The following is a 421,109-nucleotide window of genomic DNA, read 5'->3' as shown; positions in this document are numbered from 1 at the left end:
TCACATTTGTGGACTAAAACTAGACTGGTGAAACAACAGAGAGCAGTCATGTTGGGCTGTGAAAGGATTGTGTGAACGCTTCAGTAAAGGCAAACTTGCAAAAGCAGATGCAGTTGCTAAATAGCTCCAAAAATTGTGAAACAGTCCTCTTTTTAATGCTTAAAATTACCTTGTTAAAGAATGTGATGTGTAAGCTCCTCTTCCGTGTATGAACTGTATGTTATTTGATGTGTTTGATAAGTGAAGTGATGCCGTTAGTGGAAACTTTGTGTGTTTGCTCAAACTTCTTGCTTAACTTAACTTATCAGTAAACGCTGACCGCAATCGCATGACAGGTGTCTGTGATGGGTGTACGCAGAAGAGGATGCTGACGAGGAGGCACATACAAAACAATTTCTGCAACTGATTGAGGCAATGTGTCAGAAAACGACTCAGTCTCACTTCAAAAATCTTCTATACTTGCAGGAGATGGATATGCAAAGGCAGAAAATGTGTGCAGATTCAAGTGGACAGTGACAAGCAGGAAGTTGCCTGGCGCTTTATGAAAAGTGTTTCGCAACCGGAGGTTATTGATCAATGCTGCTGCTGCTGCTGCTGCTGCTTGGTTGTAACATCTTGCGGTGTGAAGAGAAGAGACATTAAAATATGGAACCGACATGATGGTGATCCAGTAATACTGACAAAGTTTTAGGTCTAAGTGCTCCTCCAGAGAATATAAAACAGAAAACTATACATAGACTATGTGTTATGTTGATATATTTATAATAATTAATATTATTATTTATTTCGTCGTGATCGGCTCCTCCTCACAGTGGGCGGTCGTTACTAAGCACATGTATATATAAGCTCAGTTTGATCACTTTGATTATTTCTCCTACGGTTTCATTTTCAGCTACCTGCAAAACTTTGACTGAGGTAGGATACATTACCTTTGTTATTCTCATAATTTGGTATTTTTACGCGATATTAATCAAACATGCATGTTAAAAATAGATATGGTGTCAAATATCCCTGGGTTTGAACAATGAAAATAAAAAGACTTAATTTAAATTAATAAAATAAGCTAAAACGCTTTAGATCACTTGCTGATTTTCTGTGAATGATGAGTGATAATGAATAGTGATTTTAAAAACACAATTAGGCTACAGTCAAACTGATCACTTTTCCTCATCGCACTGTTTCCCTCTCATGCGTGGCTGTAATTTGATGGAAAGTGTTTCGCCTAAACATTTTGTTCAAATCATTTTAAAGATACGTCATTAATCTATGTACCTAATGAGTTCATTTTTTCTAAGCTAAGCAATCACATCTCCATTAAAATATACTTCAGTACACCGACTAATATATTGACACCACCAAAACATTGAGCTGCAATTCTGATTATCTTCAGTGTTCAATCTTCAATCTTCACTGTTAAGCTCAGTTCAGTACAATATTAGGCCTATACAAACACTGTCTATGATTTCACAGCACAGCAGCCACATATTTGCTGAATTACCACAACAGTGGCTTCCTCTGTGTTTTATAAAGATTTTACTAAGAAGTAATTGAGAATGAGCTGTAAACAGTGCATATATGTGCATGTGTATGTGTGTGTGTGACACACACATATATAGCCAGTGAAGAATATATATTTCTTTATCTTGAGAAAGTCTTGGGTTGCTTTTGCTGTATGAAGGGGCATCCTGTCAGTTTTCATCATTTGGCACAATCTGAGCAGACAGTATCGCCCTAAGCTAAGCAGTCAGGTCATTAATAAACACCAGTGACCTGGTTCCATTGACAGCCATACATGCGCCCATGCCATAACACGGCCTCCACCATGTCTGACAAGCTATTTTGCATCCATCCATTTTACTTGTCTTCCGTGGTCTTCCAGGCCTTTTGGTGTGTGTGTGAGTGTATGAATGTACATGCAGTGAATATATACATACATATAGGTAAAATCGAAAGAAGGAGAAAAAAATTCACATTGGTTTTCATATTGTCTTTGCAGTTCTCAGGCAACGATGAACAATACCTTTTCCCATAACATCACTAAGACACATGTGGGTGGAGCAGATGACCCTGTGTATGATGAATATGCTGAGCTGGAAAGGTCTTTCCGCATCATGTCTATCGTTGTTTACACCCTGGACTTTGTTCTTGGTGTGCTTGGGAATGGAGTGGTTATCTGGGTGACCGGGTTCAAGATGAAGAAAACAGTTAACACCATTTGGTTCCTCAACCTTGCTGTGGCCGACTTCCTCTTCACTGCATTCATGCCCCTGAATGTGACATACCTGGCTTTGACTTTTCACTGGCCTTTCGGCGAGTTCATGTGCAAACTGAACAGCACATTAAACTCTCTGAACCTGTTTGCCAGCGTCTACTTTCTGGTGGTGATCAGTGTGGACAGATATGTGTCCGTGGTGTGGCCCGTCTGGGCCCAGAATCACAGAAATGTACGCAAGGCATCCTGGGTAAGCCTGGGTGTTTGGGTACTGGCTCTGATCCTCAGCATTCCATACTTCGTCTTCAGGGACACTGAAGAAATTAGTGAAGACCAAACCCTTTGTTTCAACAACTTTGCTTTGTCTGATGATTATGAAACACCTTCAGTGAATCAGCTGCGACAGTTTCGTCAGCAGGCCATTACCATCACCCGCTTCCTGCTGGGATTTGTTGTCCCCTTCACTGTCATTGTCTCCTGTTATGCTGTAATAATCCGTCGTCTCAGGAGAAACCGCACCCTGGCCAGCCAGTCCAGTCGTCCCTTTAAGATCATTGCTGCTGTTATCATCACATTTTTCCTGTGCTGGGCTCCATATCACATCATGGCTCTAATTGAGTTGGCAGCTCACACAGGCACTAATCAAAGTCGAGTTTTTCATTATGCCATCGTCATTGGGATCCCTATAACTACCAGCCTGGCTTTTCTCAACAGTTGCCTGAACCCACTGCTGTATGTCTTCATGGGCCAAGATTTTAAAGATAAAGTCCGCAAATCCATCCTGAACGTACTGGAGACTGTCTTCCACGACGACCTTTCTGGCACTCACTCTGATACAAAGTCAACGGACATCAGTCAGGGCAAAGACAAGCAAGTTCTTGAAAATAAAGTTTAAGAGCGTCCACAGTATGAGTTGAAAATGTACATTTGAAATAATTCTGGCACAAATGTAAATATATGTATCAAATTCATTTTTTTCTTTTTGTTTTCTTTGCCTTCATGCAAGAACCCCCAAGCTAAGCTGTAAAAATGATTCTATTTTGAATCACTGAAACTTTTAATTTGCATGAATTTTACTCTGTGTTTGACCAACTGATTCTGCTATCAAAGAATACCAACTTATATGCCTACATTATTTAAAATAATAAATTGATGGTAATATTTTGTGTCAAGTCAAATCAAGTGAAGTCAGTTTTATTTCTGTATCCCAAAATCACAAACCACAATACAACCTCTATCCTTAGACCTTCAAATTTGAGTAAGAAAAAATTCCTTCTTGCTGTCTGACTCTAGATATTACCTGCACAGACCAGACCACTGAAATCACAGAACATGTGTCACATGTCACATGTTGACAATTGGCACCTGTGCTATTTTACAATATGTTGTGATGCCTAGAATCTAATTGATTATACAGATCAAGTGGCTACATGAGACCCAAATAGTACAGGTTGCTCTTTGACTGATGCAACATACCACCTATTTTGACAAAAGAAACTGCTCATCAGGCTGTTACATCAGTTTATGGTTGAATTTGTGCAACATAAGATTTGGTTGACAAATGTGACTTTGTGATTTCTTCACATACACTCCAGATTTTGATTTTGCCTCTCTGTATGTGGCAGCAAAGAATATAAAGAAACTGAACAAAGTTCCAGTTGTTTCTTAGTTGTAATCATTCAACTGTATTAAATGTATTAATTATAAAGACCAGGACATCATCTAACACATTAATAAGTGTAGTTTGACAAAAAGCACTCACCTTTCTTGCCATAGAATAGACAACTGTGCTGGGTTGGAAACTGTGGGGGAGGGGTTAGTGATAACAGGAAGTAAATACATGTTGTGCATTGATCTGAGAATGCAATGCATGATTTTTCTCCCTGTTTTTCTGTTTATTTCAGAGCTGACATTAAAATTTGTTTTCATATCAACTGATCGGCCATTTTCTCATTATCATAATTATTAATTATACAGCCTATAAAGAAAGTGAAAATTGTCCTTTCCAAGGTGATATCTTCATATTCACATTTTCAAAACTAGAACCAGTCAAGATCAATCACTAATCAATCTTTCTCTGGATTAATTTTCTGTCGATGGCCTAATCCAACTGAAACACTTCAGATACACATTTATTCTGTGTACTATAGGTGACGTAACATGAACACGAACTCTGGAACTCAGGTTTTTATTCTAATGTAAACAATGTAAATGACAATTTAATTCCTTGTTGTTGTTATTGTTGTTGATGTTGTTGGTGGTGGTCAGTCTTCATGGCCAACTCTACTGAGAGTAAATAATTGCTGATAATGATGATGACTGTTATGGTGATTATTAGTTCCAATGTTAAAATGTTATTGACTGTTTTTCCACTTTATCTGGTATATCTGTAGATATGTGTATCTACATATCAGATAGGCCACACAACTTACTGAATTTAATCCCTGATAACAATTTGTTACTAACAAGTCACAAGATGAACACATACTATTCTACTGTAAACTGTTTTCTTTATTACAGACTTTGGCCAGTAGAGAAAGCTGTTTTCCATGTCAGGAGCTTCTCAGCTGAGGGTGTTCAATGTCATTTAAATGTGTGTTGTGATGACCCTGAAGAAGATCTCAAGTTGAAACACATTGGCCTCATGATTAAGTTGTTTTTTATGCTTAAGTGTTGCCTGAGTTTTTGACCTCGTCAGATGTTTCTCTTCACCCTGAACCCTGGAAGTAGATGAAGTTGTGCCAGAAATCCCAACTCTGCTTTTCACATCAAAGACATCACACTTCAGAGGGGAAATAAACCAAACCACTGGAGCACACACTGATCTGCAGCCTTTAATGATTCAAACAGTACTACAAGTCTGTTTGCGCTATTAATGGCTACAAATCATTCAGCACATTCCAGACCTTTTAAGTGTATTTCTGTCAACTCAGGAAGTGGGTAAAACATCAGTCATTTGTTATGTGTAAATGTTATAAGGAAGCTTATTTTTGTGCCAAAGTCAGTTATTATCAGTAGCTTTAACATTATGTCTTTATTGTAATAAAATTATTTGGATAATATTTATGATGTATCTGTGGATTTTATTTGTGAAACAGCTTGGACATTAATATCAATTTATGACAACTTTGTTTCACATTTTCATCACACACTACATGAAGAAAACGTACATGGAAATATGTGGGTCTGTCTGTGTCTCCACACAACATCATTTTAATGAGGTAAGTAAACTATCATTATCAGTTTTAATTTGCTGACATGATCTTCAGTTGAGATTCGTGGACTAAAACTAGACAGGTGAAACAACAGAGAGCAGTCATGTTGGGCTGTGAAAGGATTGTGTGAACGCTTCAGTAAAGGCAAACTTGCAAAAGTAGATGCAGTTGCTAAATAGCTCCAAAAATAGTGAAACAGTCCTCTTTTTAATGCTTAAAATTACTTTGTTAAAGAATGTGATGTGTAAGCTCCTCTTCCGTAAGGTCAAAAACAAAATAAAACGTGCATGAACTGTATGTTATGTTGGGATCTCTGGTCATGTGCTCTGGAGAACAATAGAGAGGCCTACATGTGACCCATAAAGCCTGACTTAGAGTGACTAACCGTTAGAAATCTATTTTATGGCGTACGCCTAGTCATAAATTCCTGAGTTCGAACCCCGAACGAGCACAGACATTGGCTGTGTGCCAGCCATCCCTAAGGAATCTACGGTGACGTCACTCAGGTAATAAAAGGTCACTGCAACCATCACACGCCGCTTTTTCCCGTGCGTGCTGTGACAGTGAGAGCTCCTCCAGGCTCTCCAAATGTCCAAACCGCCAAAAGGGAGCAAAAATAAGACGTTTGATTAACATCATTTTAGATCCCGGGTCACAGTTCTGCAAACTCGCAGGCCGAGAAACAGACTGCTGTATTTTTTCCGTAACTTTTCCTTTTTTTTCTTCATCCGACGTGGATCGCTGGGCAATCAGCTGATCGCACGTTAACGAGCCGCGCCGACTTTGTTAAGGACGAAAGCAAAGTTTGTTGACTTTTTCACCGGTGATTTTCTCCGCTTCCGCCGAAAGATCAACACTCCGCATCATCTGACATAACGGACCGCCAGCATTCCGCCGAGGACGACGCTGCGAACGTTTAAGCAGATCATTATTTCAAACTCCGAAAGATCGGAGCAACGCAAAGTAAGAGGCTTATGTCTGGGCAGAGATAGCGTAAAATAGAATTTGTTTACACACGCTTTGTAACTTTTAAGTGCTGCATTTATTGATTTTGGTTTCCGGTCGGTCATTTCCGCCGTTTCAGCGAGACCGCGCGTCACCAGTTAAAGGACCAATAGCTGAGCAGATAAGCTCCGGTTTACTGACTCCGCTATTGTGTGGTGACACGCGAGTTTCTAAAGAATTAGAGTGGATTATTTTATTGGGTTGTGTTTCTTGTATTTTCATTTCTATCTTTCCTCACACTCTTCTTTCTGAACGGTGAGGCGAAAGTCCGAGCACGCGATCACGAACCGTAACCAAGGGGTACATGGCGCTCAAAGGCTTCCGCCCATTGTTCTCTTCTGTGACCACATAAGCAACATCACGTTGGTTATCTCCATCTTGGCTCTGAATAATACGGCCGGCGTATTCTTCAGTAGTCGTTTTGGGTTTTGCTGAGTCATCACCTTCGTGTTGACTAGCTCTTTGTTTGATGAGTCATCCTTTATGTGGTTGTTCATCCTGGTGTGCTGACCCCCCCTCATGTAGTCCTCCACCATTTTGGTTGTAGTTTCCCCACTCGCCATTCTGGTTGTAGTTCCTCCACTCATGTGGCCATCCGCCATCTTAATTGTAGTCAGCCACTAGCTTGTTGTTGTTAGCTGCTATCCTGCTGCTGTCTTGCTAACCGCCATTTTGTTTGTTTTTAGCCACTAGCTTGTTAGCCGCTACCTGGCTAGCTTGTTAGCCTCCATACTGTTGTTATCATCTCTCTCTCACACACACCCACACACACACACACACTCCTGTATATAGATATACCCTTGCTGCTGTACCTGTGTTATCTTTAGTTAATAGTTAATGTGTGTTGATAAAACTTAGATTATAATAGTGTTTATTACAAAGTGATACTTATCTATGGATGGTTGTTGCTGTTTAATAAATCCTGTTATAGTTTAACATGTCGTTGTCTGTGGTTATTGTGTATGTACTTGTAATAACAGCTGAATTCATGACAGCCAGTGCTCGGAATCATCCTTCACAATTTTAAGAGACTGTTATTTCCCATTTATTAATTTGGCTATTGGTCCCTGGTGACAGGGTGGTGCCCCGATATTTATGTGTATTAAGCATACACTGATTTTACTTTAGTGATTATTTCCCATAATCATTGACTCTTTGCCAAAAACCAAATTGCTCCTACTAAGTCGCACAACAGTTATTTGATGTGTTTGATAAGTGAAGTGATGCCGTTAGTGGAAACTTTGTGTGTTTGCTCAGACTTCCTGCTTAGCTTATCAGTAAACGTTGACCGCAATCGCATGGCAGGTGTCTGTGATGGGTGTACGCAGAAGAGGATGCTGACGAGGAGGCACATACAAAACAATTTCTGACTGAGATAATATGTCAGAAAACGACTCAGTGTCACTTCAAAAATCTTCTATACTTGCAGGAGATGGATATGCAAAGGCAGAAAATGTGTGCAGATTCAAGTGGACAGTGACAAGCAGGAAGTTGCCTGGCGTTTTATGAAAAGTGTTTCGCAACCGGAGGTTATTGATCAATGCTGCTGCTGCTGCTGCTGCTTGGTTGTAACATCTTGCGGTGTGAAGAGAAGAGACATTAAAATATGGAACCGACATGATGGTGATCCAGTAATACTGACAAAGTTTTAGGTCTAAGTGCTCCTCCAGAGAATATAAAACAGAAAACTATACATAGACTATGTGTTATGTTGATATATTTATAATAATTAATATTATTATTTATTTAGTCGTGATCGGCTCCTCCTCACAGTGGGCGGTCGTTACTAAGCACATGTATATATAAGCTCAGTTTGATCACTTTGATTATTTCTCCTACGGTTTCATTTTCAGCTACCTGCAAAACTTTGACTGAGGTAGGATACATTACCTTTGTTATTCTCATAATTTGGTATTTTTACGCGATATTAATCAAACATGCATGTTAAAAATAGATATGGTGTCAAATATCCCTGGGTTTGAACAATGAAAATAAAAAGACTAAAATTAGCTAAAGCTAAAACGCTTTAGATCACTTGCTGATTTTCTGTGAATGATGAGTGATAATGAATAGTGATTTTAAAAACACAATTAGGCTACAGTCAAACTGATCACTTTTCCTCATCGCACTGTTTCCCTCTCATGTGTGGCTGTAATTTGATGGAAAGTGTTTCGCCTAAACATTTTGTTCAAATCATTTTAAAGATACGTCATTAATCTATGTACCTGCGTATGTAGCTGCGATTCTGATTATCTTCAGTGCTCTGCCTGTTAAGCTCAGTTCAGTACAATATTAGGCCTATACAAGCACTGTCTATGGTTTCACAGCACAGCAGCCACATATTTGCTGAATTACCACAACAGTGGCTTCCTCTGTCTTTTATCAAGATTTTACTAAGAAGTAATTGAGAATGAGCTGTAAACAGTGCATATATGTGCATGTGTATGTGTGTGTGTGTGTGTGACACACACATATATAGCCAGTGAAGAATATCCCGTTTCTTTATCTTGAGAAAGTCTTGGGTTGCTTTTGCTGTATGAAGGGGCATCCTGTCAGTTTTCATCATTTGGCACAATCTGAGCAGACAGTATCGCCCTAAGCTAAGCAGTCAGGTCATTAATAAACACCAGTGACCTGGTTCCATTGACAGCCATACATGCGCCCATGCCATAACACGGCCTCCACCATGTCTGACAAGCTATTTTGCATCCATCCATTTTACTTGTCTTCCGTGGTCTTCCAGGCCTTTTGGTGTGTGTGTGAGTGTATGGATGTACATGCAGTGAATATATACATACATATAGGTAAAATCGAAAGAAGGAGAAAACAATTCACATTGGTTGTCATATTGTCTTTGCAGTTCTCAGGCAACGATGAAAAATATCTTTTTCCATAACATCATTAAGACACATGTGGGTGGAGCAGATGACCCTGTGTATGATGAATATGCTGAGCTGGAAAGGTCTTTCCGCATCATGTCTATCGTTGTTTACACCCTGGACTTTGTTCTTGGTGTGCTTGGGAATGGAGTGGTTATCTGGGTGACCGGGTTCAAGATGAAGAAAACAGTTAACACCATTTGGTTCCTCAACCTTGCTGTGGCCGACTTCCTCTTCACTGCATTCATGCCCCTGAATGTGACATACCTGGCTTTGACTTTTCACTGGCCTTTCGGCGAGTTCATGTGCAAACTGAACAGCACATTAAACTCTCTGAACCTGTTTGCCAGCGTCTACTTTCTGGTGGTGATCAGTGTGGACAGATGTGTGTCCGTGGTGTGGCCCGTCTGGGCCCAGAATCACAGAAATGTACGCAAGGCATCCTGGGTAAGCCTGGGTGTTTGGGTACTGGCTCTGATCCTCAGCATTCCATACTTCGTCTTCAGGGACACTGAAGAAATTAGTGAAGACCAAACCCTTTGTTTCAACAACTTTGCGTTGTCTGATGATTATGAAACACCTTCAGTGAATCAGCTGCGACAGTTTCGTCAGCAGGCCATTACCATCACCCGCTTCCTGCTGGGATTTGTTGTCCCCTTCACTGTCATTGTCTCCTGTTATGCTGTAATAATCCATCGTCTCAGGAGAAACCGCACCCTGGCCAGCCAGTCCAGTCGTCCCTTTAAGATCATTGCTGCTGTTATCATCACATTTTTCCTGTGCTGGGCTCCATATCACATCATGGCTCTAATTGAGTTGGCAGCTCACACAGGCACTAATCAAAGTCGAGTTTTTCATTATGCCATCGTCATTGGGATCGCTATAACTACCAGCCTGGCCTTTATCAACAGTTGCCTGAACCCACTGCTGTATGTCTTCATGGGCCAAGATTTTAAAGATAAAGTCCGCAAATCCATCCTGAACGTACTGGAGACTGTCTTCCACGACGACCTTGCTCTCACTCTGATACAAAGTCAACGGACATCAGTCAGGGCAAAGACAAGCAAGTTCTTGATAATAAAGTTTAAGAGCGTCCACAGTATGAGTTGAAAATGTACATATGAAATAATTCTGGCACAAATGTAAATGTATGTATCAAAATCATTTTTTTCTTTTTGTTTTCTTTGCCTTCATGCAAGAACCCCCAAGCTAAGCTGTAAAAATGATTCTATTTTGAATCACTGAAACCTTTAATTTGCATGAATTTTACTCTGTGTTTGACCAACTGATTCTGCTATCAAAGAATACCAACTTATATGCCTACATTATTTAAAATAATAAATTGATGGTAATATTTTGTGTCAAGTCAAATCAAGTGAAGTCAGTTTTATTTCTGTATCCCAAAATCACAAACCACAATACAACCTCTATCCTTAGACCTTCAAATTTGAGTAAGAAAAAATTCCTTCTTGCTGTCTGACTCTAGATATTACCTGCACAGACCAGACCACTGAAATCACAGAACATGTGCCACATGTCACATGTTCTGTGCTATTTTACAATGTGCTGTGATGCCTAGAATGTAATTGATTACATTAATTGGGCAGTCGTAGATCAGCGGTTAGGGTGTCGGACCCGTAACCGGTGGATCCCTGGTTCGATTCCCCGTCCCGGTGTCCATGGCTGAGGTACCCTTGAGCAAGGTACCTAACCCCCACTGCTCCCCGGGCGCTGCACGCGGTCGCCCACTGCCCCGGGTTTGCTGTGTGTGTGTGCACGTCACTTGGGTGGGTTAAATGCAGAGAACAAATTTCGTTGGAGTGAGTTCCCTCCAATGACAAAATATATCACTTTAATCTTTTAAATTAATTATACAGAGCAAGTGGCTACATGAGATCCAAATAGTACCGGTTGCTCTTTGACTGATGCAACATACCACCTATTTTGACAAAAGAAACTGCTCATCAGGCTGTTACATCAGTTTATGGTTGAATTTGTGCAACATAAGATTTGGTTGATAAATGTGACTTTGTGATTTCTTCACATACACTCCAGATTTTGATTTTGCCTCTCTGTATGTGGCAGCAAAGAATATAAAGAAACTGAACAAAGTTCCAGTTGTTTCTTAGTTGTAATCATTCAACTGTATTAAATGAATTAATTATAAAGACCAGGACATCATCTAACACATTAATAAGTGTAGTTTGACAAAAAGCACTCACCTTTCTTGCCATAGAATAGACAACTGTGCTGGGTTGGAAACTGTGGGGGAGGGGTTAGTGATAACAGGAAGTAAATACATGTTGTGCATTGATCTGAGAATTCAATGCATGATTTTTCTCCCTGTTTTTCTGTTTATTTCAGAGCTGACATTAAAATTTGTTTTCATATCAACTGATCGGCCATTTTCTCATTATCATAATTATTAATTATACAGCCTATAAAGAAAGTGAAAATTGTCCTTTCCAAGGTGATATCTTCATATTCACATTTTCAAAACTAGAACCAGTCAAGATCAATCACTAATCAATCTTTCTCTGGATTAATTTTCTGTCGATGGCCTAATCCAACTGAAACACTTCAGATACACATTTATTCTGTGTACTATAGGTGACGTAACATGAACACGAACTCTGGAACTCAGGTTTTTATTCTAATGTAAACAATGTAAATGACAATTTAATTCCTTGTTGTTGTTATTGTTGTTGATGTTGTTGGTGGTGGTCAGTCTTCATGGCCAACTCTACTGAGAGTAAATAATTGCTGATAATGATGATGACTGTTATGGTGATTATTAGTTCCAATGTTAAAATGTTATTGACTGTTTTTCCACTTTATCTGGTATATCTGTAGATATGTGTATCTACATATCAGATAGGCCACACAACTTACTGAATTTAATCCCTGATAACAATTTGTTACTAACAAGTCACAAGATGAACACATACTATTCTACTGTAAATTGTTTTCTTTATTACAGACTTTGGCCAGTAGAGAAAGCTGTTTTCCATGTCAGGAGCTTCTCAGCTGAGGGTGTTCAATGTCATTTAAATGTGTGTTGTGATGACCCTGAAGAAGATCTCAAGTTGAAACACATTGGCCTCATGATTAAGTTGTTTTTTATGCTTAAGTGTTGCCTGAGTTTTTGACCTTGTCAGATGTTTCTCTTCACCCTGAACCCTGGAAGTAGATGAAGTTGTGCCAGAAATCCCAACTCTGCTTTTCACATCAAAGACATCACACTTCAGAGGGGAAGTAAAACAAACCACTGGAGCACACACTGATCTGCAGCCTTTAATGATTCAAACAGTACTACAAGTCTGTTTGCGCTATTAATGGCTACAAATCATTCAGCACATTCCAGACCTTTTAAGTGTATTTCTGTCAACTCAGGAAGTGGGTAAAACATCAGTCATTTGTTATGTGTAAATGTTATAAGGAGGCGTTTTTTGTGCAAAAGTCAGTTATTATCAGTAGCTTTAACATTATGTCTTTATTGTAATAAAATTATTTGGATAATATTTATGATGTATCTGTGGATTTTATTTGTGAAACAGCTTGGACATTAATATCAATTTATGACAACTTTGTTTCACATTTTCATCACACACTACATGAAGAAAACGTACATGGAAATATGTGGGTCTGTCTGTGTCTCCACACAATCATTTTAATGAGGTAAGTAAACTATCATTATCAGTTTTAATTTGCTGACATGATCTTCAGTTGAGATTTGTGGACTAAAACTAGACTGGTGAAACAACAGAGAGCAGTCATGTTGGGCTGTGAAAGGATTGTGTGAACGCTTCAGTAAAGGCAAACTTGCAAAAGCAGATGCAGTTGCTAAATAGCTCCAAAAATAGTTAAACAGTCCTCTTTTTAATGCTTAAAATTACTTTGTTAAAGAATGTGATGTGTAAGCTCCTCTTCCGTAAGGTCAAAAACAAAATAAAACGTGTATGAACTGTATGTTATTTGATGTGTTTGATAAGTGAAGTGATGCCGTTAGTGGAAACTTTGTGTGTTTGCTCAGACTTCTTGCTTAACTTATCAGTAAACGCTGACCGCAATCGCATGACAGGTGTCTGTGATGGGTGTACGCAGAAGAGGATGCTGACGAGGAGGCACATACAAAACGATTGAGACAATATGTCAGAAAACGACTCAGTCTCACTTCAAAAATCTTCTATACTTGCAGGAGATGGATATGCAAAGGCAGAAAATGTGCCTGGTGTTTTATGAAAAGTGTTTCGCAACCGGAGGTTATTGACCAATGCTGCTGCTGCTTGGTTGTAACATGTTGCAGTGTGAATAAATATATTTTCATAAAAAATGTGGGCATGTCATTACTCAGTTGTAACTTTCCATTCTCCATATTTTGAGTGGGCTTCTTGTTCCAATGTCAGTTATTATTAGTAGCTTTTACTTCCTCTTCTTCTGTTAAAGTCAGTTGGGTAACTTTTGTCATAAATTTGTTAATTTTGTTTGTGAAAATAGTTTGGACAAAAAAAAAAGTAGTAAAAAAAATAGTTCTGTAAAATTCATCTGCAAAATTTTACAATTCAATTTTCTGTATGAAACATATTTTTTAATTCTCTGTCATTCTTCAATTGAGAAAGTAGATGTTTTGTTGTGTATTTATATCATTTGTTTGACTGATAACAAAGTACTAACAGAGGAGAAAATCCTGTTCTAAATTAAAGATTGCACACTTCTAAATTTCTAATGTTCTAAATTCTAAATCTGATTAATAGTGCAATACAGGATGTTGATATGAACAGCCTATTTTTATCTAGCGGTGCAAGTCTTAGGCTTGTGCAATTCTCTGCAACCATGTGGCTAATTCTATTATATTAGGGAATCTAAAAACCAGTGAGCTATCTGCTGGGTTGTTAGAGGAACACCTCTGGCTTAAGGATTGTATCAGACAAAAATTTCCCTAAAATATGCTGGGCTATTAATGTTACAGGTGAGCAAACAGAGGGGACATTCATTTCATCCTTGTCTGAAGGAGGGAAAAGCAGAGATATCCCACGCCCTGTTAGTTGAAAAGATGGCGAAATGGCCTGAAGTCTTGCTGGACAACTCACCTCAGACTACATGGGCAAACAGGTGACATACTGCTATGCATTTATCTGACAAATTTGCATACATAGCATAGTGTGAATCAGAGATTTGTTCATGTATGTAAAAACGTTTAATCTTGTGTCTTACTCAGAAGATTTGACACTGTCTCCACAGACAGAAAAACATGCACAGAACCAGAGAACAGCTAAAGTTTAAGTGGCTAGGCCGAAGAAAATTTTGTATTTTGACTGGAAAAGCAATATAGGGATGTGGAAATAAGAGTCTATCAGTGTTATTGCACTGGATGCAATTAAGATGTTCATTACCAGAATACAGAAGGGTGAATTGTTCAAAAATTGCACAGATCCAGTATTGGCCACATGCTTCCTGACTTCTTGGGAGCGAGAATATCACTGAGGATGATGGATAGAGTTACAAAGGAGCATTCATCTATCATGGTTTAGTATGCAGCAATTGTGGACAAGAAAGCTTGGACAGCACCTTCCCCTTAGTGCCCACCATCTGGCTTCAAGAGCAATAAAAAAAATATGGGCTGGTGACACTTAATGATGATGATCATTAGGATCATGATGATATATATACATATACAGATATATGTATACATTGTCACCCTCACTGCTTCTCACTGCATTGGATGTGCTTTGTATTAACATAGGCTTTCTTTGTAATATCCTTGGACCAGCAGAGGGAACTGTTTCACATATTTAAGTATACAGTCTGGCCGTGTGAAACTCCTCGATAGTTTGTGTTTACGGGCAAATAGTTTTCGTAGGACTGTCATTAGTTTTTACATCATTGCATATAAATCTAATAATTTATGATGAATTTCTATATTTTATTGATGAAAACGTTTAGATGTAAATATAAACTAATGGGAAATTTTCCCCTACGCATCATTTTATAAGCTCGCAAGATTATGTCAAACAATATGACTGAAAAAGTGACAGTGTATTATTTAAACTAAACAACTTACATTCGAATTCTTTAAAATTAGCTTGAAATGTAATTGGGGGAACGGTTCGTCCATGTCTGTCGAAAATGTCTACCGTTCAAGACAGCTGTTTAATTAGAATTCAGTGTTAGATTAGACTGTGCTACTAGTTACACCTGATTGGTAAACTGGTTAGTAAAAGTGCATATAACATTGTCCCAGGAGATTTTTTACTACGTAGGAACAACGTCAAAAACCTATGTCACGGCGTCATGATGTCATTATCGTGACGTGTAAGCCCCGCCTACAGGAAAGCCAACCCCAGTCTAGGAGTCTGTAGCGTTTAGGTAATAGACAACGCTATAGAGCGGTTCTAACGGCACGCTGCATATTAAATATGCTGTTTTCTGAGATATACCAGATTATGTGGTAAGTTGTGTTAAAAATGACTGGTCGATCTAACTGACTGACCCGTAAATGTCTGTTTATATATTAGTGCTTTTCTCCCTATGCTAACTAACTCTAGCTGGCAGCAGCTAACGTTAACGTTGACCAAACTAACCCATAGCTTTACAATAAGTTAAAACGGTTAGTGGGTTGCTCTTAGTTTATCTCTGTGTTTATATCGCTTTCAAAAAGCCTTCAACAGTGCGAAGGTTCTTGGAAACAGAATTAATGTCAATTTAACATTAGCTTTCAAGGTAGGCTAATGTTGACGAGCTGCCTAGCTACGACAGATAGGTATTAGAGAAGGGTTCAGTGGCCCTCTGGCAGTATACATCTGTTTGTTTGTTTTTGTTTTTTTTGAAAATAATGTTCATGGATAATCCTGACAAAGCTTTGTGAGCTGAATGTATCTACATAACAACTGGGGGATTTGTATCTGCAGGCTGCAGCTTTGTGAATATCTTGATTTTTGATATGCTCTTCTTAAAACAGTCATCAAATGCTAGTTATTTTGATTTGTGAAAGTGTTTGTTTGATAAAGTGTTTCAGTGTCTGATAGCTTAAAAGATCTGAATTAAGAAAATATAATGTGCATCAAAGCTGTTTCTTTGTTGGGAAACCATAAATATTTTGTGTAATTTCCTATTGTGTTTTGTAATATGTTTGCTGTAACAGATCCAGTCAGAAGTGGATCTGTTATAGCAGGATTGAGTATACTTTGGACAGCTTTTCCTCATAACTAATTAGAGACATCAGAGGTAAATTTCAAACATAAACTGCTGCAAACTGTTGTTAAAATAGACATGAAATGCTATTTATTTTTTGGTCTAGCTATGTATGACTGGTAAATTTAAGTAACTTGCCAGAATGTTTTCAGCAGGCTTTAAACTTGCATCTTCACAAATGTTAGGATTTGTTTCTTTTCCTATCCATTATTTTAATGTATTCTTAATAATTTTGATTCATACTCTTGGTTGGACAAAACAAGCATGAATGTGTCACTTTGGGCTCTGGGTAATTGTAATGGCATTTATCACCTTTTTCAGAATTTTTGCAATCCAAACAATTAATTGATTAATGGAGAAGATAATCATCATTATTTGCAGTCCTGTGCATAATGATTCAAAATTAGCTGCACCTCAATCAACTACAACAGTAAAATCCTGCTTAATGCACAGATAATAGTATTACAGTGGCAGGATATTTTCTGCATTGAGTACTTTTAATACTTCATGTACATTTTCCTGATTCTACTTACATACCTGTAGTTAAGTACTATGTAATGCATGACTTCTATTTGTAATTTGTTGGGTATTAGTATTATTAGTTAGAAAATGATCCGAGTACTTGCTCAACCACTGCCACTTTCTGTCTGTTAGGATTAGTTACATTAGCACATCCTAATTGCACCTTTGTCTTACTGGCCCAGTGCACTCAACTCTGGAAGGTAGCCGTGGCCTAGAGGTTGGAGAAGCGGCTTGTGACCGGAGGGTTGCCAGTTCGATTCCCCCGAAAAATGGGCATGGTGATTAATCACCCCCCATTAGCAGGCCAATGTGCCCTTGAGCAAGGCACTTACTCCCCCCAGGGGCCTGAAATGCTTAATGCTCCTGTGTGTTTCACTGCATGTGTGTTCGCTCCTGTGTGTTTCACTGCATGTGTGTGTTCAGTCAGTGATGGGTTAAATCCATCCATCCATCCATTTTCCATGCCATTTTTATCTGTCAGGGTCGTAGGGGTGACTATGGAGCCTATCCCAGCTAGCTATGGGAAATGCAGAGAGGAATTTTGGTTTATGTAAAAAATATACTGACAGTAAAGGTTTGAAATTTAGGTTTATGGGTAAACTGCATATAATGCAGTGTCACGGGTTTGTGGCAAGAGGTGAGTCTCTCCCCGTGATGATATATTTTCTCAGAATGGTGAAGGCATTACCTGCTCTACTCTGCCTCTGATTGACTTATCCATTTTTACCCTCACCCTAACCAGTCTCACTCCTCATGCCGAAACCTAACTATCCCAACCAACAAAAGAAACAGCTGCTTTTAAATTCCCAACATGCAGACAGGATTGGTCCGTATCAAATGTTAATTAATGTTCTGTGTTCATCTACACATCTAAAAGGTCACACACAGTCTGGGTAATTACGTTTAATTAGGTAGTGTTCACATGTTGAAAATAACAGCTGCATTGGTCCAAAACTAGTAATGACACTTGCCCTGCCCTGTTGGACCGCTTTGCCCTGGGCATAAGATGGAGCCAAAAGAGCACGTGAAGAACAGTTCATGAACAATTCTAGCACTTCAGCCAGAAATGTATATCTCTGCATCACAAGAACGATGGGGAAAAACTTAAAATTTTACCTCAAACAGCTTGCGCTTTGATTGTGAATTTGGTTCAGAGGCAGTCACTAAGATGCTGGATCCAGTTTTTAGGGTATATGCACGGTTCTGGGTGTATTCTTTAAAGATAGAATAATTCATAGAATTGTGAGATCTGTGGCCTGTACTGGAGCCTGCCACCAGGAGACGATTAAGTTGACTTTACTTTTTAGGAGCTCTGTCATTCATCTTTACAGTCGATGGAGCTAAAAGAGGGTCAGGATTGGACTTAGATGTGCATGGTGGCCACAAACCCTTCAGTGAATGATAGTGAACTGATGGGTAACTGCTGGATGTGTAAACAAGTAGCCAGTCAGTGCCTTGAGTTAAATAATGTTACACAGCATTACATTATGTAAAGTGAGTACCAAACACACTCTTGCACATGATTTTTCTCTTGACAACACCTTTTTTGGACTATTATGACATGTTACATTTAAGGATCTAATATGATACCTCTAACAGAAAGAGGTGTCATCTACCAATGGCAGGCAGGTTCCAACCTTGCACGTGAGACTGCAGCTGACCACATGTAGGGGCATGAAGGAGGGTTTTGGCATGATTTTCCTTAGGACAGCAGTTTAAAAAGTTGAGGTGTGCATGTTTGGATATACTACAGTACAAGCTTGATATCATATATCTCCATATCACATATCAGATTGGTGTCTCCTTTTGGATGCTGTGATTCAGCATGAGGAGGGCTAGAATTTGGCCAACAGAATTCTCAAAGGTCTGTCAATAAATGGAATAGTGCGGAGGAAACTCTGATGTATACAAACTTTAAAATATCTGGAACTTGTAAAGGACAAAATTTCTCAGCTCCTTGGTTAATAACTGAATAGGTGGTTGAGAGGACAGTCACTAGTGTGTGGGGTTAAAAGAGATAACGCCGTACATACTTACAGTCAAAGGCAGTGCTTTTTTATTTTACTTTTAAATTGTTATGTAATCATTTATTTCTCAGTTTTGTTAAACAAACCTTGGCCTTGGTGGTTTGATAATTCTTTGTTTTATCCCCCTAGGTTCTGATGCAATGTGGAACGCCTAAGCAGATGGGTGAACATTCAGCATGTAAGGATATGATTTTATCACCAGTCTATTGAAAGAGTGGACATAACTAATAGCCCCATGGAAATCAACATTATGGATGTCCGAATAGAGTTTTAAACCATACTTGCAGATTGAAAAGTGATGCCATCAGCACATGGACAAAATAATTTCATAATGGAAAAGCAAAGATCAGTGAATACCGTTGCTTCACCACAGTTAGGTGGAGAATCAAGCACCTTCATCTGCACTGAGTGTGGTGATGGTTTCAGCCAGTACTCAAATGTGATAACCCACATGGCCGTTCATGGACCTTTGGAGTCATTCTCCTTTGATGGCTCATCAAATGGATTTGAAGTCCCTCGTGAATATGTGCTTCAAGAAAATGGTACGTTAACAGTTTTGAATGGCTTGGTGCAGTCACATTCATCTGTAAAACCAGCATCTCCCGGAGTCCTGCCATCACATTTTCCATCTTCTGTCAAACCAGTTTCTCCAAATCTAAGACCACAGTCGTCCCCCTATAGAGACATGTTCAGGCCAAGGCCATCAGACTTGAACTTGGACAAGTCTCGTCAGGGCCATTACCGTTGTGAAATATGTAGCAGATCATTTAACAGCCTGCAGAGTTTGCATCGTCACCAACAGTACCGCAATACAGAGCGAGGTTACAAATGTACTTTGTGCTGTAAGATCTTTGAAGGTAGATATGACCTTACGAAACACCTCCAAGATCATGCCAATGAAACCTTTCACTGCTGCAGTCATTGTGGCAAGCGGTTCCTTAAAGTGGATGCACTGAATGCCCATCAAAAAGAAAACCATCTGTACCCTAAGGCTACATCATTGGGCAAATCTGAGAATAAGCAGGAAAAAAAGTTTGAAAAGACATATCCCTGTCGGAAGTGCAAGTTGAATTTCTTCTGGATGTCAGATTTTCAGACACATTCATGGTACCACTGTAAAGGAATAGAGCCCAGTTCTCCTTTTGCTCCTGAAATAGAAATTGAATCGAACTCGAAGCACATAGGAGACATACCAGTTGAAAACTTCTACAGCAATGGCACATCTATTGATGTTAAGAATGGGAATAGTAAAATCTTTAGGGATGCTAGTAGTGATATTGATACTGAACGCTCTTTCACACCTTACAGATGTGGTTTATGTGGGGATCGTTTCCAAAAGTTAACAGCTCTAAAGGAGCATCATCTCTCACATCAAACTCAGGAGGAAATAGATCAGCTGAATCAAGAATCACAAAAAACTCTGAAGCGAAGAATACCGCCTAAAGGCAGACGTAGAAGAAGTAATCCCAATGGCAAGCTGCATCCTTGCAAACACTGTCACCGTGTCTTTAATCATTCTAGTAGTTTATCTCGACACATGAGATACCATAAGGGTACTATGCACACTTGTGTGTTTTGTGGTAGACATTTTCCACAACGCTGTGATTTGAGAAGGCATGTAGCCATGTACCACAAAGCTGAATTAGAGAAGAAACCAAGTTTGAAACTCTTGTACACAAATCCACAAAATGGCCCTGGCCCCAATTCTCTCAATGGTGAAAAAATTACCTTCTCTCCTGATGAGAAAACAAAGAGCTCATCTGACAATGAAGAAACAGCATCACCAGTGGAGCATCTACAGGGGAAACAGCCTGGAAAAGCAGGCCGAGTTAACTACAAGTGTCAGGAATGTGGAAAAAGATTTGGGCTGTTGTGTGTGTACCAACGGCACTTGCGCTATCACAAAAAGGAACCTAGTAAGTGCCCCAGGTGCCCAGCTCAATTCAGGAATACTTCATCCCTTGAGCTTCATCTCCAAAACCACCCAAGCACAGGAGGAACAGGTGATGTTGGACAAACTTGTCATACTACTGGTTCCAGTGGGGATACTTCCCTAGAAAAGGGTAATGCAGAGGACATAGAGGATGACTATATGGACCATACTCAAAATGATCAAGGAAATTCTTCAGAGGTTCTTTATGAATGCACTGAGTGCACTGAGACATTCTCATGCTTGGAGACGTTTCTTCAGCACCAGACTTCTCATGGCTCAGAAAACAATGGGTAACTATCATATCCAGCCCATTAGTTAATGCTGTTGCCAGCAATCAAGCTCTCCGGAGTTGACAGTTTTTGACACTTTTGAATGCTAATATTTGAACAACTGTATAGATTATGAATTGATGGTAAATTTGTTTGTAATGGTTATTTTGAATAACTACTTTTATACATTTTCTGTCTTTGGCATGAGAAGGAATAGTCTGCACGTTGTTGAATTTCAGAAATTAATTGGAACCAGGAAGTAAGGTGTGGCTAGGAGCCATACAGAATTACTTTTGAATTAAATTAAAAAATAAAGAAAAACGGAAACAACTTAAGCCAACATCTGACTTGAAACCTAGCAACCTCCACAGGCTACGGTTGTAATAATATTGATATCCCAGCAATTGTTGAATAGCTTCCATTGTATTTTTTGTGGCAACCCATGGTATTGTCAGTCATGTTGCTGCATTTTTCATTTTTTACTCACAAATATGTGATTTTGATATTATCTTTGATATGTGGTATTTGTACTGTATATCTTTTTTTTTAAAGTATAGCATTGTCACTGAATAGCTTTTTAACTGTGTCATTAAAAATGTACAGATAAATTGCTTTGTGCTTTGATTCCCTCAGTGTTGGAATTTTGGCAGTTGTTTAGGTGTATTATTCCACATTTTATATGGAATTGTTGTACAGGAAGTTAATGGCAAGTGCATCGTGAGGAATTTTTGTGTTGAATGGATCCAGTGGGGAGTCACAAATTGTGGATGAAGCAAATGTGTTGGCTATGCAATTTCAAGGATGCTTGGAAAGTTGTGACAGTTCATGATTTTGTGACACTTTGGTGCAATTTGTGAGAAACTATACCAATGATTGATTTGGTATTGGTTACTACCACCCCTATTGAAAATGCCTGTCTTTGGCAACTCCTAATGGTAATATTAAAAAAGACATAGTAGTGGACCACAATGCACACTGCTGTTCAGCTGAAAGTGTAAAATCTTGTAGAGGCCACAGTGTCATTACAACCTTGGCACCTTAGCTTATCACACTAGAGTCCCAGTTGTGAATAGTGGGATAAAGGCTTAGACACATGAATTAATCAGCACTATTATTTTGTTTTTAGCATTTTATCTTATTTTAGATGTAGTAAAGGCGCTTGCAATCAGAATTCCTTTATTATGAACTGGCACAGTCGTCTTTGCTGTCAGTTTGTCCTTTCAGCCAAGCAGTAGTGTTGTAGTACTGCAGTAACATTTGCACTGTTTTTCCATGACATTTCACAAGTTTTATATTTTTAAACCATGATTTAATAGAGACAATAAAGTACATCTGCACAATGTGGATGCCAAATAGGAAAAAACTAGGCAATGGCCAAGTACCCTTTAGCAGAATGAAGGGCACCACCATAGATCACAGTATCTGTTTTTGTAGTACTTGCCTGAGGCCTGTTTCAGAAACAGTTATGAGAATTCCAACCGATAACTATGATATATATGTTTCAGATCATCAAACAGATTTAAATATTAGACAAAGATAACACAAGTGAACACAAAATGCAGTTTCTAAATGAAGGTGTTTATTATTAAAGGGAGACCAAAAAAAATCCAAACCTACATGGCCCTGTGTGAAAAAGTGATTGCCCCCTAAACCTAACAACTGGTTGGGCCACCCTTAGCAGCAACAACTGCAATCAAATGTAACTGGCAATGAGTCTTTTGCAGCACTGTGGAGGAATTGTGGCCCACTCATTTTTGCAGAACTTTTGTAATTCAGCCACATTGGAGGGTTTTCGAGCATAAACCGCCTTTTTAAAGTCATGCCACAGCATCTCAATCAGATTCAGGTCGGGACTTTGACTAAGCCACTCCAAAGTCATTTAGTTTTTTTTAAGCCATTCAGAGGTGGACTTGTTAGTGTGTTTTGGATCATTGTCCTACTGCAGTACCCAAGTGCGCTTCAGCTCAAGATCACAAACAGATGGCTGGCCATTCTCCTTCAGGATGTTTTGGTAGACAGCAGAATTCATGGTTCCATTTACCACAGCAAGTCTTCCAGGTCCTGTAGCATCAAAACAGCCCCAGACCATCACACTACCACCACCATATTTTACTGTTAGTATGATATTCCTTTTCTGAAATGCTGCGTTACTTTTACGCCAGATGTAATGCGACATGTTCAGCAAGTTCAAATTTTGTCTCATCAGTCAACAGAGTATTTTCCCAAAAGTCTTGGTGATCATCAAGATAAATTTCTGGCAAAACTGAGACAAGCCTTTATGTTAATTTTGCGCAGCGGTGGTTTTCGTCTTTGAACTCTGCCATGCAGGCCATTTTTGTCTCTTTCTTATGGTGGAGCCATGAACACTGACCTTAACTGAGGCAAATGAGGCCTGCAGTTCTTTGGATGTTGTTCTAGGGTCTTTTGTGACCTCTTGGATGTGTCGTCGCTTCGCTCTTGGGGTAATTTTGGTTGGCCGGCCACTCCTGGGAAGGTTCACCACTGTTCCATGTTTTTGCATTAAATAAAGGCTTATTACTTCCTCAAAAGTTGTTTTCTAGGAAGGCTTTGGCACTTGATTGTTCCAAAACATGGCATCCCCAGGAATTTCACTGGCTACAAGACCATGTATTTAAATGATACCAATAGTCCAGTGTTTTTTCTGTTTGGTGACTATAAGGCACTTAGTGTCTGAGCTGCATTAAATATATTGGGATGGTATCCAGGTTTATAGTATGGTAGTAGTATAGTATATAGACGATGTATTAAAACACTGAAGGCCTTTAAGTCTCAAATGGAAAGCCTTCTGCTTAATTCAGACTTTTTTCAATGAAATTAGAAGCATGTGGCTGAAGTGTGTATGGCTAAGGATACTATTTGCTAATTGAGCACCCAAAAAAAGTGTGGTTAAGGTTCCTTCCCAAGTGTAAACTCAACATGATGGCTTGTGTTTGGCATTATGGAGCCAGAAGTGACCACATTTGGACAACACAGTGAGGTTTGCGTAGAATACATATTGCTACGCCTCTGTCTTCATCTGAGAACTTGCGGACATGCCATTGTAGCAACTTGTCAAGGTATAATCACATCATTATCACAAGGTAGTCACATTCTAAATACCCTGCTTTATCATCTGTTTTAGACTAAATGGGACCCTTATTTACTAAATAAACATTATGGTGTACTGAGAGAGATTGGCAATTGAGACCATAAAACCATTAGGAAACCGTTTAGTGATGCACTAAATCAAGTGAGAAGTAGGGTATTTTTTACAAGCTTAATCCAGTCAAGCTCTTTTTTCTAACCAGTGGAATCGCCCCAGCCTCCAGCTGTCTCCAGTGTCTCTCTGTTTGCTTTTTGATGTGTTTACCAGCCATTCCTTTCCACGGGATGTTTTTTCCAGAGGGCAAGCTAGTATGACTTTGTTCAGCTTTCATGCTTTCTTACTGCCAAATGTCTAAGCATTTGGGACCAGGTTATTTGCTTGGTGGTTATTCTACTTAACATAAGTACCCCTAACACTTTCAAAACACAGTGAAAGGCTTACTGCAGTAGACCCCAGATCTGGTACACAGAAAATATGCATATACGGTACTCCTTGCAGAGCTAGTCACCAGTGCTTGTCTGAATGGCCATAGGTTTATTAGTATTAGTAATAGAATTCAACTGGTTGTATGGTGACTGACTAATCTCTCTTAACAAGCCAAGAAAAGCCTTGTTCATAGGTTCATAAGCATGACTCACAAAATGATTGCCTATACCCCTAGTCATGGTCTTACATGCACTGTTGTTGATTCCAGGTTGTTTTTTGTTGGGCTCTGATGTTATATACTCTGTCAATAAACATGTTGTCTTACCAGTGAGTTCTTGGACATGATCAACAATGACAGCTGGCTGACTGTGAGTGCATAAGCTGTGAAGGTCCCCCTGGTGTCACCAAAACAGCTTTGGCCTATAGGTGTGGTGTAGGATTGGGTTTCATTAGGTCCCTTGTAGCTTGAAGATGCCCCCCAATAATTTCCTATATATCACTGATTTCATTCATTTTGGGCAATCTTGCCCTCTACACGGTCTACAAGGTCCCTGCCTGACCAGCCATATGACCACTGTAGTCTGAAATGTGAACATGTTATTAGTCTTGTCTATGGGTATGTATGGTTAGTTGCCTTTTACATACATGGTGTGTTCATGTTACCAGAAAATGTTGCATTCTTGTCTGCAGTCCTTGCACACAAAAAAAACATACTTCTTTTGAAGCAACAGTAACCTTGGTCAACTGCTAATGACAGTAGGTGTAGATCATGTTCCTCCTTTGATGGATTTGCAGCTACTGTATGCTAAAAACTCTCCATGACCCCTCTATATCCATCTCAAATAGTTAAATCTGAACAGTCTGCATGATTAATTCATGAAGGTTTTAGTGCTGCACTTACTACATGATACCTCTCCAGCTTTCCTTGAATTTGAATTTCCATCAGGATCAATAAAGTATCTATCTATCTATCTTCCACAACTGAATATGTGTTGGAATATGTGTTATGAGTTGCTATTGTAATGGCCAAGAGGTTCTCTTCAGCAGTTGTACATTTCTGTGTGTGCATGTTGCAGCCTAACTGATCAGCCAGAACGTTATCACCACTGACAGAAGTGACTAAAGTGAATAACCTTGATTAGTGCCATTGTGCCATTGTAACATTATCTTGTTACAATGGCACTTGGTAAGAGGTAGGATGCATTAGGCAGCAAGTGAACATTTTGTCCTTGAGGGTGATGTGTTGGAAGCAGAAAAAATTGGCAAGCATAAGGTCTTGAGCGACTTTGACAAGGGCCAAATCACGATGCAACTGGATCAGGACATCTCCAAAACTGCAGCTCCAATCCAACAGAAGAGCTACTGTAGCTCAAATTGCTGAAAAGGTTTAATGCTGGTTATGACAGAAAGGTGTCAGAAGCAGACAGCACTTCACAGTTTGTTGCATATGGGGCTGCTTAGCTGCAGACCAGTCAGGGTGCCCATGCCATTCATGTCTGCTGCCAAAAGGGCCTACAATGGGCATGCACATGAGCATTAGAACTGGACCATGGAGCAATGGGGAGAAGATGACCTGGTCTGATGAATTACATTTTCTTTTCCATCGTGTGGATGGCCAGGTGTGTGCGCATTGTTTACCTAGGAAAGACATGACACCAGGATGCGTTATGGGAAGAAGACAAGCCCGCAGAAGTGGTGTAATGCTTTGAGCAATGTTCTACTGGGAAACCATTCATGTTGAAGTTACTTTGTCACACATCACCTTCAAAAACATTGTTGCTAACCAAGTACAACCCTTCATGGGAATGTACTCCCTGATAGCAGTGGTCTCTTTCAGTAGGATAATGCCCCCTGCCATAGTGCAATAGTTCAAGAATGGTTTGAGGAACACAACAAAGAGTTATTAGAGGAGAGGTATTGACTTGGCCTTGAAATAGCCCAGATCACAATCCAGTTGAGCATCTGTGGGTTAGTTGGAAAAACAAGTCTGATCCATGGAGTCGCTACCTTGCAATTCACAGGACTTAAAGGATCTGCTATTGACAATCACCATATACACTCATAGGCCTAGTGGAGTCCATGTCTCAGCGGGTCAGGGCTGATTTGGCGGAAAAAGGGAGACCTATTCAGTATTGTTTTGGTCATGAAGCAACCTGATCTTCAAGAATGTTGTCTTTTACATAACTCTTGTAAACCAAGGGACCTACTCAAGTAGACAAGAAAGTAACAAATGTAGGGTTTTAAACATGCTATTCTGCTGCAGTGGGCTCAACCCAAAGGTACAACATATTGCTGGTTATAGCTAGATTTTGGTACCCACCATATGGAATTAAAGAAGGTAATACTGCAAAAGCAAAAGGCAATTAACAGATAAGAAAACAGACATGAACAATTGAGGAATCAACCAAGTGCCAGTGATGGGATTTCTGCTGCCAAGCTGTCTCGTGTGGCTTGGCTTTGCAATTGGCAGATAACACCCCTTATAGGCTCAATGTCCACTGTCAAGACTGTACTTACAGCCACATGGCAGAATGAGACCAACATTGTAATATGAGAGGAGCTGAGTGTCTGCTCCTATTCAAGAAAATTTTATACCATGTTTCAAGATGGTGCCCCATTCATTCCTAGGAAATTCAATCACTGGGTACATACACCAAAAATGGGCATTTCTAGGGCATTGGAGAAATGGCATCTGTCATTTCAGGACTTTGGTGATGATCCTCTTCTAATGATTATATACAAAACAAATCTTTAGAAAAGGAAATATGCATTATGCGAGGCTGCAATTCTGAATAGGGCCACTACATCAAAATTCAAGAGCTGTCCCCAGGAGTGTAAGATAGCATGATTGTCTGATCAGCAGTCTGCTTATCAGACTGTTGAGGAACATCAGGAAAGTCCATGCAGTCCATGAAAGTGCATGCTATTATTGCCATTTGAAAAATTATAGCATCCCGAATGACCTTGCAGAGATCCCCTTTTCCATGACTTTTTCTATTCCATGATTTTTCCTATTCCTATTCCATTGAGGTTTATAATATTCATGACCATACATAGTCTGAAACATCTGCATATATATGAAAAATAAGAATAAAAATCCATGTCTAAATTTTATGACCAGCTATGTGGTTTGATACGGAGTAGACATTAGTTAAAAAATGACAAGTAGCAATAACACACAGGATGGTCCAGATGGTTACAGAATAACATGTTTCATACTCTAACAACTACATAGTTCAGTCCTAACTAACATAAATGACTGGGAGTCAATAGTGTGGCAAAAATAAATAAACGTGTCCAGTTACGCTGGTATTAACTTCAGTGGCCAGCATAATGAGAGAGAGAAACTGGGTCTTAGAATACAAGATTTTATAATGAAGATTTTAAACCAACTATGTTTCCTATTTACCATGAACCCAAGAGAGTGTTAACAGAAGGTAGCCTTCCCTATTTAAATTTACCCAAAACAATTGACACAAAACTTCTTATTAGTATCCTTTTCAATCTTAAGCACAAATGCTTTCTTTTCCTTTGCTGTTTGGTAGAAACTTTTGGATTTGGAGATAATAATAATAAGAAGAAGAAGAATCACACACTTAATTTGTCTTCTGCATTCAACCCATCCTTAATTGAACACACATGCAACACCCAGCAAATTACATGCAGTGAAACACACAGGAGCAGTGGGCTGCGACTGTTAAGTGCCCAGGGAGCAAATCGGGGGTTAAGTGCCTTGCTCAAGGGCATATCGGCCGGCTACTGGAGTGGGGGAACATTAATCACTCCACCACACTCAATTTTTTCCTGCCCGTCTGGTGTGGGAATCAAACCAGCGACCTTCCGGTCACAAGCCGCTTCGCCAGCCTCTAGGCCACAGCTGCCCCCTATATAATGGTAAATTATATGGCAACTAATAATTGTAGTAGATTGTAGTTTTTCCTCTGCCAGTTTGTCAAGGGTACAAATATCAGCCTAGCCCTTGCATCCTGTTTTTTTGTTTTTTTTTTCTCCTTCAAATAATCTAGTTCATCTGTGACGGCCTTCTTCAAGTCAATAGCTTGCTGTTCTTTCTTTCTCTTCTTTTCATTTTGGTAGCCATGATATATCTGCCTGCCCCCTGTAGCCAAAAGCAGCATCTTTTTTCCGATCTGCACCTTTGTTATGCCAGCGACAGACCTGCCATGGTCAAGAGTCAGCCGCTGAGCCGCCAGAGACTTGTCTTTCTGATTCTCCACAGGCAATTCAGAAAAATCCTCTCTCCGCATTGATCTGTCAACGACCACCTCTGAAAAATGACAGTTTTGACCCCATAGTCTCATACACCAAGGTGGTCACTCAAATAGTTTGGGTCACATTTCTTGAATTTAACCTGAAGAGCAGCCAAATGACAAAACTCCCTCAACTTTCTGGGGATATCATCACTTATTGCCTCATCTGACTTTAGCTTCAGCAAGTGTGTGCAACGTTCCTTTCATTTGAGTACTACAAGTTGTGATACACTGGTTTTCTGAGGTACATTTTCAGGATCTTCTCAAGAAGTGTGATCAGCAGTATTTTTCAGCCTATCTTCATCTCTAGTCTATAGTTCTAGCCTATGTTTTTAGAAGATGTGGCTCAGAGTGGCTTCTCCTGCAAATCCAATATCAGTCTGAGACCTGTCCTTGTGCAGACCATGTCCTGATAAGGGAAATGACCTTCAGTGTGAATGTGGCCTCTTGCAGGTGCTTTTCCTACAAAAATCCCCCATCAGACTTATAGACAATTAAAATGAAGACATTTCATGTTTTCCTAATGTGCAAATTTACACAGGAACTTTCCACCTTTGAAGAAATTCCACCAAAAAGACCATGGTCTAAATTTCTGGGGACGTTATTTTACCCACCCATGCATTTTTTCTTCATTGTGCTTTGATTACTACAAGCTACATTACTGCATTGTAGCACACAGGAATACAATCTGCTAATGTTTTATTCTGCTCTGTTCATATTTTTTTTTTGCTGCTTGCTTTCTCTCACGCTGTATCACTCAACTGCATACTTACGCTTAATATATAACAGTATAGTACTGTTTATTACAACAAGGAGATACACTTTGTTTGGAAAAAAGACTGCAGGCAGCAAGACTTAAGAATGCTGAAACAAAAACCAAGAGCTGGGAAATCCTACCTCAGACCACAGACAACCATTGGCAGTTAAAAAGATGGATGATGAGTCTCTGCTTCCTCCCACTGTACAAAAGTGAAGCCAAAATATCCTGGATACGAATGCTGCCATCTTGGGCTAGTGACATCATTCGGAGTCAGAATCTGTGCAGCAGTGATTGTGCAGTGGAGACACAGTCTTGAGTTCCTGCCCATACACCTGCCTGACCCATCCACAAGGAGCGCTCGGTTGTCTGTCCTGTTTCTTTCACTTTTTATACCAGCAAATAACCAATTAAAACTAAACTTATCAGACAATTGAACTCTTGAACATACATCAGCATGATAAGACTGACCTACGATGACAAAAAACATCTTTTGGAAAAACTTATTTAATATGTACTTTTGAGTTTTGAGTTTGGCCTGTGTCCTACCTGCTAACATGGAGTAATGAGTGAGGGAGTTATGACCTGTACTGGAGCCAGCCACCAGAGGGCTACCAAGATATTTTGGCTTCACTTTTAGGGAGCACTCTTGTCGTCCATCTTTATATACAGTATAGTCATTGGTCCCAACTGACATATTAGTGTTATAACACCACACTTGGTATGGGATCAGTGTGCTAGGTACCTCAACAGTGGGGTAACAAAAACTGGATGGAATGATGCTGTTGGTACCATCCACAGCTTTTGGCTATGGAAACGCCAAAATAACCACTCTTAAGGCGTAAAGAACTGAGCTGAACTGGACTGCTTGGTGGACACACTGCTTTTCACTTCCTTGAAAAGTATTCCTCTGGGTAGGAGGTTCAGGTAACTTTAAGTGATACAAACGACAATGCTGTATGACACTATTATCCACACTAAATAATCATTTATTTAGTTTCATTAATTTAAAATTATTCACATCATGCCATATGTCAGATACTACAGTGTAATTGTGATGTATTCCTAATTGAGGGGAAAAATTTGGAAACTTTTAAGTAAGGTGGGATCATGTTTCCTCAGCATTTATTGTTTTATCTACTTAGACAACAAAAACTTTTACCAATTGCTTTTTCAGAAATGATGTACAAAAAATAAATCTAAAGATGTGATGAAAAATAAAAAAAAAGTTAAATTGCCCCTGACTGTTTATGAAACCTGTTATGACAACTTTATGATGCTTCATTACCATATTTAACATTTTGCTCTGGATCGAGAGTTGGAAAACAAGGAACAAATGGCCCCTTTTATATATTCGTGTCTGTTTCCGAAAGACAGATTTCTAAATGAAATATTAGAAATTGCACATCTATATGTTTATCCTTACCTTTAATCAATTTTTGCATGTCCCCAGAGAGGAAGGACAGTATGGGTTGGTGTGCTTGAAATGTGATGAAAAAGGGGTTGATCTCTCTTACAGTGCTGTGAAATATCCCACTTTCATGATGAAGACAGATTTAGCACAGTGGATCTTCACCTCTTCTAATTTATTCACTTTTGGATAGGGAAGGTCACCTCTACCTACCTACTACATTGTAGTCTTCGACATGTGGCCAGAGCAGCAATACCTCTTTCTGACACATATTCTCAATCCACCAATGGGAATGGTACATCCAATTCTCATGACATGCAAGGCAATTGTGGAACAGCCAGTACAGGCCAGAGAGTCTGTCTTAAACCTCCAATCCAGTGGGTTTACATCCATCTCTGAGTGCATGAGTGCATCATGCAGTATGAGAAAGCTGCACAAACTGAATTCCCAACATCTCAGGGAAGTCGGAAGCACTTACCTCTGCAGTATTGTGAATGCATTCCAATTCATGTTTGGCAAGTCCATTGAGATTTGGACAAGATTCCTGATTCCAATCTTTAAAAGCAAGTCCTTAATTTTCTCAGCAATATCATGAGCTGATGAGTGGTCTGTTAAATTTGAGCCAGTGTATAGTCATGACCTTGGGCCTGTCCCGTCGCCTGACATACATGTCTAACCATTTAGCCTATTGGTTCAGGCTTTCACCAAATAATGTAACATACATTCTTTCGATACTTTACACAAAGTGAGTTTCTTAAAGTAAGGAACCAGTCCAAAAGTACACATATGGGCACTGGGTTCACTGCATGCAAATCTGGCAGCTATCTACTTGTCAGGGAACATCGCAGAAAAATCTGCTTTGTGTCTTCACATGACTTGTAAGAATCATGAGAATTAGCTGGTTTTATCACCCACAGTGCCTCTGCTGGTAGGGCTTAGTTTCTGGACATTTGCTAACCAGAGTGAAAAAGCTGGTGAGGAGGTTGAGAGTTGATTTACATGAGACAGCAGCAACCTGGTGCTTCGCTTCTTTAGCACAGCTAGCAAGAGTTGCCTCTCCCATGTTCGAAATGTTCAAAGCTTTAGAACTTGGTCCACAATTTGCACATTCTGTGTCTTGGTCTTTCTCATGCCATGCCATAGGCTGTGCATGTCCAAGCAAAGTCAGATGTTATTAAGTTGTCATTTTCCTGGCATTGTGCGAATTTACTTCCCGTACAGTACAAGTTGCAACTCAAATAGATTTATCTTGATCTTAACTAAACCACATATTATACACGTGTTTTGAAGCAAATTTTATGGGTTTATATTTCCAAAACTTCTGGAGACCTGGAAATTAAAATTTTCAAATTCCATGGTATTTACAGGTTTTTCATAACCATACAAGACTTGCTGATATCAGGGTTAAGGGAGTGTGTCAGATGATCCAGACAAGACCTACTTTTTCTGTGGTGGCAATAATCAACTCTAACACTATAAGCATTATGTAGCCAGTTCTTTTATATCATTGGACCTTGAAAGCTCCTCTGCATGGCAAGTTTAAAATCTGAGAGGTTAATACTGATTAGAGAGTTGCTCTATATTTATTTGCGCAATTTTATTGTGCTCACCAATAAATTCTGTGACTTGGGATCTCAGTTATTCAGTGAGCTGCACATTTTGAGGAAAAAGTAAATGTGGTGACTGCACCAGGTACTTAAGTAATTGTCTGGTCACAGAATGTCAGGTGTATTCAGATGTTCCTGTTCACCTACTGTGATAAAATACTGTTTTTTTTATTTTATTTTTTGTTGCCTAAATCAGTGTGCTCTTCCCATTTGAACTGGTTCTAATGTGCCCCTTCAACTAAAGGAACTTTGTAGCAGACCAGCACAAAGACGTGGTGGCGCCATTTTGTAAGTCTTGCCCACAAAATGGCTGTGTGAAACATATTAACCCTTTAAAGACCAACCACGTCCAGTCCAGCAGACAAGTAACCAGGTCTGATGGAGCATCACAGTATCTTACACAAACAACATCAGCACAGTGGTCCTGAAACTGCACAGAGGAGCACTGCACCCGCACTGAAGACTTCAACGACCAGCTCAGCACAAGTAGTACTGTGTGTCTGCCTCAACACTAGAGTCGTGTAGGAGCAGCTGCAGCAGCAAGGAGGCAACCGCGGTGCAGTCGCCCGGAAGGAGTCGTGCTACCGCCCCGCCAGGCTCTGGTAGTGACAACCACAGAACATGAAGGGGCGGGCTCTCTTGGATCCCCCTCACCTTGTTATTGGTTGTAAGCAGATAGTTGCATAACGTATGCACAATTACGGCCACATTGTCTGAAAATGCGCAAATAACGACAATGGAGGCGGAACTGGATCTAGCGCAGATAGCCGGAGTATAACAAGCTATATAGCCCACTTCGCACTGAAAAAATACGACGGTTTTAGACTGAACGACCCTCATCGAGTTATAGTCCAGAAAGAATAAAGGTCGCCAGAGTGTGTTTCTCAGGAAAGACGGAAGCCATTGGTAAGGAGAAGAGACGCTTTATCCGTGTACTCTCATAGAAAGCCAAGATGTAAATTTCCTTTCAACCGAGTCCTCGAAGCGTTTATGGCAACAATGTAGCCGAGAAACTACAAAGGAAATGTGGCGAAGCACGCAACAGCAGCACGGAGCGTTGATCTGGTAAGGGTTCTGCTAAAGACCAGCTGCAGAGCAGCCATAACGGTTAGCTGTTCATTATCAGTGCTATCTTGCATTGTGCTAGTCACTAGCTAGTTAGCTTCACCCAGAACATTGAACATCAGTATAAAATTATGTAGCACGTGAGGTAGAGTCACGAACCGCAGCGCTGCCGTGGACGGTTTTGTTGAGTTGATTACATCGTATGTTTTGTGTTTTATCTGTTGTCCCCCGTCAAGGCTGATTGAAAGTACAGCATCTTACAATAACACAGTCGAGATAAGAGAAACACACACTCCAGGTGGTCTTACATCGTTGTTTCCCATTTAAAACCACCATACGAAATGATCTAAAATGCTCATCACTGTCCAAATTATCACTGAGAAGAAAACGCAAGTTTACCATAGAAAGTTTTGGAAATGTTATATACGCCTGCTGGTAATCATTCATTAAGTACTTGACTCGAGACAGCTCTGTTGATGTGTTGCCTGATTGCTTTAAATGATTTATAGTAAGTTCTGAATCTAGTCAACTAAGTTGTCTTGTGTGATGCCTCTCTGTTATAAGTTCATCAGTCCAGTCTTCAGAAGCTCTGTTTTTGAGGATGCTGTTTCATGGGAAAACCATCTCTATGCCTGAACTAGTATGATCTGCATAACAGGTAGCCCAGCACATAGAGGTGGACACATTGGAATAGGCTGTACATCTGTTAGAAATAAAATGAGTTAGTTCACTTGACAGTTGGCTAATAACATCCATATTTTGTGAGTACAGAAAGTGGGATGTGGTTTGTGTATTTACTCATTTTGGAAGCAAATTTACAGCCTTGTCCCTTGGAACGAGAAGCACTGTCAAATCTTGTACACTTACTGTCCACTTTATTAAATACGCCTGTACAATCTAATGCATTCCAGTATAACAGCCCTTCTACAGAACTTATGGAGAAAGCTTGACAAACACCTCACAATACAATGAAGTTCATTTCAGCTCCACTGCAAACTACAATCTCAGTAATAAACACCTGATTAATGTAATATTTTTGTGACCATGTCCATCAAAAACCATTATTTTTGCAAAGGTATGTGGCTATGCTGTTGTTTTGGATGACTTACATTTACAGGTGTACAAAGTGGCTATTGAGTGGAGTTGTTAAATGCTAATTAAAATGCTGTTAATTTAGATATTTATTTCTTTGGCATAGGGCGGTGATATCGGTCTGTTTATCAGCTATTCCTTAGCCATAACAACTAAGTGGAAACAAATGTGAATTTTGCCCTTGTTCATTTTGTATTTTTGCTCTGACACTCACCATGTGGTAAACTATAGTCCTTTTCACACTTGCAGTCTGTTGGGTGCACCGATCAGAATTTTTGAAGCCCATCACTGATGTGCTCAAATCAGTGCCTTTCAAAATGTCGTCACTTTATTTTCATCTGTAGTGGTTATTAGTGGCATAATAAAAATGTTGATGAAATGAATAACTATATTTACTTGGTTTTTATAAAGAAAGTTATCTGTAAACTGTAAAAAACAGAAATAAGTAAATAGAATTTAGAGACACAGGATTTTTCACAAATTCTGTGTCTAAGTTGTGTTCGCCTTTGTTACTACTCAACTTATTTATCACAGCTTGTATCTGGTTACTTCCATCTCTAACAGAAGTTTCGTCAAAAGTAAGCTAATGTAAAGTGTCTGTAATTCCAAACACTCCAAAGTCAAAGTATTTTTACCACCAAATGTTTTCAGATTAAGTACGTCAGTACATTTATTAGTGTTTACTGTCAGCTTGTTGTGTCTTCGCATCACTACATCATACCGCAGGACTCTGCTAACCAGCTGCAAACAGCCAACTAGCCCCCCTAGTGATAATAGCAGCAGCATGGAAAAGTGCTCTGATGTGGTCAGATTGTCACTTGTTTAAGTGATGGTCCCAAACAAGTTTTCTGTAGGCTAAGGATTCTGGCGAGAACAATGGGATGCACTTTGAGCCTTTCAGTATGCTATGACATTACAGCAGCACACAGCACACGGCTGTTTCTGTGTGGTTATCTCATTGGCTCTTCTGATTGGCCTTGATAGAGACTTCCAATCCAATTATTTGTGCCAAATATTGCTTGATAACAATAGATGGCTGACTGTTTGGAGTGCCCTTATCTGAAATGTTCAGAAACATTTCCTGCATGGCACCATGTGGGAATGGGAGCAGAGATCAATATTTAGGGAAATCTGTGCCGCCAATTTCCCACCTCACAACATGGCAACATTTCTGGGAAAATGCTGTCATGGCTGTGTTATAAATGAAAGCAGTTACATTCTTAGGACGTGGGGCAGTGCCTGTTGTGTGGACCGAACCCCACAATGAAACAAATGAAATAAAAAATGTTGGGGGCAAAACAAGAAGACAAATATGTTCCATTGTTTGATCTGTGTCACATGCCACCATGTGACTCCCTCCTTGTTTTTCTCTCTGCTCATGACAACTTGGCAAGGCGTAGGGTAGTCAAAAGTATTGATGTATCAGTACCCTTTCAGTACCAGTTTTAAAACAGTACAATATCTGCATCTGGCAGTGTGTGCAAGTTGTTTAAAAAAAGAAAAAGTATATACACTATAGTATATTTGGTGTGCATGAATCTAAGAAAATGTCTTTGCCTGATATTTTGTGAGTTTTTGGAAGAGCTTGTGGTTCGAGCAGACTCGTTGCAGGCGCACATCTCCTAGCTTAATCAACAGAGGCACAAGCATTTTGGTAGTGGCCAGTTGGATAGTTTTAACACGTTGCCCAACCTTAGTATACATAATAAAGCAAAGTTGGGACATCTCAAGTTTAAGGAGGAGTAGTTTGATAAGATTTGCAAATTACCTTTACCTGAAAATGCAGTCTTCTTGAAAAATTATTTCAGTGCATTTATTGGAGTGGAATGGGCCAGAGGTGTATTATTTCTAAATAATATTTCAGCTTGGTTTAGCTTAGTGTTTTATTTTGTTATTTATTTATTTTTTGGCTCAGTGATCCACACCTCTAATCTAATCCAGAATGGATGCTTTCCAGTTTCACCTGTGACTCAGCACTTTTCAGGCTGGGGAGGATGTATGGGACCTAGCATGAGAGTATGTTCCAGAGGAAATGAATAATATGTAAGAGAAATTGCTTATCTTGACTACACATATAATTTTTAAGTTTGTCCAAATCATAAACATAAGTCTAGACTTAAGTACCTACTTGTAACTGTTGTAGTGTACTTTGATTGCTTGGATTGAAGTGTCCTTTACAGGTAAATTCTCTTTTTGTTGTAGGATTTCCTCTTGGATTGTTTTGCCATGTTGGGCTGGCATGTCTTTACCACCAGAGGGCAAAAAAAGAAAGGACTAAACAATAGCAAAAAACATTTTGCAATAAATGAACTGATTAACTTTCTCAAGGCATGTTGCTGTTGTTGCTGTGCACCACGTTTTGTTGTTCAGCATCTGTTCATGTTTCGGTTCACATCCAGAGATTAAGGCTTCTCTTTCAGGCTCTGTTTTATATGACGAGTGAGCTAGAAGTATTTCATTGATTTTACTGGGATAGTAGTATTTATGTATAGTATATGACCATACTACCATTATCATATATTATAATGTGTTTTTGTGTTAATTGTGTTACATATTGTATTCATGACAGTGACCCTGTTATTCAAGAAGAAATTACCTCTCACTCTCATGCAGTTTTTGTGTCTTAGCTGTGGGGATCATGATGCATTTAGCAGCTACCTTTGTAAGCAGAGATTTAATGGGTAGATTATCTTGGTATCTGTTTGGCATCTCATACCTTGCCTATGTGAGTACAGTGTCAGTCAGGACTTCAGTGAGTCTGGAAGCTTCTCTTCTGAAATCCGAGCATATCTTTAGGCTGTGTTGAGAAGTTGATTGATTGTACCACGACATCATCTAAAAAATAACACTTTGTTCTTTTCAAGCTGTGGTTGTGTTGCTAGGCACAGAAATAATTAACAGGTTTACTTTTGTAAAGATGGATGTGATTGTGAGAGGGGTGTTCAGGACAGATGTTTGAAAAGGAAGAGAAGGTGGTGTGGAATGTGGAAGATCTTTTTTTGGGATAATAACAATACCCTAATACCCTTGCAGAGGAACACCTTGAAGAAAAGCAGTCATTATTACTGCTGCATTTCTTTTGGGTATTTGTTTAACAAGTAAAAATACCTGATTCAAGAAAGGCCTCCAGTGAGTTTTAGATGACCCTTAGACTAATTTCTGCTACAGAACAATTTTTGGGGGTAGCCACTCTTTGGCCATTTCATTTATATCTTAAGAGACTTGTCAACATACGTACATCTGTACGTATGGCCCATTCTTGTGAATACTCTATCTCAGGAACACGTCCACTTTGACCCAATCAAACCATTAGATTTTGATGGTCAAAGCTCAAGGTCACCATGATCTATGTCCCATCCATCCCATTCTTGTTAATGAAAAATCTCAGGAATACATTGAGGGGTTTTCCTCCAAATTTGGCATAAATGTCCACTTGGGCTCAAAGATGAATTGAATGATTTGATGGTCACAGATCACTGTGATGACACAGATCATGTTTTAGTTCTAATCAAGAATGCATTAATTGTGGGGAAAAAAGTCACACAAATGTCTAATAGGATAAAATGATGAAGCAGTGACTTGTGACTTATATTCAAAAAGTCAAAGGTCAGCTTCACTGTGACATCATAATGCTTTGCAAAAAGACTTTTGTGGTCATTATTCAATAAAAAGGCCTTGGGAACAGAAGGGTAGATTTTGCCCAAATTTCACATTTGGTCAGATACTGAATTGGTGGTCCTAATTGTGGGTGTCCACCTTGAAACTGTACTGATTGTATAGATCATCTGGGTTGTATGGTTGAAGATGAGTGTGAAGCCCCCATGTTTTTGAATTTGTAGCTTCTTTGCCGCAGCATCCATATTGCAACACTGTAGTCCAAATCAGGCTTGCTGGTTTTGATAATGACAACGAAGCTCTTTATTAGTCACTACAAATCTAGACAGAAACTGTAGCCTGACTAGCATGCTGAAGCATATGACTACAAGGCGATAATTCTACTTAAAGCACAAGATGCTTATAGTTTAAGTTAAAATGACACAGGGTAATGCATTTCACCAAAAAGCTCTGTTGCCAAATTGGCAAGCACTGGCTTGTTTGATGAAGGAGTCTGCCAATACCTTAAGCTTTGACAGGTGGCTTGGTGTGTAGGAACATGTCTGCTACATCAGACCTTACATAGACCACCACTGCTTTTCTGTTTTTGCTTGTAACTGCAGTCATGCAAGTCAAATATCTCTTATTCTTTGACATTCTGCAGGAAACCACAATAAAGAGTGCAACTCCTGCAAGGCACATAGATTGGCCCACTCATACAATGATTGCCTTGTGGCCACAATGAGCTGCACATAGCTTATTCCAAATCAGCCTAGTTGATTGAGATAGAAGCAAACTATTAATTGTTCTAATTAAGATTTGAATAAAAGAGATTCTTACATTCCATGTTCATTCTTGGTAATGTTGTGGATATAGTGTACACCAAGTTAATATGTAAGATGTTTGGCACGGAAATAACAACCTTGACCATTTCACAGGCACATACTTTTCTGTCTTGTCTAGAGCAATAACTAATGATTCAATCTTTTCTGTATTCACCCTGATTCAAAAGTTTCTTAGTCCAAGTCCTAGATAGTTTTCTTGGGGGCTGATAGAATGTTGACTGTTAGCAGGAAGCAGAAAGGGACTTGACACATATCCAATGACCTAATGGAAGATTTGTGCAAAGGTGGGAGCTTTCAGAGAGAAGGGTGATATGCCATGATGGTCTGCCACCCTCCTGATCTTTTCTTTACAGATCCTGCTGAAGTTGGGGGTTTGTGGGTGGGCCACTGGGTGGCATAGACTGAAACTGCTTTTGTGAAGTCTGGGTCAGAGTGAGGATGATTAATTGATTTATTACAGATATCCTGCAGTACTGCCACAACTAGGACTGTGTACCCTTAGAGTGGTACCACTAGAGCCACATATGATATATCATGCTGAACTGCCAACTTTGTCAAACACACTACATATGACTTCATCGCACCACAGAATGCACTGGTTGTAGCTGTTAAGGCAGTGGACTGATCACACCTTGCATGAATTTGAAGAACACTTGCAGTAACTTAGTTGTAGTAAATTACTGCAAGTGTTCTTCAAATGCAAAGCTATACCAGCAAGTCTTTTTTCAAAAAAAAAAAATAGAACTGGGTGCAAAAATTATTAAACGCAGGTACCACTTGACAGGAGAAGTTTCATACTGCTGGGTACTGGATTATTGTTATTTGTTAAAGATATCAAGTACTGATACCCAACACTAGTCCCCCAGAAACCATCTTTAAGGAAAAATATGTTTGACCTGTTTTGAATGGGTCCCATTATCCCTTCTGGAAACACAATGGTAGGGGGATTTATGACCTGTACTGTAGCCAACCTCCAGGATGTATTCAAAATATTTTTTCTTTATATACTGTCAGTGGTTCATGTGCACCATCATCATCGTAAACATTCAGTCTATATTGTATGCTAACATTGATTATCACTGTGCCTGAGTCAAATCACCACTCTTTTGCTACAGGGAGAGTTTTTCCCCCCTTCTTCTTGACTGCATTTTCTTACATGAGACCATGAGACTAGTTAGAGTATACACTATAGTGTATATACTATAATTTCCCTCCTAAATCAAGGAATTCTGATTCTGTATTACACCATAGACACTGAAGTATTGGGCCACCTGACCATTAGTCCAGCATGGACTTAAATGACATTGCATTCTAAATATATTGACAGCTTTGCGGAGATAATAGCATCTACTCTTCTGGGAAGGTTTTCCACAAGACTTTGGAGTGTTTCTGTGGGAATTTTTAAGCGTTCACATGGTAGAGCAGCTGTGAGGGCAGGCCCACACTGATGTTGGATGAAAAAGCCTGGCTCACAATCTCTGTTCCAGTTTTTCCCAAAGGTGTTTGATGGGGTTGAGGTCAGGGCTCTGTGAGGGCCAATCAAGTTCTTCCACACCAAACTCATTCAAGCATGTCTTTACTGACCTTACTTACAAAGATTTCCCTTCACTGGAAATGAGAAGCCTAGCCCAACCCCTGAAAAACAGCCACATAAAGAGGTGTGTCTGAATACTTATGTCTGTATGTGTGTAAGCATCCAGAATGTTGTGCATTGATCCTAGGGTCTACTGCTAGTTGGGAAGGCCTTTGCTGAGGACACCATGAACATGGACATGCAAGAGAAATGGCCAAGCACGCATTTAGATCAAAATCAATCCTGCAGAGAACTGTCTTGCCAGAGTCTTCTGAACCAAGGGCATTGCCAGAGACTTAAGAGGAGGCAGTGTCAAAGACTCAGGCACCCGTTCCTAAGAATCTCAAAGTTGAAACCCAGCAATTTCCCGCAGATAAGCTTGGCAGTTTCCAGCCGATGATGCAAACAGCACCCACCCCCCCCCTTTTTTTTTTGTCTGACAGGTCTGAATCAGTCTGAGATCTGGGTGAGTTATTTGCAATTAATTGCAATTGAAGCTGCAAACAGAAGCTGTAGTCCTTAAGACCTGTTTGGTGATAAAGGAGCTTCACCTTCACCTTGATGGCTTCTTTCACTGCTGGTGTCCATCAGATGGTTCTTGAGTTACAAATGCAGCAGGCACTGATTTTCTTGATGACTTTCTGGCTGGAACATCCAAAAAAATAATGAACAGAATGTAGGCTTTGAAATTGACCCAACTGGATTAAATGTTCCCAGACTCCCTGGGTTAGAGTTGAAGACCTTGCAAGCAGGGTCCTCTGTCTGATGTTCTTAATGGATCCACAACACACTTGGGTTTGCCACATCTCCGATAATCTTCCTTGCCATAGACCACAGTTGAGTTATTATTAAAATAAATAAAAATTATAACAACTTTTTGCTAAATCAATTCATAACATGGACTAATAGGACAAGAATGTGTGGCTTTCATACTTTTAATGTACTAATTAGTGCAATTAGTACTAATAAAGGGTGATGTGAATATGTAAGTGAACACTGTTTCCCCGAGAAAAATTGTTTGTTTGACTCCGGCCATTACTTGTGAAGTGGGGCTGACAGCCCAGCGTGGCCTTATTTAACAAATGTGGCTGGCGAGCTCTACAAACATTATGAGCTGGCCTACTCTAAATGTAGTTTTAAAAAACTGCAAATTAGGCCTGGGACAATATGCTTGTCTATTCAGAACAGATTCTTGATTGAAAGAATAGAGAAGGGGGCCCATTTTCAGTCTTTTTCTTTAGTGTATTATGTGCCAATATTGTATGGTCTAGAGACAGTGGCTTTGAGGAAAAGACATGAGGACGAGCTGAACATGTTGAAGTTTTCTTTGGGCGCGACTGGGGATGGATAGGATCAGAAATGAGTACATTAGAGCAGTGCTTCTCAAATATTTTCTGTTACGTCCCCCCAGCAAGAAGAAAACAATTCGCGCCCCCCCACCCCACCACCCACTCTCTGCCGCGATTATAAATAATAGTAATAATAATATGTAATAATATGATGCTAACAGTGCTCGCTGGTTTACTGAAGTTGCATTCACAAAGCGGGATGATTGTTGGCAATATTCGGCACGTTTTCGCTGAAAAAACTCCAGGGGCTTAACAGCATGTTTGGGATGTAATGTCTTCAAGTGACGCCTTAATTTATTTGGCTTCATGCTGTCCGCTGCCAGCATTTTTAGACACAGTAAACACACCGGTCTTTCCTCGTCTCCCACTGTAGTCACAGTGAGCCCAAGTGCTACATATGCTTTGTCATATTTCCTCATCTTAGCTTTCGGGTGAGTTACTTTTGTCTCAATATCTTCGTCTTTCTCCGCCTTTCTTTTCATCCCTGTTAAAAAGTTCTTCATGTTGTCTCTTAAGGGTTCGTTTACTGCACTTCATATTGCCTACTCGGTGCAAAAAAACCGCTACACCATAGAGGTAATACTCCCTGCGCACACTCTGACAATGAGAGCGCCACTACCAACCACTGTAGTGGATGTGCAATTACACTTTATTCTAGTATGGCAAAAAAAAAGCATGTTCCCCAGGGGGGCGCGCCCCACTATTTGAGAAGGACCGCATTAGAGGGACAGTGTGAGATGTTTCAGAGATAAAGTTAGAGAGGCCAGGTTGAGATGGTTTGGACATGTTCAGAGGAGGGACAGTGATTGGTCCAAGGATGCTGATGTTAGAGCTGCCGGGCAGGAGGTCTAGGAGAAGACCAAAGAGGAGGTTTATGGATGTAGTGAAAGTAGTTGGTGTGAGGGAAGAGGATACAGAGGATAGGGCGAGATGGAAGCAGATGATTCGCTGTGGTGACCCCTGAAAAGAACAGCCAAAAGGAAAAGAAGATTGTGTGAAGGACCATTCACTAGTGTCCTCAGTCCAGTGAAATACAATATGAAACAAAACTGACAGCTAGCATTTTTATTTTAGAAAGTTGCATTACTTTAATAAATGAATTAATTTGAAAGCATCTTACAGTCTCCTGCCTGTTGGAGAATGACAAAATAGCAGGAGGCAGAATGCTCTGCTGTGTTGTGAGCAGTCTCTGTGCTGCACTATTAACCTCTGAAAAGGCCATGATTGTGCAAGACACTGAGAGGGTGCAGAAGTGGAACGTGGTTTAAGTTATTTAATGCTGCAGTGTGTGTTGGTCAGCAGGTCTCATTTGTTACTAATTGAGTTTTCTGCTCGGCTAACGTTAATCGTAAAAAGTTCTCAATATGCTTTTCCCTAATCCCCAATTTGATCTGATCCCTAACACTAGCGCTGCTTGAATCTTGAAGGAGATGCACTTGGATGAAAATAGAGAGACAGATCTGAGAGTTTCAAAATAAAAGTTTAAGCTCATTGGGTGTACTTGGTCAGCAGTAATGTTTAGATAGGTGGTACGTGTCAGAGTAACATCCATATGAATGGCAGGACCCAAGGTTTGTCAACAGAACATTGTCCAAAGCATCACAATGCCTCTACTGGCTAGACTTCTTCCCATAGTGTATCCTGGTGACATGTCTTCCCCAGGTGAGTGATGCATCCAGCCATCCACACGGTGGAAAAGAAAATGTGATTCATAACACCAGGCCACCTTCTTCCGTTGTTCCATGGTCCATTTCTGATGCTCATGTGCCCATTATAGGACTTTTGAAAGTGGACAGTCCCATTGACAACAAACTGTGATGCATTGTGTATTCTGAATGTTGTATTCATTTATGTTGTAACCATCTCCAAAAGATACACTCATGCATCCTTTCTCATGGCTTTTCCAGCAAACCTAGTCTTTCCTCACCTGTCTTCTCATGATGCATTTTAGCACTGAGGCATCCTTCAAGATAATGCATTGAGATCAGTTTCACTGTCACAGGCAGGAGGGAGGAGATGAAGAGGCATGAAATAGAGAGAGGTCATGGTGTTTTGGACAGACCAGAACAAGTACAGATGTCCTTTAGTAAAGTTCCACTTCGGTTCAGATCATATCCATTCCTCATCCTCATTATATCCATTACCCCCATTCAGCTTTCTCTGTTGTTGCACGTTGAAGTCTTCCAGATACGTGGCTAACTATGGAGTCCCCAAGATGGAACAGGATCCTACCTAGAGACTCAAAGACCACATACTGTAAGTGCCTCTTAGGCGCACGGGCGCTGTCAACTCTCAGAGACGATGCAGTGATAAAAATCCAGCCCTATCATTCTTCTGGGAATAGTCTGGGAATAACCACACTTAAGTCCTGGCACCCCCTGGTACTCTGGGGGGCTGCTTTTCTCTGTTGTTTTTCCCATATTTACTTCGGGTGCTCACATATCCCCTGCTATTAAAAACATTAAATTCTCCAATCCAGTTCTCCACTCAGTGCCCTTGGCAACTGTCCTACAACTGGAATAGGTCACCTGGTACTGCATCTGGCTACCTGTTGGTCATACCTAGAATGAGCTTAATGTAGAGAATGCATTTCCCTAGTGATCATCCTTGAAAAGCTCAGTCTTTCAAGTAAGAATGAGAAGTTCACCACTTTCTGTGTTACCAAGTACAACATGTACTTGGTAACACTTGATAAAACTGTTTTCGGTAAACAGTCAGTCTCACGTTTTTCACAATTTGTATTTGTTTTACATGGCATCCCAACTTTCTTGGATTCAGGGTTGTAATGTAAATAAAAAAGTCAAAAGAAACATAGACAACAGTTTTAAAAGAGTTGAAATCATCCATGTGCTTGTTTTTTCCAACCAGCAGTCCAAGTTGGTTGGGCTTGTTAGTTGAGTGACTGAATACAGAAAATGTTTGATATGTGTCAGCACCCGTGCTATACGTTGATATGAGAAAACCTATGTGTAATTGGTATTCCCCCACATTTTGCACCAGCTATGGGCCCTTCTCTTACTTTTCACTTATCGAAAATCAGTTCCTGTACATGGGTCTCAATGCATGGAATCGTCTTTCCACCACCTGACTGACAGTGCACCAAACCCCTGTGCCGCTGTTGGTCACATGTTAGCTCACATGTTGCGCCCAAACATGTAACTGGGAAATACACAGAGCAAACACATAAACTACAGGCAGTTCTCTCTGAATATTTTTGGGGTCAGATTTTAGTGGTTTGTAAATGTTTACAATAATAATATCAATTCATTTTTTCCATTCATATGTAACCTACATCATCCCTGATAGTCCCAGTCTTTGTATGTCCAAGAAAAGGTCAGATCTTATTTGATTTATTTTTTTATTTTGTTATTCTTGGCAGTTTGTGTAATTTCTTAATGCGTTGTTGTTGTTCTTTTCTAATTTTATGCTTCTGTGTTTTCAGGATTGTGTTGGCCTAACTTCTGGTCCTTGCAGAGAATGGCTCATGGGTGGGATTCATACTTCCATAACCTGCCACCTCTGGCGTCAGATCCAAGCACTGTGAGGACATCAGAGTCGGACGGAAATCTTTCTCCACATATAGAGAACTTCACTGGACATCATGACTTCCCTGGCACAGTGGCTTCACATGAAGCCCCAGCAACAAACTCAAACTTCAACACTAACTTTTACTCAAATCCCAGTATTGGAAATTCCAGTTCAGACTGTGTATATCAAAAATACTTCAAGGATGCTCCATGGCAAGCTGATGGAGAGCAAATGGAAAAAGAGTACTTACCAAGATGTGGAAATGGTGTTATAGATTTCGCCACAGATGGATTATCAGCATCAGAATCATTTCCTTCGTCTTTTCCTGCAGATTTCCAAGGACTGAAGCAAGACTGTGGAATACTAGCTACATCATTTCTTGAGGACTACTCAGATGTCAGTAGCTGTTCAGACGCAGATATTGGTGAAACAAGGCCTTCTTGTAAATTCATGGGAAGTAATTCACTTCCAAAAACTAAAACTGACATCTCTGTAAAACAGAGCTCATCAGAATGGCTTTTCACTCATCCTGGAAATATGACATTTCCGCTCGAGAGTCCACGCCCTGTTATGTCAGAGACTAGTGTAATTTTGCCAAGTCCATCAAATGTGAAGGCAGAAGAAAACATAATTGAATGTGCACAAGACAAGATGGAAAGTCCGGAAGACACTGCCAAATATGATACAGGACACAGTCAGTCTTCTAAAACTCCAACCCTGGTGACAACTACTGGCAGTGAGACTGTGAAGGATAGAAATGAATGTGATGGTTCTGAAGATCAGAAACAAAAGGACTATAAGGAGAGAGATCTCACTCAAGGAGAGTATTCAAATATCTTGATAAGTGTCCATGAAAACTTGACTGTTGATGGATTAGAGAAGTACCCAGATGGCAGTTTGGAGGGGTCAGTCACTGCAAATGCTCCAAACATATTGGCTGCATTTAATAATGAGCAAGATCACTTTGATGGAGAAGTTTTAAGAAAGGAAATGAACCAACCATTCAGCCAAGTAAATGTGGGGCTTGATAATTCCGGCTCCACAGATGGTCAAGATAGAAATATGAAAGAGGATGAGCAGGACCAAAGTGAAGTGCTAAGAGGGAAGAGAAAAGAATCAGGCTCATTTGAAAATGAGAACTTTGGAAAGCAGAAATCCCCAAATGCCAACTCCACTGTATGTCAAGATGAAAATATGGAAACTGACTATCAGGAGAAAGAAATTCAGTCAAATATTTGTCAGTCTTCAGATCCACAGGGTATCAAGGTGTTCGATTGTAATGATGCTATTCATGAGCTCATTGAATGTACAAATACCTTGAAAAGAGAAAGTCACGTTCAAACCTGTTTGCAGATATCTGAGCATCAGTCTTGCGAAAGTGTAGCTCAGGTCAATATTTGTAGCAGCCCTGCTGTGATGAGGGATGGTGTTTTCAGTGATGCCACTGACAAAAATGAGCAAAGTGTTGCAGGTCATTTCAAAACATGCTTGGAGCCAAATTGCTCAAACACAGAGCAAAATCCATGTCTCGAAAAAGAATGGACAAGTGCAGCAGAAAAGACAAATGCCACTTCTTTGCAAGATCCAGGGTGCAATGGTCCTGGTATCTCTAGTGACTGTGGTTCTATTGACCCTAGCACCAAGAACAAGCTAGGTATTGCTAGCTATGTAGAATCCTACTCAGAGCCGCATAGCCCCAGCACAGACATAAATCCCAGTCTAGAAAAGAAAGTTACAAGTCCATTAGAGAAGACTATAAACCCTCCTATGGATGCAGATTGTACTGGCCCTGTTGTGACTAATGACACTAAAGAGCAAAGTGTTTGTAATAGTTTACAATTTTGCTTACAGTCAGACACCTCGTGCACAGACATAAATCCCTGTCTGGAAAAAAACTGGACAAGTCCAGAAAAGAATACTAATACAGCCTCTTCTCCAGATCGGCAGACGTCCCTACATCAAACTCCAGTGGCCCTAAAACCAGAAAGTCTTGGTGGAGATGTTGCTGAAAATGCTACAGAGTCATTTGAAGAGATGGAAACATGTACAGAGGAACCACCAGTGCTTGACATCCTGTATGGTGAGCCTCTGTCAAGAGAAGACTCTTCATGTGACTATGATGAAACAAAACATGACACTAGGCATTCTGAAGACACTTCTTTGGTCCAACCTGATGGTAACGGCATGAATCAATCAGAAGAACTAGGGCCTCAGCTGAAATCCTCTATGCAAATGAGTAAATATCTGCAACCTGTTGTAGTATTGAAAACCTTAGAGTCAGGAAATGGAATGAGTAACTCCTATCATTGTGGAGCTTGCCAACACACAACCAACAGCGTAGATCATCTAATTGAACACCACTATTGTTGCCATTCAGTGTACAATTTCCACTTTTGCAAAACTTGTAATCTCTGCCTGATGAGGAATGATGATGCTGAAAAACATTGGTGTGATGTGACCAAAGAAAGCCCTCAGCTTCCTTCTGATTTGAGCCAACAGAAAAAAAAAGGTTTTGAGCGCCATGGGTGCAATCGATGTGGGCTCATGTTTTCAAAATCATATCAGTTTATCAAGCATATGCGAACACACACTGGCAAAACGCCTTTTAAGTGCAATGAATGTGGAATATATTTTGCACATGCTGGTAGCCTGCAAAGACACCAGGTTACACCTGGTAGATGCAAGCAGACAAAAATTCCAGTTACAAATCTTGATGCTCTCAGCGAAACTAAAATGCCACCACCAAAGGAATTGGTATCGAAAAAAACATATGCAAAACTACCAGAATGTTGTGTAAAGCTTGTTGACATCTGCAAAACGAATATGTGCAATGTCTGTGGTAAAAGCTTCTCAACTGCAGAGAAGGCCAAAAAGCACTTCTACAACATACACAAGGGAAAGAATTTAGACCTTTCGCCAAGTCAGTCTACTACAAAACTTTGTGATGAGAAAAGTCAAAAAGAAAGGACTGAGACCAGAGGAAAATGTAAATGTCCTCTTTGTCCACGGCTTTTCAAGTACTCATACAACAGGGCTCGACATTTGCGTGACTGTGTCAGAGAAGCAATATTTGGTGGCAAGGAAAAAGTTGCTGGAAAATATCGATGCCCCTTGTGTCACACTACCTTCACTTTACCATCCAACCGAATTAGACATATTAACACATCTTGCCTCAGAGAATGTGTTAATCGGCTTGCAAAAGAGAGGGCTGAAGAGAAGAAAACAAAGGAGACTGAACAAAAACAATCAGATGAAAATGAACAGAAAACATTGTCAAAGGAAAATGAACAGAAAAATCAAGCACCCCCAGCACTAATGGCCCCAAAGACTTGTAAAACAGTACCACGTTACAAATGCAACCTTTGTCCTGCAGTTTTTTGTCATCCTTCTGGAAAATACAGACATATGAAGAAACATGAGTTGTTTAGACTCACTGGCAAAATGTTCAGGTACAGGAATTCGGTTTTCTCTATCATGTCGAAACCAACAACTTTAAGTACTACAAAGACTGAAGAGAGTAAAGATGACTTCAAACCAGATGAAGTAAAAAGTTGTCAATTTTGTGGACAGTGTTTCAGCACATCACAGTCACTGAAGAAACATGAGCACAATCACAAAGGTGAAAGGCCATATCGCTGTCTGGAATGTGGAAAAGGATTCAAGAAACGTGCCTACCTGTTTGGTCATAAAATTGTTCACCAGAGGAGGATACAGTGCACTGTCTGCAGAAAGATTCTTCCAACTGTTAGAGAACTGATCCAGCACAGAAGCTCGCATCTAAAAAAGGGAAAGCTTCAATGCCCTGACTGTCATCTACAGTTCCAGTATCCTGCATATCTCCTCAGACATCTAGACAGCCACAAAAATAGAGAAAACAAGGCAGCTCGGCTTGAAGAGAGACAACTGAAACCACAACAGTCCTTGGAATCTGTGAATGAGGAGAGTGGATCAAAGCAGCTACAGTGTTCCTTATGCAAAGAGATGTTTAATGATGCTCAAGTACTAAGAAAGCATTGTCTTACACATATATCTGGGTCTTCATCAAACCAGTGTCCCTTTTGCAAACACAATTTCACGAGTCGTCGATATTTGCTGCGCCACATGATCAAACATACTGGAGACAAACCCTTTTCCTGCACCAACTGTGGAAAACAGTTTTACCGTGACATTTACCTTAAACTTCATAGTAAACATTGTTTCCTTGCTCAAACCAAACTTGTAACATTGGAGTCTGACGTTAAGACAAAGAAGTCACATCAGTGTTCCTATTGTCCACGCAAGTTTTCAAAGAAAATCCGCCTGAAAAATCATCACCGTGGCCACAAGATAAACTCTCTGTTGCTGTGCTCAAAATGTGGGCAGTACTTTGGATATACAAAGTTAAGCCATCATCAAAAGAACTGCATAGAGACAGAGCACAACACTGGCTTATCATCTTTGAATAGCGATAACAGCAAAAGCACTTCTCAGACAGACCAGAATGTTGATACATTGGCTTTTCAGACCAGTGCAACAAATAAACTTCATTTCAAATGCCCTCACTGTACGCAGAGGTTCAGGTACAGATCGTTACTCTTGAGACATCTTGTTTCACATACAGGTTTGCAACCATATGCATGTGTGCACTGTGGCCACAGATATCGAAGTCAAACAATGTGTTTGCAGCATGAGGCTTTCTGTGATGGCATTTACAAAGAGGAGCAGTCAAAAGTCAAAATAGGTGCAGCACAACAATTGTCACACATGCCTACTCTCAGGGAGGCAGCACAGAAGCCCCACGCAGAAAGTGAAGCTGAGTACAAGTGCAAATTCTGCACCAAGACTTTCATGAAACCACGAAACCTCAGACGTCACATTTTGACGCATAATGAAGTGAAGCCTTATCGCTGCAAAGCCTGTGACAGCTGCTTTTCAAGGTATGATCATCTGAAAGTACATCAGGCTCGTTGCAAAGGGAAAAGATCACGTTTGGAAGTCTGTATTCCCAAAGTCAGTTTAGATGATGTTGGCACAGGTTGGCGAAATAAGTTTGGTATTGAGCCTGCTGAAAAGCAGGAGTCATTTGACTGTAAAATCTGTTCAAGGAGCTTCTCAACTCAGTCTAAGCTTTCTCGACATAACACTATGTTTCATGTTACAAAATTATTCAAGTGTACAGGCTGTGGCTCATCATTCTCTCATGAAAAATCTCTGAAGAAGCATAGGAAGATGAGAAGGTGCAGAAAGGTCTTGAGAAAAGCAAATGCTTCCCTACCACTGGAAACTAATCCATCAACAGAAAATGTGACAGCACCTCTTGATGGTGTGAGAAGTCGAATTCTTCAGAGAATCCAGCCTCATTTCAACAAAAAGTACAAATACATCTGTAATTACTGCCCCCGTGCTTTTGGAAACAGCTATCAATTAAGCGTGCACACCCGCCTGCACACAGGAGAGAGGCCATTTGCTTGTGATTATTGTGGTCTGAGATTTATTAGGAAGGATTATTTGCAACGCCACTTCCAAAAGTGTCCTAAAAAAACACAGCAAAATAAAATCCCCTGTGACAAATGTGGAGGATTTTTCCCACAAGCCAAGCTTGAAAATCACAAAAAAAGTTGTACTTCAACATCCAGCTCATCGTCAACAGTGTGCAAAAGTCAGCAGTCAGCCTCTCAGAGCCCACAAAAGGGCTTTTCTTGTGCATACTGTAGTTCCCGTTTTGTGCTATTTTCACAACTGCAGGAGCATTTTTTAAATGCACACAAGATGGAAACAATGACTCCACCAGTGTCTACTGCTCCCTTACAACACCATCTGTCAAATATACCAAAAATCAAAGAGGAGCCTTTGGATGAGAGTTGTGATGAACGACTTGGTGATGGTGGTAATTTAATCTGTAAACTAGATACAGCTCTTGCTAGTGAGGTCCCCAAACCATTTTCCTGCCCAGACTGTAACATGTCCTTCATAACTAAAGCTGGACTAACTTCTCATCTGCGTGTACATTCAAGGGAGTCTGCTTTTAGGAAATGTAAATTTGAACATATTTCAGAGAGAAATACAACTCAACAGCTGGAAGTACCTTTGAAAGCAGAGCTTGATTTCGCACTAAATGACTCTGTTTTAGTGTTCAAAGAAGGCTCCAAAACAACTGGAACTGGGGTTTTGCAGACAAACTTCTCCTGCAAAGAGGACTTAATGGATGAATCCTCACAAAATTCGGAAGATAGTGAGGTGAAAGACGGCTCTAGCAAGGAGACAAAAGCTGTGCAGTATCAATGTTCAGAATGTGATAAGAGCTTCACAGATGGCTTAATGCTCATTAGTCACCTTGAAGACCATGGGAGAGAGGAACAAAAGAAAAAGCACAACACGTGTAATAAATGCGGACGGGTGTGCTCTAGCCAAGGACATCTCGAAAAACACTTGAAGATGCATGGAATTCATAAGAAATACTCTTGCAATGACTGCTCCAAGATGTTTTATACCTCATCTGATCTTGAAGTCCACAGAACATGTCATGACCTGAGTAGACCTTATGCTTGCAAACTGTGTAATCAAAGGTTTTTGACAAGACCATCTTTATGTAATCATTACAGTGAAGACCATCCAGATGATGTATTCACTTGTCGTTTCTGTCACAAGACTTACGCAGTCAAAAAGTCACTGGCTAGACACTATAGAAAATGGCATCAAAAAGAGCAGAATGATCATGGGAGAACTGTACAGGAAAAGCGGAGCACTGAAAAACAATCCAGCAGTCAAGTCAGTACAACTGGTGAAAGTGATGAGGATGAAAATAATGGCAGTGAGGACAGCGACTCAGACTCTGCACCGTACTTCCCATGCCATGTGTGTGGCAAGACGTTCTCAACATCAGAAAGTCTTGAGGATCATCAGAGGTGTCACTTGGGTGAAAAACCACATGAATGTGCAGAATGTGGTAGATGTTTTTTCCAGGCATCCCAGTTGCAGCAACATCAACGAATGCACCAGTCTGAATTTCAGTGCCAGGCATGTGGCAGAGGTTTTGTCTCTCTCTTTGCACTTCGTAAACATAAGCATACTCATGGCAAGAGCCGCCCATACCGTTGTTCCAAGTGTCACTTCAGCTTTACAGGACCCTCACAGTTAGCAGAACATATGTCCACCCACCGTGAAGAAAACTTCCCATGTGACATATGCAATCGTGTGTTTCTCTCCAAGAGCAGCAGAGCTGAGCATCGGAAAAACCACTCTAAGTCAGTTGACCATCATCCTAATTCAATTTCAAGGGAGGAACATAAAGCATCTGCTTCCCAAGAACTTAAATACCGCTGTGGTGTTTGCAGTGAGCGTTTCAGAGACCCAGAGAAGCTCTCAGAGCATGGTTGCATGGCAGCCAAAGAACGACCGTACTCATGTTTGGACTGCAATAAACATTTCCTGCATGCATCTCACCTGAAAAAGCATAGGACTACCCATCAACTATCACGGTCTACCAGTGAATATGCATGTGATCAATGCAACAAGAGTTTTCCTTCCTCCCAGCAGTTCCTCAGCCATCTTAACAGCCATGTTGATACTGCAGCAGGAATTCAACGTAAGACTGAAACTAAAGATTGCGGTCCTTCACATGGTTTCATATGTCCAGTTTGCCTTCAGCGTTTTGGTAGTGCCACTGAATTGATTAGTCATTTTCCCACACATTCTGATGGTACATTTAAATGCAAAATTTGTAAAATAACATTTTCCTCTCAAGATAGGCTTGATGAACATGAGCACGGTCATCAGACATCATCTACTCAGTTTTCATGTTCAGTGTGTGGCCAGAGCTTTTTGGGGAGCGATTCTTTCCTCCAGCACCACTGTTCCCCTCGACAGCATGCAATAATGGAGAATGAAAACTCAAATCCGTCAGCTAAGACATCTCCAACTTATCATCAAGCACCAGGAGAGGAGGAAGAGATTGATGTTACAGGAGAGGAGTTATATAATTGCCCTGTTTGCTCAAAGCAGTTCTCCTCAAAAAGTGGTCTGTTGGCACATCAAAATCAACAGCACCCAAATGAGAAGCCATTCAGATGTGAGCTTTGTGGAAAAACATTTGCCCTGAGGCGGTACCTTAAAGAACACGAGCGAAGACATCGTCAAAAATCAGCTGCTCAGAATACAGCTCAGTCAGCACAACAGAAGCTCAAATGTACGAAGTGCAACAGTGAATTCAGTACAGCTCAAGATCTGTCTTTGCATATGAGATTTCATGCTGAAAAGGAAGTTGGAGAGTACCGCTGTGATATGTGCTACAAGTCATTCAGCCAGCGGTCTCTCCTGAAGCAGCACCAAGAAAGTCATGTTGGCCAAGTTGTATATGAATGCAATGAATGTGACAAAGCCTTCGCTTTTCCTCACCTGTTGGAAGAACATCAGCAGACTCATGCTGGGTCCTCACAGTAATGGTTGTGACATAACATCTTCCCTCTGAGTAACTGAAGTAACTTGAAATCCCTTTCATGCCTTACATCTGACTGTACCTCCACTTGTAATCCTAATTTGGATCCAGTTTGTATTTTTGGCCCTTGTTGCATACTTGCAAAGGTCAAAGGCTCATGTTATTATGACAGGGCATCTTTTGTTCTGAGTTTCTATTTACATTGTATATATTTCTAGTTCTAATATTGGAATTGTATACTGTAAATTAGCTACATAGTTTGACAGTGTATGTAAATCATCATTACAAAATTTGGATAAAACTGAGTGTTGATATTGCCTGTAAGGCTGCTTATGAAAGGATAAGATGTTCATGAAATGTCTTGTATATAGGCTGGATTTTTTTGATCAGTGGTCATTCATGTCATTTCTTTAGTTTTTGAGATTTTATGTTTAAGTAGTTTTTAGTCTGTTATGTTTACAATATCTACAATTCGAACTGTTCAGTTTAATCTGGTATTTTCTATGACTATTTGTGTACTATAGATAATTTTGTAATTTTCAGTTGAACAGTTTATCATGGATTGCATTTTTGATATTGATAAAAAATATTGTACAGACATTTGAAAGATCCTCTAACTGAATATTGTTTTCACAATCCAAGGATGTTACTTTTCTTATGGAATTTGAGTTGATACATGCGGTTAATGAGTAAAGTCAACCAGAAATGACTGTGTGTCTTGTGTACTTTGTGGGAACTTCAGACAACATTGAGTTCCTGTGAAAAACCTCATTTAACCATAGTACTAGATTTACACCAAGTTGGAGCTAACACAATTGAAACCTGGTTCTGTGAGTCAAGATAACTGAAGGTTCACCCCAGACCTGAAGAAGTGGAAGTAAGAGAAGCAATAACCTAGTATGAGGAATGAAAATACTGGGGGGGGGGGGGGGGGGGTATGGTGAAAGTTCAGAGCAGCAGATCAGTGGGTATGTTGATAAAACGTGCATGTTATTTCACACACATATTTTCTGCCATTCGCACAACATAAGTACTCAAACACAAAGTCAGCAATTGAGAATTGTACAAGAACTTGGAGTGGAGGCCTTGTGCATCATTGATTACTACAAAAGCAACTTTAGAATTGCATTCACTGGATTTTGTGAAGCTGGATCATCTTTAATGAAAGAAATATTTTCTGGTTTTCTCTCTGTGTACTTTGCTGGGGCCACATCTTTTTGTTGATTTGAGTAAGTATGGGGTTGCTCGACACTGTGAGTTTCCACTGTTCCTGTGCACAGTTAGGTAGGACTGAACCATTTGATGTTTGCACTAGGGCTATCTGGCAAAAAAGAATGGGCAGAACCATTTGAAATTTATTTCAGAAGTTCCAAGAGGTGAAAGAGCTGAAATATTATACTAGGGGCCCTTGGAATCATCCACTCTGCAGTTGTAACCTCTTATCATTAGATGCATCAGCTGGAAAAAAATATCCAGGTTTTGTATCTTAAGCCCTCATAGACGCACCCTAAAAGTTCATGCGAGTCACACGACAAAATTAAATTGTGGCCGCAACGTAAATTCACCGCGTAGCCATGGCGCACAGACATCCCAGCGCGCTTCCTAGAAGTCTTGATTGCGCATGCGCAACATCAATCTACTGTGTTTCCGTTCCGCGCCTGCAGTTCTCTCGGCTCTCCCTGGCTCTTCCTTCTGGCAGACCATCTCATTTGTTCACCATAGAGCTTGAGGAGAGGCGCGTTGTTTCCCTTGAGAGACCATGGCTTCTGCACGGGCAGATATCTGCCTTGCCATTTCTTCGCCTGACGCCATTGTGGCTCCTTTTTGAGGGATAGTATTAACGCATTGGTAGTTGGTGAGTACGTTGAAATAAAATCGCTTGTTATTGTGCAGAAGCTGCCCCATAGATCATGATTGCTAGCCTGCTAACGATCTTCCTTCCTACGGGCCTTCTTCAGAAACGTAGCCACATCCCTTGGTTAGCTTTCACTAGCGACCCTTCTGAAATATCTGAACAAGCTGGCAAACTAAGTGTTGTGTGTGGTAAGGTCAGACCATACACGTATCATATATCTTCAGGGTCAGATGCCAAGGTAGCAAACGCTGCAGATCAGCGGTGCCCATGTGAAAAGATTGGAGCTTGTTAAAACGTTACTGTGCGTGTAACAGTATAGTATAACTAAAATAACATTTGGCCAACATTAGCAAGCTAACGGATCTTGATCCTACATATTGTGTGTTTTTTTGTTCTTAGCAACGGTTAGTGTGCGGTGCTGTGTTTATGTCCACCTCATGTTTGTGGAATCACTTGCTTGTTGTCATTTGCTTAGTCGGATAACGTTTGCCGCAAATGTGGCTTTCGTCCCTTTTCATGGGAACTTCATATGTGCAGAATCACGAATTTAAGTTCATGCTGTGGTCTTGATTTTAACCAAATAAAACAACAACTTTAGAATTTTGAATAGGTGTCCTGAATGGTGAGGAAAGGGCTTCAAACGTGCCTCAAAATGACTGGCACCTTCAGGAAAGGTAGAGCAGACCACAGAAATTATTTCAGTCCCAATGTTTTGTGGAACACGTGGAAGAAGGAACACTTAGTGGTAAATGTAAGAGTGTCACTGTTACTCAAATATGAATTACAAATGTATGATGATTACTTAAAGTTTTCCATAATTTAACAGTCACATGTGGCTGTAAAACTTTTGAAACATTCACAATTTATCGACTGTCGTACGTGATAAATACACAACACATCATCTCTGTTCCTCCTCAAATTAGTGCTAATTGCAAAGTATCTTAAGGTGAAGCAAGCACAGGAGCAGTCTGCACAACACCCAAAACAAAATTATTAATTAAACTCCCGCAGTGTTTATCCTTTCTGTTTGAGTGCACAATAATTACTCCAATTTCCAGTTATATTATTTGCACTTTTTACATAAACAGGATTTGGGGGATTTTAGATCTTGGTTTTGTTTACTTAAACTTGCACCCTATGTACTCTAATAATGTGCTGAAAGTTTCAAATTAGCTCAAAAAGCATTCGTAACCTCATCTATACTCATGTCAGGGAAATTAAAGGTGCAGAAAACCATGTTTATCTTGCTGTTAAGATCAATTTGTAACAAACATGGGATTAGTAAATGATAACATACCTACAGTAACAGACTTGGTAACAAATAAGGCTACATTTCCTGTAGATGTTTCACAATAAAAGTCTTTCAGTACCTTGTTAGTACGTGGTTTTTCTAGGGAGGTGCTTTAGGGAATTATTTTTTTGCTATGACAAAAGCTAGTGCAACAGGAACAACAAGGAGTTTTAAAAACACAATAAAAACAGAAATGTAGGAGTGAAACAAATCTCTTAATACTGCAGCAGTTACAAATGTCCTCATATCAGAAAACATTCTTCAGACATGGGGCAGGGGAATGAAGCCATGACTACTGTGTTATTTTGTGGGTGGTCCTGTGGTGATGCAACTGTGTCAGTGTGGACTGATATGTTTGATCAAATGGAAGTTTATCTCATGAAATATCAAATGAAATTGGCCTACAGGATGAAATGCATTTTTAGATGTATTTCATTACTATTGCTTAGCAAACGACAAACTGAACCAAGCACTAATTGTGTCATGCTTTGTTCATAATCGTACTGTACTGTTATTATCGCTGGTTGGCTACTCACCACAAAATGTAATGTGTTAAATTCAAATGTGTGCAGCAAACTCACTGTTAATGGAGGACAGAGGACATCTTATTTTTTTCCTCAGATAATCTTATTGTGAACTACAGATCCATGTTGAAATCAGCTGAAAGGGCTAGCTGATAACAGCCAGTGAGCAGTCACTGATTTTTTTTTTTATTTATTTATTTTTTTTTACTTTTTTTTCTTTCATCCCTAAAAGCTGCCATACTCTGTCTGTGATTGGTTGCCTTTGTTGATTGGGTTGGATAGGTATGGCATGAGGATGTTGGTTAGGGTAAATATATCAGAGGAAGCCTTGGTCTGACTAGTTTTCTAATGCATGTATTTGTTTTTGTTTTGTTTTTTTTGTGAAACACTGTTTAAAGCAGTATCCACATTTAGCCTAGAAATATGGATGAGATAAAAGTTTTTGGGCAGATACGGGCATGCTATTAGAATTAAACAAAATATTAAGAATGGAAAAATGTATTGTTGCAAACATTGTGCAGATTTTGATTTGTTGCTGATATCATTTTGTGTGTGTGACTTACAGGAAACTTCCTTGCATGAACACAATACCAGGATTGCTGTGTCCATGTGGCTGCAATGATGCTTGGGTTTCAGGGAAGTTCTTCATCCTCCAAAGTGTATCGTTGTGTGGCATGTTCAGCTACTTTCACAGGATTGGCCTCCTTGCTGGTACATCAGGCAACCCATGCTAGTGCACTTTCCAAGGTCTCAGCCCCTCCACAGCCGAACATCAGCTCACATGAAACACTGTTTTCAAGCATGGACTCACCCACTGAACACCCTAGTGCACCAACACTCTTGCCTGAGAGCCCTTCGCCTTCTTTTTATATTTGTGATTGTGGAGAGGAATTTCAGGACTTCAGTCTTATGTTGGAGCATAAGCGTTCACATGTGTCTCAACTACTGCAACCTCTGGATAATAATAATGTTCTCTTTGGAACACATGAAGCTTTCCCCAACCAGCATGTGTCATACAGTCCAACTGTTACCCAGCAAGGTTTGGTTCTTAGTTGCTCCTCTAGCTCAGTGTCCCCAGCTGTTGAATTACCCACAATAACAGACCATAAAACAGGTATAAGTCTGAAGGATGGCATCGCCATAGTAACCGGTCCTCAAGACAAGTGTACACTCCCTCAAGATGATGGTGAGAAACAACTTGAGAACATGTCAGCCCCAGCAGAGAAAATATCAGAGACTGTAGAAGACATAGATTGCCAAGACAAAAAAAAATCTGTTCTCAGCAGTCAAAATGGTGAGAACTTGCCCAGAAAAAACAATTTAATGAAGTTGCTGGCATCAGCATATGGGAAACACTATACAGCTCCTTCGTCTCCAGATCAGAACGATGACTCAGTTACCCCCAAACAAGAAGTTGTCTCTGTTGACATAACACCAGGAACAAAAACTGACGTATCCCCAATAAACGATCTCTCTATTGCACAGCTGAGGCGACTGCTTGCAACACCTGGTATAAAGACAAAAGCTCCATCAATCAGCAGAGTTCTGAAATCCAGCAAGAAGAAGGTTGTCTCTCTGACTAAGACATTCTCACCTGTTGTGGTTCTTGAAACTCGTCAGAAACTGAAGGATCCCGGCAGTAATGGTACATATGGGAGATATCAATGTGGCCGCTGTCGCAGGGTCTTTCAAAACTTGGATAGACTGACAGAGCATCACTTTTTGCACAAAAAGGAGAGGATTAAATGTTGCCGTCGCTGCAAGCAGCTGATTATCGGGCGGCTGCCTTTGCCTGACAATCACGTATGCCCTCAGTTATCAAACAAGTCCATGCAGCTGTCAAGGTCTTTAAAAAACAAGTTACCCTTTACCCAAAAACTAGTGCCATTCCATAGTCTAAGCAATACAAGAAAAGTTTTCTTTTGTCCATTGTGCAAGCACAGTTACGCCCGGAGGTGGAACCTCAAAAACCACAAGTGCCAGGGCCCCAGGTCAGCCATCTCTCAGCAGGCCTTTCCCTCCATTCAGAAAATGCCATTTTTGAGATCAGTTAGTAAAGCCAAAACAGATGCAGAGGTTAATGCTGGATCTCAAATCTCCAAGAGTGTTGCAGTGGGCCCTGAAGTTGCTGGCCATATTAAGGTAGAAGTGACCTCTCCAGATTCAGAGCAGTCTGCTGCTTCACAGTTGCCCTGGACACATCAACCAAAAAGCTTCTCACCATTCTACCCCAAATCTGCTATGATGGAGCAGCACAATGATGCCTCTCTGTGTGGGATTTCAGTCCAGAAAGAAGAAAACACTAGCTGGGATGCAGCAGGAGCTGATGATGAAGACAGTAAAGAAGGGCAGTGGACAATGCCCTTGGATGATGAAATGGAGGTACTTAGCTCTTTAGAGAAAGCTGGTAATGGACTAGAGGTGAGGAAATGTGTGTCAGTTGAACATGCAGAGACAGTGCCCACTAGCCTACGCTACTTTGTCAGAGATGGTGTGAAACGTTACCCTTGCAACAGGTGTCAGAAAACCTACAGCCGGCCATGTACTTTGAGGCGCCATCTACGACTATGTGCGTTTAGGGTCCGTGCACCTGTAACTGTAGCACAGGGTGGTAGTGAGGGTGCCACTCTATTAAATGCCAACAACATTAAACCAATGTTTCCTTGTTTTGTTTGTGGGAAAATTTTTAACCGCAAAGATAACATGATGGCTCACAGAAACAAATGTCAGTTGCGACAAACAATGACAGATGTGGATAGAGGGACTGTCCAGCAGAGTTTGTCAGGCAATGCAACAGACTGTCAAAACCAGGAGGATGATGGAGGCAACTGGGGAATTATGTCGCTGCCCTCCGTGCTTCCAAGGAGGGTGACATGCGAGTGTGGAGTCGGATTTACATCTCCAAGGCTACTCCTGGAGCATCTGCAGAAACATGCACAGGAATCATACACGTGTCCGACTTGTGGAGAGACTGTTAATTCCTGGGCAGACTATGAAGTTCATCTACAGATTCATATGCATCCTCATCACCAACTGCTGAAGGGACTACAACCACAGCGATCACAACCTCTGTTGCTAAGATTTCAGCAACAGCGACCTGAGCAGCAGCCATCTCAGTCAGTACATCAGCCTCCACACAAGCAGACTGAACAGATCAGAACAGATCAGCTTCCAAGTTCAACCAAAAAGCAGCAAAGGATTGTATGCACACGATGTGGCAACACTTTTGCCACTCGCTGTTCACTGCGAAGGCACATATCCTGGAATCGATGCAAAGGTGGACGGGCTACAAATCCACCCACAAACCCACCCAAAACATATCACTGTTCCCATTGCAACTCTGACTTTCCGAACACGATCAGTCTTTTATTTCATCAGAGGAGTGGGACTTGCAAGCCTGCCATCAAGCCTGTGCGCTGTCCTGTTTGTCTTCGCTGGTTTGGCACCGTGGACAGTTTGCAGAAACACCTGCTTACTCACAAACAGTCTGAATCATATCGCTGTGATGTTTGTCAGGGTACATACCCAAACCTTAAATCACTCAAAAACCACCGCCGGAGGATTCATCGCATCATGGCTGGAGACACTAAGCCAAAAACACAAGAACAGCTGACTTCTTAATGACACTTTAATTTTTCTGAAAAATGTCTGACTTGAGTGTGGTGCATTCAAACAAAACAAGAGCAAATGTCCATATTTGCCAGTTGTAATTGACTTTTTTATTTTGATGTTGTACAGCCATATAAGGTGATTTTTTTTATTATTATTATTTTTTAAAGCCCTCCAAGAGTGTATTAGAGTAGCTGGCCACTGTTAAAAAGGGATTTGATATGCTGTACATGTTAGTTTTATCAAGGTAATCCTTTTCTTACATTAGCCTGTAAATGTTTCTCAGTAATTGGTTATCAGACTTTTATCACAGAGGTTGTTGTGCTGTAGCTTGTTGTTCCTGGTGTTAATAAACATACCAGTATGTGAACATACTTTATATTATTTTGTGTGATTGTGGGATGCAATATGTTAAAGGATTTATGTAAGGCTACAAGTGCAGGATTAACACAAAGAATGTGTTACTGTAAATCTTGCTTTAAAATGACAAACATACTAACAGTGTAATGACAGTTGATCAGGGGTTATGTCTCCCTAAATCGAGTGGATAACTACATTTAAAACCTGACACTTTTTGCAGCTGTCCTGCTTTCATGTCCTAGTTTTTACTCATCACATATATCTAAATAAGCAATAACCTTACTTGTAAGACAAGTATTTTGTTTTGAGTGACAAGAAAATAATATATATAATATGGAAAAACTTGTTAGACATGAGTCCGAACTGAAAGGGCCAGGGAGTCAAGCATGTACATTTAATTGTGTTAAATACTGCAGTGGTGAAGCGTGCAAGTCGCCATAGTTTGTCTGTGAATGTTGTTTAATGTGCAGCTAATGTAATATGGGCTTAAAGGTGGATTCTACTGGATCATAGTTCAATGTCGATCAATATAATGTTAAGTCATTTTCAGTCAGTCATCCGTTGTAAGGTGAATGCCAGTTGTCACTAAATGTCTATCTTCACAAAGCCCTGACAGTACTATTATAAATCAGATTTAAAGGGAGCTTAGAGCAAAAAAAAAAGGGTAGCTTTAAAAAAAACAAAAAAAAACGTAGAGGTTTTATAGTGTGATAGAGTAAAATTCAGCAATAACATCAGTGGTTAACCTGGACCTCCAGTCGATAGGTGTCAGTGTAACGACGCAAAACATGGGCGTTTGGAAGTCGAAGCGCAGGATCCACAGAAGAAGAGAGTGGAGGTTCTTTCCTCCGGTTTTTTTTTTTTATGTGTGGCTAATGTGCTAAATGCTACCTACTCGTTCAAAAGACCGGCAAGTTTGTCCCATTCTAAATGTTTCAGAAAAGGGCAATCGACAGGCTGCTTGCGGTTAGTTGCAGGCGTCTAGCTAAACACTGACACGTCGGTAACGTCAGTTTTATTTTCAGTGTAAGGTAAGCCAATATTATTGTTCATGAGCTAGTTGAGTATAGCGTTAGCACTTCAGGTTTGTAGCAATCGATGCGCGCGTTCAACAAAATAACAACGTTATAAATTGCAAACCATGACTTCCCAACGATTTTTTTTCCAAATATTTAATTGCATAGAGAAATACAATGTGTGCGTGGGGGGAATGAAGTGTGCAACGTTATTTCACAAACTGTGAGATGTGTTGTGAGATATATTTTGGGTTAAGAGTTCATTAGCTCGTCTCAGAAGGACTCTTAGAAGTTTAGATGTGCTTTCAGAGACGAGAGAGTAACGTTAAACGTTCAAGAAGGCTATAAGTGAAAAACATTAGTCTCTTTACCTTAGCTTTCCATACCTGTGGTTCGTTCATTGTATATAGCCGCTAGCATAACTAGCTAGCCGAGTCAGATCGTATCAGTCAGAAATAAACGTTGATTTGTAACGGAATAAAATACTTGGCCTTTGTATTTGTATTTTCTTTGTGATTGTATTAATGCTAATATCTATCTCCCGCAGGGTAGGTGCTGTACAGAGCTCCACATCATCAGTGAGCACATCCACAGCCTGATCATGGAGAGAGCGAGGCAAACATTGGAAAATATTATGGAAGATGGTCTAGGCAGAGATTTAATGGATGCCGGTCGTTTTTGCTTCAGCTGCGAGCAGATATTCGCAAATCGGAAATGTTTGGAGGAACACGTGTGTTCTGCTACAAGTTTCATCTGCTCCTGTGGAACAGAGTTTACTGAATACAAAGATATGTTGGAGCACAGTACAACACATGAACCAGGACACCAAGTGCTTGATCATGAAACAATAAGGAAGCGCAGATTGGAGAAGCGCAAAGAAGAGGAGGAGCAGCTGAAAAGACTTCAGACAGGCGAAGTTGTTTGGAATGCACCTAAACGGGACAATATGGCATCCATTTCTTTGCCGGTGAAGCCTATGCTCCAAGTCCCCATTATGCCAAAAGTTTCCCAGCAGTCTGAAGAGATTTCACAAGTGCCTGGGTTGTACCCTTCTTTGTCACAAGCATCTTTAAGATGTCTCCCAAATCCTATCTCATCTACAACAGACATGAAGGATATTTTTGCAAATGTGGGTGCACCAACAGTGGATCTTTGGACACTTTACCAGCCAGTTGTGTTGTTGCAAACGGTGCGCAAATTTAACAAGAAAAAGCCTTACACTTGTGGTAAATGTGGGCAGTGTTTTATGACAAAGACCTCTCTCATATCCCACCACAGCTCTCATGTCATTGACAAAGTTTCTGGCTGTATAGGGTGCGGGCTGCTGCTCTCTAGCAAGAAGTTAGTGCCTCGCTTCCATGTTTGTAACTCACCCAACAGTACGACTAAATTCAGAATCATCACTGCGAGACCTCTGAGGCTAAATCAAGCAAATCATACAAACAGGAGTCCAAATCCAAGTGGTGGGGGGGCTCAGTCCACCATCTATCCCAAGATGAAAAGCCAGAATCTCAGTGCAGCCAGTAAAGGCAGTCAGGCACCTCATGTTACTTCCACCCTGCAGTTAAAAAATCAGAATATCAGAACATGCAGTCAAAGCAATGGGCGGCTTCATGTTAATCCACCACTGCAGCTGAACAGTCAGAATACCTGTGCATCTAGGCCTCAAGTCCCTATCCCCCTTCCACCGAAGAGCCAGAGTTGGTCTAATGAAAGCAGCAGCAGGCTTCCTGTTAGTCACTCTGGACAGCTCAAGGCACCTTTGAACTCTACGTCAGGTGTATCGAACAAACCAATAAAGGCACCCTCTGTATCAAACGGGTTCACATGTAGAGTCTGTCATATTCCTTTTGAAACTGCTCAGCTACTTCAGAGGCATAAGTGTATTAAAGCACAGGAATTTATGGCACAGCACATGCACAGTGGTAAACAGCATTACAAACTAAAGAGAGTGACACCAATGGTAAGCCCGAATCCTGTTCAGATGAATGGTGAAAGACAGCTTGGGGTTCCAGCTTCTGGAAACATAAAGAAAAACCATGTCATGGTGGTCGGTCTGGACAAAGGGCAAGGGGTGGGTCCTGCGAGTCGGAAAACAGCAGTGGATATGGAAGATGATTGTTACATCGTTGAAAGCGGACCAGACAAACCTGCTGAGATGATTTATCAAGTAACCTCATCTGTCCCTATTAAGACTTGACAAAACTAGAAAGCACATCCAGTTTGCATGGCACATTTTATGTTAATTATGGACCAAGAGCTTAAAGTTAGCAGATGGCAGTCTCCTGGTTGAACAACATCTACTTGCTTAGGTTCAGTGTACAGGAACATGGTACCTCCTGCCTTTCTCTGTGTTCAAAGACTAAGAAGTGTAAGATGGATAATGACAGTAAACACACATCTTAATTATGATGATTTCTTTTGCCAGTGAACAGTCCAATATTGACACATAGGATATGTAAATCAAAAAAAGTAAATAAAGTTTATTATTAAAATGTATGTACATGGTTTATCCATGTTTGGTGGAATAACCAGGTACTGTATTATATGGGTTTTTTATGTTTTTAGTCTGAGCAGAATGTTGTGAGGCTGTGGGAAATTACCACCTTGTTTGTTCTTTCCAGTTCTGTCAGACTTTAAGATTCCAGTATATGTTATATTAAACTATATTTTCAAATTGACTGTGTGTGTGTGTTCTTGGAATAATGTAGCATATAACTGTTTCAGCTAGGTTATTCATATGATAAACAGGCTCAACATAGGATGCTTTTAACCTGAGATTATTTAAAGTATAAATCAATGGCAGGGGATGATGTGTATGGCTTTAAGTGCGGTTTTTGTTGCCAACTGCAGTAAGTGCAAATTAGAATATGACAGAAGTGTGTAAGTGATAATAGATTCCTATATTGAAGATAAATGAAATTTAAAAAATAAAATTGACATAGAGATAACAAAAGTAGGTTTGTCAAAATACTGTTTGATTTGATGGAAGAAATATGACAACATTACTTTTTACATTTACGCCCCTGTACCTCTGATGTGGTCACGGTTTATATTGTGCCCCTAATTTCCAGCAGAGGGGGCTATTTAGTGCAAAACATTGCCTTGTTGTGCGTCGTCTTATGATGAGGTAAATATCCGAAAGAGTGGATGCGTTCAAGTACCATTTGTGTGTTTGTGCAGTTTAATTAGGACTTTATAATGTATTAATGCTTCATGTACTTGTTTGTATTTAGTCTTCGTGTATCATTTTATCTCAGCCTACGGAGTACAGTTCCAATGACATGTTGCGAGCGGAACATTGTTTAGAGACTCGCCTTTTTCTAAAGCGTACGTTCAGTTACATCAAATATATAATAGTCAATGTTCTAGACCGCAAGATGTGCGAAAAGACCACGACGTCTTGAAATACTCCAGTTTATACATTCCGCTTATTCAACCTGTTTTTGATGACACAAGAATAGTGTATAATGTGCAAATAATCTGCACTATCATATTTGTGTGAGCATCGAAAACCAAGCACCTTAAGCTTAAAAAAATATTGGCGCATAAATAAATTTGTTGCAACGACTCTCTTTGAAACCAGCCACGGCAGAAGTGCTCCGAGTACCACTACTGAAGTAACTTCTGCAGAAAAAGTCACGATTCCCAAACTTCCCCTAGTACCTGAAGTGTCCACTCTGAGAGCTCGGCGTGATTGACACTTTTTCGTGTTGCTTTGTGCGTGGATATCGAGTGGCTCACTGCCGAAAACGGCTCAGAACAGAAGAGAAAGCCGGGTCTACATGATCGGCTCAGCTCCCACACCAATGCACGCTTGTAAAAAGTGCTAGTCAGCCACGTAACGAAGGCATGTGGTTGTTTTTAAGTTAGCCAGTGCTAGCTAGTTGAGCAGCGGTCAGTGCATGGCTACGCAGAGACCAGTGTTGAATCTCTCCCACGCAGGCAAGCACTTTGTGTTTACTACCACCCATCATATTTAGTAACCCGTCTTTATATATAATATCCTTAGGCCTTGATAACAAAACGAAAGGTGTACTTAGAAGTTAGGTTCGTCTGGCCTGTTAGGGTAAATAACCGGAGCTAGCAATCTGGCCTACTAAAAGATAACGCCTACATTGTTAGTCATGTTGCTGGTAGCTTTCAATAATAACAGCTAGTAGCAGCTAGCTGTGTTCTGAAATTACCGGGTCGTTCATGGGTATTTGAAATGACACATTAAGTGACCCATTAGGACGCGGTCGTGTCTTGGTGGGTCTATGTGTGAGCACTGGTAATCACAATCAAAAAGCCTTGTTTTTTTTGCTGTGTGTATCAAGACAGACTCCCATAAGAAGAAATGTTCAGGAGCTAAAGGCGAGCAGGCATTCACAGCCACAAGTCCGTTTCGACAAAGGAGTGTAGATGTTACATTCATCAGTCGCACACGTTTTGTGCTTTTTAAACTGCAGAACTTTGAGTCTCGTTAACTTGTTGTAGTTTGTTCTCCAGGTTCTGAAGTGGTACACAAACTTTCCATTTCATGCTATGTGTGAGCGGTGGTGAACAGAGAAACAGTATGCACAAGCTTCACTTGAAGAAAAGGAGCAGTTTTGTTTAATTACAAGATTTTTCATTATGTTGAATATCCCTTTCCTTGAGTGTGTTGCTCTTTTATTCATATATCTCCTTAGCTCTGTTTTCACTCATATTGTCGTGTTCTTATTTTTGTTACCTTAACATGTTAGCAGAATATTATGATGTAGCTAATGGTGATCAAGCTTATTTTATATAATTTTAAAACAGGAGGCAGATTTTTCTGCAAAGATGCATCATCACTTATGAGATGCTCATGTGTTTTTTAAGTGTTAAACTGTGACTAATGTAAAAAGTGCAGTATATTTCTCTGAAATAAAGTGAAATATTAGGTAAGTCAAAGAAGAATTACCCAAAAAAGTATCTCCTTGTGTTTCAGTATGTGAGTAAATATTCTGCGTTACTTTCCACCACTTTTCCAGTTCAACGATTTCTTGTGAAATCGGTCTCAAACCCTGATACGTGGCATGTCTTTCTGATCAGGTTTTGATTAGGAAATCCCTTATGACATTTTCTGGCTCTTTTGTGAGAAACATTGAAGTCTGGCAAAGCAGTGCATGTTAATCGAGCATTACTTTGCTCTAGGATTACATGTTACTGTTATGAGTTACAACCTCCTTGTCACTGTTTAATCCACAGACTCTTGACATGGGGAGTAAAATGTCCTTCAGCAGAGGAAGCAGTGACCAAAATACAGTCTCTGAGTTAACCTCTGTGGCATCGCATCCTCGCAGTTCCGTTCATGCCCCTTCAGACTGCAAGCAGGTAGCCAGTGAGAAAAAAAAAAAATAGATGTATCACCCCAAAAGTTATGCTGCTTATTGCAGTATACGGCACAATTTCTGCAGAAACTTGCTAATGGAATGCATGGATGCATTTTATGTATTAAAAACCTCTAAACCTGAGTCCTTATGTGTGGACTTCCATTGCAGTGCTTTTGTTTCCTGAAATTTTCATGTAATCATTTTTGAACAAGTAGTGTATATTACATCTTCACTATTTAATTGTGCAGTTAATTGTTGTGTTTATGTTGGTTCTCCAAAGGAAGGGAGGGCAGTTTGAAATAAACTTAAACTTTAATACTACAGTTTGTTTATATATTATATTGAGATATTTATGCTCTTATGTACACCTGACTGTAGAATCCAACTGAATACAGTCTATATATAGACATTAATGCCATAGAATTAATTCTAAATGCAGTCACATTTTTGTTGATTCCTTTTTTTGTATGCCTTTATTTTTTTATGCTACCTTGTGTAACAATACCACTACTACAATTATGACAAATGCGTTTTTTTTCCCTCCACAGATACCTGAAGACAAGAGATGCAGTGAGGAAGGCTTGGACTCCAGGTGGGGAGAAGAAATGAAGGCAGCAGAACTGACTCAACCTGCAATTGAATTCCACTCATCGGGGCACTCGGAGTCTGATGGCCCTGTTAACTCCGAAACAGTAGGCGAAATAAATTGTCAGCACAGTGAACACATAACGCCCCAGGTAGGGATGGAAGCAAAGTCTCAAGTGAAAGCTGCAAGTGTGTCATCTGCAAGCCGTGGACGGCGTGTGGAGGTCCGCAGAAGACGTGGGCGCCCTCGTAAAAGAAGGCCGTTGCTGACTGAAGGCAAAAAAGATCCAGAGTCTGCTGGTCAGGATGTAGTGCAGTACAAGGAGATCAACACAACAGTACCGTTGCCAACATGCTTAGAGAACCACAACAATGGTAATGTGCCCGACACAGTAGACGGCCCGCTTTTCAATAATTTACCTCATGAGGACATACCTGGTCCTCACACTGTCTCTGATGGTAAAGTAGAAGACAGTGGACCTGTGCTGTCAAAAAGAAAAAGAGGAAGACCAAGAAAAACAGAAATTGCAGCAGTTGCTAAGGCCGCTGCTGCCAATGTTCCTAATACTAATAATGTAAGCGGTCCTGTGCGGAGACTGAGGAGTAGGGGAGAACAGCACCCTGCAACTTCGGAAGGAAAGACAGAATCCGATAGCAAGGAAGTCTCCAAGAAGATTGAAATTACTCCTACAGAATGTAATAATACATTGAACTTTCAAGGTGTGAGAAGAAGAAGAAGAAGGGCTAAACTGACTGATCAGCAAGTTCCAGCTAAAGTGTCCAGACTGGATGTTTCCCAGGAAGCCTCGTCAGTGTTGAGCAATGACACGTGCTGTGGGGAGAGAACAGAGACAGATAAGCAGGTGGACCTCAACACTGACAAACAAGAGGCTGATAAAGATAGGAAGGACGATCAACACTACCCACAGTCTGGAGAGGAACATGAGCAGCAGACAGAACAAAAGGAAGATCCATTACCACAAACAGAACTGCCTTCCCCGCCATCACCTGAGCCTAAAGTTGTTCCCTCAGAGGATTTGAACCATGTGAATTTGGTGAACCCTTTTCAGAGTGATGACCCTGAAATAAAACAGTCAGCTGAAACGAATGGCATTGAGGAGGCCCAATTAGAAAACAGTCTTGAATCTCCAAAGAACGCAAACTTGCAGGCTACAGAATCCTCTGGCACAGATGTTGTAGCAGCATCCCCCGAACAGCCACCTCAGCCCGTTGAGGTCCTCCCTGCTGTGAAGGCTGAGAATATAGAGGTAGCACTGGATCATGTAACTCCTGTGTCAGAGTCAAATAGTCCCACATCTTTACAATACAATGACAACAGCGCAGTTAGATCTGAGGTTCAGTACAGTCAGCAAAACACTTTCAGGCGCAAGAGAGGTGGCAAGAGAAGGAGGAGGATAAGTAATGTTTTATTACAGAGAGCACAACTGATAGAAGGCCATGGAGGCAGTAGTGACACTCAAAAAACAGACAGTGGTGATGTAAATAAGGAGGGCAACGCAAATGACAACGTAAATGTCATTTATATTAAAAAAGGGGGGAAAACACTGTTGAAATGTGGTTACTGCGGTCAGACATTTAAATTTCTCTCTCAGTTTGTCATCCATCAGCGCGTTCATACAGGAGAAAGACCTTTCAAATGTCCTGAATGTGGCAAAGGTTTTAGCAAAAATTCTAACTTAAATCTTCATCTCAAGACGCACAGAAAGAACAACATGTATCAAAAATGTCCACTTTGCAAGATCAAATTCTCCTGCTCTGAGTATGCCTCTCATATGAAGACGCATGCACATGTGCTGACCCAGGACTCTGAGAGCAACAAATCTGAAAAGCACAGCCGAGGGAACGACCATGAAGACGGTCCTGCACCTCACAGGCCAGTTTCCCCAGAAAAGAAAGAGAGAAAAGTGTGCCAGTACTGTGGCAAAACATTCCGATTTCCATCTGCCCTCATAAGACACGTGCGCGTCCACACTGGAGAGAAGCCTTATAAATGTGATATATGTGGTAAAGCTTTCGGTCAGGCCTATTTCCTCCGTGTTCATGAGCTGACACACTGGTCTGTGAAGCGTTACAACTGCACGCGTTGTGAGAAATCATTCACTCATTATAGCAATGCAAAAAATCACATTTGTAAACCCTCGGGAAGCAGTGACGAGTTACAGCCCAGCAGACGAGCAAAGCCTCCGCTAACGTATACGTGCCACATCTGCAAGAATGTTTTTGACAGTCTGCAAGAGTTCAACAGCCACATGAGGGCCCACACTGGTGCGAAGCTCTATCGCTGCGTGTATTGTGACAAGCTGTTTGGTGTGCTGTCAGAATTTAGCTCCCATCACAGTCAGTGCAGAGGCGGGAGACCCGCCTCCAGTTCTGCGATTAAAGAGGAAGAGACAATGTCACTAATACAGTACACAGTGCCCGCACTTAGGTATTCATCAAGTCACAATTCAGCGTCTCCTCTCACACCTGCAAATTGTGAAACGCAGAAAAAAAAGGCCAGCCGCAAGAAACGCATTGCTAATTTAAAGAAGCCGTTCCAGTCAACGGTGATACCATCTCACCCTCTCTCACACCTCGTGTCAAAGTTAAACGAACTAGATAACCGTTCTGACCCCAGGAAATATTTATGTCCCAGCTGTGGGCGACTGTTTAGACACATGGGCAGACTCCGGGCCCACATGCTCACCCACGCACCGGGTCAAAGTTACACCTGTGCCTGTTGTGGTAAGACTTTAGAAAACTGGAAAAAACTGTGGCATCATCAGAGAGTCCACCGACAGAGACGTGGGCGCTTCACGTGTCCTCGGTGTGGACGAGGTTTTCGGTTTGTGGAGCTATACAAGAAACACATGAGTGAGCACCCAGAGTTCCAGTGGATTCAGGTGAGGCCTAAGAAAGTGTTTCTGCCTTATCAGTGTGAACAGTGCAGATGCAGCTTTAAGACTCTTGATTTGTTGTTCAATCACCAGCTTTGTCATTCCTCAACTCAAGACTCGCAAAAGGATTCTGATTTTGATTTGTCCATAGACGATCATACTTCACAGTCTAACAAGAAAATGTTGAGCCCTCCTGCAGACAACTGCGTAGTGACGCTGCATCCAGAACCTGAGGAAAAAGCCTTTCCTCTGAGCCCCTTAATCAAATTATCAAATCCAGTTCCTCAAGAGCCGTCTCCACCACCCAAGAGTTCATTTGTCCAAAATCACGATTTGGGTTTGGATAAGACTTCCCTTTGTCCAGGCAACACACTTTCAGTCCAAGATATAGAAACGAGTTATGAAACAACAGGTGAACATTCACAAGGAAAACCCATTACTCCTTTGAGAACTGTGAAAAAACACGTTGCCCGAACTTCTAGCATTTCAAATGAATCTTCAGACGACGTTAGGTGCGCTGTGTGTGGTAATGCATATTCTGTCATTTCAGACCTTTATCAGCATTATTTGCAACATGCAAGAGGTGAAGTGTAACAGCCTGAAAGGAGATCCAGTCCCCCTTTTTACAGGTTGCATAAGGGTCCTGTAGTCCTAGATTAGACCATGTAGAAACATTGCCTTGTTTTAACACCTGGAAAAGTTAGGGAGACTGAAATGCATCAAAAAAGGATTTGGAAGATTTGTTTACACTCAGGTGTTCAACTGGTCACGTCTGTCAGTTTTCAGATTGAAAACACTGAATGTACGAGTTAAAAAACAGAAAACTCTGTTAGTTGTTGAGTACTGGAAACTGAAATTATACTTTATGTAAATGAATAATGCAAAATAAGAGTTTGATTTGAAAGTATTTCTGCGAGTGAAATAACCACTGAAACATTTTGAGCCCTCGTTCATCATTGTTGCGCTGCAGCATCTTTGCATCTTTACTCCCCTGCATATCAAGCGCTGGACAATATCAATAACAATAACTGATCAGAAGGGTGGAGGAATTCATTTATAAACTCCTTGTTGCTGCATTCATTTGGCCGAACCTACAGAGAACTTTTGTTTGTGGAGATTTTTTTCGTTCAGATTTTGTAATGCATCTTGTCTTTTCAGTGAATAGTATAAAAAGTTAACATGAATACTAGCTGTGTAGTTTTACAAACACTCACCTTATCATGATACATACATTCACTGTGTGGCCACTGTGAATGTAATATGAAACGTGTGCATTTCAAATCGCACGTCCTTTCTTGACTTACATCTGTGAAACTGTAACTCAAAATGTTTCAGAAATGTTCTACCAACTTCAGATTTGTTCTGTCCTGGTCTCCAGTGAGGTGAATATGAGCTTTTCTGATACACGTGTTTGAGTTTACCCTTTTTGTTTACTTGTAATAAGATGGCTGAAATCGCTGACAAGCGCACATTTTGCACCTGTTTTACCAAGTGCAACACAAGTGCTGTCCAAAATCCATTACTGTAATTGGTTTTGGCAATGATGATTTTGGTGGAATCATGAAAAATTTGCATTTTACACATGAACGCCCTGCTCTGTTGTACATGAATTTCTGTTATGGTTTGTCTTAAAACTAATAAAAGTCACTTTTCTATAAATTTCTGATGTTGCTTGCCGTATTTGGAGGCCAAATTGTGTGCATACATGTCAATAGATGAACACTCTTCCTCGATAATTAAATCTAAAAATATTTACTATGGTGATATGATGCTGAAGGTCAAGGTACAAAAATTCTTGTACTGCTGATTAACAAAAAAAATAACCGCATAACCACAGTTTACTACCTGTAGTCTAAAGAGCTGTGTTTGGGGTTTGTTTGCTTGAAAAGCAGTTGCTGCAACATATTTTAACAGTCAACATATAAACTGTTATTGACATAAGAAACACGAGTTATCTGATTTTTCAATTTATTAAAGGGCGATACAGCTTTCTGTCCAAAATCAAGTTACTTTGAGGGGGCTTTAGTTGGAGGACATGGTGTTGCGAATCCAGGAGTTGTAGTTGCAGACCTTGGTGTAGACTCCAGGGTTGTTCCTCTGGGCGCAGCCATAACCCCAGGACACCACACCCTGCAGCTGACCGTTGCACACCACAGGGCCGCCAGAGTCTCCCTGATAGGACACAGACAGAAAGAACAACATGAGCAGAGTTGCTCTGAAGCTCAGGATGTCCACTTTAAGAAACTGTGATGATGACTGGAGCTGATACCTGGCAGGAGTCCTTGCCTCCCTCGAGGAATCCAGCACAGAACATGTTGGAGGTGATCTGACCAGGGTAGGAGGACTTGCAGCTGGTGTCGCTCAGGATGGGGGCATCCAGGCACATCAGACGATCAGGGTAGTTGCCTAGAGAAGAAAATGACAACACATTTAAGTTTTCATACCTTATCTCCTGCTAAAATATGTTGAAGTTATATTTACAGTCTTTTACTGACTTCCAGAGCTGCTGGTGTTGCCCCATCCAGAGATCAGGCAGCGGGTTCCAGCACCGGCACAGCTGGAGGGCAGGGACACGGTGCGGACATAGCTGTTCAGGGTGGCGGGCTTGCTCAGCTTGATCAGCATGATGTCGTTGTCCAGGTTGCGGCTGTTGTAGCGAGGGTGACGGATGACCTTGGCAGAGTTGATGAACTGCTCAGTGCCCTCATTGACAGCAATGTTGTGCTCACCAAGACGCACCTGGATGCGGCTGCAGGGAGAAATATGAGGGTTAAATAACGTGTAATTAATGTGACACTGAACTTGGTGAGGCGACGCCAGTTTGACCCCAGTGGCTCTGCTTTGATGAGGCATATCTCTTTCATGAAGGCTGTCAGTTCAGATCAGTTCTGGAATGAGTTGAAGCTAAAATCCCATTTTATGAACTTACGACTTGTAGCAGTGAGCAGCAGACACCACCCAGGTGCTGGAGATCAGGGAGCCTCCACAGAAGTGGTAGCCAACATTCAGAGAGACCTGGTAGGGCACAGAGTTCTTTCTGCACTCGTAGCCTCCGACAATCTTGTCATCCTCATCATCGATGGGGGCGGCGTCTGGTTGGAGTAGAGAATTTGCCACAATTTTTGTTTTGCAGGACAGTCATTTAAATATGTCAGTAAAAAATAAGATTCATACTCACATGCCACTGCGAGCAGAGCCAGGAAAATGAAAGCCTTCATGATGGTTTCTGCCTGAGCCTCAGTGTCAGCTCAGTTTGTGCAGGCCTATTTAAACCCACTCCATCCATCTGTTATCTGATTGACCAACGACATGTATTTACATTTTTACCTTTTTCTTGTTGAGTAACGTGTGAAAGCACATCTGGAGGCTCAGTGCCAACATACTGATAATGTAATTTCCAACCATGAGTGCATATGTACATACAGTAAACCCTTAAACACTGGAGGCTTTATTTCACATATTTATCTTGAAATATATTTCATTACTGCTATTAGCTTCTCTTTTATTGTTATTCAAGGTATGTTACCTTACCAAGGTATGTTCCAGTTATATTTACAGTCTTTTACTGACTTCCAGAGCTGCTGGTGTTGCCCCGTCCAGAGATCAGGCAGCGGGTCCCAGCACCAGCACAGCTGGAGGGCAGGGACACCGGCTGCACCTGGATGCAGTTGCAAAGAGAGACATGGAGGTTAAATAACATAAGTAATGCGACACTTACATTGTAATGAAATCATTAGTATCTTTGACTTTGGTGCATTTTGAAAAAAAAAAATAATGCCAGTTTGAGCCCGGTGAAGACTGTCAGTTCGGATCAGTTCTGGTGTCAGTTGAGCCTAAAATCAAATGTCTAAACTTACAACTGGTAGCAGTGAGCAGCAGACACCACCCAGGTGCCGGAGATCAGGGAGCCTCCACAGAAGTGGTAGCCAACATTCAGAGAGACCTGGTAGGGCACAGAGACTCGTAGCCATCAACAATTATGTCGTCCTGATCCTCAATGGGAGTGACGTCTGACAGGAGTAGAGAATTTGCCATAATTTTTGTTTTTCAGGACAGTGATTCTAAAGAAATGTTGAAATAAATATCATTTCACTCATACCTTGTCATAAAATGGGCAGAATTACTCTAAAAAGCAAGATTTATATTCACATGCCACTGTGAACAGAGTCAGAAAAATAAAAAACCCTCAGTTACTTCCTGTCTGAGTATTGATGACAGGTCAGCATATGCAGGCATTTTTAAATCCACGCTGTTCCTCTGTTATCTGATTGCTCAAGGACACACGTTTTCCATTTTCACCCATCTATTTCTGTCCAACGCGTGTGAAAACACACCTGGAAGAGAACAATTAACTTATCAGTAATGTGAGATTAAGTCCCAACTCCAGTCACGTACACTGAGTTTATGAAAGCCAAGTTTAAAGGAGGTCGTTATGCATTTTACACTATTCTTAATTCCTGTTTATCTTTGAATGAATTGCATTACATGCCGACTACGTGACTTGAGTCATGTGCAAAAGATACTGTCATCTGTAGGAAAGCACAAGAACTTTCATATCAACATGTATATAAGCTGTCACCATTTTATTTATGACTTCTATGTTTTCACCCATATTTCCATTTAAGGATTTTCCTGTTTATTGCCCTTGCTAAACCCCTGATTACCCCTGACATTATCCAAATAAACATAACAGAAACAAGTGTGCTTATGCATGCTTATATTTATGAAGTAATAATACTTGGAAGGTCATTCCCTCAAGATTCTTGTAATGCCCAGTACTTATGTACAATCTATAAATGTACATTTAGCAAGGACTGAAGGTCTCTCCCTCTGCATTTTAGCTGTTAAACTACATAAACACTTATTTCTTGAGCATTTCATCTCAAATGCCAGTGAAAAGTATTTAATTCGTGGCAGATTTATTTGTTTATAATGGGTAAATTTATGATTTTTCAAATTTATGCAGAGTTATTGAGTTTTTAGACATATGTCCTCTTTTTATTTGTGACCAACAATTACAATTTCTCTGTGTTTCCTTCTTCTTTCCTTCCCTCCTTTTCCTTCCTTCTGATCCTCCTACTTGGTAAATGTATGTTATTTCCAACAGCACAAAAAAATGAAGAATGACTTAGAGTAACATCGATGCCAATCATTTATTTTTATTTGATGTCACATAGTTATTTGTCACGGTCGGAAATTTATCAGATAAATGTTCCTTTCAGTAACGTGACTTTAGTTGGAGGACATGGTGTTGCGAATCCAGGAGTTGTAGTTGCAGACCTTGGTGTAGACTCCAGGCTTGTTCTTCTGGGCGCAGCCATAACCCCAGGACACCACACCCTGCAGCTGACTGTTGCACACCACAGGGCCGCCAGAGTCTCCCTGATAGGACACAGACAGAAAGAACAACATGAGCAGAGTTGCTCTGAAGCTCGGCATGTCCACTTTAAGAAACTGTGATGATGACTGGAGCTGATACCTGGCAGGAGTCCTTGCCTCCCTCGAGGAATCCAGCACAGAACATGTTGGAGGTGATCTGACCAGGGTAGGAGGACTTGCAGCTGGTGTCGCTCAGGATGGGGGCATCCAGGCACATCAGACGATCAGGGTAGTTGGCTAGAGAAGAAAATGACAACACATATAAGTTTTCATACCTTGATCTCCCACTAAAATATGTTGAAGTTATATTTACAGTCTTTTACTGACTTCCAGAGCCGCTGGTGTTGCCCCATCCAGAGATCAGGCAGCGGGTTCCAGCACCGGCACAGCTGGAGGGCAGGGACACGGTGCCAACATAGCTGTTCAGACTGGCGGTCCTGCTCAGCTTGATCAGCATGATGTCGTTGTCCAGGCTGTAACTGTTATATTGAGGGTGACGGATGACCTTGGCAGAGTCGATGAACTGCTCAGTGCCCTCATTGACAGCAATGTTGTGCTCACCAAGACGCACCTGGATGCGGCTGCAGGGAGAAATATGAGGGTTAAATAACGTGTAAGTAATGTGACACTGAACTTGGTGAGGCGAGGCAGTCAGTGACTCTGATTTAAGCTGCAAGTTTGGATCAGTTCTGATATTAGTTGAAACTAAAATCAAATATCTGAACTTACGACTGGTAGCAGTGAGCAGCAGACACCACCCAGGTGCTGGAGATCAGGGAGCCTCCACAGAAGTGGTAGCCAACATTCAGAGAGACCTGGTAGGGCACAGAGTTCTTTCTGCACTCGTAGCCTCCGACAATCTTGTCATCCTCGATGGGAGCAGCAACTGTGTGCAGCAAACAGTGAGTTATATCTCCATTCTTAAAACAATAATTACAGAAGTGCAGGAAATTCAGTATTCATCACCACAAACAAATCACTCAAGTACTTACAGGCTGCAGCAAAGAGGGCCAGAAGAATGAAGTACTTCATGATCGTTTTCTGCACCTACTGAGTGTACACGCAACAGGGGCAGATGCAATGGGTTTTTATACAGGCAGACTTATATAACTTTCTTTCGCCGTGATTAAAGATTATCCCACCTGGGAAAAAGCAACATGGTCAATGAGAAAAACACATGAATTTCCATGAGTTATTTTTAAGCTGATATCTAAAGATACAAATACACCCATTAACCCCCATGCCTGCACGTTACTACCTAAAAACATGAAGACAGACAAATGTGGAGGGGACAGAAATGAATCAAACTCATTTGTCATGTTTAAATTTTAATAAAATTTAAAACATCACCTGACTGACTGTTAACAGGCACAAACTCAAATGATCCACTATCTCAATCAGGTATGAATTCCAAATAATTTCCTAGAATGTTTTCTGGAAACATTGAGCAAAATGGTACAAATTATAGGCAGTATAGAGACAATATACTATCACTGTATTTTGAAGAAGATAAAGAAGAAGAGGCCTGTACAACATGCATGGTTGTATAGAGTACAGCAGCAGTGAAATGTAATTGCAACACTCCTCACTATGCAAGTGAAAGTAAAGTATCAGCAGTATAAGAAAAATAATCAGCCTTGCAGGGTGCCGGTGTTTTGGGTAATGTGCTGGAGTAATGTTTTCCAATCTGTCAGTCAGGAAGCTCAGGACCCAGGAGCATAATGAATGACTTAGCCCTTGATCCTTGAACTTGGAGATGGGTCTGCATGGAACAATGTTACTGAAAGCAAAACTGTAGTCTGTGAACAACAGTCTTGCATAGTTCCTTTAACCAGTGTCCAGGTGAGAGAGAGTGGTGTGGCGGATGTGGGTTATGGTATCATCAGTGCTTCTGTTCTTCTTCAGTTTGCCTGCCACTTCTGCGACAGGCAAATTGCATGGGGTCTAACGAGTTTGGCAGATGAAAATGAAGTCTTTTACCAATTTCTCACTTCATCACCACTGATGTCAGAGCCGTAGGGCAGTAGTCATTTAAACAGTCAAGGTTTGTCTTCTTTGGCATGGGAATAATAGTAATGCTTCCTAATTTTAAGTTTATAGTTGATGCCCAGAGGAATTTCATTTAAAGCCAATCAAATATTAATTCATCTTGGAAACTATTATTTACATGTTGAACACATTTCATATGTTTTACATTATCAGCTGATCGGCCTTGCACTGTCTGGATTTTATAGATAAGAAAAGATAATCCTTTATTAGTCCCATAACTGGGAAATTACAGTGTTACAGCAGCAAACAGGATAAAGAGGGTGCAAAGCACGCAAGGATAAGGGAAGTATGTGCATTCAGAAAGAATAAATACACAGGAAACAAGTACCTGCAGCTGTACACAGCACAGAAAAGAAAAAGACTATTCACACTAGAGTGTTTGAAGTATGTAGGTACTGATCCAAGTAGTAATGTTACATGAGTAAGGATTACTGCACATGAGTTGTTACATGAGTAAGGATAATTATTACTATTAGGGAACTAATTAATTTGAGAATTTACTGTTTACGCATCAGCTCCTCTTTGGGAAATCTGAGTACACTACAGGTCTTGTAAAATAAACAGAGATACATTTGCTCAACACCTTCAAACTTTGATTGGTCCTGAACATACCCCTTCAGTGACGTCAATAGAAAGCGACGCTCCTCGGTTTGTGTATCGGCTGCTGAGCTAACAGCTGCACCAATTGTGTTTTGGTTTTGTTTTGTTGCCCATGTGCAGTTATCATGAGGTAAGACTTAAAACGCCGTCAGCTTTCTTATCATGTCTGCTTAACTGTCACCGGCCGCTGCTTTACCTGAGACTGTGGTAGCCTGTTAGCTCACAGCTAGCTCCATTGCAAGATAAGCACCTAATGTATGCGGAATGCGCAACCATTGCGGATGTGGTGCAGAAAAAAATGCGCATCGATGCGACAGAATACAGAAATCAACATCACCGAGAATAAACAGCACAGCTATTTTAAGACATTTCATGATTGTAAGCAGTGTTGTGTTTTGTTGTTGTATTTCAGCTCTGAAGGAGATTCTCTGCGTGGATGATGCATCTCACTGTATAACAGCTGGAAATGTAGATGCACCTCTTAGTTTGCTCCAGGTGTTTGTACACAGTGTGTATACGTTTTCAGTGACATATGAGTGTAAATGAAAATAACAGAAATGGGTTTAAGTGGCTGCAGGTGGCTATAAACGTCTGTGGACCTCATGCTTAAATCAGACAGTATGATTAAGCTGCAGCAATGACTTGATTCCTTTGAATAATAGTGTTAAAAACTGTATTTAAGTATACATTAACTCTAAAGTTCCTATGAAATCACCCCATAGTGTGTGTGGCAGCTGTGCCCCAAGCAGGTTCGTAATTATCTGATGCAGTATACTGAAGAATTGTCATGCCTTAAGCAGCAGCGTCAGTTATAATTTGAACTTGTGTTAATGGGGCAGCTGCTGCCAGAATCAGAATTGGCCCGCCAGTCAGTTCTGCTGTAAATCAGGTCTGACCCATGACTGAGTACTACGAGGAGGGGGGGCTGCTGTACGAGCAATCACCTCCCATGCACATCAAAGTGGAGTCTCCGGAGGGACCCTTTGGAGGGGGAGCCTCAGAAAACGGCTTCCCCAGGGAGGATGAGGACTCAGAGGGCAGCTGTGACCAGAACAGTGGATTACCTGGGGGTCTCCCCTTCAATGTAGTAGTGGTGCATCCGAACATCATGGCACCCGGCATGTCCTCAGACGACCTCTTGTCCATTGAACAAAGTAAGCCTGAGCGTTATTAAGCACATTTCTTGTTTATTTGTACATTTCTGCAGCGCATGTTGCTCCTATTGAAAATAGTAGGGACGTGTGCGCTTATAGAATTACAGCTCCACTTCCAAAACAGTTAAGACAGTGTCTAAAGCATAAAACTGAGTGTGATCATTTGTTAATCATTTGTGACATATAATCAATTGAAAACACTAAATCAAATGTTGCTGTATGCCTTGTTGCATAGTTGAATATGTTTTGGCTCAGCACAGTGAAAACAAGCCTGACACTGTTAAAGCACATTTCTCTTCCTCACACAGTATATTTAGCTTCACTTGATATTTTTCCTTTCCCTTTTGGGCCGTCCTCTCACCTCCCTCTCTCTACAGACAGAGCTATGTCAGCTGCACTGGCTGCTGGTGGTGCAGGAAAAAGAAAGAGTCGTTTCAGTGGAGCAGAGCTGGAGGTGTTGGTGTCAGAAGTCACCCGGTGCGAAGGAGAGCTCTTTGGTCCCGCGGGAAGGCTACGGCGACGGGAGAGAGAGCGCATCTGGGCAGGAATCCTAGAGAGAGTCAATGCTGTGTCCAGAGTCCCACGTACTCTTCGAGAGGTGAAGAAGCGCTGGGACGACTTGAAGAGACGCAACGGTGGCAGGCTGGCAGATGCACGTCACCGCAGCTGTTACCTGCCATCCAGCAGAGGGGCCTCGATGCTTGGGCGTCCCTCCCAGACAAGCCCCAGACTTCAACAAGCCAGACAAAAGCAAAGCACCAGACCAAAACCCAGTTTCCCATGCTTCCCTGACTCTGATCCAGGTAAAAATGAGTTCTCTGATTACTTGGCTGCATTTCTTTGTAGATTTAGTGGGTGCAACTGATCTTCAGTGTCCACTTCTTTGCAGGTGTAGGGGTGGAAGGATCAGAGAGAGATGGTTTGGAGAAAGATGAGGACAATCCTGAACGTGAGAGAGATATAGGAGAACCCGAGTGTGAACCAGAGAATAGCATGGAGGACAAACTGGGATTAGGACTGGGTCTAGGCATAGGACCACCTCCTCCATCAGAACGATGGCTGCCTCCTTCTCCACTCTACAGTGCTCCTTTCCTCAATGGCAGCCCTCAACCGAGCAGTCCTCAGCCATCACTTGGAGCACAACAGGGTCCTCTTGAAGCCCCTCTGCGCAGCTCCTGGCTTGAAGATGAACTTCGAGGGTTAGGGGAAGCAGCAATTCAACTGGGAAATCGGGTGGAAAAGAGTCTGCGGGAGTTTAGTGAAGGATTCAGGCAGGACATGAGAACACTTGTTGCGTCACAAGAGACATTAGCAGTCAGTTTACAACAAAACAATGTCCTCTTGCAAAGGCTATTAGGAGTGCTGGAAGCCCAGCAACAACCACAGCCACAACAACATCGTGTACAACAAGCACACCAATCACAAACATCTCAACAGCACTTACAACCACAACCAGCTCAGCAGCAGTTACAACAGCACATAGAACCACAACAGCAGCAGCAGCAACAACAACAGCGAATTGAAGCACCTGTGCAAACACAACTCCAACATCAGCAGCAGCCACATGTAGTACAACAACAGTCACAACAGCATCAAACACAAATACAGCAGCAGCCACTGGTCACCCAACATTCTAATAATCAGTCAGCTGTGGCGGTGGTACCTGCACCATCGTCCCCTGATGTACATGGCACTTTTGCCTCTGATCCACCTACAGACACAAATGGCAATGTGCAGAGGCCACGGCGGGGAAGAGCTGTTGATCACAGACGCAGAAGACGGCGCTGAGGAGAAAGTACTTAGAAACTCAAAGTGTACATCATGCATATTTGAGTTTCAAAATGTGACAAGAAATTATGCTCTTTTTCTATTGACAGTATTTCTGTAAAAAAAAAAAAAAAAGACAAAAACTTATTTGGAGTTTGAAGTACAACTCCAAATCAGAAATCCACCTTGCACTTATGTTTGTCTATGTGGAGGACTTAAGTGGATGAGCAAATTAGACACATAGGGTGGCCTTAACATTAACTTGCTTCCCTGGACATGCATACAGATTGTTGTGCTAAAAGACTTTGGAAAAACAGTTGCTTTGTGGAGTCACAACTCCACTTATGAGACTTTAATTACCCAGACAACAACATGCTGTAGGTGCTGATGTTTAATATGCATGTCACTGTACATGCTTTGTCAACGAGCTGTGAAGCTCATGATGCTCTTAGTAGTTAAGTACTGTCTCAATTCTCCTGATACACTAACTACATTGTCCTAAAGTATGTGTAATCTGCAGCTGTTACCATATAATGTAGTTATACAGCTATAGTAATATCCTGCTAATGTATGCTCGTGCTTTTCTAACAGTTTTATGGTACATACTCCTCCAACATTGGTTGGACAATGAAGCTAGACTGTGTTCTGTTCAGTGTGTTTTGAGACAAAAATGCTACAATTTAAAGAATTGACATTTTGCATCACAGTAGGCTTCAGACCTTAACTCATATGTTTCTGGTGGAATTTAAAAGCATACATAAGTATGTAGGAGCTATTTATTATAATCTTGCATGCAGTATGATGGATGTGTTTATGGGTAGTTGCAAAGAAACAGCATATGGCCATCATCTATGTAGTTGCACAACTTATATTTTGTAGTTAGCCACTGTTCTGATGAAATGTAACTAAACTTTAATAAAAGTCAGACATGGACTGCAAATAAATGCAGCTGATCACTTGCGGATTTGTAACATAGCATGTAGAAATGTTAATGTAATATTAGGGTTATCTTTTTAAATAATTCAGTTGGGGAAAAAAGCTTTTGGTGCAGCAGAAATCACTGCCGTAGTATCGAGGGATTCTTTAACTTAAGGCTTGTAATTATATTGTCATTAATGATGAACTTCAGTTTGTTTAGTAATAAGAGTTTTATTTTGAAAGCGTCGACCGGAAATCTAATTCCTCGTTCAGGCTGGCTAGCATGATCCTTGTGTATTCTGGACAAGGGGGTGCATGGGGGAAACATGGCCGCCGTAGACCCATCGGAGTCTCCAAAACGACAGAAATCCCCTGCGGGGGAGGTGCAAACATCTGGGAAGAAGACCGAGGCGGTGCAGTCGGGATGCACCTCAAATCGGAAAGATGAAACAACACCTATTAAAACCACGGAGAGCCCCAATATTGAGCAGAGAGTCAATGTTGGCATCGACGGCGGTCGTATTGCCAGCCATTCCGAGGTTAGTGTCGAGTCCGGTGCTGGAACCGACAAAACGACATGCAATTTACCGGACGACCTAACATCGACTGAAAAAATGACCGAGGCTCCTGGCAGCGACCAGCGGGCTTACGACTGGTCCGAAACTGAAGACGACGAAGAAGAGCCGAAAACACTCAAGCAGGAAAATAACAAGCGTGGTATGCTAACGTTGTTAATGTATTTTACTGTTAGCTTTAGCCTCCGGGCTAGTCAGAACTATAGCCCTCACTACGTTACCGGTTCAGTACACAACTGTCAATTCCGCTAACGTTAATTACCATAACAAAATCTAGGTAGCATCCTGCGCTGTAGGGTTGTGGTCTGTACTGAGGAGGGATTGCAGCGTTAGTTGAGTGTAGTTTAGATGAAGAACAGACGGGTTGGTTGTTTGTTATTGTGTGTTTACATCTATTTGTTCTGATGTTTTTCTCTTCCAGACTACAATATTGTTACCGAGAGGGCTCAAGAGGAGCAGCGGGATGCGCGAGTTGGTGATAATGTTACAGCTGCTGCAGAGAAAAACTCACATTCTGAGGAGAAGATCCCAGTGAAGGAACTGGCAAAGGAGCTAGTTGGAGAAATTGATGGGATAGAGGATGTGATTGAAGACGATGAGGAGGCAGAGCGAGAGCAGGACGCTGACATGACAGCTAAGCCAAAAAAGTGCCGTTTGGTGTGCAAGGAGTGTGGGAAGATGTTCAACCGGCGTGAGACATTCAACCTTCACCGCCACTTTCACGCACACGAGGATGAACTCACGCCGCTAACCTGTAAAGAATGCGGCCTTACCTTTCAGCACCGCAGCAGCCTCATTAAACACAGAAATGAACATAAAGAGAAGGAGGAGCAGCTAGTTACTCCAAAGAAGGAGATGCAAACAGTGGAGGAGGGTAGTTTTCAGTGTGCAGAATGTGAGAGGATTTTCTCAACAGTGGATAAGCTGAGGGACCACAACTGCTGCAATATAGTAGAAAAGCCTTACCACTGCCCGCTGTGCCGCCAAGAGTTCCAGTTTAAGGTGTCTGTCACAAAGCACATGATGACCCACTCCCAGGAGAACATTTTTACATGCCAAGAGTGCAGTCAAACCTTCCCAAACAACATGGCCCTGCGCTACCACCAGCGATGTCACACCGCCCTAAAACCCTATAAATGCCCCGAGTGCGGTATGGTTTTCAAACACTACTCTGTCATGGAAGACCATCGTCGCAAGCACACAGACAGCACGCGCTCTCACCTGTGCAACATCTGCGGTAAGACTTTCAAGTATAGCAGCCTCCTCCATCAGCACCAGTATCTGCACACAGGCCAGAAGCCCTTCCGCTGCCCTGAATGTGGCAAAAAATTTGCTTTTGCTCAGAATATGAAGGCACACTGCCGCCAGCATAGACTGCGTGAAACCAACTCCTCCACTGAGCAGCCCAGCAAGCAGGCCGCCGTGTCTGCGCAGGAGACAGTCAAGGGGCCGGAGAAAGAGAACACACACCAGAGTGAGGAACCTAAACGCACCTTCAACTGCCCCCTTTGTCCCCAGACCTACTGGGCACCAGCAAACCTAAGAGCCCACATGCTTATCCATGAGGCAGAGTATGAGATGCTGGAAAGGACACCCAGACCTCCCACTGAGATTAACAAGTACTGGGATAAGGGACATACCTGTCCCCACTGCCCGTGTGTTTATCGTGATGAATCCAGTTTAAATTCACATCTGTTAAATTTCCACAAGTCTGTAGCACAGTATTTAGAAAAGGTGGCGGCACCACCTAAAAAACAATTTACTCCATTAAATAGTGACAATGTGCAGGGGAAATGGAGAAGTGATAGCATTAGCATTAAGTCCTACAAATGTTCTGAGTGTGGAAAAACCTTCCGCCATCGCTCAGTGTTGGAACTGCATATGCGCATACATTCCAAGGACAAGCCTTACCAGTGCAAAGTGTGTGGCAAGGGTTTTAGATTCAGTAGCTACCTACAGCAACATCTCATCATCCATACAGGCAAGAAGCCATACAAATGTCCCGACTGTGGGAAGGACTTTGCCTTCCTGCAGAATATGAGAACACATCAAAAGCTGCATCAGGAAAAACCGTTCCGCTGCACAAGCTGCCGCAAAGGCTACAGCGATGAGACCCAACTGCAGCACCATATGTTATCACACAATGGTGACAAACCTCATAAGTGTGACCTGTGTGACAAGAGCTTTGGATTAGCCTATCTGCTACGTGATCACATGAACACACATACAGGAGAGAGACCTCATCGCTGTGATGAGTGTCACAAAACCTTTTCCTGGTTTAGCAGCCTTCTAGTGCACCAGAAGATTCACGCTCGCAAGCGCCAGGGTTTCAACCAGTATAATTCTTTCCCGATGGGTGCTAGGATGAGAGGCAGGGGTAGCCGGGGGAGGAGAGGGGGGAGACTTGTGTGGGGCTTGTCTAGACCATTAGGAGGCTCAGGGATGGTTAACGCTCAGCCGTCTTCGTATCCAGTTTCTGTTCCGAGAGATGCTGACTTGCACAGAAGGGCCGTCCAGCCACAGTCTTCCATGCTCTCATCTCGCATGGATTTACAAGGCAGACAGCAAAAGGAGCCATGGCTGTCCGAACTACACCCTCAACCAGTGCAGTGGAAGGTGGACGGCGGAGAAGTAATGCCTGTCCCGTCATCACAGCAGCAACATGTAGGTCCTCAGCAGACACAGTTTGACAGCCCACCACAGCCAGGCCTACAGCAGCACCATCTGAGAAGTCCGAGCTGGGCGGATAACACTTTGATAGCTCAATCAGGCCCTGCATCTGCTCAGAATTCAGAGTCATTGCACATGAAAGAGAATGCAGCTTCTGTTGTCAGTTCCCTCCCGGCAGCTGTGCCAAAAAAATCCAGCCCTTCAGCAGCAAGTGAGATGGAGCAGCTCCGGCAACTCAAGCCTGTTTCTTGGAGTAGCACACCCACATCCACAGTGCTAGCTTCCACAAGTTCTTTGCAACATGATTTTACTGCTCCATCCTACGTAGATGGGGCAGCTCTGTGGAGTGTCAGACCTGCTCTACCAGCAAATTCACGGGGCTCTCCAAATAAACTTGGTCAAGAGCTTCAGCTCCCAAGATGGGCGGGTGCCTCAGTGTCAACAAAAAAAGAGCCTTCCACACCTCCTAAAAAAGAGGACACTAGAGTGTGGGACATGACTAATCCTCAAGTGATACCGTCGACTGTTAGCCAGCCAGAGAAGCCATGGAACGGCTGTGAGCTGCAAAAGCAGTGGGCTTCGGGCTTAGCGGGTGCATCCACCTCAGCTCAAATAGACCAAAGCAGTGCTATGCCAATTTCAACTCCTGTTTCTCATGGGGTCGGTAGCACCTTGTGGGACATACAAACACCACCGGGAATTCCAAAGACTATAAACTCTCCTGAGAAATTAGTAAATAATCAAGATTTTCAGCTGCAGCAAAAGCAGGTGTCATCTGGGTGGGCCAACGTACAGAGTCAGACAACAACTCAGAAGGTCCCCATCTCCATTCAATACGAGCCTCATCGTTTTGGTCAGGGGATGGGAACGCCAGTATGGGGCTTCCAAAGTAATCCCGTGGGTCCTCAAACACTGCTCACTGGACAACTCAAACCAGGGAATGGACAGGAGCTGCAGCAACAGCCAATGGTAACGGGCACTCAAATAATCATTAATCAGCCTTCTCCTTTTTTCTCACCTCCACTTGCTCCGCTCCCTCCTCTTGCTTTGCCAGGCCCTCACCCTCTTCACTCTGTCCCAGTTGGTGCACTCTCAAGACCTCCACACCCAAATATTTTTTTCACACCACAGGCAGTCATGAGTGAGAGGCCACATATGCCACAGACCATGCCCCTACCTCAGCTTGCCCCACGGACAGAACCTCACAAACTTGGACCCCGTTTGCCTTTTCCTCCAGAACGACTTCTCCAGTGCATGATATGTGGGTGCTCTCTTCCTCGGGAGCTGGATCTACAAATGCATTATTTGCAACATGCACAAGGAGAGATTTGACAATTCTACACTAGCAACAAGACTTAGTTATGTTTTGTTTTTTTTAATAATTTTTCTTTCACAGTGGAACCTCATTTATTTCACCCTGAGTTGTGCAGTTTGACCAGTTTAGTAGATGGGCATTAGACACAAAAAGATAAAAGTAGAACTTGATTTAGTCTGCACTTTTCATTTAAGTCTTCTGTCTCCACACGAGACTGCACAGAATGATGTTTGTAAAGTGTGTGTGTGTGTGTGTGTGTGTGTACATGTGCCATTAAAATACTTTCACTTTCTTTTTAACTTTACATAAGTTATCCAAATACTTAACTTGTCTAAACAACTTCCGAGGGGTGCAAATTAATGAGGTTCTATGGCCTACATTTCATTTATTGCCAATGACCTTTAGATTTAGATAATATTAGTACTTTTATAGTTCCGTTCACGTGTCCTGAACCATTTGAACTGTGTTTCTTCATGTACAGTATACTGTGTGCCTTTTATGAGTACAGTCTGCATGTCTGCTGTCTTGGTATTCTAGGCCTAGTTTGTGCTTGAGGTAGACTCAACAGTATGACCTCACTCCCAAAACACAGAGCAACTCTTCCTAAGAATCTGTAAAGAGATGTAAGTTTTTGCTTTTGTGGAAGTGAGGGATGGCTTGTTGGGCTCACAGATTACATGTGTCAGATCATACAATGGAAAGCTGACTACATACAGTATAACTCTGTTTGGAAGTATTTGTATTCACAGTGCCATGGGCTGGGTCCAGTTATGCTGATGTGGTTAAAGCAAAAGTATCGGTAAACAAAATGTGACCGTTACATTTTAAGGTCATCTCACAGCAAGAGTTTTCTGTAAATTTAACTCTTGAGTGATTATTGGGAACAGGGGGAAAGTAGTGTTATTACACAATTATTGATGACACTGTTGTCAAATAGTGACGTTTGTAATAAACTAAACTTGGATTTATATGATGTTTTGTCATTAATAGTTTATACAATGACAAGACAAATATGAAACAGATTAGATACAGTGGGTGTTTTGCTCCAATCAGTCCAATCAAATTCAGCATATTTTGACAAATCATCAAGACTGATAAACTTGATTATTAAATTTTAAACTGATTCTGGGCAGTGTGTAACCCCTACTGTAAACTAATGTGTATCTTGTACCAGAATGACTATTTCAGATTGGAATGTACCCATATTTATAAACTTATGTCCACTTTGAGTACAATTCAATGTATTTTTGTGAACACTGAATGATTTCATTCCAAAACAGCAGATTTAGCTAAGAACAGAGATCTGTCTCACTGTTATGACGACGGGCATTTGAGTAGCTTTGTTGGCCCCAGTGCTGTAAGTAACTGAAAATCTTCATTACTGCTGTATAAAAAAACACAAGATCCATCTGTTAAAACAAACAAACAAACAAACAAAAGAACAAAGTTCCTGTGCATCCTAACATTTAGTGTCTTAAGATTAAAAAACATGTGCCCTTCTACCTCTATCCACTGTTTTAGCATGGAAAGAAATAGAAAGTTCCCATGATGTCTACGTATTGGATTAAATAAAACTTGCCTTTGATTATAATGTGTTGCACTCTACTTGTTAGGTGAACCTAATTTAGGGTTTTGAGCTATGGAAACTATAGAAATGATGTATACATCAGGATTTAGAAAGGCTAATTGTGTTTAAAAATGGTGCATTTTATGAAATTCTACCTCCCTAGAAGAAGGACACAAGTGCTCTGCAAATTGTTACTTTGATTACAAAATTTGCTCATAAAAATTCCTTTGACAGCATTACTAAATAATGCTTAGAACGCACAATAATATACTAGAATCTAGTCACAATGTGAAAAATGTCATTTTAACAGTGTTGGTGTGGTCAGTGGAGACAAACAACTGACTTATAATGAAAAAAGAGTATATAAATAAATATATGGGGACAAATAAAACGCGTTAACTTTGCATGGAGTCCGATAGAAGCTGCTCGCCCTGTATAGCCATATGTGTAACATCCACTGAGAATTATACAAAAATCACATTCATTCTTTAGCGAACAACCTCCTTAACTGAAGGAAAAGACGAAGAAGAACCCACTTCCGCTATGAGATGCACTGCCGCGCACGCCGCACACATTGCAGGTGTGTGTGTGTGTGCGAGACGGCTAGCTGTGGCGTTAAGCATCACTCGCATTGCTAAATACAATACAAAATGCTGATTTGTTATGGGTTGAAAGACTAGAGTATCACATCCGGCTTTAAACTCTGTTTCACCCCGACTCTGCGCTGATCAACTTTCGCTTAGTGAAAACAACGGTGGCGCTGTTAAGCTAACGAGTGCTAGCTAGAGTAAGCTAACACCACCAAACGCCAAGATGGACGAAGCTGCTGCCGCGGAGATCAAAGAGGGGGGAGCTGAAAAGAGACCACACAATGGAAATAAAGCATCTGAAAACAACATTGGTTCATCGGTTGAGGACATCGCTGATGGTAAGTATCCAGTAGCCATCATTTAAAGCTTAATGTAAATTTCAATACACTGTCAATATGTTGAGGCGTAACGTGAGCGACCCCCTACCCCAACTTCAGTGCAGGGACGTGAAATAATCGTGGCAATGTCACAGCAATTTTGCGACAAATGAATAACGTTAGCACTGAGTATGAAGTAGCATTGACTTACACTGTTGTATATCCACGACAGGTCTTTTTGGTTGTTTCATGTTCATGGATGATCAGTGTTGTTTATTGAACAAACGCAGCAACAGTCCGAGACAAAGCTAACACTCGCATGTTTGCTCTTAAGAATGATGTAAGAAGGAGTATACTCAGTGTAGTGATGTGAAAAATGTTATGTCTTCAGTCTTGAACAGTATTTATTTATTAATTAATTGGTCGGGCCAGGCTGAGAAACTATAGAAATGAAAACCTTACCTGCAATCCACATTGTTTAGTGAGCCACAAAACATGTAGCAAAACGAATATTGTCCTCTTTCATTTGTAGGCACTTGCAATCTGATAAGTTCAAGCACAGTTATTGTGTAGTACTGAGCTAAATATAATGCACATTACACAGAAGCACTGCATTGTGGGGTTTTATTATATATTTAGTAACATTGGTACAGGATACAGCATAGAGCATATGCTTTGCATGTATGAAGCTGCAGATTTCAGAACACTGTAGACTTGAATTAATTGGTAGTTTAGCTTCATTGGCTACTGAGAATAACAGCATTCCTGATACAGACACCAGTTTGCAGAAGCAAACTCAAAGATTCTTGATAGTGTTAGCAATTTAACATGAGAATCCTACGCATTTTGAATGGCAGTGGATTGGATAGTCCAGTCACAGTGTCTGAGGTTTACAAGAATATGGTGAATAATTGGTAACTTAAGCATATTTTACTTATTTTTAAGGACTTGACAGGGTTATATAACTGCTAGCAGGACATTTCCTAAATATCCTCATGATGTTTTGGTGAGATGAATTAGGGGTACTAAAGAGTTTCAAATCCATTTTATTCAGGTGCAGTGTTGATACGGTGCCCTCAAATAGGGTTCCATTAACCTCAATTTTATAGATTCTGTGGGAAAAGTTTGCATGGACAACCCACCGATTATATACATATCAGATTTTAAAATTTCATAAATAAAATAATCTAATTACCAGTGATGAATCCAAGGGAGTGAGTTAGTTTGTTTTTCCTTGTCATAACAGTGCTAAAAAAGAAGCATCCACTGTTTTTGAAAAGAGAAGAGTGAGCTATGTGGTATCTATTTTTCTTTTTGTCAGCTGTCAGACAACAATGCTATCACTACTTTAACAGCTTACGCTCTCTAACTTTGTGTCTCAAAAACATGAGTGTCAGGTGCCACGTGAGGGCAGCATCAGAATACTTTGACTTCCTTTTGTACTTGCTGGTGTGATACCAGACTAAGACCCTCTTCATACCTGACTTTGACATGCTTGAGGGATCCAGTCACAAGTGGACAGCTCCAAATACAGGTGTGAATGCAACCAATTACTCAGACCATATTTGAAAGTGGTCTGTGATGCATATGGTCAGATTTTAAGATGGATGTTGTTTGGATTGTCATGCTCGTCAAGATGAAGACGAGGTGTTTGCGGATGCATTGTTTCAGCTGACAGTAGTTGAGTCAGGAGAGACTTATTAACTTCTTAAGCATTTGTGCCATCTTGTAAACTTGGCATTAAATACAATATCTTGAGTTGTTTCTCCTGTTGGCTATTGCATGTCTCAAGTGTGTCTTCCAATGAAGACTAGCTCCAAGGTGTTTGAGGAAAGCGCTTCAACTGATTTCATCGTTCACCGTAAATTTGTTAAAGACGACAACATTTTATTAACAGTAAACAGGTCAAATACAGTAAACACCAATCAGTGCAGGTTACTTTTTTGTCACACATGGAGAATGTCCACAGACTCCCCTAAAAAAATCCTCAGTTTTGGTGAGTTGTTAAGAGAGATTTTTATAAACTTTGTAAAATATTGTGTAAGACAAACTCTTAATTTTGGGGGGCTTCCCGTGTTAAACATTAGGTTATCTGTGAAAAAAAAAGTGTCAGTTTGGTTCAGCGTGTTGACTACTACTGTTGGTCTGCTGGTTAAAAATGGAAAGATGTCCATGTTTATTTGTTATAGAGTGGGGTGAGATCTGTTCACAAGTGCTCAGTCGAGACACGTCATAGTGCCAGGTATGAAATATTTATTCAGAGCTGTCCACTTGTGATCAGATCACCCAAGACTGTCTGCCCAAGATGTTAATGCCAGGTATGATAAGGGCCTGAATGTTCTGTCTTTCTAGATGTGCAAACCATCATCTGCCAATAATAACAGTTTTAATGGGCATACAGCTGTTTAAACCATGTGTTTTAACCTATCAAAAGTGTTTACCAGTCGACAATGACCAACAAAAGTTATTTATTTTTTTAAAAATAATTGAATGGTTTAATTTAAAGGGAGTCAGTTTGAACATAAATTAAAATTTATCGCTGTAAGAACATGGTTGTTAATTTTTTTATTTAATTCTGTATCCTGTTACATTAGGCATGGTGTCTGCCATTGGATTTGGTTGTGAAAGTAGCATCAGGCTCTGCAGGCAAGAAAATAAGTGTTTTTCTTTCACAACCCAATGGTGCAAATCTATGGGTACCATTTGCCTTTTAAATTGGAACATATTCTGCAGCAGTCCCATCAACTAAGCGTGTGGTTGAACTTCAGAGGTCGCTTGACTTAAACACTGTATTAGCCCTTCTGTAATCATATGACATGAATTTGTTTTTTACGGGCATTGTGGTATTTCCAGAACCAAATTTTTGTGATAATATTGTAAACTCTATTCACATCTAAAATAAAGACATGATTTGTACCTGTGTTTTTGTGGTTTGTGTTTATTTGTCTGTCTATCTTTCTCTGGAAACAGGAGTGGCTTTGACCTCCTATTTTCCCCTTTCTATTTTTAGGGGTTGGGGTTTTCTGCTGTCAGCATTGTGGAGAAGCCTTCAGAGATGAGGCAGCCTACTTGGACCATCGCCATCAGCACTTGCAAGAAGGCGTGTGTTTAGATGACCAGTTGGGTGGTTTAAATGATCCAAAAAAGGACAGTGAAACAGCCACTTTCTGTACTTTATGTTCACTGTCATTTGTTGAACCAAGTGAGTTCCACTCACACATGGAGAAGATACATGGTCCAACTTCCCCAAAGGAGACTGGTATTCAAATAAGACCTGGGATAACAAAGCAGCAAACCTATGAATGTCCAGACTGTGGGAAATGTTACGGTGTGGTCGGACACTTTCTTAACCATCAGCGCTCACACAGACAGGCATCAAAATCTGTTTTTCACGACCTTGAACATTTGAAAAAGAAGTCATTTCAGTGTGAGTCTTGTGGGCGGAATTATTCTCGGGCTTCAGCCCTTGATGCACATCGTCGTTGTCATGAGGAAAAATTGGTAAAGTCGCGAAACAGGGGTTCAGGAGATGCGTGTCACATGGAGGAGTCGCCTGCTGAAGCCAAGCCCAGTGAGAACCAGACACATGTAACTCCTGAAAAACTTTTCAAGTGTTCATGTGGTAAAGCTTTTACTGCTCTATTGCGCCTTAAAACACATCAACGTTTTAGCCGCAACAGACAATGCTCTCCAGAAGAAATGAAAGAAAAACCAAAGAAAAGCTGCAATGAGTTTTATTGTAGTGAGTGCAAAAAGGCTTTCAGTGGCCACATTGCCCTCTTCAACCATCAGCGCTGGCATGCAAATCACTCAGATGATTCAGCAAAAAGGTTCCTATGTGAGGAATGTGGAAAGGTATTTATGACTCTAACATTCTACTACAGACATCAACGCATGGTTCACAGTGATGAGACCCCAGCAAAGTCATTTCTTCATCAAGTGTGTCAATTACAGAAGAAGGCATTTGAATGTAAAGATTGTGGGCTCAAGTTTTCCAGGGCCTCAGCACTCCACTCCCATCAGCTCCATCATACAGATGTTTTCAGAGAAACGGAGAAGGAAGCCCAGACACGGACTTCTCTGCTACCTCAACAGAAAACCTTTGAAAGTGAAACAAAAGAGACTGAGCAGGAACAGGTGGAATCTGAGGATCTGCTTCCGACCAGTATCACTGAAGAAGACTCGCATGTAAATGAGAATGATGAAGATGTGGAGAGTTATGAACCTGGGGACTTTAATGTGCAGGTGATCAGTGCAAGTGAATCTGAGGACGAGCCCATCCAAGACCTGAATCCTGATCTTGAGCTGCTGTGTGAGTCCGATCAGGAAACAAGAGATGAAGATGACACCATAGTTTCCCCCAGTACTAATGTTTCAAAGCCACAGATGGATTTGAAAATTGTACAGATTGACTTTGAGCTAGCTGATGTGCATTGTGCACCGATAGTGAGGGAAACCGAGACTAAAACGACTGAGGGAAGATTTGATTGCCCAGAATGTTACCGTTGGTTTTCTAGTGCTTCATCACTACGTGTTCACAGAATGTGGCATGGCATTCATAAGAGAAGACAACAGACTGAAGGTCAGTCAGTCGCAGTTTACACATGCGACACATGTGGCCATGAAGCCAGTAGCTATACAGAACACTTCAAGCACATACAACAACACAAGAATGAAACCACGAGCAATGATGTTTTGTACCAGGCGGAGGAATTTGAGAAGAAAGATTTCACATGCAGTGAGTGTGGTAAATGCTTCCCGTGTTTGTCTGCTTTAGTCTCTCATCAACTGCATCATCCCAAAAGAAAACTGTTCCAATGCCCAGATTGCATGATGTCCTTTTGGAACACAACTACCTTATTTAACCATACGAAAAACTGCTCCACACAAAAGAACGAGAATATTTCAGTCACAAAGAGAGAGTACAATCCAAAGAAAACCCTTCTAGGTCCAAAGATTTATCATTGTGAACAGTGTGGGAAGGGATTTTGGTCTCTAGGAGCTTACTCTCACCACAAGCAAAGTCAGACTCAGTGTGCAGATTTGAGATTAAGAAAAGGTCTTGCAGGTTCTTTGCACTCTGTTAATGGACGCCCACGCTCCACTGTCAGGGTTGCATGTCCAGTGTGTGGTAGAAAGTTCCGACACAGGGGCATTATGGCGTTGCACATGCGAAAACATGAAAACGGAAATCATAAATGTGAAATCTGCAACAGGTCATTCCGTCTTTTTTCCAGCCTTCTCAGACACCAGGTAGTGCACAATGACCAGTTACTCCCGCCGCCTATTAAGTCTTTTCAGCATCAGGTTGAGCAGTTAAAAAAGAACACTTACAGCTGCCCTGACTGCGGAAAACTGTTTTCACGAGCCAAGGCACTTCAGTTTCACATGAAAAGCCATGGGTACGAGACTGGGTACTCGCCATCAACACCAAGATCTGCTGTCACGCTGGAGGATCTCCAGTGCGCAACATGCCTTGCACACTTCAACAGCAAGGTCTCTTTGAAGGCTCATCAAAAGCTTTGCGTTAAGAGAGATCATCAAGCAGCTGATTGTAAATCAAAAACCTCAAAAAATGATGATTCTCTAAAATTGCACAAGAATTGTAAGGATGTCACCACACTGGAAAAGCAAGCAACAGTTAATGCTGAAGTAAATGAAATGGACAGTGAGAAGCTACAGGTGGAAAACCTAAGTACAACTAATTTGAAATACCAATGCAAAAAGTGTGACAGAAGCTTTTCAGTGGTTGGAGCTTTGAATTTTCATAAAAGAATTCACACTGAGGGATACAAATCTGTAGCAAATGCAAAATTATCCATGTCTGTAATGCTTAAGAAACCTAAACAGGAAGAGTCGAGTAAAGGACCGTTTAACTGCTCAGACTGTGGGAGGCGATTCATGTCCAACTCAGCCCTGGGCTCCCACAAAAGATGGCACAAAGAAAAAAAATTCTCACGATCCTTGCTAAAAGATGATGATTTGAAATCTGTTAGCCAGAAGACAGAGGGTGGACCTTTTCAGTGCCACAAATGTGGCAAACAGTTTTTTAACCTTTGTGTTTTTCAGCGCCACCAAATGTTTAATCCTCAGTGTCAAAGCAAATCTGAGCCAGAGCCCGTTGCGAGCAGTAACACACACAGTTCATCAGAGTTTTCACAACAAGAATGTACCAAAACTTTTGTGCAAGGTTCCCATCTATCTGCCCACTGTAAAAATGAACACAGTAACACTTTGGAAGCTGCAGATGATCAACGAGACACAGTCATGTTGGTTGACCAGGTCCCAGAACAGGCTGATGTTAACTTCAACAGGAGTGAGTCCATATCAACGACACTGAAGCCCAAAGCTTACCATTGTCCCCTCTGCTCTATGACCTTTGCCAAAGCAAGAGGTCTGCGTGCCCACAAATGGCAGGCCCACTCAAACAGGACAAAAGGCAAAAATAAGATTTCTGTGTGCTCTAAAAATGAGTCCATTCCCTCAAGCAATGAAATACAACAAACAGAAGACTCACAATCTGTGAATAATTCTATAGTAACAGTGAAAAATATGCCTTTTGGCAGAGGAAGGAAGAAAATCAGATCAGACCCCCCGCCTGTGAAATCTGTCCCATGTCTTGACTGTGTGGAGCAGTGCAGTTCTGCAGACCATAAGAAAGTATTACTGGAGGTAAAGCATGAGTCCAAACAGGAAAGTCAGACTCCTGAAACTACTGCTGAGGTTTGCCCGCCTCTTAGCTGTCTGCCCGAGCATGCAGCTAAATGCCTCTTCAAGTGTGACAAGTGTGGGAAAGCTTTCCAAACAGAGGACCAATTAGGGGCCCACAAGGTCAAAGCAAGGACCCGGCCTTATTGTTGCGCCCTGTGCTGCCAGGGCTTTTGGACTGAGAATCAACTGCAGCAGCACCTCGCCTGGCATGATGAAGTTCGCTGTCGTCTCCCAAATGAGGTTCGCTACAGGCTCAGCACTGCTATGACCTCAAAGCCTCTAAAACCCAACATGCCCTCTGGCGACAGCAGAGGGAATTCCTTTCCATCCTCTTCACTGAATCATCCTGCACTTAATGCAGACAGCCAGTCACAGAGTAGTCATAAGTGCCAACACTGTGGCAAAGCCTTCCTTTCACCAACTGCGTTACAAAAACATGAAACTCTGCACTGTAACAGTGACTCGTATCATTGCTCCATTTGCCCTCGGACCTTCAGTGAAATACAGGACCTAATCGCTCATCACCAGGACTGTATCAGTGATTTCAAGAATACAGAGTGATGCCCCTGCTGCTGTCTCATCAGGAGATACTAATAGCCTTACTTGTCTTGAATGTGGAACTACTTTTTGTTAAGAAACTGATTTGCACCAGCATTATATTGAACATGCCCAAGGAGTGTATCCGACCTAAAAAGGACTAACATGAAGACACTGTAGATTGTAGATTTTTGATTTTTGTTTTGGAGGTTGCCAAACTACTTAAATGTGTTAATCTATACAATTCCTTGTTAGACCTTTTATTTAGAGTAGAAACATGCTTTCCCTGTTTGTCTCTACATTATTTGGGATCTTTTATGTTAAAAAAAAAAAAAGAACGAAAGAAAAAAAAAAGCACCTCTGGTTATATTCCTATTCTCAGGCTTTCCTTTACACTGGATTAAAATATGTACAAATGTTAAAGAATAACCCCTTTAGATGTCACGAATGTGTAGTTTTGAGCCGCCATACGATTTGTCCTTCTTTTGAAAAAGAAAAAAGATTCAGAAACAGTTATGCATGTGTATGTTTGTCCTTGTACATTTCAAAATTCCCTGAAAAAAAAACCCCAAAACATGCTGCTGACACACTATTGCAAAGTTTAAGAGGACATTGAAATAATTCTGCACAATAATTCACTAGTGTTGTTTTAAGTACCCGACGTTTGACTGAACAAAATCCACCTGGCAAATAAGTTATGATATATGAAATTAATTAATGTGCACTGTTGATGTAAAAAAAAAAAAAAGTCCCAATGTTCAACTTAAGAAGTTAACAGTTACCATAATAAGACAAATTTTACAATCAAGTAAGTGTATGTTGGATACAGTACATTTCGCATTAATTAATGTATAAGAGCCCATGTTCTTTTCCTTGTCAGTGTTATTTTTTTATGTTATGGGAACATTATTCACTACTAAAGCTAAAATAGTGTTTATGTTTATGTAAGATGGTTGTTAGTTTACTACTTTTTGTTCCCTCTTTAGATGACCAATATAAATAAATTGATCAACTTTTGTGTGAATTATTGGGTTGTGTGGTCAATTCAGCCTCAGTTTAATCTGTGTATGTTTTTTCTGTTTCCTGATTGGGGCACATCTTCTGTCTAAGTAGCCCTGACTGTGTAATTAGTTATTATGAGGGCATGTTAAATACTGCAGCATTACATTTAAAAATTAAGTTAAATTAATTAAAGCGTTAGGAAACCAACAGTAGGGCACATATCATTTTTTAAACCAAATAATGTCTGTCACTACAGAACATCAGTCACATTGAGATGATTTGCTCTGCTTCATACACAGCACACAGTTGATCTAAAACCTGGTCTGTGTCACCAGGACAATTAGAGAGTGTTTATAGTGAAGTTAACTAATGCATTAATTAATCATTTAATTTACAGTAATAATTCTGTTTACTTTTTCTGTCTTTGAATGATTAATTTAAAAACTGAATTCCACAATTGATGGTTAAAAGACTAGTATTCCATTCACCAATGTGCTTTCTGCTAAGAAATCTCACAATTTGCTTTAATATTTAAAATTGTCTTTTTATGATTGCTTTAAATGAAAGATAGTTTTTCCTTATTTAGAAATGTGTAAGAAATATGCCATCTATCAAAAAGTCCAACCCACAGAGAAGTTGCACTTCAGACGCCACAGATGATGATGATCAGCTTGATCAGCGAGGCTAAAAGTAAATATTTTGTGCAGTTTTCTAAGATTGAAGTAATTTTATGAAGAGTTGCAAGGCTCTACGCTTGTAATTACCCCCCATCTGTGAATGAGGAGAAGAGCCACAACTCATTCTTGTAAGTTTTACCTGCTACAATGAAACGTTGGTGTCATTACCTGTAATGAGCGGAAGGCTTTTTCTGCCCCTTACCAAACTCATTAGTAAGATGTACTCTAGTTTACTTTTTATACTCATAACAACTAGGTTAAGAAAATATTTCACATGAACTGACATTATTATTTCTTATGAATTGTCTAAGTTGGTCCTTTTTCTTCTTTTCTAGTCAAGCAGTTCAGCCTTGAATGTAAGGATTGTGGACTGAAGTTTACACACCAGGAAGTCTTCGAGACTCACCTGCACCAGCATGCCATGGAAGAGGAGGAGGAGGAGGAGGAAGAAGATGCAGCTCAGACTGGAGACAACAGAAATCCTTCAGAACGGGACCCTGAGGGAGGAAATGATAGGGAAAATGGAAATGTAGGCACTGGTGATGGTGCAGATGGATGTGACGTGGGCAATTCATCACAAACAAAACCCTCTGTCTCAGTACAAGGTGTTGGAGTTGCCTCAGGAAATAAATTTAGGAAGGTTTATACTTGCTTGGACTGTGGGAAAGTTTATTTCTACCTGGTCTCATTCAGAAAACACCAGCAGCTGCATGAAAACCAGCTATCTACAACAAAAAGTGAGGCAAAAAGTCAGAGTGTGGAAAATTTACATAAATATCAGTGTCCGGAGTGTGGGATGTCTTTTATCAGGCGGGTACGGCTCCTTGGTCATCTGAGAGTTCACAGGCCACGAACACCTCCCAGATGTGATCAGTGTGACAAAGACTTCACTTCAGAAAAGTCTTTGATGGCTCACGCTGACCTCCATCAACAGCGACCGTTTTGGTGTTTAAGTTGTGCCAAAGGCTTTATAGATGAAAGGACACTAGACAAACACCTGCAGGGTCACAGTCAGAGGCAACACAAGTGCAATATTTGCCACAAGAGCTTCTACTTGCCTTCACATCTTAAGATTCACTACAACAGCCACACTGGAGCAAAACCTTACCAATGCACTTTATGTGGAAAGAGCTTTGCTTTTCCTAGAAATCTAGTTTCACACAGAAAAAAGCATCTCAGAGTTCATGTTTTGTCCAGTGGAATTTCTCTGGGGATGAAAAATTCTGCAATTATTGCAAAGAATCGAGTTTTTAAAAAGAAGAAACTCCGTCTCCCTGATGTCAAAGAGGAGCCAGAAATGGATACAAACATGGAGGAGCTGCCAGGAAAGGAAGAATGTGTGCAGAAAAGTGAACTTCAAAAGTCATGTGAGGATGCTGAGTTTGAAGATCACGCAGACTCTGATGAGTCGGATTGTGGGGAGCCTGTGCATTACTTCAGGCCTTCAAAACCATCTGGTTCGGCTGGATCGAAATTGGGAACTGTAGAGCCACAAGCAGGACAGGAGCTGGACAAGAGTGAGTCACAGGAAACACACATGCACAGACAGCATAAGTACTGGGAATGGGAGTGTTGTGACTGTGATATGGGATTCGATGAAGTGGCGGAGCTGCATTTGCATTATATCAAACATGCTACTGGGGAGCTGCCCATACCACAGGATGACAATGACGATTGAAGACTCAGATGTATTTTCTTATGTTCGTGCCTTTCGTGACCTCTTTGACTCTGTATGCAGATGATACGAATTGGCACAGTCCTTTTATTTTTACAGTTTTACTGTTAAAGATGAAATGTCACTGATAAGAAACAAGAGGTTTACAGTGATGACTTTGTATCTGGTTTGCTTAGAAAATACACTCAGTGCGTTATGCTACAGTAAGTACAAATATTTCTGTGGAGGTAATATAGAAGTTTCTGCCACAGAAGCCTCAACAGCTCATACCAGAAGCTGTCAGATCGCACTACAACTTTTGTAATATGTATGTTTGATTTATATAAACTGAGAAGAAAACTGGGTGTTGCAAAATGCTGTTAACAAAAAGGGAAAAATTGAAAAAATTTGAAATTGAGGGGATCTTCCTACCTCTGCTTGTGAAACCAAATAAAGTTAAATGCATTCAGAATGTTTGTGTTTGTCTTAATGTGCAGGGGTAGGAGAAAGTACTGTATGTCAGACTGTTGTACAGAATGCAGTGTACAGAGATGATACTCATCGGTAAAGTGTGGAAACATTTGGAAGACATCTGAGTTTTGATTTGAATAATTTTGAGCTAGTAATCTTAAGACTGCTCTCAGGCTTATTAATTATCCTGATGGCTTACTGAAAACTACTTTGTATAAGAGGCATGTTTTTTAAATAAATTGTGAATTTGTTTGATTATTTGGAAAGCAGTGTAGAAACAAAGTTTGTGAAGATATACCTTTAAAACTACCACCTGTGTTGACACTAAAATAAAAAGCTGAAATCCTTTATTACATATAAATCTTTTTTCTGTGTGATTTTTGCGCTGTTGTTTAAAAAGGGTTATTTTCCTGACTTGCATGCCATGAGGGGTTTTACTAGGAGTTGATGCATGTTTAAGTTATGATAAAATAGATAGAAATTTTAAAGTTCTTATTTATTCATGAATGACATCAACAGGGAGAGGGCAGGATTTCCATGTATTTTATAGCCCGTATGAAAATAATTACTATGAGCTTATATGTGATTCATTAATCCACCACAGAAACTTGAATGACATTTGTACTGTAGGTAATGGACAAGATATTACTAGAGACCTCAGTGCAATGTCATAAATTATAAATTCTATCATTATGAGATTACACAGTTTGCCACACTGAACTGTTTCTTATATAATTCTAATGCAGTTTCACAGTGGTGACTGAGACATAAATACTCTGAATATCAGTGTAAGATATCATGGCACATATCTATTATACTGTAAGTCATTAAATATGTAAATATCAGTAGAAATTCTGAGATATGAACATCTGTGGCAGCAGTACAGCACAGTATGCTCATTAACTTTATCATCATTAGTTTATAGAGGTTTCCAGGGACTGAAGCTGAATAATGACATCTCACAGTGGGGTACAACCCTGTGAAGAAGACCCTACAACGCACGCTTCAATAGCACCACCAAGTGGCTGTTACTTTTACTTTTGCCAGGAGATACAATCTTATTCGATCTTGTTCAGTTGTGTCTCAGGGATGATTTTCCAGTATTTTATTTTTCCATAAGGATGTTATTTCTTTCAATCAGTGAGATTTTGATTACTGTTTTTGCATGATGGCCAGGACATGTTGTACAGTACCTGTATATACCTGCACACACATTTTAGATATTTTTTAGATTCTGCATATTCTTATTTCTATCCAAGTCTTAAGCATGCACATCTGCTTCTTGACACCCAGTTGCTAATAACTGTTAAATACGACCAGTTTCAGTCAAGGGTTTAAGTATAAAGGTTGTCCTGTGTTGTACAGATTCTAATTTCCTTAGAGGAAAATTCGTCATTTTGCTATAGTAATAAAATTGACATTAACAAAAACGTGATGTCTGCTGGATCCATCAATAAATGTATTCTGAAATTGATTAGAATATGTTAAGTGGCCTAACTGGAATCAAACCTGCTGCGTTGTGTGGTTGTGCTGTAGTTTGAGCAGAGTGGCCAGTGGATGAGTGGGCGACTGACCGTGGAAAACCACAATTCCCATGACTCCCCTGCGCCTATTGTCAGACGTGACGTCAGGATGTCTGCAGCTTCTCCGTGTTGGCTTTGTGCTCGTGCGACGCGACGCGGAGATGTTTGGGCGAACGTCTGGGCCGTAGGTAACCTCAAATCTACATCCTCCTGCATTCACACAGCTATTAGTGTGTTTCTGTCCAAGAGAGGTGGCGCAGAAAGTGAGTGAATGCTTAGCATCTTCGACGCAATAACATGCCGGAAATATTAGCATTTTGCAATCCATGTTTATTTTGTTTGTTTTTGTTTTTTTTTAAACCGCAAATCAGTGAATTTAAGCTAAATGCGCTGTCTTTTTCCATGTGTCTGGGGTTGTGGAAAGGATTGTTTGAGAAAATTGTAAGCATATTAAGCACACAATGTTCATATAGATTCAAGCGTTGAATTTGGGTCATACTCCAGCCTCCAACGGCTGCCCTCCATGTCCGTCGGTCTCCTTTTGTAATACAAATGTTTTAAATCCATTCATTCTCCGGTCTCCCAGCTGTCGCCATGTACACAACAAAGCTGCTGTTCACTGCTTCTAAAAAAAAAAAAATCTAAAAAATCAACTAAAATCAAAGACTCAGGTTTTATAATGTGTTGCAATAAATTTAAGTGATGCAAAGATATTGCATGGTTGGTGTTTGGAGACAGTGGGCATGTATCTGTTGCTTTACCTGTGTAATTAACATTCATTCTGCGTTTGTGTGTGTGACCTAACCTCATAGAAACATGAACAAGTGTATTTGAGAAGGCAAGAGGCAAGGAGCCATGCAGAGTCCGAACCAGTCAAACAGTGGGCCAAACCCTGTGACCACAGCAACCGCAGAGAAACCACTGGACACCCAGACTGAAGCTCAGCCAGCACAAAGTGAACCAGATGCACAAGAAAAGGAGAATAAATCAGCTGCTTCGACTGAGCCTGTAACACCAATCACACACCAGGAAAATGGGACACAGGCAGAAGCACCTGCAACTGTGGCAGTCACACAAGCAGTGGAGAATCAGCCTGCTGCTCAGCCACTGGCTGTGCCTCCAGATAACATTGAAGGGATGGAGCTGGACTCTGCTTCAAAGCCAAGTGTCCCCACTGAGCCTGTGCCAGATATAAATACAGATCAAGGGTGTGATGGGCAAAAGGCAAAGAAACAGGATAAAGGTGTGCATGATGGTAGGAAATATGTTCCCTCCAAGAAGGCAATGGTGGATCCTCTGAAGGTGGACATGTCCAAACTACTGGTTATGCCTCTCACATGTGAGTATTTTACCTTTTATAATGTGTCATCTGTATCATACCTCCCTGAATGAGGCTAGGAGTGAGAGATCTGTTTGGAGTTTGATCAGTAGTTCAAGTTTAGGACTACCCTTCCCCCCATGAAATTTAAAAATAAGAGCACTTTAAGTCACATTTCCTGGATGGGAGATTCAGAGGTCTTCTTACATTCCAGTTTACAGTGTGATAGCATGTGGTGTGGTCATGGTGATCCACAAAGTAAACAGATGTTGTACCAGAGGAATTCTACTGTGGTTTTTCTACAGAAGCGTGGTGACTATTGTGATTTATCGCTGTTGCTGTTGTTTTAGTTTAAATACAACATATTCACAAGAATATCTCTGCACAAACACTATAGTGGAATTCATTATTATGGTTTTAAATTTCATTTGACCATACTGATATGTCAACTTTGGTTAAATCTGTACAGTTTCTGGTGTTGAATAGCAGCCTAACAAAAAACTGCAGGTTAGACCTAGACTAATACTTTGGTTAGGCAATTATATTTATGTTAGTAGCTGATGTATTATGATTACATTTTTTAAACTCTCTTATATCTATATTGCTTTTCCAATTTTGACTTCTCATATGTGACAATAAATTTAACTGTTAACCCCCTTCTGTCTTGTTTCCCTGTAGCATCTCAGCTGTCCCTGCAATGCATGGAGTGCCACATAATCTTCAGTGATCATAAGAGCAAAGAGCGTCATCTGAAGCTGAGCCACCCAGCAGAATATGAACATTGCATACTGAGAAATGCCCTTTTCGCCTGTTATGTTTGTGACCGCCACTTCACAAACTCCACAGACCTAATGGCCCATCAGAAAGCCCACACAGAGAAGAAACCCTTCAAGTGTCCAATCTGTGGCCAGGCCTTCAACAGATCATCAGAGCTCACGCATCATAAAAAAATTCATATTGGCTTGGATGGTTACACCTGCATTGATTGTGGTAAACCTTGCAAAACTATGACATTGCTCAAGTATCACCGCCGCACGCACACTGGAGAGAGGCCGTATGTTTGTAAGGAGTGTGGAAAGAGGTTCACCATGTCCAAAACTCTGCAGAAACATATGGTGTCACACTTGCCAGAGGGAGCTGAAGGAGACGGTGGAGATACCACAACTAAAGCACAACCGAAGAAGGATGATGGTAAGAAAAATATACAAGTTTCGGATGTCTTATAATTTAAAACGATAACACATTTTTAGCTATGCTAGCAGCATAGGCTTAGGGATGATAAGTCTTTGTCTATTAGTCAGTCCACCACATTCGTCCAAGGTAGAATATCTTAAAAACTATTAGATGAATTTCCATGAGAGTGTACATATGTGGTTCTGAACAAAATGTCTGGATGGATCACCATGAACTACAGACATTCATCTCCCTAAGATGAAGTATAACCACATTGCTGATCCTTTAACTTGTCATACCGTATCATCATCAGGTCAAAGTTTAAATTTGTCCATTACTATGGTTTCTAGCCAAAAACGCAACCAACAATATTCCCATCAGCAACAGCTGTTGCATGTAGTGCTAATTAGCATGTATTAACAGACTACACTAAGACATGAAGATTGTAAATACCATACCTGCAGAATGGAACAAGACTGAGGATGGAACACTACTTGAAAGGCTTAAGGTGATAAGTTACTTATAGGGATGGTGACAACTCTCTCAAATATATTTGATGCATTAGAACATAAAAATATCCAATTATTGTTCTCACTGTCCAACATTTTTACTTTTTAAGATTACTATTATCATTATTTTATTGGTATTGGCCAAAAAATTATCAGTTATCATTATCTGCCCTGAAATTCTATATCAGTTCATTGAAAAATCATAGAGGTCTAGAAAACAAGCTGTTGCAGGATATATACCACAAATGCATCATAACTGTCTTTATGGTTTTTAGGTGCTTCTACAAAGTATCCTTGTGCTGTGTGCAAGGCCACTTTCAAGACTACAAAGACACGACTACATCACATGAAAACAAAGCACAAACTGTTGCCTGCTGCAGGCAATAATTCCCTCCCACCTGGACAACAAGTGAAACAAAGTGCACCCATTATTACTCCAATATCTGTTTGTCAACCCGCACTACTACAAGTGGAGCCCAATGGACCTCTGCAAAGAGTTGATGCTAATATTGACACTGAGCAGATTCGCAAACTTATCGAATCTTTAGGAAATGTACAGAAAGTGAACCAAGTTGTCATACTGGGGCAGGTGCCACCTCATGCTCCACCACTGGAAGTACAACAGACACCACAGCTGGCAGAACCATTGAATTTGAATCTCAATCCTCCACAGATAGATTTTATGGGACCGAAGCAGACGGAATCTAAAACAACTGAATTGGACCCTTCAAATAATCCATGTGATTCAATGGAACAAACAATTATACTGGAACCTATAACACCAGATGGTCACTTGGAAAACCCTTCCTTCTCAGAAATGGGTTCCCACATAGCAGCAGGTGAAAATATAGAACTAACACTTGTTCAGACTGAACAAATAGAAAGGCCTGAGGGAGAGATGATGCATCAGATCCTTCAACAGCCCGATATTAGTGTAATTCAGTCTGATACCACTGATCAAACGGTTTGTCAGAATGAAGATGTTCTGAAACAAAACCTGGAACAAACAGTCATATTAGAACTTACCCCTGCCTTGATACCAACTGTGGAACTGGAACAATCCCAAACAATGCCACAAAATGAAATCCCATCCTCCTCTCTACTACCAACCACTGAACTGGAGAAGACTCCTGATCAGACTCCAGATCAGACTGTAATAGCCGAGCAGGAAACTGTAATCTCAGCCCCACCACTTTTGCATACAGTTGAGTTGGAGCTCACACCTTTACAAAGAGAACAACAGGACTTTACTTCTTGCCCTTTTGTTCCACCAGACACACTTACACAAACCCCATGTGAATCTGAAACGAATCACAAAGATTCACAGATACAAACACTAAGCCCAGATCAGGTTCACCCTGTCACTGATGGAGCTGCTGAACAAGATGTACTTGATCAAGAACCATTGCTGCTAGATAGTAAAGGCAGTCAGAAGCAGATGGAGAACCTGTCTGCAGCAGAGGACCTCTCCGCTAAAGAAGAGGTGCCCTCACAATTAGAAACAAAGCAGGTCCCGCCGATCTCAGAGTTACCCGTAAATGTAATGTCGGCTCAAGAACTGGTGAAAGTGCGGAAAAGAAAGCCAGCCAGGGCATTTATTTTTCAAGGATATATGCAAGAACTGGTCAGATCCATGGACAAGGATGATTTAAAAATTGATCCCCAACCTGCAAAACGTCAGCGAACAAACAAGTCTCATCTTGTTGTTAAATTTGGTCCACAAAGCAAAGAGATGAAAAACAAAAAACAAAAGAAGCCATCACAGCAACGTCAGCAAACACAGGAATCTGTGATGCGAAGCAAAAGACCAACAACAATCTCAGACAAAAAAGTACCATCACAGAAGAAGGGGAGAAAGGGAAAAAAGGACAAGAAAGTGGGACATTTGGTATCTATAGATGGACTAAATTCACCTTCATCAACCCCGGACCCACAGGTGCAACAAATCAAAGAGAATACAAGGAAAAACAAAATGAAGAAGCTGAAAAAAGTGGCCACAGAGGGTGGTACACATAAAAGTGAGCACAAAATTGTAGCCTCACCTGTATTAAAAAAGAAAAATCAAGCAAAAATAATGCAAAAAGATCAGCCCAAGAATGTAAAAGATGGGAAGCGAAAGAAAAACCTGCCAAGAGAGGAAGAAGACAAAAGCACAGTTTCAGTAGACATACTTGGCCCACACGTAACACAAGATGCTCTACTTCTTCTGAAAGGTCATAAACAACCCCAGTTGAAAGTTTACAAGTTAGACACTTCAAAGGCATCGAGCCAGACACAGGAGGCTTCACATCAGGAGTCCCAGACATTGTCCCAACAGAGCAAAGTCAACCAACTCAAACATCCAGCAACTGAGTCTACAAATAATCTCAGAGCAGAAGTTAAGAAAAAGGGAGGAAGACCCAAAAAGAACCAGAAAGCTCTTTCATTGTTGTCCGCGCTACAGGTTTCTGCTGAGACGTTGCCCACCAAGCCAAAGACCACCAGAAAACGTAAAACCCCCTCAAAAGTGGAGACTGAAGGAGTGATATCTTCATCTCATTCCAAGCGTGCCTTAGAGTGTAAACACTGTGGGGAGCGATTTAGTGAGGTTTCGTCCCTTCAGAAACACAAGGTGACGGTGCATATTATAGAGAGTCCTGGTCTCACTTACACTAATGGGAACATCTTTGAAGGCGTCTCCAGGATGGATCTTTACCAGCTTCCAAAACATGATAATGTTGTTGGGGTGATGAATGCTGCTACGGACTGGGATACTGAGCCTGAGATAGGAGAGATGGCATTAGAGGACAGAGAGCGAAGTGTCTCTTTTCCAGCTTTGATTCCATCCCCATCTTTACCTATTCCTTCTTCAGATGTTGAAATTAGCGTCTGTGAAGGTAAGGGTGGAAGCAAAACTGGAGCGGAAGATCAATCTCATATCTCTCCAGAAGTACCCTCACCATCTGATCAAATGAAACACAGTGCGACCCCTCAGACAAAGAGCTGTGAGAAAGGAGAACTATTGAAATCAAATAGGAACAAGCGAGAGGAAAGTACGCAGAAGAATCCTGGCTCAGAAGTTGAAGTCCATGGTGTCATGGATGAAGATATTAAGGAGGGTTTACTTCTCGAGGTAGATTTAGTCACTGTTGGGGAGCAGAATGAAAGAGGTGATCCAAATTTTCATGAAGTCACTGTTTCTCAAAATGAACCAAATAAATGCTGCAATTCTGAGGGTGGAAATACTGGACAAATTGGTAATGAAACAGAAAAAAATCTCACTTTGCAAACCGTGTCATGCTCCACTCATCAAGTGGAGATCAAAGAAGAAGAGGAAGAAATCTTAGTCCAGAAGAAAAAAGGGGGCAAAGGAGCTGTTGCAAGGAATGCTACAAGGGGACAGAAAAGAGGAACAGGACATCTCAAAGTGGACATGATATCAAAGAGTGTTTCAGTTGAAGATACTGTCAGAGTAACAGAATCAGAGAAACAACAGCAAGAATGTCAAGTAGTTTATGAAGAACATACTGTCCCCTCGGATTCAGAAATTAATGATGAAAGTGAGACTGCCGCACAGCATTCAAATCTAGAGACCATTCCTGAATTTGAGGCTGACAGAGCTACTGCTCCTTCCGCATCTTTGCCTTCTTTGCCCTCTACATCAGAGGAATCTCCTGAAGACCAAGTTGTGTTTGAGCTGAAGTCAGTTACCACTAGTGTTGAGGAGGTAATGAGTGACAGAGGACTGCAGGGCGGAGAGGAACTTGACAGGGACCAGTCTCCTGGCATTATACTTGAGAAGTTCCTCACCTCAAGACAAAGAGCAACTGCTGACAAGGAGCTCTGTCTGATGACAGCAAGGAACAATCAAAGACAGGTGTGATACTAATTGTACTAACAAACATGATACATAAACAACAAATGATGAATTAAACATTGCACACTTATAACATTTGGTTTCATTCCAGGGTTTGGACAGCACTTCCGAGAATGAAGTACAATTCCTTGGAAACCAGGATATCAAAGTTGAAGAGAATGTCTCAGAACCACCACTGGTAGCAGCCACCTCTCAAAATAGACAGAGTGCAGTTGTACATCCACAGCACAATCGTGATATAAGGACTGTTTTGGTGAAGGAGGAGTGCACCCTCGTGTTGAATGAGGTCCAGACCACGCAGGGCAGAAGACACATCCGATGGAATGTGGAGCCAGCCAGCACTGAAAACACCTCCAGTCCATGTAAGTGCTAAGCCACACTGTAGGCACATTTTAAAGTACTAATTCAACATTTTGGGAAACATGAATATTAGCTTTTTTTTTTAGAGTTAGGTAAGAAGATCGATACCACTCACATGTCTTATGCATTATGTTATTACGTTTAGTTCATCTAAGTTTAGTCTAAGTTTTATATTTTAAATTTTTACTTAAATTACTTGGGTCCTTGTACAAAAAGAACAAACAAACAAAAAAAAACATTCATCTCATATAAAGAGAAAAGATGTATCACCACATTTTGCTCTAAGCTATTTCCCAGCTGCAGTCCCTGGGCAGGTAGACAAAAACATGAAAGGGAAACAGAGGTAAACAGCTAGCTTGGCTCATACCAAAATGTAAAAATAACACCTAAAGCTTACTCATAAATAATTAATTTTACTACTGCCTATCCATTCACAAACAGAATTGTAAAAAAAATGACAATTTTAAGCTTAAGTAGACGTAGCAACAACAATTAAGAGCAGTTACAGACTTAATGTCTATAGTCTTAGTGTCAGGTGAGCACCAAAAATGCAAACAAACACCTTTGGGGATGGATAAACTGTTGTTACACAAACTGCTGCCTCATATTTATCCAGTACAAGGCTAATCACCTGCTATCTCTTAAATAAGCCTTAGTATTAAATCCACTTTGTACACTGCATGAACAGTCTGTAAATGTTTGAATGGATGTTTGTGATTTTTTGCTTTCAGTCATGGAGAGTGGGGAGACAACAAGGGATTGTCACATCAGCCCTGGATTCAACACTAGCCAGTGTATCTTCTACCCAGTGAAAGAGGAGGAGAGGGAGGTCCTACTGGGAGCCGCTCAGACCAACAGTGAGAATTTAACCACGGGGACATCCAGTGATGCCATGCAGAGTGAGCTTGAGCAACATCAAGCAACAGATAGTAATTTAGGTGAGTCGTTCCCTTTTACAGTGGCATTCCTCATTTGTGAAAGGTTATCTGAACAACTCTATTAATATTTTATCTTTTAATATTGAATCTGTCTATAGCAGATGAAGGGAGCCACTCTGCACCAGACTACCGCAAAATGAAAGTGAGGGGATTATTATCAGAAACTGGGGTCAGTGACTTTGCAGATGGACAAGGTTTGTTTTCTAATTTAAAATGACCGGTTATTGCAGCTACTTAAAGCCAGTTATCAAAAATTGTCATCTTACATAAAAACTAACTTGTATATAATAATTGATGTTTCAGCTGAGACAGATGCTGAGTGGCAGCAATCACCAGACCTCCAGGACTTCCTCCTCCAGAGTTCAGATGAGGAGGAAGTCGGGGGTTTTGAATTGTCTGATCCTCAGCTTGACTCTGAAGCAGAAGTAATGGCCTATTTCTACAAGAGCCAAACAAACAACACTCAGCAATCAGATGAAATGTCTCAAAAGTACAGTACATCTTATCTGCTTTTGTCTTCATATTTTGACAGAAAATTTCTCAAAAATATTGGCTGTTTTTTTTTATTAAAATGTATTAATGCTGTCCTAGTTTTGTTATAATGTAAAATGATCTTATATGGTACAGTTTATGGGAAATTAATTTGTTAAATATTTTGCCATGTGGTTCTCATTGGTGTGTTTTGTTTGTTTGTTTGTTTGTTTTTTGTCTTTTTGTCCCTTAGTTTGCCAACTTCAGCGGGCCAGCTCCAAACACCTAGAGAGAGAACAAAAGAGCCCATTGATTACTTCACCAAGTATTTTGGTTGGGATACTTGGGTGGAAATTGCCAGTTGCACAAATAAATTGTCCAACATGCCCAGTCCTGTCACAGCCAGAGAGGTTGCACAGTTTGTTGGGATCCACATTGCAATGGGAACTTTGAAGGTTTGTACTCTATTGTGACCCTTGTTTTGAATTTGTATTTTGCTCTTTAATTTCACATAAGGCCTCTAACTGTTTATTTGGTCTCTTGCTATAATTCAGTTTCCTAGTCCAAAGCTCTACTGGGAGGAATTAACCAAGGTGCCCTTGGTTGCAGAAGCGATGCCACTTTCCCGTTTCCTCAAGCTGTCTCGCATGTTGAAGCTTGCTTCTCCAGTGAAGGATTCAGTCAACAGTAACATTTTGGAAGGAAGCCCTAATAGTGACTTTCAAAATATCGAGCAAGGTCAAAATCCCTCAAGCAGTCAAAGGGAATTTTCTCAGCATAGTGACGGGCAGAGGCAAGGGAACATGGCAAATGACCTGAACACTTCTAAAACACAGACTGATCCCCTGTGGAAGGCTCAACCATTATTGTGCCGTTTTAAAGCAGGGTGCCAGTCACTGAGACGAGATGGTGATTATGGAGTCGACCAATACCCACTTCCTTTGACTGGAAAGATACACAATAAGAAGATGTCTCTCCAATGTACTACATTAATTGGATTTGGTGGTTTTCTTTTAAACTTGGATCTTAAATTAGGTGTGTCTGGCAAAGAAGATGTTGTAGAGAACATGGTCCCCAAAGGTAGTATGGTGTTTCTTTGCAAACAGGAACTGTCCACCCCCGCTATGCTAGAGCGTCTATTAGCCTCTGGAGTTCATGGTGCAGGCAGGGTGGGAGGAGCCCGAGGACAGATTGGAGATGAGTTTGTAAGTTCAGATGGGAAGCTGATGTTACGCAGATCACACTGTGGCTTCATACTTTCTACTGCTGGAAACAGCCAGAGGAACATGGCTTCACTCATTGACAACTTTGAGAAGGCCCAGATGTCAGCTCATCTCAACAGAGATTTGCTAAATCTGTACTCTATCCCTCTCACTGCCTTGGCCCCAACCTGCTGGCCTCAAGCAGTGCTCTGGTACCTAACAGATTTGGCTTTGGTCAACTCTTGGCTCCTATACAGACAGGAACACAGGGCTGCAACTGCACCTTTGACTCTAATGGCCTTTAGATTGGAGGTGTCCAAGACTTTAATCCTCTCCAGTGGCTCTGATACACATGATTCAGTGCCCCCTCAGCCCCCCACAGAGAAGGCTCATCAAACAAACAAAACACCCAATCCCAGCATGGTGGAGGAAAGTCCTCTGCCAGATGCAGCCACACGGTACGATGGTCTAGGCCACTGGCCTGAGCAGCTTGGAGAGGGAGAGGGAGGCAGGTGTCGCTTTAGGGACTGTCAGAGAACATCTCGAGTGCTGTGCCTTAAGTGCTGTGTCTTTCTTTGTATCTCTCGCAACCACAATTGCTTTTTGAATTTCCATAGTCAAGGGAATTTGGAAAAACAGTAGGGTCCACAACAGACCTTACGCTTTATTTTGAACATTTTGCATTCCACCTTAATATGTAACTGTGCTTTTGGTGTATGTAAACCCAGCTCACCAAAATATGGAAGTATCTCCTTTATCATTCTAACTTTTCCATGATACCGTTCACTGTCATTCTTTTGTAAGGTAATTGTGCTGCATTTTAAAAAACAAATGCTTAGTGATGTGGCTTACTGTATCATTGAACAGGTGTAAAAATTAATTGCCTTCAGAAAGAAATGTAAAAAAATTACTCATAGCCATACATTTTGTGCTGCAAAGAAATGAAAAATATTATTCTGACATTACAGTCATTGTGATTGTTTTTTACTATTTATTTTAACCTTACTTCGTTTACATTTTATGATGAGCTTGTTTTTGACTATGAATTTAAACATTATTTATTTGAATTTCAGAAAACAATAAAAGACAGATGAAAGAAATACATGCCTTTTTTTGAAGACTGCTGGTAAAAGTTTGCATAATACATCTTTCTGACAGCAGACATCTTGATATACAGTATTATATGTATTACATATAAATAGTGAAATCACGAAAATAATGTTAAAATAAAAATAACTGAACTGAATATATACATACTCCTGTACAGGGGTATATTAACAACAAATACCACAGATAATATAGAGAATTGTTTTGTACGAACAAATAGTGTGAAGGGTGCACATATGTGAGAAGTGTTTGTGTGGTTACACTTGTAATATAAGGGCGATTTAATATAAATGGGTGCATGGACCTTTGGGGGGAGGGGGGTAAACAAAACAGTTACAGTAAACTGAATGAAAATAAAGTTCTTTTCGCCAAGTTGTTTTGGGTCACGTGACGGAGGTTAACCATAGATTTAGACAGAGTAGAAAATGAGATTAGTTCAAATTCATGTACATAAAGGTATAGCTGAAATGTGTTTTAGCCGCTTTTATTACATAATACAACATACTAACAGGCGTGGGAACATTTTGAAATTGAATATTTCATTGTAGTGCTACTGTACAGAAGAAATCTTTTCATTCAAGGTTTGTGTTTTTTTCCTGCGCTCACAACGATGCAACGTGTTTTCCTGTATCAACAAGGGAGCAACTCGGCTGATCTATAATGTTATTTGAATGTCTCGTCCAAACATTACATTGAATAGACGACTCGCCTGGCAGCCATCTTAGTTGTACCATCGGCTCTACAGTCACACACGAGGAAGTGTCCGATCTATCGGTTTTGTTTCTGTATGGTCAACTCTCAGTCAAACTACCTTCAAAGAGCGGTTAGAGGTAACGTAAACCTCTACTCAATTTCATATGTTATTTAAATCGTTTGCTATATGTATAGGTATTGACGTACATAGTATTGATACATAGTAAATGCATGCAAGCGCCAAAACACTAAGTTAAAACTTGCTATGTGAAAAGGCACGAAAAGTCTTCAATCCTCTGTGAATGGCAGCCAGTGTTGTTAGCGCTAATCAGAAAGCTAGCTTAACGGTAGCGCGCTCCGTAGCATAGTACTTTAAAATTAGCGCTAGCTACGTGCAGAGACAATAAACTAAAGCAGGGACGTTTTCTGGAAATAATTCTAGATTACAGCTGAGACCCATTAAGGAATTATTATCAGTTAACTGTTTACCAGATATTCGTATGCTAGCATGGAGCTAGTTAGCTTAGCTAGCGGCCTTACAGGCAGTAACGTAACATTAGTCAAGATGAGCCGAAACTTGAGTGATTCCTTTGGGGAAACTGAACTGGCTGATAGTTAAACAACCTCGGGCTAAATGCGTTTCACAGTTACCCCAGCTTAACGTGTAGTGAAAACTAATCGTATTTTTTCATCTGTTGAATATGATTGGTTCTTAACGCATTTAATGATATCTAGAGGTCCATAGAAGTGTTATGTTACCGCTGTTAACCAAAATGCTGTTTTTTCCACCTAATATGTAGCCTTCCTTTCATGGTATCTTTGCTTTTGCCTTGTCTTTTTAAATATTCTAGGAAGGTTGTTGTGAGCGCCTGTTGAGACCACCGATAATACCAGGATGGACTCGGAGATTTTAAACATAGAGGAGATAGTGATGGGACGGGGATTGCCAGATCCACCTCCGGAAGTTCCCCCTGAAAAGCCAGCTGAGCCATACAAACCCATCACTTTGAATGGACCTCCTGCACCCCCTGTTCAACCCTGTAAGTGGTACAGTGATTGCAACTTTGACTCAGTTGGCTGAAAGAAGCTAAAGTTTGACTTTGTCTTCACATGATATTTGTAATGTGCCCCCCTGTCCTTCCAGACCAGCATGAAAATCTGCAGTGTTTCCAGTGCTTCATTACGTTCTGCAGTGCCAAAGCCAAGGAAAGGCATATGAAGAAGAGCCACCGGGAAGAATATAAGCAACAGCTTCAGCAGGTAAGCTTCATAACATCAGTTTATTCATTTCAGTAGAAATGGTGACAGTCTGTACCAATCACAAACTTTATTTTGAACAAATTTGCCTTACATATGCATGACAATGTTTCATATGCACAGTCTGTTTTTTTTCTGTGATTTTTCATTTGTTGTTCCTTTTCTTTCTAATTTTCCGTGAAAATACTCAAATATTTAATGAGATGTCTTGTATTTCACCCATTGGTTTCTGCTAATTGCCCACACTAGCTTAAAGGTGCAGTATGTCATAACTGAGATCTTTTATTCTTTAGATTGCCATAAAGTTAATGACATTGCAATCCAAGAAACAAAAATAATTGCTAGCGACAAAGAGCTAAATTGCTTTCACCTGTTATGGCCTGGCTTGTGCTTGAGTAAGTTATTTTTTGAAAGTGAGATTGATCATATATGTGTGTATGTATACTTACATACATTTTTACTTTGCAAGTTGTCAATAAAACAAGACAGTCACATTCATGGCTATTAAAAACAATCTGATAAAACTGAAACATTTTCCAGGTATTTGTTTTTCTTGAGTTGTTTTAACTTTGCCTTGTCTTCTCAATGTCTTCCCAGGGAAACACACTGTTCACATGCTATGTGTGTGATCGCACATTTCTGTCATCTGAGGAGCTAACACAGCACCAGCCAACACACAGCAAGGATGACAAGCCCTTTAAATGCGTTCACTGCAAAGAGAGCTTCAAAACGTTCTCTGAAGTGAGTTTGTTAAAGTATATATTTTATTACGAAACTACTTGAACATAATTGTCACTGGCAGTGTTAAAAGTACACCACTAATGTCAAAATAAAATTAATAAGCATGTTCTAGTCTATGCTCAATGTTTCAGTTAAGCTTTTTTTCCCCTCACTTTCACAGCTGACAGCCCATAGAAGACAGTTGTGTCCAGAAAAACAGTTGGTATGTAAAGATTGCAATGAAACCTTCCGGAGTGCTGGACTGCTGCGTACTCATCGCCTGACCCAACATCCCCGCCCAGACGTAGAGCCCGTAGAACAGCCAGAGGACCCTGCGAAAACCCATCGCTGCAAGAAGTGTGGTCAGGGCTTTGAAACAGAATCAGAGCTGGTAGCACACCAGGAGAAGTACCCTGAAGGTCAGCAGTGCAATGGAAGTGCTACATCCGTCAAGAAACGTGGAAGGCCCGCCAAAACTGAAGAGTTGGCAGCTGCCGAGAAAAAGGGAAAGCGGAAAAAAAAGGATGATGCAGAAGTGCCTGAAGAGGCAGTGAAGACCACCATCACATCAGAATCTGTGACAGCACCTCCAGCAGAGGAAAAAGGAAAAATAGGTGGAGCAAAGCGTGGCCGTCCTTCTAAAGCGGCATCAAAATCAGAAACAGAAGATAAGAAGAGTCCTGAGGATGACAGTCAAGCTCCAGGAAAGGAGAAGAAACCTAAAACAGATCCAGCCACATCCCGTCAGCACCCTTGTCCTGAGTGTAACCTCACATTCCCCAGCCTGATTCAGCTCCGTGCTCACAAGAAGGAGAAACACACTCCACGGAAAGCCCATCCCTGCGAGGAATGTGAAGAGAGTTTTGCTCGTCCGGAGCAGCTGGACGCCCACATGTCCCGGGCTCATGCAGTTGGCCGCTTTGCCTGTGCAGTCTGTGGGAAGAGTTTTGGCCGTGAGCGCACCTTGAAAGCTCATGAGAAAAGCCACCCAGAGGAAAAGCCTGAAAAGCCAAGCGCAAAGAGATAATTTAGACATGGGGACTTTGCCGAAAGTGTATGGCTTTTGAAAATTTTAGTCAGGAATTGCCCTTTGTTTTTCTTTTAACATTGGAGATCATGGTTTCAGATGAGTTTGGAATGGTTTTGAAAATGACATTTTAGCAATTTTTGGATATTAAGTTTAGTTTTGATTATTATTAAAATTTTTGACCGGAACATCTCCTAAAGGACTAACCAAATGTTGTTAAATCCATCTATTACATCCTGTGTCACAAAATATAGTTTATTTGTAAAAACTGTTTTGATTAACTTTTTAAATGATTTGTTTCAGTTTTTTTTAAGCTTGAAATGCGTGTGGTGTGAATTTATTACTTGGTGTCTTGAGTTGTTCAACTCACTTTGTGGTTTAAAAACAAATGTTTTTGTAATGTTTTTTTTTTTCCTTCTTTTTTTTCCAAAGCAGATTGGGTAAATACATACTTTGATGCATATTAGATGCCTAGTAGAGATACTATGTATGGATGTTTAGACAGTTTGTCAAACGAAATGTGTAATGTACAGCTTCTGGTTCATATTTTTGCATTTTTTACACCTAATATTTTAATTATGTTCCTTTCTAAATTAAGTCTCATTGAAGAAAATTTTAAAATGACGTGATGAAGTTCTGCGAAAAATGTATTTTGGCTAAGTGCTCCAGATTCAATGTGGAGTGTTTTGCAGGTAGGCAGAAATGATCCACAATCCTGATTTGTCCTTTCACTTATTAGAATAATATTTCACGTCTTAGATATTTCTCAAATGGAACTCATGGCTCTTTAATGCATTAGAGTCCCATAAAGAACTATGTATATAATGCGTTAGTCACTGATTGGATTGTTTTTCCCCCCACTGCAATGTGTCTGGACACTGCAAAAATGTAATAAAACATGCTATCCCAAAGGAGGATGCTGAAGAAACAACTTTAGCCTTTTTGTCTTTGTTCTTAAATATAATGCAGAAACATCAAAAAGTTGTCTTGTATTTTGTGTGACAAGCCCATGACTCTGTCTAGCCACAGCAAAACAAACAAACAAACAAAACAAAACAAACAAAAAAAAAAAAACAACTGAATGAGATTTGGTCTGCAAGGCTAGCAGTACTATACTTATGTTTGACTTATATTCAGAGGTTAGCTGTGCAGTGAGACGCTTGATTTGGCTGATGTGCACCTTTAACACAGCAGCTGAACTACAGATCTGTTTGTCCGAGCACACTTAATCTCTGTGTGTCTTTCTTTATATCCTTTATGCTGTTTTGCATGTTTTGTAATGTTAAATATGAATGCAATTTTTATAAAGTTCACACAAATAGGTTCTTTGATGTGCACTCAAATGATTTGCCTAGCCTTTCAGACATCCTTACAAAAATACACAACCCAAATTCAAACTTGCTAATTCTGTACTTTTATGTAACTAAAGTAAAAAATCTGAATAATTCTTCCACACACCATGATGAAATCTATAAAAAAAATTTGATGTTTACAAGGACATGTTATAACTAAGATATTTCCGTTTAGTGTTTGATACATTTCAATTCTTATCTTATTTCTATTTTTGCTCTCTGTTGGTTCTTGTACTTATTCCGCCCTGAGATGCTGCAATATCTTAAATTAAATTGAAGTGGAGTGGAAGCAAAGCAGCGGAAGTTCCAGCGTAACATATGGGTACATCAAAATGCACTTAGATAGTGTATAGTGTAGTGCTTGTGTGAATAATCGTGCTCACTCACCGGTAAACTATTCACTTTTTAAAATATTTCTTCCACAAGGACACCTGTGCCTCTGATTAGCTGCCAGGTCATGTAGTACCACTCCAAGACTCTGGGAGTGCTCGAGAGCCCACAGGTATTTCCTTGACTTTGTTTGGTGATTTCCCTCTCCTTGTGTTGCTGTATTTGTTTCCCTCATTTCCAAGTCACCTTTCTTATCTGCTTACCTGAGGGTTTAGCCGTCTAAACGGCCAATTGCTATCGCTCTATTTTCACGTTGTGTCAGCGAGTCTTTATTTCTGGTCGTAGAAATGACTGTTCTCCTTTGCTTCGGGACAGAAAACAAACAACGAGGGTAAAGCTTATGGTCTTGCTCTGCTCTTAAGCCACGCTTTCCCAGCCTCATTTTCTCCTACCGGGACACCGACATTAAGGTGTGTTAAAAATGAATCTATGGGAAAACTGTTAGCCGAGTAGAAAACAAAAGAAAGAAGACAACTAAGACAAACCACACATGTAGTCACTCGACAGGTAAGGCGAAATTCACTTGTAACAGTATTAATGAACACAATATACTTAGTGTTTTAAACTTTATCTCGCAAAGGAATATGTTGATGTAAATCCTCATTGAGCACCTGTCTATTTCTGTGTTTGATGGCAGGCTGACCCCTTCGCCGGTAGTCATGTCCATCGAATACACCATTGATATCCAGCTAACAGAGTTGGGATTTCCGGATATCCTGCAGGAGCGGGAGACCTCTGTAACAGAAACACCCTGTCGCTCCACATCGATTGATGGCTCATTCTCATCCAGTCACACTCCTACTTCACTTTCAGCCACAAACAAACAAAGGCTGCTGGTCCGAGTCCAGCAGCCAGTTGATGGTAAAGAAGAAAGTGCAGCAAAACAGACCTCAGATATTGACAGGGTACAGTGCAAACCCTTAACCCCTAAACAAAATAAACAAGTCAGTAAAGGCACAGCACTTTTTGAACTGTCAGAGCCCACAGTACACGATCTGACTGCTGAACCAGAATCTACAGACCCTCCACAGCTGATAACTGAGCAGGATGACAGTGGGGAGAAAGATGGCGATGAAGGAGACGCACGAGAGGATTCAGCAGAGGTGCAGCAGGATGAGGATGACACCGATGACAGTGAGGTTTCAGACGGTTATGAGGAGGAAGAGGTCGAAGAGGAAGTGGATGAAGAAGGACTAAACAATGGTATGACTCATTCACTTTGCCTCTCATAAGCATGCAGTGGTGTATTGTTATACAGACTGTGATGGTTTTCTTGTTGTCAACAAGTTTCTTAAAAAGATCAAGACCAATTGAACTGATCCTGCTAAGTATTGTCTGTGCAGCCAAAGCTTGATTTAACTTTTATTTCTTTGCCATAGACCTTTGTCCCAAAAATGCTAACAACACAAAAAGAAACTGACTGTAGGATACTTTGATTTGATTCCACTTGCACCATTCTGCTGCAGCAAATACTCATTAAGCTGCAAATGTGTATTAATCTACTGCTGGAAATAGACTCCAACAAAAGCATTAGTTACTCCTGTTTAAGTAATAATTGCAAAATAGGACAATATCTAGTTGTTTTCAGACACTTTAAAATGAAAGTATTTATATGTGACCTGTTTTCAAAGATGTATTGTACAGAAGGAAGAAATGGGCTAGAATCTGAGTGCTACAGATAGGATAGGAAATAGAAAAACTATTGACAGTTTGATTAATACATAACTGGTTTTGCCAACTCTAATTACTTATAAATTATTTAGAAGATAATATTAATTTCTTTAACTGCTGTCTGCTGCGTATATCTTCAGTCCTGATCTAATTAGTTGGTACACTTTGAATTTCCTTCTCTTTTCCACAGAGTCGAGTCAGTCAGGTGACTACCACTGCGGCGTCTGCGATCTCCAGCTTCCCTCCAAATTCAAGCTCCAGGACCACATGAATTTGCACACTGGAGCGCGCCCGTACTGCTGTGCCGAATGTGGAAAGCGCTTCTGCCAGATTTACAACTACCAAGTCCACTTGCGCACGCATGCCCAGACCAAATTGCATCGTCTCACATGCCGTGTCTGTCTGTCAGATTTTGCATCACAGGAAGATCTGAACAAACACTTGTCAAGAAATCACTTTGAGGATGAGTTTTATGAGTGCGACTTGTGCAAACGTGTGTTCACTTGCCTGAAGGCGTGTGAAACTCATGTGCAGTTACACAAATATATGATGAATGTTAAATGTGAAACATGTGGCCGTAATTTCTCCTCTCAAAAATCCCTTGCACGTCACCGGAGGAAGACGTGTCATCTGGTTCTTAAATGCACAGATTGCACAAAGACCTTTACTAAGAAGAATGCTCTCCTGAAACACAGCTTCTCCCATCTTGGTTTGTTGCCTTACACCTGTATACGATGCCGCTGCCACTTCCGATTGGCAAAGCTGTACCGCCAACACAAATGTGAGCCTGAACGCATACATTGCGTGGCGTGTCTGAGGGAGTTTCTCAGTCAGGAGGACTTTCAGCAGCACAAAAAGGACACAGGCTGCTGGGGCAATCAGGAGCCTAAAACAGATGAGATCAGATGCTTGGAGTGTGGACAGAGATTTGACACTTCGGAAGAGCTGAAGAAACACGCCGGGGCTCACCAGAGGGTACTGAAATGCGCTGAATGCGGAAAAGGATTCAGATCAGCCTTGCTGTTAATGTCCCACATGGGTGGTCATGCTGGCAATTCACCTTGTCTTTGTCAGAGCTGTGGATTGGGCTTTCCTCACCAGCAGAACTATGACAGTCACCTTAAGACCTGTGGACAAAAACCCCAGCCTGTGGTGAGTGTAGAAAAGCTGAAAATTAGTGTTTCACTTCCCTCTCTAGTTGTTGCTTCAAATCAGTTTCACCTCTGACCCCACCCTGTTTTGCACCTGTAACCACAACCAACAGTGGTGTGTCTCAGAGAACACCTGTACATCTCTGCAACAGGGTTAAACTACTGGAGGTCAGCAAAAACAAAATTTTCCAATTGTTTAAAGTTACTCCTTAATGTATATGTCTGTTGGTGTTCTCATTTATCCAGCTCATAGCTATCTCAAGGAGATTGCATTGAATGGGAATTTAACTGGACTTGGTTACGTGTCTTAGAACATGTGTCGCCTCTCATCCAAGAGGCTTCATCGGTTCATGCTCATCTGTACTAGACAAGGCTTATCTGACCAGCTGGTGGGTATTTAACCTCTGTGGAGTTGTTATCCGGACCATTGATACTTGGTTCGTTGGTGGTCCAGGGTGTCGCGAATGACCATAGTTGTAGTTAGTAGCGGTGTTGGAGTCACCTTTGTTAGTTCCCCGAGTTGTAAAGTCTCCTGGGTGTGAATGAAAGATAGCATTGTAAGTGGGAGATAGGTAGTCTTACAGACCTCCTCCTCTGTCTTCCAGGTCCAAAATGTGTGCATAGATGGTACAGATGATTACAAAGAGAAGTAAAGGCAGAAATCTATGTGAAAGTGGAAGAACTATACAAATAACAACTCTATAGAGGTTAAATACACTAGTTTCCCCACCAGCTGGTCAGACTAGTCTAGTCTAGTCTAGTCTCCGTGAGCATGTACTTGAATGAGAGGCGAAGTGTGTTCAAAGACATATAACCAAGTCTAATTGTGTTCAATTCAATCTCCTTAATGAATACATAGTTAAATTGAATTCCTAGCCTCCAGGCAGCTGTTCATTCCAATTCAGGATGATAAAAATCAACTTTGAATAATTCAATCTGATAAGAAAATTGCAGAGTTATGAAAATTGTTTGAGCTTGATAATCATTAATTGTGCATTTCTCATCAGTATTAAAATTATTGTAATCTAGTATTCAAAGTGAGCGCAGAAACATAATTTGTTTCTAGTGTGCAATAATTTAGTTCAAGAAATTACGAAATTATCACTGTCATTGTTTGTTTCTGGCTGAATATATCGAAATTTGATTAGCCAGCTGACTTTGTTTAGACATGTTTAAAGACATACAAAAACACTCTAAGGTTTTGAAGGATAGGTTGTAGACAGTTAAACAATTATTTTACTAAAATTTTATAAAATTACGCCTGCTTCTCCTGTCTCAGTGAAAAATCCTGAATTTGCTGGACACAAGATGTCTCGTACTTCACTCATATGTTCATTCTCAATGTAAGGTGCATATAAGACAACAGTTGGTTCTCAGAAAATCCTGCTTGCAGGTACTCGTCTCAAACTGAGACTTAAAGCCGGCACAGAGAAACCGTTCCCTTCTGTAGATAAATGTGGAAACAGCCGCTAGGTGTCAAACTCCGAGTTGAGGGGGACATTGGACTGTGGAGCTGGAGACTGGTAAAAATAAAAAAAATGAGATCACATCACACTTCCTGTTGGAAAATGAACTGTCATGATCCTAGAGGCTAAACTGTGGTTGAAACTTGCCTCTTAATACTTAAAATGATAGGTCTCTCCCTCCTGATTTCTCTGATGTGTCACACTTGCCTTCTGTATATTTCATTGTGTAACTGGGTCATTTTTGTTGTGTTTCTTATTGTAGAGTGCTTCCAAAAAACGGCAGGCATCACGGAGCTCTTCGTTTGAGACAAAAAAGCTCAAAGCAAATCCAGACTCAACCAATCCAGCAAATGCAGTCGCAATGCCTGCTGCAGCAGTGAATGATTCTTGCAGCCCAGAGCTTGTAACAAAGGATTCGTCTGCTGGCTCTGGTTCACAGGATGGGCTATGGAAACTAACCCTGGACAAACAGCCGCCTCCAGGTGTTAAACTTGTCTTGTTTGTTCCTGTCTGTCCAACTCAAACCAATGGCCTCACCCTCCCATCTGCAATCTCTCCAACACTATCAAATATGCAGGTCCAGCTTCAGCCTGTTGGACTGAATGCTGCTCCTTTGAATGCACCCCTGGATTTGGTAACTGGGATTAAACAGGATCCAGAATGTGAAGCACCTCTGGATTTGTCTAAGAAGTGTAAGTCCCCTAAGTCTTCTCTGAGTGACGTTCCTGCTCTTAAAAGTGAGCTGGAGGAATTTGAAATCTCAGGTGAGGCTGATGACACAGACGATCAAGAATTAAAAAACAGTGACAGTAAAACATTTTTTAAACCAATTCCAGGAAAACCAGGTACATATACTGAAGCTGAGACATTTAAAATGGATCCCATTGATCAGTCCCCTGTTAATGTTAATGCAACTTCCTCTGGAATAATAATAGACATTAAGAATGAGCCTCAGTCTCCTGTTCTTGATGCACGGTCATCCAGATCTTGTCAGCCGATAAAGAAAGAAATCAAGATGGAGAGTGAGGTTTCATGCCATGCTGATATGAAGGAAAAAACGTAGCATTATCAGTGAGGGGACAAAAGAAAAGAGAACATTTCTTACTGGAGGATGCGTCTGAGTCTCAAAGGACATCTCTGCAGCCACACTCATATACTATTCAATATTGAATTCAGTATATTGAAAATTCTGCAATATTTCTACACTGATATAACAAAGCAATTTTTCTACTTTTTCCACTATTGTATATTGCCATTAAGATTAACAGTGTCTTTTGAGCAATCGACTGTATGATTTTTGGTTTCAGAGTAAGATTTGTGTTTCTTCTGTAATGCAAACAGAACATTCCAAGCTTGGGCTTATTGTGGCCTTTGATTTATTTGCATTTTGGGTAGAGCTTGTGGTTTGGGCCACTGATGAAAAGCGGTACTGCAGTAGTCTTGAAGCCTATGCAATATTGTGCAGGACTTCGTGCATCATGAAATATAGTCATGATTTCTACCTTTTTTATACACTGAGTTTTGTGTGGGGAAATTGAATCTTTAGGTTTATTTATGTGTTTTAAGTTGAATGAAACCACTGGATATCATTGTATTCAGCTAAAAACTTGAAAATATGTGCGCTTTGTGTATAGACACCAGTGTTTGTTTCATAAATGCACATGCAGTGGTACTGATCAATAATATGACATTCTGTGTCAGTATCTTTTTTTTTTTTTTTTTTTCAACATACATTTGTTGCTTATTATCATCAGATAATATCTTGTTGGGATCGGGTTTCATTACATCAGTTTCCCTTGTGGGTGCATGAGAAAGATCTGACATTTCTGCCTTGTAAGGTCCTTCTCTACAGACCCTTTCCTACAGAGAAGGACCTTACACCTTTACTGACCTTATTGTGTTAAACTACTCCATTCAGAAACCACTACAGTGCGTCAGTTGTATGTAGTGATATTGCTCTTAGAAATAAAATAATGAGCTGCAAGGTTCACTCTTGGCTTTGATCCTTTCTTGCTTAAGCTTGATATAGATAGATCCGATGACCTGTGCTTTGGCTGAGATATTCTGTCACATTTATTTTTTATTGTACAACACAGGGTTGCACAATAAAATGCGAGTCTTAGTCTCCTAAAAAGATAAACTGGAGGATGAGTTGAGGAGTCTCAGCCTGGGGAAGGTAGTGGCTCTGTTGTCTGGTGGTATGGCAGTGGATACTTTGGTATTGCTTGTCAGATGGCAGCAGGGTGGATAGGTTGTGGTTATGGTCCTTTAGTATCCTTTGGGGAATGTGTAGGCATCTCATCTCATTGATATGACTGAGAGTAGATTGATAACAATTTTGGGTGGTTTCAGTCACCTGCTGCAGTAAAGATCATTGTCATTACATAAAAATCCCAGTAAAAAGCTCAATAGAACAGGCCTTTGGCAAGATTTGCTTTTTTGATTTGTTATTGATTTATTAACTATAGTGACTTCTCTCTGCATTAGACTACCATAATCAGTAGTGGCAGACTGATGGACAAAGGGGACTGAGTATACAAGGCCCTTGTGAGAGGAAGCCCCACAGAGATGAATAGTTCTGGATTTGGGGAGGGGCTCACGCACAATGCCTATGCACAGGCTCCAGAATTTTGTGCAAAACTCCTGACCATTATGTGTTGTTGGGATAGTTTTCAAAATTCTAATAATAAACATGTTTAGCAGCCTAAATGTAATTATTTTTGCCAAATTCGTATTCATAGATGCAGACTCTCTAGATCTAAACCATTTTTTTGGTTTCTTGAAGGAATTCAAAAGTTTACTTCTATAACCGCTATAAATTAACATTATCTGCCTGTAAAACAATAAGAAAATTTTTAGATTTGTTTTCCTTCTTTTTTTTCTTTATATTTACATTATATTTTTAGTATTTTCTTTAAAAATTATATTTGTTAAAATAACGGCAAAAAAAGATTCCTGTCACATGACCAAAGAACCCGGAAATACAATGGCTGCGTTTCAGCGCGAGGTTACCGTTTTCTGAAGGCGGAGAAGGCATGACCCTAAAATAAAAAAAATAAATAAATAAAAAAAAAGGCATGACCCGCCCTACGCTGCTTCTGATTGGTTAGCACTTATTTTCTTCGTCTTTTTGGGTTGGTTAGATTCCGTGCGACTGCGCTGTTTAGGTTCAGGTGGGACCAATGAGATTGGTTAATGTCAGGCGAAGAGAAATTGGTAAGCCAATCAAATGCGAGGAGGGTGGGTCATGCCTTCACCATCATCGGGAAAAATATGGCTAACGGGAGTAGGCTACAGTCATTGGCCACAGTAAAAATGTATTATTGTAATAAAGAACATGTGTATTTTTTGTTGCTTTTGTCGTTTTGAACCCGGGTCTGACATATTGAAATCGCTGATGTAAAGCTAAGCCGTCGATCTGGCGACAACACCAGCGTTTGTTTAAATTCATGGACAAAGACAAGTGTAGCGACATTGTAAGTTGACAACCATGTTATGCAAATCAGTCGACTTTAAAAAGATCCATTGTTTTAAGCTTAAGTCGTTGAGCAGCTAAGTGTTTTGAGTTTCGTTTATTCTTACGCGAAATGCGTTCAGACTCTGCAATTATGCCTTGTAACTCTCTGCAGCATGGTCAGTGCTCCTGGATGGAGATGCATCAGTTCATTGGTGACCTCATCACATCTGCAAACACCTCGAAGGATCAGCCAGATCTGCTAAACGCAGCATGGGGCGTAGCTGGTGATGGCGAGGCTCTGGGGTTCAAAGTTTCTTCACTTGAACCTCTACGACAACCTCGACCTGCTCAGGGCAAGTCAGAGGCGGAGCCTGGCCGACAGATCCAGCCTGGGGCATCACAGAGGAAGGGAGAGGCCAGAGACAGGCGAGACGGTTAGAGCTCAACACACAAGGGTTGTTTCAGTCTTTTTCTTGAAAAACATTCTTAGCATTCATTTCATTCTTTCAATTCATGTTTCTTTTATACCTAGATGTGCATTATGCCTGCACCTGCCCTGGCTGCCCTTACTCCACTTCTCCGCCTACCTTTGAGATTTTAAAAGCCAGACAATCTTTGTCCTCACCACCACGCCCAGATGCAGTATGCCACAACTTACTGGACACCGAACCAAGCAGCAGCAGAACCACCACATCTGAGCTCGAGACCAGGACGTCCGGTCGACCGCAGAGGGAGGAGGCAGACGGGGGGACTCAGAGCTCAGAACAGAACTCAGAGACTCCTTCCAGGGTGTCCTCGAGCTCCTTGTCCCACCTTTCCATGTTTCCCTGCTTGTGTTGCCGTCGCAGCCTCCAATCCTGCACCCAGATACCAAGTCACCAGGAAGGCACGGACTCCTCGTTTTCACACACCCATGCCCATCATCATTTTCATCACCACCACTGTCCTTTAACCTGCTGTTTGCCCTGTCCCCAGCTTGTCCGCTCTCATGCTCCACAGCTTTCTGGCCCTCTTCCCTGTTTGTCTTGCCAGCACTCCTTCGCCACCTGTACTAAGGAGTGCCACCACCGCAGACAAACGCATACTCAGCAACAAGAAGAAAGAGGCAGGGTGACTATGACCATGTCTCTACATCCATGTATGCATTGCTCGGCGTCTTTTTCCAGACCGTCCCAGTTGCTGCAGCACCAGCGCTCCGAACACGCCCACAAACCGTCCGGCTTCCTCTGCACGGAGTGCGGCAGGGCCTTCAACTCGCACAGCAACCTCCGCATCCACCTCAATGTGCACACTGGTGCCAGGCCCTACTCCTGCTCTGACTGCGGGAAGAGTTTTAGCCAATCTGGGGCCCTGAAGATCCACAGACGCATTCACACGGGTGAAAGACCGTATTCCTGTGGATTTTGCGGCAGAGGGTTTCCCCATCTGGCAGGGGTCAGGGCACATCAGAGGACCCACACAGGAGAGAAGCCCTACCGCTGTAACCAGTGTGGGAAATGTTTCACCCAGTCAGGAGCTCTTAAGATCCATACCCGCATCCACACAGGAGAGAGGCCCTTTATCTGCAGCCTCTGTGGGAAAGGCTTCTCCAACCGCTCTGGGATCCGCTTTCACTACCGCACAGTTCATGGACTGGCCCCCGAAGTACCACATCCAGAAGCCGGAGCTGGGGGTGCATCTCGGGGACCAGCAGGCCGTGGTTATCCAACTGGGCGTCCCCGGACTTTTCCCCCACCTGGCGCTGGGCTAAATTCACCCAGCAGCCCAGATAACAGCTCAAATACAGCTCTAAACTCCAGAGATTCCCCTGCCTCGACTGCTGCTCCTCCTGGCTCATCTCTTCTTGGCAGTAATGAGAGCAAATCTCAGTCAGAGCGCACAAACCCAGGCAGTAACAGAGAGGGGCTTCTGTATGCATGTGAAGATTGTGGGCTGCGTTTTAAGGATGCGCCATCCAGGAACAGACACCAGACTCAGATGCATTACTCGTCTGGCGGGAGAGAAGAAGAGGAGGGCCAGAGGAAAGAGTTTAGCGCAAATAAGAGGGTCAGTGATAACAGTGGAGAGTGAATGATTGATATTGGTGTATTACAACAGCTGAATTATCTGTGGGGAATATATTCTGTAGTCAAATACTATTAATCTTTTCAATTTGAAAGATTTTTGATGACAACATTTCTTTATGGGCTATTACTGTATAGACTTAAATCAAATTTTTGAATTACAAATTTGCAGCACCTTAAAAAAATTATAGGAGATGTTGTGTATGTCTTGTCTGTTTTTATAACATAAGTTTGTTTGATTTGACAGAAGTTCAGGCTGGTTGACATTTTTCTATAAGTTAGGTGTCCACTTGCCTGTTTGTACTGATTGATCAGTGCTACAAGGTTCAAAACTAACTTAAAATAACCTTAAACACCTTGCTGCTGCAATCAAACACCAAAATAACTCCTAAAATGTTTTTGTCTTGTCTTGCCACTTGTCTTATTGTGCCTTACTCAGCTGAGGAGCAGGTTAGCGAATTTATTGCCAAATGTGACACCACAAAAGTATTTCTAGAACATAACTTTTTTGAGGGTCTTTTAGTAACATTTTCAGATGGAGGACTACTGACCCTGAATACAAAAGTAACATTTTCTTTATTTTCTTCTTTTATATATATTTCCTCAAAGGTGATCAATGTGAACAACAGTAATGCCATATCTGTTTACTTAAAGTAAATCCTTTAGTGACTTAAATCTTTATAATCCCCATAAAAAACTAAGACAATCCAGTGGACTTTAAGTGGCACAGAAAATGAATAAGTAGGTATGGAATACAGAGTTAATTTTATTTAATTCTTTAAGTGTTTCTCACACTTGGAAAGTTGCTGTCGTGGCAAAAAAAACCTAACAAATCACAGGAAGGCCACATACTGGAATTGTTTTCTATGTTGAGGTTTTGTGATATTCTTCATAACCCCTCAAATGAAACAGAAATCTCTTTTCCATAGTGATGAGCAGCAACATAATAGCTCTGGTGTTTGGTTGAGGTATGGGTGTCTTGCTCAAGGACACTGCAGTAGGTTTCATTGCAGGGTCCTCCATGCTAATCATGATATCACCCTGCCTGTTGTGCCTTTCTGTGTTACACTGATATAATCAAAGCATATATTTTAAACCAATGTTTTGTTTGTTACTTTACTATGTATGTTATAAATGAATGATAATTATTTGAGGAAAGAGAACCAGCAAATTATTACATTATTGTTACATGTTTAAAACTCAAGAGAGCCACCTAGTGGTAATACATAATCATAGCAACAATCTTAACCACTTTGTTACTGTGTACCATTTATAGTGCTTCTTAAATGTTGTTTTGATGTTGAAATTATACATTGTGAATAGAACATTTTGTCAGGACAAGTAACATTCAGTCCACGTTTTTTGCATTAAACTGTTAAACGGACATACATTACTGTATGTGTTTTCTGAAAGTGCAGCTTGTGATCAAACATTTTATCAATAAACAGTATCTCTGAGACACGACTGAACCTGCATTTTTGCATGTGCATCACAGAATATTTCCACAGGACAAGTACAGACTTCCTGGAGGGAAATATTTGCATTAGTATGGCTCTCACATCATTGTGTACTCTGAGTGGTGTAGCCTCATATATGCATAGAGGTCCAAAGTGACTTCTGAACTTTGGGTACATCACACACTGGACATTCAGTTCTGTGAGCATTAGTACACAACACCATCCAGCTTAGTGTCCATGAGATCACCTGGTCCTCTGGTCCCTACACACATTTTATCTCTGGAGAGTCTTTTTTTTTTCCTTCTATGTCTGAGACTGCACTGTTCACAAAGGCTTCTCATATGTGTGCTTCTGTAGTAAAGAGTCACATGATTTTGGCTCAGCATAGACCACACTGACTGGCCGTGGGCCACTCGCATGTAGAACAGGAGTGCAGTAGCCATTGGATAGCATCCTGTGTGAGGGGCAGTCATACTGCGCATGGCTGGATGTGGTACTGTTACCAGCGGTAGGTGCTTGTGCAGGAGGTCCATGTGACTCAGGCGGTTGATCACCGAATGGGGTGGCATACTCAGGCTCTGGGGGAAGAGGCTCGGCGTACTCTGGCAGGTTGCCAGGAGTGTCATAATGGTTGAAAGTGAAAGGGGTAGTGTAGCCCTCATTTGAGGATGGTCGAAATGTTGAGCCAACCTTCTGTCCAATAACTGCAATAGCAGGCTCGGCATAGTCTGGGGAGAAGAAAAAAAAAGAAAAAGAAAAAAGAGTCAACCATTATGAGAGTGTATTTCTAATTATGTGAGAGGCAACAAATACTGGTACGGCTATGAACTACAATCACCACCAAACATGAGATCAGTTTCGTTTTCTCAATGTGTGGTACTCTGTTTTCCCTGTGTAGTGTGAGCTCTGAGCGGTTGCCAGGCAACCAGTGGAGACTGCAGGAAGTTACTGGTCCGAGCCAAGAAATAATGCAGTACATGATCCCTTGTAAAGTGGAAAATAGTTGTTTTTACACTTCAAGGTTCTCTATGGATTATATAAACAAGGAATAACGGAAAGAGCTGGAGTGCCTTGGAGATGCTGCCAGGTGGATTTTGTTACTGTTGGCCAGAGCCAGGCTAGCTGTTTCCCCCTGTTACTAGTCTTTGTGATGAGCTAAGCCTCTGACTGCAGCCATATATAGAACAAACAGATATGAGAGGTATCAACATAGATAAAGTTAGCTGTGTACAGGACACTATGGGCTTCAATTGACTCTTTTAACTCATTTAGCAATTAATACTCTGTGACTGTTTCAACCGATATCTTTGTCCTTGTTATCAGTTGTTAATGTGTAGCCATTGCTGCATATTTAGTGTTTTATCATACATCATCTGTATATCTCTAAAGGCATTCCTGCAAAAGAGCCATTATTTCTTGTAAGTCTTTCAATGTATTGGTTCCATATAGTAGAACAGTCAAATTAACCAGGAAGAAAGTAATCTTTTTAAACAATTTAATTACCTTAAAACACCTTTAAAATACTGTTTTGGTGTACTGACAAAAGCTTTGGAATAGCTAAGTAAGCCTTGAGCTTAGAATTCTTGTAATCTGTGATAAAAAAAAAACAATGTCATTAAATGGCTTTGAAAACATCAGCAGCATCCTTTCACTAAAAGGAAACTGTATTTTAGGATGAATTGCTTATTTGCATCTTAAGCTGAAATTTCTGGGAAATTCGTCTTTTCTACTCAATAGCAGTCTCATACCAGGCCAATACTGAGCCCCCGCATTAGCTGCTTGGCCACCAACAATGTCTCCTCTAATCACAGGGATGGGAACGGAAAGTGTAAACATTACTCTTTGCCCCCAGAGAGGAGGCTGTGGTGTAGGATGCCTAGACCTTCCTCAAGAGTCCATAGAACCAGACCTATTTTAATTAGACAGGCTTTAGTGAGGGCTTTGATTGTCTTAGCTTTGACCCTCTGTCCTGTTTATCACTGGACCTCTCAGTGAAGGGCCCCTGCCTGGGGGAAGGGATGGAGGAGGCTGAGAGGAGGACTGGTGGTGGTGTGGGGGTGGGCTGAGCGCCCTTTATCGAGCTCCAATTAAAGGGTCTCTTTCAGAGAGGCTCTGTGGACCAAAGAAAGGAATGTTTATACTGTGACTGGGTGATGGGCTGAGCCAGGGCAAAGAATGGACAGCCCGTGGAGAGAGCTGTTTGCCTGTCAGGCCTGGCATGAGCTCCCCAGACTGACCACTGAAGCCAGAGACTGTTAGAGCAGGAACTTGATCACAAGTAAACTCTAAATGGCCAATGAAAAAGCCAGCAGAAAAGCAGCATCTGATAATCACAGCTGTAAAACTGAGGTGCAGGAATGTTCTTTAAAAAGTCATAGGATACTTCTGTAAATTCTCACCATTAAGAGGGGGGCTTGGGAGAGCATCATGGACATTTCGCTCCAGAGGGTAGGAAATAAGCTCTGATTGTGGGCATGAGAGACTCTTTGCCTGGAAACTCTGACAACCTACTTGACACCCAAACACACATAGTCAGAGACTTTTAAACAAAAAGATTGAAAAATACTGTTAAATTGTCAAAGAGCATTTGACTTACTTGTGGGTAGGGAGTACTTCATTTGTGAATCTTTTTTCCTGTATAGAAAAAGAGATAAATGATAAGAATTAAAAGTACAGCTCATACCGTTTGTTAAATGTGGTATGACTTCTGTAACATCATCACTAGACCTGAAATGATTAGCTCATTAATAATCAGAGGGTGACAAATGCTCCACTGCATGAATGAACAAAAGTCCCCACAGAAACACTCCAAAATCTTGTGGAAAGCCTTCCCTGAAGAGTGGTTTATACCCCTTATGGTGTAACAGTCACGTGTCCGAATACTTTAGTCCATATACTGTATTATTATAATGATGAATATGATCTTATCATGCTAGCTCACTGTCACATGCAGACATACAATGCTTTTCAAAATGTACACATTCATTGGAAAAAAATAAGAGAACTAATGAATCAACCTGTGTGCGCATAATTAAATCATCATCAGTATGTCACATCGGCAGTTCATTTTGGGTTGGTACCAATATTTACATCCTTTACAGGCTGATGTAGATGACATGCCAATATTATCATTCATCACATTTATGAATGTCTTATTTCAGTTAGTGTTTGTAAGGTATATTCGTAAAATAATTACACTCTGAAATATTCAGCAGTATTTAAAAACAGTACCTCCGCCTCCACCAGACTCCAGCCAACAAACAACTGCCGCACATTAACAGTGCCAGGACCACTCCCACTGCTACTATCACTGGCTGACTGGAACCTACAGGACATCAGGGATCTGAGTAAGTAAACACTCAAACAAGTGTGAGGAACATACGCAACATACACAACCTTGAATGTGACAGAAGGGCATATGTTTTTACTGATCTAACTTGCATTCTTCCTAAAACAGGTTTCCTAAAATTCTCATTGTACACATGTCAAATTGGAGTGTGATACAAGTACATACTCAGTTTTGTTTCCACTAAGACTGGTCCCAATGTGGGAGTAGGAGTCGGGCTCGGCGATGCTGTACCCATGTTGACTTTAACGGATGGAGATTCTGTAGGAACGTCATAATGTCAGAGTATACACATAAATTCACACCGTCAACAGATTTATTCCTGATTAGAGGTGAGAATACCCACCGGCAGCTGGGCGTGACCTTGGCGTGACCTTGGTAACAGGACAGCCGAGAACTTGGACCCGGGCTGAGGCTCTGCCATGCCAGCTCAATGGCTGTAGTCGGACATACCGAGCCACAACGGGAGGAAAAAAGCTGTTGAGAACCCTGAAGTGGCCATCAGTGTAGGCCTGAAATACCTGGGAACCATAACAACAAAGTTACTCATTCACAGAGAACACCAGGAAGCTCACAGTGTAAACTCAGCAGGCTAATCAGCTCTGTTGGCCTCAGCAAGAACCATGATGTAAACATGAGTGAGTACACTACAATGCATACCTTTTTTTCTTTACTCAGAGCACCTTTGTAAAGCTTCCAATTTTTTCTGTCCTTGCTGAAAAGGAGAAGGTAGGATTCTATGTAGTACTCGTCTGATCCTGTCGTCATTATGCCTGATAAAAAAGTATTATAGTTCAACATTTAAGACAAGCTACATTAAATTTTCACACCTAAAATTCTAATTTGAACATTTTTACCTGTAATAGTTTTTCTGTCACTCAGCTCCAGCTCCACCCATGGGTTTGGGTCATTATGGCCTGCTGTCCAGTGTAGGACCTCATGGGTGGAACCCATGTTTCTGGGGGACCAGAACACTGTGTGCTCTTGAGTGCTTTTATCCCAGAAGGATGAGGCATTTGAACCAGAAACACTCAGGATGTTGCTGCATTCTGTTCAGGGACCAGAAGAACAATAAAACTGGTTCAATATGTAACCCAGAGAGTTTTTACATACAGCAAATAATGTATACTTTAGTGCTGACCATTTTTTACAGACACATGTTCGCTATGCTGAACTGCATGAAACAATAAGCTGAGTTTATAGTAGCACAAAGAATGGGAGCTTATGAATGTCAGGAAAATTTTAGAATACAACAGCATGTCTTAAGAAAAGGAAAACAGGAATGTCAAATGTCTTCTGGTAAAAGGGGTAAAACATGCAAAAACAACATGTGAAAAATGTCATGTCTTTCTCTTACCTTTGCTGAAGAGCAGCTTCTTTTCAGATAATGATCCCCTGTCAACAGAGGGCAGGTAAAAAGTCCATCAGTGCATAATCTACATTACATCTTCTACAAAAACACAAAACAAAAATCTGAAATAAACTAATTTCTACCTAAACAGGAGCCACTGTGACTCTCAGTTTGAGTACAATAACAGCAGACATACATTTTTGAAAGGATTCCATTGGCAAAGCTGGATTCATAGAGTGTAAGACTTCTCTCACGATTCACAGAGACATGGCCTCCTAGACTATCAGACACAACTCCAGCATGGACTGCAGACTTGCATAGGACTGAGGTCTGATGAAAAGGTTGACATATAAGTCACTTACACACATGAATTCAGTAACTTGTGAATGTATACCTTGAGCTCATAAATCGAAATAAAACATGGTGTACTTACATCTCTGTAACCCTGATCAGAGTTCCCCCAAACATCCCCTGTGACATTCTTACATCCAGCAGGGCAGTACACACTGAGAAACAGCAGAATAACATGTGAGAAACACTCACTCTATTGAAACAGATTCTATTATGGGAAATGCAGAGGTCAACCACCTACCTCAAATACTGAGAGCTAAAATGAGATCCTCGTTGTAAACAAGAAATGAGATCTGAAACAGCAAAACAGACGTATAATAAACACCCCCGAGAATTAATTCCACCTTTTTAGGTAGTAGTAATTATTACTGGTGGACTTGAAGAGTATGGTGTGGGACCCAGTATCTCAGGCTTACATAATAGCTCCCGTCATTCTCTCAAACCATACACAAACAGATTCTGTTTGAGACATGCTGTAAGTGCGCTATATTAGGGGATGAGCGGTCATCACTGTTGATGTGACTAAACCCTTTGTTACTGTGACTATGTCACAGTCCACAAGTACAGCAACCGGTCCTCGTGTGATCACAGTTAACAGACAGTGGTTTGTATGACTGGACACGGGCTTAGTTCCAGACACTGCCAGATTTCATAAACAACTTGGTCAAAAACAGGAAACCGTGATACATACTGCAGAGTATGGATGACTTCAGCCAAAGCCAAGGAAACTATCACTAAGTATAGACTAGCATTCAGACTAAACAAGTCTGCCTGGTTATTAAAATGATAAACAGGAAGAACTTTGACATTTGTGTCATTTTGTAACTGTATCTATACAATCCAGAAACATTCAATTTGGACCTCTGTCCCTAAATTAATGAGCGGGTTACAATTTGCTGTTGCACTGATAGAAAACATTAAAACATGCAGACTTATTAACCACTAAATCAGTAGCCTCGAGGTTGCAACAAACATGGTATGGTAGTGAGTTCGCAGGGGCTAACGGGCTGATCATAAGGTGGGGGAGTGAAAAAGAAATCCAGAGCGACAGACTGAAGGCTGAGGCCTCCCTCCTCCATTCAGCCTGAGAGAAGACTCCTGCTTTCTGAGCAAACACACCAGAGCAAAGACTGCGATGGAGTTTGAATGCCAAGAAGTAGTGACTCATACACCCACAACCACAAATATACATGAACACACGAGTGCACATAGATATACATATATACATACATCGGTGTTACATGAGTGTAAACTTGTAAAGGAGCAAATTTTAGAAATTCAAGTCAAAGTACAAATCAGACTCTTGTAAAGCTGAGCTACGTGCTCAGTGGCAATTAACAACACTTCGGTAGTAACAACAGCAGCGGGACCACACGCACAAACACAATGACACTAACATTCATATACTCATTATAACCATGTAAGTGCTTCACAAATAGTAATCAACCATTTACAGATATCTTACCTGGGTACTGGTCTGTGGCATAGGACAGTAGAAACCCTCGTCCAGAGTGGTGTGGGCCTGACTTGAAGCTTACTGTCGCTTCATTGCTTTTAAGTGTCACATTTTTCTGTGATGCATCAAGCTTCCCACACACTGGACCTGTGACCACACAGACCCACCAACATTTGTAAAAGCATACAAACACATGTTGTTTTCTCCGATATATCATGTATACAGACATCTGCAAAAACAGTAGATTAGTTTCTTGACTAGTGGAGTATTGTCAAATTTTGTCAGAATGTCAACAGATGTAGATTATTTAAAGTGAGACTAAACCTACTAATACTTTCCTGTCATCTCTTTATCCCATACCTGTAACTGTATAACAAAGAGCAGAGCCATACAGTGTGTCACATGGAAAATCTACATGTAAGAACACCTCCCCACCAGACACACACACACACACACAAACTGAGGTATGTTCAGTGGAATCCAATAATAACCACAAATTGCAGCGTAATAGAATATTTCTATCTCCTAATTTTCTCAAGCCTCATACTGGTGTACTGTCAAACTCTTACACCCTAAAGACATGACTTGATACACCTGGTTGGAAGATGTGTATGTGTTTATTGCAAAACTGGGTTTGACTCTTGAGTGAATGTGTCAGTGGAATGGCATCCTATGTGTATTCCATAATCACGGCTGGGAGAACATCAACATTGACATGAAACATGAAAATTCTAACAGCAGGTGTTTCAGAAAAGAATCAAAAGAGGAGATATGAAAGCACATCTGAATCACCCGGAATGCATTTAAAAAACAAACATACTGAATATCATCCATGGTGAACTAGCTTACCCAGAAAGGTTTCTCCATTCTTGTCTGTGATCACAAGAGAGCCATTGCTGCAGCCCGGACTGCTCTCAATGTCAAAATCCCCAAACAGCAGTCGCAGCATGCGACCCTCTGCCACTCGAAGCCTCCATGTACACCATTTGTTACTGGGGTAGGTGCCTGGATAGTTCTGCGAGGCCAGCGAGCCAGACTCTGTGCCGAGCACTGTATGTCCACAGCCATTACCTGAAACAAGACGAGCACAATATGAAAACTGTGATGTGAAAAAGCCAACAGTTCATGAGGTAAAGCCAACATTCAAACATGTTTCTCATTTCATTGCTTCACACTTTTCACAAATGTGTTGTCTTTATGAGAACTGAACCATTTTCAGTATCAAATGTTCAAAGTTAATGGTGTTTTTGGATTAAATCTTTAATGTAAGAGGAAACTCTTGTCAAGTACAATCAAGTTTTAATAACAAAATTCGGTTCCTAAAGTGTATCAGTACTATATTTTTTTAAACAGACTAACCATGCTGATTATTTCCTTAATTAATCACTTGGTCATTGGTTAAACGATAGAAAATAGAGCAAAGTGGCAGTCACAAGTTTTAATGTGGTCCAAGTTTGCATTGTTCACATTTCTTGTTCTGTCTGACCAACAATTCAAAACCCAAAGATGTTAAGTGGAATATTATTGAAGACTTAAGAACCATCAGTTAATTATATTTGACAAGCTGGAACTGGTGAATTATTGGAATCTCTCATTTTTATGAGAATTATTCACAAAATAAATTCAAAATAAATTAACCAGTTAATGTTTGCCTATTTATCGTCAGCTGATCGAGAAATTAATTGATCATCTAATCATTCTACTCACACTTGTACAGCATTATGTTAATCATGTTCACAGAAACTGACCAACAAGGAATATTTATTTCTCACACAGCTGATGGATATGAAAATATAACTACGAGTAATAAGTTTCACTTTTAAAAACATCATTGCCAGGAGAAGAGTTATTAGCTAAGCACCCTAAAGCCAAAATCACATACCTGCAGACAGTTTTGTCATTAGTTTTCTGAATTAAATCCACAGAATATTAAGGGGTTTCTTACTGTCCCATCTTAGAACAGATGAGTAATAAGTCTCTTCTGAACATGCACATCAAACGAGGGCGGGTTTATACTCTTCTGATCATAACGGTGAGCATCAGAGATACTGAGATAAAGAGATACTGCTGTTAAGAGAAAAGGCAAGCCAAATGATTAAATTAAAGGTATTTATTTAAGCACTAGTTCCTGTATGAAACTATTTTCTTGAATATTGATTCATTACTTCCTCTGTAATGCGTCAAGCGGAACGGAAAACTCAAATATTTAGACTGTCTAATAGCCCTGTGGGTCACAGAAAATAAATGAGTCAATTCCCATCATGGTTACACAGTGGAGATAAGTGCTCTGGGGGTGGAAGGCTCAAAACCCACAACCAACATGTCCGGTGGTGACACGTTCCAAGAATGGTCAAAACTTTAAAGAGGCACCAGGGTCCATGTATGCTTACACATCATCACAGTCCTTGTCTTCCATATAAGGCTTGTGAAGATTTGTTTGAGGGGAAACCTTCCACTCATCCTCAGTCACACATATTCTGCATCACACCAGCTGTTCCCTGACTTACAGACAGCTTTCCAGCTCCTAATACCACAGAACTTTGTATGTTATTGTCCCTCCTCAAGCCCCCAAAGGATTCCCTGGAAATGCCACAGCGACATACTGTAACTGTGGGCAACAGAGCGTGGATTTGTAACCTTCCGGTAGGAGGCCGCAGGGGCTGCAATGCTAAGGAAGTTCTGGATGGCCAGTAATCTTCCCCTGCTCACTGAACCCCTTCACCTACAGTCTGTCTCCATGCCAGTCTGTTTCTGCTTTCATACAGAATGAGATGTTCAGCCTGTTCTGAGCAGTTCAGAAAATTCAGAGGGTGAATTACGGCAAACGGGAGTCGAACTGGGTGGTAGGAAGGCAGTCAATCAAAAGCAGCCCAGCGACATTGTTTTCCAGTTGCGGCTTTCCTGGCAGGCCCTTACAGGTCCACACTAGCAGACAGGATGTTCACCTGTGCTACCTGTCACTACATTGCCTTATCCCGTCTTGTGTGTCAATCACAGCGTTACAACACCAAGGGTGAAATGTTTCCCCCATACCCTGGCCCCACCAAAGCTCTCTGCATATGTGCCAAGTACAATGTGATTCAGAACAGGTAATTGACCCTGGACTTAATCATCTTCCGATGTGAGGAAACCAAAGCCTCAGAGACAGACAGAAACAGCACAGATTTGTGGTACAGCTGAGTGTTACAGTCACAGTCTGCGGGGCAGTTAATTGGTTTTCTGTTTGTCTTTGTATGTATATGGTCACTGTGATTCATACTGCAAATGAACTTTTGACTGATGTTTCGAAACAAATAGACAAATAAATAAATAAATAAAACCTGTGGGAAAGCTAAGCTGATGGCTGGGATCAGCAGGTAAACACGAACATGTTTAGAATATGTAAAGAATGTTACCACGACATCACATGCTCGACCTTTGCACCTATTTCAACATGAAAAAATACAGTATTTTGCCACTAATTTCAACATATACAGTACAGTCAGACTAATATACAGACATTTATATAAAAGTAAAGGTGACAGCAGAGCACGGTAAATCTGGCAGGACTTGGCAGAGTACAGGCCTAGTGTTAAAATCAGATAACAGTCGCGGATGTAAAATTTAGAAAACGATACGAGGAGACGTTTATATGATACTGACTACCTTAGGTTGGACGAAGCGATGTTTTACAGCCTGTTGATCATTTCTGCTTGTCGCACTGCTGCCAGTGCTTTAACACTATGTCACACAAAGGAAAAGGTTAAAATAAACTGGTAATTAAATTGTTTATCTTCTCGAGACTAGGAGTAACGTTAGCAGCATTTCGCTAGCAAGACACCAGAAATAAACTCTCGCGTCACATATTTTAGCTTATCAAAAACGTCAATAAAAGCTTGTTCTTACCTTCCTGGCCGTGAACACTCACGGAACACACGCTAAAAGTAAACCAGAAAGCGGTAATAAGAGACTTCACTGCATCCCTAATGTTTTCGCACTTTACAAGCATGGTTTCAACAGCTCTGCTTGAAAAAGTAAGGTGCAAGCCACGCTCGCTCGAGCTTCTAGCTTCAGTAAAAACTTAGAGCACAAACTACTGAATATTTACTATCGGCCACGAGCCGTGAACTCGGCCTCTCATTGGTTTATCTTGACTGTCAATCAAACAATTCCCGGCATTCCATTCCCAAATAGGGGTGGGCTGGTTTGTCAGTGTGTACTGATCTGAGACCAGCCGTCGGCAGCTGTACATCTCACAATGCCATGCTCTGCTAAAACTAATACTCCATAAGTTCAAAAGATAAAAAAGATGAAATGATGCTCCGAAAGCGACAAAAGTGGCTAAACCCCGATTTTTTATTTTTTATTTCGAAGTGTCTTGTCTTTGTGAGTTGTCGACACACCTACATTTCTTTACTCGAACCAAATGCAAACCCCGCCATCTTCTGGTGAAATTCAGGTAACAACAAAAATAGAACAGGCAACTGTTTACTTCATGACCAACCAAGAAAATTAGGCCACACAACTGCCAACGAAAACAATTGGTGTTGACCCTAAAACCAACCCTCCAACTTACAAACACATTTTCACGACTTCGCTTGCTATGGAAAACATGTTTCTGGAGCTTGACATCGTTCGACATAGGCAGTGCCATGGCTCAGAAGTGCTCAAACAAAGCCGCGCACTCGCACATGAGAGCAGTTTGACCGATTTACACATCGCGTGCCAACTAACCGCTTCTCGTGACAGCGGGACAGATGCTTCTCAGGCAAATGCTGCCTTCACTGCAGGAAGTGTAACGAAGCACCACGGCGCATGCTCTTCTGCCTCTCCGACAAGCGGAGGATGAAAGATCCCCTGCTGTAATACGGTAGGTAAAACTAGGACAATAATTTTAAGTTAGCAGGTAGTGTTGTTTCAGAGTTTCAGTGTGGACCCGGTAGTCTTTTTTGCTCCCTCTGTGGGAGAGCAGCGCGTGCCGTCGCACCGTTGTTGGCCGGGGTGTGCGTGCTGCCGCACCAAGAGACGTCAGTTTGAGTGGGTGAAGGAGGGTGAGAAAGGCACGCAACTGTCCGTGTAGGAGTTGGTGATCCACCAAAGGCTACCTGATATAGTATGCACTATGTTGATCAGTTTATTGTAGGCTGCTCTTCACCGCATGGGAAGGTTGCCTGTTTTGTTCCTCTGCCATGGAATAATCCTCGCAGACAGTTTGTCAATGAATTTCTGTTTGTCTCTGAGCTTTTGATATTGTCTCCTGGTATAACTAACGCCTCAGCTGCTGCTCGTATAGGAGAGGATTTTATGAATAGAATCAGAGCTACTGGGATAAATGCAACGACGATGCAAAGTTATTAATTATTTTTCTGTTGTTTTTGTATTTCTTTCCCAGTTCCTGAGTACCATAGTCATGTCTTATTGACATCCAGTGGACAGTTTATTCACACTTGATATATCTAAAATGCGTTTATATTATTTCATATATTGTCAGTAATTAAGGATATTTGCTTATCTTTACCTGATGGGTGTAATTATAACATTTTTAATAATGTATAGGATATGTTGTATATGTACATATATTTAACATACATAAATAACTGTCTGAATTTGAAGATTTGCTTGATATAACTTGGTAACAGCACTCCTGCGCATTTATTCAACAGGTCTTTCATTGTTATCATATTTGTGGCAGAAGTGGTGGCCTGAACTCAAGGTTGCATAACACATTACTAGATATGATTTGATTTGAGAGTTCCTCTTTGAGTAGATAAAAGAAAACCAAAACAAAACCGAAAACAACAACAACAAACCATTTATAATAGAACATTTTACTTGCTGAGTTCTCTTAGGTTGTCATAGTGTTCCACCACTTTTACAATTTAGGCCTTATAACCAAGGATTTAATTAAAACTCTAAGCTTTTGTCCCATCATCCATGTTAATTCTCAACTGCAATATAAGAAGCAAGGCCTGTCTATATGAGGATTATGTCATTTTAAACCCGGCATGGATTCATTTTTATGACAGCTGCATGCAAGAAAAAGTCTGTTGAGGGAGATTTTTATTGACTTGTGCATGCATTAAATAACATCACTGCATGCGTGTGTGTGATCTGGATGTTAATATGCGTGCTTGGCCCTCCCTGCGTGCAGCTCTGTACAGAGGGGTGATGGCGGGTGCTGAGGTCATTGTGTCTTCAGGGGATCTCATGACGGTGAAGGAAGAGGAAGGGGAGTCCAGTGGCGACAACCATAAGACTCAAGTCATCCTGCACTTGCAGCCAATCCTGCATGGGTAACATGGCTAATGTCATCAAAGGGTCTATAGACGTTTTGTATTTGCTGCGTGACAAAATAAAGCTAATGTAAATGTATAGACAGATTTTCATAAAGTATATAAATATAGACAAAACAATAAAACATACATACAAACGTACATGATCAAACATTTTTCCTTATGCTTCTTGCTTGTATTAGACAAATCTTAAGACATCATTCGACATTTATGATGTTCATAATCTGTTTAATGCAGGCTTAATTCACAGAATACAACAGTAAGATATGTCAAGAAAAGGAAAAGGTTACCCCTGCAGTAGCTCTTTCTCTATGTTTTGCTGTTAATTTAATTTAATTGATTTCAGAACTGTTCAGCTCTCAGCTAGCAAGATATAATTAATCTGTTAAATATGTGAATCTGTCGCCCTCTGCAGGGTAAATGATGACATTGCTGACACTGGCACTACAGTCTTGGCCATAGAGACACATCATGGTACGTGACACAGAGACGTTAAACTTCACTGCTGACTTTAAGCACATATATAAAATCAATAAGTCATTGCATCCAAAGCATGTATTATTTACATAATGAATCTGTCACAGCAAACTTTTCAGCTTCACCTTTCACAAATATGAAGGATATTGAGAAGCCGCCTGAGGTGTGATGACGGTGCTGAGTATAGTAAAGTTTCACACAAGTTCTGTGAGTGGATCTGATTTTGACTTGTAATCAATAGAAGACAGTAAAGCAGAGGGAGAGGAAATTGAGTATGGCTACCCCATCACCTGTGGAGACAGCAGAGCGGTTCTACTATTTAAGAAGTTTGTGTGCCCTGGAATCAACGTCAGGTGTGTTAAAGTAAGTTTATTTTTATTCATTTATCAGCACTATAGCCTCAATTGGTTAAACCAGACACAATTCTTCATCTTGTCTGTCAAATCTGTCTTATCATTCTTTCTTATAATAGTTTTCATGAACATTATGTTGTCTTCTTCTTGTCTGCAGTTCAATGACCAGCTCATCAGTCCCAAGCAGTTTGTACACCTGGCAGGGAAAGCCACTCTGAAGGACTGGAAAAGGGCCATCAGACTGGGAGGGGTAATGCTCAGGTAGACATGAATAACACCGTTTGTCTGTCCTCATAGCTGCTGGGGAGACACATGCATGCAGCTGTAACCCTGAATGACCTTTAAGGGAGTTCTTCACAACACCTTGTTGCGTTATGGTTAAAGTGTCAGACTTTAAACACCTCAGTCTCCCACAGCATATCTCATTCATATAATTTGCACTTGCGTCGAGTCTGTCTGTGTTGGGGTTTGCCAGTGCATTCCAGAGGTAAGCAGCCTTATTATCAGAGCAGGTTCAAATAACACGCAAGCAAGCTGCTGAGTGATACCTCTCACTTCTTTATCGTGTTTGCACTTGCTGTTAGAGTGAGTCAGTATTCCAACTCGGTCGGCAATATCTGCCCTTTTCATCTTCATTCATCTAGAGGTCGTATCAATGGGCTTTGTGTCAAGCAAATCTCTGGGTTCTCCACAGTGTTCAATACTTTAACGGCCCTCTGCAGTTGTGTGACAAAAATATTTTCTTGGTTATTCTGTGGTATACTTTTTAACCTGCTCCTCTCACTTTCACAGGAAAATGATGGACTCTGGCCAGATAGATTTCTACCAGCATGACACTGTATGCAGCAACACCTGCCGCAGCACTAAGTTTGATGTGCTGATCAACAGCACGCGACTTCCTCCAGGGACCTTAGTGCAGCCGAGCCTGTCGTGTCTGGCTCTCGACCCTGTTGGAGGACAGGTGCCTCCGCTGACAGGTAGATTTCAGTTGGCATTTACAGGTTGATGTTTTTTTCCCATGCACATATGCTTCAGGTGCTGTTTTGCATTATGACACTGAGATGATGCAGACAGAAAGTTTTGAAACCACCTAGAAATATATTATAAATAATATTATAAATAATCAAATATGAATAGTAACTTTCACCGCATGCTGCTTGAGCTCAAGGACAATAAACAATGAGGAACATTATCCAGTTATGTTCTTTTAAATAGGGCTGCACAACACGTTGTTTCAGCATCAACATCACAATGTGTCCATGTGTCCATCCCAATGCAATACGCACAATGTCAAGTAAAGCAGATCAAATCATTAACGTGTCAAGCTACAACTACTACTTTTGTTGTGCATGATACAAAAGGAAAATTCGCTAACTTTCGTAAACTTTATTAGGAAATGTGTTGTTTTTTCCCAAGTGCCTCTCCACCTGTTCTCTCACCATTTGTCCACACCGATGTCAGAGTCACATATGCCAAACCAGAAGAGGAGGTGTGGCACGGGGTTCAACCAACTGTGACAGAAGTTGTACGGGGGATTTGTTTTGTTAGGAGAAGGCAGACTTTTAAAGTAGTCCGAGTCACTGGAATTTTGATTCATTGTGCGTATGTATGTGATAACACACTGTATATTTCTTGTGAAATCCCATGTATTTATTAGCATCACTTTCCTTAGTGTGCAACCACTGCACAGAAAAAAAAATCTGAAACGGTTGCATTTACTTTCCTTGTCTTGCTTCCCATACTTACATTCAGTGTTAAAAAGAGACCTTTAAGCCGTTTCTTTTCAGTACTTTTTCAGTACCTTTTTGTGGTCATTTCAGGAGAGGTTTTACATGACGCGGCAGAGGTAGAGAAGACTTTGGAGGAGAAGTTCAGCACAACAGCAGAGCGCAGCCCTGGTCCAACCCGGCCTGTTAATCCCACAACAGCCAATGGACATGCTGTAAAGAGAAAGAGGGCTGACACACCTGGTAAATATAAGAAAGGATTTACAGGTGCTTGATGAACTGCCAGTATGAAGAAGAGTGGCTATGTAGAAATAGACTGAGAGATGAGCTGGGTAATAGGGTAATTCAGAAAGGCTTCATTCATTTACTCTGTGCTTGCATAATATCCCACACAGCAGGACCTGTGGTGCTCCACTGTGACTTTTAGAGGGGATGCCAAACGGGTACACGTCCTATTTAAAAGCTTTGTAACCCAGTAATCCACCTAGTGTCGATCAAGTGAAATAACCTCCACTGTAAACTCTGTAAGTAACGTTTGCTTCTGCTATTAACCACTTTGTCAGCTGACCAAGGATAATGTCCTGGAGGTAAATTTGCAGTCACCTTGCACCTTGTTTGCAAGTCACAGATTCAGCCCGCTGAACTTCAGTCCTGCAGAAGCCATGTATTTGTAAGCCATGTCTTTCAAAGGAGGCAGTCCTTAATGTGAAGCACTGTAACCTGATGGATAAAAAGGTTAAGTGATGAGGAAAAGAAAAGTGTTCAAGTTTGAACCATCATTGCATGAATAATAAATAAAAAACAACAGCGAAACAATGACAACTGTGTCATATATAATATTAACATCAGTACCTGTAGGCCCGAGAGTCCACTACTGCTTAACGCCTTTGATAGACTGAGCCAATGAACCTCTGAGTCTGCAGCTGTGGGATGTTCTGCCGTTCCTGCAGCGGGAAAAGTTGCTGACCACTATCAGGCGTGTCTTTTTATATTACCATTGAAGCATCTGACATTTCTAAGTGTGGCTTTTTCTTGCAGGGACCCAAGCTTTGATTTAGGGGCTTTTAAAGGTGACCTGATTAGGCATTGTTCCAGCTGGAACACTGTCGGTAACATAGCCGCAGGTGATCTTTTGTGTGAATGGCAAATTGCAGTGCCTCACTGCACAAGTGTTATAGCTTGTCCCATGCCTTAAAACAAATTGACAACTCTCAGTAAATAGCTATGCCATAGCTATGCTCCTCTATCTCCAGAGATGCATTTCTTTCCATTAGTAAACCTTCCCGACATGGAGAGACAGATGTAGCTTGCTTCAGATAGCTGTATATGGAATTTGGAATATTTTCCGCAGGCATATTGCATTTATCCTGACAGACGTTTAAGGAAACATAAAAATTGGACACATTTCTTGCGAGATAAGATATCAAGCACTTTTGCCATTTTATCACTCTAATAGACACAACTTCTATTTTGCTCAGTTTTGTAAAGATCCCAACTAATTTTTCAGCCTCCCTCCAATCTGCCTTGTCCTCCTCTCTTACCTCTTAAAGCACTTCTTCTCTAACCCATTTTCCTACTCTTTCCTCTCTGCCTCTATCACCCATTTAACACTCTGTCTCCAAGTGCCGCACTTCTCCCATTTTCTGTATCTCGTTAGATCTTTTTCTGTTGTTCCTTTAACCCTGACACTTCTTCCTATGTTTCCCTCTTCAATTCATTACTCTTCTTCAGTTCTTTAACTCTCCTTACATCTCACTTCCACACATTTTCCCTGCCTCTTTCTTCTCGTTTTTCTTTCCTTTGCGTGCAATCTCTTTTTATCCAACTCAACAGCTCACACAGAAATGGTTTCTTTCTCATACATGCTCAAATCGCCTCTCCATAGTCTTGTCTATGCCACTTTCTCTAATTTCTCTGTGCCACTTAATTGTTCTTAAATGAAATAACAAAAACACACCCATACACAGTTCCCCACATGTCACAGGAATGGCTCACCTACTTGACTGTCTCTAGATGGAGTATTAAGCCTGTGGAAGGGTGTGGCAGACTCTGGAATGATGGGGGAGGTCCTGTCCAGTCTCCAGACTGAAATATTAGCCAATCTTAAAGGAGTAGAGGTTCGCAGTGAGAAGGCCAACCTGCAGGAGGCAGGTGAGTTCGATCAGCAGGACCACTGAAATGCTTTAGTCAAATGTCAGTCAGGTTAAAAAAAATGTAAGTCAATTTTTAAATAATGATTTTCAGCAAAGGCTACACCAAATATGTCAGTCATGAAACTGAAAACTTAATGAGCACTGATTTTTTTTTTCAATGATTTGATTTGATGGAGCTGAATTGTAACATTTTTGTTTTGTCAGATGCTGTTATACTTAATTCCCTGTGTAAGATGTTTGGACTTTTGGACTCAGTGAAGAAAGCCTTGGACCTGAAGCGCAGCCAAGACGAAGAAAACAAGATCCATAACAACGATTATGGTAAGAGAGCTGTTGAGGGGAGCATACAGTACATACAGTGATATCCCAGTGGATTGTATGAAATAATATCCTGTTTTTCTTAGTGTTGGATGAAATCTTGGAGGACCAGAGGATGCAGGGCAGTGATAAAAGCACTTCATACAAAATTAAATCCTTAAAACACCCACGACCTCAACGTCACAACCTGTCAAACAGCCAGACTCACAACTTGCTGTCTCCTGTCAAAACAAGCCCGGTGATCCATCCTCTCTCTGTAACCAGTTTATGCACTGCCTCGCACGCTCAGCTTACCATCAGTCCTCGGTTCTTCAGACATATTTCGACCTCAGCTGGCCGGCATCAGCGTGCCGGAGCTTGCAGGACGGACAGGGACAGTGGTAGTGTTGCGCTGGAGAGCGAGTGCGAGCTCAGGGAGATGGGGGACCCAGACAGGATTCACAGGCTTAGACAAGAGGCCATGGGAAAAGAGCACTCCCCAGGGATCCACAAAGAGACTGGGCAGAAGACTTTTAAGTTTCAAGAAGACCCTCACGGTAGCGGTGAGGAAACAGAGGAGACTGTGGGCTTGCATGACATTGAAAAGATGTTCATAGGAAGGAAGGCATCAAAGAAGCATAAAAGCAAGTGAGGGAGAGAGACAATCTCAAAGGGATGTGCCTGAGACATGAAGACGAAATTCTTTCTTGTGTTCTCATATATTGTGGTTGCTTCAGTTGTGTTTACTTCAGAGGTGTTACGGGCACAGATCTGTTCTTGCATTAAGCGACACATTCAAGAGGACACAATAATATTTTAATATTTTATCAACTCGGAACGCAGTGGAGCTGAAATAATCACTTGATTCATCCATGAATCAAATTAACTTGCTACCATTTTGATAACTGATTAATTGTTTTAGTCATTTTTTTAATGAAAAATGAAAAAAAATTCACTTGCCCCAGCTTCTCAAGTGTGAACAACCAGAAAATCGAGGATCAACAGCAGTTTGATAATAAAAATAATGTTCAGATGCAGCCCTAAATCACAGATTTTTCTCATGTCTGCTGTATACAGTATTATAAACAGGTTTGTGTGACAGCACATCTAAATTTTTAAAATGCCTTTCAGATGTCTGTAAATATAATATTTACCTTGTCTAAAAGTAGTTGGCAACTTTTTCAGGTATTTGTGACAAATATTTCCACATAATTTTATAATTAATTTCAAATATTATTTGTAATTGAAATATAATATATAATGTTTTGTGAGTTACACCTGTTGTCAAGTTTTATATAATTTTGATTTTGTGAAATACATCTCACTCAGGCTTGTATTTTGGCTCTTGTTATAATGCCCGCCTAAGATCTATGCACCAGGCACTCAGTGTCTGATCAACAGGCAGTAAAAACTATATATAAATTAGTATTATGACTGTTGATGTGCTATCTCTTTAAACCAGGTCCTGTTTACTAACATGTTCTTCAGCTGCATAATCTTGTTTATTTACTTTTCATCATAGAAAAAATATAAAAGTACAATGAAAAGGACATTGATGGTCCAAAATGTCCATGTAGGCAGTGAACACATTTTAAATAAAAACCTATGTGTTTGATATTTCAACAGACGCACGTGTTTAAAAATTAACTTTGCCATTGTTGATGAGAATTAATAAATGCTGTTAGTTCACTGACTTTGTGACAGTAAAGAAAGGAAGAAATGGCTCCCTGCAGGAAGCCAGTGTATTTGTTTGAATTTTATTTTTATTTTTCTACTCAGTCACCTTTTGGTGTTAATCGCTCATCCTTCTTGTAGTCAGGTTCAGCTAACCCCTGAAGTGAACAGTGTCACATCACTGTTTGATGTGTGAGAAGTGCACCATGCTTCAACCCAGATAGCAGCAGGGCAGCGGTTTGATTCACTGTTCGTTTACTTCTGAAGCACCATTTTACATCCCGAGACAGAGTGACAGACAGGGAAAGCTTGATAGCCTGAATTTGACAACTTACCTCATAAATATAATGATATGTTATTATAAATTCATGCACAATATTGCCTGTGCAAATGTAGTTGTTTTTGCGGGGTCATGATTGGCAGCTGATAAAATGACTTTCATGGTTGGTGCAGCTGTCAGCATCCCTGCTGACGCCTGCCCTGCTTGTTGGATTTGAGTATTTTGCTGCCAGATTTGCTGCAAATTAAACCATCATGCAGTTGAACAGATTCAGGCCAAAATGCTCCCTAGTTTAAGTAAATTGCTACTCTGCCTTAAATACTAGGATGCAAAATGGCTGCCATGCATCAAGTAGGTGTAATTACAGGCGTTAGCTTGACATATGCTGTGCTCCTTTGGTTAAATTAAGTAATTTGCTGAGCAATCCATAGTTCATTTGTCATTTGGGCCTAACGACATTAGAGGCTGAGGTGTGTACTGGACACCTTAGATGTGTCTCTTGGACCCTGTTAATTTAATCCACAGCTTTAATGTTCACACGTGACAACAAAATGAATGATGAATAGGCTGCGTAATGGCATCTTGATCCAATTGGGACTCCTGGAGCCACAGCTAAACATGTCGGCCCAGCCACGTTTTAAGACCAGCTCGGTTCATGCTGGGCAGCGGCTGCATCATCAGCACTTGTGCAAGATGTTTCATTTCAAAGATGGATTTCATAGCCTAGGTAATGTTGTAATGATATGTGAGAGGACGCCTTGCAAAAGGTGACTCATAGTCAAATACACAAGTCTAATACTTTTAAACATGCTGAACAGGACTGTGGCAAGTGTTTATACATGTAAAAATCACAGAGGCTTGCTCTAGTGAGAATGTTTACCTGTAAGTTTACATGTTACATTAAATTCATTAGTGATGAAACTGAAAATGACCATATCATTGTTTTCAATTCAGTTCAATAAATCTTTACTGTCCATAGACAGCAATTCTGGAGCAGCATAAAAAACATGAGAGAAATATTCTGTACATACAGCAACAATTATAACATCACATCCATCCATCCATCCATGCAGCATCGTGGGGAGCTGGAGCCTATCTCACCTGACAATGGGCAAGAGACAGGGTACACCCTGGGCCACAAGTCCACCAGTCACCAGTCAGTTGCAGGTGACTGGTGACTGGTAGAGCTTTTGACAAACAGAGAGAGACAACCACACACACTCACAGCTAGGGGCAACGTAGAGTAGCCAGTTAAATTAATGTGCATGTTTTCGGGGGCTGTAGGAGCAAGCTGGAGTATTCAGCAGGCACAGGGAGAACATGCAAACTCCACACAAAAGGGCCCAGACCCAGACTCAAACCCAGAATCCTCTTACTGTGAGGCAACTAACCACCGCACCACTGTCAAGTTAAGTCAAGTCAAGTTGTTTTATTATAGTCATTTCAGCTGTTTACAATAGTACTGTGAACAATGAAATGAGACAATGTTCCTCTGGGGACCGGGTGCTACACTACAATACATGAGAAACACTGTGCCACTGTGCTGCCCACACTGTATACTAGTAACAAAAAACATACTGTACAAAAAGATAAAGGTACTATAAACAGCAGGTTCAATGAATAAAAAAGTGCAAATAATAGACTATACGAAGAGTAATAATATAAAGGTGGACTGTAGCTCGTGATTAACTGCCTTAAAGGAGCCCTGAGCTCTGAAGCTCCTCAGCCTAGGGACCCTATACCTCCGCCCAGAGAGCAGAAGGTGGACCTCCTGGTGTAAGCGGTGGGATGGGTCAGCCAAGATGGAGGTGGTGTCAGTTACACAGAGTGAAGAGACTGAGCTGGGATCTTAGAGCAGGTGTTCATCACGCTCTGTCAACTTTAATGTAAAGCTGTTTAATACAGAAATAAGAAACTACAAGTGTTATCTTAAAAACACAAATCTATAGGCATAGCTGTTTTAAATAACGAGCATTTTCTCAATCTGTTGTTGTCAGACCGATAATCGCTGTTGTGTCTGTGGAATATACACAGACACTTGGTCCATAATCACTACGCGTCTAACTCCCAAGTCATACATAATCCTGAAAGGCATTGTGCGGATGAGGATTTTGTTCCATAGCCGAGTTGGGGAGCCCACATAATGTGTCTGTGTGAACAGATTTCTTGTCACTATGTGTGATAACAAGTGCACATACATACTTCTATACTCTCTAAAAGCCTCGTCTGGACCGTAACCATCAAACCTTACCCTATGAGACCTCATTGTCTAAAACACCTTTTGGTCTCCACAAAGTTGCAAGTACAGACGGTAAACACACAGTGTGGGGTTTTGGTTGGCAGATGTTTGAATACCACGGTGTCGTTGCTGGTGTCGCCCACTTGGAGGCGCCCAGCGCACACTGTGTATCTGCGGAGAAGTGGAGGCTGGGAAGGAAAGTGGGCTTGAGGAAGAAATCTCTTCTCTGAACTGTTTACCCTGACGTCAGTTTGCAGAACTAGCTCTGCCCCGTCTCCCTCAGTACCTCTGAAAACTCCACTCAGTGTGAATTGGGGGAGTGGATGGGCTCGGCTCTACTACTTGCGCGCCCGGACTTCACGGAGTGAAATGTTTTCTCCTGCACATTGAAAGTGGACTAAAACAGCTACACGATGAACACCTGCGCCTTTCTGTTGATTTTGACTGTTCAGATCTACGCCGATGGCATTGAGGGGCCAACAGGTAAGGCAGACATTCATCTCGATTTCCTAAACGCAGCTGCGAAGTTGTGACATGTGGATAAAACTCCAGTGGGAGCAAAAGCAGAGCGAGTCTGGCGAAGGTGTCAACTTTATGCCACCTTCACCTAACACGTTGCTGCGCTTAAACTGCGTTTTACAGCTTCCCATAATTTACGAATGGGACAGTGGTATCCCCCTCCCAGAAAATAAAAATAGACCTTTTAATAACTAAGATAGCAAAAACTGGTGTATAAAGTTTTCTTCGTGCCAGACTCCTGGTAAACATGTTGGTTATTTGAGGGGACTGTGTCTGGAGTGTTATGAAGCAAGCTTCCTTTTCCCTAAACAGCACAATCCCCAACGCTACGCTGCTTTTTTGTCACAGCTCAAGCATATTTAAAGACGCCAGGTAGCCCTAAAGGTGAGCCCAAGATAGATATCAGTTCATTTACAGATATCATTTAGAGCGACAATTTTCCAACGGAAACGGAACGGGCGACACTCCTACGACCTTTTTATTTAATCAATATTTGAGAGCATTAATCTGCCAAGTCCCAACTGCCTGAACCAGTCTGCAATGACATCCAGAGACCAAAACCTGGAGCTGCTCCTTACTAGAATGTGGTTGCACAGTTTTAAGAGTGACTCCTTAAAAGTTTACATCTTAACGTGGTTTGAGGCATTGTAATGCTCAAGGTTTTTGAAACTAAATTCTCACAATACGTGTTGGGAGAGGCGTTTAGGTTTATTGTCAGAGCTGCTGGATTTTCTCCCGGTGTGATGAGCTGTCGATGGTGGACACATTTATGCACACCAAATCAGCTATAATTTTCAGATTCTAAGATAAGCAGAAATGAAGTGTTTGGTAGAAAAGAATTTTACTTCTTAAAAGTCCTCTTTTGTGTGTTTTGCCTTTTGTGTGCCAACAAACTGGATTGTAACGTGGTGACAATGGGTTTTTTTTCCCAGATGAAAGGACCATAATTATGCAATTTATCTTAAATTGTTCCCTGGAAGTACTTTTCCTTATTTCATTTTCGCAGCAGTGTTCCAGTGGGATAAATAAATCTTTACAAATTTGAAAATCAGCCACATATCAGAGAGATGGAAAGAGAGAGAGACACAGCGTGGTAAAAATAAATGTCTTTTACAGCAATCTGACACAGACCTTTTCATTTTCATCACAGTAATGTTTTCAAAATCTGCTTTTATTCCCTGTATTCTATTAGCCATTCATGCAATGTAATTACATTGCTCTACTTTGGCTATTTTTTGTCTGAAGGCTAAAAAGGCTTGGGCCCGTACGAATCTCTTTGTCTCACACACACACACACACATAGACACACACACACACACACACACACACACACACACACACACACACACACGATAGATCATAAAACCAGGGTAATAAGGCAGTAATATTAATAACATTTACACTGCAAGGCTCTTTCAACACTGTATAACAATGCAGCACAGTGTTTGTCACATCCATGTCGTAAAAAGGATTTGACTTGTTATTTTTAATACAAACATGGCTATTATTTGCATTTCTCATGTACGAGTGCTTCTGTTTCTTGAGAAATGAGAAAAATTGAGTCATGTAAAAACACTTCTGTGCAAAACAGCTTGTAAAATAAGCAAAAGAAAACAACAACAACAACAACGACAAAACCCCACAACAAAACCACGCAAGCAGATTGCGTATCGTCGAGAGCTGAATGGAGCAAATCATTAAGAGGGGTGGGCTGACACATATGAAGGATTAAATCACACACAGGTAATTAAAAGAGCTGAATGGAACAGTGACGCTTCACTACAGCTGTGAGAATGTCTGACAACAAATATCTACATGGTGTTGGCTTTTTAGCTTGTCAGTGTTGCAAGCCTCTCCATCTGCGTGCTTTCACTCACCTTTTGCCTTTAACTGCTAGTGGTTAACGCAGCTAGTTTTAGTGGCTTCTCCTCTATGTGACTTAACCCCTTGGTCTTAGTCCCTGCCTACATCCCATAAGAGAAGAAACTGAGCACCATAGGTGCAGCGTTGATTAACACTTTGCCCATATTGCTGTGAAGACCACACCTTAATCTAGAATGTTTAGTAACAGTTATGTTTCTGCACTCCTTTGGGGTTTTCTTGCGTTTCTCAGCCAATCTAATCCATATTTTCCATAACTCTCTCTTGCTTATGCTGCGTTCGGTCCAAGCTGTCAGTTCAGGGCATGTGAAATTATGACTATGAAGGCTATGAAATATGGTGGCTCTCTGCTGCAGTGGACTGACTGTAGTGAGGTTGGTGTGAGGAATAAAAATATCACATTCACATCACATTTTCTTGGACACAAAGAGTTTAAAAACATAAAAGATCAGTTCCCGTGTGTACGTCTATATATTTTGTTTTGGTTTTTTTTCACGGTTTAAAGCCCAGAATGACACTTTCATTCCTCTGTTGTCTCTTATGGGAATTGAATGGTTGTTCACTTACCATCTGTCTCCTCTATTAGCAGCAAATGTTGTCAACTGAGTGGTGTAATTATCCTGTGTCTCATGAGTCATTTCCCATTTTGATCTAAGTTAAGGCAGAATATCCTTTTTCTTTATTCCAATGAATAAGATAACACTTGGATTGAGATGAAAAGGCCTGTCAAGTCTAGAATGTCTAGATAAAGCATGGCATGGAATGAATATACTTTGGGTTTACACTGCATAAACATCAGCAGCAGGGCTAGCAGGGCTAGCAGGGCTGGGAAACACACCATAGGAAAACCAGCACATAAAGGCATGAAGGGATTAGAGCTGGAACGATATTTCCATTATAAAAAAATTCTTAGTAATTTTTTAAGCAAAGATGCCAAACATTTGCAATTTCCACAGTCTTAACTCTGAATATTTAATCATTTTTTGTCATGCTTTATATTTTCGTCTACTGGTCAAATGAAACAAGACTTTTGAAGAGCAGTCTTCACTATTTTCTGATATTCTACAGACAAAACCTGCTCTGAAATGCAGTTGTTAACAGACATGCCAGCAGACAGACAGCACAGACTTTAAACAGGAGAGAAGGTCCTGCTTTAAAAAGGAATAATTTATCATAGTAGATGGCCAAAGTTCTTAACATGAAATGTATTTCTTTAAAACAATTATCTTAACACTATTTAAATGTGACTGCTATACAACTTTAAATGTTCCTAAAGAGTCATTATTGTTACATTATTCATAGTTGTTACATATTGCTAACTTGAAAGTTGATTGGATGTGTTCATTCTAATAGGCATCTCGCTGAGTCTTGAGACGCACTGCGAATTCTTAAAGGAAACCGTGTAACCATCATATAAAACCATAGTGTGGAAAATGTTGCCTTGCACCACAGAGTTGCAGCAAATCCACAAAGTGGAAGTGTTCCCTGCATGAGCCAGGCCACCATCTGTGGACAGAGGGTGAGGCGCGGTAGGGACTGGGCCTAAATCAAATTCCTGAAAAGACTGGTTGATTTCCATCTTCGTGGGATCATGGGCAGTAAATCAGAGAGCAGATGGAAAACTTTTCAACAAGGAGGGAAGGGGATTGGTGGGGAAGATAAAGGGAATTTTCAGAGAGAGAGAAGCTGAGAATGAAAGAGGGATTTACTCAGATTGTTCGTCGGGGTGTTTTGTTTTCAGCTGCGGGCATAGCGGGGCTTTTGTTGGGCTCATGTGTGCCGGCCATTCTGCCATCAGCACTTGTGTGAGTGATTAAACAGGGCAAATCCGAGAGGAGTCCGCTCTTCCAGTTTCCGTCTCTGATCTGTTGTAATGTGGAGCCCCCGATTGCCTTACTTATCTCACAGTAGTGGAAGATGAAACATAACCATCTATTGTACGTGTTCAAAGAATTCCACTTAATGCCAAGTACCGTGATTGGTACTGGTCATCTCTGGAAGCACTTGTCCAATCAGGGTCTTCTCTGTCTTGAGTCTCATTGTTCACCTCCTTGTGATGTAGCTCACCTTAGCTTGTGCTGTGCTGTGCAGCTCATGCTCATCTTGTGACTGCTGTGCTTAATTAATCCTGCCAAGCATTTTGTTGGTCTAAGTATGATTGTCACATGTTATTGTTCTGTTTCTAAACCAGACTCAGCTTTTTTTTTTTTTTAAATATTTTTCTTTGTTCAAAGCTTTGAGATTTTTGCCGTACTCGGGTGGAGGACTGTTTGCTCTTCAGAAGGGTCAAGTGCAGGTTGGGAGTCATGTTTCTGAGGCAGAGAAAAAGCAGGTCGTTGCCTTTGAGAAGAGGGCAACGCCCAGAAGCAGGATTGTTTCTGTTGTGTGCTTCCTCTGCCATTTAGCCAGGCCCACCTGCCTGTGCCTGCACCCCCTCATATCCAGTCTCGTCGGCCAATTCTGCAGACCAGCAAAGTGCCCTAAAAAGACCTACTCAGAGGGAATTGTTATTATGATTAATTTGAAACTCTGAGTCATATCATGAATATTTTAGCATATTGATGAAAATACAGTATATGAATATATGTGTGGGTGTTGCCTTCACATTGTTGTGTGTTTGCATGTGCTCCCCAGCATCCTTGTTCACTAGCATCTTTGCCTGTAAGACCTCAAAATCAGGCACCAAAGTCTTGCCATGCAGGAAGATCCCACAGTGCTGACTGACTCAGCCCCGATACTGATGCTAGCAGGGGCTGGAGCTGCTGCCACCATGAGCTCTTCAGGGTTACCGCTAGACCTTCCAGCACCCCGAAGAGATGCCAAAACTAAGAGATTCACAGTCAGTGGCCTGCCTTTCCCTTTCTGGTTCGCAGCGACAGCGAGAGTGCAGACTTTTCTGCTCCCACAGCCAGGTGTTATTAATGTGGTATTGATCTTTCAAACTCCGGCAAGTCCATTTTACTTAAATTTGATCAAAGTGGCATCCCACTTGTGACCTGCAAGTTTGAAGTCAGAGTGAGAATTAGCCAGCCAGCAAGGACTTGCATGATGTAAGTGCATACAAGGAGCTGGGTCTGCAGCAGAGGAATGTTAGCAGCATTGTGTGGACCAAAGGACAGGAAAAAAGTAGAAATCCTCTCAAACATCAAAGGGGAGTGCCTCATTTCCATAATAAGGCCATATATATTACAAATAAGCTCTAGAATATCCTGTCGATGTACTGGTCTAAAATGACAGGACTATTATGCTCATTATCACTTAAAAGCATATGTTTTACTTGAATAATGGACACCGAAATTTATCATTCACAACAGATGGGCCAGTGTTTATAGCCTGGATATGAAAGAGAGTGAGACTGCGTAGCCCGAGCACACACACACACACACACACAAACACACAGATGTGTATTTATCCAACGAAGATGTAAGCAGGGCTGTGAGTTGCAGCCGTTTCGGTCCCTGTGTTTTCTTCCCCCGAGGTAGTGAGCTCCAGACTGCAAAAAGTGGGTCTGCAAGACTGATGCTGCGAGTGCTGCTCCTTATCCCCACCCAGAGAAAAGAAAGCCTCCTGAGCAGTTTATATTTAGCCCACTGGCCGTGTTTCAGTTCTCTACCTTTCTCCCGTGTCAACAAAGTTACAGCCAGATTCTTCAGGCTCTGTTGCAGTGTGTAACAAATGCTGAGGTCACTGGAGTCAGGGTTCAGGATTAGGCCAGGATTGCAGCGTCGAGATCCGACATGTTGTGGAAGTGCCTGTATTCCTTGTTATATGAGACCCCCTGTGAAATCTGAACTGCTGACACTTCTCTAAAAGTCAAAACACTCTCTGCAGGACATTTTTCTCCCTGATGGTGTAATGGATGTAGGCTTTAGTTGTCTTTGTGCCCTGATGCCTGCTCTCTAAGGGGAAGTGGTATTTCTGGTTTGACCAGTCTTTTTAGGCAAAGAAATATCCTTTCAGAGACCCAACCATGAACCTGAAAGCTTATCACCAGGATGTATCTCACACCTATTAGACTGACACACTTTCACATAAACTTTATTAGGACAGAGGAAATTGAAGAGCATTAAAGTCTAACAGAGCGGGGATAATGTCTAGTGTGCTGATTTAAAAGAGCATTGTATTTGAGGTGTTTGCAGCATGAAATCTAACTAAAACTGACCTCTTCGAATTTAATGCCATATCTTCTCAGTTATATATCATCTATACTGCATTACTCCTCCCTGTTTGCAGTTGAATTGAAGGCATTTTGTCGCTCTTTCTGTGCACCACAGTCGCATGGCACGGCGATGACACTCAGCTGTGACAGCTGCTGTTGCTGGTGGGTTATGGGTAGGTCATGGCAGCTGTGGTTGTGCAGGTGCCAGCTGGCAGGGAATCATTGAAGGGACTGATTCCAAACCTGTTGAGCACATATAACATGTATGAAGCTCTTGATTCTTTTTCTTGACTTCATCTGGAATTCCATGGGAAAAAAAATCTTTAGTTGAAGTGAAAACGTCAGACTCACCCAAACTGGAATTGTAGTGACGTGAATGTTGCATGCAGTTTCACCACAGTGTCATGCAAGGAAAAATCTAGTGTAGTATGCCAGTATTAATAAGTTTTTATATTTTTTTGATTATTGAGGAATGCATGTAATCTCTATTGTGCTCAGTAGTGCAGGGTCATTGAATCAGTGTGTTATTTAAATATAAATGCAAGCAGTGTATATGCCGAGTATGGGAGCGAGCTATGATATGCTAGCAGCACACTTGCTTCCGTCTGCCAGTTGGGTTGAAAAGCTTTTGTCAAGTGATGTGAGTAAACAGGGTTCGAGAACTCGTCCAGACTTGGACGCTTTGTTCTGATTCAGGTGTTGAAGTGAGAGACAGAACAAAAGCAGAGCCTATTGATTTCTCAAACACAGCCTGTCACAGTCAGCTTATTGTCTTCTTCCTCTTGAAACTCTCCTTTCGATCCAACATGACCTCCCATTGCAATCCTCCTCATTTTGACGTGCCACTGTTTCAGCAGTTGCTCAGGGGATTGTGCATACCTTTTTTCATGGAAAAAAACCCATCCCTTTCTCCCCTGGGTGTTGCACTTTGTATCATTGAGAGACATTTCAGGGGCAAGCAGTTCAGTGTTTGCCCCTCTTTACCATTTCCCTCATGTCACAGTATTCAGTGTGCTTGACTTTAGTCACTCTTTAACAGCTGATTCATTGGAAACTGTCTGTTATTCCGTTTTTTGACAAGGTGGTATAATTGTAGGAGGGAAAAGAGAATTTCTGCTGGTTGCGGAGTGTATGTGGAGAATGCAGAGTTAGTTCTGCATGGACACTAATGAAAAGAGATGGCTCCCGACCAAGAAAATTCGTGTCCTTTATCTTCAGATCACTGTGCTGTTATTGTGTTGCTCAGAGACGGGTACAACACACGGTTCCTTGTGATGCCTGCATATGTGCTTTGATGTTTTGTCCTGTTTATGCACACACAGAGAGGTGATCGTCTGCCATTCAAACAGGGTATATTAATCTAGTTATTAAATATACTGTGTGTTTGGGGCATCAGAAAATAGTTTAAGTTGGCTGCTTGACTTGGCCTGCCTACCAAGGGGCCTACCTGGGGATGAGGGAGGTGATTGCCCCAAGAGATGAGGAGCTTGTGGGTGCATTGAAGTAGGCACCATCATGACCTTGTTTAAGGAGCCTTTCAAGTTTCCTTCTGCAGTCAGGCAAAGACCACTTCAACACTAGTGTGGATATGTTTGAAAATGCATTTGTTCTTGACCTGCCATCTATGGTAAGCTGTCACTGAAAATTGACCTTTTTGAAAATGTTTCTCATGAATGATTTCCACAACGTTGGTCTCACATTGTCATGTGAACAGGGAAAAGAGGAGCCTTTGAAAAACGCTGACACCTCCATTGTGATGTGATCTACTGTAAAGCTGCTGGCTCAAGGGGCCTGCACATGCCCAGTAAAGGAGATTTTAGCCCTTTTGTCTTGTTGTTGGCATGTGATATGAATGGCAAACTTTTTGGGAAGGGCTGGAAACAGTAACATAGACAGAAAGCTTTCATGCCATTTTCAAATAGTGTGGACCTTCTGCAGCCAAAGGCAGTGTACCATTTTTGTGTCTCACATTAACACAAAACCAGAAATATGCAAGAATGTCAAGGGTGCCCACGGGGTGTCGTTAACAAAGAGCTTAATTCAAAACCACAAACAGAAGATTATAATAATTGCTTGGCACTTCTGTATGTACGTGTGTGCGTGTGTGTGTATGTGTGTGTGTGTTTATGTGTGGGTGGTTGAGTGTGTGTTTGTATGCATACTGGCAAGTGCCCAGGTGTGTGGTTTGTATTTGTGGAAGGGGCAGGTTGGTGATTGTTCCCACCTGACTATACGTAAATATTTGCTGAACTTTGTTAGCCATTTTGAACTTCCATAAATCTCTGCCATGTGGAGCTTTTGTTTGCTTTATTCCTTCATGGCACGAAAATGCTAATGAAAAAATTAGCATACTGTGCTTAGGACATTTTCTTTTGATGATAAATACATTGCACTGCAAAGATCAAGAAGGCGGTCTTTGCAGTAGAAACAGGCTTTGGAGTCATTCTGTGTTTCAAGAGTACACAGTGTGTCAGGGACCTCGGAGCAGGACGGCCCTGGCCTTTGTCTGTCTGGACAGCCAGGGTAATTAAGAATCAGCTTAGGCTGGGATTATGGCTGGGAGTAGGCTGATCACAGGGGACAGGAGAAAAGGCATTAGGAGAGTGGTGGTTAATATGGGTATTATTCTGCTTAGCAGTGGTATCATGTGACAATAATACAACTGACAATGGAACCCTGTTGATGCTGAGATCCCTCGCTCAGCGCTAATAGGCTTTACTCCAGATAGCTTTGTTTACCCACAGTGTGCGCTCCACCTTCCTACTTTATCTTTCTTCCTCACGCATTCAAACTTTTTATAATTTGTCTCACCCTAATTAGAAAATGGTAATATTTTGCTGTACACCTCCCTGAGGCATTTTAGCAGTGTTCAGACGTATTTGCCTTACACCAGCACCTTTGAAACCAAACATGCATGATTTTTCATCTCTCTTGTGATTGCACACACAGACAGACACACACTTGCATGCACACACACATACACTCTTGCTGTTTTTGAGATATTTTTATGGAATGTAATTAATGTTCTCATTAACTGAGTGTGCGAGCTGTAAGGCAGAACTAAAAGCCTGATACCCTCGAGTCCTTCCCCTCCTCTACTTCAGGAAACATGGTCGCTGAAACTGATCGCCTGTGTTTGACATGTGAAACAGAGAATGATAAGATAGATACTTTCTTGTTTGACCTGCCCTTTGTTGTGGTCTGTATGCAGAGGTAACCTGATGCTTGTAGCCTCTGCATCACAAGTGAAGCCATTTGTTGCCCTTTAGAAAAGATATGGAACCAGGCCAGTGTGAATAATAACAATGTAGGGAGAGGGTTTATCCAAACAAGGAAAGGTTATATCTAATGGCCCACCTAATTCGTTGCATTACTCTTATTTACAATGAACCTGTGCATTTATTCCGGGTATCAGCTCTTGTGTATGCCGGTGCATAGTTGGCAGAGCAATGCTTTGTTTTGACCTTGTCGGGAGGGAGCAGGGAATTGTTTTCCACAGTCTTTAAAAGCTAATCCCATCAGAGGGACTGCACAGCATGGAGGGCTAACTCAGTCACGTCTGAGGTAGTGCTGCCAGAACAAGAGGCAGACAGGAATGTGTTTGTCTGGCTAACTTGGCTTTATTCACTCCTGACTGGAAAAGCGAAGGAAAAAAACACCTCCCAGAAAACCTGACTTCATTATTCATTTCTCTGAGCCAGGGTAAGGAGCGAGTGTCTGATTCTGTGAGCAGAAGACAAACTTTGATTGAGATTCAGTAGTGGTTTGGGGAGATGCAATGGTGGCTCAGACTGTCATTATGGCAGATGAATTAACTAGGTTTTACCTCTCAGAGGAAGGTTCCTCGCTTCACTGGTTGTCTGTTGGCTTGGTTAGGCACATGTGCTCCTGGGGGAATGGGCTCATTCAGTGCTCAGGCCATGGAACTGAGGATTTATCCCAGTCCAGTGAGTCCCTGTGGCGCCAAAACTCCTGCTGAAGGATTTAATATCGGTCTGTCTGATTATTTTTTCTACAGAGACTGCGAAGAAAGATTTTTCTTTCCAATAAATGTTTGTGTCTGCATCTGTGGTAGATATGTTCTGGGTGAAATTAATAATGCGAAGTGTGGGTAAAAGGTGAAGCTCAAAGGAGTTTTATGCTGTTAAAGTGGTGATCATATTGTGTGCTTTTACTCAACTACTGTATAAAAAGGTTTATAAGATGTAACTAATGGCTTAATAATGGTTAATTAAACATTCACTAAAGCTTTACACCAGTTACAAACTGTAAAGGTCCAAAACAGCTGTGGAGACATTACTAAAGAGTTTTTAATTTTAATTGATGTATTTTGCTCCCATAGCTTCAGAAGGTCAGAGGTCAAACAGTCCAGCACAGCAGGGTTCCTGATTAATTTAAGAGCCGAGAGTGTATATGCCACATATCAGGATAAATGCCAGCCTGACAGAGTAGAAGCCCTGCTCTAGATATTTCATAAGTTTGAAAAGTTTTCCTTGGCTAAGCATAAAGGTAAAGCAGCCAGTACTAAAAACTGTCCAAAGGTAGATAGTTAAGCTAATTTTAGTGAGTGTAGCTCAGTTGCTTCACAGTAATCAGTTGCCATCTGTTTGTTTTTCTTGAGGGCTTTTATTGTGAAGCAGCTGCAGAAAGCGTTGAGTCTGAATTACTGGAAGACTAACATGGAAAGCATCTGCTTTCTCACAGCTGTTGTCGGCTGCTCTGGTTCTTCAGCCAAGTTAAGTTATTGCGATGCATTGTGACCCCCCCCCCAAAGAAAAGAAAAAAAAAAATCAGCCCAAGCTCTTTCATAAAATGTCTTATACATCATACTGTATTTTGTAAAACAGTCAGTCTGTTCCCCAGTCAGTCCCCCATGTTGAGCTGGGTCTTTGATTGTTGTCATAAAGTAAACATGAAGTAAAACCAGATATAACACTGAGCTTTCTAAAAGATATGTGTTTCACACCCATCCCTGCGTCAAGGTGCTTTTCTGCTCTTAATTTCTCTGTCTTCACTGCTCCATCATTCCCTCTGTGTGTTTCACCCGACTGCCTGCTTCCTCCCCTTCTTTGTCCTTGTCCTATCAGCCTTAGGGCTTCTCAGGGATCTACAGTATGTTCAGTGTTTCTGGGAAGGGTTCAGTATTCCAGGCAGGGGGAGCATGAGCTCAAAGCAGATCTGACTACAAGTGTGTGTGTGTGAGTGTGTGTGTCTGAGACTGCCTGCATCCCCAGGCACTCATTAAGCTGGTGTGTGAAGGTGTGTGTTTTTGGAGGCTGCGGGGGGAAACTTGCGTGCATGCGGAGGTTAAAAAGCCCCTGACAGAGACATAATTTCCCAGCCTGGGGCGATGGGAGAAGGTAACTTCATTAGCCGGTTCCTGCTGTACAGATTAACTTGATTATACTAACCAAGTCTCAGTGGTGACAGTGGTGCAGAGTACAAATGTCACACCTGGAACTAAAACCTGTGCATATCCTTTTTCTTTTTTTCATTTGTGTGTGTGTGTGTGTGTGTGTGTGTGTGGTTGCACGTGTGGGTGGGTGTGCGCAGTGAGGGGAGGGAGAGAAGGAGGGTCAAATGATACACCTGGGACATTTGGCTCCTCTGTAATTTGCAAAGTGACTCATCTTCAGGTAATGAGCAGGTATTGGTCTAAAAACCCCTTTCCATAATTTGGTTGATGAAAGTCACACTCCTGCTTTAATGCATGCCTGTACATGTGCACACTCACACACACACACACACACTTCAGAGCATTTCCATTAGATTTCAGGCACATGTTACCCATTGTCTTACCCCATCCTTCTTTTTTCTTTTCCTGTCTCAGTAGCACAAAGCGTAACTATCAATTTTTTCCACTTAGACTCTATCTGCCATATCTGTCAACCTATCTTTTACATGTAATATGCACAAAGATTTGCAGTCATGTAAAGTCACACGATTGCCCTTTCATCACTCCCAGGGCTCACAATATTAACCTCTTTTAACCTGAATTGATCCACAGCACTACTAGACTTTACTCTCCACATCAGGTGATGGGGTTGGCGTGGGTGTACAGATATGTTGCTGCTCTGCGAGCCCCTGAGGTGTGCCTTGAGCAATACAATTATCATTGAAACAATCACTTGCCATATCTTCATGGCCATTTTTGCAGTCCTGCTCTGTTCCTTCTTAAGACTTTATTGACCAGAAAATAGACTTAGTTTCCTCAGGCCTGTTAGATTAGAACTGTCTAAGCCTCCTGCATAAGGCTGTGTGCTTCAGCTTAAACACTTTAAATCTCTTGAGGGAGTTGTCGTGAAGGCCACTTTCATGAATAGTCTTGTCTCTTATCCTGTAATGCATTGTTATAGCTTTGTGTCTGCGCTCACCTGTTGAAACAGAACTTTTTTCTTTTTTTTTTTTGTCTCTGGGAATCTGCGTATAGTCCTCAAAATCTGTATTCTTCAAACACACAAACACACACACTGCTATAATATTACATTCATAGGCAAGGCTTTAGTGCCAGCCCAGACTCAAAAATATTCCTAAACCCTCTGTCAGACTCCTAGTGAGGCTGTTTTTTTTCTGACCTACAAATGCACACACACACACACATGCTTGGGCTTGTCAGCTCCCCAGCTCTTATGTATCTTGGTCAAGGTGAAGAAGTGTGAAGGGTGTAGGTAAAGCCACAGAAATGCAGACACATGGAGATGAGTGGAGGGAAGGCAGGTTAAAAAACGCAGCCTCTTGCATGTCCTGTTGAGAGCAGCCCTGTTGTTGTCACTCTCAGACTGACAGGCTGGATTCAGAGGGATTCTGCCGAGCTGCCGCTTTGATAAAATGTTTGCAGGAAATGAGGAAAACTGAGCTGACTGCAACCTCTGGCTTTAAAACACAGCGCTCATGAAAATGAAGTTGTCCTGGTGATGATTGCTGGAAGAGTGCTTTGGGGCTCATTTTTCTTTCCTCAGTCACTGCTCAGCCAAGATAGCAGAAACAGATTCTGACACTGCAGGATTAATGAGCACATGAACACGTACATGTTTACAAGCGCAGATTATAATTTCAGGAAAATTACAGCTTTCATATTCCTCCAGTCATCTCCATTATCATGGCACTGTGTGTGGTATGGGTTTACAGTAGAGCCACTAGGCACCAACAAACCCAGACAAAAGCAGTCACTCAGGTAGATTATTAGTGGTTATATCAACATGAAAGCTCATAACACACCACGGTATGTTATTATCTCAGAAGCCACTGTATGCACGTTGTATCGGCCTGTAGCATTACGCAGGGTGGAGAGCTTCCTGTCACAAGTCTGGTTTTCCATGCCACCTTTTAAGAGCTGCCTGTGCAGAGACGCACTGCCCTCTCTCCATGGCCTTTGATAAATTCATCTCCATCATGAAAAATGACTAAGAAGGGTCACATGATTAGCATCGACTTTTACCATTTCTTTCAACCAGGGCCATATTGGCAGGGCAGGCACACAGAGAGGGTTTCTACAGCGGACTGGACAAATGACCTTTTTGCCTGGTCATGCTGCATCTCTGGCAGAAATGGGATATCAGGGTTGGGCAATATAACGATTGTAAGACAACTGAGAGTTTCTACTGTCTCTACTGAGGCAGCTTTTATTATTTCTAGTGATGTTGCACTATTTCAGATACCTCAGCCAATCAAACAGGAGTGCTTTATCGCAATATTGGATTTACAGGATTGTTGAATCAATGTGGTGAAGTATCTTTGTCAGGCATTTTATTAATGTAGGTAGATTACTTGCTTTTGCTACTTGCAAAAAATCAACAGTTTCCGTTATAGATTAATCATTGTAAGTGAAACAAACTGAATACCTTCAGACAAAACAAGCATTTTGATGATATGAATGCCTCTGATATGCTGTGATCGTGACATTTTTCATGACATTTTAAAGAAAAATTATTTCGTTAATTCAGTGCATCAAACAAGAAAGATCAAATAGCACACAATCAACATACCATACATGGTGAGTACAGTAACTTATAATTATGTTGATTATGAAAATAAAAACAATCATCACTTAAAGCCCTGCACTTATTTCACTGGATTATAGAAAACAATAATTCCTGGTTATTTTGTCATCTGGCTTCTCAATTCAGAAAACATACCAGGATACTGTACAGCCTTGTTGTGATATAAAATTATATTTACAATGGCAGGAAATCTTGCCCATATGGCCCAGTGATATGGGATATACTGCACACCATAACCATATGGGTGCATCATAAAACACACCAGTACACACATTGGCATAAACATATACATACACATTCTCTTTTTCTGCCTTTTCTCTGTCTTTTACATTCATATTGTGGTTAGGAAGAAAGCCGTTACCTCAGCGATGGTATAGCACACATCATTTGTGCTCAAGCAGAGTCATGTGCTCAGTTTGTGCTTGAAGGAGCAGGATTAGTGTGAAGACAGAGTGGAATACTCCTTTAGTCTCTGCCAGAGGTTTTCCAGTTGCACTGTGCTCGGTCTGGTTTGCTCAGCAAAAGTTGTTCTTACCTGGAGGAGCAATGAGCACGGGAGGTTAGAAAAGGTGGTAATGGTATTATGACGGGTCAAGCTTTGGCTCAGTTTGTCATGCTTTCTTTTCATACGGAGCTGCATTCACAGCTAGATCGACCTGATCTATTCATTTGACACCGTTGAACCCAGCTCCTCCCGACGCCTTTAGGCTACATATTCACAGGGGGCCTCTATTTACATGGCCGCCTTCTTTTTTCACATTATTTTCAGATGTGCTATGGCATGTTCTTGGCAGCAGTGAGAATTTTGCATGTCTTTAGAGCCCACGGCACAGAGTGCGAGGAGTTGAAAATGTTTCATTTTTCTCTTTGCCACACTTCAGACGAGTTTTAAGGGGTCTTTCAGCAATAACCACAACCAGTGCTTTTGATATGCCTGTGTTTAGTGCTGCTGGAGCCGAAAAAGAGGTGCTCAGTGGGCGCGACTGTATCTTCCAGATCCCCCTCTCGTCTCGCTCCGTCTCTCCCACAGTTTTTCTTTCCCTCCTTCTCTCCTCCTCTCCTGCCGTCTTTCCTCTTCCATCTCCCCTCTCTGCTTCCCTCTGTCACATCCTCTCTTTCGGATATTTCCAGAGTCTGCTCTGTGGGATCTCATGCTGTCCTGTGTGAACCCTCAAATCAACACCAGCAGCAAGACCCGGCAGAGCCCGTGTCATCCCCCAGCAAGGACACGCAACAGTGTGAGACTGGCGGGCTGTGTAGCCAGATGTGTTCTGCTTCACTGCACTTTGTGTGTCTCTGAGCGTGCGTGTTTGCAATTTGCGGGATGGAGGGATGGATGTGGAGAAGAGGAATGAGAGAGAGAGAGAGGGAAGACAACAGAGGCCAGGGGAACCAGCCTTGCTTTTGTCGGGTTTATATAATTAATGCTTTGTTAAACAGAACTGTGTCTACACACAGTATCAGCTCTGATCACAAATGCAAATATTGTCACGAGGATGAGTGTGGAAAACTCTCAAAAGCTTTGCAGTGGGCTAAACAAAGCTTCCATATACGTTCATTACTCTGGTGGTTGTAGGTAATTAAATTCAGGTAATGAAAAGCCTAAAACAACTCATTACTTTTTCTCAGAGCCATTCAGATGCTTGTGAATCCCTGCTTCATTTTCTTACACACACTGTAAGGATGTGCTGTGACTACAAATAGTCTAAGGAATAGTTTTATTGTTTTATCAGTTTTTTTTTTCTGATGATTTCTTTATTTCCCTGCTTTGTGATAACCCTGTTTGTTCAAGGGCTTCATAGACAAATTTGATATGGGGGGGGGGGGGGTTATGGTTGTTTGTCATTTAGAGGCAGAAGGGCTCCAGAGAAAAATGCTGTGATTAGCCTCCTGCCCCTGGGACCATATAGCTTTCCTGTAGCTGCTCCGTCAGCACCAAACAGGACATTTATCACAAACTCCACCTAAATCCTGCAGCCACACACAGAATGGAAACAACGACAAACACAGATGCTAAACAGAAAATGCATATGTGCATGTGTGGATAAAAAAAATACTAATGAGACACGTGGGCAGCAATCCCACTGTGCAGTTTTTCATCAACACTAACAACAGAAATTTACACAAATTTCCCAGGTTTCACAGGTTTTGATTTACAATATGGGCATTGTATATTCAGTGTGTAAATTCATATTTTTTAGAAATTGTTCAGTGAAATAGCTCGTAATATAATGGTGCCTCTGTCCTCATTGATTATTGGCCCTTGTTGTGGCAGTGCAACGAAGTGAAAACACAACACTGACATGTAAAATTGATATTTAAGTATTGTTTATCTTGACATCCAGCAGACACGAAGCTTCATTTGTGATCATGTGTCCAATTCCAGGGCGAAATATGTGACTCTCTAGCAGCTAAATGCTTTGCTATGTTTAGTAGCTGGTTGCAAACTTAGTTTTTCTGTCATTTGGTGCTTTATAGTGTAGCCTATTGTCTGTTTTACTCTGAAAACAGCTGCATGCTGTGGCTGAAAACCACAGTGACAAAATCTTTTCTAAGGAGTCGCTGGAGAACGAAAACAAAGCTAAAAAGTGAATCTCATCAGATGGACAAAAAAAAACTGACTCCCATGTGAGGTATTAAGTTCACCATATCAACTTCTACACAACATGTAAATGTTGTGTTTACAGCTTGTTGCTCCTGCTAGATCAGTTAGTGTTGGTTTTATACAAAGATATTGATTACTTCTCCTTTAATTTAAACTGCAGCTTACCCTTATAGTCCATAAGCCTAATGGGCACTCTGCTAGTACTTGTATCACTCTTTTACTTGCAAATAAAAATTGAATTAAACAAACACAAGGCAAAGAGTGTTTACCAAGCAGTTCTGTAAATTAATCTCATTATCCAGTCTATGCAGACACAGCAGTTATTTATTTATTTCTGCGAAGAAACCTCAGTACAGATTTAAGGCAGCGATGTTGAACTAAAGTAGAGGGAAACATTTTTTGGAGGAAAAAATTAATGACAAGGATGAATGACAAGCCGTACTTTTCCTGCTTAATTAGACCAACTCAACATTATGTACAAATACACACATACACACACACACACACACACACACACACACACACACACACACACACACACACACACATACATACATATATATATATGCAGGTTAAGTAAAGGCAGGCCAACTGCAGTCTGACTCACTGGACTCTGTGGTATGTGACTGCAATTCAGCCTCAGAGCTCTATAAGTCATATCCATAATGCACGCCATCCAACTGCATCGCGGTAGTTAATATTACTGAGTCATTCTGATGAATAACTGCAGATGAAATGGCTTTAATGTGGTCCTGACTTATTGTTGGTGCTTTGTGATAACCCCATCGGAAGCACTACTCAGGGTAATGCACTTTGCAGTTCTATTTGGAGCCAACACATTAATAATCTCTCTGGAAACAGTTTTGTCATTTTGTCTTCATTATCTGTAACTTATTTAAGTATATGTTTAGAAACTGTAACAGCAGTCATTACATCAGTGTAATATAAATTCAGGAAGGATTTCGGTGTCCAGGATGATGATTGTTTTAATGTAATCTTTCAAGCCAAAATTACAAAAATTTTTTTGGTTCCAGTGTCTCAAATGTGAGGATTTGCTACATTTTCTTGCGTTATAGTAAATTGAATTGGTTGGTTAGGGTTTTGGAGAGAACTTGGGCACCAGGAAATTGCAGTAATTCTTCTTCAGTGTACGTACCAACATTCTGTATTCAGCAAGCACGTCGTAAAAAGAGTCGCTCAGATAGTTATGACAATTGATTTCCCATTGTGTGAAACATTGGACTAATTCTATTTTTCGATTATTATTAGGAACCTCTCGCATATGAATCTCTGAAGCAGGTCCATACGGTATGTAGGCTGAAGTGTTCTAATGATTCCTCCCGTGCTCAAGCTGTCATGCTGTTGTGTGTCAATTAGCCTATGTCCTGCTCGTCATTAGCTGGAGGGTGTAAACAGGATTGTGTGATCGATACTTTAACCCCGCCGCAGCAGTCTCTCACATCCCATCTCTCACACCCTTCCTCCATGTGAGATACAGAGTGTATTTCTATGACTGGCTGCGTGTGTGAAGTCGATAAAATACATTTGTTAGAAACAGGCCTGGCCCCCACAAGAGGGACCACTCTGGGTTCATCATTGGCTTATTAGACATACGTTTGTCTCGCATTGACCTGTTAGACCTGCAGCATGATCCACAATGCTTCTTCTCCACCCTGTCTCATTTTTTTTTCTTTCTTTCTTTCTTTCTTTTTTTTTTATTTTTATCTCCGCCCGGCCCGCTGACAGCTCGCTGTTCCTACATAAAAGTGGCACGACGACTGACAGCAAATTTGTCTCGCTGAGGATTGGCTGTAATTGTGCCTGGAGATATGATGACCCAGTTTAAGGCAACGAAGTGATAACTGACTCAATGAAAACTGTGAATCAGCTTTATGGGAAGCAAAGAAATATGCAAATGGTGATACATAAAAGATTCCAACAGTCTGAGGGAATCTGGACCTCTTTTGACATGGTAATGGCTTCATTTAGTATGCAAATGGTTGTACAAAACTGTTGCCCATTAATTATTTTTGTATATTTTGGTTCACATTAGCAGGAGGCAGAGGAGTCACTCCTACATATGAATAATCTGGTTGTCTGTCCTTGACTCTAGTTGGTACCTGTACAGTATCTATGTATATTTTTCTTGTGTTTGAATGCCTCTTTTTAAAAGATCCATGCCTGCCTAGAATGGATTCATTTTCTCTTTCACACTTGGAAGACTTCTGAAAAGCATTGTCAAAATGTATTAAGAAAGCAACAATCTAGAGTTTTTGTAAGTGTTTGGAAGTCATTTTTTTGGCTGTGTTTCTAGAACTGATGGGCCCATTAATGGCCAAATTGGCAGCCTGTCATTTTCATAAATGTTGAGACATTGCTCTCAAGATGGTGTGCATAAATGCCTCACTCAAAGAAGAAGATTAATGCAGGAACAAACATCAGAAATAAATGTTGTAAATGTGGTTGTTGTTTTTTTTTTCTATTCAAAAGTATGACTAAATCACTGTTAAGTTCTGCAGTAATTTCTCCAGGGCTGTGTAATTTTGATAGCTTTCCTAAAATTACGGACAAGAAAAGAACAGACAGGCTCTTCAGTACTAATTGCCTCTGGAGAAAGCTCCCTCTTAAATGCGTGGTTAGCTGAGTTGTTATTACTGTACCGCTGCATGCCTGTGATAGGCTCAGGTCTCAGGTGAATGCCTGCAGTTGCTCTTTGTTACAGACAGGGATTACTTGCTAACTATCTGTGGCTGGCAGGGAACTAGTCAGGGTTAGTGACGCTTGCAAGGCCCTGTTCCACCCCGTAGTCTTCCTCATTGCCCGACTGGGCCTGGAAATAATGCTAATCATCTCTGATAATGAGTAGGAAGGAGAAGGAGGCAAAATACAAACCAATCACGAGTGGAAAGTGTCAAATGGGTGTACATAAATTTACATTTGTGAAGAATTCTGTCTCCCTCTCAAACAAACTGCCAAGTGCTTGTGTTTATAGTGAGCTGAAACTGCCATAGGCAAGATGGTAGCTGTTATTTATGTTCAAAGACTTTGGCTGTGATTGAAAAGGCTCCCTGCTCTTTGATTTACCACTGTGTATCAATCAATCAATCATGAGTGTGTTTGAGTGAGCTTGCCTCAGACTGCTGTGCTTCATCGTTTTACAACACTCACATCGTTCGAGCTCATGGAAGAAGACATGTCACATGTGTCAAAGGTGCAGAAGAAGTGCTGATATATGAAGATGAAGATGTCTCAGTCAACACCAGTATTTGATTGAATGCTAATGAAACACGACTGTTACTCGTTATGGGGAAAAACGAGACATCCAAGGTTACTATTGTTTGACATTTTTCAGCTTGTAAAATGAATCCTGCAGTTCAATCCTGTGGTATTATTTTCTCTCATGAAAATTTTACGACTCACTGCTTTAAGCATCTTGTTATTTTCTTCTTTTTTTTCATGTTCTCTGCTATTTGTAGAGAGAGAGGAGGCACTTGCACCAGGAAGAGCAAAGGTGCAACTGAAAGCAAAGTTAAATAGGTCAAGGTAAAAATAAGTGTTTTGCACTTTAAATAGTAATATATTTAAATTTAGACAGCTCTGCATTCTGGCTTACAACCTTAGGTGCTCAAGATTCTCTAAATTAATTGGATAAAGTATCTTGTTCCAACAAATCAACAAATGTGTTTTTGGCCTATTAAACACTTAAATTTACATTTAGTATCTCTTGTTTAAAAATCTGAATTAGTCATTTGTTGGAGTGTTGTAAAAGCAACTGCCCTGGTTCATGAATATGTAAAAGAAAAATAATGTTCTGTTGGATCTTTTTGCTTCATGTCACATTGTTTTGTGCACTTTTTATCAAAGCATCAAGCTTTTCTCTGTTATTTTGCTCCCTCTCTCTTGGACAACATTGCAGTTCAGCTGCTCTGCTGATAGACAAGCCTGTGCTTGCCCGTGACCGACAAACATCCCCTCTCTGGTACCTTCAGGGTTCTGATTAAATTGTGCAATACCCAAAGACACATTTTCCTTATATGAATACAGCAGTGGGCAAAGGGTGTTCTTTTTGATCTTGATGATGAAACAGTGACTGATTTTTTTGAAAAGAAGTACAATGTTAATGCTAATTTGAAGTGAAGTGTCAGACAAGTTGTTTATTGGGTAAAGTTTTTGCTGAAGGACTGATTTTGTCAATTAAGTCTCAGCAGGAACATCAAACAGGAAAACAAGAGTGTAGCCATCCAGAATGGAATGATTCAAAGCAGTGACCAAGCTGGTTACCCTTGTGTTCACCTTGTCATGTGATAGCTCTGTGAAGAACGGAGGAGAGTCAGTAATCTCTGACGAAAGAGTGATACTTTTTATGCAGATTAGATGCAGAGTATTTTTAACCATGCAAACTCTGGTGGATAACAAATTGTTTGTTTTCGGGCTTTGACAGTTTGTTTGAATATGTAAATATTACAGAGGGAGGGGAGTGAGGCAAGGCAGGCAGAGATACCATTGCTCATTTGCTGTCAGGTCTTGAGATTAGACTATAGCTGTTGGTAGCAGTGCAGTAGTTTAGTTTATAGAGTTTAGTCTTAAAACATTTTTAACACATTTTAATATTAAATGTTTGCCAGATTTATCCTGACATATTTGGTATTTTTGGAACGTTTTGGATCTCAAATAAAATGTAAAGCCAACCTCCGATTTTTTGAGATCCACATATGCGTTGGTGAGGTGTTTGTAGTAATGTTGATGTTATATCGTGACTTATGGTAAAGCTCTCAGTTTACCGGTTGATCTTTGATTCATAATTCACCTATCTGGTCAGAAGCTTTGGCAATGACTAAAAGAATGATGCTGGATTCATAGTTCTGTGTTTAGGACCTTCAGTTTACCTGTGCTGCTGATGCACGTGTAGCTGCAAGAACTCTTAACTAGTCGACTCGAGCAGCCTTGAGCTGCCTGTGTGTTCTCCTACACGTTTCTGTTGCTAGTGGAGATTTTTGAAGAAAGTCATGTCACCTCTCCCTTTTCAGCAATATACAACTGTGAACCCTCTGCTCACTGCAATCTTGATGGATGACAGGTTCTATCAGTGGGTGAAATTGCTATCAATCAATCAACGAAGTCCTTGTCGTAGATATTTATAGCGTTAGTGCTGGTAACCTTTTTTGTCAAGATAAATCCAGCTTCAGATTATGGATATATGTGACTGAACTGAGTTTCCTCCTCGAGGACAGGGCAAGGAACCTGGACATTTGGAAGAAGCTGAGAGTAGAAATGCTGCGTCTTCTCATTGAGAAGTAACTGAGGTGGTTGGCAGGGTTTAGGCATCTGATCAGGATGATGATCGGGACACTTAAAAGTGAAGATCCTGGGTTGGACCCAGAGCAGGATGTAGGGGTTATGTATCCCATTTGGTTCTGGGAGCACCTTGTGATTCCCCGGGAAGAGCTGCAGGACATGGGCATGGACACACATCCGCACTCCCAGTACAATACTCCCCAACTGGATAAGTGGCTGAAAATGGATGGATTCCTGACCTCCAATTAATTTGACGCTGAGGTTATGCACATCCAAACCCTTGTATCGTCCCCTCACACCCACTTCTCCCCCGTTGCATTCGTGGTCTAAAGTCAGCCTAATTTTGGAGGTGACCTGCTGCTCCTGAGATTAAGTTATGTATCATTCTCCTAATCCTTGCTGACAAGTGTGTGCGAGTGGTGAAGCCAACTTCTGCAGCATGTCATCCACTAACAGATGGCATAAATCATTCTCTTAAACGCTGCATTAAGTATTAATCATTCTCAGTGCTGTCACTGTCACACTGCTCGGTGGGCCGCAGGCGTGCAAAGTGTGATTAATGGAGGTGGAGATTTAAGGAGCCACTTTTGAGCCCCCACCCCTTTTACCTAGCATCCCCTATTGGCTGTGGCAGGACTGATGGGCCATCTGCACTTCCACAACAGTGACTTCAGAGAGGTGGCCAAATGGATCATAGGGAATAATTCGCTTTTTGGAGGATCAAACCCAGCTGTCTCATCCGGACAGGAAAAAGAAGTAAAAGTGAAGAACAGTTTTTCAACATTGGCATGATCTGATGTTTCTATTTGACTTTGTAGAGTCTACTTGCTTTTATTGGTAATCTGTTTTCTTTTTCACTTAAGGCAAGGTGTAAGAAAATCCAGAGGGACAGAACTTTAGAGCAGGGGAGAGACTCTCATTCTCTGCATTACCACACTCTGAAGTGGAGGCAGAAAGTTTCATAGATCTGTCTTTCTGAAACAAGTTTCCTTCAATTTTCTTGACAAAATGCAGCATGAAACATAATAAAACACATTTGCAACACAGTAAAAACACAGTAGAATATTTGACACTCTTGCAGGTGGTGACTGCATAACATTTAGTCGCTTTTTGACTGTTCAGATGTCTTTTCATTGTTTGCTTTCTCAGTATTATTGCTTTCATTTGGACATTTATTTTGCAAACCTGTGAGCTAAACTAATTTGACAGGCTTTTACAAATGCTCTTACGCAGCTCGATTCTTGTCCCTTCATTTAAACCTTTCAAGACTGTGATCCTATTGCTGATCTAATCCGAAACAATTGTTCCGCCTCGCCCCCCCCCCCCCCCCCTAAAAAACAACAGCATCTGTCGTTTCTTGCATTCAAACTTATGTGTGGAAATTTGACTCTTGATTCATCAGGGGAAGGAGTCTGATGTCATTGTAAAGTCTAGAATTCCTCCTAGGACGAGGTCAGTTTAAATGGACTCTTCCTGCTTCTTTTTACTTCCTGACAGATTTTCACAACCATATGGTTTTAATTTTAATAATGACGGTGATCTCAACAGCGTAATTGTTTTTTTTCTTTCAAACCATGATATTTCCTGGCCCTTACCAAATCTCTTTTGTTCTTTATCTTAACAAAATGGTTTGATTTAGTGATTTCAGATGAGAAAATACTTTTAGTTTTGTAATGGGAGGTACTCATAAATTATGTCAACTTGCATGTCAAAAAATATTTATGTGTGTCTCTCATGTTTGTCTTTTATGGGCAATTTTTAAATTTTTTTTCCATTTTATTGTGCTGATTTAATTGACTCCTTCCAAAATGCGAGTGAGAGCCGCTGCTCAGCGACAGACTCGTTCAGTAGTGCAAAGAGGCCAGCGATGGCTGAGAGAGGAAGCATTGCAACGCTGAACGTTTGCAGTCAGAATATTTTCACATCTCTCACAGTGATTTAAAGGTTTATTTTGACCAAACCAGGGTTGGTGATGGGTGGAACAATGGGAAGACTAATCAAGATGGTTTTTGTGAGTTATAATTAGTTATATTTTGAATGATGACTAGCTATTATATACTTTTATGAAGACAGTTAATCTAAGTTCAATAAGAGACTTGAATTCAGAAGTTGTATGCTAGTATTATGCTCCTAATGAGGAAATTAGGTTTAAGAATATGTCCTCCAACTCTTCTGGAGGACACTGGCAGACAATGTCTTTTTCTTTTAGAGAAAGACTGTAACTTCTGCAGAACAACAGTCACAACTATAGACAGAAGTGACATTTACAGGATAATGACACATTGAGCAGCAGGCGAAGCACATACAGTGGGTCACTTTGATCTTTGCAGTCATCTGGTGTTCTCGTCACAGCGGACATGTAACTCCTACACAATAAAATTGAAAAGATGGGGAAAACATCTCAAAAAACACTTATGTACTTAAAACTAATTTGGTGACTGAAAGCGTGACTCCAGATTTCAACTCTCATTTTCAATAAGTTTAAAGCACATGGATTTCCAGTGCTGGATTGCTGGATGTATAGCTTCTGTTTACATTCATAATGTTGTTTGTCATTGAAAACATTATGTCACTTAATTATAGTGATTTTCAGTACAGGCTTAAATCCCCTCATGTGGAGGCATATTTCTCGACATCATTTTTCATCATGTTTCCAGTCCCTAACACGGCCTTCCAGTTATGTGCTGGCTTCAGGATTAACACTTTCCTCTCTTGCTTTCCGCACTTTTTTGCCCTCCTTGCCCCTTGGAGCCTTGGCTCCTGCTCTCCTTGCCAGTGCCCTTAATCTGACGTTTATGTAAAGTGAAAGACCACTGGCACTCCTCCGACATCCCTATTCATCCCCCTCTGCGTCTGGTCTCCAATCTACTTTCTGCATTCCATTTGCTTAGCTTCAGGCTCTGAGCTTCACCCCCTCACCACCCCCACTCTCTCCTCATCCCTCCCTCAGCTCCTCTGCTGCTGCTGGGATGCTGGACTCTGAGTTGCAGCTGATGTGGCTTGGCGAGCCGTGCGAAAGTGAGATACAATGCATAATTATGTTGTCAGAGGACATCATGATGGAAACGTCTCAGTCCCAAGACGTGAACTTTTTGGATTCTATCGCTTTGCATCCTTCTGTGTGCAGCGTTAATAAAATGGAGTCTCGTGCTGTCCATGATGGCAGCTGGAGAGATGGAATTGGTGCTTGTTTTCACCAATCTGAGCAGCTGTCAACTCAAAAAAGCTTGTTAGAGAGATTCTGACGAGAAGTACTAATGCTTTTATGACTACCACAGTGAAGGTATTTTTAGTGATATGCTTTTAGTCCTTTTAAATCTTTTGCTGTTGAACCAGGGTTCACCTGCAGTTTCATCCTAAAGGCTTGTGCATATGTTGAGGCAAATTAATCAGATGTTAAGACATGCTCTACAAGACAGAGTTCCTACAGCAATTAACCTTTAGAGATAACCCTTGGGAAGTTATGGACTTCGCCTGTTTCTGACATTGTTGGTTCTGACAAGTAGACCATGAAGATATTTACCAGTTTCTGGTCAGACTTTGTTTGCTTGCTGCTTTTTCAGCAGCTATAAACAATCGTGATTTGATTCTGGAATGATGTGTATTTCCCCCAGGGATCAATAAAGTACTTCTGATCCTGATTCTGATTCTGATGTGCCATTAGTGACAACTAATTATGTCTGCACACACATAATTTGGAGCAACAGAGATGCATATGCACACACAAGAAATAAATACCGGTAATTAGCACAAACACTAAGAAGGATTCCTACCTGGAAAGACACACGTTCTATTGACACCTGCATTCAGAGTGCAGTCTAAATTTTATAGGACTTACCAGATGCAACAATAACAGTCCAATTTTAACAAAATTAGATTTTATAATTAGGGAACTAATGGATATTTCTGAACATCCTCCTGAGGATAGGTTACACAGACACATGCTGAGAAAATGTGAAGTGTACCAGCAGGATTGCTCCACTTATATGGAAGACAATTGGATGGTGGAAGGGAGAAAGACAGAACAAAGCCTCAGCCCCAGTCTCCAAGCCAGATGTTCCCTGGTATTTATACCTTTAATCTTCTCAGTAAGAGGTCTAAAACTACTTGATCCCTGATTAACACTCTTAACTCATTTTACTTTGACTGTGTAATGAAGCTGTAAATGTCCCAATGTGAAGACTGTTAAGAAAATGTTCCTTAGGTAATGTCATGTAGTTTGTTTGAAAAATAATGTAAAATCATCTCTAAAACTATAGATTTTGATTGTGAAAAGTTCCACATAAATTGCAAGACTGCACTTAAATGCAAATGAAAACCTTACACACCCTATGGAGGATCACAGAGTGGTAATGTGTCCTTGCTCGCAATAGTTCATTTCCCCTTTCAAGACCTTCCGAGAGAGACAAGTTTGCACCTTCATCGAATATATTATTAACAAAGGTGCAGCACTTATAAAAGGATAAGAGAACTGCAAGTACACACCTCATGAAAAGATTGGATTATTTTTTGACCTTTTGCTAAATCACACTGGTCTTTCAGCTAAAACCTTTCACAACATGCCACCTTGAAAATGTATTTGAGGTGCATTTATGGCCCATGGAAAATTATCCCTCTTTTAAGCTGAGGTATGGCTGAGAGTTCTGATTCACTTTCACTCACAAAAACACAGTAGGCGCCTGAAACATGCATTTTAACATAGGCATATTTTCTTCTTTCAGATTAACAAAAGTGAAGAATTGTGTTCTTTATTGCATGTTTTATTGGGAAAAAAAATAGATGTGAAACAAGTCTTATTTGACATGATTGGCTTTGGAAGATAAAGAGCAGTCATACTTCTGTGATTTGAATCATTCAGTATGCTACATATTTGATTGTGGGCACTTCATTTGGCGTTTGATGTCTATGGTTGTCGGCGTTCAAAAGAGAATACTGAGTACTTGTAGAACTAGGTCATTAGAACAGCTCTTTAAGCTGTAAAATGAAAAATAGAGGCATACAGATGAATTGGTAAGTAAAGACATGTCTCATGTGCATAGCTAAAGCTGGTCCTTTGTCATGACACATTAAGTCCAAACTGCAAACTTCAGTTGAAAATGATGTGCGTCTTCTCTCAGCATAGAAGTCAGATTGCTCTACAGCTGTAGCCCCCTTTTCATCCTCAGTGAGTTTGAGCTTGTAGCCATCTGTGGCTTCATAACCTCTTGTTCCCTCTGCATGAGTCCCACAACTGTAGCTGAACATGTGAGGAGGATGTGGAAGTAGCCTGTAGGGTCTTCTATCAGCAACGCTGAGCAGCTGGGGCAGAACTGCAACTGAGGCACAGCAGGGTGCAGATATATCTGAAGGCTCTTATGTTGCTGTTATGTTGGCTTTGTTAATGTCCAGGGTTAACACACCTGATCACAGTTTGACACTGGCATGGAATATCTAAGAATGCTTGTTGCTGCATCGCTAAATCTCATCATGAAACTCTGATGCAGGTTTATGTTTTACTGTAAAGAGAGGCTTTTAGGCAATTTTAGGAAAGTTTTTATAAGCATATAATTAAACATTAGCTCACAGTGGGTCATGATGTATTGTGATTGTATCTCAGCTAAGGGGTGTTGTTGGCGATATGAAAAGTTATACAAACAAAACAAATTTTTATTAACATGTTTACAAAGACATTAGCATTGCTCTTACAAAAAAAAAATCTACTCCTGGATGCCTGCACATGGCGAAAGTACAAGCTTAGAGACCTAACTTGACCTGCTGCTGCCCCATTACCTTCCTGTGGCCTGCCACACCAGTGCAGCCTTATCACCACAGTCACCCTACCCTCATAACCTGTGTTATGAGTCAGTCAGTCAAGTTTATTTGTCACATGTAATCCGGCAGGATGGCTTTAGTTCAATACGGCCACTGATATAAAACACAGTGCTGCGTGTGGTGCTGAATCGGACGACAGCCAAGACCCTAACAGCTGAGAGGCATCTGAAAGTCTAATTTCTCTCCCTCTCCTCTCTCTTATACAAAACAAACCATAACCGTAATCAAAAATTGATTTTATCATTTGGCTATTTACATTAGTTTGTATATTTCCATCTATTGTGCAGCTGCTGTGAAACTGTCCAGTGTCAGTAGAATAGAGGACTTTTCAAACTGCTTTTCCAGTTTTTTGACCTTTTCACAGGTTATCTCTGCATGTGTTCTAGCTTCAGCAGCAAGTGATTTTTCTCCTGGAGACATGCACTCATCCATAGTTAGGCCACCATGGAGGTCAACATTAACCTTAAATATTTCCATTTTGTAGCACTTGTAACAGACGAAATTATCAAATGTACTTGTAGCCTAGTTGTAGCCTACTTGTAACTACTTGTAACTGTCTTACTTTGTAGGCCACATATGACAGAAGCTACTTTGATGTATTTGATTTGAGCTTCCGTTATGTGCCAAAAAACAAAGTATACATCAATCAATAACAAAGTGCAAGTGATGTCTTTTCTTCACATTTACGCACAGTGTTAGACCACAGTGATATGGAGAAGAATGTTTCCAAAGAATTTGGATGTGCAGTCAGAGTCCACGTTAGTGTGCACGGCTGTTATTCCTCTGGCCAGCAGCCATATATAACAAATGAACCCCTTGCTTACATCTTCTGCCGGCGGCCACGTACATCTGCCAGCAGAATGTCCTTATTCTGCAGATTTCTTAGAATTTTTCTTGGGTCTGCTAAGTTGTCTTCAGCTGCAAAATTACAGGATTTCTCAAAAAAGTGTAGTGTAAAAGGAGCAGTGCTTAGCAGGGCTCAGAGGGACCATTCTCTCTATTCTTGGAGTGTTCTCAAATTGAATTTGATGTGCCGAAAGGTCTGACAAATATGCTGAGCTCAACCTGTAGAGTTTTCTTTGCGACTGTTTAAAGTTTGGACGGAACAGTATTTCAAAGCCTAGTATATGTATTTCGATATTACTTAGAAAAATAAATAAAAGAGGTGGGCAAGTCATCAAATCATTTAATCTCCTTCCTCTTGTGTCACTTCTTCAAAGCAAGACAGCTGCCGTCGTCAGTCGGTGGCAGACGATGGCTCCCATTTTCATAGTCCAATAAACCAGAGTATAAAAACACAGATGCCTGCTGCAGACAGGACTGCTGTTTGCCAGTGCAGCGAAAGCACGGCCATTGATTTTGTGCAGAATTTATTGTGTGGCAGAGCATTGTGTTTTTACCGTCTTCCGCACACACACGGAACTCATCCCAGCTCACACAGGGCATTTTGGAGCTGCAGAGGGATTCCTGAAATTGCTTTTTCTTTGACGAAACCTCATTCTGAACTGTGGGAGGTGTGAGAGAGTTAGAGAGAGAGACAGAGAGAGGACAGTGATCAACACGGAGAAAGAGCAGAGTGATTGAAAAGTCCGTCGCCGAGCTGTTTGTATGACTTAGAAGAAAATTTGCCCGACTGAGTCAGACCGCTCTGAAGCGACCAAAGTGCTTCCAGGACCGAGCCTGAGCCCGCTCTTCAACTCTCACAATGGGCCAATAGTTTAATTAGCTTTCTAACAGAGAATCTTGGCAGCCATTTCTCTCTCTGTTTCCCCTAGGACTTCTCACCTCATACACTGTCCCCTAGTGGTTGGCAGAGGTCCAGCAGACAGTGCCACTCCCTATGATGTTTCTCTCTTTCAAAATCTAGTTCTCAGACCAGCATGAACACTCTGTTTTCATATTTTTATTTATGCACACCAATAAAATATGTATTTAAATATTTGGTGGCCATACTTTAGAATAATATTCTAATATAATATATATATGTGCCCACTTCATAATAGTTTACATGCATTGTCACTTTTAACAGTATCTTGCTTGCATTAACAAGTAAGTTTAGATTTTATGTATGACAAGGCTCATAGATATTTTCCTTGACCATGCAGTTTCCCTCGATGTGAATTGGATATCCATGGATTTTTGATAAGGTCTGACATGTATGACTCCGAACGGCAGGGATGAAATTGAAATGTAGATTTGTTCAAAATGTTATTTTCCACCAAGAGAGCTTTGAGTCTGTCTTCAAAGTGCTGTGACTGAGGCATGGCTAATCACTTTAAACAAGGCTTTTCATTCCCGCCGTCTTCACTTGGTCTAACATGGCTGAACATGGTTTTGTCCTCAGCTCTTCTCCCCTCATTGCAGACGCACCCAGCCAGCTCTATGCACCCCAGTCATCTCCTTTCTCTCTTCAAACTGTATCGATGCCAGACGCGCTGTCAGAATCTCGCTGATAAGTCCCCAAGAGACCAGTGAAGACTCTCGTGCACGCTTCTTTATTATGCTTGAAAATATGCAGTGTTGCCCAAAATATCAGCCCCTGCTTCAGTGTAATGCTGGGCTTTTCTCAGTGTGTGTCTGCAACTCATCATGCCTGGAAATCCCCTCCCCCCCCAAAAAAAATAAATAAAAAAACAGATTAATGTAAATTATCAGTGGGCTGCTAGGTTGCCTGTGCTGGACTTAGCTTTCATTTTTACACATTCCACGTCTGCTCTAAAGACCAGCTGAACTAACAAAGTCTAGTCTTTCCATCTGGATCTTTCAGGATGGAAATGGATGGATGCTACAGTGCAGGACGAGCAGTTCAGGGCAGACTAGGTGGCCACAGACCAGACCAATAACAGTAGAAAGCCTCACACGCAAGCAGTGACATTTAACAGAGCCCTGTTAGACTTGAAGCCACTTTAATCACTTCCTTGCTTCACCACTCAAGAATGGAGGAAGGACTGAGAATTAACACAGGGGCAGGGGGATTTATGCACCATGACAGTTGGGACAGTTCAGATTTAGGTTTATTTGGCGTCTCTGTAGCCATCTCTCCTCGGATTGAGTGTGAAAGCACATCCTCATGTGTGATTGCTGCATGTCTATTCCCATTTGTCTACATGTCCATCTTAAAGTGGCTGCCTGTCTGCAGCAGCAGCAGCGGCATATATCGCACACATATAAATGGATACTTACAAACGGAGGCGCGCATGCAGACAGCCAACCATGTGTACATGTGCACACACACCGGACCGGACACTTGGCTCCAGCCGCAGTGAGATTAATGCAAAACACCACGCGACTGGGCAGGTGGCAGCTGCACCAGGAAGTAGGTCCACAGCAGGCCAAAGGACCATGTGCTCATAGGAGCTGCCCGGATACTAGACGATCAGGTGGACGTTGACGGCTGGCTGGGTGGCAGCCCAGAAAGGGCAGGTGGAGGCTGGAAGGAGAGGAGGGAACTGGTGAAAGGTGCATATGCAAGTCTCTTCAGTTGAGTTTGACTTTTTGCCCTCCGAAGCATTTGTTCAACTTTTCTTTCGTTAGTTTTTGGAGTGTTGTGTTTGTTGACATGCTGTCGACAGTCAGATTAGCATTGTTGTTCAGAAGTCGCCCCACAGGACAATTACTGAGTGCACAGAGCCATCTGGAGTACCAGGTTGTCTGTTTTTACAGGAACTGAAGGAGATCCCTCAGTGCAAATTCCTTTTCTTCTTTTTCAGGAGTTCAGACTTTCTGAATCCACTCCCTTGTTTGCTTATTCACCACGTCTTATCAAAAACAGCCTCAGTAATAGACTCTATAGAGAGCAGTAAACTGACATTTTGTACACTTTTGAATTGCGGTCATTTTCGTGGCTCTAAAAGTCAACACATTGCATTGTGGGATTGTTATTTTAAAATAGTGTACGTGACACAGACACTTTTTTTTTTTAGTTTTGCTGTGAGATTTTTATGAGGACACAATAGAGTGTATCCTCAGATTTCACTGCAGACTTCATTGCTCTGTAAATGCAGTCACAAGAATTGGCTGGCCACAGGCAAGGTCTTAACAACTCAGGTTCAAACCCTGTTTTTGTTCATTTCCTGCTGTTATAACCCAGTGATTTGTCTCGTCTCCAGAGACCTTGACAGAGCGCTGCTGGTTTCAATGTGATCTCACTCTGCTAACTGATCATGCAGCTCAGTGATCACAACCCTGTCCCGTCACAAATACTGGACACACGTAGCTTCTTTTTATTCAGCTGGTTACTTTGCTCCCCCTCTGTGCATCAGCAGCACAGGCGGTACTACCTTTCTTTACTGATAATCCCTTTAAAGTGTCAAGCCTAAATGTGAGGATGCCCCCTGTCTGCTTAGCTCTGGGGTCACCAGACTGATTTGAATACGTTTTAGCCTATGACAAGCCCAAACTGTTGTGCTGTTTAATTAATTAGCATGTTTTTGACTCAACAATAAACGCTGATTTTTATTCTTGTGACGCTGGCAGTCATTCAGATTTCTTGTTGTTATTAGTGTGACAGATTTACAGGGGTGGTTGCTCTGTCAGTCAGAATTAGACTAGCTTAGCTGTGGTGTAGAACAGGTCCTGTTAAACCTTTCACCGGTTATGCACCTGAATGCCAAGTCTGATGTGATTTGACTCCTTAAAGGCCCTGAAAACCTATTCGCTCAATCAGCTTCTTACATGAACACAAATGTTCCTGCCAACAGTTTTATTTATGTCGCGGGAGATTTTTGGATTTTTGTTTTTGCTTTTCTCACTGATTTGATATATGTGGGGCTCGTTTAGAAAAAGATGATGTCATCTGGTCTTTTTCAAATGTGATCAAACTATAAGCTCCCTGTCCACGTGAAGCAGGTGAGCTTTTCAATGCTTGATAAATAAGTGTATGCCCTCCTCCCCAACATAAGCTCTGACTGACGCTTACATTGTCATGAATATTTAATGTTATTGAGAAATGCTTAATGCTTTTCGGCGGACATGGTGCTTCACTTCAGCTTCGCTGTTAGCTGGTAAATGAACAGTTCAGATCCTGCCACGCTAGTTTTTTCGAAAGCTTCCAAATTTTCAGTGTTCACGTCATTTTTCGAGTGCTTCACATGTAATTAACCTCTGGTGTGTGTGTTCGACACAGCTTGTAGAATTTTGGCATCAAGCAACACTAGTATATCCCAAGAGTGAGGGTCTGTGGTGTTCTTGTTGGTGTTTTGGCGCTAACGAAAGAACAGCTTGTGATTACGCCTGTTCCTACTCAGTGCTCACATCAACATTTTGAAAAACCGGTGAACAAAGGTTGTGTTTCTCAGTTGAGTAAAGACGGTAAACTGGTTTCACATCAGGGACCAATTACGCAAAAAAAATAAAACGTTGAATATTTTCTGCACTTCGGCTTGTCCTCACTGATGCCAAATGTAGAGAGAAGACTAAGAAAGAGCACACATGTCTTATGTCACATGCACACAGGTTGTGAGAGGGGAAGAGAAAAGTCCACTGAAATGCTCCAACTCCCCTTCTGTCCTGTGATCGTGTATGTGGGTTTGGTGGAATTGAAAGACTGCAGGTTGTGCAGATCATTGGCTGCCTTTGTGTTAGTGGAATTGACAGGCAGCAGAGCGGTGAAGCTGCTGCTACAGGGTATGTGGTCTAGCAGAGCTGATAGACACCAGTTTTTTGTTTTTTTTTTGTGTGTGTGTGTTTTTCCTTTCCTGCCGAGTCAGGGCGCTACAGGCAACTTGGTTAGGATGCACAGTCAAATAGATATGGCTGAACCCTTCAGGATTTGTGTGCAGTTGGCTGTAGTCACTCACAGCGGCAAAAAAGAATTTGTAGTTTATGTTTGTGTGGGTGATTGTTTAAAAGAGATAATTGTGAACAGTCAAAACAGATGCTGTAATCAGGACCTTTTAGTGAACCCAAAGGTCGCCCCTTCGCTCATACGATGGTGATCACCGAACACATTTGCGCTGCATGCGGTTGGCGATCACACACGAAGAGAGGTGGTTTACTCCAGCGAATGAATCATATATTTACTTTAGCTGTTCAGCTGTTACAGCAACACCCAGGAAGCGTTAACAAGTGGACCTTTTCAAATCAACATAGTCTCTCTCTCTCTCTTCACATTTTCCATTGCAACCCTTTGACCAAGGTGTGCTAGTAAGTCATATGTTTTCAATGAAACATAATCACCTCTTAAGCACATTTGAAACACATCGTAGTGTAGAGAATGTGATGATAATATGATTCATAATGAGCAAATAGATTATGAATCATTATGAGTAGGTCATAATGTATTAAATTAAAGACATCAATTATTTCATAAGTGAGCCGTGTCGTAGTGTTGTATTTATTTCCTGTTTTCATGAGTGCTGAAACTGATCCTGTTCAGTATATGACACTGACGGCATGGACTCAGATACTGTTTTAAAATATGTTGCAGCTGCATCAACAGTTGGGGTAAAAATAATGTTGCTGTCATACAAATGTAACTGGGAAATGAGCTGTTTGCAAAATGATGTTTCAGTGTAAAATAAAAAGCTTTAGAGAGGAGATGAAAGGGGGAAAATCCATTTGGATGTGTGTTAATTCAGTCGTCTTTTTCACCTTTCTAAATGTATAAATACTGTTCAGGAGCATACTCTATCCTCTTCCCCATGCACATATACTATTTGGAGTAGGGCTACACCTAACAAAATTTAAATGAAGGACCAGTATTATTTTGATTAATCAGTTGAATCTTGGATTAGAAAAGCCAACACAATTTCCCATCACATTTTCGCTGAGCCCAAGGTGACATCTTCAAATTGCTTATTTTGTCCGACCAGTCCAGTACAGGACCGCAACAAAAAATATTTCAGTTATTATGGGTTAGTTTGGTAGAGGTTTTTTCTTTCTTTCTTTTTTTTTGAATAAAACGTCCTTGATATTCAGTTCACTATCGTATATGACAAAGACAAGTGGAACATTGTCACATTTGAGATGCTAAAATGAGAGGATATTTGGTTTTACTGCTCAGTTTTTTCTGTTTAATCCATTACTGAAAGAGCTGCTGAATGATTTTTTGAAGATCAAGACTAATCATTTCAGCTCAAGCTAAGTCTAAAACTCAAAGAAAGTCAATATAAAATGATTTAAACCAGAAAGAAGCAGCGAATCCTCATATTTTAGAGGCTGGAATCAGCGAATGTTTGGCATTTGCATCTAATCAAATAACTTTTTAAAACCTTTCGTCACTTAATTTTCTGCTGATCAATTAATCAGTGAATCAACTGATCAGTAATGCACTGGGCTGAATCAAAACGACGTAGTGTTTGGCCAAATGCTAAATTTCAAATCTCATTACACGTTCACAATATTTTATGTGAGAGCCTCTTTGCTGCGGTTGTCTCACTAAAGTTAGTGTTCCTGACAGGAGACATGCTGGATGTCTTCTAGTCCTCGACTATGTCAGGAGCCTCCTCCACTATGTCTTGCCGACGTGCTGTTTTTGTTCTACATTTGCAAATGAGTTCCTTTATATGTCTGTCAAATGTACAAGAGCCTATAATGAAACAGATGTTGAAAATGGAGCCAGTAGACAGGAGGCATTTCCTCCTGCTGAAAACTTAAATTTGCTTTGTTGTCACGATCCGCTCACATCCTATAGAGGTGAAGAGAAAATGTGGTGGAGATGAATGTTATGCAGACACAGTCCTACCTGAGGAAAGACGTCAACTCAAAATAGACCAAAATTGTGAAAAAAAGAAAGCATGATAATTAAAACAAACTCCTTATGAGCAGTGTGAACTGAAAGTTATCCTACTCCCATACCCTAAACCCACAGGAGCTGGGAAGTGGAATAATTCATGTTTTCTTTTTTTCTTGGAGAAGGAGAAACAGGAGAAAACAAGCTCAGATTGCTTTTGTCTTAGCATCCTTGTTTTCCCTTTGTGATGCCCTCAGAATAGCACAGTAAGCGCTGATATTGAAAGAATAATAATTTTGACTCTTACTCTACTGATGTCTGATAGACTTTTATTAGCAACCCACCATTGAGGATGAAATACTATACCATCCTTTTAAAGTGAAGGAAAAATTAATTTCAAAATGAATTGCAGTTGACTGATAACTAGGAAGTCAGTGTGAATATAGCTGCAGGAAGCATATGTGTCATTGTTCACCCTTAGAAAATGAAAAGGGAAATGTTATATGTATCTTTACTTCATTTGCATTACAGCATTATTAAAGTTATCGGGGAAGAGGAGGAGGAGGGTCAAAAAAGAAGGAGGGTTATGTATTTTTTTCTTTCTGCTGAGCGGCCCTTTAACTTTTTCTCATCCTGGAGTTAATTAAAAAATATATATTTACATTATTCTGTGTGCACCACAGGTTTCAAAGGTGAGTTTGCAGTATGAGAGCAGCAGTCTTGTCTCTGCATTGGAGGTTTTTATTTTGCTCATGAAAATCAGCTGCAACAGGATCAGTGTGGGTTATTTATTTATTTTTTTTTGAGGACAGAACAGATGCAGATGTTTGTTGTTAGTGACTGGATGTTAGGTCTTACTTTATGTCCCATTACCCAACAGTTGCTCCTACCTTCACTTTAGGAGCGACATGTAGTTAGTAATTAAACATGTCAGGACATGTTAAATGTGTCGTATATTGCGACAACAACATCGCTTATAATAATGACTGTAATTAAAGGTAAACAGGAGGCATTATTTTCTTATGTTTATAGATTGTTTTGTTTGGGTGCTATGCGAAAACTATTATTCTGTTATTCTTAAGGCTACTTTAACGGCTACGAGCACAGCATATCCAAATTTCTGTTGGCTTTCAAGACACATTTTGGGTGCCAGGTTTGACCCAGGATAAAAAAGACAGTGTTTCTGGTTCTAACAGTGTTAGAGGAATATGACACTACATCAGTGGAGCACACATTTAAAGATTTTAATGACCATTTCACCTTTCCAAATACTTTGTGTACTTTTAGTTTTCAGCGGCATGGTGAGCACTGGTTTTCACTTCAGTACTGTCATATTATTTTAAGATATTGAGCCAGGGTGTTACACTTTACTCCTCTGTAAAGGGGAAGAAAATACTAATAATGCTGGGAGGGTGACCCCTCCTTTTTTGTTCAGTTCTTTACTTCGTTCTCCTCCTCCAGGTGCTCTGTTACAGCATATTTCAGTTCAGTTTATCCTGGAGCTGAGCAACTCTACTCTACCTGCTCGCCATCTCCAACCCTTTCTCTTCTCAATCTGTTTCCTGGCCCTCTCTCTGTGACTGGCCTCATCCAGCCACCAGGGTTGAGTTATTAATGCCCGGGGAGGCAGAGAGATGATTTCATTGCGTATTCAGGTGTGGGGATGGATGGCTTTCAGAGGCAGCCAGGGGAGTGCTGGGGAGGAGAGCCTCTGTAGAGGATAAATATACCTGTCTCCTGCTGATGCATCGGGCCACACTCATTGCAATGCAAATCAGCTACACTCCTAACTGCCTCCAGTATTACTCACCCATTCCCAGCTGGATCCCCACCAGTAACACACTCAGTCACTCCAGACTCAGATAAGGCTTTCTGTGTGGAGTAGAGGAGCTCCCTTCCCAGCATGCTTTGGTCCCCGTTTGTTGATGATGATGTGACAAGCGTCCGTGCCTCATCATCACACTGCATTACCCAGGTGACTTTGTGGGTCCCTGTGTTCATTACCCAGGGCACAGGCTAGAGGTGATATTAAAGCAGAGGTTGTGAATGGTCTCTAGGAGCACACGCATCAGCTTTTACTGTTTTTTGTAATAAATGAGAGACTGAGCTTTAAGTGTTTTGGTCTGTGTCTCGAAATTGGCTGGAGGATTTTATTTCCAGGGCTTCATGACTACACAGCTGTGTGTCTTCATCACTAGCATTTTGTATGATTTGTTTTCATTTTCTGCTAAGACCAAGATAAAGTAAGATAATTGCAGTCATTTCCCAACTTGGTTCTTGATTTTCACTTTATGTATTTATTCTTTTTACAAAGTTTTCTTGTATCAAAAAAACAAAACAAAAAAAAAGCAGACATTTTCAGAAATACCCTGCTGAGAATTCAATGAGAAGAACGATGCTGCTGTCATATTTGTATTGACAGATAATGGAGAAGGACGCACTGGAAGCGACTGAATCAAAATAGCCAGAAAGATCCTTTAAAGGCTGACAGCTTTATGTGCAGAAATATCAGTTTAGTCATTGATTGCCGTATTTGGACTAAATATCAACACTGATCATGCTGCTTTATTTGAAGGCACCATGAAGGACTCTTCAGTTAATGTGTGGACTTTTGAAAGGACTGGAGGCACATTGTGTGTTGTTTAGTGCATTTACATTTATTTTACTCTTCATGTTGGTGGATCGAGGAGGGTGATAGGATGACAACAAGATTTTGCTATACCCTTTTTACCACAGGCTTTTGGGAGAGTGTTGCTTTAATAGCTCTGCATATATCAGGTTGTTGTGGTCAGCTTAGCAAATCAATGAGCTGAACTAATTTGCAGAAATATTGGATCTTATATAGTTTTTGCATTATTGTGATTTAGCATTTGTCTTTGTCAGGTGTTTAACTTGCCGGGTTAATCCACAACAGGATATTCCCATCTTTTGTTGTATCCATAAACATTTTCTCCCTTGATTTTTATCAGAAACTTACATGAACATTGTGATTGATTGTGATAAAATTTCATCTACCTTGATAGAGGATTTTATACGAGTTGTATGTAAATCATATTTCTTCATGGGTCTTGTAAAATGCCATTGTCACATGGATATTTATTGTTTTTATGGCCTCAGTGAACTCAAGTGGCCCAGAGTTTCTAGTCATGTACACACTGTACCATCTCGCGGTTTTATCTCTTGAGCTAATTTACACCAGTATTAGCATACAGTATACAAATTTTTGCGACATCCATGAGTGACATATGGCAGTTTGGTACTTAGTAAACAAGTATTACTGATTTACAGTAAGTACAAGTACTTCCCCGTGGTATTAGACTCTGGCTGTTTTGTTCTGCTCACTCATTGTACTGAATCTTTTAGAAGCCAGCGAAAACATTAACTGCAGCGTTTCAGATCAAACAATTGTTTCTGTATGTAAGGAGAGATCATTCTTTTTCTTTGAAATATTAGAAAAGAAAAGGTGCACATTATGAAATTGGACTTGGTGGTCTTGACTGTGGTTCTGTAATTTAAAACATCACCATAGCTGTTGTTGATATTGTGTGGTAGGGGCACTTCTTTGGTTTCTCCCCCTCTCCCTATCTGGCTGTGCTCGATTTATTCAAGTGGATAGTTATCAGAGTAGTGGCACCTTAAATAAGCTTAGGCCGACATCCTTATGCTTAAAACATATGCAAATAAAGAGGATAAGCAGAGACTCTGCCTGTATTCACTCTGCGTGGCTGACTGACACTCTAATTAGGTAGCCATGCCGTGGATTACACAAGTAAACACAGCAAGAGATACCAAATCTAACACGGAGGCCTACATGTGACACTAGCAACTGATATGAGCAGAGAGAGACTTGCAGCCTTGCACATATTAAACTAAAGAACATTTATAAGTATTCCCATGACTGTGGCAGCAAATTGGAGCATGTGGTAAACAAATTGCCACCTTCTTTTATGTCCTAATGAAGTCAAAGAGGAGCTCCTGCACCTCCGTCCCCTGACACAAAGTGTCTCATCACTTCCACAGTGTAAAGCAGCAGTTATTTTGGTTTGCTGTAAAGTCTGAGAGGTAATATATTAAGTTATTTCTGGAGTGATATGGGTTGGTGCTCTTCACAGTCAACACAGAGATTGCTGTTTAAACAAAGTGACAGGAATCTCTTTTTGTAGGTCACCTCCAATCTTCATCTTCAGTCCTTTCTCATTATGTTCTCTCTATTTTGTTTTCTCCTTACAGTGCAGCGCTGTACTGCATGCAGGGTACCACAGCAGGTTTGATTTGGCACTGCTGAGCTGTTTAAACATGTTTTCTGCTGGTAATGCTTCCTGGAAACGAGTGTTCTGTGTTCCCCGCTTTGTTTGTAAAGATTTGATTAATCTGTTCTTCACATGCAGCATGTTCTCTCTGTTGACCTACCCTTTATATTCAGAATGCTTACAGGCCTGGTTAATTGATCAGGCACTTTGATTGTGATCTCACACAATCAAATCTCACAAACATTTTAATGATGTGGATCCTATGATTTGCATTATTTTGTTCCCCAGAAATTGGCACATGTATGAAACACTTTAGTTATAATAAAATCAAGATTGTTATCAGATTATTGTAATCTGGAAAGCTTTACATTTAAAATGACGGTTGAGTTATTATAACTAACGATAGCATGAGCTACACATCAAACTGCAAAACATGCTTTAGTCTCAACCACAAAATCTTGGCAGTGTCTGACATTGCGCTGGTCATTGCACTAAATTATGCTGTAATTATTCGGGTGAAAAATGGCCGCTGACACCCCACACACCCATTGGTTCTCCGGAAGGAGGTGAGGAGGGAATGTGTTTGTCATGATAGATGAGCTGGATCTCACCCCGTGCGTTGTGAGGAGATGACATTCCCGGGCAGCGCTGGCCTCACATCCCGGCTTCCTTCATCTGGATGATGAGACTTTTGTAGGGAGGAGTCTGCAGGCTTCATTTACTGAAGCAGCAGGGAATAATATAGTGCCAGCTTTTGGATGTGTCAGGTCCCATATCTCTGGCTGTTCTATTAGAAATAGACCCCAGTGCGGGACAATTAACCCCTGGCCTCAGCAGCAGATCTGTGCAGTAACAGCCAAGCGCGGGACAATAAATCAAACCTAGAGGGAGAAACTCACACTACCTCTCCTGCCGGTTGGCTGCTACTATCACCCAATGGACGGCGCTTACATGATGGGAGATACGCTCCGGTGTTATCGTATAATCACTGGAGATGCAGGAGTGGTGTAACAGGTTGGCTGTGGGCAAGGAAGCCCTGAGTTTGTTTGTGTTGCATTGAATACACCATCGAGCGAAACACCTCAACACCTTCTACCAACTGTAACATTTTAGGTCAAAGAGCAACAACTTGGCTCATCTTAGTTATTTCATGCTGCTTTCTGTAAGGTGCAAATAATTTTCCATATAGCCAGCAAGGTAATCTTTTACTTTGATGACATTTATTGAATAAATGTACCAGTAATGAAGTTCGACATTTTTGTGAAAACTAGATCGCGTTTCCTATAGCTCCTTCACAGTAAGAGCATCTGACTAGTTCAGAAGCGGAAAACGAATATGCATATGAATATGCAGAAAAGTGATAGATAAACAGTGAAAGATAAAGAGGGAAATCCAAACTTTAAACCACAGACTTTGAGTTACGAGCTGCAAACATAATGAGGACTTTCTTTCTGATCGTTAACGCCGCCACACTGATTCATCAAGTTTATCACAAGACACAGCTTAATTTGGGTAATTAAACTATTGGTCCTTTCTGGTACCGAGGAGGAACACAATAGGGCGGATCAGTTATCCTCTGCTGCAGAAATGCATATTTTCATGATTTCACACAGCATGGTGCAATTAAAAACAAATGATATGAAGCTCGAAGAAAATCTGCCAAAAAAGAGAGCTGGGTTGAACCTTGATACTGTTTGAGTCTCAGCCAAATTGTTTTTGTGGCATCAAGTAGAGAACTGTCAAATACCAAAAGCTGGCATCAAATGCTTGGTCTTTTACCAATTCTTTAATCAGATATTTACTAATCTAAATCAGGAAAGTGGGACATTTTAATCTCTATTTTAATTTATTTTCGTAAAGGACAACTTTAAACATAGATACACTGACATCTGTGGTATGTTTTGTGAAATTTTAGAGAAACACATTTATATTTGTTTGCACCAAAACCCAGATCTAGTTTTGCCATCAGATCATCACCAGCTCCATTGTAGTCTTTCTTTGGCCTTCCATTTTATTTGTCCGGTGACATACCAAACCAGGCCAACCAGTCCACCAATTGCAGCAACCTGGTAATGATTGGAAGCATCAGTAATAATGGATACTTCACCACAGTGAGGCCCGACTGCATTTTTTTGTCTGCAGCATGTCATATTGAGGCCATTTGTTTAATGGCAGATTAGAGAGAAGAATGCAGCTATAAAGCTGCAGACCACAGGGGTCACCTTCAGGACCTGCACATGGTTATTCCTATCATTAGCATGTCGCATCTCGTGCTGTCCTGCACCAATTATCACTGACGCCGGCTCTGGTCTTATGACTGGGCTGTTCAAACTGCCCACTGTTAGACTGTAATTCTCACACCAATGGACTAATGTAAAATATGGCAACAGATGCAGGGAGCAATGACTGAAACACATTATTCAGGACCCAAGGGCCATTAGAGCCATAGCTATTAAATATAATTTGAAAAAATTAGCTTTTTGGCGCTTGGAAAAGCAGGTTGTGAGGTATTATGATAATCACTACAATCCCCAGGGTGCCCGCATTCCCCGAATGCTATTACTATTTGTATGCCTTTGTGAATGAGTTTTGGTATATGTAGTCTCGTTTGTGAATGTTTTATGGAGGGTATAATTCTCCTCAGGTGCAGGAATCAGTTGTTGCTTTTGCCAGGGTTCATGTTCGCATCTGAAATAATTATAGCTCATTGCTTGATTTTTTTTGTTGGTCTAAGAGAATTTGTGGACATGTGAACACATTTCATTTAGTACAGTTTGACACAAAACCCCTTGTGTCTGACACAGGATAGTCTCACATTCAGGCTGATTTTGACCGTTCAAATCAAGCTCATGGGTACAGGTCTGTTAATAAACCGCCGACAAGCCATAGCCATTTCATAGTTCCTATGTCCTGATAATGTTCAGTTGGCCCTTTGTTTTTATAGTGGAGTTTCAGAGTTTGGTGCTGACAATCTGTGGTAAATGCTACACAGTATTTTTCTATGGTCTCTTGAAAAGCAGTTCAGTTGTGGTGACATGTTCATGTCAGTAGTAAACACAGGTCATTGCTTTGGTCTGAAAGTGTGGTCAATGTGGCTGGCTGCTAAGCCAGTATTGGTATTCAGTGCAGAATGGTATGATTTCTCTTACAGTTTACGTAAGAGGAGATTCAGAGTAAATGAAGAAATAAAACCAAGAGGAACTTGTGATATCCAAAAAGCACTGCAGCTCCAGGGCTTCATTATATTTTAGAAGAACTGTGATGATTTATTTTTAACATTTTTCAACAACAACATTCACTGGCGCTAGATATCACTCTAGAGCACCAGCATCGCAGACCAAAACAAATGTGCACACCGTTGTTTCAGTAAAGTTGGAATGAAATAAAAAACATACACATGCTCATAAAGCTCATAACATGCACACTTTCTTTCATTAACATGCAGGTGTGGCCATTCCAACTATAGAACAGTGATATGTCAGTCTCTATTTAGGACACCATTACGCCAATATATCTTTACATAGCAAATAGTTGTTTGCTCTAGTATCAATGTCAAGAATGTCAAATACACTGTATACACACCTCTTTATTATTGAATTCTGGTGTAGTATGGGGCTGCTCTTCAGGGGTTGGACTCAGCCCCTTACTTCCAGTGAAGGCAAATTTACCAAGACATTTTGGATAATGCTTTGACTCCAACTTTGTGGCATCGGTTTATTGCTCTACTGCGTGAATTGCCAAAAATTCTCACAGAAACATTCCAACTGCTTCCCTGATAAAAGCCTTCCCAGAGGAGTGGAAGCTGTTACAGCTGCAAATTGTCTATGTATTTAGAATGCAATGTCACTAAAGTGTTGGCGTACTGGTCAAGGTGTCCCAATACTTTTTGTCTGTTCAAGCAGAAATACGGAAAAAGTGAAATGAAAATATTTGCTTTTGTACATGGCCTTCTATGAGAGTCACTGAATATCTTTGGGTCTGATGGCCAGACAAAATGTGCAGTTTGAATAAAAGTTTTGAATAACTAACAGATTAATCAGTAATGAAAATAGTTGTTATTTTCTGCCCTACTTGAGTGCCTTGGGTCTTTTTCTTTTTGAATGTGTCTCAGTCACATGTGAAGTAAATCCACCTTCTATAAGATTGAACTGTAAGACCTTAAATATTGTTTCTTTCAATAAACACTGTTTTTTATTTTTTCACTGTTTTTCAGCGGCAGGCTGCACATTCGAAGAGGATTCAGACCCCAATCTGTGTGACTTCACCCAGGGGGAAGAAGATGACTTTGACTGGCTGCTCTTTCGGACGTACAGCTCACCTTATGCCAGCTCCGACCTCCTGCGAGGTGAGTGGCTCTGCTGTTTTGCAGAAATCTTACACTGAAAGACATCAAGTAAGAGTTCATGAGGCGTAAGACCAGAAGCTGTTTTTTGAGACTTCCCAGCAGCTGGTATGTGCTTCTGTTTCTTTTTAAATTGTATTTAAGTCTGAAAAATAAATGGACTTTTGTTTGTACAAGTAAGGTCGACATATCAGAAAAGTACGACTATGTGCAAATCAGTCTTTATGGATGTCCAGCATCCTTTATGCATCAGCTTTAATGAAGCACTCACCACAGTTTTGTCTGCTTCCCGCTAACCCCAAGGATAATTTTATGTTAACCAGCCTCATAGGACTAATGGAAACCAGCATTTTCCTGCCATCATCCTCTCTACTGGTGGTTGCCAGAGGGAGATGGCATGCATAGTTTATAAGGCGCTCCTCCATCTCTGCATTAACAAATACCTACAGGGATCTGAAAAAGAGAAGAGTGCTGTTTCAGCTTCTCAGCAGAAATATCAGTGGCAGCAGTGGGCCCTGTGCTAAAGTGCTTCTACTGTGGAAACTTGCAATGATTAAAGAACCAGCCTCCCTTGAGTATAACCAATCAATCTATCATATGGTAATGAGAATCCATGACAAAAACACATGCGTTTCATTGTTCATTGTACGTGAGAGGGAGAGAAAGATCTCGTGAGTTCAGCGACAGCAGCAGTTTTAAGAGCTTGGAAGAAAGGTTTGACATCATTTGACAGCAAAAAAAAACAGCAAAAGAGACTGTTAATGTGGCAGATATAAATATAGATGAGCCAAGAGTAAAGGTAAGGTACATATGTAAAGGTGACGGGATGCAATGTAGATCATTATAAAGAAATAATTGTAGGCCCCGGGGATTACTCCATCCTTTTTGTAAATATCGAATTGAGTAACATTTGAAAATGGTCAAAAACTTCCCGCAGGCATAAATGATGTTATTTTTAAAGGCTGTCTAGCAGTGATTTTTATTTATAGGATTAAAATTCCCTCCTGTCCGCAGGCATCTATCCAGATAGAATTCCAAACTTGATAAATCCCAAATTTTATCCTAAACTTATAAACTGCACCTCGTTCACCTCTACATCATCAGCATTCGAGTGGGAATCTGCCTGTAGCCACCAGGCAATTCACGGCAGGCGATAAGATAATTAATACTTTTCCCTTTGGGTTTAATTAAAACTTACTGCCATGGCATTTAAAGTGTTCTGGGGCCTTCAGTGGAACAGACTAGCACAGGTGGAATGAGGCAGGTACTGTAATCTGCACATGACGAGACGGCTTGAGAGGCTCTGAGCATCAACTCTCGATTGATCAGAGAACCAGGAAACAAATTCAGTTTCATTTATTATCCGCTCATCCTTCAGCCCAGCACTAGAAGCAGTGTATCACCCATGTTCTTCATGTCGTTTTGTTCTTTGTGTCGTTTTTTAGTGACAGCGATGATACTACATTAGTTACACAATGACATTTTTATCATGTCATTTTAGGTGGATGACCTTACTGCAGCTACTGGCACAGGAAAGGTTTTTTTTTCTCTCTTTTTCGTCTTCTCTCTGATTTAATCCCCCCGTGTTGACTTCTAGCCATGTATCACATTGGGCAGCCAAGGTGGGGGGATAACAAGAGTTTATGAGATAAGGCTATTTACATTGGGCCAGTATTAACTTTGTGGGGCTGAGAAACTGGTGTCGAGGGAAGATTAGTAAACACAGCTGAGATAGCAGCAGCTTGTGGCTCCCAGGAGAAATTAGACACTACAGTTCCCATGAAAGAGAAAATGGTCTCGAGAAAAAGGATGGTGGAAGGCATTGAGATCTTAATAAGAATGGCCCATTTTTATCACGGTCTCCTTTATTTTGAATTAGATTGGAGATGCCGGGTTGCTATTGATAATCCAAACTTCTCTTGCTGTTTTAATGAATGAGTCAGGCTTGCATGATGATGACCTTGTAAAGAAGTATGTGTCTGCATGTCAAGTGTACCTAATTTCCTGAAAGGGAGATTCATCAGCTTAAAAAACTGACTACTGCAGTATCCATTGTAGTGTATGGGTTAGAGCAGACTTAAGGAAAATGAACACCTTGAACGTGTCTAAAAAAACAGCTTATGGCCATGTATCTTGCTTTCTTTGTCCTGACATGTGGTTAATTCTTGTTAACCACAAGTCAGACATGTGGGACATGATGTTACATTGAACTGAACTGAAAGAAGAACTTTTTCAGGTCAAAGACATCAGCAGTAAAAAGTCTGCTTCTTTCCAGCACACAAGAAGCAAATGGGTGACTTTAAAGACTCAGTGGGTGGAGGAGGCAGCAGTAACAGTGACAGCAGCTTCAGTAATGCAGCCACAGCTACTACTACTACTGTACTGCACATGCACCTGTTGCTGGTAGTACAGTGCTTTCCACTAGTGCACACAATGTCCAGTTGGGAAAAAATAGGCTGTGACTGGTCAACAATTCAGGAAGACAGCCTCTGATTGGTCTACCGCCAAAGCATCATGGGATTACATGAGATTGCCATAAGACAGCTACCAACCAAGAACACAATCAAATAGACAAATAGCGTCTGATTGGTCAATAGACCAAGGTAGACAGAAGTCATGTAGACTCTAGGGGACTCGCCTTCATTTGGTGAAAAGACATAACATCAGTTCAGGCATCCAAGATCCACAAAATGATGGTGACATTACTGTTTCAAGTAATGTCACCATCCACAAAGTGATGACATTACTTGAAACAGTTTGAAAGTTTGGAATTGGGCATTTGGCTGCGACACCCAGGACCCCCCCCCCCCTCCCCAGTCTAATAATCTATCTGGTGCTATGTTTTACTTCACTTGCTTTACTTTTTTGCTCTAGTACTACCCAAAGAAAACGCATGTAAAACTGGTGCACTTTCCCAGTCCAGTGATCTGTATATTTAAGAGCAACTGAAAGGCTCAACATTTCAAGGTGTTTGTTCCACTGAGTACACATTGTCCCTTGGAGGTGCAGAAATTACTGCCTTAGTTTCATATAGAAATTCTCTGACAGTATTTCATTAGAAATATACTAGTGCTTTTTTTCTCCACAAGTTGCATGCTGAGCCATTAGATCCCCCCCATCTCTCTTCTTTGCAGTCTCAAATGTTAAGAATAGATTCTGCTGCAGGCTAGAATCCATCTGAGTATTTGTACATCACATTGCAACAAGCTACAAAGCCAACTGATTGGTTGTTTTATTAGCTACTAGTGCAGTTGATCCTAAAAAAATATACCCGCAGGCGTTCTAAAAAGTGTCTAATGTTGGGAGGGAACCTCAGGTCTAAGGAAGGTAAAGACTTACATCACACATGGCCTTGAGCGTTGTCCAGGGGTCAGAGCCAGTCAGTTGGCACATACTGTAGCATCAGTCTCAGTGTAATGATCTCAATGACAGACTGTCCTCCATGTGTATGTTCAGCATCCTCTACCAGTCAGCTATGGAGGCCAGTTTCATATCTGTTGGCCTTCACTATCTGTCACCTCTCACCCTGCCTGGTCCCAGGCACGCATTGCAGATGAGCTACACGAGTGCATGCGTGTCATTGGCAGCGACCTGAAATTCATCCACATCTCTGAAAGGAGGAGGCAGAGCGAGGAGAGAGATACATCTGCTGTAGGAGACGCGTTGTTATCTAAGCTGACCAGCCATCCTCACTGGTTTAATACCCTGTTACACTGTCCTCCTCTACCTTTCCATGCTGGCAGTCTTCTTATATATATATATATATATATATATATGTAGTATATATCAACCATTTTAAAAGGTCTCCATTTAATGTGGAGTCAAAATTCAGTTATTTTTGCTCTTACTACTGTGCACTTTTAGACAGATAATGTACTTCAGCCTGTAAATTTGCTGGGGAAATGGTTGGCATAGATGTCCTGCAGACACTTGCTATTTAATAAAGTCTCTTTTTTTGTTGTATTAAACAACACAGATGCTTGACATGCTGACATGGTAGCAGTACATCAGATTTTAACAGCTGGAACCTCTGCAAATGATTTAAGGAAAATGGCAGATTAGATTGTTTTCCTTCCTATTTTTTGTGACATATCGTTTCAGAGCTTTGGGGTATCACATCACAGGTTTGAAGCTTAAAAGGACTCGCCGCCAGCTGTCTGTATACTCCACAGCAGTTTGCTAGCTAGCTCCTGGGTTAGATCATTTCTGCGAAAAACAAAAGACTTTTCGAACACAATCTTTGACCAAAATATGAATCAGAATGAAGAAACGTTTTCAAACCATACAATAGAAAGTTGTTTCACATGCTTAAGACAACATTACTGAGTTATAAATGAATTTGCACAGCTCTTTAAGATTTAAAATTTTTACTTCTTGAAAATTGCTGTTTTGACATTAAAACGGTAAATCGCTCAGCCCTACATCATACGTATGCCGTAGCATATCACAGGACAATAGTGGTGGACATACTTTTCAGAAAGCCCTTGCTGTCCTCACCTGTGCTCATGGTTGGATAAATCCTAATAAAAAGTCATCTAATAAGTATTATATCAGTTTTTACAGGAAAGCTTGGGTTCAAAGCTAAAACTGTGCGATGATGAATGAAATTGGAGATGAGATTAAGTGGTCTGTTGTACATTTTCAGAGATTTTGTTGCATCCTTTTCATGAAGAAGGCAGGAGCCTTTTAATGTATTCTTGCTTAAGAGCTATTTTTATCCTTTAACTTGGGTTACAGAGCTCAGTTGTTACCTTGAAGTGAGTTGTGTCCAGTTGTGAGATGAGCCAAACGTTCCACCAGCTGATTTCACTAATTAACACACCTTCAGTCGGAGAGGGAGGAACTCATTAGTGAAATCAGCAGCTGTAGTATTTGGTGGGAATGGAAATCTGCAGGGTCTTCCATGGCTCAGGACTGGACACCAGTGGCTCACACGGATAATTGCTCATGCCTCATTACTTCAAGGCAGAGAAGATTATATTTATTGATCACTGACGTACCATATAAATGTCTGAAAGCTCAGTCTTAAAGCATCTCATATATTCATATCACTACACAGCAGCTTTTAAAAAATATAACAAATTTATTATTCAGGGTAGTGAGCAACAGTTCCAGCAACAAGCCCTTTATGGCTACTCAACAAGGTAAAGAAGAATCATTAATGTGAATGATGGACACATCTGGGGATGTCTTCCAGAGCAGACATTGTGCCCGTTGCTGAAGCCTGCAGTCGAACGTGCATATGCTCTGTGACCAGTTCTTTTGTTCTCTGTGTTTTGCTCACCCACACACAGACACACAGGAGTTAGGCAGGTAGATATTTTAATGCAGCCCCCTTTTGGCTGTAGTTACCCCTCTAATTAGTGTCACTTTAGAGGGACAACTGGAGGGCTTTTATATGTAAGGCTGCCAGTTTAACAACATAATTGAGACTCGGGAAGCACATTCAGGATCGTAGCCAAATAGACTTACCCTGTGAATCACCTTATCTCAGGTGAGATGAAGTGGCTGGTCACTTGAATATAATGGTTCAGTTCATGAAAAAGGCCATGTGGGTGACAACTGCAATTAAGCTGGAGTATCTTTGCTGCATAAATTGGTAATTTTGTTTTTTGTTCACACATAATTGATTCTATGTGCCTTATCCAAGTAGCTAGAGATTTATTGTTTATCTTGCTTTTAATCAGCAGTTTGTAGGAATATGTAGTAGACCAACATGAACTGGAGGCTGTTCTCATTTTTTTCTGTTGGGGCGAACTTTGCAACTCCAATATAAGGGATTTTTTACTTTTTGAAATTAATTTCTGTCTGTATATTAGGATAAATCACAGTACTTATTTATTTAAATCTTTGTGAAACCCTTTTAGTGAGCTGGTGAAGAGAGGAATCAGCTCTAGATGAACTGCAGGACAGGAGACCAGGTATTATGGAGTGAGGTCAGATTTTCCTTTAGGGTCGATGTGGGCTTTTCTAGGTTTGTGTGGTCTGTTAACAGACTGAGTCAGTAGTTTGTCGATTACTATATTTTTCCAGTTGAGTAATATGGTTTTGTTGGCCACAGTTAATGCCATTAAGATGACATTTTTGGCCATGATGTGGAATTGTGTGGAGAGATTGCCTATGCTGAGGTTGCTGAGGTTGAGGATATCGGACAGCTTTTCCTTGACCTCCAACCAAAACCATCGAACTAGTGAGCCAGAATGCATGGAGGTGGTCGTCCATCGGAGTGGGATAGTGTGTGAGGGCGGTGGTGTGTGTGAAGCCCCTGTGATACATTTTGTGAGTGGTGTACTTTGTGTAGGGCCTTGTTTCAAAGTAGCTGAACGACATGGAGAATGTAATCTTGCATGTAGTTTGTAATTTGATGCCTGACTGATAAATATTGAAATCTGGTGTCCATTTGTCTATAACAATATTGTACAGTAATGTATGACAATATATAGTATAGTAGGTGAGAAAAGTTTCTCTATGAAAGTAATTTTTTGAAATGATCATAGTTTTATTAGTAAAGGAGGAGTGAAGTTGTGGAAGTTATGGATATGAATTTTCTTTTTTATAGTCTCTTCTTTCAACTGTATATACTGGTACTGACAGTGGTGGAGTATAAGTTGTATGTTTGCTTGAGAAGGCCAAAGACCATGATAGAGATGCCACTGAAAAGGTGCCCCAGGCTGGTGACTCCTCTCTGTTTCCATGCCGGAAAGTTGATGGGTTCCTTATTGATTTTAAACGTAGGATTATGCCAGATGGGAGTGGGAGTATAAAGAGTTTGTCATTTGGTTTCCACCAGGCAGTGAGAGTTGTATTTCCGATGTTTGATTTGAAGGAGCTGTGGGTCTGTGGGTCTGAGTTGTCTGTCCAGTGCTGGATATACTGAAGCTGGTGGGACAGGAAGTTTGCTGCATCAAGCTTACCATGTTGTCTAATGTGTAGGATTACGTGGTAGAGATGGAATACTCCTTATCACCTTATCATTAGTGCAAGATCACCTGAAAATAAGAATCATTGTGTTTTTGTTACCTTACAATGAGCCTTTTATGTCTACATTTACTCAGACTCCAGAGAGGGCTGTTTGCCTTTTTGTTTTTTGTGTATTTCAAGCGACCACTTTAGGGGAGGTTGTGACAAGTGGAGGTTCAGCTGGTTCTGCACCCACACCACCATGAAACCACACACCACACTGGACCTTTAAGTTCGTGTTTGGTTTTGAGTAATTCTTTGCTCATTATGTCTGTGGGCGTTAAAGAGGTTCAGGGTGTCCAGAGTCTTTACCTCCTGCTGCAGAAAATGTTCTCTTGCAGTTTTCCCCTGTTTTGTCTGTGGAATTTACTGTTATTTGACCTTGTAGAACTGCTTTTGCTGTTTCCCAGACTGTGGTTATGGTTGTGTCAGGGGTGCTGTTGGTTTCTGTAAAGGTTGGCCATTCTTGTTCAAAATACTTGATAAAATCTGGGTCCTTTCAGGAATGAGGCATTACAGTGGCATCAAGGTGCTGTTGTGGGTGAATTCCTGTCAGTAATTTGAGGAGCGTGGTCTGAAATAATAATAGTGTGGATTTTTAGTGCTCTAGAGTGAGGTGTTTTTCAGAAAATATGAGTGACAGAATGTTTTGTGTTATAGGGAGAAATGCTACTATTACTATTTAAAATTTTGTAGACTTTTTGAGTTTTGTGAGAAAATGTCTCAGGATCACCAAAGACTGTAAATGTTATCCGGAGGTATTGTACTGATGCTTTTGATAGATGTTGAGATATTTCAGTGTGGACCAAAGTGGTGGACCAAAGGATGGACTGGCCAACATCCATTGTGCCGTATAAAGTTATCTAGCTAAAACGTCTTGTGGTCAACTCAAGAATAAAATCATGTTTTTTTTGTTATTAGTGACATACTGTAAAACACAAAGCTTTTAGATGCATATAAATACAGTGTGTTCCTAAACTGTCATGATTACGGATTATTAAAGATAAATATTTCTTAGCGATTCTATTATTTATCTGCAAAGTTGGTGTAAGCTCAGAGCACAGAGTTTTGGTCAGAGGGATGTTTATAAAACTGCAGAGAATCTTCGCTTAATCATTTAATCCAACTAAAGCTCTCTGGTTTTCTTTTTCTTTTTCAGTAAGCAAAAGATTAACAGAGTTAAGGCATCTTTGTGAATCAAATGTGAAGACTTGAATTAAGTTTAGAGACATTTCTGCTCCTGCTCGCTGGCTTTGAATGTGTTTTCTTTTTTCATCTGATACTCTCCTTTTTTCTGCTAATCACACATTCCCTCTTTGGTGATCATGAGATTGGAATATGCTTTGTGTGTGTGCCTGGTGTGGATAGTTTTTGCATGTGTACTTGGATGCTTCCCAGCCTCAGTGCACTGCACCACTCCTCTGTGCCTACACTTTGCTCCGACTCTCTCTGAATTTTCACAGATCACAGGCTTGTGGGCCTTGGCAAGTTGTGTGAAACCAGAACAGATAGATATCTAAATACTTTTTAAAATTCTGTTTGTATACAGGCCTGCATTTTTCTTGCTCAGTACACATAAATTAGAAATGGTGGAGCAAATGTGCAGACAAGTAAAATTTCTGAATGTTTATCCACAACGATTCATTTTCGACCTTTCTGTGCACATCGGTTTTGGCGGAGGGTAAAGCTTTTCTTTTGCGAGTACTTGTACCCAAGCAGACGAGATGTCAGAACAAGTTAAATGCAGATTTGTTACTTACAGTTACAGATTTGTAACTAATTTAAAAATTGTTCACATATTCGACAGCTCTCATGGCTCATTTGTGCTGAGAGCAGAACAGTTAAGGATGGTAACCCAGTCTCCACTTACTTTCATCCTGTGAAAGTGACCCTCCGATCACGAGCCGCTTCTCCAACCTTTAGCTCTCCAACCACTTCTAATAAGAATGTTCATTGACTGATCACGACTTTTTCCTCCTAAACAGTCCTTGAAACTGAAGTGTCATTTCCTTTATGTGTTTGACACATTTGTTTTTGAGTGAACAACATAACACACACTAGACTTTGAAGGTAAGTTTGTCACCTGTGGGTTGGATGTGACTCGTGTCATTAAGTGTTAGTCAGAGCTAGTCAGAGCAGAGTTAGTCAGAGGTTGTTGTAGTTTGCTGTGTTCTGTTGTCAGGCTGTTTTTCAAGTATGTGTGACTTATTTTCTGTACAGCACTTTTGAATTGATTTAGTTTAAGACTGTGCTCCATAAAAAAATGTGAATATTTATTATTATATTTATTCTTACAATTTATTCTTAGATTTTATTATATCAACTCTGCAATTAAAGAAAAATCATTTTGACTTTTTAAAATATTTTTTTAGATCTTCAAACTCCAAACATGCAGTTTTAGTTGCAAAATTAAGAAGCATATTCACAGACCTGAGTCAAATGACATCTGTTTTCTTGATAACATTAAAAAAGACATAATTCAAGATTTGCGAGTACTTGAACATAATTCAAGATTTTGCCCTGTATCAGCATTGTTTGTAGCACTTTAATTTTGCCAGTTAAAAATCATCTGCTTCAGCACTGGTTTTAGTGCTTATATTCAACTTTGCTGACAGTGATGACACGGTACAACTAACAAAGTGGAAACACCCATATGCCGCAGAGAGAAAAAAGAAAAATGGCCTTTAAGGGCATTTAGTGGAGAGCAGATCACATCAGCTGCGAGAACAGTAAGCATGTAAAAGCTTTTATTAGCAGGTATCACCTGTGCTGCAGTTTGTTTTTTGTTTTTTTTAAAGTAAGTTCAAAATAGTTTATTAAAATTCTAGACAGAAACAGCTTCTCATAACAGTCACCCCATTTCACTATGGGATCAGAACATTACACTTACCGACTTGCTGAGTTGCTATTTGAATGCCATTATTCTTCAGCATATGCTTTATTTTCATTGGTAGATTGACTGCTTTTCTAAGGGGAAATAAAATGTTGTAGTTTTATCCTGTGGGAGTGTGAAGTAACCAACATCTGCTTATGAATGCAGTGCCCGGTGTCCCCTGAGGACCCTAATTCATATTTCAGAGGTCCCGCTGGGAAAACTGGTTGTGCTTTAGAGGATTCACAAAATGGGAATGCATCTATATAACCAGGAACTCACACTTAAAATTTCACAGCCATAAAGCAGCTGATAACAGTTCTGTAAAAAACAAACACAGAAAACATTTATATTATATTTTGTATTGAAGCAATTAGCATTCATATCCTTTAAAATGTCTGCTCCATATTTACATCAGCGGTCACTGTGGCTGATTAGGTGATGGATGCATCATTAAGGTATGAAACTGCGGTATATGCTCTAAGTGTCTGTGCCATAATGGAGGTGAAAATATCTAGATAATGGCAAAGATAAACATCACTGCAAATGGCATGAGCAGAATTTGTAGGCAGTCATTGATCCTCTGCTGTGAGACTTAATGATTTCAGTGTATTTTCTCTACAGACATAGTGGGTGGCAATGCAGTTGCCAGGAGGGGTTGCGAGTGGAGGTTATTTCATCTCCATTTGCTGGAATAACATTGATTTGAGATGAAGGATCCTTGTGAGTTGGCATCTGGTTGGAGACCCATGAAGTGCTAAGAGGGTCCTTCAGGGAATAAAGACAGGGGACAAACATTTTATTCTTCTTCATGTTCTTTCTATATCTCTCCTTCAGTCTTGCCATTCTCATTCACACATGCTTCCTCTCAGTTACAATTTAATTCAGCAGTGTTACCATAATAACTCTTGTCGTGCACAACACCCTGTCAGTAATTGATATGTAGGCTGTGCTTCTGGGTGGAGCCATTTGCATTAAATCGTGTTAACTGATATGATAATGAATGTGAAAGGCCTGATGCAAGCAGAATGACTAACTGGAGATGGATGGCGATTTGAATTATACACAAAAAGTAATATATTATATCAGGTCTCATGAGTCCACGGCTCTGTCTGTGTTTGCTGCCTGTCTTTTCCTGGGATTGGCCTGGCTGCGTGGATATAAATTGTCTCTGTCACATCTGGCATCCCCTTCTTTATCTTTCTACAGTCCTCATTCTCCTCACCATTCTTGGTATGTGGTGAGAATAATGCTAGTAATATGTGGAATCACATGGCAGAAGGGAGACTAAATAAAGCGTACACTGAGATGTGTTAGTGGGGTGATATATTAGGCATTATTTCAACAGAGGTATCAAAAAATGATGCAAGCGACAAAATGTCTGTCAGGTCTGTCTCTTATGTGTCAGTCTATTTAGTATGCTGCATGCTGTCTGTGCTTTTAACCAGACAGCCGACAATTAGCTTCTCAAGCTTCGCTAAACTTTATTATTCTCCATTAGCTCTTATGAAAGGCAAAAAGTTATTACTTTATGAAGGGCTTGGATGAAGAAGTGACTAAAACAAAGACAAATTAGCTGCAGTGAAATCATTGACTTTTTAAAATGTAGATATGTTTTTTTTGTTGAAAACATCATCATTGTTAAATCATTATAAGTGTTCCAATTGTTCATTCAGCAGCCTGAAATGAGAGATATTCATTTTGAAGAGAGCCTTGTGTGCTTTTATGGTTTCTGTAAGATTACTGCGTTCAATTCCTATTTCACAGTCCCAGTCATTACTGGTTTTACTGCCTCCATCAAATCTTTTCAGTACCTCCTACTTTCAGAAATATTGACAGCAATTATAGTTTGAATGGCATAAAACAAGGATCGTCTTTTGCAATCATGATCAAAATGTGGCTGCAGATGCCTGCCCTAGCCACAGCTTGAAGCCTCACAACTGGGAAAAAAAAGTCTCAGGATTTGTAGCATAAGAAAAAAAACATCAGAGACACAGGAGAGGTAGCTCGATTGTGGCATTACGGTCCCTACGCTTTCTCTGTGTTGTTTGTAATCGCAGTGAAGAGCATGTCCCTCCGAGGAACACTCCCAGGTTGTTACAGCTAATGACTGCTGGGGGTTCTCCACAAGGAGCTGTCTCGCAGCATTTGCTCACATATTAATATCAGACATGGGAATGAGGACAATGGCCCACGCTGTAAATTGGTCCCACACAAATACAACACATGCATGACTAAACTTGACACAGGCCCTCAGATATACACAAGCATGCTGATTGTTTTGCATATACAGTAAGTCATTAACGTAAGGAAACGTGAAGCCACTGTCCATGGTGAATCGGTCTCTTTGCCTTTGTGTCAGCTTTTGCGAATTTTGAGGCTATGAAGTGAAATCTGGAAGCTCTGCATCAGTTTTATTGTGACAGTACAATTATGAAGTTCCAGCTCCCACTGCTATGTGGGCTGCTTCCTTGTCACCTTGCTAAGGGCCATGCTCTCTGAAGGGAGCAATACAAAAAGCCATAATCATAACTTCTGTGGAAACTCATATTCTTTTATACGCTTTGCTTGTAATGTTTTTCATTGCAGAGAAAACAGGGAATTTCAGAATCCAACTTGTGGGAAACATAACGTTTCAAAGTCTTTTTCATGAACATGATTCCTGCAGGGAGGCGACGCCGCTTTTCTCATCTTCTGATATGTTCGCTTTGAGGTGGCAGGGACAGTCTGTGATACTCAGCTGGATGCCCCTCACACGGCTCCAAAACACTTCCACAAACAGCTGCGGGATTTGCACTTCGCTTAACCTAATTCATTTGAGGGCTCTTTGGGAGCAGAGGAGTCGTCCCAGCCCAAGATCATATGCAACTGTTTTTACACACACACACACACACACACGCACATTTTTTCCATTTCATGGAGTCTCAGTCTGTCCTCAAACTGCACGTTTGCACCTGTATCTCTGCTATTCCACAGCTTATCTCCTATTTATTTGCTCTCTCTCTGCTCCCTTTTTTATTTTCAAAATATTCCATCCCTACCAGACTCTTTTGAGTTTTATTTCACACCCAGCTGTAGCATGATATTGAGAATGAGATGACATGGCAGTTCTGTTTCTGAGCTCTGGTTGGTGAATTATAAATGCCTACTCAGACAGACAGACATGCTGCTGCAGACCTCGAGTGCAAGACTACGATTTCGGCTGCAATTCTCCAGAGGAGGCAAGCTGTCTGTGCCAGGGCAGGAGCAGCCGAACACCAGCTATTGTTATCCCGACCTGCGCTCATCGCTGTAGGCATGTATGCCTCTGGTTGTAAGGGTGTCATTTTTTATTTGCTCAAATGACTATGAGTATGTCAGTCTCAAGACGATGTGTACCTGCACAGCTGAACATCAGGTGCTCTGCAGTGAAACAGTTCCTCACTTTCGTGTGAAGAAAAGTCTTTAAAAAGATGCACAAAGCCAAACTTGCTGCAGAACATAGCCAATTAGAGGCTAATTTAATGGTGCACAACAATTTCCGCAATGCACTGACCTATCTTTTTTAATTCAGTTAGGCGACAGGCAAAATAAAGCAGATATTCCATCCACATTTCTCTGAGCTTGATTACAGAAAGCACAGACTGTTAAAAATTCCAGTGGCTCGGTCAGAGTTGTGCTATTTCCTGCTACGATTAGAGGACCAGATAACCAAGATTTATTAGCCAGCATCCCGACAATTAATTAGATAGCGGGCCTAGACTAATCCTGTTTCCACGGGCTTTAGCGGGTCGAACCTCCTTGCACTACTAAGAGGAGCAAAGGAACACTTCAAAGACGAGGCGAATAAGGAAAGGCTTAAATCAGCTCCTGTTGGTACAGTACTCATATAATTATCGTGGCTGGTGCCTGTGTTTGTGAGTACATGTGTGCAAGTGTGCGTATATACATTGTGTGTTTGAATAATACCCTGCAGGAGATATTATGAGTGTATATTTGTGTATAAAGCTGGACGTGTGTGTTTGTTTACAGTTGCAGGGTGCAGCTGTAAATCCTTCATGTGACGTCTTAAGCGTGAAGGTTTAGCCCACTCTCCAGTTCAAAGGCTCGTCTCTAACACTGCTGGCTTCCAGGCTCGCCCCCCTTTTTTTTTTCCATCCCCTGCAGCTCTGTTCAGCTCCATCTCATGGAGGCCTTTTGCCTTGGGAGGCTTGGCAGGTCACAGCACAGCACTGAAATGTACACTCTGATCTTTTTGTTCTGGACGCGCTTGGCATTTGGTCTCATAAGATCTCCAGCTCTTTTAATGCAACACAAGCAGATGGCTGAGAAGATTTATTTTTACTAATTAATAAAATATCTACTTTGGGAGTAGTAGCGGTGTTATTTAGGTATTTATTTATAGAACAAAGTTGAGCAAAGTCTGTAGCAGAATTCAGCTGAGGGATCACTATATGTGGAAAGATTGCACCGAAAATCTGGTTGAATCATCAAAGCAGTTTAATTGAGGGATTTTTGGTGGGGCTGTGTTATTGTATAGTCTTAGCTCATTGAGAACTGAGTGGAAATGAAGTGTTACCTGAGCATATAGTGCAAAACCCTTGGGGAAATTCGAATCTGCTGTCGTTATGATCCACAAAAGTTGATGGACAAATCACAGACGTGTGCCCAAATCTCTGCCTCACTCCACACAAAATAATCACATAAAGCTTTTAGGAAAATTGTGTCTACACAGCATGAGTTGACACATCCTCAGCACTGTTCCTGTCAGGTACATTAATTGCAAAAAAAGGTGTTGATTCACATTGAACAACATGGTTGTTCTCCCACCGCTATCTCTCTAAGTATAAATAGTCCCTTGGTTAGTGCTAGACTTTACCTCTCTGTGAGACAGGAGAGAATTAATTATACACTTTAAATAAACACTCAACGCTGCTGTTCTCACATGACATTTTATATTTTAATTATGTCTTTACCATACACAACTATAAAGTTTTAAGATTCGATTTTTTTTTTTTACTCATTAGACTTTGTTTAAACAAGTTTAACAAGTTTAAGTGTCTGCGTGATATTTCCAAAATAATGCACCTATTGGCATTATTTTTGCCTATGTGTCTATTTTGGCACACTTGACCATTACACCAACAAAGACTTTAATGTCATCGCATTCTAAATACATGGACAGATTGGCCGATATAATAGCTTCCACTCTTCTGGGAAGGTTTTCCACAAGATTTTGGAGTGTTTCTCTGGGAACTTTTGCCCATTCATATAGTAGAGCATTTGTGAGGTCAATAAGCACATGCATGCTCAGCAAAGAGCTTAAAACAAACGCTTTAAACACAAAGTAGATCTCTGCCTGTGCACCTGTACAAACCTGTCAAACAAAAGTCTTCATGGTTTAACAAAGTTATTTCTGAGCACAGTCTTGGCTGCATATACTGTAGAGTCAGCCGATGGATCCTTGGGTCTCTGTCCATTTGGCTCTATTGTTGTTGATTGCAGACAGACTGGCTGATGAGTGCAGCCTGGATGTAGAGGCAGAAATAGGGCCCTGAGCTCGCAGGAGCTCCCTTAGGCTGGGTCTTGGCAGGGTTTTTCAGAGCTGCTCTCTTGCAAACCCTCTGAAAGCAAGCACAGCAGTCTCAACAGTAGCCTAATGGCCATGCTGCTGCTCTTCAGAGTTTGGCAGTTGACAGTTTCTGATCCTTTTTAAGCAAGAGATAAAGCCCTGGCAGGCAACAAGAAGTAGAGTGTGAGTTGTCCATAGAGATTTAAAAACTAGGAGAGTTTTGGGGAAAATGTTTTGTGTGATGTGATTTATTGATTATTCTAAAGTGAGCTTTGTAAAAACTACAGCATCTTTCCAAAAATGCTGGAGATGACTACACTGAAATTCTTTAAATTCATCACTTAGCAAAGTTTGCTTGCATGAAATTCTCTCATGGCTTGCTGAAAACAGAATACCAAATCCTCAGAATACCAACAGTGCAAGTGGAATGATTTAGTCACGTTCAGAAGTTGTCTGGTTTCCCTACGGACAATTTACAAGTATACGCTGTATCATTAAAATGCATGTTAAATTAATATCTGTTTGTTTTTAATGTATATCCAGTCCAAGCAGCCAATATAATGTTGGAGGACAGACATCCCAATCCTGCACCCTGCCTAGCCCATCATCTGTGACTAACTCTAATTAATTCCCTAAGGAAACATAGATAGAACAGAAAGAATAGAGAATAAGACTCCAAAACAGAATTTCATCTCCGAAGAGGAATATTAAAAAAACTGGAAGGACAGCAGAAGGCCACAGATTACATGTAGTGAAAGGAGGCAAAAACAGTCATGAGGAATATCGAATCCAAATTATTTTCCCTGTATCTGTTTTAATCGCCGTTCTTTGTATTTAGTGAGCATAGTTGCGTACCTAAGACAGCGTGTTGAAAACAAAGGCTCAGTGAGTACTTGGCTGTGCTGCTTTGTTGCCTTAGTGCATATTTGTCTTTTGTCTTTTTTTTTTTTTTTTTTTTTACTGGGGGTTTTTCTTCCTATCTCACAGTCTCATTGTCAGGACAAGGATGTCACAGCATAGACAGGCAACACAGAGAGGGCCAGAAAAAAAATCTGCTCTGCTCTCAGCCAGCAGAGGTAGTAATCGATGGGACGTTTAACAAAAGCTGAGGAAGAAAGGCACACTTTCTGCCAAGCTGTGGAAGACAGAAACCACTTTCATGGTGGGGGAAAAAAGACTCAACTAACTCTGCCGGTTTGTCGTATACCGATGATTTTTTCAGCAGTACAGAAAAATGATTTGTGATATGAGAGCAAATGTAGCGTCTATTGTTTTAAAAATGGTGGTGCAATTAGTGCATACTATATATAGCGACGCAGGGCACGTGTTTGTTTTCGTACAATAGCCGTTTCTCATCAAGTGACATCCACAGTCACTGAGCAGTGCTTATGGCACTTTGCTGCTTTCGTTAATTTGCATGACATATCTCGTGAGTGCTACAGTGTGAACGCTGAACTCCTCACTGTTTGCATATGCAAGGACTCATTTTCCAGGTGGCTGTCAGTGGTTGGTGCTAACTGGCAGCAACATGGAATTTCACAGTAGGGGCTCAAACATCAGCATTTTCTATGAGGAGTTTAGATGTTTTCTCCCACTGTTTTTGTGGGACAACAAAAGACATGACAGACATGAAACAATGAGTCAAATGCACAAGACAGATTTCCCATGTGGGTCAATAACCATCCGTTTAGATATGTCATAGCGGGAAAAGCACAGGTGTAATTAATTGCTATTAATGGCTGCCTTCCATTTATGTGAGATAGTTACAAAAGCACTGCTATTGTACCTGCTGCCTTGCTGACATGGCATATTGGGACTTTTCAGCTGAGCAAATAAAGAGCGTGGGCTGTGTACCCTGATATGCTAATAATTAAGGCACAGACCAAGTAACTGTCCATGGTTTTATTCTGGGTGGAGGCTTTTGTTGCATGCCAGAAAAAAAGGTTTGCTTCATCTAAATTACATTAAAGTATATTTCTCAGAAATTGTGTTTCAGCTTTATACATAACAAAGTGGCCACATGTTGTGTACAATACTTGCATTCTCCCCCGTACAAAAGAGTTGTTCGAGTTGACTGTTCGGTGATCTCACAGTGATGAAGAAAGATACCATTAAACGTTTTTTAAGGATTACTTCAGTGGAAAGTAATTGCGGTGAAAACGGTTGACAGTGATGTAAATCATTTAGAGTAACCTTCATTTTTGGAAAAAGATGTCAGCTAAAATGAGCTGTTGATGCAGGGACTTTCTGTGATTGATGCTTGAGAAGAATCCTTGAGGTATAGACCTTTTTAGACTTGACTAGACTTGTCATAGTAAGAAAAGCACAGGTGTTACTAATGACATTAAAAATGACTTTGTTCTGCTCAAGTGTCCCAGTAAGCCGTGACAGTGTGACAGTAATCCAACATGCACAATACTAGAGACCAGTTTCAGAAAGACTGACTTGGCTATGGCTTAGATGTAATTAATAGTGAGACTCCACATAAATGTCTAAATTTAATTTGGTTACACAAAGCGGTTTAGTTCTTGACTGTCTTGAGTAGGACTACCTTTCTGTGAATTCTGGGTAAACAGGAAAACATGGCTCATAACTTGTGGTTTGTTAACAAATCCACCGTTAACAGAGCATACAGTGAGGTGTACATGAGGCGTTTTCGTTTGTTTAAGGAAACTGTCCTGAGTCTGTCAGAAGAGTCAGTCTGATTCCTGTCTCGTTAGCAAGCCACGCCATTTCAGCCCTGCTGCAAGATTTTTTTTGCTGAACTGGTTTGGGTTCCCAGAAGAATATCCTGTTGCTGTTGAATTCCTCTTGCAACCTACTTAAGAGATTTAACATTGATTTTAACACATGATTTTGTCTACTTCTTGCCTCTTACAAGGTGCTGCTGCACCTGACTGTATTGTGGCTGCTCTTCCATCACTCTGCTTGAAATCCAGGTATATGTTTCTCAGATTAAAATAAAAAGAAAGAACCACATTATTAAACTTTCTGTATTAATTTTATGCATCTCTGGGATTTCCTAAGATAATACCTGCATCACTCTTGGTAGAGTCCAAGGTCAGGGCTACAGTAGCTGTCACAATGATGAGTGGTTCTCACTGAGATAGAACGTCTGCCCACAAAAAGGGGAGGGTTGACAGTTAATCACAAGCACATTACACCTCTGGGATGGGCGGAAGTGCAGCCTCCTGCCTTTGGCTCCAGCCTGCCTGTCATTATGACGACTCTGCGGCCTATCAGTGTCGGCCTCAGATTTATCTGTTTGGCACTAGACTGTGGCCTCGTCTCAGGCTGAGCTTGGCACCTGTCCATCCATCAGCCTCTAAAGTCCTCTGACGCACTGAACACAATCTCTCTTTCTATATGTCGTCATGCCACCACATGGCAATACTATTGTTCACAGTGTTCAGTCTGTGAGTACAGCTAAATAAAGGCTACACAGCGTTTGCAGACACAGTGATGTGCGTCTGCAATACAAATCTGCAGAGCCAGAGACACGCTTTGTCGTTGCCGGAGCACTATAACCGTGTTTACATCCACCAGGGAGAAAGCTAGCACAGTTTATTGGGACTTAAGTGTTTTGGGAGAGGTAGTGTGGGTGGACAACTTTGCTGATGGCACCGGTGAAGGTTCTTTTAAACAACCTGAGTAATTACTAAAAAGCATGCTCAAGGCCATTTAAGCCGAATCTGTTGACACCACTGTGACATGAAGTTCAGGATTAGGTGTATATATATGTATGTGAACAAAACAGTGTTTGCGTGTTTGTGTAGAGAGAAACTGAGCAGATTGTATATAGGGTTGTTTTGCTTGAATGGCTTATTATGCTGATTTATCGCTGTTGACTCTTATATCCTGGGATACAGTGTGCCTAGAGCAATACAATTAAATCACTACAATGTTGACTATGAGTGGAGCTTTAGAAACTATAAATATCTTTCAAGTACATGTAGTGTGACAATTGTATTATTATTTATTTATTTATTTTTTTTTCATAAATAAGTCTGAGGAAGTGCTTTGGCATGTCGGCATTTGCCAACTGTCATTCATTTCCTCTCGTGACTAGCTCATTAGCGTCCTGTCAAGACAGATGACCAAACCATGGCGTGCGTTATTACGTGGCTGCACCCTCCATCCCCAGAAGCCTCTCAGCTTACCGCAGGGGCATGTCGCCATGCTGACATGTTAATGGGATCAGTCATTGATAACAAGGAGCTAATGAAAATCTAATCAGAATACTGGCCTGTCGCTGGATTGTGTTCTCCTTCTCTGTATGTCGCAGACACAAAGCTGCTCTGCCTCCGAGAAAAACTCCTGTCTCAGGTCTCATTATCTGGTATGATTTGCAGTGTTATCCTGGAAAAAATGTTATATTTATTCATGCTTTTCTTTATTTATTCACTCATTCATCTCTGACTATTAAGGTTTTTTTTTTACTACCTTAGGGGATAGAAACTGGACAGATAAAGATGGGAAAGCACTTTGAACAGGTTGTTTGCCCATTGCACCAATGTCAAATGCAGCTTTTCAGTTGGAAGGGGAAATGAGTTAATGGAGCCCCATTAATTTGTTCTATTTTATCTCCTTCCTCCTCGGGTGTTGAGAGGCAGGACAAAGAGTAGGTCAAGGCTAAGGCCAAGTTAATGTTTTAAGCATCTCAGCGGAGAAGGTCAGGTTAATCAATTAAAGCTCTATTCATTCAACAGATGAGGAAATACAGTTAATTCTGTTTTGCATACAGTTGCACTGTCATGATGGGGGACAATGAGTTCTCTCATCTCTGAACAGCTAACTGGGATGAAGCCCTTGAGGTCTGGATGCTGCAGTGAAATGAATGGGCAGGCTTTAGAGAGGAATGTGTGAATGCCCTGTAGGCGTTAAATATAGGACAGCGACAGAGAGCCATATGTGTATTGTCTGGAGCTGTCATGTTGGATCGTCACACCTGAGTTACATTTGAACATATGCTCAGCATTTGACATAACATGCATTTAATTAGACATTATGTAAATGTTCATTAATGTGTGTCTCCACAAACATTTCAGCACTCATGTTTTTTTTTGCATTAATTTGTGTCCACACAGACAGTTAGAGGGACGATAAGTTTAAGAGTTTAATTCAGTGAATCTGTAAGAAAATTTGATTTCTATGCAAAATCAAGTAGTTGCAGGAATCACAAGTACAAACTGCACATACATACAATTTTAGGCTCAAAGGGTGCTATCAGTATCTTTTATGTCTCCGCAGTCTTACTAATAGATATACTAGTTCACATGCCTAATGGAGAAAATACCCCCTCTATTGATCATGATGGATGGTGATATAAAAACACCTATGAACCCACACTGAAGAGAAGTACTTATCAATATTGCACTGGCTCCTATGGGAGCTCTTGGCTAATTGGGCTATAGGGAGAAAGCTTGTCTTTCAGGGTTGTGCGATTTGTTTTCAGAGAGTGATGACTGGCTGATAAAAATCTGCTGAGGACTAAAGGGCAAGGTTTATGGATTTCTGCAACACCCTGGAGCCACAGCTGAGCAGGACAACAACAAGGTCCTGGCCTCTTTCTTCACATGTTCAGACTGTGTATTTTCTCAGCTTTCCTGGCCTACAGTATGTTTCTAGATGGAAGCAGGGAAGCATACATGGCAACATGGCATATCAGAGCCATCCGTCAGCTGCACAGTCCCACACGTGAACCATGGTGCTTCTATTATAAAAGCATAGCAGAGATGCAAGTAAGAAAGGTATTTGCAGGTGTTTGCTGTTCTTCATTTCACCACTGGAGCAATACACACTGGCATCAAATTATCCATGTCAGTCTTCATGGTCTTTCCACATCACAGTTATAAAGCACTTCCCTTTTGACTAAAATAATGTAGTTAATTTGTGATGCCAGTCTCAGCCATGTAAGTGCGGTTTGTTGCTGCCCTGTGACATGTGAATTCTGCAGCATGCACCAGTGTGGGCTTGAACTATGACCAGACTGCTAATGGTGATGCATGGCTCATTGGTGAGTAACTTTTCTTTCTTTTGTTTTTTTTGGTTTTTTTTTTGGAAGACTGAATGGATACGAAATTAATTACCGCCCCTTGGTTATTGTCTGTCAGTGATGAAAGTTATAGTTGGAGCACATGGTAACTTAAAACAGTTAACAATCTTTACAGCCCCAGTGTGACCTTATCCTCATTGTCATGTGTGCAAACACACACAACAACAGGCTGCTGCGTTTAAGATCAGCAAGCTGATGGAAATCAGATGTGAGCTTTTGCATCACATCAAATCAAACAATCAAAAATCTTTATTTGAGACATAGTATATTTTAATTGTGTTGTAATCTGTGTTGGCCCTGCGATTGACTGGCCACCAGTCCAGGGTGTACCCCGCCTCTCGCCCGTAGTCAGCTGGGATAGGCTCCAGCCCCCCCGCGACCCTGACGGATAAGCGGTATAGAAAATGGATGGATATATTTTAATTATTAATATTTGATATTTTACTATATTTTGGTTGTGAAATCAAGTGCAAATACTACAAGGGTGCTAGGTGGAGTATCTCTACTGCAGAACCTTTCCCAGCAAATCACTTCTTGGACCCAAACAACAAAGTTGCAGTTTCAGTTCATCAGTGTCTAACTGCTTAGTTTTGCGGGAGTCTTATAAATTTTAACAGTCCAGAATGCATTAAAAGACAAATTTGCAATTATTACATTCATTTGCATTTCTGGTGGTTAATGCTGAACTAATCTCTTTTAATGAGTTACTAATTTCAGTAATATGGTCAAGATCTGAACAAGTATGTGAGGGGTTTTCTTTTGCGGTCAGCTGCAGATATGATATGCACATATTTAAATTTTGTGCATTTCATCTTTTTGTATGCTCTGGTACACACTTACACATTTGTTTGACTGTAATTCATTTGGGCAAAAAACAGAGAAAACACACAAGAAACAAATATATAGATACCGTAATAATATTGCAATTGTTTATTCTTTTGGTCACAATAATTGTGTAGTTAAAATCTGATGTTGCGTAAGCCATAGCTGAGAGTATGCAGGACTGCAGTGGGTGATTTGACTGATTAGCACACATTAAAGCACTGAAGAAGAAGTAGTGACCGATGTTTGAAAGGTCTGTTACTTTCAAGTACTAAGTTTCCGCTTAGGAAATCAAAATTTTCATTTACTAAGGCTTCAAGTACTTTTGGTCCTAAAATATAATGACATAATGACATAATGATAAATAAGTGAATGCACACTGGTTGGGAAGTTGAGTTTTTAAAAGTACATTAAAATAAAGATGCTCACATTCAGTGCCTGCACCCTGAGGCCATCAGGGCACTCCAAAAAGTTAATTTTTGGTTAGCACTACTTTTTGCGAGCGAGCACATAATGCAATGCTGATTACAATTGAGACTTTGATGATTTACTGCTCACTTTATACTTTACCTGTATATAGGTGTAAAATGAATAAATGAACGATAGAGGCTTTTTTTTCCCGACACAATCCCAAAAATTGTGTTTGACGTTGATGATAAATGGCAATTATGAGCTACTCCTGTATGTGTCCACTTATTATTATTTCTTCTTCCTCTGTTCGGTCGCAGAGCGACTGGCAACTGGAGCCTTTTTCATAACGCTTCACAAGATTGATGCCTCCAACAGATTGAGACATGCAACAAGTGTACATCTTTATTCCTTCCTCTCTTTTCTCATGTGTCCTGTCACCCACATCTCTCCTGGGCAAATCTGGCGATTGATCCTGAACTGCCTGAAGGACAATTCAAAAGGTCAGCTCAAAAAGACTCTTGAGAAAATGCACCTTTTCCCTCTCTCCCCATCTCTCCTTGAAAAGAAGACAACAACGCTTGCTGACGTGGCCTTATCTTTCTCAAATGCTGGGAGGCACAGACTACTTCAACAATAGCGGCACTTGTATTTCATTTATTTTCTGCTCGAACATCAGTCCTCAGCTGGCCCACTGCTCTCTCACTCTCCGTTTCTACCCCATGTGCGTCCAGCTGTCCCCAGAGGCGTGGGTAATGGTCTGCTAGCCCTCGACTTGAGGCGATAAAGACCTGCAGAGAAACCAGTCGCAGCTCTTGCTAAGAATGAGCCGATAAGACAGAGTTGAGAGCAGAAATTGTGGATGAGTTATTAAGAGTGTGGATAAAGGAAAAACACTGGAAACAATTTTAAGAGAGCCCTGTAGCGACATAGCTTAATTTAATACTTCCTTTTCTGTCATCTCTAAATAATGGCTCAGAAGAACATTGAAAATATAAGGACTTGGGATACTGATAAGTTAAAAGTCCAGATCAGGTGCACAGGTGAAGAATAATGAGTTGATGAAGTGAATACTGTTCCATAAGTAACATTTAGAAATAAATAACAGAGGAGATGTCATTTGAAATTGATCTTTGGTCACTGAAAAATACCACAGCTGAGTGGACGGATAGTTGAGGAGTGAGAACAGAAAATGTCAATACCTACTGTACACTGCTTGGAATATGTTAAAATTGTGGGGGAGAGATGCTTCTTGATAGATGACGGTGGTGATAATAAAAAAAATGATGTGAACGTGAGAGAAGGAGTATGACAGAGGTGCAGCTTTGATTGATAGAAAGAGTGTGGGTGAAAATGAGATTAGGTTCCGCTCTTCAGGTGGTGTGTCAGCCTTGGGAATGGAGAACCTGTCAGTCCTTCATACCCTGATGCAAAGCTGGTGGCCGTTGATCCAGCTGCAATGGAGAAGGATCCCATGCAGCCAGCACTGATGCTTTCACTGGTCTAACATTATGGCGTGTGTGTGAGGTGAAATGTGATCTGTTGCATTACATGTAAAATTTTAGCTCAGAAAACTTAGATATACCGTTTGTGTTTGATTATGTGTTTGGTTACATAATGTCCAGGGATTGAATTCAATGAATATTTGCTGTTATTGTAGTATCACAGAATTGACTTGACCTGGCCTGCTAAACAGCAGGGTCTGCTGGGACTTCTCCACATGCTGAAGCAGTGTGCCAGGAGCTGTTATGAGAGAGATACACTGCATTTTAAGAGTTTGGAGGGTGGTGTCTTTTTAAGCTTTCCAAAACCAAAAGCACATCAGCCAAAGTGTCTCATGGAGCTAACGTTAGTTTGTTAAATTATCCAACTTAGCTACAGTAGATGGTCAACATCTGTGTGGAAAATGAAGGGCCAATTGTGAATTGCTAATCATTTTTAAGTAGTAAATCTAAAGTAAAGTAAGTAAAGTGAGATATTTTGTCATTGGAGGGAACTCACTCCAACGAAATTTGTTCTCTGCATTTAACCCACCCAAGTGACGTGCACACACACACACAGCAAACCCGGGGCAGTGGGCGACCGCGTGCAGCGCCCGGGGAGCAGTGGGGGTTAGGTACCTTGCTCAAGGGTACCTCAGCCGTGGACACCGGTGCGGGGAATCGAACCAGCGATCCACCGGTTACGGGTCCGACACCCTAACCGCTGATCCACGACTGCCCACAAAAGGACTTACTGTCAGAAGTGGGATCTACCACTCTTATTGTATACTACATACTGTATGTGCATTGAATGGAAAGCCTGACAGATGACAGATGATCCTCTGAAAATTCAAATTTCCAACACATGAACAGGGGAGCTGAAATGACAAATTGAAGAGATGTGGAAGCTGTTGTGATGCTTTTTCATACCTCTGTGCTGGTGACCGCAGTGGCTTGAGGCATTATGTTTTTTGGGTTCTGCATCCCTCCATAGTCCTTCTAAACTGGCCCATTCTGGTTAATATGATATCCCAGGAATCCTGCAGGGAATGTCTTTACATCTGGAACAAATGTTCACTTGTACTCAAGGATGAACTGATTAGATTTTGGTGGTCAAAAGTCCCCGTGACATCACAACACACATCTTTTTTTGTACCACATCTCAAGTAATTAGTTCGCATACTAATGATGACAAAGTGTCAGTCGAATATCTAATAGGATAAAATAATGATTGTATAGCTCTTCTGTGCTGCGGGGTTTGAGACGTGTGTGACACATCCATGGTTTAGAAGTTATAGCTTCTTTGTGTCAGAATCAGCTTTACTGGCCAAACGTGAACACATACAAGGGATTTGATGTTTTTTGCTTCTCTTACTCACGAACTCACCAACTCACACACTAACAGACAGCAATCATCCATCATATGATATTATTGAACTTCAGGAGATTGTCATTGCAGCATCGTGACAAAACTCTATCAGTCCTCTGTACTCATCTGCACTCCTCTGCAGAAATAGTCTCTAAAGTAAGACAGCATGTTTCTGATTGAAATTACTCACTGGAATCATACATCATCAGTGTTGTGATACCTTCCATTTGTACAAGAACTACACTTAATGCCTTTTATTAAATTTCTTCGACATCTTCACTGCACACACTTGAATATTATGTGAGTCTAGGCAGACAGTATGTAAAATGCAACTTGTCTGGTGCTTATAGGCATACAACCCCAAGGCTGTCATTCTGGTGTTTGTTCTTGAGTGTAAGGTCAGCTTCATCCTCCTAGTAGGAACGCTGTCATTGCTTGTCATTGTGATAAGTCAATTAAGTCTGTGTGAGATCTTGTTATTGGTCTGTCCCTGTATGAGATCTTCCATTAGAGAAAGAACCTGCCCATCCTCTCAACAGGTTTCCTTTTATCAAAGACCCAAGGCTTGCCTCAAATTATCCTTATGGTCAGAGTGGCAAAAAAACCCCAAACAAGAGATAATAAAAGAATATCTTTATTTGTCATTTACTTTGTATAATGATGGGTAATAAGCACTGAATGTGTGTATGTGTGTGCATCTGGTGTGGGACAAGGCTCTTATGATTATAATTGCAGTGTCTCTTACTGAGAGCTCTGATTGCTTTGTGAACAATTTCACCACACGATGCAGCAATTTTACATTTGTGAGCCAGTTTTCTCAAAGTGAGACCAAACATCAGGGAAATGACAACACTCATGTGCCTTTCAGGCCAGTGGCCATAGTTACACTTCTTCTTCTGTTTAGTGTCTTATTTATTTCTTTCTTACTTATTTATTTCTGCTGAAGGTTATTGTGGACAGCAACAAATAAAGAGACAGTGGGGTGTCAGTGGACCCTGTTAGACTAACTCTGAAATCCCACATGGCCTTCAGAGAACACAGGGCAGAGTAAAGGCACTGGATGAACAGACAGGCTGATGTGCTGAGAGCTGGACAGGGCTTAGACTAACAGCAATACAGCAAGCTGCATCAAGGACACTTCTTAAACCCTATCACAGCCATTGATCCCACTATATTCAGACCTGTGGTCCTTCTTGTTTTGTGTGTATACTTGGACTCTGGCCTTTGCTTGCCAGAGGAACAGACTTCTGATGAATGAGGTCATATAGATTAAAGCTTGGTACATTTGACCAAGGAGGAAATTAAACAGAAAAAATATCCTTTAGCTTTTTTCTAGTCTTTTCCCCTGTTTTATTTTGACCATCTCCCAAGTTAACAATTCTGAGGTCTTACGTTCACTTTCCAGACTCCCTGTACGTGACCTTACCTAATATATCAATGCTGGACAACCCAAACCCCACCCTCTGTTTATCTTCCTCCTTTCCCTTCGTTGTCTGTTGTGGTTTGCTGCAGATAGTGTCACCTACAGCCTGTGACCAGGTTGTAGTCCACGTCGCTGCGTATGAATTATGATGTGCTGGATCAGTCCTAATCTTGTTACGGATGTTCTTTTGCCCTTGGGAGGGGCATTCATGGTTGAATTTAACTTTATCAGATTTCACAGTGCTTTGGCGTAAAATTCATGAAAGGTGCTGTTTGTGTGTGTAGGGCATGCATGGTAGCACTAAATACTTTAGTTTGATCTGATTATTTTAATAATATTTTCCATAATTCACCTTTTAATAAAGTTGTAAACATGTAGGATATCAAAAGATAAATTAGACTGCATTAAACAACAAAAATATCACGAGATAACAAAACAAAATGTAGGTTCGCAAGTGGATGTGACTTTGCATTAAGAAGGTGACCTGATAAAACCATCAGAATCACTGAATTAAAGTGAGTGAAAAGTGAATTAATTAATTGCAATTCATTTAAAACATAAACAAAAACATAATGCAGTCATTTGCAGTCATTTCTTCAGCTCACGTAGAAATTTACACAATCACATTTGACAAACTGGGAAACTTTACCACATCCTTGTTTGTAAATGACTGAGACTTTTGAGGATGTCCCTTTTATACCCAACCATGATACTATCACCTGTTACCAGTTAAACTTTTTCCCCTGTGGGATGTTCCTAACAGGTGTTTGTTGAGCAGCATACAACTTTCCCAGGCTTTTGTTGTTCTTGTCCCAGCTTGTTTGAAACATGTTGGATCACATTCAGAATGAGCATATATTTACAAAAACCAGTTTGCAGCCAGTGAGGTAGGTTATTAAATAAATTGTCTTTGTATATGTAAAAAAAGGATTACAAATGATCACATTTTAATATTTTACACAGTGTCAAAACATTTTTTTGGAATGGGGTTGTACACAGTTGTGTAGAATTTTAATACAAAACCTGAGCATTAATCCATATTTTTCCAGTAGCACTTAATCTTCATATAATACTAATAAGAAATAGGAATATTTAGCACTGCAGTTACTGCATCGATCAATGTGTATCAACAAGTGAATTCATTTGTCTTCCGTGCCATACAGTATGATGTTATTCCATATATCAATGCAGATTTCCAGCACTCTTTTCAGTGAGAGAGTCAGTGAGCACGTGGCAAGCACAAGTGTCAAATGACATCAGGTAAAGGTTCAGGTAGAGCTTACAGAACTCTCCTGCAAGACAAACTTATGAAGGTTTAAGTGCTAATTACAAAATGAAGGCTACACTCAAGACTGTAGTCCTAAAATCGTGGTGTCAATGATAATAAAGGTTGACAGCTTCCAGTTTAGGAGTACTTTTCTGATAAATCCAAGGAGTGACAGAAGAGCATCATTACTCTGTGTGGGAAAGGCAGTCTTAGTCACTCTGACCTCTTCTTTATTTTCTGATAATGGCTTGGCAGAAGGTAACAAGTTCTTCATCTCCCCGGACTCTTCTTAGTGTCTTATTCATTGCACCCTCCTCAAGGTTCATGTTGGCCTTAAGGTTAATATAGTCCATCACTAAAGTACACACTTCTCATATAATAGCTTATAACAGTTCTGATCATTATCGTGTGAGAAATTGGTCCTCCTGTTTCCAGTCTCTCAAATGTGTTTTGAATTGTTTTCAGTTGTTTTATGACATGACAAATTATTATAATCACGTTATTGAAATGAAAAGCAATATTATATATAATGTATAAATATAATATATTTATCTTTCTCATGTAAAATGTTCTTTTTCTGCAGTATGCATGTGTTGTAACCAAGGGCATATTCTGTAATCAGTAAGCGGCTTAATAAAAAACAAACATGCTCTAAGAATAAATTTGATGAATTATATGTAAGCTGTCTTTCCACTTTTCTTTTGTTTATTGTCTAATGCTTTTTCACTCCTTAAACTGAAACATTTCCTTAAGAGCCACTGTTGCCTCCAGGGAAAGACAAATTACCTGGACTAAAATTATGCGTACTGTGCCGTTGATTATCTCACAGTATATCAGGATTACTTCACACAATATGTTGAAGACTTTAATTTCGTTTTGCAGAATGTTTAATTCATGGCCATTTTTATTTTCATACATCACATGCACTCAAAAGCAGTAGCCTAGCTTATTAAAAATATGACTTCACAATTTGAATCTCAAAAGAGGTTAGAGGGCAACGGAATGACTGGTTCGTGTGTCACCACGTGCCATTTTAGTAACCTGCAAAGTCAACAGAAAGGTGTTAATGTCTGTATATATAAAATGAGGGGCACACATCCAGGATATAACGAGCAGCGAGGACAGTACAGCTGCAGCACTTCAGCCCTTTGCTATTATTTTATGAGTCCCTTGGGGGCCTGGAGGGTGCAGGAGAGGGGAGGGATTCTGAAAGATCTAATTAAGCAAAGCGAAATGAGAGTGTCGAGATTCCCAGCCCAAGAACAGACACAAATCAGGGACTGATGACATTGGGCTGCAGGGCAATGGGCCTTGGCAGTAAGGGCCGCACTCGAGCCCCCAGATATTGACTGTCCCTACTTCTCTTTGGTCCTCAGTTTAACTTTCTTTATAGCTTCGGTTTAAGGGTTGTGAATCTCAGCCTCATTACGTTAAGCATCAGCCTGTGAATTTAGGGGTTTTGTCTTATTTGCACTTAAAGAGCTAATTAGTGTTGCCGGTGATGATGCAGATAACTCCATCAGGTGTCACACAGTGGACAGTGGACAGAAAAACAAGCCTGATATTGGTCACGATAACTTATATACTCATAACCTTTGAATTGTGAATCATTTGGAAGGTGTAAAAAACAGCAAAGAATATAGTGTGCATTCTTTTATCAGGGATGGGTGGGGTCAGTGTGGGATGTAAGGAATTCTTTCTCTGTCTGGCAATTCAGCATTCACATGCTATTACAGCTGAGTGGAGAACAAATGTCTTCAGGACACCTGGCGCCAAGGCTGTGACTGTCTGGTCTCTCGGGCTCATTTCTGACCGAGAACAGAAAGACCTTGGAGTACAAAGACAACAGGCTTGATTGTGTGAGTACGCAGGAAGGTCCCCCGACATTGTTGTGCTAATCACGTTAGCGGGCATAGATCCAAGGCAGAACAGATGCTAGGCAAAGGGCAATGGGGTTATGTTATCCTGATTAGAGGAGGCTTTTGAGAGTTTGGTGAATCTTGTTTCCTACCTCGGCGTCACCTTGCAGACGGAGAAGTGCCATCGGTTCTGTTCTCGCTCAGTCTGTTGGCTTTTTTTTCCTCCCATGTCTCGCTTGTTCTCGGTGTATCTCTCCACTATTCAGAAGAACTAGTCCCTTAGCCAGCACTGGCTGTACCTTTTTTATAACAGGGCACATTTCTTTTCATGTTACCAACCACCTACACACATAGAAGTGAGTTGTGGGAGAACTCTTTCATTTCTCATCTTATGGATGCTAAAAGTAGTGAAAAGAAGATTTGTCCCTTTTGATGTGTTTGATTCTGCAACACAAAACACTCACTGGCTCGTATATACAAACATCCACCAGTTATCTTTGAATCAAGTACCAGCTGAAACTGTGCTATGGACATATATACAGAATAAACACTGATAGAAGTAATCTGTTTATCAGATTTTATGTCATTGTGGCTCCTCAAAATGTCGCATAATTGTAGATGTACATTTTTACATTATGCACATTATTATTATTATTTTTTAACTGTATTGCTTACGCAGTTCTAGCTTATTGTAATTAAATAACACATTCTGTCATTCAAGTTTAACTTAAGGAAAGATTTAGAAATTTCTCCCAACTGCATCTTACTACACAGTACACGGTGCATACATGCAGTACATTATGCCACAGTTTTCCTTAAACTGGAATAAAACACAGCGAACAACTTGGAAAATTCCATGAATATCTAAACACTATAAAAAACAATATGAATAAAAGAATATTAACCAAAAAGTTAGGTGCTATAAACTGCCTCTGGAGACAAGCCTCGCAGACAGTGCAAGTGTCTGTTTGGCTGCTTTCAATTTCCAATTATTTAAAATGTTTCAACACTGCAGGCATTTTTGCTGCTTGTTAACTTTTAAAAATACATGCTTCACTGCCAAAACTTGTGTATGCATTTTTGACCATATATGGCAATTGGTGTAAAGAGAACACAAGAATTATAGATAAACTAAAGATGTTTTGGGGTTTAAAATAGCAGATTTGGCTTTTTTCTTCAATATTTGACTTTCAGAATATGAGTTGTTCTCTGAAGCTTACTTTAGCATACAGAGAATGGCAACGTCTCAAACTATTTTGAACTTTTTTTCTGCCCCTTCCAGGGTCTTATATGTTGGTGAACTCCTCCCAGCATGCCGTGGGTCATCGTGCTCAACTGCTGCTGCAGACACTGAGTGAAAATGACACTCACTGCGTCCAGTTCAGCTACTTCTTGTACAGTCGTGATGGCCACAGTCCAGGGGCCCTGCGGGCATATGTGCGAGTCAATGGAGGTCCGCTTGGCAGTCCGGTGTGGAACACGTCAGGGTCTCACGCCAAACAGTGGCACCAGGTTGAGCTGGCTGTCAGCACCTTCTGGCCTAATGAATACCAGGTACAAACTTTGTTATTCTTTTTTCTGAGAAATTCCCTGCACTCACATGTGATGATTTGAGTAATGTGTCTTTTTAACTCAGTGTCTTTCATCTGGCTTGTAGCGTTCTGACTTCCATTATGTGTTAATGAAACCAGATGCTCCTCTAACACTGAGGATTGAACAGTCAAGAGAGGTTTTATTTCCATGATAAAGACCTGCAAACCAATTGACCGGCATCTTGTGCAGCTAAAGAATGTTGCACTGTAAGGCTCTGGTGATCACCACCCATTTTAGCCTGGAGGTGAATCTGGTGTTAATTACTTGCATTTGCAATTTAATTAGCATTGATTCCCTTGTGAATGTAGCTAATGTTAGTGCCCGAGGGCCAAAACTAAGTCTCTTGTGGGAGTGTTTGGTAGCGATTCCACCCACTGAGGCCTGTGTACCGTGTATTCAGCCGACTCCAGCAATTTACATGGCGTATTATTTATTTACTGACAGGAGACAGACATTGACTGGCATCTACTGTGAGTTGCCTGATGTGTTTTGGTCTGTAGATGGCACAGTCAGGTGAGCATGAGGGTTATCCATCTATTAATCCAATTCCATTTTTCTGCAAACTCTGCGGAGCTGTCAAAAAGCAATTAAACTGAGCAGTGTGCATTTTATCAAGAAGTGTCAATCCCCCTGACTTAATTAAATTCTGTTCGGCCCTGCAAGATCTGACCTTCACTATGTAAATAATAGTCCTCCGTGCAGGGGGCTAGATGTAGTGTGACACTGTTCGACTAACATCACATGATGTGAAACAAAGATGTTCAAGTTGTACGATGCTAGTACCAGCAAACCTTAGCATAGCTTAGCATAAGGGCCGGAAACAAGTGAAAATAGTTTTACCTTATGCCTGGCTGGCTATAAGGTAAAAAATGATCTGCTCCAATAATCTGAAGCTAATTCAAATTCAGTTCAATTCAGTTTATTCATATAGCGCCAGTTCACAACAAAAGTTATCTCATGACACTTTCCAATTAGAGCAGGTCGAGACCTAACTCTTTAATTAAGCTAATTAACACACGCCATGTCTAGCTTGTTCAGTCTATACAAAAACTAAAACAAGTTGTAGTTTTCCATAAAGTTCCATGCTAGATCATCACCTCTCAGCTCCTATCTCAAATCCAGTGTACAGGCACGAGATCTCTTCCTCTAAGTCTCAACAACAAATCGCAAAAGCTCATTTACCAAAATGTACGCATTTCCTTTAAATGCAGACAAGATAGTCGTCCTATGTTGTTAATCTTTTTTCGCGGGGACATGATTTTAAATGACATGAATAAAACAGTGGAGGAACGCAAACCAAGACAGTATAATCTGGCGTAGGTGGAATGGCAGAGCCAGTCGTAAATAGAAGTGGGATTATCGAGGAGTTGGGCCTCCGATGAGAGTCAGGTGAGCAGGTAGATGGCTGGTAGATTGGAGGAAAAGTCATCCAGGTCATCTTACGCAGAAAAGCTTAAGTTGAGGCAACTGGGCTTCAGTTTAAAAGACATTTCATCTCTCATCCAAAAGGCTTTTTCAGTTCTGATTAACTGGTTGGGAGTCCCAGGTATTAAACCTGGATGATAGACCTGCCCAGCCAACATGTGACTGCAGGGGGCTTGAATGCGTCGTTGTCACACACAGCCATTGTATGACTCGTCATAGTCTCATGTGTCCAGGTGTGAATGACTCGCCATAGTGTGGCTCGTCAAATGGGTCATCAAGGGTAACGTGGTTCCTGAGGGCGTAGGGGGGTGTAAGTCTCCTGGGTAGGGATGTCAAGACTCCACTGTAGGTGGTGGCGCAGTCCAATGCCTCTGTTGAGGGAAGGTTGTTCCTGGTGGACGTAGATGGTTTCCTTCACCACTCTCTCAAACCATCTGTCTTCCCTGTCCGAGATGTAAACGTTGTTGTCCTGAAATGAATGTCCTTTCTCCTTAAGATGTAGATGGACTGCAGAATCCTGGCCAGTGGGGTTGGCCCTTCTGTGTTGGGCCATGCACTTGTGGACCATTCCAGTCCTCACTACACTGGACCGTGTATATGACATTGCTTAGTTTTGCTTTAGTTTTGTCCTTAGGATGAACCAGTTTCTGTCTGAGGGTGTTGATGGGTTTGAACATGTTTTATTCTGCCTTCTCTTTGTCTGTCAAGTATTGTTTGACGGTGTACTGCATGCAGTACTGCTTTACTCGTCCTTCCTCTTCCCCAATGGAGTTGTATTTTTTCTTTCTGTCTAAGATTCCTGTAAATACCCCAGTAAACAGTGATGGTTCAGAGGTGAGTCAGAATTGTGCTGTAGCTTCCAATGAGTGGGTCCCATTAGGAGAAGGACATTTATAATGGGCTTATGAGGAGGAGTGGATGACTCTGAAAACAGGACAAACAGGGGAACGAGATGGCGCTTACACTCAAATTAGTATTGACAGTACAGCCTTTTAATAGATAAGCTTAAACAGCTAATGGCCTAGTTTTTGTCTCGTGTTCAAATTTATTGGATTAAATGTGTACACTAAGTTCTGGCACCATGAGAGAAAATGTGTCTAGCTACAGCATGTAAGGAACTGAAATGACACTTTCCCTCTTTGCCTCCTCTCTCATTTCACATTTCACTTTGTGCTGCTCCTCTGTACAAAGCAAGCAAAACAAACTGCCCCCTCAGTGGCACATATACCACGTCTTACATTGCTAATCCCTCCGCAAGTCAAAAACTTCATCGTTGTTGAATGAAACAGGGTTTTGCCCTGCAACACATCAGTGCTCTCTTTAACACAGGCAAAACAGAGAAGAGTAAATGGGGAGGTGTAAGGCTGAATGTTTTCTTTAATAGCCTCTTAATGCTAACTATCTTTTGTTGTAAACCAGCAACAGTGCAATGAAAACAAAAAAGGAAAGCAATGAAAGCCTGTTAAAGCCTTGTGTTCTTCAGCGCAGTTCTCTTGAAATACACCTGAGACTTCAGCTCTAAAGCACGTTAGCTGCAGCTTGTGCACCCTTAAAAACTAAAGGGTTTGGGTCATATCAGCTCCATAGCAAGTCTAAAACAATCACTTTGGAGTTTAAGTGAAAGGCAGGCAGATTTACCCTGTCATTACACTAGCAAAGCACTCTTTTGAAGCAGAGGTGCGGAATAGGCTCTTCTTATCATTGTCTCTGAGTAAAATAAATCCCAAGAGGATACAAATCATTTTGGAGACGGTTTTTCAAATCCACAGGTTTTTCCACCTTATTAGATTTCAGGTCATATTAGAGCTCCCAGTTCCTTGCCTACAGCACAGGGATACAAAATGTCAACACGCGGCACAGGTACAGATAGGAGATTACTCTCAAGGTTGTTCATCTCACATTTTAGGGTGTAATATAATATCTTGTTTACAGCACACACACACACACACACTTTCACTGTTTATGTCTGGAAAATGTCAACATGGAATCTACTTATTAACAGTCGAACCAATTCTCTGACAGTCACCAAAACTAAAAGAATCAATATGCTGAAAACCAAATGAGGCCATTCGTAGTATTTTGTATTAGTTTCTCCATTACTTACAGCTTGAGCACTGTTCAAGATTTTATCATCCGTGCAGGATTTGGGGCTTAGAGTTAACATTTCCTCATCGCCCCTTAATATCAGGGTTAGTTGTGTGACACATTCTTCCTATCACAGTTGTGATATTGGGATTGGGAGTTCAATGGATTTCGGGATGGAAGCCTGAGAGATCACCTTGAAATGTCTCGATTGAAGATGCTGTGTGTGTTTGGTGTACATTGCCATATTTCTCTCTGCCTCTTATTGGTAGAAGTGTTTGCAGTACCTGGAGAACCTTGTTATCAAATATTAAAGATGTTATCCAGCCCTCCAAGACTGCCAAGTAGAGCTGGAGACATGTCCCTCTCTGCTCTTTACTGCCTCTCACTTTCTTCTTTCTACTTCATCTTCTTCCAAATATCAGACTTCTTTTCTTTTGTCTTCCGCCTGAGTTTTTGCACATGTTAATACTGTGCATATAATTTATCCCCCCTTTTGCTACATCCTACTTATTGCAGCATATCATGTCATATGCACATGGGAGGTATCAGTCAGGTTTTTAGCTTTTAGCAGAACCTTGCAAGTTGTTTCCGCCTTGCTGCTAGTCTTCGGGCTAAGCTAGGCTATGCAAACCACCTCTGAACTTCTCCTCCTGCTCCTGACCTTCTCCTCTCAGTCTTGGGATGAATGCAAATAAGTATAGTCTCCAAAATGTTGAATTTCTTGAAGATAAAATTTAACTTTAAAAGAAATATAGTAGATGCCAAACAGGGTGTCTGGATGTCATTTTCAGATGGATCAGTGTTGTTTTGGAGGATCCTTTTAATTACACAAGTTAATGCTGTTACTAATCATGTTAAAAAAACAACAACAAGTTTGATTGCTTGTGACTCTTTTTAAATGTTTCTGTAAAACATTTTCTGTTATTTATTCACAACAGTTTGTATTTTGTAAAAGTTTACATGGCTCAAATCATCCACCAATGAAACATAGTATCCAGCCTATCGTATTTAAACTGATTGTGTTGACCAATACATCCATTCATTGACAACCCTGACATTTTAATTCTGTTGAAGGAAATACCATCTTGTTTGGATGATCTGAATGAATTATTATTTGTTCCAGTTGATTCCAGGGAGAGTGGGGGACACTGTGCTGTCAGTTCATCAGCTTGTCTCAACAGAAAGGGTCTCTATATGCTTTTGGGCGAGTCCAGACACATTAGGCCCACCCACAACACTGCACCTGGCAGATGCAAAGATTTGATTGTCAAGTTGTGTTCACATCTGATCTGTTCAGCTTGATCTCTTCAGTGTGAATAGCAGACTTAATAAGTTTTGCCATGAGGCCATGTTGTTTACTTATTAGACTCAGTTCTGTAAAAGAGAGAGAAAGAGAGAGAGAGGGAAAGGCACATCAAAGACTTGAAAATAAGAATTTTCATGTCTCAGCTTTGTCTGATAATATCTCCTGTTTTCCCCACTGTAGCCTGCTGAGAGGCCTATGGCTATGGAAAATGGTTTTGTGAAATACTATAGTGAGCAAATTGAGATTCCTAGGACCGGTATTCTCAGACATAGTCAGTTATCCTTTGGCATTTTCTATCTGAACAGATTTACTCAGCATGTGACCTTTTGTGTGTGAATGTTTAAGGAATTATATATCTATGACTTTGTCTAATGGCGAGTGAAAGCACCTTGTGTCTGATTGTATCTCCTGACTGGAGTGGAAAAGGTAAAAGCTAGTTTATAGGGTCAAATAGATTGTCTCTTGATTTGTATACATTACAATTGCTTCTAAAAGCCAACATTACAAGGTAATGTAATATGTTCTCCTAATGTGCATTTTATATGCATCATTCATCATTCTTTTCTTTCTTCTCCTGGTTCCTGCCTTTTTATCTTCTGGAAGTAAAGTAGTCATTCATTACAATAAAGTTCAGGCATATGGAAAGTTTCATTGCGAAAGTGGCTCTCAATAAAAATCTGGGTAGGTTGTTTATTGAAACAAATGCTCCGAATGTCTCCTTCTTAATAACCTCCTTTCCTAATGGCTAAGAAGACTGAGGATTAACTGGCAATCAATCTCCTATTGAGTGCTTTAGTTCAGCAGAGAGTAATAACACCTTCAGTTCGACTTTTGAGACTTTTTTCCTCTTTCTTAGAAACTGTTAAGCCTAATCAGTGTTTGATGTTTGATGTTAGCCTATAACGACATGACAGTGTGTGCTTACACAGCTAATTCACGCCAAAATATTGAAGGATTTTGTGATTTAATCATGGCTGTAAATAGTGTATGTTTATGCAGTTGCATAGTAGGAGGGCAGAGGAGTAAAAGTAGAACAGCAAAAGAGAAAAATAAAGACAATGACAAACTGAATGATAGAAAATGAAATGAATGAAGAGCATCCTGCTGAGGCTTTAAAGAAGATAGATCACCTGAAATAAAATGGAAAAGTTGAAAAGGTGAAAACAGGAAATGTTAATATCCTTTTTTTTTTTTTTTTTTTTTTAAGCCGTGGTATCTTCCAGCTCAGGTTCCAGCGGTGTCTGGGAACAAACAGGAAAATTGACTCTGGCAGAAGGAGATTAGCCTCAGCGTTCCTCCCTGAGCCGGAGGAGAGCAGCCAGGTATAGACAGAGCAGGGTCATTCTCCAATATGGAGACCCAGCAGCCAGGACCTCTCCTCCCGCTTTCTCTTTCACCTGTCCTCTCCGCTCCAGCTCTCATTCTCTCAGTTTCTAGCCTCCATTCTTTTCTCTCCGCACATCTGGCTTTATGAGTCTCATTCTGTCAGGTGTTTTTTTTTTTTTTTAGATGACACCAATCTCCTCACATCCCATCATGATGTGTTGGTGTCGGTACCTTTAGGGGTCGTGCATGGCCAGGGCTGCTGTCACACCAATTGTTGCCATAATCACACGTCTTCCTTCCCCAGTCCTGGTAGTCGAACCGTCTCTGTCCTCCTTACAGTGGAAGGCTAGAATTTGGGCCGGAGGTCCTGTAGATGTTGTGACTCTTAAATTGACTGTGAAAACACAAGTGGATTGTGGCGGTGAAGATAATCTGGGTATCCTCCTAAGTTCAGTATTTTTTGAAATGTCTATAGCAGTGTGTTTAAAAAACAGTCTAATATCAATCATTGGCACTTTGCAGTTGTTAATCTTCCCTACTTACTTTGTGATGCGATAATTTTTGAATCATATTGTTGTTAATTGTGGATTATTTTTTAATGTGGGCAAAGTTCATGTAAAACCAAATTAAGCTTAAATTTATTTGAGAAATTTGGGTTATTTTGTTTTAAAGAAAATGAGTTTTTGATGAAAAATGCCTCAAAGTTAAGATAAATGAAGTATCATTAAGTAATCAGCACAGAAAATCAGAGATTGGTATCCTGCATCAACGTTTCAGTCAATAGCCTTGTGTTATGCTGTTGCAGTACTGTGCGGGAAATAGTTGATTAGACGGTATTAAAAGTTATCTCATGGTTATATGATGCATTTCAGAAGTTTGGCTTCTTTTGTGAAAAATACTGGTGATTTGCTTCTTGTGGAATTGAAAAAATGATCCTGACCAAAGAGGAAAAATAAATCCTAACTCAAAAGTCCACAGTCCAACTTTCCACCACAACATCATCACAGGAAATGTAATAAAACCGACAATGAGATATCGTTGATTTTTTATTTCTTCTGTCTCTAATGTTAGAAATAAACTTGAACTAAACTTGGTTTTTATGTCATTTTTTAGTTATATGATTGATTTTGTAGAAAGTCCTTTCGATATTCCTAAAAGCAAGATATCAAAAAAAACAACAACAACAACCCTCAACTTTGTCCTCATGGGGAGTTTGAGGACATAGTAAAAATCTTCAGCTGACTGTGAGATGTGATTCAACCTGTCTTAACTGAGCTGCCTGGGTTAACCGAGCTGCCTGAATGAGTTCCAATCTTGCGTAACATATTTCAGCGATGCCTGCATGTAAACATAGACATCAGACACACACTTTTAGGATATACGATAGCTTGAGTGTTTGTGAGCGCGTCACGGCCTCAGTAAAAATCAAGACCCAGTGATAGGAACCATGTTGTAATCATTTGGTCAGAGGATTATGAGAAACAATAACTCAAAGCTGGCCTTCGATCAAATGTTTTGATGGAAGACTGTCCTTGGAGCTGCGAAAAACAAACATCACCCCTGTGTCTCATAACTCTCTCACTCTTACTGAGGATGGTGATTTGATATTGATTAGGTTTCATGAGAGCCCACCGCTCATCCAGCTTATTGTTCCATAGGATGGTATGGAACGTTGTCCTCCCTTGAGTCTTGTGGCCCTGTGCAAGCTGTATTTTCTGCTGTTATGGCTTCACAGCAGCCTGCGCCCTGAATGTAGAATGGGCCTCATGATTCAAGCTCTGCATTGTGTGCTTCCTGATAAAGCTATTATTTCTCTTGGCCCTGCGGACTGAGGAAAAGTTCATCCATCTCTCCATTTTTATGCTTCTGTCTTTCTCTTATTTCTCTTATTGTCTAGCTTTTTGTTTTGGGTCAGCAGATGTGCAATGATGTGGTGATGGGGTTGCGTGTAATTAATGCCCCTGTCACCAAAAAGGAGGCATGAGCAGTAGAATTCTCAATGTTCTGTGGAAAATTGCTCCTTTATTTCAGCTGTGAGAACATTAGGTTAGTCACAAGTGCAGGTTTTAGCTGCTTGGTTATAAATTACATCTGTTCTACATGTATTCACGTTCACTTCACTTTTTCAGGTGCTGATTGAGGCAACAGTTTCGAGGGAGCGACGAGGCTACATTGCCATAGATGACATCATGGTGCTCAACTACCCTTGCTGTAAGTACCACTTCTGACAATGAATTGCAATTACAGTGTGCTGGAGGAAAAGAAAAAAGGTTTAGTGGTTATGTGAAGGCAATGTGTTTCAAGGCAGTATGAAAGCAGTATGATGTAGAAGAGTAATGGCTGATCGACCTTTTATATTGGTACTGCAGGTTGTCCTGAGGCTTCCTGAGACAGCAGCAGTGCATTTAAAATGCTGTGACACCCAAATGCCAACACTCCCTTTCACATGAAAACACACCTATCGTTCTGCCTCCGGCCTTGTTTGACAGCCAGATGTAATTGTTTATCAGTAACATCTTGAATTCTCTTTCCAAGTACTTCCACACTTTCATGTTCTCTAGCCTGGCTGAAATGTGATGTGCTGTGTAGATTTTTTTGTCATAAGTCACTCTGTACAGAGGGGTTTTTCCCATCAAGCACTACATTTCAGAGCTTTATGAAAATGCCTCCTGTTTGTAACTGATGGCCCCCTGTAGCGCAGGGCTTTTTTGTGTCAGTGGTGAAATAGTGAAGGTAGTGGTTCAGTGTGTTGTCAGCCCCTCAGGACCTCATGTAAAACATGTTCAGTAAGCCCCCAGAGCTTAATACCAGGACGAGGTCTCTCAGTGTCACTTGCACACTCCCTGTACAGACGACTGTTGAACAAAAGGAATCATACTACATTTAACACTTATGGTCCACACTGTTTAAGTGACTCATATAACTGACACCGGGTTGAAGGACATTTTACTCTCTTGGGAATTAAATGTTGTGTCCCTCTTAATATTTATAAATCATCCATTGTTATCACAATAGTGTTTGGAGATGCACTTCAGAGGATAAAAACTGACTTGATTGGTTTTGTATCCCCGCTGTATGCATACCACCAAGTCAGTCACCCTGTTTCTCCGTGAAACAGCAGATGGCATCTTCTGAATGCTCCCACTGTGGCCATTAAATAATTAAGACTCTCATCAAGACCTGAACATGCCTTATGATGTGACACATGGCCAGACTGCATTACTTGGCAGTGAACGGTGCGAGGAAAGGAGTGAAAAACCGAGGGGAAGTGTTGCATAGTAAGAAACTGAAATAAATGCTCAACAAGTTCCTTTTTGTGAATTCTGTATAAAGCACGGTTGACATTTCTGTTTTATTCTCCTGAGCTTTAGTCTTTGACTCTGAAACCAGAATTGCACTCCAATGAAATATTTATCACACTAAAGAGTCCTGAGGATAAGATCTGACACATTTAGCTGTGTAACACCACAGTTCTTTCCAACTGTAGCTTTTTTTTTTATTGCATTCACACTAATTTCAGTGTTTGTTTATGTTTAGCTGTCAGGCATGAATTATGAATTAACCTTAGGCGAGAGAGTCATTCAAAGGAAGCACCCGTGCAGTTCAGATGTGTGCACTGTCTCCTTACTACATACTGTGAACAAGCAAGATCGACAAATTGTCATCTCCCCCACTCCGCTAAATCGCAACATAATGCTGTGCAAAGCCAAGCAAGAGATGTGTGAGACCCAAACATTTGCTTCTCCCTGATGTTTCAGCACCACAGTTGCTCTGCTGTCTCTTCCTGTCAATCATCTGGAGTGACATGTCAACTTGTCCTACCCCATTTCTCAGAGATGGCAGGCAGTGCTGCCGATGTTTACCCAGTGATTTGTCTCTGCAGGGGTCTTGGTTTTCACTGCTCTATTGTTGATCACGGAGTTGGGTGAGAGGGCTACTCCCACGCACTGACTCATTGGCGGCTTCGCACTGCATGCTGGGACATTATTAGTCAAAATGTGGAGTACTGATGCTCACTCGGTGGCTTTTCTTCTGCAGATTCACTCCCACATTCTGCTCATCATCCTAGATTGCCTCTAATCTGTTTGTTGTCAATTTTATATGGTAATGGACACTGAGTGACCCTCTCAGCACATACATTTAAACACCAATACACACTTTCCATAACAGCATAAATTAGCACATTTTATTCCCAGCACTTAATTTTTGACTTAGAGTGCGTGTCCAGTTGAAATATATCAAATATGCAAGTTATATTCTCTGTGCTCCATACAAATACACAAACACTGAACGAAGATAGTCGTTCTCTTAAGTAGAAAAGCCAGAAATTCCTGTTTGTGTGTTTGAAAAATAGTTTTCCTTGAGTGACTGTAAGGTAATGGAGTCTTTTGATCTCACTGTGTTTCTCCCTCTATCTGTCTCTTCAGATAAGGCACCACATTTCTCCAGGCTCGGAGATGAGGAGGTCAATGCTGGGCAAAATGCTACTTTCCAGTGTGTTGCTGCTGGCAGGGCATCAGAGGCTGAGAAGTTCCTGCTGGAGGTCAGTGGTTGAATGGTGGAGATGAAAGCTAAGGGAACCTGTGTGAGTGACTTAAAGTGTGTGTGAGTTTGTTGTGTTTTGCCTCCAAAACCTTCAACAGTGCAAAAGAAAATCTGGTTTTGATAAATTTATTATTTGACTGACTGAATCTTGTATATTGTAGAGGTACTTCAAGATGGGCCCCCGGGCACAGCTACGTAAAAGGTCCCTCACCAGAAAGAAAGAGATATAAAACGATACTGCTTTGTGATAGAATTGTGTCTTTGTACCAAACCCTTTGTAGTTGTCTTGGGTATGTTTATGGTCCTTTTACATATCTTTGCAGTTGTTTAGCATTCTGTGTAGCTGTGTTACGTCTCTTTGTACTTGTTTCATTAATTCGGGTAAATTATGAAATTGGAACTCTCCTAGCTACATATTTAACTAGACCACATTATCCTTAACCAATACAACTAGGGGTTCCCTTTTTTAATTGTTATGTGTCCCAGACATTTTTGTACTTACCGAGACTGAGTTCTTTATGCTGTTAAGGTCACAAAGGCTTTGGCACCTCCGCACTTCACTGCCTTTGAAAAGTCACAGTGCATGTAGGATTTTCTTCACCGGCTCCTGATTTTTTTATTCAGATAAAGTGCTGTGCTTTGAATATCTGGCTTTTCATCTAGAATGGCTTGCTCTGTCAAGGTCAGGTGGACCATACAGGCCTTACCTTTGGTGGTGGGAATACCTCTGTGGTCTTAAAATCACCCACCCTTAATAAAGTACCAAACCTCATCATGCTGTAGGGCCCTGTTTTTCTTTACACTGCAATTACCACACAGCCAAAGATTCACTGCCTTTGTCGACATCCTACCCCCCACTGTAGCCAGTGTTAATCATGGTTGACCTCAAGCAAACCCCACTGTATTATTTGACACTGGAAAATGTGTGATTTATGTAATTGAAGCGTCCTCATTTCCACCTCTCTGAACGCTTTATCAAACCACCCATTTGGTCACAGGATGAAGACAAATGCTTTGGGTAATTAGCTGGCATAAACCATACAGGCGCCTGCTGTAATGAGATCTCCAGGCCACAGGAATTCTCTGTCCCTTCATCTTCTCTACCTTTTACTGTCCTCTTCACCATGTCTGTCCTGTCTGCTTCACACACGTCTGTCTGAGCTGTCGCCTGTCTATCAACTCATAAAACCATTGTTTTCTGTTGGTTTCTCCTTTTGTGTTTGTGTCTGCTGTACCAGCTGTGGCACGGTCTTGACTGTGCAAGCCTGCCAGATTAACAGATCGTTTTGTTGTTTTCTCGCCAATTAGCCACAGCCAGATTGTTTACCTAACACAAAGTGATCTCAGGCTTATTTGATATATCCCATATTTCTCCCACCTCCTCTCTGTAAGCTGCGTGCAAGGTAGTGAACAGGAGATGTAAAAGATATAAGGATGTTGCAGGAGTGTATGGCTTGATTTTTTTTTCGTTCCTTGTGGTCACAAGATTTGTTGTCTGCTTAACCCCAATCAGTGGGTATGTGTTTATGAGTTTGTTTACAAAGGCTCGGCCCAAGGATTGTGTGGTCTGTGGGTTTTGAAGGCCTTAATCAGAAGTACAACACAAACTGACATGGCCTGGTATAACCCAAAGGTCTCCTTGTTAAACTCAGCACGCTCTCATGCTTTGGAGCTGTTAAAACTGGCAGATCAAAAAGTATCAAGATTCATATCAACTTTTTCACACAAAGAGAATGGCCTGAAAACATGAGAAAAAAATGTCGGATTCAGTATGTTTTGTTGAGACTATGTGGACTTGACAGATGCTAGTGGTTTTAATGGTGTGGAACAATGTGAGAAATGCCTCTCACGGTGCAACAGCAAGATGCATCATACAACATTCATTTGAATCACACCCTTTATCTGTTTTTTTTCTTCTTCTTTTTTTCTGTTCGTCTTTCTCTCTGCTTCTCACTTTCTGAACTGATTCACTTTTGTTTATATTCCATTTCTGTTTTGCGATCATCTGCTTAAGGTAGAAAAGAACAGTTGTCTCACAACGATTTCTACTGCTTTCTTTTTTGTTAGACCAAAACACAAAGTCTCCATGATATCTCCTGATATTCATCTGTTTGCCTTTTGACTAAACTGATTAAACCTCAATACATTAAAGCCCATCTGCCTCCCAATGCTAACTGCAGAGCAGTTAAATGTTTTGGTTCAATAACATCGCAGGACAGCTGAGGTTGTATATGGGCTCCATTAAGGGACGACATTCATGTCATTTACTAACCCCATAATCACTATTATTGTAACAAGATTTCATTTGTTTTTATTAAAGCATTATCTGTCATATTGCATGATTAAATCAGAGAGATGGTCCTGCATTTTTAATTAAATTGCGCACAATTGGACAATCCTCCTTTTTAATCACATCCGTAGCTCTAATAAGGACTGACCCAGATAGCGATAGTTTAAGTGTGTTTTGTTACATTATTAACTTAGGGTCCCAGGAGTTCACTGGGCAATAACTGTACACAAGGTCTACAGTAGGTAATAAGTGTTTATGAGTGGTGATGGTATGTGCACCAGGATGTTTTTAATTCATCAATATATACGTTTTACAAAATATACTGTATATATTTTGTATGTAGTGATTCTGTAGGTCGCATATGCAGAATATCTATGTATATATATATATATATATATATATATATATATATATATATATATATATATATATACGAATATCAAGACAGACAAAATTACATATATGCCACATACACACATGTCTTAGAGCAAAAAACTGACTAAATACAAATATTCACAGTAACATAACACACAGTTACTTATACAAATATTCTGGGTACTGGTCTTAGGGAGACATGATCTACTTTTGTACATCTAAATCCATATCCTACAAGCATGCATTATAGCAACAGACAGAGCAATCTTTATTATAGGCATAAATCCTTTTTTGTTCAAATTTCAACAGATAGTTTTAAATGCATGTCTTTGTTTAATAACTAATATTTGATACAAAGCTATTTTAATGAATGAATGTAGTCATTTTTGAAAGGAGTGAAAGATAAGGGATTTCATCTGGCAGGGAGGGTCTAATGAGGACACTGTAAGAAGTTGCATTATAGGAAATGTACGATCCAGGGTTTGGGAGCTTGGCTCATACTCAAGATGCACTATAAAGACAAAAGTATTGGGACACACCTCTTTATTATTGACTTGGTGGGATGGGGCTGATGTAGTGTGGTGACCAGCTGTGGAGCTTTGTGGGGGTTTGGGATGGGCCTCTGTCTTCCAGTGAAGGGAAATCTTAATGCTCCTGTATGCCAGGATATTTCGAACAACTCTATGCCTCCAATCCCTTGGCAACAGCCTGAGGAATGCCCCCCTCTACACCAGCACAACTGTGCCCCAGCGCACAAAGCAAGGTCCACAGAGATATGGCCCGATGAGTCTGCTGTGGAAGAACCCGACTGGCCCACGCAGAGGCCTGACCTCCCCACTGATGTAATGGTCAGATGTTCCAATGCTTTTGTCTGTATGGTGTATTTTGATTCTGCTGCTTGGACTTCAACTTTTATTTTTAGAACTGTGTGTCTGTCTGTGTGTGCTGCTATTGTGCACAATACACTGTATGAGATGACATGTATCTGTGTGTGTGTGTGTGTATCTGTATGTGGGGGATAACCCTTTCTGTTTTCTCTGACCCTTTCCTTTCCTGCTTTCCAGAGACACAATGGGGACATTTTAACAACAGCGTCTGTCAAGCACTTGAGTCACCGGCGCTTTGTGGTATCCTTCCAGCTAGACAACGTCCAGCGAACAGATCAAGACCTTTACCGCTGTGTCACTCAGTCCCCCAGGGGCTCCGGGGTCTCAAACTTTGCTGAACTCGTTGTCAAAGGTAAACACTCTCTTTTCTTTGTCTCTTATTGTTCTCTTTTTGTCCTTCTCCCTCCTCTGTTTCTTTCATCTCTAACTGTCAGTTATCCCACAGTTTTTATGGTAACATGATTTTCTGCTCCTCTCGGTCACAGTGTATTGCTGAGTGTGATTCAAATTAGAACTGATAATGAAACTGATAGTAACAAGCAGCCATTAGTGTGAACACATTTCAAATTACCCACAGGACGTCATTTGTGCACAATGTTGGAAAACATAGACACCTGTTTCAAATTGATTTTCATAAAACTCCTTTATCACAAATTGTATGGTGCTTGACACACATGAAGGCTCTTAGGATGGCAAATACAATCTCCCTGCCATGTGGTTTTCTGAGCTGGAGTTGTCAAATAGGCTGCCATACTCAGCTCTTCAGCTCTCTGTCAAAAAGCTGTTCACTTGACTTGGACTCCTGCAGCCCCTGTCATATCATGTACCACAGATGGTGACCTCACTCCCATTACTCACTCCAGCCCCACAGCCTGACACCACTTTGACAGCATAGTAATGGCATGGCTGTGGGATGGTTTGATGGCATAACAAACTCTGGCCCTCAGCGAAAGGAAGATGAGACGGGGGAAAAAGGATGTGAAAGATTCCCCAATCTTTTTGTCCTCTACTGCTGTTATTACGTTTTTTAAAACTGGCTGATGCAAGAGGGTTAGAGAGAATGCAAAATGCCTTTTACCAATACTACCAGTGTGGTTTTATCCATGGCAACATAGGTCTGTCCATCACTTTGATCCAGACTCAAATAACTCCACAACTTGATTGATTTATTTTATGTTGCATTATATTGTATTGTGTTTGAATTTTGTGCAAACATTCATTTCTAGGTTCTTCTAATAATTTGGGTTCTCTGACTTGATTCCCACTGAAAAGTTGACATCTGTGGTTATTTTTCAAATGTCTTAACTGCTTTTGGACTGATTGCTATGACTACCTTGATGTTCTTTTCAGCATAAATTACATTTCTATAACCTCTATAGTGCCATCCTCAGGTAAAAATAAAAATGTTAGCATGCTAACACATTAAACTAACTTGATGAACATTGTACCTGCTTAGAATCAGCATCACCGCCACTGTGAGCATGCTAGCCTGTAGATGTTAACATATTGTGACATAAATCCCTTTGACTGATATGGAAGCGTGGATTTGGTTTAGTATTGTGATTCAGGCCGAATGCGACAGTAGAGAATGGAGCCCTTTTGCCAAAATAAACCCTGACATCAGCAGCTGCCAGTAAATGAGGAGTCAGTCAATGTGCTCACAGAAGGCCATGAAATCCCATTTAGTGTGCTCACACTCTCTGCAAACATTGTAAGAATTATTGTATCCATGTGGTTGTTGCTTTCCTCACTTTTTTTTAATAGTCAGGACAAAGATGTTATTTTTGGCACATCTCATTTTGCAGCAAAATGTGATGGCTGGCTGTAAGTCATGTTAAAGTTAACTGGCTGTAACTGTATAATGTATAGGAAGAGCCTAATTATCCCCATAATGAGTTGGATGCACACATTTCATAACTGTGTGTTGTATGCTGTCCCACAGAGGACGACATGTCCAAATAATGAATGAAGCATCTGGTCATAGTCATCTTTCTCCTTAAGGCCCTGCATGTTTCTGGCTTTTAGTTCAGCTCTTGTATTTGCAACTATTTTTGCAGTTGTATTGTTCTTCCTCCTTCCTACTCATGCATTAAGATAAACAAATCTTTGCACATAGGGACGGGTCCTTTAACAAACGTTTATTATAGGCTGTTAACTAATTAAACTATCGATACTCATCTGCCAAATGTTTTGTTCAGTTGACACCCAACTTACCACATTGCATCTTGAAACTGTCCTCCATAAACAATCCAGCTACATTTTTGAACAATCAAACATTAAGCCCAAAGTGCATCAAAATGTTGTAATGCAATAAAACAATCCTGTAGACAGTTAAATCTCCAATATTACGATTTTTTTTATCATGGTAGATTGATGTGTGGTAGAATTAAATTAAATCAAAAATGCTTTTTGACAGTGTGTTGGAACATGGAAGCATCTAAAAGATGAAGGGCAGGGTGTCTCCAGTACCACGATTACTGTTACTGCTCAGACATTGTGCTGTGTGGATCAGAGCCACTTAACTTCAAGGTCTCTGACAGTATTCGTACAGACAGTTCTCCTGATTGACCCTCCTGTATTTCTCATTTGTCATCCTTTTCTTCCTTTTTTCATCTTCCTCCTCTTCCTCCTTATTCTTCTTTCTCAAAATGCTTGGTCCAGCTCACTGCTGCACAGCAGCTTTAATTATATTTTCATCCTGAGCACATTTGAAGATGTGTTTTCAGGGATTTACAGCCTGTTAAAGCATAAATTTCAGTACCGAAAAAATCGTTAATTAAACAGAAAGTAGCACTGAGAGCAATGTTTAGTTTGAGAATAGCTCTGTACACCGAGGGAAACAATGAAAATGAAAACTAATAATATACTGGGGGAAAAAAACAATATACTGAGAAAAAAATAAGTGCAAAATAAACAAAATAAATGAAGAGGAAAACTAGAACTGTGAACTGTGAATGAAATGAGTGAATTGTTTTAAATTTGGTCCCACAGGCTGCTTGCCTGTGGCCCAAATTTGGCCTTTTCATTATAGATGCAGTCCTTGACAGCCCAAAGATGAGCTGCTGCAGGCTAAGTCAAGGCAAAGTGAAGCAGTTCAGTGTAGAGGTGAGGTGCTTGTAATGTTGAAAGCCCGCAGAGAGGAGGACCATAAAAGACAGAGGCGCCTCTGTGTGAATGAAGGATTAGTCACAGCCACAGATCTAACTCTGATCCTTCCTCATGCTTTGTCCTTATTTCTTTTACATTCCCTTCCCTCCCTCACACTGTTTCCCGTGTAATTGTTCAGTCGCTTGGATCTGCCAGTAGGTGACATTTGACCGGTGGGCTCTGGAATTAATCGTTGCTTTGGCGATCTTAGCCAACAGTGATGCAGAGTCTCCTCTTTCATTGAGGTGACCAGCTGTGAGGACTCCGTGAGAGAAAAAGATGTTGCTCACCTAATCCTTCAGTTTCAAAGATCATATACCTCCAATGTACTGCATGCACAGCTGTTTTTTTCACTCACTCCTTTGCACAAATGTGTCCAAGGCTCTGAATGGCTTGTTAATAGCTATGACTAATCTGCTATTTGAACGCAGTTTGACCTGCTCACATCCTGCAGTCTCTGGGGACTCATTTAAGGCTCAGTGAGCTTTACCATAATGAGAAATCTACTTGGATACCACTGACTAATAAAAATGAATACCACAGCTTTAAACCCATAGACTGTACAGCAGTGCTGTGGACCTCCAGCAAACTCTTTGTTTGAACAGGAAAACGAAAAACATGGCTTTTCATTTCCTCTCACAGTACCTCCATCCCCCATTGCGCCACCCCAGCTGCTGCGTGCCGGCTCCACTTACCTGATCATCCAGCTCAACACCAACTCTATCCTGGGAGACGGCCCTATTATCAGGAAGGAGATTGAGTACCGCGCCAGCCAATCTCCGTGGTCAGAGGTGCATGGAGTCAACATGGTCACTTATAAGCTGTGGCACCTGGATCCAGACACAGAATACCACATCAGTGTGCTGCTGACTCGGCCTGGAGAGGGTGGAACTGGCCCACCTGGACCACCTCTTGTGAGCAGGACCAAGTGTGCAGGTGAGCTTTGATGTTCAAAAATACTGTACAGCTGAACAGGCAGTATTTTATTGTCAATTAAACATGTGTGTTTTTAGATGTGGTTGCCTAATGTAAAGGTTCCCACCCTTTTCTTGGCTCATGAACCCTTAAAGCCAAGCATCGTTGTGACAGCTTACAGTCTTAGTGTACACGAATGGCTAAAGTTTGACTAGAAATATAGAAAAATAAAATAAACAAAACAGAACAAACAGGAAAATCTCTCTTTAATTTTTACCCATCTAATTATGTAATTTTCTTGAGACCCACATGTTGGAGACCGCTGACCTAAAGTGTCAGAGTATTGTGCTTTAGGTCAGTGATTCCCATAGGTGTGCCGTGGCAGTTGTGAGTTGTGCCGCGGTGGGCCATCCGGCTTCACCCGATCGGCGCTCTGGGCGAGCGGCCAACTGATCCAAACATTTTTGCCCGGCAGCATGCCGCGCGATCTTTCTAATGTAAAATATGTGCTGCGGCTCAAAAAAGGTTGGGAAACACTGCTTTAGGTCATAGAGCTCTATTTTTTTTTTAATCGTAGGCAGTGTCAGATAACAAAGCTCAGAGTTAAGACTCTGAGGAATACAGTCTTAACTATTATCATATATTATCACTGACCAGTAGCTGTGACTGTATTGAAATGACATCTCACACTGTTGCCCATATGTGATTTATTTTAAACTGCATTATGAAGTATTATGTACCTTTTCACTTACATCATTTCTATGGCAGAATTTTTAGCTGAATCTGTATGTTGCCATGTTTGGAGCAATGGCAGTTTGAAACAGTTTGTTTATCCTATACCCATTTGCGTTTGTCTCTCTTTTCTTTTGTGTGGAGACAGCCCTCTGAAACATTATGCTATGTGCAGTGCTTAGGGGAAGTATTGTGTTTAGGTGATACATTGCCCCACCAGCCTGGATTAGGTATTACAGTTTTACGTTATTACACAACACCTGGCTCTAGTATGAACCACAAGCATGAGGCAGGGTCTTCACTGTAACATGTACCAGGATGCTGCTCTGTGTTTTTCTAAATTGCATAGGCAGTCAATCTAGATGAAAATAATAGCTATAGATGTGCCTTCTTTGCACTTAAAGATCCACAGCTTGAGCCCCGATGCCCAACAGCCACACATCAGAAGTTCAGAGAATCTTACATTATGGGGCTACATCTGTCAGGATAATCTCCCAAAATTCAATCAGAGAGGAGCTGATAGACAAGTTCTTACACACTCGCTGCATATACTTATCTCATGAGAAAAGGCACATTTGCTATCACTGGTGTTCTCAGAACTCTGGAGCTGAGGAGACTGAAAGGGAGACTTTCTTGCTGCCAGCATGGCAATTTTGGTTAGACGGTTATTTAAAAGATAACAGCTGCGTGACTACAATTGGTAGCCTAAAGCGGGATTATCTACTGAAAATTTTTATTCAAGTAACAAATAAATGGACAAGAATTTGAAGGTGATGGTGATGGAGGCCTAGCAATCACAGTACACAGAGTAAATGGTTTTAAAATAATGTCTGAAGACATACAGTACTGTTGACAGCAAGCTATCCGACTGACTGCACATATTCGTGATAAGCTTGTAGGGCTGCAGGTAATTATTGTTTTTATTAACCTGCAGATTATTATTCTTGCTTCATCAGTTAATAGTTTTGTCTAGAGATTCCAAGACCCTAATTCAATTTCTTCTGATCGCTTTATGTGATTTTATAACTGTTTTATGTGAAACCATCTGGACCAAGCAGAAAATATTTACTTTTATAAAACACCAATACAAAAAATCCTAACATATAAAAATCTGGCAACAGCAGATGTTTGGCATTTTTGTCATTAGAAAAAAGACAAATGATCAGTTGATTACACTCTGTTGCTCAACTCATGTAATAATGAAGTGTTAAAGTGTTTCAGCTCTGTTAGCTTGCTGTCTACTTCCTCGTTGTTGGTTTTTCTACTCGTTCACGTACCACAGTCACAGCCACCATTCCACTAAAGAGCAGATTTAAACATGAATTCTTTTTCATTCTCGCCTATCATTCACATAAAGCTTTCGATTCTGTCTTTTTCTTATTTTTCAGCTGAGCATTTTGTCCTGCCTGCTCTCATCTGTGCACCTGCTGTCATTTGTCACTGTACTGACAGAGAACACCCAGGGAAATGAGCAGGACACCAGCAGGACACATCCATGCTTACAGTTAAATATATGTACACATATATAGCACAAAGAATACTGAGTTGATGCACATGCACCAGCAGAGATGCAGACATTCATTACCGTTGCCTGCATCTGCAATGTGTACAACACTCACAGGCATACACTGTGGAGAGCTTTGAGCTGCCCAAAGGCAGTCTGTGGATTTGTGTCTTCCATGGTCATCACTCTTTTTTATGCCCAGCGGTCTGTTCCTGCCACACACCATCCCTCACCTATTTCCCTACCTGCTTCAGTAGAGCCTCCTCTCCAATGACATATGAAAGCTACTCTCCTCTCCCAACAGCCAAAGACACCCCTCATTCATCAGACACCGTGAGTGAGCTGACTGCCCTCCCTCTCCAATCCGCCCCACACACACCTCGCCCCAACTCAAGAGATGCCAAAAATTCACAATAAAAAAATGTTTAAAAGTCGATAGCAAGAGAGGGAAGAGTGGAGGGAAGGCTGCAGTGTGGGAGTACGTGTGTGGGAGAGAGGATAGTTTTTCTAAATGAAGCAATGGAACAGTAAAAAAGAGAAGAGTGAATGTGTGAGAGGTGAAGCAAGAGAGGATTCACAGTGTACGAAAATTGCTTTCACAGTTGCTGGTATCGGTGTTTGTGAAAGTCACTAAACTCTGCCTTTAATGATGTATTTACATTTCAACCACTGTGACATTAGCTTGTTCAACCATGTGTGGGATAAGTAATACTGCTGTGTTTGCTGAGCTGTTAAACAGGACATTTCAGTGCAGTGCTAGTTCAATACAGAGGAAGTATAGGTGAAATTAATTTTGCCAGTCTGTTTTGTAGCTGCAAATATGTGAGTGACTGATGATTGAATTTTTGTTGTGCTGCTGCATCTGACTGAGTCTTGCGTGGATTGAGTAGTGTACATAATTCTTACCTGGGTGGTGTTGATGAGGTACATGCTACATGCAGTAAGCTGTAACAACGAAAACCTCCACCTCCTCCACCTGGTGTATTTCACCTTCTTGACCCTGCGGGAGACTCTAATCTCCACCTCGTTCCCAGAGCTCCCCTGACCCAACCTCCAAACCATCTGGTCTACACTTCCCCTCCTGACCTCACATTCCACTGCTCCAATCGTCCCCCTTTACTGTTGGCCTGATTAGCTTTAGGCACGAGGAACTGGATGGCGGGGTTGTTGTGGTGATTTCAGGGTGGTGGAACTATCCAGTAAACAGAAGGGATATTTGGACCTCACTGCATTTAGGAGGAAAGTGAATTTCCTCTCTTGCCGCTGTGACTAACCTTACTCCTCCGTGGTCATGCTGAATCTTTGCCTCCTTCCCAAACAGGCTGGCGAGCTGGTTTCACCGTACATGTACACATCCTTGCGGAGCCGTGCTGTCCTCGTGCGGGTGCTGTAAAACTAATGGCCGTGAATGTGAACATGGTCTCCGCCTGGCTCTGATGGCCATCCAGGTGTGCTTGATGAGCCATTGCTGTGATTATCAGCACGGTGCATTAGCACAGCTTGAAACCCCTCAAGTAAATCAGAGAGGAGAGGCGAGCATTTGTACTGCAGGTGGTCCCCAAACTACGTTAATGGGCTTCCACCTGCTGCTGGGTCACTGAACCTTCTGGAAAGCCCCTGCCCATGGTGCTCTTGGTCTGTCAGAATGAGCCAACCCTGGAGCGTGACTAAAATTAGGCATATTAGGCACACAAGTGCTCTTCCTTTCTTGGCATGTCATTCATCATGCCTTCCATTTTGGTCCAGAATTCCCTAAATGTCCACATTTGGGGTGTTTGGATTCATGTGTGTTTGTGTTTTTGCTTGCACGTGGGTATAGAGGTATATGGGTATATGTCTGCATAAATTTGGTTTTCCTATCTGAAAAAGTCAGTTCAGATCCCCTCTACGGGTGCATGCAGTCTAAGGCAGCTCTACTCTGTCCAGCTGCTGTCCCATGTCACAGTTTTTAGGGAGATAATAAACCAGAACCTGTCACACCCACTCTAACTTCCAATCATCAAGAATCAACGTGGTTCTCTGGGCTTTTGGCCATGTTGGAGTGGCTGCAGTTTTCATGCCACAGGGTGCCAAAGAATGGGTGCCCGTCGCATTCAGACGAATCAGACGAGGCAAGGGGAATGCGCTGGCACAAATTTCCACTTTGAGAAAGCCCACAATGAGCACACTGTGGCCTCTTTGGCGGCACTTTCATCAACTCAGCAGTTAAATGCCTCCCTTTATTTAGCTCTCAGACTGTGCAGACTATCAATTGCACCATTAAGACAATCCTCACTCACACCGAACAATGGGACATTAACATTTCTTGCTGGGTCTTGCTGCAGTCGACTACTTTGCGATTATCGTGGCCACCCATTTATCTGCCGTCACATTAGTCTGGATGAGGTTCAGATCAATGCTCTGGTCATATTTCCATCTAGTATGAGATGCCAGACAGCAAATTAAAAGAGAAAGCTGGTGACTGCAGAAGCCTTCAGTATAGATTAGAACTGTCACAAAATTTCGCATTGAAAGAATTGCTCTCCCACGGTGAAGAAGAACCTGAACATAGTGCTATTATATCTGTTGATCTGGTAGCATGCTGATCTGTGTGCGTTTGAACACATGTATATGTAATAAATGAAAAGAGAAGAAAGAGGGGAGTGGAAAAGAGATATAAAGAGAGTGATAAGGACAACAATTATTTTATACATGAAATCTGTGCTTGTCCGTGTTGATATGTCCTTGTACAACTACAGATCACCTTTTAAATCCATTTTATTAGATGATTCTTGTTTTACTGCATTAGCGCCTGCTCGGGGATGCATTAGTTGCCTTATTTAAGTTCTCTGCGCCGATCTGTGCCTCAGTTAGAATCCCACCGAGTGTATAAGTCAGTAAAGGAATGAAGAACTTGGCCAGTAACCTCAAACTCCGCTGATCTCTCCCTGTACCCCATATCTCTGCTGTCATTCCCTGACTCCCTGGCCCATTACTCAACATGCCCTATTAAAAGAATATAGCAATACAATACATTATGTGGTGTATTGCTTGATAAAAAGGCATTGATTGTGTTAATAATGGCCACAGATAAATGCCTCCATTGATACTAAGGATGTCCTTGGCTTAACTCAGCCTCTCTTTAGTTTCAGAGTTCCTCCTGAACACTGGCTGGTCTGTGCCTCTGTGTACAGAGGCTCTCTGTATCTTTCAGCTTGCATTACACTTGAGGAGGATATCAAAGACAGAGCTGTTGTTCTTTTAGTATGAGTCAGAGAAAGTCAGGGTTAACCTGGCAATGACCAGAATTAACTTGGTGCATTCTAAAAATATGCGATAGGCCATCGCGATGACCCAGCAGTAAAAGTGACCAGTGGAAACGAATGCCCTTGTATAGCACTGGTGTTTTTGTGTGGATTAAACCTCAGGGTATAGAAGTATAACTACTGGATAGTCAATGTGCTCTGAGACTTGGAGGCGGGGACTGGTGGGACTGTGACAGCAACCCGCAGCCTGTCCGATTAATTAGTGCAATTGGCATGAGTTTCTGCTCTGCCATGGGGGATGTGGGTGTGATGTGCTGGCAGCAAAATGTTGACCTCCATGTTGTGCGTGTAGTATGGCGGCATGAAGGAGGGGAGCAAGTGAGAAACTGCCAGGGTAGTCCTGGGACATCAGTGACTGTCATGTGCTGGATGCTCTGGCTGAAATCAAACATTTCATAATAACACAAAGTTGTTTTTTTTTTTCATTTTCAGTATTGTGCCTGCAGGATTTTTCTAATATCTTTGGTTGTTTTTGTCAAGGCATCTCTGCTTTATTTATTACTCAATTTTCTTTCTTTCCTTTTCTTTGACTTCAATCTTCCTCCCCCTCAGAGCCCATGCGTGCATTGCGGGGCCTCACAGCCACAGATATCCAGCCCAGGCAGTTGTCACTGCAGTGGGAGAATTTGGCGTTCAACCTGACACGTTGCCACACCTACTCCGTGTCCCTGTGCTACCGCTACACCACGGCGGGAGGCGGCGGAGGCCACAACACGACCGTGCGCGAGTGCCTGGCAGTGGAACACAATGCGTCACGCTTCACGCTGCGTGATCTGCCACCCTACCACAGCGTCCATGTTCGTCTGTCACTGGCCAACCCAGAGGGGAAGAAAGAGGGCAGGGAGGTCACCTTCCAGACCGAGGAGGACAGTAAGTCTCAGGGGGAGGGTACAGAAAAGATAGAGCAGAAAAAATAAACAGTGTCGTTACTGAATGGCATTCATTTTCATTTTAATTACCACCTAACACTGACATAAACTTAGCTGCCAGTTTATTAGGTACACCCAACTTAACTAAAGTTGTCCAATACAACAGCTCTGAAATAAATCCTCTCTTCATTAAAGATATTCAGTTTTTAGTTGAAAACTTATTGATGGACAAAATAAAAGAAACAGCTGTCAGTATGAAGTCATACAAGTTAACAGCATGAAAAACTACAGCCTCCAAAATGACCATAAAGTTCAATCAGCACCCTCTTTGAAAGAGATCAAACAAAACCTTTATGACCTCCATGAAGGTGGAATTTATTTATTTTATTAAACAACATTAACATTTGCAGGGTGTGCCTAATAAACTGGTAACTGAATGTTTTGCATACCATCTTTCTTGCTCACAGTTTGCTTTTTGCTGTTGCTTTTTATCCGTGTTGTAAAAATGACCCTTAAGTATTACATTAGTCTGTACTGTACACTGAATTACCTAAATAATTAAGTATTTTTACAATGTGTGATACCTGCTACATTCTGGCACTGCAGTATTTTATTGTTTAGAATGTAAAATGAACCAACTGCTCTCCAGCTTCAATTCCATTTTACTTACTACTATTTTTATTCAGAGAGACCTAGGGTTATCATGATCATGTGATGATCACATGATGATTACTTTAGATAGTTGTTAGCGATCTAAAATGTAACAGAATACCTCAAATAGTTTAAATGTTCACTGTGAATGTCAAAGTAAAAGGAGAATAACCAGACCTGAGACTGCACACAACCAGAACTTTACAGTTCTGGTCTTTACACATTTGCTCATGCTCTGTTTTTCATGTTTCTAGGTGTTTTCTGAAATAAAATGAGCAAACCACACGTGATTTGAATGTACAAATCATCCATCAATCAATTTTGGTTTGTATGAGGTGAATTTGCTTAATGTTTCAAAACATTCACACAGTAACACTTCGGCTCTTTCGTCTTCCTCCTGCACATTAATACAGAGAGGGTGACCATCTGACCGAGGCCGAATCAGCATTACAAAAGATCCTTTTCATTTCCAGATGAAAATAACATAAAAGAGAAAACATCATATCTGAGACTCTGGCAAACCTGGGATAGGATTTTGTGCTTATTTCTTATCTCCCATTATCCTTCTGTGCTCGTCTGCATAGCGGCTGAGGGAGAAATAAATTGCGCCATGAAAAACTCGAAACAAACAAGATTTTTCAGAAATAGATATAAGCAAGGAACAATATAAAGAGATGAGAGGGTGAAAAAAAAACAAGACAAACTTTTTTTTTCTCAACTGATAGGGAAATATATGTGTATATATACATATAGTACACGTCAATTATGAATGCCTTTTCCAAAAGCCTTAATAAGCAACTCTGTCCTCCAGACTAACTCAATTGAAAAATAACAGTCGACTCAGCTGTTTGGCTCTCGCTGTAGCCTGAGGCCTGAATCTCACACAACAGTCTTTCTCTGTGCAGTGCTCACACAGACCACAGGGACTCCACCAAATGGCCCAAAAAAACTGTTAACAGATATTGAATGCATTCACAGTCCTCCCACTGCCATTCAGACACAAGTTTACCAGCAAGGGTCAGACATATTCATGAAAATATTTCAACTTTGACCATTAATATAAAATTCTGCTATTCTGCCTCTATTTTCTTTCTCTTGTCTGTGTTGTGTTTGCATAATTGATACACTTCATAAATTAAATTGCCCTCATCTGATGTTGTGTGCCTGCTGATCTCTGGCTGTCTCTCTCTGAGTGTCTCTTGTGGTGTATTGTTCTGAGGCACTGTGACATTCATTTCTGTGATATTGACAGGAGGGGCTCACTGGGGGATTAGCCGTTCAGTTTCCCCGACAAATGTTTGTTCTGACAATTTCTTATAGTTCCTGGAGGCATAGCACCTGAGTCGCTGACCTTTACCCCGTTGGATGACATGATCTTCCTGAAGTGGGAGGAGCCCGTCGAGCCCAATGGCCTTATTACCCAGTATGAGGTGAGTCCAGAGAGAAAATTGTTAGTGTTACTGGCTTAATTGGTAATGTGATTATATGTTTGGAGGAGCAAGACTTATGTTCAAAACACTGTGTTTCACTTTTAAAGTTAAAAAAGAAAAGGCTGTCATGATGATGAAGTGCTAACTGCTAATGCTGTCTTTGATAAGGAGTTTTGCTGCGGTTGCTTTAGTGTAAACTTTCCAATATTGAGCAGGAAGGAGCCACTAACCTTAGCCGAAACTTTTATGAAGTAGCATGCAGGTCTGGTTTTCGCATAGTTTGGAAGTACTTCACAGTGGATGTGCTATCATGACCTTTTTTTCCCATTTTAACCTTCTGAAGTAGTCTCTGAGTGTTTGGGGTGTTTTTAGTTAGTTTTTTTTTTTTTTTCTCATCACATTTAGTCTTGATCCCGCCTGGTTTGTTCAAAGAACGTTTCTGTTTTTATGTCGATAAATTGCGACCAGTCCAGGGTGTACCCTGCCTCTCGCCCACTGTCAGATGGAATAGGCTCCAGTCCCCCTACAACCTTGCATGGATAACTGGTATATGGATGTTGATAAATGGTGTAATTTTAAGATTCTTTTTTAATCAAATGTGCCTTTCATACCTGCTGGCAGGTTTTATGGTATATGCCCAAAATGTAGTTAGCTAAAGCTACCCTTTTCCTTTGAGTGCTCGTGCTTATGAGAGATGTGGAGTTAAGTTAGTACTGTTGGCAATAAACATAGAATCACTCTGCTAAATCCATTTATTTGACTTCCTGTTGTGGTGAGGAAGACATGTTAGAGGAGAGAAAACTCCAGAACAGCTACTAAATGGATCTTGTGGTGTTGAGATATATATATATATATATGTGTGTGTGTGTGTTTAGAATTTTGTTACCTTATGAACATGTTTTAACAGTAGCCCTAATTTAAATACTCAAACAGCACATAATTTAGCCGACACATCCAGTAACACTTAAAATATTTATGGAACGACAAAGATAATATCAAGCAACACCTCAAAATTGTGGCATTTTCCTGGAATTGAAAATGTGCCTTGTATTTTCATGCGAGTACAAAAATAGATTCCTCTCTATTTGGTGAGCCATTTTCTTCAAGTGCCGCTGCGATTGGCACAGTACAGATATGTGCTTCATCACCTAACCACTATGCTCCAACTTATCTTCTTCTTCACCCAACCCTTTAGCTCATGATGCACTGTGCCTGTTTTGATGAAAATAGCGGCAGTGCCTGGGTATGCCCTCACTGACCTTGTGCTCATGGCTTAGCATATAGTACTGATCTTGTTCTAATAAAAAGTTACACCGTGTCATTAATAGATAATTCACATGCATCTGTTGTGCTGTAGGCCTCACTTTAAGAAGGATAATGATTTTGGATTTATTGTATACTCTGTGTGTGTGGTAAGCCATCAGTAGGCCTGTCTACCTATCCTCAAGCCTTCTCTCCCTGACCTCTCTTGCAATGTTGCCTCAAGGATATCATTAAATAGGATTTGTGGTTTGACATATAAAGTGGAGGTTGCACAGGATTTTTTGCTCTGAAGTGTGTTGATCTCTCTTGGCTGACGGAGAAAGCTGTGCACAGAGCTGTAGAAATCCGCTTCATTTCTTTCAGATTAAACCATTAACCACTCTGCCTGAGCCCATTGACCGCCATGCTGTCCTGAAGCCCTCCTTGCTGTTGTGTGCACAATAGAGCATCTTTTATGTCTGCCTTTGTAGAGGAAACACAGAGGTCTGTCTGTATTTAGTCACTGGATGGCTCATAATTCTATCTTCACACGAAGGAGACATGAACAGGAATTAAGCTGTTGTGATAGTCAGCACAGGCTTTGGGTCGGCTTGAGTGTTTGTGTGTAGGATGCATGTGTGTGTATAACACGTGTGAGCTTGTACAGTGCATCATGAGTGTGGGCTCTTGCCTTCAAAGAAGTGGACCTCATTCAGCTCTAATGTAGCATATTCTAATAATCTCATCTTTGTCTAGTTGCAGTAAAGTCATCTCATTTGGCTCTACATTTAACTCGAACGATTTTAGTGGAAATTCTCACGAGAAGTCAAGGCAAATAACCTCTTGAGGAAAAACTTTATAATAGATTTTATTCTTAAAGCACACTTAGGCACAGTATTTTTTTTAGTGTTAATTGAACTCATAAACACTTTTGCTATCGAGACCAAACTTTTGAATTCACTCCTTACTGTGTCCTTTATAATGGATTATTTAGTGAAAAAACCATTTACCACTAGAAATATTTTTGAAAAACTCCAGGTTGCTTGAGGGACTCAGTAGTGCCAATGCCAGTAAAGTCCTTTTCATCTAAAGGTATAAATCTGCATGAGCAATTAGCAAGCCGATTTAGAGAAGGAAACTTGTTTCTGTATCTGTGAGGAATTCCAAAGTTGTTATCAGCTACAATAACGCAACTTGAAATTCTTGCAAAGGTGACTGCAAAGGTGATGTTTTCTTTTTTCTTTTTTTGTAACAGATCAGTTACCAGAGTATTGAGTCTTCTGATCCAGGCATCAATGTCCCAGGACCAAGAAGAACTGTATCCAAGCTGAAGAATGAGACCTACCACATGTTTTCCAACCTCCACCCTGGGACAACTTACCTAATCTCTGTTCGAGCCCGGACAGCTAAGGGTTTTGGCCAGACCGCCCTCACTGAAATCACCACTAACATCTCAGGTATTACTGCCATTGACTGACTCTTTGTGCTTGTGAGGTGGTGTGAAAGGTTTTGTGAAAAATTATGAAATGGAAATGGAGACAGGCAGCTTCTCCATGTCGAGGCTGCTCTCTGTGCTGTCACGGATGCAGCTTGCAGGTACAACAGCAGACTTAGGAACTTAGGAACACCAGACTATAATTAGGAACTGGGTTTACTCTCTTTTGACCTCGGCATCTTTCTTTTCTCGCAGAAGCAAAGCTACTGCTCCCAGAGTGTAAAAGCTATTTTCCATTGCCTCTCCAAACCAGTGACACACTGTCATCTCACAGTACTCCAGACATAAATTAACTCGTAGGAAGCACAGAAACACCACAGACATCACACACTACTGCGTGTTGTGTATAAGCAAAGATGCTGTGCATTCTTGGGACCAGAATGTCACCTTCGAGAGTCTCAGAGCTTATTACTGGTGATAGAAATCCAGCCTCTGTGTTTCTGTTTCCTTTTAATGATGCATTTGCTCTTGTTAAGGGATGGGATTACACCTCTTAGGAATGCACAACACAGCCACTCCCACCCTGTCTCGCTCACCCATTTATTTACTCCTTCTGCACCTGTCTCTTTACAGAGAGGCTGAGGTTTGTTTAATTATAGATTTAGTGCACAATCGTGGCTTATTGGCTGTATGTCAGGGAGAAGACTGGCACAAAGCCAGTCCACAGATGGAGTCCAAAAGTCTTTGCGGATCATCCTCAACTTCTTCCATTGGCCCACGGTGCAGAACATTCACTTACACTGAGCATCTCTCAAATCTGCACTGACAGCCAGCAAACACTGAACACCTTCAACAACTACTACTGTCAGCATCTTCAAGCAATACCCACCGCAGAGTACCCAGCTACACACAGTTCCTCATTTGCACACACACACTTGCACATACATTCAGATGTGCACACCGCCATGGCTGATGCACAATCATCCTTCAAATAGATTCTATTTGGCAGCAGGCGTCAAACCCTCTTTTAGTTCTACAAACCACAACAGCCTTTTAATGTCCACAAATGCACATTCAGTTTTTCCTTAATGATGTCAGCTTTTTTCTGCTCTGCTGGTGGCAAACCACCCTTTAAATATGATAATCATGAGTCTTCATGAGTAGTTTCTCTCCTTCCCCTCACTAATTGACAAATAATGTTTAAGAGAAATGTGCCGGCACATCTCCAGAGAGGAGCTTGACTTTAGCCAAATCCTTTGAAAAAGCCATTCAATTTGACCTCACTCACATGACTTTTAATTGGATCCAGGACAGAGAGATGAGACATTTAAACAGTGCACTGAATATGAGGGATATGAGATATTGCATAAATTATCACTGGTAGTTATTTATGTGGAGAAAGTGATGGTTCTTAAAAGTCTGTTAGATTCACAAGACACTGGGAGTAATATGTTTACGAGGATGGAGAAAAAAGCAGAGACCTGAATTAAACTGAATTAACATGGCCTAAATAAACACTCATAAGGCGGTGTGTGTGTGTGTGTGTGTGTGTGTGTGTGTGTGTGTGTGTGTGTGTGCATGCATATGCCATAATCATGTTTTGTATGTGTGTTTCTGTGTGTCCTCAGCTCCCACCTTTGACTATGGAGACATGCCGTCCCCCCTCAGTGAGACAGAGAGTACAATTACTGTACTGCTGCGTCCTGCTCAAGGCAGAGGTGCACCTGTCAGGTGAGAAAACTGTCTCAAATCTACATATTGGTCTGTTTTTTTTTTAATACCAAACATGGCTTATTAAAGGAGCGCATCCATCTTGTGTCCAGTACATACCAGGTGGTGGTTGAAGAGGAGACAGGGAAGAAAGTGAAGAGGGAGCTGGGGCTTCAGGAGTGTTTCCCGCTGCCCATGTCTCACGGTGAGGCACAGGCCCGTGGCACACCACACTACTACACTGCCGAGCTGCCACCCAGCAGCCTCCCAGAGGCCAGTCCCTTCACTGTGGGTGACAATCACACATACAACGGCTACTGGAACAGCCCTTTGGACCCACGCAAAAGCTACCTTGTCTACTTCCAGGCTATGAGCAACTTCAGAGGGGTGAGTGTACGCTGGTACAAATTCTTCGGTTAGCTGTAGACATTAGTGTTCAGAACAATTCTAAGCCGGTCTTGAGTCGTGTTAATGAGTATCTGTATTTGTTGATGCTGTGGTTGATGCTATAGGGCATTTGGCATTGTCTGGGCTCACAACCCTTGAAAGAGCATTTGTGCTGTGAAAGTGGTTGCTGGATGAAAACATATTGAGCTGGCAGTGTAACTGTTTGGAAATGATGTATGTTTCCATCCAGCCGCTTTGATTCTTTGCAAACAAAGCATGTCTGAAAAAGGGAATTACTTGCATACATTACTTACAGCTAGCAAAGCTGTGATTAGCTGGAATTACTCAGAGTCAATAATATACATTTCATTTGTCTTTTGGTTTCAATGCTTTTCCACTTCTGTCCTATTCCTTTCTTTATTGTCATGTTACCTCATGTCCCTCATTCAGTGGTCCATTTATTATTGTCCTTATCTAATTCTCTCCTTCTTCCCTCCTCTATGCACCTAATCAGTTGAGTATCTCAGAGTGAGTAATGCAAAAGCAGGACTAAAGCTTAAACATTGGGCATTTGTGGTTACATAACAAACACTTTTGTGAATCTTGGTTGTAGACCTTGTTTGTTGAGAAACAGTACGCTATTTCACACTGTTGTGTTGCCATCCATTTTACCGAGTACAGGAAGCCCTCCAATCTCCAGTCATCCTCAGAGGACGCCACATTACCTTTCCAAATTCCATTACAGGAAGAGCTGCTACCTGGGTGAGGTAATTACTTAAGGATAATTGGGCACAGGTGCAGATGATCAGAGGCAGAAAACTGCTGCTTTAATGTTCACAGACTGTGGCAATGAAGCTGGGAAATGTTGCCGTAGGTGACGCAGCCTTCTATGATCAACCACTGAAAAAAATACTCACAAGCTGGTCTGTTTGACTTTCTGAGTCCTGTCACTGGTTACTTTGTGATCTGGTCACTTTTTTGGTCGGCCGTTGTGCGTGTGTTATTAGTAAGTGACATGTACAGAGCTGGATGCCTCATCCCCACCAGTAGCATCATTTTCCAACCCAGTGGAGAAACACACGGAGGGACTGCAGTGTGAGCACTTCACACAACTAGGCTACTAAGCATGGGATTAGATCGGGGAGGCCTGGCTTTCCCGGCGGATGGGATTAGGTTTTGTTTTGCCTGGCAGGGGGCCAGCACCCATGACCCACAATGAGTGGAGCCAAATCACACAGCCAAGCACTGTCCCCAGTCTTTTAAACACTGTTGAAATCTGGGCATCCGTCCTGTGTTGGTGCTGCAGGACTGAAACAATTCCTGTTAAAGGAACGACGTATGCTAGGAGGGCAGAAACTTCATCTTCATGGCTCAGCAACGAGCTTTAGGATAAAGAAATAACATGATTGCTGACTTGGTTTTATTTTAGTGTCAAAGTTTCAGAAACCAGACCTTTGTCAATGTAAAGTCCTTGTTGTAAGCGTTATTTTTCCTTCTTTTAAGCACAAGTGTTTTGGTTTGGTTTTTTTACTCTGGGTGTAAAAACTTGTAGTTTAGCTCAAGTCAGTGCAGTTGAGAGGCAGGTAATTTCTGGGCCATGACAACATGAACTGACAATAAGAGCCGTAGCAGAAAAGTGCTTATTACATAAAGTGAGATGAAATAAAACAGCACAACATAGGGGCAATTTCAGCACTAACAGAACAAATAGCATTAAGACACTGATACCTTCTTTTGTCTGTTGATGATTTTTGACACTTTCACACTTTTAGCAGTGGTCATATCCAAGTGTTAATGAGCAAGTCTATTAAAACCTCAAAACTGATATTAGGGTTTGGCTTGTGCAGCCTGCGTAGACTGGAAAAGGTTCAGAAATTTCTAAATGCATTTTTGTGCTATTTTGTATTTTAATTTGTATTTTCTTTTCCTGGGCATCCGGCTTGTGCAATTCTGCCTTTCATTAGCAATGCTAAAATGCAAAAGGCCTGAAAAATGGTCAAAAAATGTGGGGGAGAAAATTGTAGCAATTTGATTTTGTATGGAAGTATGTACATGTACTATGGGATATATATATATATATGTAGTAGTTTTTGGATTGTGTACTGAAGAGGGAAACATAATTACCTCATGGCCATTGGGAGAGAAGAAATAAACACCTGCTCTTGAACCAAAAAAGTAGCTGGCATTGAAAGCACTCACAGTCACTTAGGTTTCCTGCTTATGGAAGCTGTGATCAGGCTGTCATGTTATTTAAAGTATTTGCACCCTGAACACCTTATCAAAATTTGAACTAAATACTCAGCCTACTTATTCTTTCAGTCATTTAATTGTACAGTCCATTAAATCAGGATCTGTGTGCTCTGTTTAAATTTGTGTTTGCCTTGAATGTGTTTGTGGAGAGATGACATCCTCTATGACAGCAATGGGAATAATTTGAACAGTATGGGAACCATACCGTGCTAATTATCTGCAGCATCAAGCCTGGAGATAGAGTCTGTAGCCTTTCAGGACACAGTATAATCATTTATAATATCTATTCTTAACCTCACACACACTGTAAAATACTGTGTGTGTGTGTATGTGTGTGTGTGTCTCATGGAGCCCCGTGTTGTGTTTTGGCATTTGTGTTTTGTATTTACTGCTGCCAGGAATCACCAGCCCCTCTGGCTTGACTGGTGCAGCGTGGCCAGACCTGTGATGTGTGTCCTGCAATATAAAGCTGGCCAATTAACTCTTCTGCTGAGGCGGCATACAATGATTCAGATGTGCATGTCATGGAGTCTGCTTCTGTCCATCGCAACAGCCTGTTTTTTTGTATTATATACAGAAATTAGATGTGAACATACTCTTAATCTATTAATCTCTTTGTCTGACTTTGCCAGAGTTGTAATAATTGAATGTACAGTAACATTTTAAATGAGTCTGCTTTTTTAAATTAAAAATATTTCCTATAATTGAGTCAGTCCCTCAAAAACTCAAAGTCATCAGTCAGCTTTTCTAGAGAGGCATATAGTAGGAATAAACCAAGGATGACACTTTTGAACAATTTGATTGATTTCTGACCATACATAATCAGTAGCCCTTGTGATAAATTCCATTGTATCCTTATGATAAATTCTTGTTCTTGTGTATAATATTAATAAGTTATACATAATAAGTTATGTAAATAGCAAAACTACCTTTCAACTTTCTATTATGGTTTTCCTCTTTCTCAAAATGTATGACACCAACATGTGACAACTCCAAATAGTATTTGTTTCCATGGAATTTAACTTTAAAAAAACAAACAAATTCAAGAAGGATTCAGTAATTTGATGTTTAGCCACTGTGGTGATCTGTCACACTGAAATATCAACCACTACTGAATGAATCTCTGTGACACAGTCATTCCTGGTCCTCAGAGGATGAAAACTGACAGTGTTAATCCTTTCACATTTGTGGCCTTGCCATGTTATGGTGCACACATGGATGTTCCTCCCATCAGGTGGTCCCTTAACTTTTCCGCAAGCACTATAACATTAGGCCCAAATATTCGTTTCGTAAAAACCTTCAGAATTTGACTAAATTTGACACTCCGGTCAACTTCAGCTCACTTTTCAATGCTAATTATCAAGTGTTAACATGCTAACACCTGCACCTGCAAAGCATTGACATGTTAGCGTTGTCATATTGAGTGAGTTAGCGTGATGATATTCAGCTCAATGCACTACTTTATTTGTTTTCTCCAAGAGAAGTTAATCTTGTCCTGTGATGAATACCAACATGGCGTACAACGCAGTACACAAAATTGTGAGCCACTGAGGAACGACTCAAGAGCTACTCAGCAATGACCTGATGACTAAAGCTGGAGTGCAGGACTTTTACAAATAAATGTAAACACTTTTTACACTTAAGCTCTTGCTAGATGAATTCACAGAATACGGCCTCCAGCTATATCACCAAAAGATAAATATCTCCGTATGTCACAGTATATCTGACTTTTGTCATTGTCACGCTGGAACAACAGCAGTGATGAATTTTACAGCGCAATACTGTCAGTTTCGAGTTACCGCCCATACACCCACTCAGCTCTCTCGTCTGTCATTCCTGATATTTCTCCCCCTTTATATAGCATCAACCATATGATTAGAACTGAAAAAAAAGAAAAAAATGAACACTTGAACCCATATCAGCAGTGATAAGAACTACTTAAAATGACAGAAACTATCTTTGGGAAAAGAATTATTTGAAGTGTACTTGGGAGTTCTTAGTTCCCTCGTCTCTAATACACAACTTGCACTACAGTCAGTCACCAGGGGCAATCAAAATGTTTTAGCCACATTTCTGGGGAGCTGTCATGTTATCTCTTTCACAATCTTTCTGTGGCATTGTTTCTTATTTAAACCTAAATTCTATATACAGTATTTATAGAGGGAGAGAGAGAGAAAATGTTCAGTATGTTCATATTCAAAGTGAACGAGAGACCTTGGTAAATGGAAGCAGGACTGAAGGGGTTAAATACCATTCACGAATGGTAAACACAGGTTCTGTCATTCTCTGAATCTGAGTGGTTGGTTTGTGAAAATGAAATGATGTCGGTTTGACAGACAACGTGTTTGTCTACAATTTGAGTCTGTGCTCAAATCATTGATTTAAAATCTTGTTAAAGTGCCTGTCGGCTTGAAATGGATTTTCCATTTTTAAAAAAGCAATTTAACTCCAGTTTGAGGAAAGCGCTTTTTGTTCATTTCCGAACAGGCAAATTTGCATAATTGTCCCATAATGCCTGAATTAGCATCTGTAAATCTTAATTTGATAATGCATCTCCACCAAGAGGTGGCAGGATGGAATTGGATTACAGTCTTGGATCTCATTAGTGCTGTTTGACAAAGGTCCTTTTCATAATACCAAGATGTCATCAGCTGAAATTTGAATAAAATTAATTCCTTTTCATAGTGGTGCACTGGTCTGAAACCCTCCTCTTAATTATGCTCGCTCGTTTTCAACTCTCATCCTTTCTCCCTCTGCAAGAATCTCCTTCTCAAACACTTCACCACAGCTTCCAGATTTAAGATATTTTATCAATAGGACCTCTTAACTCAGAGGTAATTTGTTGTTTTAGTCTGACTCATTCACCTGTAGTTGATTCGTGTCACTATCATGAAGTAAATTATGCTTTTTTTTCAGTGAAGTGTTTGGTCATTTGAATATTAAATCAGTGGGTAGAAGCAGTGGGCTGGTCGCCAGCACTGTGGTTCCAGATGTGGTCCAGAGTTACCTCACATGGCTCCTGTGTATTGTGGGGAATAAACATCATGTTTTGATGTTCATTGAAAATGTGTTTTCATCTGCTGTGGTCATATTTTCAGTGTGTTGTATATGTGATTCTCAGCTCAGGATTTTACATCATCCTCTTTTCTTTTATCACACCTCTTTTATTCAAAATGCAAAGTGACGCTGATGTCTGTGTTCTCTTTCTCTTTCAGGAATCCAGAATAAACTGTATCCGCATCGCACGCAAAGGTAATTCAACAGGAATATTTCTCCTCCCACAAGCACTGTGACCATGAAAAATTGCAAACCTGTCTTCTTATTCGTTGTTCAGCAATAAGAAATTAAAACTACAATTAGAACAGGAGTTTAGTCTATATTGCAAGGTTATTCATCTCTCTCTCCCACTCGCTCTCTCAAGCACTGGACAAATGTTCCCTGACAGTCCTGGTTGTTTTGTAGTGGGTCTGTGAGAAAAGGGCAACACGTGGGGAGGGATTAGAGGTCAGGCTTTCATCCTGTTTGTTTGGGGGCAGACACTGGGACACACTGTATCAAAAGCAGTCCCTTTGTTCTCATCAGCAGCCCTCTAGATGGCTACATCTGAAGGCTTTGACCTCAGTGCAGTCCAGAAGGGTCCTCCAGATCAAAACTTCCAGATGGAGCTACCTTGGTTTATCAGTATGAGAGAGCCTGCCTCCTCCCCTCTCGTCTTCTGTAGCTCATCTTTTAGATTCAAAGGGACGTGAAAAGGGCAGGGAAATTGACTCTAAGTCCTGATGGCAGGAGAGCCCCTCTGCTGTGGTACACTGTCAGATCATAGTGAATAAAAGCCATGTATTTATAGTTATCATAGCACTGAAACGGTAAGCAGAGCCTTGCAAGTAAATTGTCTTGGCGGGGCGTCTTTTTTTGGTGAAGGCCTCTTTTCTGTGAGTGAAAAACTAAAGTGATGAGACTCTCCTCAAGCATAAAGCCGAAAGGCAAAGCAGAGTGTCTCACTCCATCTGCCCCACACAGACACTTGATTAATTATGCTTTCTCACAGCAATGGGCTTTTTCTCACTGTGCTTGCCTCTTTTCTTTGACACTAAGCAGAGAAATAAATAAATAAATGAACAGTCCAAATACTTTAATTTTAATGAGGAAATAAGCAAGATACTATCAAAAATAAGCAACAATAATATCAAAATAGAGAGAACTGAAGGGAAAATGAGAAAGAAGAGAGACAAATACACCGTGGAAAGTAATGATGTCAGAAAATACCAGCATTACATCTTCCACATGCATGATGATGTAACTGGGGAAAAAAAAATCCTGAAAAGCGAATGGATGGGAAAAAATTCTCGGGTTGATTTCCAATTTCAAGGTGCGACAGGTCAGAGGTTTTTTGTTGCTGTTTGTGATCGCCGTGATCCCTCTACCATTAACATAGCCTCTGCATCATCGGGTCCTAAGCCGCTATTATCAAGCAGCCCATCAAAAGCAAAGTGGAGGCAAATGATTCTGGCTTGGATAACAAAGCTGGAGATTACATTTCAACTTCCAGGTGACAGTTTAATTAAGGGTCCCCTGGCAGGCTCAACACAACAATAGACTTCCATTTCTCTTCTAAGTGCCAATTTCCACTATTGGGCAGCTGGCAGGTGCATGGATTCATGTGAAAATCTATTTCATGCTCGTGTTTGGCTTAATAGAAATTTTGAGACTAAATGTGGCAAAACCGCTGTATCTGTCCAAAATGTCAGAAAAGTGTAATTGATTTCTCACCTCCTTATTTGCATTTTTAGCCAATAGTACCTAACCCCGTATTTCATGTATACGTGTAATTTTAAATGAGGTCACAGTGTAAAATAAACAGCAATCGCTGAAGTTGTTTGAGGCTTTTTTTTTGTTTTGAAAGGAGCACCTTGAGACGGACTTAAATCTGTATTATTTTTGATTACAGTAGCTCACAGCTACAAGGCATCTCTGAAGATGTGAAAAATAAATAAAAACAATAAACAGTTTTTGGTTTTCTGAGGAAACCCCCTCATAGTAAAGTAGTATACGTGTAAGATGTAGCGTCTGTACCCTGAGCAACACAACTAAACACGTGACATTTTTGGAACATATCACATAAATGGGAGTTGAGCTGAGCAGTTATTAAAGGAACAGTTCCTATTAAGACTTATTTTCTCCATGCACATGTGCCAAACGCCATCATCATTAATTAAAATATCCTGCCATGTAATGGAATTATATTGTCCCATCTTTATTTTGAATGCGGGTTCAAAAGCACACATAAAGTGCTCATGGCTGCATATCGTTGGGCTAAAACATGGCTCTGTGTTTATTTTCCTTGCCCCAGATCTGATTCCTCCCCAGCAGGCTGCAAGATAGAGCTCTATCCCCAGGCTTGCTCTGACTTTCTGCCACTCTCCAGATAGGTTGTGCTGTTCCAGTGGGCTTGGAAGGGCTAGTTTCAGGGCTGTCAAGGCCTGGAGGACAGGCTGACACACACAAGAAAAACTAGATCGGTGGACCCATAGAACAAGACAAAGAAAGGTCCACTGCTCTGCACCATTTACATAAGTATGAAGCTTTATGCCAGAGAAATGAACAACCTGCTATTATGATAACGACCTTTCCAGTAGCTCACAGACACTGGGGCACCTTGAGATTATATTGTATGCCTGTGTGGATGACTTGTGACTGGGAAAAATATTAGATTTAATTCAGTGTTGAATAGAAATGCACTTCAAAAGTTTAGTGCATCCACTGCATACAAATGTGCCACTGCAATATCACAAGGTGACAGTTATTGCACTGATTAACAGTGTATTAAAGAACCATGTGCTGCAAGCCTTTTTGTACATGGTTGATGGGTCTTGGAAAGTGAGTTTCCATCTTAGTTATGAAAATTGTTACTTCTTCTAAACCAGTTTATAGCGATCTCCTTGAGTTCTCTATTCCTTTTCTGTAAGCAGCCAGTATAAATCTTGAACATTTGTTTGTGCAATGGTTTGCAGGGGAACATCAGCAAGTATGGGCATGTCAAGGCATTAGTTGACAAACAAATATGTATTCCTTCTCTTCATAACTTAAAAAAAAATCTATATCTACACACAGGTATTTACATATACACAGCTACATATATACATATATACACACACGCATGTACATACAATAATAAACTCATAACATGTTAATCGCAGTACAGCCCTGCCATTAAGACGAAGACAGTAAGAGAAAGCAGGCATCTCTTTTGAGCCCTGACCTCCTCCTTCCCCTTGAGTCTTTCTCCAATTTCTGCAATACATGCAGGTTATTTGCTATACATTTTGTTTGCGAAGTAGACAAAAAAGAATGATAAGAATAAGAATATTCTTTCATGTTTCTAGCTATATACAGTGCATCCTTCCTAGCCTTGGGCATAACCTGATCCAACATGTTCACCTGAGCAACAGAGAGCCCCGTAGATAAGATCTCTATTAAAATGTAATTCCACTACTAAATAGAAAGAGTGTGCGAGGGTTGCCGCCAAACTGCCAACATTTTTATGGCAACGGTACATGCTGCTAGCCACAGCAGCCTTTGAGTTTGGTAAAAGCAGCTGATCTCTGAGCCAAAAATCTCAGATAGATGATTTGATATTTGTGCCCAGAAACTACTGACTGATGGACTCACACAGCGTGCAGTTTGGAGAAGCAGTTATATTCATCATAAACTGTCACGAAAAACATTTTGACAACTAAACTTTGTGTGGGCCAGGAGCCAGAATTTTCTTTGTCACAGCACAAGTTGTCATTATGTATCTGGGGACTGCAGGTCTGTTGTTGTGTTGGACAACGTGGACAATCACTGTCTGCTGTGCTTAAGCCATTGCTTCTTTATTTGTGTCTCTCCTGCTCCATTTTTGCCAGACATTTGAAAATACCTCTTGAAAACACTAACACTGCTATTGAAATGTAGCATTGACATTAAGAACACCATTATGATTCAGTGGCTTGCCTCACAGTATTCAGGATAAGCACTGTGAACAACTGTATTGTCAAGTGAAAAGTCTACTTTTGTGCAAGAAAGTTTTGTGTTTGCTTGAATTGTAGGTTTTTCAAAGCTTTGAATTTTCAATTTATTTTCAGTTTTCCACACTTTCCACTTTCCTGGGGCATAATTTCATCCTCATTCCTTTATGCCCTGCCTGTGTAATGCGTGCCTCTGTTTCCGCTCTTAGCGGCCTGCAAAGATCACCGCAAGGCCCTGGAGGTGTCCCAGCACTCTGAGGAGATGGGACTCATTCTTGGGGTGTGTGCCGGAGGTCTGGTCGTCCTCATCCTTCTGCTGGGCGCCGTCATCATCATCATTAAGAAAGGGTAAACATCTGCTGATAAGTGTTTAGTACAAAACATGCCTCATTATGCACAATCACACCACATCTCCCGTATTGTTTTTCCCGTCATGATTTGTTTCGGAACAGTTCAGTAATCAGTTTTTACACTTGCTGAACTTTCATAAAGGCCATGCTTGTTTAGGGAAGATGCTGGACCAACAGCCAGAGCTGCACTGTTTTCATTCCCTCATGGTGCACCAGAGGGACCAAATAACTCTCATCTGCAGAGACTATCTGAGTGTGAAGTATTTAATTAGAGGCGGATACAATTCAATTAGCCACTTAATTACACAGCCCAAGCAGAGGCCAGACTCTTAAATGAGATGGTAATTGGGAGGGAAAAGGTGTACTTTTAGAGATTATCAGCCAATGATCCCACAGGTCTACAGTAGATCATCTACACCTCTGTTTCTGCATTTATTTAGCAGCAGCTGCAGGCCAGCCTCATTTAAAGTGTTTTAGTATAAGTAAGAGATAACCTGCCTTACTTAAATCAGATTTATTGAAATCTGAAGAGCCTGTCATGCCAAATGGGAAGTTACTCATAGCTCCAGCAATCATTATTAAATAGCTGACACAGCGTCCACGCTAATATTGAATAATGTTGATTTGGAAAGTCACCACTACCCTGCACATTAGCCCGGGCTCCTCTGCTAAGCCACCATGAAGTCCACTCTTAGAAAATTGATTGCTAAATTTGCTGTGACAGGAAACCTTGTGGTCTAGTCCTTGAAGTGTAACACTGAGACATATTCGATGGGAGGATACACACATTTTTCTGCCTTGCTTTGGTTTGACCTGTCAGCACCTGCTTGGTACGTTCGCATATGTCATGTGGCCGCCTGCACAGCCGAGCTCATATGATGGGATGGTTCTCATTTTCACTGTAATCAATGCATTCTGCTCTCAGCTGACATTCCTTTCATCTTACATCTCCTCTTTCTCTTGATTTTTTTTCCTCCTTCTCCTGCACTCTTGACAGAAGGGACTACTACTCTTACTATCCGTAAGTGACTCCACCTCTCTGCTTTTCCATCGTTTTGCGATCCATCATATACATGCTTGTGCTCTGGCTGTCAGTCATAAGTTGTAGGGGGAAAACAATAATGCAGTTGGTCTGTGTATACATCTCTGTTCTCAGTATTTATACACTTTTTTATTTCAGTTTCTTCACATTACCTTACTAAACATATTTTCTTTTCCTATCTCTTTCTGTCCCTGTCTATTGCAATCCCTCTCCTCTACTGCAATCCCCCCTCCTTCTTCTTCTCTATCCATTAATAGGAAACCGGTGAACATGAATAAGACGCCCATTACCTACCGACAGGAGAAGAGCCATATGGGCTCCATGGAGCGCAGTTTCACAGACCAGAGCACCCTACAGGAGGATGAAAGAATGGCCCTTTCCTTCATGGATGCACACACCTGTGGCACACGCAGTGAGACAAATGCACTAAGGCTCACACATATGTAACAGCGTGCACAAACCTACCAGCTTAAAACAACTACACAATGCAATTTCAAACGTGAACATGTCTCACTTTATAATCCTGCTGAAAGCCATTCGTTCACTCCATAAATGTCTAAACCATTCGAAAAGATAGTTATTACCCTGTGTGAGAAATATTCCTCTTCTTGGTGTGACTTACCCTCAGCTATTCACTGCCTGCAGCTGATGCACAGAGAATCTGACAAGACTGCAAAGAAAGAAAAAATTGCACAAGTGAAGTTACATATTTGAATGAAAGGATTGTGATTCGTGTCAGGACATTTTATTCCTGTCTCCCAGAGAGGGGAGGACGGATGAATTTACTCTCATGTTGGTACTAGAACTTTGTGTGCTTCTCACATCATCTGAGACAAACCTGCTGTCACATCTACATCATATCTGTTCTGAAGACACGTTTGCCTAGCAAACCTTATCAGAGTGACATGCCTGCAACATACACTGTGCTAAATGTACAGTATGCACATGTTTCAAAACTTATAACCTTTCTTGTAGATGAATTTTCAGTTTGAGTTTCCCTGAACTTGCGCATGTCTCTGTGTGGCACAGGTGACGCTCGTAGTTCAGTGAACGAGGCCAGCAGCCTGCTGGGAGGTTCCCCGAGACACCAGTGTGGACGTAAAGGCTCCCCCTACCACACAGGGCAGCTTCACCCTGCTGTTCGGGTGGCTGACCTTCTGCAGCACATCAACCAGATGAAGACTGCCGAGGGCTACGGCTTTAAACAGGAATATGAGGTGAAAGGCCACTATTGCACTCCTCTTTTACACTCCGACAACATAAGACAACATGAACAGCTATTACTCTTACACTTTGACAACAACAAAGTATTATTGCTGGTGCCCCAGTGTCAAGTAGTGTGGACAATAAAGGAGAGCTGCATTATTCTAAAGAACAGCGTAATGTTAAATGCTAGTGTTCACACTGTGAATGTGTTTATTAAATGACCAACCTTCACTGTAAACTTAACAGTTCTCACTTAACTGTTCTCACTATAACATGCAGTGAGTGTGAGGACCACAGGCAAGAATGCTAACTGCAGTGATACACACAATCTAATGACACAGTTGGAGGCTTGTTCACAGACTAAATCTGAAACTGGTCCAGTTACATTTGTGTTTATCTAACTTAGTAGAAGCTTTATTTGTTTCTACACCAAAGCAGTGTGAGATGTTACAGCATCTCAGTTCCAATGCAAAGGTAAAGGTTTCCTGCATGGGGCCTGGTGTTCTGTATTGTATCGGTGAAAACACAAGTGCCATGCAGAAATTGAGTTAGGATCACTTAAGCATAAAGCAGCTCCCCCTGATTTTCTCAATTGTGCACAAGGTCCCCATCTTTCAGTTATGTATATGACTACTAGGTGCTTTAGTGTTATTTCTAATGTGGCTAACTCACAAATAAATCACTTATTAAACCAAAACCCGCATTCCATCCATCCATCCATCCATCACTGTTTCCTAGCAGTGTAATGGTGTTAAAGTCACAGCAGACAGCTTCTTCTTTGATAGGTTTTGTGGGTGGATCCATGACAGCTTTAAGGTTTCATCTCTTAAACATGTCCTCGTTGGATTCTGAGGTTGCCTTTCAGTCCACTTTGCCAGCATACCTGTAAAGCTGTGACCTGGGGTTTTCTGTACCAGTTGCAAAGAGCTTTCCTCTCATTGTGGAAGAGCAGTGGCACATCACCATGTACCCCCAGGTTTGTTGAGCTCCTTGCCCTACTGAAGCCAGTGACCATGTGGAAAACATGGAAAATTTTAACCTCTTTCATCCACGATCTCATTCTTTCATCTTCAGCTCAGAGCTCACTGCCACTGGGGAGGTTTGAGCAAAGACAAAAGACAAAGGTGTGCTTTGTGGGTTAGCTTTCTCTTCACTGTAAGGTGCTTTACAGTGGCTACACTGATGTACTTCCATGCCTGGTTAACCTGGGCTCAGGCACAGCAGAGAAAACTGTCTAGTTAAATAGACTGCTGATGTAGTACCTAAAGAAGTAAAAGCATTGTTCTACATGAAGCAACAGTACTTATTACAGGGAGGAAAGCAGGTAGGTCAGTATTAAGGCTCCCCTCTGCAGGAGTGGTTGACCTTAATTGGCAACATTGTTAGGAGGCGGAAGGACTGTTTCGAGGAACTTTTAAGCCTTAGAGACAAACCCTCTGTGCTGTAGACAGTGCTTGGAGATTCTGTGAGTGTTTGAGCTTGTTTACTGGGTAGAGGAAAGTACACTTGTGAGAGCTGTCCGTGGAGGAACATACTGTTATCACGCCCCACAAGAAACAGTGCAGATTCCATCTTCCTCACCACAGAGGAGTAAATCACCTTCAAATCTGTCATAGATTACTGACATGTCACTGAAAATTGCTAATCCTCTCGGTGGATTTTGAAAAGACATCTTCCAGAATATCTTCTGCGCACTGTGTGTGATTGATCAAGTTTATTATCCCCAAAGAAAACAGATCGGCAGTGTGGGATATAAAAAAAGCATGCACAATAAAAACAAGTGACAGACATAGTTCAGACATGACAGACGCCCAATGCTGGTGTCAGCCCACGGAGTGTGAAGCACTGCAAGCTTATACACTCAAACTCAGTTTTGAAATGAGCTTCTTCAAGGCAGGCTTTAAATTCTGGCAAGAATATGTCATCTTCTCTCACCAGTTTGTCATAGTACTGGACACATGTCAAGGCACAACCACGGGGATGGGCGTTTGCAGTTTTGAGGTCACCATGGTTTGTCCTGTCCAGATTAGCCTGTGAGGAAGTGTCCAAAAAAGTGAGTAGTTTAGGTATCTTTATTGACTGTTAGTAGTAAGGAGGCTCATGTGCAATTAATACATGTTATAGATAACGGTTGGCTTATAGAGGCCATGTCAGCTGGAATGGGTTTTACAAGAGTGGTGTGGGAGGCCATCTGTCTTTCTCTGACATTATCTGTGCATCCTCCACACCACCCACTGAAATTAATTAGCAGGGTTTAAAAGGCATCTGGATCACACTTTTACTGCGTGCATGAATAAATCATCCTCATTTGGGCCCAAAGAAGACCTCTGTCATGATGGCAGGCCTTATGAGGTTAAATGTCTTGGGGGGGGGGATGCTCTGGCCATTGAGTCCCCTGTCCACTGCTAACAGACGGTAGGGTAACAAAGAGAGGAAAGAGAAGTCTGGAACAGAAGAAAGATGACAGGGTACTGAGAGAGAAATGTGAGCTCTTTGCCTGAGCTCCATGCCCTGTAACCTCCAAATAACTTCCTGCAAGTAGCAATGTTAGTATTTACCTCCCACTGCAATAAACGGTGTAATGTAAATGCTCTGTCATTGGCAAAGTAGCCATCAGACTGTGATGCATGTGATTCTCTTAACCTTGGGGACCAGTAGGTGTTGTTTAGCGGAACATCCCAGATATGTTCAGGATTGGGGATCCTCACACAGCATAGGTCTGATGTTCCTCCATAACAATCCTGCTGATCTTCTATGATCTAGAATGTCCAAATCATATATCCTTTCATTTAATGGATTATTGATCAAAGTGGCTCTGCTCTTCTTATCAAGGGACTTACTACAAGTTCAGACATACTATGGTGAGTCCTGTTATTGTCCAGGAAGCCGTTCAGAATTAGCTTGCACCACCACTGTTGTTTGTTGTAATTCACTAGAGTTTGCTTGACAGATCACTGCTTGGTTAGTTTCTTTTTACAGCAATGCACCACAGAATTTTAGTCCTGAATTGAACTGTATGTACAGACATGTTTGATTTCCTGAACATTGCTTATCCCCCACCTGTTGTTTTAGTGGCTGATATCTCTAGCTATATGTTTCAGGACACATAAAAAAGGGCCCCGGATCTCGGAATACCTCCCCCCTGTGGAATGAATGTGGCTGAGAGTTGAAATCACACCCTGGAGAGACGCTCATCCTGGTCACCCATGGCCTATGGCATTAATAAAAAAGAGAAACCATCTTTTGTCTCTGGTTCATGGTTTTTCTCCCTGGAACTCTGCTTGTAGACTCATTAAACTGTCCCTCACAGGCAAAACATGTTCCACTCAAAAAATCAATACACACCTCTTTGGGTTTTTTTTTTTTTTTTTCTCTGTGCTAGACTATGTGTTTTGATGGAGTGTCTCTCTCCATTATGAAGGAAAATGATGAGGAGTATCATATTACACCCCCCTGGCAGGTATAGGTTTTTATTTCCCAGAAGAGTTCCTACATTCTGTAAAAACACTGATCAAAAATTTACAGTGAGTTGTAAAAGTGCTTGTATGTGTGGCAGCTGCTGTCACTTCAGTCATATTACCACTGCAGAAACTGCAGAAACTTACAAGTAAACAACAGCAGAGCTTCACCAGGGAGCTCAAAACCTTCATTGCTGCCTTTTGTAGTATGAAACAGGCTGATTGTTTATTATGTGTTTTTTTTCCTAGAATATTCTATTAAATGTTCTCTATCTATCACATCTCAGATATCCCTGATTGGATTATGACTGAATGTGGTAGGATTATGAATCTCATCAGTGTTTTCAGCATTTTCAAAAAAAAAAAATGACAGGTCAAAGTGAGGACATAGCAATTATTGAGTGATCCTGAAAGGGAAACTGTGGGGGACCGTATGTCCACCATTGTTTTGTTATTGACGAGAAACAAATGATGCACATAATAAAATCTAGTGGGATGTTAATAGCAAATCAAGAATGCGTTTCAAAAGTGTAATAGCAACAACAGAACTGTATTTGAGTGTGCCTTTATTTCTTTCATCTCATTTTACTCGTTTTATATGATCTTCTTAACCAATTCACCCCACTGATCCCTGGCAATGAAGGATTTTAATCAGTCTTCCACAGGTCTGTGTTGTCTCCCTTCCCTCCCCTTCAGTGTGTGCACCTCTCTCACAGTATTTGTTTTCGTGTCTTTCCTCTCCTTGCTTTTAGAGGGCTGAACGGAGAAGTAGTGGGTGAAGGGAAACAAAGAGAGTGCAGACATGTAGTGTCAAAAATATAAGGGATGCAGAAAGAACAAGAAGAGAAGAGGCGGACAGAGAAAGTGGTGAGGAGAGGTAGACGGAGCTAAAGAGAACAAAGGATAGAGAGAGTCAGACTCCGTGAAAGGAGTGAATGGAAAAAGGAGGAAAAATTGAGATGAGGGTGTAATCCCAGGCAGGATTTGGCTGGTTCTTGGCTCTCCATTGGGAGAACTGTGTTGTAATCCCCTACTCAGCATGCAGACTTGGGCAGAGTTTCACCAAATTCCCCTAGTGACTGAAAACCACAGGGGGGACACTGGTATGGTTGTGTGTGTGCGTTTGTTCAGGGATCTGAAGGGGCTGTTTGCGGGCTTAATTTGGCCCTACAGTGGCTTATGACGACGTGTGAGAGTAAACGCTCTCAAGTGCATCCATGCAGACAGGTGGATCATAGAGAATGAGGAGATGTGCTGCTGAGTATGATTTGTTATAATATGGCTGAGCAGCCATCCACCAAGCAGGTGGTAGACAACTCCTCTGCTCTTGCTCTAATTGCCAAACATCTCTCCATATAGTACTATAGTATATAATGTATACCTCACATCAGAGGTTAGCATTTGTTTTTTGTATTTTTTTTTCTGTTCTCAAACAGCATATCTGCAGGTTACAATGATAATATGACAGTTCTACCTCTGGAATTTTTTGTCATTTTTGGAACAGTAGGTCCTTGAATAGACCAAAGCGTGCTCCTCATTTCTGGTCAGCAGTCCATGTTTCATTAGGACACCTGGATCAGATAAGGTGTATGATGCTGATGGCACAAGTTTATCTACATATCATGTATAAACCAACAAACAGTCACCAAACAGTGGACCTTAATTTCCTTAGCTGTGCCTAAGAGATGTGCTAACCATAAATTATCATTTTTCTTGTCACATATGAAACAAAAGAAAGAATGTTTTGAAGTTTTGATTGGTGTTCATATCAGATATTTGAATATCTAATATAAAGAGTCCCGGTCTCTGAAATCTCTACCAGCTGCCTCTTTATCTCTGCAGAGTTTCTTTGATGGCTGGGACTGCACAAAGAAGAAGGACAAGACCAAAGGGAGGCATGACACCTTGTTGGGATGTAAGTCATCAAACTCATTTTATCCTGCATTAAAAAATAACAGAAAAACCTGTTGTGTTTCAATATTCCGTTGCTCTTTTATCCTTGACTGCCTCAGATGACCGCCACAGAGTCAAGCTCCACCCTCTCCTGGGAGACCCAAACTCAGACTACATTAACGCTAACTACATTGATGTAAGTCCTAATCCTGTTTTTCTGGGGTTTTTTTTTTTTTTTTTGGTTCGACATAGGGTAAAAATAATAACTCTGTCTCTCACACCCTGCAAAGCCACAGTCCATGTCTCTCATTCTTTTAAGCTCACCAGCCTGCTGGCCCACTTTCACCTGGAGGCTTTCATCCAATCAAACACTCTTCCTATTGGTGTTTTTCCAGATGCCATGTTGTCAATTGCTGCGCTGAATCCCTGACCCAGACTGACTCTGCTATCACTTTTATTAAAACAGAATGGAATAAATGCATTTAATGCCTTGCAGAGGAGATGAACCTTTTTGTAAGATGCCACAAATCCCCCTAAATTAAATAGACATGACTGATGTTATTCAATCTCTGGATGGGCTGGGAGGAGATGATCCTTTCTACTGTTCACATTAACTGTCTGCTGCACAGGCAGCACTGCAGTAACATTCTCACTGATCATATGAAATACATGTGTATGTTGCTAATGTGTCCCACACAGTCTCATTCATACATGTTCCCATTCATAAAAACTACAGGACGCTGTGTTTATTCGGAAGGCAGGAGTGCTGGTTTAGATAGCAGCAATGAAGCTATTAACAAAAATAAATCAACCCTGATGTTGAAAAAAGTACAATTTTGGTATCTCGTATAATGTAGTTAGAGCCTAGTATTGTGGTTCCCCTGTGACGTTGCTATCACAGTAGTTGCTGTTCATTTGAGTTATGTCAAAGGAAGTCTGGCAATCTGATATGATTTCTTTATCTCGCAAGATTTATATTGCACACCTCTCATTGGGATACGGTGAGGTAAATATGGCACTCAGGAAGAAGTTAAAGCAAGCTGATGTACTCCCACTCCTGTCTCAGGCTGATAAGAGGTTTAAAGGTCCTGTCTCTGTCTCAATCTTTGTAATGAATATTTTTGAACAAAAAAAAACAACACATTTTTTTTTCAGTAAGAGAATATTACTAAATGAATAAGTTGACTTGATTTTGGGTGGATTTCTCCTTGAGGCTGATTTGTATCATGAAAAATGCAGGACATTGCAATGGCTTTTGTCTTCTCTTTCAGTTCTCTGCAGAGAATGGACGGTGTTGGGATGCTTTTAGAGAGTTCATTAGAATGAAAGGGCATTAAAACCTGGCCTGCTGTTAGGACTGTAGTTATTGCGCTTGTCTCCATTAGTGTTCAGGGCACAGAGGTGCAGGCAGCGGAGGGAAAACACCTCTCAGCAGCCACTACAGTGTTGGAATCAGCGATGCTACTCCCTGACAGGGGCGACCTGGCAAGCTGAATAGTGACTACTTAGCCACAACGAAGCATATTTTAGACAGCCTGTGATTATTTTACCAGAGGTTAAATGGAAAAGTTTTTCCTCCATTTGAAACACTATTGTGCCGTCAAAATATGGGTGAGACAGTGTAAGTCTGCAGAACTTTGCATATGTTTGACAGCTGTTGCAAATGTGGAGCAGTCCAGTGTGTCATGGCTGTTGCTAATTTACATTTTGTCAATTTCTAAAGGGTAAATGGATCTTACTAACAGGTCTATCTTAGCCACACAATCAAACACGCGCACACACACACACACACACACACACACACACACGGTCATACTGTTGATCACTGTCGTCTAAATGAGTATAATGCAAAATAATAGTAATTATAGTAATATCACTTGCTTTTGCTTTGCATGTTTTTCTCACTGGTTAGCACATAGGTGGTGCTCAGTAGGAAAATGGTGATGTAAGGTATTTGACTGCACCAGTCAGACTTTAGTGAAGGGTGGTTTCACACCTGACCTATTTGGTCCAGTCGAATGGACCCTGGTGCGTTTGCCCAGTTAGTGTGATTTGTCTGAAGTGGTGTGAAAAGCTGTCGATCAAACTTTGGTGCAGACTAAACAGCACTGAAGCAGATGAGCCTTGTGTGAAAACACAAATGCAGGATTATTGACAGTGATTTTAACATTATTTAAAATTACTGTCAAATTACCTGCTGATCATAAACATTTAGCAAAGTGATCTTATAGTCAGTCCATGTAAGCCATGTTTATATAGTTATGCAAAATCATCACAAGGATTTTACGCACGTTAGTATGGATATTTACTCTGACTAACTGGTCAAAAGCTGTTAAAACTGTTGTGCTTGCATCCTACTCAGTGCACTTTGCCAGTTCACGTTCATTAAAGTATGACAGCGATCCTGTGGTAATAGTGCTGCTTTCCATTTACCACAGAAGTTAGAAGTCAGAGCTGAGAATGACCTTACAGCTGAGTTGATCATGTTCCTGTACAGCAAGTCTGGAGATGGATACAAGATCAATACCTCCAGTCAGGTTAACTAGTGTTAGCAAGTCCAGTTGAAAACAACACATTAGGCAGTATTTTCCACCTGCAAACGCCATAGCAGTGTGTCCACACATAAAAGTTGGACAGTGTGCGCGACTGATTTAATGAAACACAAATAAGACAGAAGTGCTAATTAACAGTCTATTCTACAGCTTTCACTACTGTTCGTGCACAGAGCAGACATCTTGGGTTTTAAGGTTGGGTGAGCTTCTCCTGACTCTCCAAGTCAGAAATCTGACTTCAGGGACGTTCTAAGTGAATTATTTTTTGATGATATTTTTTTGGCCATTTATGCCTTTAATTGATAGTGACAGGAAATGGGGGTGAGCGAGAGGGGAAGACATGCAGCAAAGGACCACAGGCCGGATTCGAAAGTTGGTAGCTGCTATGAAGAGATTTCAGCTTTCTGTACATGGGATGAGTGCACTGACCCACTCTGCTACATGTCACCTTCTAATTATAATTTTCTGGGAACTTGCAAATCCCAGTTCTCAGTTCAAATGGAATGTTGTATAAGCCCTTGTTACTGAACAAGTTATGTCCTTTTCATCATCAAAACTGTCCCGTCAACAAGTTTCCCTTCACAATTATTCCTCTTGCTTCTTCGGCACCTTCAACTGACTGGCGACCAGTCCAGGATGTACCCTGCCTCTCACCTGTGGTCAGCTGGGATGGGCTCCAGCCCTCCTGCAACTGTGCACAGATAAGAATAAAAAATGTAGAAGATGGATGGCAGTAGGTCATAATTTTTATTGTCCTTGGTCTGGACCAAATGAACTGAACTATGGGTGTGAAAGCACACAAAATTGGAATCTATGTATCTTTATAAATAAATTATACTAGGGATTAATATTTAATGTTTTACAGAGTAACGACACACATCTTAGTCTGTTTATACGACTAAATTGGAAAATCAGCAAATCCAGAGTTGTCAAGTTAGGAAGAAGTGAACTTAGCAGACCTCTGAAACACACGATGATGAGGAGGAGCTAAGCTTGAGACTAAAGGCTACATTAGTTGTACTGCCATACCTGAATCTCCCAGGTGAACTGTGGGCGGCTGAGTTGTCTTGTGGGTAATGTAGGTGCCAGGTTTTGACAAGGGATAAAAATAAATGGAATAAACAAGATTTTGATTTTGTTTTCATCACAAGGCCATATTATAGGAGTCTAAAAGTGACGATTCACATCTACTCACATCTGTGTGTGAGACACAGCAGGATTTCTCTTTTTTTTCCCTCAACAGTAACTAATAGATTATAGTAAATGAAAAGAACAATGGCCTTAGGTCATAAATAGAGTCCTCTAACGCATGGCAGACACACAGTCCAGTCTTCTTGTACTTACAGAAACACACACACACACACACCTCTCCCCACCTTTCTGTAACCATAACTCCTGCTTACCAAAAGCTTCTCTCATTAACTAGCCTATATGTCTTCTTTTTCTACTTCCCACCCCACTTCCTCGACCTTGGACCCTGTAGATTCGGATTAACAGGGAAGTAAGTACTTCACTGCTCGTTCTTCTGCCTGCCATCACTCTATTTTTGCTCTTTTGCCCTCTTCTCTCCTCCTTTCCCTCTTCTTTTTCCACTCTCCTCTATCCACAAAGGCTCAAAGGTCAGAGTGTTTCAGGTTTGTGCACATTTGACAAAAAAAAAGGAAAACATGCCCTTTTAGCTAATGATTTTAAATGAACACAAGGAGATGTGTCCTCTCTGGACAGAGGACCCTGCTGTCTTTGTTAGTTCTCATAAGTGGCCAAGACTCAGGAAGTTTAGTTGCTATGGCGACCATCTTAAATGGAGGAATGGTAACAGTCATGTTGATAGTGTTTCGCGAGGGCCAGAGGAATTGTGGATAGCAGGCCGCACAGCACTGGTCATCCATCTACATTTTAAACATGTCCCCATTTGTCTGACTAGATGCAATTTAGCTTAGCAGTGTGGATAGACTCGACATATTTGGAAGATGCCCTTTATAAAAAGATACAGTTATCGACATCACACTGATTTGACGAGAGGAGGTGGGGTTGGGCGTTTGTTCAGATTATTACTGATCTGCCTTCCCCACTCCACAGAGTTGTGTAAGGTAATTGGGGAATCAATTATCCTTCCATCTGCTCCTCTCAAAATGACAATAAACTGTGAACCACAACATGCACGTGGTTTTGAAGGGGATACTTTCATAAGGCTGTGTCTTAGAAACAGGTGTCTCTCTTACCTAAGTAACATTTATTTTCAGGATTTCTCCCTTTGAACAGTTTAGTTGTCCATGAAACAATCATGCTTAAAAGTCCTTCAGGTGGTCTTTGTCATGTTTTTTGCCCTCAAGGCTTTGAGATGGCATCTCATCATTCATATTCACCTCATCCTCACCATTTTAAAATATCTGTTGTCTATATCAAAGGCTGTCACTTACTTTGATATAAAGGATCTTAGAATGCATCATTGTACATGTCAAATGTTGCCTTGAAAGCTGTTTATGTTGGTGATGATAACATGCGCTTTTGTAAAACCTGTGTAAGATATTCTTCCACTCATTTAAGTGTAAGAATTCGAGGATTTTTTTTCTTGAAGAGAAAAGGTTTGGATTTGGTTTATGAATTCATCATCACAAGATATAGAACATATTGAGTCTTTGATGAAAACCGATTTGTTTTCATGGGACATCACCCTGTCAGACTGCCACAGGGATTCAGCATTGTTCAATCAGCTAGTTGTAGGAATCACTGTAGGAATCATTTCTTCTAGAGATTTATTAGCTGTTTATCAAGATGCAGCGTTTACTGTGTGTTGCCTCAACATGCGCCAAACTCTCTGTGGAGTCTGTTGAGGGCAAAGAGGTGGTGTGGAGTCAGCAAAAGGTCAGACAGCGCTGGAAAATGATACAGATGATGCAATTCACAGTTGCAGAGACTGGGTTAGTAGGAGAGCAGAATGCAGAGATGAAGGGGAGGAAAAGGGTGAGACAGAGAGAGACACCCTCCCATACAGCTGTGCCTGAGGCGCAGATGGCTTACTCAGCATGTCATCCCTCTTCTCTCTTTCAGGGCTACCATCGATCCAACCACTTCATCGCCACTCAGGGTGAGTATCCCAGCAAGGCTGTATTGTTTGTGCGTGCATGTGTGTCTGTTTGTCTATGGTGGATGGTGAATACCTTTTGTTGCGGTGTAATAAATTGAAGATGATCCAGCCAATGACCCTACTCATGCCCAGTCCCTTGCCAGAACCACCTCCCTGGAAAATCCAAATGTGATTGTGCGACTAGGAACCAGTGAAAACTGTTCTCGTAATGTAACCGAATTAATCATTAGGTGAAAAATTAAGCGTGCTACTTATAGCTTATCTGTCTCGATGACGTGCAGCAGCGTGCTCATAGCTGGAGAGAGACTCTTCAGTTCACCCTCTGTCGCTGAAATCCAGTGTTGCTCTCTGATAGACAGTCGGACTATGCATGTGTTCAAAATATCCCTCTGCTGCTTCGAAACCCAGAGGAGTGTCAGTTTCCAGGAAGCTCCCATCACAGAGTCACTCAAGGTTTGCTTGTCTGCTTATCTTGCACCAGCACCTCCTCTTTCCCCCCGTTGGAGAGAAAGAGAGATGAAACTTGCAAGAAAGAAAAAAAGACGTCAGCAGTGTTTTTGTCTCTCAGTGCATTTCTTTCCTATGTAAGCCGCGTTTTCAAGTTGTATCTCGCCTTCTAAATGTCTCCCCTTCAAGATGACAATGAGTGACTGATGGTCCTCTGGGCTTTCATCATCAGCTACTGCTATTGTTTTGTCACCCATCACCCTTTCCCTTCTGCTTGGAATTCCCAATAAGTTTACTGACTGCACAATTATGAGAGATCAGTACCCTGCTGTCTGAGGAAGGACATTTAGGTCACAGTAATACGACATTTCACAACAGCAAGAACTTCCCTTATTGAGAGTACAGGCTTTGATGCTGCTGTTTTGTGTTTTTTTTTTTGGTGGGTGTTTGTGTCTTTCTCTGTTATCCCCCCCCCCCCCCCCCACCCCTTCCCCAATAGGACCCAAGCAGGAGACTCTGTATGATTTTTGGAGGATGGTGTGGCAGGAAAATTGTTTCAGCATCGTCATGATCACTAAGCTGGTGGAGGTTGGCAGGGTAAGTGATGTGCATTCCCCCGCTTCTCCCCCTTCTGCCGCCACCCGGTGCTCAGACCTCCACATTCACTGTAATTTTATGTATGTCACAAAACATTGCCGTGCATACAAATAGCAGCCTAAAAGCTGTTTATTTTGGTGAACATGCCATGCATTTATGTGAAACCACAAATCACAAGTTTTGCAGTGGAGACTTGAATTGTTAAAGGGATAATTAAACATTTTAGGACATAAGCCAAGTTGCTATTTATGCTTGATGTTTTACCTCAACAGCTTCAATTCACTTTTAAATATGCTTATTTTAGACATCCCAACTTTTTTGAAATCAGTGTTGTTTGAAGCTATCGCAAGCAGTCAGTTAATTTATTACAGAGAGTGGAAAACGCTAGCTCTGTACAAAGGTACAATAATAAAATCCACCAACCAGCAACTTTTGTGAACACATTAAACACATGAGATAGAACATTGTACGTGCGGCTGGGTGCATTTTATTACCTTTGGACAGAGCGAGGGTAACTGTCTCCCTCTGTTTCCAGTCTTTAAGTTAAGCTTACTAGCTGCTAGTAAGCTTCGCACATAAAGTGTACATAAATTGGAAACTGTTCCTTTAAATTTTGGTCGCAACTGAACCGTAGAAAAGCATGATACTCCAGTTCAAGCAGGTCCACACACAAGTCTCTGTGCAATATTCATTGAACACATGAATGTTAAAGTTTTGTTTACATGGATTATCGCCTATTTGAAAACATTGTGAAATAGCATTGGTGTTTTACAGAAATTTACATCATGACTGATGATTATAGAGTCAATAAAATGTACCTGTGATGCATGAAAATGTCTTCTGAGAAATGTATCTGCGGCGTCTGTCTCCCTATGTACGCTGCATGACTGCATAGGCTTAATGGCTGCCGTGTAGTAGTTATTTTCCACACCATTCAAATACCTGTGGTGCATGAGTTCTGCTCTAAGCAACCCATATTTTTCATTCTGGGAAAGAGCAATGTATTACCCCAGTGGATGGTTAAAATGACACCATTTTTCTAGCAGAGGCCCTATATCCAATTTGGTTCTGCATTCTAACAATTCTGAGAACAGTCAACAAATGAGGACTGGTCTGTGTGGCTGAATCCAAATAACACCTCCATTGATAAAAATAATGACCTCTGTTGTGCCTGTTGTTTGTGAAGAAGATTGCTGCCCTGCTGTTCATTGCGCTTCCCATCATTATGCGATCATTGTGCTTTTCTTTGCCCTCCGAGATAAAATATCTGCGTACAAACACCTTGTTTTTGTTCCTCCACAGCAATTGAAGTGTAACCTCTGTATGTTTTTAACTTATTACCTTCCACACATATAGGATCACTTAATTACAAATTATAATGACACGGGTAATATTCTTTTTTTTTCTGTCAAATAAATTGTTAAATTTAATCCTGTGTTATAATTTTAATGCACTACCTTATTATGCATATTATGCATTCAATTGGCCAAAGGAAGGGTGTAAGGTGACACTCCATCCAATCAACCCAAACTTACACCTGTAATCTGTTACACAACACACTGACAAGCAAAGAGAGGAGGAGAATTAAAGAAATTCAGCACTCAGCATGTATAGATGTGCAATTTAAGCCTGAGAGGTTTGAATGAGGGACCAAAACTGAAGCAGCACTCAATTGTATCGGTGTCACTCAAAGAACAGACTTTCTTTTTAGTAAAGTAAGACGTTTTGTTAAAATGTGCAAGGGCTATCCTTAATATCATGGGATTTGAGTGTAATGCGTTTTGAAAATTTTGATCGAAAGGGTAGAAGATTTTCTGCTTTGTACTGGAGATTCGGCCTTCACAACTCTCTATCAAACAGATTAATTCATGTTACACCTCCTGCAGTTCTGCGAGTGCATTTTCCAGCAATGTCAGCAGGAGGTTTAACTCTGTGGTTTCACTACGTCTGAACAGGTGAAATGCTGTAAATACTGGCCTGATGACAGCGAGATGTACGGTGACATCAAAATCACTCTGCTTAAGACAGAAACACTGGCTGAATACACAGTTCGCACCTTTGCCTTGGAGAGGGTAAGTTTATCAGAGATTTACGTCTTGCCTATACCCTCTTTTAATACTTGTTGTCATATTTTTGAAATTAGAAGTAGAACATTAATGGAGGGGATTAGATACTTGACAGGATTTACCACTGATGAGTATGAGGGCCACATGTTAAATTGAGAGGAATTAACACCAGCAGCTATGTGAATTCCCCTGCTGCCTTTCCAACATAGCTGTTCCACTGTTATGCCCCTGGTGGCCTCCATCCTGTCAATCACCCAGGGGATCTCTCATTGGAAGGGCTCAGAGCAGTGCTGTGGTGACAGTGGCACAAACACAGCATTATCATCACACTGTCACATTCGCTCTCCATGGGCACACACTGCTGCTTATTCAAATCGGCACAAATTTAGGAGCTGGTGACAGCTTGTTTTTCGTAGCTCTATTCCTTTCTTTTTTTGGATTTGTGTCTTCAACAAATCTTTGCTTTGCGTCGTTTTACTTTGTCATCTCTGTACAGAGAGGGAAATTGCTGTGTGACTGCAGCAGCCTCCCAGTAGAGAGGAGATACCTCCCAGCCCTCCCTGAGCTCCGAGAGCCTCAGTAATTCCTTTCCGCACGTCTGTCACACTGCAGCTGCTGCTGGCATGTGATGCCCAGAGGCCTAACTGTCCTAGAAGACCTAACACCCCACGTAAATAATGTCCTGGTTGTCCTCACGCTGAACCGAAAAATCTGTCACATCTATCACGTAGGGGAATGTCTCTGAACGGAGGGGGGGGCATCTTGGATGAAAAAAGGCCTGTAGGCTATGATGGTTAGGATGCAAGCCATATAAATGTAACGTTTTACATGTAATGCTAATGTGTACTGTGCTTCTGTTGACAGAGAGGATACTCAACCAAGCACGAGGTGCGTCAGTTCCACTTCACATCGTGGCCTGAGCACGGAGTGCCCTATCATGCCACTGGACTGTTGGCCTTTATAAGAAGAGTGAAAGCCTCTACACCTCCTGACGCTGGCCCTGTGGTGGTCCACTGCAGGTATCATGATACCTAACAGCTGCTGTATATATATATATATATATATATATATATATATATATATATATATATATATATATATATATATATGCCCTATATCTCTGTTCTTTAACATGCCCATACTTTACTTCTGTGATTTATATTATATCCTGAGTTAAACATTTTCAAATCTGAAGACAGTGATGAGAATAGCTAAAGCTAATAAAGACTGCACTTTGGAACCCTTTGTGTGTATTTACTTATAAGCTACTTTCTATTCTGATCTTGAAAAGATCCTTTTATATTTTACTGATGCTATCACAGAACCTTCTGAAACTTCTCTTGAACTGGTAGCCTGGTAAATATTCTATTAAGTTAGAACTCAAAATTTTATCACAGGAGTGTCAGTTAAAGATGGTACAGCCAAAGAATATTGCAGTAAAAATTTTACAAACAAAATGTTCAATAAGTTCTTGCCATACTGTAACACATAGCTCATAAGATAATAATGTAAAAATACCTAGCACAGTGGCAGTAAGCACAGTATAGCCCAGCTTGCTCCTTCGCCTGCTTGTGCTTCCATGAGTGGATTGAAGGAACCTAATCACCTGAGTTGTACCTGTTCTTCAAGATGCTCCCATTCTCTTCTAAATCATGTAGTGCCAATACCTTGTGCTTCTGGGGAGAAATACTGTACCCTGAAAGATTTTTACCAGCTCAGAAGCAATGATTTAATGCTTAAAGACATGTGCATAATTCCTCAAGCAAGATGTCCTTTATGTGGTAGTGTGGGGGCGGGCCGCACCGGCTGCTACATCGTGCTGGATGTCATGTTGGACATGGCTGAGTGTGAAGGCGTGGTGGATATCTACAACTGTGTCAAAACCCTCTGCTCGCGACGCATCAACATGATCCAGACAGAGGTCAGATCAACTGCACAGCCAGGAAAGCACTTTGTCTTCAAACCATGTCAAATATTTCAAATTTATTTCAAAACTGTCTACGCTGGAAAGTGTCAGGAGAGTCAGGTTTTTAAACATTTGTTTTTCCCTCCTGTTGTTTGGAAATTCAAAGAGTGGGGGGAGTGTATTATCATACTCCCCCTCTGGGACTTATGTAAAGGTCATTGCAATAGTTTTAGAGAAAAGGCTCTCACACTGTCTCTCAGTGTGCTGCATAGGCACGTGCTGTTCTTTAGATGTGATGATAATTTGCATATTCACCCCTTATTATGTAAATCTGACATTGACTTGGCTGTTTATTACATTTGTAGTTATTTGCAGGGGTGCTCTAATTAAATGCACACCGCATGTGTTTGTTTACTTATTTATTTATTCTCCTACAGGTTTGATAGCCTACTAACATCATAGCACATGTTTAATTCAGAGCAAGACCGTTTATAAAAAAATCACTGCCATTCTTAATATTGTTTGATTATTTGTTTGCATCCGCATATGTTCTTAATCTGCTTTTCTCTGAACCTGCCAACTTTCCAGTGTCTGTGTAGCTGTTTGCAACCATGTAACACCCTCTCATTTGCTATCCGAAACGGACCAGAGTACATTCAGTATGTTGTACATGCCCACACGTGCACATATGCAGCACCTGATTATGTTACCTGTTGTCCTTTCAGGAGCAGTATATCTTTATCCATGATGCCATTCTGGAGGCTTGTCTGTGTGGAGAGACAGCCATCTTGATGAACGAGTTTGCAGCCACTTATAAGGAGATGCTGCGAGTGGATTCCCAGAGTAATTCCTCTCAGCTACGGGAGGAGTTTCAGGTCAGTTTTTTGGCGGACGGTAGTTTTATTTAGTTAAACTATGTGGTTATTAAAACCTGGAACATACAAACACGTGTTCTGAATTGCACAGCCAACACGCTCTAATTTGCATTAATGATGGAATTTATTAAATATCACCAACCAATATTCTTTTATTTATCTTAATAGAACCTACCAGCATTTCTGCTACTTCTACAGTTACTTTTACCAACTGTATTATACCAATGCTACCACTTCTACAAACATGTATATAACTACTGTTGCTATCAGAACTACTTCTACTTTTACTGCTACTGCTGCCACTAGTGTTAAGAATACTGAAGTAATGTAAAGGGATGATGATATTTTAAAGCTGATGGTTTGAGGAGAAAGATGATACAAGATGCAGTAATGTATACAATTTGACAAGCATTGTATTTGTATTGCATGTATTCTGTTGTGTACTGTACATTTGCTCAGTGTTTGGACAGTTACACAAACAACACAGGATGCCCACATCTCCTCTGTTGTAGAACTGATGTACTTCATAGCACAGACATCGACAAAAAGTGCAGAAAGGAACAGACCAATGGAGGTGTTTCTATGTGTGAATATGTCATGTATTCATCAGAGTGTGTGTGTGCGTGCAGGATTACATTGGTTTCCTTTTGCTTTTCATTCTGTGAGTCTGCCATTTAAATCCGTTGCCTGCTTTGTAGGAATGCAGTCTCAGAGCATTTTATTAGATGGTTATTAGGAGAGAGGAGAGCCAGCTGTGTTCCCACATTGCCTTACCTGCCTTCTCACCTCCCTCTGCTGCGGCAGCTGCATTGATTCCAGGTTTAGCATTTCAAAGTAATACTCCGAAAGGCTCATTCTCCGTCTTCAGATTTTATACTGTATCCTTATTCCTTACATAGGACTTAGCCATATCGTTAAGAATCAAGGGATTGTACTGTTGGTGATGTGACATGCTGATTACAAACTGCTAGTTCTTCATAAAGGAAAACATTACATGCCTTGCTTTGATCTTGTAAATTTATCTATCTGACATTGTTGTTGAAAGCTTCTCCACCGCCCAGTGAGCTTTCTGTTTTCCTTTTACTCTGTCATCCTGCAGACAGCAAACAGCCGACCGGTAGTACTGAGATCAGGGAGTCACAGATCTATTATTGATGCTCTGTATTAATGATCCAAACATTTTCTCATGTTGTCTAATATAATCACAGCTAAATGAACAGAGAGTTCATCAAAGAAAATTAGTATGCAATATTTTCTTTAGAGTTTTTATTTAAATTTCATTACATTTTATTTTATTATGCAGTTTGCCTAATTTATCATTTTAGTTTGTCAACGTGACGTTTGGAGTATTAAAGATATTTTCATTTAACATTATTAGATCCTTGGCATCCTCTACATTCCGTTCCTCCCACCTTCGATCTGAATCACTTTTTTCTTCCTCCTCCTCCCTCCTTCCCTCTTTGACTCATCTCCTGTGTCTCAACATCTTTTAAACGCTCTTTATTTTGAGTTTATCTTCCTGACTCTCAGCTCACCTATTTAACTCTTCCATTTGCAGACACTAAACTCAGTGACTCCCCATTTGGACGTGGAAGAGTGTAGCATTGCTTTGTTGCCCAGAAACCGAGAGAAGAACCGCAGCATGGATGTTCTGCCACCTGATCGCGCCCTGGCCTTCTTGGTTACAACAGAAGGAGAGAGCAACAATTATGTCAACGCTGCTCTTGCTGACAGTTTTCACCGGCAAGCTGCTTTTATCGTGACCCCTCACCCTCTGCCTGGCACCACGGCGGACTTTTGGCGGCTGGTGTTTGATTATGGGTGCACAGCAGTGGTCATGCTCAACCAACTCAACCAGTCAAACTCTGCCTGGGTAAGGTCAAAGTGTTATATACAGTTTCATTGCAATTGATTTGTTGACAGCATGCGGAAAAAGAGACGTAGCAAAATCCACTCAATCAAGAGCTGTTTGCTGTACTATTTTTAACTTTGAGTCTCGAGGATATCTGAACTTTACTTGAGACTTTTCCTTCCTTCACTGTTTCTGTATCTTACTGTGCTTGGGATTAGTTCTTTCATGCCATTTTGCTGGGCTTTGATCCCTGACCACATTGATCTCAAGGCATGACTAGATAACACCCGCCCCAGTTTTCCCTTCCCCTCCTCAAGTTACATCTCTGGAGAATAGGCTTGCATTACCCTGCAGCCACATCTCAGGATTCTATTTTGTTGGCGCCCCACTTTTTCTCATGAGCATATGTCTTTCTCTGTGCTGAAGTCTTCCCTGTTCTTTCTTACAATAATACCTATAATAATGAGTGGAAATGCAACACATGGTTCTAGTTCAAAAATCAGTTAAAAGTATAGAGGAAAACTAAGAATAAAAAAATTGAAAAAAAAGTCATGAATTAATTTTTAAGAGGAGATTTAAAGCTAAAGCCCTTTGCTTTGTGAACCGTAATACTTTGGCTGATAAATACGGACTCAAGGGCTCTACCAGACAATGAGGTGCTATAGTGATGAAGGCTTTGAGAGGTAGCAATAGGTCTCGAAGTATAGGCACAGAAATACAGTCAGATCTCACAGTTTTTGTCTGCAGTCAAGCAACTAACTGTTGAGTAAATTAAACTGTCCTAAAGTTTTTATGATAAAGAGAGATGAACGAATCATTACATAATCAAGCATAAATGAAATGAAGCATATGAAACAGTGCAATGCCCCATTAAAATTAAGTAATTCTTCACATATTTCTCAGGTGGACAATACGTATTCATGAGGCTACAATAGTAATATGGGGCTCCAGACTAAGCTTCTGATCAAGTGTAACACAGATTTTAGGAGAAGGAACAACACTTCTCTGTATAAAAGCCAAAAGCTGGCACAGTTTGATTCTGTGTACAGCCAATGATTAGGATATCCGTTTGTTGCAGTTAAGCTGAGGAGATTGGCAGGCAACCAGTCCATAATGGCAGATAAACAGTTGTGCTGAAATGACAATGCTGTTGAATAATTCAGCAATGCTGGGACAGGTATGGCTTATCATCATCAGCATGGAAAGACATAATGCAGCCTAAGGACAATATGTCAAAATTGAAAATAAGATTTGTCCCAAATGGATCCTTTTAGTACACCACACACTGACAGCAAGGAGGAAAGACTGTTGACACAAGAAAATTTGCAGTAACCAAAGTAGTAACCAAAGACATTCCTGGAGATGCCTTAAAGGAACTGTTCACCCAAAAATGAAAATTCAGTCATTAGCTACTCATTACCATACCAACACAAAGTCAAATTTAATTTCTTAACTCACAAAACATTTCTGGATATTCACAGCAAACTGGTTTGCAGCATCCTCCTTGGGGATTCTGGAGACTTGGACTAACTGTATAGAACTTTTTTATGTTTTTTATCTCTTTAACATTTTTAAACAAGTCTCCTGCTGATTCAGTAGTTTAGGAGAATGCAGCGCTGTGAAGCTCCAGAAATGTATGGAGTGAGTAGATAATAACTGAATATTTAGTTTTTGGGTGAACTGCTCCTTTAATCTCTGAATATTTTAATACGTTGTGTCAAATGCTGCACTGAGATTAGAATTTAGAGCACAGAGCTTTAGGTAACATCAGTGTCATAAACATATAATTAACAGCTCTTGCAAGGGCAATTTGAAATACTTATTCATAATCTCATATCACCTTGTATTTACACCTAGAGTTAATACTGGGCAATCACTCAGCTAAAGACATTGACATTAATGGCTTATGCAGAATCTAGTTTTTGTTTGAGGCATAAATGCAAGATTTACAAGCTTTGCAGAGCCAAATTTTAAATATTAACCACATGAAATATGTATTGCATAGAATCACAGCCTTGGAAAGCAGGTGCTTCTCTAAATTATAAGTTTCTATTGAGTCTAAGAAGTAGCAGTGGTAATAATAATATGACGTTTGGCCCACCTTTTTTAAGTCAGTGTATTTAAAAAAAACTGAACAAAACTGATCGGAAATGGCCCAAGACTCATTATATATTATGTTAACGATTTAGCTGATAAGATACAAATCTCAGCCTGAAAAGAAAACACTGTTTTGACCTGTAAAACCAACCAGGCGAGGGCTGTGATGTGCTCAGAAATGTAGAAATTTAGAGTTTCTGTGTTGGCTTTTCTGCATGCTCTTTTGTTACACCCCGTGTAGCCTGGTAATAAAAGAAAATAAGAAATTGTTGCTACCCGTGTTCAATTCCACTTTTTCATCCACTCCCTTTTAAATGTTTTTCATCCCATTTCTTTCAGCAAAATGCAGCTCCTTTTGGGTCGTGCTTGAAAATTGAGTTATTGCCACTTTAAGTTGTTCATCTTGTGCTGAACTCTGTTATAGAGTTCATTTGTGGCACTGGAGTACCCTGTCTCCCTCTTGTTGCAATCTCCCAGTGCACATTAAGTTTCTCCTTCCCCACTCTGCTTCTCTGCCCTCATTAACATGAGTGTGGCACCGTAACACATAACACCTATGTAAGCACACATTAACACATCTTGTGCCAGTGCTGTTATAGAATATACTTTTGCATCTGTGTGTGAATGTCATTCTGTTCTTTAATTAACTGCATATATATGTGGACCCCCACTGCATGCATGCACACACACACACACACTCTACTTGCTTTAATTTCATTATTTGAACTTTTTAAAGTTCACTTTCTTTCATAAGCCAAATCATGAGAAAAGGCAATTTGTTTGGCCACAGCTGCTGAAGACTGCGTGAGTGCAAGTACTGTGTACGTCCCCACATTCGGTCACTAATAAAAGCCACCCAACCCCTCTCTTTGTCTCTCTCTCTCTCTCTCATCTCTTCTCTAACTTTAGCCATGTGTACAGTACTGGCCAGAGCCTGGTCTACAGCAGTACGGCCCCATGGAAGTGGAGTTTCTGTCCATGTCAGCAGATGAGGATGTCATTACTCGTCTGTTTCGGGTCAAGAACGTAACAAGGGTGAGTTATTGTGGTTCCAAAAAAGCCTGCACAGGACATGTTGTTCCACTCAGTGGTATTTCATAAATGATAACTTGAACCTCATTAGAAATGCATTAGCTGTGGTCCTCACTGGTAATTCAGATGTGACATTTTACCAACAGTACATTTAGAGCTGCCAGCTATAATGTGCAGCTGAAAACCAGACATAATTCCTCCAAACATTTCCTCCTGAAACATTCATATGATGAACTTGTAGTGTGTGATCAAACTTTGAGGCTGAAACCTTCACTTGATGTTGGATTTCTGCACCGTGTGTGCCTCTGCATCATTATCTGTCTATATAGCTTTCTTATGCATACACAGCAGCATTTCCCTGGTGTATGTTTTGTGTGTGAGAGGAGGCTGTCAGATAAATATTCTCTAAAATAAATATACTCCAAAGAATAGCCTGGAGATTTGTACAGAACACTGTGGCGTATCACTAAAAAGCGCATTCATAGACTGTGTAATATATGTTACAAAGAACATTGTTTTGATATTCAGCAGTCCAGAAAATTGAGCCGGAGCCACCAGTGTTTCCATAAGATGTTCTCATGAGAGTCATACATATTATAAGAAGTTCCTATGGAAAACATGCAAGAGAAGGCCATTGACATGCATGTAATGGGTCAGTCTCCCTTTTCAATTTCTCCTTGTCATTACCTAGGTAGGCGTCTTCCCACTCTTAGGCGCCTGTTGGCATACTGAAGAGGATCACCCCTATTCTATCATCATAATACATGCCATATTTTCAGTTGCAGGATACTCTATTCATGCTGCAGACTCTCTCTTAAGTCGTTTATAAATCATAGCACACATTTTGAAAAAAGTATGTGGCATGTGGAGAATCAGGGGGATGTCAGAAAACAAACTAAATAAAGGCACTGTCTGTCTGTCATGGTAGAGGGAGCACAGGGGATGCGAGAGTGTGGTCTTTTCTCAGCTCTGTTTCTTCAGATGCGTGCATATGTATGAATCGGTCATTTTGACTTCACACTTCATTGTGTTTAGAGTGCGTGCGTGCAGGTATGGTTTAAGCCTGGGAATTTGCATAAGCACATGCACGCATTCTGCTCAGGATTGCTGTCAACCAATTATTGAAGAAATCTACATGCAAGGCGTTTCCCTGCTGTCATTAGAAGCAGCGCGACAGTCAGTGCCCAGAACTTCTTCTTGTTTCTGATTGGCATCCTCACCTCCCCTGTAGACTGCCCTTGTCGTTGCCCTCTCCCCCACGGCACCTTTTTTCCTAGTCGGCAGGGCTTAAAGGGCAGCTTAAACCAGCATGAGAGAAATCAAATCACACAGAAATAACATACACCTCTCCCTCGCTCTATACCTCTCTCAGTGCATTAGTGTTTGTCTTTCCTATGTGTGACAATGATATACAAGAGGAGGGAGTAAAAGTCAAAGGAAGTGCGTTGTAAGCATATGCATGTGTGGATATGAGAGCGGCACAAAAAAAGTACATTGTGTAAATCCCACCGCCGCTGAGGCAATTCCTCCATGCATCGTTGGTGTCTGTGCCAGTCCAATTTGCATGACTTACAGTTCTCCATTGGTCTTTAAGTATTAGGTGAGATTCTACAGCACAAGGTTATGAACACACAGGGACCTCTCTCACACACCGCTCGGGCCCCACTTACACCTGCAAACCCATATATCTCAAAGTCAGTCTGCTGAGTGAGCACAGCTGAGAGTGCCAGCACGCAGCCTGGGGAGTTCTAAAACATGGGTTGTAACTGGCACACACACAGTACTGAAACTATAAAAAAAGAAACCAATTCAAAGACACGTGAGAGCACACACATGCACGTCCACAAAGTACAGTGTAGTCAGATTACATGTGTTCAGTGTTTTTTGTTGCATCTCAAGCTCCAAGAGGGCCAGCTGGTGGTGTGTCAGTTCCAGTTCCTGCGCTGGTCAGCATATCGTGATGTTCCCGACTCCAAGAAGGCTTTCCTCAGCCTACTGGCTCAAGTGCACAAGTGGCAGAGGGACTGTGGAGAAGGACGCACTGTTGTCCACTGCCTGTGAGTAATCTGTTAGCACCATGCATTCTGTACTGTAAATTAATGGAAAAGGAAACAAAGCCAAAACACATTCAGTCCCTCTCTCTGAAAAGGTCTTAGACACAGTGAATTAATGCTGCTGAAGAGTGACATTTAAAAGTACATTTAAACCAAAGCTTATTCAGAAAGGATCACAAGACCTGTGTGTTAAAGCATAGTAAATCATGGCCAAATCTGTGTGATGAAGAGAGGCTTTGTCGTGTCTTGTCTCTGTGGTGTTTTGTGTAATTTGGTGCAACAAGATGCAGTGCAAAATACTTTCCACGGTAGCATTTTGTAATGTAGAAAATCAAATTGTGGTGTAATGTGCTGTGCTGTAGTGTAGTGCAGCATGTGGTATATATATGCTCCTCTGTTGTCCTAAGCCCCTGGAGTGCATGCCTGCTGATGAATATGAATGGGTCTGTCCGGCTCATTGCCAACCCATCACACGTTCATCCCCACCACCCCCATCCAAAAGCACATCACTCAGCACTGTCACACAGTGTTACCCACGACAACCAGGAAAGAGATTATGGAGATCAAATCAATTATGGCTTAATACAGAATGCTATGGTTCTCACTACAGTAAATCCAGGAGTGCCAAAGCTCTGACGACGATTGATTACCTTAATATTGCTTGGATACGATGCAGAGGCTTCTGTGCCCACCTTCCCTGCATTTGTCTCAGGAGAGAGGAAGTGGATTGTCCTCCACTAGATTATTGATATTGCCTTTCATTTATGATGACCTGGACAATATTTCTGTAGAAATGCCACACTCTTGCTGTTATTTCTCAATATCTCTGTGTTACAGCTTTTCTCGTGTCACTATTTTTGTACCTCGATATTGTCTTGCGCATGCTGTATCAAATGCCTGTTTTTCATGAGGTAGTATGAACATAAAAACAGGGTTATCACATTACATACAGTATTCTGTCCTGCTTGTACTATATTATTGTCTTCCAGAATCCTGTTAAACATATTAGGAGGCTTATTCTTAAACCAGAGACGAAAATGTATTTATATATATTGAAATTTACTGTACACATACAGTACATTCTCTGCTGTTCATGCAGTATGATAGGAACCATGCCACATTATGTTGACAGTCGAGGTATAAACTTGAAACTGCAACTAATGGAAGACAAAACAGGACAGGACAAACTTATCAAAGCAACACATAAACACAAAAAAGTGCACAAATTACAATTAAAAATCTGTGATGTTCAGATGTTCTTTAAGCTAACTGTTAACATCAGTCTTCTAACAGGCTGATGTCAGGGGATCGCCAAAGCACTAAAGTTGTTACAATTCACCTCTGAGGAGAACATGAGTGGTAATTGCTGAGACATTTTATTAAAAATCAAAAACCACCTCATGGTGGCACTAGAGGAATTGTCAGGGCATCACCAGAGTCACCAAAGAAGAATTCATTCTCTGGGTATCATGAACAACTATACAAAAATGCTATAATAATCCTTTGAATATTTGTTGAGATAGACTAACTGCACCATCTCTGCTAGCATAGCTTAGGTACAGCACTGAAGACTGGAAAATAATTGTAAATGAAATGAAAAAGGTAAACCATCTGCTTAAGGTGTTGTCTAACAAAAAACAACGTCTCCTCTGCAGCAATGGTGGTGGTCGCAGTGGGACCTTCTGTGCCTGCAACATTCTTCTTGAGATGATCCAATACCAGAACATGGTGGACATTTTTTATGCTGTCAAAACTCTACGCAACTGCAAACCCAACATGGTCGAGTCCCTGGTAAGAGAGTCTGTAAATAAATAAGGCTATGGGTTCTCAAGTTGCAAGAATATTTTGGTAATTATTCAAAATATTGTAAGTATTCGCTTTTTTGATTTAAGACTCTTGTATTTTTCCTCAGGACCAGTATCGATTCTGCTATGACCTTGTCCTGGAGTACTTGGACTGCTTTGATGGCAGATAGCAACTAAATGTTTACCACAGCGGCAGCATCCTGTGTGTTGGAGATTCAATTTTAAGGTCACCCAGTGACCTCTCTACTTTAATGTTGGGATCAACGGACTTGGCATTGAAAGGACTGAATAGGAAGGAGAGGAAAAAAAAAACATGGTCATGGTTTTAACTTTTAACCTTTAATGTACAGCTGTGATTTCCTCCTTGTTGGTGATGTTTATCTCTTTTGATATTTTTTGTGCTTTTCTTGGTCCTCTTTGCCTCTGGACTAAAGCTCTTTTGTGCTAAGGGTTTCTGTAGCAGCAAAACAATAATCTGAGCTACAAAATGGACCTGTCTATTCTGTAGAAAGGTCACCTTGGCTGGGTTTCATCGTTTCATTCAAGCAGCGAGGGGACTGGATGAGATTCCAGAGTTACAGCAGTTATCTAAATGTTGAAGCATTTTCTTCTCTCCTAAGAGCTACATACAACAGCAGTCCACTGTGGTTGTGGCATGACTTATCTACCATACCATAAACTGCCTTATTCTCTGATGATAGGACAGAATTATTCAAAAAACTGAATAAATCTTAAAGGTTGTCATACTGGTGTACAAACAGCAGCACAAGATTTTAGCAACAGACCTAAAGCATCTGGATAGACCAGCCCAGTGTTCAACAGTGTTGATGCAGAAACTGTACAGTAGTGCAATGTGTCGTATTTTGCCATATTGTTTGTGCTGGATTACCATGTGTGCTATAGGTGGACGTTTCCAGGGACCACAGCACTAGGCCTGGTGCCACCACGGGAGATTCCTGTCTCATTACTGTCGCAGTGCCAATCCCATTGACTGACTTGAATCCTCTTCTTTACTTTGTTCTACTGCTTCATCTTGATATATGCCTACAAACACACAGTATGTACTGCATCAGCTCATGCGCTCGCTCCAAGGTGATTGTTTGTATTGTAAACCAAGCGGGAAAGAAAAAGGAGCAGGGAAAACTGTTAGAGATGTACTCACATGCCACAGTGGTGGTGTGAAAAGTAATGTTTCATTAATGCTGTGGTGTCTAAAGCAGTGCTGCGTTACAGGTTTGAGTCTGTAAACTCCTTTTACTCCTTCACTGTCTGAGGCATTGGGTTTTACTGTAAACCGCTGAAGCAAGCTAAACCATTTTGAATTATATCATAACCCTTTCAGGTAGGGGGTTCATTTGGACAATTTTGATGTGGATATTAGTTGTTGTTCCTAGTGGTGTAGAATAAATAAATTAAATATGTATAAATGAAAAGGGGCATTAAGATTGTGCAGAGGGGGAAAAATGCTACTTTGCATCACCTCTGAACATGTTTTCACATTTTCACATTCCCATTTTTATTTTCTTACAATAAAAATGAGAATTAGTTAGAAGCAGTTGCCCACGCACCTTGCTGTTTAGCTATCACTGATTTGAAGGACAAACAAAAAAAGTTAATTTTTTCATCTACTGCAACTACAACTGGAACTGTTAATGCCTGAATCAGTGGAAGAAACTCAGACAAGTGGGTATCTGTGTTACTGATCTAAGTCAGCTTTGAAACATCCTTTAAAAAAAAAAAAAAACCCCAAGATGCTTTCTTCATTTTTTTGTTCCAGAGCTGCACTCCATTATTACCCTTTAAATAGGTTATGCTCCACCATAGGTCCTGAAACACCTTTGAGTGCAGGTTTTCAAGGAGGGTGGGTAAAGGTATCACTCCATGACCTGCACTTAAAAACAAGCAGAGACATTTTGAAGCCCACAACAACTAAGAAATGGCAGCTAGGTGAACTCTACTGCACAGTCTGATTCAGGTGGGAGGGCTGGAACATGTGAGGAATCGCAGTATACCAACATCACCAGGCTCCCACAGGTTCATTGATAGAGCAGCTTGTTTTTAACGAGGATGAAGTAATAAGGTTATCTACAGTGTAGTCAGTGATCTGACGCAGGATCACTGGAGGAAGTGCCTGGACACTTTTTCTCAAGGATGGAAGGAATGTGTACATACAGATGTGTATTATATTATGTGAATACTATGTGAATAATATGCTATATGTTTGCCGAGAGTTAAGACGTACAGTACGTAACCGCTACATAACCACAAAGGTGAATGTGCTGTAAATGACCATTTTTGTGAGTTTATTGCCAGAACTTTTAACAACAGAGTATGAACTTGCGTCTCCCTGAGTGTTTGTCCCAGCTTTCAGTAAAATAGGTCTGTCAGTTTCATTTAGTACATTTCAGAATATCCTGATCCACATCATTTATTTCAGCCACTGTGTTTTCCAGCAGCCATGACTGTGTGGGTGCATTGTACTTTTATCATTCAAGAGCTTTTTATTACGACTGCTCTCTGCGTGGCGGCGACTGCCCTGAGAGTATTGCTGATTTCACTTGTGTGTCTCTGTATGAACCAATGGTACATGGCTACTGTGTTTTTGACCATTGTATTTGTGGGGTCAAGGGGTGTATTTAATGACAGATGGAGAAGACGGTTGTATTTTGGGGTCAGGAAAGGGTTTGTTCTGTAGAGTGACAACAATAAATGAACAAAGGGGAAAAAAGAGATGTATTTTTGTCAACTTATCATTGAATGTTCTGTCAAAAATGCATACAGCTAGAAAATTCTGTGTGGTTTTATAATTGGTTTGTCAGCAGAAGCAGAGAACTGACAGCTGGATGTGGACTTCCTGTCTATAAGCCTCTGACCCTCCTGCGGTTTCTCATGAGGATGTGTTCTTTTAGCAGCTCCCTGCGCCTTGAACCACACAGGCCATTTGATCTCTCCCCTCTTTTTAATCTCTCACCTTATTTCTTTCCCTTCCCCCTTTTCACCCCCCCAACCTCTTTCTGTCTCCTCCACCCACCTTCCCCATCCTCAACTCCTCCTCCATCACTTTCATTTCTCCCTCTCATCCCTCTCCATCTCTCTCACTTTGCTACTCCGCTCAGAGTAAGGTGACTCCAGACCACAGACTTCCTCTTTCACCCACGGCTATGTTGAATAATGCAGCAGTCCTGCAAACGGATCTAGTGTTTAGCACAGGGACAAGCCAGATTAATTAGAGGACAAGAGCCCCTGCTGTTGGGTTGAGGACAATGTAGGCCATATGGGTTTGCCTTTACATTGTTGGGGGGATGATAAGCTTTAAAAGCAAACTTTACAATAAGGTAAAGGAGAGAGCTGTGAAATGCAAGTGTTCTCTAGATGAGAGTTTTCATTTGTCATGTCCGTGAGAAGGAGCAAGAATGCATTATAGATTTAACATGACATGGATAAGACAGGTCATTTGTGCTACTATATTTAACATCCACAAGATTTTCTCAGTTTACCTTCTCACCTGCAGAAAGCTATTACACCACGAAATCCTTAGTGGCAGGCGTCATCATCCTTTACTACTCATATTTGACTGGTGGTTTAAATTAACAGGTAATTGGAATCTTATCGTTTAATTCTGGTGCTGTAATGATAGCTGTGTGCAAGGCAACTCATCACTAGTCCAAGATCCAACTGGGTTTTGTCTTCCTGTATTCCTCCAGTGACAAGCTTGATGGATGTCAGCCCTTCTGCGAGCTCCCTGGTGAGTCTGGCACTAGATACACTCTCATGTGTATTTTCAGTGAAATGGCAGCGAGATCCGACAGCTAGCAGTGTCATCTGACGTAAGGAGGAAGGAGGGTGAGGTACAGTATAGCTGACAAGTGCATTAAAATAGCAGTTCCTAATCTGTCCGTCACTTTCAGCCATTTAAACCATTTATCCATGACTTCTAGTGAACAACTTTGACCTGTTAGGTAATTATTTGACCTAATTATCATTTACTTTGGACGGAATATTTCATATTGTATAATTTCTTAGCTAACCATTTAAATCATTTATCCACTACATTTAGCTATTTTTTTTTTTTTTTTTACTTGACTTTTTTCAAGAAAGCACTTGAATTTCATGCACGTGCAGTGGCAATGGTTTAAGGTGTTTTAATTAAGTTGGTGGAAGGTGTATATTAGAATACTTGTTAGTACTTGTTATTTCTCTTTTAACACAAGTATCGATCTATATCTCTGTATATCCTAATAACTGTGGAAGTATCCCCTGGGATACAAGGACCCCAGGCTGGGAAACGCTGTCTTAAAAAGTGTGTTCACTTGTTGCCACTTAGCTACAGAGATACAGGCTGTAAAGCCTCGGCAAAGATTTTAGCATTGACAGAATGTTATGCTTCAATACACAGTGGTGTATCTTACTAAATGTTAATGTTTCTCCTTTCATGCTAAATGTTTTGCTAATAGATGCAGATAAAATCCAATATTCTCTGGGGGAATATTGTCACAAAAGCCTTTGCAAATGACCTTGCCTGAGCCTCAGTCAATAAGTAGAAAGAGAAGATGCATATCCTTTAACATGGCATAGAAATAGTGTTAGAGGCTTTTAGAAAAGAGGAGAAATGTCTGGATCAATGTATTATATGATTTCTTAGAAGCAACACAGACTTGTAAGCAGACCGTTGTTCTCTCAGGACAAATTCTTCTCTGTACATTTTTTGTATAAAATGCACTGGGTGAAATGTGAACACAGATACACACAAACGCACACACACATACGATCTCTTTTTACCACCCTACAATCTAATTTTACTCAACTTCTGCTGGATAGTTCAGCAGACAAGACAGGTGGCTCCAGCTTTGTGTTCAGCAGAGCGAGGACAGAGAGGAGCTGGCCAGATGGCTCTGTCCACCATGTTTTCACACTGGTTCCATTGCCACAGTTGGTCTGACTGGAGCCTTTATCTCTTTGTGCTCTCAGTTCAGTGAAAGTCATGGTTCACATGAGCAAGGGAAAGAGAGGGAGCTCCTGATGGTTCCAGCCCAGATCGTTCAGGCTAACAGGAAGCCTGAAACAGATAACCAGAATCAAAGGACACATGAGTGACTCAACCATCCCTTTCCTCTTTATCACACTTACCTTTTGCTGTTACAGAACCCTGCAGTAGTTTGCTTCCACCACATACAGCAGCCACCTTTAACTGAAGATGCTTTGACCTGTATCAGCTGGTTGCCTTGAATTCAACAGCTGAATTAAGCCGGTGAAGGGAAGCAAAACAGTTGGCATGAAATGGCTCCTGTAAAATAAAACAAGACAGAGGGGAGCAGTGAAATCCAGGGAAAGCAAAGAATAAAGTTTGGGAAGTTATACTGCTGAAATATCAAGGTTTTACACACAAAATCTGTCTCTGCCACCCGTCTCCCGATAACAATACAATCTCAGGTGATGCAGAGGCTGAAGTTATTTGGCTCCAAGGATAATCTCTCGTTGTTAGTGCACTATAGAGATGTTGAGCCTTGAGGGTTCTGGGGAGAAGCTTGTAAATGATCTTATGTCAACATGAGCCATTTCTAGGTTGTGGCAATAAACCATCTCCAAGCTGCCATAAATTTGAGAGATGGACTTATCAAAAGGTCAGCCCTTTGAGGGACTGGCTTAGCGACTGGATTTATCCTTCGGTTTATTTAGAGCAGAAAAATGGGGCCACAAGTGACGACTAACATCAATCACATTTCATTGTGATCCTTGACAAACTTTAACAAGAACAGAAATCTTTTTGATTTTCTTTAAAGGTAGCGAACAAACACTGGGAATAAAGCATAGTCAATAAAGTGCAAAATTTCCTTTTATTGCTTTCAAAACCTGTCAAAATTATTGAGGCACACAATGGCTGCTGTGCAGAGATCTGAATCCGTGTCTTTATTTAATTAACTAAATTGTAAACCTTTCTTTTTAGCCATTCACACTTGTGGCAGAGCATAATTACATGTCCACACTTGATTTCTGTCTTTGTATTTGTGGCAAGTGATGATACAACTTGTGTTTTGTATTTTTTAAACCATTAATTCAAAGACTGGACTCTTTGAAACTTTGAAGGGACTTAAAAACAACAAAAAAGACTTCCTGTCTTCTCCTTATTCTGTTCATTTTCCCTTGTTCTTGCTCCCCAAGTTTCTGTTTACCAATTCCTTCTCTGCTCATTCCCGTCTCGCTCTCTCTTGTTCCACTCATCTTTATCTCCCTCATTGTTTCCTTCTTTTCTCTGCTTTCTCCTCTAGCATGTGTTGAAATAGATGCAGCCACAAGAGGATGGTTGTGCAAGTGATAGTACTACATTAACCTCGGGGAGAACACCAGTTGTCCTCTACTCCTTCATCTCTCTTCGACTCCAGACACCCCTGAGACCAAGTGCAGGATGCTGTAACCCCAGTCCTCCCCCCGACATCCTTGGAGCATCCTGAATCCTCCAGTTCATGCAGCCCTATAGCTGCAATCTACCTTGGCTGGGAAATGTTAGTTGAGAAGCGTTTGCTGCATCCTCAATGAAAGTGTGGCCCACAACACTATTCCTTCTCAACACCTTGTCTGTCACACCTGTGTGGTGTCATTTGCAATATCCCCATTTAATTTAGTGCCTCAGTCTAGGTTTTATTATTAACATGCCTGCAATCACCCTTTTTTTTTAAAAGGGAAATTACTTACTTACCATTTGAATTGTATTACTTAACCTTCTCTTCTGAAAGATGGCAACTCAAAAAGGCAACTCAAGCGAACGCTGAACAAAATATGAAAATATGCAATTCTGCAACAATTCTGTTTATGTAGTTGATCAAGTTGGGGTACATATTGCTCAAAAAGGGCTCAATCAAATGAATGATTTTAATGGTAAGAGGTAATGCGTAATGCAGTAATGCTGTTTTAAAAAAACAACAACAATGTTTTTATATTATCATTAGATTACATGAGTACTTCTACAGTCAGTATGTGACAGGGGATGTTTGCAAAAACAACCTTCAGTGATTTGTCACCCAAGCCAGAAATTCCCCATTGGTCTACATAGCATTGGACTGTCATTCAATATTGGTTTTCGGGCCGCAGCCTTACTATTTTGATCATGTTTAACTTAAGCTTGCTGGAAATGCTAAAGCAATTGAATTCCCGGTGGCAACCGTCTGCCTGTGTGCCTCTGCCTCTGTGTTGTCCATTATTGCCTTATTATTAAATATCTGTGTGTAGAATCAGTCACAGTGTGATCTTTTGGACAGTATTTAGGTACATATTCTGGCCCTGGGCCACAGCCACAAAGCTCAGAGACTTCCTGGAGTCCACGCTAATTGCCTGGCAACCTCACACTGATGACACGACTTAAAGTAGTACCCATTTCACTGAATGATTGAAGCCTTTATGCTAAACTAAGCTATTTGGCTGCCGTCTATAGCTTCATATTGACAGAAATAGGAGTGAACTTTCAACAAAACGACAACGCACATATCCCAAGTGTCAATTACTTTATGCAACAACTGACATTACTGACATTTACTGACATTATTTTCTTTTCTTTTTTTTGTTTTCTTGGAGCATTTTGCATTTAATGTTCTTTTGATTCAATTTGAAATTTTACATGTGCTCATTTGTTGAAATCTGGCAGACTGAGCTGTCTTTTCGCTACCTCTGCTTACAGCTGCACCTGAGAGACACATTGGTTTTACTTTTTAGGCATCTTCCTGCAGGTCAGCAAGAGAGTTAGAGTGACTGACTTGGCTACAAATTGGTCTCTGGGTTTAAGAGTCTTGTCTCTTGCCGAGAGAGAGCAACTGTCAGTGTCATGTTCTGGTCTTTCACAACCTTCAAACCTAATTAGAGGAAGGAAAGAGGTATTTCTCTTCATCTCTCTCCGTGGCTTTTCCATTTAATACTGTTCCTGGACCACGGAGCACAGGGGATTATGCTGTCGTGTCATGCAGGCCAAGCCCTTGGATCTACACGCATGCAGATATGAAGTCTTTAATATTTCATTCCACAGGTCGCGGTGCTCATGTGCACCAGAAGAATATCTTCTTGCAAAAAAAAAAAGAAAAAAGCCTTTGGAGACTGCTGTCAGACAGGATAACAACAGAATAATTCATGGCTATGTTTTCCCTACATTTGACTTCCTTGCTACTTTTCTTCTTTGCAAGCTTTTATCAATTTCACTCCGGCTCTTGCAATTTCCTTTCTATTTTTGTCTCCTCACCTTTTTCTCTCAGCATATGTGCCTATTTTCCCTTTTAGTATCCTCTTTCTCTTTAACACCCCAGCTCTTCCCTTTTAAGCCCTTTTGTCCTTTTCTTTTCTCTCGCTGTGTTTCACCTGTTCTGTGTCAGGTGTGGTGGGAGCCTCTGACAGCTGCTGGAGCGCCTGCAGAGTGGAGGTCGTGCCTGACCTCTCGTCAGCTGTCTGCTCTGCCGTGTGACCGGGGTGACGGGGTCATGACATGCTTTGCGAAGACATGTTTTTGATGTTGTTGTGTCACTCACAGTGGCAAGAACAGAATCCTCAGTGGAGGCCGCCTTCACATTACATACTGTAACAGCCAGCCTATTCTGCACCTGTCACAGCATCGCATTAGGCTTTAACAACAATATGGCACAAATCAGTCATATTGGCAGTGTAATAGATATTTGTTTTGTGTTGTCACTTCTGTTTGAAGAGCTGCTGCCTCACTTTTAACTTTAGTTGTAAAGTATTTGACGAGAGAAGCAAGAGAGAGAGGAAAACATAAGAACAGCCAGGAAACAAACAAAGAATATCACACTCTCCTAGGTGTGAAACAATAACTGGACTTCAGCTCTGTGCTTCAGCATGATTATTTAAATAGTCCAGTGATGCGCAGTGGCATTTCTAACGGCGTGCTTGATGTTAATCTGCTGGAATGAGTAGAAAAATAGGAAAACATTGAACCATGTTGCATATTGTATTGAGCTTGACACGTGTCTCTAAAGTGGCAACAATGGACTGTAATTACCATGAAAGGCCAAATGCAGGCTTGCATTATGGATGGAAGAATAGCTACTTGCGTGATCCTCTTATCCTTGCTCCTGGATGGCATCTATACTCATTCTCTTGTCCTGTCACAGTAGTCATGCCATGTCTTTTGGTCAGTCATCCACAGTGGCAGTCCTGTGTGGTCCAAGCAACACGTGAAAGGGAGTACATGTCTGAGAATTCATTTGCTACTAGTTCATCACTGTTGTTTATCTTAGTTTCAGTTTATTATTTTTTGTTTTATGAGCTGGCTCTTATAGCCCTTCTGCTTCAAATGCACATTAAATGCACTCAGCCAAATGAGTAATGCTCACTCTACACTTCAAATCACAGGCACAGACACAGGACAATGCTCTCTGTGTGCTTCTCTGCAGCCCAGTCTGCAGGGAGCTTCTGTTGGTTGAAGGTCTCAGTAGTTGCTCAGTGGTTCACACTGGCCAGGTCTTATTAATATGCTCATACCTCAGCCTGCTTTTTACCTCATCTGACACATTGACAGCGACTGAATGTGAGAAACTGTACATGTTGAATGTGTGGGGTGACAGAGTGAAGAAAAGGGGAAAAAAATCGAGTTGAATATGAGCAGTAGGTTGTGTAAGGACAAGGACCTCAGCCTGACAATGCCTCATCATCTCAAAGAAACGCACCATTAGAGGTGAAGCAACAGGGGCTCTAGTCTGATCTCCTAAGAACAACTACTAACTCCATAAGTTTGGACCATTAAGAGAAGCTATTTGTCACACAATCAAATACAAATGAGACAAAAAAAAATTCAACATATGCATAAAGGGTCTAATGATGTTTTCCAATGTAACATCACTCTCTTGTGGCTCCTTGTGGCGTGGAGTGCACTGATAGAATGTTAATTTATATCTTATCTATCTTTATAATGATGTCTCACTGCGGAGAAAGAGGAAAAGCATGAGAAGAAAATGCAAGAGGAGGAGAGGAGAGTAGACAGCGAGTCATGATGAAGTGAGATGAGGAGGTGAGAAGCCTGGAAGAGGTTAGTCGTTGACACTGTCCGTAATGCTGGTATCGTCTGGTGAACTGCATCATCCATCATCTGTCTGCATCTCCCACCATAAAATAGAGATTTCTTTATTATTGCAACTGACTGCTTTGTGTTTCTCTATGACATAGTTGGGCCCGATCTCTCTCTCTCTCTCTCTCTCTCTCCCTCTCTCTCTCACTCCATCAAAGAAATACGTCTGTTGCTCCAGATAAAAATGGGTGTGAACCTTGACTTTCATTTTGTTTGAACCCCTGATTTTAAACTCAACAGAAATCCATGAGGACCATCTCTCAGGTTAAGGTGTAAATTGCATAGTGGACCGTTGTCCTTACATCAAGCTGAGAGGGTGAAACGCTCCCTTGTCTTCATAAGCCCTGTAACACCTGCATAGTTAGGTGTGCAACTTGACAACATCACAGCTCTGGCTCTCACAAACCCATCAACACAGTTTGTGCAGAAACTGCATAATATGTATGCGCATTCACACATATTCAAGCACACTTTTTACCTAATACAGAATAAGAACAGACATACAATATGTTAAAATTAGGATTTTCTGCAGTTTTTGAGAACCTCAGTTGACTTTTAGATGTTCCTCACCTTGTTCTAAATAGTTCAGCGTTTTCTCACCTGCCTCTGAGCTTTCATGGTTCTGGCTCTTGGGCTTTGTGAAAGCTGCTGCTTAGAGATTGTTTGCAGCCGCAGGCACTTCCAGCTCAGTTCCAGGGGAAAGGAAAAGCAATTCTATGCTTGGGCCACAGTGAATCCGTCTCTGTCAGTTCCGCTTCTTGATGCCCTCAAATCACATTCCCCCACCCAACCGCTCTCCCATCAGCCCTTGCTGTTCTGTGATCAGAGAGTGAAAGAGCATCAGCCAAGAAGTGAAATGAGGATGCGCTTTACATGCTCCCTTACCATACCATCCTCCTTGATGTCATTCACTTCTGTTCCCTGGCACTTGCAATTTCCCGCTCTGCTATGAAACTCCATACTTCATGCAGAAGCAGTCACAGCCTAATATACCTTCTCCTCTGTCTATCATAAGGCTAGTTGTTATTCTATGACAAATGCACAAATTAAACCACTTTAAAGCACCTAAAATGCAGATTTGTCCTCTAAAAAGTGCAAAGTGCATCACTGGCTAACGTTTCACATACTAAACCATTTTATTTACTTGTCTTACTATTGCATTAAAAATAAGGCTCTGTCATTCAAAACTATTAATACTTTCCCTGTGACACTTTATAAAACAGAGGATGTATGAATAGGACTATTTACAAGTACTTCATTTCTTTAAGTTTACAAGTTACAAAACATTATGAGCTGCAGACATTTCACATTCAATTCAGTGACTTAGGTCAATGATTTGATAAAGGCACTTGCAGACGTGACCTCTCACCACAGTTTAGTTCCTGCAAGTTTGTTTATGCTAACATTCTCATTAGAACATTTTAGCTATACACAGAACTGCTTGCTTTGCTGTACATCTTCACTCCTGTATGGGCAGGCCTTCAAATGTGTCATCGAGAAGTTTTACTTCCCCCTCAAACTTGCACATTTTATCATCACTTCTTTGCCAGGTGACTAAATTTGTTGCTTTGCCTTTGTAGAAAACAGTGACACATAATTTTTGAAAGTGATGAAGGCACACAGAATGATTGATGGCAGCATATTGGATGGGAAAATAACGTTCTGGACCGTTAATTTTACCAAGTCAAGGAAGCAGCCTCACACTGTCAACACAGGAAATGAGTAGGATTTATCTCTGGCCTTGTGTCTGGGTAGCTCCCTTGTGCTGGATGCATTTATAGGGGACCACAGTGATGGGTTTCAAATGTTGCGTAGTACACATTGTACAAGTACAGGATAAACCTAATTTGAAAGATGAAATCGGTATTGCTGATTATTATTGTTGTTGGCAGTGTTGTCATGGCACTGAAAATGAACATGTAAAATGTACTAAATTCATGCTGAGGTCATTTTAGTATTTTCCACCAAAGCCGTGCTGGACGGTGGAAGCTGACCCCAAGTCAGCATCAGTTGTCAGCTAACCTGACTCCTCGTGATGTGAGCCATGTTTTCTGTGAGCAAGGAGCCCTGGCATTTCCCATTGTCAACACAAACAGGTTATCATGCTGTGCAATACCAACAACAAAGGCTTTGGCAATAATGGAATACCCACACAGGTGTAGGCATTTTAGATGCACCAAAGACCTTTACTGCAGCCAGTGGTAAGTGCAACAAGGTGACCACATCCAAAATACCATTTTAAAAATCGATATACAAAGTGGTTGATTGACTGTAAGACTGTAGCAATAATATGAGTTGAGTTTTGTGAACAACATGTAAGAAATTATCAAGGTGTGAGGAATTAGCAGGCTTACAGACGTTATTTTTAGACTCAATGCATCACTTAATCTTTTCATATTCTTAAACAAGATCTTTAATTTTGATCCTTATTCAGCTCCAGTTTTGTCCTTCTGCCCCACCTTGTTTACTGCAGCCGCAATACACTCCCAAGCTGTGTGTCTGACTTTGTCTAGCCACTGTTTAGCCCACCAAATAATACATGTTGGCTAAAAGTTTGATTTTGTCTGTTGGTGCATGGCAATTACTGATGGAAGCCTTATTTATTCTGGCATAATATAAATTGAAATCAAAATTACTAAGCAGGTGCCATCACTTTAAGTTGAAATTTATAGATCAAAGGTACGTTAGGTAAAAATGAGCTTCATTGAACCAGTTGAAGCAAGGTCTGTTTGTACTGGATGAGAGCAGTGACTTTTTTGACATCAAAATAGAATTAGCCATTGAAAACAAGACCTGAAGTGACAACACTAGCAATAAAACTCTTTAGTTGTATTGGTACTGAAGCAAGTACTGGCACCAGCGCTTTTTAGTGACTTTTAGTCTGTTTGTTTTGCTTTTTAAGCACTGTTAGTTTTTAAAGAAAGAATTGCCAATGCCAATGTTTACTTTTTCAGTTCAGTCTTTGTTTTCAATGCCAAATTTAATTCTCAATTTTCAAAATTTAAACTCATCATTTTATCATCAAATGTTTGACAAAGACACTGGTTAGCCATAATGCCTAAAGCTTTCTCATGTAATGTTACAAGTAAAACATTGTTTTTGAAAATACAAACAATAAACATTGTCATATATCACCTATATCTTTCTTGTGAAAGTATGTAAGCAAAGCAGCAAGTAAGGGTTAAGTTTAAAAGAACAAGTCCGACCTTACATTTTTCGTTATAATAGTTCTTGCTTTAAAAAAAGTCAGCTGAAAAAAAAAAGGCATTGTAAACTACATTGCATGCTGTGAAAGAAATGAAAGCTTGACAGGTGTAGCAACAGTAATGGATGGGGTCCAGCAAATGTTCTGCTGCTGATAATTATACACTCAAGCATGCTTTTATAAGGTTAGAGCTGTTGATTAGTGCTTGAGAGAAATACAGACTCTATCTTGAGCCTTCAGAAGCATCACAGACATAGCTTTTGAACTTGCACAATATTTTGTTGTATGCATTTACTATTCTTTTGCTTCTTAGACATTTAAATAACAAGCTCTAATGTGTTTGATATTCTGTGGTACACATCTTTTAAATGAAGAAATCAACCTGAAGGTTTTTTTTTTTATTTTGTACATACAATACATAATATGCACAAAGTTTTTCTTTGTTAGGGTCTTAAATACCTTTTGAAATAAATATTTGTAGTAGGTTTTGGAGATAACATAGCATCATGGTCAGAGATTTCTTACTGTTTCAGGTGTGATCAAGTTCAATGGGAGCAGAACAGAACTGATGTGAGCTGACACACATATTTTCTCTCTGACAATTCTGTCTCCTCTCGCATAAGTCACTGTCAATGACCCCCGAGTCAGGAGAGAGGTGTGAGGGAATCATACACCCTTTCAGAGAGCTGCCGATAAATCTTGCTGTGAGGCGTGACAGCACCAGTGTCTCCTCTGGGTAAGTACTGGTAGGCACAATTCTTCACGACTTCGATGGTATGTTTTGAGACTGTAATTGTCAGCTGCTTTCACAAAGATTCTGAAACACTGCCAGGTTATTTTATCTGGCTAATCTGTGATTTTTGTCCGTCACATATTAAGTCATTCTAAATGCAAAAATTAGTGTTTTGAGCATTTGGTCGCACTTGCACACACATGCTCAGACTTGCTTTCATACAGTGTACACAGCACAGGTCACCTGCAAGGTGTCTTATTGCAGAAACACGATGCAGGGACATGACAGCTCACAAACAGTGTTTTTTTTTTTTTTTTTTTACCTGCACCACAGGCTAGTCTTTTTGGCTTGTAATTATTTGACAGCAGTGTTTTCAGGGGATATTTAAATTAGAAATTAACTTCAACTTCAAACAAATTTTCAATTCAGTTCAATTTATTTATATAGCACCAAATCACAAGGTCTGTTATTTTTTAGATGTGTCATATGCTTAACTCACATACATGCCTCTGAAGAGGTAAAAACTAAAAAAAAAAAAAAAGTAAAAAAGTAAAAGTACAATCTGTGTCATTTGTTTAAAATGTAAATGTAGGTCCAAATTCTGTTAGCTCTCTCACTCAAGGAAGATTTTAAATGCAGGAGAGGCTTTGTGGCAATGTAGTATGTGACATGGGAGGATCCTTGTCAAATCATTTGTATCCTTCTGTGGATCTGTTTTTTGTTTTTTTTTTTAGTAGAGAAGAGATAAGTCCAACTATTCATTGTGTATGATATCTCCTGCATCTAGGTACAAATTCTCTACTCAGCTTGTGATAAAAACTCAATATGTACATAGTGAAGATGGTCATCTATGTAGAAAAATACTGGCAATGTAGCCAGCAGGATGGATGCAAATTTGTTGGGAGCGCAAAGTCATTTTCCTAACTATCCAAATTAAGATCTCCAATACGCAACCACATGCTACAAACATGTAGTCTATATGGCATGTAAAAAACACAGCTCCACTCTGCCTACATGATGTTTAACTGTAGACTTTGAGATATTTTTTAATCTACTCTGTCACTTACACAATTTCTAAATTGTGATAATTGCATTCAAGTAAACAAAAACACACGAACAAGTATAAGGAACTTTTATCAACTCATTTGGTGCTAACATAAAAAATTACAAATTATCACCTGCCTGCCCTTTTTGACTCTACGTCGGGGTTCAGCTGTCTGCGTCAGCAATGCGTACTGCTTTTTGACACTGAACTGTTCCGTGATGTTATGGTGTGAACATACATGTCAGTGACCATTTAGCTTCATCATTCCCTCTTATTTTAAAAAGAAGAATAATTACTTAGAGGGAAGTAACATGTCTTTGAGGAAACTGGCCAACATGAACGTGGGAGAACGTGTGAACTCTGAGCAGAAAACACCTGGGGTTGCTGTGAGAACCTTCATGGTACCCTAAGGAGATGGAAGAGCAGATTTGGGGAGTAGGGTCATGAGAACTTAAGACAAATGGGAGAGAAAGGGCTTAGATACACCTATATATATATGTCTGCGTGGGTGGTTGAATTAACGAAGGGCAGGCAGTTGAAATACTGAGACTACAGTAGTTGTGTTTCATTAAAACAACTTAATAATATCCTTTGAGTTCATCAAAAAAATGCTGTATTGATATAAGCTGACACAGCCTTCAGTATTTCAGTAAACTGTTGGCATAATTCGGGTCTAATATAAGACCTATTTATTTAAGACTCTTTAAGGTTCTCATTCTCACACATCATTCATTCTGCAACTGTTCAATATTGGCCAGTGTTGCAATTATGTTTGAAGTGACCATGCATTAGCTGGTAAGCAGAGTGATTATTATTTTATTAGTGTTATTTTTTGGTTCCATCTGAATTTCAGTGGTGTACACTGATCAGTAGGGCTGAGGTTGAGTTCTGTTAATCAATAATTCAGATGCTTGGTTTAAATATATAATTAATCAGATTTTGGTGTCTAGGACAGGTCTAAATTTGTGAGCGAATTATACTGTGGGAAAGTAAAGAGAACAGGCAAATAGTTACTGTACTTCTCCATCTTGCTCACACAACTGTTGAAAATAAAAAGTCAGAAGTGATAGTGTGAGGACTGCAACTGACAGTTGTATTAGAATTATAATCATATAATAATGGAAAATGTACTGTGTGCAGTCACTCACCTGTATATATAGTAGAACTATTATTAAATAGCTTGATCTCTGCCACACTTTACCCACACCAGATGGGGAACGCTGCCACGGCAGCTTGAATTATGAGCATATGTTGAGCGCCAAAGAGGAGGTGTGCCTTTGCTGTCTAGATATATAAGAGTGGATACATACAGTGGATGTTTCCTTTTTATTTTGAACAGACAACATCTCTGGTTTGATCCATTTACTATTAACACACTGTCAATCATTCAGACTCCTCATTTCAGAGAAAAATATAAAGAGGTGGCCTGAATCTTTGCTTGTAGTCTGAGGGCTTGAACTCAATCTACGCTGTAGAAAAGCAGCGCCTCCACACAGGCAATGATAGAGAGACATTGTAGACTCCTGGTGTGGTAGATTGCTACACCGTTACATTGTTATCCCCAGGGGAGAAGGGTGAACAACAGGAAACTCTAGCTATTATTACTACCTTGTTTGTAATTTCAGACATGACATGACAGAAGAGTGGCAAGTGAAGGCATCCACTGTGCCCTCAGAAGAAAAGTGTAGTGCGTAACCTTTCAAAGCACTCCAAAAGCACAACAACTTTCAACTTTATTTTGTCCCCAGAGGGCTATTGGTTTTACAACACAGGATAGTACAAAACATAAAAGGCATACAGTACTGTAGACTGTATAGTAAGGGGAGGGGATGTACCCTGATTACAGTGGAGTCCAACCTTCACAGTGTACAAGCCACTGCAACAATGACATCTAAAGATTACAAGAACAAATCTATAAATAATTCCATAAATATAAATATACTGGGAGGGTAAAGTGCAAAGTGACATGTTGATTACATGATCAACATCTCTGCTTGTACCTGTTACCTTTAATCAGTCTGAACTGAGAGTTCAGCTCAGAAATTCAGAGTATAGATGATGGACATTGAGGAATATGGGTTTATCTTGCTCCCTACATCTGGCTTACCAATGTGGTAATAAGATTCAATTGCAAGCAAAAACAAGAGTGAGGTCCACTATTTAAAACAGACATGTACTTTAATTCAGTAAGGATAACACATCAACAGATCTGTAGGAGAAAATCACATGAAACACTGTATTACTGCAGAAACTGCAATAAAAGTTTGAGTCCATACGCCTCTGGAAGAGCCAGTGGCCTGTATCTGTACCACAAATAATTAAGTCACAGTTTGATAATGGAGGCAAATGATAGAGGCAGTTAATGAAATCACAGATCCAACTGAAAAGTCCAGTTAAGGGATAGTAGAATGATCATAACACCATATTAGTTTTATTAATGTCACTAGAGCAACGCTTGCTGGACATTTTTAGTAGTGTCTTTCATAATTGTAGTTTAAAAATGTGATTTTGGACAGCATGAAATATCAACACTTTGATATTAGGCTGTAGGATTCAATAGTTGCATTTTTAACTTTTAACTAATCTACCTTCATGAGATAATAACTGGGAAAAAAAAGGAAAATGAGTAAGTACCAGCCATTTTATACATTTTCTCTGTTATATATTTTCTGTCATTTGCTTTAGACATAAACTTCTATCCAGAGTAATAGTAGGATTCATCATGTTTGAATTGTCTACCATGAAAAAACTTTTGAAAAACAGACTTTTTTCATGGTAGACATTTTGAGTTTTCATGGTGGGAAAAGCACAGACATAACTAATAATGTTAATGACAACTCTGTTGCATTCAGGTGCCCCAGTAAGTCACATTGATGAGCCATTGGGCGGAGTACCATGAATTAATGTTCTTAATTGCAGCTGGGATTTTCCTGTTATGACATGGCAAAATGCTATAAAAAAGGAGGCCTAAATTTGGATAACTGAGTGTTTTAGTTGTCCTTGTTTAACATCTATTTATCATACACAAAAGTGAAAGCAAAGTAACACCATTAAACTGTACAGACACCATTAAACTGTACAGTAGGTGTTGTATTATTAAACTAACTTTGAATTTTTTCTTTTTTTTTGGCCTGATAATTAAGGCTCAAATGGTTTTAAAGAACTCAGTCAGAGGCACTTAGCACCACATGGTGCTATGTGCTACTGACAAGGGAGCTTTTAGCTTTACTCAGGCATCATTTCTGGTAAATGTTCTTTCGTATTTTTTTCAGAAATCTGTAGGAAAAATAACATTAATGCTTTCATTTCAGCCCAACTACCAAGATAATTTATTATTTTGATCACACAAATTAAATTAGCTATTCATGTGACAAAGATTTAATTTATATCTTGCAAGAATAGTGTTGGTTTAGGTTTTAGTTATCAAGGCCTCCAAATCTAATACTTCTAAAATGTACTGCAAGGAGTTTTTAACTGTTTCTGAAACAGTCTCAGTTTAATACTGATGCCTCTATGTGACATAGATAAACAAACAAAACCATCAGCAACAAGACTGACTATTTTCATAAACTGTAGTTATTCACATCCTGAGAAAAGACGTGGGCAGAAACATCTTCTGCTGTTCAATCAGACTTCAGAGCATATAACATTTTATGTTGGCCTTGCTACAAAGCTAGCCTGTATTTTGTTGCTGGCTTATTATTAATAAGACATAACATAGGCAATGTTGATAACTTTAGCTTTAGTTTGACCAAATTACTTTTACTGAGGAACCAAGTCTGTTAGCTGTAGCTATACAGGTAATTTCCTTAAACAACGCTGACTTTGTTTCATCATCGTCATATTAGAGTTAACCCTGAGTAGCAGTTTTCTGCCAAGAAACAACATTTAAAAAAACCCTCTCTGGAGGTTTAAACCTACATCATGGACAAATAGAGTAGGACAAAAAGTATATAGACCTGCTCCAGAAGCATGTCTAATAGTCAGAGAATATTGTGTCTTGGATTAGGGCAGTGCTCCAAAAACTGACAGTATAAAACAAGATAGAAGACATCAAGTTCCATTCAATTTTGCATAAAAAATAAAATAGTCTTGTCAATTTTCAGTGTATATCTTTGGTAGTTTTAGCAGGTGTGATGATTCAGGACTTGCTTCATTTTATCTTCGCATAAGATTTTAATTTATTATATTATAGCCTTGCAATAACAATATAATTAACCTTGCTCCCTCCTCATAGCGTGCAGCTGACAGCATGATGCAGTGGTTATGTGACCGGGTCTTTGCAAATAGAGAGATAATTAACAAGGGATAGATCTCCAACCAGGACCTCTATAATGACCCTTCACCAAAGACATAAACAACTCTCGTTATGACTGTGCCAACATAATCTCCATCAAGATCGAGGTATAATTAACGGGAACAGTATAAATGTTAAAATCCATTGATCTTCCAGTTTTACCACCCACAGCTGGCTGTTCTTATGTATCCTGTAGGCTCAAGCCATTCGTCTTCTGAATAAAGCATCATAAAAATAACAACTGAAGCAAATCTCCTTACAAAAAAAACATCAAAGCACGGTTGTGTCAGAAATTTTGATGGGAATAAATGACAAGTTTTAAATTGATAAACGGCCAGGAAACTTTCTGGATAAAAATGTAATCACATGCAATCCAGCCCCTTTAATTTTCCACCTGAGCTGAAGTTGAAGTCCTTGAGTCGGTGTTGCTGCACCATCTGCTTTGAATGCTGTGGGAAGAGAAGCTATCATCTGTCGAATTTTCCTCATCCTCAAGCAGTTTGCTCTATTCTGGTGTTAAGTACCCAGGTGTTCCTACGCCTTTTAAAATGATAAGTGGCTTTTTACATACGTACATTTTAAAATAGCCCATCTTAATTCCTAATGCATACGTTCGCTCAGCTCCTCAGTGTGTTGCAGAATCAACACCTTGATGTAAAAGAATATTGTCTCAACAAAAGTATTCTTTTTCTTTCTGACAGCTATCAGGCACACATTTGTCAAAAGAAATGGAGCTGAGAGACATTAGAGGAACAGTGATTTGGGCTCATCCACTCTCTGAAGCACAGCTTACCTAAAAGACAGTCGTTTGAGAAGACCTGTTTTGGAAATGGGAGAGTGATCTGCTCAGAAGTGTGTGTGAGAGACAGACAATCCCTGTAATCTTGTCTGGTGTTGAAGCTTGGATCTCTGTTTTAGGTGTGACAGTGACATTATGCAACACGACGCCTGATCCAACCAGCCCACCCTCATTTACATAACCAACTGCCAAGAAGTGTGGTACATAAAACTATAATCATATGATGTTGTGGCTTGTTGTAAAAATACTTTCACATTTTTGGAAAAAAAAATAGAAAGTAAGATTTTTCCTTAAATATGAATATGAAGCTACAGCCAATTCCTGGTTAGTTTCACTTAGCATAATCCAGCTAGCGTGGCTTTGGCTAGCAAATTCCACTTAACACTGATTAAGGTATTAAAAAAAAAAACATGTAAATGACATGTTGAAGTCTCCAGTTGTTTCCAGTTATTTTTAATGTTAAGCATAAGCTAAGCTCATTGACAGATATGACATCAGTATTAGTCTTCTCACTCAAAGTATATGCAATCATAAACAATGCAGTTTCTGTGCAGTGTGCTCCATTAATGTAACATGGTGATGAACATGGTGATGGAGCCAAATGCTGGTGACTGACCTGGAGCTGCCTGCTTTAGTATGAAGAGGAACTCAACCCAGTTACTGTATATTATCACTATGTTACGTGCTTTTTGCTCAGTGCTGCAGGGCTGCTTGAATGTGAATGTTAGTACAATGGGCTCTGTGTTCTCAGATGAGATGACAAACCTGAACAGAGGCCAATGACTGAGTGGAAGCATTCTGTTGGTCTGCAGCCCATGTCCAGAGAACTTCTTCTAGACTGCTAGAGGGTACACAACAATCCTCTAACACCTGTCACAGCCAGAAAATTGTCCTTCACAGCAGCAGTATGAGCAAACAGCCTAGAGGTCTGAAACAATATCACAAGTCCAATGATTTTATTTATAGCTTTAATACAAAGATGAGTTCATCCTCTCAGTCTCGTCCCTGGGGCTTATGGGGTCAACCGACAGTGTCATAAAATGTTCTGGCAAATGACATTCCCAGAGACAGTGACCCATGGCCTTAAAACTACGCAATAAGCATAAAAGGACCTTTACTCTGCATTGTGCCCATATAAGTACTGTGTCAATGGTAAAACTTGAATAAGCATGTGTGGTTATGTGCCAGTCTTCCTCCATAAACATGTGTTTGCATTCTATTCATGTGTGCCTCCTTCATGCCTGAGTGCCATCCACTTTGGCTTTCATGGAGCGCTGTTTCAAGGGTGAAATGATACATTTCTAGAGATAAATCAATGGATGCAGGCTGTAAAGTCACAATGCACACTTTCACTCCTTAAAAATATTCTTGTTTGTCAGATGACCATTCAGTCGGGCCAATCTGCACCCTGTTGTTGCCTTTCAACCCAAACTTATATATTCATATCACTCCTACACCCAACAGGACAACAATGCTCTCCCTCTCAAGGCAGCAGAGGTCAAGATGAAAAACATACAATATTGCAATTGCAATATCCCTCACACTAAAAGGTGTTACGCTGTCCAATCCCACGTACCACCCTGACCCAAAGGAGAGAGATGTCAAACTGTCGGCTGTATTTAGCCAGTTTCTTTCTGGCCTCGAACTCACTCACCCATAGCTGTATTTATTCATGCCTCTCAGTGTCCCAGTGACTAATATCCTTCCTCCAAGAGGTTGTAGGAATATGCATGAGCATGAAAGCTGGCGCAAATTTCAATATCGTTTTTTATTCATGTGTATGCTGTCAATATACAGCATGTGTGTCCGGCATGTGAAAGATTATATTTTCCCTCACAGCAATAGGAGAATATGACAAACAGCAATGTACCATAATAGCCATTTATTTGATGTATAACCACAAACCCTGAGGGGTTTGAAATTTCTGAGGTCTAGTAATTGTGCTGCAAAGAGAACAGAAAAGAAAAGATTTTGAGTGAAAACTACTGAATGCACTGACTTTTTATAAATGTAACAGAACAGACACATAATGCATCTGACCTTTTGATGCGCTATAAAAGTGTGAAGTAGTTTCTCCTAGAAGCAGGTGAAGGTACAAACATGCTCTGATTTAACCTAAGACATAGTTACTAAAGTCAGTAAAGGTAGTACAGTGATTGAGGCCCCTGGATGGTGAAGGATTAAAGCACTACAAAAACCTAGGTTTAATGCCCATCAGCGGTTTTTGACCCCATTGAATAAAACTAGTTGTGTTCCCTGGTGAGAGGCTGTTGAGGGTTCATGTCCGTGTTCTGCAGCTGCTTTAATATACTTATAGGCATATAGTGCACCTTTTCCGAGTGTCCCACACAGAATTCTCCTTGGTTGATATTTTTCCTATTCTCGTATTATTGTTATTCACACACGTATATATACATATGTACTGATACAGTCAATATATACATGATATACTGTATACATATTGTACAGTGGATACAGGCCCTCAAGCATAAATACTTTTACTCTGGAGAAAAACTGGTGTTTTATGTACAAAGGAGTGAATAGCAAATGAGAGTTGAATCTCCTGAGATTTGAGATGAAAACAAACAGCCACATGGCCCTCAGTAGCTTTTACCTGCTACATACAAATTCTCAGCAGATGCTAAAACCCCCTAGGAAACTCTTATCCTATTATTTAGAGTTGAAAACCTCTCTCAAAATGTTTCAATATTTGTATTCAAGTTAGAGGAGGCAAAATACATTACACATATTATTTTGTCCTATAACAGTGTCATTTAGTCTTTATAATGGCATTGTAAATCTAGCAGTTTCTTCTAAATTATTCATATTCTTGTCCTAAAGCCAAATTAATGTTTGAGCTTGACTCTGGAACCTGCCAGGATTAAAGATATTTACTGTTTTTGGTCCAGGGTTCAGGATGTTTTTTTCTTTAGCAACAAAGCTGTAATTCCCTCCCATTGTTATGAAAAAAAAAACAGTAGAGAAAAGAAGAGCAGTAGCAAGATTTTCTGAACACCATGCCCTCTGGAAATGATGGCTCCACTTCAGTTGAGAACAGGTAGGTGAGAGAGCTGCTGTCAGCAGTCAGTAACAGGTCATGTCTCACTTTGACAAGGGGAGTTTTAGCACAATGGTCTGAGGCCAGGTTGGAGGATGTCAAATATATTGAAATCATATTTTGCAAACTGATGTATGTGTCTCTTTCTGTTCCTTCCTTTTTCATCCCTCTTTCTTTCTGTCTTCCCATCAGTATTGAGCTCTCTGCTCCTTTAATGTCTGCATAATATTAGCTTTCACAAACATCATCAGAAATCCTCTTCTGGCAATAATGGACCTCTGTTCGATTGCTGGCTCACACTTAACCCACCAATTGATACTACCTGGTCTTTTGGACATCCTAGATAATAATATCTCTGCAGCCCATGCAGTCATTATATTTCTACAGCACACACTGCGAATGATTGGCAAATATTCACACACAAATGCTAGGCAGGATGCATGAAGACCTGCACAAGTACAGTAATTATGTGCACACAAACAGTTACATATGCACACAAGCAGAGTACACCACACACTACTGTATCATCATGAGGATAATAAACAACTGACAAACAGGAGTGTTTCCCAGTGGGTTGGGTTATAATCTGAAACTGATTAATTTACTATATTCCACCCATGGTAGCAACAAAGGTTAAGTAATTGAAAAGGGTTCGTAGTATCTTTGTGTAGGATGAGGATGGTCCTCTGAAAGAGGTAATATTCTTTGATGATTCCTGTGGTAGCCTTTAGAATTTAAATTCAGCTGGACTTTATTAATACTGAAAATTAAAATAGAATTTATATAGCAAAATTATGAATACTTGGAAACTATTGTTAAGTTTAAGTTTAACTTTTGAAAGAAGAAACAACGGAATACTACTATTAGATAATAAAAGTTAAATTACTAAGCAATAAAGTGCTCCCTTAATCATTTTAATTTTAATTTTATTTATTGTTGTATAGTGGTTTGCAGTCTTCAGACTTTTCTCTACATGTTTTAACACGTCACCTGCTGTCACATTTAACAAGCCAAAGACTCAAGGGAATTTGAAAAATGAAGGAAAATTCGGCGTGACATTATTCTGTTCCTGCTGTGTGTGGTGACTGTATTGTCTTGCTTTAGAACACATGTGAGTGTGGGTGTACTTTATTATTAACTAGAACCTGTCACTTAAAGATAAAAAAAGGAAATAAGGAAAAAAGAGAAAGAAATTAGGCATATTGTGAGAATGATTAAGTCTGCAATTAGTGTTTTTTTTGTTCATTTGTGTTCAGTAGAAACACGTTGTGAATACAACATTGACTTATCATCAAATTGTTATGACAAAGTGTCAACAAACAGTTGCTTTTTTACACAAAACCAGTTTGTATCACAAAACCAGTTTGTATCAAATGTCCCTGTTGTTATGGACCTGTTGCTGACAGATAATCAAAATATGGCATCGTTTGACTCTTTAGTGACTGCTTTCACTAACTCACTTTTTACAACTTAATGTGAAGATTTGATTTACTTTGAAGTTGTCTTTGAGAAAACCTTCTGCTCGCTTTTACTCACCTGTTGGTGGCCACAACGTCCTACTCAGTTAAACTTCCTGAAGATCAGAAAAAATACAAAGAAAAGTAGTAGGGATGTTTCAGGGCGTTCACAGTCACAACCAGAATCATCTTTCTGATATTTTGTTAAATTGTATGTTGTATTTTTTTTCAGTCCATATTTCGGCTTTGCGATTAGCCACTCTTGATGGCATGGGGTAGGGAAGAGAGCAAAACATACAAAGAGCAAACAGATGGCTGTGCGAAGCAATTTCACTGAACAGACCAAAAAACACAACACAACACAACACAATGTAATTGTGGCTATTACATTACACAGCACAACTCCAGGTTCCCCTCACAGATTTTACTGATGCCTGAGGGGAGGCAGTTCTGATGAAAACCATGTAATTTGTTGACTCAGGTTTATTTTGTATGTTTTTGTTCGTTTATACTGCAATAAAAATTAAAACCCATTTTCAAACAAAAGAGCCAACACTTGCAACTACAACACTCTCATTTTGTTTAGCTTCACATTAATTACATAGTGACAACAAATAATCAGCGAAACACACATTGTTAACCAAATGGGAAATGTCTCTATTCTGCCACTGATTGAATACTTACCGGCTACACAATGAGTGCTACACCATTAATACTATGTGTACTGGAGGAAATGCGATTCTGAGAGGATTAATGGAATAAAATTATAACAATGCAATAGGTTGCTCTACGTAAATCATGAATGTTGTTTTGGTTTCATAGTTAACTGACCATTTGCTAGAACCTCCCCTAAGCAGGGGCAGCAACTCTTGGCTTCATGGCCTGCCAAGCTTTGGATTTTTCAACATACGGATGCTGTGTTGATGGAGCTGCAGCAAAAGGAATACTCTGCATTAAAGAGTTTGGTCTAGACCTGCTCAAATTGGAAAGTGTCATGAGATAACTTTTGTTGTGAATTGGCACTATATAAATAAACTGAATCGAATTGAAAATTGCATTTATAAAGTTTAGAGGGTTGTCTTATTTTAATTTTTCCATAACCAAAAACACATCAGCAAAAGTGTAATACACTGCACTGTTTGTCTGCTATATATGCTACAAGCTTTAGCATGCCCTGCTAACTTGTTAGCTACCTACAATGTGTTATTCACAAGACAATAAATTACTAACTTAGTTTGTTGGGCAAGGTCATATTAAAATGTGTTTTTCTTCTTTTTCCTGCAGTTGAATTACAAAGAGAGTCAGATTCACACTGATTTCTGACAGTACATTTTCTCTGTGCTCACTGAAAATCAGATTTGACCAGGCAGTGCCTATGAACATAATTTGTGACATCACAAATAATTTGGAAGTCAATACTGGTCCAATACTCAATATACACAAGGGTGATGTGGAAACGTGAGGTCTCTGGTGCACACAAATTGAGAATGTACTTCACAGTGAAGTAGGAGACATCTTGTGTCCACCAGTTAACCTTGTGAGATGAACAACATCTGTCTGTACATATATTGTGGAGTTCAGCAAGTTATCCATAAAACATCAGATTTTTAACATTTAACATTCAGTCTTTTAGAACAATATAATGTATGTAGCCATCCGGTTCAAAAGACCTTTTAACCTGGTTCTTGTTTTAAAACTTGTTTTGGCCTGGTTCTGCTTCCCTCTTTCAGGCCTCACCTGCTTGGAGCCTGTACGCTTTTTGGTTCCAAGGTGGCTTCCTTTCTCTTCCTCTCCTGGGAGGCTAAACTTGGCTTTGTTAGGCTTTGACTGTGTTTAGTTTAGCTTTTTGTTCAGGTAAGTTGACATTCCCACTTACAGTTTTCAAGCACCCAACACACACTTGACTAGTGATTACTGACTTATCACATTATACTGTAGTTTGCTTATGTTTAGTTATCCTGAGTAGGCCTACATTTCTTGTTCAGCTACTTAAATGGTTCCTATGTGGACTTCCAATCTTTATTTTTCTTCTGAACAAGCTGGGCATAAAACCAAGTCATGGAGCCAATTTAGGCTTAATTCACATCAAACCACAAATCACAGTGCATCAGGCAGCTTTGAGTTAGCCAACTAGCTACAACTGGTAAAGTATGTCAATCATTGTCTTGGTGTCATTTCACCTGGTAAGACTGGTAGTGGCCCATTTTTTTCAGCACTTAATCAAAATTTTGATTGGTAAATTATACTGTGTAAGAATGTAAAGTTTGAGAAAGACAGCAGCAGTTACTAAGCGGTACAGAGCTTACCCAAAGGTCAATTATGGTAGAAGGTTAAAACAGAGTAGAAGTGGATGTTTTGGAAAGAAGGTTTGCTTTGTTAAAACAATAGCAAACTTTTCCCTTTCATCACAATGAAGAAGATGCCATAAAGAACAACATCTTTCAATGCCAAACACACTGAGATTAACAGATGAACTTTTCTATAGATAAGAGGTGCTGCAGAGGCACTTCTGTAAGGCCAAGAATGTGTGTTTTATCTTCTTTCACTTTTCAAGATCTTCTCAGTGGATATATAAGTAACAGTTTAGAGGCTATGGCCTCTTTAGAAAGGAAAATATATATTATTTTTATAATGTTGGACAAAACCAGGGCAAGGCTCAGTTAGATCTAGTGAGCACATTACCAAGATCATATGTAACTGCTAGCAGAGCAATAACATCAAATGCATATTTTACTTTAAATCTTTAAGAACATTGTCATTTTTGCTGTCTCTTGGTGTCTACAGCTTCTCTCTTATCTTATACCCCTTGTTCACTGGCATCTTTACAAAAGAGGCTTATTGATTATGTCAAATACTCACTGAACTGAATGAAATCACAAAAAGGCAATTTCGTGTAGTTAAAATTTCCCACCAAATTGCAATCTCAGATGCATACCACATTCTGTTATAAAAATAATCAAAAGAAGCCCCAAGAAGGAAATGGTTTATTTATCCTTGATGCTATTTTTATAAAGTCCTTTTGGTACAATAAACATTCACAGTAAGCATGCAATGCTTTTGTTTATTATTCAGCTTATTTCCAGTCACTTTAACTGTCTTGTATTTAAAAGTTGTAGAGAGCAAAACAGTTCAAAATGCTTTCTTCAGAGAAACACCACAGGGTGCAAGTAAGCCTCTAAGTGAACTTGTTGATGCTGGCAGGCTACAACTGTTGCAAAGTGCTGCTCTTGCTGTGGCAGACTGCCTTTGAAGTGATAGAGAAATTCATTTGCAAAAGCTAAAGAAAGTCATGGTCTGTTGAACTCAAGATATGACTATGATGTGAGAAAATGGTCTCAGATTAAGTCTAAACGATGTGATGGGAGAGGGATTTTTCTTTCTAATCCAGTCTGGTTTTTGCAGCTTTTGGTTTGTCATAACATCTCAAAAATTTCACTAAACCACAGATTATGACAAATATGTTTTGGGCTATTTACAGAATATGAATATATATCAGCTGCCTCTTCATTTCAGCACATGAAGGCACACCATAACATGTAAAATAAATAAACACTATCAATATCTATTTCTTCGGGAAATGGCCCTTGGTTGTTACTATTACTTTTTTTGTAATCTCAGTTGGCTTTCTGTAGTATCTGTTAGTCCATCTGCACACACTTTCACACAATACAAAAAATACAGCAGAAACAAAACTAACGGCATTTATAATGAATGAGAAGCTCGTGTGTATAATTTTCTGTTTCATATTTAAAATGACCAAGTGTACGAGTACAGTTAAATCCTGTAGCTGGCTGTGTCAGCTCTCACAAAGTTGTTGTCATTGCGAGGTGTGCTGTCACCAAAGAGACAAGAAAGGAGTCGATTTGTGTTGCTTTGAGGCGTCATATTTTTGCTTCCTTTGTATGTTCTTCTATCAGTTCTACTTGGCATGTCAGGACTCTTGGATCCCCATAAAACTGAGCAGTGATGTGCTGAATCTTTAAATTTGACATGTTCTGTCTTGTTGATGTTTTACTTCCTCTGTACTCAATTTCTCTCTCTGACTGTGTTTTGTTAAAGTCAATAGGATGGAGAGGCCTGTGAGAGTCACTTTGAACCTTCTCAGTATGTTTTTTTTCTTTCTTGTATATGTGTGCTCTGTTATGTTAATTTATTTTAAAGCAGTACCCGAGCCAAACTCTGTCTTTGGAATTTGAGACACTCACCCCCTGTAGACTTCACAAAATCGTAAAATCATTTGGAGTTTGCTCCGTCATGACGAAGCTGTAGTCAACAGACGCAATGAGGGATGAGTTTTCATGGTGGAAATGAAGTGACAAAACAAACAAAAAAAAATGTCTCCTGCAATCTGCACACTCAGTAAACTCATACATCATATGGCTTTTCCGTTGATCAGGAGACTGTTATGTGCAAATTAAGCCATTTGCCTGCTTGGGACTGTACTTCCTGTAAACAAAACCGAGAAAGGTCAAGTTTATTGTGTTGCATTTAGGGAAGACAAAGAGTGAAAGAAAATTAAATCATCTGGTAAAAACTAGCTGCCGTGAGTGACATGTTTGACAATGAATCATTAAACTGCAGTATGAATTCACACCAGCACAGAGGTGAAGTGGGGCCTTTCAGGCATTTAGTTTGTACACTAAGTGCTAGACCTTTGAAGTGCCTAATTGTGCACACAGAAACAGGGGGAAAGAGTGTGTATGGTCCTTGCTGATGATGTATCCTGCCTCTGCAAATGCCAAAAGGATCAACCAGATGCTGAAACATCTGTGAGTTTAATTCATTGACTGAAAACTCCATATGGGGATTCTCTCTTGGTGGCATGGGTGAGAAATAATTAATCCTTTTATTATTCATGATTTTCCGTCATATGGTGGCAGTTGCAAAGACAAATACTGCACATGTTGTCACATGTGGTGGTGTTGTTGATTCAGATGCCAAAGCAACTTCAGAAAACATCCTTTTCTTTCCTGCCAATTTCAACTTGACTTACTGAATGACCTTTTAGCAAAATTATTGAAAAATATAGTGTTTGCAATAGATAAACAGACATACAGGGTGATTCCTTCTGTTTTGTTCGGAGGGGAAAATATCTCAGCTCTATATAGAAATAAACAGTAAAGAAAAGGATGGATATCACCATAACTGTTCCAATCAGTCTAAAGGTAATCCTTTGTGATTAATCAACATCGTATATATCGGAAGAGCTTGGCCCTTTCAATATTTCCCCTTTAAACCAATTTGTGTAATATTCTCCACAGCAGTGCCAGAATGCATCGTCTGGCCACATTTCATCAAATCAGACTTGCTGGGCCTGAAATACCCGGGCACCTGACACTTCATGTTTTATGATATCATGAACATAAGCCTGATTAATGTTCACTCTTCAAAGAAAAAAAAAAAAGATTTTGACCCTTTGCAGAAATTTGCAAGTCCATAGATTTTAAAGTGTTATTCAAGCATGCTTGTCTTTTTAAATTTGAAATTTAATGGAAAATTTTGCCCTTTTTTTCAAATTTTGTGTTTATTTACTTTGGTTTAAAGCACATTTATTTGTGACAAACAGACAGAAAACCTTAGTGTGTATAGTGTGCAACAGCAGGCAGTGATAGTGTTTGTGTTTGAGGGTTTGTGATGCAGAGACTCACAGACTGTTTCTAGTCCAGTCTTTTTTCCATATCTCCTCTGTACCTTCATGAACAAAAATGCATTTTTCCTCCATTCAACACTCAAATATGACAGAATTGCAGTAGTAATTATTAGAATGGATTTCAGCAGCTTCACTCTTGTTGTTGCGGAAGTTGGAAAGTTCATCAAATGACTTAAAAATTCACACCCTGTACAGCTGTCATCAACAAGGAAATTAGCTATTTGTGCAAAGTATCAGTATAGTTTTAATATTGGCAAAGCCAGCCTGGGTTTTATCTGGTATCACATCAGAAGGGAAGCCAGCTTATTGCACATCACTTCAAACTGTTTTTGTGCATCTACAGCAAAGAATGAAAGAGGGCTGTTCTCTCTGAATGTTTTTCAACTTGCATTACTCTTGTCATCGTTGAGATGAGATCATGACCCTGAGTAAGAAAAACAATGTTAAGTCACTGTAACATTGCTGACTCTTGGTTGTGCTGACAGGTATGGGCCCAAGGTGATACCAGAATGGATTCAACTTTCCATCAATTTATGATCTTGTGAGACCTGGTCCAGTCCTGCACCCTATTGGTCATATTGACAAGCCCTCCTGTCGAAGACACACATTTTGGACAAAAGATGAAATTGCTAAGCTGGACAGAGTTGCTGAACATGGATTGCTGAGTGTGCACAGGTCAATGTGCAAAATTTACAGTGGCACCAGGAAACTGGACTGAATATCACAGCTACACAAAAACACAGTGAGATATGAGGGCTATACAGCAACTCAAAACAGCTGTGGTTTGGAAACCGGTTTGAACAACTGAAAATTAACCTTTGTTAACATTCGCTCAGACCTACTGTGAAAGAGAAAGGGAAAAGGTGTCATAAAACAGCAGAATGTTTGTTGATAATATCTGGAGTGAAGAAAATTGTAAGAAAACCTTTTGTTCTCAGCCACCAGAACTTGCTTTCAAACTGCTTTTTCTTTCTTTGCATGGAGCCAATCCATGGTAATTTCTTTGAGACCGCTCATTCTCCCATGTCAGCCAGCCATGGTGCAGCAGGAAAACAGAGCAGACAGGAAGAAAACAGTGCAGCTGTGAAAATAGCTTGCAAAGGAAAATGGTTAATGAAAACAAAGCAGTTCAGGAAGAATGAGGATCAAAACACCCTCAGTCAGATGTGAACACTATAGTGGGTAACATCATCTGCTCTGTGATAGATGTGAGCTGTTCAAATGCATTCTTTCTGCTCTTGTTTATTTCACTGCTGGAGTTGTTATTTAAAAAGCAGTTGCCTGTTGTGCCAACCCAAAGGGGAGTACTGGCTGGATGTTAAGTTGGATAATGTGAGTCACCTCTGCTCACAAGTATTTCCATTTATCTCCAATTGAAAATATTCAAATACACTGGCCCATAATCTGTCATGTCCTGAATTTAATAATCCATTCAGTCAATTACAATGAAAACTCTCTTGTGTTGTTCATATCATCATGCTATAGTGGGATTACTAGGGGAAACTCAGGGGTTTTTCAGGTGAAGCTTGGGAATGAACATGAAAACCTTTCTAATTAATTTGCATTCTAATCCACAGGCCCACTGAAGGCCCATGAGCCGACTTTGAAGATGCTGTTTATTTCCTGATTTCTGATAGATCTGGCAGAATATTACAACGTTTTGCTTTGCACATGCATAAAGAGTTGTCCTCTAAAGTAGAGTGATGGAATTGTAGTGCTAATAATAGTACAGTTATCACAACAGCTGCTATGCCAGGATAATAATTATTTGGAATTTTATTATTGTGATATAATATGCTGTTCTCTTGGTCATATGACATTAGAAGATCTTTCAAGGTGGACAGCAGATATGTGTGAATTTTTTAAATCTTGAAATTAATTCTGTAGGTAACAGGTCATTAGGGAAGCCAGGAGTGGATTAATGTGATTTCTGTTAAAACCCTGGTGGCTGAATTCAATTTAAGTATGAGTACAAGGACTGTATGCTTTAATGCCCAAAGGTGCTATCTGACAGTGATAGTAATTTGACTCCCATTTGAACCATGGCACCATGTACAGTAAATACTAAAAATCTCAAATGGAAAATAGTATTTTAGATGTTACAGATATATCAAACATTATACACATGCTCTCACAGTCTTTCACCTTCTCTGGTTCTATGAAGCACCATCATGATGATTTTTTTAAAGCAATTCCTCCACAGGGTTTGGAGAGAGAAGATATCTTCCTATTAATTAAGCTAATTGAACTCTCCAAGCAGACATCTCCAAACAGTTTGTAATGTAGCCTAAATCTTTCCTCTGGACACATAAAAAGAAAAATTACATTACAGTGAAAGTTCAGAAACAGTACTGAGGGTGCTTATTCCAATTAATATTGAATCAGATGATATTCTATCAAATAAAAAGCATCAGACTATACAAACCCCACCACCACCACCCCTGCCATCTCTCTTTAAGTATTGGTACCTCTCTTTCTGCTGCTGTTCCTTGGCTCACTTCTTATCAGACGTGTTCAGCTGTCGTTGGAGCGTCCACAGAGACTTTCAGTCTACCATGCTACTTGGCAATAATTAAAGCTTTGAATTTTGCCTGCTTTCCAGTATTTTAAATATCTTTCTACTCCAGTAATTTCCCTTCCACATTCCCTCCCATCTTTGCACAGGTGACCTGTGCCTACAAGAATCACTAACTATATGCAGATCTATGGATTTTCAGAAGTAAATAAGCAATCAGTAATCAGAGAGCCTGTTGTGATCATGATCTGTTGTGATGTTGAGACCAAAAACATGGTGTTACATGGATTGCAATCATATGTTTTATTTTTTATTCTTTTGACAAATATATCTTACATACATTTTCATATTAACCTGCTTGTCAGGAAAAGGTCAACATAACAAAGACTAAAGAGAAGTAAAGAAAACAAAAGTAATAACAGACAAGCCAGCGACTTAGTGAGGCTGTAACTGACTTGGTCACAGTCATGCTTTGAACTGAACTCTACCATCAACATGCTGACATGCTTTCAATGATGACGTTAAGCTAAACAACAGAATCTTCAGAATTTTCAGATGATGTTTGAGATGATTAACATCTCAGTTTCACATGTTAGTATGGCAACATTTGCTAATTAGAGCAAAACACAAATTGCAGCTAAGGTTGATGGGAATGTTAGTGTAGTTTTGAAGGTTGAACAATTTTTAATTTTGGCCTGATCTTTGCACCAGATGAAAATTCAGAGTAAAACCAGAGTAATTTGGATTCATCCTCTGGGAGCAGATAATGTCACTAGAGGAAAAGCCAACAGATCATCAAAGTCAGTCAGTTTTAATCTCTGGGGACCATGAATGTCTACACCAAATTTCATAATGATATTTCAGTCTGGACCAAGAACAAGAGACAACTTATCAATGTCTGAGAACTGAATTCAAAAAGAGATAAAAACACATGTCAGTAAAATACACTTTTCCTGCTTTCATCCTGCTTTTAATCGTTAACTGCAAAAAACATACTGCGGACATTAGATGCTTTAATCAAGCAACAGTTCTCTGATGTCATGCTCATATCACATCAGAGGCTCTCACACATGCTGCCAACTGGGAGAAACACTTCACATCAATTTCCTGGTGATGACCACGAGAGTAATCACAAGTAGCATTACAAGATTTTCTGCAACCTCTGATGTCTCTGAAAAACATCACAAATTGTTCATACTGTGGAAGGTTGTCATAGCACGTTACATTTATGGGTGATAGCGGTGTAAGGCACCCACGACCACCGTTGATGTTTACTTACACAGTTATATACCAGAGACATTGGGGAGCACGCTACGTTTTGCACCCTCTGCTTTAATGTCAGCTGAAGCACAATGAAAGGCGTGAACAATAAAAAATGCTATCAAGACAACTGTAACTGAGACATTATGTTAATTTGTTTGATAACAGTGATTCAAAGTTGAATGTGTTTCTTACACTGTAAAATTTTTGATTGTAAATTCACAGCAAATTGCTGGCTACTAGTTACTTTTACAGTAATTTACCTTAATAAATATTTTACAATGAATTACTGTTACCCTAACCAGGAGTGGTCGACCAACAATGATCACTCGAAAAGCTACACGTGTAACAGTCTGAGAGGTCACAGAGAAAGCCAGGGTTACTGCAATGCAGCTGAAAGCCTCTCTCACATTGGCTAATGTTGATGTTCATGAATCCACTGTCAGGAGAATACTGAACAACCATGGTGTGCATGGCAGAGCGACAAGGAGAAAGCCACTGCTCTTCAAAAAGAACATTTTGCCCCTCTGCAATCATGTGGATAAGCTAGAAAACTATTGGGAAAATGTGTTGTGGACAGATCAGAAACAGAATCAGAATTGTCTTTATTGCCATGTAAGTGAAGAGGTTTCACATTACTAGAAATTTGTCTTGGTGATTGGTGCATACATAGAACGTAGGAACAAGTAACATATAATAGTCGAATAAGATAAAATAAAATAGAATAAGGTAAAACAAAATGAGATAAGTAAAATAAATATGGTTCTTGAGGTAGTACAAAAGTGAGGTGGTACAGGGTGGAAGTATAGTGCAAGTAGGTGAGGAAAACAGTGCAAATGGTCAGCAGGTGGATAATGACATGAGCATAAATCAGTGCCTGTACTGAAGTAACTAAAGTGCAGAGCAGTATGTTAGTCAGTTGGTGTTCAGTAGTCCAACAGCAGAGGGGAAAAAGCTGTTCCTGTGGCGTGAGGTTTTGGTCCGAATGTTTCATCCCTTTGATGAAACATGGGGATGGTAGTATGATTGTTTTTTGTCTTTGTCTCTTTTGTCATTTTTTGTCTTTCACCTGGGCCTTGATTAGATGATAGAACAATGAAGTCTGAATTCCTGAGGAAAGTGTCAGGACATCAGTCTGTCAGCTGAATCTCAGGAGAAATTGGGTCTTGCAGCAAGTGTGGTTAAAGAAGAATAAAAGTTTTGGAATGGCCAAGTCAAAGTCTGGATCTTAAACCTGTTGAAATGTTGTAGAAGAACCTGACACAAGCAGTTCATGTGAGGAAACCCTACAACATCTCAGAAATAAAGCAGTTTTGTACTGAGGAAGGGACTAAAGTTCCTCCAAGGACAACTGATCATTTATGTTTAAAAATATAGCTTTGGTTTACCTTTTTTTCCTCACCACTGCTCAAGAAATTAGTTAGTGTTGTTTGCACTCACTTTTAACTTTTGAATGACAGCGCTAGACAATTTAAATCCTAAAGTTTAGTGAAAGAATTGCTTTATGTACTGACATTTTTGTATTGCTGCCTCTGGGTGATCTTGACTATTTATTGTAGTCTGTGATAAAGTTAACTACAACAAACTAGATTTGATGGAATTTTAATGAAAAAATGATGAATGTCTCTATGGTCACACTGAATTAGTTGACCGTCAGGAAAGCTGCTCATCAATACTCAGGTTAATAATAATTCTTAGAATAGAGTTCCAAGAAGATGGGAGGGTGTGTGACTATCTCTCTGCCTCAGTGCACAGTGGACCCAGGGGGATGGACCCATTACCAGAGATCTGTTTATACTGCCTCACCTCAATCTCAGTGCATACCTCCTGACTAATGTCAGCCATGTTTAACAACTACCTGCCTTATCGCATGTACACACAGACAGAAGGTACCGCTAGTGAGATAAACCAAGCGTAGAACTTGTGTCAGATGCTACAGAAAATTGGAAACAAGACATTTAGAAAACACTGGAGATGTGACACAACCATGTGAATCTGTAAGGTTTGTGTGAACAGTGGGAATATTTCATCTGTTCCCACTACAAAACCAAAATATGTGCAAAATGTTGTGATCCATTAAAGAACATCCTTGCTGACTTATAACCTTATTGATGTCCTTGGCATTGTATGACATGCCTATATACAGTTGAAGGTGTCAGTACACTCAGTAGTTTGTAGAAAGGCTACAGTTATCCACTCATATTCTGCACATTGATTCAGTAAAGAAGGTCATAAGGGCAATGCAGACTCAGACTCAATGCAGAAATTCACTTTATATTTTACTAATTTGGTAGAGCATGTATGTTGTGAAGGAAATTAATCCCATTCAGATTCATCAATATTATCAAAAAATATTAATTAACATATCTGGTAAGTCGCAAAATGTTGACAATGTCAGTAAAAAAAAATTATAAAAATGTATTTCATTTGATGCCTGAAAAAAAATATGCATAAACTTCTTAAAGATATGTTAAGGCACTCACAGTACTTTTGTTTAACCTTCATCTTCAGTGTTTATGTTGCCTTAACATAACCACACATAGGACTCACGATGCAGTCTCTGTCAAGGCCCTGAGGTCAGCACTCCCTCCATCGACCACGACCACCTCTTTGTAACCAATGACTTCTGCTCAGTCCATAAATTAAGCACTTCCTTAGCTTGAAAGAAGTGATTCCAGTGAGCATAATAATAAATTTAATATACCTATTATATAGGAGACAGGGCTGAGCAGAAGAGAGTCAAACTGTGTGTGGAATAAACCAAAAACTATCAAAAACTGACTGAGTAAAATACCTTTTTCACAGAAGACATGTTGACATGTGGCAACAGGAAATGCACAGGTCTAAACAATAAAATGAATGTTCACTGAATGACACTCAGCTGCCTCAGTTTCAAAGCCCGCATATTGTGCATACTATCTCACTGTGACCCATCTGCTGTGGCATTTTGGTGAAAATGAACTATGCATTTTAATGAAAGTATTCTGATGCCAACAAGACAAGGTATTTTTATACACATACGTTGGACACTGACTGCTTGCTGTCTGTCCAACTGTAGTTTTTGACATGACTGTGTCATTTCAGCAGCCAAGGAAAACTGTCACCATATTGTTTGGCTATGCTTGAGTGAGGCGTTCCCAACCCCGATTCCAAGAAAGTTGGACTGCTGTATAAAGCAAAAAGCGATACCGCACATCCTTTTTGACAGATGCTGAGTTGAAAATGGTACAAACTGTCCTCAGGTTGGGACAGGAACAACAAAAGACTGGGTTGTCAGGATGTAAGGAGAGGAGAGTATACAGACATTGACAAGCAAGGACGGGAAGAGGTTCACTACTTGTGAAACTCATGATCCTATAAAGGATATTATGGGCTTGGGAATGCTTTGGCGGTTGTACAGTGTCTGTGCGTCTGTGCCCAACATTGTTTCCTTTCAGAATGACCCGAACATATCACTGGCAGTCATGAACTGGGCTGTAGTGATAATGCTTTCAGAAGTGATGTATCTTGGTTTTAAAGTATTGCTGTTTTATCTGGAAGAGAAAATGTGCATGAAGCTGAAAGGAGACTTTCCTGCTATTACTTTTTGTAACATAGAGCCCTCCTAAGGACTCCAGACAAACCAGGTTTGCATACAATGACAAATATATTGATATATTAGATAAATAACTGTAGGAATGCAAGCTTCTTCATGCAAGAAGAAAATATATGAGTACTCACCCTGGTAGCTATAATTGACTGTAAGTGGTCCTCAAGGGCGTTAGATATTAAAGCACTGATAGTTTGTATATTGAATATTTCATAAAGCTCTTCAGAAATGGGAGATATATGTTAAAAACACATATGCAAATGGTAGTCAACCAGGAAACAAGTAGAATTTTTCACCACCAAAATAGAATGTTAACCATGTGACCCATGTCCCCAGCTCTCTTTTACATTCATTATCTCACTACATGTCAAACACAGCCAGAAGCAGCAGCAAAGAAGCCATTAAGCCTTATCTATTATTGAAGAGTGAAAGGCCTCCTAATGGCTGGAAACCGCTGACACCAAGATTCTTTCACAGTCGTATGATTTAAAGTCTATCCCTGCTTCAAAAGACAATAAAAACACACATGCACACACACCCTAAGCAGAACTGTTATCATGAAACTTAACAACTTATCTTGTTGTTAAGCTAAATACAAAGAGTAGGCAGTACTCTGGCTCTTTTCTCCCTGTTGTTCTGTGTTGTGCATAGGATGGTTAGCATAGTCAGAGTTGCTTAGTCATGTGACAACTCTGTTTGTACCCTTTGGGTATTTCGATTTTATGCACTACAGTAGCGGCATTATAATTTCATGTGGATTAAGACATTGAGAAGGCAGAGATACTTGCCCTTTGACCAATAACTACAAAGGATGCAATGTAGTTCCATTGCTGACTCTAATATAAGTCTGTGTGTTCACTGAGGTAATATGACCATTGAAAGGAAACACTTTCAGGCCTCTATCAGCGAACTTTTATTTCCTGACCATTTAGGCTGACAAGCAGTAGCACTTTGAGGAAGCCAATACTAGTCCCACACTCATCAGGGATGAAGTTCACTGTATAAATCATCTTGTGTAGAGTCATGCATGACCTTTGCAGTAGTATTAACATGCTGGAAAGCTCACCAGTAATGCTTTTAGTCTTCTAGAGTGTTTTACAGCGATTTAAAATATTAAAAGGGCTATATGCAAGAACTGGTCACCTGTCATGCTCCACATACTCCTGTCATACTCTGGGGACAGCATATCGTAAGTATGTTGGTGGGTCAAAAAAACAAAGTAATGAAAAAGAAACTCTAATAGGAAGAATTCCCACCCTCTTTATGTTATGGTTATGTAGGGGGTGCTCACAAGGTAGTCCACAATGAATGGGAGGCTTATGGAGCTGAAGCCCCAAAATGTAACTTTTATGGTGCAAAAAGTTACATTTTCTACCAATTTTCTTTATGTTTTCAGCATAAGCGGCAGAGGCAGAGTAAATATAGTTCCGTTAGATTAGATTTTCACTGTTTTTTATTGTAATAAAATGCCTGTCAGTATTATTTAATATAATAAGTATTTGCAGTGTTACGTGCCAATTTAAGGCATGTGCCATTTTGGTTTCATGCATTAATCAAGCATTAAGTTTGTGTTTTGCTTTAACCACGCTTCTAATGTCTGCTGTAGCTATCGAAAAATACTGGCTCTGGTACAGATCATAACCCCTGTTAACAGAGAGGAATTTGACCAAACTAAGTAACTGTCAAATAAATTTTGCCAAAGATGGTTTCACTCATTTTAAGTAGTTCTTATCATGCTTTAATCTTCAAATGTTCATTTTTGATCTCATAAGTTAAAGTAGTTATTCGATGCTATAAAAAGGGGATGAAATGTTATGATTGACAGCTGAGTGCTGCTCTCTGTTGGTTCAGAAAAGGCCAGGGACTTGATCCTGTGGCTCCACTGCCCACTCACTACTGTGCAGCTGTGGAGCCCAAATAATGTCATCAAGATGGCGGTGCTCATGTCCGGGATATGATGGCCTTGCTTTTGTGCAGTGGGAGTCAGTGCCCTATAGTCACCAAGAGCTGTCTCCAGTGGTGGTAATCTTTGACAAATCTCCACACCAGCATGCAGAAATAAAAAATTATTTTTAGATTTCTTTGCCATCAGTTTATATTTGTATTCACATAATCCATAAGGACACTTAAGCTGTACTGGCTTTTTTTTCCTACCAATGACAATTTTGTAGAAGTTTAATATAAAGTGAGTTGTCAGTGAGTGATTTTATCTATCGTTAAAACAATGTAATTTAAAATGAGGCTGTTAGTGTTTTTTTGGTGTTTACTTTATTTGAGTGCTCAAGCTGTGTGGAAAAATAGTCAGTCTTGTTATAGTTACAAGTTCTTAGTTTAAATAGAGGGATAGCACATGGGGTCTCCTGTGTAACTAATGAGAAGGCAATATGAGAAGTGCTGTGAAATGCCTGTGAACAGAGCTGACTGGTGTAAGGTGAGAGCTAATCAGGGTCTTTCCATGCTCTGACAACCCTGTGTGCCTCTGACAATTACAATGTTGAGGATTAGTGAGTTGCGTATAAACACACAATATGTCAAATTGCAATCATTAAATGATGGTTCCTCTTGGTTGCCTCTGACAAAAATCACATTACGTATTTGTATGCAAATGAGTGTTAGTAGCAGTCCTGCTTCTGGTATAATTGTCATCTGGGGTTCAATGGTTATATTTGATATCGTGTTGCAAGAATTTAAAGCATTTGTTCCACTCAAGTATGGTGAGTCTGTGTAACAACACACTGATAACCCTGTAAAACTGTACATAGGCCAATGCAAACTATTGACATATTGACATGTTTACTAATACATATGTAGTAAGCTAAAAGGTTATATATTTCCTGCTGAATCTTTTGTTGACTGTTGGGACATTTAAATGAATAGTCCTGCTAAGTAAAGCATAAAAGAATAAAAAAAATCACCTAAAAGCAACTCTAAATTTTAATAATTAACATTTTACATCTGGTTGGTTTAATTTTTACAAAAATCAAATTGTATAAAGGTCATTTTCCCTTTTTTAGGGAATATTTTGGCAAACAAATGAGACAAAATGTGTCAATTGATGGTACTGGTAGGAAGATTAAGTGACAGTTGGACAAGGCCAGGCTGGCTGTTTCCTCTCATTTCTCCTGTTTTAAGGTAATTATTGGAAATCTAAGCTAAACTAACTGCTTACTGGCTGCTTATAGTAGCTTTACACAAACATGTAAGCGATATCTGTCTTCTCATCTAACTCTCGCAAATGAAGTGCATTTCCAAAATCTTCATACTATTACTTTAAATGGCCATTTGATTGTCTGAGTACTGTAGATTGTCTTAGTATTTTGTAAAGTACCTGTACAAGATACTCAGACAATCCATAGTATATTAACATAACTTCCTTACTGCCAACAGTCTGATCCCTTGACTCTATGAGACAAAACCACCATAAGGTTTAGTTTCAGTCATTAATGAGGTGACTCCCAGATCAATTCCTATCGACTGAAAGCCTCCATTATTTGCTTGTAAGACATTGCTGTTGTACCATTATCCCTTAATTATATTGAAAGCCAAACACTGGTGGTATACCTCTCTAGTAGTACAGTACAAAATCAGACAAGCTACAAATCATCCTTTCTGATGCAATTATGGCCCGAGGTGTTATTGACTTTGTTGTTACACCTAATGGATTCATTAACAAACATAAATTTATTTGTTTAAGGCAATGCATGATTGCTTAATAGCAAGAGAATGGAAAGGCAAACAACTAAATGTTTGCACTTAACGGACAGTATTTTTAAGGGGCAAATCTCGACACATACCAAGCCTCACAAGTTAGATAGAATCAGAAAACACACAAATTCACTTCACCACTGGACCTCAAGCTGTACATGCAATAGTGAATCATCTGCTCTCTTTTTCTGAAGATGTCTTGAGTCCTTTGTCACACTGACAAAAGGAGACCGTTGAAAAGAGAGAATAATTTCACTTTTTTACTGGATGTGCAATGTTGGTATCATCAGAGAACTGAACAGAGCTCTATCACAATATCAACAGTTATTCGTATAAAGAAAGCCTTTCACTCTTGAAGGTTAAGTTACAACAATTATATTCAGTATTGGTCAATACTTCTTGCTTTTAAGTCATTGAAAGTTGATACTTTTTGCAGTTTTGCTGTATAATATAGACTCTGAACTTAGACACTGTAGTCTACTCAGTGGGCCTGCATCTTCTCAGTAGCTGCAGCATATGTCACAGTTAATGGCAGGAAGCAGGTTAGGCAGAGGCCTCCTCCTCCAGAGAACTCCTGCTGCCCTGAGGTGCTTTCTCTGTGCCTGGTGTTGCGTGACAGTAGGATGTCATCGCTGATCCCTTTGTAGATTTGACCTCCAACTCCAACTTGCCTTAAAAGATTTCATTTGACTTGACCTGATTTCAACACTGCATGTTATTGAAATATATCTTCATTTCCATGCCTCCTGGACTCTCTGTCCGGGAAGCATGAAAGGAAGTTGAGGTGATAAAATGTGTACTTTCAAGACTGCTAATAACACACAACATAATGGTTCTGATCAACACAATGCAGCAACTTTCACACCTCTTTCTATCTGGTTATTCCACTTTGACAGCTTTAAGATCACAACAATAAATAATTTATATTATTATTATTATTAGATATCATTGTATTATATTACATTAATAACTTTAATCTGTTGTTTTAGGAATTTTTATTATTAGACATTCTAATGGCGTGGCTTTAGGGATGACCAGCTGTCTGTTGGTCATTTGGTCCACCAAATTTGGGAACACTGGGAACACTAACAACTGGATGGATTGTCATAAAATTTGGTACAGACTTTCATGGTCCCTAGAGGATGAAACTTTGAGAGAATGACTTTGTTGATCCTCTGACCTTTCCTCTAGTTACGCTAATATTTGTGCTTTTGAGTTACATGTCTCAACATCTGGTTTGAAAATCATGAAACGTGGTTAAAACACTGTCCTCTTTAGGGAGAATATTATTATTAAGTTTTGAGATCCCACACTTTTCTTCATCTGAATACCCTCAAAACTAATCATATTTCCATCATCTTCAGCTGCAGCCTACTTTGTGTTTGGGTGTCTGTTTTTTCCATCCTTGTTTTTTTGTTTGTGCTTGGCATATATATTTTTAGTGGAAGCAGCACAAATTCACATTGATAATTTGACATTTGCAGTTCTGTTGGGGTTCTTTTGAAGACTTCTAGTTCAGATTAGTTACTAGTCCAATATGAGTGACAGTGAGCACTTACAAAGCCTTTTTTTAAAAACATATTGTTATTTTAGTATTTGTAGCCATTATTTAATTGACCACCAGTTCATTTCCACAATGAGATTTTATTGATTGACACATTTATTCCCTCAAAATTAATTATTAACTGCAGCTCTAGACAATGATTGAAAGTCAACAGTATATTTCAACCTGCCAATATCTATAAGTCAGAACACCGTGTCCATTTTTCTGTTGGAAAAACTGTGCAACTGTGGACATAATTTATGCCTTTGAGTTGATGGCAGATCTGTCTGGAGGTCAGAACCGGAAAAGATGCAAGGTGTGCGATGGAGTGAGAGGGTGCTGGTCCTTCCTGTCAGAGATAAGACAGCCAAGAATGATGTGGTCAAATGGCAAGAGAACAGAGTAGGGTAAATTATCTGATGAGGCTTTTCTCTGTGAATATCGGCACGAATATACAAGATACTCTGGCACACTGGATGGAGAACTAACACTTTAACCTTTACCTTTTGTCACAGTTGGAGTTGGCTGTTGCCTTTTGTGCCGTGATATTCTCAGAGAGTGGAACATATTTGTGTCCTGCTGCAAGAATAGATAAAAACAGAAAATAAAAAGCAAATCATACATGTTGGGCTGATACCTTTTATCAGACAGCAGCACATGTAGAGATAAAAGAAATAATAACATTTCAATTATTTGACTGACACATCAATTATCATGGTCTTTTCTCTGAGGACTAAATGCATGCAGGTAAGGCGGCTTCGTCAACATGAGGTTTCTAACATTAGATCATATAGCTTTTAATGTACAAAATATCATTAATCTCAAAAATGTGTCGATATAATAATGGTGGACAGATTCAGATCCAGTCATGCATTGTTCTTACAATTTTCTTCAATTATCTAAACAGAGTTAAAGAAGGAATACATGCTCAAATATGGACTGAAATATGGACTTTGTCATATGGTATTTAGCTGTTGAGATCCCTCAGAAGATAACCTGCTTTTCTCTCCTCTTGTCATGGTGATTGTCCCTTGGTGTCTGACAGGCAATACAGCCTGATGTTTGACCTCTGAAAATGTTCTTCTTATGGGTGAGTATGAGCAGACCGCAGCTTAATGACATTGTTAAGGCCTGTCTGTGGAGAGCGGGAGGACTACTGCCTCACTGCAGACCAGTTCCCTATCAAATCAGCTATCTATAGCAGCAGACTCCTCTGCTGTTACAAAAACCCTGCATGCTATTCCTGTCCAAATTAATTTAATAAAACCTGTCTCATTTCTTCCAGTATAATTTGTAGCTTCCCCTTCCTTTCTTTATAAATTCCTGTCCATTTCAGCAATCTCTTCATGGTCTGATTATCAATTTTCTTTTCTGTTTTTCTCTTGCTTTGCTGTTTCTGCTGCTCACTCTGGAGAGCTTGTCAGTGGCATTTTAGACATCCAAACATATATATTTGAAATGAATGCAAAGTTATTGTTGTTAGTGCAGACATTAAAGAAGTTCACTAATATAGATAATATTACATACAGTAAATTGAAAAAAGAGAACAAACTGAAGGTATAGAGACAGAATAGACTTTCCCAGAGGTCAACAGTCCACTCCTCTATGATATACAAATCTATGTGAGCAAGCACAATATATATTTATTGGATATATTAGAATTATATTGACCTGTTTGCACTAATGGTCATGTCTCTACCTTTCAGTTCATAATAAATCACATTACATATATTATCAGTTGTGAGCTCAATGAAGATTCTGATATGGAGTCATTGTATTTCTGTAGTTCGATGTTTTGCCTATCTTGCACTATTAACAAAAGTGAAAAATAATAAGAAATATTAGCTTATCATGTTTTGTTTGAGCTATGTTAGCGAATATGGCACGAGGTTATAATAGGTTTTTTCTCACTTTTATTTTTTCAGTTTTTAGTTAAACCCACAACATTGTGAGGAACCATAGGAATAACCTTTGGTTATTCTCTGACTTACCTGTTCAGGAAATCCAGAAAATGTTCTGTTTAAATTTACTATTCAAGGTTTATCCATCCATCCATTTTCTATACCGCTTATCCGTCAGGGTTGCAGGGGAGCTGGAGAGCTGACTAGGGGTGAGAGGCAGGGTACACCCTGGACTGGTTGCCAGTCAATTGCAGGGCCAACACACAAAGACAAACAACCACACACTCTCACACTCACACCAAGGGGCAATTTAGAGTAGCCAGTTAACCTAATGTGCATGATTTTAGTATTGTGGGAGGAAGCCAGAGTACCCAGAGAAAACCCACACAGGCACAGGGAGAACATCCAAACTCCACATAGAAGGGCTCAGACCGGGATTCGAACCTGGAACTCTCTTGCTATGAGGCGACAGTGCTAACCACTGCACCACTGTGCTGGCCTGCAAGGTTTATATTTTGTTAATTTTGTTATCTGATGAGGAATGAGCTTTGAATGGATTCTTATTAGGAACCGCAGGCATAATAATCAGTTGTAAAGCAAAACTAAGATAAGAATACAGCAACCCACCACTACATGTATAAAACTATTTGCTGTGCAAACTTTGCAAAAATAGCAAAAAAGGCTTATATAACAGCAGGGTAACACGGTTAAAATCAAGAAATGGTATGGCGCAAGTGATAAATCCTAATGTAAGTGATAAATCCTAATGCATTTCATAAAACCCTCCTTTGTAGACCTAAGTAAGGTTCAGAGCATTCAGCTGAAAACCTCTATCACCTGCAATTTACTTCAGTCAGAGTACCAGACTGAAACAAACTAAGCTTTCATTTCCTTCAGTCAAAAGACGAGAGAACAAAAAAATCAAGATTGCTGCCGGTTCTAAGTGATTTAACCACCAAGCCTCCGTCCTGCGAGCCCTGCTGTACTCCTGCTGAATTTCAGGAAGATCATCTGAGGTCTATTCACAGAAAACAACCTGTAGTTGGGGAAGCTATTACTGAAAGTCAGCGTGACTTTAAAACACTTTTAAACCACCATATTAGCAGGCAAACTATAGAGGTTGATGAATGTGACTGGGTGTACTGATGCTGTTGTCCTCAGGTTCCCCTTTTCATAAGTAACACATAGTCTTTGTAACACTGATAGGGTCCATCAGTGTTAATCATCAAGACGCTTGAGATCCTGATTGAATGAATGCTGTATTGTACTGTAATTTCCCAACCTGGCATCAATAAAGTATATCTATCTATCTATCTAAAGGTAAAAATATGGGTCTTTGGTGTGCCCATATGAGGAGGATAGCTGAAGATCTGGATATGATGAGGTTTGGACTGTGACAAGCTCAACCAGGATGCTGGATATGATGAAGTGGATGTGAATATGTGGAGGAAGGTTGCAACAGTTTCTCATTAAATTGACAGCTGGCAGAAGCAGAGAGAAAAACAGATTTAAAGTTTGACAGCAACAACATGACTGGCTGTTTGAAATTGAGGCAAAATCTGGTTGGTTTAAAGAAATAGTAAACATCCATTAACATTAACTGATTAAGAAGAAGCAGAGAGAGAGAGAGACAGAGAGAGAGAGAGACAGAGAGAGAGAGAGAGAGAGAGAGAGAGAGAGAGAGAATTGTGAATGAATCAATCAAAAGACTGTCCTCCTGAATCCTAAGTAAACTTAGGCTGAGCTCCATTCAATTCATGAGCTATTGCTAGAGACATGATTTGTATTTAATCAAGAGGGATTAACATGCCACCACTACATACCATTTTCTGAAGAATGTTGGATGTATTCCCATTTCCCTTAGATGTAGCATCCAGAATGGGCTGGCGGTTTGTATGATTACAACCACTTTTGGTATAATTCATACTGACATACTTCATACTGACTCCTGCCCACAGAGCCTTAAACACAGTGCCTAGCTGTTCCATTATATAGACAAGGTAGGAAATGAACCTGTGGGCCTCACCTTAGCACAGTGCTTTATATCTGCAGGAAGTTACATGAACCTGCCAAGAACAGACCCCCATAAAACCACAGTGCATTGCCTTAGTGCTAATTAGTGACCTTTAGAAGAGCCGATGGGCTGGTTTTGTTACCTCAGGATAGAGCAGGCTAGCCTTTTCCCTCCTGTTTCCATCCTTTGTTCTAAGTTAGGTCAACCAGCTGGTATCAATCTTCCCAACTAGCTCTCAGGATGAAGAAAATAATAAGAAGAAAAAGAAAAGAAAAGTCCTCTAAGTGTCCATGCATAAGTGTGTATTAAGCATTTAAACAACTATAAAAAACAAGTTTAATCATGCTTTATTTGTTACTGTTTGAAAAAAACACACTGAATGTTTAAAAGACACATATTGTTTGAGCATTTTGAAACAACAACTTTAACAGTTTAACATGTACTAAATTGTACACCTGGGCACATCTAAAAGGAATGGATCATTCATTTTTGCTCATGATTATGCCAGTTCTTTTCCTACTATGACAAGTCAAAATGCCTAAGTCAAGAAAAGTCTTGGTATAATGCAGAAAAATTATCAAAATTGAGTTGGTAATGTCATTTTTTTATATATATATATAGTTTCCAGATTTGACTGAGTTTGGGGACACGCAGATCTGTGCAGATCATATCAGGTTTCCCCTGCCTCCATCTGTGTGAGAACCTGACAGAGGTGGGTGTAACAAGCTACAGAGAGGAAATTGCGGCTGGCCAGGTTGTTTACCTCAGTGAACACGGGATTGAAGCTTTAAATTGAAAGACAGGATTATAGAGAAAATCCGAATAGAGATCCGAGGATGTCTACTTGAAAAAGTAGACATCAACAAACCCTGCCCCTTTCTCATCTCTGTAAAATTACACTTCCTTCTCTTGCCTTCTCCCTTTCTCTTGCTTCTCGAACATCTACTGTTCTCGGAAGAATTCAGTATGCATAAGTGTATTCTACTTATGCTGCTGAATCAAATTCAACACCTACCTCTCAGAAGCTGAATTTTCACCTGCAAAATTTCGGGTTCTTTAGAAACACTTCTTTGACTCTGAGTTGAGAATGGTTCTAAGATTATGTGGCGGTGCTCTTTCTGGCTTTTGATTAAGGCTGGAAATTCTCAGGTCCATCTGAGATAAATCCAGACCAGATGACTTTAGCAAAAACCTCTTTCTGCTGGGATTTTAAGCAGCTTGGATATCTGATTCTGGAAGCTATGATCAGGAGATACAAACACAGACAGTCTGAAGTGTCGTCCTCTCATGTTCTACCCAGATACATGAGGTTTATCTGTCAGCATCATAAAGAGCCACTGTGTTGCTCCTCAGGGGAGGTGGCATACTTAGATGTGGGAAAATCTCACTAAATATTAAATCATAAGTACATTATATCAACAGCGTATGAAGAGTATTATGGGCTGTATAAGCTTTATAAAGGTTTACATCTACTCTCATCTGCCCTCAAAGAGAGAGAGAGAGATCCTGTGTTGTTACATGTGCCGCTAAAGGCACAAAAACATATCAGTCATCCTTGGAAACACTTCATACTCTGATATTACTGCCTCAAATTACTTAACACCATTACACATTCACATGATGGACACATAATTTAATTCCAGGTTGAAATCTGCATAAATTCTGCTATTAGTTATTAAACAACATAGCAGAGAGGCTGTGTTATGAATCTGTTGTTCATTCAGTGTTGAGGAAGGCATAAAAAAAAGAGTCATACCACATAATAAACTAAATGAATGGTTGTGTGTAGCTTTCACAGAAATGGATTCATCTTCACTGACTGATTAAGCTCAGTTGATGAAAGCAACAGAGCAGGAAATAATCACAGAAATACTGACAGGGAAAGTGAAGTGATGAGTTTCTGTTGTGTTTTGAATGGATGCTGAAGATCTACAGTCATACCTGTCTCATTCAGAGGTGGCAAAATCCTTTCTCAAATCATTTTATATTGATGAACTAAGGAAGAAAAATAATTTATTTCACCATGAAAATCCCTGTTAAGATTAAACTTCATAATCCCTTTTCACTGAATAATTTCACAGTCACAGATAGGAGATTATATTCAGTGAAACAGGTTACCCAAAATATCATAGAGCACGGTTTCTCCAAAGTTAGAATAATCCTTTATGCCCAACTCAATTTCAGATATCGTTGTCTAATTCGCAAAATGCAATATTTGAAGGAGGAAAACATTCAGAAAGTCTGTGAGGCATGCACAGTGTATATACTGAACTGCAAAAGGCAATGAAGTGCATAATATGAGGTCTTTCTCCTCTTCTACGGTATATTTTTAGTAAAAAATAAGTAGTAAATATAACTGCTGGCCTTGCATATTTTAACCACATAAAAAGGGATAAAATACTTTGGGGGACCTGGGGACCTTGAATTTCAGAGCAGAACACTGCATTCTGTTTATAAGGCAGGCACAGCTGTGGGCCGAACCCTTATGGAAAACAATCAATTAACTTCTCTTGCCTGTATATTGAGATCATAACTTACAAATGCATGACATTTCATTGTTTTGTAATTATCGTTGTAACGACAAAAGATGACATCTTAATTATGTAAATGATCTTAGTGGTGCTATCACTGGATGTACAACTTCATGCCGTGCAGCACTAGTTAGTGAAAGTTTTTTCATTTATTTTAAACATGACGACTTTGTTTTCTCATTTTCTCAAAGTTTTGGTTGAAAGTCAGACTGTCAAATCATCTGCGATTCCTGCTGCTTTGTTGTGAGTCTTCCTCACACCAGTTATGACAAACCTTAATAGCTTCTGAACAGTGTCAAATGGAAATCTCCTGCTCCATTAATTATTGTTGGAATACAGACATTTTAGACTTTGTGAAACTGGAAAAAAAAAAAAACAGAAATGGAAATTTGTCTTTTATGATTGTGTACGCCACAACTTTATGCTTGTAAATATACATTTAGATATATTTTTTTTCTATTTGTCACACAACTATGCAGCTAATTATTTTCATTAATGATCAAATCCCTTGTGCATTTTGGTGCATTTTGTTTTTGTATACTGTCTTCCCATTCTTTTTCCTTTTCATCTTTTAGCCAAATTAAGTTTTATATCTATTTATAATATAACTTTAAGATTGCCACTTATTATCTATTATTGATTTGGAAAATCGGTGTCATGGACGCTGGACTCTATTTGAACTCATACTGTGTGAAAGGTGGAGGACACCACTCTGAACAGGTCACCAGTCCATCACAGAACTGGCAGACAAGCATTAAGGATTACATTCACAGTAATTCACCTTTCTAATTCATCTCACCTGTATACTTCCAGATGTTAAGGGTACACTATAAACACACAGATAGAACACAGCAAGGCTTCACATGGATGTCAGCATCGCCTCACAGCGTGGTTAATCTAAAGGAAACACCGTGACACATCAGATTTAATTGTAGATGGGATATGTGTATAACACAGGAAGGGGAAAAAATCCTCAATCAGTTGCCTAATTAAACTGTGATTTTACACAATCCATTTAATGTTACCACGCAAATGAGACCATTAAACCATGATCACAAGCAAACATTTGACATCAAGATAATGAGATACTTCAGTCATGATTTTGAAATAACAAGAGTAAAAGGTAAATTTGCCACCACAGCTGTACTCTGCTCCTGCGTGGTGCAGAGTTGATCACTTTCAGGCTATGTGGACACTTTGTGTTTGACGCAACGGTGGATGCTAATTGTACTTCAAATTCTTAGCAAGTATGAGGAAATACTGCAAGCTTTTCAATAGAATCAAAAGTAGTAATGAGCATATTTTCTGTAAATAGTCAAGCTCCCTCATGAATTCATGTCTCTCCCAAAGCCCTGATGTGAACTGAAAATATCTGTATCACACTTGTGTACTTTGGTCTTCAAAATGTTTAAAATCAAAACTACAAGGATGTGTTGTAAAAAGCTGTGGCTTCAAATGGGCTGAAAATGACTGATTCTAATTTTCTGTGAATCACAACATTTTGTTGATGTTTTCTAGCACTTCACTAATGTCTACAGTTTTGTTACTTTTGTATAAATACAACAGTTTTTTGTTTTTTTTAAAGCTATAATTCAAATCACTCAATCACTGCAATTCAGAATGCAATTGCCTGCGAAGCACAGTTTATTCTCAAAGTCATATTTATAATTGATTAATACTGTAGGTTTAAAGTGATTATGATAATGAACATAATGTTGTTGCTCTCAGTATTTTTCTTATGAATAGAGAAGAGAACATTATTCATAACCAGTGATCAATAAAGATAGACTGTAAATACCTGCAGACTGAAAGTTAAAATTGAGCCCAAATCTGAAGTACCACTTTGTGTTGATGCCACACTGTAGCTCTCTGGTTGGTAACTTAAGGTAACTTATCAAGTTTTCCTTACTTCAGAGAAGAAAGGTTAAGCCGTTGCCTTTTTCTTCCTAAAAGGAGGAGAGATGACTTTAATGGATTATCCAACGGTGACATCTTATTCTTTACTCAGGAGAAGACTGCTGTGTAATGTCAAGGCACCAAGGGCTAGCAGATAAAGTTAAATGAAAGTGCCTTTGATTATATCTTTATCTGTCTGAGCTGCTGACATTTAAACAGAACATGTTCATTAAAATATTCACCCTGTGCACATAGTTATGTTGGTTGCTGAAATGACACTACATGTAAATCCTCTCATTAAAGGTCAAACACACTGAGGAATTGGAAGCATTGCTCAAATAGATAAAATCCACATATTAGGGCATTTCTCAGTGCGGCCTCCTGGGAGTCACAATTTACACAGACACCAAATGAAAAGCCACTGACCATTCATTAAACCCGTTCCTCAAATAGAGAGTGCAGAATCACAGTTTAGTGTTCACAAGTCTGTAATGTTTTGCTTTTCTCCACAAAGCTGTGTTCATGGGGCTGTGGTGAGACCTGTACTAAAGGAATGGATGGAATATTGTGATTGCCAGCTCTAACTCAAGATGCAGACTCAAGATATCTACTGGACTAACCTACAGAGGTAATCCTCAACTATTGTCTTCCTGTGAAAATAATAATAATAATAATAATAATAATAATAATAATAATTAATAGATTTAGATTCCAAAACCTCATTAGTGTGAGCACTTGCCTCCCATAATGACACTCACATGAAATCAGACAGCACACAGATACAAACATACCAAAATAGAAATGCTGGCACACAGCTGATAAGAGGGGCAGAGAGGCTGATGAGCACGTGTGTGATGTTGAGAGGAAGCAGGCAGAGAGTCATACTGAGATCTCAGCACAATGTCCCAGCCTATTCCCTTGACATTATATGCCCAAGACTCCACCACACGTTATGTGAAAGATGTTACCTCTTTCAAAGATCAACAGAATAGACCCTTGATGACATTAATAAGGAGGAGACAGGACAGCAGCAGGAGAAAAAGAAGCCAATTTCTCTGCTGATGTTTGTGGCCCCACGGCGCTCCAGGTGGTCAATGTGTTACTGGGTGAAATGCATGTGTTGCTTGGAAACGCTGGGTAAACATCCACTAATAGATAAGTCTAAAACCTTCTCAAACACACTCACAGAAAAAGACAACATGACTAGTGAGGATCAAGTTGCTTTTTATGCGACGCGATAAAAAAAGATTAATTTGTTGTTTTCTTTTTGAGGATTTAAGGGTGTGCAGGGGGGTTATTAGCCAAATATCTGTCTAATGGCATCACACATGTTCTATTGCCAGCCATAACGCTGAAATGGCTGATGTATGTCGTTAAAATACACTACAAAGAATAGCAAAATTGTGGGCTTCGATATATGAGCCATTTCTCAGTTAAATTTCCATCCCCTCAGGCTGTGAACGTCCAGCTCCTTATTTTCGAAGAGAGAAAAATAACAATGCCTGTATGCTCCCCGTACAAAATAAAGTGCATCTGTTTGGCTCCTCATTTCCATTCGGCTGTCTGAGTTTGGGAGAGCCGAAGATAGACCTGCTGACTTCCAAATGAGTTTCACAAGAGCAACCTTCATTTTGCAATAAAATCAAATGTACATATGTAGAGGATAACAGCTCGTATAATGTTCCATATGCTGTCAGAGCAGCCTAATGTGGTTGATGCATTACAAACTTCTTCTATCTTCTGATTGCTGAAATATGAGCAACTTCACACTGCTCCTAGTCAAATAATAAAGAGTGATTGGTTCTGATTCTACCTTGCATAATATATCACAAGGGTGAAGAGTAGCAGCAGCTGCTTGAAAGCTAGAAGGAGTTTTTGTTCTGACAGTGACGTTCCTTAATGAATCCATACTTGCCTTTGAATATTGAGTGTGAGTAGGAGTCACTGTGTTGCTGGAAAGACAGGCAGCGTTATTATAAACTCACCAACACGGCAATGCCATTGAACTGCTGTCCCCTGCAGGACTGTGCTGTCTGCTGCAGATGGGTTCAATGTCTGTTCAAACTGAACTGGGCTGGCTACACCCCTGCTATAATGGGCCTTATCTGACAGAAGGATTAGTGTTCAGCAGAGCAAAAACACCATTTAGCCATGGTCAACTGGGAGGGTGCTAGGAACCCCTGTGTGATGCATTGGCTTTGTGATTTCTCAGCAAATGAAAGGAAACAGGGGAGCTCTGACTTTGCCTCATTACTGCAGCATGCATTTATTGGAATTAAGGAAGAACAGGGAGAACAAAAGACACCAGCACAGCTAAGAAATTGTGAAAGGATGAGAGCAGGAGAGTTCACTGGGTGAGGTTAACTATCCTTTTCTTACTTTCCTGGAGATTAGAATTAGTGGGCCACATGAAATCACATAAACCCCCATTGTTTATGACGGTTTCTTGACTGTAATGTGACAACAAATACAATATTAAAGGGAGCTGTCATTAAACAGCATGCTGTAAAAGGCTATCTGAAGGAAATATATTTCAGCTATGCTCTTCTGTTTTTGTGCATGGGGCTTTGACATGGATCAGTGCCTTATCTTTTGTTCCACTTCAAAGGATCATCTGCCATTAACCGTCATCTTGGGGTAATTTTCTGGGATATTTCAAAATGCCACAGTAAGACTTCAAGTGTTTAAAATATCTTCTCTTGTTTGAACAAGCTTTCCCACCTGCTGTGTGGAGAGAAAAAATAAAAGCCTGAGTTTATCTCATCCCACTGAGTGGTGGGAATGATTTCTCCCCAAACATTAACTTGTGCACTAATTAGAAAATAAAAGGAAAAAAAAAAACTGCACCTTTATTCACACAGATATGATATCCCTACACACATATTTGCACAATATTTTAAAAACTCTGCAAAATAGAACATATAGACACATTAAAAATAATTAAAACACTTTTGAAGAGTAGTCTTTTTATCTTGTCTATCTTTCTATGGGAACAATTAACTTCAGACAATCAAGTGTCTGAATTCAAGATAAAGTAGAATCCCCCGCATTTAAAAAAGGATGTGTCACAAACACTGGTTCGTGCTCCACGGCTCTACTGGTTTGGAACTGACAACTTTGTGCAGCAGCTGGTGTTTCTTTGACCTTGGCGATGGCTTGCTCTTTCTGTAGACTGAGCGGCAGTGATTCATCTTCACATGTTGCCCTTTGCATCTAGTCCAGGAGAGGATCTGCACAGTCTGCCAGGCTGTGAAAATACAAAAGCACTTTGCTTTCAAAAGAAAAACAATTTACAGTGCAGTAATAGGGACACACAGTGCAGTTTTTCTTTGGGAATCTCTCTATATTGTAGGGGAAATGAAATGCTTCTGCTCAGACAGTCATTCTTTAATAAAATTGATACAAATGCAAACATATTTAAATTCACTTTATAGTTAATGTTTCTTCCATGATTGACCACAAACTATAAAACCTTTATCACATGTGTGATGATATTTTTATTGAATTTCTTTTCTATCTGAAAGGTAAGCTGGCTGACTTGCTGGATCGTGTCAGTAAAATCGTTGGACAGTGATAAGTTTTGCCTCATCATTCCCCTTTAGCTAAGATAAGTGTTTTCTTATTTATAAGACTTGTCTCATTGCAGCAATAAATGAACCATTCTGGTAATAACCAGAACGGGGAGTTGTAAAAAGATGTGATCAGATTTTAAATTGTTTTTTAGTATGTGTCTCTTGGAATGAATCAAAATTAGGGACAAGTCCTGATTAGATCTACTTCTGTAAGCAACAGAAATGGTCTGAAGACACACTAAACAACTTTGTATATCATTATTCCTGTGGAGTATATTGCTTAAGTTAAGGGAAGTTAATTGGTTTATACAGAGTGATATCTTGCAGTTTTTTGTCCTGGCACCTGCGATTGATCAGCCCAGTCTATACGAATACAATGTGCTTGAAAATCAGCAGCTAATGTAATGTTGTAAGATTTCCTTGGTGCATAAATAGAAACACTGTGTATACAAACATTGTAATATTTTTTTTATCGAGTTTTGCCTTATATTTCCCAATCCTACCATTCTATCTTGATGCTTTGATGCAATGAGCAGCAACTCTAGCAGGTTATTATTGATTTTGCAGGCTTGATGAATCAATCATCTGCCTCCTCCTGCAGGTACATACAGTGCATTCCATTTTGCAGTCCATTTACCATCCATTTTAAATACTGAGTGAAAACCAAGAATCCTCATTTACACGCACACTTCAATGAGCTCATCTTAGCCTCTCCAGAGTTATCCATTTTCTGCTTCTATATAGCTTTCAAGCTTGTCACACACAATGAAAATTGTGTTCCTGTATGCACCTGCTACTTGTGAGTTACAATTACCATATCTCACATTTACCACAGTATGACACAGGTTGCAGTTTATACTGCAGCAAAACATGCTGCACTGCCCGTGTACATTCTGCTTTACTGTGAATTTTCTCCAGGGACTTGCACGGTGTCTAGACTAACATCAGTGCTCACATGAAGACAGCATTCACGGTGGCACTGAATTGTCTGTCTGTACTGGTTCTGTCTTGCCCATGCCTTTCAAAGAGTCCAGAGAAAGGAGCAGTCAAAACTTCTGAACAGCGTGCCATTTTCATTTTACATATGTGAGTATTCCTTATTTATTTTTCCATCAACACTGATGCTCAAATCATTCATAACTTGAAAATTAAAAAAAATAGCTCCTGTCTATAACTAAAATGTGAAAAGTCCAGCCAGCAGACGCTGAGAGTCTGTTGGGCAGAATTTACTGTTCTGTGGGCACCATTCAGTTCAAAATCTAACCAAGCAGGGCAATCAGTCTGAAATTAAGCCTGGACTTTTAGGTTTTCATGTTAGTAAAGACATCAAAACCTCCCAGTGTTTTGAAGGAAATGTACAGGGACAAGGAGATCTTTTCATTACATGAGAAACAGTTCACAACTTCCTGAATCACGAGTGACATCATTACAGGATAAGAACATATTTGCTATTAATACTGAGTACATAGCATAGAAAGCATACAGTTTGGCATTGTTTTTTCAACATCCTTCTATACATCTATAGCACAAAGTTCTGTAAAGGTGAAATTTAAATAGAGTAGAGTGATCAAAGCCAGAAGCACTTCAGCCTGAATATCTGTATTTTGTGTCTGAACCTTGATGAGCTTGGATGTAAACAGCCCAAGCTAACATTGCACACTATCATCAGGAGTGTTTAGAGAACAACATGTCCCTTTCTCAGTAATTCAACCTGTACACTTGTGCATAGGATGTGGCACAGTGCACCAGATGGTGCAGGTGCAGCACTTTACCTCTCAGAAGCAGAGGAGGGAGAAACCACACCCATATTAAGAATGAGAAACACTGTTTGTTTAAAGATACACAACTACATGCATGTGAATTTACAGCCTTTCTTCACAGTCTTTTGTATGGATTTTTTATTTACAGGATTACAAATCCCTCTGACTAACAACAGGAACAAGAATGACTCAAATAAAATTTAAGAAAGCTAGAATTGCCTATACAAACCGACTCCAGTTCATACCGAAAATGTTGAGGGACCTAGCATTGATATATTTTCCTTATTGTTTATTTTGAGTGGGAGGCATTTGAAGTGCAGTAAACTGTCACATAGATTTGGACTGCCACCCAAGAAATGTGGTCTCCATAGCTGTGTGGATGAAAGCATGAATCCCACTTACCTCTGCATTTTTTTTTTTTTTACTACACCTCCACTACAGCTATAGAAAGAGAGGAATGATGGTCAGTGGTTCATGGTTCATGTTTCACTGATTAATAGCCACACCATCATGAAAGATGTTTTTTGATACATAAGGAGGACTAATGTGGGGATTTTTTAATTCAAAGGTTTTTTTTTGGTTTTTTTTATTTTAAAATTAAAAGCACACTTTAGAGTTTTCCCGTAAACTAAGTTTCACATTCAGTATTTTGCACTAAAATGCGTTGTGTGCATGTTTCCTTCCCTTCTGGGGCAAAATGAAGATGTTAAAAGAACAAAAGATGATTGGTTTGCATTCTTTTCAACTCAGTTGTTCCCACTTGGTCCAACTGTTGAATTGTGTAAAATGTGTTACATTAAAATAAATTAAAGACATAATAATACCCTATGAACAGTAAAAACACATCAGATAGAACAAATATCCAAAACTAAAATATATTTCATGTCCCACCTACCAGAAAATCCCATGAGGCTTGTTATATAGCTGAATGATGATATACCTGTCAAAATGTGGAACGCAGGTTAGCACGATAATTTTACAACAAATCAATATTCCCATAAAGCTGCAGCTTCTTCCTCTTCTTCTTCATTTCTCAGGACATGGCCAAAGTGAGACCATTTCTACCTCAGAAATTCTACCTCAACGTTCGTTAAATTATTCTAAAACTATCTTTACTGGATTACCTTTTAAAAAAATACGGTTGTGGTTAAATCAGAATGCTGCAGTTAGACTTATGGAAGAGATCAGAGATTATTATCACCTCTTACTTATATGTTATGGTTGTTGAGTCTTCATTCATGTCATCTTACATGTCTAAAATGCTCTAAAATTCCTCACAATGTCCATTATCTGTGATTAGTTTTAATTTTACATGCAAACTAGAGCACAATCCAGCCATCTATCTATTTATGATTGTACTGATAACATTAGGAATTACAAACAGATTGTATGAATTAATAGTTTGAACACATATGCTAAGACTAGAACACAATCTGCCCACAGAAAATAGTGGCTGTATAGTATAGTATATCACACATGGCAACAGATGCTACTGTCAAGTGCTGTGAACCAGAGGAAGCTGTGAAGAAGGTCTAGCACCTTGCCAGGGTGCTATTCACACTCACACATGAACAATATGTTAGAAATAATGTCATTGGCTTCATGTTTTATGAAACACTTTGAGCTGGCATTGATCTCTTCGCTATCAAAGGAAACTTTACTGAGAGAAAAAAAAACAAGCATTGATATTGAACTGTTATGATCCAATCAATCCCTTGTCAAATATGTTTTTGTTTTGTTGTTGGTTTTTTTTATACAATCTTGCAGTTACACCTTTTCAGAAGTTCTCGTTATTTGGGTTGTCTAGAGTCAAACAAACAGTTCATTGGAGCCAACTTGATGTATTGATAATTCTGCTTTAATTTACAAGGCAATTAGGAGTCTGCACAAGTAATCATCACTCCATTTGCAGAGCAAGGCATGCTTGAGCAAATTATTGATAAACCCTATTGCAGGAAAATGAAATTCTAGGCAGGCAAGACTTCTAATGGGGAGTTTTCCCTTGAGGATGGTCTGCGTGTAATGTCCTTGGCAGTCAAAAATGTATTAGTGACTCACAAAAGAAGCTGCGTAGTGTGTTTGGTGTGGTACCATGCTAATCTGTTGGCTCTGATCTTCTTGTTGAGCTATATTTAAATTCCATCAAAAAGCATAGGACTTAATGCAATAAATTTTGTCCTCTAGTCAGGAGACTGTACCCTCAAAGGGGAAGCAGAATCATAAATCACGATGAAGAAAACCATCCCAAAGCACAGCCGTGTCCTGTACTATACTGTAAGAGGATTCTGCACAACACCAGAGGCTGATGGTCAAGTCTAAAACACTGCACTTCATTAATTTCATTAGTTTAGTCTAATCCTCTGAGGCAAAAAAAATGCATTGCATTGATTAGCATTAATTAATATTGATTAGGATTAATCTAGCGGAACAAGGCTAACATGTGAATGCTTAGGTGATGTCTTGTGAAGAGATTCCTAAATTACCTGCACAGACTTATTTTGACTCGGTTATGGTAAACATCCAAAAGATTGGAAATGTTTAAGTTGGAATACCTATTGAATAACGGCTCACCTTGTCCATACCAAAACCCAAAACCAATTTTATATGCAACAAAAATGCAGATTAGCATTAGACAACTAAAACACTTTGTAAAGGATGAAAAGAGACTGTTACTACAGTCAATGAGAAAACAAAACCTTAAATATGGCCGTTTTGGCATACAAACTGCATAAAAAGCTGGACATGGTACATGCTCATCAACCACCACTTCCTGTGTCAACATTGCAGAATATGTAATACTGAAGTAATATGGCCTGAAGCAGGTGGAGCTAAATTAACCAGTTTTGTACTTGTTTTGTGTCTTTGTCTGTTTTACTATTTTATTCTTCTGCAGTTTTCATTCAGTTATTGCTTTCTTTTATTTTGGAAAGAATCCTGTAACTTTGTTTTGAAAACTGCTGCTACAATAGAATTCCTTGTTCTTGAAAACTTTCTTCAACAGGATGTTGTAGAAGACTACGCACAAAAACAAACTGCAAACAAACAGCAATACTGATGATTTAGGCATATTTTTTTCTGGATATTAGAAGGCCAGAGAATTAAGTGGAGCCATTTAGGGATCTCATTCTCACCCTGAACTTTATTCAACTGCAAAATCCATCCCTAAAGCAATGGTTACTGCACCCAAAACAATGTGTGTATCCATCCCACTGAGCAAGCAGTAAGCACTCCCTTGTGGAGAACTGTCTGCAGTTATCAGTTCAAATATATCTTATTTTTTTACCCACAGAGCCAGCATGGCAGAATTAAAAGTTGAGTCAGGGGAAGCAGTGGTGTATGGCCAGCCATTACTTATGCTCTGGTAATTTGATTATACTGACTCTAGGCAGCATGTTGTGCCACGCTCCTGGAGCTGGGAAATATCAAATTAATAATTGCAATTGACAGGCAGTCCATATGTCAGTGTGTCGAGTTAGGTGGTTGGGCTGAAGGTCTCTTTGCCTCATTCCCCCTCCCCTCACTCAGGCATCTGTGCAGCTAATAACAAATGGCTGGGAACCATGTGTTTACTCCTCTTCCTATATATCCATGGGGAATGCAGTATAAACACTGAAAGTACAGCTTCTCTCACTCTTATGTTTTGTTTTTTGTTTTTTTTCCCAGAGAAAACTGGTGGTCTACTATTCAGCTGGAAGAAACATTTCAGGGATCAAATAACAGTCAGGTAATCAAATAAGAACAATAATGTAATAATAGAAATAAATCCCATCTATTACTCTAAATAAAATTAAGTATCATGCAGGCAACTGACTGTTTACCTCTTGATAGTCAAGACAGTCACACAAGAGCAAAAGTGCAGAAATTTAATTTCTTTTAAGGCCAAGGAGCATTGCTAACTACATTATTTTGTGGTGTTTTAGAGGTTAAATTACAAAATGCCTCATTCACAACTAGCACATTCACTGCACTGTATTAAAGATTAAAGATTAAAGTGACATATTTTGTCATTGGAGGGAACTCACTCCAACGAAATTTGTTCTCTGCATTTAACCCACCCAAGTGACGTGCACACACACACAGCAAACCCGGGGCAGTGGGCGACCGCGTGCAGCGCCCGGGGAGCAGTGGGGGTTAGGTACCTTGCTCAAGGGTACCTCAGCCATGGACACCGGGACGGGGAATCGAACCAGCGATCCACCGGTTACGGGTCCGACACCCTAACCGCTGATCCACGACTGCCCCCCCACTGTGTGTAAGACAGTATCTCCTGGATGCTGTCACAGTTTAGGCTGATGTTAGTACCTCTGTCCTGCTCTGTCTTGGATCCCAGCCAATGCTATTCAAGATGGTAACTACTCACCTAAAACTTTATCTTGTCACATCAAAGTGAATCCACAGGCTACTGTTTGAAACAATAAACAATAATGTTTTTGTCATTAACATGTCTTACTGATGTGGATGCTTACTTTTGTCAGGGACAGATAACTTGGTACGATGTTAATGATGATAGTAGTGGGTGAGATAAACAAAACACATCAAAAGCATTCAGATGCTGGAGTTTTAATGCAGTATCTTGGACATTTTGAACATGGGACACTTCATGTTAGGCTACAATAGATTTCATGTCATTTTTGCTAGATTGGATTCAGATGAAAATATGCTGGCTATTTATTGTTAACTTATTGTTATTGTTGTAACAGCTTTGCTTGCACACTTGTATTTAATTGTTGTGTGTGGGTTGATCATGGGGCTTGATTGTGTAAAATTAAGATGTGGCTGGATGGTTGTATGAACAACTAACATCACTGAATGTCAAACTGGGCGTTTGCCTTCTAGCCGTGATTTCCTGCACCTGCTAGTTTAGTCTAGTTTACTTTTTTGTCCTTAATCTGAGTGAAGTTTGAGTAAATCTTTGGTAAAATGGTAAAGTGGTGCTTGTGCTGCCTAAATATCAGCAGGTGGCTGTTTGAAAGTAAATGAGCAGCCTGCTACTGGACTGGAATATCTAAAAAAGAAATCTGACCTAACAGGTATATGTCATGTATCTTTTCAGCTTGATTAGACAGGTTAATCTATGTACTGCCACATTGTTCGACCAGTAGGCAAAAAGTTGACAGTATGACACACTTTGAATGAAAGCTGCCTCATTTGCATGTAGAAAACAATTCACGCCATATAAAATAAATAAATATATTTATTTTCAATATTATTTTTGGTGCATTAATGGTGTGCTTATTTATTTATTTATTTTGATTTTGATAGGTTCAGTCCTCAGTGTGCTTGTTATAATGAAAAAGTGCAGCAGAATTTAAACTCTAGTCAGGACTGTTTATACTGCTATATAAAAATTGTTAATTACATGAAAATGTGAAATATTGTTTCCCTGTTCTCAGATCAGTCAGCAATGCCTTGAGCTTTCCTAAAGTCTGCACATACCGAAAATTATTTTAAAACACAACTTGAAGCACTCTGTGTAGAATAAAAAGGTGTCTCAAATTAAGAGATTTTTGTCATGTTAAAGTAGGGCACTGACATATATGCACAAAGTGTCTGACAATCATCCCACTGAAGCTGTTATGTCTTAAAGTTTCTTATTTATGTAAATCTGAATCACAACACTAATGAGAAATGTACAGAGCTCTTGCTGCTGTTGTACTATTGTAAGACACAAGGATTTATTTGTCCTGGTTAGAGTGGTTGTTAAGATTTTAAGAATAAAAATGAAGTGGAGAGAATAAATGGAGAGAGCTTCACATGTTTGTAAATGTGTTGTAAAAAAAAAATCTTGTCTATTCAATATTATTTTCTATGTCTGAGCAAGTGGTATTTTAGGGCAAGCATACCTACATAGTAGGCTGTGTCAAATACAATAGCGCCAAGGGAGAATGTGTTTTTATCTCCATGTTTCAGTGGTGAAAACACTGTTGATGGATGTATTTTGAGGTAGTGAATTGAAAAAAAATGTGTTTTGTGCCTCAGCGTGGTAAACAGTAATTCAGCTCTTTCAGTACAACTCAGATCAGTTCAGTTCAATTCAATTCAGTTCAATTCAATTCAATTCAATACATTGCTGTTGTTGTTGTCTTGTGCAGCATAAAAACACAACAAGCATTAAAAACCAACAAACAAACAATACGCAACAATTAAGCACTGTCAACAAGAAACATACAGTACACAGATACTATAAACAAATGAAGACATCAGGTTGTCCAGGCATAATGAATAAAAAAGACTATACAAAGGGTGCTAAAAGGATGAAACACAAATAGACTGAAACTATATTATGAAATATAATGGAGAAAAATTTATGTAAAATAGAAAATAATATATAATATTTGGCTTTGCTGAAGTGCGAAACTCAGCAGTGGTAGTAATGGAAATGATGACATTTTATTAATTCAATAAAAACAAAAAAGAGTATGGCCTGGACCTGCTCTGATTGGAAAGTGTCAAGAAATAACTTTTGTTTTGAATTGGCGCTATATAAATAAACTGAATTGAACTGAGTTAAAATGTGCACTGAGGCATGATTTGTGTATGTCAGTGAATTATCTTATCTTATCTTATCTTATCCATCCTGTGTGTTGCTGTGTTGCTGTGTTGCTGTGTGAAACATTCGCTTGCAGCTCTTTACTGATACAGCAGAATTTGGTCAGAGTACACCTAAATGAGTGTGATTGCTACGCTGCATAATTTAAGACTTCCCTCAATATTGTTTTGACATGTTGCTGCGATCACTACCATCCTCACAGCCACAACACAGGCATGTTAATTATTCACAGCTCTAAACACTGTTCAGATCAATAATTAACTAGAGAAACTGAGAAGAATCACTAAAAGCGTGCAGGACTGAAGCACTATATAACGCACTAACACAACCCTTTTATGTGAAGTAAGTCAGAGATAGATGCATTTTCATCTCTTATTTGATATGCATGTTGTACACTCATGTTGCATTATTTGGTTTAGTCAAAGAAAGATGAATTTGAGCCAAGTGGTTGTGTGTTTCATTTGTGTGCATGTGTGCGAAGACAGTACTAAATCTGTTTCACCACACAGGTCCGTCATACATTATGAATGCTGCTCAAAGAGCTGCTAATTCTTGTGTCTCTTGTCAATGCAAAGAGTCCCTCCAACCATGCACATATCTAACGTAGATAAAGCAAGTGAAATGACTCATTTAATTCTAATTTGTCCACAAAAGTGTCATTTTATAACAGTACCCGTGCACTCTGTATGAGGAACTATAAGACTCATAGTCCAATATTTGACTTGTTGATTTGCAATAGCTTTGCATCTATGTGAGTCTGAGTTGTTTGCGTAAATAAAAGGTTGAGAGTGATATAATAATTATTAACTCTAACTGCACTGCATAAACAGAATTTTGATATCATTTCACCTCCCAGTGTTTGTTCACTGGAAAAGACTAGAAAAGTTATGATAAAGACACCACAGGATCACTGTTATTTGTGCCCCAAGCCACCTACCCAAAAATGTGTGATAAGTTTTAGATTGTAGATAGCCGTCCAATTGAATATTCACAACACTGTGAGGTCGATATGAGAAGATGTCAGCAGTTTCCTTTCTTTGCTCTCAAAACACTCCTCTGCGACAGTGACTAAGGAAAAAGTAAACATGTCATCCCTCCTGACTGATGCGGAGCCCCTCTGGAGCTAACGCTAACAAATATGTCACTTTGCCTGCACCTGTAAAAGCGGTTTACTTGCTCTTGTCATTGTAATTTTGAAAATAGCAGAATGCATTGGGGAGACGTATCATGCTCCCAAGGTATCTTAAAATTGCATCTGAGATGTCTTGGATAATACCTCTGACAGACAGACAGATGAACAGATGCACACCCAGACAGTCATTATACTTCAGAGTTACATTAAGAAGTTTCTGAAGCATACATTGTGCTGCCAGACAATTTCAGTCACAGCACTTTTTACACAGCAAAAAAGGGTGTTTTTCTTTTTTCTGTCATTACAAAAGAAGCATTTTGTTTGCTTTGTTTGTTGGTGGAGGAAATGGCAAAAGGTTTACACAAAGGTCATACATCATCAGGGTTATATGACAGGTGATCTCTCAGAGTTTTCAATCATAGTCAAATTATACTGAAGGACCAGAGTTCCCTGCTTTTCATCATTTAATTCATTTAATTAATAACAATGCAGTCTGTTATACTGATACGAAGCTACCCATACACACACCAATTCAAACTCCAAATAGCTCAAATTGTGTGGTTTTGTTTCCACCCGAGACACAACGTTCACGACAAGAACAAAGTGTTTCATCCTAAATGAATGTTCCAGTTCAGACCAGGAGACAGATGGCTTATTGACTGCACTGTACTCTCTGACACAGTTGTGCTGTTCTGCTGGCAATTTTGAGTAAAACTTTGCTGTCTGACAGAGGCTAACATGTTCTGTCCGAGAGCTGTTATTGTACCCATCACCTCTTGCTGTGTGGAGGTCATGGGTACAATGACTGTAAAGTTTGATTTTGTGGCTTCCAGACATGACAGACACAAAGACAAACTTAACAGAAAGGATTGCTGCCCTTCAGTACAATGACTGTGATGTGAAGGAGCGGTGTTCCATCAGCTCTGATTTCAGAGGCATCCAAGGGGTCTATGAAAACCCCTTCAGCGCATGATTCAAACTCTGCTTTCTGAGCTGAGCTTTAGCATGCTACAGTAAAAGCATGTGAATATAGTCAATCTTGCTTTTGGCTTTTTAATCTCCTGTTGTTAACTTCAGGGGGAGAAAAGTCAAAACAGTGGGAGGCGATGAGAGAAGGTGAAACATAAAGCCTTCCTTCACCCATGATTCTTGTTCACAGATTATACTAGGTTCTTGCTGTCTCTCACATTTGAAATGGTGATTTCCTTGTCATATATCATATTAGTGAGCAACAAACCATCTTAAGCATCTCTCCTCAATATTTATATATTTTATCATCAGGATTGCAACAAACAAAAATCACAGAAAATCACACGATCTCTGTCCCAAATATAATGTGTGAAGTTTTTACACCCACATATTTTTATTTCTTTACCTGCATGTGTCAGAGTTGGAAACATATTTCCACATTTTTGAGGAGGCCATATGGTCTGGCACTACGATTACACTGCGATGATGCAGGTTATTTACATTATTTGTGTTCTTCACAAATGATTAGAAAACCAAAAGATTTTTTCTTTCTTGGCTGGAATCTAAACTGGACTCTGGAATAATGTACCAATCCAAGTGAGTCTCAGCTCACCTCATTCTTACCAGTCAGCATGACTAACAGCAAGATGACCAGCTGATCACAGTCGTGGGCGAGCTGATCTAATCAGTACCACTGGGTAAAGCGTTCAATGTTTGCTGTGGAAGTCTCTCATTTTCTGCCTGCTGTGGCAGTCCTTCACTCTGTACATTATACTGTGAAACTGTTCAGGTATTTGCTAAAATCTAGGCACAATAAAATCACAATCAGCAGATGTCAATCTACACAAAGCGACTTCTGATGTGGACAGTAGGTTAAAAGGCAAAATTACAGAGCACTCCCTTGACTCTAGATTGCATAAGGTCAAGGTGTAAAGTGAAATGTAACATGTTAAATTAAATGTGTTACCTGTATTTATAGTTATAGCTGGTTATACAAATATTTAAGGGTAAGGCCGGTTTCAAAGAAAGTTATTTTCACACCGTCCCTTGCTATTCTTCAACTTGACCATGACAAGAATTAGACTCGACTAATGTATATTTAACATTAATTAATTTACTGAGAGTGCGTGAGCACAAAGCTGTAGCTAAAAGTTTGAAAATGTTTTCCAGTCAAACCCACATTTTGACATTACATCATGTAGCTGTGTTCAATATAATGCTCAGATAGACCTGAGGAAACCGGTGAATAGACCACCACAGTAAATTGTAACACAGGCATTAGACAGGGCCTAGTGCTGTGCTTACTAAGCTTGTTCCTCTTTAGCTTATATCTCTGGGGCAGTAAGTCTATGCTCCTCTCTTATCTTATCACTGGGTTGCATTCAGCATAGCAGCACACAGCAGGAGTCACCTTGGTGCTATAAGAGATGCAAACACTCCTCTGGAGAAGCCTGATGTACAGACGTGTGCCTCTGCAGTCAGCCTGGGATACTGGCTGTGAAACCGCTGTTCACTAAGGGACTATCCAAACACCAAGAAATCTTACTGCTATATTTAAGTTTAATTTGGGTGTAACTACAGTCAATTGAAGATTTTATTTTATATGCTGTGTGCAATGTAATCTAATCATTCTGGCCTCTGAGGTTTTTTTTGTTCTGTTCTGTCAATGGGTGGTTTAAACTTCTTGAGGTTACAGAACGATTGTGGTCAATGTTAAAAGAAATCACTCTTTCATGTCCAATGGAGACAGAATGCAAACTGTGGTCTCTTGTGTCTCAGGACTCCAGGCAGATCAGATTTGTATCTTAAATCAGTTCTGTAAAACAGACTGTACACACTGTACACTGTCAGATTTGTGTGTCCCGACATGACCAACCTGTCAGCATGGGTTGCTGTGCTAATGACACAGACGTCAAAGAGATGTTTGACAAAATGATTTTATGACAGTCAGTTTTAAACCTCATCTCACAATCCTTATCAACATTACAAAATCAAGTAAATCAGGCAAAATCAAGAATTACATATAATATGATCTACATATTTATATGTAGATATCAGTCATTACACTTTTCAAACTGACCTCTTTTTCAAGCCACAGAAATTGTTCCAGTCATCTGTATTTGTGAGCCAACACTGCTCCCAGCACAATGAAGACTAATGGTATTACCACTTGATTTTGATCATTATCACTCTATTAAATATACAACTGAAATTGCATCTTTTGTCTGTTATTAAGCAGATAGACTCCAGACATGTTTTCCTATCTCCTATCATCATTATTAAGTGATTATTTGTATTCTCCAAACAGAAAGCTTGCAGGCAATTATTAAGTCTTTGATGTGATGGAGAGAGAAAGTGAAAGGGAGATGGGGGATGAGGATGGGATGATTGCATCTTTTATTGTATTTTTTTTTTCTTCCAGCTAATTAACCAAATAAATCTTAAAGTCAGTTTTGCACCACTAGAAACTGAGGCTTCTGTGTTCCTATTGATTGCCACGCTCCACATGAGTAAGATCATTGACCAGCGAGATGTCATGCACCTCTTGTACTCTCCATAAAACGAATATTATCTCTGAGATTATATCAGGTACATCTACTTTGTCTGCATTATCTAACACTTGTTATTGACAAGTGGAAGAAGGCTCTTGAAGATCAATATGTTTACTTGGAACCCTTCTGTGTTTTATTTATAACAAAGGTGCAATTTGTAAGATATGGCCATAATTTGTTTAAAACATTAAAAAAAAATAAACAACAATGCTGAAACTGTTGATCCCCGTAGTTTTAGATGGGAGACATATATGAGCAATTAGTTTAGTTTCATAACAAAGGAACACAACTGTACACCCTCTGAATTTAAGTTTCTCTCTACAGAACTGACACAGGCTTAATTGTTTTGTTAACTCATCCTCTGTTTTGGTCGGAATAAAGCCTCAATTCACTGAATCAGATGTGAAAATATTCCAGCTTCACACGCTGGTTTTGCCTGCCACTGATGTTCAGTTCCCTATCACACTTTCCTGCAGCTTCACCTCCATCCTATCCACACCTGCCACCTCCATCCTGTCCCCGCAGTCTCTGTGCTCATCTGTGCCACTGGAAATCATGTCTGCACTGTAGTGGCTAAACTTGCGTTGGAGGCTGTGTCCAGAGGAAGTGTGATTTTTAGAATACCATTGTCCCACCATATCTTTACATAGCAAATACTGGTTAACTGCTATATTGAGGTTGATAATGTCATATGTTCAACCTTTAATTTCTAGAATTATAGAGAACTCTTAAAGGTCTGGGCTTTGTTAGCAACCAAGACATGGAAAAATATTATCCCATTTATTCTTCCGCCCTGCACCGAGCTTGATAAAACCCTCCTCATGATGTAAGAAATCACTCCTCACGTCCTGGTCAATCTGTTCAGTCGATTCCAAAGACAGTGATACATGTTTCAGACGCTTCAGCTGCTAATGGGAATAATTAAGAAAAAGCAAGGTGTCTTGCTAGAGTGTTGCAGGGTTGATTTATGGGTTACAGAGGAATTTCTGTGCTCACATAACTCCCTATTCCTCCACAGCTAAGGGGACCGAAGTAAGCGTTCCAGATTGACTTTCACTTAGTTGAATGAAACGATACAATCTAAAGTGACCAATAGCCACAGAGGGCAGTGGGAAATTGTCCCCAAGGTACAGCCACAAGGTGAATGTGATGATCCTTGCTTTAATAATGTCTGCTCCCTGTGAACATCAGCAACATTTTTTCTGTGCTTCCGCTGAAACTGGCTCAAAGCAATCTTGCAAAGTGACCTTGTCTCTCTGAAATAACGTAGGATGGCACAGAAAATAAGGAAAACAGTGATATTGGCTCCTTTTGAGAGTTAAATTGTGCAATAAAACAAAGAACAGAGAAAAGGTTAAGTGAAAGATCAAAGTCTGTAAGGCTATATCACAAAGTTAGCTTAAAAATATAAAGTAAGAGTTTTAAATTGCATATTATTATGTATGAGGTTAAAACAGTGAGTAAAATTTGGCACTGATCACAAAACTTGAACTGAAAAAGGGAACACTGGCACTGAAACACTTGAAAAAGTAAAAGTTGTATTGGCACCTCAACAAATATTGGCTCTGAAAAGTCTGACAACAAAACATAGACCTTAAAAAGTATTTCACTTCATTTTGTTGCTTTTTGTGTTTTGAAGGATTTTTCAATGACAAACTTTTTTTTTCCCTTTCCTTTGTGTTTTCTCATTTAAAGTTTTTTTTGCTTGGGCTTTTTTTTTGTGCTGTAAGTACCCTGTCAGTGTCACTTGTCACTTCACCTTTCACGTCACCTTCATCAGTTTGAAGAGTCGGGTGTGATTTACACGTCTGCATTCAAATGGCTCCAAAGCTTCTGACTTGACACAAAACTAGAGGTGAGCAATGGCTTCCACACGGGTTCAACCTGAAACTCACAGACCACAAGTATGTTAAGTCGTTAGTTTGTTTCGCTCTTCTCTTGCTTATCCATGTAGAGCCAGGCTCAGTCAAAGGTAATCAAAGGTAAACTGACTTGCTGCAGGAACAAGTGCCTACCTTAACTAAAGTCAGCTACCAGATCTAACATTAGCTTACATGAACACAACTTCTTCAAATGTGTGTGTGCCATCTTTTTCAGATGGAGTTTGTTTTTGATGTCAAACTTTAACGTCACTGTTTTAACACAGTAAAAGACCTTTTCACCTTTTCATGGAAATGTGCAAGTGTTACAATTTAAATTAAGGATGGCTCTGTCCTATTCAAGTGTCAGTCTGAAAGCGAGCCAGCATGTACAATATCAAGAACCAGAAACTAAAGCAGCTAAATGGAATTCGGTCATCTTTGATTTTGTTACTTAAACCTGTGCCTTTCTTTCTGAGACATGTTAAAATGTCGTGGTTGTGATGGTTGTGATGATTTGATTGTATCTCATATGATTTTAACTACGGCCAAATATTGTCATATTATTGTTGTCAATATTATTTTCCTATTTAGACTTAAAGTAACTATGAAATGAAAATGTTTACATGCCTGCTTCATTGTAGTGAGCTCCAAAGACTCTGAGCTTTCTGTAGTTTTGTGAAGAAATGTGCAGTATGTACTAGTAATGGCACCTCTGCATACGTGGAGATGTTTGCATAATTACTATAAAAAGATGTGTTGCACTGATGTAGGCTTGTTTGATCAAATGAAACATAGAAAAAATTGGTTTGACGGTTTTGTGCTTTTTTTTTGGTCTGTTGTAAGCTAGAATATAATACACAAAAGAAAATGTGGCATGTAAGTATTGTTCTAATTGCAGCACGTGAAAGCTGTTTTACAGCTTTTCATACTATTTCTTAGTTGATTTATCAAGATATAATTGTATTTTGAGATAATCAGACTATAAACCTGCCTACTTCATACACAACACTCCTCATCATAAAGCACATTCACCACTTCAACAGATCATTGTTACTCATGCAATGTATAAGCACTGCGGCGGCGTGCTTTAACGACACATTTAAGTGGGACACGTGGTGGGAGGACATTGAGTAGGATTTATTCATAGGATTACACTTGTTAAAATGCATTATGTAACATACACTAACTGCATGTATGACATTTCAAGATCACTACTGAAGCACAGAAAAAAATGAAAAAAATACAGATATGTTTTCATTCATTTAAACATTTGTAGCTTTTATAGAAATGCAAAAATGATGCTGCAGATAATGGAGTGAAAAGTCTGAATAGGAGGATATTTATTTACTGATGTTTGCATGAACATTTTTTCCTTGAAGGGAGAAATATTCTTTTATCTTTAAAAGCTAAGTGGGAAAATTCCATCCATCCATCCATTTTCTATACTGCTGATCTGTCAGGGTCCCTGGGGGTGGTGGGTAAACCCACACGGGCACAATGAGAACATGCAAACTCCACACAGAAGGGCCCAGACCGGGATTCAAACCTGTAACCCTCTTGTTGTGAGGCAGTGCTAACCACTGCACCACCATGCCACCCAGTGGGAAAATTCATTAGGTGGATTTCCACTTTGTATGAGAGCATAAAGAAGATGAAGTGTCATGTACTGAACGTCCTCTACAAATGTGCTGTTTGTGTTTGCTTGAATAGAAGATTATTCTGTGTTTGTTTGTGTGGATCATTTTTTAGGCCTGGTCCTGAGGGGGCCGTGATCGTTGTGGCAGCTTTCTATTCATCTGAGCTCCACGGGGAGTTGTTTGATGTTTTCATTAACCTGCGCCCTCCCTGTCTGGAGGCCACAGGGTGGCTTCTGGACCTTGGCGCTCCATGCCTCTTGCACATCACATGCGCCCAGGAGAGTTCAATCACATGCCCTGCATGGGGGCTAAGATGGCTGGTAGGATACACCACAGCCCTGGAGAAGATTAAGCTGCATTTCCCAGCTCAGTGTGAGAGGAGACAACAGTTCAGTTAAATGCATACGCTACTGGGGTATGACAGGTCTGAGTTTGAGTTATTTGCATTGATAAATAAATCTGGAGACTGTTGACAGTGACAAGTGAGATATACTTCTGCCATCATAAACTGCACGAAAGAAATCCAGTTATCAGACTGCATTGTTTTTTGTTACCGCTTTCTGAGGGTTTTTTTTTTTTTTCACATTTTGACACCTGACCTTTTCAGATCTCCTGTACATTTAAGTTTGGATTTCATAAAGCAGCCTGTCATAAACTGTATGAACAAATGAATGTTTTTAGAATTCTTATTCAATGAATGGTGGAATGACTTTCATCAAAAATGACACTTTTAAAATTTCAGTTTGCTTTTTCTTGTAATCATTTAGTCGTTACTCACTTGTGTCCATTGTACAACAAATGGCCTGTTTTTGTACTGCAACCAGAAATGTGTTTATGGTGAGTCCATCTGTTTTACACACAAAAGATTGTTTCCTGTCATTTCATTTCTTGTCATTTATAACCATTTAATGAACAATTAATAATGTCTGTGGTTTCACAATTTCTTATTGCAAAAATACACCCAGAACATATCTCATCTGAATATTGTTTACCAATAAAAAATAAAGTAGTAGTAAATGTTTTTATCTTGAAATCCCAAGCTGATTCAGCCTTTTCATGCTAATTAGATAATTTATCAGGAGAAACTGACTTCATGTGATTGAAAACGGACCATAACATGCATGCTCTGTTTTGGTTTTAGCCTACTGCATGTACTGTATGTAAGCCTATAGTTTCATTATGCTGTGACGCCACAACATAAAGATTGGATGATTAAAGCATTTTTATCTAAATATTTATTAACTTTGTCTCATCAAAAGTTTATAGTGTGTGTGTGTGTGTGCGTGTGTTTCACCATCCTCTCTTATCCTCATTACATTTTCTTGCGATAAATTATCTTGTTATTTGTAAATCTTGACACGCTGAACTGCCAGCTCCATCAAATACACCACAGCTGACATCACTGCACCACAAACTGTATGCATTAAATGAAAGCAAGCTTATGGTGACTGGCTGTGAGCAAAACTGTTGTTAGATGTGGCTTCTTCAACAAACCATACGGTGTGTAGCCATAAGGCCGCTAGAGCTACTTTATTTCTCTCCCATAGACTTTACTGTGGGTGATGTCTAGACTTCCTAATTACTTTTTTCTTTGGTAATGGTTGAGGTTTTTTTCCCCACATAACTGTGTGTTTATGTGTCTGCTTGTATGGCTATTTTTTGTATTAATTACATCTAAAATAATGAGCTTCTCTTCTCTGGCATATCCTGCTGCAATCATTGTCAGCCTTAAATTTAGGGTCATCTGATTCTTATCTATTTCACATACAAGCTGGGCAATTTGTGTTAATATGCTTAAGTAAAATAAGTGTTGCTGCTATTTAGGAGCACAGGTTTTAATTTATACATTTACAGTACCTGCATCGGTTAGAGGTGCCTATATGGGGGATCAGCTATAGTGACTGCCAGAAAATTCTGCTCACCTGTCTTCCTGTATATAGAGCAGGTTTAATTATTTTTGTTTCCCACTCTCCTCACTGCTGATCTTAGTGTATTTGGGGAGACTGATGGGGTCAGAGACTACGTGCCACATCTCAACTCTGTACACAGCTACTGCAATGCAGCAGCTCAATAGTGAACAATGTACAAGCTCTAAAAAGCTAATGTTGGTTTGAAATGGGCAGTGTTCTCCCTTAGTTTTCAATTCTACTTGATCTCCTGTGTTTCTGCTTCTACTGTTGAAAAGCTGGAGAGCCCCGTCCCCATAAATCAGCAATGAGGCTGGTGTATGAAATGTTATCGTAACTGAGGACTGATGGACAATAGTGTGATAAAAAGAAAAATCTGAAACACAGCTGAAGTCAGATCTGCTTTCTCAACATCAGTCAATTGATTAAAAGCAGCTTTTTCTTTTCTCTTCTGAGTGAAACATTCACGTATTGTTTGCAGTGTATTTCCTCTGACTGAGACACCAAATATCATTAAAATGAGAGGAAACAAACAGAAATTCGATTACTGGAAGACAGACCCTTAATTATTTTCCATATGATGTCAGAACATGCTGTGTTCATATTATTATTTTATTGTCTCCTTTGTTTATATTGATTGGCATACTGTGTTTGACGGACACATTCTCAAGAATAAAAATATAAAAGAAGGAAAAATCATTTTCAGATAACAGTCTCTTTGTTATGTACACGAATTTAGAATTAAATTAAGATAGAAGTCAACAAAGGTTTTTACCAAAGTCTTAAAATAAATAAATAAGAATGTTTCTTTTGCACAATTTGTTTTTAAAAAATGATTAAGAAATGAATAAAGCCAATGCACAACAATGTTGATAGATCCACACAGAGTTTATATTTTAAGCCTATACAATTTTGTTCAGCAGTAAAAACTCTTTAAGAGTGATGCTGCAGTTTAGTCTTGTGGTATAATATTGCACCACACAAGTTGATGCTCGAAAAAAAGTTTCCATTTTCAAATGCAGTACCATCAGTGTTTCTATTGGCCAACTGATCACATCTGTACAATCAAAGCTGAACAAAAGGTGAACTCTGAACCTCAGACCTGCCAGAGCCAGCTGGAGTACGAGGAGTTCACCCGTCATCCTGGCTTCAGTAGAAGTGAGTGGTAGATGAAGCGAATATTCACAGGACTGAAACGTGATGTGACTGTACCCTGTGGTCACCAGCGGAGAACTGACGGGAAACAGTTAAACAGATGAGAAAGGACATGCAACAAAGTCCTCCAGTTGTTTTCCAACATGGGACATTATGATCAGCGCCTTAAATCCTTAGGCCACCAAGGTGTCTCAACCTCCATGTTTCTTCATCTAAAAATTTGATTGACTGAGCAATCAAATCCTGAGTGAAGTAATCCAAGTTAAATGACAAAATCTGTTTAAGCTGCTGCGTTTATTCAAAGCGACTTGCAATAAGTGCATCTAACCCTGTGGACACAGCCCAAAAATGGTAAGACTCTCAGTATTGGACAATTTAAGACTTTGACCTGATGATGCCGCTTGATGAAACGTTGATGAATCACCAGTTTATCTATAAGGGGGACATGAGTGTCACACACCAAATCAAACGGCAGTTCATCCAATAGTTAGGTATGTTTCGGTCTGGACCAAAGCACTGGATGGACAGCCTGAAGCCAACACGCATGCAGTTCATGTCATGTAGACTGTATCTGTTTGAAACTTTAAAACAGGTAAACATTTAAATAATTATTTCTTCACTCCGCCTCAAAGACAACTAGTTCAAAGGAATTATTCATTGTTTTGCATTTACATAAGATTACACACAAGATACATTGTCTCTATGTTAACCGGCACTTGACTGATCTTCATAATTCATTGACTCTGGATGTCCTGATATATGTATCACTGGCTGTTGGGTTTTAAAAAAAGAAGATTTTCATTTAACTGATTTACAAATTCTGTCTGTCTGCCTCCCTCAGTTAATTTGTGACTCCTCTGTCTCTTATATATATATGACTAAATTAAATTGTCTAATTTAAATTGTTCTCATGGCTCCAGCAAACAGCACAATGTCTCTTCCCTGGAGTTTGCCTACAGGAAATAGCCTTTTATTAAGTTGTCACTTATCAGCCCTTGAGGACCGCAGGGGGCGTACATCTCTTTTTAATAATAATAAAAAAAAAGTATGCTCAAACAGGAAAAGCACGTGGAAGACCATGTCCTGCTGAGAAGCAATATAAGAGCCTGAGATGTGTCATTAAACATTCCTGGCTATGCTCACAAAGAGAATTGCAAATCAGATGCAGTTGAATCCATGAATCTATAGATTTCAGCCACTCAGAAGAGATGAGCTTTGATGACCCTGCTGTTATATAAAATTCAGAAAAGTGGACACATTTTGAGTATAAAATTGCTGAAGTACATTAATTGATAAACTGAAGAGATACGCATTTCCCTTCTTATTAATCTCACAAAGATGAAGTCATAGCAGGCTTTTTCAATAATCTGGGTTCATATTTAACAAATTTCATGTATTCAGATGGTTTCCAATTAGTTCCTCCAGATTGACGAGACAAACAAAAGGCAACAATGCAAAAAGGATCAAGTGCAAAGGATGTTGAAACACATAAGGGTGAGTTCAGATAATGATTGCAGTTTTAAGGGACTCTTCAAATGTCTGAGGGTGAAATGAATTTGACTCTGTGACACTTTGAAATCTAAAGCTACACCCTGGTGTGTGGAAAGGCCCCCGAGAGAGTAAGAAGAGAATCAACCTGCAGGCAGGTAACACTGACAGAGTGTGACATATATGCACATTATATCTATATACTGAGGCTTAGTTAAGCACAGAGGAAAGAGGGAACCATTCTCATGGTTACTAACAGTGATTTGGGTGCTCGTACTAAAAGTTTTATGAGGCATGAATTTCATTTTCTACTCTATTTGATTTATAACCCCCCGTGGATCTTTGTGAATATGTGCACTGTGTGCTGGTGTTTGTTGTTTTAGCACATTTACCACACCAGCCAATTTAGACTCACAGGCTTTAAGTTGATTAAGAGGTTCCTCTTTTACATTTCAGACAGCCATTGGTCACAGTTCATTTCAGCAGGATCGTATAATCAGTAGACAGTTGACCTTTGTTTGAGACAGAGTCTCACTCTTATCCTTCCCTGCGCTTTATGAACATCATACTGCTTCTTCTTGTCTCTGAGAATAACCTGTGCCGAATAGTCACGCGTGAGTATACAATACTGTCCTCCAAACAAGAATGACAGCAATAGCTGTTTCAGCGAGTGCCCCAAAACAACCTGTTGAAGTGACAAAACCTTCTCGTGGTCGTAGCAACTTACATGTGGAGAATTTAGATGGGTTAGGGTTAGGGTTAGGCAGGTTATGGTTTTGGTTTGAGTAAGTCTGCAGGAAATGCATGTAAGTCTATGTAATGTCCCCATTGGACATGAAAACCTACACTGTGTGTGTGTGTTTGGTGGGTGTGACTTACAGATCCTCAGCACCTGGCAGTTTTCCACGCCTGTTCCCTATCTCCTCATCAGACTCTTCTATTTATTCTCCAGCTCACCCTCTACTCGTCCCCAGATTGTTCCGCCAGCTTAGCGGTATCTCTCAATTCGCTGCTCTTTGTGCCTGAGTAACTTTTCCTTGTTCTCCTTTTTAGTTTTCCTAACTAAGTGCATCTTTGTGTCTAGAAACCGCCAGTTATCCTTGCCTCAATCTGCCAGCAAGCCTGGGCCACTCCCTACTCCACACCATTCTCCAGCCTCTCACGTCCACCTGCCTCTTCTGAACCTACTTCCTCAGAGTTGCAGTAGACCTTTTATTCTTACTCACTACCACTGTCTGAGCGTCTTTAAAAAACTGCAACAGGAGGGGCACGTCCGGGTTTTTGTCATTTAAACACAGTGGTGGGCTGTGCATTTGGTACCTGGACCTTCAGTGGGGACATACCTGACTTTGTCCACCTCTTAATACAACCACTACCACGTTGCAATTATTAAAAAACATCAATACTATTCAAAAATGCAATATGACAAGGCGTGGCATTAGAGAGAGAGGAATTTCCCATGTTGAGGATAATTACTATTATTAATAAACAAGAAACACAGTTAAGACAACTCCAAACTCTACACTACAACTGCAACTGTGCCATGTACATCATCAGGAGCAGTTCAGAACTGCTAGTCGCACTTGACTGTGACTTTTGCTCTGACCGACCAATCAGAGGACGGAAGAACGCTGCAGAATTCTGAAATCTGATCGGTTAAAGAAACAGTCAATGGCTAATATAGTCTAAATTGCTTGAGCCAGCACTACTGATTCTGAAGGCCCTGGGCATGTTAGACTGACATGGCAACACATAGAGGCTGAAATCTGATTGGGCAAAAATCGAACACCCGCATACACTTACTGGAAGTGGTGCAGCCAAGAGAAATGCTACGAAATGAAGAGAATAAATCGTTGGGAATAAATTAATACAATTTCATGGAACAAATATTAGAATTTAGGTTGAAAATGTGAGTCAGTGGCTCTGATAGTGTGCAAGCCAGCAGAGAAGGCCTTGCTGGCACCGACGGCCCGCCACTGTCTAGACAAGGCCTGCTGCAGCTGGTCCCCCTGTATGTATCAGCTGACCTCTGTAGTTCATCCAGAACACAGCAGTCTGGCTTGTCTCCATCCAACCCAAGTTCTCCCACAGCAGGGTTGGGTAGTTTTTTTGTTGTTGTTTTGTTTTTTGTTTTTTTTCAGAGAGCTGCTAGCGGGGCTCTTAGCCTTGTTTAGAGCTTGTTTGGCATGTTAACAAAGAATTGGATTATATTCAGCTGAATAAGTGTATCTGATATCTAATACTCGTGATGAAAATAAAGAGTTTGTGTGTAAGCAATAAGTTCATTGATTAAGTAATAATTTGATTTTCCTTGGGAACAAATTGCAAGCAGTCCTGAAAAGGTCGCTACCAAAAACAACAATATTTCTAGATACTGTTTGGCAGCCAGCAGCGAGATGTATCCAGCTTCTCTTGGCCATTATTACCTTTATAAATTGTAATACTACAGTCAAAATACCCATGTCTTTTCTGTGTTTGGCACATAAAATAATAATCCTTTATAATGGTAACACTTTGAGATCCACAGGGTCTTGCTGGGATGACTAACTGTCAGGGAGATGTCTGAGATAAAGATGCTGTGCTGCCATTTGATTGATGTGCCATCTCTGGCTTTTCTGGCTCCCCTCATGTAAAAGTAATATTTCAATTCAAACTGAACATTGCACATGAGAAATCATGTTTCTAAGAGGGTTAGGTGCGTGTTGGGGGTCCTGTCATTGTGTGCAGTCATCGGTACCAAACAGGAATGTGTTAGTCATCTCTGCATTTTTGATTTTTGCCTGATCCTTTTCTTATTTAATGTTGAATTGTCTACAACATATATGCTATTTAAGACATTTACCCTACAAAACAATAAAATGAAATCTTTACCTTTCCCTCTTTGGTGCTGTTATTGTTATTTTGCTGTGTAAATGAATGAGCTCATTGGAGGAAGACAGAAACATGCTGAACACATTTCTCCTGCCTGTTGGGCCACTGAACTTTTATTAAAAAGTAATAGGACATAAACAAAAAAGCCACAGTCGGAAGCAGCCTACGATGCTTTGTAATAGAGGTGATTGGTCTTTTAGGCCTGAAACAGTTCCAGTTCCAGTTACTGTGTGATGAAGAAATTATTCCACGAGGACATACGGAATGATTTTCTCTAATATTTCAATGACTGCTTGTGTACTGCAGGACAAAGATTTTTAAAAGGCCCACAGCATTTGTTTTTCAGGGCAGCCAGTCGCTCATTTAATGCTTACAAATCAACTGTTGTGCAAAGCCATTATAGCAGTAAACTCTAACTGATATTGTTAATGACTGACAGATTTATATAGTGGGAAGCTCACCTTCCCCATATGAAATGGGAAGATGAGGGACTCACGTCCTGCAGTGGCTCTCCATGCTGTCAGGATTATTTATGAATGTAAATACTGCTTCCTCTGCCTAGTAATTACTTTAAGAGTGCACTCCAATTAGGGTAGCTAATTAGTGTTTATCGTGTTTATGTTTTTCCTACGTTCTCTCTCTCCCTCTCTGTGTGTGTTTGTGCTTTTGTGTCTGCGGCCTTGCAGTCACTGTCATCTGTAACATCTGCTGCTGAAAACTCTGCCCATTCAATTCCTCACTTTTAAATTAATGATGTGGTATAATTTAATATTTAAATGAGACTGCTTTGAAGTGCGGGAGTCATTAGGCTTATCTACTCAGCTCTCCTTGACTCAAAGGGAGCCACCGGGAGACAATCTGCCGCTTCACACAGAAGTTTTATATTTAAAAAAGCAAACACAATGGTTCGACCATGAATAGAGCACTTCCACTGTTCTGTTTGTTTTCCTGTCTTGCCACTAAAATTATGTATGTTTTATCTCCTAATTCTACAGGACAACACTGTGTCTTGCAAAATAACACTGCTCTGTTATTTGCTCTAATACTTTTGTAGAACAGTGAGTGGTTGTAATGACTTATGCATGTTACTGTGGGATTGAGAAAACAGAAAGCATATAAAACAAACTCTCTCCAGGCTGTTCAGGACAGTGGCAAGTAAATGTTTGTACCAAAATGGTCACTATTGTGTTCCGGTTTCCCTAACAAGTGCACTGTTTCTACTTATTGTCTGTGTCAGAGTCAGAGAATGACACACACACACACACAAGGGCTTCGTGGTGCTTTCAGGTACACCTCAAAAACTGAGATTTACCTGACTTTGTACAAACAAGCACCTGCACAGCACCAGGGATTTTATGATGCTTTCAGTTACACCTTCAGAAATCAATCGCATGACCACAAGTATTGTTACAAACAGTAAAGTTCCCATTTTTTTCTTATTTTCCTTTTTCAAAATACATAAGCCATGTCTGTCTCTACATTATTTTACTTTCACTTAAGTTTCAAGAGCTAGATGCTAAAATCTTTTATTATAACCCTTATATAAATTAATTTCTAAATTCAAGATGCATTTATTTTAGCTGGTACAACATAAGTTACATGCATGGATTTTTCTTTTGCATCTGCCAGTCAACTTAGCCAGAGAGTGAAAAAGTTAACTTTGTGCACTGCCCACATCCAAATGGAGCCTCTCATCTCGGGCAACTCTGCAAAAGGAAAAAGTCCTTCCCAGGAGTTTAGTTCCAGATCCAGTCTATATGCATAGAAGTCACAAGTCACAAATGACTCTTGTAGTGTAGTGTGTTCCCCTTAAACCACCAAAACAACATTCCTGCCACTGAACACAGTAATAACTTCAGATCAGCCACTGAAAATGCTAATCCACATGCATATAACCATTCAAATGTACAGTCATAGGAAATGTTAAGAGAAATGACTCTGTCGTCGGTATGGTTGGCATTGAGTTCTTTATATCTGAAAGTTAGTGAGGAACTGTTGCTCCAGTAAGCATATTCCCACATAATCTAATCAATATGTGAAAATACTGTCAGGAAATTACAAGAAAGTGATCAATTTGTGCTGTTATTTTATGATTAATTTTCTGCTGTTATGTTTTTAAAATGAAGATTTGAAGATTTTCAAATCACAGTGTACTTAGTAAAGAGTGAAAAGCTATACTCTAATCAAACTGAAAGCACAGACAGACTCAATGAAGCACTGAAGATTCACCAGCCGACATGAAACAAATCCAACAACTCAGGTGAATAAGAGACAACCAAGATGTATGTTGTCTTTAACAGGATTCTCCCTGTGTGTGCATCTGTTTGTATTTTTAAAATGTCCATCTAACATCACCCGTACAGTGTTGCTGTATAGAGGGTGTGTTGTCAGGATTCATACAGGGTCTTCATGTTGCCTCCTCAAAAGCTCCATACGTTGATAGGATGAGATGAGGCGCTAAGCAGGTAAACACTGTCTGTGTGCACAGCTCTCTGTGGGCCAGACGTTATCTGTCACTTGCTCGTATTTCTGTGAGCAATCTCTCCACAGTGGTTGGCTCGGTGTATCTGTTAAGTCAGCATCCTTCCCCTTCAAATAGGCCTGTTTCCTGGAAAATACACAGAAAGCTTTCCAAACACTAAAAATGAATTTAAAGTGAAAATATAAAATAAGAATTAAGTAAGGTAGAATTTATTTATGGAGCACTTAATACCACAGCTACAAAGTGCTTTACAAATACACAACAAATTATAATAATAGAATTGCTCGGTAAAAGCATATAAACAAAACTGCAGAACATTAAATGTATTTAAGGGCTTTGAAAGACCAGCGATATGTTAGGAAATTAGCATTAAAGGGTTTAAATATAATTAAAAACAAATTAACTTGGATTCAAATGTGTGGTGGAAACCAATGTCATGGTGCCAGGACTGAAGTAAATGTGCTAAAATCATTTAGTGTTGGTCTGAAGCCACAATAATCCAATCTGGACCAACTGAAATTAAAACGAATTACGTAAAGAGTGGCAGTAATTAAGGCAGGAGGATATGTGCTTGTTAACCCTCTATATGTTAATAAGCAGTATTCTTTATAAATACTTAATGAATGGTTTATAACGAACACACACCATGATGTAGCTGTAAGCAAACATTTTTAAGCGTTATTTGTCGGCAATTATAACTCTTCCTACAGTTTGAAGCAAGTGTATAAACAGATGCTGAATGACCAGTGTAATATAAGACAGTTGTAATCATATAAACACATTTGGCTTGAATATGCAATATGTTTATTGCTTATATTCACTAACAGAGAACGTAAATTTATTGTTGAAGGCTACAGCGGGGGAAATGAGATCAGCCTAATTTCTTGTAAATGGTGTGTGATATGAAAAGCAAACAAACAGTTGGTGTCTGTTGATCTTTTCTCCCCATCCCTCTTGTTCTGTAAATTAAATTTTATTGAGATTTGTCTTTGTTTGTTTGTTTGCAATTTTCCTCTCCAACATGATAAACAACAAGCAAGTCTGATGCAATCTCTGATTGAAACCTACATGATTTTAATTAAACAATGATTGCTTTGTGAGCAAAGAAAAAAACTTTTAAGTATGCCAGCAGCTACTTAAATCATCATAGCTTGGCTTTGTCCATATCTTAATTTTTCAACTTTCTATTTGTAATCTCTTATCTTAACATGTACAGCACTCCGTCTTCTGACCACTCATAGCAAGAGGGTTCCAGGTTTGAATCCCGGTCTGGGCCCTTCTGTGTGGAGTTTGTATGTTCTCCCTGTGCCTGCGTGGGTTTTCTCCGGGTACTCCGGCTTCCTCCCACAATCCCAAAAACATGCATATTAGGTTAATGGGCTACTCTACATTGCCCCTGGGTGTGAGTGTGTGTGTGTGTGTGTGTGGTCTGTCTTTGTGTGTCAGCCCTGCGATTGACTGGCGACCAGTCCAGGGTGAACTTTGCCTCTCGCCTGTAGTCAGCTGTGAGGAAGCCCCCAAAAGTCAAGGATTTATGGGAAATGATGTTCATTAAAAAATACGCAGGATATAAATGTAATTTGTATAGAAAAGATATTAAAACTTTAATTCTTAGTGTAACTGTAAAAATATACCCCTGATTTAACACAAATTCCTCTCGACTGTCAACTGACTGACAGCTGTCCTCTTGCAGCTTTAAAATTTCAGTCAAACCTTAGCAGGGCTTTTGAAAACAGAAAATAGCAATCGACATAATCATTTTCAGGAGTGCTTTTTTCAGTGTTTTGTCACTGACACATCAAGGCTCAGATTAAGTTTTACCTAGTTTGGCACTGAGAAAAGAACAGTTTCCTGACAACGCAGCTGTCTAATGAGCACTCCTGGTTAATTATGATCGAGCAAAAACACCAGAGTGGATGGAGAGTTTCAGCACACTGACTTGTCTACACAGAGAAGACCAAAGAATATTAATGAGCATATCGAGAGCATAATTTAGTTTGCTGTTTCTTACTAAGAAGAAGAAGAAAAAAAAATCTAATGTTGTTACCAGGAATACAGTATTATTGAGAAAAGGCAAACTGACAAGTATAATTTGACACCTTTCACTATCATGCTTGTTCCTGCAGATAAGCGGATTTAATGGAAAATTTGCACCAAAATAACAAAATGTAACCATTTGCTAAATCTAAATAAGCTATTCAACCACTGGATGAACAATGCATGTTGCTTTTCTTTTTCAATGCCATCCATAGTTTCTCTCTGACTTTTTCATCTCAATGCAGCACATAAGATTCAATAGTTCTTACAGCCAGGAGAGGAGGATTTATTTTATCTTTACTTATTGTCCAGTGTGAATGTCTGGTAAGCAATAGATGTTGAAGCACAGGCAAAAGATCACACACACACACACACAGATGAGAAAGAAAATGAAAGAAACAATATAACACACAGTACTGAATGAAGACCAGCTCTCTGTGATCCTCATTATTCAATAATGCATAATCCTCATTCTATTACTTTTGGGTTCAGTAATACAAGCATGTGGGTTGGTTCCATCCGGACGCTCCGGCTCTGCCCTCTGTACAATAATTGTTTGTTCTGGCTGACTGAGCCCATGTATCTCCCACTGATATCGCTAAACACAATTTCCTCCAGGAGCGGAGTTTGCTCAGAAAAGCCTTTGCAGTCCATTTCCCAGTAAAGGACAAATTAAAGAGGACAAAACTGAACCCTCCTGATTGAACACGTGTGTTCAGCATGTTAGACTATAGAGTGTGTGTGTTTGTTTGTGTGTGTTTTTACATATACATATACACATACATACACATCTATAGGATATATTTTCAATCAAGCTCTGTTTTACATTTGTCTGCTATCAGTATTGATGGAAAAAAATATCTTCTTAACCTTTACCAAGTCCTTGTGTCAGACTTGCTGTCATACAGAATTTGAATTAAATGCACATATATTATTTATAATAATATACAGAAATATACAGAATTGGCACTGCTTTCATCACTTATTTCTGTCTGAGGGCCCCTTGTGTTGTGCACTGATTTCAAGCACAAACCTTTAGGTGGAAGATAACATGAATCTGAGCAACAAATACAGGAGTATTGGTGGGTGTCCATCATTGATCAACAGCAGGTAGCCTGTCCTGAATGGAGAAGCAATCGGAAAGCCCCCGTGTAATTGAAATGTCCCTGTTGTGTATAGATGCCTGAGAAAAGGAATGACAAATCAATAATGCCTGCTATTAAGCTGCTCTTTTTTGCTCTCGATTTTCAGGGGTGGGGGGTGGGTAGGCTAAAAAAAAATTGCTCCCTGTCAGGTGCGTTTGCATCTTGCGGGGTTCAATTTATCTAAAGTCCAAAAATAAAGAAATTGCTCCCTCCCTGTTGCCTTGAGCTTCGAGAAATAAACAGTCAATATTTGCTCCTGGGGACCTGCAAGAGGACGCACACATAAATCACCCAGCATGCACCTGTCTAAAGAATCAGCCACAGAGTCCTGTGTCATCTCGTTTAGGATCACGGTGCTGCTGAGGCTCCCCTTCATCTCTGAATCAATGTGCCAGGGGGCACTCAGAGCTGCGGTGGCACTCATAGAAGGGACAGAAGATGAAAATTACTTTTCCATCGTTTCCCATTGTGCTCCCACAGCAGCCTGTTTGCATGCACTTCACTGCTGTTGTGATGAAGATTGCAAAGCATTGCCCTCACACTGGTTTTTTTCCTGCACCTTCCTCTCAAGTCCCTCTTTATATGTTAATATATGGCAGTTATGCAGTGAGATAATTGCTTTTCTACAGGAAAGTGTTTCTGTCCAAATCATAAAACAGCATTTCAGTTTTAGCTTGATGAGAGGAGTAATGTAATGCTTTGACAGTTGATGCCTTTGAATATAAAATAATTACGAACCTCCTTAGTTTTTATGTACTCCAGAAGCTTTTGTTATTTGGCTGGAAAAAACTGTTCTGTACTATACAGTAAAGATCTTTGGAGAACAGCAGTAGTAGATTTAATCCTCATGACAATCTCATGTTAAGCATTTCTCCAGCTGACAAGTGAGAGGACATCAAGCGGAGAAAATGAGTCTGATATACTCACTGGCACAGCCATTTTTTTATGTCCTTTTCTGAGACAATAAAGACCAATCCACTAACTCAACAGGAGCCTTACATCACATCCTGTATCATGAGGGCCTGGTCTACCTGAAAGAGCTGCTGTTGTTAAGAGGAAAAGGGCCTAAATGCCCAGCTCTGCAAGACCGGTAGGCTTCCACAATCCACAGCAATCAACAACAGACGTTCACATACAGTTCCAGCCTGGTTTCTTTATACTCACTCCAACATAAACCCATGAGAGACAGCAGTCTGGGTTGAGTGGCGGGTCACAGACACACCTTTTCACCTCAGAGAGAGTGGTTCAATAGTCTTTTCCTAAGCCGAAGCAAATAGTTTTTGTTCCTAAATGTAACCGAAGTGCTGTTTCGTGTTTACCATGTGATAGAAGGGCTGCGGCAGGAAGACTTTTTGAGTTGCACCCAGATGTTAAAGGGTGCCTTGTGCATCTGGATGGGAAGCAGAGGGGCGGGACAAAGTCAACAATGTGATGATCTGGGATGAGAACATGTTGACAATATCTCACATAACTTACTTTTGGGGTGTTCTGTGTTACTTAATATAAATGCTCCGTGTGAACTGTGTAAGTACATAATTAAGGACTTTGTCTATATGAAATATGCAGTGAAACAGTGGCAAATATGTTCCTGCCAAGCATGAGTAATGCCTTTGAAACCAGTGTTTTGTCTCTCAGTCTAATTGTTTTATCAGTGGGATATTCATTGGAGTGGAATACGGACAGAAGGCTGGCGGAAGAAAAATGGAGATTCATATTGGATAATAGCTTCTTCTCTTCCCCCTTTTCCCGTCTGCCAGTCTGTCTGTCTGCGGCTCGCACACGCACTAACATCCCTCTGGTGTCACACAAACACTTACAGGGGTCCTGGCAATCTGTTCAATCATTTCCTTTTGCGGGTCTTTCTATGGCTCTCTGAGGTCTAATTATCAGTGACAGAGGACTTTACCCAGTTGGACAAATGAAAGAACCTAAAGAACCATTCTTCCTTCACCTCAGTAAGCAGCAGGCTTTAATGTAAAAGCCCCCTAATAGTTTGCCTGTTAAGTGTTAATAGGCGAAAAATCTTCCTCGGCTTTAAAATGATGAAGAGGCGGAAGAACGAAAACATAAATGAGGAGAGGGAGTCGTAATGTTCAGTGGCACACTTTTAATTGAAAATGACACTGAATAGAGAATCCCATCCTGTAGATCTTCCATTACTGTGGTGTTCCACAGAAAAGTACTGAGTGACCCAGTACGTCCCAAGGATGCAGACTAATGGGAAGCTGAAAAAGAAATTCAAGTTATCTCAGCTTTGGAAGCCTTTTAAGAGTCATGAGGAAGAATGTTTTGGAAAAGTTTGCTGACACTGGCAGTGTAGAACACATTGTATTGTATTGCATTGTAAACGTGGCATTTTATTAGCTGCGTTAGATGTCTTTGATTCCATAAGGCAAAGAGTTTCTTTTCTCTTTAATTTGTCCACATTCATATTGTGTGATGATTCATTCCAGTGGATGATGTTATCCAAGCTTAGTTATTTTCATATTTTAGATAATATGGGGAATCCTTCTGAGAACAGCAGAAGAGATGAGTACCAGTAGATGAGTCATGTAGATAAAACAATGACTTTGTGTCATCAAGAGGTCTGTTAGAAAGTCTACCTGTCACAACAGCTTTTTAAAAAACAAAGAGAATCTAATAATGGAAATTTCTGTGAGACTCAAATCTTTTAGAAATAGAGAACAGAGTGAAGAGGATCCAAGATGAGATAAGCACTGATCGAAGTCTATTTCACAACCCTTTGCTCTCAAGCTTCTCTTTTATTTCCTGTGATATTGAATCTAATTTATTCATCTGGTGTAGCATGTGCAGCATTGCTGAATTAGAAGGACAGGAAGCTGTGAATTGCATTTATCAGCTGAAGGAGTTAACGACATGCCAGGTGGGATGATATGAAAGCCTTGCTTCAACAGTGAAAGAGGGAATACAAAGTTAATCTGAAAGCAGTGGGAGGTTTATACTTCAGTACATGATAGAATGAGAGGGAGGCAGCTTATATTCCATGCAAAGCATAGCATTTCTGCAGAGATCTTAATGAAAACCTGGGATGAACATTGTCATCCTGATGTCCCCTGTTGTGCTCCGCTGCTTCTCCCTAGATAATTCATGAAAAACCTCTTGTCAATGCTTTATTGAACTTGAAGATAACGACAGCTGCTAATGCTGTCATTCTGCCAGGATCTGTAGCTCACAGTGTCTCCACATTTATCAGCTAATTTTGTAGGTTTCAGAGAAGGGGGGGGGGGGGGGGGGGGGGGTTGCTGTGCAAAAAAATAAAAAGAGATTAATGGATGCATGACCTACTATGTCACAAATATGTCCCCAGTTCTTTTCTGTAGATCTCTGAGCGGTGTCTCCAGTGATTATGTTGCTTATTCATCCAAAGCAGTCTGGCTGTCAATCTGGTTGTAATAATAACTGTTATCAAGTATCTAGCAGTTTGGTTGACTGTCAACAAACTTGAAGGATGAATGTGTTTTTTGATTTTACAAATACAGTAATGTGTTAATGAAGGGAAGGTGAGAAATGTAACATTTTAAGAATATGGTGTTGGCATTACTGCTGTATTTCCTCTGCCAATTCAGACCACCTGTCATGGAAAAATAAAAATACACAGTGTACATGCCAAGTTAGCACAATCCATATGGCAAATGTACACTATAAGTAGGCCCAGCACATGTTGTATCTATCTATCAGCTGTCATTCTCTCTCAGTAACTCAATACTGAGCCATTTGGTGTACACAGCAGACTTTTTGCCTGTGTTGTAAGGTGTAGATTTTCTCATGCTGATGCATCTTAGTTTGTTTATATTTAAGGAAAAGTTCAACATTTTGTGAAATATTTTTATATAGTTTCACAGTGAGTTATTTTAGAAGATCAATACCTTATCTAATGTCTCTGTGTTAAGTAAGGAGCTAGAGCCAAGTCTGCAGCTGGTTAGCTGGGGAAAAAACAAACAAAAACATCTCAACTCACTGCTCAGGTGAAGACAGGTGTTTTGTGTGACTGTTTCCTCTTGGTTTCAGTCTTTATGCTTAGCTAACAATCTTCTGGTTCCAGCATCAGTCCTCTCATCTAATAATTGACAAGGAGGTGAATAATAACGTTCCCATTTTATTCCTGTTGCTAGACTAGTGAAATAATTCATTTGTGTGTAACGACAGTAATGAGTTTACACAAGGTATTACCAGCGCATGGCAGGAAATAGTATTAATAATCACACGATGTCACAGACATACCAGTCTCAAACACTGAGCAAGTCTTTAAAATATGAGAAATCAATTTTAAATGTTAACATCAAATTCACAATGAAAACAAAAAAAAAACTAAACATGTGCTGGGACTGGAGCATTCATGCAACCTTTAGTGTGCATCACTCATCCTGCACTTCTTTTTCCAGAGGACATACTATCCCTGAAAGTGGAGTATAAAAGCAGGCGCTGTCTAAGTGGAACAAGATGAGGTTTTATTATGTGGTTAATCGCTATTCATTCTTGTTTCTTATGGTCTGACCACCGGTGGGCTGCACAGCTGCTGACTGAATTAAAAGCACCAAAACCAATAGAGGTCAATCAAGTTCAGTACCACACAAGCATTGAAGGTTGCTTTGTCACAGAGTGGTACAGATGGTCCAGTGTCTTTGGCACTCACTGTCCCTCTCTCTGGGATGCAACCACTGTAACTTATGGTACAACAAACATATTGTCATTTTTATCATCACTTCACACTCTGGAGACTTCAGAAGAATCTGGGCCACAGTAGCTCAGAGCAAAGCAGTGAACCTGGATCAAATTCAGCTTTTCAAAAAATGTTTTAGTCACTCTCCCAAGGGTTACAAAGATTGATCTGTCACTGTGTCACACATTTTTGAGTTAAGGAGTAAAACATGTCTATATACCAATAACAGAAATAGGTAGAAATTGAGGTGACTTTTAGCCACAGGCAGAGTTTTGCAAGGGTTGGCAGTGCTAGTCTATTGGTCCACAAGAAGACAACCTGAGGAGTACATGCAAACTCCAAAAAGAGAAGGGAGATACGGGATCATTTTCTTTCCGCATTTTGTCCACATAATTAAGGAGGGTCCTCACAATGTGACTGTGCACAGATTTCTGTCCCCACAGCTACAGGAACACATGTCAAAACACACACACACACACACACACACACACACACACACCCCTCACCCCTCTATCTCAAGGCACCATAGCTGTGAATATTTCCTATTGGCAGGATGCAGTTGGCAAGTAAACAAACCCCACAGACCTCTATTTGTCACATATCATTACAACAATGTGCTGAAAAATGGTTTTATGGTTTATAGGTCAAGCCCCTGTTATCCAGTGGCAGTGTTATACACTGGAAAGCATGGCAGACTGACAAAGTATAAACATGATGAAAAACTTTTTATCAGAATGTATCACTGAAGCTTATTTAGGCGCTATGGATAGCAATTTGAGAAGAATTATGTCAAGCCTGTGTCATGGACTATGTGAGGTTTGAAATGATGCCAAAAAACAATTAAGCTAATATTATGTTAAAAATAAAAATATGCAGACTAAATATAAACTTAGTATAAACTAATGGCTTCTTTTTCTGTATTTATTCTTTAAAAAAGACTGAAATTAGTCATCCTCTCTTGATGAAGATACTGCAGTTGTTGCCTACATCAGTATGTTTTTCATGTCTGTGACATGAACCTGACATCTGATATTCCACAAATCCAAACTGAAAAAATCTGCCATGTAAACATCTATATGAGATGCCAAATATGCACTGTTGGAAAATGGGATTAATGCATATTGCCTGCAGCCCCCACCGTCATCAGCTTTGATGTTGGATGTAGGTTAGCAGGTAAACTGTCAACTGAATCAGAAGCCCAAATCTCTAACAATGTTGGTGTGGTAGGACTCTTCAGATCCCCATCACTGAAAATATCTTGCCAGATGGGGCTGAGAAAATTAATTATCCTTCCCTGTGGCACTGTTTTCCATCATGTCCCAAGAAGCACTGAAGGCGTGAATTATTATTATTATAAAGTGAGTTTAGTGAGATACAACAAAGAGAACCAGTTTTCTCCTTTGTTATACTTGAGTGGAGATTGCCCTATACTACAAGGACAGCGACTCATGTGGTAAAAGTATATTCCCTCTTGAGGTACACTTATTTGCTCATGGCATAAGATATGATCAACAGAGGATTAGCTACAGGATTCAAACTCAATACACGCAATCAAAATACATGAACATGCTGTGAACACACAAAATATAATCAAATACAAGAAACACACTGCAAATATACACAACACAGCACATTTCCAATATGTCCTGCAAATACAGAAAAAGATATTGGTGGTGTTTCCAGAGGTCAGTGCTTCAGTATTCAACTCATGAAGTTACTGTAGTCGGGTGGGTGCTTGTAGCAGTCACTTTCAACACATGCTCAGAGTACAGCGATGGCATGACATCAGTCACAATGTTAGCAGAAACGATAATGTGTTGCAGCCTGGTCTCACCAAACAGCCTATATTATACCAATATTGTAACTCCAGTTGCCTGCTATCAGAATACCTTTATTGCTTTTTACGTCATTTTCTTACTTTTGTAAGTTAACTCATGTAATGTGTCAGAAATGCTACAGAGGTTACATGGCGTACATAATGTAAATAAACTTATTTTTAGCATTATTATTTTTATTATTTTCTCAGAGCTTTTAATGCTTCTAATTCCTAAACCTAACCAAGAAGGTTTTATGCCAAAACCTAAACAAGCAGTTTTCACAAAGTGCAGCCTTAGGTCATGTGTGGATCAGCTTAGGTCAACAGGTCAAACTGTTGGCAGCCTCTGCATGTGAGTGTGTGTAGTGGAAAAGGCTCTCAGTGGAACTTGCTTGAATAAATAAAGATTTTTTTAAAATGGTTTAATGATAGTGGGTATTTGTTTCTCACAAATTTATTTTTATATGTAAGCTTCTAATGTTACATGTTCTAATGTTACAACCCAGCCACAGAGATATCAGTGACACTCAACTGCCAAATAATTCACTAGTTTTACTTTGTTCAATACATTAGGAGACACGGCATGTCTCTACATGGGAACCATTTCTTCATGCTTGTCAAGCAGACACACACAACACAATTCATCCTCTGTGTGTGTGTGTATGTTGTAGTGAAGAGTTTTCTGATCTCGCCACTAAACACCAGTGCAATGGGAACTGCAAATAGGCTGCTTGGGTGGATTTCAAGTGAATGAAAGTGAAATTCTGAGGTGCTTGCTTCACTCACACATACCTGGAATCAACAAAAAAGTGAGAAGGAATAATAATTATTCTTTTCACAGGGGGACAGGAAACTGGACCCCAAATCAGAGACAAACTTTGCTCCACAAAACCAAACCTACTTTGTGAGAGATAACATTTTGCAGCTATTTCTGTCACTACTATTCACTCCTTGGGACCATTAATCACTTCTTGCACTTAAGGGGAAATTAAATAAAATCTGTGGTTAGAAATTGTGCAGAAAACTGAAAGACTGATTTGGTTGGTAATGCTGTGCTGATTACAGGTTTCTGAAGGTATTTTATTACTTATTCAGGCTTTTGCTTGTTTGTGTAGCACGAATCTGTACAAAAGACCAAATGTGTCAGACTCAAATTACCTCTGTTTTCAAAACTTTAATTCGCTATGTGATTTGACATATTATAGGGTGGTACTTTACTTAGGGTATGTGTTGTGCTTTGAGTTTTTGAGCAAAAAAGAATTTAAATCAAAGATTGGGAGACAAAAAAGGATACATTAACTATAAATACATTACTTATATATTTAACACATGAACATTCATCATTTGGTTCATATTATTATAGATTTTTGCCTCTTCAGTTTTTCTTTATTTAGTTATCTATTTCAATCATTCATTGATTTTATCCATGTTGCCATGTCTTTTTATATCACATCAGTCTAATCTGTTAATCACTCCATCTGTTGAACTTGAATCTGTTTTTTATTCTGCTTAATTTTTGATTTCAGTATTTAGCATCACTCTCGTACTGATTACAGCCATCTGCTTCGTCTTTTCTCTTGATTATTTATTTCAGCAATACTTTTTATTTTGTATTAATTGTATTTATCAGATGTTACACATTGTGTTTCCAGCCCTTACTGACAAGCCACTGCTGGGTGTTGATGTTTTTAAGCCTGACAACTAACATGACAACCATAACATCAAACTCATGCAAAAATGAAAATGCTGGTATTTATACTGAAGGTATATGCAATTATAGACAAAATACTATTGGTATAAATCCTCAAAAATAATTATAAATGCACTCCAAGACTCAGTGAAGTGAAAATGAGAGTAAGAAGCACAATACTACTGAAAAAATAAATGAAAAATATGAGCTTAGTCAACCCATTACACATCGCTATGATCAAATATCAAATAACTGCAATAATGTTACATCATCTGCACACTATCTTCAGTTATTCATTAAAGTGCTGATGATCTTTACCAGTTATCTTCTTTACCATCCCTATTTCCAGATGTTGATATAAGCATTTTCTTGCTTCCAGTGAACCAAATTACAATCTTTCCTCCAGAGCAAGAATTTACATTTACAAGTCATTATTCATGATTATATTAAATTCACTATATACATGTGACATTAACTGTGTGGCTTTGTACATAAAAATACATGCTGTTCCCTGAATAAACGCTGTGGTTGCAGACGCTGAATAAAAATGAATTTCCGAGGATCCTTTTTTCCAGTGCAGTATTTTTAATCAGATTTAATCAGATTCCAGGATTTGTTTTGTAAGGCAAATGGACACAAGTGGGCAAAAAGTCTTTAAATCCTGTTTAGGGCTTCACTGCTCTAGCCTTTATTATGATTATTCAGAGCGTAAATCCCAACTGAATTAAGTAAAATAGATTTTCCTGGCCTTAAACCTGAAAGGTAAATACAGACAGAAGTGGTGGCCACTGACTGCACTGCCCTGTCAAAGCTCCAGCCAAACATTTGTATTTCAAGAGACTTAGACCAACTGGAAATATATATGTATTTTAAATTCATAATCTGTATCCAAGAACCAAAGATAGCCATGAAAAGTATATTTTATGGTTATGTTAGACATCGAGTCTTATAAGAACACCAAAAGCCTAGTCAATCTAGCGTCTCTTTGAGTGCTGTGGGGCTTTGAGATAAATGCTAATATTAGCATGCTAACATGCTCACAATGAAATGCTAATGTGCTAATGTTTACCAGGTATATTGTTTACCATTTTCACCATCTTAGTTCAGTGTATTAGCATGCTAACATTAGCTATTCTTTAATAAATGCAAAGCAGAGCTGAGGTTGGTGGGCATGTCATTAGCTTTGCAGATATTTGGTCATGAAGTAAAGCACGGTGATATATGAAAAGTGAAGAGCTTATTATAGTTTTTACACTTCCTGAGGGACAATCATTTCACCAGCTGTTGAGACAGTTCATCTAAAATGAAAATTGTTAACTTGCTGGTGGAGCAAAAGAGGGAATGTCAGGGGATTATGAAAGTATAAGGATTCATCCTCTGATGACCATCTGTATAAAATTTCAGGAAAATCTATCAAATTATTGTTGAGATATTTTCTGGACTGACCAAATCTTACATAAACCTACTTCAGACCTCTCCGTGGGATTTTTGGATACAGAGCAACAAAACAACAAAATCCTTGTTCAATAAAACATAGCAGAAGACATAATTCATTAAAGTACATCACTGCAGACACATTACATTGTGAATGAAAATTTCAACTGTAAGTATTTACCACACACACACATTTCCAGCACTTCCTGGAGGCTAACCATAATAAACATTACTTGTTAATCTTAACCCTAACCTCAACCTGACCTTAAAGCAAGTCTTCACCCTAATATTTAATGATTTACGTTGTGGAGACTTGCATTTTGTCCCCATAAGTAAGGCAGGTCCCCACAATGTGACACAATGTGTAAACAGATTTTTGTTCCTACAACTACGGGAATATGTGTACACACACACACACAGACACACCAAACCAAAAAAAAAAAAAAGGAAACAACTTTTGAGAGACCTTTTAAAGCTTATTTCCTTACAGCCTGCTTTTCTCACACTTCCTACTATCATCGTGTTGTTTCAACTCTCCTAGGGGTTGTGTTCAAACCTATCTGGTACACTGTACAAAGAACCTAACTTGATCAAACAATCAAAACTGAATATGTTTCATCTGTTGCTCTGATGTCAGTTACATGTTTTTAATCCGACTATCAAGAGGTGTAGATGTGTTAAAGCTTTTTTCCTTAGATTCGAAGGCTGATTCTGAAGGGAAACATGACCATATTTTATGTGCTAGGTGTCAGCTGGTACTGCAGATAACACAGGAAGCACATTTGAGTGTTTTCACATCACTGACATGAATCCACCAGGGATTTCACTTTTATTGTGAGTAGCTGTGCTGTCTCTGCCACTGGCCAAGTGTACTGACAGCATGGAAAAAAACAAAACAAAAAACAAGAAACCCTGAAACCCATGTTGAAAAGCCCACAACCTTTTTTCGCACATAAACAGATTTAGCTGAATTTAAATTCCTTTCATACATGATGGGAAACTAGAACACCTACCCTGCTACAACATCTCAGTGCCCTTATTCGGGTCAAAAGCATTAATTTCCATTTCTACATGTATTGTAGTTGTCAGCCCACACTTGGACAAATTGAGACCGAATATGCTGGTCTGATAGCATTAAATAATGACCTTGCCACCCACCGACCATTACCACCAATCCACCAACACCCTATACAGAACTGGCAGTGGGTCTACATCCAAGAAAGAAAGCGAAGCACCGATTATTCAGAAAGCACCGTCTGTGGAAACTGTCAAGCTTCTATTTTCCTATCCTCTCTGTCCTTTTACTCACTTGGTTGAGCTTGATTGATACTGCAGCACACCATTCTCTCTTAATCCTATGCATTTTTAAAGAACTAGTAGGACGCTTGCTGGGAACTCATTTCCAATGACTCTAACCATATTGTAATAAGGTAGAGATAGTGCTGGCGTGGCGCTTTGTATTGATTCAAGGCAGAGGTCTCTGAATTGTGATTCATTACAAAACCCAGCAAAGCAAAATAGAGAACTAAAACACTCTCTTGTGTTGGGAACTTTATGGGAATATAGGATATATACTATGTATACTATATGTGCCCATTTCATCCCTCCCAGAAATGTTCTGTATAAAAATATGTCAGTGCACACTGGTAGTTACTGGAGAATATTAGCATGCAAAGACATTACACCCAAATACTTTGAGTTAGCGTTGTGCAGTTACTCCTTTGCCAATATCAACTGCATATTTCAGTGCACAATAACAAAGGGGGAGCCAAAGACTGTTTACGGGCTATGCTGAATATTTTAACACTTCTGCATATTGCTCTTGTGCTGAAATTGTTGTTCATCTTAAAATGCCTGTAGCAGCTTCATCTTTCAAATTGTTCCTCCTGTTGAGAAGAGCGGGTTCCATGGAATAACTTACATATGGCAATCACTGAATTATTAAAAACCATGTCAAAGGAGATGAGATGAATACACACATTTTCCTTGTATGCACAAACACAAGAAGAGTTGGACAGTGTAACTCAACACTTGCAGAGTCACCAGCGTAAAACCTTTATTATCCTAAAAACCCGCACAGCTGATGCCTCTGAGAGATGTTTGTTTTTGAGTTTGTGGAAAAGGAAGGCCGCATTGTCCACAAGTTAAGTGACTGTACTTCTGTATCTTTGTCTGTTTTGTCAGGTAATTAGTAGCACTGAGTACAGGTGATATAGTGACTTCATTGTCATATACAGTAGCCTTTTCCCTATTATATTGAAAATTGCTAGCTTATTTCTGTATATCCTGGGAAAGACAATGCTTAAAGGTCAAGTCACCAGTTATTGGTATTATGGCTTCTCAGTGCAGCTGATTGTCTAAGAGAAATGTACCAATTCACACACATGCCAACACACAACATGCATATTCAGATTTGTGACATATTAAAATTAAGTCAAATTAAATCTGTGATGGAAAAAATCAAAACAGTGTGCATATGCAAGAAAACAAAACAAATGCTGAAGCAAAACAACAGTGCGGTTCCAAGGGTCCCTCCATCTTCATTTGGCTGACAGGCGAGTCTGAGTGTGTGACAGGCTCAGATGAAAAGTGTATGTGGGCAAGTTTTCTAATGAGAGCAAGGAGTGGTCGTTCCAGCTTTAATCTCAGACTCATAACAAAAGGGACATAAACAATTTGAAGTCCTGATGTTAAATAATGGCAGATTGTAATGAAGTGGCGCAAATTGATATTAATGTTCTTGTTGAGACAGCAGGGTCAGGAGGCGGACAAAGTATGGACATGTTAGTTGGGCATGCTGTGCAGAACTAAAAGCTGTCAGTGCCAAAGGGTAGATAATCGCAAAGCCTGGGCCATTTACACATGACACATCCTGAGGAATTGCTTTTTCACTTGAACAATTTTTTTTTTTGTTCGTGAAAGAGAGCTGTTAGCATATTCATTGTTGCAGCATTGTTAAAGCAAAAGCATTGTGTTGTCAGTTGCCTATACTATGTTCTATTTGGGGTAGTTAACCAAACCAGCGTGCTGCCCAAGGACATGCTTGATAACAACTGGAGGAATAATATAAAAAGAATTGCGTGGAAAGACTGTGCAACAGCACAGCAAACCGAAAAACAGATCCCCACAGGCAGTGTCCTTCCATATCTCTCTCATTCTCTCTTTCTCTTGCATTTCCTCTCCTTCCCTCTTTTTTCCCTCTCTCTCTGTCTCTCTGCATGTTGATGTATGGTCAGAGACAGTTTCATATCACTTGTGTACCCACAGTGTGGGTGTCTGCATGTGTTTGTTTGTGTCTGTGCGGGTTTTTTGTGCTGTTTCCTTATGTCAACATCATTGTGGACCACATCAAAGCAACTTAGACTCCACAAATCCTGTGACAGCTGAGCTGTGTTTTAACAGTCTTAGTACTGTGAAAATACACGGTGACCTGTGCTTCAGGAAGCGTTATGTTCCACAGTGTGTAGCAAAGCTTGTTACTGCACAGTTAGTCTGGATGAAGACCTCATTTACTTTCTGACCTCTCATGTACACAAAGTTTCTGCAGTGCTGTATCAGTGCTGCTTTTCAGCTTTTCCAGTTGCATGCAGTCTCCTTTTGTATTGTAACACTGCCACAACCGAGCTTTATGTGTGATATATATTAACAACATGTGTATATGTTTCCTGCAAGTATGTTTTCACCCTGTGTGAACCTGTGTGAGCCACAACAGACAAACCTCAATCGAAGGTGATGGACAAGAAAGAAAGTTTTTCTGATTCTGCCATCTTGTCCAGAGGAGACAAAGTGCATTTGAAATAAAGGAATTACCCTTTTAGCTTATTTACTAATTTTTAAAAAACATCTCTTTCACAAGACAGACTTAAGAAAAAAATACATACAATTGTTAAATGTTCACAACCTTAATTTGAGAAATAGGCATTAGTCACAATGACATTTGGTTGATATGCTAGAGGTCTTCATCTTCTCCTTTACAATGTCAGACATTTGCTTTCTGGCCCTGTTTCAGTGACAGCTTTGATATTTATATTCACTGGACAAGCGGCTGAACAGCGGTTCCCCAGCATATCACAGCGGGAGGCCACAAGTCAATGCAGAGGGTATGTGCGGCAATAACTCCTCTGTCCTGTACATTGGGCATAAACCAAACACCACTGTGAGATAGAGGGCTTTTTTTATGCCTGCTGTCATGCCCAAGGGCATTCAGACAGATAGGTGGGAAGCAAAATGTTACTATCGTAAAGATTTGTCTATAGATTTGTTCATTGTGGGAGCTTGCAGCCATGATTTTCTGTTCCAGGTTGTTCATTTTTCAAAACTAAATTCCCTCCTGAAAATTTGGTTAAGAAAATACAAACTCATATGTCCTTATTTTTTGACTTAACTGAATTACATGTTCTCCCTGTGCCTGCGTGGGTTTTCTCTGGATACTCCGGCTTCCTCCCACAATACCAAAAACATGCACATTAGGTTAATTGGCTACTCTAAATTGTCCCTAGGTGTGAGTGTGCGAGTGTGTGGTTGTCTGTCTTTGTGTGTTGGCCCTGCGATTGACTGGCGACCAGTCCAGGGTGAACCCCGCCTCTCGCCCGTAGTCAGCTGGGATAGGCTCCAGCTCCCCCGCGACCCTGACGGATAAGCGGTATAGAAAATGGATGGATGGATGGATGAATTACATGTTTGGTGTTCAGTGTGGAAATATCTGTATCTAACGTAGATCTTTACGTCATCCAAGAAAAACATATGCACTGAAAAAAGCAATGTCCCAACCCTTGATGAAAACCAAAAAATACTAGGCAATACTGGTGCTGTTTGTATGAATCAGACAGACAGCAGTATTGAGAATGATTTAGGTGCCATTATAGAGCAAGCACCTCATTCCTGTCAAATCTTCCCCAAGGTGTGTGAGAAAATAATCATGGCTAAGACAAGTGACTCAGTATTCTTTCCTTTTGTTTTGTTCTGAAATTTTCTCTGAATAAATTTTGCCATTTTTTTCAAAGAACAAGTTATGCATTAAATTCATTTTGACTGACAAGTCTTTAAATTGATTCCCGGATTCATTTCTCATTATGTTGCCCTCAGTTAAGAAGTTTGATTTCAGCCAGAGTTAAAATTCAGAGCATTTTAGCATTTTATGAGGCCTCCAAATGGATACTTTATGCGTTCAGTTTATTCAGTGGCATATGATGTTGTGCTCAATACAAGTATTTATGGTAGGATATAAGCATATGTCACATAAATATCGATATAAAATTTCATGACATGATTCTTCTTGATATATGAAGAATTATTTGACAAAGCTGTAACAGCAGAAAGAACAACCAGGAAAAATAATGAAGTCATGAGGTTTCCAGATTTAAGTAATTCCTTCCCTTGTGCTTTCTCAATTTGCCTCCACAAAAGCTTCCATGAGCTCACCCTCTATTCTCCAGATGTTAAAATGTCTCATTTCTTCTCACGAAGGAGGGAAAAGAGAATAGGTCCTTTTGCCATCATTAATTTGCTGACTGGCTTCTCCAGCTCAAAGCAGACAGAGCACAGGCCGATTTAATGTGAAGTTAAGTGATGCTGAGGCTGCAGTGGCAATCAGTGTAGAGCACTGATGTCTGCCGAGGCAGCCCAGGCTCTGCGTTAAACAGCCATTAGCCCTCTTTTAATGAAGCACATTGTATAATGATATATATTCTTTTCTCTTTACCTCCGTGCGAAGAAAGGAACAAACTTCTTGCCTCATAAAACTGTCTTTCCTGTGTGTCAATAGCTGCTCAAGGATAGTTCAGCAGTGGAAGCCAGTGCCACTAAAGAGCACGGTGGTGTTTAGGATGCAGATGACCAAAAGCCAGAGTGCATTCACACGAAGAGATTTTAAACCTCACTACCAAAGCACTGTGATGAACACACGCTAAGAAAAGTGACTGGATCATCAGTTCACACACCTTTTCACTAAAATATTGATTTACAAGTTTACAGAGTTCATCATCACAAGCAAATAGATAGTCTATTAAACAACCAAAATGTAGAGGTTTATTTCACCGAGGTTGAGTGGCTGTATAAGCTCGGTTGTTGAGGATGGCTTTCTCCTACTAATGCAACAGCCGAAACATTTCAAAGGAAACATAACATGACCCAGGTGACATTATTTGACATTTATTTGTCAAGAAGATTACCAGTCAGAAAACAGCTCTGTAAAGTCTGCTTTGTAAAGGGTAAAGGGTTAACCCTGATTATGTTACCATGATCTCAACTTGTCTTTAGTTTGAGACTTTGACTTAGTCATATCCATTGGATTATTAATATTATTATTATTATTATTATGGGGCGGCACATTAGGTTAATTGGCTACTCTAAATTGCCCCTAGGTGTGAGTGTGAGAGTGTGTGGTTGTTTGTCTTTGTGTGTTGGCCCTGCGATTGACTGGCGACCAGTCCAGGGTGTACCCCGCCTCTCGCCCGTAGTCAGCTGGGAGAGGCTCCAGCTCCCCCGCGACCCTGACGGATAAGCGGTATAGAGGATGGATGGATGGATGGATTATTATTATTATTATTATTAGTTTGCAGTGCAATAGCTGTTCCTTCCATTTATTTTACATTGATCAAATGTTTCATTAAAATCTTCACAGGGACCAATTAACATAAGAAGAGGCACTCTGTAAACCAAAACCCTTCACTGAACGCACTACATTTGATCAACTTTAAATAACAGCATTCAAAGTCCCCTAAAGACTCTTTTAGAATATTTTTAAAAGGCTCATATTGCCCTAAACATTAAAAACACATTAGGTTACACATAATTTATAGTCAGTCAAGTTCCCAAAAGAAAGGTCTTTGAGAACGAGAAAAGAACGATGAAGCCAGACACTTGAATGTGTTAGCAACAAAGTACATCCAGAGACAGACAGCATGGTTTCAGCTTTCAGCTCTTTGCATGAGATCTAGCGAAAACTGTGAGAGGCAGATGCAAAAAGGAGGAGAATCTGAGCTCCTCATCATAAGAGGTACGTTAGTACTGAAGCACTTTTATGTAATGAGAGCAACCACACTAACCTTTAGAAAGACAAGCATAACAATAGACTATGCAAAGCCACCCATTCTTGAGTCAGGTATTTATCTTGGCTGGCAAAGTGGAGAATGTTTTTCATACTTCCAGACCGTGGCTTATTTTTGAGATCACTCTGAAATGGACTGTTCAGCTATATTGTGCAGCTGCTGAATTCTCAGTTTCATGACAGCGAAAGGCAGAACTGTGGCCTATTATTCCTCCTGCAATATAAAGCAAGCAGTATTTAAAAGTGTGACACAGATTTTGGTGAGTGTACAGAGAGGTGGGCACACTGGCAAGTCTCTCCTGCTTACGCTTTTCTGTCAAAGCAAAAGGAGATGTGCTGGAATTGATTTTTTTTTTTCCTTGTAATGTGCACTGTGTGCACTTAGCAGCAGAAAAAAGGGAGCTGTGTTTGTGTTGTTGAAGAGCTCATACACCACATCTGAGGAGAAAACCCTCAGCTGCTGCTAGGAGTTCATAAGAAACTAACTTCCCAACTCAGTTCCTGGCCCACTAGCTCCCCCTACTGCTGCTTGATAAAAAGAGAGAAATATGTATGTATGCATGTATTTTGCAACTCCACACCTCTTCACATCAATCTATTTTGCACCAAAAAATCCCTCTGGTGTGCAAGCTATCTCAGCAGGTAATACTTCTCAGCCGCGATTTGGAGAACAGCAAGATATACATTTTTTTCTTCACGCGGAGATATGGTAAAATCATTACTGTGAGAAATTATGTATCCGCTGACATGGAATATTCATCAAAACGTTCAGACCAGGATCCCTTAGCTCACAAGTCATTAAAATCTGAATAAAATATAAATGACCCTGGTTCATTCGTCAGGTTTTAGTGTCTCATTCACCAAATATCAAAATGTTTGATAACTATCTACACTGGCAGTCAGGGATACTACAGGAATACAGATTATCCACAAAGCACACTGTGTCCCAGTGAATTTCACCTTCACAAAGTGCAAGAAATGCTATTAAAACCACAGTGATAAAAATGAAAGACAATAGGCATGAAATATGGTCCATTTTAGATGCTCATGACCTTGAAAGATGAGAGGATTGATTGGCTTATTGATTAGCAATTCTGTGCAGAAAAACACAACAGCCAATGATAGAACCTGTCTCAGACTTCTTCAGCTGTAGTGCCACAAGCTGAGAAAGAAGAGCATGATGATTAGGGTTTTTTTTTTTTTTCTTTCACATGCAAGAACTCTTCCGCTGTGAATTTCACACCTAGCGAGAGTCCTGTTAGTGGCAGCTGAGTTCTCTTCACCCTGTCTTTTCTAGAGGCTCCACTAAACTGCAAAGAGCCACAGGGGGAGGGGGGAGGCGGCGGGGGGGGCTTAATCTGAATGTCTCTCTCCTAACTGGAACTATCAGCTCCCTCTTTAATCTTTGAGGTGCGAAATATTTGAATTCCATAAGAGCCGCCTACTCCAGCGGATTGTACTTTACCCGCCTACTGGAATGCCAGCCCTTCGCATAGCATATTTGGCCATACAGCAGTGTGCAGCACACACAGTCCTCAGACATTGTTTAGTGTGTGGGAGCTCATTTTGGCAGTGTTTGACAGTTAAGCTTTTGTTTCTGTGAGCTTTATGTTTGCTAGTGTTAGCTAAGGAAAAGCTCCACTGAAACGAGGAGAGGAGCAAGAGGGGGGCATCGAGTGTGACAACGCAAACTCACAATAGGTTTGTTATGGTTCATGTTGGTGATAATAGCTTCTAAATGTAAGTGCTGTTGGTTATAAATCTGCTATAATTCCACTTTTAATGAGAGAGGGAGAGAAAATTTTGAGTAGCTGTTTTGTTGGCTCGGAAAGCAGGAGCACAGATAGAGCAAAACTAAAAATAAAATGGTCATATTCAGCACTGAAGGGATATCAGCAAGTGTATTTTCCTGCTCGCAAACAGTAGATAAACATGATGGTCCAATAAAGAAGTAGTATCCTCTCAGAACATCCAAAACCAAAGCTTTTGCACCAGCATCACCCTCTAATAAACTATGACAGCTGGTTTAGGGCCTCAGTTGTTGCAGGGAAAAACATCTTTAATCTGGTTTGGGGGCCATAATGAAATGTGCTGTTCATAAGGCCTGTAACCGTATTAGGAGGAGGGAAACTTGATATTGAGGTGGCCTCCATGGCAACAGCGCCAGGGACTGCAAGTCCAATGTTTGGGAGGATTTTGAAACAGATTCGTTGGGCTTGAGGGGAGATGACAATGAAAAGGGGTCGTGCTGAAGGAGTTGCATTTGCACAGTGAAAATCCCTTTGGAAATAAAATTTGAATTCCTCCTCTGATCTTTTGGCACATGATCCTTGCGGCGGAGAGTCAGTGGTATCCTATTCAACACAACATGTGTGTTTCATAGTGTAGAAATAATATATACATTGTGAGACAGTTTGAAGTAGTTTATATACAGGAATTTTTCAGATGATGAGTTGTCCACTATAATACGGAGTCCAAATGTCAGAGCAGTGGTCCTTTTTGCAGATCCTTTATTTTCTCCTGCTCTTTGCCCTTGATTGAGCATGCTGTCACTGTCACAGGTCAGTAATATGCCCTCTCCTTGTTCACCGCACTGAGGAATGAATGTTTGTCTCATTGTCCTCGACAATGTGGAAGGTCTAAAATGAACGCTCCCTGTGGCGTGTGCAGATTTAATAAGACATTACTGAAAGAGAACAGATCACAGCCACAGGAGTCAGACATTAACAATATCCCTTTCCCAGAGGATTAAGAAATGGACAAATAATCCAACTCAAAGCGCCAGAAGTTACCGTCGTGGTGATCATAGACAAGGAAAGAGGAACAATGTTGTTGCATACTCAAGACTATCCATATGGTGAGCAATCATTTTATTGAGAACAAAAATAAAAACCCTTATAGATAATTCCTGCCAGTTTGTAAATCCAGATTATTATTTTTTACAATCACCAAAGAAGCAGAAATTAACAAACTGTAAACTGTACCATCAGCTATACCCCAGCTACCATAGCACATGCTTTCTTTCCAAAAATGTGCAAGGAGAAGGCTATTCTCCAACAAATTGTCAGTGAGATTAATTTATTCAGCTACAACTTGAACCTCTAGCTGGCAAACAATTTTGTGGATTTTGTCCACAATGTCCAAGTAATTAAGCTGGTAGCAGATGAGGCAACAGACTCATAAAATGGCATGTTGGTCTCCACATGCCTTCCAACAAAACAGTGGGGACAGTGACGGTTACAACACGACCAAACAAGTGGAGAGAAAGCCACTAGATACATAAGGGTATGGAAAGCTCCGGTTATGTGGATGGCCCTTTGATGTAAAAATTCAAAACCAGCAAGCTGGTGGCTTTCATAAAAGACATCAACACAGTGAATGATAACATCATTTTCACTAAGATGGATTTACATAATAACAATATGGCATTCATGGACTGCGCCATCTCCCCTCAAGACAGACGTTGAGGTCCAGGGTAAGCCCAAACACACAAACCAGTACTTCCTGTTTGATTCTCAACATCCAGAAACTGGCCAGAGTTCGAACCTTGCACCACTGAGCATAGAAAATATCAGCACTGAGGATAACACCAGGGAACAGATGCACTTCCAACAAGCTTTGAGAGCCTGCGGTTACTCTGAGTGGGCCTTTGTTAAAATCCAAACATCCCTTATGTGACTGCTGTCTTTGAAAAGTATCAGAGGATTTGTGCAAACCACAACATTCTGGTATTTTACAAACCTGGCAACACACTAAGCCAATTTTTAGTTCATCCAAAGGACTGCATGCCTAAACATCAGCAGAGCAACAAATACAGCAAAATGCAATGAGGAGTGTATAGATCTGTTGCCAAAACTGTGCAACCCTCTGCGAACATGTGGCATGCACTATAGATGAGCCAGGACACTGGGTCAAGACTCAGCTGTGTTCATTTATTTACAGGATGAAAAACAGGTTTAACATAACCTAGACTGAGAATGGGTGGCTCTCAAAATGGGGAGAAGAGGTTTATTGAAGTTGGGGTCAGGAAATGGCAATATAGGGTGGTCAGTCCACCCTTTTCATAGACCAGAAATGAGATTATCCCAACAAGCATATGTTGAGCTGCAAAGAATTTTATGCAGATATTCATGGTTCCCACAGGATGAATCCTAATGTCTTTGGTGACCCCCTTAGTTTAACTTTAGCACCACCTTAAGGTTGATATGTGTGGTTTTGAATGAAATGTCTCCACCAACACTGGAAAAAATTGATACAGACTTTCATGTCCCCCTTAAGATTAACTATATTGATTACTTAACTTTTCAACTAGTCATTAAAGACTCACATGAGTTTTCACTTCTGAAAAAAATCCTACACAGGTGAGACAAAATCAAACCCACTTATGGTTTATTAAGATTCTCCATTCAAGTTTTCATTTTTCATCCAAAAAGAGTAAATCTTCCATAAGCGTAAAGGAAGACCCTATAGTGCTTTATACATGTGAAATGTTGCCAACATTTTCTTTTTCCTTTCAACATCATACTTAACTGTATTTTGATTTTTCTTGATCTTCCTCTGTAGAAATGCCATGTCTCTTCAGTAAAACTGATCAGCATGATGAAATGAACAATAATCAAGTCTTTCTGCTGCGGCATCTAGACTCATGGCTCAGACTCAGATTTGTGGTTATGTAAGCTCACCTCACACTTCAAATCCAGTCACATTGTCTTGGTAACTTGCCTATAACAGTACATCACCAAGTAGGATGGGAAAAGATAATTCAGCCACAAATTCGGGCTTATCACCTTCTGCAAAACTCCTCTGATAGTAAATACAGTTACTGATTTATGACGCATTTGCGGGTCACATGAAATAGGGAGCGTAGGGATATGACAGGCACATCGCGATTGGTGAGGAAAAGATAAATTGAATCTGTGTCTGTGTGTGTTCGTGCATAAACACATAAATATGTATGTGGAGTGAATGAACAAATCCTTTTGTCTGTGTTCACAGCAAGTTCACAAGTAGCTGTTCAAAAACCTCTGTGCAGGAAGCTGCTAATGGCACTGTAGTCCTGATCTGATGTTCCTCATGTTAATGCTGCGCCCTGCTCCTCCTGTCTCCCACGCCTTCCTACACTCACTCTTCAGTACCCACCTGAGTCTCGTTCATGAAAGGAAATCAAGTGTCATCATCCTCATCTTGCTTTGGCTCTGTTCCTCTGGGTCTTGTGCTCCTATCTGTCGCTGTGGAAAAAACGCCACAGCTCAAGTACACACTACCTGTTTGGCTGGTGTGATATTGGCCCATGGAGGACTAGATATCAGGATTGAGCTACATTTGCATTTTAATTTTATATTCCGCACCATAGCTTCCACATTTTTTAACTACTTTGTGCTTGTTTAATGGTCCTTGGTGAAATGAACGTGCAAGTTCATAATAAACAAAGGATTTCATTATGCAAATGCAGACCCAAGTCAGACCCCACGCTTTAAAAATGTTTGTGTGGATGTTTGCTGATATACAATCTGTCGACTTGTGGTTTTCCACATGAAACAAGACTCACTGAGGACAATTGGATTACCTGCACTCAGCAGCTGGATAGGATACAGATGCTGCAGCGCACACAATTCTTTAAATTTACATTTAGCTTTAGACATGCAAATATCTTCTGCACTTATGTAGCACTTTCCTCACCTACTACTGTTTAAGTAATGACTAATTTCGCATTATGTCATTAAAATGATCTTACTTTTAAATTATAGATAAATGCAAACTTAGTGTAGGAACTTTTGTTTTGTTACAAGCACTATAAATGAACTGCTTTGATGGGTGGAGGAAAGGATGCTGTGAATGCAGGTAGCAGGTTTTAAAACATATAATGTAGGATTTAGCAAAGACCATCTGGAACATAAAATGATCCTTGTCGTACCCTACATCTGCTGTCTAGTAAAAGCTGTCATCAAATATGAATACCGATTTGCTTTGCATTGTCTTATCTGAGAATTTTTTGAAGTTTTAGCTTATAGTTGTTTTTGCAAAGACTACCATCCTGATTTTTTTTTTTTTTTTTTAAAAAAGCCTTTTTACCTTCATGAATAAATGACAAAATATTTTCAATATTTTCCTTTGGCCATTTTACATCCAAACAAATGTCTTTAGAAAATGCTGAAGGTTAGCATTGGGTACATGTCATTTCTATGATTACACACAATGGACTCCAGGAGTGTGAGGGTTGAACAAAATGTTATTTGCTGAGCTCTCCCTGGCAACAGTGACCTGCGGAATGGGCTGCTATTTATTTTCAAGTAATTAGACTTCAGGAGGAAAGGGACATCCACCTCCTTAAATGGAACATTTCACACCTCTCGGTCCTCTCCTTCAAAGCACCACTATGGTGAAGCCACAGCTAACAAGATGAATGCAGGCCAGAACAGTCAGCTTTTAGTGGCTGAATGATGCAAAAGAGAGCAGACCAACAGTGAGTGGATGTCAACTTGCTTTAAGTTTCCTTCCACATTAACTTATAACAAAAGTGTCCCCATCTGCACTGCAGTTTGTCATAATGAGAGCTTTCTGAATGGAACCCAGCTGAGAGCAAGGTGTGAATTATCCCTTAGCATGCTAGCAGAGGGGAAACTGCATTCAAGCCTTTGTTCTAACTATATAAGCCATCATCGGCCATGCTTGCAGCTCTGTAAGATTGTGCTTTGGCGTAGGGGTGCTTTGAGCGAAATGTTAATATTAGCGTGGTAATACATCCAGTATAAAAATGCTAATATGCAGATATTTAGTGGATATAATGTTTAATGTGGGCCATTAATGCCACATAACAATAAATGATGTGGATCTATTTGGGAGGTGCAGACAAAATAGCTTTGTAAGCTGTAATTAATAGTCCATAGCCAAGCTAGCAGCACAGTGTTTTAAAAAGAATGTTAATGTCAGCAATGATAACATGCTAACAACGACAGTACTGATACACTCATGTTTAACAGGTATAATGTCTACCACTTCAGCATGTTGGTATGCTGATGGAAATTTCTTCTGTTTTGCAGGCATTTGGTCAACAAAGCTTTGGACGCATACTGTATGTCGACCACAACAAAGTCTGATGAAAGCTACGGGTTTATCAATACCGTGAACGTTTGTGCACGGTTTCATGGTCATCTAACAATCCACTACTGAGACATTTAACAAAAAACACAAATGTGAACCTCATGGTGGCAGAGGAAAAAGTGGGCTGGAAGGATTCATCCTCTGGGAACTGCGAATGAAGATACAAAATGTGTTGCCAGTCCACTGAACTTGTTTCAGATATTTGAGTTTGAACTAAAGTGGCGAACAGACTCACTGATGTGCAGCCGTGTGACCAGGCCAGTTGCTCATAGAAAATATTGTTGTATAGAAACCTAATAACCTAAGCAATTGAATTATCACAGCCTGAGCTGTGAAAAACACAGCCTTAAATTCTGTGGCCCTGGACAACACTGGCACAAGCAGGATTAATCAAAAGCAGTAAACAAGATGAGCCCTCAGTGACATTGTAATAGCCAAAAATCAAAAAAAAAAAAAAGACCTGCCATAACTTCAACTTCTCTGCCTCTAAGCTTAATAACATTCCCAAAGGTCACGTTCGTTTTGACTTTGAATCTATTCAAATGTCACATATGAAGGCATTTTAGCATTGCCTCAACAGATGCACTGCCATTATGACTCATAGAACACTTAACTACCGAAGAGGAATGTCACATACAAAAATAAACACCTGCTAATGGAAGTGTATTGGCCCTAGATTGTGTTGCATTTTTCTCTCATTGAGTCACTGAGGTGTGGGTGCTGTTAGTATTGGGCTGATGTGAAATACAGTCTGTTGCGGAAAAGTTTGCGGTTGCTCTTCTTTGATTTTTCTTCTTTCTGCAGAGTCTGGACACATTTGGTCCATGCCAACTGGCTATACATCTGTGCACACTCTTTGGAAATGAAACTTTGTCTCAAATACAATGTGAATATAAAGTTTAATTAATTTAACCAAGCATCCTACCACACTGGAAATGACTGAAAATTGCAAAAATAAGCTGCAATTTTGTTTGATACTCTTCTGAAGAAAAAAACATATCCCCACATTCCTTCTGTCTACAATGAAGTTGGCCAATAAACAACATCTCTGGGGACAGTGGAGTTTTAGTGCTTCAGTTAATGACGTTTCAGTAGGATGTCATGGACCTCAGTCTCAAATTCACACTCTTCCACACTCTTAAAATATGATGTCCCTCACCACCATGTCACACTGCTTCCCTCGCTATAAAGTAATACTTTTCTGTCAGCAAAACATCAAAACCATCTCTCAACATTTCTTTGAAATCTCCCTCAATTCTCTCTCAATACTTTGACCCTTTCATTTTATTCCAAGTTTCCTCAACACACGGCTTTCTTTCCTATCCCTCATCTTTTTCAAGTCCCTCAATCCCTCTTTTCTCACCACCTGAGCTAAAATTGCTTCCCTCACTGTCTGTAATAAGTAGTGCTTCAGTGATTTGTGTCTGACCCACCACCTGACTTCACTCCTGGGTGATATTAAAAAGAAATGAAACCTTTGCTGCCTGTAATCTGCAGCATTTGTCAACATTTAATAGCATTTTCAAGTGACCTACTAGCTGGTTTTCTAAAATAAAATCTTTGTAACTCAAAGATACAGATGGAGCTGAAAAAAAATCTAAATGATTTCAGTATGATTGACATAAACACATTAGTTCAAGGAAACTGCACTCAAGTTTACTGATAAAAGCATTAACAAGTGGCATAAAGAAAGTGGAGCAGCGTTGAGACTGGGCTTGTGGCCAAAAATGGCTGTATTCTTAAAGTTCCTGTCAATCACATTTCTCTCTTTGTTGTTTAGTTTATTTGGGTTTTTTTTTTTTTTTTTTACATTTTTTCCCATTTGGCCCGAGACAGACTCAATAAGTCGGTCACAATGTGTCCCATATGATTCTGAGCCAGCAAGTTTCCATTGTCCTCATTCCACAAGTCTTGTGGAGAGATTTACATATAATGGCCCACCCTATTTTATCCAAAACTGGTCCACATTTTCAAGTCATGTAACTACTATATCTTGTGTGACAAAATACTGAGATCAGTCAAAGAAATTGAAGCACAGATGTAGCATGTGAAACATTTTTATCAGGTAGTACTAATATTACTGAATGGTACCATTTAAGTAATAATGCTCTTTTGTTTTTTGTTTTTTGTTTTTCTTGGTTGATCAACAAATCCTCCAAAGACCAAAACATTGTCTAAAGACACTGGGCACAACCTCATATAACTTGTGCCAACTTCCATGTTATGTTATTCAGTTTGTTAGTGAAAAACAACAAAATAAACTGAAGAGGGGTACAGAATATAAATGAATTCCTTCCTGTTACCTTGATCCACACATATTCCCAGCCTATCTTCACTCACTAACAGTCTTTCATCAGTCAATAATACTGTGAAATAAAGGTTTAAAATGCTGGTGTTTTTCTAATTTCAAGCTGCGAGGTTCATACAAAGTTGTCAAATCAAATTGAGAGTTTATTTTTTAAAAGCATCTTCAATAAATATGAACTGTTGTTAATCTTCAAGTTGCATCAAGTTCATCATCTAATATATGAGAAATCTTTTGCCATTTAAAGAGATAGCAGGATGATAAATAAAGGCTCTGGTTTGGGAGTCAAAGTAAGTATTTTAAAGGTATGATGGAAAACAAAAGCCTAAAAGAGTTGAATTTTAACAAGCATGAAAAAACGGTGGCCTCTGAGAACTGGCATCTGGGAGAAACAGCTGGACAGATTTTGTGTAGTTTCACTTCAGAACAGCTACGTTGGGTAGTGTTTTGAATTGAAATAAACTGTGTGTTTGAGGTTGTTTCTATATGATGAAGCCCTTCCTCCCATATGTCACAGGTGGATTTTCTTGTTAGGATTTGTTGATAATAATGAAAGAATAATAAAGCACCAGCTTTATTCTTAAAAATATTTGAAAAATAGTAAGTGGTACTTGACCCAACACAGACCAGACTGTGGCTCAGACTACTGCAGAGAGGAAACACAGACCACTTGTGAGAAAAGGATGATGCTGCATTGCTATGGCAGCACTGCACAATGCTAACATGAGCCACAAAAATGTTTTGCCGAGAAAATTATGCTAATGCATGCACGTTGTTGTCAGAAGTATTTACAGGTGAACTAAATTAGGGCATTGAAACTGAAAATTTAACAAAAAAGGGGGAATAAGGTCTTTCTGTAACTTCAGTGCCAGATGTCCATTTACCTGCGAAAGAAAGGACCATGCTGTTAAGATCTATTTTGAATCAGGTGTACTGGAATGTGGACAGAAAACACACTTCTTTATAGCTCTCTGTAGCAGCTGAATTTCCAGTGCACAACGTGAAACACTGCTGAAGGAAATGCAAGACTTTATAACTCAAAACTAAAGACCACAGCGACAGACTTGCTAACCTTGACTTGATGCTTACGTGAGCAAGTTGCTGATGAAGGCCAGTGAATGTGGTTGTCAACAAAGCAAGATGACAGTTGACAAACAGTGGGTTAATGAAAGGCAAATTGTAAAAGCTTTGCATAAAAGCGCTATGTAAATGCAGCCATTTATCGTTTCAGTGATACAATACAAGCTCTCCAACAACTACTGAGTGGGCCTCCTGGTTGGATTGTTTTTGTCAAGAAATTTGTCATAATTTGCACATTGCAAGAAAACTGTAGCACTTAACTCTTCTAAAGCTCCCTCATACAAAACCTGACCTCAACCAAAGAAGTAACCCAGTCCCACCCTAAACCTCTCTGCACCTCTCTTCAACATTAATAATAGATTTAGATGTTGTCTACTTTTGTTGTATAGTCCCTGTATTCAAAGACCTGTCAATCATTTAGTGAGTGATAGCAGGTTTCAGTCTTTGACAGTTCTTATCTGTCTCTGTTTTGAACATTGATGTAGAGGCAACACATTGTTGTTGTTGGGGTTTTTTTTTTACACATGGATTGTACCATTAAGAGATCCAATATTAAGATTTCAACCTCTGGCACTTGTCTCATAATAAATTCATATGGTAACTTTGTGCTGGACAGCATGGTATTGCATTATTAAAATAACGGAGCTTCTATACAGATATTGCCTCCTTCCTAATTTTTTGAGATGTAGGAGGTGTTCAAACAAAAACATTTGCATTCACATCAAAGCCAGTGCCTCCTCAAAGATCTCTCCTCTACACTGCATATATTTCAGCTCCCACTAAAGCAGACTTTTCTACAGTTGGACTTAAATTGGAATGGACTCCAGGTGCAGATCTGCCCTGCTGCGGAACAGAGGTCAGCGGAGGTTACGGTTACAAGTTGTTTTCTTTGCTTCATAATGCTCCCATCTACACCCATGCTTATTCATTAAGCCATTTTTCTATAATTATGGGAGAAGGTGGAAAACTGAGCTGCAAATGGAGGGGAGGAAAAGAGTGAATCCTGCCCCCTTTTTCAAATGAATGAGCTCTGGCATGACCTGTGCTCTACAGAACAGGAAAAGATAGTTCATGATGTGTTTTAATGACAAGAATAAGCCAAATTAACTTCTATCTTCCACAATAAATGGTTCCATAATTTACAAGCTATGTGAAATTGTTTGATGCTGTGTCTCATGGACCAGTTTAACTGCCAATCTGTACTGATGCGTAAATACAAAAATGTTATTATATTAAGTAGTATACTTGTGTTCTTTTCACTCAGTAAACATGGCTTTTTTGCTTCCTTTCATATTTTCCTCCTTATTTTGTTGCAAAAAAAGAACAGCACCTCATGTTTTAGTAGGGAAAAAAGACATTAAAATTGCTGCCCTCCTTGTTAGTCTACTTTTGATTCACTACAGAGATAGTAGAGTCACTGAGGCATCACTCACTAAATCATACTGATGGCTTACAACAAGCGGAGGTGTGGACAAAAACAATTTACAGAGGGAGGAAGATGATGCAGATAGTTGCTCCTATCTGAAAGATAAAGCTTGGGGAGGCTGCACAGATCATTCAAGAAAGAAAGAAAGAAAGAAAAGGAAAAAAAGATTGAATAGCCAGTACACCAGAAATATTGGGCACTTTCTATCCCCAAACCTGGAGTCTGAAATAACAGATTCCCTCAGGAGAAGAGAATAAGAGGATGGTGGGGGAGAGCAGCGTGGCTCGAGAATCAGGTGGTGGTTGGATTTGCGGGTGGGTTGTACTTGAGCACAACAGATGGAGTTAAGTGTTGAATGTTGAAAAACAGATGAACCAGTACACTCATTAAGCCTGGCTTGTGGGTCAAGAGCACCATGCCAAGAATGAGAGAGAACACTCCAAACCAAGGGATCTGTGTGGGGAAAATCATTTTAAATTAGAGCGTGTCACTGCTTTTACAAGATATTTCAGACTTTGCAGTTAACAAAGAATCCTTCCATAGTTTGCTAATAAATAACAATTCAAGGATTGTTCTAACTATATAAGCATAGAATAATTTTTCCTCTCTCTTTTCTCACTTGTGGCTGCACACTAATAACTATGCAATAATATGCACTCACAAATCATGATGCTTTCACCAGCTTGGATTCTCCCCAGTGATGCCATTTATACTAACCAGAACACAAAATGAGCATGATCAGGGTTAATTAAGCCAGCGATAAGGCTCTGTGTTGCCGAGTCCACCCATCATTTGTGGCGAGCTGTCTGTGCGAGCCTATGCAACATCAAGCAGCCTTGTTGTTTGCACAGCTAAAGCAAATCTTAATTGCATGTAAATAAGAATGACCTGGGTTCAAGACGGGAGGCAAAAAATTCTGCTCATCACAAGGCGCAACAAAAGAACCGAATGCATAACAATGTACTTCACATAGAACATCTGATTCTCATTTCTGGAAACTTGTTGAAACCACTAGAAAGACACCACTGCAAGTCATTAAAGTTACATGATTCACATTTGGAGTCAGTCCTGCAATCCCTCCTCTTATCGCCTATTTTTCATCAAGGGTTCCAAAAACTCTCCAATCCTTCAGTCCCAAGTCATGTCTGATCTGTTGCACTCCTCTGTTCCCTTACCTCCCTCAGCCATCTGTCACAGTAGGGTCCTTGTTGCCAAGCATTTCCTTTGAAAATATTTTAAAGCTCATACTGTCTCACACTCTGCATTTTCCTGGTTAAATAAACTCTTTATTGTTGTCCTCAATCAGCTCCAACTGAGGACAACAAAGGATTCTGTAGATCCTGACAATAAAGAAATCCACACACTTCATTCAAACATGTATTGGATCTGACAGCACTGAATAGCACTGTTGTATTCTTTTGCTCTTGCAATGACCAGATTTCTCCATAGATAACTAAATCTTGAATGCAGTATTGTTCCACCCTTATGTCTTGTCAAACTTGATCTTGATCAATCTTAAACACCAGTTTTATCATATGAGAATTACTGTAACATGTAAATGTGTGATTTCTATGAAAATAGCTTTTCAACTTGCAGTTACTACAAAATGAAAGGTCTGCCATATATTCTGGCGTAGTAAGACATAGTGATTACCTATTATTGAACTGCGCTTGTTCTAACAGCCATTCACGGTGATATGAAGTCGAGTATCAGAGGGTGAATCATCTGCTTGAAGTAAACAGTAACCTGTCACTGGACCTTAAGGCGGTGCTGTACATGATCCAAAGGGGTCTCTTAATTCACAAAAACAAACCCCATCTTTGCTAACTGGCCATGATAAGCTAAACCTCCAGTTCCTGTGTACATGTAACGCATCCTTTTTCTTATCTGTGGAAGAGGTAGGTTGGGATTATTAACAAAAGGGTGTGAAGATATATAAAAAGGAGAGAACCCCCATGCCCATCACTCCAAAACAATACTTATAATGTGACGAGTGTATCTTGACAAAATCTAAATAGAAGTGTCTGAGGGAAAACAAGGAATGGGTGGAGGCAATTGCTGCGGTGTGGAGCTCCTGGCTCTGTGAATCGGCACAGGTTGATAGATGGCGCCCGGGCTGACAACACCAGCACAGTAACTAAATCACAAAGAGGAGGGGCAGGGCTGATAAAAACTCTGGGACTGTCACAGTGTTTCTGATTAAGGTTCTCTTTCAGCCTCTCCATCGTGAGAGAGAAGTACTTTTAAACTTGGTTTGAGAGGGAGAGACTTTTTAGAGATGCTGGAGTGAGGTGAAGAACTTACCTCTCATCCCAATTAGCCAGAGCACTGGTTCTGCAGGAACAGGGGAGAGGCTGAGATGATGTGCATTTAATGTGTTTCCTGTACAAACTGTGTAAGTCTTGTTTTTTGTGCTTCATTTTTAAGTCTGAATTAGGACAGATACATAAAAGAGCATTAATTGTTTTCGGTAATTATCTTTTTTTTTATATAGACATGATCACCTACTCCCAGGAACCTCTGCCACTGAAGGACTAATTATGAGTTAGACATGGTAAAAATATGCCATATTTATACATTAATATGTCTTTTTGGGGCTGTTAAAAACAAAATGTTGTATAATTGCTGATACATGAGCATAATAAAGTCTGGCTACATTCCATGCGTTTTTGCAGTAGATTTGAGGATTAGTTATGGTTCTATTTATAATTCCTTTTAGCACTTTCAAGTCCAACTAAATCAGATTTTAGGAGAGATTGCTGATATGCTCACTTCAAATAAATGGCTGCTATTATGAAGACAGTAGTTTGCATTTTGGTGGAAACTCAAGAGCTCTCTTCAAGACTATGCCCTTGAATGGGACCACAATATATTTCAAGCTGTGTGAAGATCAGCTCTTTATGGCTTAACGAAGCGCACACCCACGTGCACTTGTGAATCATCTCCCTCTGCTGCTGTTGACAGATGGCTCAACAACTTATATGGAGCAGCAAATAAGTAAACTTCCTGTTGTGAAAACAGACTTGGCAACAACACATTTGAGTTAATGCAGCTGTTTTAATTAAATAGTTAATATATTAATATAAAGTTTTACTAATCCCTCCCTAAATAAAGACATATGAGGTACAATACAGCATCCAGATTTAGTTGGGTTTATTCTTAAATGTGCTATTAACTGTAATGGGATTTGTACAAAATAAAGCAATAGTTGTTAATTTGGGAAAAACAACACAAAAACACTTTTTATGGTCCATATGGTGCTTTGGGAGTGACTCTTTAGAGAAATTAGGTTCAAATTACATTCATTTGCACAAAATAAACATGAAGTACAACTTGTAGCTTCCTGTGAAACAAAATGCCAAACCTGACACTGAACAACAAAGTTGTCAGTTCAGTCTTTATTTACATATACATTTCAAATATTCTAATGTGTGTGTGTATATATCAGTGTTCTTGCACCAACATGCACCACAATGTAAAGCATGATTTGAACCTTGATTCTCCTTCAAGCAATTTCCTACAAAACTGAATGAAGCCAAGAATAACTTCTGAAGTATCAGTCAAGCTTTTATCTGAAGTCCACTTGTCATCCATGTAATCCATTCTGTACTGAATATCGGATATCAAAGTGCATTAAAAAAGGAACAAAACAATGATACCTGAGATCAACCAAAACTCATCTTCTTTTATGGTCTGAATTTTTTTTTTTTAAAGGGACGAGTATTGATTTTACACATCAAGATTAGTTTACTTGTTAATCCTAGTCTGAAAGGAGCAGGAAATAAAATCAGAGCTTCAGAAACATTCAGAGTCAATATCTGACCATCTGTTGTTTTTGGCTTTTCTATTTCTTTTGATAAAAAGTGCAAATCTCATCTATTGTCAGTAGTATTGGATGAAATCTAAACATTGTAAAAGAAAATTTAATTGTGGTGGATAACATATATCTGCACAGATGGGCATGCAGTTGGAACACACATACAGAGTGAATATAAACATATTAAAACCAAGTGAATGAGAGGAAGAACAGATGCTGTATTAATTTACTTGCAGTTAATCCAATACTCAGCCGCATGCCACACACTTCTTCCCCTCAGTGTGAAGGTCTGCTGACATAGAATTGGTATTCTTCTGCAGGCACAACTTTCTGGGGTAAATATTTATAGAGGGGACTGGCATGAAGTGATAAGGAGTAGGGGTCCATTCATGATAACACAGGGGAATTTAAACAGAATATTTAATCAAGCACTAGTTGGTATCTCTGGGACAATAACATTTCAGAGCCTTTTACGGCCTACCTTAAAGTATTTTGGCAAAGGTCAAGGAGGATTTGTGCAAACTTTTATTCACCCTGGAGCAGTGTGCTATTTAGGGGCTGTTTTCACAGTGTTGTAATAATCATAGACGAAAGCATATTTGTTGTCCCAGAATACAGCACACTGTGGGCCGCCAGCTGAATATAAAAAGTTATCTGAACGCACACAACATGCAAAATAAAAAATAAACTTGCAGCTGCATATTCTGATATGGATATATCACAGACGAGGCAATAAATTATGTTTTGCTCCTAAGTGGCCGCTTCCCTATTGCTTCATAACAAGAGACACTGCTATGTGCAAACAGATGAAGAAAAACGTCATGATTAACATCACTCTATTACTCACTATATTATCACTATATTATTAATGCAACCTCCATTAAATGTTCATCATGGGAATCATTGTTGTTTCTCATAATTTTATATATGATAAACCTTTTTTATTTTTGGTCTTTACAAGGTGTGACAGAAAAGATGGAGCTGAGTTGACAGGAATAAATTCGTCATTAAGATGACAAATCCCCAAACACACATATTTAGCAACAGTAGTAACAGTACTGCCACTGCTTTTTTTGCAGGTTGAATCTCACGTTATCCTACCGGGCACAGAGGGCACTGCGTTTGGAATCAGAGCCTCTGATCAAAGCATCTGATTGGCTAACAAGTCAGTTAGACAGCTTCTGATTGGTCAACAGGCTCAAGCCAAAGTATCACATATTTGACGGTAGCATTTCATTTTGAGATATTATTTTGGTTTAGTTGTTTAGTCAGCTCATTGCTGAAAATTACTTGGTTTTCTTTTTGTGTCTCAGCGCAGAATAATCAGTTGTGAAAATATTCCAAGTACAATGCAGAGTGCAGAACCTTAAAGCTACATTAACTGTTCTTTAATTCAATTCAGTTTATTTATATAGCACAACAAAAGTTATCTCATGTCACTTTCCAATTAGAGCAGGTATAAACCAAACTCTTTAATTAAAATTATAATATAGAGAACCCAACATTCCTTCAGACCACCTGGGGGCTGTGAAACCTGCTGTAAACACATTGTTGACATATTAGCACCTTTTATCCTTGATATGATGACAGGGTTTTGCAAAGAGCTGCCTTTTTTACATATCAATCAATCAATCACAACATAACATAGCATAACATGGCATTCAGCTGAATTCATGTTTCTGGTTCTGTTCATATTGTGTCAGGTTGTAGTTAATCTTGAGAATTTTTTCACTTTTCAGAGATTCAGTTTTACTTGTTACAATCATTATTTTAATAACACTGTCGCAGCCACCACACACACAATTTCTGGTACTTTTGTTGTGGCAGGCTTTCCTCTACAACTGGTGCACAACTTCTCACACAGAATCAGCCTTCCACTAGATGCTCAACTGTTGCTGAATAAGCCGGTTTAGACTGTAGAAAAGGGATCAGAGAGGGTTGCCAGTTTCAAGCAGCTCTCAGGTCTTCTGCTCTTTGAAGAAGAGCAAGTGTATTCAGCGATGCTGAGCCAATATACCATACAGAACCATTTCCCTTTATCATCTCTGTACCTCCCCAAAATTCAATTTAACAATTTCTGTGCTAATCCTCAGTGTGGATGTAATCCCTGAAAAAGTCACAACAATAATGGGCCCATCCAATTGCCTAATCCAAGAATTACATTCAGAGTTACAACAGAAAATAGATAACTTAGAATATCTACTGTACAAGTATTGTTCTGTATTGCTCAAGACTTTCATCATTCATTTGGAGAAGGAAGTTATTTTAACCACTCCATCATAAAACCCCTCTTTCAAACATAGTATATTGTAAAGATATTAAAACTAGTGGCTGTAAGGAAACTCAAGATGGCTTCTCATTTCCTATAGCAACGAGCATGAAAAGGTTGTTCAAACACTTCCGTCGGAAAATTGAAACCAGCGCTGCAGGTGCATCAGTAATTGAATACTGTGTATCAAGGAACAGAGATGAGGAGAGGAGGTGTACAGATACGCCTCAACAAAAGGATCCCGAGCCATCTGGAGTCTTTTGAGAAAACTCATACTGTGGCAGAGGAGGAGGAGGGGACACTTCACCAGGTGATGGATTTTCAGAATTGGAAACTAAAGATTCCTCTTTCAGGTACAATGAGAATAAGGGAAAAGGCAAATATGGGTAAGAGGATCAAACACATACCACCAATATTAGATAATTTATTCAATATTTAAATCAGATATACAGATGATGCAAATAATATCTCAGTGCCATACTATACACTAACTGTTTTAGTTTAGATTTTAGTAATCGAAGGTAAAGGTCACTGTGACCTAATAAAACATACTTTTGGCTATAACTGAACAATTCATATATTACTTATGACAAAATTTCACCCAAATGGCTAAGAGGATTAAATGATGAAGCGATTTTATGTACATGAGAGCATGCGTGCGGCAGCTCCTTGGCGTGACAATGACCACACCCACTCTTGGATAAAAACCAGTACTAAGATATGTGGCTTCAGGCCACCCACGGAGAGGATGAAAATGGTTAACAGTGTGACCTGTCCAAGTCAATACGTGTGTACTTCATCACAAGTTAGTAATTAATGTTTCTGAGCAAATATATGCTGATTGAACCTGTACATTTTAGTGACTTAGAAAAGTGCCTTAGTGATGGTGTAAGTTATTACTGTGAAAATATATCCCCGTACCATAAAACACCTGCTTTCAGAATGGAGTTTAGTTTAAAGGTATGCCCATTTGTAAACAGCTTAAAGTGACATAAAATGTGGAGTTACCCATCTGTTAAAAAAAACAAAAAAACAAAACAAAATAACAGAGGGCTTTCTAAGGTGGACACCAGTTCTGCTTCACCACAATAGGTTAATGTGATTCAATTACAGTAAAATATTGGACACACTACCGAAAAATAGCATGTCTTTAGGACAGGAAAGATGTCAGATGTCAGAAATACATTTGCCTGTCAGGACATGATGTTATTCTACTTGATGGAGGTTGACAGACAATACACTCAGCAACCCCTATTTCTTTAGTCTTCTACAATGCAGATCGTTGATCAGCAACAACATCACATAATTGTTTGCCTGACTGGCTCCTAAAAACTGAAAAACTATACAGTATTATTTTATGCTGTTAAAATGGCAAAAACCTGGGAATATACTTTTGCATTTTTTTAAAGGGATGGCAATATGACGCAAGGGCAAAGCACCCAGATGTGCTGCACTCTCTTTCCAAAGGGTCAAAGGTCAGCTTCACTGTGACTTGATAATGTTTTACAAAAATACGAAAGATTGTGACCATATTCACATTCGGTCACATACTTTATTTGTTACACTAATCTTTGCCCCCCCCTTGAACTGTGCTGATTATTAACTCTTCTGCGCTGCCAGGTTAAGCGTGAAGCATCCACATGTGTGAACACATGCAAGGAATTTGACTTGACTTTTCTTTTAACTCACTGAACTTACGCTAGAAGACGTGCGTGCGGCACAACAAGACCAACAGAGGATGACAAAATCAAGTCAAATCAATTTTGCACCCTGAGTGTCCTCTGGAAAAAGAGTTGCCTCTGGCCCTCAAGAGGGCTTCAGCATTTTGAGTCCACTCTAGTTTTTTTCTGTGATGTGGACCCCAGGGTACTTGTCTGAGTCCACCCACTTTCACTTCCTCTCCATGGATGAAAACAAGAACATAGGGGCCTCCTGTTCCTCCATACATACCTACACGATTATCTTGTTTGTTTCATCTGAACAAAAGCCAAGGGGTAAAAATGACATGGTTTCATGAGAGTTCATGTGCCTGTCCAGCAGAGACTTGTTACAGACAAAGAAATAGCCCGTAATAGTGTCCCCCACCCTCCACATAAAACCATGTATAGTTTTAGAGTTTCTGCCAGGTGGCTTTTATTATCCACCTAGCCTATCCACCTGAGTGTTAGCACCCCATTTCTAGTCCTTATGCTCATTTAAGCTAAGTGGTTGCATATTTTCCTTACAGACTTGAGAGTGGTGTTTAACAAGCATGAGCAAATAAGCATATTTCACAGTCACATAGCCAGCTTTTTTTGTATGAGCTGGCTCAACAAAACCTGAAGCCCAGTTAGAGATAAGGGTAGTTTGTTTTTTGTTTTTTGTTTGTTTGTTTTTTGGTCAACATAGGTGCTATTTTCAACATACCTTGCAAATCCATTAATATTATCACCACACTCAAAAGTCAAGCTGGTATACTCCAGTTTGTCACTTTTTCTGTAAAATCACATTACATACTCAAAATATACTGAGATGTAGTGTGTGGTATGGACTTGGCACACAACAAAAGTATTTTACTGCAAGCACTATAACAAAAATCAGATTACAAAGAAGCCGCCACAGTGCAGGAACTGTGCTACAGCACGTTCCCCCTCCCGCCCCCCCTGACGCCAAGCTGACTGTCCACACTTCTTAGAGTTTCCCACCTTCTGGTAATCTGTGTATAATGTGTTGGGAGTCTGTAACCCACCTGTATAGAGAAAGGTTAAGGGGCAGGAACAGAGAATTCATTATCCTTGAGCGGCTACGGGTTTGGCAGGAGAGAGAGACCTTCAGATAGGGCATACGTGCTTCCTCTTCACCTCCACCAGCCTCCGGTATCTCCTCAACCAGCTCATGATGAATTGGCCCGATCAGCAGGCGAGCTGATTGGTGAAGCAAGTAGCATCGAGGCACTTGGAAAGATGAAGAGGAGGTAAGAGGTGTCTCTTTTAGAGCAGACTAAATCTATTAGGACTGTAGTAAATTCTGACAGTGCTGTAAAATGGGAGCTACAATATATATCAACATCAACAATATATGCCAGCAAGGACAATGTTTGTGAGATTATTAAGACAAAGGCTGATTCTCTCATTCTACTTTATAAGTAGTATTACCATCAGACAATACAGTGAGTCAGTGCCTCATTATTGTCTTTTACAAAGCCAGTGACACACCCACAGTGTAACTTTACAAGAATCATATTCATTCTAAGACAACCACTGATTGGCTGGGGGCCCACAATTCACACACCTCGACAGTTTTCTCAAGTTATTTTTATCCTAGGCTCCTATTTCTTTTAGCTTTGATCTGTTTCCTCTGCTTAACAATACAAAGTATAATGACTGAGAAACACTGCTACTGTAGGATTTGTGGGAGGTAGGAGGTGCAATACCAATCTGAGCTGCTAAATGTAACTGGAAAAAAAAATGGCGTTCAACACAGAAAGTAATTTAAAAGAAGAGAGCTGAGTGACAAGTACAGGAGGCCTATATGTTAAGTGTTCAGTCGAAGTGCACAGACTCTTTGTCTGGATTAAGCAAACCTCACATAATATGTTAATTTGTGAGGTTTAGAGGTGTTGGTAGGCGTTTCTTCTTTATGCCAATTCAACCATAATCTACCAAATGACCACTTCAAAGAAATAAGGGTTCAGTGGGAGACATATTTGACTGACCAGCTCTTTAACATACTTTGTACCATATTGAGTACATTACAGGGACTGGGGACAAGAATTACTTTTTCCATTTTGATTCACTTCTGATTTCTAGTCTGGTAATGCTTTATTCCGTTTCTCATATGATTACATCCCTCAGAAAACTGTGATTTTTCCAGAGCTTTTCACCTCGTAATAACAAAAG

At 40.2% G+C, this 421,109-nt stretch overlaps 16 protein-coding genes across 41 annotated transcripts; 14 read left to right on the top strand and 2 right to left on the bottom strand.

Moving 5' to 3' along the window:
* The first annotated feature begins 783 nt into the window (after positions 1–783).
* Positions 784–5,274, top strand: LOC124064722 (chemerin-like receptor 1). Its single transcript, XM_046399407.1, has 2 exons — positions 784–915; positions 1,997–5,274. Exon 2 carries the CDS (start codon positions 2,010–2,012, stop codon positions 3,105–3,107), a length of 1,098 nt encoding a protein of 365 aa, XP_046255363.1. The 5' UTR covers positions 784–915; positions 1,997–2,009; the 3' UTR covers positions 3,108–5,274.
* Positions 5,275–8,138: 2,864 nt separating this feature from the next.
* Positions 8,139–11,042, top strand: LOC124064721 (chemerin-like receptor 1). The gene is made up of 2 exons (XM_046399406.1): positions 8,139–8,308; positions 9,293–11,042. The coding sequence occupies exon 2, from the start codon at positions 9,306–9,308 to the stop codon at positions 10,419–10,421; it is 1,116 nt and encodes a 371-aa protein (XP_046255362.1). The 5' UTR covers positions 8,139–8,308; positions 9,293–9,305; the 3' UTR covers positions 10,422–11,042.
* A 4,562-nt stretch (positions 11,043–15,604) lies between these two features.
* On the top strand, positions 15,605–21,861 carry si:dkeyp-84f3.5 (uncharacterized protein LOC334144 homolog). Of its 2 annotated transcripts, XM_046399379.1 has the most exons (3): positions 15,615–15,759; positions 16,453–16,535; positions 19,181–21,861. In XM_046399379.1, exon 3 carries the CDS (start codon positions 19,350–19,352, stop codon positions 21,276–21,278), a length of 1,929 nt encoding a protein of 642 aa, XP_046255335.1. In that variant the 5' UTR covers positions 15,615–15,759; positions 16,453–16,535; positions 19,181–19,349; the 3' UTR covers positions 21,279–21,861. The 2 variants fall into 2 exon arrangements, with proteins under 2 accessions (XP_046255334.1, XP_046255335.1); XM_046399378.1 differs by lacking the exon at positions 16,453–16,535 and having other exon boundaries at positions 15,605–15,759.
* A 9,178-nt stretch (positions 21,862–31,039) lies between these two features.
* Positions 31,040–54,996, top strand: znf1035 (zinc finger protein 1035). Of its 2 annotated transcripts, none has more exons than XM_046399363.1 (2): positions 31,040–33,734; positions 45,789–54,996. In XM_046399363.1, exon 2 carries the CDS (start codon positions 45,824–45,826, stop codon positions 54,290–54,292), a length of 8,469 nt encoding a protein of 2,822 aa, XP_046255319.1. In that variant the 5' UTR covers positions 31,040–33,734; positions 45,789–45,823; the 3' UTR covers positions 54,293–54,996. The 2 variants fall into 2 exon arrangements, with proteins under 2 accessions (XP_046255319.1, XP_046255318.1); XM_046399362.1 differs by having other exon boundaries at positions 31,040–33,893.
* A 558-nt stretch (positions 54,997–55,554) lies between these two features.
* Positions 55,555–61,940, top strand: im:7147486 (zinc finger protein 865). Its single transcript, XM_046399366.1, has 2 exons — positions 55,555–56,142; positions 58,523–61,940. Exon 2 carries the CDS (start codon positions 58,576–58,578, stop codon positions 61,576–61,578), a length of 3,003 nt encoding a protein of 1,000 aa, XP_046255322.1. The 5' UTR covers positions 55,555–56,142; positions 58,523–58,575; the 3' UTR covers positions 61,579–61,940.
* Positions 61,941–62,767: 827 nt separating this feature from the next.
* LOC124064711 lies at positions 62,768–65,623 on the top strand. 3 transcript variants are annotated; one of them, XM_046399388.1, is made up of 2 exons: positions 62,768–62,957; positions 63,495–65,623. In XM_046399388.1, the coding sequence occupies exon 2, from the start codon at positions 63,544–63,546 to the stop codon at positions 65,140–65,142; it is 1,599 nt and encodes a 532-aa protein (XP_046255344.1). In that variant the 5' UTR covers positions 62,768–62,957; positions 63,495–63,543; the 3' UTR covers positions 65,143–65,623. The 3 variants fall into 3 exon arrangements, with proteins under 3 accessions (XP_046255344.1, XP_046255343.1, XP_046255342.1); XM_046399387.1 differs by having other exon boundaries at positions 62,769–62,957; positions 63,490–65,623; XM_046399386.1 differs by having other exon boundaries at positions 62,797–62,836.
* A 957-nt stretch (positions 65,624–66,580) lies between these two features.
* si:dkeyp-84f3.9 (zinc finger protein 184) lies at positions 66,581–73,762 on the top strand. 2 transcript variants are annotated; one of them, XM_046399364.1, is made up of 3 exons: positions 66,581–66,887; positions 68,157–68,282; positions 68,830–73,761. In XM_046399364.1, the coding sequence occupies exons 2-3, from the start codon at positions 68,166–68,168 to the stop codon at positions 72,355–72,357; spliced, it is 3,645 nt and encodes a 1,214-aa protein (XP_046255320.1). In that variant the 5' UTR covers positions 66,581–66,887; positions 68,157–68,165; the 3' UTR covers positions 72,358–73,761. The 2 variants fall into 2 exon arrangements, with proteins under 2 accessions (XP_046255320.1, XP_046255321.1); XM_046399365.1 differs by lacking the exon at positions 68,157–68,282 and having other exon boundaries at positions 68,830–73,762.
* On the bottom strand, positions 73,718–78,413 carry LOC124064729 (trypsin-3). 4 transcript variants are annotated; one of them, XM_046399423.1, is made up of 6 exons: positions 78,135–78,413; positions 77,993–78,028; positions 74,693–74,813; positions 74,259–74,512; positions 74,033–74,169; positions 73,718–73,935 (listed from the first exon to the last, which is right to left on the bottom strand). In XM_046399423.1, exons 1-6 carry the CDS (start codon positions 78,172–78,174, stop codon positions 73,786–73,788), a joined length of 738 nt encoding a protein of 245 aa, XP_046255379.1. In that variant the 5' UTR covers positions 78,175–78,413; the 3' UTR covers positions 73,718–73,785. The 4 variants fall into 4 exon arrangements, with proteins under 4 accessions (XP_046255379.1, XP_046255378.1, XP_046255376.1 ...); XM_046399422.1 differs by having other exon boundaries at positions 74,693–74,823; positions 78,003–78,028; positions 78,135–78,355; XM_046399420.1 differs by lacking the exons at positions 77,993–78,028; positions 78,135–78,413 and adding an exon at positions 74,942–75,068 and having other exon boundaries at positions 74,693–74,855.
* Positions 78,414–83,925: 5,512 nt separating this feature from the next.
* On the top strand, positions 83,926–89,781 carry zgc:66448 (uncharacterized protein LOC327401 homolog). Of its 2 annotated transcripts, XM_046400535.1 has the most exons (3): positions 83,926–84,347; positions 84,627–87,844; positions 88,007–89,781. In XM_046400535.1, exons 1-3 carry the CDS (start codon positions 83,957–83,959, stop codon positions 88,205–88,207), a joined length of 3,810 nt encoding a protein of 1,269 aa, XP_046256491.1. In that variant the 5' UTR covers positions 83,926–83,956; the 3' UTR covers positions 88,208–89,781. The 2 variants fall into 2 exon arrangements, with proteins under 2 accessions (XP_046256491.1, XP_046256489.1); XM_046400533.1 differs by having other exon boundaries at positions 84,627–89,781.
* Positions 89,782–90,276: 495 nt separating this feature from the next.
* On the top strand, positions 90,277–102,071 carry si:ch211-261d7.6 (gastrula zinc finger protein xFG20-1). 3 transcript variants are annotated; one of them, XM_046400531.1, is made up of 3 exons: positions 90,277–90,685; positions 93,675–95,246; positions 99,927–102,071. In XM_046400531.1, exons 1-3 carry the CDS (start codon positions 90,571–90,573, stop codon positions 101,267–101,269), a joined length of 3,030 nt encoding a protein of 1,009 aa, XP_046256487.1. In that variant the 5' UTR covers positions 90,277–90,570; the 3' UTR covers positions 101,270–102,071. The 3 variants fall into 3 exon arrangements, with proteins under 3 accessions (XP_046256487.1, XP_046256486.1, XP_046256488.1); XM_046400530.1 differs by lacking the exon at positions 99,927–102,071 and having other exon boundaries at positions 90,278–90,685; positions 93,675–98,675; XM_046400532.1 differs by lacking the exon at positions 93,675–95,246 and having other exon boundaries at positions 90,280–90,685; positions 99,927–101,717.
* A 1,074-nt stretch (positions 102,072–103,145) lies between these two features.
* LOC124065276 lies at positions 103,146–114,164 on the top strand. Of its 6 annotated transcripts, none has more exons than XM_046400529.1 (11): positions 103,344–103,502; positions 104,052–104,578; positions 105,236–105,748; positions 106,515–109,778; positions 109,884–110,095; positions 110,187–110,457; positions 111,187–111,393; positions 111,492–111,587; positions 111,697–111,883; positions 112,118–112,319; positions 112,419–114,164. In XM_046400529.1, exons 2-11 carry the CDS (start codon positions 104,095–104,097, stop codon positions 113,706–113,708), a joined length of 6,726 nt encoding a protein of 2,241 aa, XP_046256485.1. In that variant the 5' UTR covers positions 103,344–103,502; positions 104,052–104,094; the 3' UTR covers positions 113,709–114,164. The 6 variants fall into 6 exon arrangements, with proteins under 6 accessions (XP_046256481.1, XP_046256482.1, XP_046256485.1 ...); XM_046400528.1 differs by having other exon boundaries at positions 106,515–110,095; positions 110,187–110,273; positions 110,355–110,457; XM_046400525.1 differs by having other exon boundaries at positions 103,146–103,427; positions 106,515–110,095.
* A 686-nt stretch (positions 114,165–114,850) lies between these two features.
* On the top strand, positions 114,851–118,851 carry znf576.2 (zinc finger protein 576, tandem duplicate 2). Of its 2 annotated transcripts, none has more exons than XM_046400374.1 (5): positions 114,851–115,003; positions 115,718–115,906; positions 116,011–116,126; positions 116,721–116,864; positions 117,025–118,851. In XM_046400374.1, the coding sequence occupies exons 2-5, from the start codon at positions 115,762–115,764 to the stop codon at positions 117,868–117,870; spliced, it is 1,251 nt and encodes a 416-aa protein (XP_046256330.1). In that variant the 5' UTR covers positions 114,851–115,003; positions 115,718–115,761; the 3' UTR covers positions 117,871–118,851. The 2 variants fall into 2 exon arrangements, with proteins under 2 accessions (XP_046256330.1, XP_046256331.1); XM_046400375.1 differs by lacking the exon at positions 114,851–115,003 and adding an exon at positions 115,059–115,295.
* Positions 118,852–119,704: 853 nt separating this feature from the next.
* LOC124064439 (zinc finger protein 2 homolog) lies at positions 119,705–130,884 on the top strand. 5 transcript variants are annotated; one of them, XM_046398911.1, is made up of 5 exons: positions 119,705–120,119; positions 120,250–120,815; positions 121,474–122,435; positions 124,163–124,592; positions 127,530–127,723. In XM_046398911.1, the coding sequence occupies exons 2-5, from the start codon at positions 120,272–120,274 to the stop codon at positions 127,571–127,573; spliced, it is 1,980 nt and encodes a 659-aa protein (XP_046254867.1). In that variant the 5' UTR covers positions 119,705–120,119; positions 120,250–120,271; the 3' UTR covers positions 127,574–127,723. The 5 variants fall into 5 exon arrangements, with proteins under 5 accessions (XP_046254867.1, XP_046254869.1, XP_046254866.1 ...); XM_046398913.1 differs by lacking the exon at positions 127,530–127,723 and having other exon boundaries at positions 124,163–124,382; positions 124,478–124,628; XM_046398910.1 differs by lacking the exon at positions 127,530–127,723 and having other exon boundaries at positions 119,706–120,022; positions 124,163–125,627.
* si:dkey-34d22.1 (discoidin, CUB and LCCL domain-containing protein 1) lies at positions 130,167–141,645 on the bottom strand. Of its 4 annotated transcripts, none has more exons than XM_046398914.1 (15): positions 141,267–141,645; positions 138,231–138,452; positions 137,391–137,528; positions 136,167–136,218; positions 136,008–136,080; positions 135,771–135,904; positions 135,581–135,618; positions 135,081–135,272; positions 134,884–134,996; positions 134,570–134,744; positions 134,392–134,484; positions 134,109–134,202; positions 133,474–133,511; positions 133,277–133,387; positions 130,167–131,605 (listed from the first exon to the last, which is right to left on the bottom strand). In XM_046398914.1, exons 1-15 carry the CDS (start codon positions 141,367–141,369, stop codon positions 131,202–131,204), a joined length of 1,980 nt encoding a protein of 659 aa, XP_046254870.1. In that variant the 5' UTR covers positions 141,370–141,645; the 3' UTR covers positions 130,167–131,201. The 4 variants fall into 4 exon arrangements, with proteins under 4 accessions (XP_046254870.1, XP_046254871.1, XP_046254873.1 ...); XM_046398915.1 differs by having other exon boundaries at positions 133,277–133,384; XM_046398917.1 differs by lacking the exon at positions 141,267–141,645 and adding an exon at positions 141,027–141,250.
* A 273-nt stretch (positions 141,646–141,918) lies between these two features.
* On the top strand, positions 141,919–150,283 carry LOC124064442 (glucocorticoid modulatory element-binding protein 1-like). Its single transcript, XM_046398918.1, has 10 exons — positions 141,919–142,230; positions 143,512–143,653; positions 144,069–144,127; positions 144,372–144,493; positions 144,641–144,744; positions 145,276–145,460; positions 146,304–146,453; positions 148,224–148,361; positions 148,568–148,684; positions 148,768–150,283. Exons 2-10 carry the CDS (start codon positions 143,529–143,531, stop codon positions 149,310–149,312), a joined length of 1,545 nt encoding a protein of 514 aa, XP_046254874.1. The 5' UTR covers positions 141,919–142,230; positions 143,512–143,528; the 3' UTR covers positions 149,313–150,283.
* Positions 150,284–153,010: 2,727 nt separating this feature from the next.
* On the top strand, positions 153,011–300,922 carry LOC124064181 (receptor-type tyrosine-protein phosphatase U). 2 transcript variants are annotated; one of them, XM_046398398.1, is made up of 30 exons: positions 153,011–153,336; positions 197,259–197,390; positions 228,737–229,008; positions 237,319–237,400; positions 239,617–239,732; positions 243,464–243,638; positions 247,076–247,369; positions 253,442–253,759; positions 255,730–255,839; positions 258,337–258,538; positions 260,145–260,247; positions 260,340–260,613; positions 266,079–266,115; positions 270,080–270,218; positions 271,218–271,241; positions 271,520–271,674; positions 272,292–272,479; positions 277,769–277,841; positions 277,939–278,015; positions 283,423–283,459; positions 284,406–284,503; positions 286,459–286,575; positions 287,434–287,588; positions 288,355–288,490; positions 289,201–289,350; positions 290,909–291,223; positions 294,209–294,334; positions 296,231–296,388; positions 298,041–298,176; positions 298,298–300,922. In XM_046398398.1, exons 1-30 carry the CDS (start codon positions 153,267–153,269, stop codon positions 298,358–298,360), a joined length of 4,332 nt encoding a protein of 1,443 aa, XP_046254354.1. In that variant the 5' UTR covers positions 153,011–153,266; the 3' UTR covers positions 298,361–300,922. The 2 variants fall into 2 exon arrangements, with proteins under 2 accessions (XP_046254354.1, XP_046254355.1); XM_046398399.1 differs by lacking the exon at positions 271,218–271,241.
* The last annotated feature ends 120,187 nt before the right edge of the window (positions 300,923–421,109 follow it).

Source organism: Scatophagus argus, chromosome 9 (genome assembly GCF_020382885.2).
Source record: "Scatophagus argus isolate fScaArg1 chromosome 9, fScaArg1.pri, whole genome shotgun sequence".
Taxonomy (NCBI): domain Eukaryota; kingdom Metazoa; phylum Chordata; class Actinopteri; family Scatophagidae; genus Scatophagus; species Scatophagus argus.
Note: the sequence above shows the minus strand (reverse complement) of the source record. Positions and strands in the feature narration are given on the sequence as shown.

Excerpts from the sequence above, each read along its gene's own strand:
- LOC124064722 (XM_046399407.1), top strand. The coding sequence starts at position 2,010 with ATGAACAATACCTTTTCCCATAACATCACTAAGACACATGTGGGTGGA.
- LOC124064721 (XM_046399406.1), top strand. The coding sequence starts at position 9,306 with ATGAAAAATATCTTTTTCCATAACATCATTAAGACACATGTGGGTGGA.
- si:dkeyp-84f3.5 (XM_046399378.1), top strand. The coding sequence starts at position 19,350 with ATGCCATCAGCACATGGACAAAATAATTTCATAATGGAAAAGCAAAGA.
- znf1035 (XM_046399363.1), top strand. The coding sequence starts at position 45,824 with ATGGCTCATGGGTGGGATTCATACTTCCATAACCTGCCACCTCTGGCG.
- im:7147486 (XM_046399366.1), top strand. The coding sequence starts at position 58,576 with ATGATGCTTGGGTTTCAGGGAAGTTCTTCATCCTCCAAAGTGTATCGT.
- LOC124064711 (XM_046399386.1), top strand. The coding sequence starts at position 62,811 with ATGCTACCTACTCGTTCAAAAGACCG. Across the intron at positions 62,837-63,494 it reads CCTACTCGTTCAAAAGACCG|GTGCTGTACAGAGCTCCACA; the intron begins GCAAGTTTGTCC and ends CCCGCAGGGTAG.
- si:dkeyp-84f3.9 (XM_046399364.1), top strand. The coding sequence starts at position 68,166 with ATGGGGAGTAAAATGTCCTTCAGCAGAGGAAGCAGTGACCAAAATACA. Across the intron at positions 68,283-68,829 it reads CCCCTTCAGACTGCAAGCAG|ATACCTGAAGACAAGAGATG; the intron begins GTAGCCAGTGAG and ends TTCCCTCCACAG.
- LOC124064729 (XM_046399420.1), bottom strand. The coding sequence starts at position 74,981 with ATGAAGGCTTTCATTTTCCTGGCTCTGCTCGCAGTGGCAT. Across the intron at positions 74,856-74,941 it reads GGCTCTGCTCGCAGTGGCAT|ACGCCGCCCCCATCGATGAT; the intron begins GTGAGTATGAAT and ends TACTCCAACCAG. Across the intron at positions 73,936-74,032 it reads GAGGCAAGGACTCCTGCCAG|GGAGACTCTGGCGGCCCTGT; the intron begins GTATCAGCTCCA and ends GTGTCCTATCAG.
- zgc:66448 (XM_046400533.1), top strand. The coding sequence starts at position 83,957 with ATGGCCGCCGTAGACCCATCGGAGTCTCCAAAACGACAGAAATCCCCT. Across the intron at positions 84,348-84,626 it reads GCAGGAAAATAACAAGCGTG|ACTACAATATTGTTACCGAG; the intron begins GTATGCTAACGT and ends TTTCTCTTCCAG.
- si:ch211-261d7.6 (XM_046400530.1), top strand. The coding sequence starts at position 90,571 with ATGGACGAAGCTGCTGCCGCGGAGATCAAAGAGGGGGGAGCTGAAAAG. Across the intron at positions 90,686-93,674 it reads GGTTGAGGACATCGCTGATG|GGGTTGGGGTTTTCTGCTGT; the intron begins GTAAGTATCCAG and ends TTCTATTTTTAG.
- LOC124065276 (XM_046400525.1), top strand. The coding sequence starts at position 104,095 with ATGCAGAGTCCGAACCAGTCAAACAGTGGGCCAAACCCTGTGACCACA. Across the intron at positions 110,096-110,186 it reads CAAGGAACAATCAAAGACAG|GGTTTGGACAGCACTTCCGA; the intron begins GTGTGATACTAA and ends GTTTCATTCCAG. Across the intron at positions 110,458-111,186 it reads TGAAAACACCTCCAGTCCAT|TCATGGAGAGTGGGGAGACA; the intron begins GTAAGTGCTAAG and ends TTTTGCTTTCAG.
- znf576.2 (XM_046400374.1), top strand. The coding sequence starts at position 115,762 with ATGGACTCGGAGATTTTAAACATAGAGGAGATAGTGATGGGACGGGGA. Across the intron at positions 116,127-116,720 it reads ATAAGCAACAGCTTCAGCAG|GGAAACACACTGTTCACATG; the intron begins GTAAGCTTCATA and ends ATGTCTTCCCAG. Across the intron at positions 116,865-117,024 it reads GCTTCAAAACGTTCTCTGAA|CTGACAGCCCATAGAAGACA; the intron begins GTGAGTTTGTTA and ends TCACTTTCACAG.
- LOC124064439 (XM_046398910.1), top strand. The coding sequence starts at position 120,272 with ATGTCCATCGAATACACCATTGATATCCAGCTAACAGAGTTGGGATTT. Across the intron at positions 120,816-121,473 it reads TGAAGAAGGACTAAACAATG|AGTCGAGTCAGTCAGGTGAC; the intron begins GTATGACTCATT and ends TCTTTTCCACAG. Across the intron at positions 122,436-124,162 it reads GACAAAAACCCCAGCCTGTG|AGTGCTTCCAAAAAACGGCA; the intron begins GTGAGTGTAGAA and ends TTCTTATTGTAG.
- si:dkey-34d22.1 (XM_046398914.1), bottom strand. The coding sequence starts at position 141,369 with ATGCTTGTAAAGTGCGAAAACATTAGGGATGCAGTGAAGTCTCTTATT. Across the intron at positions 136,081-136,166 it reads TTTAGCTCTCAGTATTTGAG|TGTGTACTGCCCTGCTGGAT; the intron begins GTAGGTGGTTGA and ends GCTGTTTCTCAG. Across the intron at positions 135,905-136,007 it reads CTGATCAGGGTTACAGAGAT|ACCTCAGTCCTATGCAAGTC; the intron begins GTAAGTACACCA and ends CCTTTTCATCAG.
- LOC124064442 (XM_046398918.1), top strand. The coding sequence starts at position 143,529 with ATGGCGGGTGCTGAGGTCATTGTGTCTTCAGGGGATCTCATGACGGTG. Across the intron at positions 145,461-146,303 it reads ACAGGTGCCTCCGCTGACAG|GAGAGGTTTTACATGACGCG; the intron begins GTAGATTTCAGT and ends TGGTCATTTCAG. Across the intron at positions 148,685-148,767 it reads GATCCATAACAACGATTATG|TGTTGGATGAAATCTTGGAG; the intron begins GTAAGAGAGCTG and ends TGTTTTTCTTAG.
- LOC124064181 (XM_046398398.1), top strand. The coding sequence starts at position 153,267 with ATGAACACCTGCGCCTTTCTGTTGATTTTGACTGTTCAGATCTACGCC. Across the intron at positions 239,733-243,463 it reads CTGAGAAGTTCCTGCTGGAG|AGACACAATGGGGACATTTT; the intron begins GTCAGTGGTTGA and ends CCTGCTTTCCAG. Across the intron at positions 291,224-294,208 it reads ACCAGTCAAACTCTGCCTGG|CCATGTGTACAGTACTGGCC; the intron begins GTAAGGTCAAAG and ends CTCTAACTTTAG.